Below are 576,716 nucleotides of genomic sequence, written 5' to 3' on the forward strand. Positions count from 1 at the left end.
CTACCCTCATGCCCCCTCCCTTCTCTTCCTCCCCTTTGCCCTCTCTAGAGTTCATCTATTCCTCCATGGTCCCACCCCCATCTCCATTAGGAATCAACATCTTTACATCAGAGAAAACATTTGGCATTTGTTTTGGGGGGATTGGCTAACTTCACTTAGCATTATATTCTCCAACTCTATCCATTTACTTGCAAATGCCATGATTTTATTCTCTTTAAATGCTGAGTAAAATTCCACTGTGTATATATGCCACATTTTCTTTATCCATTCATTTACTGAAGGGCATCTAGTTTGGTTCCACAGTTTAGCTATTGTGAATTGTGTTGCTCTAAACATTGATGTGGCTTTGCAGCCATTTTAAATTTGCAGTCTTTGATTTGGGTAACTCATTGATTTCCTTGAACTTGGGGATCATAGAAATAACAATGTTACTGATCCTTTCATCATTTACCTTAAGAAAAGTTTTATTTCTCAGCAAATGATAAAATTATCCTCTGACCTAGTGCTTTTGTTGATTGAACATATTTAGAAAAATCTAAGAATAAATATAAGTTTGGAAATCAGTTTATTTGAAAGCTCATTGAAATTCATTCTGTACAGAGAAAAAATTACCAATTCTGCTCCCCATTCGATTGATCACCAACTCTGAAAGAGATTGACTCCTTAGAACCCAGAGCAATGTCTAATCTATAAAACTTTCCAAAATGTCATCTTGGGACAATTTTGGATTCTGTGATACAAACTGAAAGACTGGAAAATAACATTTTTTTCCCTATTCAGGTAACTTACCATCTACCTGAAGTGCCAAAATATAACCACTAAAGAACAAAAAATTAATCACATAAATAGATAATAGATAGATAGATAGATAGATAGACAGACAGACAGTATATTTCTATAATTCATGGCCAATATCCAACCCTGCAACTGCAAATAAGATTTCTTACTTTTTTCTGTAATAGTCCAAAACATTTTTACTTCTCTCTGCCTTCATTATTATGAAAATTAGACAATGCAGGATTTTAAAAAGAAGGAAGGCAGAATGAAAACTAGAGAAGAAAAGCATACAGATGATCACAGCCTTTTGAATTTTTCTAGGATATTTGTGCAAGAGACTTGAAACAGTCTGTTTATCAGACTCATGTATTGCCTCCCTAGCAATTTCAAAGTTGACTGCTCCTATGCGATAAGGAAATGAAATGATGAGCAGGAGAGATTAGGCACTGCCCGAATGGGGTGTGATGGGGACTTGGCAGTAAGAACTGATTTGATCTCCTTAAAATCTCAGACTTTACCTCAAGATTATTGTCTTAAATATTCTCTTTTATCATCACTCAAGTTTGGTTTGTAAGATAGAGATATGATTGTTCCAAGAAAGAATACATATGCAATGTTAACCATATGCATATTTCTGTCCTTCAGATATGTCTGGATACTTGTTTATGGAGTGTGAGGATTGGTTTTTAGTAGTATTAGTAATTACTGGCTTTTACTAGAATCATCACTGCTCCTACTTTTTTTTTTCTACTACAGCACATTAGAAAAATAAAATGAATTATTTTACTTTAACGCTCTATGAAAGGCTACATTACCAAGTATCTCTTCCCGAATAAGATTAACAATGCTGCACTGATGAAACTGCATTGGTATTGAGGAGTAGAACAATCACATGAATTTACATTTTTTCTTTATGTCCTCTTGAGAAAAATTTAATCTTTATGAAAAGAAAAGTTTCTATGCAGAATTTTCATTACAAATTATCTTTGAGATGTAAAAATATGCAATATTTTTCACTTTAGAAACAATATAAGGCACTGTCTATTTCTCTAAATCTCCATTTTACTACTTGTAAAATAGCAATACTAAAAGATACCTCTTGGGCTGTTAAGAGTGTTGGATACATATAAAGAGTAATATCAATACATGTGGGTCCAGTGTGGAATTCAAGTTCTAGTGTCCTCTATAAAACCTTTCCTAAGAACCCAACCCTATATATTATTTCCGATTCCAAATCCCTTATTTGTCATTATCTTTTGGCATATGCTACTTTGTACTTATTATATGTATTTGTCTAATACGTGACTGATATATATATGTATAAATTTATCTCATCTCCTCAGAATATAAACCTCACGAGATAATGGATAATAAATGAATGAAAGACACAATTTTGTGCCTAACAGAGTGCCCACTGACTAACAGACTCTCCAAAGTTGATGATAGTCAAATTACATTTTCACTTTCTTTCTTTTTTGTTATTCAAAAAAGGATTTATATTAACATAACAGATGTATTATTTGAAAGTAAGTATTTACAGTAATAAGTAACTTACTTAGATGATCTATGTTAAAATTCTTATCAGAAGCTATTAAAGAAAAAGATGTCCTGAAGAAAGTGAACCAAAAATATCACAACTATGTCAAAACAGTGTAATTGACTTCAAGTCCTGTCCTTATATCTCACTCTTCTAATTTACTCTCCCCAAAATATTCTAATTTGTCAAGGCCTGACAGCAAAAGGCTCTGAGGTATTGTCAGCTTACATCAACACATGTTGGTCACCTCTGCTCAGAAATGTGAATTTATGCAGAAGATTTCCCTGACATTTCAGGTTAGAAAACAACACAAATCCAAAAGGGAATTTGCTTCAGTGCAACATCTGTATTTATGAATAGTAGACCAGGATGTAAAAACAATGGAAAGCATTGCCATCCCATAAGAAATATTCTTCCATCAGCTTAGAAGGTGTCATTCTCTCCATTACCCTCCAAGGAAGGGTCTCTAGATTTAACAAGCTTAAGGATATGTGGTAGGGAGGTATACCAAAGAGGTACTATTAAAGGACAATGAGAAAAAAAGAAGCAGATAGAAAGAAAGGAAGATTTATAGATGTGAGGAAAAGAAATACAGTTTCACATGAAAACAGCACAAGAAATGCCAAATGAATAAACATCATTTGTAAGACATAGTCATGATTAATCTTAATGTGTCAACTTGAACATCATGGAATGTTCATCTATCTGATTAAGCATCATTTCTGGTCATACCACTGAGGATGTTTCCAGAAACATTTTCATTTGAATTGATGGACTAAGTAAACCAGATGTTCCTCCCCAATATGGGTGGCGTTGTCCAATTAATGGAAGACCTGAGCAGAACAAAGAGGCAAAGGAAGGATGGATTTACCTGTCCTCTGCCTAACTACTTTTCTGGGACATCCATCTTCTGCCTGTGGTGCTCTTGGTTCTCAGGCCTTCAGATCACATTGGAATCTACAATTATCATCCCTCTAGCCTTTAGCCCTTCAAACCACACCACTGGGTTGCCTGGTTTTTAGCTTGCAGACAGTAGCTTATAGCAGTTTTTGGCCTACATAATCATGACCCAATACTTTATGATAAGTCTCTTTATAAATATACAAAGATAATAATAAAAATAATAAGGCTAGTGGTGTAGATCAGTGGTAGAGGCCTTTCCTAGTAAATCCCTGGATTCAATCCCCATCACCACAACAATCACACACACACACACACACACACACACACACACACATTACTTCCTAGTAGAAATGTAAGCATTGTGATAATGGATACTGTAGTAGTCAGGGGAGTGAAATTTCAGATAGTTCATGAAGAGGAAACCACAGGTTTCTCATTGAAGGAGTGGTTTGTCATTGACTTTATCTCTAATAGAGCTCCTCATATTTAAAAATATAATTGAAAGAATAGTAGCTTAATTCTTTGCACACAAAAATTATGTGTTGCTGACAGCTAATTTTCTAAGCTGAGATCAGGATGCCATGCAATTAACTTCCTAAAGGAGTTAGATGGACAATTATGCAGTATCTTTGGTAATGATGAAATGTTAGCTCTCTAAATTAAAACCTGAGGAAGTAAACTGCTAGGGCCAAGATGAAACTGATTATTATTTTTAAACGTGTTTCAATTATATTAAAAAAATAATGAATGACCTTTAGCGCATTCAGTATTTTTAACAATTTTATTTAAAAGGCAAAAAGATGGGGTAATTGAAGATGGATTTCTCATTTTAAAATCAATTAATAATTATTTAGATTTTGATCTTACTATTCTCAAATTATTATATTCAGGTGACTATATATGGTTCAGGTTAAATATTTATCTAAGAATCTCTGGATGTTTTCCTCTATTTTCTACACAAAATCTTAGGCTATTATTTTATGTACAAATGAAATAGTTATGTACAGATCTTTTTCCTAATGACCAAAGCAAGTTGGCTTCAGATAAAGTAGTCCTTTTTTTCATCTTTTTAAAGAATCCATGTCTTAAAAATAATTTCCTTGTTCTCCTGGGCATATGCTCTATCCCTAGAAAAGAAACAGAAAAAAGCAAAACATCTATGCAACAGCTGGAAGCAAAGCCATAGGGCACTGGAATCTCAACGTAATCACCAGTAACTTCCTAATGATACAGAAAGTTCTTCCCACCACTGATCTAAACTGTGGCTGTGATGCTTGGCACAATCACCTAAAAGCTTGGTGGACACATTTGATATTTAACATGGAGTGTCAAAAGGCTGTCTCATTGTTACCATCACGTTTAATATAGGCAGAAAAAAAATGCAATCTACTTAGAAAGTAATTTCATGCTATTCCATTTTTTTTAAGAGTATAACCCTTTCATTGTTGATAACTTACCACAAGGGGTTATTTCCCTCTATTTAGCTTACCCCTACCAACATTTGTGGGAAAATAAATTATATTGCCTAAGCAGCATGATTCAAGCAGTCTTATAAAAATCTCAATAAGTATCACTAAATAAGAAAAAAGAGAGCCACCGAGCCCCATTGAGAGAGGAAGGCATGTGGGACAATCTGCCAAGATCATATGTTACCGTGCCATCATTTTTACTCAGCAGGCTCCTTTCCACATCCCTCCTCAGACCAATGTGTCAAGAAATGACTTTGGGGTCATTCACATGTGGTTGAAACTATGAATCATTTATCTGGAAATGCCAAATTTTCTGCAGAGAAAAGTATTTGAAAAAATGCCTAAGAATATTGAAAAGTGTACAATGTTATTTTCTGCCCTAAGGGACACTACATCTTTTGGAAACTGGTATTTAGAAATTAATCATTTCTAATATTTTAGGTTCTTAATCCAAAGTAGAGTGTCAACTATAATATTTCATATGCATCTAAATTCAAATAAGATTATCAAATGAATAGTTCTATATTTGTCTCTTAAAATGCTGTGAAATAAAATATTTTACTATGACAAAGTATCATGAGGCCTTTGATACTAAAGTAATTTTTTTCTGTATGTTAAGACATCTTAAGTTTAAGCACTCCTGATGTTGGAATAAAGAAAACCCTTAATTAACATTCCTGTGACTTCTTTTTTCTCTCTTCTCATCCTATTTATAACTAGCTGACTCATTAAAAGAAAGCAACTTTAATAAACAAACCTCTTAATTGTTTAGATAGTTTAGTATTCTTACATCCCCCTGAAAGATTCACACTTCCAAGTGCTAGCCATTAATTAGTGAAAGCAGTTTGTAATAAGTAAAAACTTTGTAAAACACCTCCAGTTCTTACAAGAAAATACATGACAATTGGTTGTGTTTGTTTTAGTATGGCTACATGCTCTGGTTAAGAATATACTAAAAGATTTTAAAATCACTGCTTTGAGATTAAAAAGATATTTTAAAAGACTATAAATTTCTTTAAGTGGGAAAAATATTTTATTTGAACAAAGACTTCAACAGCTTAAAAAAAAAAAAAAAAGTTCCAGAACTTCTGACTTAGGATTGAACAACATTGAAAATTAACGTTTGTGTCAATGTGCTAAATAAATATTTCCATTTACCAAAAAATGTACAAAACATAAATTACAAAGTTTTTAGAAGGGAAAATATTGATCTTCAGTCCATCTACCTTTGGCATATATTTACCTGGTTCAATGTTTACCAAACTTGTCTAGTCCTAAGAATCTCAAGGATTCCCCATCAAAACAGTGATTCCCAGAAGTAATTTCAACATGTTTAGGAATAATTGATCTCCTGTTTGCATTAGAGGAGTGTTTGTCAAATTTAAATTACATATGAATAATATTCATAGCATTTGGGGATCTTGTTAAAATGCAGATTTAAATTCATTTTCCAAAAGCTCCTGGGTGATGCTAATAACACTGTTCTGCAAGCCATCTTCTGAGTTGCAAAGCTTTTGAAAAGCATGCAAGCTCGCAGCACAGGATCCCTCTTCTAGCAGGTCCTCAATAAATGTTTATTGCTCAATCTGAATCTAGCTAGGTGCATTGGTTTTAAGCATCCCACTTTCTTTCCTTATTTTTATCCTTTGTCCTAACTCTGTTCTGCACATATAAACTATTTTATTTTATCCTAGTAAATTGAGCACTAGTCTTTGTTCTGTGGAGTTTTGTCTTTTCTGTTGAGTATCTTTATAAAAGTCATCATGGTCTTAATCATCTTCTTGGCAGTATTTATTTCATGTTTCAGGTTATTAGTTGCTCCAATCACAATTATAAATACCTTTTTAAGATGATGTCTCTTCCTTATACTTACCTTGGCCATAAACTTAATTCTAAATACTTGTAAGAGAACCAAGAAAGTATTAACTAACATTGTACCTTAAAAAGCATAAAGGAGGAAGAAATGGATGCGTATACTTTTTATTTTCTTGGAAAAGAGAATTTAATTATTTGATATATTTATTGAGAAAAGTTACAATCCCAAATCTAATGCTAAACTGGTCTTAATCCACTCAATTATTTTTTAAACTTCCAACATTACTATGGAATGAGGCCAATACTTTCAATTAATTTTCTTGAGAGTAAGTAAAAAACTAACTTTACCATGATGATGTGGAATGTAGAAAGTGTTGTGCATGAAAGATTGTAGTGAGGAAAAAGATGAAGATCTGGTGGAACTGTGATACAGACACAAAGAATACAGAGACAGAGAACAAGGACAGTCTGCCATGCACACTTCACAAGAGAACACTCAAAGATTTTGGAAAATCTATAAATAGCTAGGTTGCTTTCTTTCCATCTCAGCTGGCCAAAGGCAAAATGGCTTCTTTGCTATGGCCCAATTAATCAGCAGCTCACCCCAAAAAAGTAAAAAGACAGTCACTATTTCAAATTGTCCCCAGCTTTTCTTTCTTTCTTTACTTTACTTTCTATGATGTAAATCAGGGATTTTATTAGCTAAATGAATTTATCACAAACTGTATTAACTATTTAAGTAAAATTATGTGCTAAGAGCTAACCTTATTTTTTTTTATTATTCTTTGAAAATGAGTGTTTCATTTGAAGTTTCCAATCTTTATAGGGAGCCTCAGGTATTAAAAGACTGTCACAAAGAAGAGAGTAGACCTTTCCTTTTTGCTACAGAAAGCCAAAATTATATTGACAGGCAACAATCACAAGATCAATACCTTTGCCTAACAAGATGAAGAACCTTCCTACAATCAGAATTCTTGGTCTTCCATGTAAGTTCAGGGGTTGTGTGATTCAGACATGGGACAAAGAGCACTCACCATATTTTTTTAAAGTTGATTGGTCTGTCTGGACCTCTTGAGGCCAGGAACTATTTCTTATTCATCCTTGTATCTCCTGCAGATAGTAGAGGGCCCTGCTCACATCCCTTGAACAAATTTCATTGAGCGATACCCAAAGGCCCAGAGTTAGGACTCTGGAACCTTTCATGAATCACGAGTTTCAAGCTTACCTAATGCTTCCCACATGCCATGATGAATGGTCAAGCTGAATCTTGGCTCCTCTCTGTTAATCCAATTTCCCAGGATATTTATTGACAGCCATCTTTGAGGAAATGAGCAGTTTCTCTACATCCTGGCCGTGGTTTCACCACTTCCTCTCTGCCTGGCATGCTCCTCTCGTTCATGAAGGGGAATCGTACAGTTTTACTCTAGGTTGTGAAGAATACTTGAGCATCCTGATTTTTTTTTCTCCATTAGTTTTATGAATTTGCCTTTATGTCAGTGGTTGGACAAAGAAAGATAGTAATGGAAAATCAATATACAGTATGAGAAGTGGAAAAGTGACTGGAAAATAAATTTTACAATAAGTTTTATTTCTACACACTTATACAATCTGAAATTAATTGAATTAATTTCTTATTATTATTCACTCAGACCCTATGTATGCCTTCCTGAGAGCCATGAGATTCTAGACCCCTGTGCCTTATGGAACCATTTGAACAATTTTCTGGGAATGGTCAGCTCCTTTATTCCTATATTGTCCAATGATTTGCAGAGGTACCCAGCACATGGGAAAATTAATAATTAATAACATCTGTGCAAATATAAGACATCAAGACAAAAATAAGAGTAAATTCCACACATATTTATTAGGGACTTATAATAAACCTGACAATAAGACTCTTGAATACAACAATTGAATAAAAGATCTTTAATTCATGTCCTTATAAAAATGGCAAAAGAATATATTAAGAATAAGTGGAAAAAAAATGGATCTAATAGCATCTGTCACAAGCTGTCAATGCCAAGAAAACACAGCCTTGCTTCTCAGAGTGACCCACTGACCAGCAGCATTATCATCATCCAGAAGTTTGTTAGAAATGTAGAAACTAGGGCCTGCCCCACATTTAACTAAATCAGAATCTGCGTGTTGACACAATCCCCAGGAAATCTGCATGCACATTATGTTTGGGAACCTACTCTAATGAGTATACAATATGTATTGATCACATTCCAATTTCCTCTCATCAAGGAACAATAGAAGAGCTCAACCAGTATGATTAAAGGAATGATCTCAGTGTGAATCTGTCTTAAATTCTCCTTTGTACTGCCCCTTAAGTCTACTCAGAGATAGTATTCTCCAAGGCCTTTAATGCTAAGGTTTAGTCTTTCCTTGTGCATGCATTTAAATTACAACTTTTATGAACTCAGTTTCCTCTCAATAAGGCTGGGAATGTAGTCTTAAAGCAATGCAATCCAGAGTGAGGTCAGAAGACTGGGGACCCATCTGCACATTGTTACTAGTCTGCAGCAAAATGAGGACTTGGAAAAATGTGCATGCTGAAATAAGGAGCACATACTGAAATGTTCCCTATGTCACTATATCTTTTTTTTTCCTGTGGTGCTGGGGATTGAACCCAGAATCTTGTGCACGTAAGGCAAGCATTCTACCAACTGAGCTATATCTACAGCCCATTACATGTATTCTTAATGTGCCTTATCACTAGGCACATTCTTAATTTCTGTTATTTTTTTCCCCAAGTAAAACTGTTTCAAGGAAGGAAGCCATGTGTTGATTACCACTGAGGCACAAGCTTATTACCTCCTCATGGAGGAGGTAATAAGTAGCACAAAGAGATTAAATTAAGAAATCCTCCCTACTTAATTAACCAATTGATTAAAAGTTAATCTTTTTAGATTATTAAAAGATTAATAATTTTGCATACTCTATAATATCTACTGTGTTCACTGCTCAAATCCTAGTACCTGGCATAGATATGACCTTCAATTTCAGTTGAATAAATGAAATACCTAGTTCAACTCTTGTGTTGAATTCCTTTCTTTTAGCTGAGATTTCTGGGCTTCCTGATATGGTTGGTTCCACTAATGGGTCTTTAACAATAGTGAGGGTAGGGAGCAATCACACAAGAACTGGGAAAGATGAGGAAGATTTTATGAACTGAAGGGGGAAAACTGAATCCAGAATTTGTAGGAAGATTAGAGATTCTAGATAAGAAACAGTATGCACAAAATCTAGAAGATAGGCAAGCACATGTTGTTTCAAGAAACAAGTACCAGGTGTCAGGCCCCAAAGGCTTGTGCAATGGTGCATTTGGAGAAAAGTAGAGAAAATGATGGATGAATCAGATGCTCACTTAAAAACTGTCTTTATTCTAAACCTATTGCTTAGAAACCAAACTTATCCCTTCCATTAAACAATATTCATAATGAAAGCAGCACTAAAGTATCATTTGTCCATTTCCTATGCACACATAAACACAAAATAAATATTTTATTAAAAGTTGAAAAATTGTAATCATTTTAAAAGCTTCAAGAGTAAGATCTTGCAAGGCCTTTAACACATTTCTACATGTAAAATTTAGAGCATTTGCTAATACATATTAAATATTAAACCATCTTTCAAGTTAGAGTACACAAAAGATCAAAATAGATGTAATTTACAAGGAAAAAAAGTGAGTTTGAAAGACAAATAAACACAGATTAGCTTTATTTTTTAGCAGATATTCATGTTCTAATTGAGAAAAGGCTCCTTTTCCTTTGTCAGTGCCAACAATTTCATTTATCCTTTTTAAGATGCTCCAGTAATGATGAAAAGAGAACTTAATTGATGTTACATTACTTTTCAGACTCAGGAGTTTGGAACAATGTAGCAATGAAGCTGTCCATTAAAAATGGCACTTACAAATTGACAAAAAACAAAAAGAAAAAGAGAGAGAGTACATGCCAGCAGATAGAGCAATTCAGATTACTTTCCTGATTTTTTAAAATTTGTGGAAATAATTATTCTTTACATATGAGAAGTGTAGCCAAATATTTGACAGAAGCTCAAACAAAATTATTTTTTCCCAATAGTTCAGTAAACTTCAGACCATTTAAGCCACAGAATAAATAGTGGTGACCTTGAAGTTTGACCTATGGAATTTTTTTCTTCTAATTAGCAAACAGACTCCTGTAAAAAAATTACTTGATGCATCATATTTATTTAATGCACTTTGAGAGAATAACATTTAAGTAGGCACTGTGCTCATGAGAGAGAACAGAAGAAAAATAGAGGTAATTTGTTCTTTTTTGAGAAAAGAAAAGCAATTCAATATTGAGTGGAATTTATTAAGATTAATAGGTGTGCAGCAAAGCAATCATTTATGGAATCAATTGAGTCGGTTACATAGAGCACATTTCCCCCTCTGGCTCACACTGTTCGTCCTGTGTGCCTTTCTAATTTTTAAGTTTGATATAGTCAGTTTCCTGCTTATAAACTGGGAGTGATCTTTTCCTAACTTTTGGGACCATGCCCCAATTCCTTAGCTTGTCGTGAGAAACTGCAGATCCAGTTTCTGCCCAATTATCCAACCTTGTCCAACTCTCACACTTTCCACCTCGCACCTCACTCTTTCCCATTGCAACCATCAGTGACTGGGTGCATCCCACCTCTGCACATGTGGTCAGGATTCTCCTACTGCCTGAATAGGATCACCCAGTCACACCCTGGGAGACAGCCTGGGTGTGGTTACAGAAACCCAGCTCATCTCAGCATCATTTCCTTCCCATCTGGCCATGTTTCCTGACCAATCCACTGTTGAATGGATCCTTAAGATTTAAATTCTCTTCTTTTTGAAGTAATTAAATGAAAGAGTCTATGAAAATTATTTAGCACATGTCTGAAAATAGTAACTGTCATTATATTATGTTATTAAAATAACCCTATACTAAGACATAGTATAATGTGATAATTAGATGAGTCAGACTGCTCAGCTCTGCCACTTATGAGTTCCATGAATCTGGGTGATTTACCCGCCCCTTTGTCAGTTTTCTCACCTGCAAAATGGGTATTAAGGTAGTTCATACTTTACACGTGTTTGTGAGAGTTGAATGAGTTAGTACCTACCACACAGTAACTCAAACAATGTTAACTATGCTGATGATGATGTACTTTTAAAACATCTTATGGAAAATTTCAAAGATACACAAAATTGGCGACAATAATATAATGAAGGGCCATGTACTGAACAACCAGTTTTAGTAGCTATCAAATTGTGCCATTATTGCTCATTTATCTATTCCTCTTTTTGTCTATTTTTTGTCATTAGATTATTTTAAAGCAAATCTAAAACATCATTATCAGTTTATTTTTAAATACTTCTCTAAAAACTGATGGCTTCTAAAATAAAACCACAGTACCTTTACACCTCTACCTTGCATTTACCTCATTCATAGTACCTATGATAGGACATTGAATTTATTTATTTTCCTGTCTTTCCTTTTAGAGCAATTGTTCTGTTTAGTATATATATGCTATTAGCATACTGGCTAAAACATGGCAGGAATGCAAAAACATACTTTTAAGAGAGAAAGAAGTGGGTGGGAGGGAGAGAGCGAGAGCCAGGCGTGCTCATGTAACATAACAAAGTAACAGAGTTAATATTAAAATAAACACAATATAGTACAACTAGTGCCTGAGTGGCAGTAAGGACCAAGCACTGGAAGGTGGCTCAAAAGTTCATGTACAGTGGGGTTTAATTTAATAGCAAGTTGATACTTTGTTAACTGAGCCAAATTGGGAAAAAGAAAGCAAAAATAAGAATGAATTATTCTTTATCTCAACGGTATTTTGGAGCCTGTTTTGTTTCCCACCCCCAATGACTTAAGATATTATCTTTATTAAAGGATTCTGATATTTAAAGCCCAGTTTGAAGCAAGAATGTACAAAGTCCAAGCATCAGCTTGCCTGGAGTCTGTTCTGACTTGGGTTTTACTGGCTCTAGGACCTTCACAAGTGATTTGCTCTCCGTGTTTCAGTTCTTCATTGATAAAGTAGAGTGTTATTAGCACTACTTCATAGGATTGTTGAGAGTATGTTGCATGTTTAGAATACCTAACACACAGAAAATGCTTACATTTTTGTCTATTATTATTGAGGTAGACAAAGAGGACGATGAAATAACACTAGTAGGAAGCTTTACCATTTGAGCGAGAGAGAAAAAAATTCATTTAAGACAATTCCTCCATCACAGAAGTACAAAATAAAGTTTTGCAACAGCTCCAAAATAATTTATCCAGGGAGTAGGATTCGAGCATTGCCAAACTGAGAATTTAAGGCACTTTTGTGTCATCTTCCATTCTCTCCTTTGTCAAATGTGTTTGCAAAGAGAAAAAAAAAAAGACTTTATCACATCACCACAGAAAAGGATGCTTTATTATTTTTTAAGCTAATGGTTTTTCAGGGCAATTGAGGCAATCTTAAAAATTTCCCCAGGGCACAACTACATAAATATAACAAACATGATGACTTCTTATGAAGATGGCTTTAAAAAGCTTGAAAATTATAATATACCCATATCGAATGCTGGCTATATGCCAAATATTTCACATATTAGGTTAAGATAGAGAATACTGACAATGTTTGATATTTTCGATCTGAGAAATAGCCATGGGATAAGATGTTTTTTTATTCCTTCATTCTCACTTTTCAGGGAGGAAATCAGGGCTTAGAGAGATTAGGTGACTCCCATAAACTACAGGGCTAAAAAGGGACAGCATCGGCATGTGGCCCAGGTTTTGAGACACATCTCATTAGAGGCTAATTCCAGTGTCCTTAGAATGCTTCCTGGTCATGTAAACAATACAATATGCAAGAAATATTTTCTTTAATAAATAACGGACTGGGCAACAGAAGATAGCAAATATTTACGAGGGTAAACAGTGATTAATCAGAGGCACACCAAGCATCCGCTGTTGAAGCAGCAGGTATGGATTAAGGATGTGAATCCCATGTGGCACAAAAGCAGAGAACTTTTCTTCTGCTCCATGTAAGAGTGAGATAATCACCATCTACCTGTTCTGTGTGTCCCACTGAACACTCTCTTCCCCTGAATTCTAAAAACTGTGCTCACATTGATAGGAAAAGGAAATTGGTTTACTTTATTTCTTAAGGGGAAGGTATGAAAAAGAAGATCCTACATATTCAGGGACAGATCTTTTCAGAGAAATGGAAGCAAAGACTATACGACAGGGTCATCTGGTAGAAATGCCCTGGGGCAGTGAGGCAGGAGAGCTGAGCTCTTCATCTCCTTCTCAGGAATATCTGTGTACCTGGGGCAAATGTCTTACCCTTCCTGGGCTTCAGATTCCTCCAGTACAAAATCAGCTAGGCTGAAGGCTCTCTGAGGTTTCTTGGAGTTTTTATAATTTATTGGTCTTGTGAAATTTGACCATTAATTATCTTGTAGATATGTTTTGCCAAGTGTTAAGATGGAAGAAATAAAATGAAAAAAAAAAAAAAAGTTGAACTACCTTGTAATAAGAATTTTTTTTCATATTTAATTATAGTTGACTTCTCAGAGAAGTATAAACTGGGGAGGGTATAGGTAAACCAATATTGGACCAAAATTTGAAAAAAAAAATGAAAAGAAAAAGCAGCTGAATATTGCTAAGCATATATTTTCGAATAATCATATATAATTCTCCATGTTGTATATAAACCAAATTTTACTAATTGCTTAAGCCTTAAAATAAATGTACACATCTTGATTCATTCAGATGTAGAACAAAATTGGGGGATCCTGAAGCCTCTTTTTTAAAAAACATTTGTGTAGCAATTTTATAAGAGTATTTGGGTTTACAGCTACTTCTTTGCTTTCAGCATCACCCAAGGCAAGTTAATAGAATAATCATAGGCTTTCTCTTGCCCATTGCCTCTGGGCAATATCCTTCTAACTTCACAAACAAATTTAGATGACCCCAGTCAATGACATGAACCCTGCTTCATGGCTTACAGAAGCCTTTTCCAAATCCTAGTAGCCATCCTTTATCAGTATTTTGGTTATGCTTATGCTACCACAGTACCTTGCTTATTTTGTTATTTTTTCCATAGTTTGACCTCACTCACAAGCTTTATTTTTTAAGTTTAACTCACGGACACTGGCTATGCACTGGATTTTGTGCTAATAGGCTTTATAGAGGTTATAAGTCTGTTCCTCATAACAACCCTCTAGGGAAAGTATTAACATCTCTAAATTACAAGCAAGGAAACTGAGCCACATCTTGAAGGCTACATAACTTGCCCATGGCCACAATGTTCACAGGATGAGTCCAGGAAGGGCTACAGAGCCTTCCTTTGAGTCTGGGTGAGGCTACTTTCTTTCAAAGTTCATCTCTAATCTTTTATGGCATCTATATTTTACATCTCCTTAAACACAGCCTTGCCCAACTCAGACATTATAAAAATAAATCCCTAGACATTGTTACAAAAGTCTTCTTTTCCCTTCAAAACATAACATCATTTACTGCATTGGCCACCATTTCCCTCATTGATTTGAAATGCTAAATATATTGAAAAATTGATTTTATATAAACATGAATTTCTTTATTCCCTTTGGATTCCATTTCTTTGTTCATTCCTGTATTAAATGCCACATTGTTCTAATTACTGTTACTTTATGGCATTGATGTTGATAGATATTATGATGTTCTCTTTTTTCAAAATATTATCACTATTCTCATTCATTTACATACTTTGCTAGAGAAATATACAGAATCAGCCTTTTAAATCCTATGAAAGCTTGGGAGTTTGGCGGGTAGGTGGGAGGTGTGAATTTTGACTTAGAATGTAATCTACTTACAAATTAATATGAATAAAACTAATATCAAAATGATAATCATTTCCATAGTACAAAATGGTGTGTCTAATATCAAAATGATCATCATTTCCATAGTACAAAATGGTGTGTCTAATATCAAAATGATCATCATTTCCATAGTACAAAACGGAGTGAAATACAACAACTTGTATTTCACTCCGTTTTTGCATATTTTTTTCCTTAAAGAATGTACATAATATTCACTAAGCTCATTTCTAAGTATTTTAGCATTGTTTTTCACTTTTAATGAGATCTCAAATTCCATTAAATTTTTAATTAGATCCTGCTGATATATAGAAGAACTATTAATGTTTGTATGTCTTTCTTGCATACAAATGCTACCTTAAATTTTCTTATTAATTCTAATAGTTTCTTAATTAGTTACCTTGGAATTTTTCTTAGACAGTAATTTCCATGAAAATTGCTAGCTTTATCTCTTCCTTTGCAATGTTTACAGTTTAATTATATTGTTTCATTCCATATATATGTACCCATAATGGAAACTATTGATGATAATACTCTTAATTTTCTAGTTATTGGTTTTAATTGAAATTCTTCCTGTATTTCACCATTAAGACTGTTCTTTTACAGTAGTTATATTTTTGTTCCTAAAGTAGTTATTTTAGTCTCCCATTTAAATGACACTCGGCTAGAGTCATTTCACTGTGGTACCTAGTTAAATGTCTCCACTCCATTCCTCATTTGGTTTTAAAATTGTGTTCATCCTGGAATTCAAAGATCTCATCTTAATGTATACAGACTTAGAATTAGGGTTCCCAGATCAAGTATCAGATACCTGGTTAAATCTAATTTTAGCCTAAAAATAAACAAAATCTCCTAAAGATATGTACTTTTGTTTCCTAAATCGGATTATTCCAATGGGGCATTTATTACTGTGGTATTATTACTGTTGTTGTTATTATAACTGTTTGGTACTTAGTGGGCTCTTTTGAACTAGAGTCCTTTTTCAGCTCAAAGAAATATTTTATTTCTTTGATATGTTGGACTAGGTCAGAAAACTGGTTCTTAAAAATCATTGTGCAGGAACTGGGGCTGTAGTGCGCTGGCAGAGCGCCTTCCTAACACATGTGAGGCACTGGGTTTGATCCTCAGCATCACATAAAAATAAACAAATAAAGATATAGTGTCCATCTACAACTAAAAATATTTTTTTTAAAAAAAGAAAATCATTGTGCAATCAGACATGGTGGTGCCCACCTGTAATTCTAATGACCTGGGAGGCTAAGGACAGAGGGTTGCAGGTTTGAGACAAGCCTTTACAAAGTGACTTAGAAAGACCCTATGTCAAAGTTAAAATAAAAAGTGCTGGGGATGTAGCTCAGTGGTAATGTGTTTCTATGTTCAAATCCTAGTACTAAAAAAAAAAAAAGAAAGAAAAAGAAAAAAAAAGGACTGGATTTATCAATACGTGTAACTACAGTGTTTTTTTTACTTGATAAATGGTAATTGTATATATTTATGAGACAAAATGTACAGTATGATGTTTTGATCTGTTTATGCATTATAGAAAGTTTTTGTGTTTTGTTTTGCTTCATTTTGCATTACTGGGGATTGATACACAGGGACACTGTACCACGGAACTACATCCCCAGCCCTCTCTTGGTTTTGTTGTTCTTGTTGTTGTTGTTTGATTTTGTTGTTTTTTAGACAGAGTCTTATTAATTGTCCAGGCTAGCCTGAATCTCAAGTTCCCCTGCCTCAGACAATAATATTGGTTCAAGCCAATAATACTTTCTAGTATTATCTACCATACCTGGGTGCATTATTAAAAATTTCCATCAAGCTAATTAACATATCCATCACCTCACCAATTTGTCATTTTTGTGTTAAGTGCATTAAAAATATATTCTTTTAGCAATTTAAAAATAAATGATACAGTATTATTAACTGTGGTCACCATGCTGTACAATAGATCATTAAACATTATTCCTCAAGTCTAACTTTGAACATTGATCAGTACCTCCTTTTTCTCTATCCCACCACCTACCCTGCATCTATTAACCACCTCTCTACTCTTTCTATGAGATTGGCTTCTTAGATTCCACATATAAGCAAGACCATTCAGTGTTTGTCTTTTTGTGTCTGGCTTATTTCACTTAGTGAAACATTAACAATAATTGTGAAAGTCTGTTTTTGCAATAGCCCTTTCTCCTGAATAGAGAAAGAAATTTGGGGATGCTGGACTTCTTTCTTCACGCAAGCAGGAAGAGGCAGAAAAGTCTGGACAAATCCACGATTATCCAAAGCAAATGTTCCCCTGAGCAGCACTTTTTTTTAATTGATTCTTTTTAGTTATACATGACAGCAGAATCTATTTTGATATATTTATAAAAGCATAGAATATGTCTTATTCTAATTAGGATCCCACTCTTGTAGATGCAGCACTTTTAAGATTGAGTGCTTTAACAAAAGACAATGCAATGGAGGAGCTGTGATTGGTCAAAGGGAAAGGAGAGGAGGGGAGGGGGTATTGGGGAGGAAAAATAGTGAAATGAGATGAACATCATTACCCTGGGTACATGTATGACTGCACATGTGGTGCAAGGCTACATTGTGTACAGCCAGAGAAATCAAAAGCTGTGCTGCAATTGTATACAATGAATTAAAATGCATTCTGCTGTCATATATACCTAATTATAATACATAAATAAATTTTTTTAAAAAAATGCAAAATTTGAAGACAACAACATCACTGTTGTTGGAATTTGACCCAGAACCGATACTAATGATCCAGGTACAAGGATATAGATACTTTAAAAATTTAATAATTCTTAGCACACTTACTCTATGTTCAGCATTGTCTACCCAAAGCAAGGGAAGATGTGGTGTTATTTTCCATGTAAGAGACTGAGATTTTTTTTTACTTATTTTGATATCCAGCTAAGAAGAAATTTGTGGTCAAAATAGAAAATATAATCTTACTATGTTATAATTTAATGTTCTATAAAAGAATGGTATATTAAAATAGATCCAAAGTATTTGCATTATGCTTACAACTTATTTATATAAGTACAAAGCATTTTATAAAAAGAAGTTTTTTATAAAGCAATTTCTCTAAAGATGGAGTATTTTAATTAGATTTTTTTAAATTTAAAGATGAAAAAATCATACACACACACACACACACACACACACACACACACAATTACAATATACTAGTGCTTCGAGTAAGATCCGAGTTTGTTTCTTGTTCATATAATTTAAGAGAGGTCAGCCAGGTCTGGAATTGTGTTCCATTGTGCCAGCGACTCAGGCTCCTGCCTTGCCCCTTCTCTACACACATCTTTCATTTTCATAATCCCCTCATGGTCTAACACAAATGCTGGAAAGGCAGCATTATATACCAGCCAGCAGGAAAGAAAAAATGATTAAGGCAAAGCATTTTCCTTTCCTTCAAGAACACTTTCTTAGAGTTCCACCTTTTTCTTACATACCAGTGATTAAGAACAGGTCATATAACTAAATCTAGCTGAAAAGGAGGTTAGTAAATACAATGTTACTTGTTGTCATTCTTGTTTCTACTGAAAGAAATTATTGTAAAATTTGGATATTGAAGACCTTGAGGAAAGTCTGCCACACCAACTAAACAGAGCAATGTTTTTTAATCTCCTGAAGCTTATATTCATTCATTCAGTCCAAAGATATTCCTGGAGTGCTTACCATTACCAAGTACAATGCAACGTTTGAGATAAAAATGCTTACACACATGGTCCCTGTCCTTTGGAGTTTGAGACTACTGGGTAATACAGGTTTTGATAAAAAGATGAAACGTTAGAGTATAAATATAAGCTGAGAGACTGTTAGGAGAAAAGATACCGAATGCAAAGAAAGTATTGCACTGAACTTCACAAAGTCAGGGCAACACGGTGATGACCAGAGAAGGCTTTTCTGAGGAAATGATACATGTTCAAATCTAAAGGCTGATTGGTAACAAATCAGTCATAGGAGAAGCTGGAACAGGAATATCACTTAGAGAAAAGAACATATTCAAAAATCTCAACATTGAGAGAGAATATCTCATTTGAGAAACTGAAAGATCAACCTGTGGCTGGGGTGTAAATCTCTAGGCCACCAGGAGGAGAGTCAGCAAAAGTGAACATGTTAGGAGATGAGACTGGCCAGCCTCCCAGAGAAGAAATGAAGTGGGCCCTACAGCAAGCCACATGAAGGACTTTGTCTTTATCTTGGTGTAATAGGAGTCTACTCAAGGGCTTCCAGCAGCTGACCAGTAACCCATCCAATTTTACATTGAAAAGAACCTCTGAGATGGACATCATTACCCTAAGTACATGCATGAAGACACAATTGGTGTGAATATACTTTGTATACAACTAGGGCTATGAAAAATTGTGCTCTATATGTATAATATGAACTATAATGCTTTCTGCTGTCATATATAACAAATTAGAATAAAAAATAAAATAAGAAAAAAAGAAAAGAACCTCTGAATACAGTGTAGAGAGCAACAGGAAGGGTATGTGAGGAGTCTACTCCAGGAGATCAGGCACGGCAACAGAGGGAGAAAGTGGACAGACTTAAGAGATACTCAGGATATAAAAATATTAGCACTTGATAATGTAGATATGGTAGGAGATAGTGCAGATGAAAGAGAAGTTAAAGACAATTTTCATGTTTTCAGATTGTACCAACAGATAGATAGTAGTGGTCCATTTTCTAATGCAGGGACATACCAAATATTACATTTAGGGACAAGATGTTGACTTTTAGTTGTATTAAAAGCTTTGAATTTTAAAATCTTTTAGATAAACAGTTAAAGATACAGGTCTGGAGCTCAGAGGAAATATCATATCTAGAGATACAGATTCAAGAGCATTTGATAAATAGTTGGTAGTCACAGTCCCAGAGGAGATCTCCTACACAGGGAGTAGACACAAACAAGAAAAGATGAGAATCTAAGACTTGAATAAAGGAGGCCGGAAGGAAGAGGATGACAGGAGAAAGCAGCAAAGGAGACTAAGAGGACTGGCCAGGAAGGTAGGGGCTACATACTGAGTTTTATTTTGATAGAAGTCAAAGTACAAGCATTCACATGCACTGAACAGAAGCAGATTCTGCCAAGAAGTCAAGGGAGAGGAGAGCCGAGAGAAAAACTTTATACTACAAAAGGTTCAGAAATGCTACTGCAAGAACAAGGTCTAATATCTCTGCAAGGAACTAGTGGTGGTAGTGGTGATGGTGTGTTTGTGTGTAGTGATTAATTAATATTTGCGTCATTTGGGGAGATGTTGGTCACAGGATACAAAATTTCAGTTAGACAAAAGGAGTAAGTTCCAGAGATCTATTTTACATCCTGGTGATGACATCAGTGTATTGTACACTTTATATTTGGGTTCTTCAGAGACAGATCCAATTAATGATGATATATAGATAGATGACAGATAGATAGATAGATAGAATTGATAAGGGATTTATTAGCAGAATTGGCTCAGACAATTATGGAAGGTAAGAAGTTCCACCACAGGGCATTTGTAAGCTGGGGACTCTGAGATATCAGTAGTGTGACTAAGTTCATGTCCAAAAGCCACAGAATCAGGACAACCAATAGTGCAGTTTCAGCCTGAGGCCATATACCTCAAAATCCAAGTGCTGCTGCTGCAGCAAGCCCTGAAATCCAAAGGCTGGAAAGCCCCAGGTTCACGTGTTCCAGGGCAAAAGAATGTCCTGGCTCTAGGAGGAAGAAAGAGAGAGGAAATCACTTTTTCTCTTCCGTTTTTGTTCTATCCAGGCCCCCAGACATTCAGTGGTATCTGCTCACATTGAACATGATTCTTCCCTACCAGTTAACTGCCTCACATACCAGTCTCTTTTGGAAACTTCTTCTCAGACACGTTGAGAAGAAATGCTTTATAAGTTCTTTTGGTATTCATAAATCAGGTCAAAGTGACACTTAAATTAACCACCACACTTGAAAACTGCTGACAGTAGATTTTAAGTATTTTCATCACACATACAAAAATAAGTTTGTGAGTTAATACATATGTTAAATCACGTGATCTAGCCACTCCATAATGTTTATATGTGTCAAAACATTGTGTTATACAATATAAATATAAACAATTTCTATTTGTCAATTAAAATCAATGACAAATCAATTAATTGGTTAATTAATTAAAAGTTTTTGGACCACCCTGAAATGATATTAATAGAATTTTTCCCATTAGGGACAGAATTTCAATAGAATATATGGAAATAATAAAGCTATTAATTCCTTAAAACTGTACTCAACATTTTGATAGTGACCTCAGTTTGAAAAAAAAAAAATGTGCAATCAACTTATGAACTTCCAGAAACAAGGGGTAGAATGCTCACTGTTTTTAGTCCCAAAGCAAGGATGCCTTAGGTACTCAGCCCAGGAATACACAATTGGTCCTTTTTTTTTTTTTTAGGACATCACAGCATTAGACTATCACAGCGTTCGACTATGAAAACTAAAATTGTGGTGCTCTATGACTTGATTTTAGCTTTAGTCTCTGGAAGAATGATAGATAGAATAAGTGTTATCCCTCCCTCTCTGAGAAAGGAATAAACAGCTATTTTGCTCACATTTTTAAAAAAAAATACCTTCAAAATTTGTACTTTAGAAAAAGAATTCCAGGTAATCATTTTTCCCTCCTTGAAATACTGTAAATTATTTTTCTCAGTTCAATTTCTCATAATAACAAACTGCATTAAATTATCTCCTTCTGTAATTAAAATACTGTAGTGGGTAAGCAACCAAATTGTCAAACAAAAACCTTACACTGCTTTCAAAGAAAATTGCAATTTTTAATAATTCTAATTATTGTTATACTTCAATGGAATACATTATATATGGACATGATTACAAAGCAAATGAAAACATAAGAAAATCATGGTTATTCTAAATTGTTGCAAATTCCGGATAATTTCAAAGCAACTGTCTTATATCTGACTTTAATCCTGGAAAACATTAATATTACAAAATTTTGTACAAGGTTTTGGAATCTTAACCAAAATATAACAGATTATGTTAGTAACTTTTTACAATTATTATTTAATTATTTCTTTTAAACCTTTTTTCTCAAGCTAGAGGTAAGTTTAAAAGTTCTTCAAAACTGCCACTCATTTTGCTGAATATGTATTTAGTCTTCAGGCCACAGAATAGCCACTGAATTCCCTCCTATCACCTGTATCTCAGGTCCTTTTTCTCCAGTTAAGCACAAAAGTTACTCATTTGAAAATGAGTAATCTTATAAAATGTCCTTTTCAGAATTATTTCCTGTATTTCTAGTACATAGTACAAATTCTACCAAATATTCATATACTTGCATGAGATTTCAAACAATTTTTAAACAATCACTTTATTAGTTGAAAGCAAATGCAGACCCAGATGCAATATCTTAAGTTCAAATGCTAACTTTTAATTTAGAATCAAATTTTCAAAATACATATAGGTCTATATTCAGCACTTTGAGTATGATCCACAACCAACAAAGTAAATTCATTTTGGTTAAATGTCTCCCATATAGATAAGTATAAAGATACTGAGGAAAGAAGTGCTTTATTTGCTCTTGAGTTGTGAAGCAGTAAATGTAGTATTTCTTGGAAAGGGGGAAAAATTAATGCATTTTCCAAGTATCTGAAGACCTATCTGAGTCATTATCCACAGATGACTTAAAAAGTAATATATATATATGACTTTTTTCCAATTTTTGTAGGTGTAATCATGTTTAATAAATCACAGGCCATCTTAAACATCACTTATTTCATAGTAGCACTTTTGACAGGCTGATCAAATGTGATTGAATTTTTCCAACAGCTAATACAATTTTTGAAGTGAATGTTTGTGAAATGTTTGAAAACTACAAAGAACTAGTACGTAAAAATATTTAGTTATAGGAATGTTCAGTATAGTACCAATTATAAGAGTGAAAATGTGAAACAACTTAAATAAGCAAAAATTGCTTAATGAAATAAATTATAGTGTATCCACCATGATTTTATACATTTGTTTGCAAGAATCATATACAGTTAGACAATTTTAAAATAATGGGTGTTGCTGCAAAGAAGCAGTAACAGCTCTACCATAAGACATAGCTCAGCTCCTCCCCGTCCTCACAAGGTGTTTCTGTTGGTGTATTTCCTGAAGATGTCATTGTGCCTCTTTTCTCTCTGATTGGACTGCTATAATAAGAGGAGGTCTGTCCAGCTTATTTAGTCACTATCATGTATGGAACATCTCTCATAAACATAAAATGTGGACAGGAGGCTGAAATGGGGTAACAGACTTGCCCATTGGTAGAGTAAGAGTAATTTTAATTATAAAATAAGAAAGGTTTTTTAAAAGTATGTGAAATTTATTTGTTTAAGTAATGATTCAAAATTCATGATTTTATGTTACTTGGAAAAGTGTCATAAAACTCAAAAATTTGAAAACTAAAGCAAAGAAAAATAGTAAAAATTTTTGTATAGCTGAGCTGACATTACATATCAGTCATGAGATCTCTGCTTGGTTAGCATTTTATAATTCTTTTGTAAAGCATTTATTAATGTTGACACTGATGTTGCTTTGCATTTCATGGAAAGCCAATTCATTGTTCTTTTGGCATTCTGATTATAGTTGGCTGTAGTTTCTTAGTACATTAATTAGCAATACATCTTTTTTTCTTCTTAGCAATCTCTCCATATAATGCCTCCTTACTTATATAAATTCCTTTCTTTCCTTGTATTCTCCACTTCCATCTCACAACTGTTTCTTCTCTGTTTGGATTCAGAAATTCTGAAAAAAGTTGATTTAGAGCAACCAGGGTTCTAATGTTAGTAGAAGTGATCAGGCCCCAGTGAGAAAGATGGTTAAGTACCATGGATAGCAGAGCACATTTCTCCAAATACTAGCACACCCTCCTCCAAATTTTAGTTGCTACATTATGGAAAACATTCCTATCAACCAATCATTGGCTCAGGCTATGATTTCTAGGCCAAGAGGTTATAGACACACCAGCCATGTTGGTTATACTTTTCAAACTATCTGTGGTAAAGAACCAAGATTTTTCCCTCCCATTCTATTGTAATACAATACTTTCATCAAAAATAAACTTATGAAAAATTACAATAAGGCAGACATAACAAATTTAAGTCCCATTTTGTTTTTTTATTTTTCTGTGAATACAGGTATAACATAATCTGAAAAGTTGATTTTAAATTCTAACCTTCAATTAATATACTTACTTTTCACCTCTGATGTAATAAACAATGTGTCTCCTGCAAATTCATATGTTGAATCCTAACCCTAGTGTGATAGTATTTGGAGGTGGAATGTTCCAGAGGTGAATGGGTCATTAGACTGGAGTAGTCATAAATGGGACTCATGTCTTTATGAAAGAGGCTCTGGAGAGACCCCTTTCCCCTTCCACCCTGAGACAATGGCCATAGCTGAATCAAATGGGCCCTCATTAGTCACTGAATCTGATGAAGTCTTGATCTTTGACTTTCCTGACTCCATAACTGTCCCCAAAATGGACACAGAGCTGCATCTGATATAGCAACTACAGTAGAGGGAGGATCATTCAGTCCTCCCTATCCACCCAGGTACTGAAAGGAAAGTAGGAAGATACACCTTCAAACAGCACCCAGATCCATCTCATTGTGCCAGCTGGGAGTGTTTAAGGAAAGCACTATCTTAGGTAAGGTTGGAAAGAGCAGGCCATTTTGTACTTCTCTTTTTCTTATCATCACAAGCCAGAATAAAGAAAAACAGAAAAAGAAAGTAACACTGCTGAAAGCCCACATGACTTGTGTTTGAGATAATTACTTCACATCATTTCACGCCCTCTTCCCTGCATGTTGGTACACAGTGATCTCACCCACCTTCCAGTGACTCCCTTCTTATTTTGCTTATTGGTGCCTACATCCAGCATATGAATCATCAAGGCCTCATCACAGGGCTGCCAGGAAATAACAGAATTTTAGAGTCAGCCCTATGACTTGATCATTTGTTCTTACCATGTAAGTATTATGATAACTGAAATAGCATAACAATAATGGCCATGATTTTGTCTTTGTTGATAAATTTCACAGGGAAAAGACAGTAGAAAGTGTAAATGTCACAAAAGAATGAATATTCAGCTCCCATATTGTACTTAAGTAAATCTGAGGGGGCAAAAGACCACAGCAGGTTCTTATTGTTCAATTCCAGACCATTTGCAGAGAATAGGAAGATGAAGAAATGTGGGTCAAAAACAAGACATCAAATTCAGCAGAAATTTGTCACCTTGACTTTAAATGCTCTTTCACCTATAAGTTTAACTGTTTTGACACTCACCTTCACTGATCTTATTTAATCAAGATGAAGGCAGTTTTGATAAGCATGACAACACTGACATAAAATCAGAGCTAGGAATAAGAAAACACTCCATGCTGTAAGGAATTACTGAACTTAAAGACAATGAATTTCTGGGCAAGTCTGATGGATGTATCCAAAAGTAGATTTTTAAATTTGTCACAAGCTATACGCCTCATAACTACTACTCTCCACCAATAAGCAAAAAATAAATAAAAATAAAGAACAAAGTTTGCCGTCTGGATAAGTAGGTTTCATCTTATTGCCTTCAAACAAAATGAACAATTACAAGTATATTGAATTGCTGGTTCTTTTGAAACTAATCGTTTTGTTCTCTATAGAATAATGGTTCAATATCTTATATCAGGTTCATTTCAAAAGGATTCCACCTTTAGGAGAGTAACTGTAGATTTCATTTCAGCCTTCTCAAGAAATATTTATTTTACTTTGAAATATAATTCCAGCTGAGTGCCTAGCAGAAACAAATGAAAATTGCCTTAGTTGTCATTGAGATAGAGTGATTTGACTTTTCAAAACTCCCAAACTGTCTTTACCTGTGGTGACTATAACAATAGAGTGACGAATTTATATCAATACTATGGCAATACAGAACTTCTTTGAAATACAGCAATATGTTTTGTTTCCTTAGCCTAAAAGATATTGAAATGCCAAACACTATATACCATACAGTGCCCCTGCTTTGCATGTCCCAATGTAACTTGACTATGGTGGGGTTTTTTTTAATATTTTTTTCTAATGGTAACACTCTGCCTATGGAATCTTTTTTAAAAGAATCTGCTCAGCACTATAACTTTGCCTTGCTCCCTATTCTATCCACTCAACAACCCACATCCCCCACAATCAACCTCTAGCAAAGAGCATTGATTATGAAGGAAACATAATAGGAATAGAATACTGCATTACCTACCTACACTTGTAGAAAGGCCTTGTACAATAGGAACTCATCAAACGTTTATTGGTCTCCGTATCACCTCACATCTGTCAGTATGGCAGATATATATATTCTGCTGCTATTGGGTAAAATGTTTTGTACTTATCTGCTAGGTCCATTTGGTCTAGAGTCTTGTTCCGGTCCACTGTTTTCTTAATGATTTTTTTGTCTGGGTGGCCTGCCATTATTGAAAGGGAGTACTGAAGTCCTCTACTATTCATGTATAGCTACCTATTTTTCATTGCCTCTTGGAAAACAATCACCTACTTGTGATAATAGCCTCACAATTCCAACTGCTCATCCAAGTACCGAGTTTGCCTTGTAATTCTATAGCATGCACAAAAGGCTCAACGGAGTAAGCCTTATTTCTGACAGTGAAAAGGAAAAATAATAAATTGATTTGGTAGGTTTGGGAATTTGAAACATTATAAAGGAAATACCACTGGACTGAATTCAAGACTTAACATTTAAGGAAGTCTCACTCTAAGATATCTTTAAACAGGAAGGATTTTTCCCTCCTCTGCGCCTTGGACTTCCTTTCCTGAAGTAGGAAGTTTCAGTAACATCATTTCCAAGGACTTTTTGCACTCTAAACACCTGATGGGGCTCTATTAACACTTCTTTACTAGATCTCTCACTATCTTTGTCTCCTTTTCCACTGCTGTTTCCTGGTCCTCATCAGTCTTGCTTCAGTGATCTTACAACCTGCGAAATGGTCTCATGCTTTCTGTTTCTTGGTCTTCTACTTTCCCCAATTCAGGATCCACACTACCACGTGGTTCCTTGTTTTCAAAAGAAAGCTGATCATGTCCATCTCATGTGTAGAACATGTTAACAGCCCCAACATAATGCCCAAACATCTAAACATGTCCTTCAAGACCCTTCCTATACCCCAAAGGCACTGTGCTCCTCCCCTGTCCCTGAGCACACTGCTACTCTACACTCCCCTTCGGAGGTCTCCTCACACACCACTTTGTTTTTTTTTAACCTAGCTGAGTCCTGTTCATCTTTCAGGTGTCAGCTTCCCCATCACTGGTAAAAGCACTATTGCTACCACAGTTCTCTGGTGTTGATGCTTATTACCGCAAATACTTATTTAGAATTAGTCTTTGTGAGGGGCTGAGATGAGCCTCTTTTGCTCGTGGTCTTGTTCTTTAAATTACACAAAGTAAGCACTTTAAATTATCGCTTGAATTACTTCTATTTGAATTCCTTTTCTACTTCCCAGTTACTGATGAGATAATAATAATATTGAGCCCCAAATATTGCTTTAAGGAAGAGGCATAATTCATCTAAAATACCTAGAACAATCTTTGGCATATATTAGGCATTTAATATATGCTAGCTATTACAATTATTATCATTCTTTTCTCTCTTTAATTATAGCAGTCAGTATGGGCTTAATTATAATTACCTGATAACTAAAATCCCTTTAACACTTTGAATATTAAATAGAGTACACAAAAAAAGTAGACACATTAATCAACTAAACAAATGCATCAGGTTAATGGTATTTCGTATTAAATGAAACAGTGAATCATACTGTGATATATGACTGTATATAATTAATCATATTTATTATAAATTATCTACCAATATATTTGGAAAATATTATATTGAGTTATCATAAAGTATTGTGAAATTCTGCCAGCAAATAGTCCATGATTTGTTTCCTTAAACCTTAAGTGAATGGAAAAAACTTAGGAGAAATTGCTGTTTTGAAGAAAACGGGTCTTGGATACCTATGGCTTAAAAGGAAATCTGGCATGCATCTTGTAATAGAAATTACTCATAGATTCAGCTTTTATGAATTCATGACTCTTCAAAGTTATAAAATGAAAGAAGTCCTACAGTCCAATCTCCCATCCAATATTTGAATCTCACGGCACCATCATGGCCAACTGAATGGATGGCCACTGTGTGGGCAGTCACACGATTAAATTGCTGTTAGTTCCCTTAGCAACATATGATTTATTAATGGCTTATCTATGAGTTTTAAGAATACATTCTCTGAGAATCAGAGACAAATTATAGCTAGGTCACAGGAGGAGAAAGAAAGGTAGATAGTGGACAAAGAAACAAGTGAGATATCAATCAGCATTATCTTGATTTTTTTTCTCTGTTGGTTAGTAAATAATAACACACATAGGAGTCATAACCAACAAACCTATAAAAAGTCTGATGTTGTCACTGCTTTTTGTTCATCATTACTTTCATTCTTAATTTACAGCTTTTAAAATTGTCTCCCACCTCTCCCCCTATTCTTTCTTTGTATTTTTTAGTGTTTCCTCTTCATCTGATTCCCTCTTCCTCTGCAGTTATTTCCATGCCTGTTTCTTACCATCTCTGTTTGCCCAAGTATTCTTTCCTTTCTATAATAAAATGATATGATTTGGCCTTACTATTCCTGAAACTCAGCTATAATAATAAATACTCACACAGGAGGAATAGGCTGGGTAGTCACAGTAAGAAAATATGATTAAGGACTCAATAAATGTAGGGTAGATGGATTTAATTTTACAGATATTAAGTTCTCAGTAGCAAAGTACTCGAGTACATTCAGTGATAGATAATGAGATCTGATTTTCTACCTTAAGAGGCTAAAATCTTCCAGGACATTTATATACAGCACTTACTGAACATGGTACAAAACACACACAGAGGAAGAGAGAAGATTATACATGAAAAGAAGAAATATAAATAAAGTAGTTAACAAATGGAAAATTAATATGCATTAGAAGTATTATATTTCAGATAGTCAAGAAAGGAAAGGCTTATAAGCAGAAGCTCAAGCACATCGACTTTGGTGTTTTGTTTTGTTTTTATATCTTTATTTTATTTATTTTTTTATGTGGTGCTGAGGATCAAACCCAGTGCCTTATGCATGCCAGACAAGCACTCTACCACTGAGCCACAACTCCAGCAAGATCCAGATCTTGCGGATCTCACACCCAGCCCCTGGGAAGTTTAGAATAACTATATTAAGTCTTTTTATAAATTGAATAAAAGCTTCATAAATAAAGATATCTTGTTTAACCTAAACAGTGTAGATTATTGTAAATCTGCATCATGTACTTATGTCAGCCACCAAGGACATCTGTCTTTAAAACAGAGGCTTTGAAATAATAGAGAAATATGGGGAAACAGATTTATTAATTCATAACTCTTAAAAGTTATAAAATGAAAGAAGTCCTACAGTCTAATCTAGTCCAATCTGAATATTTTGATTAAAAAACTCCTGTGAGAAAGTTCAGCATTGCCATTAGATTCCATAACATCAAATCTTTCTAATGGCAAAATTATTTTTTAATTATTTCATTGATTCAAAATTTCTCTTTCTCACCTTTTAAAATGTGCATTGTAAGATAAGATTTCATTGTGAACTGCCAATTAACAAGTCCAGTATTAAGTAAGAGTAAGGACATTTCTTCAACACTAAATACTAACGCATGATTTATATAAATGCCCAGCCTTCCAAAGAATGGAAATCTTTCACTTGGTGCAGTAAACTGCATACTGTCTTTTTACAGCTGTTGCTAAAGACAAAGATATTTTTGAGCTTCATTTATAAAACATAAATATCAGATTGTTGCTCCCATCTTCTTGTAATTCAAAATAGCATCAATTCTGGCTGAACGTATTACTCATGCATTGATGACACTTTAAAGTTAACAGTGAAATGAAGATGAATGTGAAAAGTGTTCTAGTTTTCTTCTGTTTTATATGAAAAATCTGAACATATTTCCTCCTTATATACTGGTTTTTAAAGAGATGCTATAAATACCTAACTTGAGGATAGAAGGATTTTGGTAGAGACATTTTGAATTATTTTTATCTCTCACTATGAAAACAATCTGCCTATTACTAGTTTTCTAAGATCCTACATACAGAGTGCTGTGTCCTGAAAGAAATTTACATAGAGGACTGTACGATTACAGGAGACTGATTCTTCCTAGGGTGTCATAAAGACTTCTTAAAGAAGATGGTATTTTAATAGAGTGTCAGATGCTTTAAATGAGAGAAAGGATATTTCAGCCCAAAGAAATATACAAGTAGAGCCAGGGAAGCATCCGGGGCATATGGAGACTAGCAAGTTTGGCTGTTCAATGGAGCATATGGAGTTTGTGTTAGAGAAGTAATGGCAGATAAGATAGGATGATAAATTTGGGACAAATTGTAAATAGTTTTGAGTGACAAACTAAAGAATTTAGTTTTTATTTGGTAACAAATCAGAAGCTCAGTAATTTCCCAAGTTTTTAAGTACAGAACATGCCCATGATCTGAACTGGCTATTTTTTTTTTTTTTTTTTTTTTTGGTCACTTAGAATATATCCAACAATGCTAGGTAGTTCACAAACATTATCCAACACAGTTGTAGTAGTCTGTTTTCTGTTACTATGACAAAACACCCAAGGCTTATTAATTTTCAAAGGAAAGAAGTTTACTTTAATTCATAGTTCTGAAGGGTGTAAGATTGGGTGGCAACATCTGGTAAGGGTACCCCTAGCCTCTCTCTTTTTAATTTTTTTATTTTTTGTGGTGCTGGTGATTGAACCCAGGGCTTTGTGCATGTGAGGCAGGCACTCTACCAACTGAGCTATATCCCCAGCCCAGGTAAGGTTCTTTTGTTGTGTGGAAAAGCATGGTGGAAAAGGGGACAGGGGCAAGTGGGCATGTGTGAAAGACAAAACACAAGAGCAGCCTCAGTTTATAACAACCTGCTCTTGTGGTACATACTCCAGACCCAAGAGAGCAAGAACTCACTCTCATGAAAAGACATTAATTCCTCTTAAAAAATCCAATCACCTCTAAAAGACCCCGCCTTACAACATCGCCACAATCACAATCAAATTTCAACATGAGTGTTGGAGAGAACAAACCACACTGACACCTCAGCAATGGTCATGTTAATAGTATAGTTTTAAACAGTATTAACTTTATTGTCCAGATGAGAAAACTGAGTCTCAAAGAGGCTGTAGAATTTGCTAATGCTCTTACATGCAACTGATATTTTATAAAAAAAATTTGTACTCATTACTCTTCATAATTCTTTCCTTTTTATAATTCTATTGTTTTATGAAGATCCTATTGCTTCATAATCCTGTTACACTTCATGATCTAGTATTTTGAAGAAAAGAGAAAAAGAAGAGAATGAGACTTGTTCAGAGGCCATTTTAATAGGGCAATTAGAAGCAATATATCTGACTTGATTTTGTTTGTCACTAGTTTAAGTAACATCTGAACTACCAATGTTCTTGAAAAATGCATATTAAAAAGTTTTATGAGGGGCTGGGGTTGTGGTTCAGCGGTAGAGCGTTCGCCTAGCACATGCGAGGCCCTGGGTTTGATCCTCAGCACCACATAAAAACAAACAAATATATAAATGAATCAATAAAGGTATTAAAAAAGTTTTATGATTGCAATTTTAGGGTTTAGTTATGATGTCAAGTGGTCTTTTGCTAGTGAAAACTTAAATGTGCTTTATTGTCTGTTAGATTTCCTTATGTTATTCAGAAAGTCTCTAACAAGAGCTTTCTTAGCAAGATTCATTATGTGTAATTTACACTTTTTCAAACCATCAAAATTAAGTACTAAGTGTTATGCATAAAATATGGTGAGCATCTTAATTACATTTTTTTATTTTAATTTCACGACATCCTAGTAAGCTAGATATTCTTTTCCATTTTATAGATGAGGAAACTAAAGCTCAGAGAGGTTTGATCTGTGGGTGATGGAAATGACAGTCATAACTAGCTCCTTTTGTCTTTAAGGAGCTATATATGCCCTTTCCTGTAGAGCCAAATGTTCTGGAACTTCTCATGTAAAAAGATGAGTGGGCTTAAAGTGACATGTCTTAGGGCTGAAGAGGAATGAGACAAAACATAGTCTGTGGCACAAAACTGAAGTGCAGGGAGAGCACTGTCAATGGTAATGTGTAGGCTTAGGAATCTCAGGAACATGGGATTAATTCTCATATCTACTGCCTTAAAGTTAGGTGAGCTTACATGTGCTATGCAATCTTTCTGAAGCTCAATTACTGCATCTTGGAAGTGCAAATAATATGTATTTCAGAGAGTTGTTAATAGTATTAAGCAAAGTACTGCCCAAAAAGTACTTAACATAAAGTAGGCTCTTAATAAAATTAAGCTCTACCTGCATACCACACTATGGTACCTTCTTGGTTCTCATGATTTCAGTTACCATCTTGGAATCAATCACTTCCAAATATTAGGTACAGATCTCTCTTCTAATTGAAGATGCACATATCATTTCCTACTTGACATCTGTACTTGGCATACCAAAGGCCTCTCATACTCCTTATATATCAAACTGAATTGAACTGATGATCCTTGTCACACTGTGTAGGCTTTGGAATCTCAGGAACATGGGATTAATTCCCTCCTTCCCTACCAACATCTGCTCATCTGCTCGCCTCTAGTCTTTCCTATATATAATGGTGAAGTATGTTATGTGCATGTGTATAAATCAACTTCACAACCAGCCCACAACCGATCCATTCCCAAGTCACTAAGTTCTAAGTAATATGCCCTCTCTGTTTCTTGCTACCATGATATCTATCCTAAACTGCTTCCATCACACTTCTGCCTATGTTCAACCACCACTTTATACTGTTCTCGGAAGAATTCTCCTGCCCTTGAGACTAAATAAAACTGGCTTTAAGTCCCACTGAACTTTGATGGAGTTCAAATTCCCCTTGGGATTTTTTGCTAATTTGGTAGAAACTTATATTTTCACAAATTCCTCTTCCCTCAGGTGCCAAATTTGACAGATGCTACTCCTGTGCCCTAACATATTGGTATGAAACTCAGCCCCTCCAGCAAGTGTCACAAACATCCACTCACAGAAAGCATTTGTGAGTGTAGCAGACTTTAATAAAGATTGGGATTCAAGGAGATGGAGAAGTGTTTACTATTCAAAATGCTAACTTCAAATGGAGCATTAGGCATTTCCAGTTTGAAAATGCCCTTTGGCATCCTCGCTGTCTGCATATTTCCATTGGCTGACTGCCCTGCTACATCCCAGCATCATACCATCTTGCTGGCTCTTCTTTCTATGATTTTCTATCCCTTTCCCTCTTTGCTTTCCCTATACTTTCTGGAATAAAGCCATTTTTTATGTAACTTGACATTCTTTTTTTTTTTTAATGTAACTTGAATACGATTTTGGTTGTTTGTGTTTTGGTTTTGCTTGTTTGCCTAGGTTCTTCTACTTTAAACCATCAGTGTCCCCTTCTATCTCAAATGGTTAGTTACCAAGTACTTTTCCAAGAAAAGTTTACCTCAATAGAAATTCTGGAGCCAGCAGGTAATATAAACTTTTTGCTTGTATTGCAGAATGCAAATCTGATCATTTCCCTCTCCTACGTCACAACCCCTAAGTGGCTCCTGTTGCCTTTAGCATTAAGCCTTAACTTGCTTTAGAAGGGTTTACTAAGTTTCCCATGAGCTAGTCTTCACTATTGGCCATTTTGGTGTTTTAGGTGTGTGTGTATGTGTTTCTCAAATATCTTGTGCTTTTTCCAGCCCCCAGTTTTCAAATGCTCTTGTCTTCATGGATCCTATCATTTCTTCCAACTTATTATCAGTCCAACTCTACTAGCCCTTAGGTGTCAGCTACAATAGTCCTTGATCTAGGTTAGATCCTTCTCTAGATACCCTTTGGCAATCCTTTTTTCCACTTGTGATTATTTGGTTGTTTAAAATAATTCATTTCCTTTCCTCCGCTGTAGACCCAAACAATACTAAGGTATTGGGAATTAGATTTCTTTTCTTGATCATCATATTCTCAGCACCAATTATACAATAGACACTCATTTTTTTAAGAATGATCTAAAGGGAAAGCAAAGTATTTTATTTCATTTCCCTTAACTTCTGGGTTTGAATTTATCTTTTGTGTAGGGATCAGTTTTTCAGAAGAACCGTGAGACCTTAGTGATGGTAGAAGGCACGTGAAACAACATGCTTGAAAGGCCTGACAAATTTTGTTTTGCTGATCTTAACAACTCAAAAAAGAAGGGTGTTAAAATTATGTTGTATGCCTATATAAATATTTCACAATGAATTCCACTATTTCATATAATTATAATGCACCCATAAAGAAGGGGGGATGCAGAATGTAGCTCGGTGGTGCTTGTCTCGCATTCTCAAGGCTCTGGATTCAATCCCCAGCAGGGAAAAACAATGTTTTTCAAAACTTTCTTTGTTTTTCTGTTGACAATGGTACCTAGGAGTATACTTCTGGATTTCCAATATGTGTGTTTTTGCTGTTGTTTGGTACCAGGGATTGAACTCAGGGGCACTAGACCATTGAGTCACATCCCCATCCCTATTTTATATTTTATTTAAAGACAGTGCCTCACTTTTGCTGAGGCTTGCCTTGAACTAGTGATCTTCCTGCCTCAGCCTCCTTAGCAGCTGGGATTTCAGGTATGGGCCACCACTCCCAGCCCAATATGTGTGTTTCATAAAAGCATTCTGTTGAACCAAAATAATTTGGGCACAGATTATCTCTATATTGGGGTGATAAAGCTTGGTCCACAGTACCCTTCATACATGCAAACAGTACTCTTGCTTGATGTGTAAAAATATAGTACCGTAACCTAAGGGTTTTGGTTTGTTTTTGTTTTTGTTTTTGTTTTCTTTTGTGTAATCAAGTAACTGAGTCTCAGCCAATTACAAAAGTTGAGCTTTATCCAGTCACAGGCTGCCAACTGATCAGACTGTGTCTATTTAAGGCAAATGCCAACTGCAGCCAAACAGGTTGTTTTTGTGTGTCACTTCCTTTTTTCTATCTGTAAATATAACCTGCACACTGGGGTAGGCATTCTGAAAGCTTTGGCCCAGCATGTTGTATGGTTCTAGATCTTCCTTCTTGCTCAAGTTTGCTTTAAAATAAAGGTGGGGGGTTGTTAAAAGTCAGTGCTTACAAAAAGTCACAAGGGTCTGTTCTACCTAAATATAATATGAGTTGGGTAAGTAGGCTACACTCTTTGTTAGCTACCTTCAGAATTTAATTAGCTGGTGTCACAGTTGGAAAGATACTTCGTGTCTATGGGGAAATTTGACTGAACTCAGCCATTCTAAAATGAATGATTAGCACCATCATCTTTCACAGTATCTTTCAGTAAGTGGGACAGAAATATTTTTATAAGCATTTTTGTGAGGTAAAGCCATTTTCAAACTAAAAATACTGGTAAAGAAAGAAAAGAGGGATGGAGAATTTTTTTAAAAGAAACAGGCAAAATTACATTTATCAGCATTCCACTTTATGAAAATAACACTTGCTTTTCAGGTAGAATTAGCCCAGCAGGAGCCTCTGCTTTCCACAATGCAGTAAGCCAGAAGAATGCCACCTGTGTTTAGAATTTGTCTGATTGTTGAACTGGTGGGAACAAATGTATTTTATGGCTTCCGGGGTTGTGGCCCACACCCTCCCCTGTCAGTCATCAGCCATGTACAGCTCCCAGACCTCCAATCTTCTCAGCACAGTAGACCCCAAAACCGTTCCCATGGTTACCTCCAGTCAACGGGTTAGCTCAGGTTGCCATGCACAGCATAAGAGAGAAAGAAATACTGGCTGCTCTTGTTCATGATGTCACAAAGAGGAGTAATACTGATGTTGAATAAATGAATCATAAGTCAGAATGACTGTGGAACCATATATGCATCATGGTTTATGCATCCTATAAAAGAGACACAACTCCTAAAATTTACATGTCCCAAAGAAAAATCTATGAAAAAACAGATCAGAAATTTTGTAGTAAAAATTAGCTATTGGTTTTAGAGAATCTACTAGATATCTAGTGGTAAGCTGAGTAATTTACATATATAATCTCTTCGTTCTTTCCCCTCCCCTCAACAAAACCTGTAGTCATGATAGATCTTACTATTTCTATTACATATCTGAGATAACTAAACCAAGAGACTATAAATTAAGTAGAATTCATTTCTGTCTTCAAATTTTTTTCTTTTTCATACCACATTTTATCATTATTTCTCAAGCATAATCTAGAAGAATAAATCATGGTTTGTGCTGAGGGAGTTCACCACCAATTAAGTACAGATATGAAAGGTAGCATTTGGGGATTCATTTTGGCTCCAGGATCTTATAGTCTGGGGATGGTAGTATAATAGAGTCACCAAATTTTTAGTTAAAAGAACTCCCTTGAGTGCCAGCACCCCACATCATAATAGAGCAGCTTTGAGAAATCCATTTAATATCTTTGGACTTCAGTGTCTTCATCTGTGAATCGATATAACTTAATGAGGTATTTTGAGGATCCACTGAGAAAATGCATCTCAAAGTGCCTTATAATATATCAAATAGGATTTGTGGACATGATTATTGTTATTATCTTGCATATCACAAAATCTTGGCACACCTCTTCAGCATAGCAAGTCTTTTCTGTCAGGTGGAATTAAAATGTCAGGTTGAATTCTTTCCTCAAGCATGTTTTATTTAATCCCCAAAGTTAAGAGTTCTGCAGAACTTCCCCGCTGAGTCCATGTTGGAAGCTGAAAATGACTACTGCATTTTTTTATGTACAATAACTGTTATTTTACACATACCTATGCTAACTTGACAAGGAAATATCATTTGTGGTATTTCTAAATTAATTCTTAATGAGTAACAGAATCAAGTCATCATTCTGCACTGTGGTTGGGAAAAACAAATAAAGAAGGGCCCAAAATGAGCATTTATCAAGGAAGTGGCCGTGCAACAATGGCTGACCCTGGCATGCAAATGCATTCTCTTCAGCAAGAATAGCTTTATGTTGTTGTCCTTGTGATTCTTAATGAAGCCCTTAGACAAAACCTGGACCCTCCAGTTTGCTAACTGTTCCATCAGTTGTTCCTCTTATCTTGGGCTGCTTCACACACTTCCATCACCTGACTGACATTTGAGTTTGGACCCTTTTACCTAATAGAGGCATAAGAGATAAGCTTCTGTGTGCTGAAGTTTTAAAGACAGAAGCAAATGTATCCGAGCATTAAAACATGAAAGGCAGAGCTGGTGTGAATGTGGGCTCAGGTCCAGAATCCCTCATGAATAGAGAACTGACATACTTAGGATACACACAAGGGAAGTCTGATACTCCACAGCAGATTGTACGTAGATATTCAACAAGCTTGTATCAAGACACTGCTGAATGAACTTCAAACCAGATTTTGGTACAAAATAATCGCTATGTAAGAGAATGCTATTTATTATCAGCACCATTTTTTATCAACATCGTTGCTGTTAATCCTAGATGCAATTCTAGGAATGACAAAGGTGCGTAGACTGTCTTTTTATTTGTTACATAATATAGCAGGACCATGGGGTCCTGCTCAGTTTCTACCACGTGTTTGTTGGTCAAAATATATCCAAAAAAATGACTAAATAAATAATGGAACATTGGGTGGGGGAGCTACCCTTCTCCTTGGAGAACTATATTCAAATGAGGCTCTGACAAATTCTGCAAAATCAGTTGTAATTCTGAGAAAGTGTCAGGAAAAGCCCAGGCAGGGCAGCTCTCAGACTTCGATCTTCCTGAAGGAACTGAAAGGAAGGTATATCTGCATGGAGGTTTCCTGGGACCTGGAAAGGCTGTTAAGTGGATGAGTTACATAATGTCTACAGAGAACGGTAGCCATAAGTGCTCTCTAAGCACCAGATATCATTAATACTACTGTTTAAAGGAGTTGAATATCTTATTGCTTTCTATGTGGTGAATTTACACAGCAGAATTTTCCTGAGTGTTCCTCTAAAATTCCCTCTAGGAAGTTTGATCACTGCCTAGGTGGCCAGCTGGAGTGCTGAGAGTGTCCTACATGCATGTCACTTGGACAAACTTGGTGCATTTTGCTTGGACTTTCATCATGTCTCACCTGAACTTGGGCAACAGCCTCTTTACTGTCCCACTGGCCAGATCAGTCCTGGCATTTGATATGGCCCATATTCCTGACTGTGTTGGTCTTTCTAAATCATGATCTAATCATTCCACTTTTCTGCATTAAAGCGGTTTCATAATTTTCTTTGGACTAAAAAATATTCAAACTCTTTATCATAGTGCATCTTGGACTTAGGATTTCAACTCTCATCCCTGAGCATCCTATATCTAATCACTCCAGAGGACTGTGGACCCTCTTCCCAATTCAACAATGAACTTTTATAACCTGTGCTCCTCTAGTAAGCTCCTGAGCATGTTTGGACATCATCTCCTCCTTGAAACCTCCTCTCACACCCATCTATATAAGCAGACTGAAAGTCTTCTTGATCTGTATGTATATTTATGGCACTGAATGATTATCCTGGATTGGTCAGGACTTTTGGCTGCGTATCTTGGAAGTCCAGCCCAAACATCTTAAACTATAAACTGAACTTATTCACTCACGGGATCAAATTGCACAGTGGTTGGATCTCAGGGTGACTGTGATGAGGACCTCAGACTGAATCAGGGGTTTTTCCTTAAACAATATCTTTATCAGACAGAAATTACAGATATTGACTTACCCAGCTTTGAATTCATGCATACTTTAAACCAGAGAGTAAAAAAGAGCTCCTTCGGGGCTGGGGTTGAGGCTCAGAGGTAGAGTGCTTGCCTGGCATGCATGAGGCACTGGGTTCAATCCTCAGCACCACATAAAGTAAAATAAAGACATTATGCTCACCTATAACTAAAAAATAAATACTAAAAAAAAATTTTAAAAAGTGTTCCTTCCAACTCAGGCCAGCTATAAAAATCCTAGAGGAAGCATTATGGCTGGCCTGCTCAGTTTGCCTGTGCATCATGGTGAGGGAACTGGGTGATGCGATTCACTCAGAGTGAGTTAAGGTACCTGCTCAGACCTGGGGGTGGGGTACCATGATTAGTAACAGTCATCAGGATCTTATCTGTTTTAGAGTAAGAAAAAAAGCAGTGTTCCCAGAAAAGAATCCAAGAAGGGATTCCAGAGAGAAAAACAGACGTTAACTGGACTATTTTCTAAAGTCTGTGACTAATAACACTTCCAATTATGTTATAATTATACATTTTTTATGTGCCTCTCTCACTAGAATTTGAGCTCCTGGAGTTCAAGTACCTTGTCTCACTTATTCGCCTATCACTAGCACCTAGCATGATGCCTGATGCCAAATTGGCACTTAGCTAATGTGTTTGTTGTTGAATTAATAAATGGATAGCTCTCCACTGCTCTGTGAATAACACATCCAGTGCACATAATTACAGAATACTCTAGTGTTCTGAAGTTAGTTAAGCAAATATTTATATAGTCTTTATAATGTTTTAAATGTTTTTATAAGTGCACTATATTGTACATAAGAGTGGGGTTCATTTTGACATATTCACAAATGCTTTAACACACTCCATTTTAATCTTCAGTATGTCCCCTTTCCCTCCCCTTCCTCTCGTTATTGATCTTCCTTCTATTTACTTATTGTTTTTAATTGGAATATTAAAGTAATATATAAAAGTGAAATTCATCGAGATATATTCACACATACACATAGCATAATTTCGATAATTTCATTCCACAGTTCTTCCCCTTTCCCCTCCCAACCTCTATAACTTAAAGGTCATTGAATTATTTAAATTCAAAGACCTTTGAAATGCAACTAGCATTTTTTTGTGTGTGTCCATAGTACTAGCATTTTTTTTAAAGACATTAATCTTTATAGCAATTCCATGAGTTGTAGGATTGCCCCTATTTTAGAAATTAAGTACATGAAATTAAGAGATCCTTGGCTTCCACAAGCTCTCACAGGTAACAAGCCACAGGGCAGGAACAGAAACTCAGGCTCTCTGATTCCAAGTCTAGCGCTGTGCTCTTAAGCAAATTATTTAACCTCTCTTGGTACAGTAAGGATAATAACACTTGTCTGAAGATTGCTATAAGGAGTAAAAAAAAAAGCATATATAAAATGCCCAACACAAAGCCAGGTCCAGATTAGGGGGTCAATGTGTAATAGTTGCTACATTTGTCTCAGACAGTGGAAGGCCTCCCAGGATTTCTGACCAGTACCTACCTCTGGTCAGTGCTCTTCCTTGTCCTACACCTTAGGGACACATCTGTATTTTTCTCTTCTTTATTAATGCTCCCCACTGTGGCCCCAAAAGCTTCCTCCCCTAGGACTAGCGATTCAGTTACAGGCTCCTGAGCTGCCACTTGCCTGCTGCAGCCAAACATCCAGGCCTGCTTTGTTGCCTCAGGTAACTGACCTTTAGTTCAGGAAAGATAAATACCAAGAGCCATAAGGAGATTTGTATCCCAGATCTTGTTCTGACATCAATTAGCTGTGTGACATTTGCACCGCTCTTCTCACAAGTAGAAAATGAGAATGTTGGACCAGAGAAACCATTACATTAAATTTGGTTATATAAAGAAAACTTCAGAGAATATATTCTTATTGCAGAGTGAAGCAAGACTATTGCCCAGTTTCAAAAAAAAGTGAATTTTAAATATTTTAACAGTCACCAAATAAATCAGCATTGGCCATGCCTAATTTCATCAGATCCATTTCTTTTGCTTCCAACTATTCTTTCTTACTTTACTTTCTAGCAGGGATTTCAGGCTTGCAACAAACATTCAGAATTTTTTCCTGAACATAGATTCCACGACAAGCTGAGGCAGAGGGGCTTGAGAAGAAAGCAGTCACACAGACGACATTTCTTTCAGGCTCACTGCCTAGATCTCTCTTGGCCCGCTGCCCTCTTCTCATTAGTCCCACTGCCTGAATCTGATTAGCCACTCTGATTTATTTTTGGCAACCTGGGAGTGCATGGGCCAATGCTTATTTTCATGGCTCATACAATCATCCCCAAAGCTGTCATTAGCATTTGGAAGATTAGTCCCTTCTCTGGAAGATTTCACTGTCTATGAAGCACTGTGACACATTAGACATGCACTTCTTAAACACTTACAAAATTGAGTGCATTTATTCCTCTTTTTTATCATCACAACCACCTTCAGTTATTGGCTGCGAAACACAGAGGAAAAACAACTCTTAATAATTAAAAATTTGTGGTTTGTAAATTTAATGTATTCTGAATTAGTGAATCAACTTCTACAATCAATGAGAAATAAAAGCCAGATTTGAGTGCTATTGGATATTCAGTCTTCACCTTATTCATGCATTGGTTAATAGGTTTCTCTATGATGCACTAAACACTACTATTTAAGGGAAAGAAGTGAATAATGAGGAAAAAGAAATAAGTATTTTTCTCACAAAAATGAAACTTTCAGGTATATCCCAAAAATGTATGTGTGTATATGTATTTTGTTGTCCAAAATATATATTCATTAATTAAATATAGATTAATATTTGTGGACAATAAAATATACTAGCAAAAATAATTACTTTTAAGTCACTGAGCTGAGTGAGCACTCTCTTCCACCAGGCCCTTCTGCCCTGATGTTCTGCCTTGCCTCAGGCCCAGAGAAATGGAGTCAGCCAACCATGGACTGAGATTCCAAATAAATTCTAAAGTATATTTAATATTTAAAAATTATCATGAAAAAGTAGCACATTTCCTAAGGTTCAATGTTTGGTCAAATTTTTCAATAGGTTAAAAGCAAAAGTGTTTTCTCATCAACCTCTGGTTAATATGAAAATACACTTATAATCAGAATTTCCATTTCACTAAGCATTTCATGAATAAATAACCACTGACCGCCACCAAACAGAAGCTCCCTCTATGGCTGATCTGTTTTGATCCCTAGCACTTAGCACACTGAGTGGTGCCTAATGGGTTCTTAATGAGTATATCAATTAATAACTTCAACTAACCTGATTGAAATTACACTTTCCTTACCTCATAACTGGGTCTTTACTGTGCAACGAGGATAGTCTAGCTGTTTCCAAACCATTTCTTGTAAAGTTTGTTGTTATGGTTTGGCTACAAGATAGCTCCCAAAAAGCTCATGTGTTAGGCAATGCATGAATGTTCAGTGATGAAATGATTAGTCTAAGAGAGCTGTAACTTAATTGGTGAATTAATCTACTTTTTGGATTAATAATTTGAATGAATTACTGAATAGTAACTATAGGCAGGTGGCCATGACTGTAGGAAGTAGATCTCTTGATCCTGGCTCCTTGTGCTCTCTGATTCCTGGCTATCAAGAGCTGAGTGAGCATCTTTCCTCCAACATGCCTTTCCACCCTGATGTTCTGCCTTGCCTCAGGCCTAGAGCAACGGAGTCCAGCCAATCGTGGACTGAACCTCTAAAACCATCAGCCCAAAATAAATTTTCCCCTCCAAGTTTTTCTTGTCAGGTATTTCAGACACAGTGATGAAAAGCGGACTAACACATTGTCTATAGAGAATCACAAGGAAATCAGAAGGAATAGAAAAGATGACGTGGTGGAATTTGTAGAGAGATTTAAAGTAGAAAAGATGCTATGGTAAGGAAAAAATGAAGAGTTTAAAAAGTATTACTGAAGACCTTGGGTATACATACCAGTGGTGTTGGCTATAGTTTTATTGTTTTTCTAGTGCCAAATTTTTAGTCAGGAATATTCTAACACTGGTGAATTTTCATTAAAAGAAGAGATGGTTAGCCAAGAGTGCTTGTTAAAACCAACCTCCTTCTTAGCTGTTTCCCCCCATCCTAGCAATGCATCCACCCTGAGGCCACAGAAGGAGCTAGAGTGAGGGCTCTTTGTTTTGCTTGGGAAATGCATCTTGTTCCCCACACTAAAGCAAGCTGGCCGTGCTGGAGGAAGTTTCCATGCCCCCAAGGAATAAAGGATCTGGCCCCCTAGAGTTGGCAGCAGTAAGAGGATGTGGGAGCTCTAAGGATAAGCAAGTGTTAGCTCTCAGCATGTGAGGTGGAAGGGGAAGACAAGAACAGATGTGCCTTGAATGAAGGACTCTACCAAGACAGATGTCAAATGACTTCACTAGGACTGTTGGTGCATCAGCTTCCCCTTTGGGCTATGTGGCATGAGCATATACTGCTGGTGGCCTCCATGGCACAATCACAGGATTGGTGGGGCATCACCATACCCTTGAGGCCTGGCACTTGTAGGTGTATGGACTTCTCTTTCACATCTATGATGCAACACCACACAATATTTTAGACAACAAATGGACCTCCTATGTATAGATCCAGCGCTTGGTCTTGAGGGGCCAGTGCCACTTGCCTTTCTCCAAGAAGCATGGGACCCAACAACCCAGCTACCCCATGCTTTTTGAAGGACAAGAAAATAGTTTCCATCACTCTCAATCCATTTTGCACACATGCTATTGGTTAGTATCATCCTAAAGTGCTGTCAATAGGGAAAAGCTAGAGAACACAGGTGCAAGATTAAAGTGCACATAGGGCCATGAAGTAGTGACAGTGCAAAACTTCTAGATGTGACAGGAGGATAGGACATGGATAGGATAGGACATGTCAGTGATTGCCAGCTAGTAGGGAGGGGAAAAGCATCATAAGGAAAAAGAGATTCATCCTCCACAGTAGCAACATGGACCTTTATATTGTGTTAAGGCACAGACCATGGAATTATAAGTAGATTTTAGAATATACTATACATTTCCATTCTTAGTTGATGAGATACTTTGGTGGAAAACATCAAATTTATTTTAAAGTATTACACAAATAGACAAATAATCCTGGTTTAGTCAGGCCTTAATGGACATTGGCTTTAATTTGTATTATATAGAAAATAATCCAATATTAATTGTTTTCTTTTTAAGGACTAGGAACCTGTGCATGTGTATTTGATTAGGGTATCAGGAAGTGATAAATTAGATAATTTATTTTTTCTATTGGCAAAAAGGGCCAACAGGATCAGACCACAACCACAAGCAAAAGGAAATTATAGAAGCCTGTTATTACATTTAATTTTCTTCAAATTTATACTATTCTCTTACCTTCACCCACTCTAGGGAGGAACATCAGACCTCCCTGCACTCCCTTCATTCTGGGGATATCATGTGTAAAGTCTAAGATGGTGAGAATGCCATATAAAACACTATTTACAAAGAGGAAGAAGTGTCTGTTGTCACTATAACCTCCCTGGTCTTCCTTATTTCAAAAAGAACTTCATTCACCTCCCCTGAAGGTACAAGGTTCTATGATATTTCCTTTCTTCCTTATAGCTTTCCTACGGAAAGAATGGGAGGAGTGGAGGTGGGAAAGCTGTAGGTAGGGCAAAGCCAGTTCCATGTTCCTTCTAAGTTAGGGCACAGTCCTCCCCACATGAAACTTGAAGGGAGTGTTCCTTGTTCTCAGCTGATCTCTTTCTTCAGAGCAGGGACAAGGCAGATAGATAATCTAGCACCAGAATAATACCAGTGGTGCTGATGGGTGATGCTATCAGTACTGAGCAGCAGAGAAAAAGCTGGAACCGGCAGAAAGGTGGCACACATCTGCCTCTAGACTCATCATGATGGTGGGAGACCAGCCCTGCACTTCCCTCTCCTTCAGCTGAGCATGACCATCACCAACCAACAGTCTTGTGCTTGGGCTCTGTGTGCGCATAAAGACCAGGCACCCAGGAAACAAGAGAGTCACTGTCCCTTTGTGGACAGAGGGACCAGGCAACCATGAGGGAAGAGTCTTTTGTCCTATGTCTGAGGATGGGAGACAATGTGGATAAATGAAAATTTTAAAAGTCAACCTGTAGCTGGTGCAACCTGTAATCCTAGGTACTCTGGAGATTGCAGAGGACTAAAGATTGAGGTTGGAGAGTAGCCTGGGCAACTTAGCAAGAAGGGAGGGAAGCTAGTGGTGTAGCTCAGTGGTAGAGCATTTACCTAACATATGGGAGGACCTGGTCTCAATCTCTAGCACCACACAGTCATACACACACAAAGTTAATCCATAATGACTATTTTATATTACACACCTCTCCCTAGTACCACCCACTCTAGGAAGCACCTGCCTAGCACTTTCAGGCACTGGTTCTGGAGCTAGAAATGTAGCAAGAATTAAAATAGGCTCTAACCTGAAAGGATTTATGGTCTAGTATGGTTAGAAGACCAAGATCACAACTAAGTCTCTTTAATATTAGCTAATTCAACTTCCATGAATGCCAGACATTGTTTATTAGTACCAAGACCAGCAAACATGAGGTTTCTGGGAAAAAAATGAAACAAGAAAAGTTATATCAGTACATGTTTAGCCCTACAAATCCTCTCTGAGGTATTGATGTGTATTGTGTGCTTGATTCAACAGCTGATAATAAGTACAAAAATCAATAGGTAGATTAATCCTTGAGAGGTGGATGCCCACATGTAATTAATGCAATCAGCAACTCTTTCATTCATTTAACAGATACTTTCCAGTTATGTGTGAAAGACTCGGCGTTGGGAAAATAAGGTAAGCGATGGAGACAGACAAGTGGAACAGTCAGGAGATCATTTTTTTTTTTTTTTTGTATTTGTGATGTTGGGCAAGTGATTTAACCTTTCTGAGACTCAGTTTCCTCAGCTACAAAGTGAGATTGAAAATAATAATAGCCATCTCATAAGATGATTTATGGATGACTTATAGGTGATTTTACTGAGATGATTCATATTTGAAGATACCCAGGGTTACAATATTGTAGATTGTTAACCAGTTTCAGCAATTCATCTTTCACCCTATTGTAGAAGACAAATCTGAGGCTCAAAGCAGTAGGAAATAATTTTTTCAGCCACCACATTCCGAGAAGAACTAAAAACTAAATTAAAAACTAAGCAATAGTTCAAAGCACATGACTCTTATTTGAGACCAAGAGAGGATTATTTCTGTTTATGGAGTCTGAGACAGAACCAGGAAGGAATACTTAAGCCAACTGCACAGATACTATTCATAAACTTTCATCTGGAGACTCAAAAGCAATGTTTGCAATCCAACGCTGACTTTCCACAGGCACCTGCAGATCTTCAGTCTGGTCCTGAAGAAGAAATCCCTTCTTTACCCTCTTTACTTCTTTTATTAAGGGCTGGTTAATTTTTAATGAAGAGGATTATTACTGGTTTCTCAATCCTGACTTCTTTTTTCCTTTTTCACTTTTCTAACTAACTGGTGAGAAGTGAGAGTTGAGGTATGTATCTTGAAATGTTCTAGAATGTTCCTGGGCTGGCTGCAGCCTCACTCCCTCTGAAGTGGAAAGTGCTTCTTCAGTCCACATCACTTCTCCAGCAGAGCTGAACCAGGGGACTTCCCTGGAACTTCAGTGGCACCACAGCTTCATTCACTCTTTATTCATTTGCTTGATGTTTATTTTGTGCTTATTACATGACACAGTCCATGAAGAGGAAGCAGATTTTTCAGGAGAGAAAAAAAAATTCTTCAAAGCAAAACCCTTGAACATTCATCTTAAGAGTGAAAATCTCTTCTTTGTATTTTCTTATGTAACTAAATACCTCTATGATGCTATTTTAAGAAATAATGCTTACCATGAACATTAATTTTTAGAAAAAATATCTCAGCATAATTTTATTTCCCATCATCTGAATTTGACTTGTCTTTCATTTTCTTCTCTTGAACAGAATGCTGCAACTTTCCACGTGACAGTCCACGATGATAACAGCGTCGTTGTCTCTCTAGAAGCCTCAGATGTCATCAGCCCAGCATCGGTGTATGTTGTGAAGATAACGGGTGAATCCAAAAATTATTTCTTCGAATTTGAGGAATTCAACAGCACTTTGCCTCCTCCTGTTATCTTCAAGGCCAATTATCATGGCCTTTATTATATCATCACTCTAGTAGTGGTGAATGGAAATGTGGTCACCAAGCCATCCAGATCAATCACTGTGTTAACAAGTAAGCATCGTGTGTAGTGATGTCCCATTTCTTCTCCTGGGGTTCTCACTGAAACACTAGCCAGAAAAGCAAGATGAGTCACCTTGAAATCAAGTGACATAGATTCAAAGTTCTGCCTTATACTAGAATACAGCTTCTTACAAACCTGGATAATGTTTACTACTTACCCTTTGTTAAACAAAAAAATTGAACATCATTGAGGTAGTGTATTTTGAGGCTGAATGACAGTTTCAGATTCATGACTGAACCATGTAATCTTTTGCTATATGACTAAATAGTGTGGTCATAACTTGACAAGTTGTTTGTCCAGAACATATATTCTTGTATTAAGCAATTTGATATATGAAACAGTTCATTTACACTTCAATTATACATTCTTAGCTGAAAGAGAGAAAAAGATATGTTATTTATAAGCCACTACTCCCCATCTCACCTTCAAGATAGCCTTGGCTTCCACTGCCCAAAACCGGTGCCAAAAAATCACTGGCATTTTAACCTTCAGAAATCCCTGTCTCAAAGAGTTAGTGGCATGGGGTGCATATAAACAAAGTATGTAACTTATACAAAGGAATAAAACTCATTCTGTGTAATTAAAATGCACTAAAAAAAAGAGTTAATGCTGATATTAGGAAGTTTTATAGGAGTGGTTTTAACTGTATGTGATTTTCACTTTACTCTCTGAATTTAACGTCTAATCTTAAAATACAATGCTACTTTATTGTATGTGTTGAAGAATGGAAGAAAAACTGATATCTATAAGACATTAGAGTTTATCACTAGAACAATTAATGGTACAGCAAAGTTGTTTTGCTCATGTTCTTTAATGCAAGCTCTCTGATGGCTGCAATCTTTAAAATGCCAGATATAAGTGATCATTCTGGCCACAATTAAGTAAAAGGGAATAGGGAAGCTATCTATTTGGGTAAAAGGAAAAAGAAGCCATAAGAAGCAAGAACTCAGAACCAAGCTAGAGAACATATTTTTAATAGGAGTGTCAAAAATTAATTTAAGTATCCATTGGCAGAATCCCAAGATCACTATTGAGTCCAAAAAAATTTAAAATGGCACAGACCGAAAACCTTCAATATTTATAGACATAATTTTAAAAACTAGGAGTTAGTTGAGTTAAAAGTTTACCTGATAAAATAATGTCTTCAACAAGTTCCAATAAAGAAAAAAAAAAGGTAAATTGAGAATTAGATTCAGGCAGCATGCATAGGTACCTAATGTCTGTGATCTAAATTCCTTGAAACCAACTCTTCCTTGTTCATAATCCTCATGATATCATAAGCACATAGTCCAAGATATGCATCATAGATGATCTATAAATATTAGTTCAAGGAAGTCAAAAAAAAATAGGAGAAAGCCAGGTTAAAAAAAAACTAAAGCACAAAGCAAAATATAATATAGAACTGCAGTAACTGTTGCTGACCCAATATTTATTAGCATGCACTTATCCATGCCTCATCAGCCAAAGCCGGTGGAGTCAGACCTTTAGCTAATGGTCCATTAAGAAATTCGATAAATCTCTAAAAGAATATCTCATTGATACTTTAGCCCTTACAGCAAAATATCTTTTTTTTTCCCTTGAGCTCTTCTGACCAGTGGTCTTAGATGTGTGTTGAATATTCAAACATTTGGAAACTTAGCAGAGGTCTATTTTATGGATATTCTCAACTTACTTATGTCTTTATGTGTAAATGGGTTTCTTATAGACAGCATAGTGTTGGGTCTTGCTTTTTTTCTGCCTTTTAACGTGTTTACAGCAACATTATCCTATGAAAATAGTGTGTTAACCACATGTTTCAGATTTAGTTTTATGGTAGACACAATAAAAAACTTTGAAATGGTGTAACTAATTTTAATAACATGCTTTATTTAACCCATTGCATTCAAAGTATTATTTCAGTATACAATCAATATAAAATTTACATGTGATTTTTAAACATAAAATTAAATAAAATTTCAAATTCAATTTCTTATCTGCACTAGCCTTGTTAAGTAATCATTAGCCACATATGACTAGTGACAGTTTAGATAGTAAAGGTTTACCCCTTTTGTATATATAGTGAAGGTTGAGTTGATTTATATATAATGTTATTATTTATATGCTTGAATTTATTATGAATTAATCTAGTCAGTGGTTGAGCTGAATTTATGGTATTGGATAGATTTCAGGAGTGCCAGAAGTAGTACAGAGCATTGCCCAGGAAACCAGTCCTATGCTCAGTGTTCAGCAAATCCAGAACACCTGCATCACAGAAGGACCCCCTGGCAATGGACTGCATTGATTTTTATTTGGTGCTAAGTTTTTGGTGGGATCAAGGGAGGTTCTGGTTGTCTTGGCTCAACCGAGGGATCAGGCAGAACTTGTGGTCTTAGGTGAGGCATTAATAACCAAATTCTACCTTAAATATGTGGGTCAGAGTTTCCTGCCTCTTCTCTAGTGTTAGCAGAACTCTATATCAGCTCAGGATCCTGCACCTCTTGCAGAACCATGCATCTTTTGCTTCTCCTCCACTCTTAGAAGGGGATATCTTTTCCTGGGAACTGAGAGGGAAATTTTTTTCTCCCCTTGCTGAATGCCTTAAGTACTCTGCTTTGTGTTTTAAGAAGGGCCCAGAGAAGTAATTTTTATCTCTGGTCTCTGAGTCTCTGCATGCCTGTGCCCCTATGAAGGAGTCCTTCCCCTGTCCTGCCCCTAATATCTCTCCTGAAAGCCTGATGGTGGCCCAGGAAAAAAGCTAGAGAGAGAGAGCACAGACTCCCATTTGTGTCTGGGGCTCCCAATTATTCTAAACCAGCACTGTCATAGAACTTTCAAATGATGGAAATGTTCAATATCTGTGTTGTTCAATATAGTTAATAGTAATTTTTAAGTTGAATTCATTTCAAACTAAATTTAAATAGTCATATGTGGCTAATAACTTCCATAGTGTACAGAGTAGTTCTAAGCTGGCATTTAGACTATACTCGGCCTTTGTGAATTCATCAATATCTTAGCTGTTTTCTTCTTACCTGCTTTAATAGCAGTCTTCTTTTTGCCATGCTTTGCCAAAGGTGAAACAGTATGTATCTTTTTTCCTCATGTCAATGGTTCAGTGGGTCCTTTGCCTCACACAGGATAGAAATCAAGTATGACTAGCAGAGAGCCTTAGGAAAAACTATTAACTGCATTGATTCATATATAGCAAAGTGGCTACCCCATAGGCATTAACCAAGAAGTCAAAGGATTAACAGCATATAGAGGTTTTATTCTGGGCTAGAAATTAACATATTTATAAGTTACTGCACAATGTTTTTACTGCACCTGTGCCATTTTGCACCAGGCCAAAAAAGTTTACAGGTGGTTCAAACTGCGCCTAGCATTGTGTTTTTCTTCCCCATCCTCAGCATATCTTTTAGCACATAAATGCACTTAAATGAGGGTCTTGATTATTATCAGATCTGCCTGCACCCATCATTTGATGCTTTCTTGTTTGTCTTATATGATAGCTGTATTGGGGGAAGATCCTCCTGCCATTTATCTCAAGCATAGAGCATGTAGCCTTTTTCTTTCAACAATCACCAATTTAAACTTCAACCCTATACTCCTGCCTCACTCAGAGGAACTTGTCTGTCCCTGGGATTTACTTCAGTTTATTGCCTTTCAATCTTACCCCTCTGATAAACTCAAGAAAACTTAAGATTTACAGGCAGGAAGATGTGCTGTTGTCTTGAAGCTCTCTGCATCTTAAGGGGAAGAGAAAACTCAGGTTGATTTCCATAGTGTAAAATTAATTAATGATAGTCTATTATTTCTCACCTTCTACCCCATTTTTAAAGACTCAAATGCATTATCCCAGATTTCAGAAGCAATAATAGGTTGGGAATGTAAGAATTGGAGATTAGTGGACAACTCTTTCTGAATTAAACATAAGGTGACATCAGGAAGCATTTGAGATGCAGCTTCCTCCTTTATAAAAGAATCAGAGAACTTGATGACTGATTACTTTAGAGCTCTAAAACTATCATTATTTGCCAGTTTAATAATACATTTTACTACCTTCATTTTTCTAATGAAGAGCTTTTTTAAAAAGTTTGGAAAACATTTGTAATATCTGCTCACAGAGTTGACACATTGCTCTTGAAAATAAAAGCATACATTTGTTGCAGTCATTGGCTTGTGTCAAATGTTTGTCTTGATGAAATGAGCAATGACAAAGCAATTGGCCCTGGGGCAGTCCTTTGATTTTGTTCACTGTAGTTGTTGAGTCTGGCACTCTCAGAAAAAGCTGGCAAAGAATAAATTCAGCACAACCAAGTCATTTGGCCAGTTCAAAAGAGCCTCACAACCCTTAGGCTTTGACATCTAATTAATATTTAATTGATTGGGAGCCTTCAACATGATGCATGTGCTTCAGAAGGAAGGGGTGTTTTTTTCTGTCAAGAAAAAAAATACATGGGAATTATTGCTTAGAAATTTGGGAAGCGTTAATACATGCAGCTGTCTCCCATGTCAGTAAATTTCTAGACAGAATAGCTGTAAACATTGCAGAACACACAAGAAGACATTACACAAGTATATTATTTTGTATAACTCTCTTATGAATAGAAATAGTTCATGAGTTTCAATTTTATTTATTGGGTACATTTCTCTGTGCCAGGCCCTAGGTACCAGAGAAATAAGATACCTAAAAATACTTTCAATCAAAGATTCCATCCTATTCACTACAGTGAAAAAGACAAATAAAAGTCCCTTACAAAAACTATGATAAATACTGTAAAAGAATTATGTGAGAATCTCTTGCCTCCCTACAAAGCAATGGGAAGTCACCTTAGATATACTCATGGAAAAATGAATGAAGGTTTGGCAAAAGAAGGGAAAGAATTACAGTTGGGGTCAAAGGGAACCATATGTATAAAGAATGAAGACATAAACAGCATGGCGCAGATGACAAGAAGGAAAGAGGATGGGCACTGCATTTTCCAGAAAATTTCAGGAAAGGTGACTAGAAATGTTAGGAAAGCTAAGAGTGTTGGCAAGGGAATTTAGACCTTACTCTGCAAGCAAGTTATACGCAATGAAGTCAGATCAAAGAAATGATAGATTTAACTCAGGGAAGTTCCCTTTCACAGCAGAACTGCACATCACAAGATCCTGAATTTTACATTGGAATAGACACATTCCCAAGCAGGTATTTGGGGTTAGTGGTTTAAGATCTTAGCTTTAGAGTCAGAGAAATCTAGAAACCACATGTGTAGCCCTGGGAGAGGATGACTCCCTCTAAATCTCAGTTATCAGAGCTGTAACTTATTGCAGGGGCTATCGAACCTTTTTCTGTAATGACCTATATAATAAATATGTGATTTTTGGTGAGTTACCCAATCTATATTGCAACGACTCAACTCTGTGGTTACAAGATGAAGGCAGTCACAGCTAACACATAAGCAAATGGTCATAGTGGTGCCATCATAAAACTTAATTTGCAGACACCAACAATCTGAATTTTATGTCGTTTTCATGTGTTATGAAATGCTATTCTTCCTTTGTTTCCTGTTAACCACTTTAAAATGTAAAACACACTTTTAGCTTGGAAGTCTTATAAAAACAAGTTGCCGTGCATAGATTTGGCTTTGGGATTTGTAGTTTGCTGAGTTGATCTGTTATATAATTATCAGATATAATATTGTGATAATTATAGTATGTACTTGGAGGGGGTGCTATAAACAATGTAGAATTTTTGTAATGTAGAAATTGTAAAACTCCTTAACAAAATATGTGGCACAGAGCCCGTGATCCATAAATATAGGCAGTATTCATGGCATTAAATAGGAAGTTACTCACAGCTTCAGGAACACAGAAGAGTTGAAACAGATGAGGCAGGGAAACGCTTGTGAGGTGCAGATGACTGGATTAAGACAGAGATACTGACTAAAGGGAGAATGGTAAGTAGCCTACAGGCTTAGAAACTCCCAGCACAAAGAAATAAAATATTAAGGTGAGATGGGAGGCAGGGCGAATAACTAAGAAAGCTGTTGAAACGTTCCAGAAAAGAAAGGATGTGAACGTGTACTAAGACAGTGGGTGTGATAGTCCCCAGCCCTCCTGGACCCTGGATGACTGCCACCAGCCCACTTTAGTGGCCTTCTTGGATGTAGCTGAGATATCAGGTCAGGTCACAAATCATCATCTAAACAGGGCCCAAGCCTGGTACCCAGGATCAGTTCCTTTTCCCTACTCCTACCACCAGAAGTGAGGATCTAATCACAAATACCTCTTTCTTAAGAGAACCATGTCAGCAAAGACACACTCTCAGTGGGTCCCAACAGAAGCAAAGGTTGTTGACCCTGACCCAGTTGCTTCTGGGTCAGCAAAACAGAGCAACCTCAAGAGGAAGCACCTCTCTGAGCCATTAGCTTTTACCAGAGCCCAGGCTACCTTTGTTTTCTTTAAGAGCATTTGTTCTACATTTGCTTATGTTTCTCTCCCTTCTGAGAAAATTACATTCAGAACTTTCAAATATTTTCTTCATGATCTGCTACCTCAAAGGTAACTAAGGAACAAAAGATATCTTCAATTTGAAGATTAGTTTAAACATGGTATTTTTTTTACCTTTTCTTCAAAGGAAAAAATGGGATTTTAATGTTTAGATTCCTAGTCAAAATATTCAATAAATGTCTCCTATGTCATACACTGTTTTGCTACTACCAAAAAAGCAAAAAGAAAACCAGAAGTACATTTCCAAGTTTAAAAATAATATATTTATCTCTTTGAATCACTAAGAAAACAGAAACTCAAAGCAGAGAAGTGGGCTTAAATAATGGGCCTCCATGCTCCTGATATGGAAAAGGCAAGATTGGGTTTGGGCCCCATATAGCAAAAAAACAGAAATACTCTATAATAGACTGTGCACAGACCCAGCTCTGCTGAAAACAAAGTTCCTCCTGTTTAAGAAAAAACTTTATACATAGAGGCCTGGGAATGCAGGTGTGCACATACCCAGCATCTGCTACCAAGGAACAAGCCCAGAGCCCTCTTACGGTCAATGAGTCTGTGACAGACACTGTAACACCCATAGCATGAAGAATTCCTCAATGTACATGCCTTGGTTCAGGCCAGACGCTGTGTGAGCTAAGAAGAAGACAGTTGTCTAACTGCTTCAAGAGCAAGTGGTAAGTAAGAAACGGGGATGAAAAAGCAAAAAATGAAACTAGAACCTGAGTTTCAAAACACATGATGAAACCTATGCTAAGAAAAACGGACATCAGAACAACTGCAATGTTTCAGATTCTATTTTAAATACTATTATAACAAAAAATTATAGTAAGTTTATGATGTTCAAAGACATAAATGTAAGAATGATATCTATCTATTTTCAAAGGTCAAAGGATAGCAAAACAAAAACTAGCAAGAATAAAATAAAAACACATAGAATACACATAAGCATATAAAAACTTTCTGAAATGGATATAGTTATTTAAAATAAAATTTTAATTGGACCAACTAGTTAAAATTAATTTAATTGAATTTAAACTCACTTGCAATATTTAGGACTGTTTGTATACCGATGACCATTAAAGAGAATTGGAAGGTGACACTGAGAACAAAGAGTCTCTTGTGAGCAACTGCCCCATATTTTCCTTCTTTTTCTTTTTTCTAAGTACTGGTGATTGAATTCAGGGGTGCTTAATGACTGAACCATATTCACAACACCTCCTTATTTTTATTTTTGAGACATATTCTCATCAAGTTGCTGAAGGCTTCTCTAAATTGCTGAAGCTAACCTTGAACTTGTGATCTTCTGGCCTCAGTCTCCCAAGTTACTGGGATTTCAGGCATGCACCACCCTGCCCAATCACCCCATAATTCAGAACAGTGAGACAATCCACAGGTTGTGGAGATGGGAGTGGCCAAGCTATGAAGAATTACAAGTTCTAGAAAAGAGAATGGAAAGATGGATACATATTAGAAGAGATGATTATGAGAATTTCCAAGATTTAAAGAATAACATGAATCTACAAGTTGACAGAGCATTCCAAGAACCTAGTAGGTAGTTCAAAACTAAGAACAGCCAAGTTCTGTGGTGCATGCCTATAATCCCAGCAGCTTGGGATGCTGAGGCAAGAGCATCACAAGTTCAAAGCCAGCCTCACCAATTTAGCGAGGCTCTAACCAACTTAGAGAGATCACATCTCTAAATAAAATATAAAAAGTGCTAGGCAAAACTAAACACAAAGTGGATTAAGGGCCTAGGAATTAGACCAGAGACCCTGCGCTTAATAGAGCAAAAAGTAGGCCCAAATCTTCATCATATCAGATTAGGACCTGACTTCCTTATTAAGACTCCTATAGTGCAAGAAATAAAATCAAGAATCAATAAATGGGATGGATTCAAACTGAAAAACTCTTCTAAGCAAAAAAAGCAATCAGTGAGGTGAAGATAGAGCCTACAGAATGGGAGCAAATTTTTACCACATGCACTTCAGATAGAGCACTAATCTCTAGGATTTATAAACAAAAAACAACACCCAAAAAAGAGAAAAAAACAAATAACCCAACCAATAAATGGGCTAAGGAACAGAACAGACACTTCTCAGAAGATAATATACAATCAATCAACAAATATATGAAAAAATGTTCAACATCTTTAGCAATTAGAGAAATGCAAATCAAAACTACGATTTTATTTTACTCAAGTCAGAATGGCAGCTATTAAGAATACAAATAACAATAAAGTTTCACGAGGATGTGGGAGGGAAAGGCTCACTCATATATTGCAGGTGGGACTGCAAATTGGTGCAACCAATCTGGAAAGCAGTATGGAGATTCCTTGGAAAACTTGGGATAAAAGCATCATTTGACCCAGCTATAAACCCACTCCTTGGTTTATCCCCAAAGGACTTACAAACAGCATACTACAGTGATGCAGCCACATCAACATTTATAGCAGCACAATTCACAATAGCTAAATTGTGGAATCAACCTGGATGCCCTTCAATAGATGAATGGAGAAACTGTGATATATATACACAATGGAATATTACTCATCATTAAAAGAGAATAAAATCATGGCATTTGCAGGTAAATGGATGGAGTTGGAGAATAAAATGCTATGTAAGCCAATCCCAGAAAACCAAAGGCTGAATGTTTTCTCTGATATGTGGATGCTGATCCATAATGGGGGTAGGAATGGAGGAACTTTGGATAGGACAAAGGGGAGGGAGGTGGTGGGAGGGGGCATGGGGGTAGGAAAGATGGTGGAATGAGATGGACATCATTACCCTAAGTACATGTATGAAGACATGAATGGTATGACTCTACTTTGTGTACAACCAGAGAAATGAAAATTGTGCTCTATATGTGTACTAAAAGAATTGAAATGCATTTAGCTGTCATGTATAATAAATTAGAATAAATAAATAAATTTTAAAAAAGAAAAGAAAAAGTGCTAGGGATGTTGTTCAGTGATTAAGCACTCCTGGGCTCAATCCCTGGTACCAAATAAATAAATAAAATAACTAAGTATATGATGTCAAAACTGCAGTTTATCAAGGCTAAATTTAGAAGGAAAAAAAAATATAACCTTGGAAGATACCAGAGGAAAAGAGCATAGTATCTACAAGGGATTGGTCATCAAGCTGACAGAGACTTTTCTTCTGCAATAATTGGTGCAAGAAGAATAAGGAAGCAATATTTTCAAAGTACTGGGGATGAATCTGTCTACCTAGACTTTTATATTCAGCTATGTCAAAAATAACATGAAGAATAAAAAAAAGAACAAAGAAATTTTATAATATATAAAACTTAGGAGAATGTAACAACCATAACTCTAAAGAACTCATAATAGACATATTTCAGCAAGAAATAAAGGTGAATCTTTAAGAAATACATACACATAAAGAAATGACATATAGTATCATATAGTATATTATATGACAGAGATTGTATGACAAATTAGTTGGAAAAGATTGAAAAGAACCCATAAAATAGACAAAAGTCAAATAATTCTAAGAAGTGGGAATCTGAGTGGTTAAAAAATAATCAACCTCCTTCATGAGCAGGAAATTAAAACAATGAGACAAAATTTCATACTTTGTGGTGGCAAAAATTAGGAAAACCAACATAAGCAATTGCTAGAGAAAAACATGGATAAACAAGAACTATCATACATTGCTGATAATAATGTCAACTGACATAATCAAATTAGACCACAATTTGGCAATATCTTATATGACTGAAAATGTGTATACCCATATCCTACAATCTAGGATTTCCAGCCTAAGGAGACATGCCCAAGCAATTATTGCAATAGTGTTCATAAGACTGGATAGTTACAGGCAAGTATCTACCAAAGCAATTACAGATTTATTGTATAACTTATACAGTGATAAAATGAACACTTCAGAAACTAAAAGTTTCTAAAGATACTTGTATCAAGATGGATGAATCTCAAAACAATGTTAGATGATAAAAGCAAGCTGCAGAATGATATGTAGGACAAGGTTCTATTGACATGATATATAAAACCATGAAATAATGCTGACTACATACAAATATTAAAAAAAAAAACATCAGAAGATAAACACTAAATTCAGAGTAACAATTTACTCCTGGCCATGTTAGAGGTCCAAGGTAAGTTATATAGGGGAGTTTCAGCTGTTTCATACAGCTTAGTTTATTTGAAATATTAAAAGTCCTGAAGAAAGTAATAATAAGCAAAGTTCATAAGTGATTCACATTTTCTAGCTACCCCATTTCTCTGTCCAGTCCAGTCTGGTTCCTAAATCAAGAACAGGAAGCACAGCAGAGTGGTTGATAGCCACTTGGAGTATGGAATTAGATCAGGCTTTAACCTTTTAATCACTGAAATACATGTAGGTAATTACACCTCCGATTTATGCCCATCACTTAAAAAGAATTTTTTTCTTTTTTCAAAAAGAGAAATAATGAAACAACTAACTAGACAGATAACAGAAGATTTGGAGACTATGCACCTGCGTTCTACTGAAAACAGTAATTCTTAAACAGAATACACCTCATTAATGACTAGGCATGGAGTTGAGGACTTGCAGCTGATCTGGGGATTATTTACATTGAAGCTGAGGGAAATGTATAAAACAAACATGCAATCAGACATTTTAGAAATTCTCTTAAAGTTTTAGTAGCTTTGCAGCAGTCCAAAAAAAAAAAGGAAAGAAAGATCCTGAAAATAAATAAATTCGCATATATGACTTGCATTTCAAAGTTTAACTGTGGCTTTGATGTGCTGACTTCATGCCTCGGGGTATGAAAGATTGACTGGACCTCTCATTTCCCTTATCAGTGGAGGGAACCTTGGTGAGGGTGTGAAACAGGACTGCAGCAGGGGAAGAGGTCCAGCTCCATGGTTGCTTTTTTGCTCTTAGTTTCACCATTTTTTTATTTTTTTTTTTAACATCCAGAGTCCATAGCTAGATAGGATAGACTCTCTGGGTTAGTGATTAGGCTGAGTTGAAAGAAAGACCTTCGGATTATTCTCTAGGAGTTTTGAACTCAGACCTCAGATCTTCAAGGTTGTTTGTTTACACGGCATAGTAAGTACACTATGAAATAAAACTTTTATGTAGAAAGACCAGGGATGGGACAAGGATAAAACAAACTTTTAAACCAGAGAATACAGTACAGTCTGTATCACAAATATGAAAGCCTCCCTTTTTTTTATAGATATTGGCTTGGGTTTCCATAAAATTCAGGAAAACTCAAAGATTTTACATGTAGTTTCAATCTTCTTTCAATCCCTTTAATCAAAAGCAAAAAATAGGTTAAGGCCCTCAGGAACAGAATGAACTATATTCAGCTACAGATTGAAATAAACAAGATTCTCAATAATTATTTGTTGAAAGAACTAAATCAAGTTTTGGCATCTTATGTTATTGAAACTGAAATTTTAAAACTGTAAAATTTAAACTGAGGATATTGCTTTAGTTTGGGCTATAGATGATGTATGAGAACCCTCCCAACTTAAAAACTTTGAATTAAAATTTTTTATTTAAAACACAATGGTTGACTCCAAACCAAATTACTTTAAATACTTTTAATCAAATTAATGTAAGTAAAATTTATCCAGTAGCTCCTTCAGAAGGGTGGGGCAGATCTTTTCTTTTTTAAGAATTTTGCTGTATGAAGGAACATGGAGGAAATGCAGACATATCTCAATCAAAAATTTTTTAATGAGTGTTTGAAAAGTTTTGTGTTGAATTAACAGCTCAAGCAAACTAGAATAAATTTTAAGCTTCTGTAGAAAGAATGGTTTGATAACAATTTAAACTGTCATTTACAAAATTGAATATTTTACAATTTTATGCATAACATAGAAAAATAAATGCTAAGTTCCCATGAAGAAATAAATGATCACATAAATATTTACCATTGGCCAGAGCCAAAACGTATTTTCTGTTACTGGTTTGTTAATAACATCAAATTTTCTTGGCATAAGAAGAAGAAAAATGAGCTAGGAATCTGGAGATACAGAAGCTGTCACAAACTTGTTAAATTGTCTATGACAAGTAATTTAGTCTTTTTGAGCTTTAATTAATATTTGTTCTGTCTTGATCTCAGGGCTATTGCAAATGACAAATGACAAAAATGAATATGAAAGTTTTTTGAAAAGCAGAAACTACCATATAAAATGGAGTTTATTAATTATTACTGAAGAAAATACTCAACTCGTGAGAACTGAGGAGCTCAGTGCTCAGAGAACATAAAAATATGAGTAAAATTCTAGAAGTAATTCTTGGTACTTCAAATACTGATGACTTTTTCTCCTTTTTCCTTTTCTCTTTCTCCATTTACTTTCCTTCCATAGAACCTCTACCTGTAACCAGTGTTTCAATATATGACTATAAACCTTCTCCTGAAACAGGAGTCTTGTTTGAAATCCATTATCCAGAGAAATATAATGTTTTCACAAGAGTAAACATAAGCTACTGGGAAGGCAAGGACTTCCGGACTATGCTATATAAAGGTAAGAGGCAAAAAAAAGACCAAAGAGTAATGATTATTACTTATTACATGACTTTTTCCAAGTGGTCTCCTCTCTTACTCTAAAGACTTTTTATAATTCACTACTTGACCTATAAATGAGCCATTAAAAATAGTTATTGATTCATGAAAATTTTGTTATGAGGAGTCTCAGAACATCTGGTTCATTAGCTGAGAATCACAAGTCATGCATACGATATGAGAAGTACTCAAATTATTTTCAGTTACATGTTATTCTTGCCAAAGGCACCATGCCTGGTGCAGGAAATGAATTCAAAGAAGTTTAGAAGCAACTTTGCCTACCCATTTCTTTCTGAGTATGATACAAGGGCATTTCTAGAATTGGTTGACAAAGGCAACCTTTCACAAAGTTTTGTCTGAAGGGGTACAAGATTATTTTTAAATGCAAAAGGCAATATTTTTTGTTTCTTTGAATATATTTGCCTACATAAAGAAATTAATGATTGTATTAAGACACAAAAATTGTTTTCACTGTTTTTACTGGCCTGATGAGGAAAGTAGAGAAAGAGGATAGCCCATGGGAATTGAATAATTCAAATTATTCAAAGAATCAAGTAAACATTGCTGGGTGCTTATCATTTCTTTCCCTTATTTCTTTTAACTTGGATTGGATATTTAAATTTATTATTTTCTCTAATATGTTCCAAATAGAATCCAAATTTCTATCTACTTCTTTAGAACAGGCCCTGTCTGCCAATTGGCAGATAAACCAGTATACTTTAAAAGTAAGCTAATTTTTATGTTTTTATATGAAAACATTTTTCTGTGAAATTACTATTTCTTCTGTCATGAAGTGGCAAAATATTATGGTTTTTTTCATTCTTAAAATAAATGACTAGCATAAATCTGATCTCAATAATGTTTCACTAAAATTTCATATAATAAAACTATACTCTTGGGTTCAATCCCCAGCACCACATCCAATTATGTCCAATCTCCTTCAAAATTCTGGCAGAAAGGCTTTCAGGATTCAGTGTAAAAAAGATTCAAAATTTGATCTCTAGTTCTAATTATTTTTTACTGACCATGCCAGAAGTTGAAGGGAACATTTATTTTATGGATATTTAATCGTAATTGGAAATTTCTACAAGTATATGACATTTAGAAAATCCTATTTTTAATGTAATTGACTTTTTTCTTCACAGATTTCTTTAAGGGAAAAACAGTATTTAATCACTGGCTGCCAGGAATTTGTTATAGTAACATTACCTTTCAGCTGGTATCTGAGGCGACTTTTAATAAAAGTACCCTTGTGGAGTACAGTGGTGTCAGTCATGAACCCAAACAACATAGAACTGGTAAGTCTTCTGAAGAAGCAAATTTAGTAAAAAAATAATTAAGTTATATGTTGCTGTATATTGAATTTTATTCTTTTAAAAAACATAATGTTGAAGAGCTAAGAAAATAAATATATATTTTAACAAATTAAAATAAATTTTCAATCAATTTGAAAGGAACCAAGTATAATCTTAGATCTATAATCTTTAAATTAAAAAAATATGTGATTTTTACCAAAAGTTACAATTAAGTAACTTAACTGGATCTAATAGACATTGGTTGTCCTATAACCTGACATTGGTTATTCTATAACCTATACTCTGACAAATGCCCACATAGCAGAAAAGCAGATGGGAGACATTGTAGTACAGGCTATCAGATTATTAAGGAAAAATATTGGAACTTTGATATTTAAAACTTACAGTGGTTTACTTTTAGTAGCATCATTAATGTGAAGAAGTATTATATGATGGATGGATGCATGCATGGATGAGAAGAATGGATCCGTTAAAAATGCCATGTGCTGTGGTGCACACCTGCAACCCCAGGCTGAAGCAGGAGAATCACAAGTTTGAGGCCAGCCTCAGCAATTTATAGAGACCCTCAGCAATTTATCAAAGACCCTGCCTCAAAATAAAAAATAAAAAGAACTGGGGATATATCTCAGTGGTATAGGGCACCTGGGTTCAAACCCGAGTATCCCAAATATAATAATACCTACTAAATACCCATCATCAATATAAGCAATGTTGAGTATGCCTAATGAATGCTCAAAAGGCCCTTGTTATAAGAATTGGAAACAGACTCTGATAGATCACCCAACGGCCCCTACAATTTTAAACTCTAAGATATCATGACTCTCATTTCATTAGGCTAATATGAGGAAACTATTTCAGCTAACTAGCTAATTCACGTCATCTCCACATCAAGATTCTATTTGTCTTTTTTATTATTCGGTTTAAATAAAGACACATTGATTAAGCACATTCTACATGGAAGTTGTTCTAAGTCCTAAAACAGATTAACACAAAGTGAGATGAGACAGGTCCTCTGTCCTCAAAAAGTGGTACAGGTATTGTACAAATGACAGTAATACAAGGCAGAATGAAATAATGTCATCAAAAAGGTAAAAAGTTACATAATAGTAAAAAGGAAGGAGAGATAAATTTTTTTATTAGACTTTCATTGAAGAGGTGGTATTTGAGCTGCTATGTGAGGAACAGGTAGAAACTATTGCAGTTAGAAACCATGAAGTGTCTTTATAATTTTCTACCTCATTCATAAATTCATTTTATTCTCACGTTTCATTTTAGAGAAGTGAGGAGCAAAGCCATATTTCCAACACATGTGTCAACAACTCTCAAACCAACTCATTATGTATGCAGATATTCTAGGTGCAGCTATGTCACTGAAGTAGACTTATCTTGATAGCTACAAGTAAATTATATTTAGACTTTTTTAATAAAAATCCAGAGACTGAGACACTTTGTATTAAAAAGTGAAATTGTGATAAACTAAAGAATATTTATATAACTTTTCTTTAGAAATACTTAAATTACCACTTCAACAAGCATAAGTTAATACTTTTGAAGAATAACTGATGATTTGCTAATATGTACACATCATCCACTACACACTTTAGAAGTATGGCTACTTAAAATTACAGATTTTCTTCATGTAAATTTGTCTGTATGTTAGAAGTAAAATTAAACTTTATGTTGTAAATGTGTTTGATTCATTAGTATCCAGTATAACAGAGTTAAAGTAACTTGAAAATTGAAATTCTCTTTTACAGCCCCATATCCACCTCGAAATATTTCTGTTCGCTTTGTAAACTTGAACAAGAACAACTGGGAAGAACAGAGTGGCAACTTCCCAGAAGAATCCTTCTTAAAATCGCAAGATTCGACAGGAAAAGACAAACTCTTCCACTTCACAGATGAAACTCCTGAGATTCCCTCTGGCAATCTCTCTTCTGGTTGGCCTGATTTTAACAGCAGCGACTATGAAACCACATCTCAGCCCTATTGGTGGGACAGTGCATCCGCAACTCCTGAAAATGAAGATGAATTTGTCAGTGTACTTCCCATAGAATACGAAAATAATAATACACTCAGCGAGACTGAGAAGTCAACAGCAAGCTCTTTTTCTTTCTTCCCTGTTCAAATGATATTGAGCTGGTTACCACCAAAACCACCTACTGCCTTTGATGGGTTCAATATTCTCATAGAAAAAGAAGGTAAGGCAGCAGGAGACCAGAGGAAATAAGAAATGATGCAAAGAAAAGGAAATTTAAAATGGTTTTACATTTGAGATTAGAAAGAAAGTACCACTAGGTAGGTACTTAATATCTAAATCTAAATGGAAAGAAAGAGAAGTCTTTGAGTATCCAATGTGGACTGAGAACAGGAAACCAAAATAAATAAGGTAGATCAGAAGATTGGGGTGCTTCACAAGTCCCCTTTACTAAAACCATACAGATTTCACTGCCTAACATTTCACATACCCCAGGTCACCAATAAAAACCTTATGTTTGGAAACATTTTAGATTAAGAATCTAGCCATTACAAAATATTATAGAATATTCTGGAACAAATTTGTGAAATATTCAGCAAAAGAATCTTTACTTTTCATAAAAGTCTGAGACCTGTGACCTGCCTTCCCAGCTATTCATTCCTTATGGGATGTGCCCCTCTGGAACCAGTGCTCAGGTTTTCCCAAAGAGGAGCTGTTAGCAAAAAAGCAAAATAGGTAACAACTGCATCATATTTTGTATTCATTTATCAAGTATTTCAAATCTGTTCTTTATATTGTAGCCCACTAATTCATGAAAACAGAGCCATGGCATATCTGAATGTTTCATAGATTTTTATGGCTATTTTTTGTCTGTCTTGTTTTTACAGTAACATCCTTCATTTGCTATTTTCCAGTGTAGTCGTTTGGGTAGTGCAGGTTGTCATGTTGTCAAAGTTTGAAACTACAATGGCAGCCTGATTTTTATGGTAGGACATTAGAATCATGCAGGTTCATATATGAGATGCTGTTTTTTCGTATTTTATTTAATACAGTGAGATGTATCTTCTATACTAGACTGGGTTCTTTTATACTAAATGATAGTTCAATCAACAACACCCAAATATTATATAAAATTGAAATCCTTGGTTAATTATAATTATTTGAATCAAAAGTTATTTGTCTGGAATTTCTTAATTTAAAAAACAATAGTTTCCTTAACCTATTTTTTATTTGTCTTTTCTTTAATTTGTTCTGAGAAAAATAGTGTCTTGTAACTCAGAATATTTTTAATGCCTATTTCCTTGCAAATTCAATCATGCCTTTGTCTGACTGCAGTATGTTCTTTTGAAGACTATTGTAGTTACCAACAGATGATAATGACTTCAACTGAATTAATAAAGCAGCAGGAGATAGACTCTGAAACAATGTAAAATAATTCCTACTTTTAAAGTTTCCGGAAGAAAACAGGTGAAGAAAAAACATGGTGTGACATATTTCTCTAACTAGAAATATTTCAATATATTTTAAAACATTTATGGATATTTAATGCTGCAATGAGGAACTTAGAAGATATATGGTAGTAATTATTTCTTATCTCTTATATCAGATGAGAAACCCAATGATTGCTATCTTGTCCTACCATTCTGTTTCTATTGTGCACAGAATTTTATTGAGTAAAAATATATAAGATATGTAGTATGTCCATTCCTAGTTCTATTGATTTGGACACCATATTTTAGTTTTGGTATTTTAAAGTATTAAAAAAAATGAACTTTTATCCATGTTTTTTATTTATAATGCCTTTAGTTCAGAGGCCCAAATGATTTTAAATTAATTGGCTTGTCTATACCCAGGGTCCTTTCATATGTCAATTCAGATATATTCTCTTTGTGTGTGTATGTATGGTTTAGATAACTTTACTGAATATTTGACCGTGGATGAAGAAGCACATGAATTCGTCGCAGAATTGAAGGAGCCTGGGAAATATAAGCTATCTGTCACAACATTTAGTTCCTCAGGATCTTGTGAAACCCGAAAGAGTCAGTCAGCAAAGTCACTCAGCTTTTATATCAGTAAGTAGTAAAGAGATTATTTTGTGCTTACAGGGAAGCTAGAACAATGAAGCTGTTGAGATTAATGATGCTCAGGTGTCAATTATTCACAAACCTTAGGGATCCTGAGAATTCTTCAAGGTCGGGGGAGGCTGGGATCCAGGAGCTTCTGACAGCAGAGGAAATATATGTATGTTTAACAGTAGCACACCTACCCAGGGATTTAACTTGAGGATTATTTTTACTATTGTGATAATTGAACATTTATTAAGCTGGCCTTCCACACTAGCCTTAACAAACTCTCCAAGGACAAGGACACACAGTTTGGGAAATATGACTTTTGTTTGAGTTCATAATGAAATTTTCTATTATAGGACTATAAAAAATCTCATTACAGTATCGAACTTGCGGAGTTCAAAAAGAGAAGGTTCAAGCGTAGTTATACCCAGGTGGTCTCCCTGCAGTTGGCAGGAGAATACAAAGCTAGAGCATTCTAAAAGCCAGTCTCACATCTCAGGGTAGCTTCTACTTCCATAAAAGTAACAGCAGAGCAAGAGTGAGGCCCTCAGGCTGTACCAGCAGTGTGTCTCTGTAATGTTTTTAGCTTAACTATGTTTAATGGATGTTTAGGGGCTAAGCCTCAGTCATGCTGCTCACCAGGACTTTAATGTGCTTGTTGATTAGGAGAAAGAAAAGCCAGAAAACATGGATAAATACTGCTCTCAGAAAAGGGTGACCACTCTCTATTCCATGGCCTTCGTTACAGGCAAAACACTACCCTTTCTCAAATGATCCTCCAAAGATGGGTAGGGAGAAGAGAGGCAGAGGGAGAAAATCAGTGTACTTACCAGCTTAAAAATGTTGAAAATGATGCCCCTAATATAGCATTTTTACTTGAGAAACCAAAATATCACCACTCACGAAAAGTCTGAACTATTTATCCATCAGACACACAAAAAGGATATTGGTAATTGCTTTACATGGATTCCAATCATGGAAAATGTTTGATGTGAGATCACTTGAGAATGAAACAAAGCAGAGTATTCAGTACTTCCCAAGAGGCTAAAAATGCTTCGCTGAAGGAGACTTCCTGTCCACCAGGGCAGACCCACTGCCAGTGTCCTCTCTCCCTCAATGGTTTTAGCCACGTTAGCTTTGTGTCCTCTGAATTTCAATTGTGTTTCATAGTGCACAGCATAAAACACACACTTAATGAGAGACATTTTCCCAGATGCATTTTAAGGGTGTTCATCTTGCTTCTCACACCAAATTTTAAATCCTAGGCTGCCATGATGTTATTTGCTTATGTATTCATTCTTTTGTACATTCAATAAACACTTATTGAATCACTTTTATCAATAAGACCTTCTATTCTATTCTCAAGTATATCTAAAGTGAGCATTATTCAGTATTTGTCAGAATTGCTCAGATAAATGATTATTTCAGAGACATTTCTTAGTATTAATCTGTAAAAAGACAGACCAGTAGAAATTCTTTTGCCAATAAAAAAAATGTTTAAATCCTTAGAATATTCTGTAGACATTAAGGAGTTGTACAATGTACTCTCTAGATATAAATATTTATACTCAACAGGGTAAATGAGCAACAAATTAGGGTAGCTTGATTTCATTCAACATAGGGCAGTTACACACCAACTAAATAACATTTGCGGCCCATTTGCCTAACCCAACTGTTTCAGACATTCTGGTATTAAGTTACTGCACTAAGATTTATTACATTAAGATTTACATTTATGTTATTGCATTATGATTTATATTTGCATAGTTTTGAAGGCTTTCTAAGAGATGAGAATTAAAGCAGATACTTACCTTAGTCCCTCAACAGTTTTATGAAGGGAACATTTTTATTATCCCCATTTTTTTAATGTGAAAAAAGCTGAGTAACACAAAATTCAGTGACTACCCCACGTGTCAGAACAGGGATTAGAATTTAGCAATATGTAGCTTGCAGGGACACTCCACCTTGCTGACCATCAGGTAAAACTAAGAAATAAGAGCTTCCTGCCACTTTATCACTCCCTGCCCCCTCTATGACAGTAGCTTTACAGCAATAACACTTCACATTTACATAGTTCTCTAACACAGCAACAGCCTTGCAAAGTAGATTAATCAGATGGCATCAGGATATTTTGTCACAAAGCCACTGACTCAGAAGACAGGAGGTCCCAAGTAGCTCTGTGACACTGGTCAAGTCTGTGGACCTCTCTTTTCTTACCAATAAAATAAGACATCGGATCCTAAAGTTCTTTTCTATTCCAACATTCCATGATTGTCCATTTGACAGTTGCTGTGACCGAGATTTGGAGACATGAGATTGTTTGCCAAGTTTTACCATCAGTAATGAGTACACTGGAGGCCTGGGACAAGTTTACTACTTTCAAACCAAAGCTTCTCACTATTTAATAGGGCTCTAAGATGCCACATGCAGAGTTTAGAACATGGATTTTGGAATCAGACTTCTTGTGTGTGAATCCCAGCATGATTTACTTTATCTCTTCCTCAGTTTCTTTTTCTGAAAAGCAAGATTTAATAATAGTGCTTACCTCATAAACCTTTTAGATGAATTCAAGGATTAAAACACATAATCACATATAAACTTAAGTCAGAGCCTAGTACTCTGATTTAAAAACTATTTCCTTTGCACCATTTGCATTCAGCCTGAATCTGCCCTCCCCCAGCAGAGCACCTCCTAGGAATACAGTTTTCTATTAAAAGACTGTGAAATGCATCCTAAACAAAGAAGAGGAAGTTACTTGCAAATTTGCATTTCAAGGGGAATTTCTGTAGATAATAATCACCTTAACACTTCTTAAGTCCTTACTATGTACCAGGCACTGTGCTAAGAACTACTTCAAAAACCCGAGAGAACAAAGCTACTGACGGACACTTCTGTGAAGATATTTTGTAGCAAGGAACCTCACCCCATCCCTCAAATACCGCCCAGGTTTTAGCCTGCTTCTTTAATTGAGCTAGCCTATTTCCTATTTCTTGTCTAATATAGTCACAGTCTGCTTCTTTGTTCTTGCTGCTGCTAAATTTAAATTTTTTTTCACAGGATTGTAGCAGAGACTAATTTGAATCTCAAAGCAATTATTTCTAGAAACCAAAGATCCTCACAGCAAAGGAATTATGAACACTGATGAAACACTACACTGCCACACCCTCCCTTTGTTAAAAGAAAAGTAAATTCTCTCTGGTAAAAAAGTTACCAGGATACTCTCAAATGCATAGGACAAACTGAAGTGGAGCTTCTCTCCATCAGTAAAACTATATTTGCCTTTGCTGTTGTTGTTATTGTTGTTGTTGCTGCTGCTGCTGCTGCTACTGTTTGGAATGGTGGGGGGGATGGAGTTGAGGACTGTCACTGGGTAGAGGATGGAAAGAGCAACCTCCAGTCTTGCACTGAGTGTCTCTCTAAGGGCACAGGAAAATAACATGATGTTTAGACTAGAATCTTGGATCTCAACCAGCTCAGTGTGCAAGCTCTCTTATGTTCTGATTTGAAATGTTCAGGTTCTACAGGAGAGTGGATTGAAGAATTGACGGAGAAGCCCCAGCATGTGAGCGTCCATGTTTTAAGTTCAACCACTGCATTAATGTCCTGGACATCTTCCCAAGAGAACTACAACAGCACCATTGTGTCTGTGGTGTCCCTGACCTGCCAGAAACAAAAGGAGAGCCAGAGGCTTGAAAAGCAGTACTGCACTCAGGTAAAGGAAAGGCACCAGAAGCAGTGTCATTGGCAAAGCAAGGCGACAATGGCAGGAAGCAGCACTGAGGTCTCCCTGGAAGGGAAGGAGTGTTGGAGGCAGGGTTACCAAGAGCCCGCAGAGGAGCTGGGTATGGCTCTTTAGCTACAGTCATATTCTTTCCTTTCATATGAGCCCATGTTCCTTTCACTTTTATTCCTTGTTCAAGAAAATGTGCTGAGACCCTAAGATGTAACAAATACTAGGACAGATATTGGAGATCAAGATAATCTCCTAAAAAAAAAAAAAAAAGAAAATTAAAAAAATAAAAAAAAAGATAATCTCCTGAGAACAACAGATAAGTGAACAAAGAATTACTGCATCTTATAGAATGAGCTCTATGCACAAAGTAAATGATAGAAAGGTCTCATGAGTTCAAAGAAGGAGCTGGGCATTAGTAACAGATTGGGAGGAGAGATAATTTAAAAACTGGTCATAAAACCTTCCCAGGGGAAGAGAGAAACAACCAAGCAGGGGTTGGGATGTCTTTTGCTTGTTTGTTTTACTTTTTTTTCCATTCTTTTAGGTTTTATTTTAATTATAAAAGTAAATGTGTTCACAGAGAAAATAATTCAAAAGTATATAAAGTAAAAAATTCCCTTCTCACCCATCACAGCTGAGAAGAGTTTTGAAGGAAAAATAGGAGTTAACCAGACACCAAGGAGAGTGAGGGGCAGGTGGAGAGGTGTTCTGTGAGGAGCTGACAGAATGGGTATGCACACCGGATCATGAGTCCTGAAGGAAATTTGACAGCAGGAGTTGAGAGCAACATCCCTCTCGGTCGCCCTGAGAACCTGAGGCCTTGTTCTATTTTCCTAAAATCCCCTTTTTATTTTTCCATATGGTGACATTGGAATGAATTTTGGCATCTCACATATTATTTTCTTCCCTAAAGGCAAAAACAATTAAATTACCTATTCATGTGGAGAAACTTCAGGATGTTCCCATTCCTCCTAGGAAAATTAGGCAGTAGTGGAATTCAAACAGTGAGAAATTTTAAATTAATAAGAGAGACTCCAGAATTATGACCCTCAGAGCACTAAAAGCAGTAGGATGCTGAGATAAAGCCATACTTGAGGATGAACTCACCCCTTGACTTAAATTAAGGGGTAAATGTGCTAATCCACTAACTAGTAATCCAAGCTCATTGTGCAGCCCACCACCTGCCTTGGCTGAGAGCACTCAAGGTAACTGGCCCATTCCACTGGCAGAAGAATGGGCTTCCCTTACAGTGATCTGGAACTCACTTTTTGCTTTTTGCTCCATCTACATACAACTTCTGTATCCATCACATAGAAGCCAAAAGCTAAAGGTGCAGGTAGACATTATAAATTATAAATGAGCCACCAAAGTCTCGTCTAAGTGTACTTTGACAGTGCCTTTTCAAAATGCAAACATGAAACTGTTAAAGGTTATGGACGGCCACTGAGGCCAGTATTAAAGTGCAGTGCAAGAGCTAGAACACTAGGCTAGTTGTCATTTGTAACCATGAGATTTGGGGAGGATTGTGTTATTATACCACCATTGTCCATCCCCCCCACACACACACAGACTTTTCAGATGAGGAAACCAAAGTTCAAAAAGTCTCAAGAACCAGCTGTGATTTATATAGCAAGCAACTAAAGAAATCTAAAAGATGATCTTACCAGGACTGGTTTAACTTTGGCTTTGGCTTATTTCTTAAAGCAACCATTATCCCAAAAGAAAAAAATAATATTTCTTGAGCTTTATATTCAATGGAACTGTATTTATATCAAAAGGAAAATCAAAATATGGTTCTAAAATAAAATTGATTTTAAAACCAATCTAAGCTAAGTATCCCTTATTCAAAATACTCAGGATCAGAAGTATTTCCGATTTCAATTTTTTTTTATTTTGGTATATATGTATGTATTATGTATACACTTGTATGAATGGTACCCACATTCTAAACACAAAATTTATTTATGTCATATATAACTTATACAAATAGGTTGATGGCAATTTTATAAAATATTTTTAATAGTTTTGTATATGAAGCAAGTTTTATGGTGTGAAATTTTCCTCCTGTGGGATAACATTGGTGTTCAAAAGGTTTCAGATTTCAGAGCATTTCAGATTGGGGGTTTTCAGATTAGGGATACTCCAGCCATCACTCATAACAATGGTTTCACTCTTGTAGTCTCACTGTACTTACATTGTTCAATCACTGACTGTACCACAGAATTATGCTGTTTATGCTGAGAGCCACAGCCAAGTCGGAATGTCCCCTGGCATTTTGCCAGAAGTAATGGTTGAGAGGCGAGCCATTAAGATGATGATATTAAGTTAAACTGTCTATAATTGCTGTGACTGGATGATGCTGGATTGAAACAGGCTGTGTATTCAATTGTATATTAGACCTTTACTGTCCGCCTCGGGTGCCCACTACTTTGGAGTTCCGTTCTCGTGGTGAGTGCACGCACAGCCCGGGGGTGTTCCGGGAGAGTTCCCGGGGAGAGTTCCGGTTGGTGTGTGGTGTGTTCCTGGAGGAGCCACGTGGGTGGTGTTCGGGAGAGTTCTGGGGGAGCATGTGTGGAGTGTGCTTGCTGGTGGAGTTCCGAAATAAAGTTTGTTCTTGCTTGAGTGGCTCATGATTTGTGCCCAGCCAGACTGCGGCATTTTATATTACCTAGGTGATCTGTAAGATTCACTGCTAATGTCCCTACTCTACCCTTTAACTCCACTGATTCCTGAGTGACTCTGTGTCAGGTGGGTCATATGAGGTAGCACAAATTTAGACCTGAACCCTAATTTCATGAAACTTAAAATCTGGCCTTCCTTGTCAGTACAGTGTATTAAATGTGTTCTCATGGTGTGTGTGTGTTACAAGCAAATGTTCTCAGGAAGGAGTTTTGTGATACATTTCTCCCAGCACCATTGTAAGACTATTCATTCACAAATATGTTGAACATAAAGTCAGTGCTAAATCAGTGTGATGTAAAACACTTGAACAATTCTTCAGAGTAAATGTGCTATCGGCATCCTCTCCAAAGACTTATGCATAATCATACTTTCAGAATGAGGAAGAGTCATATTCATGTGTATTAGTTCTTATGTGTGGTCTTAGTCCATGAATGTGTTCTGGCAACTTAGAGGAATTTATAACTTAATGACAAAATCAGACAGAAAGACAATCAAATGAAGAAATGGTAGAAGTAAAAGACAGAAAGTCACACACTGGTTAGTATCAGAGCAGTGGCCAACACCCAAATGATCTGAATTCCCAGCCAGTTTCTATGGATTGCATATACTGTCTTATGGGAGGTTCACCCTCACCACCATCCTGACAGACTCCAGAGCTCAAACTCCAGCATCAGACAAGTGTGGGTTTAAGACCTGATTCTAACAGTGAACACGAGGGCAACTTTCTTCATCTCTGCAAGTCTTGGTGTCTTCATCTGTGATATGGGGAGAAGTCAATTCTACCTATGGAGTTGTGATAAAAATAAAAGGACTCTTTGTTTAATTCAGCATTTGGAACATAGTAAGCGCATAAAAAGAAGCATTAGCATTTGTCACTATCCAGATTTAGTTGGATGCTTTTTGAGTCAATGGAGGGAAGTGAAGCAGCTTTGGAGTCCTCTATAGAAAAGTCTGGAATATATGTATAGCTAAGAGGAAGGACCACACAATAGAATAAGACCATTTCAGACTCAGAAGAACTGTCACTATAAAATAGCTCTACCCCACTATTTAAACAGTCTATCTCATATTTCTTCCCACCATGTTCTCTAATACATTTTTTCCTCGTATTTCTTGAGCTGAAGAGGGGTAGTAATGGGGCGTATTTGGAGTGAGACTGAATTCAACTGAGTTCTCAGGATTGAAACTTAAACCAGTCAAGAAAGATACGGAAATGCTAGATAGGTGGAAATTGACGAAAGGAATATAGAATTATCTTGTAGGGAATAAAGCTAATGTTATTTAGTAAGAAGAATGAAGGAGCATTTCCCTTGCCCTCTTCAACACATGTCTAAAGAGGTCCAGGATAAATAAAAAGAAAAGGATATAGAGAAGACATCTGCACCCCCACATTCATTTCAGCATTTTTCAAAGTAGCCAAGAAATGGAATCAACATCAGCAGAATAAATAATGAAATTATTTATTTCATACTTAGGAATACTTAGGAATCAACCTAAGTATTCATCAGCAGAATAAATGATGAAATAAATTCTATGAATAAATAATGAAAAAGTGATATATACCCAGAAGGAACACTATACGTCCTTTAAAAGAAGGAAATTCTATCATTTACAACAATATTGATGAACCTGGAGAACATCATACTAAGTGAAATAAGCAGTCATTGTAAGACAAATGCTGTGTGATCTACATATATATGGAATCTTTAAAAAAAAAACTCAATTTCATAGAAAAAGAAGAAAGGTGGTTATTAGTTATCAGAAACTAGAGGGAGGAGGAGGAAGATGGGAAAAGGGAAGATGTTGAATAAAGGCTACAAAATTTCAGTTATACTGGAGGAATACATTTTAGTGAGCACTTGATGGTAACCACAGGTAATAATTGTGTATAGTATATTTCAAAATTACTAAAATAGATTTTTAACAGTCTTACCTCTAAAAAAATGATACACTGGTGATGTAACAGTTAATTTAAATCAACCTGATGAAATCTTTCTATGATATATATATATATATATATATATATATATATATATATATATATATATATATATATCAAAGTATCACATTTTACCCCACAGGTACCTACAATTGTTCTCCAGGTATAAATAAATTTTAAAAAATAGGCATACAGTAATAGAAGTATAAACATAAGCTGGCAGCTTAGCAAATATTTAGAAATGAGGGATGCATTTGTGTTCATAATTTTTTGTTACTAAGGCAAGTAATTTGCAATACCATTTTCTTTAAAGTAATGTGTGTGTGTATGTATGTGTGTGTATATATATATATATATCATTGCTTATAAAAATGTATCCCAGTATAATTTATCTGGTATAAATTTATTTATTTACTTATTATTTTTAAGAGGTATGGACAGATTTATTTAGGACAGAAGAGACACATTCAAAGGAGAATGGAAGCCATCTTGAGAGCAGGAGACAAACAGGATGAATGTATAGCAGCATATTTAAGTGGTTATGATTCCATGTATTTCTTTGAATAGTTAGAATCAACTACAGCCTAAAATATTATTAAACTAAAGAAACTTTAACATTACCCTGAAATAATCTAAGCTCTTTACATCCTGTGTAATTCTGAATATTCTAAGTAGGCAAAATGAGTGACTGTTGATCTAAGTTAGCATTTACTGGTACAGTAGGAAGTTTATAACATGCTGTAGAATTCAAATGAAGAGTTTGGAGCGGTGTTCATAATATAAGACATATATGGCTCCATGACATATTATTGACATATATGTGCTAGAGGAGAGTCTAGAAGAATTCCTGCCAAAATATCAGGACTTGTGGAATGAGAACAGAAAAGACTTCCAATTTATGCCATTTACTCTTCTGCTGTGGGAACAATATTTATAATGAGCATGTGTTCCTTTTACCACTTAGAATTTGTTTGTTTGTTTTTAGACATCTTACTATGTTGCCCAGGCTGGCCTCAGACTTAACATCCTACTGCCTCAGGCTCCTGAGTAGCTGGGATATAGGCAGGTGCTGCCTCATCCAACTTAGAATATATTTCAAAGATATGAAATAGTCCATATAAAATGTATGTTCTCATTCATATTGTCTCTTTAGAAAATTCACTATCAGCTAAGGATACCTGAGTCACTTTGTGTATAAGTCTTCCAGTAAAATTGAAAATCTAAAATGTGAGCAAAAAACACTGATACAAAAGAGTGTAAATAGAAAAGAAAGGATAGAAGAGCTAATTTATTAATCAGATTTAATCTCACTTTAGTCAAGCCAATGGAATGGGAATTTTAGTGTGGTGCTCCAATTGTACAAAGCAGTTTGTATGTACCAATTAAATTACACAATTTCTACCATTTATAATTTGTTTCTGATATTAGAAGAGATTAAAATTCACTTTATAACATCAGTTATATGTTTATCCTAAAAAATCTTAATGAGACTTTTAAAAACATTAGAGTATAGGGGCTGGGTTGTGGCTCAGTGGTAGAGTGCTCACCTAGCATGTGTGAGGCCCTGGATTCAATCTTCAGCACCACATAAAATAAATAAATAAACAAAATAAAGCTATTGTGTCCATCTACTACTAAAAAAATTTTTAGAAATCAGTATGGTGTATTCTCAAAAGACAAAGAATGGAATCACCATCTGACCCAGTTATACCATTCCTTGGTATTTATCTGTAAGAATTAAAGTGAGCCTACTTTTAGAGATACAAGCATACCCATGTTAATTGCAGCACAATTCACAATGACAATTTATGGAATCAGCCTAGGTGTTCATCAACAGATTAATGAATAATAAAATGTGACATATATAAAAATAAATTCAAAAATTACAGTATAGATAAACTATTAACAATACTGTTCTCATTCATTTGTATTCCTTCCTGCAGTGATTCTGCAATTTTATATCCCAGGTGCCAAAAAAACTTGATTATAAGAGTTAATATTTCTTGATATTCTGGTTTAAGCAATCTCATGACTCTATGAGATATGTGATATTATTATCTATATTTTATTAATGAAGAAACCGAGGTAAAAAGTTTAAATAATATATAAGAAAATCCCCAGGCATATACAGAGTTTGATGTCAGGCAGCCTGAATAGAGAACCTGTGTTCTTCCCATTAAGAAAGATCATCTTAAATATTAGAGGCACTGAAGTCAAAATAGCTCACTTCCTAACAACTAGTTGAACCATAAATCCATGTGCATTTCAACATTCAACTTTAATAAATCCATTTTGTTCATCTTATACATTGTCACTATTGGACTCCATATGGCATTTGTTACATAACAGTAGTTTTCAGTAGTTTTTCAGTAGTTTTCTTTTTTTTTTAAGTAAAAAGGAATTCATCTAAATGAGAAATGTTCTCCATAACATTATTTTATAAGGTTACCAACAGACTTGCAAAGTGCTTACTGCTGTATTTCTACATTCTGCCAGTGACTTGCCCATAGATTAGAGGTCCCAACAATAAGCTTCTATTGCCAACAGTGAGTTTCAGTATGTGACCTTGGCCATTCTCTGGCTTTACTTTCTCAATCTATTAAATGAGAGATTTGAACTAGATAATCTCTGAGGTCATTTCCATCTTTATAATTAGATATTATGTGCTTCTAAGTGACGAGAAACTAAAGACATTTCTGCACCGATCTTCGCATGTAATCAGCTGACACTACAATTTAGCATGTCAGACTGTCCTTATGGTATTGCTGATTTGATTATGGTTAGAGGCTGATGTGTCTCTAGTGTGCAGGGCTACAATTGACATTGATGCCTATAAAGCAGTTCATGGGGCTTATTAAATCCAGCCATAGAATTGGAATGTTCTGGGTTCCCTTCAGGGTTCACATAAACTATAAATCATCCTAATTTTGAAATCTGACCTTTTCCAGCATAAGCAAAGGCTTCTGGATTTCAAAGTCACTGTGGTTCCTCAGAGGCTCTGAATACCACATAAGCTTCTGCAAATCCTACTCTGAAAACCCATCTCTAAATAAATCTCATTGGGTATTTGGTTTATAGGTAAACTCAAGCAAACCTATTATTGAAAATCTGGTTCCTGGTGCCCAGTACCAGGTTGTGATGTACCTGAGGAAAGGCCCTTTGATTGGACCACCTTCAGATCCGGTGACATTTGCCATTGGTAAGTTCCTAGCAACAAGAATAATGACTTATCTTTCTCAGACTACTGGTTGGAGGGGTGCAATGTGCAAGCTTGAAATCACTATCATTGCATAAGGAGTACCTACACCAGTTCACCCAATAGTCTACCTTCCAAGTATAGCGTACAGTAATGAAGGATTGCAGCCAGGACTCCGTGCCCCATCTCACAGGCACACACATTCTTACAAACATAGATGCCAAAATCCTCCGATCCTCACTTCCCTCCTATAAAATGACATAGTATTTTCATATAACCTACACACATTCTCTTTAAACCATTTCTAGATTACTTATAATACCTAGTGCAATAAAAATGCTGTGAAAAGAGTTGTTATACTACATTATTTAGGAAATGAAGACAAGAAAAAAAGTCATTCCACACAGATGAATTTGAGGGAAGAATATTTTCCATCTATGATTGGTTAATCCCACAGATGTGGCACCCACTAGTACACAGGGCTTACTGTAAGGAATGACTAGAACTGAACACTTAGTACATCCTTAGCATTTACTACTTGGGGGAAAAAATCAGGTGCAAATGTATTTACTTTGGCTTTCAATGATTTTGTCAGAAGGGTAAAAGCCTTATTTTTAAGTAGAAGTTTGAAGCCATGGCTGAGATATTCAACACATCTTCTCGGCTTTCTATCCTTACTCCCTACCCCTCTTCTTTTTAGTTCCCACTGGAATAAAGGATTTAATGCTCTATCCCTTGGGCCCGACAGCAGTGGTCCTGAGCTGGACCAGACCTTACTTGGGAGTGTTCAGAAAATACGTGGTTGAGATGTTTTATTTCAACCCTGCAACAATGACCTCGGAGTGGACGACCTACTATGAAATAGCAGCGACGGTCTCCCTGACTGCGTCTGTGGTAATCGCCCCTTAACCAGCTGTCACACTTCCCTAGGTGACAGATGTGTCATAAAGAAGTGATTTGTAAATCAGATCATTTTGTAAACACACAGAGGTAGTTTTGCTATTTTCAAGGCTTTCAGTTATTTTTGCTTTTAGGGTTTGGGGTATTTGGGGTTCTATCTTTGTTTTTAAGAGAGAGAATTCTGTGAAACTACCTTTACCCCCTCAATGGAATTTGTCAATGAACACTTTTTTTTTTATTGCATTTGCCCAAAGCAGAATAGATTTAGAAAGTGTTTATTGTGCTTCTCTGGTCCTAAGGAGGAAAACACAAAATGTTTCCCTCAGGCATTCAATAGTTATTTGACCCTGTTTAACTCTAATGATGACTCTTTCTGGAATCTACAAATTGGTTCAATACCTATATTACTGGGTCATTACAGAATGGTTTTCACAAAACTATAAATGATTTTCTCTGTGAGACTAAATAATTTTTTAAAGTATAGGTTACCTGCAAGTTACGCGTGAAGTATAACAATTATCCTCTACCCTGTGAGGTCTGTAGTAGTTATCACCCAACAAGACTCTGGCTCATGGTCCATGTTGAAAGAGTATAGACTTGTGAGAGGTCACTTGTCTAATAAATAGGGAGAAGTACATATATGGTTACTTACAAACAAGTGCTATTTCATTGTGTATTAAAATTTAGGAAATTACATACGGAAGCCAAAATTGGAAATATTTGTTTGTTTATCATTGAATCATCTTCAAAAAATTTTAGTTTTGTATTTTATTTTATTATGGCTCACTTCATTTCAGAAAGAATTACAAATACAAGACACAAAAAAAGGAAAATAAAAATTAATTTTATTATGACCCAATGAAAATGCACTACTCCAAAAATATTACTTTCCTCTTAGTCCTTTGTCTCTTTGCTTTTTTGCCCCATTCAGAGAATAGCTAATCTGTTGCCAGCGTGGTACTACAACTTTCGGGTAACCATGGTGACATGGGGAGAGCCAGAACTGAGCTGTTGTGACAGTTCCACCATAAGCTTCATAACAGGTGAGCATTGTGTAGGAGATGGTTCGATGACAGAGAACCTTATTTTGAGCAGGTACTAAGGGGCCACATCTCCAGAAAGGGTCAGTCATCCACCCAGCACTGAATGAGCATCAGTTTCCTGGGAGATAATATACTTGATTCTGATCATTTGTTATTTGTTGAATTGATAACCTTTAAAAATGAAGATGTCATTTTTATTCTTAGTTGCTGCCCTTGACTTAGTTTTGCTCTGATCATTGCCCTTGACATGTGCTTCCCAATTGGGATTGATTAGAACAGGGGTATAGCAGCAGAGCCTTCGGCTTTACACAGCACACTCAATTGACCTTACCCATGCAATGAGTATATTTGTTAGGCAGCATCCATTTCCTTACTAATTAAGCCAGTTTTAAAGACACAGCCTGGCTGTGGTAGAGTACATTGCAGGAGTTCAAAGTAGGCTTTGAACAGAGATCTCCTGGAGCAAGTTAACTTTTCTACGCCTCAGGTTTTTTACGTGCAAAATTGAGAAGACAGTGGTATCAATTATCTATTATTATTATGTCTTATTTCCTCTTTATTGAAGATGTTACTTAGCAAAATACGTACCTCAAAGTTGAGGTACTTAAAATACTACTTAGATCACTGAGGAACTTAAATGATATAGCTATACTATCAACAGTTAAAGAAAACAATGAAAAATAGAAATTCATCAAAAAAAACATTAACCTTGTTGTTTGAACTAAGAGATTTCAGGAACTTGTTTTTGGACAATACACTCTACTTGTACAGAGTTGTACTGAGAGATTTATTGTTAATTAGAATTATTAGATGATGAATAATTTTGCCAAAATTCTTTCCTCGTTGGACATCTAGCTTTCTTCTGTTCAAATTATTAATGAAACAAATGGAAAGAAATCAATCAGATGTGAATTCTTACACAATCAATTTACATGATATGTCATTTTCTTTACAAATCAATATCCAAAGTACTCTTTTTTTTCAGATGTTAACAGTAATAATTGCATATGTAAGTGAAAAAAAAAAAGACTAAAAAAAGGAGAAAATACCAATCCTTGGAAAATCACTGTGCTAACCTCTTGAATGCATTAATGATCACCTACTTTATAATTAAACTTCACTGTATCAATAATTCTTAGGGTTCAAGTTTCTTGAAATTAGCTTTCAGAGAACACTGTTTCCTTCTCAGGCAGAACAGCTATCTGAAAAACTCAGAACCAGTTTCTGCTCACTTCCAGCTACAGAGCTTGAACAATTATCTTAATGGTCCTGAGCTCTTGTTTTTATCAGTGTATCTAAAATATTGCCTGATATTTAGTTAATAGGGCAAAACTTTGTATATTCAAATACCCCCTTAACAGATTCTTTGCAGTGTCTCAGAGAGGGCCATCAGAAACAAAATATCTTAAGAGTCACCATTCTGAGTGGTTCAAGGTGTGCCTTTTAAACTAGGGAACTGAGCTGGAGTAAAATGTATAATAGTCAAGGTGCACATAGAAGTCTGGATTAAAAAAAAAAAAAAAGTGGTTAACAAAAGAGTTATTTACCTTGATGAGCAGTTAACAGTCCCCAGCACGCTGGTCTTTAGGAATTTCTTATCTTTTCCTGGAACAAACATCTCAGCCATACTGACACCAATGGTCTAAAGTATTATTATCTAAGCATATTAATATAGATGGTTTCAATTCTCATATCCATAAGTATAATACTTCATAGCATAGTATCAGAATTAAATATAAATCACTATTAAAGTATATTTTATACTTATTTTTTAAAGCAATGGAAATTATATTCTTTTTTGGCCTTTCTTACAGGATTTCAAACAAGGATCTTATTTATAATAAATGAGTCTTTCATGCTTTATTTCCCTATGAAATTTAATTTAATTTCCCTATAATATTTCCCTTTGAAATTTAATCTAATTGCCAAATTGATATAAAAGGAAATAGGAATAAAATATTTGAATTAATTGTGACTAATTAGAACCTCAATTCCATTATCTTTGTTAGGCAACTTTGCAAGACAAGTCCATAGTTAATTGGGCTTGGATAGCAAATAATGATTACTAAACAAACAGTGACATCTGGTGGTCTTTTAGCACTATGATGGATTTTGAAGCAACAATATGGAGTACAAAAATCTGAAGACCGGTGCTTGTTGGGTTTGCTATGCATTGCTGGGTTTGTAATTTTAAAAAGTGTTCTTGTCCTCACTAAAATTAGAACATGAGAAAATATCCTTTGAGGAAATATGTATAGGTATTTGGATGTGATAAAGTACCCTGTAATATCTTAAAAAGCTATAAAGAAGCCACAGCTATTTTTTCCTATATTAGAATATTCTGAAATAAGATGTGGGCATTGTTGATAGTTCGTGATTATGTAAAGCATGCTAGAAATGCTAATTCCTATTACCTATGAAACAGAAATGTGTTTTTATTTATATACAGGTATTAAAAGTTTTCAGTGAATAATTGTTTTTGAAGGCATAGTCAGTTATATATGTTTGTTATGAGTTCTACCAGCATACTAATGAAGAGAAAGCTTCATGATTTACATAAATGTTCCTCCCATTTTTGTTGGCTTTGTGCTGCATTTCAGACCAGAATATTTCATAGTTGTCATGCCAACTTACATGTATAAATTAAATGTTTCTTAAAATCTTTAGAATTACCAGGTTCATTAAAATATGCTTTCAGAGCTCATGTTTTATAAATCTTGTGATGAACTCTGCTCCTAAATTAGCAATTTTTAAAAAATTTAACTGTCTTAGGATGTAAAATAAGCACAGTGTTAGAATTTAGCTTTGTGGCATAATTTTAAAAACATTATTCCTTCTCCTTTACCACTTAATTTGGGCAATACTTCTTGAAACCACAGGGCTGGACGTTGTCAATGATTCTGTTTTGTTATCTTATGGAAATAACATTTGCCTTCTATCCTACTTAGAGAGCTATTATATTCTGTTCTTCACCTTTCTCTCCTTTTGCTCCTTATTCCCATCAACATCTGCACTGTACCACAATGGCAGAGATTTTATACTAAAGGACCCCAAGTTTTCCAATACTGCTTGGTTAATAACTTTACCAATGCCTACTAATTGACTGAAACAAGCGTACCCAAGCAAGAAAACATACTAGGAACCCTGTAACTGGATCACATAACGGGGGCACCATTGGGTCTAGCTGTCTTGTGTTTGAGATACACAAGATGAAGTCCCATGAAATAAATGCCCACCTTGTACCCAGCCTTCTCTCCTTCAGAGAGATCCAGGAGTCCCCAGGCCATTGCCTGATGTTAGCTTTAATTCCCTAAAATGTTTCTATATGGGATTTCATCCTTTCCTGATAAGTACTTTATTAGTCCTTTGTACTAAGTTGTATCTCTTTCCTCCCTCATAGCCCCAGTAGCTCCAGAAATCACTTCTGTGGAATATTTCAATAGTCTGTTATCTATCAGCTGGACATATGGAGATGACACCACTGACCTGTCCCATTCTAGAATGCTTCACTGGATGGTTGTTGCAGAAGGAAAGAAGAAAATCAAAAAGAGCGTATGTTTTTTTTAATTCAAATATTAGGCATCTCAACATTTAATAGCATGGACTATTGAAAACCACAAGCAAACATTTATGTAGATAAACATATTTTGTATACCAACTGGCACTGTTTGAGCTCAGGAAATAGATCAACCCAAAATTACATTCTTTCTTATATAGAACTTATCTTTAATCTCTAACAGTGAGTTGTAATAGCTGAAATAACTATTGGTTTAATTTATATTTAAAGTTATGATTTGAGATCATTCTTCAGGATGCCAAACATTTCTAAGAAAATGATAATTAACAAATTTCAATATTTTCTCCATATATCACCAACATCTAAATATTTGGATACACTGAGGAAATTTATTTCTTCTCTCCAAGTTTATTAGCTTTTAAGCATTGTGTTCATTAGGATACAGACTAAAGTACTATAATAAAACAAACAAACAAAAAACAAGATACAAGTTTTTTGTTGTTTTTAATTATAGCCTAGTATGGGTCACCCAGGTCCTTTCTATTTTCCTGCTCCATTTGCCACTATGTGGAGTTGTCATTTGCACAGGAGAAGTTCATTATCATTTTGTCCATCCTGCAGTCTGCAGGAATAAGGCAAGAGAGGACATGGAGGCCCAGCACTTATAGAATATGAACTTGTTCATTGATCACATGCCCCCGCCCCAGCTGCAGGGGAGGATGGAAAATGTAGTCTTTAGGTAGAAAGCCATGTCTATAGACATAGCTAGGTTTCTTCTGAGCCTTTCAGAATGTTTGTATTGGTAACAACCCAACAATATCTTTTCTAAAATCTGCTGCGACTATGTGGGAAAACATTAGAGCAATATCTATATCAAATAAGGGAATGGATTACTGAATTGTTTTATCTGGAGTGGATATACAAGTTTAAGTCTCCTTGCATTTGGCTCAAATGAGAAATTTGTATAATTTTCAGAGAACATAACTTATATGTAATATAAGTAATATAATTGTAGATCACAGCACAAAACAGAGAAGGAATGGTGCTATAGCCTTGTAATTGTGTAGAATAGTGTGCTGGTTCATTCAATAGAAGTTTAAGCCCTGGATTTTGGTGTTCTTCCAGGTAACACGAAATGTCATGACTGCGATTCTCAGCTTACCTCCGGGAGACATATACAACCTCTCAGTAACAGCTTGCACGGAAAGAGGAAGCAACACCTCCACACTCCGCCTTGTCAAGCTAGGTAGGAGTATATGGGCAAGTGTAGAAACTATCACACTGGGAGAACTCGTGCTTGATCCCTTAATTCAGTGTGGGCTCCTTGGCTCAATGAAATAATAACAGAAAACAGCTAATTCTCTCTTGTAAAGAGGCAGAAGGTAGACATTTATATTACCCAAAAATATAGTCAAGTTAGAAAAAGTTTTTATGAGTAAAATGTATATTATGCTGGGAGACAGGTGTATTTGCCATTCTTAAAACCATAAATGAACACAGTTCGTTTTAAAGATGGATGAATGTTAGAGAATATCTAGTACAGTGTTTTTAACTGTTAGACAACATCCCCTTTTCATATAAATGGCTATTAATTATCTTAAATAGATACTTATAGCTAAAATAACCCCCACACTAGTTTTTTAAAGTTGTTATAATTTCATATGAATATAAAATCAATATGAATGAAAAATATTTATAACAAAATAAGAGTCCCTTATGTATGTGTGTTCAAACACAGCTACTCTGAAAGACTTATGAAGTTGCCTACTGCATACACATAGCTCAAATGAACAAGTTTATGTTTGCAAGAACTGACCAATAGTCCTGATAACTTATAATTTTCAGAAAATATAACCATAAATATATAAAAGAATATTTTTAAATGATGAAAGGAACAACTGAAAATAAATAAATTAATAATAAATAACTGAGAAAGCCCAGATACAAGTGTGCCCTAGAATAAATCTAGAGTTAGAGTAAATCAGAAGAAATTAGAAGTATTTGCATATGATGAGACCAAGAGGTAGATAACCTTAATGTAGAGATAACATACCAAGAAAACAATAGACTATGGATGAGGGAAGGTGAGGAAAGTATTCTTGCAAATGAGCTGAAACTTACTGTACAGTAATGTCAAATAATTCTTTATAATTTGACATACAACTTGGAAGTGACACTATGTAATACAACATACATCTTCTAGAGTAAAATAGTGACTACTAGAAACTAGGAAGGGTAGGACGGATACAGGAATAGTTGGATAATGGTTATTACATAATAAGATATACATTTAGTTTCTGATCCTATAATTGGCAGCAGGCAATGGAGAATGGATTGGCAAAAAAGTTGTGTTGGGACAGTATCAGTATGAAAACAACTCAAAAGTGAATTCATAATTTCAATAGGTAATGTTCACAACATAAATCTCTTACCACTTTTATATCTCAAAAATTTTAAATATATGGAAGACAATAACAAAACTATTTCCCAAATGGTGATACAGTTTACTGATATCAGGCTTTCAGGTGTCTATAATATGTGCCTGAATCATCTTTGTTCTCTCATATGTTCATGTGTGCAGCTATGAGTAAGGAATGCTTTATTAGTGGAATAACACCTTGGGTAGCATTATGTCTGTGAGGCATTTTTAGAAAATCTCCAACAAAACAAAACAAAAGCTTTCTTTAATTTATTCAGTAGGCACATTTCTCTACAACTAAAGGCACTGAGTCTTGAATCCTTTTTAACTCACACTTGACACAATGAAAACTAAATTCTTGTACTAAACCCCTTTAAAATTATGCATCGTGTAGTTGGAAATACATGATGTTTTGAAAAGATACTATGGGAAGAAAAAGTGCATTATTGAACAATTTTTAAATGATATCTTCGTAATCCGTTTAATATGACAACTTTCTTCTTAATTATTTTACTTAATTCTTTGAAAGTTTTTCATGCAGTAAAGTGCATGAAATTTATTTTTATGGTAAATTATTCTTGTGTGACATTCTGAAGTCATGTGGCATATAGGAGATGAGACAGTTTTTTATTTGAAATCCTCTTGCTCATTGTGGACAGCCAATATTTGTCAAGTCCCTGTATTCTGACTACACAAAACATTCCTACATGTTTCCAAACACATTCAAGGTGACAATGCTTCTCACTTTGGGAATCAAGTACACTGCAGGTAATCTATGCAGTGGCCCATGCTTGAATTTTAGAGAATACCAACTTCCAACATGGTATCATCTACTTATTAAGATAAAAACTTACCTTCCTATTTCAGATTGTGTCTCCCATGAATTCAAAGGTCAGTTCAAAAATCATTTCCAGGTAACCAGAACTACTTGAAGATTTCACTCATGTCCTCAGTATCTTTCTTTTCCTAAGCTTTATCATTACATGTAGCTGTGTGTTTGAGGTCCTGGCTTCTTTCTTCAATTAATTTGTATAATCAATCTCCTTTACAATGCAAATTCAGAGTGTGCTTACCAAAATAACATTTTCATTGGGCTTAGTACAGGCTTCTCTGTCATGGAGCCCTGAGAATATGGGGAGAAGCTATAATTAGTACAATTATGTCTTCATTGGGAGTGTAAGTTGAAAATCAAGATGCTCTCTCAAACATCATGAGGTCTTGGGCTTCCATGTTTGCCTGATACATAGGACTGTCTAAGCCAACTGGTAAATTTCCGTTAAACTTTTCAAGAGTAAAAGGCAAGCTCCTAGATAAATTATTTTTATGAAATAAAAAAGTTTTTCTTTATTAATATCTTAATAGCAGATGGAATATTGTCTCTATCTTGTTCTTCCCTGAAAGACAATCTATACATAATATGCCTTTTTTTTTTCATGGCAACTAAATAATCTAACTTTTTATCCTTTTGACAAAACATTCTATTTTTCATCACTAATCATGTTATTGTATTTTAATAGCTTTCCCAATTTTAAAAAAATATTTTTTAGTTGTAGTTGGACACAATACCTTTATTTTATTTATTTTTATGTGGTACAGAGAATCGAACCCAGGGTCTCGCACGTGCTAGGTGAGCACTCTACCGCTGAGCCACATCCCAAGCCCCTAGCTCTCACAATTTTCCATAACACAATGCCTTGCCACCTATAACTGCTCAATATATATTACTGAATTGAATTGAAATAGTAGACTTCAAGGTTGAAAGTGATAGCTAATATTTAACCAAAATAATTTCATCTTTGATAGAAGTGAAATAGCATTGTGCTTTTAAAATAACTGAATTGAAGTTACTTTTTGTTTCACAAAACTTTATACCATTTTGTTTCTTCACAGTGTTCATTTTGGTGTACACAAAAGTCATATTAATTCTACTTTACAGGAAAATACAATTTTGACACACATTTTCATTTGAATCAGAATACTCTTATTAAAGCTTGGACCAAAACTAGCTGGATTAATCAGCATTCCAGCTTCTCTGACAGAGGTCTCTTTATGCTATGTCTATCATAGGAGGCAGGATTTACCTCTGAGGAAAGAAATTAAACTACCGATGACTATAGTATAACATAAATTAATCCAAGATGACATGTGCAAAGGTAAAGAGCCCTTTCTCAAAATAATTGCCAAGAATTTTCAATTATAATGTCAACAGCAAACATCTACATTAAGACACATACCATCAGTGGTGCTATTTACAGAATGTTGAGCCAGTCCTCCCACAGGGAATTTCTGAGTGCCTGCAGTTTCATGGTACTTTGGTGGTATGTGATGACCAGTCCCTTTGGAAGTCAACACAAATGTTAAAAATTAAATCTGTACCTAAGACCCGTCGTGTTGGAAGAAACCACTGGTCTGCACATGACTATGTTTTCAACCAATAACCAGTCATATATCTGAGTCTTGGTGAATCCAACTAGAACTTTGGGCCAACTTTAGGAGGACTTAGGAAGTATATATCAGAGAATCAGTTTTCCAACCTTAAAAAAAGGAGGAAGAAGAAAGGAAAAGAAACAAGAATGGTAAATGTTGGACATTTACAAGACAACTCTGTACTAATAGAACATTCACTTATTAATTCATCTAACAAATATATATTGACAGCCTTGCAAGCACTGGTGAAAAGTCAAACTACTTGTAGCAATGAACCCAAAGCCTTCTTTCACAGTAATGTCACAAATAACTTATGATCTAGTGAAGAGAAAATGATAAGTGTTTCACAGAGCATTAAAGCAGGGCACTGTGGTACAGTCACTGTGTGGTTAAAGGTTTCTTTGAGAGAGCCATCAAAGCTGAGGTCTAAATAACCAAAGAGGATCATCCACAGAAGGTTGGGGAAGTGTGCTATGTGGAGGGGATAGGCAGAGACCAGATTGTACAGGATTTTGAAGGCATTGAGGTAGAATTTTATATTTAGAGCCATGGGACATTTAGAGGATTTAAAAACATCTGACTTACATTTGAAACAATCCCTCTGGTAGCTTAAGGGAGAAAGGATGGTTGAGTCAACAACCAATAAAGGGTTATTTGTCCCAGTTCAAAAAATAACATTCTAATCCAAATAAGTCCCATGAGAAATGATGGAAACCTTGACTAAAGTGGTTATAGTGGAGATGAAGAGAAGTAGACAGAATTGTGGAGCTATTTTGAAGGTTGTGTCCATCTTCTGTTGGGACAGAGATGGGAAGTGAGAGAAAGAAATTGACACTGACTTCTAGGCGTGGCTCTTGAGCAACTAGGATGGATGGTTGTACAATTCATTGAGATGGAAAAGTCTTGAAAAACTAAAGGAGCACTAAATTTGGAGTCAAGTAATAATCAAGGATTTTTCTTTGGATATAAATTTGTGGTAACTGTGGGACAAATCAAAGAGCAGATGTTAAATAAAGAGATTATTGATAGATGTGTCTGGAAATTGAGGAGAATTTCTAGGCTGGAAAGATCATTTGGGGGCATCTAAGATGAGGTCACCAAGTAATAAGATAAAACAGAAGAGCAGAGAAGCCCTGGATCTAGCCTACAAGAAACACTTCAGCACTTTCAGATTGAGCCAGGAGAAGCCACCAAGACACTGGGAAAGACTAGCCAGTGAGGAAAGAAAAAACCCAAAGACAGGATTTGCATACCACCATTGTGAAACTTCTGCTTTTTCCTGCCCACAGACTTGTGCAGGCAGAGTCAGGACAGGAATCCTGTACCACCAGTGCTTGGAGAGGGCTTGGGGATGGCTGGGTGCTGTGCTGCCTTGCAGCACAACAGAGCCTAGGAAGGCTGGACCCACTCTACCCCTGGCAGACCTGGGTCTGGACACAGGATCAATTCTTTTTATCTGTTTTCTGCATATTTGTTCCTGAATTGGGTTTTCTGTAAAACCTTCATTTCCTTCATAATACATGTAACAAACAAGGGAGGATCCCCACACCCGCTCTGTGGTTTTCTGTTCCCTTTTTATAATTTGGACATTAGGACAACATTAGCTTGATTTTCTGAATCTCAGTCATGAAAATTTTTGAATAGATTAGAAATCTTTAAAACATCATTTGGCCACAGACAAGGGGAAAAACAGAAACACTTTGAGATGTTTAGAATTGGGGAAGTATTAGATCCCTTGTCCTCTCTTTCTTCAGTAGATTGCAAATAATTATGGAGTTTAATAAACTGGGTTTTCTGACCAGCCTGTTGTACCTGTGTCTCACTCCCTCTTAAGAACATTTGTTTATCATTTTGTTGAAGCCATGGAGTTTACAATTTTGGAAATAGTTGCTTGAATATGCGCAGTCCTTGGTTTTAGAAAGGAGTGGGTTAAGTGTGTGAGTCATACCTTACTGAAGTCTGAAGTACCACTCCCTAGCCACCCTTTTCTGGAATCCTCTCCTAATATATAACTAATGTTATTTTTCTTATTCTCTCCCCCCATACACACACAAAAAGAGCTAAGTAAGTTGAGAATATGAATAAATGGTGTCAAATAGCACAGAGAGAAAGAAGATAAAAAATGGACGAATGAATGAATGGATGGGAAGAAAAATTGAGGAAAGGAAACAAAGTGTGCATATCTGCAGCATTTATTATATACACATCCCTGTTATACACACATACCAGTCTCCCCCCCCTCTCTTGCACACACACACACACACACACACACACACACACAACAATAAAGTCATATACTTTTTACAAACGCATTCATTCATTTTATCAACCACCAAACATTTAGTCTGCTTTTACTATATGCCACACATTATTCTGGGTTCTGGGTATACACAAATAACAAAAATTTTTGGCCTGTTCTAGTTCAAAAAAAGGGATGATAAATATAGCTTCATGGATGTTGAACAGTGATGTTTTGTGGGGGGAAAAAAAAGAAGCAGCAGCAGCAAAGGCAGTGAGTGCTGAGGGGTAAGTGCGATATTTGTTGTGGGTGGAGTAAGTGTCACTGTGACGTGATGTTTGAGTCCAAACCTGAAGGTGAGGGGATGAAGCAAAGAGTTACGTAGGAGGTTATCAGGTGAGCAGAGGGAGTCACAGGTAGAAAGTCTTGGAAGCATCAGTGAGCCTGGTGATTTCAAAGAATAATCAAGAAGGCTATAGTAGATTCAACAAAGGGGAAAGTAGTAGATGGTGGGCCAGAGAGGTAACAAGGGAGCAGACAGTGTGGGGTCATTGAAGAGCGTTTTCCTGAGAGGATGCTCCATGGGATGGGTTAACAGAGGAGTCACAACACTGACACATTTCACAGTAGGATCCTGGTGGGAACTGTTTAGGGCTGAGAGCAAAAGTACAAGACCAGTTAGGTAAGATGACCACACATCTGTATTGCCTTAGGCAATACAAGTTTGCACCTCTTATGGATCAGTTAAAATCTAACAGAGTCTTCTTAGAAATCCCCTTCTTCCCCAGATGATCCAAGTTGGACACATTGGGTTCATTATAATTAGGCAGAATAGCACGATTTGTTGTTACATATTCAAACATACACATATAACAGTACAATTTGGCCAGTTTTATTCTCCCGTACCTTTCCCTTCTCTCCCCCTAACCCCCTTACTCTCAACTCTACTGGTCTCCTTTCTATTTTCATGAGATTCTCCCCACTTCCCCAACCCCCCATTTTTCTCTCAGCCTCCACATATAAGAGAACACAGTACCCTTGACTTTCTAAGTGCAGTTTATTTTTTTTAACATAATATTTTCAAGTACTATTCACTTACCTTCAAAACACATCATTTAATTTTTCTTTAAGGATGAATAAAACAATGTGTATATATCCCACGTTTTCTTTATCTAGTCATTCATTGCCAGACACCTAAGCTAGTTTGATAATTTGGCTATTGTGAATTGTGCTGCTATAAACCTGGGTATGCATGTAGCACTATAGTATGCTGACTTAAATTCTTCAGGATAAATACCAAGGAGTGATACCACTGGGTTATACAGTGGTTCCATTCAGGTTGGACTTTTATGATCAATTATATAGTTCTTCAAAGTCAAGAGACCATTGATATCTATCCATACAAGAAATTGCTGGCATCATACTGGTAGCAATGAAAAGTGCTCACATAAAAAAATGTATTGTGAAGGCAGAGCTGAGAGAAACTACTGATGAACTTAAATGTTGTCTCCAAATTAGTGGTAAGACACCAAAACCTAGGATCTGAGCAATTGAAAGGACAGAGGTGCAAATTATTGAGTTGAAGATTATAGGACAAAGTGATCTGGAGGAAAGATTGTTAAGTTCAGCCTCTGATTGGTCAGGAGTCCCAAGTGTCTGTTAAACATTACAGAAGAGATACTGCACTGAACAGGCTGTTAGATTAAGGAGCTTGGATTCAGTGCGGACTTCATGTATGGAAATAAATTTAAGAGTAGTCAAGAAACAGACTGAAGAAAGCAAAAAAGAATTCTATCCACGGACTAAGCTCCAAGCCACTTCAACATTAAGAAGTAAAAGTGACAAGAAAAAACCAGCAAAAGAGGATGACTAGTCAGAGAAGCAAGAAGGAGCCAAGGAAAGTGTGATATCATAGGAGCCAGGCAAAGAAGAGACTTGATGGTACAGGGAACACCTTATCATTCTGCAGATAAGTCAGGCAAGATGAAGAATGAGAACTGAACGCTGATCTGAGCAACCAACCTAGAAGTCACTGCAGATTTTGAGAAAAGGCATTTGGGTGGAGACGTGAGCAAAAGTATCCAATGTGAAGGAGCTCAAAGAGAATGCAAAGAGAAAAACTCAAGACAGCTGGAATAGAAAAACTTTTGAGAAATTTTATTATAAAGGAAAAAAGAGGAAGTGAGCAGAAGCTGAATAATAAAGAATTTATGAATTTTTGTTGTTTTTTTTTCTTTTCTTTTTATTCTTCAACAGAATGGGAAAAGCTTGAATGTAAGCTAATCAGAATGATTCAATAGAGCAGGGTGGGGGGGGGGAAACCAGTGATTCAGGATAATTAGAAGTGAGGCTTTAAATGACGTCCCTGATTAGACCAGAGGAGATGGCAGCCAGGAGAGGAGCTGAGGGTTGGGGATGAATCTTCAGTAAGACAATGAAAGAGATGTGGGCACTGATGAGGTAGTCAGAAGGGTGGGTGATGATGGCAACTGTGAAAGTCTCTTCTGATTGACTTCTTAGGAGATAATCATACATGTTCTTTAGGTTTGTAGGATATCATAATGGTTCTACAATTCTTCTTGTATAGACCTTTATGACCAGCAGTCACACATATATTGCTTTCTAGTTTAGATTTCAGTGATAGGTATGTCACTGTCCCATTGCTCTGCACTGGGCTTGAGACTCGCCAATACCTATCCTCAACACATCTCTCCCCATTTCCCACTGAAGTTCTCTGAGTCACTGCCAACTGCCTACAGCCCTGCCACATAGTGTCAGCACTTCTTTAAAAGCATTTCTTCTGAGCACCACGCAGTGACTGCATATCTTGCAAGTATCTTATTCTTTTCAATATATTGGAAGAATCTGGATGGTGGACTTGTACAGCAATGTCTGTGAAATCTCACACTTGAATACTCAGCAAGTATCCATCCTGAAAAAGTTAGTTTTCTGGATATCGTAACATTTCAGGAGACCTTGTTACCCCAATACGGAAATGAATGGAAAATACTCGTATTTTTAGAAGGTTTATTTTTATGGAGGTTTTAGATATCAGTTCTCATTCTCACATTATGTTACATTAGAAAAGTGACTCAGGCCCTCTAGATTTATGTCACCTACCTATAAAATGGAAATCTGGACTAGAATATCTTTATATTCCAAGTCTTAGAATTTCATTCAACCTGATTTCAAATAAAGGCAACCAAGTTAATGATACAGTGAAAGTAGGTAGTGATCTTTGTCTAAAAATTTTGTGGTACATAAATTTAACCAAAAAAATGCTAGGTTAAAAAAAAAGAAAAGAAAAAGATATATTTTCATTCATTCCTGAGATCTAAAAATGGAAGAAGTCAGATATTTTGTTTTGAAACTAATATTAATGAGAACTTTTTCTCCCTAATCTCTAGAAGTTACTTGAGTTGCTAAAACTATAAACCCACCCAATGACTCATAGAAGGAGATGTGATATTTGCTGTCATTAAATTAGACCATAAAAATATATTTAAAAAGTAATGGCAGTGATATATTTCTAATTCCTGAGAAAATCTTATGTTTTGTATATGAAAAGGACCTAAATGTAATTTAATGCATTTTTTAGGTGCTAAATATTTGCCTGAATGTTTTTTTACATTTCCCAATATTATTTAAAAATATTCAAATGACTGATTAAATGAATTTAGGAAAAGAATCTCCCTAAGTTAATGAGAAAAGACCTAATAAACTTCAAGTCTGACAAAGGCTACCATTGTTTGATATAAATATTCCTCTTCTTAATTTTACTGCATGTACATCTTAATTCACCATGAATAATTTCTTGACTTCTTGTTTGTTTTTTCCCTTCTAACAGTGCTTTCTTTTGCAGATGTTTTTTTTTTCAGTGACTTGAACTTAAGTTATGCAGCTTTCACTACCTACATTGCAGATGTTTTCTTTGGCCAAATTGAATATTAGTTACATAACTTATGCTGCTTACCTTAGAACTGCTTGAGTTGAGAAAAATAAAAATTTAAAAGGCTGACTATAATATAGCATTTAAAGACTCCCAATTCATATCTGTATACATGCAGAAGATTCTAGAAATTTTCTCTCAGTGAGGTTAAAGATTGAAAATAGATTTTGGTCATGCTGATCACAGGTTAAGATGATTTTTACAGTGCTTTTCTACTGACTTCCTCTTATTACCAATGTCACACATTTGTACTGTGACTTATCAAGCTTAGAGGTTTAAAATGTAAACAGAGAAACTACTGGTCCTTATGGAAATAATTATGACCTCATAAACATCATTTGCTAGGTGGTTACATCAATGAGTCACATTAAAATAAGAAACACTAATAACTAGCAGATAGATTTTAGACAATAAGTACATTACACTCTGTTCCAAGGTACATTAAGTCCATTACATCTGTTTCCTTTGGAATTCCCAAGAAAAATAAGAGATTTCTTTTTGCTAAAGCACAGAATAAGGATGATACCAGCTCATACTTCACAGAAGGTCACTTTCACTCCCTAGAGACCCAAGGCAACAACTTGAGCCTCTCATAATCCAATCTAAATTAAATGGTAGAGATTGTATTACAACCTTTCATTCTGATCATGTTCTGTGCATGGCACTTGACTCTCTTATAAAATTAGATTAGATTCCCAACCCAAATCCAGAGAGGCATTGAATGGGAGCAAAGAAAAGGAAAGGGAGGACCAAATAGTTGAATATAACACCAGCAATGTTAGAAAGCTTTTAGACTATCTAAAAGCAAGAAAACCTATATCTTTGTTGTATTTTGTAAAAACAGCATATTTATTCCCTTTACCATGTATGCAACACTCATCAATACTGTGGATTATTTTAAGCAAAAGGAAATTTGACACTTTAGAATATGGAATATTAAAGAAGTTAAGATTTAAAATGTCACTGAGCAAGATATAAAGTGATACCCAGGAGATGATCTCTAACTAATATCTACCTGACCCTATATAAAATGTGTGTACATCTCATTTTCTCTTCATAGTATTGTTGGGGTCTTTTTATACTTCTGTTTTATGAGATAGAATGTAATTGATATTTTTTATAATAAGAAACTATATTGGGTGGCTAAGACTGCCATAACAAAATACCACAGACTGAGTTGTTTAAACAACAGACTGTATGACCAATGTGGTTCTGCAACCTGTACAATCAGAAAAATAAGAAATTATACCCCATTTGATTCAAATGTATAAATTTTCAAGATCATTGTACTGTCATGTGTAACTAATAATAATAATAATAAGCAGAAATGAAAAATCTGTGTTTTACAACACAGCCATTTGCCATGCATAGGGACTGAGCACTTGAAATCTGGCCAGTCAAAAATAAAAGATGCTGGGAATGTGAAGTACAAATTGGATTTTGAAGTTTAAGCATGAAAAAAAAAAACATTAACGATTCTTTATATTGATGCTACTTTGTGTGGTTTGGGTTAAATAGAATATATTAAATTCTATTCACTTGTTCATTTGATAACTGTGGATTTACTTACAGTTATGGAGGCTGAAATTCCAAGATCGAGTTGTCAGCAAATTCACTTTCTCTTAAGGTATCTCTCCTTGGCCTGTCCTCACATGGTATTTTCTTTGTATGCATGCATCCTGGCATCTGTTTGACCAAATTTCCTCTTCTCATAAGGACATTGGTCAAATTGGATTAGGCCCAACCTAATGGCTTCATTTTAACTTATTAACCTCTTGAAAGGCCCTGTCTCCGAATACAGTTACATTGTGAGGTTTCAAACTATGAAATTTGGGGATATTCAATCCCTCCCATGATGTAGATAGAGACCAGTCCAAAAGTTTCTGCATGTCAGTATACCCCTTATCATGTACAGTTGCCTGAACAAATTTAAACATTAACTACTTTTAGTCCTGTGCCTGAGAATGGAAAACATGAATCCCATAAACCATCAAGGCTATGGGCCTAAGCTGACATTGTCTTTTCATGGGAGGAAATGAACAACAAGGAGGGGTCCTCTAAGCAGCTTCTGCCAAGGATTTCCAGACTTCTGCTCTAGCAAATAGGAAGGAATACTCTAACCCAGTACTGTCCAATTGGAATATGATGAGAATCTCCTATGTAATTTTTAATTTTCTAGTACACACATTAAAAATAGTAAAAAAAGAAACAAGTGACTTGGATTTAATATATTCTATTTAACCAAGACTACACAAAGTAGCATCAATATAAAGAATCATTTATATTTTCTTTTTTTTCATGCTTAAACTTCAAAATCCAATTTGTACTTCACATTCATAGCATCTTGTATTTTTATTTTTTTTTTGAGAGAGAGAATTTTTTAATATTTATTTTTTAGTTTTTGGTGAACACACATCTTTATTTTATTTTTTATTTTTATGTGGTGCTGAGGATTGAACCCAGCGCCCCGAGCATGCCAGGCAAGCACGCTACCACTTGAGCCACATCCCCAGCCCAGCACCTTTCATTTTTGACTGGCCAGATTTCAAGTGCTCAGTCTCTATGCATGGCTAATGGCTATGTTGTACAACACAGATTTTGCATTTTAATACACTCTCTGGGAAAAATATTGTCTCAAGTAGTCAAATTTAATCATATTATACCCTCACTAATGAAATCTATAATAACTTTATTTCCTTTAGGATACCAGAGTCAAATTTCTGCCTGGTTAATTTAAAGAATACACCTATCACAAAGATAGTAAATAGTGCACAAGCCAATGACTTGGATATGTTACTCATTGACCTACAGAGCTCACATGCCTATGTAGTTGGGGAAAGAATACAGTGATGATGGGTGCCATGACCTTGGAATAATCGCTTGTCTCCATATTTTGCCTGAAAAGAAGAATTTGCCACCTGGCTGTTAAAGTCCCAGATCATTTGGAGATTTTCCTAAGGATTCTGTTGATCACCTGGACTCGCATTCTCAGTCAAATAAAAAGAAATCCCTACTCTAGTAACTATGCCCTCTTCCTTAGACCACAGAGAGTTTTTTTTTTTTTATAATTCACAATAGTCCTTGACTCCACAACTGAAATATGAATATTTTATCAACATGATCAGCATAAGAAAAGGTAGAGAACATAAAAATTCAACCACAGTATATCTGAGTTACTTATGCTGGAATTCTGAATTTTCTAGTAAATAAATCCTGGCTCGTGTTTTAAATTTGGTCAATAAATAAGACACATTGAGTACCTACAGATGGCTAGTTCAAGATGAAGACAGATTAATTTATAAAACATGACATCTATTAGGATCTAGTAGGATTGGGACTTCACTCAGATCAAATAGTTGATAATTAAGCCAACAGAAAATCCCTGAAGGGATAAGTCATCAAGAGACAAAGTCATCAGAAAGCCTTTGGGGAGAAGCTAAGACTTTTTCTTGACCTCAGAATGAGCTGAATACAGAGAATAAAGAGAAATCATGTTGAGAGCAAGAACATTGCTCATGTCAAGTTCAATGAGAAGAGTAACTTTAACAGGGGCCAGCACTTGTGGGGTAGTTTGGTGATAAAACTAATGGCTAGGTGACATGCAGCCAATTTAAGTAAATCTTTAAAATGTGGTGCATTTAGATATGACACTGTAGACATGCACAGACAGGATTAACATGAGCCAGCGGCATCATAAGCTGCTTTTAGTTATCACTGACAAAAGGAAGAAAGAACAGATTAGCAGTAGGGAGGAGGGGGAAAGGACTCTGAAACAATCAATGCCTGTGATGACAAGTGCCTGGACATGCAATATATTTTTAAAAATAGATAACAGAAGATATGACAAGAATCATCAGCAGACATGCTCTCTGGGACTGAGAAGTAAGAGGGAAACCTCAACATTTTTCACTTAGACAACTGAAAGAATGTCTATGTTCATAAGAGAATCAGGAGTCGTGGAAGATAGTATTGATTTATGAGAAGGGGAGGCTGCCAGATTCAGTTTTACCATTAGGAGTTTGAGGTAATAGTGAGATATCAAAGTAGGCATAGATGATTGATTGAGTATGCAGGCATAAAAATTTGGATTCAGAGACTAGGATTTGGGCAGTGTTCATATTGGATAGCTAAACTGATTTTATCTATCTACCAAGAAGTGAAGTATAGACACCCTAGGGATTCTGAGTATAGTCCCAGAGATTCACTCTGAGGAGCAATACTGTAGTGCGCATTTTTTAAAAAGAAAAAAAAAATCCAGCATCAGCTTAACAAATTATCCAACTCTGCCCTAAGAACCTTACACTTGCTGCCAAAGATCACGTTCTTACATGAGTCAGAACTGCTGTAGGACTTGTTCTCTTATTCAGGATCCTACTAGCAATGACAATTTTTGAAGGATGTGGGGTGGAAATTGACCTCTGAGTTTCATCAGAAACTCTCGGTTTCACTAGTTTTTCTTTGCCAGAAGAGAAGTGAGGCAATGCAATGTCTGGAGAGTGGATAATTCATTGCAAATGAAAAGGGATCCTGACATCAATTGCAAATTTTGCTTGCCAGAGACTAACTCATCTCTTTCTTCCTTCAGCTCTCCTGCCTAACCTTGTCAAGTTGCCTCTGGAAAGAAATATGCTTCTGTTTAGTTAGACTCAAGTTGAAGTTACCTGCAATAAATCAAATCAAAACTGACTTTGACACACTTCTTGTTTCTGGTCAGGGCTACATGATAATATTCTAGAAAGAAACTCCAAATCTTCCCACAAAAGATATATACTTGTCAAAGAGGTGAACAGCTTTACAGGACTTTTTCAAACACTGATAAAATCCAGGCACTGGGGACCAATCTTGGGAGAGTGGGGTAGGAAGTGAAATAAAATCGAGTAACAAGCAGTGGACCACTTACAAAAGTGGTTAGTTATCTGAAGAGGACATACAGTTGGGCAGAGTATATGGCTATGTGAACCTGGAAGTAAGATATACCATGTCCAAGCAAGTAATGTCAAGGGGTTCTGACAGCAGGGAACAGGGACCCCCCGCTTCATACCTGTATATTTATTCAGGCTCAGCACTTTACCTACTGGAGGAACTAGAGGAAAAAGCATTATCTAAAGGACAGGTCACAGGCAGAAGACCAGGAGAGATTTAGTAATGAGGGACAAGACAGCAGAGCACTTATTAGAAATGAGGAACAGGCAGGGTCCTCAGGCAACCAAGCCAGTGACTCAGATACTGAGAATGAGTATGAGGGAATCCCAGCTTCCTTGACTGATTAAGACAAAATTTCTAAGATAAAAAATTTATCCCTAACATTGTATGAATCATCCAAGTCACCTTCCATCAATCCTTTTCTCTTAAAAAAAATCATATTTTCTGTTTAGCTTAATCCTTCCTAATTTTGACTAAATTTTCACGAGTCCTTCCTCTAACTGAAGTATTTTAAACTCCCTTTGCTCTAGGGAAAGGAAGGCAGGTTGTTGGCTGAGTACCAAACTGAACCTTTTCTTTAGAAGGGAGCACACCACTTTCATTTTCCCAGCCTTTGTTAAGTACATATTTTTGTATCTCTTCCAGAAAGTTCTGTATTATCAAGACAATGCTAACTCCAGGACAGATGTCAAAAAAAATATTACTAGATGAGGGCTATAATAAAGCTGAAGTAGAAAACAGAAGTGTTCCAAAAAGAGAACTATAAAATGGGAGGGGGGAAGAGGCAAAACCTCTTGCCTTCCGAGTATTTCAAAAGCAATGTAAAATATTTATGGGCTCTTAACTGCCTGTATATGGATTTTTTTAAAAAAAATATATTTACCTTCTTGTTAGTAAAATAAGAAGGAACACATTAAATTACATTAAATAATTTAAAAACTGTCTTTCCTCAGAACCAGCTCCTCCCAAGTCACTCTTTGCAGTAAACAAAACCCAGACGTCAGTGACTTTGCTGTGGGTGGAAGAAGGAGTAGCTGATTTCTTCGAAGTCTTCTGTCAGCAAGTTGGCTCTAGTCAGGAAACCAAACTCCAGGTACTGTACGTTTTGACTTTCTTTTTCTGAGTTAATTCTGATTAAGGTTAATTATCTGAGGGGAAAAAAAATCACCCATTTCTTTGAACTACGCAAAGTAATTTGCTCTTTTGTGTTTCAGTGATAGAAATTAATAGTATGCTTAGAACAAGCTCATGTTACAATAACCTTTTTTGATCTTTGTATTTTTATCTTCTATTCCTGATCCTTAGTTCCTCTAGGACATGCCAAGGAATAAAGGAATTGATTCATTTTTCTTCTTGGTCATTAAATTGATCAAGAGAATGAAGAAGCTTCCATATAAAATACAATTTAACAAATATGAACCAATTGTCAATTTTTTTTAAAAAAAGAAGCTTCCATATAAAATACAATTTAACCAATATGAACCAATTGTCAATTGTATAGAACAAATGGTAGAATCTATACTTGCTTTCAAAAAAAGTTCATATCATTGTAGATATCACATGTGTGTAGAAATAAAAGTGCCACAAGAAAGTCATTCTACTAAGAGACTTTAAAAGAAACACGCACATCTAGTTAGTAAGGAGGATAATTTTGTTGAAAAACAAAGTATATTTTTTGATAGTTATGGAATAATTTTTAGAATCACAAATAGCAGAAACAATAAAACACTGTGTTATTCACCAGGTTGGGATGAATGGAAGCCAAGAGAGCAGCTCTAAGTGTAGCAAAGCCGCAAGAAAAAATATTTTAGAGCCAGAGGTAGAAGGAAAGTGGCAGGTTGGTAAGCGACACAGTCTCCTGTAGTGTACAGGCTGATACTATGACCCTGATTCATTGCTGCTTTTTAAACAGTGAAGCTCATGAGATGGAGGGGGAGAGGGAATGCAGGGAGTATAAATCTTTTCATACTGAATGCCAAGATAATTAACTTTGATTCCTTTACCCTTTTGATATTCTTTTCTACAAAATTTATCTCTTTTTGATCTGTGCTGAGCTCTGGTCTAAGAATCCTTTTTGAAAATAAAGGCTCTGCCAGTAGTGGATTTTCTTCTCTGTAACTCCAGTGATGTCTTCCTTCAAGAACATAATGGTCAGTCAGCTACTTACTACAACTGAGTTCTCTTAGCAAGTTTTTCTTCCCCAGAAATTATACTTTTCTAGAATAGTAGAAGATATGAGAGCGGTAAATTAGTGCTGATGGCTATTTTCTCTTTAGGCAGGATCCTCTTCTGAAAAAGAGTGCTTGTCACTAACCTGGCCATTGTTCTACCAAGTTAGTGCACAAAGTTGCGTTGTTTTTGAGGGGTGCTGTTTAGTCAGCATTTGGACCTCTCTGACAAAAATATCAAGTGAGAACAACTCAAAGAAGGTAAAGTTTATTTGGGGCAGATATGTCTGCCCACAGATGGCTAAATCCATTGCTCTGGGCCCAGGGTGAGGCAGCACATTATGGCAGGAGGATCCAACAGAGAAGAAAGCCTGCTCAATTCATGATGGGGTCAGGAAGCAGAGAGAAAGAGAGAGGAAGAGGACACAGGAAAGATGCACCCTTCTAGGAAAAGCCCCCAGACTCCTTCAACCATAATCCCTCTGCCTACAGTTACCACCCAGTCAGTCCATTAAAACTAGGATAAAATGATTAGGTTACAGCTCTCACAATCCATTTGTTTTACCTCCTGCATTAATATAGGAGCTTTGGAGGATACCTTATATCCAAACTATAACATATTCCATATAAAAGCTAAAAATGCAGACAGAGGAGTAAGGCCCTTAAGATATAAATAACTGCCACAAGTCAAAAACATAAAAGCCAACAACCCCAAACACATGTTTCATATAAAAATGAATACAAAACATTGTTGAACATATAAAAATTTCCTCAGTCTCACTTATGGTAATAAGGAAGTGCAAAATAAAACTAAGATACAATATACTGTGTTGGAAAGAATGTAGAGAATAGGCATTGTCACATGTAGGTGGCAGGTGGGTAACTTGGAAAATGTCTATGGAGGACTATTTTTCAGTAGCTTTCAATGTTAAAAATGTATATTTTTTGACCTAGAAATCCAAGTTCTAGAAATATATGAGTGTATTATATTTATTTATGTCCACATAGTTTTTATGTACACACATATACATACATAATTAAGTATGTCTATACATGCATATGTTCTGACATGTATAAAATGATATTCACTGTAACATTGTGTATAGTAGCACAAAAAGTCAAAGATCACTTAAACTTTCATCAATAATAGGGCATTAGCAAAATAAAATATGACCATGCAATGTGCTTTTATGCATCCCTTAAAAAGAATAAAGCAGTTTAATCTGTATTGATGTGGAAGGAGTGCCAAAATATGCTAACTAGAGAGAAAAAATAGGTGAAACAATGTAGAAACTGTGACATCATTTATGATTAACTATGTCTTATATGTTTACACATCCATAAAATGAATATTAGAAGAAAAAATACCTGGCAACAATGGCTGCTCCCATGGAAGAGAAGTGGGTACAAGGAGAACAGAGAAAGAAGAGTGTCTTTAAACATTTTTATAATGTCCACAGATTACCTTCTCAACTATGAAAAATCATTTTAAAGACAAAATAGATGAAGAGTTGATAGAGCGTTTTTTATTTTCTGCATCTCCAGGAGCCCGTTGCTGTTTCGTCCCATGTCGTGACCATCTCCAGCCTCCTCCCTGCCACCGCCTACAACTGCAGTGTCACCAGCTTCAGCCATGACAGTCCCAGTGTCCCCACCTTTATAGCCGTCTCGACCATGGGTAGTTACATACATTAGTGAATCTGGTCTTTAGAAGTTATTCCTTTCCACATGTTCTTTACTTTTTCTTTTGAAATATGTATCATCTGTCCTTTTAATAGAACCAAGGTTCCCTTGTGGGGGAAAAAATCCAAGTTGTGGGGTCAGGAAGCACTTAATCTCAATCCCAGAGTACTTACTAAAATACCTGATTTAAGAAAATATATTTACTGTCTCTGTGCCTTTGCCATTTATCTGTGAAACTAGAAGAATAATATATGCATTTTTAGATTATTTTGAAGCATAAAAATAAAACACAGAAAGCCCCAGCATATGCTGTCTGAATGCTGGTTGCTGCCACCACCTTCATCCTCTTGTGCAATCGTGGCACAGGACCCCCATCAACTCAGCTTGGTTGCTCTCTGGTTGGTTATTCTTATTCTGCAATTTGAGAACTTCTGTGAAGCCTCCTGAAGTAAAGCCGCTGTTGCTATTATCCCTTCACAGGGTTCACTCTCATTTCTATAATATTAGTCCTCTATTTAACTGCTATATTCAGTGGTGACTGGAATGCAGTTTTTTTCTAAAATATTATTTTATTATAAAAAGGAGTTTATCTTCACGCAATAAGTTTTTTTAAAAAAATTTATATATTTATTCTAATTAGGTATAGTAACGCAACCACATCAATGTTTATAGCAGCTCATTCACACTAGCTATAACTGTGGAACCAACCTAGATGCCCTTCAAAAGATGAAGGATAAAGCTTTTTTATTTTTATTTTTATTTTTAATTTAATTTTTTTTTTTGCTTTCTATTTTTAATTCTTCGTTTTTCATTAGACAGGACAAAATTGACCTGAAAAAAAAATAGTTTAATGTGTCTCCTTTCTACATCCTATTACATCTTTCTAGGTATACTTTAATTTCTCTTATTCTTTGACATCTCCACATAAACCTAGTGCAACAGGTGATTTTATTAAGCTTATCTAAAGGTGAGAAAAATGACACCCAGAGGGTAGAAAGTATGCCTTCCCCAAATAGCAGTTAGCACTCAAGCATACCTGAATAACCTTTTCTACCATGAGACTGTTGTTCTGTCTGCTCAAGCACCCCATCCATGAACCGGAGCCCAACTGGTCCAAAGGGGAAGTTGCAAATATCAGAGCCTTAGGGATTAGCTCCTTAATTTTATTATCCATGCAAAGGATGGTTCAAATCTCTTCTGGCCCATTTTGAAGAGCTTTGTAAATCCACTCAACAAATTTACCTGCCTTTGATATCCTGCTCATTCATACAATATAAAGAACTAGCCAATGTATAAGTGCCACAGTAGATAGACCCATCATTATATAAAACATATGAAAAGGGCACAACCCCTGTTCTTAAGGACCCTCTAACTTATTAATAGGTTTAATCTCTTGGGCTGTGCAGATGGAAAACCTCTGAGCATATGGCTACAGATCATCAGAATGCCTGCTTCCAGTAATGTGTTAAGTGCTGCAGCAGATGGTAGCTCACTTGTGTCTTTTTCATATACGTTATTAATTGTGAGCAAAGTATTCAGTTGCACTTTCTGACTTCAAAGTCATGGGCATAAAATAAGAACCTGCCACCTTCTGAGCTTGTGAAAATGTTAAACAATGATAATACATGATAATGACTTGTAGATTTATAGTTTTCAAATGTATTCGAACCATGGCATTCTTCTCATTTTATAGTTCTCCTTATAAGAAAGAACATCCTGAATGTTGGAGGCTTTTGAAATAGGCTCAATTCTTCCAGCCACCTGAACACCATTTGTCAGTCTGCTAAGTCATAGTTGAGCACAGGTCATTGTTAGCTTAAGTTGTTTCATGTTTTGCTATTATAATCAGCATAAGTTCATTGCTCCTAAGATTAGATGAAAAGCTGTGAATGGTCCCGTCATTTCCATATTATGGAGCCTATAACTGCAATGCCTGGCTTCTCTTTAGTTACAGAGATGAATCCTAATGTGGTAGTGATCTCCGTGCTGGCCATCCTGAGCACACTTCTCATTGGACTGCTTCTTGTTACCCTCATCATTCTTAGGAAAAAGCATCTGCAGATGGCTAGGTAAGTTAAGTTTTGTTAATATTTTATCCAACCTTTGAAGTATATTTTTACTTATGTATGTACAATTTCTGCAGACCTAAACTGTGTAACAATTTTATTTCAGATGTAGTGTCTATATCTCTTTTGTGTGTTTTCTAAGTAAGCTAATATTTTAGAAAATATTGCTATTGGAATGGTAAAGCAGTGGATTGCTGTTTACAAATTACAAGCCTTCTTGCTATCAATCCTGACATTTTAAGAAGCCCATAAATAGGGATCTGTTATATTTGGGTACATTCAGACATATTTGGAATAAAAGAATGATCCATACCTATTTGGTATGATTAATGAAACAACTCAATTAAATGGAATCCACAAGAAGAACAGGAGTCTGGGCATAATGGCACTTGCCTGTAATTCCAGCAGCTCAGACAGCTACAGCAGGAAGATTATAAGTTCAAGGCCAGCCTCAGCAACTTAGTAAGGCCCTAAGCAACTTAGCAAGACCCTGTATCAAAATAAAAAATTTTAAAAAGGGCTGGGGATGCGGCTCAGTGATTAAGTGCCCCTGGGTTCAAACCCTGGGAAAAAGAAGAAAGAGGAAGAGGAGGAAATTTAAAAATGTATTTAAAGGCATGGCTGGCGTAAACAATGAAGCAGATAAACATGGGATGCCATGAAAGTGGAAAACAATGGCCATTTCTGAATATGAAAATCAACTGCATGAAGACTGGAATCTTTTCTTAGTACCATAAGGAAAGAGTTGGTTTTATACTGTGGCTGGAGTGTGGAGCTCTGAACTTACACTTTTTTTTTATTGGTTGCTCAAAATATTACAATGATCTTGACATGTCATATTTCATACATTTGATTCAAGTGGGGTATGAATTCTTATTTTTACCACATGTACAGATTGCAGAATCACATTGGTTATACATCCACGTTTATTCATTCTGCCATACTAGTGTCTGTTGTATTCTGCTGCCTTTCCTATCCCCTTCCTATGCCCCCTCCTCTCCCCTCCCCACTTTTTAAGGTCCAGTCCTGATCTAAGATCCGTGTGAACTTGTGCAGGCCACTGAAACTCTATTCACTTAACAAATATTAATTGATACCTACTGTTTCAGACTCCTATAGGTTCTTGAAATGGAAGTATATAACAATGACAAAAAATCCATACCTTTGTGGAGCTTGTATTCTAATCAGGGGGATGGAGAACAGAATATAGAGCTATAAGGCACAAAATTGCAGAGTGTTTTAGCCAGAGTTAAGAGAAAATAATAGAGCAGAGTAAAGGAGATTAGTAGTACTAGAATCAGGAGAGGATTCTCTTGGTGGGTAGGTTTCATTCAAACAGGGACATTTTTAAGCTAAGACTTGAAAAGCATGGAGTTAACTTGTGTTATCTCTAGGAAGATGTGCCCAGTAGCAAAAGCAGCCCATGCACTGCAAAGATCCTGGGGCCAGAGCATGACTAGCATATTCATATTCTGCCATGACTGGCAGAGAGGTCACTATGACTAAGGAAGAGGAAGGGAAGGGAAGAATAACAGGTGATGTCAGATCTACAGTGTTTCATAATCCACTGAGTAAAAGGGCTTTTACACTGAGTAAAATGGGCAGCCATAGCAAAGTTTGAAAAAGATTAAAAATATCTGATTTGTGTTAATGTTTTAATTTTTAGAAAACAGACTGTACAGAGGCAATCAAAAACACAGGTGTATCATCAGGGGGGGTCCTTACAGTAATCCAGACAAGACATGCTAGTAGTTCAGTCCACAGCAGTAACAACAAAGGGGAGGAAGAAAAGACCAGATTCTGGATATATTTTGAAAAGTGGTGATAGGATTTGATAAGAAATTGAATGTGGAATAAGAGTGTATAAAGGAGTCAGGGATGACATCAGGTTTTGGCCCTGGAAGGATAGAGTTGCAATTGATTGAGAGAGGACTCCAGGTGAGAGGTTTCAGAATTGAGGAAACATAAAGATTCAGCTTTGGCAATATACATTTGAGATGAATGCAAGTACAGGTATGGAGTAGGCAGCTGAACATGAATGTTTGGTGTTCAGGAAAGTAATCTTGATTTTGAAGATATAAATTTGAGAGTTGTTAGCAAATAAATAGTGCTAAAGCTATAGACTAGGCCAAAGTCAGAGAGTAAATGTAAGTAAAGGAAGGCCCAGGGTGGAGCATGGAAGATAACAATATGAAAACTTCCAGGAAGAAAAGAAGATGACAGCAAGAGATGGGCAAGAGGCAGCCAGTGGAGTAGAAGGAAAACTAAGAGTGTGGTGTCCTGGAAGGCAAGAAAGAACCTATACCAAGAAGAGGTGATAACAACCCCTTCATTAGTGGATTATCAAGAGCAATAATGCAGTAATAACATAGCATGGGAAGTATGCAGTAAGTGTTGGTGCATAATCCTGACAGCCGAGTTGTGGTAACAGATGTAGTAATGAAAATAATGGTATATATGAGGGCATACTACAGAATTTTTGTGATGCATAAAGAAGATATTTAGCAAGGACAGATCTAATTCATTCAGCTGGTCATTAAAACCAAGATATTTTGTGCCATGATCTTTGGCAGTCTAGTGAGAATTATGGATCTCTTTAGAGAATAATGCTTTCTAAGAGCATAAAATAAAACACATAGAATTATATAATTATATTAAAACATGATGCTCATATATTTTAAAAACAAGTATATTTTGATTTTTTATTAATACATTAAATAATTACTATCTAATTCATCATTTCATTTGGATGAATAATAAATAGTTCAAGATATATGCAGCAAGTCTATTATATAAAAGTATCTGTAATTTTTATTGTTAGCAAATCACAACTACTGATGTGGTGGTTTGTTGTCTACTTTGATACAAGAAACTTTTAAACTTCAGTTACAGTTTGTTAAAAGGAAGACTTGCCTTTTTTCTACTTAAGTTCATAGAGCTCTAAATTCTATCTTTGGACTCCATATTAAGAACTTCTGAATTGAAAGTAAGAGATCCATATATAGGAAATCAAAATGGGAAAATACATTGGTAATATGTAATTTTATCACATGAGATACAATGATATTAGTATGTTTTTCAAAAGAAAAAATTATTCTTATAATATCCTAATAAGAGCAGATAACTGAAGTAATTAACTTCAATGCTGAATAAATAATACAAAATTGGTCCATCAATTTCACATTTAGAAAAAATGAGAGGCATGAGCCCAGTAGCTATCTTCTCAATGCATATTAGTCAAAAGGTGGAGAAGGAATCAGTACATGTTTATCTTTTTGCCCAGTTTTTGTTGTTGTTGTTGTTATTGTTTAGTTTGTTTGGTACAGTGAATTGAATCCAGGGGCAATTAACCACTGAGCTACATCCCCATCCATTTTTAAATATTTTATTTAGAGACAGGGTCTTGCTAAGTTGCTTAGGCCTTCTCTAAGTTACGGAGGCTGGCTTTCCTCCTCCCAAGCTGCTAGTATTACACGTGTGTGCCACAGCATCCAGATCTTTTCGCTTTCTGAGAAAGCTAAAAAAAAAAAAAAAAAAAAATAGTCTTTTTTACTAACAGATTAATTGAAACCATTCTGGATTAGAGACATGTCAGAAGCCAACCTATTTCAATACATATCACCCTTATCTCAAGGGGTAAATAATAAGGATACCACAATATAAGAGAAAAATATTGAAGTAAGCAATTCAACTTGGTCCACTATCACTATAAGAAGGAAATTAGAGTGCTATAAAACAAAACTTAACCCGAAAAGCACTACAAAGGGACTTTCAGTTTATCTAGGAAAGTTTGTATACTTACTAATGAAGGTTTTTTGAGAAAATATTATTTCCAAATAGTGCAAAGATTTATTTTAGGATCATGAATGCCTTTTGACAAAGATTATGAGCTGAATTCTTTCTGACTCAAAATAAGTTAATTAGGAGTCTTACAAGAGACTGTTTTATTTTGTTTTGTTTTTCTTTTTTATGAAACAGAACTTTCATCAGCTTAAAAAAATTTAATGCTGTCATGATAAACCTGTAAAAGGCTCTCTTTATTTTTATGTCAGGTAAAGAGTGCTCTCTCGAGCAGTTAGTTGATTTGTGGTTCCTTTCAAACAGGGAATGTGGAGCAGGAACATTTGTCAACTTTGCATCCTTGGAGAGGGATGGGAAACTTCCCTACAATTGGTGAGTAGTATTTTGGAACAAGCCTGTAGATATCTTATATAAGTTGTGTGTGCTCTAAACTTGATTTTACCATCTTTAGGGATAAGTAGTTTTGTCTGATTGTTCTTTCATGATTTCAGTAACAGTAGACTTTCAATGGCTAGATTTCCACAGGATATATTGGTTTCTACAAACTTAACACTGAAGTAGAGAAAATGCCCTAATCTATTCTGTATTACTATATTGAACAAAGAACTAATGCATTCATGCAAGGAGCCCATAATCATGCTGAGGAAGGAGGCAAATGTAGGAGCCACACTGAACAAGTGGTAGTTAAAGGCCTGAGGGGAGACTTCATTGAAGCAGGATAAGACAGAGCAGCATCTCCATTTTAAACTCAAATTCCAATGCCTGGGGACATAAGCCACCCCTTTTGTTAAAAAATTAAGTAGAAATGTACAGCCCAGGGCTCTCATCTCTCATACTTGCAGGTAAATAAATATCAAAGCCAGAGATGTCCCACAAGAATACATGGCCTCATTTTTCTTTATGCTTGAGTATTAAGATCCTATGGGGAAGAGGTAGTTGGGGAATTAGAAAAGCATTTTCAAGAGATTAAATAAAATGATATTATACCTAACAATGAGAATTAACTGTCCTATCTAGTTGAACTACACCCATAAAATCACCGATTAAGTAAACATTGAACATGAAGCCACTTTCCTTATATGATCTAGTTTGCATGATTGCTTGCAACAGAAACAAAGTATATTTAAGTTCATACATTTCTTATTAATCCTTGGTAAGTGATTCGCCTCCTGCTGCCCCCCATTTTCTAACCCCAAAATGGTTCAAGAAATAGATTGAAAGACTAGACATTTTACCCTACAGAATCAATAAGGGAGGGAGAACTTTTTTTAGAATATAAATTCTACTTCCTTGAGTATAGATGATTCCCACACTAGTTGTAAATCTGGTTGAAACAGGATTCTTTCTTTTTTTTAATTGTTGATGGACATTTATTTATTTATTTATTTATACATGGTGGTGAGAATCAAACCTAATGCCTCACACATGCTAGGCATGTGTTCCTCCACTGAGCTACAATCCCAGCCCCCCAAAATAGGATCGTTTTTAACAAGACAATACATTGTGCTGGCTTTTTTTTTTTTTTTTTTTTTTTTTTTGGAGGGGGGTGCAGTTACTGGGCACTCAGTCACATCCCCAGAGTCTTGCTAAGTTGCTTAGGGCCTTGCTCAATTGCTGAGGCTGGCTTTGAACTTGGGAACTTTTTATCTCAGTCTCCCTAGCCACTGGGATTACAAGTGTGGACCACCACACCTGGCCTGCCATTTTAAAATTTTAACGTGAAGAGAATTTTGCTATTAAAATACGATTAGTCCAACCATAAAGAAAGAACATTTCATAATCCCTAGATGGTGAAATTTAGGAAACATTAGTAGGTTTGTTCAAATTTATCAGCACTCATCCCAAGATTAAGAGATTGACTTAATGATGCCTGTTTCTTGCCTGGCCAATAAACAGGACTCATCCCAAGATATAGAAAGACTCATCCCACGACTGGTAATATAACCATCTAGGAAATGACCCAATTGCACATGTGACTCAGGAGAACTATGTATTAACTAACTTCTTAGTCACTCACAATTTGTAAAACTTATGAGAGACCAGTTTGGTGAGAACCAAGGGAAAAGAGAATTCACATCAGGACCTTTCTATAAAATCAAGTAAATTCTCCTACTACTCTTGGCAAGGAGAGTTTTGCCGGCAGCAGCATTTTCTGGCTGACTGAGAATGGATATCTCAGTGGGGATTTGTAACCGAAGTGACAGGATGACAGCATCTCCCCACCATTCTGAGAATAACTAGAGCTGCAGCCCCAGGATATTTTTAAATCTACATGAATGGATGTTCCATTTTACAAGTGGCTTGAATATCTGAAATTGGAGTCAAACCAGGCATTTTAAATCAAGAGTCTGAATTAGAATTAAAGTAAATTAAATAATTTTGTTCCCACTCAATTGAGTATCAATGAGATTTTTAGACTCTGCTATTGATGAGCTGTTGATATTGAATGAGTGATAACTGAGTATCATAATATTTCTCTTCTTTAAGAAACATTTTATAGAAATTTTGTAGCAATTTAAACTCAAAATATAGAAATGTAATCATGCAGTTTAGAATGTATCCCCAAAGCTTACTCTACATCAGAATCATTATAAGTAACTTGTCCATTTATACCTCCACACAGAAGTTTCTATTTCGTTATCAAATGAGGTTATAACAGTTTCTTAAAATAGGTTTCAGCCTTGGAAAGTTGATATCTAAGAATAAGACATATGATAACTAATGAGCCATTTAAGAGTCTCATTTAACTGAATGCAAAATGTAATCACCTAATAGCAGACTAATTGACACAAAGTAAGTTCAAGGAAATCTATCTGATTATAATAAGGTTTTGTGTGAATAAAAACTGATTTTGTCAATATTGTAGCACTTAAGCCCTTACTTTTTTGAATTTCACAGAATGAAATAATATTTAATTGTAATTAAGGTGCTTGTCATATTAATTGATCCCAGTAGGTAATTTACTGATATCTGTTCACAGTTTATATTACTAACTCTTGCCACTTTTTCATCTTTACATCTGTTATCTATTAATGCTCACAGGCGTAGGAGTATATTTGCTTTCTTAACCCTGCTACCTTCATGTCTTTGGACTGATTATCTTTTGGCATTTTATATTAATCCTTGGTAAGTGATTTTTTTTACTGTTTACCTAACACAAAGTCTTTAAAAGCTAGCTTTCAAAAAGTAAACAAAAAGAAAATTTTTCTTTTTGATTATTTCATTTATTGGATAGAATCTAAAATAGTTATTCATATATTAAAATGAATTAAAGCAGTTATGATACCAAGATGCCTATAATGCTTTTTCCACTTAAATTTTCTTCTAGTGATGTTCTTGGCAGGATTTTCCTTCTTTTATTACTTGCCATCTATTTCTTCATAGAGCCAACTCATTGTCCTCTCATCTGTGTAAATGATGCTTTCCATTTTCCTTCCAATCCCCATCTATTAGAGAGATAGGAATATGGTATGGTAGATAAACAAGTCTACACTCTGTATTTGGGACCTCTTTTTTAAAAATAATCTGAACTCACTGAATATTAAATAACTGACTATGTATAAGCCTCTTTGTATAATTACTTATTTTTCCCCATAATCCCACGTAGAGTATTATAGTCCCACTTTAGACATGTGAAAATAGGGATTTAAGGAGAGTAATTGCCCTAATATCATACACTATCACATAAGAAATCTGGGTTCTTCCACAAGAATTAAGGTCATCATATTACATATGCACACATTTATAGCAGCACAATTCCCAACCACCAAATCATGGAAGCAGTCTGGGTATCCATCAATAGATAAGTGGATAAAGGAAATGTACTATATATACAAAATGGATTTTACTCAGCTATAAAGAATGAAATTATGTCATTTGCAAGAAAATGAATAGAACAGAGAGTATCACATTAAGTTGAATAAGCCAGACTCAGAAAATCAAGAGTCGTATTTTATCTCATGTGGAAGCTAGGGAGAAAAAATGATTCTTATGAAAGTAGAAGGGAGACCAATAGGATAGCAGGAGGAGGTCCAGGGGAGGTACTGGGGATTGGAATTGATCAAATTAAATTATGTGCATGTACAAATGTGCCACAATAAAACTCACTATTCTATGTAATTATCACATACCAATATAAAATTGTCTTAAAATTTTTAAAGAAATCTAACCCCCCAAATTTGTGCTTTTCTCTGTAAAAAGAGCAACTTCCTTTGTTATTTTCTTGACTTCATTTTTATAATCAAATCTTGTTTTTCTAATAAATAATAATATAATAATACCCTTGAACTCAGAGACTATAAGAACCCAAAAGGGTCACTTCTTTTCCCAAGCTATAAGAGAAATGGTAGCAGTTTCCCAGGGAGCTGACAAAAGTCATCGTCCTAAACATTAACACATGGTATTTAGGTACTAAGATACATAAAGGCAGATCCAGAAATGTGGGCAACTTGAGAAGGACTCAAAAGAAATCAATAAAAAATATCTCATGAATCAGAAAGATGGCTCATAGAGAGTAGGACAGAGATGAAAGCAATCTGGAGAGGTATTCATTCAAAAAGACAACTACTCAAATGTTCTTCTACTTCTCTGAGCACAGAATAAATATAGGGAGCAGAAGTTCAAATATAGGGAGCAGGATTTCAAATCACAATGCTTCGATATATAAAAATATAAAAACAAACTATCAAAACAAAGAATGTTAATACCAGAATTTGCATTTTCTTTAAATAAAATGAATAGAAGAGAGCTTTGGAAGCAAGGTAGACAATGATGCATATATAATAAAGTCAAATGATGTGCTCTATGAGGAGGGCCGGTCACTGTTATCTGTTGTTATGCCAGTTGTCAGTGTAAATCACATTATAATCAACCATTTGAGTGTTTTCAGTATTTAGCATCCTTTAGTTTTCAGTTTTGAGCAGTACAAGTAAATTGCATTGTAACCTCCTGTTACTACCACAGGTACCCCCATGCTGTTCTTATACTTGACTTTCAACTCAACATCTACCAATTGTCCTCAAGGATTTATCATTACAACATTTGTAATGAATACCCTTGAAGTATCCTCCATGGATTTTAAACTAAAACAAAATAAAGTTGGATATAACTTTGTTCATTTTCCTTTATTTCTCAGACTTTCTCATTTTCCACAGTTCTTTAAGCTTCTATCAGGTGGGCCTGTGCTTATATGCATGTCTTTCCTACGGTCCTACCAGTGAACACATCTTCTAATTTCATCCATCCTTTCAAAGTCTGTTCTTTACAGTTGTGATCAAACAGCATGAGAATCAACTTGGGGGGCGGGGGTGGGGTGGAACTCTTCAGTTTTTAGAAGAACCATCCTGAGACTGTAAGTGGTTGTCTCCAGGTGAGAAGAGATGGCAAAACAGAGTATATGCAATAGAAAATTCCATGCATATCAACCAGTGAAAGTATACTGAAGATAATTTATGTTCTCAGCCCTAAACTTGTGCTGTGTCAGATACAAAAGAAAGCTTTCTGATTCTTATCCCTTCAAGTAGAACTCATTATTCACATAACCACTCAAATTCCCTGCCATTGGCTTTCTCCCATGACTTGTGGATATTTTCATTGCTAATGAGTCCTTTTGAATCCTCCTTAAGATACATTTGTCTTCATATTTCATCTACCTTGTTAACACCTGCCACAGATAACAGAGCCACACCCCACATGCTTCCTAACACCCTGTTCAGCTTCCTCTCAAAACTGTTGATTTCTTGGAAAAACACATTTCTGTTGATTTTGTTAAGCCCTTCCCTTATTCTAGTGTTTTGTGTGGAAATTAGGAGACAGTGTTGCTCAAATCTTTACCCTGAGCAGTAGCAGAAGCAGTGTGCAGCACTGTGCCTGGTTAGGTTAGTTTCAGGATTGTATTTTGCAAGGATTTCTGACTTAAAGATCTTGGAGTTTGTTTCCTATTAAAAGAAATCATCTCATTGGAACCAGCTCTGTCTAGTTTCAAAGTTATTCCTTTTTCTTGTTACTACCACAGGCACTCCCCTGCTGTTCTTAAGTATTCATCTGCTTGTTCTGACTCCTGAACAGTTGGCATTTTAAGCATAAAGCAACATTAAGTTTAAAGTGTTTGGCTTCATTCAGGGTTGTTGCTTGTTGAATTTGGATAATGACACATCCCTAAAGGTCTTTTTCAAATTTTAAGATGGTTTCTGTTTAGCTCATGAAAGAGTAAGTGGTGCTTATAAAACTGGAGACTTTTAGAGTTTTGTTTGAATCATAATAAATCCTATGTCTTTGCTATTGCTTCATGTTCTACTTTGGAATGAATGCCAGCATGGCCAAGATTGCCACAGCCATAAAGAATTAAGAAGAGTGTATCTTAGCTTCTTGAAGTCATTGGGATTTTAAACCTTCCCTAATATAAGTGACAGAGAAAATTAAAAGAAGTGCATGATCCTATCTCTCTGATGGGTGTTATTTGTTGGTTATTAGGAAAAGCTTTTGTGGTGAAAAAGTAATACCCATACATTACCTAAAATTTTCACTGCAGCAGTTACGCACACTAGCTCTTTCCATAATGTTGCTGAATTAAAATTGCTAGTGCAGGCTTAACTTGTTTACAAGTGAATTTTTTCCTCGTTTTAGTCTTGCAATTAGTACAGAAATTGAAAATGTAGGAAAATTCTATGGATACCTCTGTGGCGTCTTATAATTCAATCCTGTCACATTGGTCCTGTATTCAGATATGGGAACACTTTGGAATCAGCAAAATCTAAACAGAACAATGAACATTGTGCACAAATCATAAAGACATATACTTAACTGTGGCAATATGTCATGAGAAATAACTGATATAGAATTTTATATTACGTGGAAAGTGCACTCAGTAATGAATAAGATTGAAAGAAAAAAAATGTGTCTTCCCTCCATTAACCAAGTTTCTACACAGCTGTTGAATAGTAGCAGCTTAATATTTCAGCACTGAATTTATTCAGTGTCACCCTCTCACATACATTTGTTTTCCTCCTAGTTTCCCTTCAAGATGTTTGGATAGGAAGTGTTTTTTGTTCACTTCCAATCTCAATATATGTTGGCAGCCTCATGCCTTTACCAGAGCTGTATGCAGCTACCCTGACATTACTCTTTCATAAAGTACTAAAGTAGCTGCCTCTTACTACACAGAGTAAATGTGGGGTTCTTGTAATTACTATCACAAGAGCTAAAATAAAAAGCATCAATAGGTATTTGTTTTAGTCAGTTTATTTGCTGCTATGACTAAAAGATCTGACCAGAACAATCGTAGAGGAAGAAAAGTTTATTTGAGGACTCACAGTTTCAGGGGTCCTAGTCCATAAAAAGCCAGCTCCATTCCTAGGGGCTTGAGGTGAGGCAGAATATCATGGCAGAAGAGTGTGGCAGAGGAAAACAACTCATGTGATGATCAGGAAGCAGAGAGAGTCCACGCTCCAAATACAAAATATATACCCCATAGCCACACCCTCAAAGAACCACTTCCTCCAGCCACACCCCACCTGCCTCCAGTTACCACTCAGATGATCCCATCAGGGATTAATTCACTAATCAGGTTAAGGCTATAACCCAATCATTTCTCCTCCAAACCTTCTTGCATTGTCTCACACATGAGCTTTTGGGGGACACCTCACATCCAAGCCATAACAGTATTTCTTTAAGTTCCCAAATGCCTAAATGATATAGCTGTGCCCAACATTACACTGGCTTTTTGAAAGGATAAGGGAGAAGTAGAGTAAACACTGGAATTTAAATTTCCCTCTAAATTTCAATTATGGAAGGCAAAGAAAATAAGAAAAGCAAAATAGGAAAGGAACTACTGAACGGATTGTCTTCACTTAGAAATGGGAAGAAATAAAAAGTACCCCCAAAACCACTTACCTTTATAGATGTTGCCCTAAATTCCTGACATGCATGAGTTCTCCATCCACAAGCCTTTGTCTCAAACAGGATCTCACAAGACCAAGTCTACTATCCAAATCTTAATTGAATCATTAAATGAAATTGTGAGGATAACATGGCAAAGATGTGTTTCAATTCAGTTCAATTGCATAAGCGTTCATTGACCAACCATTGTGTGCTCCGTGAGGTGTTGGGGGAATTTGGTCTTGCAGGAGGCCTGTAGGCACCTTACAATCTTACAAAATGAGAACTGCTCCATTTACAAAGTGCTATGAAAGCACAGACAAGGTACTACTTCATTCTGCCTGAGGCCTTCAGGAAGAGAGGCATCCAAACAGTCACAAATTTAATATCAATAGTTTGTTTCATGAGGTTCTTCTATCACAGCTGCTTATTTACTGCAGACTTTTGTTTTCTGAAACCTTATGTGCTTCCATTAAAAATATTTAAAGACCTTTGAAAATTCTTATAACAAACATTTACTATGATATTATACACTCAATTATGTTTTAACATTCATTGTTGATATAAGACAATAAAACACAATATCGGTTTTTCAATAGATACTACCTTAGCATTAAGTAACTTAATTATCTTACCTGTTGCATGAAAACAATTACCCTATGTACCCTAAAGCAAAAGTAAATAAACAAAGCATGCATTAGCATTTCCTGTGTTCCAGTTTATATATTATTAACAAAATAAGACGTGTAATTCTTTAAAATGTTTAAAACCTGATTCAAAACAATAAAAGCAATGCTATAGGAAAATTGTAAATTTACATGTCCACTTTGATAGCATGAATTCACATACCCTATGAAAATGTCAGAAAAGGTTATTTTATTCTTTAATTAAGAAATCAACATATCTTCTCATCATTAGTCCCCCCTCTTATTCCCCAATTCTTCCCTCTTGCCTGCAGAACCTGCAAGAGAGGTAGTAGACTTCTATATATTTACAAAATACTTTAGCAACTTACTTACCAGGAGTTAAAAATAGTATTTCCAGAACTCAGTTCTTTGGCAAATATGAACTATGAAGTGCAAATATGTTCCTACAATCTAAAAATCTTTATAATAGGATCTAAAATTATTATCGTTATAGTCTAATGTAAGGAAAAGTAATTTAACAACACCTGAGGTATATTTAATGAAAATTAAATAAAATTGAGATGCCAGTATAATTATTTAAAGCTCTTCAAGTTTAATCATTATATTAATCAATTCTTTTGCCCAGATAAATTTGTCTTTTTTTTTTAATTTCTCAGGAGTAAAAATGGTTTAAAGAAGAGGAAACTGACTAAGTAAGTTTTTTTTTTACTATTTCCTTTTAAAAGATTTTTATAATTATTATCTTAACCTCCCAAATCTTAAAAAAAAAAAATTGCTTGATTTCAAGCAAGGGATGCTTAAAGAAGAGGTAAGTACATATTATGAATATGTGGTTTGATATTCCACTAAGAAAGTTTATCATGGAAACCTTGTCAGGTACAACGACCATTTTTACCACATGAAATCTGAGGAAGAATGGATTGTTAAGAATTATAAGTCTTGCAGAAGGAAGAGTGGAATTCTAAGCATATGAAAATCTAATGTTTAGCAATATCAAAGGTAATAAAAAAAAAACACTTGCCAGTTTGTATTTTGAAATTCTGTGTTTGTTTCAGGGAAAGGCTTTCACTTTATGATGCTATAATAAATAGTTGTTGATTCTGTCTCATAAAAACCTCTATAATAAATAGGAGAGATTATTCCTCTAGCTAGATTATGGTCTTACATATCCACTAAACTGTTAAGGTTATGATTCTGTTGGTTGAAAATTAGCCATCAGTTGATTTCAAAAGCCTATTAGATCATCACTACCAGGATTTTTCTTAAAATTCCACACATAAAGAGTAGAACACTTGCCAGGCACAGTGGTGCATGCCTGTAATCCCAGCAGCTCAAAAGACTGAGGTAGGAGGATCACAAGTTCAAAGCCAGTCTCAGAAAAAGCCAGGAGCTAAGCAACTGAGACCCATTCTATAAGTAAAATACAAAATAGGGCCAGGAGTGTGGCTCAATGGTCCAGTGCCCCTGAATTCAATCCCCAATACCAAAAAAAAAAGAAATGGAACACTTTTATAAACTGAGTTCATTCTTGATAAGACTAGACTGACATCCACGCTGATTTTCATGGCATAATCTGTGATATAATCCAAAAGAAAATTTGATGTAAGCATGTTGTTATTTAACCTTGTTATTTAAAATTGTATGCATTCCATTGACATACACCAACTGACATAGGGGGAACAAGGCCAGCCTCCACATGTAAGAGTCACTGTCACCTGGAAGAAATAGTTGGCACAAGCACAAAGATTTTGTTGTCCACGACTATTAGTTGGGTGGTTATGTAAGCTAGAGAAGCATAGACCTCAGCATTCAAAAGACAGGATCTCAGGACAAAAGGGGGAGACCCTTTCAGAGCTTGCTCCTCCCAAGACCCAGGCACAGACAAGAGGCAAAACCAGACCTGGGCAAAAGACTCAGAAGAGTTTAGGGGTGGTGGGACCTGGTCACAAGTCAGAACCTCACATCAAACCAACTCCCTCCCTCTTCTCATTGTCCGCCTGCCCTCCCTCCTTCTCTATGTTTCTCTACTTTCATTTGCCATCTCTTTTCTTTTTCTGTTTCACTCCAAATGCCACATCACCACCACACACCATATCTCCCTTGGATCCTCTTTTTTTTTTTTTTTAATCTCTGCTTACTTCCATTCCAACTTCTTTTCCTTTACCTCTTCTCCCCTTTCTCTCTAACTCTATCCTGCTGGTCTTGGTTTGCCTCCAAGTTTTCTTTCTCTCCTTTTCTGCCATATGTTTTCACCTGTCCATTCTGCTTCTTGATTTTGCTTTTTCTAACCTAGAAATCTGTTCTCAGAGTCTACCTTTCCTATACATGCTCCCATTTTCTAGATGAAACTGGAAGTGTTAAATCTAAATTTAAGGTCGATGTCCTGCTCAACAACAGCAGCCAGATATTGTAGTCCCAATGGCATCCATTCCAGGACAGGAGTCCCACTGGTAGCCAGCCATTCTTTGGGAAAGATAACAAGTTTGAGGTGGGAAAAGCTTTGAACTAGGACTCATGCTGTGTGGTTCTAAACAGAGTTCCACCACTTAGTGGCCGGCTGATACTGACTTCCTTCCTTCCTTCACCCCTGGCTCTCTCACTGGGAGCACAGGGTGAGTGTTGTCCATTGCTACCTTGGGGATCAAGCAAACAAGATAACATGTGAATATCTATGAACTGTTGAGTGTTTTATGAGTATGAATTATTATTGTTAAGGAAAACCATTAAAGTTTAAAATTGTTACCTGGGAGGTTTAATGCCCTCTAAAATCTAAACATAAAATAGTCTACCTGATTGGCTGATCCACAACTTTAGACACATGTCTATTAAATTCTATGTAATTCCCAATAAGACTTAAGATCACAGATAGATGACATAAGCTGCACAACATGGCACAAGAATAAGGGAAAAGTCAACTATGGACCCTGCCAAGGTAGAAAGTCTTGGGTTTGATGACAGAATATGGCATGCTGCAGAATCAGAGAACGGTAGGTTCCTAAATAGATAAGCAACTACAAAAAATTACAGAAAATAAAACAAATCCTATTCTCACACATACACACAGAGAGAGGTGAGAAGTTCTGCTACAGATGTAGAAACATAAGCTTGCATATATTACTTGATCGAACCTCTGAGCCAGTTCCGTACTCTCATAGGTATGCAAGCTTCTGAGTATGGCTCTCTCAGTTGAGACCCTGATAACTTCATCCTGCTGACCCAGCCTCTGCTCTGGGGATATTGTAGCTAGCCAGACACACAATTCCTTATGTTATTAAAGTTGTTCAAACTCATACGTTTCTTTACATATTGTATGTCAACCTTGTGGGATAGGTATGACAATAGTATTTAATCAATGACAATGATGCTTCTCTGAAAAGTTAGGTAATTCCCGGGAACACATTGGAAATAAACAACTGTAAGCCATAGCTCAAACAGGTCTTTGAAATCTAATCCTTTGTTCTTTCCCATATTCTAGAACTTTCTAAAAACAACACATGTGCATGTAGACAGGTATATATGAGTAGGCATATATAAAAATATTTTATTGCTAGAGTAATAGCAAAGTATAAATCTAGAAACTTCTATTTCAGGGAAGTTTGATACATATGCCCCTCTTTTGAATTATAATGTATTAGAAACTGTTAACTTGCGCCAAAAATTAAAATACAAATGAGTATTAACTTTGGAGAAGTAAAACTTTTATTTTCTTCAAGGAGAGTATGCATGTTTAAGAAGTGTGGTTTTAAAACAGTATTTAATACTTATAAACATTTTTTTGTGTTTCACAAAGCCCGGTTCAGTTGGATGACTTTGATTCCTACATCAAGGATATGGCCAAAGACTCTGACTATAAATTTTCTCTCCAATTCGAGGTGAGTTGGGTAAAGCATCCTGGACCTTCTAGAATGAGTGGGACTGGGAAGTGTGGGATTTGTGTTGGGGCCACTGCCCTGCTCAATGGGCAATGCCTGCCCTGTGGTGATCTTGGCCTCAGCTGCTATCTCAGTCAAAGGTCTTCAACCCTTGACCAATAGGCCAGAGCTTGAACAGCACAATTGAAAAGAAAGAGAGAATAGATGCAGGTTCTAAGATGAGCAAATACGGGTACAGGAGAAATGATCATTGACAACCAGGCAATTTTGAGTGTGCTTCTCATGCAGCTTGGGCCACAGTGAGGGTGTCTGGTGGAAGAAACTAACTTCATTTGCATAACAGACTGGAGTGAGCTCTCATAGCCCTAGGATTACTGGCATGCTACTTAACGCATCTTTGTGCAATTTTAATTTCTTTCCTTGGAAAAATTGGGGACAGAGAGTAACATGATTCATTTAAAAAAGAAAAAATTACCAACACCTCTTCTCTTTTTTTAAGCACACGTATTTCTTTGAGTCTATAAGACTATGTATCAGAATAGATGGAAATGAGTAAGTGGGAAGAATAGTTGGTCCTTGCTTATTCTTTCTACATTATCTCACAGCTCATAACAGCCAATTATTCTTCAGGGTTCCATAGCATGTCTGAAGTGGTCAATGATTCAGGATGAAGGGAAAGATAAAGTGACATTTCTAAATTCAGTAGCTTTTTTTTTTAAAGCCCAAGTACTTTTCCTGCAAAAGCAGTTGCTTTTGCTTTATTCTTTGTATTCATTTATTCTTTCCCTTCATTTGTCAAGGATAGCTTTAGTCTATAAAAAGCAGCAATAGTCCTGATGTAAATATTCTTACAGGGAATTTGGGGATGAGAAGAATTTTACATACTATCAAATATAAGCCCCTAATGGCCACCTGTGTTGTGAGAGATTCCACACAGAGCCTGCTCAGTTATTCATCGCCTGAAGGTGCTGAACAAATTATAGATGCTATACAAATGTTAAATCACAAAGAACTAAAATTCAATTTGAATCAGAGACCTAAATTGAGGACAGCATTTCAGAAAAATCTATCAATAAAAGAAGAATTTTTCTAAGAAAACAAGAAGCTGAAATGCTGCAAAAAGAAATAATTGGATACTTCTGATAATGGTAAGGAAAATGATGATGTAGCTACACTTCCCACCTTCCCATGTTCTCCTAATTCCTTTGAGATTAAATTCGTTGATGGCAAAACTTATATCATTACCTCTGCTGGGAACTCACAGTTAATGACATCAAACCCACATGTAACTATTAATGTGTTTCTGAATTGCATTGTTATTTTTTTAAATGCAGGAAGTCATTGTCTAGTAAGAAGGAAATATTGTTTTAGTTGTGAGTGACAAAAACATAATTTAAACATAATTTAACCAAAGGAAAGGGGGATTTGTTCAAAAGTCATTATGGTATCTCATATAATCAAAAGAAGTGTTGAGTAGCTAAACCATACAGGAGTATATGGGAGCATCCCAGTCCCAGCAATGTCAGAAACTATAGGCTAGCCCCCAGTAAACCCTCTATTTGTGTTTTCATTTCTGATAGCCAACTTCTTTTTCATAGTGGAAAATAAGGCCACCAATGACACCTGAGCATTCACCATCCTCTTGTTTTCATAATTTCCCAAAAGAACCATTGATCCTCTCATTTCTAGTTTGCAAATTAACAGAGAAGAATTTTGATGGACCCACCTGGATCATGGTGCCCACTCAGACCAACTGCAGCCAAGGAGGGTAGAATCCCATAAACTCTTACTGGAAAACCAAGGAATTTTGAATGGAGGAGCTAATGTATCTGAATTAGTTAAGAAAGGAGGGTATTGATCCCAAGTAGAGAGGGCACTGGGAAGGCAAACAATAAGTGATTTGCAAATTAGAGTTAATGCCATAAAAATATGTAAAGCACAGGAATGAAATTGACCACATTATATTATCATACCATGTGCATATATAAATATATCAACAATGAATCCCACTATTCTATATAAATATAATACACCAATGAAAGAAATTTTTAAATAAGTAAAGTGTCATAAATTTTATGTGCTAAATGTACAATTTATCATATGCTAAGGGCTTTTATACATTTGATATGTAAAATAACACATTTAGGGTTTACATGTATGTTAGGAATGTAGTAAAATGGGAATCCAACGCACTACCATTTGCCAGTAATTACTATTGAAAAAAAGTCACACTTTCTCAAAACCTCAGTTTCTTCAGCTATAAAATGGGCAGGTTGAACTAGATCAATGGCTCTCAACTAGTTAAGTACCAGTCAGTCCCCCCAGAGAGAGTTTGGGAATGTATGGGAGTTGGTTTGGGTCTTTATCGAGGCTTGGGAGTGGGTACTAATAGTATTTAAGAGGAGAAGGACAAGGATGTTAAATGTTCTTCAGTGAGTACAACAACAAATAATTGTTCCAGTCCAACAGTATTCCACTGAGAAATGTTGGACTAAATGTGGAACAAGGATTCAACCGAGCTTTACAACCCACGTGTATTACTCAGGGTTCTCCAGGAATCCAACAGGTTGCATAAATAGCCAATGAAATGTATATGAAGAAAGAGATTTGTCTTAAGGAATTGGCTTATACAATTGAGCAAGTCTGAAATCTGGAGAGCCAGCTATCAGGTTAGAGACCCAGAGAAGAGGTGAAGTTGTACTCTTAAGTCTGAAGGCTATAAAGAGTTAGAATTTGCTCCTCTGTAGGGGACCTGTCTTTTCTTTTCATGTATTCAACTGATTGGATAAGACCCAGCCAATTTATTTTTATTTGCTTTACTTAAATGTTCATCACATTTTAAAAATACCTTCATAGCAACTTCTAGACCAGTGTTTGACCAAAGAACTGGGTACTGTAGTCAAGCCAAAATCACACATAGAATTAACCATCATCCATGATTTGAAGAAGTATTTAGGATTTTTATTTATTATGAAGATTTTAAATTTATCTTTATTCTTAGAACATTACCAATCATATATGTAACTTATTTGGTGCCAATTCTGTGCATGCATGCATGTTCCAGTGGGAAAATACAATTCACTCTCTAGGAGCCTTTTAAATCACAGACTTAGACTCTATGTTTTAGACCAACATTTGCTCAAGTAGTGGCCCACTGGTCTTACTTCCTTTTCGAGGTGACAGCCTCCAGGCATTGCCAACTTTCAACTTCACCCCACCCACCACATCTTTAGGTTCAGTGTCAGCTAGTTTCAAAGAAGCCTTGTGCTCCTATGCCTGATTTCTGGGTGTACGCCAGACCTTTTACATGGAAACCCTCAAATTTTCCTGATATACACTAATAGCCATTGAGGTTTAAGGGGAAAAAAAAATGTTTCCAGCCCTTACTGGGGACCCAAGCGGGTATTAAGATGGCTGAATCAGGTCCATTTAGTGGTTGAACAGTTATTTGTTCTGCGTACCTGAATGCTTATACTACTTGTAGTCACTTTGATCCTGACACTGAAGGATCACCCTCACACTGGGAAACTGCATCATTTATAAGCATTATGCAAATTGAAACTAATGTCTGGATTTACATATATTATCAATACAGCTATAAGTCATACATGAAGCTGTATATGTTGCTAATTTGAGTTCACTGAATAAATCCCTTTTTCACTCTGCATCTGATTTTGGAACTACTGAAAAGATTGATTATCTTTCTGACAAAAATATACATCTTTTCTTAAAGAGACTTGGGACCAAGGCATTAAAATCAAGCTCCTCATTTCTATTGTTTCATATGAGAAAGGTTTTGAAGAATCAGACTTCAGAGCCTGACGAGTGAGAGCCCTCAGCGCACACCACATGTTGCTTGTTCTGCTTCTAATTTCTGGGCTTTGTGGTTGGCCAGGATGCTAGTAAAAGTCCTCATCACCTTTGTTCTGAAATATGGCTGCAAAGATAAAAAATAAAGCTTCATATTGCCAGCCAATTCACAAGAGATGCTCTTTGATTTCTGATGGTAGCCTCATTTGCAACTGTTTTTACTTGTGTTTCAGTCTAGCTTCGTGATAAGCACTTGCCCTAGCATATATGAGGACTTAGGTTCCATCCCCAGCACCACAAAGAAAAACATAAAAAGGCACCTCAGCAGGCCCTCTCCAACATTCTTATTCCAACTGATCTTCTAGACCTGTGTTTTTCTCTCTCTTGCTCCTTCCTTCCTAAATTTTGGTCTATTTCCAAGGGCCTCTACTAATAACATGTGCTTTGACTGAAATGTTAGCCCTAAATCATATACAAGAGCCCAGAGACCAGCTTAAGTATTTCTAGAATCTCCTGAGACTGATTCCTTCTTATCTCATCATCCATTACCCATCTCAGATTCCCATCATAACTACACCCTACTCTGTCTTTAGGATACCTGTTAGGAGTTGAACTGTGTCCCTACCAAAGATATGTTGAAGCCCTAACCTCTCATATCTAATAGTGTGACCTTATTGGAAATAGGATTGTTACACATGCACTTTGTTAAGATGTGCTCATACTAGACAGGGTGGGCTCTCAATCTAGTATGACTGGTATCCTTATAAGTACTGTGCTCACCAGCTGTGCCCCTGGAGCTCCTTGACTGGTAGACTTGTAGAAAGATAGCCATGGGAAGACACAGAGACAGAGCAAATCCCTTGACAAAGGCCGGGACTGGAATGTGTAGCTGCAAGTCAAGGAAGACCCGAGATTGCTAGAAACCATCAGGAGCCAGAAAAAGGGCAAGAAGGGATTCCCACTACAGGTGTCAGAGGGCATATATGTTCCCGCAACACCTTGGTTTCAGACTTCTGTGCTCCAGAACTTCAACACAAGAAATTTCCTTTGTTATTAGCCAACCAGTTTTTGGAACTTTGTTACGCAGGCCCAGGAACTAATATAATACTTCATGAGATAGCTTGCTCTAAATGCTTTCTTCTCCTTTGCATTTACCTGAAAATAACCAGATGTTGTCCAATGCCTTGGACCATTTTAACTTCTATAGACAGAACCTCTTCTGTTTCTCCATACTTATTCTGACCCTATGAAAAAGTGGTCCAGTAATCTAGCTCATCTGACTCTCATGTCCAACTTATCCCAAAGTAAGCACCAAGAATTGTCACTTGCTGACATTATTACAAACTCCAAGACTAGAATACAGTTTGTTCTATTCTCAGATGATCATAATGCAGGTTATGGGGCTGAATGCCTGTGCTCTCCCAGAGTTCATATGCTGAATCCCTAACTCCAGTGTGACAGTACTTGAAGACGGGACCTTTGGAGGTCCTTAGGGTTAGTTGAGGTCAGGAAGGTGCAGCCCTCCTGGAGGCTGCCTACAAGCCAAGAGAAGAAGTCTCAGAGTGAATCCTACCTTGCCATCCTTGGTTTGGACTTCTCAGTCTCTGGCACTCCCTAGTTTCTAGGGCTACCATAGCAAATTACCACAACCAAACCAAGGTGTCAATAGGATGACACTCCCTCTGAAGGCTCTAGGCAGAAATATTTCTTTGCCTCTTCCAGCTTCTGGTGGCTCCAGGAATGCCTTGGCTGGAGGCTGCCTCATTCCAATCTGCCTCCATATCTCCATGCCTTCTTCTCACCGAGTGATTCTTAATGGCTTACACCAGCAAAGACCCTTCCTCCAAATAATGTCATATTCCCAGGTTCTGAGGTTTAGAATATGGACATAACATTTTGGGGATCATCATTCAACCCAATTCAGATAACTACATTGCCTAGAAAAAAAAAATGATAGATTATATTAGAAACAAAATTGGCAAAAAGAAATTCAAAAAGATTTATGTTGGGTTCAGGCCATCACCTCCATACTTGGCCTTTATGAAGCTTTAAGTCTCTGGTGTTTCCATATGGTTGGAAAGAAAATAACTGCAAAGCTACTGAACCAGAAACTTAGTATTTGATTTTCCACTTAGTGACAGGCTAAATTACAAAGACTCAAAGCATTTGCGTATACATGCAGCTCCTGCTTTGCTGCAGTCCAACTTTGGCAATTTGCATTTCGAGTGTTCAGCCAATTAAGCCTCTCTTATCAACTGAGGGCATTTACAGGGAGGAGGCAACACACAATTAAAGTTCTATCAGTTAGTCAGCTTCCATATGTGTGCCAACTCTCAGCCTCAATCTGTTTCCACAGTTTCTCTGGTATCTGAGGTCTTTTCCTGTGGCTTATCAGTCTGTCCCCGAAGCAGAGGAACAGAAGGGGGAGAGTTGTTGGTCTGTTAGCACAAATGGCAAAGGAGGGAGAAATTATAGAACCGGACAAAGCAAAACAAACAAAGACTATAGCAGAAGCATTTCACAATCATTATCAAGAGCACTGCATTAATATTGGTTGAGTTTATTCTATTTGACAGTCACTATAAACCAGTGAAGTATGGAGAGATTATTAGTTTATTTACAGATAATTAAACTGATGCTAATCAAAACTACCTCCCCAATAATACACAGTATATACATCAAAATAAGTGAGAATATTTGACAAATTATCTGTAAAGACACTTTCTATAAAAGGTAGATATTTAAACATATTTTAAGCAATGAAAGCATCATTTGAATAAGCTTATAGCAACCAAAAGGAAGTGACTTAAAATAACACTGATCTGGCTCAAGTTTGCTAAAAAAAAAAAAAAAAAAAAAAAAAATGTTTCCTACAGGACAATATAGTCAGCCTTTCTATGTCAGCCAAGGGTTTTCTCTGACATAGAAAAAAATTCTAATTTTGTGAGTTGAAGATCAAACTTGACAATTTGTTTTTAAGAATGATCTCAAGCCAGGTACAGTGGTGCATGCCTGAAATCCCAGTGACTTGGGAGGCTGAGGGAAGAGGATCACAAGTTTGAGGTCAGCCTCAGAAACTTAGTGAGACCCTGTCTCAAAATAAAAAAGTCTGAGGGTTTAGATCAATGATGAAGTATCCCTGGGTTCAATCTCTAGTACCACACAGAAAGAAAGAAAGAGAGTGTGAGGGAGGAAAGAAGGAAGAAAGAAAGGAAATAAAAAGAGAGACAGATGATGTCAACTTACACCAAAATGTCTGAGATTTTGTTATCTTGAAAAGCCAAAGCGATAAGGAATCAGAGGGAAAGAGAAATGTAGGCCATTTAGGTTGATATATCCATGTTGACTGCAAGCTGCAACCCTTCAAAATATGTCATGAAGCACAAGGCAAGTTGTTAATGTCCTTCTTCCATGTGAAAGCAACAGAAGACCAAAAACTTGATTTCTTAAAGCATGTTTTTCAAAGAACACTTGGATCAAGACACAAAGGGCACAAAAGAGATATACATGTACACTCTCTCAGAATATCATCAAATTTCTCCAAAATTTTTCAAAAGCCTTTTGAAGACTCCAAAATTCTTCTCTCCAAGAAGTATGCCTCTAGCTTATGACTCCTTAAAGCAATAATTGGGAGAAATTTAAAGAGTAAAACTTATGAACAATATTAATATCCTATAAATGTAAATAAAATTTATAGAGTGGTTTCTTGTACTACCTCACTCATCATCTTATAGAAAGATGCATACTCTATAAGCAGTCCCATATATAGATGGTTATCTATGCTGTTTGCTAATATTTCTCTAAACTTCATGGAATAATGTAACCAGATTTGCTGCATTGGTTGTGTACTGCACAACTCCAGCAAGCTCAGTTTACGTAGACCACAGCGTGAACATACCCCCAGGAAATCCTGGAACATAATCACCTTATTTCCTATAATACACATGACATAGCAACCTAGAACCCCTTTTTCCAGTAAAATAACCTTTTTGAAATCAGTTATGTGTTTATATAAAAATTGTCATACCAGTGTATCCTCTGAAAATGGGATTTGTAAGAGTTCTGTTACATGCAGTTATTTAGATATTTTTTCTTTCACGAATAGGTTCACCTGTACACCACTGATTTATCTTTACTTTTGAGAGTCTGTAGCCATACATTTAGTAACTACTAATCCTAAGCTTTGTAACATGGAGATTGTTCTCTATGCTTCAGGAACTATTTTTGTAAGTTCATGAATTTTAGTTACCCTGTTCCTCTGAAAACCTGAAAAGCATTTCTGTTTTCAAATTATCCACACCTTATGTGTTATGTACATAGATATTGCTTTTCTAAATTACCAATAAACTGCTCAAGGTATTTGTGTATTAGACAGTTCTTATGCAATCATGCAATAGAAGAAACAACCTCAGAATCTCAGTGGCCTACGACATTTGTTTTTCCCACTCCTATGCATGTGGTTCAGCTGGGGCAGTTCTGCTTCAGTTCTGCTGTGGGTCAGAGTCAGGTCTGTCCCATGTGTCTACTCATCCTGGGACTAGCAGCTTCCCTGGGCATGACTTTTCACAGCAGATGGCAGAAAAGGGCAAACAAAGCTGAGCAAATTCATTGAAAACTTCTGATTGGACATGAATTCTTTCTAAGTCCACTGGCCAAAACTAGTTGACAACAGTGGAGTGGAGAAGAGCTACTGCCTCCAAACAGAGCTGCTGCAGCATCATAAGGTCAAGGGTGGGTGATAATTCTATTACATACTGGGAGTAAATCATTATCCAATGTAAACAGTAAACCAATGTGAACAACAGACCCATCCAATCCACACTATGTACAGGAATCGCAAATCTATTCTCTCTCATTTACAGGAGTTGAAATTGATTGGACTGGATATTCCACACTTTGCTGCAGATCTCCCACTGAACCGATGTAAAAACCGCTACACGAACATCCTACCATGTAAGACCATCAACTGCCAATCATAATTCTATCCTTCAAAGGTCAAAGGATTGTTATTGCAGATTAATTCATTTCACCAATCTCCATATATACCAATTGTGGTCTGAACCTCAAGGTCATCTCTGTGATTACACTGATGTCACAATTGCTTTGATGTCATTAGATCCTATCAGTAAAGATTTCATTACTATGCTTTTAAATGAATTGTACCTGAACAGAAAAAAAAAAAAAAAAAGACCATTTGGCCCTTTGGAGATCAAGGAGACTTAGCTAAATTAGAAATCAAATAATTTTTGGTCTCATGAAGTACTTTATGAGAATTCACTGATAATGGAAGAAAGCAATTGGAAAGGGAGTGCAAGGTGTTATAAAGACTTTCTCTTCCTAACTTCTGGCAAGCTAAGCAGTTGTATAACATTGTGTAATAAAAAGCAACATTCAAATAAAAAAAACTAATGTCAGTACTTACAGGACAATTAAACATATTCAAATATAGATTTAACAATCCTTTCTGCTATGCTATAGGTGAACTGGGAAAGAATGGAAAAATGGAAAGCAGGGAGACTGAAAAAGCTATAGAAAAAAAACTCTTTCCTGGATAAAACTTTATCCTTGATAAAACTAAGTAGTGTTACAGCAATAGCACCCCACATCTCTACACAGTTCAGAATTTACTTTTTCCACTTAAAATCCGTCCACAAAAAAGCCCATGCACTGATAGATCACATTCACCCAAATTTAATTAAATTAGAAATCAATAATAAAAATACTTTAAAACTAATGCAACTAGACACTTCAGAAACTTGCTTATTTTTTTAAAAATCTTTTTATTGTGACAATTTCCAAACATAAATATTATCAGTCCTACCTTTGCACTAACAAATTTTATTATTAGTTTTCAAACATACATGTGTGTAAACACACACACACACATTTAAAATAAACTTGTGGGTCAAAGAAGAAATTGTCATGAAAATGTTTAATCACTTAAAAATGGAACCTTACTTGTTAAAACAATTGGTATGCACCAACGCAGTCCTCATAGGTACATTTATCACCTTAACTCTTCATTTCAGAAAAAAATAAAGACTAAAACTTAATGATCAAATCATCTAATGTAAGAAGTAGAACTCAAGAAAAATAATAAAGATAATAAGCTGAAATTATTGATGTTTTTAAAAAGGCTACAATAGAAAGGATGGTCTTTGGAGAGACACAGAAAGAAAAATGTTGAGTGATTTTACTTATGTCTCGAATCTATTAAAAGAACAGAAGCAACAAATTCAAATACATAAAACAGAGATTAAAATTATTGGTAGGGGATGGCAAGATACAGCTCGAAGGGTACAAAGCCACAGTTGCATAGGATGAACAAATCTAGAATTCTAATGTACATCTCAAGGATTATATTGTATGACACTGAAAATTTGATAAAACAGCAAGTTTAAGGTACTTTTATCTCACACACACACACACACACACACAAACACACACACGGCTCTATAATTAAATATTTAGTGACAGCTAAATTTGGAAATATGTGAGGTGATGGATGTGTTAATTTGTTCAACTATAGCAATCTCAAACATCATGTTGTATACCTTAAATGTATACAGTAAAAAAATATATAATCAGGGCTGGGCTGTAGCTCAGTGGAACAGTGTGTACTTAGCATGTCCAAGGTCTTGACTTTGATCCTCTACACACCCCCAAAATCAATTTAACTTAAATTTAAATTTAAAATATTTTTAAAAGCCCATGGATTCTCTCTTCTCTAGATCTCCCAAAAGTATTGATCTCTGTGGATGTCCCTGGTTGAAATGGAGATCATGTATTTAGGCTATGTACTTGGAGCTTTCCATAAAATTTCCCTCATATTTTGTTTCCTGTAAATATTCTGCATGAGCTCCCCAAAACCTGAAGATATAATTCTTCCAAGGACAGAAGAGCTGGTGTAGAGAAAACAGCAGTTGGGAGATATTTATGTACTCATTTAAACAGGAAATTCAGATTGAAGAAGGCCTAGAATACCAGATTACTGTGAATTACCTTGCACTCCATCACTCACTGATTTGACTTCATATAGGGTAGAGAGGGTCTATTAAAGAACAGAAGCAATAAATTCAAATAAATTTTCCTTCCATCCTGATTTTTACTGTTTCCTTTTCTCCTTCTTTGTAGATGACTTTAGCCGGGTGAGACTAGTCTCCATGAATGAAGAGGAAGGTGCAGACTACATCAATGCCAACTATATTCCTGTAAGTAGAAAAAAATCAGGTGTCTAAGTGCTGGAGGCTCTGATCCAAACAATGGCCCAACTAAGGCTGTATGCATGTGTCACACAGTTGAAAAGAGCCATTCCCCACCCAGCAATGAATCTCTGAGAACAGTTTCCATTATTCCATCTCTGAATCAAGACTAGGGGGTGGGGGGATGTTCAGATTTCTTTGTAAAGGACGGTGAAAAGAAATAGATAATTGTGCTGTAGGTCATCTTTCTTGTGTTTAAGTTTCAGCTTCAGCAACCAAACTCAAAGGTCTCCCAATCTGAGCACCTGTGCTTTAAAATACCTATAAAGATAGTGTTTGTTGTCATAAAAAGGTGTGGCTGGGATTTTACAGATTCCCACAGAACAATGCTTCAAACTACACAGACCTAAGGAGTGTGTTTCTTTGATTGCCTCTTTGATGAGAAAAGGAAGAACATTGCATAGGCCTGTGATCCTTTGCCACTTTTATCATCAGTAAACTTTCCATTTTCCCCATGGTGTGGAATGACATCTGGTGTTGACAGTGCTGGTTGAGTGATAACTTTGTCACTTTCTTTCAGGGATACAACTCGCCCCAAGAGTATATCGCCACCCAGGGGCCGCTGCCTGAAACCAGAAATGACTTCTGGAAGATGGTCTTACAACAAAAGTCTCAGATTATTGTCATGCTCACTCAGTGCAATGAGAAAAGGAGGGTGCGTGTCTAACCCAGCTGTTACCGCTTTGCAGAAAAACAGCCTCTGTCCTTGCTGAAGAGCTTGCTCTGTAGCAGAAACTATCATGCTTGCTTTGGTTTTCATCCTCATGATAATCCTATATGGTTCTTCAGAAACAAGTACCTCTGCTTTCCCTAAATGAGCACAGACTTAATTTCTTACCTAGCCTGTCTTCAGAAACTATGTTCTTCTCGCTCCAGGTGAAATGTGACCATTACTGGCCATTCACGGAAGATCCCATAGCTTATGGGGACATCACTGTGGAGATGATCTCAGAGGAAGAGCAGGACGACTGGGCTTGTAGACACTTCCGGATCAATTATGTAAGTCTCCCACAGGAGTACAGGTGATGTCCCCAGGTTGACCCCTCCCCTATCTTCCCCCACCATAAATGCCAAGAGACCTATCAACCTACCTCTGTCATGTAAAATAAAGAGCACCTCAGGCTTCACAACACTGCTTTCTTCAAAAAAAAAATCCACCTTTAATGTAGTTGTTTTCAACTTTACAAAGGATGTACAGATAAAGTGGAAATAAAAAGTCTTCACTGGTCCATTTCAAGGGAACTCAGGACAATAGAAGACTTAGTTAACCAAGCACCATCGAGAAGGGACATATCCTCATTACTTAATATTAATAATGGATATAGTTACATTGAAACCAGGGTGTACTCTTTTGGATTTTGTTCTATTTTCCCTCATTCTGTTCCCTCATTTTGCTTTTCATCATTCAGATGGCACTTCTAGACCTTATTAATCATGGTTCGTAGCTCTCTTAAGTGCTATCCATTTCTGATTGTTAGTATGTCAGAAAAGTCTATTTGCCTTGCAGGGCCAGCTTTCTCTCTGATGACAAGTCTTTCAGCACGAACTGAATATTTCCGTATCAGACACAGGTGCTATCATCAACCGAAGTCATCCTGTTGCCTTCTATCCATAAACAGTCCTTAGAATATAGATTTTTCACTTGTATTGTTCATTTGAACATGCTGTCTGTTGATGATAAAATTTAAGAGGAAAATCCTCACCGCATGTTCTTCCCTGCATAGAAACAGCCCTTCCTCATGGTTTAGACCAAGAAATGGCAAACTGCAACCTGCAGACCAAATTAATCCATTGCCCGCTTTGTGAAGCTTATAAGAGTAGAATGTTTTTACATTTACAAATGGTTGGGAAACTTTTTTTAAAGAATATTGCATGTGAAATATCATATATGAATGATGTGAAATTCAAATTTCAGTGTCCATTGATAATGTTGTATGGGAACACAGTCCATATTTGTTTGTGCATTTTCTGACTGCTTCTGTGTATATCAAGCTTGCATGGCAACCGAGACTGCATGACCTGAAAAATCTCAAATATTTACTATCTGACTCCGGAAAAAGTTTGCTAACCCTTCATATAAATAATGGAAACAAAGATTGCTGAAGCTGAAACTTAAACACATGAAAGATGACCTATAGCACTATTATCTACATTTCTTTTCACATCCCTTTACAAAGAAATCTAAACATCCCCCACCCCCTAGTCTTGATTCAGAGATGGAATAATGGAAACTGTTCTCAGAGTTTCATCGCTGGGTGGGCATTTATTAACTATATTTTATTGGTATTTACAAGAGATAAATCACTTAACCACTGGTAGTTAACCATTACTTATACTGCAGTGAAAATGTAGGCAAATCCCAGTCTGCCAGGAACAAAGTGGGTTTCATGCTGTTCCCTTCCTTTGAACTGCCTGTCTCTTCCTTGTTCCCCAACACGTCTGTACACAAACACAGTCAGCTCAAATATCCTCCTTATCTAGCCTTCCCTAGTCAGAGACCTTCAGTTCGTTCCTCCTCTGCTATAGCATCTCACGCGTACTGCTCTATCGAAGCACACTGTGGTTATAATTCCCTGTCTTTGCATCTCCCCTCCCTGCTGGGAATGTTGAGTTTCAGAAACAAGAAGTCCGTTTTTGTGTAATGAATCCGTCAGTGAATGAATTATTTCAACAATAATAAAGCACTATGTATGTCAACAGACTTTCTATCAGAAAAGCATTTCACAATCTTAATGCCATTTCAACGAAGCTTTCTTTATTGGCTATTTCAGCCAGAAATCCAGTGCAAACTGTTAGAGAATGTAGAACAGATCTTTCCTTAGGTTTGCATCTGGGAGAATAAACTGCAGAGTACAAAATGGGGTTTGTTCCCATGCCTGTTCTCTTAACAGGGAAGAGTCACATAGATCATTACATGGTCAATAATTTGCTTCTTGTCCTTGGTCTTAAATAGTGACTTATCTTTCGATGGCTACCACGTGAAAGGCTTGAACAGCAGGTATGAAGTTGAATAACAGGGTTTTCTTATAAGACAGTTACAGTGGATGCATGCATGCATCTGGTGCCACAGTGCCCCCTTTTGGCCATAAGCGTGCAGAATTTAAATTTTAAGCTTCACAATGAACGTTAAATTGACCAAAGAACATTGTACTGTGCTAATGAATGTATGTTTCTATTTGTTTCATATATTGTTTATGCTATTTTTTACTCCTCCCCATACTGATATAAGTAAGATTTCTAAATACAACAAGATAAAATTACATAAATGAAGAAATCAAAATGTGAGAAATTTGGGGTAGCTAAGTAAGATAATATCAGAAGGGTTTTCTCATTTAACAAGAAAGTCAGAGAGCAGCCACAACACACTGCTTGTCACTTTCAGTACCAGAATTTGGCATGAGCTAAGAGTTAGACTAAAGATTGGCAAACACATATTGGTGTTCAGAGTATGTGTGCTATGCAGATGATAGAGCTATTGCCAATTCTAGAACACCTGCCCTGCATCTGTGGAGAGACTACTGACAATTTAATGGATTTCTGATTTTATATCACCTTTCACTTTTTAGCTGATCACATATATACATAGAGATATATAATAGTATAAGTCATAAGCTAATTATCATCAGTACTTGAACATGGCTAGCATTTTTGTGAATATTTCTGTGCAAACCAAGTTGTCTGGTGACTGAGTATATTTAATTCTTCATGGTGTTGAATGCTTGCTATTCTGTGTGATTCATTATGCGTGAGTTACTTTCTTTACTCTCTTAAGACAAGAGTGAGGGCACCCAGCATCTTTGTAGCCTTCATGCTGTGTGTATCTAAAACAAAGACCTTGAAAATATCTAGGGAGGCATTGCATGCTACTGTAACATATGGCCTTAGGTACCAAGGGGACAATGTGGTTAAACTGATGACATTGTACATTTTATTTATGCATATTCTTATACAGATGCAAATTTTGTTCTGCTCAAGACCTCTCAATTTTGCTCTTTGCAATTCATTTCTCTTTGATATACTTAAATGTAAACTTTAGCTCCCAAACCCACATAAAAGTTGAACTCTGCCAGGTTATAATGTATTATTCCACCCTCTGACAGCATTCCAGGCTCCTAGCAAGTTTAGGGGTAAGATATGAACCAGATTTTTACAAAGCCTGGATTTGAAATCTTCTGATAGTTGAAAACAAGAGGAGAATAAATCATTCTTTCAATGAGTGTTGACCAAAAAGAGTGGATCTTGAAGGACTCACATCCTAGTTAATATGTATTCAGAGGGAACAACAAGATATTTGATGGGCAGGTTAATATGAATAGGAGTAATAAGCAAAACAGATTGACTCACTAGAGATTCCCAAAACTAACCATATGAATGATTGAGCAGGTGGTAATTATGTAGTGGTAGAAATGGTAATCACATCTAACCATCCTTCACAAACATTATCACACCACCTGTACAATGATTTGTTATTGATATCTTAGGCCCTTTTCAGGTAAGAGAAAAACCAAAACTCAGCAAGTTTGTCTGGGGTCAGGTCTCTGGTATCATAATTCAAGACAGAGATTCTCATGTAAGTGATTTTTTGACAGTGTATTCTTGGGTAAAGCTGTTAGGGGTCCAGGAAAGCAGAATAGGGCAGGGAAGAAATCACGTCCTGTTGTGAGTTCACCTATAGTCTGACTTAGCCCGATTCCATTGATTGTGCTGGGACATGAATGGCACCATATTGATGTTGAATTTTTGAACACTGGCATCAGTCAGTCATTATCTATGGGCTGCTTTCAGCAGGAGAATGCAACCTCTTAGGCATTTTCCCATGAGGCAGCTCCCTGTAGTGAAGGACCACTATCAAGAGAAGGGTAGAGCTCTGCCTTTAGAAGCAACTGGAAAGGGATGCACCAGACTGGGAAGGATCTAAGTAGGGCACCAGCAGTACCTTCCACAGTGTTAATTCTTTGGCAAGGCTGCTGCAGTTTCTAAATGGTAGAGCCCTGATCCGCTTAAGGTCTTGTCTTTAACTACACAAGCATGGATTTGCCTACCTGTCCTACTATTGAAAGCTTTATACAACTAGTATATTGTTTTCAGGACTTACTTTGTGTCAGACACAGTGCTTGGAGCTGGAAAAGGAAATACACTGACCAGGAGTGGAATGTGGTTCGACCTTCTTGCACCATGAATTCTGGATCTTCAGTGGAGACCTGGGCCATCCTGGCAGTGGGCTGGGACATTAATGCTTGTTTTTTGGCTTTTTTCCCTAAAGGCTGATGAGATGCAGGATGTGATGCATTTTAATTACACTGCATGGCCTGATCACGGTGTGCCCACAGCAAACGCTGCGGAAAGTATCCTGCAGTTTGTACACATGGTCCGACAGCAAGCCACCAAGAGCAAAGGCCCCATGATCATTCACTGCAGGTGACCTCATCAGATGCATTTTCTGTTCAATATCAGGGGTTTTTAAATAAATGAAATAGCCCATCATTTCATAACGTGCATCAGATTTACATGAATTGTGATTTTTTAATCTGTGGTTACTTGATGTCTTACTATATATTACTTGTTTATATTGTGGGTATATTTTTATCTGTAGCCTATGATATTATTATTATTACCATTTCAGAAGGAAAAAAACTGAGGAATACAGTGGTTAAGGAATTTATACAAGTTTATTCAGCTAGAATGGGGAGGAGATTAGGATTCAAATCTAGGTGCACAGGTTTCCAAAGACCATGCCTAGATGTGATATTATTCCCAACAAGGATTCTGAGGGGTTGTAACATGGATAAATATAAGGTCAAATAATAAATAGCTTATAGCAGTTCAAAACAATATAAGTAGACACAAAATCAAGAAGAGGGAAAGAAAAGATTAAACTATTTGGCATATTAAGATGAATATATTTGCTATGCTTGCTCTTCAATTTTGTTTCTAAATTTCCAAACAGCTAGCATGAAAGGGGACAAATGATCCATTATGTTGTCAAAAATCAAGGTTCACACTAATTCAGTTACCTTTGAATTTTATCTTCCCTTCCCACCAAGTGAACTAAGCTCCATCAAAAACCATCTCTGTGACACAGAATTGGTATCAAATTTTTATGCAACCTCAAAAGATTCTACCTCTGACTGCATATCAGAGGTAGAAGAGGGATAAAGGTGTTAAAGGAAACATTGGCAGCTGGGCCAATGTGAGCAGATAAATCTATAATCCCAGATCCAGCTTGTTGGTCTTTGTGAATTAGAATGGATAGGTTGCTTGTGTGTGTGTGTGTGTGTGTGTGTGTGTGTGTGTGTGTGTGTGTGTCCTTGGTGGAGAAATGCTTCATAAGCTACTAAGTTCCTCTTTAGGGAAGATATCATTGCTGTCAATCCACCTCTGGCTTTCACAGTTTAAAAGCTGTGTGTTAGCAGATGAGATCATCTCTTCTCAAAATGGTACTTTCCAAGAGCAGAAAATAAAGCTGCATGACCATGGGGTCAAACTCAAATAATTCGTTTCACAGCAGCTAGCAGATTCCGTGCTGGATGTGACTTTACAGGTGTCCATTCAGTGGCAGATTATTTTATCTGAGAAGTCCCAGGAGGGAAGAGTTGTTGTCCAGTAGAGAAAGCAAATTGGGCTCCAAATTCAAGGCTTTTAGTGTTGGATTTTTCTCCTAGCAAATTCCACATACATAAAGTTAAATACTTGGGCCAATTGTGGTTTCAACTTTCTGTTTCACCAAAATTTCATCATAATTCAGAATGTAGAACCTTTTGGCTCTTTTGTCTATGAATGATCAGAAAAAAAGAAAAAAGAAAAAAAAAACTGACTTTAACCTATAGAATTAGGCACTGTTGTGGGCAGTGAGTTGATTGGCACATACCAGTTTAGTTCTATCCATACTCTGAGCCCTGGGATCTGAGGACGGGACAAGACTGGGCCCAAGAATTTAACTTTATGTATTTATTTTAAGGCAATTAGCTAAACGATCCCTGGGAGAGGGAGATTGAAGCAGGCCTAGGACCCACTAGAAGAGCATGTGTGCTGAGAGGAAGGAGTGAGATGGTGAATTGAATTCAGGGTTGAAAGTGCACAAATCGCCATGACCCCAGACCTACAGCCAGGGTGTGGACATCTCAACTGGACTTTTGAGATAGGCATGAGGAATACAACTCTGAGGCTATTCATGAGATAGGACATTGTTAATGTGTTCCATTCCTGAGGGCAGGGACCAGTCAACGTGGAATCATTACTTTTCTCCTGAAACAGCCCAGGGGAGGGGTAGCCAAGGCTGTGCAAACCCATATCTCCTTAAAACGGGGAACAATAATAGTCAGAAATATGACATTACCAGGAAGAGCAACCATAGCTGCATTCTCAAAAGTCAGTTAACTGGAAAAGTTTAGTCTGTTTTTTTCACAGTGATGCAAACTTTTTTTTTCTTTTTAGAAATATCTAATTTATTTTCAACAGTAAGGAGTCACTGTGTGACTAACTTACGGTGTGAACCTTCTTTTACAGTGCCGGTGTGGGGCGGACAGGGACATTCATTGCCCTGGACAGGCTCTTACAGCACATTCGGGATCACGAATTTGTGGACATCTTAGGGTTGGTGTCAGAAATGAGATCATACAGGATGTCTATGGTACAAACAGAGGTAGGAACACAATCAATATATACTTTTTCATGTTCCCTTGTCTGAAAACTTACTATTTTCACCCACATATTTCAAAACAATTGTCTGGATTGTCTTTGCATCTGTCTTTCTCATTTTCTTATTGTGTATGTTTCAAACTTCTTCAAGATATGAAAGAAATAGATATCAGCCCCTAGGAAAGTGTATGGGGTTACACTTTTGCTGGCGTCATATGCCCTTTATGTGGATGTGTTTGCAACAGAGTAAAACCTCTTCCAACAGAATGCAAGTTCGTGAGAGGCAATCTGGGGAAAGCTGTCTGATGGAGAACACAGAACTTATGTGATTTAATTCATATTTGAAATGCTAGAGTGATTCAATAAGCACCCGTGGGCGCAGAAACCCAAGTGTAATTGCTTGTTCATAAGCCTAGTCTCCCAGCTGCACAAGACTCCTTAGCTTCGGGCAGACAATGGTTCCTCTCCTGGAGGAGTGTGTCGGGGAGGAGGACTTGCAGAATGGAAGGCAGCCTGGCCTGACCTCTTACAAAGGGACTAAATCCTGCTTAGGACTTCCTCATGCTTTTCTCACCCAACACCACTAGGTGTCAGAATGATTCAAAAAGCCCCAAGTAATGGCTGTCTCTCCATCTCTGTTTCTCCTTTTCAACACTGTTTACTTTTCTTTCCTCCTACCCTCCCAAGTTCATCTGAGCAAAGCTTGGCATACGTATTTCAATGTCTTTATTTCCCAGTTGCACCAGGATTGCACCACATTCAGAAGTCTCATTATGAGCCCAGTCAGTCTCAGGCCTGCTGTCTTCTAATTTGTTGTGGGGACATACACATCACCTTGTTATCATAGGTTTTAAATGTCTGATTTTCAAGAGAAGCCCCCTACCTAGTGATTAAATAGTGCTTTATTAATCAATCCATATTTTGGGCTTTCACACCCATAAATTTATATCCTAGTATGTGATTAAAAATTCCCATTATATACATATGTAGAATATGATACATTAATATATATTAATCCCCAAGCTTCAAAGGGCTACTTCTTATTCTTGCATTTGGTGGATTGTCTGCCCCAATTTGCTTAATTTATACCTCTTAGGACTTTATAGACTTTGATTATAGCCTGTTTGCTTTTGATTTTTCCCTACTACAGAATCTTAATCTCTTTTTAAAAACTACCTTCACAGAGCAGACTCTTCTTCCCAGTCTCAGCTCCATTATTTTTCTTCAGTGTGATAATCACACAACACTAGAGCAGCCACATGGGGCTTTCTGCAAAGGCAAGGGAATATTTTGTTTTCTCCCTTTCTTGCCCCAAGTTTTAGACGTCTGGCTATGGCAGCATTTCAGGTTGACATCTCCACAGAAGCAGTTTTTTAAAGCATGATATACCTTCCCTGAACTTTCCTTGGGAAATTTAAAGTCAGCAAAGAGGGCAGAGGTTCTCCAAGTTACTCATTTTCCCAGCTGTTCTAACTGTACCCTTGGGTCCCTTGGGATTTTGCAATGGATGCTTTCCAGTTCCTGTTATTTATTTGTGTCTGCTTTGCTAGTTATATCTAGAACATCTTGTTCACATACCTTTTATTTTTCCTCATTCCTCTGCTCTTCAGGGTTCAAACCATATTTTTGAATATAGGTTGATTTATCCAACATTGTCCTTTAGCATATTCACATTCAAATCCTGCTGCCTTTAATTTACTAACAAGAACAAAAAATGATTCTTTTCCCATCAGTCAGTAATGATTTGCAAGAGGACAGAATCACCCTCCAGTCATGACCTGTCTTTATGTGCACAATCAACCCAGGAATCAAATACCATATTTCTTCCCATTTATGGTTTCCAATTTTCCAACCTTTTTTTTCATCTATCACCTTGACTCTGCCACTCCAACCCACCCTAAAATGGTAGAAGCAACTAATTAAATCAGCCACATCCTCAGGCACCTATTTACATGCTATTTTTGTTGAATTTTGACCTGCCTTCTTTGTCACCTCACGAGGTACACTTTGGAGGCTTCTCTAAACAGATAGGGGGACAGTTTAAAAGACCTCAGCTGTTCCACTGCACAAGTCACATCACTCTCAAAGTTCCATTTCTCAGCTCTAAAATGTGAATGACAGTTTTCATGAATTGTTATAAAATACGTGTTAGGTAAAATGACAGAATCTAGATGAGTGCCTTGAAACTGAAAAGTGGATGGGCATTTCCTCTCTTGGGCTCTCTTCTACTTTTATCAAATATTGTGTTTATTTTGTTTCGTTTACCTCTAATAGCCTCTCCCTGGAGGTCAGTTAGAGCGTTGCTTTGAGCAGACTGCTCTCCCTATGGGCAGCTTGAATTTCCCAGAGACTCTCAGGATGTGTCTGAAAATAAATAGTTTTTTATTTGCTTTTCCTGTAGTGTTTTTTCTTTTCTTTCTTTCTTTCTTTTTTTTTTTTTTAACACAAAGTTTGGCCACTGGGTAGTTACAGAGTGAGAGTCCAGGAAGTCTCTGGCCTTCTGTCTTCCCATGTTGACTTAACACCAGAAACAATTGGAGTGATGTGCTGTGCGAGATCCTCTGAGGGGGAGCTCAGTTACTGCTGTGATGCTTTGGAGACCTGAGGTAAAATGTGTCCCGAAGCTTGCTGAGAAATACAGAGCAGGCAAGGTTCCAAACCAGTGAGGTCTGAGGTGTTGCTTTTATCCTTTGTCTAAAGCTATTTACACAGAGGCTTCTTCAGCCCCTGCGAACCTCTTGACTGGATCTTACATAGAGGGTAAGATATCTAATGAGACTACTTAAAAACTCCAGGAAATAAAGAAAGAGAAAACTAAGAAATTTTCCTTATTTCAAGGCACAAAGACAATTAACCTTGATATTTTGGTGGTTTCATCTCAGCTTTCATTCAAGTATAACTTTTTGCCATATACATACATATGTTTGTTTATATATCTATATATATAGATTTATACACATATGAGTGTGTGTGTGTGTGTGTGTATGTATGTATATGTATACTTGGTACTGGGTATTAAACCTAAGTGTGCTTAACTACTGAGCCATATCACCAGCCCTTTTTATTTATTATTGTGGATACAGAGTCTCACTAAGTTGCTTAGGTCCTTGTTAAGTTGCTGAGGGCCTTGCTAGGTTGCTGAGGCTGACTTTGAATTTGAAATCTTCCTGTCTCAGCCTCCTAAATTGCTGGATTACAAGTGTGTGCCACTTCACGCAGCCATATATATATATATATATATATATATAAAATATATATATACATACATATTATTTGCTGATTTTTCACTTAGCATTTGACTATGTAGATTTTTCACTTAGCATTTGACTATGTATTTGCCTAAAATTTTATAAATCTCATTTTAAATACTGTTTCATTATAGGTACACCATTGCTTACTTAGAGCTTTCTCCTTTACATAAAACATTGAATTGGATATTTTCCACTTTTTATTATTATCAACACTATGATCTACATTTATACAATTTATTAGCACTTTATTATTTTTACCTCCACCGACAATAAGTAATAATGACTGCTTCAGCACACTCATCATTGAACTGTTACCCTTTTCCCTCCCTAGCTTTGCTCACTTTAAAAAACAGTTGGGAAAAAAATAGCTATTTTAATTCATATTTTATTTCTTGGCCATTTTTGTCCATGTTTTAATATTTCCTCAGTTTACTTTGAAAATCACTTAATAGACATAAACTAAATGCTAGGAATTCAGAATAAAAAGACATAGTACTTGCCTTCCATAAAAAAGCTGGCCTAGTGGTTGATAAACTATTCTACTTGCATGTATTATTGATCTATGTGACTTTTTAACAAAAATAAAGTTATAAACATTTTGTCATAATTTTGGAAAACATTTTTATCTCCTAGTTTCTAGCTTGACTTTAATTTTATTCTTTTACCATTTTTTTTTTTTTTGCACACAGTTTGGAATTTTTATTTGTAATTTATTCGTGGCTTTTAATTTTAGAAATTCCTTCTGATTAATCCTAGAATAATCATAGAGAAATTAACCTATAATAACCTTTCTTTTGTATTTTTATCATTTTATTTATTAATTTTGTTGGAATTTATTTCAGTATATAATTTAGATAGCAACAAATTTTTTTTTCAAAATAATCTCATGATTAAGTGATTGCATATTAATCACTTTTAGCATTATATAGTGATGAGCTAACATAATTCTTGGTGACTATAATTGATAATACTGTATTATGTACTTGAAATTTGCTTAGAAAGTAGATTTTTAAGTGTTCTCATCACCAAAAAAGAGAAAAAAAAGTACCTGAGAGAAGTGATGCACATGTGTTAATTTGTTTGATAGTAATAATCCTTTCATGATGTCTGTCAAATGACCACATTGTATGTCTTATTATATGTACTTTTTATTTATTATACCTCAACAAATCTAAGAAAATACATTCCAATCAGGACAAAAAAAGTAGTGCTGTCCTAAGCTCTTTCATTAATTAAAAGACTGCTTATAAGTGATTGTCTTAAATTTTATCTCTGTCAATAATGAAAACGGTTTCCTTTTACATCAGATCCTGATCATTACAACTAACATAGTAATAAAATGCATTATCTTTGCATATATCTGCATGAAAATGTTTTGCTTTGAAATGCACTTTTGTCTTTTGCTCCAGGAGCAGTATATTTTTATCCATCAGTGTGTTCAACTGATGTGGATGAAGAAGAAGCAGCAGTTCTGCATCAGTGATGTCATATATGAGAATGTTAGCAAGTCCTAGTTCTGAATCTGGAGCAGTAAGTAGAGAAGAACTCATCACAGGTGCTCTGTCTTAGAACAGTAGGAGGGCAGGGGAGGGCATAAGTCATAAGGTAGCAGTAGTCATTGGTATTGGCATTAGTAATCTTTTATATTCACACTAGTCTTTGTGTCCAACTCTCAGCACACAGGGAGAAACAAATACCATGGCAGATCTTTGAGCTTTAGTTTGGGGGTAGCAACAAGCAGGAACTTCTGCAACCCATGATGATTTGAGCTCCATTCCCTCTGCCCAGAACCTTAAACCATTCTCATATTGGATACATGCTTGCAATAGAGGGTTACTACAATCCAACTATATCTTCCCAGATATTTTGTTCCAATATTTATTGATTACAAGGGTCACATAAGGATTAAACAGTTACCTAAGCTGGAATGGACATTTAAAAAAAGAAAAATAGTATTAAAGTAGAGTCTCAGGATAGAGGAGTCTGAAAAAGCCTTGATCTCACCCATTCTGTGAGTATGTACTTGAGAGCTCAGTGAAAACATTAGTAACACATTCAATTTCCTGAACACAAACTGCCTAGGAGATCATATTTTGGATGTGTAATTTGGGGTGAGGTAACAAGTAAGCTGACTATTTAGAGCAGTAAACAGGGTGTAGGTGATTGTAAATATGCTGGGGCTGGTGGATGACAGAGTGGGAAGAGGAGTCCGTGCACTGTGGGAGAAATATTGCAAGGATAGGAAGAATATGGGTCAGTCGTGGCAGAATAGATTAGCATTGAACCCCCGCATCCATCGAAGAAGATGCAGAGGCAGCGTAAATAAACAGGAAGGATAAAGAATAAGAAAGGACAGACTAAACTGCAAGTAGAAAGAGACATTCAGACACACAGAAAGGAGTCACACAGATAAATTCACATCCACATGGGCTGTGGGGCTAAATATAATGAAAGCTCACGGTAGAATCAGGGGGGAGGTTGCTGGTATCCAGGCTGCTTACTGTTTTTCTCTCATTCACAGGAGAGGACATGATGAGCACCCATCCTCCCTTGCTTCCAAACTTTTGGGGGGCCCTGATAGTCATTTTGCTAAAATGAGCCCCAACTTTGTAGTATGTGGCCAAGGAGATAATTTATCTCACAGAAGCACCGGGAAGACTTAGCCTTAAAGAGCCTACAGTGTCTTTTGGACTCTTTCACTTCTGGACATTTAACGGACCAAATTCAACAGAACACCAGAAAGGTCAAGATGCTCTGCAAAGGGCAGGAAGTACAATACTTCCAAAGAGTTTAGTTGGCCCTTTGCTGGTTGGGCTGAGTTGCTTTTTTTTTTTTTTAAGTGCAATAATTTTTGTATGCGTGTGATTTTTATCAGAAAGTTGAATTGTTTTCTGCCCACACCACTGATCAACTCCATAGCCCAGGAAGGAACAGACATTATTAACATTCAATTTACCTCATTATTTAAAAGACGCATGGCCACACAGGAAAAAAAAAAAGGTTATTCTACTTGAAAGAAATTGAACCATCAATATCTGTATTCCAACCTTGAAACTGCTAGATCAGGAATGAGGAGGGTGGATGGGGAAGAGGCAGGAGTTCTACCCACAGATCACCCATGTATCATTTCCTATTCCAAATACGAAAAACTGTACTTCAACTTCAAAGTAGAGTAGAAAAATATTTGTCTTAATTGTTCTAGTTCTTGATGGTTTTCTTCTTATTAACAGTTGGGTGTTTTCCTTCTTGGCCCTTTGGGACTAGTGTCACAGTCCAGGTTCCTTTTCAAGAAACCAGATCTGGTTCAGAAGAGTTTCAACTCTGATTATAAACTCCATTGCTGTCTGCAATCTTGGTGCCTAGAGTTTGCATTTCTTTTTCTGTTGACCTGCACATATGTGAGAGCTCTTCCTCTGAGAAGTATAGGCAGTGGAAATGCACTTTCTTTCCCCCCAAAGAGCTGGGAACTTAACGAGGTTATGGCAATGAACTGCAGCATGCTAGGACAATTATTTGGCTACATTCTTTTGTAATATTGTCAGACGTCTCTGTGGATTCTGGCAGAGATTTCATTTTGTTTTGTTTTCTTTTGGGTTGTCAGTTTCATTTTTTTAACCTGTGTAATGTGTAACATTCTATTCTTTGGATTTTGTATAATTACAGTACATGATTGTGTATCGTGACATGAATACTGTCAAAATGGACATTGATGGCGTTGTGAAGCCTGTTATTTTGTGCCACTTTCTGAGAAATAAGAGGTAAAGGTGTGGACTAAGGAAAATATTGAGTTGCAATTAAATACAAGCTGGCTGCTTCGCTGTAGCAATGTGGCCCTGCCGAGCCTTCCTGGGTGTTCTTCCGGGAGGTTTCCTGCCTCTTTGTGTATCTGATTATTGCCCCTTCCCCTGGCTTCCCTCCATTCCGGATCATCTTCATGAAGTCATGGATAGAGTCTGAGTTTAATATTTCATCAGTGACCTTAGCGATGGTAAAGGATGCCAAATGAACAGCTCTGCACCCCACCGACTCTTGTCACTGAGAAAGCCTGGCCACAGCAGACCTTGGCAAAGGTCCTCGCGTGATCCAGCCAACAAGTCTCAGTTTCACCTTGCGGGGAGGTTGGCAGAGGAGGTCCACACATGGTGGGTTAACAGCTTGGGCTCTGGGGGGATTGTCAATTGTTACTCACCTACTTCACTCTACTTCTTGTTTCCCTGCTGCCATTTCCTCCTCTCCTCACCCCACGCCTTTATTTCCCCTTTTGGACACTTTAGAACAGACATGATTAATGGAAGGTAGTGAGCCCATGTGTGACATTCTTAGATTCTCACACATGGACAGGGCAGGGGAAGAGTGTGGGAAGGGCGGATGCCTTGGATGGGTAAGATGGCAACACATTCTCCGCACTGCCAAGGAGAAGCTTACAGAAGCCTTGTAGCCAGGAACACAACTTCCCATGAAACAAAGCATTTCATAAATATTTCATGTTTTTCTTGAGCACCCTTTCACAGTAGGGATTAAATAATGCCAGATCAATTTTCCCAGAAGAGAAGAGGAGGAATACAGCGTTTAGATTTAAGACTTAGAATCAAGACTGTAGATAGAAAGGTCCCATGGAAGCACTTGGTTAATTCCTTCAGAGGTTCATGTAGTCATCACTCTGTTCTTTACTGGGGTGCTCAGTTTCAAGAGTTTATGGTAGGAAAAGGATCCATCTAGAAAAGACTTGGGCTTTTATCTTGATAACGACTTTGAAACTTTTCTATGCTTAGTCTCACTTAACAAACTGTGGAATGATCTAATAATAGCTCTGTGTTTTGTAGGTATGAATATTGGATATGATAATTCATCCAAAGGTGCTTTGTATCTTATTCTCTTCTGTACCCTAGCACTAGTCCAACCATCTGTTCCCACCCCAGGACCCAACTTTCACATTCAGATGGGAGGCTTCCAGGGTGTCTCTGTATTATTAATTAGTTATTTTTTAACCATTTAAGTACTACTTGGTATTAAAAAAAAAAGAGGAATTTGCACATGCAAGTCACAATAGCCTGTGTAACACCAAGAAAGAGGTAAAGACTTTAGAATTACAAAATATTTGCTTCTGAGTGCTATGAGATCGAATTCCTTGACTGCAAAAGACAATTTGTGCAGTTGAAAAACTACCATTAAGATCTAATTTACAAATTTAAAAATTAACACCAATATATCCATCACTGTACATTGTATAATATTATTTAACTTGAAAAAAATAATGAAAGGCAATTTTTTTGTACAGATTTCTAATACAGGGTCTACATTTTCCCACTGTAAATTTTAAGTGAAAAGGGTACTAAGATATTTTTAATGTCAGGCTTTTAAATGTTTCTCCTTTCCTAAAGCTGTCCCTGTCCTCAGAGGGTGACATATCTCTCAAAGGAGGCTCTGATGTCAACATGAAAATGAGGCTTTGGGTCTAATTTTTTTGCAGGCCACATGATAGCTGCTTGCAGGAGAATTGGGTGTTAGCCAAGGAGTTAAAGTTACTGAGTCCAATCTCTTAAGAGCCAAAATTCTCCCTGCTTTCTAGCAAGGACGCCTTCCTTTACACCTCGGGAAATGCCTGATGCAATGTACTTCAAATAGCTGGCTGGTTTCCTAGCACACAGATCTCTAGGCTGGCACTTGGCACGGGGATAGAGTCCAGGAGCCATGCCCATGACTGAGTATGACATTTGCTTTGGCCAAAAGGGTTAGAAAGCAGCAAAAACATGATAGGCACAACTGCAAACTTCTACACCTTGTTCTCAATAGCCCCACTTAGGAGCATTTGAAAGAACGCCATCGCATCTCTGACCCTTGGCCTTGCAGAACAGTAGGGTTTTTGTTTTCAGTCTCAGTTGGTGCTTATCGTAAGCCCTTATCCTGATGGTTCACTTGATTAAAGATGGAGTATAGTGTTTAGCTCTGAAAGCCGCATGGTAACAGACATGAACAGACTGAAGGTTGTCCTGGCAGGATCACCAGAACCTTTAGAAATGTGGGGGAACAAGAGGTCACTGTAACAAATCCTGGGAAAACTGGAACTAGTAAAACTGGAGTAAAGAGACATTCGCTCATTCAATTACTCCTTCAGCAAACATTTATCTAATCACATAGAAGGAGTCAATCAACCAGCTAATGAATGATTTCCTGACCACTTGCAATATGTTAGGCACTATGGTGAGCACAAATGGAGCCATATGCTGGCTTCTAAAAATACATTAAGAATCAGAGTCTCCCGGTTGTTGGAAGGACAGAGAAAACATTAGTCAAGTCTTTCCTAACATTTTCTTCCTATATCTCCCAAAGTGTTGTCAATTTATCTTCTGGACATGCCCATATGCTTTCTTTTCAATGGCTTATATGACAGAACAACGGTACCTGTTGCCCTTGTTACTTTTCAGCCACCAGAGACTCAGACATGGTCCATCTTTCTTGATCAGCATCAAAAAGGTAGTCCTACTCTCCCACTCAGAGCTGGACTCTCAGCCTCACATATCCCTGGCAGATGGCTAAATCTCGACTACTGAGCACACCCAGCATGGGGAATCACTACCTCACCAAGCAGCCCATCCCTTCATTTTTTAGAAACCCATTTTCTTTCTTCTATTTACACATCCAAGGACATTACAGCATTAAGAATGTATGAATCGTGGTTCTCATGGGTATTACAGACTGGAAACCCAAGTCTACTTCTTCATCTCAGTAAAAAGGCAGGTGCTATGTGTGACACTGCCCATGGCTGCTTTGAATAGAGGAATGGCTTCTTTCTTGGCAGAAAAGGGATGACATTTACACCAACTTTCAGGGAAGTAATGGCAATTTCTTTTTAATGTGCTTGGCTCTTCATATACATATTCTCCTAACTTTGGAATATAGTTATGAGGTAAGAATACCCACTCAACAGGTAAACAAGAGAGGTTAAGAGGCTGGGGGTATAGCTCAGGGGTAGAGTGCTTGCCAAGCATTTGCAAGGCACTGGGTTTGATTTTCAGCACCACAAGGAAGGAAGGGAGGGAGGGAAGGAGAAAGGAAGGGAGGGAGGGAAAAGGCAAGTCAGCAAATTAAGTTAAATTACAAAAATTATTGGGTCATATAGTGACAGAAGCAGGATTCCTGACCAAGCTTTGTCCAACCCCAGACCCTTCCCCCCACACTACTTCATGTTGCTTCTCATTATACTTATCATTAATAAGGTGTAACAGAATAGAATTAATTGCTTCATCTCCAGGTTATATGTTTAATATGAAAAGTAACCTGTCAAGGAATTTTTTTTTTTTTACCAGGGGCTGAACCCAAGGGTGCTTAACAACTGAGTCATATCCCCTGCCCTTTTTTATATTTTATTTAGAGACAGGGTCTCGCTGAGTTGCTCAAGGCCTTACTAAATTTGAACTTGCAACCCTCCTATCTCAGCCTCCCAAGCCACTGGGATTACAGGTGTTTGCCACTGTGCCTGACTTAACCTGTCAATTTAAGAAATGGTACTCTGTGTGTGTGTGTGTGTGTGTGTGTGTGTGTGTGTTGCTAGGGATTAAACACAAGAGTTTATGCATGCTAGGCAAGCACTTTACTGAGCTACATCCCCAGTCTGAGAAATAGTAACTTTCTAATCCTCTAAGAAAAGCATCTCATCCCAGACACTGAGGAAGAGACTTGTGACTAAGGTGGATTTGACAAGGTCCCACATTCAAGGATTTCATGTTCTAATGTTCTGGTATGGGAAGTCAGAAGTGAAAATAAGGGCAACAAGGTGTTACAGATACTGTGATAGAAACACATCAAACATCCAAGGAAGGTCTGGGAGCCAGGGAGGAGGACATTGGTGGTATAGTAGTGAGCATGCTGCTGCCTTCCAATGCAAGCCCAAGGGAAAGATAGGTGATTTTTTTTTTTTTTTGGTGGAGGGGATGGGGGTCAGAAAAGAATATACTGTCACATTAAACCACACTCATGACATACATTCATTCCTACATTTAGCAGACATTCTTAAAACTCCCACTATATATCACTCACTCGGGTCCAGATAGATGACCAATCATCCAACCATGCCTCTGTACCTTTACTTCTTGGTAAAAGTGATAATTTCTTTCTAGGACTCCGTAGATGGCTCCAGCTCAGAGATCACTCAGGAGAGTCCAGTGGATGCACATGTAAGACAGCTCATTAGAACTACATTTTCCAGAGCTTTGCAGTTCAGTTGGAGCCATGTGACTGAGTTCTAACCAATGGGATGGGAGCTTTCTGGCCCAAGAACCATGAAAATCACCAGAAACATCCCTCTCTTTTTCTCTTTCTCCCTACACCACGCATCCACTTTGACAGACATGGTAGTACCAAAAGATGGAAGGATCCTGGGTCCTTGAATGAGGAATACCTTCCTTTCTTGGCTCATGATGTTATCAGGGAGGAGCTCTCTACCTGTGGTCACTGGTAGTCTGGTATTTTCAGAGTAGTCAACCTGCCCTTCATTTATGTGGCAGCACAAGGATATAGCCTTAACAATTGTGTCTCTTCTCAGCCAAAATGGGAGTTTTTCAGGACAGTGGTGTATGACTTCCAATAAAATTCTCATAAGACAGGTTAAAGATGACATAGTTTAGTACAAGGCTAACCCACAATGCAAAACAAGGGCCCAGGGGAAGGCCACAGAAGCAATGAGGGTGCTGTCAATAACTTTTTAATGGAAATAAATACATTCTTCCCCAGAAGTGGTTTTCCTCCAAATTAGATGTCTCCTAATCTTTTGTTTCTGGTTTGTTTTTTGTTTTTATTTGTTTACTTTTTTAAAAAATTGCTTTCCAAATGCTGTAACAAGGCCATTGCTTAGGAAACCTACTATAAAAATGTTAAGCTTTACATGAGTCTATTGGTTCTGAATCAGAGGACTATTCCTACTAACAATGGGCCTCGGAGTAGTTTCACACCAATAAAAGCCAAACACACAGGGAGCCCTGAGGCTTGGCATATGGGGCAACACCAGGCAATCCAGTGGCTTGCACTGTGTCTGTCCTGGTGAGCTCCAGGGTTGTTGATTGAAGTTCAAAGCCAGCTGACATAAAATGGAAGAACATCAAACAATCCAAAGGGCTCTTTAAACTAGGAAAATTTATGAGCAACTACTAACTTCACTATAAATACAAAACAGATTTGTCTGGGAAGGAATCCTTCATGTCCTAAGCAAAACTATCACATTGTCCCTTAGCCAGCAAACATGGGAAGCAGTAACAGAATAGGGCCAGCAGTACAGCAGAGCAGAGCAGTTTAGAACAGGAAACTGTGAATGGAAAGAGACTGGAGTAAAACCCTGTTCCCAACTGTGACTTCACTGTGTAATCTATGAAATGAAACAGTGATGGTACTTTTCTCAGAGCATCTTAGTTCAAGCTACTGTAACAAAGTACTATAGAGTTGGTGGCTTAAAAAGCAGAAATTCATTTCTCATAGTTCTGGAGGCTGGAAATTCAAGATCAGGGTGCCTACGTGATTGGCATGCCGAGGGCTCTCCTCTGGCTTCCAGTCTGCTAACTTCTCACTTTATCTTCAGCTCTCCTCTGGCTTCCAGTCTGCTAACTTCTCACTTTATCTTCACATGGCAGAAAGAGTGAGAGAGTTGTCTGGAGTCCCTTTGATAAAGACATTAATCCTATTCACAAGGGCAATTACTTCCCGAAGTCCCACCTTCTAATACCATCACAATTGGGGTTAGGATTTTAACATATAAATTTTAGGAGGACACATTCAGTCCATTGAACAGGGCTTCAAAAAGGTAAATAGCATGTTTAAAAAAACAGTACCTGGAATAACTTAGTATATTATATAACCACCCAGTACATGCCAACCTCCCATGGTCTCCAATGCCAATCCTGGAATTCTTTGATAAGTTTAATAAGAGCATCTTAAACTGGTCCCTGAGCCAGGCTAACTCAGTTTCCCCAGGGTAACACCTAAACTCCCTTCCCTTGACGCCTATACTCAGAGTCAGACCTCACAATATAAATATGTTGTAGACATGTGGTACCAAAGTAGGAGCTGCTCCTCCAGATGAGAATCCTGGATTGCCAGGCCTGGCTTTGAATTTCATTCTTTAGCAGCAAATGCATGAGCAATGTGTGTGTTTTATGTCCAGTGTATGCAACCCACATGGGAGGGGTTCCTTACAAAGCAATGCTGGGGCAGGATTCACAGTGAAGATATCACAGTTCTGAAGACAATCTGTACAGGTTCACTGTACCCAAACTGTGTCTAAAAAATCTCACTACTTCTAAGAGGAGGAAGCTGATTTGTATAAACCTTAATGTGCAATCATGCCTATACTCAGAGTCACAGACCTGTGACTGTGTTAAGAACAGAGGCTGGGAGGAAGAGGCACCACACAGTGAACGTCACTTAATCCCTCTGTGAACCAGTTTCCTTGTTTGTTAATGGGAGTAACAAGCACTTCCTCCACAGGGTTCTGTTGAGGATTAAATGTAAAGCCCTTGGCATGGTGCCTGGTGGTTTGGTGATGCTGAGTGGCATAATTAAAAAAGTATGGTTAGAGTCACAGAGCTCTGCACTATGATGCTTAGAAGCCAGGTGACCTTCAGAAGCCAGAGGTCACCTACTATCTCTGAGCCTGTGTTCACACACACACACACACACACACACACACACACACACACACAATGTTTGCTTTTTGGAGTTGTGTTAAATCTAAGAATTGGTTGTGTAAAGCACTAGCCAAGGGTCTGGCAGAATAAGCATTGAATAAATTCTATATGATTCTTTAAATCCATGAGTCTCTCTCTTTCTCTCAGCACATTTAGATCACCAAACCATCCTACTCCTTCCAGCACCAAGACATGCACAGGGTGAGTGTGCCTCTTGTGTTTCTCCATTCCTCGCGGGCACACTTACTATGAGCACTCTGGTCTGGTTGGTTTGCTCCCTCCAACAGCAGTAATAATCCTCCTTGCTAAATGCTGCTACACTTGGAGTTGACAGCCCCATAAGAGGCGGAGGACTTATATGCACATAAAATGTCCCCTAGTGGTACAGGAAACTCCAGTTGGACAAATGCTAAAAGAACTGGGATGCCTTACATCTAAATTCTGCCCTAGAATAAGACTGGTTTTGTAGATGAGGAAATAAACCCCTTTCTTTTGCCATTTTCCTAAGATAAAATATGTCCACATTTATTGACTACAATAAGAGCTTGCTACAAGATATCAATGCTCTAACCTGCTCACCTTGCAAAAAGCAGTACTTTTTGAGACAGAAAACAGCCTATGGCAGTTGGCTGAGCCTGGGGCCCAATAACTCTGCTGCTTCTATTCATTTATGTGAAGTAAATCAGTCCTTTACCACCTGCTCCCTGGAAGCTAGAGGGGACCCTCTCCCCATAGTCACTTGCACTAAATGTGTACATATTGCCAGTTCTGGCCTGGCTATTCCAGGGACGCTAAGATCAGCTAATTTTGGCCCTGATTTATTAGTATCTTAAATAATTTCTACTTCAAAACATTAATGTGGAACTAAAAGAGGATTCCAAAAATAAATATTCCTATCTAAATAATAAGAGGGTGTCCAGCTACCTGAAATTCCCCCAAGATATAAAAGACTGTTGAGACTAAGAGCTATATTTCCAGGTCTGACTGTTGCCAGGGAACAATAAGCACATAGTCAGCCTTCACGATTCCCTGTAAGGGTCTTCAGGGAGGAGGGAACTTACGGGATCAGCAATTTCCAAAATAGAATGTCTCCTTTTCAGCTTCATCCAGAGAAACTGATTCTACCTGTGTTATACAGTGGTATGCTACATAAAATTCCATTAAAAAAAAATACCTTTTCTGCTTAAAAATTTTTTAAACACTGACCTATGCTATCTGGGAGAAAAGAAGATTTTAGATTTATTTAGAAATCCAAGAAAACTGAGTCCAAATTTAGTTGTTCCACTTCCTGAGTTACCTTTTTTTACAAACCACTTATCTGAGTCTTTAATTTCCTCATTTGTAAACTGAGGATATATATTAAATTAGAAGCATACAGGAATTCAACTAATTTCCCTTAAGGATAAATGGGAGGGCAGAAGGCCTTAGCATATGAGTAGCTCAAGGTAAGAAACTATAAAATAGGACACACTGAAATACCCATAGATTTTTATTTCTCATGCATATGCGTGTGTCTGAACATTTGTGTGCACGAACATGTGCAATATGGATTATACCCAGGTTTTCCATAGATCAAAAAATCTATCTGTTCACTTTTTGGAGATAATAGGAATGACCAAAGCTTAGGGAATTGTTTTCCACTCCAAAGCCATCTGAGAGAGAAAAGATTGTTTCAAGCCTTTTCCACCCAAGACAGCCCAGAAAAGGTTCAGATATTGGGCCAAGTGACTGGGGATGCATTCAGGAAGGAAAGAACCCATGGGATCAGCCTGAACAGGACCATCTGGGCCTGGCAGAAGTCCTGGTGCATTGCCCGCCTCCTCCCAGCACCCATCTAAAGGCAATGTGCTTCAGGCTGTTTAGGAGCATCAGCTGTTCAAATGTCTCAATATACACAGAAATACAGCATGAGGACCTCAAATCTCAGAGCTCTTGATAGCCACATCTTCCCCAATTTAGCTCATCATCTGATTGCATAGTTATTTCTGTTTATCTTATCAGAACTTGGCTATGTGAAATAAATCAGTCCTTTATCACCTGCCCCCTAGAAGCTAGAGGGGACCCTCTTCCCATAGTCACTTTTTTTTTTTCCATTTTGAACCTTTCTTTCACAAATGTGATGAGAAAAACCTGGACATTTAGATATTACAAGATAAGCTTTTCCTAAGCATGCCCACTACCCGTGCCCCCCAAACTGAGGACTTCCCATAAAACTAAGCTCAGAGCACTGGTGTTTTTCCTGTCTTCAATTCTGAGGATGGAAAGATCAAAGAAGTAAATAAAGAAGGTTGTGAAGTGATGTGGGAACAGGTCTTGAAAATGTAAGAAAAAAGAAGGGACTGGGGAACCAAGAGATTGAAAAGAGAATGGGTGAGAGAAAAAAGAGACACAGGTTTAAAATGGAATTCCTGTGGGGCACTCAGAACTGAATACTAACCCTTCTCTGGGCATCTCCTCCAAACAGCTTTATGAGCATTTTGTTTGGTTTGTTTTAAATAAGGAAAAGACTATCCAAGAGAAAGACTGTTTTCCCTTTACAATTCATCCCAAGGGGGCATTTATATAACCCTACAAAGATCTTTCATGCTAGATATTAACTTAAAGGTATATCTTTTGGGAAAAACTAACATAAACAAACATAAAATTACAGTCTCTGACAAATCAGTACTGCTAGTTTTAGAATATAATTTTCCCCCAGGAGATCAATGAGATAAGCTACAGGGATAAATTCTAAAGCAGTTCTTTAGATTGTATATTTTTTGAATACCTCATTCTTAAAGTAGACATTAAGTGTTTACTGAATCAACATTGTCTTATGCTGAGAAAAAGCCTTCACATAAACTCCTTCATTGAATTTCTACAGTTCTCTAATATTGTTCCAGTTTCCTTATGCAAGCATTGAGAAACAGGTGAGAAAACCCAACCCAGTGAGATTTCTACCCACCCTCAGTATAGCCCCTATATATTTCATTTTAAAAATGAATCTTAAAATTTCCTATAATTTTTCTTAGAGAAAAATATGAAAAAGGGGGTTTTAAGTAATTAGAGGACCTCTCACATTAGTTTCCCATGACCTAGTGCCTATTAAAAAAGAAGGAAAAAAGATAAAAATCTATTGACTACTTTTTATAAGCAGACCAAGATTATAATCTTTAGAGTAAGAAACTCACTGGCTCTCTTCCCAGGGATAATTCCCCAACTTCAGTGCAGCACGCTAAGACCCAAGCACAGCAAGTTAGTTCCAATGAGCTGAGGAGGCCAAGATCAGAGTTCAGGATTCTAGAAGAGCTGAAATTTCTAAGGAAGGGTATCAGAATGGAGGTATTTGGGCAAAGAATGGTTGCAGAAATTGGTAAGTGAGTCTACCGTGAATTCCTGACACAGGGAAACATAGCCCAGAGTTTACCAGAGTGTCTGCTTCAGGATTAAGAATAGAATAGAGCTGTCAGAAGTCACTGTGTTGGGGGACACTGTGGTCCAATCCAGAAAGAAAGAGGAGACTTACTTGGCACCTTTTAACAACCTGGGAATCTAGCTGAGCTGTCAAGTATCCTGGGCATCATCTAAAACAAAACACCAAGAAAGGTCACACATTAGGAGCCCACTGCGGAGTAAAAATGATTCAAGTACAAACAAAGCCTAAAGCCAAGTCTGACAAGACTTGCAGAAGAAAGAGAGTTTTTAGATCAAGTCCCAATAAGTTAGAGGATCATGAAAAAAAAAAAAAAAAAAGGTTTTCTTGTGCTCTAGTCTAACAAAGCACAAATAGCCTAAACAAGACCAAGGTGATCAACCAGCATGAAACCCACCCACTGAAACAGGACTAAACATACACCAAGGTAGATAAAATATTCCAGAACATCTCAAGCATGTCTTTTACAACGTCAAGAATAAAAATTATGACTAATTCACAGAAACAAAAAATAGGACCCATATGGGATGGTGATAGGAAACAATCAACAAAAACCTGAGCATGGAAGGCCCCAAAATTGGACTTAGCAGAAGTCTGCAAAGTTGCTTTTATGTGTTATAGAAATAAAATAAAGTACATTTAAAGAAGTAAAGGAAATAGTATTTTAATGAATGAGCAGATAGAAAATCTCAGCAAAGTAATGGAAGCTATAGAAGAGAACTAAGTGCAAATTGTTGAAATGATAAAATAATTGAGTCAAAACTTCTATGGATTGTCTTAAAAGAAAATTGAAAAACAGAAGATTACAGAAAAAAAGAAGAATAGGGGGAATGGTTTTTTTAAATTAATGGAAATTCGAGGATTTTGAAGCTGATAAGTTGCTTAATATATAGGTAAGAGGAGAATAAGGTAAGGAAAGGAAAGAGAATGGAGAAGAAAAAATAATAGAAAGAACAAGGTCTTCAATGATGGGAAGATATTGACTTTAGATCCACAAAGTCAATGAACCTGCAAATGGGATAAATACAAGTAAATATTCATCTGTCAACTCTATTCAACATATTCATCTGTCAAATCTACAATAAAATTATTGAAAATGAAAGATACAGAAAAGAATCTTGAAAAATAGGGGAAAACATGAATGGTGGCCGAGTTGTCATAAGGAACAATGGAAGCCAGAAATCGATGGAATGACATTTCTAAAGTGTAGAATGGTAAGTGGTAACCTAGAAATTTATAAACAGTGGAAACATACTTTAAAAGCAAAATAAAACTGTACTCCCAATTGTGACCAAGGAGAAGTCAAAGGGACTAAATTTATTCTCCAACCTGAAATAATAAAATAAAATATATTCAAGAGTTCTCAAGATATTTGGACACTACACAATGAATGACAGTGATTACTGAAAGATGGAAAACACATGTGGTTATCTCTACAATTGCTTCAGCTTTCTTCCTGAAACACATTTCTTATAAGGAATGTAACAGACTTGCAGTGTTGAGATTATAAAGCCTACAGTATGAGAAGGTCAAGAAAACTAAAGTTCACAAACTGCGGTGAAGAGCAAAGATCTGAATAAGGTCCCCATGGAGTTTTCAAATGAGTATTCATCAGTGTATGATATGAGAAAAGTGTGAAATGCCAAGAAAGGATCCACCTGAAAAATACCATATTTTCTTTTTATATAATTATTAATTCTCAGAGACCAAAATGACTAGTAATAGTACTTATTCCTAGCAGCCAGATTGGAAAACATTCTAAATTTTTTATTGGCACACAATGTTGTACATATTGATGGGATTTATTGTTATATATCCATGCATGTATACAATATAACAATATAATTTGGCCAATATCACTCCCCAACACTTCTCCCCTCCCTCCCTGTCTTCCACCCTTGGTCCCTTTCCTCTACTGATCTCTCTTTGATTTTTAGGAGATCCACCACTACCTTTGTCTTCCTGTTTCCTCTCAGCTTCCACATATGAGAGAAAACATACAGTCCTTAACTTTCTTCTGAGTTTGACTTATTTCACTTAATGTGATCCTCTGTAGTTCCATTCATTTTCCTGCAAATGGTATAATTTCATTTTTCTTTATGGTTGAATAAAATGCCATTGTGTATATACACACCATATTTTCTTTTTATATATAGATTTTTAGTTGTATGTGGACACAATACCTTTATTTTATTTATTTTTAAGTGGTGCTGAGGATCAAACCCAGTGCCTCACACATGCTAGGCAAGTGCTCTACCACTGAGCCACAACCCTAGGCCCCATATTTTCTTTATCTATTCATCCATTTATGGACACCTTGGCTGGTTTCATAGTTTGGCCATTGTGAATTGTTCCACTCTAAACATGGGCCTGCATGTATCACTGTAGTATGACGACTTTATTCTTCAGGGTAAATACTGAGAAATGGTATAGATGGGTCATAAAATGGTTTCATGCCTAGTCTTTTGAGGAGACTCCATACTGATTTCCATAGTGATTGTACTAATTTACAGACCCACCAAGAGTGTAAGAGTATTTTTCCCCCATCCTTTTCAGCATTTATTATTACTTACATTCTTGAGAACTGCCATTATGATGGGTATGCGATGAAACCTCAGTGTAGTATTGATTTGGATTTCCCCAATTGCTAGTGAGGATGAATTTTTTTTTTATGTATTTATTGGCCATTTGTTGCTGTAGTCTGGTTGGGCACAATTCAGGAGCCACTTGTCAAAAGAAATGAACTTTATTTTTAGAACCACACACGCCAAACAAAACAGCTCCTCAGGAAAAACCCTCAGAGCCCAACTGCCACCACCGGCTTCCCACAAGCCTCTCTCACAACCACCAGCCTCTCCACCTCCCACAATCCTCCTGCTCTTGAGGCCGATTGGCTGGGTCGCATGGGCGGAGCCAAAAAAGTCCCCCAATGAGCAGCTCCGTGGTCTGAAAGGGCAGGGAAACAGCCCAATGAGCATCACTGCAGAGGAGCCAATCAGCTAGATGTTGCTGGGGCAGCTGTGAGCCAATCATCAGCTGGCAGTCTGAAAGTTTGCTGGGGCCCCTTCGGCTGTGGCTCTCAACAATTTGTATTTCTTCTTTTGATAAGTGTCTACTTAGTTTCCCATTTATTAATTGGGTTTTTTTAGCATAAAGATTTTTGAGCTCTCATATATTCTAGATATTAATCCTCTGTCAGAAGTGGAGAGAGCAAAGATTTTCTCCCATTCTGTGGTTTCTCTTCAAACTCGTAATTCCTTTACTGTACAGAAGCTTTTTAATTTGATGCTGTCCAATTTATTAATTCTTGGCATCATTATTTCCTGAACTTTAAGGGTCCTATAGAGAAAGTCATTGCCTATGTCTAAAAGCTGGAGTGTTGAGTCTAGGTTTTCTTCTAGAGTTTCATGGTTTCTGATATAATTCTGAGGTCTTTAATCCATTTTGAGTTGCTTTTTGTGCAGGACTAGAGATAAGGGTCTAGTTTCAATCTTCTACATATGGATAACCAGTTCTTGTTGCTATAGCTCTGAAGTATAATTTGAAGTAATGTATTGTGATGCCTCCCAATAGTGCTTTTTTGGCTGAAAATTGCTTTGGCTATTCTGGGTCTTTTATTCTTTCAAATAAATTTTAGGACTATGTTTTCTAGTTCTGTATAGAATTGGTGACTAATATTTTAACTATATTTGTATGGCTGATAAAGTTGAAGAAATATTGAGCAAATTAAGTAGAGACCTGGAAGATTTTTTATATATACCTTTTTTAGAGACAGAAACTATAATATCTGAGATGAAAAATTACAATGGAAGTAATAAAATCAGATTAGAAGTTGCACGAAAAAAAAAGATTAGTGAACTTAAAAAGGTTCGTGAATAGAAACTGTTCGGAATGAAACACAGAACGGGGAACAACTGGATAAAAAATTAATAGCATCATTGAGCTTGGGAAAACTTCATATGCCCTACAATATACAAAATTCTAGTCTCCTGAGGAGAAGCAGCAGGAAGAACAGGGAAAAAAAAAGATAATGGCTGATTATTTTCCAAATGTAGTAAACACTATAAGAACAAGCAGAAAATGACATAACAGCATACCATAATCAAATGGTTGAAAATCAGCCTGCTGATATTCACTTTGGCACCAACAGTTATTGCCAGCAATGGGTGATTTGTTTTTACTCCCACATTTCAGGTTCCAACAGCATGATTAGCCCTCAGAGATAGCCATCAACTGGCCAGAATTCCCTCCTCACATGTTTCTCTGAGCTGCACAGGGAGGCTCTCCTCCATGCTCCTGAGATACCAGCACCTACCACACAGCACCTCCTCTTCATGGATCCAAGTAGATCTAAGTGGATCTTCATGGATTTAAGCTTCTTCTCATGCCCTTCTTCTAAATGCTGGTAAAAAAAATAACCCCTTTGCTCCCAATACCTAGGAGTGGGATCTGCTTTCTATTTAAGCCTTCTGTGATCTCTCTCTGTTCTGTTTTTATCTATTTAAACAATTCTTCATATTAAATGCCCTGTTACATATTTTCAAATTACAAAGGATGATTGTATCACATTAGAAAAAGTCATAAACTTCTTAATTGTTGTTGCATGGAACTTCAAACACACATAGAAGAGTAGGTACAGAGGCTAAGCAGCCAGAAGTTGGAATGAGTTGGAACTGAGTTATTCTCTCAGCTTCAAATCCACACCTTTATTATCATCTTCATGATTTGGGGCTTTACCAGGTGAATGCCTCAAAGAATATGCTACAGGGAGAGAGAAGGCAGGAAGGGGAACAAGGGACTTCTCATTTCTGTTTTAATTCCTCTTTTTACCAACATCACCTTCACATTAGGTCTTCACTCAATAAGTGGCAAATGATTTGCAGCAGCAGTAGTTGGTTCAGGCTTCCAGTTTGTCTTCCCCTGCTCCAGAAATAGCTTCAATAGACAGCCAAGTAGAAGCCTGGTGGTATGCTCTCCTCAGAAGTCCACATCCTGAATCATGGATTTCCAAAACTATTTCCTCAATGTGGGAATTCTTTTGAATTCCTGAGGCAAGAGCATTTATGCTGTGCCTCCTTTCAGGTTTTTGATGTTTTGGGTTTTTTTTGTCTTGTTTTGTTTTGGTTTTCTTGCTTTTTGCCAGCTTTGTGGGCTCTTTACCCAAACTTTTCAAGTACTGGTGATCGAATTCCTCAGATGTCTGGATCCAAACTATACAGTGCCTCTCCCCAAAATTTTTAAATTCCATCAATCTCTCTTCTTTGTCCCCACAACTCTAAGTGAGGTAACTGCTTCCTGCAAGTATTACCTCTTTGATGCAATCCTTTGGTATTTTATAACATAAAGGCATACATTGCACCAATTATTTTATTATCAAGTATGCTACTTTTCACCCAAGTTATCCTAATGTTTTAATCTTATTATCTTCTGTCTTATTCCCATGTTTTCAGATAATTTCAATAAGCCTAAGGTATTTCTTAAGCGGTGCTTAAGAAATTTAAAAGACCTGAACTAATTTTACTCTGTCATCCTCATGTTCGCTGTACTTACTATAAGGGTCAGTAGGATAGAGACGCAAAGGTGGGAGATGAAAGACCCCCACATCCTTCATGTCCTGGGGAAGTTCAGCCTCTAAGAAGCTATAGCTTCTCATTTATAAAAATACAACTCACAGGGTTATTGTAGATATTGAGTCAAGAATTTACGAGGAAGCATTTATCAATTGTAAGAACAGTGTAAATAAATTTTCACCACTGTTACCAACTGTGACTAGATGGTAAAAGGTAAAGATGATGGATAAAGAGGTGAAAGAGGAGAAACAATGGAAGAAAATATTCTGGAGCAATTTCTACCCACTCAGAAATAGACTAGAACCTAGTTGTAGGTTTTCAAGTAACCAGTATTTTTTCCCATTCCATTCTATCTAATTCTCAGTCTACAGAGCAAAGATCGTTTTTGCCAGTAAGACAGAAGCCATTTGTTAACATACAGCAAATACTGTTTATTGTAGACTTTCCAGCTGACTCATGTGAAAAAGGCACTATGAAAAATTAATGAATCTAGATAATCTCTCTAAATGAATTTATGTTAAAATATACAACATTCTTACATAACATCTGCTTTATATATGTGAAATAATATAACATTTAATGACAAAAATTTTGTTTCCAAAAATAACATTTGTTGAAGGTTAGGTATCTTTCTTTTCTTTATCTAGAATCTTTCACAAGATTAAAGTATGTGTAAATTATATGTTTCTTATCACCAGAAAGACTTGACACAGACAATCATATGAAATGGCCCCAATATCCTTGAACTACTTATATCAATATTCATAACTGAGGCCTTCATTAGGCAAAATACTGTAATGCACACCAATGCAGGCTACTTCCTGTGATAGATTTTGAATGTATATGACCTCTTTCCACTTGTGCTTTCTTATATATAAGAACACAGTATACATAATAAGCAGAATATAAACTAAATCAAAATACAAGCTATGCAAGGAATTGCAATCAACAGAGCCATGACAAATGTTTTGAGAATGCTCCAGAGGTTGTTATTTGCATGTCTGAGGGCTGACTATACAGTTCATTTGATGCTTTAATTTTTAAACAGTTGGCATTAAGAACTTAAAATAAATCTAAATATTCTATCATTGAGCATGTCAGAGGAGAGACCCAAGAATGCAGAGGCCAGCCTCAGTGAGCTACACCATGCCTGACACCACATGTACAAAAAAATGAATTGTTTAGATTTTGAATCATGGACAATAAATTCCTACTTATACAATAAGATGGGGTGAAATAATTAATTGTTAAAGTAGGAAAAATATTCCCAAAGGTAAAAAAAAAATTCAGTCTAAAATGTGTCAGTTTTAATAAAAATAATGGGCCCAAAAGCAATTCCTCTGCTTACTCAGGTATTGTTTTTTATGGCAATAAATTATGTATACCAAGAAAAACAGATCTGACATTCCCTTCAAGGCTTCTTAAAACAAAGCATGTTGTAGTAATGCCAAGAAAGATGGAGTTTAAAAACAAACAACAAATTAGTGACTGCTTCCTTCATCAAAAGATTCCACTCCCGAATCACTAGCAGCAGCACTGATCTTTTCCTGTCGTCTTCGCATGATTTCTTGTAACTCAGAGCTGCCATTGCTATCCTGAAAAACAAACATGGTTCAGACAAGATGGTTACTGGTTTGTCTCAGCTGTTGGGCGTGTAACAAAGCGCCTCAGGGTGAAAGTCAACTGTGGTTTCTTGTAGTGTTTCTTCAGGAAAACTAATGGCTTCCCTGCACATAGGTGAAGCTTCTGGAGCCCACCAATATCCCATTAACACTGCCTGTCGATGGAATTCTGTCCCCATGTTTCATTTCAACATGATAGAGAAGGACCAATAGTGCACATCAAGTGCTCTGACTCTGGGGGTGGGGAGGGAGGGAGGGGAGGAGATATGTGTATAATAAGTATAATAACAGGGTAAATTATCAAAGAACCCTTTCTGGGTCAAACAAGACATGGTTTCATCTTCCTTTAAGGAGACATTGTTGGTGTTATTGTAGTACTGGAAACTGAACTGAGGGTAGCTTTACCACTGAGCTATATCCCCAGTCCTTTTTATTTTTGGAGACAGGGTCTTGCTAAGTTGCTGGAATTGGCCTCAAATTTGGATCCTCCTGCCTTAGCCTCCCGAGGTGCTGGGATTACAGGTATGTACCACTGTGCCCAGCTCCTCTGGATTTTAAAACAGGCCATAGTGGGCCCAGAACACACCAAGTTTCCCTTTATACCATTCTGACCCTCTAGGAAAATGCTGACTTTTCTCATCCCCAAGCCCTACCTGCTCTCCTTATTTTCTCATCAACAGAAGTCTCTGCCAACACAGGTGAGAAATCTAAAAGGTGAATGAGATTCAGGAGAAGGGTGAGGTGGAATGGTGGTTGAGGAACACGAGAAACCTCAAGTAGTCAGCCTCTGCCTCAATTCACACCCAGGGGAACGGGCAGCAAGAGAACACAATGAAGTGGCGGGAGGACAATCGACAATGACAGGCAGCTCTGGAATGCAGGAGTTCAGAATCTCAGGAATACAGATTTTTCTAATAGGTATATTAGAAAAGGGTACTTGAGAAGTAATTTATACATTCTTTTTAAAAAATTAAAATGTAAACCGGGCACAATAGTGCACACCTATAATCCCAGTGGCTCTGGAGGCTGAGGCAGGAGAATCTCAAGTTCAAAGCCAGCCATAGCAAATCAGTGAAGCACTAAGCAACTTAGCTAGACCTCGTCTCAAAATAAAAAAATAAAAAGGGCTGGAGGTGTGTGACTCAGTGGTTAGGCACCCCTGAGTTCAATCCCTGGTACAAAAAAAAATGTAGAGTAGTGACAACACTGCTTGAGAAAAGACATAATTCTTATTTGTGTTCAACATACAAAAAGCCATCATCATGTCCTGATAAAGATACCCCAAGATCAATGTCTTAGGGAAAACTTCCAAGGGGCATATAATAGCTCTTGATTAAGAATGCTTATAGGATTATATGCATGTAACTATTGTATACTGAGTTACTTAACTATTGAATTTATATAATATATCTGCTAGAAATAATTCTGTATCAATTTTATGCCAAAGCCTATATCTTTGAGTCCAAGCATAATTTTCATGAGATAGTAAGAGCTATGAGATGTAACCACTGGAAACCAGTACCTTTACATAGCCTATTTTAAGTAGAGGAGGAAATGAGAATCTTAAGTAAATCCAGTCTAGAAAACGTGTACTCTCCTTTCATACAGACAACTATGACTAAATAATTACTACTCAGGACTTACTGTTTTCAAGGATCTCTAGTTAATATTCTACCCCAATTATTTAGAAGTAAAACCAGGTTTAAGACACATAGCTAGGGTTTTAAGACTTTATAACCTACTAAGACCTCTAAACTAAATATTAAGAACAGGCAAAAGAGTTCTAGCCTCTTAAGGCATTTATGAACTCAGATGTGATTTTTTTTTATTTTGGCAAAATTAAAATTTCTATAGCAGTAGTTAATGCAATAAAACGAGATTAGCTTTTTGCTCAATAGCCAAAAGTATATGCTCAAGCTTTGTTATGTGAATATTTATAATAACTAATCTGCTTAAAAATGGTCATTGATGATCTCCTGTAAAATTTACAAAAGTTGAATCAAATTTAACTCAGCTTTTTAAGAAAGGAAAATTGGCCAATGTGGACCAGGATAGTTGTTTCCAGAGCTTTCAATTTGCAGTCCATACTCTTGACTAATGCAGGGGAAAAAAAAAAAAACACTTTGGGTTGTCAAATCTTACCTCTAATGCAGCTTTTTGTACAGTGATTTGGCTAAAGACTCTGGCCCCTTCAGGGCACACTGTTCTCAGTTCATCTTTGTTGAGAGAGAAAAGTTGCGCACCATTTAATACTCCAAGACTATTGACAGTCCTGAAATACAAAAATTTTAAAATCAGAGCATTAAAAATATTGCCTAGATAGAAATAAGAGACAAAATCTTCTATTTCTGCTAGTAATGTTTTCGTAAGAGTTTCATACATGGAAACTCTTATGAAATGTCACTTCAGTGCTTGGTTAAAGGCAATGACAAGGAACTTTCATGATCAAGACCCAGAGGCTATACAAGATGACCGATTGTGAAGCATCAAAAAGGAGCCAATTGGGTTTAGTTTTACTATTGTTTAACATAAATTCCTTAAAATTGGGTGTTTCATAGCAGGAATAGACAGCTTTCAAGTTATGAGGCAACTGACTAACCATTATTGTACCTTTCAGTTGTGCTGAATGAGTTTATAAAATGTCAGGCTTCTTAGAATATGTATTATTCAAAGATTTCATTGTATCAAATAGACATAAAGGGTCTTTAGACTTTTAGATTTTTAGATACATAGGACCTTTATTATGGACTTAGCTAAAAGAAAAGCACTATTAAGATTTTAATTGATGACAGGTAGTCAACTGCTTTATTATTTTCCTGAGACACTATACCCTGCAGCAGGAGGAAACCTATGCTACATGTCATGTCTACATGATCTGAGGAGTTTCCTTAAGATCACAGTCCTACCCTAGTGTAACCTGATGAGAGAAAGAGAGCTACTACCAGAGTTCCCAGGGGCTGACAGCTGTGTAAGGGACCAATGACGAACAGATTCTACCAACAAGAAAAAGGTGGCATCAACTCATAGTTATTTCTACTGTGTCTCCCATGTTTTTTCCTTTTTAGCTATGTATAGTCACTTCCTAAGTATGGAACAAAGAATGCAGTCTTGGCTTTTATATTTTTTAGCCATTTGTGAAATGTATATGACTCAATTGAAAATAAGGCATGCTTCACACAAAGAACTACAAAGGATCTAGAGACACACTTACACAGGGTTAAACCCTTTTGACTGTAACCATGTCTTCACCTCCTCGGGTGTGGAATCATAGGTGATGTTGACAACTGGCACATTCTGCCGTGGCACGTGGAACTTCTTCTGAGCAGCACTCCGACCAATGGTCAGCCTATGGATGAGCTCATCCTGTACTTCCTCCATCTGAGACTTCCTTCCTAGACACCAATAGAAAGCAGGATATGTTTGAAAATCCCTAACATTATGTCCCTCTTTCTAGACCCCAATCCCAATGATCCTTTGACCCCAATTGGTTCACAATCTAGGGCTCCGACCATCTTCCCAGTATAAGCTCAATTACCAAAATAACTCCCTGGCTCCTCTCCTCTCTTCATTGTACTCGTCTGGTAAAGCCTCAGCCCCAGTGAATCCACCATCCTGCATACTCTAGGCCTGCACAGCTGTCAAATGGTCCCATGTTAAATTCACCACTATTACAGTGGTGACCCTGAAGGATCTGCTCAAATCCCTAACAGTGACACTACACTTCCTTAGAGCTTCTCAATTAGGGACAGTTTCAATGCCAGGGACATTCGGTAATGCCTAGAAATATTTTTGGTTGTCACAGCCGAGGGTAGTAAAGAGGGAAGGCTGCCACAGCCACAGTGGCTGGAGGCCTGCAATATGCAAAACATCCTCCAGGGCATAAGCCAGCCTCCCACCACAGGGCCCAGGTTGAGAAACCTCACCTAAACCACATATAGCTACACACTGACCCAATTATTAATATCTGACCCAATTATTTAATAACTTCTACTTTCTCTGTAAACATCCAGCTCTATTTCCTAATCCTCACCCTCAAGATCTCACATCCTAATTTCTTTTGCGGGGGGAGGGGGGGTGCTGGGGAGACACCAGGGATTGAACTCAGGGGCACTCAGACACTGAGCCACGTCCTCAGCCCTATTTTGTATTTTATTTAGAGACAGGGTCTCACTGAGTTGCTTAGCGCCTCACTTTTGCTGAGGCTGGCTTTGAACTCAAGATCCTCCTGCCTCAGCCTCCCAAGTGCTGGAATTACAGGCATGTGCCACCATACCTGGCTCACATCCTAATTTCTGAATGAAATAATGGAGTTAGAAGAGAACATCCACACCTCCCCTAGTGGTTCTTCTTCCTCCCCACATACCTTTGCCCATTATATTACAGATGAACTGTGTCCATGCTCCAGGGCCAACCCATCTATGTACACCAGGCACCAAATTCTCTGCCTATTCAAATACTTTGGCATCAATATCCCCCTTTTCTAAATCATCAGCTCATTGAAATATGCTACAATTTACCTATTATTTCTCTTACCTTTAGATAAGTCTTTACTAGGTCACCTCCCAACTGCCATCCGTTTCTCTGCTCCCTTGTAAGCAAAATTCCATGAAGCATCACCTACTTTAGCTTAATCCATTCCTATTTTTCCATTTTCTTAGATTCACTGCAATTCAATTCCTCTCTCTACTACACTTTGTTAAACTTGTAGCCAGTTCCTTCCCAGCCATAATCTCATTTAACCCGTCAGCAAAGTTTGAAGCCAGAGATTCCTCCTTGAAACACTTTCATCTTGGGGTCTCCAGGACTTCACACTCTCTTGATTTTCCTCCCGCCTTCCTGGTAACTCCTTTTCAGTATCTTCCTCTGAATGGTCTCATCTCTGAAACTTAGTAATGTTAAAGTACACCAGGAAAAAAACTGTGCACCTCTTCTCTGCCTATACACACTCCATCAATGATCACTGTGCCTCATCTCATTTAAAAGCTGATGACTACCAAACTATTGCTCCAGTTGTTATGGTTTAAATATGAGCCCCCACCAAAGCTCATTTGTTAGACAATGCAAGGACTTTCGGAGGTGAAATGACAGAGCCTTAATCTAATCAATGAATTAATCCACTGATATGGATTAATTAGGTGCTAACTGTAGACAGGTAGGGTATGGGTGACAGTATGTCACTGGGGGAGTGCCTTTGAGGTTCATATTTTGTCCCTGGTGAGCAGGGCATTCTCTCTTTGCTTTATGTTTTCCATTTCCTGAGCTACCTTCCTCCTCCACACTCTTCTGCCATGATCTTCTGCCTCTCCTTGAGCCCAGAGCAATGGAGTTGGCTATCTATGGACTAAGACCTCTGACATTGAGAACACCAAATAAATTTTTCCTTCTCTAAAATTGTTCTTGTCAGTTCTTTTGGCCATGGTAGTGAAAAAGCTGACTAAAACACCAGTCCTGACTGCTACTCAGAAGTCTAGATTCACATGTTAACTTGCCTACTTAATATATTCATTGGATATCTATTAACTCTCTGAAATATATCTCAAATATAATTTTTCTTACCTGAATTCTTAATTTTCTTCCTGAAGTTTTCTTTTATTAAGATTCTGGACTTATTTTTAGACTTCCTAGCTCAGTAAATTCTATCTTTCCAGTTTCTCTAGTTAAAAATACCATGGAATTACACTACACCTAATCCATCCTAATCTCTGCCTATTAGAATCAAGTCTAATCTACTCCATTCCCTGATCCTCACCCTCATGATCTCATTTAATGGTAGGAATATCCTGTTAGTACCACCATCAAAATATATTCTAAATCCAGAGCTGGGGTTGTGGCTCAGTGGTAGAGCGCTTGCCTCGAATGTGAGGTACTGGGTTCGATCCTCAGCACCGCATATAAATAAATAAAATAAAGGTCCATCAACAACTAAAAAGAATTAAACACACACACTTCAAATCCAGTGATGGAGATGTAGCTTAGTGGTAGAACACTTTTCTAGCATGTGTAAGGCCCTGGGTTCAATTTCTAGTATTGCCAAAATAAAAATAAATGTATCTATCTAGATAGACAAGAAAGATGGATAATCTCCCAAATCCAAATAATTCTCCTGAATTCCCTACTCTAGTTCACAATGGCTTCCCTGGTGCTTTCAAATTTAAAGGCCATTCCAGCCTCCTTAGCCTGAAATGTTGTCCCCTAAATATCCAGAGGGTTCCTCCTTCCTCTCCTTCAGATATCCCCTGAGCTATTTAAACTGTAGCCACTCCCTCCCCCAACAGCATTCTCCATTTATAGAGCTTATATTATTCTCCAAACTAACACTCTAATATTCTCTTGATATGTCACTGTATATCTATCTCCTTTCATTAAAATGTAAGCCTGAGGACAAAAAGAGATTTTCCCTGTTTTGTTTAATTCTATATCCCCAGTACTTGGGAAATGTAGTGATTCCATAAATGCTTACTGAACAAATTAATGAAGGAGGCATTCTCCTGAATTTTTCACTGAGAGAGACCTTGCAAATCATCATATACAAACCCCTTAAATAACCAGATGAAAAAATGGAGGCCAAACAGAGAAATGATCTGTCCAAGTCACATTGTTAATTAGAAATAGAATTTAGCTAGAACTACATGTTCTGACTTTCAGCTCAGACCTGTTTTATGGTCCGAGTCATTGAGACTACCTTTGATTAATTTCACTACTGTCCTTCTCCCCCAGCCATTTATGCTTCTGGGGAAGATGCATGGTTGAACTACCACTTTGAGGAAGCCAGGGAAAAAAGCAAGTATAAGAATGTGAATAATGTGTTTGCGTGTGCATTTTTAAAGTGTGTGTATACATACATCAGTACATTATGTGTATATTGTTTTCAAGAATTAAAAACAATATTTGTATATTGTTTTCAAAATGTTAAAAACAAAATTACTGATACAGTAATCCAATTAACTAATCAACTTGGGAAGTAGCAATGATCTGCTCCCTCAGGGAGGTTTTTGTGACCATTATTACATTGTTGTTCTACACCTTTTTCTTTTCTTTTCAGGTAAAATGTTTTAGAAAGTGTTTGGTATCCCTGTAAAATAAGGGAAAAGTGTGAAATAATCACATAGCATTATTTCAGTCTAATTTTTTAATACCTTGAGTATTTAGGAAACCTTTTTTAGAAGTCAAAAGAAGAAAAGAGGGAGGGAAGAGGCAAAGAGAAAAAAGGAAGAAGTACAAGATAAAGTGAGAAAAAATACTATTGATTACTGTATTTAAGTATCACATCACCTGCATTTCATTAGATGATTCTTAAATTACTACATTATACAGCGTATGAGTCTGTCTCAAAGGAATTTTTAAAAAGTACCACCACACCAAAGGATTTATTTTCTCACACACTGACTTAGCCACCACACTGAGGATCACCAGTCTGTGGTATAGTCTTCTTCCAGGAAATACAAAAAGCCTCTTTCTAACATGCTCCTGGCTTTTGGTTTCCATTTTCAATGTTCAAGCACACAACAAATCAGACTAACTTAACACCTCTTTCTAAAATAACAGTTCTGATTACAACAGATTAAACTCAAATAGAAGGACTAACATTTCAATAGTGATAAGTGTAGAATCTTTGTGGATTCTGCGATAAACCAATTCAAACAGTTTATATGACACATGGCTCCCAGCAGCTACTCTAAATAGGTAACACACAGTCACACAGCAGCAAAGGAGTTCTTAACTGTGGCCATTTGTTGTATTTAAAAAATAGGCATGATGGTTCTTGTCCACCATGGCTATTCGATAACATTTTTATGGGTATTCACTTTCTAGTTACTCCTATTTTATTTTTATGAGAGGTTTAGGCAAAAAGCAGAGAATGTATACAGCATAAATGGGCATTTTTGAGATAAATCTGGCTCTCCAATATACACACAATTAAACATGTCTGTTTGATTCTAAATGATTGTTACCAAGTTCTAATATTCATTGAGAGAAAAAAAGTCCTCGAATGAGTGATATTAAGAAATAAATAAGTTTTATAAAAAATTACTTTTGTTTAATGTCAAACTATACCTTTGAGATACTTTAAAAAAGAACTTCACAAAAGTAATTGCAAATTTTATTATTTTAAGGAAATAAGTGTATGTATTAATTTGGGGAGAGATGTTTATATTTTATAATCCAACGTCATCCTTTTACTTATGAAAAACAGACTTGAAAATGATGAGTTACAATTATCAAGAGAGTTCTCTATCTTTAAAATATTCTAACTATGCCTCTTTCCCATTAGTTTATTCTTAGCTTCTTAGAGTTGGACAAAGAACAAACTGTTCCAATCCACATACTGTTCCAAATAGGGACTGGATGCTTATGAACTCTGACCGTAGGCCTGGAAAAAAGAGGATTATGGTGTCAAAGATTATTGTGCTGACCTAACAAAGGAGGGAAATGTCACAAACTTGTGGGAAGAATGAAGAAAGGAATAGTCATTTCCTTAAGAGGAAAGTTTTCCTTAGGGAAATCAATAAAATATTTATAGAACTTTCTCATCTCGAGGCTGAGGCTGTGGCTCCGTGGTAGTGCACCTGCCTGGCATGTGTGAGGCACTGGGTTCAATTCTCAGCCCTGCATATAAATAAATAAATAAATAAAATAAAGATCTAAAATAATAGAAAATAATAAAGCAACTAAAAAATATTTTAAAAAACAAGAACTTTTCATCTTAAAATTACTATTTTAGTGTCTTTGTAAAAACCATCTTTTTGAAAAATCCACATGTAGCACATTATATTTTATTATGGTTATTCACACTTACACATAGTCATACACACAGTTGTTTTTGCTGAACAGAAAGAGCTAAATGCTTTTGTAAAATTTCATTTTTCCTTTAGTTTTCTGGTAAGGTCAAGATATGAATAAGAAGATATTTAAATCAGCTACACCCTGGGAGAGAAAGTAATATATAAAAGTAGGCTTGTGCTTATTGTACTTAACCAGAATTTCCAGAAGTTAAATAGTAATAGTTTTAGTTCTTTTTTAAATTGTTTCTATCAAGAATGATCACAACGGAGCCAGGCACAGTGGTGCACACCTGTAATCCTAGGAACTCGGGAGGCTGAAGCTGATGGATTACATATTTGAAGCCAGCCTCACTCAGCAACTTAATGAGACCCTGCCTCAAAAAAAAAAAATAAAAATAAAAAGATGGAGGTATGAAGCTGGGGATGTGGCTCAGAGATTAAGCACCCCTGAATTCAATCCCCAGTATAAAAAAATAATCATAACAAAATAGATATGGCTAAAACTTACTAAAATGAAAAAAACAGTAGGGTGAAAAGGATTTGAGATTTTAGTTTTTAATATGAATCAGGTGTCTGATCTCAGCAATAAAGTTAATATTTGAATATGTGTGTCTGGAAGTCAGAAATGAGATCTGGTTTGAAGAATAAGCTGGGAATTGTTCTTTCTCCACAACATAAAGTATTCAAAAAATGGAAACAGATTGAGCATTTATAGTAAAAGTATATTTATACATTCATATGGAGAAAAGAATACAAAAACTTCAAAGTCCCAAATTGACAGAACTAGATATATCCATTTTACACACACACACTCACATGCACATACTCATCTTTCTATATGAAATGTCTTCCTGGCCTCTAGTTTTCCAAGAGTTGTATATGACAAGTATAGGCAAAGCAAAGTAATATTACAATTCTTTAAGAACAATTTGGATAAAAAATATTTTAAAAAAGAAAAAATGGTATACTACAAAGTAAAATAAAAACTACCTAGGATTTACCTCAGTTTTCAAAACTTCCTGTTCTTTCCAATACTAACAAACATAATTCAAAGTTGGCTAGATTGTCTTTTGTGTCTTTTCTGTCAGTGTATTTAAATTGGTTTTCATAGAAACCATTCTATAAAAAATAAAATTTACATTTATGAAAATATGAACCAAACCTACAGTCTAAATTACATGAAATCTGAATTTGAAGGGTATGTTTGAGATCATTTTTGGCAGACAATTATAGTAAGCTAGTGAGATTGTGCATTTGAGAATAACAGATATGAGAAACAGAAAAGAGGAAAACAATGATGACAGCAGAATATATCTACTGACTGCTTATAATATATCACACGGTAGTCAAATCAACCAGACTTTCAACCTCAGCACGGGTGATATTTTGGACCAAGTAATCCTGTTGAATGCAGCTGTCCTGTGCATTACAGAATGCTGCTAAACATCTCTGGCCTATGCCCACTAATGTCAGTAAACATGCCCCAGATGATATCAAATGTCCCCAGGGGAAGGGAGAGAAAGGTAAAGTCACCTCTGGCTGAGAAGCACTGGACTAAACACTGAACATGGATTATCACTGAATTTGCACACTCATTCTATGAAAGCAGACACCATTATTTTTGTCCCCACTGTTCAGACACTAAAATACAAAGAGGATTATTCAATTGTTGAAGGTCACAGGGCCAGTTAGTGATGCTTTGGTATACAAATTCTAGTATATGGAACTCCTGAGCAAGCATTCAACTGCCACAAGATTGGAATATGTGTAGAAATACTTATAGGAGAGAATGGAGGGAACTTCCTGCTAATCAGAGTTTTTAAACAATGAGAAACGAGGTGAAAAATCTCCTTAATCTATGAAGCCCATGCAAGTATAAAGGGGTACAGTTCATATTTAATAATATCTAGTAACAACTGAATCAAGAATAAACAATATTTTACTTCACAGTGCTTTTAATTCACAGAAAAAACTTTTTTGCCTCCCTGGAAACTTACGGTCCACGGGCAGTTGTTTGTGTCTCTGGCTGTCTCGCACAATGCTACCACCACTGTCACTGGAGCTGCTGTTCTGACGTGCTACATTTGCTGGGACCTTTGACACAGGAACAGGTGCTGGTACAGAAGGTGGAAGGGGGACAGGAACAGGAGCTGGCGTTGGAGGAGGTGATGGGGCAGAAGGAGTATCAGCTGGTCTTGGACCATACTCCATCCTTTGTTTCTATAAAATGACAAATAATTAACTTGAAATTTTTGAAAAGTACCTATATTTAGAAAATAAATTATACATTGACAGGACATCATCTGCTATTTATTTTAAGCTTATTTGCAAGTCTATAATAATTTTGCTTATGTGTATGCATACATACACACACTTCTGATCCTATATAGTGAATAATAATTAAAAATAAGCTTTTAAACATTCTACATATTTGTTCAAGGTCAACATGTAAGTATAACAAGTAACAATGATACACCAAGAGCAAACAGTATTATAATAATAAATGTCAAGAAAACTAAATTTGGTCTTGGACTTATACAAGATCAGGATAGATCAAATGACTTCTGGTTTTACAGAAAATAATTACTAGTAATTTCAATGGCACTGGAAATCAATGTCAATAGCATTAAGCATCACTTGCTCCTTATTTTAAATATATACATAAGTAATTTATTAAGGAGAGGAGCAATGTTCTCATAAGGACTATGCTCTAAAATAAATAATTTTTAAAACATTGATCTCAATTATTTCAAGATATAACACTTTCTGCCACAATCTCCATTCTAATTTATTAAAATCAAAATTTTTCTTGTTAAAATGAATATGTTGTAGGGTGGATGTTGTGAGGATACAGACATGGTCTTCAGGGCTGGGGTGCAGCTCAGTGGTAAGCTCTTGCCTGGGATACTCAAGGTCAAGGGTTTGATCCACAGCACCACACACACAAAATATATATTTCCAAACTACATTGTTATATTGTGTGCATGTATGACTATTTGACAATAAATTCACCATTATGTACAACTACAATGTACCAACAAGAAATACTGAGGAAAAAAAAAGTTATGGTCTTTGGTTAATGTGGATGACTGCAACTCACAAACTATAAAAAAAGGGTATGTGGGGATTTGTATTTAAAAAGGCAGATGTGATTAAAAATGAACAATGCTTCTCAATAATTTTTAAACCATAAATATTGGCTATTATAAAACAGTATATATATATTCCTTACTAAAAAACACAACAGTTAAAACTTTAAATCTAAACAAAATAATTTTAACTAATAAATAACTGCACTTGTAAGAGGCTCCAAATTCTCAAAAGGCACATCTTCTTTTTAGAATAAAAGAGAGTGATGCCTTATAATTGAGGTATGATTTAAATACTGCGGTGATACAATTTAATTATTCTAAAGTTTAGGATTAATATATAAAATGCAATAAGACCTTTTGGCAATCTGGTCCTTTGATTAGAACAGTATTTATTTCTACATTTTAAATTGGCCCAAATATAAGGTAACATTGATTTCAAGTGATTCCTCCTCCCCAACTTCCACAGAAATAAAAAACAAACACACACACCACATTTCAAAATTAAAATTACTCAGAAAACAACATGCTGGCCTTCATCATGACTGTCTTCACAGCAAATGAACAGCACCTGTGGAACTGCACGGGGAGGAGCCTGCGTTCTCCTGAGGCATCTCTTAAAAGCCAACACTTGCCAACCAGCAGGGTGGGGAAGGTGGGAAGGGAGTAACGCAAGGATGGAAGCAGAACTGAAAGAGGCCATTATAATGCTGCCAAGTACTGGGGGAGACAGAGGGCAGAGAGGACACAGGCAGCAAGGGAAGAAGAAAAAGCGAAGAGGGGCAAGATTCTGTCATGAAGTTAGATGGGACAGAAACAGATTGCTAATTCCCCCAGCATTCAAGACCTGAAGCATTTCTAATATAGAAATAATATATTAGAATGCATTATTATTATTATTATTACTATACTCCACAAAATATTCTTCCTATATTTGGGCCAATAAGATATTTAAAGCAACCAAAATACCGCAAACATCACCAAAACTCAATACTTAGCACACACCAAAGTCACCTCAAAATATATTCAATGTTCCCTTGACCAGAATATTCTTTGCAAGTAATTTCATAAAGGGTTAATGAGTTCTCACATTAATGTTTCAAAAGTGTCAGAGTTTATTGTTTATAAAGCTTAAATAAACCAAAAAGCGATAGTTCTGCATTGCACGATATGATTCATATTTTCTGCTTTCATAAAAAACAAGAACAGCCAGTGTTTTGCTATCCATCAAATAATGTATGAGAAACTGAATACACTGTATGTTATTGTCACAATCGAGCCTAAAGACAGGCTCATCAAATGTTCTGTGCCTCACGTCGTTATCTGTCACTGCTATATAACACAACTTTATTGGTATGATCTAACAGAACAAGAGATTTTTTAAAAAATAAAACCAATATAAAAATATCCAAGCCCATGTGAAAATTTTTCATGATTTATATCATATTTACTTGCATATTTTCCTTTTTCTCCTCCTGCCTTATGCTTCCAACTTCTGACATGAAAAACAAGAAAAAGTGTCTTCCTTGTGCTAAGAAGGCAACCAAGACAGCCATTCTGTGGACTGGTTGGTAAGCCATGACATAGAGGAAGCAGAATCAGTATTGATTGCTGACATCACTTTTGTTTCCCTCCCTATCTTTTTCACTTTACCTACTGTTCAACTTCTGCCTCTTGGCTGTTTCTGCTTGAAGGTTACAGAACTGATGACTTCAATGCGCCATCAACTTATGGAAAGTCTTAGAGGGAAAAAGCACTCTGAGCTATTTCCTCCTGTGCCAAAGGTTCTGGAGCTCCAAATACAGATGAAACCTTGACCAACTCCTTCTAGTTGCCTGTGACTTTCTTAGTAATTAGCACTGAAAGTCTCACATTCCACAAACCCCTCAGCTTCAGACAAAGCTCTCAGCTTGGCAGCCTGGGGTGGACCCATGTTTGCACCATGAACAGTCATTTCCTAACTCTTACCCATTTTTTCTCACAAATATAGAGTTCTGTTCAAGACAAAATCTCTTCTTTTGTCTTTCTCTGGAAGAAGTTAGAATTACTAGACCTCATAGGAAATTTACTTTCTTATTCATAATTAAGTTGGAATGAGTCACTTTGATTTAGCAATGAAAGCTGAGTGAGAATTCTCAAGGGTTAAAGTTACTGAGAGATGAACTCCTGATTCATGCAAGACACTACTTCAGGAGGGAAATTATGCAAGTAACAAGTCCAAAAAAGCCATTAAAATTGAATTGTTTTTGAAATTTTAACCTTCTCTGAATTACACATTTTTCTCTAAACTTGGTCTCTCTGGAACTCTGCAATGAAAACTAAGCACAGCTGGAACATTTGGAGGGTGTTAAGTCCAGAGATTGAATCCAAAAAATTATATTAAAAGAATTGCCAGGAGGGAACGAGTGTGGGTTACCTCTGAGAGCTCGCCAAGTAATTGCTATTAGGAAAACGGAGCAAATCACATTAAATGAGAAAATTAACACAGTAGATGGAACTAAAATAATATCAATTATAATTTACATAAAATATCAGAAAACAGGAACAAATTGGTTTTTGACAGTAAAATTACTTGCCCACGAATCAACCAATGAAGGAGGTTTTACATTTATATTACTCTTATCTAGCCATGTAAAACTAATCACATAAATTATACCAAAAGATAAACAGTTTAGAGTAGTATTTCAGTAGTAACTATTTGTGCATTAATCTGTTAAATATTAAAATATATATTAATTTTATTCTAATAGCTTATAAAGTATACAATTAGAATACATTAAATGTAAGATAAATTCTTATCTAATAGTTGACTTTATAAAAGGAAATATACATCATGGCATAATTTTAGTTTTGAACTTGAAAGCATATAATTGTGTGCATGTGTATGTTGGACAGTAATTATATATTTTAGAGTGGGTATTATTCAAACTGTCACAAAAAATATATGGGGAAATGTCAATACATGAGGCAGAATAAAAAGTAACCATCCTTAAGGTAAAATATATATAAATAGAGAATAAACAGTGGTTACCAGGGTGGCGGGGGAGGGAGGAACTAGGGAGATTCAGGACATGTGATGCATAGTGGTGAATATGAAGGATGAACATATAGGAAGATCTAATGTGCGATTCGAGGGCCCTAGTTAATTAATCATAGCATATTCAGCATTTTTCCTGACTGGGTAGACTATTGCTGTTCTTGGAGGAAATGGGAAACTATATGATATCAGGGATGTATTAATTTGTTTTACTACTATAACTATTTTGCTATTAACTATATGACTGCATATATATTTTTCCTCTTATAACATTATGTTGCATACTTTAAATATACACAATAAAGTTTGCTTAACCAACAAAAAAGTAAACCCTGTGTCTAATTACTGAGCTTAGTCTTCTGAGATGAATTTTTTTAAAAAAAGAAACTTTAAAGAACTGCGTATTATCAGGAAATAGGTCTGGCTGGAAGAACATGAAGGCATCATTAAAAAAAATGATCACTCTCTGTCCAATATTTTCTGGCTATCAGGATTGACTTTAAAACACAAAGCATGTACAATGTGCTGATTAGTAGTGTTGGTTGCTCATTAATTCCCTTTAGAAAATATTTCCACCCTTAATTTAGGGATATTTACACACGCACATAAGAAAAACAAATTCTGTATCCGTACTGGATTGTGGAGGCCATATAACATGACTCCTACTTTACAACCAAACAAGCTGAAACACAGAAAAATACAATTCTCTCTTTAAGTTTCCACAACTGCATCGTAGCAGAACCCTCAACTACCAACACACAGATTTGGACTTTTCCCAGTATCATAATAGCAAGGAAAGAGAGAATAAGAGAAACTGTGTTGAATTCACAAGACCACAAAGACTGGACATTCACAATTAGCTGAATGTTAGTAGAGTAAGAATATCTGTAATAGTAATAACAAGGCTAAATACTTAATAAAAGACTTTTTTTTATCATTGGGTGTATTAGAAATAAGAGCAGGGGAGGAGGTGATTTCTGCTCCTGACACACAGCACAAGAATCTCTATGACAAAGGGTAGTTTTAGTAGATGCACAGTCACTAGAATTCTGGGAATCAAGTCAGAAGAAATATTAGGAAACTGTATGGTAGGTAGATTCCAAGTGGAGAGAAAGAACCCAGGATGTCCATCTGCTACCCAGCCAAACTACCACAAAACCGTAGAATGTACTGTAACAAACTTTTAAAACATCAAAAGCCATGTCATTTCTCCATAATTTCTCATAAGCATTTACTTCTCTTCCCTGTGGTTTTGTTCAATTTTTAAATTTTCCTGTATCTTTTGTAAATTCTTTATTATCTTCCTCTTTATTTTTAACACCATTGAAGCCACAGGGAAAACACATTAGGTGGGAATGGCTGTCTTCAGAGAGCTGTGAAAGATCACTCCAAATGTGAGGATGTTAAATAGCCTGGACTCTCAGGGAACGCAGGTGACAATTCAACACCTACTCACTGCCAGTGCCAGGTAGGAACATCCTGCCATCGGAACAGAATTTCTGACAGAAACTGCATGAACAATTAGCCTTTTACCCCAAAAGTTCTGCAATCCATATACACTTCTTCTTTAGCACAAATGTAAAATTTTGGATGAAAATAAGAGACATAACTGTGTATATTTTAAAAATACAGACATTACATGGAAATAGTTTTCCACCACTCACAAGATATCCACTTTCTAAGTGAATCATACTATTTGGGTTATTTTCTAAATTTTTTTGGAAGGGGGGTACCAGGGATTGAATTCAGGGGCACTTGACCACTGAGCCATATCCCCAGCCCTTTTTTGTATTTTATTTAGAGACAGGGTCTCACTGAGTTGCTTAGTGCCTCACTTTTGCTGAGACTGGCTTTGAACTCCCCATTCTCCTGTCTCAGCCTTCCAAGCTGCTAGGATTACAGGTGTGCGCCACTACAGCCAGCTCCTAATTTTTAAGTGAAAGAATGGGCAAAATCCAAGAAATGGATACATAAGTAACAATCTAATTCTAAGAATTATGACTTATCAAATCAACTATTAATCACAGTATAATGCATGGTAAAGCTCTTCTGAGAAAATGTCACTTTACACACTCATGCAGTGAAAAATTATAACAACCTTATGGCAGCTCTATTCCCTGGTACAGCAGAGTGCATCAGAGCATAGGGTCTGAATCCTGGGGGTTGGGTCCTCATCCTTGCTCCATGCAGCTGTGTAATCATGGGCAAATTGTTCCTCCTGTAACTGAGTTCCCCATGTCAAATGTGCCGACTTCACAAGACTATTTTGGGAATTACATGAATTAATATTTTTGAAATGATAAAAGAATGCCTGGTGCAGCATGAGCACAGACCACTGGCATTATCTCCTTGGGGTGTAACATCATTGCTGCTTGTGGGTGTGAAAGCCTGCTTCAGGAATGAGTCACAGAGGTCCTGCTGCAGTACAGGACGGGATCTAAATGTTTCTGTTAGAGGAAACATCTTTACATTCCTTCAAAGTTTTTCTACCATTGGATGCAAGAGACAGATGGAAGGGGAAAGTGTATAAGCTATATGTGAGGAGGGAGGAATGGTTGCTGCTCCTAATATGGCAGCACCAAGGAAAGGGAAGAGCCCTGACATGTGATCCAGGACCTGAAGACGTACAAAACAGGTTTGCAGGGAGGATCTACTCAGTGCTCGACTTCCTATTATTCCTTCTACCTAGTGCAAGATGATGGCACTCAATAAATATTTATGGAATTAATGAATGAAAAAGTTAGCATGATATAAACTGTAATCTAGTTTATAAAGTGAAGGCATTAACTCTACTGGAATCTACATAAATATGATATCTTCACTGTCATTCTGAAATAAGCAGCAGTATTTTTCTTCAGATATTTTAGTAAAGGTATATCTGTAACATTGTTGTAAAGATATAAAAATGACTAGTATATATTTCTAAGAATGCTTTCTTTTCCATCTTACTCTATTCACTTTTTAAGATATGTTATAAAATGCTTCTAGAATAGGAATCATTTCAGAGCAGGATTTGTGCCAGATAGCAGACTGTCAAGCTTACTTATTAAAAATTTACACAAGATCTTTGTGCTTTTGTTGAGCCCAAAATTTCCAGAAAATGTTAAAAAGCAGATTGTTTTTAATAGTTTCTAAAAGTAGGGCCCCAACATAAACAATTCTTTTACACACACACACACACACACACACACACACACACAGCTTCTACACACATCACTGTATTCATGGCATTCAGAAATATTCAGAAGACAGCAAGACAGTGTTGAGAAGTTTTACAGGAAATAGTCAAAGCAGTCAATCCCTAGAAGGATCACAAGTTTCTATTTACACAAAGTAGCAAAAAACACTCCTGAAACTTGTAAGCACTTAAAAAAAAATTCTTGGTTGTGCCAAAGTTGACAAAAATGTAAGATGAGGTTCTGTTAAAGAAAAGAGGAATCAATTTTATGTTTTCCAAAAGTACTCTCTCTCTCTGCCCATAATATGTACTAACCATTTTGGTTTGGTTTTAGACAGAAGCAAGCTTTAAACAGAAAAGTCAACTTATGGCTCAAGCCAGGAATCAGAACTAAAGAACAAAACAAGAATGGATAGCAAACAGGAAAAGGCAATAGACATTAGACTCTTTCTTAGGAAATCTCAATTGGGGAAAATACTTTGAATTTATATTATTTGCAAAATTAAATACCTTCTTTTCTTTTTTGAAGTCTGCCTATTCCTAACTACCCTGCACAAAAGTAAAAATGAACTTGAATAATTATTTTTAACATCTAATATAAAGTCTTGGCTTCTCACACATGGAATTAGGGATATCCTTTGTCACTAGTCCTTCTTATGGCTTCTCATGAGTTAAATATTTGAAAAATCCCATACATTTCAAGGATAAATAGCAGTGTTCTATTCTAGTCTTAATTTCAAGCATACTTTCTATCACTATTTAATACATTTTGTCCCATTGATCCAGATGTGGAACACCTATAAGAACCTAAATATAATAATGTATTTAATAATACATAATCATGTAATATATAGTATAATTATGTAAGAATAATTACATTATAATATAATCAAAATATAACAATATTAATATCATATATAAGCTCTAGATTATGATTTCTAATCAATTTTACAGCACCTGGGTCAATTTCATTGAAATATTCACAGAATGGAAATATTGAGACTTAATTGGGTTACAGAAAAGGCAAAAACCTTTATAGGAAAGAAAATGAAAAGCTGACATTCATAAACCAGACAGAAGCCTATATTATACCAGGTAACCACATCTTAAAATAAGAAAAGTACAAACTTAGAAAAGAAACATAAAAACTAAGTAGAAGAGTCACTTCAAAAATCCACAGGAATGGAACAGATCATACCTTGAATAACTCAAACTCCTTCTTTGGCATCAACAGCTAATGACAAACGATGAACATAAATTAAGTACATAATATATATGAATGTTAGGCCAGACAAAACTTAAGTATAGGAAATAGAATTTCCAACTGCCATCACTTTAGGTTATAGAGCTATAGAAACAATGCAATAATTCTTTATTTAAATTTTTCTTGATGCAGAGATTCTAATAAAGTCAGTCCCTCTGGACAAGTTCAGGATCTGCACTAGGCCTGAGCATCATGAGGAGCCACATGTGCAAGTAACTCATCATGGCAGCAGGACAATGACCACAATTCTAGGCCTGGATAATCCATAGTTTATCAAGCCTGCTCCTGGGATAAAAATAAACCTATGAAATATCCATGAAGCTTCAACATGAATCCATGATATGATTATGGGGTTAGACTTGATCCTTTTCTCAAGACTCTGAATGTTAAACGTAATTATTCCAGGAGGGAAGGGGTGAGAAGCTACCCTAGGTTCAGAGATTATGTGCATGTGAGAGTTCATCTACTCTGGCTCTGTTAGCAGACTTCACTCTAGAGAGTCCAACAGAGGACTAAGATCTCAGGAGTTTAACAGGGTGTGAATTCAGTTGTTACGATGAATGAAATGATCAAGGTTATTGAAACCTTGAAAACTTACCGTGGGCCTCAAGAAAAATTCAATGATTGAGATGAGAAATTCTAACCTATCTAACCTATATATCATAAACATGTTTTAACTTTAAAATCAATAGGAAAAAATATTATAATCCAATTGAATAAAATATTCATTTATTAGTCTAAAGTGAGATGAGTGCAAATTCAAGGTTGGACAAGAGCAGAATATTTAAGAGACTCCAAAGGCAAAGGCTGTTAAAAATGAACTGCTGGACACTCTAGCCACTGTCTTTGTGCAACTCTCAATCAAAGGGAAGCCATTGGTGGATGTGAGTACTCTGGGTAAAGAGATAAGTACTATTTTGTTCCAATATCAGAAAAACTGTAGGTTGGCTGGGGGAAAGCATATTGAAGAGAAAGTCATTTACTGTTAAACATTTTAAGCAATTTCCTTAGGGAAAAAATAAAAAAATATGTACCTCTTCACTATGTCCTTACCATTAGCCCACTAATTGCTGTTGAAAAAACTGTGAAGCCAATTAAATCTCAAAATGAGTATTACACAAAAGGTATTTAAATATTTTCCAAATGATGAATTTTAAATTTTGTTAGTTTTGTTAAAAAATCATAATTACCTGTATGGTATGTGTGTACGGTGGATCAGCACGTCCTAATCCAGATTCTGGAGGTCTCACAATATCCAGAATATTATTTGGCACAAAACCAGCATCTCCACTTGCATTTCGAACCTTCCACCATTGTTTCCTATCATCAAGTATCTGTCATCATGAAAGAAAGGCATAATTACCATTAAAAAAATTAATGAAGTTCAAATTTCATTCCTAGACTTAAACCAAATTTTTCTCACTTCTGATAAACAAACTCAGATTAATCTATTGTTGATTTAATGATTCTCAGGGATTACTCCAAGAATTACATGTAATAGTATAGAATAGGTATGGATTTTCTATGGTGAATCCATCCAAAATCTATATTACCACCCCAGAATGCATCTACATTATTTGAGGTACTTACAGAGCACTAAAATGATCACCTTAGAAAGTCCTATTGTCTTCATTTGTAGAATAGAAAGGTAAAGTATGAAAAACATTTTTTGACAAAATTTATTGTGATCATTCATTTTACATATTCAAGAAGATGAACTCTGTTATAACCTAGGAAAAATTTAGGTGTTGGCAGTACTACTGCTCAGTACTACTGCCAAGTACACTTGCACAAGGATACTGGGAGAGAAAGAAGGGAATGTTTTCTCTTATTAAAATGCAGCACTATTAAAATGTTCACATCTAAATATGAAGGTTAACTTGCCTTGATTCCAAAATGAATAATGTCCAGAAGAAGGAAGACAATAATGTAAGTCAAGACATTCATCCTCTTTCACCCCACCCTTATTCCAAATAGCTTCTACTTGAACCTCTGACATTACTATGGGGTCAGATAATAGATAAAGTAGCTATCCCGTCTAAATAGATATAAATATCTATCATATGCTGTATCCTTAGTCATATAACATGAAGAATAATTTCTTGACCTTGGCATTTCTTTCAGGAAGGCTTAAAAACACACCAAAAGAGGAATGTAATAAATCCACTTTATTCAGAGCATAAAAAGGTAAAATGCTGTTACCTCTAATATATCATCCTTCAGAACTGAGAGCTCACTGTTGTTCCTTGCTACGAAGTCATACTTGGATTTGGCATATTTCTTCGGTTGTGTTTTGAGAGGGTCATAATTTCTATAAAGAGGAAGATAAAAGACTATCATTCTACTAGTTTTTCTTAAAGGCCGAAAGCGAAAGCAAAACATTAAGACAAGCTAAATCTTACCAGAAAGCTTCCTCACAAATTATTTGGATGGCAGTTTAGTTTTATTATATTTTCCAGAATACAGGGAATAAAAGCAAACTATGGGTAAGGCAAAAATAAGTGATGTAAAATCATTAGGCTAGTTGGTACACAGCCAACTGTAGAATCCAGACCTATGAATTCTTAGAGTCTAATAAATACACATATTGCACATTGTTTTATTAGTCATTATCTCTACCATGAAAGAGCTAAATAAGAGTAAATGCTATTACTTATTTTTCATAAAGTTAAAAGAGACCAAAGATAACAGTGGTAATATAAGTTATATGTTGATTATGCTAATTCAAACAAGATCTCTTAGTCAACTAAAAAAATATTAAAAATTTTGACTGGGTGTTAATTTTTAGGAAAGTTTTGTTAGGTTATCTAAATTGCAAGGGAAGGTATGCATTAGGCACAGGATCACTAACATTTTGAAAGAAATAAATATTTTAATTCATTATAAATTTTATAAACATTAAGAATATAGAAAACAAAGATTTTACAAAAACTTTCTTCAAAAACTAAATATCTCTTCTAATTAGCATTAACAGATTAAAAATATAATGTAAAATTATTTTATACATAAAAACCTAGTGTATTAAGATATATCTATATTTTCTTCATAAATTTCAATAAAATTTAACTCTTTACTAATTTTACTCTCTAATCTCCTCCATTTATATTCCCACATTTCCTCACACATCTCCTCAAGAGAGAAAACAGAAAATGATAAGATGTTTAGTCATTCTTGCCCTGCCAACTGGTCATTCTTCTTACTACCTACCCACGTTCTCTGGAAGGCTAAATACCAAGGTCTCAGGAGGACAGCTATAATATAAGGTATCCTGTCATCACATATATTTGCTACCTCTTTGATGGGAACTCCATTTGAGAAAGGCAACTGGGACAAGAAGAAATGATGACCTATAAGCTACACTACCTATTATTTTTGTTTTGTTAAAAATATAGATTGGAGGAAAAAGTGAAATTATAGCCACTATTATATAATGTTAATAAGTAAAAAACCTGTGTTCCATAGATTCCCTATCCCTATCTCTTTGGGAATATCTCTGTTTTCACCTACTTTATATATTCACATTATATTATATTAAGATCTCATTTGAGGAATAAAGGAGATTCCAAAATTTAGTCAAACAGAAATGTCAGTTCTCTTTCTCTGCTCCCCATGTTCTTTCTCATATGTTCTAGAAAATAATCACTATAGACAATAGAGAATTGATTGTATTATAACAAAGAGTAGAGTAACTCTGCCACTGGGTATCTGACTTGGTACATTACAAAGAAAAATCTGTGGCAGTTGTATTTGAAGTCTCTGCTATCTTGTATGCCTCAGAAGTGTTTACCTAGAATGCACCTATTAACTGCTACGGAATTTACAGATCTTCATGGTTTACAGTTTTTTGTCCTCTATAGATTAAACCTAGACATGATAGTGATTATAGTTACTGATTGGAAAATCAGTTTGTGATTTTTAAATGTACTAGAGAGTTTCTTAAGAAATTTAGAATGTATCAAAATGTTTTGCCTCCATTTCTGATTTGGAATAATAGCTATTCCACTTGGTATAGAGTAGATGTAGAGAAGGCAATAATTTGGGAACATATCCAAAACACGAATTGCATCTGAATATCAATAAAATGCAATCTCTCAAAGGTAAGGGTTCTACATACTATGAAACCAGCCTAAGTATTCATTAATAGATAAAAGATGGGATAAAGAAAATGCTGTATATTTACACAATGGAATTTTATTCAACCACAAAGAAAAATGAAATTGGGGCTGGGGATGTGGCTCAAGTGGTAGCACGCTCGCCTGGCATGCGTGCGGCCTGGGTTCGATCCTCAGCACCACATACAAACAAAGATGTTATGTCCGCCGAAAACTAAAAAATAAATATTAAAATTCGCGCGCTCTCTCTCTCTTTAAAAAAAAAAGAAAATAAAAATGAAAATATGGCATTTGCAGAAAAATGGATGGAACTAGAAACCATCATGTTAAGCTAAATAAATCAAATTCAGAAGGTTAAGGGTCATGTTTTTTCTCATATGCAGAAGCTAGAGAGGAAAAAAGAAAAAAAATGGATGGATGTCCTAAAAATCAAAGAGCGATCAGTAGAGGAAAGGGACTAAGGGGTGGGAGGGAGCCGAGAAGTGTGGGAGTGATAATGATCAAATTATATTTTACATTGTATGCATGTATGGATATGTACCAATAAATTCCATCAAAATGTACAACTGTAATGCACCAATAAAAATGTGGAAAAAAATAAAATCAAATCTATAACCTAGGTAAAAAATTATGTAGTAAATTGTGGAAAAAAACTAAATATGATGAATAATACTATATCAATGATCACTTTAAATATGAATAGCCTAAATATATCAATTAAAGCACAGAAATTGCCCAAATAAAAAAAAGGTAAGGTTTCTAAATTCATCAAATTATCTATCTAATGATATGATAATTTCACTAAATAAGGTAAAAACTTCGGGCTGGAGTTGTAGCTCAGTGGTAAAGCGCTTGCCTAGCATGCGTGAGACACGGGGTTTAATCCCTGGCACCTTCTGCACTTCTGGCATGTAATAGAAACTAAAATTAACAATAACAATTATAAATACAAATTCCAAACCTTTTGTACTTCATGTCATACTATAACTTTCACTTACCTTTTTCAGCAATGCCAACTTTTCTTAGCAACAAAGAATATCAATTATCCATCAACTGTCCCAGCTCCTACACTACTCCACTGGGTATGTGATCTGTAAGGACACCTGACATCTACAATTTTCCCACCACTGACTAGATTAATTAAGATTTTTTCCTCTAGCTTCCCATTTTCGATCAGTTAAAGCTATTATCCCTTTATGGAATTTCCTATTTAAATTTCCTATTGACCAAAGGTTACATAAAGACGCCTTATGAAATCCAAAATAATCTTCTTTGAATGAGAGAAAAAAAATATTTAAAATAGTGGCCTTTACATCAGCTATCCTGTCCCATATAAAATTCTATGAGACAAATAACTTTGAAAATTTAGTAATAGGAAGAGCATTGATTATCCTACTGAGCCAATATATACTTTTTCCCCCTAAGGGTAATGAATGATTACATTTTTCTGTTTTCTCTGATAAACATGAATCTCAATGACAAATTTGAAATTCAATCATAATGTCAACCCTTAGACTACATAGATTATCATTCTCTCTAAATTTCTTAATTTTTTAAAAATTGTTTAATACTTCACACTTAAAACTGTTGATCTGGCTAAGATTTAACTCAATGGTAGAGTACTTTCCAAGCATGTACAAGGCTCCTGGATTTGAACTCAAGCACTGCAAAAACAAGAACAACTCTTGATCCATGTGGAATTAATTTTGGTATAAGGTGTAAAACAAAGGTCTGACTTAATGCTTTTCTACTTGGTAACACTGATGTCTGTCTACCCCTTCCTGATTTATGATGCCTTTTTAATCACCTACAAAGTTCCTGATGTGCTCGTGACATTTCCAAAATTCCTAGACTTTTTCTATAATCTTTCCTCTCTTTACCCACCAGAAGCCATTTCAAATACTTCATAATATGTCCAGGTTAGGGCTGGTCTCCTTTCACTACCTTTGCTTTCAACAATTTCTTAACTGCTGCTTGCTTTTTTTCACTTGACCTTTATAATTAGCTTGTGCACCCCCTCCCAATAAACCCTCTTGGGAAGAAACACATTAAATATCTAGGTTAACAAAGAGAGAGCTAGCATCTTTGCAATGAACACAGTGGACCTTCTTATGTGTCCAGTCACCCTTGTGGTCTCTTTTAAAGTCTTGCAAGTCATCTTCCTACAGACCTGGCACATGCCTGGTAAGTTGATTCCAAACATTTTACTCCACGTGTGGCCAGCCTCTTGAAGCACTTCCCCATGCACTTTGTAGTGGTCCACACTTTTCAGAACTGTGCCATTGCATGCACTTCCCTTGTCTGATTCCTCTGCCCAGCACCTCCAAGATCATGATGTCAACACTGATCACTACCCCCTGAGGAGGTACACTGGCACTTAGACTGACAGATTTCATCATCTTAAGAAAGGATCCACTGCATGAACCTTGACTGGACCCTGAAGTAATCACAGGATGCAGCCAGCAGGATGCGATGGGCTTCAATGTGTCTCCCCTCCATCACCAGGAGGGCATCAAAGAGGATCCCACTGTCCGGGAGAGCCAGCAGGCCCTGGAGTAGGGCCTGAGAATGCTGTGTGCTGCGGTAGGTGTTGCTGATGCAGTGTGAGTGGGAGGGCTGTGTGGGCAACATGCACAGCTGGGTGAATTCCTGCTCCTCAGCCATTCTGACAGCCACACCAACCCTCACCACTGTGGCCTGTCTCACAGCCTGCGCTCCCCGCAACCTGCCCACTGGGCCCTTAGGGCCCACGCCTCGCAGCTGACCTGGTGCCGCAGCAAGCTGAGGCCGCACTCGCAGAGCGCGGGGCGGGATCTTTAAAATTTCTTAATTTTATATTTTATGTCATTATTTAAGTTTTACTAAAAACATTAATTGCATTGAATTTATGTGAATTGCCTAAATCCACTTTAGAATTTGATAATGTACCAAGATTAATAAATCGATAAATTAAAAGTCAATATACAAAGGTATATACTTCCCTGATATTCTGTAATAATCATAAAGATCATAAAGTTTTAAAAGACATTGTATTCAGCTTCCCATAATGAATGGTAGAGGTTATTCTATCAGGGATATCAAACCTTGTAGATCTGCAGGGGGAGGTCGAGGAGGTAGTGACTAAAATGTTGGATATAATATCATGTACTTATCCAGTCATTCAATCAATCAAATAAATACATACTTACTGAGTGGCAACAATGTGCTAGAGGTGGTCATAAAATGGAACATGATAACAGTTTTCTACTATCTATATTCATTATAAGGCTGAACTCACATGAGAAATATACTTAAGTGGTTTTCTGGATACTTGGCTGTGGAAAACTATCCTGATTTATTAAAGTGACAGAACAAAAAGAAAAGGTAAGAATCACTAATCTGAAATAATTCCTAGATAGTCTATGACAAAAGGAAAGAAAAAAAGGAATACAGGATTGAATAGTGACTCAGTCAAGAACCTCAATGAAATTCTTCAAAACTTTCACGTCTATCTACTAAAAAAATAATTAAATATTTAAAACTTAGATTCATATGCTGGCATTTTTAAAATACATTATTCATCAATGGCCTTTTTTTAAAATTTAATGTTACTGGCACCCTTAGAACAATATCTCTATAATTTCAATGCCAAATAATTAATACCTCTGTCACCATCCCTGACAAAGAACAAAAATTGTGACTCTTACCTTCTTCAGATTCTATAAGAAAAGGATATATTAAAAATAAAGGCATGCAACACTCATGACCAGAGAGGCTTCAACATAGGACAGTACTGGGACCAGCTCTCTACCCCTTCATCTGAATGACCATCTTCCTATACCCTCTATTACCAGAGTTCTACCTCCTATCTTTCCCTTTTATGCATGATCTCTATGTAAATCTCACTTGCTAGAAAACAAGATTGAAAAAAAAAGTAAACCTATTCCTTTATTTTTTCATCTTAATTCTTCATCTCTAATTATATTTTTAATGGTAAAAACATAGGAAAATAAGTGAAATGTAAAAAACTGGAAAGTAAAGATAAAATATGATTACACAAAATGGCAAAAATGGCAAGGCACTGACTTAAATATTTAGTTATATCCTAGTTTAAATATTTCCATCTAAAGGAAGATTTGTTACGTGAAGGAAAAGGTAGAAATTTCCCTTTAAAAGTTACGGAGTCGGAAAATCTTTTAGACAACATCTGGTACAAACTAATTGAAAACCTTCAAGATAATTCTTTCTTCTTAATGTATGCATTTTTGACAGAAGTATCTTTTCAAAAAGAGAAGATCAACCAACCAAAGGTATTTGAAGTAGGTGAGAATTACAGATTGGAGGTCTAGATATCTTCTGCACCTCAAAGCCAGTCCTATAAAGAAACACCTGAAACTTTTCAAATCATTAGCAGATGAAAAGTAGACAACAGAGACACTGCACTGGTTACCACTAAATCAGAGACAGTATTTCATGGCTCCCCAGATGGTGCCCATTAAATGTTACCTATCTGCATGGCGATTAGGAGTTGGCTTAAAAGCACCAACAGCTTCCCCATGGTCCAGATGGGGCCCTCTTGTATACATGTTGTTGTGGAATGCATATCCATCAGCTGGAGGATACTCAGAGACAGTGGAGTGCTGAAAGACAGAGCAGGATAAGTTAAAGAATCATCAAATACCATTCAAATGACCACTAACATCTACCATATTATGATCAGTTTCTATTTTCAAGTGATTATCCATTATGTTATTAAGTTATGAAACTAGGATGATATATTTTTGTCAAAGATCTGCTTAGAATAAGAAAAGTTATTAGTTCAAAGGCTAATTTTTATTTTATTTTATTTATTTATTGGTGGTGCTGGGGATTGAACTCAGGGCCTGGTACATGCAAGGCAGGCACTCTACCAACTGAGCTATCTCCCCAGCCCACAAAGTCTCAATCTTACTTCTGAAAATAATCAGGTATAAAAGCTCCCCAGATGGTACCCATTAAATGTTACCTATCTGCATGGCAATTAGGAGTTGGCTTAAATTTTAGTAAAAGATGATATTAGATTTTAGTAATAGATAACATTAGATTTTAACTCCTGTATAAAACAAAATTGGTAGGAGGAAAAAATCTCTTTAACCTTTGCTCTCTGAGTTTAAGAAATAATACCTCCTCCACTTTAGCAAAGCCAATATTGTAGCATTAAAACACTCTGAACTCTTAGATTAATAGCAACTTGTTTTTAAAATTGTACACAGATCACCATTTTATTTTATTTTTGTTTTTTTAATTTTTTTTTTCAAATGGCAGTACTATTATCAGGTGTACTGATAAGGAAGCACAGAAAGGCACAAATATATTGATCTTGATAGTCAAGAGTCTGGGAAAAGACAATGTTGGAGTTATTTCTTTTCTGCAGTTAACGTAATTCAGACATGAAACTACTGGGTGCTACAAAGAGGGAAAGCTGAGGTCCATGGGTCCCTGTGATTACTGTGGTTTTAAAGCTGCAGAGGATACATCTGAGACTGGGAGAAAAACAAACAACATTACCATCTAAAGATTTCATATGGTTTCCTTATGTACAAAGAAGTATGAGGAAAGAATGACAGACACTGAAGCATTTTAATTCCTCAGTATTTAATTGTTTATGGATTCACGGGGGCAAATTTTTTAGATATTTAAAACTGGGGATGTTTCAGGAAAGTCTTCAATAGATGGTTACTATAGCTAATCCTAAAGAAAAGGCTGGCAGAAATGGGGCTGAGTTAAGCCATGGTGGGTTGATGTCAAAATACCCATGTTATATTATATTAGGTAATATATTGCACTTTGTGTACAAAGAGCAGACGATTTTCAGCCATTTAAACATATAAGCTCAATCAATTCAGTTTATCATTTCCCTAGGAAAGACAGAGACTCTAAATTTGATTAGTAATTTGTTTTTATTAAGACTGTGCTATAGAGAGGCAAGAAACAGAGTCATCCCCACCTTTTGCCTGGTTCTGACCTAGAGAGTATGGAATTGGCTAGTGTGAAATCACTGGTCCTGAGAGAGCTTGGGAGTGCTGGAAAGGAGGTGAGAAATGACAGTAAATGACGAACTATGATGGCTACACAGTGTGGTTGAGGGCTGCAGTTGGGTCAGTGGAAATCAGGAAGCAAGAACTGCACATCTGTCCCTCCACATCACCTATGCCTTTCAATTCCAGACAACATCACCAGATCCTGTATTACCCAAGTCTTGTTGTAAATGTATTTATTATAGTGGCAATAAAATATAATAAAGTCTCCCTTCTATGTATGATTACATTTTTCATGCATTTTAAATCATCATTACTTGGCCTCTTTTTCAACAAAATCTCAAGAAAAAAATCCCCTGGAATGGCCAGCAGGCACTTTTCATTTCATTTTTTCAAACCTCTGGATGTCCACTTAAGTGATAAAATGGGAAAAAGTTTACAACAGGAAAATAACTCATACAAGGAGGGATTCTCAATAATTTCTCTTTTAAAATTACTCACAGAGTGTAGAGAAACTTATATCCTGGAACCCAAGAACACAGTACTCTCTCTTTAAATACACAAATTGAAAAGAATTCCCAAAAGTGAATTTCTGAGGCATACATTTACAGTGAGCATATTCTTATTTAAGATATGAATACTATAAACTAGAAATTTTTTTATTTGAAAACAACTATAACTATAGCAACAGCAAGTGTATCATATTTTCATGTTGGGTTATTTTTTTTTCTCTACAAAGACTCCTTTCTAAATAGAAAATTCACAGTGATGAGCTCTGAATTAAAAAGTAGAGGCAGGGACATATGCTTGCCAACCAATGCTCAGAAACGAGGTCATCTCCTCAATTAAGCATTTAGAGGGAAGAGCAGGTATGGAGCCTGCACTCTCCTCATATGCAGCCGGAGGAAAAAAACAATTGGGAAAAAAATATACTGAGTATTGTGTTTTCTTTATTTTAAAAAATTCAAGAGTTTAAACAACTTTCTATAATATTATTATTGCCTAAGAATAGTCCCCTGGGGGAATGATTTTAAGAAATCTAATTTATACATGTTTCTCCTTAAGTGGCCACAGGCTTTAATTTACTATGATTTGCTAATTCATTTCCTCATATCAGGTTTTCCATATTATAAATACTTGTGTAGTATGAGAAAATAAACCTAAGGAATTAAATAAAGGAAGAAAATAGAACTTCAGGAGCATCTAGTTATCATTTGCTATTTCATTCCCTTAATTTGCTCCCCAAATAGGTTATAATATAAAGCTTACTAAACACATTAAAGACACAATACATTTTATGATATCCTGAGGATATGACTGTGTTTTAAGTGATCATTTGAACCTGAAAACTGAAGTCCAGAAAGGATTTGGTCCTCCAGCCATCCCCATAGGACTCCAGAAGTTTTGAACTAGATAAAAAGAAAGGGCTGGGGATGTGACTCAGAGGTACAGTGCTTGCTTAATATGTGCAAGGCCCTGGGTTCCTTCATAGCGGAAGGAAGGGAGTGAGGGAGGGAGGAAGGAAGGAAGGAGGGAAGGGAGGGAAGGAGGGAGGGAGGAAGGGAGGGAAGGAGGGAAGGAAGGGAGGGAGGAAGGGAGGGAGGGAGGGAGGGAGGGAGGGAAAGAGGGAAGGAAGGGGGGAGGGAGGGAAGGAGGGAAGGAGGGAAGGAAGGGAGGAAGGGAGGAAGGAAGGAAGGAAGGAAGGAGGGAAGGAAGGAATGGATGGAGGGAAGGAAGGAAGGAGGGAAGGAAGGAAGGAGGGAAGGAAGGAAGGAGGGAAGGAGGGAAGGAAGGAAGGAAGGAAGGAGGGAAGGAGGGAAGGAAGGAATGGATGGAGGGAAGGAGGGAGGGAAGGAGGGAGGGAAGGAGGAAGGGATGGAAGGAGAAAAGAAGGGCGGGAGGGAAGGAGGAAGGGAAGGAGGGAGGGAAGGAGGAAGGGAAGGAGGAAGGGATGGAAGGAGAAAAGAAGGGCGGGAGGGAAAGAGGGAGAGAACAAGGAAAGAAGGAAGGAAGGGAGGGAGGGAGGGAGGAGGGAAGGAGAGAAGGAGGAGAGAGCAGGAGGGGAGGGATAAGAAAGACTCAGGGTTACCAGGGCTTGGGAAGCAGTGGCAGCAGGGACAGAATTTTGCACTTTGTGTACAAATAGCAGACAGACTGGGGCAGAGAAACTAACAGTAACTGATTCTAGAACAATCTTCAGATGAATGAGAACTTACGATCACAATGCATAGATCATTGCTACTCCATCTACAAAAAGATATGGTTAAAAATGTTTACCTCATTGGACAATCTTTTCATGTCTTGCTTGCGCTGATGTTCTGCTACATTTGCCACAGATTCAGCCAAGTGGTACATATCTTGTTCCATTGGTGCCCCCATGAAGTTCAGCATGGGGGGCTCCCAGCCATTGCGGAACCGTGGAACATATGGTGGAATAAATTGTTCTTTCGGCCACTCTGCTCTGAAGGAGGGCATTAAGTCATATAAACAATAAAATTAAGAAATGTATCCATGTTGATAATGATCTTCAGTATAATTATCCACAAAACAAAACAAATAACACATACTCAAAAAAACAACACATTCCTCATTGGCCTCCATTCACCCAACAAGGAAAGTAAATATGTTTCTCATATTCACACCAATTAAACGAAAGAAAGATTCAGTTCTGTGGCATGATGTGTTTTTTTTTTTTAATATTTATTTATTTATTTATTTATTTTAGTTTTCAGCGGACACAACATCTTTGTTTTTATATGTGGTGCTGAGGATCGAACCCGGGCCGCACCCATGCCAGGTGAGTGCCCTACCGCTTGAGCCACATCCCCAGCCCGCATGATGTGTTTTTATTACTTTGCCTAAAGTCCTCATTAAACTCAACTTTTCAAAATGGATATAGGTTTTAAAAAATCTGTGTGGGAAGGAGTGTGAAGTCAGAAGTGTGATAAGTATTTACAGAATAAACTTCTCCTAATCTAAAGTAGTTTCTGACTCTCACCTTTCCCTTTGCTCCCCCTTACATCACCATGAAACACATAAGAGAGATCTTTCAAAAGAGAAAAAACAGTCAAGCCTGTTATTAAGGTTCATGATTTTTTAAATTATAAAGTTCACTAAAATGAAACAGATGACCAATTTTACAAATTAAATGTATCAGCTCAATTTTAATCGGCAAAGTCCACTAATCTATAATTATAATCACTACCCATTCATTGTCTGATGACTATGAGAGAGATTTATTCCTACGAGCTCCTGATCACTCATGAACCACAAAAGAACCAGGACAGGATTACGGCTTCACTTTTGCTACAATATGTTGCTTCATCTTTAATAAATGATTTAATTCTTCACATTGTATTTCTACTATGATGAAATGAGTCATTTTATTCAGATTACTATGTACCTTCATGATTCTTTTCTTTTTATGAGTTTTTAAATCAGCATATTCATTTTGTAATACTCTTAATCAGGATCTGAAATGACCCTTTTCTCATGTTAAGAACTAACAATATATTTCCTTTAGATGTAGATTTTCAAAGGTTCATTAATTTTCTCATTTTAAGGTAGAACTCAAAACAAAATAACTAAAAAGCCTGGGCTATTTTTATTGTATGAGAACTGATAAATTTAATAAGCTTTATGGGAAAAAATTAAATCCCACCAAGGCTTCATATAAAATTATAGCCTGCATAGAGTTAACAGATTTAAGAAATCTATTGAAGCAGTTTTATATAGTATGACATAAAAACTGTATTATAGAGTATACAGTATGACATGTTGATACATGAATAATAGATAAGCAAATATATAACATATAGATATATAAATAAATCTAATAATAATTTCACCATAAAAGCAGCAATTTTAGTGCTTTTAATAAATTTCCATAAATCATTCAAAGTATAAGTTATACTCCAATACAAGCAGTAGCCAAAATTCAGAAAATAAGTGGGAAAGGTTTGTATGTGTTTCAATATAAGAAAAACGAAAACAAGTTTATGAAAATAAAATGCTTTAAAAGTAACTTGTACCTACCTGATTTATTAAATTAATTCAATCAACTTAAAAAAAAAAAAAAGAAAATAAGGTGTGCATTGGTCCATACCTTTAAGCCCACCCAAAAACATTAAGAAGACAAAGTTCAAAGCAACCAAGTGATTATACTGAATGACTGACTCTAACAGAATAAAGAGATTTAGATAAATGAGCAAGCAAAAACTATTCACATGTGAAATTAGAAATGTTTTTATAACTTGGTTTACTTGGCAAGCATTAGTCTTGCACTTGTTAATGATTTGTCTTTCTCAATCACTTTACTGAAAAACACACAATTTCGAAAACTATCCAGTCTTCCCTTACAGTTCCACTGCAACTGTTCTGGCCCTGGAGGAAGCTGATGCTAAGGAACCTCTACTACAGTGTGCATTTCCCAGGATGCCGCTCTGCCTCCAGTCACTGGACACAACTACCACACTGATCTTTTAGAAACAGGGATGCAGTCACATCATACTCCTGTTCAGTTAATAGTTTCTCCACAGCCTTCAGAACCAGGCCCAGGTTCCCTTATGACCTTGGAAACCTTGTAATCGAGCCCCACTTACCTCTGAATGCCTAACTTAACGCCCTCCTCCTCTATCCCTTCTTCACAGTCATCCACCACCTACCATCCCTCTCCAGATAAACCCGTCACACTCTGTGCTCTGGACTTCCCTGCTTCCTGCTTTCCCTTGTATCTTTCTTTCTAATGGGAAGGCCCTTCCCTGATACATGGCAGGGAGATCCTACTTATCCTACTGAAAGGCAGTTTAGCAAAGCAAACATAAACATTGACTACAGGTTCACATCCTTGCTCTGTCACAAGTAGTGTGACTCTGGGCAAATCACTTAACATCTTTGGTTCTCACTTTCTTCATCTGTAAAATAGAGATAATAACAGCATCCATGTAAAGTGTGTGGAAGAACATAGCAAACACACTGGGTGTGAACACCACATATGTGTCTGTATATATTGTGTGTACATACCTGTACCTACTAGAATTATTATCTGTTGTTTTAAATGGCAGCTTTTTCACAAAAGCTAATTATCAGTCCTTGTCCTGATCCACCTTGCCAACCAACAACATTCTGCTTCCACCTTGCTCCTGGCACTCACCAAGCCTTACACTGCTTATACTTCAACCTCCTTCACTAGACTTAAAGCTTTTTAAGGTTCTAGGCTTTTCCATCCTATAACACCTAGTCCTTTATACATAGAAAGTTAGATAAATGTCTCATTAGATAAATGCAATAAATGAAAAACAATACTTACAGCAGTACAGGTATTAATGCTAAATTCATATATCTCACCTGGCTTTCATCCAAGTTTCGCCCAGTGACATCCACAGCTGCCGTTCATCAGTATTGACAGTATAATTTAAGAAATCAATTGTGTCCTTAGTCAAGAGGGGGCTGAGTACTGAACTGGCTAGTTCAGGACCCCCTGTTGCCTGCACCACCTAGAATGATAAAGTATATTTTAGCAAAAAGATGACTATTATTTCTGTATTTTCCAATGGTATAGACAAAAACCCATGTCAAAAACAAGCACTTGTTTTTATGTATTCACATTAAATTTTTAATTTGTTCAACACACTACTGAATAAAAAACAGCTTAATAAATCAACTTGTCGTTGGCCAGTGTGGCACTAGAATCCCAGTGACTTGGGAGTCTGAAACAGGAGGTTCGCAAGTTCAAAGCCAGCCTCAGTATCTTAGCGAGGCCCTGAGCAATGAAGTGAGACCTTGTCTCTAAATAAATAAATAAACAGGGCTGGGATGTGGTTCAGTGATTGAGAGTGCCTGGGTTCAACCCCTGGTACCAAAAGTAAATAAATAAATAATCAACTTGTCCAGTCCAATGGTGCCTTAAAATCTAAAATAAAAGTTAACAGTTTAAACATGAACAGTATCCACATATTGACTATGTGACTGTATTTTTCCTGGTAAATATTAATGGCTATGCAGAAAATTCTTCATCCTTTGATTTCACTATATTTGTTTTTTGTTGTTTTAAATATATTTATTTCTACTGGAAAATCTATTACCCTAAACTTGAAAATATGGTTCTAGAAATGAAAACTGTTGAGAGAAATGAATCTTGAATTATTAGTCCATGGCTGTGCCTATTCAGATGTATAAAAATAAAAGGATCTGGGAGAAAGGTGACAGAAAATTGAGAACAGGTACTCTAATCTACAGAATTTCCCCCAGAATTTAATTCCAGAAAATTTCCCTGATTTAATATGGATAATTTAATGACCAGCAGAAACAAACAGGTGCAACGCTCTGATAAGCAGAATGAAGAGAAGTGGAAGTCCAAACACTGCTCCGCACTTGCTCCTCAAGAGCGACTTCCTGGCTAAAGAGCAGTTATCTCCTAAAGCAGAAATCAGAACCCTTTTATAAAGAAAAATCTCACCTCTCAAAGATGTGGCATAAGAAGAAAGGAGATTGTTTCAAATGGCTTCAGACCAAGAGTCAATTTCTCTTCCAGCATCCAGTTATGAGTGTACTCTGCTATTCTATGCCTCTTTGTATTTGCACATGCTATTCTCTGTACCGCAGAAGGCCCTTCACTCAGATGCTCCCAGGCACTGCCTTTCCTAGGAAGACTTTCTTAACACCACAGCCTAACCCTCAACACAGCTTCCCACCACGTCCATATCCTCAAAACAATTTATTAGTAACACATTACACTGTAATTTATGGCTTATTTTTCAGTTTCCCTTCATTGGAGGGTGAAGACTGAGACTTATTTGACTTTGAATTGAAAAAGACACAGTGTTAGGGGAAGAAATGAAAATATAGAAAAGGGTGGATAAAGGAGGTACTTTGACTCTTGTTTGAGAACAAAACTTACACTGACAACCTAGAAGAGTAAATTTTAACTTCTGAGCCCTATAAGGATTTCCAGAAAACACGTAGAGATGATTAAGAGGGGAAATTCAGGGAGTAAAAAAAGGAGTAGAGGGATATTACAGAGGGAAGAGGAAATGCAATGCAAGGAAAGTAAATAAAAAGCTATGGCCACAGGCCCTCCCAAGGACAAGCAGGCATGAGCAGGAGGCTGTGGCTCTGCCTGTGTTGCATGCTGAGAGTGAGGGAGCAATTCACCAGGCTGAAAACCACTAAGTTCTGCCTGGCCCACAGAAGAGCCTGAAAAATGGCCTTTTCCCAACTGTCCAGGTAATAAGCCTGGTCCCACAGGAAGAACATTTAATGTAGCTATGAAGTATCCACTGTTAATAAGGAGTCATTTTTGAGAAAGGCAGAGATTAAATGAACCAGTGTTCTTAGAAATTAAGCCTGATCACAAAGATGAGTTGTAGATTAGGAAAACCAGTCTCACTGTTGTATAGTTCTACTCTGCAATGACTAGATTTCTATTTACAAGTTGTGAATATTAAAAAGGGTGAACAGAAACTGCATTATAAATAATACTTCCTAATAACTCAAAATAAGATAGGATCAAAGGTATGCCAAAGAATATAAATTTTGCTAATAAGCTAGTATTTGTTACACAACAAGAATTACTGAACTATAACTAGATAAGTAGAAATCTGAAACTCTGTATGGAGCAGCAACAGGTTCAACCAGTCCTTGTTGATCTTCTTTATTAACAAACACAATCTTTATTAACAAACACAATCTTATTGACATCATCCAATGCTCTTGACATAAAGATGATCCTCAATTATACATCTCTAGGCCTGATTTCTCCATTGAACTTCAAATCCATATATTCAACTATTGATTCAAATTTCCCTATCTGGATACAACTCAATTTTGACATGTGTAAACCTGAAGCCCTAATCTTTCTCCAAAAATCTGTTCTGCCCATAGCCTCCCCTTCTGAGTCAATAACCACTCCATCCTGCCAGTCTTAGTCCAAAGGAAGAATTAGTAGATCTTGCATAGCACATGCAATCCACCAGAAAATTAGTAACTGGATTTCCCCTTGCCACCTCCAATGCCACCTGGTACAAGCACCATTAATCTCCCATCTGGATTATGTTAACAGCCACCCTGTTCCATTCTTCACTCAAATTTCTAAAAATGCAGCCAGAGCAGTCCTATTCTGCTGAAAACTGCCCATGAATCAAAGGTCTCACCATTCATGTATGGACCAATGAGATATATTCTCAGGTTATCTTATTGCCTTCTATCTCCTTATAATCTTTTTCCCCCTCATTTTGTTAAAATTACAATACCTATGTATTCTAAGAACATGCTTTGTATATTACCACCTCAGAGCATTCACACTAGGCCTTTCTTTGGTTGAAATTGTCTTCCTTCAGAAATCAACATGACTCATTCCTTACTTCCGTTACTCCAGTGGCATCTTCTTAGTGAGGTTTCCCTAACCAACCCAATAGGGTGACATTCCATGACACACTCACAAACACATATGTAGCCACCCATGGCACTCCCTGCTGATATTCCAGGCCCTATTTTCTCACAAACATCTAATTTCTAGAAAACTGTACTATTTGTGCATTTATTTACCATATTGGTTGCCCCTCCAACAATACAATATAAGTTTCAAGAGAGTAAGAATTTTTGTACGAGAGTAAGAAATTTTGTTCCTGATGAGCTACTGTCCTGTCAATTACCTAGGAGGCTCTCAACTGATTTTGTTGGATGAACATTTTAATGTGAAGAATTTGGGTCCTATATAACTTCATAGAGGAAAGCCACCATCCAACACTTGACTTCTCATGATTAGCCTAGTTTGAGAGAGATAAAAATGCCTATATCACTGGGAACAGAGGCACATGTCTATAAGCCCAGCAGCTTGGGACACTGGGGCAGGAAGATTAGGAGTTAAAAGTCAGCTTCAGCAACTTATTAAGGATTCATGCAACTTGGTGAGACCCTGTCTCTAAATAAAATACAAAAAAGGCATGGGGATGTGGTTCAGTGGTTAAATGCTCCTCGGTTTAATTCCTGGTACAAAAGAAAAAAAAAAAACATGTCTATCTCACTTAAGCTACTTTATAATATATACCAGTGGGTTCTGAAACAATAGTATCCAATAGACTTTTATTTATTTTTCACTTACCTAAAAATGCCAGTTTCTTAATTTCTAAAATAAGGTGGAGGTTTTTTTGTTTTGTTTTGTTTTTGTAGTTCTGGAGATTTGAATCCAGAACTTTGTATCTTCTAGGCAACCACTCTACCACTGACCTACATTCACAGCTCTAATAAAGTGCATGAATTGCTGATTTCTAAGGTTCTTTTAAACTCTCAAATTTCACATTCTCAATTTTTAATGAAATGGTAAGAGAAACAGCAAGATAATGAAGAAAAACTGACTAGATAAATAGTGTTGACTCTTGGGGCTGAAAAACATACTAAGAATGATTAATTTATTAAATTAATAAAATCTCACCATATTTAATGGAGTAAACAAAAAATGAACCAAATCAGCAGCACTAGGGTTCTGGATATGAGACTTCAGTTTGGCCTGCAACAGAAGAAAATAAACATATATATTACTAAGATGTAATCAAGCAAAAAATAGACACTTAAGGAGGTCTGATGTAGATTCATTGGTCTTACTTTTAGTATATTTACCAGCCTGGAGAGAATGAGAATAAATAAATTTGATTTAAAAAAATAAGGGGTCATTTTTTTTACTAAGTTTCTTAGATATACAAGTTTTATAACTTGTTGTTTTACAGTCAATCAAAACACGAATATAAAAAACAGATTAGAATAATATTCTCTCTTAATTTTTAGGAACCTCCTAGCTAGATTTGATCTTTTTCATTTATTCCTTCAAATTATATATAAATAATTTGCACTTACCAGAAGGTTAAATCCATGTTTAAACTTCTGGAAACAGTCCACAAATTCATCAGGAGGTGGAGGTTTTGCCCTCAGTGTTAAAACACCCTCTACGAAACATAAGGGGAAAATGAGAACAAAGTTCCAAGAAAAAGTTCTAAAAAATGTTTCTGGAGGATAGTAACTTTTAAAATGAGATTTGAAAGGGTTTTTTTTTTGTTTTTAATTTTTTAGGGCAATTTGTAGAAATCATCATGGTTGGATGAAAATAGCTTATGGAGAAATAATTTGCAAGTACACACAATAACAAACATTAAACCAGAGAAACATGAGAATAGACAAATACATTAGGTTAGGCTGTGGATGATCTTGACTGCCAGGGTGAGGAATCTGATTAAATCAATAAAACATGGAACTAACATGCTTTATAGCAGAAGGATAAAGTGATTGACCAGAGATTTAGGAAAAGTGTTCTCACAGCATAAAAGGGCTAAAGACTGCTTAGAAAGCTGGGTTAAGAAACCATAATCATTTGAACTGGATGCTACTTATGAAAAGGAAAAGGGGGAAAATGGATACAAGAGACACTGAAAAAATAAACCAATGTTGGCTACAAGCTAGAGAATAAAGTCATGAAAGAATCTGTGGTTCTGAATCAGGTAGAGCAAGAGGATAGCTTGTCCTTTATAAAGAATACAGAAGGAAGTGGTTGGTTGAGCACCATGAAACAATACTTAGTTTCCAAATATGTGGAGGTGAGGTATATGGCAGATATATACATCTGAAAGGCAATACTAAGTGCCAAGTGCCTATTATATTGGTAGACAAAGATCTGGAAGTCATCCGTAATGGAAGGGACATTTATTTACTATTCTTTTATACATTTCAAGTTATACCACTTGCCAAAGGAAGTATAAATAATACTTTCATATTTATAATTTACATATTTTGAGGCATTTGAAATAGCCGAAATGGAGCATACTTGAAAACTGTATGTGACTTTGAATGTCCACGTTTGGAACTTTGTGATGATAAATTCAAATCCATTAACATTTTTAAGCATTTTAATGAGAAGTCAACTTTTATTTAAAAAATAATGAGGTTCTATATTTACAATAAAATTAATCCACATAAAAGAACAGAGCTACAGATTTCCTTACTAGACGCCAATTTTAAAATCACTATAATGAAAACTATAGATACATGGTCACTAACTGAATCACAGAGTCTCTGTGATTCATACAGTGCATCCTAAGATTTTTCTTCACTATAGCCATCCTGAACCAAAATAAGCTCTTTTCTGGGCTCAACATCACTGCCTAAATCTCTGGTGCTATCCCCAAACTAGATAAGGCATCTTGGTTCACAGTCAATGAGTTTTGCTAAGCAGTTCCAAGGGCAGAAATTCTACTTAGAACTAGAGTTTTAAATATTCTTTGGAAGATTAAGAAAACCCAACTTACCTCCTGGTCCTTTTTTTTTACTTTTCTTAGTTTTTTTCCTTTTAGAAAGTTCAGAGTATGCTTCAGCTGCTTTTTGGAGTTTTGTAATAAAAAATTCAATGTCATCCAAAATATGATTTAAGATTTGCTGGAATTAGAAATTGCCAAATAAAATATAAAACAATGCAAAACAATTCTTGCTTTAGCTGTACAATGCTAGTCAGTAAAGAATAGAAAGTTTAAAAAAAAGAAAAAAAAGTAACAAACAATGCCTAAAGGCAGGTTTTAAGTTAATCACTAATTCTAAGAAAAAGAATTGAATATACCTGTGGCTAAAGTCTGACCTCTGCATTTTTCTTTAATTTAATTTTGTTGTATTTTCAATACCATCAGGAAAGCATTCACAATATCTACTCAGATTATTAATTATTTTCAATTACTCTAATTTTCTCATAGTGTTCTCCCACACAAAGTGAGGGGGGAAATTCTAAGAAATGTTTTTTAGAACAGCACTGAGCATTTTGTTTTGCTAATAAATGTCCTAATAAAGAACTGACAATAGTATTTCATGGAATTAAAGGCTTTTGGAATACTGTGATAATCTAACAAACAAATAGCTGATAGGAAAAATAACAGGCATTGTGGGCTGCTGGTATAGATCAGTGGTAGAGAACTTGCCTAGCATGCGCCACATGAGGCCCAGCAAAGAAAAAAAATAAAGAGAAACAAAGAAAAAAAAGAAAGGCATTAACCAAAGTTTCTACATGATAAAATAGAGATAATAATACATGTACTTTCAGGGATCACTGGATAATTAATTACTTATATATTGTATATCTATATATCTTATATATTATAGTCATTGACTTTCTCCAGTTTATATGTTTCTTATAGACTAGAATTTGGGGTTGAATAAATGCTTAACATGTAATTGTGTGATGTAAAACTTAAGTTCCAAACTTCAAATTCCTTTAAGTATTTATTTCTAAATAAACAGAAACATGTATATAGTATAAAAAGTAATTATGGTGATATTATATTCTATATCACAGGACACTGTCACCCTGCAAGTAAATTATTACAGGGAAATAAAAAGCACTACCCTTTACAATGTATTTACATTTATATATTTATAGAGGTCCCATTAAAATTTACCTATTTGTCCTTTAAAATGCCACTAAACTGTTTTTGTGGTATTCTAAAATAAAGTCTTAATAAACTCCAAGAGATATTGAAAAGATACCTCAGGTATGTTTTATAAACTATGAGAAAAGAAAAACTGAAATATCCTTCATAGCTGATAATTCAATCTCAATTCCTTTGTAAACTAGTTAATACCCTAGTTCTATCACAACTACTAAGTACTAGAAGAAAAGTAAAATAGCTAAAAGGAAAAAGAAAGTATTTCAAACACCAAAACCACCACTGGAAAAATAAATCATAATTTCCATAAAATACCTTTATTTAAAATCACCTCATCGAAGTGTATTATTATTTTTTTTAGAGAGGGGGGGGAGAATTTTAATATTTATTTTTTAGTTTTCGGCGGACATAACATCTTTGTTTGTATGTGGTGCTGAGGATCGAACCCGGGCCACAAGCATGCCAGGCGAGCGCACTACCACTTGAGCCACATCCCCAGCCCCGAAGTGTATTATTTTTTCTCTATAAAAAAAAAAAAAAAGTAATGATCTAAGGTGAATGGTGTACTTACCACATCCCTGTCAATTCGGGCCGCTGTCATCTCTGGTGTTTCTTCCTGCTCGTGATACTGCCGTGGTCTCTCAACTGAAGAAAGGAGAATCATAAGTCTGTAAACTTTTACTAAGGTAATACCAATACAGCTGATAAAAACAGAATAGAAAATAAGGCCAGGTGCAAAGGGACCATATCCACAGAATGCACAAATCAAATGTGCTCATGATCCAAAATGCCTCCTTGCCACAGTTATCAGAAGCACTTGAGCAGAGGTGGAGTCCTGGCCTTCTCATCTGGATGATGTTTATTTGCCTGTAATGTCCCTCTGTTCTCCCTCCTCCCTGTCAGTAACCTATGGAATCAATCCTAACTTGGCATGCTTTAATTCCTACATGAGGAAGAAATATAAGCTAGCAATTAAGCATCTATTTCTCAAAAAGCAGCCAACTAAATTCTAACATAGCAAAGCCACTAATTTCTATGCATAACACTGCGGCTACAATAAAACTTTGGGAGTTATTATTGTAATTAAGCTTAAAACCTACAATGTTGGGCTCATTAATTTTGAGCCATATTCTCCAAGTCAGAAATACCTTCAGGAATTTGCAAATTCAAGAATAAATGTCTCAAGAGCATTTGAAATGCTAAGGCAGCTCAGTTGACGGGAGCATGATGTTAGTCATGAGGTGGCTATCATGAGCTCCTTCCTGGTGTGAGTCAGTTAGCACTCCCACCAGACACAGTCTTTGGTACAAATATTTCATAGTAGATTGAATTTAAAAATATATGGATAGAACAAGAGCAGCAAATCACAATGAAAGGAAATATAACTCATGATACAGCATGATGACTCCTGATGTTCAATACAGAGAGCTGCTAACAAATATTGAAAACTCTGTATTTCTATGCCTCCTCTATGTTAACATTACCCATAAGTGGAATACTGCTCCCCCCAAAAAAGGAAAAACTTGCTGAGCCTTATGAAACTTAATTAGTAGCTATAACTACTTTAAGATCATTAGCATTTATCTGTATGAAATCCTGCCAGTTAGCTGCAGCTTTACATACAGCTGCTATCTTGGCTACAGCTGCTACAGAAAGCAGGAACCCCAGGGAGGTCCCAAAATATCATCTAGAGGGCAGAAGAAGTGGGAGGTGAGCGATCTCTAGGACTCTGGCAGGTCTGAGGCACCACTGCTGCTATTCTTCACAGGTCACTTTAGGAAGTCAGGGTAGTTCTACCTCAGGGGTTCCAAGAAGCTGCATGCACTGTGTTGGCCAGTCTCAGAGAGACCAGAAAGATTCTCCTCTGCTGGGGGTTGGGGGGTTCTAACTAAAACTGGCCTGGATCCAGACAGAACCACGTGCACTAAGAGTCATGTTCTGCTTGGCCTGGAAGTTCTGAAAACCTTGCCTCACTGAAATTTTAACAGATGACACTGTAGAGAATACTTCAGAAAAAAATATAATGAGAAGTTGGGGGTGGGGTGGAAATAGGAAAGACTGTAGAATGAATCAGACATAACTTTCCTATGTTCATAATGAATATACAACTAGTATAACTCCACATTATGTGCGACCACAAAAAGGGGAAGTTATGCTCCATGTATGTATTATATGTCAAAATGCATTTTACTGTCACGTAAAACTAAAAAGAGCCAATAAATAATTAAAAATAAATGTAATAAGAGCTTAGAAACACCTAGGAGTAAGTTCTCTAAATTACATTAGATGGGACATATGTTCTTACGAGTTTGCTCAGAATGTCTGTAAACTTAGGTTTACATGTAAACTTCTAAAAATATTTTGGAGAACACAAGAAGCTTAATAAAATAGCAAATAATTCAGAAAAAAATAATCTATACAATTTGGCAAAATTAGAAAGGAAAATTACATTTACAATTCTGTTACGTAATGGTTAGGTATTATTTTCTTTCCTACTCACAGCAACCCATGAATTATCATCCCCATTTTAAGAATAAGGCGTTAGTACAGAGAAATAACATTCCACGATCTCAGGCAGGCAGATCCGCTTCAGAACCCAACTTCTGACCCAGCAGATTCCAAGTAGAATTCAATGTCACTCACATTGGCAACTGAGTTACATTATTTAACTACACTACTAGTTATCCTGTCTGAATAAGAATTTACCCAATAAAGGATGAGTGATTGAAGGAGACCCACTGATAGGAGGCAAAAGAGTAAGGTCCTTTGCATCAAATTCGAAATTGCTACATTACAATTTATTCCTCTTTAATAAGGTGTTTTGCAATCATAAAAATTCAGATTCTTATAAAATATTATGACATAAAAAGTATCAGTAAGTTCCACGCTCTAGTTTTTTTTTAAAAAAAAATGCCAAATGGATATATACATAGACCTCCATTTGACAAGATAAGCCCAAGGATGAAGCCTTTGCCCCTTCTCCATGTTCCTCCCAACAGTCACACCAAATCTGTCCAAAAGGGATGGAGCTAAGATCATAGCAAACAGAAAGAATCTATACAACAGTCATAAGAAGAAGAAATTGGATGGTCTTTTGTTTGACATATATTTTATTTCCATTATTTTAATGGTTAATCAAGTAAAACTTTCTCTCTTTGTATGAAAAAAAAGACTTGATCCTAACATCATATTTATTAAATGACTGGTGTGAATGCTCATAGATAATAATTTTAACAATAGTCAGGATTTTCCTTTTCTAAGACTTAACTTGTTTAAAATACAAACTTGAACTTCAGTTCAGAAATCAAAATTTGAAAGCAAGTACTACATCGAAATCCAAAATAAGTGCTCAATGAGACTTAATTCTAGAGATACTCACAGTCCCCTTGGTCAGCTGCCCATGCCGACCAGGCCGCTACTCGACTTCTAACATCCACCTGGGTGACAGTTCCTGGCGGCACAGGTGCAGGAGCTCTAGGTGGAGGTGGTATGCCAGGATCTGCTTTGGAAATCATCCTAAAAAAGAAGAAATTGCCTTCTCACCCTATTTCTATAATGGGTCAATTCTCTCCATTAGTATTAGTTTTTCACCTTCAAAAAGAACTGTGCCAAGGGGCAATGAGGACTTCCTAACCACTTCACACTGGATCTATTTATAAATATGAATGAGACAGAAAAAATACAGAAAAATTAAAATTCAGCTGAAAACAAGGCTGAATTTCCTTTTCCCCTGGTCTCATGGGATTTGGAAGGCTAGGACCAATGACAGGTCCAGTTTGTATGGCCTTGGGCTATCTTTTCTGGAAACACCACTCATCTGTCCTGACTCTCATGACTCCCACACAGTAGGAGAAGCATGTCAGAGGAAGGCCAGACACAGGGAGAGAAAGGCAGGAGCAGACACATGCTGACAGCCTGGGAGGAGAGCAAAGGAGTCGGACCGCAGGCCGTCAACCCGTAAGGGAGAACAGGGAACCTCCACGGAAAATGAGTCCTAGAAACCTTTAGGAGAGGGGAAAAAAATGATAAAAAGCCAATTCTGCTCCTTAATACATTTCAATGCTTTTACCTCAGGGCCTCGGGGCGCCTCTTCTGTTTCCCTCCTTTGCTGTCACTGATTGCACTTTCAATATCTTCACTTATCAGATTCGCCTGCAAAGAGAGACCAGTCAGCTGGAAGGCTGTAGATTTTTCTTAGATTTCATATGTAGATTAAAACAGAATACACGATTACATCCATTGTCTGAATTGGTATGTGTCTTGATGCTTCAGTTTGGATCTTGACTGTCCCCCCAAAACCCGGTATTACACGCTTGGTCCCCGACAGTGGTGCTGTAGGAGGTGGTGGGACCTTGAGGAGGTGGGGCCTACTGAAAAAGCAGCAGGTCTCTGGAGATATTGGAACCCCAAGCCTTTTCTTTCTCACTGTTTTTGCTTCCTGGTTGCCATAAGAAGAGCAGCTCCTCTACCACAAACACCCTGCCATGAGATACTGCGCTACCATAGACCGAAAGGCAAGCGGTTAGGCAACTATGGACTGAAACCTCTAAAACTGTGACCTACAATAAACCTTTCCTCTTTATAAGTTGATTATCTCAGGCATTTTGTCATAGTGGCTAGCTGACTCACATATCACTGTACTCATGGAATGAACCTCCACACTAGGTTGTATCTTTTCTGACAACCATTCTTATTTTGTCATTTTAGGTAAAAGTTAACTTTCTGCAATCTTTCTAATATCTTTCCAGAAAGATTAATCAGTAAGTACATTTTCTTAGAAACTAATGTGAGATAAGCAGCTAAAAAATTTATTTAATCTGGTTATGAAGTTTATTTATAGCCAGTGATTATTACTGTATAAAAGATTACTGCTGATGTATTCATCTCCTATTTTTATGCCTGTTTGTTCTTCATAATTATGTATGTTTTTCTTAAATATGTATATTGCATATTATTTAAGAGTAAGTACTGATAATCATAAAATTTTAGCACTAAACAGACACTTAAGATCATCTAATCTGTTCTACTTCTTTTCTAGTTAATGATACAGGAACACTTACATGGTATGCCTGTCCAAGGTCATACCATTAGTGGAATGAGAATACAGATGCTTCCCAGGGCAGTGTCACATCTGCAACAATGTCCAATTCCAATAAATTATTATAAACATGTCAAAGGCTGGCTACTGTGCCAGACAGAAAAACCGATAATGTCCAGAAATGCTGACCTTCTATAGGAAGACTACTATATTGCTAAGAAAAAATTTACCACTATGGTGGACAGGACCACTATATGAAGTCCCATAATAAACATTAAAATTCAAGATAAAAATCATACTGCAATATGATCCACATAAAGGAAACTGCATCTTGTTTCCATTTATAAATATTGTGAGTGTGTGTATACACACATATATTTATTATTTATTTATTTTTAAATTAGTCAAAGGAAAAACATGTCTCACACAGAAAGAATAGCACCAATGAATGTTTAGTCACTTAGTGGTATGTGAACTTTATTTAGGATAAAATAGCATTTGGTAAATCCTGTTTGAACCCATCACTATTCATCCCATATCAAAGAAGGAAAGCCCTTTATTCTCAAACTGAAATCCAGAAATTTCCTCATTAGATTATATCTCAGCCCCCAAGGAGAGCACAGATGCAAACAATAAATCTGAAGTGCTTTTTCACTTAAAACCACTGAATTAATAAAATAGACACTAGTATCGCTGTATGTATATATGTGTCTGTATAACCAATGTGATTCTGCAATCTGTACACTCAGAAAAATGAGAAATTATACCCCATTTGATTCAAATGTATGATATTTCAAGATCATTGTATTGTCATGTTCAACTAATAAAAAAATTTCACTACATTTTCAGAGCAAAATATTCATTCTAACATGTATTGACTTTAAAACATCTAACTTCACAAAGTTCTTTTTTTTTGTTTATTCAACAAGTATTTATTTAGCACCTGCTATTATATATGTGTTTGTCAAATAAAAATAATAAATAAAATGACATTTCTATATCCTAGGATATGAACAAAACAGACAAATGTCCTGTCTACATTGGGCTCTTACTGTAGCACAGGAGAAAAATAAATGAATAACTAAAAAGTAATTGTAGACTATAAAAAGCAGATGATGATAATGCTGTAGAGGAAAATAAAGCAAGGTAGGGGACAGAGAATGGCATGATTCTCCTGCTGCACAGAGCAGTCAACATTCCTGGAAGAAGAATCAAGAGAAAGGCCCCTGAGATGGGTCAGTGTGTGGTCAAACCTAGCAAGACTGGCTGGAGCTACAGAGGTCAGAAGAGCAGGCTGCTTGGGAGCTAGGGACCCAAATGGTCCACAGGAAGGTAACATTAAAAGACTATAACCTTACAAAATATATTCTTAATTCTTAATATAAACATATTCTTAATATAATTTGTGAATTTTGAAATGCACCACAGTATATACAAATCTAATGAACATAAAATATTCAAATTAACTAAATGACACAGTTCCTTTCAAATAAGATTTTCAGTCAGTCATCTATGACATAAACTGAAATTAGAAAAAAATTGTAAAGTTTACTGTTTGTACTTAGTCTTAATTTAGCCATAGCATTTTAATGTCAAAGAAACATAGAAAAGATCAAGTGTTTATGCTAGTCTTCCAGATTTTTTATAAAAGTTACAAGTATATTTTATAATCAAAATAAATCCCTGCCTTAACAAAGTACCAATCAACACAAAATTATCTCCCTTTTAGAGAAATCAACTAAATAAAGACAGTCAAGGCTGAAGATAACTTCTAAGGTCTAATAAAGAATCACAAATAATATTCATTCAAAAATTACAGTATAAAAAAATTACAGTATAAAATTTCAGGAGATAGCCTATTATTACTGGCAACTACGCTCACATATCACTTAGGGATTACAGATCCTGAGCAATTATTCAAGTTACATAATTAAATGGTGAACTTTAAATCAATATCATGAAAAATGTCTCAGTGCTTCCCTACAATAATCCAGGCTATGTGATTAGTGCAGAATAAAATGGGATAGACACATGATTATTTATTGTCTATGAAACATGGTTCTTGCAGATCTAATTTTTAATTTTAAGTGCAAGGTTTTTGATGAGAATTTAATATATTGTCTATGCTTTTTAATCAAAATAAAAAGAATCATCTGATTTTTGACATTACTTTAACTTCTTTATTTACTTGGCATGGAAACCTTAAGAAAGATACTAATGTATTTGTTTTCCTTACAAAATTCTCAGACACTAAAATTCTAGTACCTACTATCTGTATGATTGAAACAGGTAGTTCAAAAGCTGCCAGAACCCACTACTTGAAAGGGAAAAAAATTCATCATTCTTTTACCTTAATCTCATCACATTGAAAAAGATGAAGATCTGGCTTGTTCTGGGTTGGTTCCTTGCATACAAGGGCAAGAATCGAATCATAGTTGCATGAATGCATGACAGCTTGGCAGTGTTGGATGGTGTTCAAAGGAAAATTCTCCAATTCATTCTAAAATACAGTAAACATTTTAGTTTTTCAAACTTCCACCCATTTTCAAATAATCTGATATGACAGCATACATTAATATTTGTGGCACTTTCTTGAAAACAAAATTATATAAATTTCACAAACTTGCCTTTGATTCTAAATCAATCAGGCTCACAGCTCGGTCATCCACCTGAAGGATCATATCTTGAGTCCATACTTTGCCCTTAGCATCAAGCAATTTCAGCTTCCTTATTCCATCATCCACGGTTATCATAGCATCTTTCCGATCCAGAATAAAGGTAGTCAGGTGCTTATGATTGACAAAAAAAAAGGTTAAATATTTATAATACATACACACAAACTCTTAATGTTACATTTTTAAAGAAAAGTCGATTTAAGGTAATTGAGGTTAGTTAGCAGAGAAGAGAAGGATAAACACAAAGCACTTAATAACTTCAAGGTTATCTCAGAGAATGAAGTCAAGTGGGTTTTCACTGAATACAGAAAATGATGTCTTGATTTATAAGATAGCTAAAACTGTTTCATACTGAGCCATGCTTAACTACAATAACATGATATAGAAACCAATTCTTGCCAGGTACAGTGACACATGCCTATAATCCCCAGTGGCTCTGGAGGCTGAGGCAGGAGTATCTCAAGTTCAAAGCCAGCCTCAGCAAAGGCAAGGCACTAAGGAACTCAGATCCTGTCTCTAAATAAAATACAAAATAGGGTTGGGGGTGTGGCTCAGTGGTTCAGTTCAGAATTCAATTCCTAGTACTCAAAAAAAAAAAAAAAACCTTCGCAGTTTAAATAACATTCTCTCAAATAAATGTTCCCAGTTTTGCTCTATTATAGTTATTTAAATGCCACACAATAGCAGATAATTTATTTTGGCAAGTACAATACTCTGGACACTGATACCTCAGAGAAGCAAAGCAATTCTACTCTAACAACTGTCAAGCTTTTCATTCCACTGAAACCACTTTCTGAAACAAAACAGTTTAAATTTAATTAAGCATGCTTCAGAAAAGTAGAAAATGAAAATAATATAAAAATCGATCCTTGCTTAAATATTTCCCATGGTAAGTAGGGGTCACCTGGATTCCAATTAAAAGCAAATATCTTAAAAGATAACAAGGGGGAAAAAAACTAAAAAGAAACCATTGTTTAAATAGAACCAATAAAGATCTTAGTTAAAACTAAAAATAAAACCAAAATGCTAACTGTATCAAATTTCAAGAAGATTCTAGGGTACAAAATAGAAGAAGCCTTTGTCTTATTATAGGGCCTGGAAACCATAAGAATGTATTTGTTTTGATCAATAACTATTTGCTAAGATTTTAATTGTTATGAAAAGGGAACACAGACCAGCAAAAAGACATTTATATGTAACATGTATTTGATGAAAAGATACAGGAAAAATCTACACGACTTAAAATACATTGTGTGAATGAAATAAAACAGAATCCTGATTTTACTTCCAATTTTACTTCTAGTGTCTTCAAGAGTCACTGTAAATATTAGCAAACACCAAAGCATCTTACTTCAACTCGGTACTGGGATATATCTGACACACTGCTGACACTGTCTCTTGCATAATTCTTCCTTTGTTCTGAAAAATAAATTTTAAAAAAGCCATTATTTACCCACTAATAGGCTGAAGTTCATGTATTGGTATCATATGACATCTCTAAAACTAGTCTATCTCTCATATAAATACAGTAGTTGACAAGTCACCATTGTGTGGTAATATGAAAACACTCACTGTTCAGAGTAAATCCAAAAGCCACAAAAAAGCATAAATGATAGCAAGAATTCTTTAACCCGATAAAAATTTTCATAATTCCAAACATTAACAATATTATAATTTTCTAAGGAAAAAAATGTTATTCCATCCAAAGGTTTTATTAATCAGGAACCTACTTTTAGCAAAAAAGATAAAAACTATTTTGTAAATTTCATCTGTTGATGTAGGAAGATAAAAACACAATTACAAAAGTTGTCATAGATACTGTATTATATGAGTTAGACTAAATTATTAAGATAATAGGCACTATATGGAACATCTCCTTTTACAACATCCAGACTGGACAATGTTAAAGAAGATTCAAAACATGAGTCAATCACACCCACTGCCATTAAACATTAATAATTTCCACATCAATAAAACACAAAAATGTGATACTCAGGATTGTGGAAATAGCTGTTAGGGAAAAAGGAGATTTAGGTAGAGAATTACTGCATCAAACTACTTAAAAAGCAAAATAAATCTTTAATTTTATTTTCTAAAATGCTGCAAAACCAAAAAATAAAATTAAAATATAAAGTACTCATTGGCTGTGTTTGTCATTTGTCACTATCTTACCATGCAAGTTCAGAGCTGTACTATTCCTTGTAAAGGAGAATGCTAAGATGAAAAGGGACTGTAAAAGAAAATCAGAAGATTTTTAAATTAGGAAATTAAATTTGGGCAAGATGCTTAATGGTCTGGGCCTCAGCAGCCTTAGTGGAAATTAAAAAGATTAAACAAGGTAAAAAAGACCCTTAAAGCCTTCAAATTCCAACATATATATACTGCAGATTCAAAATGTTAACACAGAATTCTTTAAAAACTTGATCAATATTTGTCTCTTAACACATGAAAGTAATCATATTACTTTTAGTTTTTAAATGTAAGCAAAAATCTCCATATTCCTTATATTGATTTTACTCCAATATTATTTCAATATACTTCATTTTTGATTTTGCAGCATAAAATTCCTCAATAAAAACAGACACACTTAAAAATTCAGCCTCTGCTACCTTTTTTTTTCTGTTTGGATGACGACCTGAAGAAGTATGATCCATCTGGTCCTACCAAAACAATGTGGTCAAAAAGAAAGACCTGGTTTCACCTTGAATTTGCTATTCTAATATAACAAAACATAAATATTCACTTACATTACTGTCTTTACAACCAGAGATATAAAAAATTTGTGCTCTATATGTGTTATATGAATTGTAATGCTGTCATACATAAAGAAAAATTAATAAAAAAGAAAGAAAAAAAAGTAAACAACCACAACTTTTCTGATTATTAGTGGAGGATTAGTCAACATGAGATTTTAACACATGGAGAGTTATTCTTGGGAAGACCATTATGATTTCTGAAAGACAATATATAATTCAGGGATATATCTGACAAAAAGCACTTCTAGGAATAATCAGTATTCAAAAGCACCGGTTCATCATATTCTTATTCAATTCTCCATGACAGACTCAGACCATAAATGTGGTTCTGCTTCCTTCAGTTTGACTGAGGACTGCAGAAAAATGGCAGTGGTTGCCATGGCATCCAGTTATGATGTGGTGGCTCCAGAAGTTCGAATGTTGACGGGGTCTTTTAGATAGTGAATGGCAAACATAGCTGAAGACCCAAATAGCTGAAGATCCAAAATACTGAATATTCACACTTGGATTTTCTCATTACAAAGTAGTAAGAATTCATCCCCTCAGATTTCCTAATACATTTTCTCATCCCACAGAAACATGATTTACAGAAACCAAAAGACGATTTGATAGAATTTGTAAACAGTATGATATGGACTGATCACTCTGATTGCCCAGAGGGTAAGTATAATTTCTAATATTCCAAAGACCCATTTTAGGGCTTCCCACTTTGCTTGCTCTCCCATATTATATAATAAATAAGTAACATGTTATAGGAAATTAGCTTTTAAAGACCCTAAAAATGTATAAATGTCATAAAATGAATTTACAAATAAACTAGTAGTTCTGATAAGCCAATGAATAAATAAAGGCTAATGTTAACATTTTAATAGGCAATTTTGAAAAAAGTTCCCTAAAAGGCAATTGCAGTACATTTCCTTTTTATGAGAATCATATGTACTTACTAGTTGCAGAGAGTAATTATGCTCCTAAGCTGAAAAATCTCACCCAAGCCTTAAAACGGTGTAAAAAGCCTAAATGAAGTCTTTCAGTGCCACTCAAGATAAAGCCTCTAATGAAGCTCACCATTCTCTAACAATGGTTCTCATTCTTGGCTGCCCATGAAAATGAACTTTGAAAAGCAATTTGTGGGTCCCACCCTGGGCACTCATTTGTAGAGGCTCCCCCATGTGAATCTAAGGTGCATCCATGGTTGAAAACCACTACTCCAACAATTTGTATAGATGCCAATTCATGTACTATATGCTAACTCTTTTAAGCAGAAAAATTTCCTATCCAAATCAAAACTGTAAGTTACGATCAAATGGGCTTGTCAAATAACAAATGAATAAATCTCGTAGTAGAGTTTTGAGTTTGTTGCATTATAAGCTTCTCGGCTCTCAATGTAGGAGCAACAAGTCAGTGTCTCCCCACCTTTCCCTCTTCTGTCTCTCTTTCTTTAATAGTTAGAGCTTGGAACAAACTGTATTTGCTTGTAGTAACCCTGGTTTTATTTCATTGCTTTTCTATCAACTTTATATCACAGGCCAGAATACGCAAACCCATCTCAACAAATTAAGATGTATTTGGTAACCAAGCATAACAATTCTTCACATGTCATCTTAGCATTACTGAGTTGTTATGCTATTACACAAGCTGTTGGCCAATACTCAGATCAGAATTATTATATTTACCTTCATTTAACTCTCCAATTAGTACAACTGCAACTCTAACAAGTATGCAGAACTCAGTATTTATACTCAACTTTGTTTTACTGCATTATTGTTTGTGCATAACAACATTTGAAACAGTGGATGGTCAAAAATACAGTTAATATTTGGAAAATATTTATTTTTTAAAAAACCATGATATTGCTTAGAAACAAAGGTTTTGACCATTAAAAAGAAAAATGTAACTTGAAAGCAGCTGCTGAGTATTTCTTGCTCTAAATAAAAGCAATGGACTATAGCTCATATCACTTTTTACACAGAAAAAGTTTCAGCCATAGTGAAGGAGAATTCCTTTCCCAATAGTTCAGTGTATAGTGTGTAATTTCCATGGAGGTGAGGCTCTTGGTGGGAACAGTAAGAAGCAATGAGCGATAATTAGGAACTTTCACCATCAGGCAACTACAATCACAGTTTGACAAATCAGTATCTGAAGCAAGAGACCACTTTAGGAAACAAACAAGCTCATTTTCACAAACCTACATTATTTAAGAATTAACTTTACTGGCCTGTTGAACAAATCATTAGAATGGCTTGCATCACGAGGAGAAAATCAGCTTTACATTTTTCAGATCATTTGGGAAAATTGCCAAACTGTCTTTTTGAGTCACCTGCTCTGGCATACTCTACTAAGCTGTGTTTTGACTCTAATAATGCCTGATTTCATCATGCTGTGTAATTGTGAGTCATTTACTTCTTAAGAATTAAAAAATAAATAAAAAACCTTCTTTTGCTGTTTCGAAAAAGTCTTAAATGTTTTGTTAGTAAAATACACACTAAAGACGATGGGGAAAGAAGAAATGGGTTTTAACTGTTAAGCGGCCACTAGAACATTTAAGAGATCGTTTTGGTTTCCATTATTATAATTAGAGAGACAAGTTTCAAAACAAGATCAGGAGAGACTGGAACAGAAAAAGAAAGAAAGATAGGTACAAAAAGAAAAATATATGAGACAGATATTTGCCAAGAAAAGTGGCACATTCAGGAACACTGCCATGAGAAAGTGATCAAGCACTGTGGAGAAATTCAGGAAAGTCTACAACAAATTCATTTACACAGAAATTATGTGATTCATGGTTACAGGTTTCCTGCACTCAATTCTTACCAGCCAGGAAAAACACAAATGTATTTTTTCATTTGTTATATCACAAAATTTTTAACTCACAGCTAAAATGAGACTTGAGAGAATGTGCGTCTATCATATTTATCCAATATTATTAGGACTTCTGATAACAGGAATCTCAGAGTGACTGTAAATGTTGGCAATGAAATGACAATAAAGTATTACTGACTGGTAATTCCTTGAAACTTGAGTTCTTCTGGAGATGAGATGGCTTTAAACAGCTGAATATTTATAGTAAATAGCTGTGGTACGCCACCCATGATACTACTTGAGTAGTCTTTTACTTGGTACTGAGCCATGGGGACTTAGGTCTCCCCTTGAGAATGATCCCTGGCATTCCTATGTGTAGACTGCCCAAGGCATGAGATCTTTGCACTCACTCTACCAATGAGATAGCTCTCAAAGCTCCGGATTTGGGCATTACCCATTTGGCTTAGACAGCCCACTACCTACCTTATTTGGCAAAAGAACATTCCACCAAAATCCTTTTGAAGCCCCCTGTATAAATAAAGAAAATGTGGGTTCTTGCTCTCTCTCCTTTCAGTGTGGAAGCAGGGCCCCTAAAATTACAGAGCCATCCCACCCCCATATTTCAAAATTATTTCTGTGTCATATGATTTTTCACCGTATTTCTCAGCCAGCATATTTCACATAAGGGAAACCCAAAATTCATAACCTGCAGGGGACTCAGGAGGAAAGCATAAGAATCAAGAAATGGCTACATTTCAAATTTTGCAATATCTAATTTAAAGGGAAGTTATTTTTCTAGGAAGTTTAGCTCTTAGGAACAGCAGAAAACCCATACTTAAATAAGCCCTCTTTGCCTGGGGATATAACTCAGCTGGTACAGTGTTTGCCTCACTTACACAAGGCCCTGAATTCAATCCCCAGCATCGCCCCCCTCAAAAAAAAAGTCCTCTGAGTTGTCACTGGAGATGCTGCAACATATAAACATAATGAAAAAGCATCTCAATTCCCACTCAGAACCTATTTACTAACCATAATTTCTACCTAGTATCCCAGGCCACAGACATCAGAAGCAATGCCATAAGAAGGCATGTTGATAACAGGAACAAGTCACAGGCTTGGGATTCCGCAACATGGGAAAAGCAGACCCAAATATTCAAAAAGAGAAAATAAATGAATGATTTGGAGCAAAGGTAAGAAATGGAGACTCTGGTAACATCACAGAGACAAGCAATGGCCATTCAAGTGAACTTCCAAATCACCAAGGAGCAAAGATGCCACATACCTGGAGGGAAGGGAGTATTTAATACACTTTACAAACATTTTCCTTAAGGAAAAAAAAACTGACAAATAGGTTAACTGGAAAAAAAATATGTGAAATCTCTAATTCCCTAATACCAGTGGCTAAATGAAATGTTACTGTCATGAAATAAGTGGAGGAGAAAAACATGGATATTACTTTTGGTAAGCAAGAGTTACACTTTGTCAGGGATGTAAATGATGCACAGCCTTTTACATGTTGGCTTGGAATTTTCTAGTATCATAATGAAGAAATGGAAAAGAGAGTTATTAAAACTGCAGCACATGTTAACTGTTTTCCTAGAACAATCAACACATACCAATAAAGAGATGTATAGTTACATAAAACACAATACATTTTAGGGGATTTATGTAAAAATTTCTGTAGAGTGCTATCAAGAGTAGTATCTGAAACACAAGCTTGAAAATACTTGCTACAATGCTATTATCATTACTATTTCATAGATGAGGAAACTGGAAGTAATAGGTTAAATAATTTGCTCAAAACAGTAGTCAACTGGTAGAAGTGAGATCCCCTGGCTTTCTAACCCAGTCTGCCTTTCTGAGCACATTTATCAGGAGCCATCTGAGTGACATTGTGTGTCAGTTCTGAATTGTGTTCTCATGAGAAAGACAAGATGAAAAAGAAAGCAAGGAAGAAAAGAAACCTCTGATACGGTATCTAGCCTGTGGTCAGTGTGTGAGAAACAGTGTCTATCACTGCGAAAACTCATATTCCAGTGCACTAAACAGTACTCTCATGCTCCACAAAAGTTCATGCAATGTAAGGATACTGTATTAATTACAAGAGTTAATCCTGGGAAGATTATTCAATTAGTTTTATAATTGTATAAGGAGAAAGCTTTTTAAATACATACATTTCAAGGAAATAAACTATGTTATAAATCACCAAATTTTCAGTTTACAAAGGTTAAAAGCATGTAGATTGGGAGGCTAAACACTCCCAAAGATAACTAAAAAGATTTTAATAAGAATTTGTTTATTGCAAAGATTTGTTCAAAACAAGAATATCTTTCTCCATGTCATTCTCTAGCTATTCTTTCCATTGACATTTACTGAGAATTTATAATCTCTAAGAGGGAAAGCACTGTGTGCATGCATGTATGCATACGTGTGTGTGTGTGTGTGTGTGTGTGTGTGTGTGTGTATACTATGTGTTCAGGGGAAGTAGTGATTATTAGATACAAATAAGAATGAAAAAAATATGTGCAACTTCAAGGAATTTAAGCCTGTCTTATTCAGGCCCCCTACATGGCTAAGTCATCTTTCTTCCTCATAATGCCTCCTGCATTTGCCCTTTTTTATCCCAGGCCATATTCTCTGAATTACCTTCATCCTGTTCATTTTCATCACACTGCACAGAATTGTCATGCTTTCTCATAGTGAAGTTTTTTAAAGTTATGTGATCTGACAAATCATCTTCAGTTTGCTTTATATGTAAAAGGAGGGGAAATAAAATTTACTGTTTAACAGTTAAAGACTTTCAATCCTTGGATCTAAGATTTTATAAAGCTGTCCTAACACAAAATAAACATTAAAATTTACAGGTGAGTCCTACTTTTTATCATTATTCCTTTCTTAGTACTCTGAAAACAGACTTTTGGATCTGTGGTAACATGTGAGAGGATTGAATACTTTTCCTATTTTAAAAAAAAGTCTTAGGGTTGTTATTAGATGACTAATTTATCTATATTACTTAAATCTGATTCACCTGTTCTGATTCATACTTATCAAATCCATTCTCAATTTTGTCAACAGAATGACCCAAGACAAATTTCTCTTATTATTCTCTGATAAAAACACATCAAAGTCCGCTCAATATTTACAAATAGTGTGCAAATTCTTTGGTAGAATTCTTCCTAATATGATCTGTTTGCATTTTTCCAGTTTTATTATTACCCCATGCACTCACTACCTGGTGCTCTCCAAGTAGCACCAAACTGCTGTGGTTCATTAATTCTTCATACTCATTCTACAAGTAGTTCCTGAGCATAAATTATACATTAGACTCTGTGCTAACAAGCATGGGGTATCCTCAAGTGAATAAGACAAGTATGGGCCACCTTGCCCACTAAATGCTGACCATTCAGAGATCAGCTCAAGGCTCCTGAGAGATCCCTGCTCACCATTCCCCACTTAGAAGAACATGGGACACACAGCTATGAAAACACATTTAGCCCTTTATTATAAAAATGAATTTATTAGTCTATCTCACCAAAATGGCAAATAAGCAATGACAATATCCTATCATCTTTGAAATAAAGGTAATGAAAATAGACTATGACGATCGTAGCCTAGCACACTGACACACTTAATAAATATGTCTAGAAAGAAACGAGGAAAGGAATTATTTTATTCTCTCGAAACTTTTTTTTCATTTTTAGTTTTCCTCAAGTCCCTCTCTAGACTACACCCCCCTTAAAGCCGAGGATCAGATATTATTGGTCCAGTTCTGAAAACATATTGACTATGACATTTGCTGAATAAATTCTCTAGATCTACAAAGCACAACCATTTATGTCATGTTAAGACAGTCTCAGTGTGACACTTAAGAAAATGGAAATCAATACCAATCAGACTGACAGGGTCATTTTTTTTTAAAGTATACTTATATAGAATTAAATCCATTCCATGAATATATGGTTTGAGTTGTAAAGCCAATTTACTAAAAATATAGGCAGAAATGAATCATGAGACTTCAGAATTGTTCATTCAAACCATAGACACAAAATTGTAAATCTGGGTGATATAAAAAGAATTACAAAACGGAAAATGCTGTTGGTTCCCATCGTACATAATAACAATGACAATACTGACAATAGCAGATATATAACGCATTCTCTGCTTGCCAGGCACTGTTCTAAGCATTTTACATTTACTAACTTGCTTAATCCTCTTATCAATGCTACCACATATCACCACTACACAAATAAAGTTAGGTACAGACAGGTAAAGTAATTTGCCTAAGGTCACTGGTGAATGGTAGAACTGGATTTGAACCTAGGAAGTATGATTCCAGAGTCTCTGCTCTTAACCATAATACTATCCTGATTCTTTACTGTTATACATTAATAAAAGGTCATACAGACCCTACACAATTAAATGCACTTCAAGATGTGCATTTTTTTCTTCTTTCTTCTTTTTACCTTTTTTTTATATTTAAAGTTTAGGAAAAAAAAATATATATATATGTAAGACAAATTAGGGCAAAGATTTGGAAAGAAAGTTCGACTATTTTGCAGTGCAGAAAGAAATAAAAGGATTGCTAATCATACTAACCTACTCCTCAAAAAGTTCAAGAGCTATATGAAAAAGCTGTCACCTGTCAGCTCACAATCACAACTGGCTCCATCATAAAGATCAACAAACATTTTACAAGTAACAAGTGGGAAAGCCCACTTCAGGCACTGATGCCATGGTGAAAGACTCTGAAAGTGCTGCAATACATTCAATTTATAGTTCTAAATCTTATGACAGCAAGCACAGTTTATAACTTCAGCAGCTTTTGTAAAAACTCTTCTTTAAAATAATTCTTATGTAGCCATCAATATTTCATTTCAAATAACAGAAACAGGATATGGATTCAATCTATGACTTAGAAATTTTAAATTTATAAAGAGTGGTTAGAAGCAAAATTATATCCCTATTGAATAAACAAACATACCATATAGAGCCTTTGCACTTGTTTTTGAACTGTGATCTCTGTCCATTTGGGAAAAGGGGGGTGATGATCCATAGCCACTGTAATAAAAAAAATGGTCACTGTGTTGGGTTAAAGTCCAAAGTAGGTCATAAAAATACAGAAATAGAAAATAAAAATTCCAATGTGCCATTATCACCATGTGTTTAAAAAAGGCATACTGAACCTATACTGTTTGCCAACACAGGCAAGATCCTGCCCTGGTAAGTGTTGATAAGTACAATACAAACCACATGACCCCAATGAGGACTCTCCTTGAGCCTCCTCTCAAGTGCCAAGTCAAACTGTAGCCTGGAGATTCTCCAAGGTTGGGACTATCTTGGAAGAGCATAAATTTGCCATATTTAATCAAGTTCTGAGTGGTAGTACAGTTATAACAAGTTCCCAGAGACTTAAACTATAATGAAATAGATGCTATTCTCACAAATACTCAAAACACAATTAACCTACAAATAACCCTTTATCACTAAATTTCACCTGCTCAACCCTATATCTGGCCTCATTACCAATATGTTATATGAAGTAAATACTGATTTATTAGTATTTTATTCATTTACTCAGTAAAAAAATTTATTAAGCTCTACAATCTAGAAGAGTAGGGAGAATGGGAGGGTACTGCCAATAATACAAGTACAAATAGTTGCATAGAACAATACATCAGGGTGAAACTATAACGCGTAAGATCAAGGAAAAGATTAACTTTATCAGGATATCCAAAAAGTTGACATTTAAGCAGAATCTAAAAGAATGAAAAGAAGCTCCAAGGGTAGGGAGAGAGTAACATTGCGAAGAGAGGCTCATGGAGCTGAATCAAGAAACAACATGGCATATATGGGGAGTGGGGTTTAATGTGATGTGACTGGAAGGATGAGTGGTTGGAAAAGTGAGCCAGATTGAGGGCTTTTTACATCATGCTAAAGAATTAAATTGTTATTCCCTAGATATGGTAAATATTATCTATCCTGAAGAATGACATGTGAAATATGTCTCACAATGGCCAGTATCAAATAACAAAACTATGCACAATGTAGCCACTCAAGCCAGGGTTGTGATTTCAAGTTATACCTGGAGCCACTGGGATTATTTCGTCTGTTTTATTTTGTTTTGTTTTACACAATGGTAAATATCTTGCCAGCATGGACTAAACAAGACTTAATCCTCCTCAAATGCCAATATTTTACAAATAATGTTAAAAAATGCTCCAAAGATTTTTGAAGCTCTGAACTAGAGTCTATAAATGCAATAATATATAAAATACTAGACTGAAACACCTTCCGACCATCATTGGGGCTGATATTAACTGTTTTATTCACAATAGACAAAATAAAATTTTAATGATAACATTGGTTAGTAATAAAAGGATAGGATATGTCAATGAGGAATGAGCTGCATTAAAAATGCAACTAATCCTTTCATTAAAAATACAAAAAAATTTGAAACCATAAAATCAAAATCCCCCCAAAACAAATTAAAAATAGACTTTTCAACTTACTTCATTTGAGATGGGTACATTCCAAAACCACTGGGATGATTAGAAATATGACCATTCATGGTGGCTCTCACTTCCGTGTGCGTTAAAAAAAAAAAAGGGCACATAAATTAGAAGCAATAAAAGTGGTCAGTACATCTCAGTTTTCAAAAGTTACTCATTCAACAAATATGTGTTACTGCCAGGAACGATGCTAGAAACACAGACATAAAGATCTCCACCCTCAAGGCACTCAGGTTCCAGAGGAATAAATGGACATAAACTAAGATACAACTGTCATTTAATACTGACATACTAACACTATCAACAAATTTAAGCAGGGAAAAGAAAAATCTAAAATATAGTCCTGAGCCTTCTAAGTACATAGGCATAACGCTATATTCTGCCCAAACAATAAATTCTCAACTTTGTAAGATGTTATTTTATTACTTCATTGTAAAAATGATATAGACTCATTAAACTAAAAAACTTGCAAAATATAGAAAAAAACAAATGGAAAAATATCATGCAGAAAGATAACCATGAAAACACTAGGCTGTGTGAGGCCCTGGGTTTGATCACTGCTGCTAAAAAATAAAATACAAATAAAGATAGTCATTTAACATCCTTGTGAATTGCCTTCCTTTTTCCCCTGTATTTCTCTTTTCTCTTTTCCTTACTTCAAAGCACATTTGACAACATATCCTATACATACATAATTTGAAACATCTTTTTTCAAGAAAGTGTTCCTTTATACATTCCTGTCACTTTTCACAAGAAAATATTTTTTAAATTAACATTAAATATTTATCTTGAAAAACTATTTTACAAATGGAACAAATTTCCTTCAAACAAGACAAATGAGTAAGAATAAGTAAAACATTCTTATCACCAAATAGAATAGCCTTCCTTTCTTTCATCTAGACAGCACTGCTATATCTGACTTATATGTATGCACTTAGGTATTTGGTTGTCTCTCAATTCTGTCACTAAACTATCTGGATCTTGTCTTACTTCTCTGACTTTTGTCTTTTCATATATATTATATGTCCTCAATAACTGAGAGGCAAAACACCTGCCTTCAGACAAGGGCAAAGATGGTGGAAACAACAATTACTGAGTGACTGCCATGTGGCAGGTTCTTAGATAACTAGGACTACTATGGTAAGCAAAATAGGTACCTCCCAGCTACATGGCCAACAGGCTAGAGGGAAAAACAGACATCTAAGGAACAAATGGGAAGTTATAAATTGTAGTTACTATTTGATGGAAAATTTCAGGGTAATATGAAGGCATATAATAAGGAAGCTTGATCCAGATTGAAAGGGAATTAAAGAAATGATATCCAAGACCTGGGAACTCCAAGTTAATTCTCATTCTTCAGATCTCAGTTCAATCACAATATCCTCAGAGAAGCTTTTACTGACCCTCCTGAATAAATGAAATTTCACTGTCGATCACTTTATTGTTAATAGTGTCAGTCACTATAAATAATTTTTCAAAGCATTTACCACAGGTATAATTTTTCATTTGCTTAAATTAATTCCTGACTTCACTAGACCATTAGCTCTGAAAGGGCAGGCACTTTTGTTTACATAGAATAGGTGTTCATTAAATATTTATGCAAAGAAAGAAGAAAGAGAAGTTAATGTCCCTCTCTTCAAAGAGGATATTGTAGTCTAGGGAGTCAAAATAAATTCATAAGAAACAAATAGTAAATAATTAAGTCCCAATGTATAGGCCTCTATATTAAACCCATCAGAGGTTCAAAGAAGAAAAAAAGCCATGCAGATTGCCCTCACTTTTAAAAGCAGCTCATAAAGAACGGTTAAGATTTGTAAAGAGCCTCAAAACACTCAAGTTTAATTCAAGCTTTCCTGGAAGTGTTTCCATATATATCCAGTGTTTAAAAGTAAATTTCTGGTTAACTGGCCCAAGATATTAAAAGCTATGCTATCTCAAAATATGCTGGACTAGAATATTGAGCATTCCAAGATACATCAAGGGTCATTTGACCTTTATTCTCCTACATGCAGCAAGCCACAAAGAGTCTTTTGGGAGAGATGCTCTTCATATATCAAGACTAGAAAATAAGACTTGATCATGACAGACTGGTAACTGGGGTTATAGTTAATCTGAAGAAACTCTGATGTAACCCTTATCTTCTTCCCCCAGGTTTTATACACTCCCCCATATCTCTTAGTAACATCCCTAGAATTAGATGTTCATTTGTCCTGTCATTCCTCCACAGATTATTGTTCTCGTGTCTAAAAGGTATAGCTTTTTTAATTTCTTCAGATTCACTCTTGTGAAGATCCTTATGTAGATTAAATTAATAAAACTGTTGTGCTCTTCTCTTGTTCATCCACTCTTACATTAGTTGGGTTCCTAGACAGTCACACAGCCCAAATAAGAACTGAAGTGGGTAGATGGGATCTGTCCTTCCTACAGAGCAAAGAAATAGTGACTTCTGCTCTATATATGCAGTACGCATAAAATTACGTGTGGCTTACAATACTGTTTTCTTTTTTGTTGTTGTTTGTTTCCTTCCTCGATTTATACTTAGAAACAATCAGTGGTAAACCAATTCTTAAAGGAGGAAACATTTACTTATTTCCATGGCATAAATATTCCCACCATGGCCAATTTCAAGCTATCAATGGTTTATTAGCATCTTACAAAATTCCAACATATTTCATAGTGGACTGTTAGAAACTATAGGATCCTACTTCAACACCTCATTACTACATTCTGGAATTGGTACCAGGACAGAGGCCTGTAATAACATTATGGATCTAGAGCTAATATGTTAAGACACAGGCATTCAGTTAGAAGCCTGGAATTCTAACACTACCTTTGGTACTTACTGGCCTTTGCAAGTCAGCTAAACCTTCTGCCTCAATTTTTTAATCACTAAAATAGAGATGATCCTTGATCTTCCTAGCTCACAGGGCCAGTGTAAAGATTAAAAATGAAAAAAAAAAAAAGGAACAAGAAAAGTTCTTTCAAAACAAGTTGGTTCATTCAGTATACAAATTAAGCCCTCGGGGTTTGTGCTGATTTTGATCTAGTTTGCATTTTAAAAGAATGGCAGCTGGTTTTAATGAAAAGTGATAGCCACAGCATCCCTTCTTTTTGGTGTTTAATTCTTCATGACAGTCAAATAAATGCCTGGTTTGTGTTTTGTTTTAAGATAGTGATTTGTCTGAATAGAGAACATTGGAAAAGGGAATAGAAAATGTCAATTTGCTAAATTGAATTTTAAATATAGAAACATCTCGTTGGGCCATTCATTATAGTTTCATTTGGCACAGCTGCTTATGTGGCAATATGGTGGCTTGCAAATATTTAAACAGAGAAGTTACAATGCACACCTTGCAAAGGAAATGATTACAAATGTTTCTTTTTTTCCCTGTAGGCTTTTAATATATACATCCAACTTATAGGTAGATCGACCATATACACAATTTTAAAAGCAAACTGTTAGTAAGATATTAGTTGCAAAAAAACTTTATCAATCTAAAGTCACACAAATGCAGTTAATTTTACCAAATGTACTACCTGACTGTACTCAAATGATATATTAAAACCATCATAAAAACTTCCAACTATTTGATTTAGAGTCTCAACTTCCTTATGAAAATACTTTTTTATAAGTCACAGTTACTATGATTTTTATTATTCTGCACATAAAATAACATTCTTTGGCAATTACCAAAATAAAAAAAATGATAAAATTTAAGATCTAAATTAATCACACCAAAAATATTAAACCTGCAATAAAAAAAGAAGTAAATAGAATATATAAAGATCACTGGAAGAATAAATGAAGCTAAATAGCAAGTTATTTTTGTATCAGAAAGTTCCAAGATTACCAAATATAAATAAACAAAGTTTTAGATTCCCTTTTCTTTATTCTTACTTGCATCTGGTATTAGTTTTTAAACTGATGAATGAGAATACTACCTACTAGTCTTGTTACCACACAGCTCATAGCTCTCAGCATACTAAGCTGCCTTCAAATGCCTCTTCTCTCATTACATGCCATCGACTTGTTTTGTTCACTGATGGACTTGTTGGGTTTGGCAGAGTATCTTTAAGTATCTATATCTAGACTTCAGTTTATGTCTCAATCTAAGTTATAATTAAGAAGGGAGGTTATTATTAGCATTTAGATTTTGGCTAAAAGACCACTGAAACTTAATTTCTAAGAAAACTTTGTAAAATAATCTCCCAGTAATTTTGCCTAATACATTAAAAAAAAATCCACTTTAAACTTCCAAAATCATTATACATTCTACCTCTTACAAATGTTTTAATGTTTTAGATTAAGTGCTTTTCAATACCTTTTGTAAGCAATTTCAATAAAGACGCCACTGTTTTTGTTATCCTATCAAATGCATTTGAGATCCAATTAAATGTTTAGCTAAATTGTTTTTTTTTTTATTTTCAAAACTTTTAAATTTTTTAATGATTTTAGATTTACAGAATTTATGATGCTAGCACAGAGAGGTCCTGTATCCCCCATTATTATTATTCACTGCAGTTGATACTCTCTATATTTTTTTTAACCTGATGCCCTTTTCTGTTCCAGGGTCCACAAGGCTCTGTTATATTTAGTCCTTACATCTCACTATGCTCCTCCAGGCTGTGGGCATTTCTCAGACTCACCTTGCTTTGGTGACTGTATTAGTTTCCTAGGCTGCCATAACAACTTATGACAAACTGGCTTAAAACAACAGAAATTTATTCTTTCGCCGCTCTGGAAGATAGATGTCTGAAAGCCCTTGGCTTGTAGAGGTCTCTGCCTCCATCTTCATTTGGCCTACCGCCATGGGTGTGTCTATGTACAAATTGCTGTCCTCTTTTAGGGGCAACAGCCACTGAATTAGGGGTCCAACCCAGTCCAAGGAGAACCACAGAGGCATGTGTCCCTCTCATCACACAGTCACCAAGATTCCATGCCTTGCGCATAGCTTGTCACTGCTCTTGCTCACCTCAGTGCTGCCTGCGGTGTGTCTGGTGTTCCCACTGTCAGGGGCCCCTCTCCCCCCCCACACAGCACTCTTCAGGAGTCACTCCCCACAGCCACACTTCAGGGCCCAAGAACTCTAGCTGCTTGAGGAGGGAGTGCTACAGAGTTATTTGGAATTCTTCAGTATAGGAAATCTGACTGTTTCCCCCATTTACTTATTTATTCTGCATTTTTAAAAACTAAGCTGAAATGATGGGAAAGCATTAAAAGGGTTTAGATGTATCCAATAGCAACTCTCAAGTGTTTTCTACAAATTTCCTATTTCAGGTAATTCAGAAAAGAACTGAGCTACAATTCAGTTCTGGGGCGGGGGGAGACCAGCAGTAAGGCAAATGGAGACAGGAGGGAGACCCAACCCTTAATGAAAACCTTTGGCTAACACCACCCAAAGAGTGTCAAAATTTAGAACATGGTCTAACAAGTTCAAATCTTCCTAGAAGTCCAAAGTGTTTGAGTATGGATTCTCAGAAGAGGCAGAATCATCACTGTGGGCATTTTCTCCCAGGAAAAGAGTAAAACTAGAACATTTCCTCCAATTCCATTTATAGTTGACCACATTTCAGGGAGTAACACTTTGGAGTGAGAAGTAGGGAAATCCATCCCACTGGGCTAGCCCCGCTCACATTTTTCAAGTCTCTGCTTTTCAAAAATCGGCCTCAAGTGCTAGTAATCTCTAATATTCTATGATCCTTAGTGGAAAGTCTCCTAAATTAAACTCTGTGCCATTGAGCAGTGTACAACAAAAGCCACTGGGGGGAAAAATGAGGATCGATCACATGAGATACATTTTATTGCTGGATATGCTTTTCACATGGTGGTGCCATATGCTAAATTAGGAGAGTTCAACATATTTGCTCAACCAAGGCAAACAAATAAAGAGCTACCAGGGCCTGATGTTACCCAGCTGGGTGGGAAGACAGAAAAACATGCTATAACTATCTTTAATGAGATTAAAACTTCTGAATTCAGCTTTCATTGTGATTATTAAATGGCCTCTAAAAATTGTATATCAAAAAACATTACAGGTACAGTGGGAAGAGTTCTCACCCACAGATGACATATTTTAATATTTAACTACCTGTTACCACATGATCATGTCCCTTGTGTTACTTAGAGCAAAGGACATTAACAATAAACAAAATACTACAGGTGATTTACTTTGCGTTTTCAGCACGGGTCCTTAGGAAGATCAATGTTTTATAAAATGAACATGTTTGGAAATGTTTACAATCTAGAAAGTGGGAAGAGTCACTCTTAAGTAACTGGATTCTTTTTCACTTTTCTAAATCATACAAACGTCCCTCTAAGGTTAATTTAACTATTTAACTGCAGATGATTTTTTTTAAAGTAATGGATTGTTAGTTTTTAAAAGGTTAAATAGAGCTTCCTAGTATACTATAATATAGATGCTTATATGTCCCCCAAATAACCTCTCATATACTGTATAAAAAGATGCTATTTAGTATTTCAATGTCATCTTTTCTGCCTGCCCTACTACTCAAATATTGATTATTTTGGTAGAAGAACAAGGAAGCCTCACAGCTCATCAAAGGATTTTTTACTGTTGCAATCTGTCGGTTCTATTTTTGCAAGTCTTCACTGATCCGATTACCAGCATAATTGTTATATGGGGACAGGTATTTGCTTTATGTACTTCTTTAAGTATCAAGAGTGTATCAAGTTCAACAAGTATGCCTTTATAAATCTATAGGACAGGGACTAGGACTATAGCTCAGTAGCAGAATGCTTGCCTAGCACGTGTAAGGCACGAGGTTCAATCCTCAGCACCATATAAAATAAGTAAATAAAACAAAAGTACTGTGTCCATCTACGACTAAGAAAATATTTTTAAAAATAAATAAATAAATCTATGAGACATTCATGATTGGGTAGATAAGTTAAATACCTGAATCAATCTTAACTACTTATTCATATTGCTCTGTACCTTTTAATATTTTAATCACATATAAATACAGAACATGTTCCACAGAAACATAGAAATACTCTCCTTTCAAAATACAATTTTTTGTTTCTCTTCAAGAAACAAGGCAATTCTAATATGCTATTAGAAAGTGATGTGTTAAAGATAAGACAAAACAAGAAATCAATTCCTTTAATTGCCTGAATATAAAAATAATCCAGATTATTAATAGGTAACACAATTAAGAAGACAAATCTCTGGTACCTTATCCACACACAGAAGAACCTAGGACAAAGAAAAACCTTCCTTGAAAATTTTCCTACTCTTATGAAGAAACTTTTTTTGGGAGGGGGGAGAGGAAGCTCATTTAAGAAAAGACCACATTGTAAGCAATGTAGGGACAGCAGAACACAAAGCTCCAGGGAAGCAGTAAGGTGGAACTAGAGAAAACAAAATCCCCCTCAAAACATGACTGAACCGAAGAAGGCAAGAAGAAGCTTTTTAGAAAATGAGATACAGTGGGGAGAGATACAGTGTGAAACGGATCGCTTACAGCGCAGGCCAGGAGAAGGCACCTGGGGATGGGTGGGGAGGGCATCCTGGCCACCAAAGCCTCCCTTTACAGGCTGAGGCCGTAGAGAAAGGAGACGGGCAAAGGCAAGCCAGGGCCTGGCGGTTAAGGAGCCCACCTCCAGCGTGGAGTTACTGAGGAACCACGTGAAGCTCTGGGAAGTAAGGAGGGGTGATGAAGACAGAGACCAAGTGAGAATCCTTACCAGAGGGCAAATTCTAATGCCAAAATTTTTTTTAATTTCTTTTTTTATTTTTTAGTTCTAGGTGGACACAAGATCTTTATTTTACATTTATGTGGTACTGAGGATTGAACCCAGTGCCTCATGCATGCAAGGTGAGCACTCTACCACTGAGCCACAATCCCAGCCCCCTAATGTCAAACTTTTGTTACACCAAAATTCAGTGTTTACTTATGATGTGGAAATGTCATTCACAACACACTAGGAATACCTTTCCGTCTATGTACAGCCTTCTGTCTGTAACAATTATGTCCTCCCCAGCTCTAGTTCTATGTCCCCTTACTTTTGTACTTTTACTCTCCACCAGACCTGGACATTTCCTTTCACACTCTCACACCCTACCTGTTCTACCACTGGTCTATCATTTTTTCGCTGCTGCAGACCTCTTCCAGACCCCCACACATTCCTGCTGCAGCTTAACTGACTGCTCTGAGGCCTCCTGCAAGCTCTCGCTGAGGGATCCAGACCCACCATCATCCCCTTGTCTTTCCACTGCCTTGAACCCTTGCTTCCAGGATCCCAAGTCTCCCTCGTTCATGCCTGTACTTGTTCTTATTTTGATATATCAAGTACTTCTAGAACTTCCTGAGAAAGAATGTAAGAATGGCAGACTTCTGAAGTTTTACATGACTAAAAATGTGTTTGTTCTGTCTTTATACATGATCAATATTTTGCGTGGTTTCAAACCGTAGACTGGAAATTATTTTTGCCACACAATTTTGAAGCCGGTGTTCTTCTGTGGCCAGTGTTGCTGCTAAATGTCAGGTGCTGCTGTGATTCTCAATTTTGTACAGGGTAGCTTCTTCTTTCTGAAGTTTTGTGAACTTTATTATTTTTCTCCTGAAATCCTTAACATTTCATGGTGATATAGATCAGTACAGGTGCTCTTTTAATATATATACATTTCAATATATTGGTAATTCATGAGGTCTTTTCAAACTTAAAAATCATTGTCCTTAAAATCTGGAAATTTTTCTTGCCTTATTTCTTTAATACCTTCCTCATTAAATTTTTTCCCTTTATCTAAAAATTTCAGTTGTTCAGAATAGAAACTCCCACACTTATACATTGCTAGTGGAATTACAAATTGCTACAACCGCTCTAGAAAGCAGTGTGGAGATTCCTCAGAAAACTTGGAATGGAATTACCATCTGACCCAGTTTTCCCACTCCTCAGCATATACCCAAAGGACTTAAAATCAGCATACTATAATGACACATCAATGTTTACAGCAGCTCAATTCACAGTAGCTAAGCACCAACCAACCTAGGTACCCTTCAACAGATAAATGGGTAAAAAATTGTATGTATGGAACATTACTCAGCCATAAAGAATGGCTTTATGGCATTTGCTGGTAAATGGATGGAACTGTAATGATCAGGATAAGTGAAATAAGCCATTCCCAAAAAACAAATGTTCTCTCTGATATACAGATGCTAACTCACAATAAGCATGGGTATGGGGGGTGGGGGAAAAACAGAAATTCACTGGATTAGATAAAGGGGAATGAAGGGAATGGTGGAGAATGGGAATATGAAAGAGAGTAGAATGAATCAGACATAACTTTTCTATGTTCATATATGAATACATGACCAGTGGAACTCCCCAACATGTACAACTACAAAAATGGAAAGTTATACTCCATGTATGTATGATATGTCAAAATACATTCTACTGGCATGTATAACTTTTAATTACTAAAAATAAATTAAAATTTGAAAAAAAGAATAGGAACTTCCAGACTATCTCTATTTCTCTTGTCTTTTCTCTTTGGTTTTTCATTTCCTAGTATTTTTGTTCTACTTTCTAGGTGGCTTCCTTTACTTTATCCTCAAAAACATTTTGAGTTTTTCATTTCTCCTGTCAGTCTTCAATTTCTGGGAATATACTTTTAGTCTCTAAATGTTCCTTCTATTATTAATACCTGTTCCTATTTCATGATTGTAGCATATTGCCCATCAATAATGATATTTTGAAGTTTTCTTCTCCCTTCACTGTCTCAGTTTTTGCCAATTTCCTTCTTTTTCCAGGTTTCTTTTAGTTTAACATTTTTAATTATATATAGACATGATACCTTTATTTATTAATTTTTTAATGTGGTACTGAGACTCAAACCCAGTACCTCACATGTGTTAGGCAAGCATTCTACCAACTGAGCCACAACCCCAGCCCTTCTTTTAGTTTCTGAATTATTTCAAGTATCTGGTTTTGAACAGTCACTATTCTTATCGAAATTAAAGCCCTAAAAAGCTGAAAAAAAAAGTCAGTGTCCACGGGTAAGGCTTGTGATCAGGTAGTCTTTGCTGCAGGGCCTCCTGCAGGGAGATCCCAACTGTAAGTATCCATGAGTCTTCCCCACAGATGGATCAGATTCTTCAAAGAAATGCCTCCCAATTTCTCTCCTGGAGATTATAAAGCTGACTGAAAATCTTTCAACAGTAAGTGAAAGAAGTGGGCAGGGGAAAGGGATTTCACACTGTTCAGTATGTCACTTCATCTTCCATCTGTGCCTTGATATCCCCACCTGAGTTCTCCAGTTCACATTCTTCTGGAAGTAAAGGGCCATTCTTACTGGGTATGGGGAGGCAGATGGGCTCTCAGTTCTTCAAACTTAACTCTTCCTACTTAACCCTTCTAATTTCAGTCTCACCCTCACTGTTGAGCCTCTGGGAGGTTCTAAAGTGAGAATCGGGTTGCTTCTTGGTATCTCTCACTAGCAGCTTGGGTTTCAGCCTCCTGGGATTTCTAGGTTAGTAACAGTTACCCATAGGCTTTCCAGAGTCCCTTTTTCTCACTGGGTTTTTAAGATTCTTTACTGTTATTTTAGGAATAAATACATATATGCTTAGTCTGTCATTTTTCTGTAGCATATTTTGATTGTCTAAACATTAATAACTATCTGTTAATGAACAACTCAGAAGGAATATCCAAGTCACCTCTAATATGAACTTGAGAGCTTCAGGTGAGCTATGAAATATGAGCCCAAGTTTATACTAAAAATAAAGGTACCCTACTAGCCAGAGTGAATATAACACACAAAAAGGAGGAAAATTTACTTTAGATAAAGTCAGCTGATATTTTGGTAGTATATGCTTAACTACCTTTTGTTAGTATAACAACAAATACTGATTCTGAATCCCAGAAAAGAAATGACATGATAATGCGTGAAAACGAGGCAATATCCACAACTCAACCAGGCATTGCTGTTTATGAGAAACTCAGGCCTTAAGTGCTTTTCTAGGAATTAGATCATAGCTTTGAATGCACAATAGTTTGGAGTTGAAGGGGGTGTTTTTTTAGGTTTGTTGTTGTTATTGTTTAGAAAGTTTTGAAATGGCTTTATTGAGTTATAATCAGATTTTTTTTAAAAAAAGAGAGGCCCATTAAATGAGTAGAGGTGGGAACAAATTCTTTCTGATCTACCCCCAAGGAAAGGCAAAAATAGTTGTATATTACTCTGAAGATCCACACTGCCTAAAAGGTAGCATGAAAATTTCTTTTCTTGAGTTCTATATAGTCAAAAAATTAAAGAAAAAAAGTTAAATTCAATGGGAAAAATTAACTAAGGTCTCTAAATTCAGATTTAAAAGGCAGTGAATACACCCTTTGATTGTGGATAGTACTACCTCTGAAGAATCTCTGCTCAATTATAAAAATGGAAGTTCTTTTTTTTTTTTAAAAAAGGGGGGGGGCATTAAAGTTCCCCACACATGAACTGGGGGAAATGTGCACATATCTCACCATTTCACTATTACAAAAACAATAATGCTCATTTTACTTAATTCTTAACACTTTTAAGAGGTAACCAGAACCTCTTATTTCTGTTTTCATAAGGAACCTGAGGCTTACAAAAGTTATAAGTGAAGGTAAAGGTGGCCATGACATTAATGGCTAAGATATACCATGACTAAGCCATGACCCCAAGTCATACTTTTAAATACTCATATATAAATATTTTCTTTTTGCTAATGATAAATCCAGTATTTTGATGTTGACTGAAGAAATGTCAACAGTGAAAAATTCAAAGTCAAAATGACCTTTATAAATCATTATTCAAACAAAATTGATTCAACATCAATTGGCACCAGCCAATCTGAGTACTAACTCAGTCATCCACTCATTCACTTAAGCACTATATGCCCACCAGCACTCTACAGGAGCACTGTCTAGTACAACTTCAATGTGTTGTATCAGCACTGCTCAACACAGCTCAGCACAAGTGCCAGGCACTTGAGATGTGGCTATTGTCAAGGAAAAAATGAATTTTAAATTTTGCTAAATTTAAATTAGTTTACATTTAAATCTAAGTAGTCACATATGGCAAACAGCTACCTTCCTGGACGGCACAGTTCAAGATATTGAATACACAGTTCAAAAAACAGGCAGAGTTCCTGTCATGATTTGGATAAGTGGTCCCCAAAGGTCCACATTACAGGCTTGGTTGCCAGCCTATGGTACTAGTGGGAGGTGGAAAAACCTCTAGGTGGGGTAGAGCCTAGTTAAAGAAAGGTCACTGGGGTTAATCAGGACCCCAACCTCTTCCTCTCTCTTTGCCCCCTAGCTGCCAGGAAGTGAGCTGTTTCCCCTGCCACATGCTCCCACAGGACCAAAAGCAATGGAGCCAACCAATCATGAACTGAACTCTCTGAAGCTATAAACCTGATAATTTGTTTATCTCATGTATTTTGTTATAGTGATGGAAAACTCACTAACACAGTTCCTATCTTAACAGAGCTTAAGCTCTAGTGGGAGAACAGCATAAGTAAACTCACAAAGAAAATTACAAATTGTGTTCATTGCTTAGAAGAAAAACATAGAAAAAACTGTATTCATAAGGCTATAAATTCAGACCGTGCCAAACCTAGCTATGAGTTCTAAAATGTATGGGACTGACTGACTGATTCTGAAAATGCTATCTCAGGATTCCCCATATAAAATCCAGGACAATTAGCGAACCATTGAAATAAAAAATGTATGTATTTGCTAAAAGTGCTGGTGCACAGAAACAGCACTTTCTTGATAAGGAAATGTATGCAAAACTAATTGTGAACAAAAATGCTGTTGGTCATTGTACATCAGGTTAAAATTCTAAATAAATACCACAGTAAAGTTGAGTAGAAATGAAGCAGCACAAAAAAAAAAAAAAAAAAAAGCAGAAAACATTCACAGTACTTTGGGTACTTTTGAGTTTTAAGAGCCTGAATCTGCTGAGCTGGGAAGTTAGGGAAAAACAACTAAACTACTGTTCCTCTTGGGCAGAAATGGGACTTTTTTTTATAGTACATGTCCATTTAAGAGCCAGTGTCAATTTATAAACCCCCACAAAATGTTTGCTAGGAATTACACATTGAGCACCTGGAATTGAAACAGAACAAAAACACAACCGTTTAGAGTGGATTAATAAGTGTTGGAAAAAAAGCATTTGGATCTGCAGGTGAAGGAAAATCAGCAAAAATTTCATGCTCCTGGATTATATTGTGGATTTTTGTTTTGGAATTTAAGATGAATTTGTTTGGGAAAATGGGCTATTTGAGGTCAGAAGGAAAAGGAAATTTGAAAAGGGAATTATCACTAGGGCTGGTAATGCCACATTTGCATTTCTTTCTTTTCATTCCCAAAGTTCCCATCTCTAAGCAACTGGTAAAATAAATGGCTTTAGACTGAAAAAGGGAAAACTTGGGGAGAAGCAAAATTTGATTTAATGAAAAAGTGATGCTCATAAAAAGAGGTTTATTTTAACTTTACAAATAACACCCCAAATTAACTCTAGCTCTTTATTAAATAATCTGGTTATCATTTAACTAGCATAACTGTGGTCTCTATTTTAAGCCAAATGAGTATATAAAATCGATGCATTAAGAGAACTAGACTACTACTGCTGGAGGAAGTGGTGGGAGTTGAGAAGGGGAGCGGTGGCTGCTGAGTCAGGCACAATGTAACCTGCTTTGACAGACTATCTGTCACAATGACCTCATGAAGTAGGAGCATCATTATCTCCCCTTTCAGAGATAAGACAGGTACAAAATTTAACAACACATCCCATGTCAGAGAGCTAATAAGAAGAATTAAATATAGAATAAAATTCAACCACTTTGCCACATAATTTTACCTTGTTTTGGATTAACAAAAGCACATTGTCACATAACATCTAGAATCAACTAAAAGGATGTTTCTCTTTTCCTACACTTTAATTACAAATGATAGCCCACACATTTGCATAGAAAAGAACTGATGATCTAGCTTCACTGATAAACAAACAAATAAACAACAACAACAACAAAAAAAAAAACTAGACTCTGGAAGTTTATGAAGTAAAGGCAAGAGATATCCAGGATGACTAGAAACAATCAAGATAAAGGCTAAAGTGGCACCAGGGCAAAGACAACAGACCCAGAGTTTCAAAAGGACATGGTGTCATATTGACTTGTTGAGCAAAGTTCATGCCTATTACAGACACTTCTCTACAGGAACATATTTCCAATTGTATTACAGCTATCAATAAAACTAGAATTGACTCATACCCACCTTTAAGGCAACACATTATACAAAGCACGGGGACACATGAATGATCATGAATAATATGTGCTTTAAGGACTTTATGAAACTGTATAAATGAGACAACATGGTGTAGCTTTGCAGTTTCAAAAAGGCTTTTTTAAAAAATTATTCCTATGAATATCTCACTACTTAACTGAATGAAGATGTTTATTTCAAATCTTCTTGTAAGAAAAGATGGAATGAAATAACGTTCTAAAAACAAACAAAAAAAAAAGCATAGTGGAAAATATTTTAATTAGCTGAGCTAAAAACAGAAAATAGTTGGCCTCTCTGTCACCTCACAAAAACCGCACAAGCAATGAGTGGTATCAACTGTGCTCCCCATCCCATTCTCTAGCTCATCTTCATCCACACAGTAAATGACATCTCTGCCCTCCTGCCTCTCCTACCCTATCATTTTTATTGCCGATTTCCTTCTTTTCTCCAAATGGAGTGGAAAAGCAAATCTGAGTCTTCTTGGCTCCTCAGTTGTGCCCACTCTCTGATGATGTGCATCGGTCCTCCCAGAATCCAAACATTTTTCTGTGAGTAGAAGTAAATACCATTTTTGAACTTGTCATGGTGAACATCTCAGATGTCAATTTTATGTAGGTTCGTAATGAGATTAGAAAAAAAACATTGAATTCCAAAGCCAATACCAATCTGGTTTTCCAATACTGTTCCTAGCACTGTGCTCTTGGATGTGTCACTTAAACTCATAGATTCCCAATTGGTACGAATTAAACTGGAAAACTTGTGATTTTTGCAGCTGCAAAATCCAGTGCATTAGTCCAGTGATGTCGGGGACAAAAGCCAGCACCTTAGCTTAGCAACCTGATTTTTGCATATGAAATTGCCTATAAAGACCACCTGAGAGAGCAAAGCAGAGGGGAAAAAATGAATATACTGTTATCTTACTTGTGTATGGATGGGGGTATTACATAAATGACTGTTCTCTACCCCCAACAAACTCCAAGCTTGCCTACAAAGAAAAGTGTGTAACATGAGGATTGATTTTTGCTCTCTCATGCCCCCACCACCACCTGCCAGCCCCGGCCCCTGCTAAGCAGCTTTGGGAATGGCACATAGCAGCACACAGTAGCACCCTCAAACTAGCTAGGTGGGAAGACTTTCCTGCTCTCCTAAGAACTGAGATGCTCCATTCCACAATGATGAAACAGAAATTTTTCTAGGAAACAAGTGTTTGAATTTCATGAGATACAAGAATCAGTGTTTACAAGAACAGTGTTCAATCTCAGCTGTGACTGCTGAACGTCAGGGAAGGCCAGTTTTGCCAAAAGCCACACAGCTGCTTCCCTGCCATGAAGGAAATCAGATAAGACAAAACAGCATATTCTTGTAAGAACGTGGTGAGCCACACAGAAAGCAATGATCCCAACCTATCAAAGCCCAAATGACTTAGATTTAAAAAGAAGAATTTAAAAAACACAAGAAAAATTGACAAACTATCAATCCACTAATCATCTAACAATATAAATGAAATGAGCTAAGAACAGGACACACCTGCCTTGACAGACTAACTGTCACAATGACAATATCTATAAATGACCCCCAAACCTATCTAACTGCAAAGGCTCAAATGACAGTAATTCACTCTCAGAAGACAAATATGGCCCTGCTGTTGCTTCTTGAGAGGAGGAAGGAGCAAGCTCCTCCCATGGAGGAGGGAAAGCAAGCTCACCCACACAGCGGTCCCCTGCATTCAAAACCCACTTTCTTATTCCTAAAAGAAAATAAGGACAATACTTACGGCTTGCTTTTTCAGAACTACTGGAAGAAAAAAAAAAATCCACTTACAGAATATATTCCAATGTTTTCATTGTGGCATTGTGCTAGAGTGAGAAGAACATACTATGAAGATCCTCATCCCTGAATGTAAACCCTGACTCAAATCTTGCTACAACTTCAGACAAGTCATTATCCTCTCTGGGCCTCAATTTACTCATCTTTAAAATGAGGATACTTTGTTGTGAGGACTACATGTAAAAGGATACATAGAAAACTTCAGATATATTTCAATAACTACCTACATACTTACCAATGCCTTTATTTTCCTGAAGAGTTAAACATTAGAGAGAAATAGAAATAAAGCCATTTCCTTTAAATACTACTTCTAAAATCAAATTCATCGAAGTAAAAAGCAGTTGATTCAAGCAAATACTACTTGGAAAAAGTATATGATAGAGTAAACAATGTTACCAGTTGCAGTTATACCTAAAAAAGAAAAAAAAATCTTTCACTAATCATTTACAGTCTATCAAAATTTGCCTTTCTTCTCCTGTCATCCTTATTCTTTCCCATGTATAAACCCTCACTACCACCAGGCTCTATCCTCAATATATGTTTGCACTAAATTACTTTCAGGTACCTGCTCTTACCCCAAATATAGTTTCCACTGCCTTATACCACCCATCTAGCAATTTCTCAATCCCTCAATTCCCATCCCTGTTTTCAAGTCTTTCCTGACTCAACAATAATGATACACAGTCTTTGGTAATTATTTATCATGTTAACATTTTCAAATGAGGCTATGAAGATGCACTCTATTCTTTTCTATCTCCTTATACAATTCTTGGTGTGGCAAACTTGTATAGACTTTTGCAAAATAATCCCTGTACTAGAGTTGTGTTAAGGAGTATAATATGGATATAAAATAAGAGTCAGAGAATCTTAGTGTCCAAGGTGAGCATTACTGCCAATATAAATTGCTTGCCAAGTGCAGTGGTGTATACCTGTAATACCAGCAATTCGGAAGGCTGAAGCAGGAGCATAACAAGTTTGAGGCCAGCCTCAGCAATTTAGGGGGACCCTAAGCTTAAAAAAGAAAAGAAAGAAAAAAATCCTTTAATATTTACACCAATGACCACCTAACACCACTCCTGTCAGAAGCAAAACTGGTATGAAACAAACTAATTTAGAAGTAGAGAATTAAATTTTTATAAAGAAAATTAAAGATCAGACTTTCTGTAGTCACAATAGTATAAAACCCTCCACATTAACTGAGTGGAAATACTAATGAGGCGCTATTGTTAGCGTAGTCATCTGTCAACCATGATTGTAACATCTGAGCTGGAAAGCAGAACTTTCAGTAAAGTTTGCCTATTTACATCAAGGAGGTTCAAACTGACTCAGAGGAAAAAGTATTATCCTCTGACTCACCAAGACCACTTCCTGAAACACCCAGTATTTTTCTTGGAAGGAAGTCCATACAAATGCCACTTCTCTAGAACACTGATTAGACAAAATTGAACTTTAACACAAAATGGACAAAAAGAAACATTTTCCAAACTTACCCAGGTTTCAAAGTAGAGAGCTTTCCATAAATACATGGGATCATAAGAGGAAGACTTTAAAAATAGTCAAATTTGATAATCCAAAGTATATTATATATTATCAGCCACTAACTTTGCATATTCCTCTTTATACTATAATATCTTAATGATAAACAACTTCCTAATTTGAATCTATGAAATTTAACTGTTTTTAGCTTCAGTCACTTTTATTTTCAAGGTAACTTTTTCCCCTCTTTGAATTAACTGTGTAGTCAATGTTGAATAATTTATACAAACAATTATTATGTCCATATATGTGCCAAACATTTTTACAAACTCTTTGCCTGCATTAATTTGATGGACAAACAAAACTCCTCTAAGAAGCAGGTATATCTCACAGATGAGGAAACTGAGGCACAGGACAAGAAAGCATCTCTCCCACAGTGAGTGCATGGTAAAGCCTCCAACACTGGAGGCCAGTGCAGAAGCCCAATCTCTCAGTTTCTACACTCTGTCATGGGTGTGAGCCCTCCCTGCTTCAGAAGATTTGTTAATATATATACACACGTACAATCCACATACACAGATATGTATTAACGTGTCACATTTATATAATCTGTGCCTAAATTCAGGATTGTCCTTGTCCCTCATTAATCTACAAATTCTGATGTAAATATGATACTTCTAGGATTTGGGTACAATTAATAGCAAGTCTTCTTCTAGAACAACAACCACTTAGATAAGCTTGAATCATTCCACTGTCCCACTACATTTATGTTAAGTCTCACTTGTTTTCTAAAACGCTGGAAGTATCTCATAGACCTCTAAAAAACACCAAAATGATACTGCCCTCAACACAGCCCTCAGGGGAGAAAAATACATATAACATTTCCTTCTTCAAAATAACAAGCAATTAAACGGAATCTAGCTGTTTGTTTCCTCTTGAGTAATCTAGCCTGGAAAGAGTTCAAACATCTGACTCCTGCAGTATTTTGCTTTCAGTAGGAAAACCATCTTTTTATATGTCAAGTCAGCTAATAAGAATTCACTCGTATCTATTACTGGTTCATGGGAACTGACTTGAATATTAAATGATTACACATTTCTAGTTTTAAACATGTGAAAAAGAAATTCCTTGGTAGCTAGTGAGGCAGACTAAGCACTCTGAAATAAACCAGACCACTCTGACCTGCAGATTACAAGGGAGCAGTGGAATAGCACAGATTTATCCCAGGGAGGGATAGCCCTCAAAGCTACAGCCTAAGGAAACAGAATATTCCCTTTGGAGGTGCTCTTGGAGGCCTGTATGCCTAAGGTTCTAAGACCACAGAACCTTGCTGTTTCCTTAAAATATACCATTTATCCATGTCACACAGTGAATGAAAATCTACCACTGGAAATTAACTTATTCCTTTGAGTTAACCATTTTCACCCCTAGGAACCACTCAAAGTCTAAACACATCTGAGAGTAGAAACTCATTATGCCATGAACATTGATGAATGAATTTCCAGGTACTTTTCTCCTACAACAGGAGGACTTTCAGTGATGTGAAAATGCCTATGGAGTCATAAAATTCTGTACCCAGAAATGTAAGAAATCTGCATAGAACTGGAGCAATAGCAAGTTACTGGAGAAATTTGCCTGCTTGACACACTCACCTATATCCAATGCCTACATCCAATATATTAATAATTACTGAAATTGTGAAGGGAATTCCAGCCTATGCATGGAATAATTATTTATTAGGGGCAAACATCCTACATGCAAAAGCATGTAACAAATTCATTATTTGGGGGAAATTTATTACCTATAAGATGTGCTTTGCATAAATGTGGTTGATATCTGGGGCCTCTTCATTAGCAAGGCAGACAAGCAAATGTATCATTAGAATACATTTTACTAAATGCTATTATCATAGTATGAACAATGTACTATGAAAGCATCTACCTAGGACAACTGTTGGTAGGTTTTATGTAGGAGGAGACCATAGAACCAGGTGTTGAAAGATAAGAGAATATATCAATTGTATACTAATAGGGAGTTAGAGGGCATCCCAGATACATGCAAAACAAGGTGCAGATGGGTATAGTGGCACACACCTATAATCCCAGTATCTCTGGAGGCTGAGGCAGGAGGATCACGAGTTCAAAGCCAGCCTCAGCAATGGCAAGCCTCTAAGCAATTCAATGAGACCCTATCTCTAAATAAAATACAAAATAGGACTGGGAATGTGGCTAGGTGATTGAGTGCCCCTGAGTTCAATCCCCAGTACCCACCCACCCCCCAAAAAAACATTGTATACAGAAGGACAGGAGCTGGGTATGGTAGCACATGCCTTTAATCCTAGTGCACAGGAGGCTGAGGCAGGAGGATCGCAAGTTCAAAGCCAATTCAGCAATTTAGCAAGGCCCTAAGATACTTAGCAAGACACTGTCTCAAAATCAAAAATTAAAAAGATGGGGAGGGTGAAATATAACTCAGTGGTTAAGCACCCCGGGTTCAATCCCCATTACCAAAAAAAAAAAAAAAGAACGTGAGTTTCAGAGGATAGTTAGATATGCTATTCATGTTAATCATACTACCAGTGTTTAGGAATATAACTATGCAGCATTTTTCTAGTTTTGTTTTAGTTTTGGTGCTGGGGATTGAACCCAGCCTCATGTATATTAAGCACATGCTATATCACTACTAGCTATATCCCCATCCCTTACAGGGGAACTTTAGAAGGCAGACTAGAATAGGAAGCAAAGTTTACTGATTTTGATATAATTTTGTCCGTTTCTTTCATTCCTATGAAAACACCCTTAATTGCATTCTATGTACTTTAAAAAAACTAAGACTTGCTTATATCATTCCCACGATTTCTTCAAATTCCATAGTTCTTCAAAGAGAAACAAATATTTTAACTCATGTAAAATGTACTTAAATAAGCTAAAAGAACACAGCCCATATTTTTTAAGAGTTTTTAGTTACATATGAAACTATTATATTCATCCTATTTTAGAATGCACAGGAATGTATAGATTTTAATTTAAACAAACTATATTATCATTATACATCACCTTAATTAAAATCAAGAAACACAATCTCTAAATTATGAGATCTACAAACTGAACTGTCTTAGTGGGGGGCAGAGGGCGCACTGGACCAGTTGATCAACTCCTGGTTCTGCTCTAAGATTATCTGACTGTGCCTTTTACAAATGAACAAATAGAATACATTAGTACTCAAAACGGGGTACTTTAAAAATTCTATTCAGAAGCTGAGTGTGGTGGTACATGTCTGTAATTATAGCAACTCAGAGGCTAAGGTGGGAGGATCAAGTTCAAGGCCAGCCCCAGCAATTTTTTTTCAAATGAAATAATTTATTCTTTTGTTGTTGGTGGTGGTGGTTATTTTTAGTTACACATGTCAACAGAGTTCATTTTGACATAATTAAAAAAGCATAGAATATAATTTGTTCTAATTCAGTCCCCAGTACTTCCCCTTCCTCTCCCTTCCTTCCAGTCCCTGTTCTCTTTCCTCTACTGTACTACACAGGAAAGTTAATCAGATTCATTCTGCTGTCTTTTTCCTATCCCATTCCTCCTCCCTTCCCTTCATTCTCCTTTGTCTATTCCACTGATCTTCTATTTTTTAATCACCCCTCCCCCTTATTTTGGATTAGCTTCCACATATCATAGAAAGCATTCAGCCTTTTCCTAGAACTGGCTTATTTTACTTAGCATAATAGTCTCTAGTTTCATCCATCTACCAGCAAATCTATAAAGCCATTCTTCTTTATGGTTGAGTAATATTCCATGGTGTATATATACCACATTCTTTTATCCATTCATCTGTTTAAGGATATCTAGATTGGCTCCATAGCTTAGCTATTTTGAACTGTGCTGTTATAAACATTGATGTGGCTGCATCACTATAGTAAGTTGATTTTAAATTCTTTGGATATATGCTAAGGAGTGAGATAACTGGGTCAAATGGTAGTTCCATTTCTATTTTTTTCAGAAATCTCCATACTGCTTTCCAGAGTGGTTGCACTAATTTGCAGCTCACCAACAATGTATAAGTGTACTCCCTTCCCCACTCCTCACCAACATTTATCGTTACTTGTATTTTTGATAATTGCCATTCTGAGTGGAGTGAAATGAACTCTCAATGTAGTTTTAATTTGCATTTCTCTAATTGCTAGAGATGATGAATTTTTTTCATATATTTGTTGACCATTTGTATTTCTTCTTTGGAGAAGTTGATATTTAGTTCTTTTGCCCATTTATGGATTGAGTAGCAATAGTAGTAGTAGTAGTAGTAGTAGTAGTTGTTGTTGTTGTTGTTGTTGTTATTTGGTGTTAAGTTTTTTATTTCTTTGCATATCCTAAATATTAATGCCCTGAGGAGCAGAGGGCAAAGATTTTCTCCCATTCTGTAGGCTCTCTCTTCACACTTCTGATTGTTTCCTTTGCTGTGAAAAAGCTTTAAATTTGAGGCCATCTCATTTATTGATTTTTCATTTTACTTCTTGTACTTTAGGCGTCTTATTAAGGATGTCAGTTCCTGGGCCAACACATTGGAGGGTTGGGCCTACATTTTCTTCTAGTTGATGCAGTGTTTCTATCTAACTTAACTCCTAGGTCTTTGATCCACTGTAAATATTGTTCAGGGTGAGAGATAAGGGTTAAATTTCATTCTACTACATATGGATTTCCAGTTTTCTCAACACCATTTGTTATGAAGTCTAGCTCTTCTCCAGTGTATGTTTTTGGCACCTTTGTCTGAGATAACCGTATCTATGTGGTTTGATCTCTGTGTCTTCTATTCTATTCCATTGGACTTCATGCCTATTTTGGTGCCGATACCAGGCTGTTTTTATTAATATGGCTCTGTAATATAATTTAAGGTCTGGTTTTATGATGCCTCCTGCTTTGCTTTCCTCACTAAGGATTGATTTGGCTATTCTGGGCCTCTTGTTTTTCTAAATGAATTTCGTAACTGCATTCTCTAGTTCTGTGAAGAACATCATTGGAATTTTGATGGGAATTGCATTGAATCTGTATAGCACTTTTGGTAGTATGGCTATTTTCACAATACTGATTCTTCCAATCCAAAAACATGGGTGGTCTTCTAAGGTCTTCTTCAATTTCTCTCTTTAGTGTTCTATAGTTTTTATTTTAGAGGTCTATTATCTCTTTTGTTAGATTGATTCTCAAGTATTTTATGTTTCTGAAGCCTCAACAATTTAGAGACTCTCAGCAACTTAGCTAGACCCTGTCTCAGTATAAAAAATAAAAAGGCCTGGGAACATAGCTCAGTGGTAAAGTGCTCCTGGGTTCAATCCCCAGTATCAAAACAAAACAAAACCGGAAAATAGCCCCATAGTTATTCTCTTAAACATCAGAAATATGAATCTGGGCATGGTGGCACACGACTATAATCCCAGCAACTCTGGAGGCAGAGGCAAGAGGATCATATGACAAGTTTGACACTAGCCTCAGCAATTTAGCAAGGCCCTAAGCAACTTAGTAAGACCCTGCCTCAAAATAAAAAAAAATAAAAAGGGCTGGGTATGTGATTCATTGGTTAAGCACCTCTGGGTTCAATTCCAGTACCAAAGGGAAAGAAAAATTAGAAATATGATTAATATGAGTAACTTATCTCACTATCTGGGTAAATGGGTATCTTCTTTCTCGCTGATCAAAACAAAATTTCAACTCTTAGCACTTACTACATGTGCTAGCCAATATTATTTTTTTGTAAAACAGACTTATGATATCTAATAAAACATCTTCAAACTTCACATTAAACCCCAACAGTCTGCTATCATTACACTGAAGTTTAAACTTAAATAAAATATACACAAGTATCATTAAAATCTTGTATAATGAAACATAAATATGCTGTTACTACCATAGCTATTTTTTAACCTAAAAGTCTAGCATCCACAAATAACCATGAATATATTTTCTTTCTGTCTCCAGTTTCCATTCATCTTCTTACCTAAGATTATCTCTCTCTTTTTTTAATTCTGTAAATCCATAGTTCATCTCCATTTTATGGCAAATATCTTACAAAATAAGTCCCCCCTCATGGTTACTGCAATTTTATCTCATATATTCAGGAAATGGGCAACCCTCTCCTTTTTCTTTTTCTACTTGATGAATTCCTCAACAAATTCAAACCTATAAATGAGAGTATCTCAATTAAGAATTCCAATTTGCTTATGAAGAAACAAGTTCTATTTATAGGAAGTAGTTGAGTATATAACTTCCTTATTAAATCCCTAAGTATGATTATCATGTGTTATTTGGTTGCTAGGGATCACTTCGACCCCTCCCTCCCCAGATTCTAGTATAGAACATCCTTCCTCAATTGGTTGTTTTAGAAAAGAGGCTACATGCATCCTATCTCAAATTCATTCTTGACATTTTAATAATGCAAACTTACTTTTCATGCTCATTTGCAGACCCAATTGGAGCAATCTACATTCATTTTTTTTCCTCTTTTCTGTGCAGCATGACTTCAGGTTAAGCTCCATTCAGACTCTCAAACAGCCCTTAAGATTTGAGAAAGCTGGGCAGGCAGTAGCCTAAGCAACCTTTGGGATTACTAAAAACCTCAGTATCTTCAAGTAATCAGATTGACTTCAGAGAGGAGGGTAGTGGTCTTCACCAAGCAATCCCTGGGCTCACAATTACACTAGTAATTTCCCAGCAAAATATCCATTTATTATTTATCCATTCAATAAATCTTGCTGAAGGTGTACTACCTGCCAGCAGGTACTATATATGCAAAACAGGTATAATTTCTGTCCTCAGAAATTGTTAGGAGATACAATGGACTTCTTTGATTCTTCCTTGGATATGTATGCCAAGCCCTTTCCTGCCTAACACACTCTGTCTGGAATAATCATCCTCTTTGTTTTTGCCTAACTCCTGCAACTCTGCCTAAAAATGGGCCCTGTCAGGAAGTCATTCCCTGACTGACCAATTTGTCTCAGATGCCTCATACATGAACAGATTTTTCTAAAAGGGTGCACCTGGAAAGGACACTTACCATGAATGGAGTGTCTGATATATGTTTTATATCTGCTTTGCAAAAATAAACTACTACCCTCTACACTTTTTTGAAGCAGAACACATTTTCCTATTTTGTACTTTATATTAAAAATATTTAAGTTTCATCTTTCTTCTGGGTGAATACTATATTATTATTTTTAAGTATGAAACTTGAATTTTCTGTCCTTTAGACTTTCTTTAAAACTCTTTATAAATGCATCCAAAGATATTCCCTAATGTACAAATTTTATAATAAATTTGACAATTCTCAAACCTATCTTGTTTTATGATTATACACCTTGGGTTTTTTGAGTCACTAGCTAAACTTAACTACAATGTCCATATTTGATATCTACTTATTTTCTTTCTTTCTTTTTTTTTGTTTTTTGGTAGTAAGGATTGAACTCAGAAGGGTTCAACCACTGAATCACATCCCCAGCCTAATATCTACTTATTTTCAAGTCAGAATTATGAAGTCTATGCTCACTGTTACAAGTTTTCTTTACCACTCTGTTATCTGGAACAAGCCAGATACACATGAAATCCTACTACTTGTTAAAAGTCAAAGTTGAGGCTTTCTTAAACTCCATGAATCTAGTTTCTTCATTTGTAAAATGGTTATAAAATCTCTCAAGGATATGAAAAGTAAAAAAGATAAAAAGCCCCCAGCAAAATATCATGCTAAATAAATATCAATTCTTTCCTACATTTGGAAAAAGGGTCACATGTTTAAAAATGTAGCCCCTTATAAAATATAACAACACTTTACACACCTAATCTGATTTCCTAACAAGAACAAGCCTAAAGTCTTTTTGCTTCACAAGTTACACAACAGGTCAGACAACAAACTTTCTGAAAAAGCCCAAGTTCAAAATATTTTAGGCTTTGTAGGTCACATTGTATCTTTATCAATATTCTTCATTTTTGTTTTTATACTTAATAACCTACTAAAAAACGTAAACATTATCCTTGGCTCATAGAAAGAAAACAGGCCTCTGGCTGTAGTTTGCTGACCCTCAGCTTTAAGTTCACACATACTCATTATTTCTACCCTGGCTTACCCTATGACTTCATCTTGATCAATGCCCAGCTGAACACTATTGAACTTCTAGTTTGACAAACAGTAATTAAATGCTTGGTCTTATGTAAAGGCCTTGTGAGGTAACTCACTACCTAAGGGGAAAAAGACACTTCACACACTACAAAAGAAGTCCAGCCATGCATTGCCTAAGCAGAGGGGTATGCTCTGACAAATGTGGTACCTCACACTTACCACTCCTGAGCTGAATGGTATGGTTGACAACCTGTTGCTTCCAGGGTTCAAACCTAGATAGCATGTTACTGTACTGACCACTATGGGCAACTGTAACAAAATAGTATTTGTGTATTTAAACATAGAAATCATACAATGAAATCTTACATAAAAGATTATTCAAAGGGTACACCTGGAAAGGACACTTAGCACGAAGGCAGCATGCAGGGTGGGAGTGGCTCTGGGTGAGTCAGTGAGTGAGTATGGAATGGACATTACTGCACCTGACTAACTTAGAAACTTAGAAACGCTGTATACTCAGGCTACGCAATATTTGTTAAAAAAAAAAAATTATACACACACACACACACACACACATTTCTTCAATAAATTAATCTTAGCCTACTCTTAAAGCTTTTTATAGAGCTTTCCGACTTGTTAATAATATTTAGCTTTAGCTTAAAACACTAACACATCATGGAGTTGCATAAAAACATTCTTTCATTATAAGTCTTTTTCCACTTTATAATTTTATTGTTTTCACTTTTTAAACTTTTTGTTAAAAACTGAAGCACAAGTACACACATTAGCCTAGGCCCACACAGGTCAGAAAGGTCACCATCACTATCTTCCATCTCCACATCCTGTCCTACTGGCAGATCTCCAAGGCAGTAACATGCATGGAGCCACCATCTCCTATGACACAGTGCCTTCTGGAACCACTCCTGAGGGACTTACGAGGCTGTTTTATAGCTGGCTTTCACACACACGTAAACTCTAAAATGATGATAAAAGGTATAGTGTATTAGATACATAAACCAGTTAACATATTTATTATCAAGTACTATGCATTATAAACAATCATAGGCGCTATACTTCCACTCGGCTGGCAGCACAGCAGGTTTGTCTAGACCAGCATCATCATGTGAGAGAGCACCACACCATGGTGTTCAAGACAGGAGGCATTTTGCAGCTCCATTACATTTCATGGGACCACTGTCCTGTTTGCAAAGCCTGACTACACAAATAAAGCCCTTTGAGGGCTTCCTCTAGCGCCACCTCTGATTTTTCTGATTCTACTAATAATCAGCATTTAAGTTTATGCTTGTGACCCTTATATTTCTCTTGCCATAGTCTTGTATTGAAATTGGTGCTGTCAGTCCCTCTGTGAGAACTAGTTAGGCTTTGGACGCACTGGAGGTCCTACGGCTCCACCTCCACCTGGCTCCATCCTTTCCATGTGAAGGTACTGTTGCAAACTCACCTACCTTCTCCCTCCACCTAATTTCCAACACAATCATTTCTTACATCCTTTACAGTTCAGCTCACCATCTTCTCCCTATTCTCTATTTTTTTTCCCACTACTCTTTATGTATGAGTGCCAGGAAAGACAGAATCAGTTTCAGCTGTTGTCTGCCTCTGATGGTCTGCGTTCTTAGCCTAAGTACCTTTGTTTCTTCATCTATCACAGGAATCAAAACAGCCTGTGATGCCAATGACAGTTATTAAGTGCAAAGGAAATAACACATGTGGTAGTTATTAGTTTATAATCTACAATGTATTCTAAGGGACCACTGAGATCTAAAGCACAGAAATCAAATTCAATTCATTTCTACCATTTATGAGTTATTGACCTTAAGCAAGTTAATTAACCCTTGGAAGCCTTCATTTTCTTCATCTATAAAATGAAGACAGTATAATAGCTATTGCTAGGTTTTTGTGAAGATTACACGACATAATCCATGTCAAGCACTGATCACAGTAAGGCTAGCACATAATAGAGGCTTAAAAATGTTGAACATAATTCTTATTACTTAAGGATAAAATATATTTTTACTACAGGGGGCCACAGCATTGCATGTTTACTTTTGAGTTCCTATTCACTTTTAAGACAATTCATTTAGTCCCACCAGTAAGTTTATGCCTCCCTCCAGCCTTTTCAAACAGTATATTGGTGAAACAAGTTCTCAGGCTTTCTCTGTTGCATGGTCTTCTTTCTTACAGGGACCAGTTAGTGTCTTTCACCACTGTGGGGGGTCGGGGGTGTGGAAAGAAGAATCAGTTCACACTCTATAGGTTGCCAATTAGCACAGTTAAGTGCTGTTTTAATGTAAAATCTATATATATAAAAGCATGTATGCAAAGATACTTAATTAAAACCACAGAGCTTATGGGAAAAATAAAGTTAGAGGTAAATGATCAAAAACATTTTTAATAACATATTTAAAAAAAAGAAAACATAAGAATCTAATGAAGACCATAAGACCATACCACAGTCTTACATTTGTTAAATGGTTATTTTAAAAACAACAACACTGCAATAATATGGCACTTCACCTTGTAAAAGATCTGAAGCTAGTGTGTGGAATTGGCTGTCAAAGGCTGCAGCCTGTGATTGGAAAGTGGTAAAAGAAGGATTACCTGAAATCAGACGGAAAGTTATAACATAAAATGTGTGTGGGTGTGGTTCATGATACATGTGAAGTAAGGTATCAGGGTATCTAAGGTGTGTACATTTGCATTCTGAGTGTCTCCATGCAGCTCATTGTTTTAAAGAGACAATGAAGGAAGGTAAAGAAAATATTTCTTAGATGCAATCAAGCATAAGGGATGTGAAATTTTAATTGTGCTCAAATTGTTCCCTAATGTCAACCACTTAATAACAAATTCCCATTTTCAAAACCAGCATTAGAGCAAAACTATTTATTCTCTTAAGACAGAACTGTAGTCAGTATCTACAAAGCCAGTTTGTCTTCCATTTCCTATCAGCCTCAATCTTTACCTACGAAGAGTTGTTCTAACTCTACCAGTATCGAGCCACCACACAACACGATCTAAAGTGTTTATAAACTTCAACTTTGATTATTTCTTCAGCTTTCCCTTCTAGAAACAGCTCTAATTCAGAAATAAGGCCTTATTAGACTTGTCCCTCAATGTGCATTTTAATAGAGGAGTAAAATGCCTTCTGGTGAATTCACTGCCATGTCATTCCATTTATTAAGTCCTCAAATATTTGTATTGAGCATCTACTGAATGTAATATAACACAGGAGAAACTAGACCAAACTACTGTAAACTCAGAGTGACTTAGTCAATCATTTAAACTCAGTCAACATCACAGGAAGAGTTAAAATATCACAGCACATAAAAAGAAATAAAAGATAGAATATGAAGCACGGTAAGAAAATGCAGAAAACAAAACATTATTTTTACAGTTGGGAGAGAGGACCAGGAGAAATTTAATGGCACTGGTCAGTGAACCTTAGGAGAGAGGTAAATTTTAGTTATGAAGAGAGGCTTTCCAGTAGAATTATGATTAAAGAAAAATAGGGAGGAAATGGGAACTACAATATATATAGAACATTCAGAAACTTAGGCTGTAAACTAATATACAGGATTACAGGTGATAAATTACACACTAGACAATGGTTTTTATATGATGGGAAATGAGAAGTCCACTGACAACTTTTAGCCAGAAGAATGTGGCATGGGTTAAGAATGGGCAAAAGGGAGCTGGCTTTCAGGAGGCTAGGCTTTGAATAATAAAGAGAATTCATTCACAGTCTTTGGAATGCCAGCCCAGAGCAGCAGGACAGCTTTCCCCAACCACAATTCCGGGCTTTGTGTCCAAGATTGATATTCATGACTCTATTTAATGGATACTAAACTGTGTCATTTGGTCTGGCAAATTGTATGAAATGGTAAACTAAAGAAAAGTTTACCTGCATAATGAGGAAAAGCTTTTTTTTTTTTTTTTTTTTTAAGAAAAATTGAAGAAAAGAGTAGTAAATTGTTACCAGAGCTTTAAATCTGGTGGTTTGGATTATGTACTTAACAAAGTTAAACAGTACTATTCTGAATTATATCTAAATATCTGACACAATGTATTTTTAATTAAGAAAACATCAACATTCTTAAAACCAAAGGCTTCCTGCAGAAGGGTGATATGTGATCCAAGGCAAGCTTAAGAAACACATACCACTCTGCTGGGATCTTACATTACCAAGTACACTACTTCACAAATTGTTTTAACATTTGAGAAAATAATTTAATAATTAAGAATAAAAGTTTCTTCTAATAAAATTCTTAAATCTAGTTAATACAATTCTGTACACAAGTTTCTATATCCAACTGCTACAAATTTTAGCCAAAATAAAAATTATAATTTCTTCAAATAACTGACAAGTCAATTTTTAAGTATTTATGTGTCAAATTAAATAACTGAAAACCTATACATGAACTAAACTCTAAAGGAAGTTTAAAATACTTGTTTAATTAAATTTGAAAATCCTATAGGGTAAATAATCAAAAGACTATATGATAATTTACTTCATTACATCCTCTGCACAAAAAAATTTTTTTTAAGAGAGAATTTTTTTTTAATATTTATTTTTTAGTTTTTGGCGGACACAACATCTTTGTATGTATGTGGTGCTGAGGATCGAACCCGGGCCGCACGCATGCCAGGCGAGTGCGCTACCGCTTGAGCCACATCCCCAGCCCCTCTGCACAAAAATTTTATGATTTCAACTAACAATTATTTAAGCCTAAAATTCAATGAGCTGACTATGTACCTTAAAAGTCCAGACAGTTCCTTCCATTAAACTTCATACCAACTTTTGTGAATTAATGGCAAATGATGTCCCTGAAAAACAAACTAAAAAGCAGACTTCTCTATACAATTTATTTCAGAATTATTTATATAGAAAGAAGACTAAACACGTATCCTCTCTCTAGTCGTCTCTTCTTATATACAATTTACTTAAATTAAATTGAAAAAAGTTTTCAAGTCTAGCTTTTGAGAAGCCAAAACCTCTTTTAAACCATTCCAGGTACAGTATATACAAAGGTACCCTTAAAGTGGGAACAGCTGGGTCAAAGAACAAACTATTTTACATACAATTCCCAAAGAACACATGAAGTTTATATTCCACATGATACTGACATTTGCCTTGGAATTTGACCAGTAAAGCTCACTGAAACTTTATTGGCAAGGTAAGAATAAATTGAACTATAAACATCTCAAGGACGCTCAACTATCTATTCTACTAAAAGCTGCATAACTCATATAGGTAAATTTTGTGTGCATTGATAATGTCCCTTATGGTATAGAAAAATCTTTAAAAAATAACAGACACATTACAGGAAAATCAACACATATGAGAATATATTTCAAAAAGGTTCAATAAACCATAAATCATGGCACTCAAACTGAAAAATACACATCTCTCAGCACCAAAACAGTGACTTAACCAGTTATTTACTTTTGTTATCTAGTATGTTCAGACACAATGTTATCAGTTCCTGGTTGGTTTTAAATAGTATCAGTCTTAGCCTTGAATGTAGTTACTAGTAACAGAACAATAACAAAAAGGTTGTTTCTGAATATGATTAAATGTAAGAAACCAATAAGAACCTGGAAAATAAGACATCTAGAGACCTCTATATATTAAGAATCATGTTTGTAACTAAACTCAAATTTGATGTTTAAAACACATGATTATAAACTTGGATTTTTGAAACAGATGTTCTTTAAAAGATTCCATTAATTAAACATTTACAAGTTCCACTAATACACATAGATTTTTTAAAAGAAAATTTTAAGTACACATATTCAACTACATTTTAGGTCCCAAGTGAAAATGTTTACCCAGAAATCTGGCAAGGTCAAGTCTGTGGGACTCAAAGCCAATAACAACTTAAGAAGGCTAAACCTGGTTAATAAGCAAATTCTCATAATACAACTAACACTGTATAAACAATTCAAAGCAGTTAATATTTATAGGATAATCACAGTGTTTTGTATATAAGTTCAAAGTAATTTTAAGAAAAATTGATGTCTTGTGTCTGTGTATTTCCAACTGTTAACTGTCAACAGATCTCTTTTAGCTCTAAAATGAGGGGGAAATTATTCTCTTAACTACCATGACCCAAAGGAAGAAAGTCCTTTAAATCCCCATTACTGTAAGCAAGAAGACAGGAGGCAGGATTCTGTAAAGCCTGGGGTAACACCAATTTCACCAAGTTCAAAATCCACTTAGAATATCAAAAGGGAATTTAAAAAATTGTCAAAGGGCTTATTGGACTAAAAATATTACTGCAAGTTTCAAGGTCCACAAACACCTTCTCTAATAATTACGCCTTTGAGAGCCCTCCTTAGCAAAGAAAATATTCACAAGCTCAAACTTACCTACCCACACAATTCAGGCAAAACTCCTCCAAGCAATCCTCAAGGTAATACTGAGAGGGCATTCCTCTCAGCTCACTTATGTGCCAAGTGACCTTTGGCACATCCACAGAAAGGGTGGAACTTCAAGCTTAAGTTTCGGTATTGTACCAGACTGAACAAAGTTTCTCCTTTGGCTTCTCTAGGGCGTTAACTAAGACTTCCTCTTCTTGTTAAGTGAGTAAACACAGTTACTATTAAGAGCTTCCAATTCTTGCTAAGGTGGTAAAAAAAAAGTTGGGGAGGGGGCTTTAAATGGTCAAAAACAATGGCTAACATTGATTGAGAACTTACTATGTGCTCTAAATTAACACTATAAGGATAGTTACTATAACTCATTACTTACATGCTGAAGAGGCAGAATCTGAGGAATAGAGTGTTAATAAATAACTTCAGGGAATTGTGGGCACAGCAATATGTTTCAAAGAACTAATGGAAAAGACATCACTACAAATGCCTTGAAAAGACAAAAAATGAGTGGAATGAAATCAAATATATAGCTTTACTCGCAATAAAGAAAATCCCCTGATGCCAAACCAAAGATAGATCCAGAGGTCAAAGTGACAAGCGCAAATACAAATACAGCCAGCGGAGGCCCTGAAGAATGCTCACTGGAGTCTCCTGAGTGCTTCAGTCTAGATTCAATTTGAGAGCATGTCCCCCTAAGCAGACAAGACCAGAGGAAAAGCATTTGCTCAAGAGAGCAGAACTGTGGTAGATTTCAGCCCCACTATTCCTCAAAACAGAATAAAATCTGCACAGTTGTATATAGCAGTCCTGATGTCCACACTTGGACAGAAGAAGTCTTGGGTACATAAGGTATAAAGTTGTAGGAAGGCCCTTCCATAAAACCAGAGCCATTTTCAAAGTGCTGCCATTGCAGTTAAAAAGTGGTGGGGGCAAAGATGAAATTCATTCATTACCTTAGTAATATTTTAAGGGAGCTTGTCTCTGAGAATATGAGGGAGAAGGTAGGGAAAATATTGCAATAAAAACTTAGATTCCTACCAGGCATGATACCTCACACCTGTAATCCCAGCAATTTAGGAGGCTGAGGCAGGAAGATCACAAGTTCAAGTTGTGCCTGAGCAACTTAGTGAGACTCTATCAAAAAAGGAAAGGAAGGAAGAAAGGAAGAAGAAAAGGGAAGGAGAGAGGAAGGGAAGGAAGGAAGGAAGGAAGGAAGGAAGGAAGGAAGGAAGGAAGGAAGGAAGGAAGGAAGGAAGGAGAGAAGGAAGGAAGGAAGGAAGGAGAGAAGGAAGGAAGGAATGAACTTAAAGTTTGAATCTTATTTGTGTGAGACTATCCAAGCTAAGAAATTTGATCATGGGCCAGTGATACCCCTAGAGTATCTAGAAGAAGCAAACATAAAACCACTTTAAAGTAATACTCCATAAACAAGGTAACATCAGCAGACAGAAAAAACAAACCAAACAAAATATAGCCACTAAAGGTGAATTTATAATTAAATTGCAAAATATGTGAGAAAATTATTCACTGATTGTTAACATAAATACTAAACAGAAAATTTAGAACTGCTTTGAGTTTTTAATATGAAGACTCTAAAAAGAGTATATTTAAGTTAATAAAGTGTAAATAAAGAAAAAATAGAATAGAAAACCAAAAGATTGGGTAGGTTTTAGCAAACCCAATTCAAATATATGCATATATATAAATATATGCAAATATATTGTACACAGAGCACCCAGGTTTTCCACCAGATTTCTTATAACTTGAAAAAGGAATAGCAGCACTGTGGATAGAATGTTTAAGATTTACTTTAAAAAGTCAACACCGATATTCAACAGTCTAGCAGGCCCAATTTCTCTCCAACTTTCGTTTTCTGCCATCTCTTAAGCTCCTGACCACTCTGCTCTGCGCTTCCTTATTCCTAGAATTTCTGACCCATCCCCATGCTATTCTTTATCATCTCCAGCAGCCAGGTGAAGTGAAAACTAATGTGCACCCAGATCTCCCTTCAGAACTGATGGGTTATTCCCCAATTGCTCTTGTGCTCCTCACCCAACATCATACCTTCCTCCCAGGATGGTTTTTCAGACATCCAAAGACTGATTGGCATGTAGAATATAAAGAGTTGGTTCCCTCTCCCCAACTGAGGAGGACAGTGAGAAGCCATTCCAGCTTTGGATTTCCCCATGGGTCAGATCTTCCGTGAGACTGCATTAGCAGCCCAAATTATCACTCTGCCCAATACCAGTTCTTTCCTCCCATTCCACAGGGATTGATGCCAAGAGTACTTTTTAGTGTACTTGCCACTTGCCACTATTAGTATATCCACAATGGATATATTAATAATATCCATTTCAAAGTCTGCTTCCTAGGGAACCCAAACTGGGCAGAACGGCATCAGGAAAAAATGGCAGAGTTCAGATACTCAAGAGAATGAGAATAAAGGAATACTGATTTCTTGAAAGCAACAGGGAGAACAGTAGAAAGCACAAACAATCTCTTCAGTGTGAAGATCAATATTAAATGTAGCATAAAGGAGAGACTTTAAAATGAATAATATAATCAAAAGTAACAATACAATCATAAAATTCCAAACTAACATTTCAAGGTATTCCTGTAGTTGAGATCTAAAAGAGATCTGAGAGGGTGTCCCAATTCTAATCCCTGTCATTCTTAAGATAATTTCTCATAAACCCACAAGTTCCCCGCCGCCCTCCCCCCTTCCCAGGCTCCTCCCCAAGAAAAACAACATTATCACTGGGAAAGTTTTTCCAGTAATAAGTTAATAGTGCTAATAAAATAACAATATTTTGATATACTTTTTGCTTCTGAATCATTGGTAAAGATGCTAATAAAGTTTTAAGAAAGGCTAATCCAATATAGGATGGTGTATGACAAATCATTTTCCAGAATAAAACCAAAAAAAAATGAAATCATCTGTATCCATGCATATGTGCACTTAGGATGCTATGACCTAAGGGAATAAGTCATTACCCATGGACCTAAACAAGGATGCAGATCCTTAGGTATTGGCTTATTCCCTTAGCATAAGGCAGTTTACCAGAAGGGATCAGATAAAATATCATATATTAAAATATGACAAAATTGGTTACTATGCATTTTTCCATAGCTTTTTCAGGATGCTGGAAATTGCATATATACCTCTTTACTGGTAACCTTGTCCAACATCCCATACCTTGTAACCACACATAGAGGCAGACAAGATAGGCAATAGCAATAACCTGTGAACTAAGATCATCACATCTTGAAATGATAAAAGGTCACTTACATACAGTGTTAGAAGAGTCAAGCAGAATGGATCAACAATGTCACAACCCCTTTCATCTTGGAAGTATAAGCAGAATCCCAGTTCCTGTACAGGTTAGCCCCAGCTCATCATGTGTCCTTCATTCCTTCCTCTCCTAAGACAATATGCTTTGTCTTCCCAAAACCAACAAATCTTCTAACTTTCTTGAAGAGAGTAAGAAACTAATGTATTAATAATGAGATAATCTAAAAGAGATTTTTGCTAGGTAAAAGTCTAAAATACATCCTCTAATTTCAATTATAAACAAGCTATCTAAATTCTTATGGGTAGAATGACCATTTAAATGCTTTAACAATATATCTGAAGAAGGTATAGGAAATGTAATTTACATTTGGAGAGAATCATATCTAACTACTAACATACCACAGGTAAAAGGACAAACATGCATAGTATGTAAGTGAGAAGAAAAACCAATTTATTCATACAAAGAAAAAAGACTAAATGGCTCACTATGGGTTTGGAGTTATTGTTTGGTCATAAAACCTAGATTAAAGGTAGAAAAGTATATATAAATAAACACTTGGTTAGGTAACTAAATACAAACAGCAGCACCAAAAAAAAAAAAAAAAAAAAAAAAAACAGCAGCACCAATATAATTCCTTTTTCCCATCAGTTATTTAGAAGAATGAAATCATGATTAAATCTTCAAGTATACAGATGGCATGAGTCTTTTTTAAGTTAGTGAAATACTGATTTGAAAAGGACGAACTACAAAATCATGTAACAGAGTATGTAAGTGAACAAAATGACAGTTTTACCTTAAACTTGCTAAATTTAGAAATAAACTAAAGGCAACACCATATAAAAATTATCTGATTAAGGATTTAAATATCTTTAATCTGAAAATCACTGTACAGTTCCAATAAATCAAGATCTTATTTGGCAATGTCAATTAAAAATTTCAACAAATTTTTTTGGGGGGGAAAAAAGTGAAAACCAAAGGGGGAAAAGTGATTTCTCATGCCCATTCATCCCTATAACCAAAGATAAAGTATAAGACATAAAGCCCTCAGCACTAGAAAAACCACAGGTTTAGGTTTATGTACCATATATGCCACTTAGGAGCTCTATAACATTCATAAGTAAGGTAACCTCTTACCTTTCACTTGCTCACCTATAAAATGAGACCAGTTTGTAAAGCCTCATTCAGATCTAATTTGCTAGAGCATTTTCCTAATACAAATTTAAAAGGAGAAATATTTGCTAAATTAGATTTTGGCTAAAACACAGTAAGTAGCAGTTTAGTCATTTCAACCTACAATGATAAATTTCAGAAAACTGAAATAACCCAATATTCAGAAAACCTAGAGATGAATGAGATGCTATGAGGATATCTGTAAATTCTCTTGACAAATGATCAAATAACACTTTTTGCAGAATCTCCCATTTCTGCTTTTTAAAAATCCCATTTAAATAGCCTGTACTGAAACACAATATATACAAAGAATTTATGAGAGGAAGGTAGTGCCAATATTTCCCATCATTAAGATGTCACTTAAAATTTCCTCATTTCACCTGGTCCACATGGTAGAGATTGCATATCAAAAGAACTTACAGAATGTTCTTTATCAGGTAGCATTTTGAAACTTTTAATGTCATCCTCTAAATCTGTCCTTTCCACAAAAAGTCAAGCTCTAAATATAAATACAAATAATAAGAACAACAATAATGATGATGATAGAACTATTTCAGCTTATTAAAATCATGAGTGCACTGGAGTTCTCAAGTGCCATTTGGCAAGCAAATGGCATTTCATACAGAAGTACCAATTCTTCCTAGAGTATTTTTACCTCAACTCTGTAATACAGTCAGGAAGTTATCACATTGGCTAGATAATGAGGCTTACCCTCTTCTATCCATAATCATGAGCTATAGTACTGTACAGGAAGTGAGAGAAGAATAAAGGGAGAGGCCAACCAGCAAATAGAAAAAAAGAACTGTACCTGCTGATAAGATATCATCTAAGCAAAAAATCAGGTGAAGTGCCCAACTTAGATTCTGAATCTCAAAACACTGTAAGGTATCACCAGCTAATAACAAGCAAGCAGCCTTGGAAAAATTAAATCAGGAAGCATTACAATAAACAGAATGAAATGCCAGCTTTCTGAATAGCCGTTTAGAAAAAGCTGTATAAATCTTTGCTAGCATGATATAGCTTATGTCATCCTTTGAAAATAAAACCTGCAATTAAATTTGCACATCAAATGATCCTTGAAGCTTGTATGTTACCAATAAATAGGGACAACAGAGGGGGCTTAAATCAGACAAGCCCTGTCAGTGGCACACAGAACAGGAGTTACATAAAAGAAAACACCACAGCATCACTTCAAACACGTCCTGAGGCTGATGCCATTGAGGTGCTGATACTAAGCTGCCAGGAGACACACCATTTTAAAAGTGCTTTAACTTCTGTTAATATCACTGGACCATAATCTACTAAGGCAGAAAAATTCAATTATTGCCTTTGGCTGAAAATTTTTACCATAGTGAAGGTTTATCCTGGTTGGGTAAAATACTAAAGGTTACTTTCAAGTTTATCTTCAGTTGATAAAATGTTGATTCTCCAACCCAATTCCCAATCTGTATTTAGTTTGCAGATTTGAGATTTGTAATGCTAATTCAGACTGCAGTACCTAATTCCCTCCTATTCCTGACATGGAGCTACAGAAAGCAAACATCAAAAGGCCGCATGTTATTGTCAAAGAAGCCATGGATTTGAAATCTAAACCTTACTATTTCCCATGGCTAATAATTTTAGTGTTACATGACTTTAAATAGATGATAAAAATAGGCAAAAAGCAGGTGTAAGAACTTGGACTCAGACACAAAACAGATCAAATCCCAACTCTGTCATTTATAGCTATATGACTTTGGCCACATTATCTCACTAACTCTGGGTCTGTGAAATGGAAATAGTGTCTTTTTCACAGAGACTGATTGGAATAATGCACCTAAAGGGCACAGCCGTGGCTGAGTAACTGTACAAAACAAGCAGCAGATTTCAAAACATAACAACTCCTCGGAGTTTCCTCCTCTGAATAATTCAAATATTTTCTCCTTGCTAGGAGATGCGTAGGTTCAAATGAGGTAACATAAATTATAATGCTTCATTACTCCAGGGTGACAGAGAACATATTGGTCATACTATGACATAACCAGATCATATTGTAAAAGTTGTACACTGGCAGTCACATTCTGGAAATTGTGACCAACAGTCATACTCATAATGCTCCTAAAATTGGCCACTCCTTAAAGCAAATCTGATCATATCATTTACCTAGTTAGAACCTTTCCATCCTGTCTGAATGCAGAAAGAGAAAGAAAGAAAATAGATAGATAGATTGGAATCAGATGCCTGTCACACTTTCCAAATTTGTCTTTCCATTGCCCCCCTCACCTACTTTGCCCAGCCTAGGCCTCCTTGGGCAAGATGCTCTCTTTGCCTAGAAGTAAATCTATCCATCTCTTAGTACTTCTCATCCTCTAAGCTTCAGCTTACACTTGCTCAGAGAAGGATGCACACTTATCCATCCCCCTACCTAACCCACCCCACTGCATTATTCTCTATAGGAAGATACTCTCATTTTCTTCCTATTACTTAATGCAATTGGTGATTCTGGACATTACTTGGTTTTGGCCTGTGTTTTCCAGTAGGACATGTGCTTTTTGAGGGCAAGGACTAGCCTTTGTTATTTACCACAATATCCCCAGCACTAGGCACAATGGCTGGCTCCAGCAGGTAAAGGGAACCAATATTCACTCAGAGTGAGAAGAATGCAAGAAAATTATACAACTCATATGCCAGAGCAGAACTCATATTCTTCCCTTGCAAAACTCACCCAACTACATATCTGCAATCAGACAGCAGTCTGTTATTTCCACACTCACAATTTAAACCCACCACAAACCAAACAGGTATTATTTTTAACTAACAAAACCAAATGAATTTTTAACTCCAGTAGTTTTTCTAGACAAAAAAAAAAAAAAAAAACAGTTTTCTCCAAACTGTTTTTCTAGATAGAAACAAACCAATATTTTTAAAAACTACATAAAACTCAACAAAAAAACAAAGTTTGCGGTGCTCAACAAAAAAGTAATTACTTGGAAGCAGCCAGTTCTGTGAACCAATGAACATAAAATTTCATCTACAAACCCAAAACAGTCTCTCTAGTCTGAGGCATGATGCTTCAAACACTAGCCTACTGGTTTTCCACTTTTGGAATTTTCCTTTTATGAATAATTAATGGGAGAGGGTTGTATTTGTATATGCATCAATATAAAAGGATTTTCCCAAAAATTTAAAAAAGCGAATTTTTACTGCTATGATGAATTCAAATTCATGAATTGAATAATTTCTCATTAAAGTCTTCTTAGTATTAATTTAAAAGGTTACTTTTAAAAAGTGTATATTTCTTTGTGACGAAAATCTGTAACTATCATCCTTGCACCAAAATCTTTATACATAATCTTGTTTTCTTAGAATAGAATTCTAGAGAAGGAAATGCTATGTGAAGGAATATGTCCATCTCTGAAATTATTTCTACACAGTCAAAATTGCCCTCCAAAGATGTTATACCAACTTGCACTGTCTTAGTCCATTTGGGCTGCTATAACCAAAATAATTTATAAACAACAGAAACTTTTAACCCACAGTATGGAAGCACTGGCAGATTTGGTGCCTGATAAGGGCTCTCTGCTTCAATGATGGATGGAGTCCTCTAGCTGTATCACTCACGGCCAAGGAGATGAATAGTTCTCTTTAACTTCTTTTTAAGAGCACAAATCCTATTTAATCCCCTCTTAAAGTCCCCACCTCTTTATACTATCACATTGGTGACTAGATTCCAACTTATACATTTTGAGTAGTCATATTCAGACCATAGCATATTTTCACTCATAGTTTATGAGATTTATTTCTGTTATCTTATGCTCTGACCCAAACATTAGATATCACTTCTTTTAAAAATCTTTTCCAGGGACTGGGATTGTAGCTCAGTGGTAGATCACTTACCTTGCATGTGTGAGGCACTGGGTTCAAATCTTAGCACCAAAGAAATATAAATAAATAAAGATATTGCATCCATCTACAACTAAAAAGAATATTTAAAATATTTTTTCCAATCTGGGTGGGGAAAGTATACATTTCTTGGTTTATTCGTGATTGCTAATCTCTCTTTAAAACCATTTTCCCTAATTGTTTCAATGCTTTCTTTCCAACTTTTTTTCACCTTTGCTTTTTCTGTTGGATCTATAGGAAACATTCTATCAGTTAACTGCATGGACTTTTCATTATATATGTCCAAGGCATAAATTTTTTTTCCCTCTAGACCAAAATAAACACACATCTTGGATTTATGTATTTAGTGTTAAGTTTCCCCTTAAAAAATATAATATAAACTTATTCTACATCTACATTTTTTAAAAACATAGATAGATCCTTCTGTAAACTCAGTAACAAGATCAGACACCCAAATTTAAAACTATATCTATTTACCTTTTAAAAAATTCAGTTTAAGTGGTCCATCTTTTCTATATATCTTCTCAGATTATTCTAACTATGTTAAATACAAAACAAAATTTCCTTTTTGATCAGCTCCCAATTAAGGTCATTTTATGTATAAGGAAATGAAGTTTTGCACATTAAGTTAATGCTATCACTCCAATCCCAAAGAGGTTACACCTTAATTTTTACTGCAAACACAGAATAAAGTTTTTGGGGCTTTTTAATATATTTTTTTATTGTAGTTGGACACAATACCTTTATTTTTTTATTTATTTTTATGTGATGCTGAGGATCAAACCCAGTGCCTCGCACATGCTAGGCAAGCACTCTACCACTGAGCCACAATCCCAGCCCCAGAATTAAGTTTTAAAATAACCTATACTAAAGCAATACTTTATTTCTATAAGGACGCCTATTAATGTCTTTATTTCTCATTAACTTGGAGTATTCTGGTCTTCTGGCTTAAGTAAAAAGTTCTATGGCTTCTTAAGACAATATAAAAATATCACTAATGAGACAGTAAGTCAATCCTAAGGTCTATGAAATTACATGGTTTGATGTCAATATTCACTCTTCATCTCAGACTACCAAGATAAACAGTATACGTTATGTAAATGGTATGTTTCGAATTCTATCCACCCAAAAAATCTCCTTAGTTAGGTAAATATAAGACTTAGATCAGGGGCTGGGGCTTAGAGGCAGAACACTTGTCTCACATGTGTGAGGCAGTGGGTTTGATTCTCAGCACTGCATATAAATAAATGAATAAAATAAAGGTCCATCAACAACTAAAAAATAATTTTTTAAAGACTTAGATAAAAAAATAAAAACAAAAACCCCTCAATTCATAAAGAATAAGTGTTTCAGAATATGAATAAACTGATATTAAATTTTCTGTATCTTAAATAATATTATACAAATTAATTTAAATCGGTTACATTTCTATTTTAAAATTTGGTTGCTGACTACTGTAGTATAAGTATTTATTAAATAGATACTGTGTGTGCATTTTTGGCAGATTTTTTTACACGAGTCTTTTAAAAAGACATACATATTCATAACTCCCCCACAAATTCTCCTGACAATAATCCATTTTGTAAGAGGTATGTTTACAGACATCTCAATATCTGCAAGTATAGATATGTTTTATTTTTAAAAACCTATCAATTTTCAAACTTTTCCTCAAAAAGTTTAAAATAGCACACAATGCATTAAAATGAGTCTTCAGTTCACTTTCTGTCGTCTTGATTAATTTGACAATGAAATAAAATTCAACATCCTTAGAGGATCATTCACTCCCAGGTATTCTGTTCAGAAACATGGTTTTTTTTAATTCACTTTAAGAAAATATTATCATGTATTCCATTAGGATACCCTTAGTCCACGGATCCGTGCCAATAAGTTACAAAAAGTCAACAGATATCTAAACCAACTTCTACTCACTTATGGAGACTGTCAGGAATTTTAGCAGTGAAATACTTTATCTCATACCATGAACTCTGCATTATCTGAAACCACTCTCACATTTATCAAGAAAAACTGTATGTGCACACATTTTGTAATGTATACAGCATACTGACTTACATTATTCTTAATTCTCATACTTTTGTTACCTTATCAAAGATTACAAAAGAAGGTCAGGCAATGACTCTTAGTCATACAGTGGGTGATTCATTCACTTACAGTACCACTCTGGACATCAGACCTGTAAAGATTTTATTACAACAGCCCTGATTCACCACCAAACAAAAGAGAGATGCATGAGGAAAAATAAATGATTAAGGGGAAAAGGGGAATTTTTCAAATTCACAAGCTCTGTCAATAAATAAGTACTTATTATCTATATGCTGTATGTGTGTCTTAATCATTTGTTAAAATTTGTCTCATATTAGCAGGTTGATTGCTTTACAAATAAGATATAGAATCTTCACTAAAAGGTTAATCTGTATTATAAATACAGATTGAAATGCACATATTAAAATCATGAAAGTAGCACAGATATTCTGAACATCATAAACAGTGAACAAAGCATAAATCTAATTAAATCATATTTAAGAGTAAATGAAAATTCAAAAGATGTTAATATGAAGGCCAGTGAGCAGCCAGTCATAAAAACTGAATACACAGGAGGTTTCAGGAAGCAAAATGTCACTTCTGTGGCAGTAGGTCAAAAAGGCTTTGTGGAGGGCTGATAACGGAGGATTATTTCACAATAGAAACTAAAAGGCTGATAAAGCAAGAAGGATTGGGAGCTTATTTCATATGAAGGGTGGGTTGAGGAATAAAGCAGGAAGACAGCAATAAACCAGTGGGGCAACTGTCCAGAATGACTAGGTGATGGGACCTGGGGAGGGTACGGAGGATCCTCTGTGAATACAAAATGCAGTCCCCATAGTTGTCAAGGAAGAAAATCTAAAAACCAAATCCCTGGACAAGGTAGCAATGACTCAGTGGAGTTCAAATATGTGCCAAAGTTCAAGTACAAGAACTCGGACAAAAGTTCTACAGTGATACATGCCGGATGAGTTAATAAAATTGGTCAAGAGGGAGGGGCGAGGAGTCTACATGGTAACAGCACCAAACGAAAATATAACATGCACACAAACAGAATAATTTCTTCCCAGAGATACAAGCAAAATTTAGTAGGCATTCCTCAAAATACGATAGCGTGAAGAGGCAAATTTTGAAGTGATGATCTTTTTATCTTTTTTTAATTTAATGTGAATTGGTAATTAGTTATTAGACCCACCTTCTTCACCTCCTGAAGAAAAAAAATTAAGAAATATTTAATAACAGCCCACTCTGTGCTGTGTACTATTACATATAACTGAAATCATACAGTCATCCTAGAAGCAGAAATGATGGCTCCAGTTTTACCAAAGATGCAAAGAAGGGGGGGGGGAGGCAGGGAAATCTCCTTAATTCATCCTAAAACTGGAAAACCACTTTCAAAGATCTGGACCAAACCTGGTCCTGGTAACCAGACCTGGACCAAATTCTGTTGTGTGTGGCTAATTAAGATTTGATTGCTACAGTTAAACAAGAATGATTGAAATTCAATCAGCAGTACTTTTTTCAGGGTGTACAATTTGTTCTCTTAAATCATCATTCCACTAAGAAATCTTATTAATTTTATAAAAAAAATATAAGTTACACACAAAGTACTGTAGTTTTACTATTTAAGTTTCTCACAATGCCTGTGGCACCTAGGGTTCTAATTCACTGTCAATCAGACTTGTATCTACCCGAAGATCTAGGAATTTTACTCAGCTAGATTTGCTTTAGGACAATGACTGCATGGTAGGTCACTCACCACATCCAGTTTCAACATCTGGCATCAAGAATCTACATACCCCTGTCAGTAACTTAACTTTATTCCTGCAAACTCTTAGTTTTACTTTTGTTCATCTTTGTTCTTTCTTGTGTTAAATTTTAAACCCAAATGAAACACTTTAACATTTCTTTTAATGTTTGTAGATATTAGCAGATTTAACTTTAAGGAAACTCACCCATTCTTACAGCTTATGTAAATACAATTAAGCAAAATATTTCAAGTACTGACTCATTAAAATAAAGAATGGATAAGTCTAATTTCCTTTATAAAGATGCTTTTGTCAGTTTGCTTCTGCCTCCCCCATAATTCTTTAACAAATAATGACAAATTTATAACTGTAGCATAGGATAGTAATTCCCTACCAGCTCTGATTGCAATGGAAAGGTTTAAAGCCATGTGAAATGACTAAGCTCCTGCTAGTTAACACTGAAAGGAAAAAAATCAACAAATTAAAAGCATTGATGTAGCTAATTCTAGTAAATCCCCTAGGTTTGTATACTACCTATTTGCTTTTCAGGGATGGAAATTTACCTGTTGCCCAAAGTATGGTCAACTGTAATAAAAAAACACAGGTGACTAGAGGCAGAAGAATCACTCCAATCCTAAACTAAGCAGACTATTATTCATCACCATGGTATTAACTCTCAAAACAGATACAGGCAAATTCACAGATAACACTTTGAAACCAGGGGGTGAGTGGGAGGTGGGGGATGCATGTGTATAATTTACATAGTGTCCTGTGCCAAACTCATAACAATTCAAGAGAGGAAGCTTAAAGAAACTACAGCAATACCCTTTATCCATACTGGGTCCTGATGCATTGAAGTGCAATCTGCTTCTCACTACAAAAGAGTCTTAGAGGGTGTTATTCACAAAGCAACAGCAAATTGTGGAACACACTCCCCAGCTGGCACTGTTATTTTTATTTTGCTGTTTACATTCCATCCAGTGTTTATGCTTTGTGGCTTTACTCTGAATACAAAAGAATGTATAAGCTAACATATGTTAGATTTTTAAAGTAAAAGCCCGTCTTTAATATTGTGGTGTATTCATGAGATAATTAAAGATTTTCTGGTCATCTAGGCTGTTGTTGTCTATTGTTTTGTTTGTTTTTTTTTTTTTAAATATTTAATTATTTATTTATTTTTAGTTTTCGGCAGACACAACATCTTTGTTTGTATGTGGTGCTGAGGATCGAACCCAGGCCGCATGTTTGCCAGACCGCTTGAGCCATATCCGCAGCCCCTCTATTGTTAATCATACTAACAATAGTTATCATTTAATACTTTCATAATGCATAAACATTGTCATTTATCCATTTCACAACCTTATGAGATAAATAAACTGAGGAAATAAAAGCTCAGAAAGCTGAGCACTTGCCTGAGGTCACCTAACTTAACTTTCAAATTCAGATCTTGGTAACTCTAAAATTTCTGCTCTTCACCCTATGAGGAAAATAAAAGCAACACTTTTTCTTTTGGCACTTGATTCCATTCTACCAGTTTAATTTAACCTGTATTTCAGAATATATTACAAGCACGATGCTAGGTACTTTAAGACAATTTGAAAAATAAAAATTCAACAAGTTACACTGAAATTAGATGACTCCTAGCTTGGAGCAGCTTAGAAACTGAAGGGCTTTAAATTCGATAATGCTATTCTAATTTGTAAACAAAACTATGAATACTTCGAAGGCAAGAACCTTACCTATGATCTAGCATATTACAACTCCTTCTTCTCTGTATTTGCTTCCTGTGTCACTAAAGAGAATTACAGACTTGGCAATCAGACACACTATATATAACTTTACATCAGCACCCTCTGGTTCCTGGCTGCTACTCATTAATACTTCATTTCTTGTTAGTTCCATAATATATTCCCCATAATAACCATGTATTCAAGTTATAATACAGTTTCCCTTATCCTTTATACCCCGCTTTATCCCCTCCCCTATACCTAAAACAATGGAGACAAACTGCATGACCTCCTTTATCTATATATAATAAAAAAATCTCCAACAGACCAAAAGATCTATTAGGTATTGAATGTTGCTTTAAAAAATGAACTGAGTAATAATATCCTTCCTTATGACACTTAAAATATTCCATTTAGTCATTTCAGAAATAAATCTCAAAAAGTAAAATCAAACAAAATATATTACAAGAACGTGAAGGCTTGTCCTTATGTGACATGGAAACTAACCTATCTTGGCTAGAATAATCAAAATGTTCCAGAAAAGTATTTCACAGATTTTTTAGCTGTGTTTATAAACCAAACCCCCAAAACAGAACCCTTGTATATTGAAGTAACTATTTTCTTTTCAAAGAATTTGGAAGAGTTAAATTCAGGATGTGAAACTTTCAGTTTTCCACCATTAAAAACATTTCACTAATATGGGGATTTTTCTTTTCTTTTTTTTAAAATTTTTATTTATATATGACAGCGGAATGCTTTACAATTCTTATTACACATCTAGAGTGCAATTTTTCATATCTCTGGTTGTATACAAAGTATATTCACACCAATTCATGTCTTCATACATGCACTTTGGATAATAATGATCATCACATTCCACCATCATTTCTAACCCCACACCCACTCCATTCCCCTTCCACCCCTCTGCCCTATTTAGAGTTCATCTACTCCTGCCATGCTCTCCCTCCCAACCCCACTATGAAACAGCCTCCTTATATCAAAGGAAACATTCAGCATTTGGTTTTTTGGGATTGGCTAATTTCACTTAGCATTATCTTCTCTAACTCCATCCATTTACCTGCAAATGCCATGATTTTATTCTCTTTTATAGCTGAGTAATATTCCATTGTGTATATATGCCACATTTTTTAATCCCTTCATCTATTGAAGGGCATCTAGGTTGGCTCCACAGTTTAGCTATTGTGCTGCTATAAACATTGATGTGGCTGGGTCCCTGAAGTACGCTGTTTTTAAGTGATATGGGGATTTTTCACTTCCCATGAACTCCATACTAAAGATTCAAAGAGTAACATATTTTCTGAATGGATAAAGTATATTTTTCAGTATTCTTTCATTAAAAGATTTCTTTTAATTTTCATGTAAGCATTAGGAATTTCAATTATCCCTCAAACTGGCTGCAAAAGCTATTCTGTGTACTGTTATCTAACCCTAGGGCTTGTACACTCATACTCTGAAATGAAAGAAGATTAATATGTGTGTGTGTGTGTGTTTAAGCAAAAGAAAGGTAGATAATTAATTACTATATATATATGAATTTTTTGTTTTAGTTTTGCTTCTTAGAGTTGCTGGAGTTTGAACTCAAGGCATCACACATGCTAAGAAAAATGTTCCACCATAAAACATCCTCAGCCCAATATGTCTGGTTTTTAAAATCTGATTTTATGGTGGAAATTTTTATCTTGCCAATAAAGAGGAAACACAAACTGAAAGAACAGATTTTTGTCTTTTAACTTGATAATTACTCTTTTTTTTTCCCAAAGGTAAATGATTTAAATATAACTGTCAGCTCCTGACAGGAGGTAAATCTAAAATTAAATTGTATATATTTCATAATATTTTAACACTATTCCCCAAAATGCAGCTCATTAGTAACCAATTAACCCATTTCCTAAGTCCATAGTAATCTCAGTCAGATGAACTGACACATCTCTAGGCCTGGACTTTCTCATCTTAATGAATATGAATGAAGTATCATAGAGCCTATAAATTCCTACAACTTCTCAAGCTGATCTACTGTAACAAGAGATCTTTATCAATACCAGAATCCATTCTGATCCAGGCCATCTGTACAGAGCGCCCTTCAGAGTCTTCCCACATAATCATGGGGATGATGATAATGAGAAGGGAGGGAGCTCAGCAATGACATAATCCCCTGGGCACTTGAACTGGGTTCTGTAGGATGCACTTCTCTTGCTTTCTCATTTAAGCCTAATAATTTTATATATAAGTAACACTATGTCATCTTACAGCTATGAAGATGGAGGCTCAAAAAGGTGCATGACTAAAATTTCACAAGTATTAGATGATGAATACTATAAAATCAAACATTTCTCCTACTTCCTATACTACCTAAATTTAACTAAATAAATAAATAAAAATAAATAATGGTGAATGTCCCATAGAACTGTCTTTCTGGGCTGATGAGTTGCTTTTCGAGGAAGTCAAAAAAAAATTACTTCCAAAAAACATTTCTTAAAGGTACAAAGGTATCTAATTTGCAACAATATAAAAACACAAAAGTTATCAGATGAGCAGCCAAGCAACAATTTAGAAGTCCAAGTGGCCACAAAATGAAAACAGTTGATCTGGTTCTAAAAATTAAAGTACACATTGTCAGTCACTGTTACAGGTCTGAACACAACCTCTCCCCACCCCCAACTAAGAATAACACTAAGTAAACTATATAAGAAAAATGTAACATTCTCTTCCAGATTAAAAAACAGAAATAGCAGCTGCAATATTAGAAAAAAAATAACCAAACCATCTAGCTATAAAGTAATAACTTCCATATAGAATTGAAGATAACCAAATAGCATAGTACATAATGATAATTTCACTAGCAGCTAACCAGTATTTACTCCCAAAACACAGATACTGAAGAAAAATACACTAACCCATTATATTCCATCCTCCTACAGTTTTTATATATTGGATAATAGGGTCCAATGGGTGAATCCCTTTCACTAAACAGTATCCTGGCACCTTAGAAGAGAATACATGAAAAAAACCTCAGCCTAAACAGATTGGCTTAGTGGGTGGGTAGAAGACGAATACGATAACAAAAACAAAGGGAGTTCAAAAGAAAACCAAATAAACAAAAATATTAATGAAGATAGAAGAAATACCCAACACCCATTTCATGGTTTTTGTTTTTGTTTTGTTTGTTGCTTTTGTTTTTGTTTTTGATGTTGTTTGTTTCTTAGGTTGATTGGTTTGTACTAGGAATTGAACCCAGGAGTACTCTACCACTAAGCTACATCCTCAGACCTTTTTATTTCTTACTTGGTGACAAGGTCTTACTAAATTGCCAAGGTTCTGACTTGAAATCCTCCCAACTCAGCCTTCTAAATCACTGGGATTATAGGCATGCACTGCCATGCCCAGCATCCTTTCCGTTTTACTAAGCTTCATTCCACATACATTAAGGTGTCCAGATGAATGGCTCAAACACTAGAGAAGGGAAAAATCAGAAACAGTCTTTTTTTTCCACAGTTAGGAATGAAAAAGCACTGAAAATTATGCAAGCAGGTTTTTAACAGTTCATTTTTTAAAAATCCATAGATTAAATTCTCTTCAAATATTTTCTAGTAAATAATGTGTAATTCTAAAAGTAACAATGCTTTCAAAATTACACAATTGATTTGGATTTTTTCTTCTGCTACTGCTTCTCCCTCTTCCTCATCTTCTTCTTCTTCTTTGTATTTACCACTTTATTAAGAAACAACACCTAAGACAGCCCTGTCCCAACGGAACTAGACTATAATAACCTGCAAAATTCTCATGTTTATAAAGATTTTTTTGCATATAAGTGCTAATTTCTATTTAATTTACTATGAAAGTTCATAATACTAATATAGCTAACTTATGTTTTCTTTATAAAATACTTTCATATTGGTGATTTCAATTTATTCTCATAATACATAACCTGGAAGGCAAGCAGAACAAACAGCCTTTTCATTCTCATTTTAAAAACAGACTCACTAACAAAGATTTCAAGGAATCAGGGCCAAGACAACCAAAGCATATCTGCAGTAAGGCCAGTATGGAAAAGGCAGTTCCCAACTCACCCCAGGCTCTCACCTGCACTCCTGTGAACAGTATTTTGTGAATAACTGTAGTATTTCCCTGAGCACATGCAAATAAAAAGGTTCCCAAGAAACAACAGACTACTTTAAATATATACTAATTTTTCTACAAATGGACTCACCTCAAAATGAAAATGTTTCCCTTCTTATGTTTCTACTTCAATCCAATGAAGGTCGTATTGTAGGTGGCCTGCACATCAAAATAAACAATAAAAGTAAAATACTCATTTTGAGAAAAATATGAAAGTAACAATTACTTTTGCATAATATATATTTCATTCTCCTTTATTTATACTTTTTTCCCTAGATTCAAAATGATATTGATGGAAAAGGGCAAGAAGAAAAAAAAATCATGAAAATGAAATAATAACATGGTAATGGCATCTAACTTAATTCTTGCAGTAACCCTGAGAAGTACTGAACAAATAGATTCTAGGAGCTTAAGTAGCATTTGAAGCCATGCGCTTTATTTTGCATCTTAACAACTGTAAGAAAAACAGATGTATTCACTCTTCTTATCCATAGCTTTAAGTATTCTCAAATCCAAGACTTCAAATAAACACAGTAACCAGGTTATTTAAGTTGTACAGCCTTTTAAATGTGTATGTTATTAAATACTGCATACACCTATGTTATTTATAATGTTATCAGGTACATGTTGACCATGGGGTATTTAAAGAATCCATAATTAGGATAATTTTTTAAAGCTAGGATAGAAGAAAATGTCAATAATAGCACAAGGACAAAGAACCTGAGTTTTAAACCAAAACTGATACCATAACATTTTAAAGAAATGTATAATTAACAGTGCTAGCTTCTTTTTCAAGTCTAGCAGCAATGAAAATGGACTTTGGAGTGGGGAGATCTGGAACTGAATAACATTTCTTTACAGTTGACAGTATGAAAATAATAAGGATGAGTATTTCATTCTTCTGTAGATGCTAATAAAATCTCACCTGCCTAAAGGTCACACATATATAAAAACTTTAGCAATGTCATAAAATAAATTTAAAAGTGATATAGCCAGGTAAGTGTCACATAGTCTATGTGTTAAACATCTTCACTGTGCTCACAGAAAATACCCTCAATTTTAGTTTATAGTTTATATATTCTTTAATGTATAAAAGTTCTGATGTGTTAATAATCAAATCAATCCATAGAAAGTTAAGTACACCAAACTCGAAGTTCAGGCTGGTGTGGTAGCACACACCTATAGTCCCAGCCACTCAGAAGGCTGAGGTAAGAGGACTGCAAGTTCAAAGTCAACCTCAGCAACTTAGTGAGGCTAAGCAACTCTGCAAAACCTTGTCTCTAAATATAATATAAAAAATGCTGGGGATGGGCTCAATGGTTAAGCACCCCAAAGAGAGGGGGGAGGGAGAGAGGGAGGGAGAGAGAGTAGGGGAGAAGAAGGAGGAGGGAGGGGGGAGGGAGGAGAGAAATTTAGAAACTAGTGTTATCAGAGAGAAAAAAGAAAGTAGTAGGTCATAACCACATGAAAAAAATAAAGCCTAAGATGAAAATAAAAACTTCAGAAGGCATCCTGAGAACATATGATAGGAAACCATGCAACCAAGCATAGGTCAACAGTCTCCGTGAGTACACAACTCAGAAACATCACAACCCAGAAAACCGCATACGTAATGAGAAAGCTATATTTTGTTTTAAGATGCTGGGAAAGGCTTGATGCCTGGAAGAAGAAAAGAATTATCATCCAGGATGGGGTGGTAGCTGAATGATAGAGTATTTGGTTAATATGCAAGAGGCCCTGGGTTTGATGTCCAGTACTATCAACACCACCAGCATCCCCCCAAAAAAGAAAAAATTATCACTCTAAATAGTTAAAAAATAAATTAAATCCTCATGTGTAAAGGAATGTACTTTACTGATAGCTCTAGGAAATTCACTTACTTGTAATTTGAATAGTATATTACTAGGTAATCTGAAAAATGACATATTAAGTGTAGTTAATGGAACTAAAATTTTAAGGGCTTAGGTCCCTCAACTAATATCAAGAAAGTACTAAACATGATAGTATAAAGTAAGTCTCTTCCCTCCAAAAGTTTGCAGCTTAACAGAAAACACTACTATATACAAAAATAAATGTTAATGTCATTTTGTTCTATAACAGAGGAATCAGTGAGAGACATTAGATGTTTGGGTGTCTCTCTCTCATTACATTACAAGCTACTGATACACAATGCCTAGACACTTTAATTCAGTGGAGTTACAAAATGTGACATTAAGAAGGCTGGAAAAATGGCTCAGGAGGCTGAGGCAGGAGGATCTTGAGTTCAAAGCCAACTTCAGCAATGGTGAGGTGCTAAGCAACTCAGTGAGACCCTGTCTCTAAATAAAATACAAAATAGTACTGGAGTTGTGGCTCAGTGGTACAGTGTTTGCCTGGCATGTCTGAGGCACTGGGTTTGATTCTCAGCACCACATATAAATAATTGAATAAAATAAAGGTCCATCTAAAAATAAAACAAAGGTCCACTAAAAATATATATTTTAAAAAAAATTTAAAGGAGGCAGAAACATATGAAACAGAGGCAATAATATGTATAACAAAGGCAAAGCTCTGTAACATGGATGAAAATAAACATCAGAGGTACCCGCTTCCCTGTCAACAAACACAGAGAGCTTACTATGCAGGATTCTGCCCCAGGTACCTGATGTGTGAATTCACTCCATCCCAACAACCTTGGAAATCAGGCTCCATTAATACCCTGATTAATACCCTCCATTAATACCTGTCATATATAAAGAAATAAATAATAATAACAGATAAGAAAATTAAGGCACACAGATATTAAATAACTTGTCCAAAGTGGCAATGGTAAGTGAAAAACCAAAACAAAAAAACAGGAAGTTTGGCTCCAGAGTTCACGTTCTTAACTTACTTGTAAGTTAATCCTTGTTCCTAAGGATTAACCAAATAACTAATGATGTCATTGTCTTTACAGTATTTCTCAAAGCACATCACATAATTTTTAAGCTATTGTTTAAAATGTTTCTTATTCCTTCAAAACCAATTATTTCCAAATTTCACTCATGTTTAGGATTTGGCCCCATAAAAATTCCTCTACATTCTACAAATATTTTTCATAAAATATCAAAAATTTTCCAATGTCTCCTGCCATTGAAAACTCAGAATTTAACTCTAGATAGGGCAGAGGGGTTGGAGGGAAAGGGAGGGGGCAAGGGGTTAGAAATGATGATGGAATGTGATGGTCATTTTTATCCAAAGAACATATATGAAGACACAAATTGTTGTGAATATACTTTGTATACAACCAGAGATATAAAAAATTGTGCTCTAGATGTGTAATAAGAATTGTAATGCATTCCACCCATACATAATAATAATAATAAGAGGAAGAAGAAGAAACTCAGAATTTGCAAAACAATCAAGGACACCCAATTTTCTTTTTTGCAAATCACACAATTTTGTAAACAAACATTAAAAGAAAGTAGGTTTTCATGATAATATTTCAGAAAATAACCAGAGATAAAATTAACAACATATCAAAGTTTGCAGTCCTAATGAATGAAGGCTTAACAACTAAAATCAAACAAAGAAAAACAACTACATATTGTATGTCTCCTCTGTGAAGAAGAAATACCATCCTGTGACAGGAAGTAAGGAGAAGGGAAGCGAAGAATGAAACAAAAGAAAGAAGAGGAAGAAAGGGGCAGGGAGAGGGAAGAAAGAAAAAGGAAGAAGATGTACCCGAATTTGGTTACACCTCTACATCTTTCTAACACACACACACACACACACAAAACACAAGACGGAAGGACATGTTAAATTACTACAGAGGTGATCAGCATGACCTTGCTGTAGGAAATTCCACAGGCCAAACCAGTTTCTTCAATAAATAAACCTCAAGAATATAAAGGTTTTACAGTTTGGATGTGGAATGCCCCCAAAGCTCAGATGTTGAAAACACAGCCATCAAGTGCCACAAGGGTCAGAGGTGGGGCTTTCAGGAAATGACTTGATCTTGAGAATTGTAGTATTATCAGTGAATTAATTCATTTGATAGATTAATACTTTGGATGGCCTACAGGGTGGTCCCTGTGGGCATATAGAGCATGCCTGAAGGATGCAGCCTCCTGGGGGTCTGGCCTTGGGGACTGTATCTGTCCAGCTGCCATGAGCTGAGAAGCTTTCCTCTTCAATACTCTTCCACCATGATGTATGTGTCTTCCACGAGGCCAACCTACCAGGAATGAAATCCCCTGAAACCAGGGGCCAAAATGAATCTTTCCTCCTCTAAGTTGTAACTGTAAATATGTGAAAAGATGACTAAAGAGGAATACTTATATGTTAAGAGTCATTAAAAAACATATTAGTGAAAAAAAAAACATATTAGTGAATTATAAAGAGTATTTTCTGGACCTTGATTCAAACAAAATGTGAAAAGAGGACTTTTATGAAACTACTGGCAAACTGAACATTTACTAAATGTTCAATAATATTAAGGAATTATTAACTTTTAGTTTGGGGTATAACAATGAAATCAAGTCTTACAAAAGTATTTTTATCTTTTAGAATAACATACTGATATATTATAAGGAAATAGTATGTCTGAGATTTGCTTGGCTTCACAAGAAAGGAAAGAAAATGGGGAAATATGATGAACAAATTTAGTCAAGAATTAACATCTGGGGCTGGGGATGTGGCTCAAGCGGTAGCGCGCTCGCCTTGCATGCGTGTGGCCCGGGTTCAATCCTCAGCACCACATACAAACAAAGATGTTGTGTCCGCCAAAAGCTTAAAAAAATAAATAAATAAAAATTCTCTCTCTCTGTCTCCCTCTCTCTCTCTCTCTCTCTCAAAAAAAAAAAAGAATTAATATCTGTTGAAGCTAGATATGGCTACATAAAGATTTGTTATATTGTTTCTTTCTGATTTATTTATTTACTTACTTACTTATTCATTCATACATACATACTAAGAATTGAACCCAAGCTGCTCAACCACTGAGCCACATCTCCAGCCCGTTTTATTTTTTATTTAGAGATAGGGTCTCACTAAGTTGCTTAGGGCCTCACTAAATTGATGAGGATGGTTTTGAATTTATGATCTTCCTGCCTCAGCCTTCTGAGCTCCTGGGATTACATGAGTACACCACCACACCTGGTTCTGTTTATTTTATAGATGTAAAATTTTCCACATAATAAATTTTTTAAAAAACTAAGAAATATGATACAACAAAAAAATGGTACCTCAAGTATTATAATAGAAATGTTTTTAAAGAACAATTTAAAATATAACAGCATGTTCCCATAAGGAAAAAATATTTTAACTAAATAATAATACTAACCAAAGTTTCAACTCGATTATTTTTCTCAGTAGCTTACCTAAAATGTTATATTTTTTAAGTAATAGCAGATCTCTTTATTAAATAATGCTAGTACAGTGAAAACAGCAATTTGTTTGAAAAGTACTGACTGTTTAAAACTATTAGCAAATTGCTAGACTTTAGGGTTGTTTTTAACTTACAAAGTATTTTATTCATTGCTACTAACATCAAAAACACATTATGATGAGTTAAATGGTAAATTATATTCCTCAAGTTTGGAAAACGCCATTTATAATTTATTATATTATGAAGCCTGCTAAGTGAGAAAATTTAATACAGCATAAAAGGGCAAAAAGAACAAAGGTTTGAAGTTCAATTTTGACTCTACCACTTATTACTTAATATTACTTCAAGAAAATTTTTTCTTCCTCATCTGCAAAATAATGAAAATAACTGCTTCCATCCAATGTTGTAAATATTAAATGTGGATAATTATGTACACAGTAAATTTCATGTTTTAATCCTTTATATAAATTATATATATTACATATATAAATGTTTATATATATGTATATAAATACATATTTCCCAACATTGCTCCTGGTAATGTTTAGTACATAATATTAAATGTTCTCATTGTCAACATCCAATCATTGCTCTGGTAGTTAGCATTATTTTTATGCTTGCCAATATTAGACTTGATTCTCAAATGCCAATACTTCCTGAGGATGTAAATTGTCATTCAGAAACACATCCACTCTCATGTTTAATAAGGCCTTCTGAGCATTTCAGCAAGTAGTGTTTATATAATCACCAAGGTTTCTGCTTGTAACTCCTATTCACCTAAGTTGTAAATCTTGCAGATAAATACCATAAGAAAAGTTTAAAACTCAGCTTTGTTCAGTTAAATACCCAAAGTAATATCATCATTGTGATATCATCTACCATGAGGCGCTCTCCAGAGGCTTCCTTTCAACTCACCTGATGCTCAAGGGCATTTTGTATGTATCTTAAAGCATTTATCATGTTGTATCAGTCATTTGTTTACATATTTGTCTCACAGTTGGAATACAAACTCCAAAAAGAGAGAGACTTTCTTTCTTTCCTTCCTTCCTTTCTTTCTTTCTAATAATAATAATAATCATAATCATAATAATAATAACAATAATATCATCAACACCTGCAAAGTGGCAGACGGTGGGACTTTGCTGAACCCAGGTAGAGCACACACCTTTATTCCAAGGACTTCTGAATCAAGTCAGCTATTTGGTCATGGTTTGAGTGTGTCCCACAGAAGTTCATGTATTGGAAATTTGATCCCTAGTGTGATGGTTCTGAGAAGTGGTGTACCTTTAAAAGGTGGAATTCATTGAAAAGTAATTAGGTCACTGGGTATACCGCCCTTAGAGGATTAATGCTCTAATGAAATGAGTTGGTTGTTCAAGGAATGAGTTGGTTGTTCTCAAGAAATTGAGGTGTTCTAAAAGAATAAGTCTGTCCCCTGAATCTCAGGTTTCCCCTCTCATCAAATGATCACTTATGCAGGTACTATCATCATTGTGATATCATCTACCTTGAGGCCCTCTCCAGAGGCTGACTTTAAGTGCTGCCTAGTATTGAAATTTCAGCTTCCAAAATTATGAGATAAATAAACCTGTTTATTTTATAAAGTATCCAGCCTCAGGTTCTTGGTTACAGTACTAGAAAATGGAGTCATACAAAATTAAGTATTCCATAGTTAAACACTCAGTAATGGATCTAGTTCTAACAAATCTGGGACTAAAATCTGAAGAGACTTATACTTTGGTCTTATCATTTTCCCTTACTCCATATAAGACACATCTTCTGCAGATCACTCTTACTTATAGCACAGACTATATCCCTGGATTACTCTTCAAAGCCTAGAACCTTCCATCGACAATAGCTAACACTACAGATAGCACTTTACATGACAGGTACTATACTAAACACATTATATATCTTAGTTCATGTGATCTTTACAATAACCTGTGAGTATACATTATTCCCTTTTTACAAGTGAAGATTCTGAGGTTTAAGGAGGTAATGAAACATGTTCAAAGTCTCAATTCATAGAGAAAAAGCAGCAGTTGAGGCAGGTCTGACTGACTGTAGAGACCACTCCATCACCAAGTCTCTTGAACAGAAGGTATCATTATTAATTCTAGGTGTCAAATTGTACTGTACTAGGGACTATCTAGAGAGTTAGTAAAGCACTATTTCTGGGTGTGTCTGTGAGGGTATTTCCAGAAGAGAAAGGTATGTGAGTTAGTGGACTGGATGAGGAAATCCTACCCTGCCTGTGAGTGGGCACCATCCAATCATCTGGGAACCCACATGGAACAAAAAGATGGAGGAAAAGCAAATTCTTGCTATCTCTTGCAGAGCCACAACACCCATTTTCTCCTGCCATGGATGTCGGAACTCCAGGTTCTCTTGCTCTTGGCCAGTGGGCCTTGCACCAGCAGCTCTCAGGGTTCTTGGGCCTTTATCCTTAGACTGACTGTTGGCTTCGCTGGTCCTGAGGTTTCTAGATTGGACTGAACTTTGGATCTCCATTTGTAAATAGAGACTGGTCAGCCTTCATAATCTCTTGAACTAATTCCCCACATAAATTCCCTTTCATCTATCTCTTTCTCTGTACATCTTGTTGGTTTTCTCCCCCTCCACCTCTCCCTCTCTTTCCCTAATATAGAAGGCTACTAGTAAACAAAGCTTTTCAAAGAAGGCTTTAAAGGTCCCTTGAGGTCACTTTAGATGTTTTAATGAGCTTTTAAAAAGTAATGTTGGTATCCTTATGGGAGTTCATCAGTTTTTCCTCTTCTGTTCTCTGATACACAGAAAACAGTAACCAAGAGAAGTTACTCTGATATGGCAGCAGACAAAGTTGAGGATGAAAATCATGCTCAAAGAAAGAAACCTGAGCAGTTTAAAAAACTTATGAACAAAGACTCTGAAAAACTTCCAACTGGTAGATACACAATGTTATTGCATAAAGGATAAGACTACAGCCTATGGCTAAAATTTATAGAAAGCTTAAAAACTACAGAACACACAGAAGTACACGTGCTAAATACACTGAATGGAAAGTTCCTGAAGTACAAAACTGCTACCAGAACACAGATGTCATGACAGTGAAATTTTCATTAATGCCAGTGGAACAGGATGAGCTAAGGAATAAGATTGGTTTTCCCCATTAAATCTCAGCTCTGTAGATTACTTCGTGACTTTAAGAAAGGTACTTATTAACTATTCTGAACTTCAATTTCCATGTTTGTAAAATAAAAATAATAATACCTCCCCTGAAGGAAAATTAAAAGATTCACAGTTCATGCATCATTTTGTCCACAAGCATTAGGTAAAACACATTAATGTGGACCGGTAACAAAAAAGGAAAAGTTAACATTAAAAAAAAAAAAAAGATGCAATTTGTATTTGGGGTAAAAATGGAAAAGCATAACTCACATGAATCAAATGTATGAAAGATGAAAAAATAATTAAAAAAATGGTGTGGGGGGCTGGAGTTATGACTCAGTGGTACAGTGCTCGCCTAGCATGCACGAGGTACCGAGTTCGATCCTCAGCACCACATAAAAAATAAATAAATAAATTGTTTTAAAAAAAAAAAAGACAATGGAGCTGGGGATGTGGTAGAGTGCTTGCCTAGCATGTGTGAGGCACCGGATTTGATCCTTAACACCACATAAAAATAAATAAATAAATAAAATTTTCTGCTTCCTCCTCATTTAACTAGTCCTGAAAGTAATCAATTGAGTGCAGACACTGTTCTAGGTGCATGCATAATATGACAAACCAGAAATAGACTAGTGAGTAAAACTGACCAGAACAACAACAGCTAATATTTGACAAGTTGGTAGCAGATATTTGCTGCTTAGAATGCTGTTCAAAAGGGTTCCCATATTCAAAAGGGTTCATTTGTCTCTTTTTAAGTGGTAGACTCTTAAATGAGAGGCTCTTTTTTTTTAAGTGTTTTACATGCTTAATAATTTAGTTCTTACAACAAATTCTTGGAGGTTAATAATAATACCATCTTACTTTAGAGGTGAGAAAATTGAAACATGGAGATTTTAACCACTTGCTAATTCGAATATGGCTACTCAGTGATAAAGGCTGTTTTCAAATTGGGGCAGATAATTACAACAGTATGACAAATGCTGTTGTCATACTCCATTTGTAAGTAGAAATATTTAGGATAGGGGAAGGTCAACAACCACACATATAAGTACACTGGGCAGTAATGAAGAGTATAAGTAAATATTTTAAAAATTCTTTTGTGGACTCAACTGAACACTCAACTATCCACTGTTTCAAACATTATTTATAGAGGTCTCTTCCTGTTTCAGAGAACTGGTTTTAAATGAGCAGCTTTAAACCTACCTCACTGCTCATTACAAGCTAAGTTAATCATTCAACAAACTTCAGTTTCTCATCTGAGAAACAAAAGGACAGAATAGATCAGGTCAGGTCATCAAATACCTGGCATTTGCACGGCCACTCCCCATTCCCAGAGCCATAAAGAACATCAATACTGATTGTTACACTCTTTAATGCTGAACCTCAAGTGTGGAAATCCTCAACAGTGCTCCAAACAGCAACTACTAATTTATAAAGTGGGCTTTGATGGGAAACCATGTATTACCTCTGCATTAGAAAAGCTCTATGTACCCCACCCCCAAAAAAGATCCCATAACCCAAAGAAAAAGAGATCACTTCTATCAGGTGAGCTAGCAAAATACAAAGCTATCATTATCCTCCTTCAAATTTTTACAAATACACAAAGAGAGGGTAAGTAACATCACTGTCCCCAATTTTTGAATTGTCATAGACCATAAAGAGAATAGCTTAGGTTCTCCACCTCTGATAGAAACATCCACAGCTTTTATATTTGGTTTCCCCCATACATAGAAGTTTAAAACAACAAATGATGAATGACCAGGGCAAATACATTGCCCAATGAAACTGGTTTCATTATTAAGTTAAATTATCATCATGCAATAAATGCTGTCATGCCATAAAGCCTCACCAAGCCACTGTGGCAATGACTCAAGGGTGACACCATTTGCTGTAACACATATGTTTTACCTGATGTTTCACCTTCAACTAATACTTTTTATTGGAGAAAAAGAAGCATCACAGAGCTATACAATAGGGTCAGTAAAGGTCTTTTTGAGGTGAACCTGTCTACACCAGTCTCTTAACCAGATGTCTCATTTAGTGACACATATAATACATAATTAATTCTTTCTTGAAGCGGCAGCTGTGCAGAGACTCTCTGGAGTTCAGCTGCCCTCAATAGTAGCAGGTGGAGGGATTGGTCCTTTACTGCTTGCTTTCCTTCTAGTCTATCCCAACCACATGTATAAGTGAAAAGTAGAATGTCAGACCCAGGCTGCTATCTGCCTAAAAAAAACATTTCTTTTTGATGTTCTAGTTTATTCCAAATAGAATCTGATCTTCCCCATAAGTTGACCCTTCAAAGTTTCTCATGAGGCTTCCTTTCTCCTTGTCATCCTAGCATTGCCTCCCCCTCCTCCTTATCTCACTCCCCATCACCTCATGCCTGGATTATTAAAATAAGTACATCAGATCTTCCTACTTCAAATAACTTCCACTTTTAACCAATCCTCTTTTTCTAAGGTCCAACTTTTCCCTTGCTGCCTCTCTGGGAATCGATAATGGCAACGTAGGAGGTCACATAATCGGAAGCAACATTAGCTTACTGAGTTCCAGGCCCAATTACTCCACTAACAAATCTAAGCAACTCAATTTAGCTTCCTGGAAAACAAGAGTCCTGCATTACCAGAGTTCTGGGAATCTCCTACTTAATGAACAATACATCTCCTATCTGGAAGTCATGGTCCTTCAAGATCTGTCTAGTGAAAGTCACCTAAAATCATCCCCCAAAACATATTTTCCTACTCTCAGCTACTGTTTGTCTCACTAATTCCTCCTTCTAAAATGATTTAACCGACCCCTCTTAACCGAAAAGTCCTCCAACAGAAGAGTAAACAGGGGACAGTCTTCTTCATCCTTTTCTGGCATTTTCAAACTCTCCATAATCGAATGCAATTCAGGGGGAAAAAATGAAATTTCTCAAATGAGAACTACAAAGCAAACTTATCTCAATAAACAATGCCTAACCTAGTAAACTTCAATAACATACCCTCTTTCTTCCTAGAGATTTTATTTGCTATGCATATTTGGCCCCATTAACTTTAAAACTTAACCTGTGTAAGCAGTGGCTCCAAAGTAAGAACTCAGTAGCTAATGGACTGATTTTATTTTGGTTCTCTGAAGTGTGCAGTCTAATTTGTTAATGCCTGATTGAAGTGGATATTGTATATAGTTAATGTGGTTATGCAAAAGTACTTAATCTTAGTATGTTAACAACCTCATTCCCCATTTCCTAAAGGCTCAGCTTATTTTTAAATGTCAAAACACATTATTTTATGAGGAGCAGATTAGTTCCAATAGCACCAATGCAGTAATTTTATAAGTTAAATTATTTTTGTGAACTGCTCTAAGAACCCCCCAGTCAACATTTCCAAAGCTGTATTACTAAGAAAGTGGCAAGAAATAAGAACTCAGGAGGAGCCCCCAAGACATTTTCCTCCTCTCCAGAGGTCAATCAGCTTACAAGAAGAAAAATCAGTAGTATACAGATAACATCCATTTCTCCAGAATCTGCAGTAACTTTGATATTAAGAAGGACAAATAGCTATATTTAAGAACAAAAATAGTGCTTGCCTGTAATCCCAGCCCCTTGGGAGGCTGATGCAGAAGGACTGTGAGTTCAAAGCCAGCGTCAGCAAAAGCAAGGTGCTAAGCACCTTGTATTTTATTTAGAGATAGAGACCCTATCTCTAAATAAAATACAAAATAAGGCTGGGGATGTGGCTCAGTGGAAAAGTGCCCCAGAGTTCAATCCCCAGTACCCTCCCACAAAAAAAAAAAAAAAAAAAGTGTGTCATACAAACTAAACAAAGCACAAAATTTTTATCAAAGGGACTGTTCCAAATCCCACCACCTAATAACTTATTGTTACAGTCAAGTCTCATTTCTTCTAATCATCAAATTCCTTATCAGGAAAATGGAGGCTATCATAATACCAGCAAGGATCAAATGATATAACAACATGTAAGTGTTTGAAAACTGCAAAATGTTTCAAAAATATAAATTAAGACAGTCTGTAGGAAATATTCCTAAGTCACGAAATGTTAAGTAATTGTCTCTTATCAAATAAATCCACCTAGTGGGAAGATTAAAGTGAATAGGATTAAACAAGGAAGAATTATCCTCAATAACATCCATTTTCTAAATCTGGGTTTCCATACACCTTGCTTTTTTTTTTTTTTAAGTAGGACATGCAAAGCTCTATACAAACAATTTCAGTTAGTTAAGTGTCTGAACACCTTTTCTTAAAGATCTCCAGGGAGAGAAATTCCACCCATCCCTTAGTATTTTTCACTCTGGAACTGAACAACTCCAATAAGGAATAAACAAGTAAGTTCTCACTTCTTTCATCTGATAAAAGTAAAAAAAATATATACCCATTTGGGTTAAAACACTAGATATACAATTCTATAACAAGTTTTATGGCAGGGAAAAAAAATATCCAAGGAATAAATGACCTATGCTTTTTCTCTTTCATTTACATTTCCTCCTTGTAGAAGTGAGAACATCCATTGCCTTACCCACTCCCCACCAAAAAAAAACCTAATCTAGTTTTCCCAGTTTTCATAATGGAATGCTAACTTTGACACTTGCTAATCCAGAAAAGATATGTTCTTCTCTTCCTTCCATACCACAAAAGATCAGCACCTCATGCGCTTACAAATACAAAATAAGCATCTTAGTATGTTAACAACCTCATTCCCCATTTCCTAAAGGCTCAGCTTATTTTTAAATGTCAAAACACATTATTTTATGAGGAGCAGATTAGTTCCAATAGCACTGTTATGTTTCAACTCTTGACAAAAGCAAATATACTAAGACAGTTGATAGATATTTTGGATGAGAGCAGCTTCAGATTTGAGTACATTTTAGAATTCAGATTTTCAGACTGGGATGCTTTACCTGTAAAGTTTATACAAATATTTCAAAGTCTAAAAATTCTGAAATCTGAAACACTTCCAGGCATTTCAGATAAAGTACACAAGAAAGAAAACCTAAGAACATTACCATTAAACAGGGACGAGAGGTGGGAGGGAATGGGAGAGAGAGAAGGGGAATTGCACGGAAGATGGAAGGAGACCCTCATTGTTATACAAAATTACATATAAGATGGTGTGAGGAGGAAGAAAAAAAAAGAGAGAGAGAAATGTGTTACAGTAGATGGGGTAGAGAGAGGTGATGGGAGGGGAGGGGGGATAGGAAGGGCAGCAGAATACAACAGACACTAGTATGGCTGTATGTATAAATGTGGCTGTATAACCAATGTGATCCTGCAATCTGTACACATGGAAAAATAAGAATTCATGCCCCATTTGAATCAAATGTATGATATGTCAAGATCATTGTAACATTTTTAGCAACTAATAAAAAAAAAAGAAAGAAAACCTAAGGCCCATGTAAATTTTTCAAGATCTATAACAGTGTTCTCTCTTAGAAGAACTGAATTTAATATAACTGAACAATATTACTTTCATTGCTCACAGAATGTATTGATTACTTGACTATTAATTATACCTTAGGGGCTGGAGATATAGCTCAGTTGGTAGACTGCTTGTATTGCCTGCACAAGGCTGTGGGTTCAATTCCCAGCAAGACCACCACCACCACCACCACCACAACAACAACAAAAAAGATTATGCCTTAGGCTCTCATTGAAGATCAACTTAAGAAATGAGTACTTAAAAAGAGTATTTTTGTTCTGGGTTCCAACAACATCCAACATGTTTTTCAATATATTTTTAATGTAATATCTTCCTACTGCACTTACTGTTTGTAGCATTTCAATGACAATTCACACATTATAATTTAATGAAATTTTTATTTGCTCGTCTATCACTTCCCCTGGGCAGGAACTTCAAGAGCAAAAACTACATCTTGTTCAATGTTATTTCTGAAATGTTGAGCATAGTTTCTGGCACATAACAGAGCTCAATAATCATTTGTTGAATGAATAAATCATTTACTATAATTTCTTCCAGGACATATGTTCAGTCCTAAATAGAAAATAATCTTCTTAAAAGAAGAAACCACATCTTCCACTTATTTATCTTCTTTACACTTCCTGGAATTGTGCCTTGCTAATAGCAAGGACTCAATAAACATTTGATGATGTCAATAATGATGAGGATGGTAGTGGTAGTAGTAAAGAAGATAAATTAATCTCATCAAAACAATATACAGCATATTGTTTGTCTTCAAAATCAAACAAAATTATTAAGTGATTATATATCTTGAGATTATGACTATTTTCTTCTTTTCTGTTTTTCAATATGGGTTAGTTTCTTAGTTTTGAGCTAAAAAAAAAAAAAAAAACACTTAGTTTCTTTTGTAAACAAAATCTAGTAGACTATAGTAATTCATCTAAGAAAAGTGTAATCTTCCTTAAGATATTTACCTTTTGGAAACCTCAAACCTCCTGTCTTTTGTCCCCTAGGTCTAAGATTTCAGATAACTTTCCTCTATTTCTTCCTGCTGCAGGACAACTGCTTTGAGAAGTAGGCTCTTTCTGAACCTGCAGGGTATTTGGATGAAGATAAAGAGAAAGCAGGGAGCTGAGAGTAACAATGATCTCCCACCCTGTAGAGGATACACCTGCCACTCCAGTGCTCTGTGTGCATTTGTCATGGTCCTGCCCTAATTCTAACTCCAGTTACAGTTCAAAGCTAGCAGAAACAAAGTCCCTAATTGGCAAAACTGGCTATACACTCTGTCCTATGACAGACATATATGCACATGCACAAAAAATGTTATATTTTCATATGAAACAATGTTTACTGCAGTTTGAGATGATTTGATACCATAATGTACTCGATGAAGATAAAAACTAATGAAAAAATTTCTTTACTTGTATCTATCAAGATAACTCCCTACCATCACCAAATTTGATTATATGGATCATACTCTAGACAAGTTCCACTTCCCTAAAGTATTCGTGTTTGAAAAGTGTATATCATTATGGTCTAAAATGGACCACCTGAAGTCCAGAAGTATGAGTACATAAAAAAATGAATCTGATACCTAGAAACTCTGACTCCAGTGACTAATTGCATTAACTGTGGTTGACTTTTATCACTTTCTTCATAGCTTTTATTTATGGGATTTTTGAATTTAAAAAATTCTTCTGATATTGCTGATATAAACATGTTGACTAACATAAGCAAGTTTTAAAGAATGTTTCAGAAACATATCCACCAATTTAGATGCTGAATTTAACTCAAAAAGGAGACTCTTAGAAACAAGAGAATATCATGCTAAAAGAAACAAGCCAAACGCAAAAAAAAAAAAAAAAAACGAGGCCAAATGTTTTCTCTGATAAGCAGATCCATAATGGGAGGCGGAATGAGATACTTTGGATTAGGCAGAGGGGAGTGAGGGGAGGGGAGAGAGTGATGGGGTGGGAAGGATGGTGGAATGAGATGGACATTATGACCCTATATACATTATGATTATACGACCAGTCTGTGATTCTGCACCAGGTACAGCCAGAAAAATGAGAGGCTGTGCTCCATTTGTGTACAATGTGTCAAAATGCATTCTACCATCATGTATAACTAATTAGAACAATTTTTTTAAAAGAGCATCTTATATGCAAAAAATTTCCCTTCTTTTTTAGTATCAAATAACAATCTGAATCCTTCAGTTTAAATGGGAGTACACTGAGTACAAAACTCTCATTTGACAATAAATGAGAAGGTACAGACCTTTGCTTCTCTCCTTGTCACATGAAAGACAATGCTCACCTCAGCACTCAAAATTTCACTTTATCAATTTCAGCACTCTAGCATCAACTCCACTAATCGCAAAACTTATTCATTTATTCAGAAAAAAATATATATATATACAAAGCTACAGCAAAAAATGAGTTTGCAATGACCCCAGTCTTTAAAAGCTCAAGTTAAAGTGATCTCTAGTAAAATTAGTCAATTCACTGTGTCCCCAAACACACATTCGACAGGTATTTACCAGACAAGCTAAATGCAGGAACCATTTCCCACACTAGTTATGTAGCAGTGAGAATAGGACAAGATTCCTTGTGAATAAAGATATCTACCAGTCCCTTTATACTTTTATGCTTCACATGTCATTTCCTCTCTCCTCCACAATTCCTCCATACTTTTCTTTCTCCTTAGTGCCAGTCCCTACCAAATTCTTCATATACCATAGTTCCTATAACTCTGACTGCAGATGAAAAACCCAAGACTCAAGCACGGGTGAAATCTGGGAAAAGGGAGAAGCAAGAGGCCAATAAAGTTTAGGAAATCAAAGAGATTTAAGGAATTCTGGGCAGGTTTCTAAGGCTAAGACAGAGTCAACATAAGAAATCAATATCTGGATCTACAGTACAGTTGAGGATTTCATTGTACAAGCAAGACAGACACCCAGTGACCAGACGGGGACACAAAATTAATACAGAATCAGCAGTAATGGTCCTTGGCATCAAGACAGAAGCTCCTAATCAAGGTTCTTATTTTCCCCACAGGCAGAGCTGGCCCCTCCAGCAGGTCTGAACTTCTAGTATGAGTCAAGTATTCCTAACAATGAGTTGAAAGGAAGTCAGAAGCCCACAGTCAGAGATGCTATCATGCTGAGGCCACAGATTCTCTGAGGGGGGGAAAAAAAAAGTCTCTAATTAAAAACAACCATTGGGGGCCAGGCACTGTGGTGCATGCCTGTAATCCCAGCATGACAGGAGGCTGACAAGGAGGATCCTGAAGTCAAAACCAGCCTCAGCAAAAGTGAGGTGCTAAGCAACTCAGTGAGACCCTTCTCTAAATAAAATACAAAATAGAGCTGGGGATGTGGCTCAGTGGTCGAGTGCCCCCTGAGTTCGATCCCTGGTATCCACCCACCCCCCAAAAAAAGCCATTGAGTATGATTTCCTTTGGATTTTCTTTCTCTTTTGTGGTCAGAAAGTAGAAGAGATGGGTCTGAGAAGTTAAACTCCAACAGTGAGGATGTTAACAATGGTGATGCTGATAGTGATTAATAAGAAAGTCAATTGTTAAAATTTATAATTGTATTGCCCCTTTCTACTTATTGATTACTTAACACCTTTAAAATACTTTTGAATCCACCATCTCATTTCACTGCCATAAACAACAATCATTATTTTTCTAATGACATTCATAATACTAGTTGCATCATTTTAGTTACATTATGGAAAAAGAGGCATTTGTAGGCCAAACCTCATTTATTTATAGCACTACATCTTGCAGATATATGACTCAGGCAGAAACTAGACCCTTAAGAAATCAGCTACAAATCCAGTGGTATACAAGGACCCTGTCTAGGCCATACCAGAAATATGATTTCCCCTCAAAATGCCAAAGTAATTTAGCTTTGTTTAGAAACATTTATGTGTTTCAGAAACATTCTCAATAAAGTTATTGGTCTTTTCCAGTTACTTTACCCAAAAAAAATGTTTAAGCAAAATTAAATAAAATGCAACTGTATGAATAATTAATTAATAAATTAATAATTATGTATCATAATCATAGACGGCAAAGTCAGTGTTGAAATAGATCTGCCCACAGGAAGCCCTGGGAAATGAAGAGGTCTTTTTTTCCTTTTCCAAATTCCTCCTTGATATCTTCATGTATTTCCAGCTATATTTGAGATTGTGAAACAAATCACATCAACTATAAATACTATGACATTATTTAGATGAGGCATACCTAACATCACAATATAATCCAGGTGCAAAAGCACAACAATCATCAAATGGATATACTTCCACCTAAAGGAGACCTTGGATGTTCATTTCTATCTTTATAGATGTCAAGAAGTAGCCAAAAGGTAAAAGGTACTAATCTATTTAATTCATGCAAATCTCAATGAAAGTCCTTTAGCAACCAAAATATATATACACTACATGGACTACACTAGTTCAGTCTAATTCAAATCTTCCCACTTCTTCTCTGTGTTCAGTCCAGAAGCTCTTACTCTTGACGAGTTGGTGTTAAATAGATTTCATTCCTGAATTTCACCAAGTAACTTACAGCTTTCATAATACCAGTAAAATCATACTGATAGTACTACAGCTACAAACTTAAACAAAACTATGTAAATATTAAGTAACAGTGAGGGCAATTACTGTTTCCACAGGCTCACTCCTGCAAGGTAAGGGACAGCTGGGCATTTTATCCTAGACCTGAGGAGGCTGAAGAAAGGCTAGAGCCAAGGGTTACCTGCTAGGTTGCCTCCTGGCGTGGAACCAAACCGAAGAACAGAGCTTGGCAAATGAGTCACTGTTTTGTGCATCCAACTGGACATTAGCTTTATCCCAGTGGACACTGTTTGGGTACACAGTTTCACACCATTCTTCTACTGTGTGAATGCTCTCTCTGTGCCAGGGAGGATGAGGGGGAAGATTCTGTCATACTAGGTGTTTGCCTGACCTCAATTAAGACACTTGTTCCATTTGGGAAAAAAAAAAAAAAAAGAGTTTAAATGACTCCTATTCTATAAACTCCCCGAGAGCCCAAGGAGCTAAACCCAAACTGTAGACAGATGAAGGGAAAGATTAAGTTGGCAGAAGTCAGAAGCTTGGCAGGGAAGGGAAGAGCTGGGATGGAAATCCTGAATTTCTTCATACCACATCATTATAAATCTGAAATACAGGGGGAAACTCAAGAAGGTGAGTCACATAATAACATACTCTGGTTTTATTCAGCTCTGATCTAAGGACACACTAGTTGACATGGCTTGGTAGTAAATGAGAAGTAAGTGAACAGACATTCATTTATCCTTAGAGCCTAGGAAAATACTAATAGTCACGTATACTGCCAGCATAAAGACATCCAAATAGCTCAAACCCTTTTTCTGTAATGGGAAGTTTTTTCTCCTTTCCAACACCCAACTCTGTGTTTTCTAAGCAAACTGCCTACACAATCTAGCTAAAAATGTTAAGTGAAATAAATGAAAGAAACCAAAAACTGCAACAATATTAGCTTTCTTTTTTTTTTCTGAAGTGTTGGAAACAGGGTTGTAAGCTGGCTGAGTCACATGTGATGTGATGTGATATGACAAGGCCAAAGCGATCATAAAGCTCCCTGGGCGGTTCTGCCACTTGGGTATGTTCTCGTCCACCTCTTCAAGGCACAAAGGTGACCCTCTTCAATGCTGCTCCTTCTCTGAAGACTAAGCCCTTGGAACTACAGTTCCTCTCTAACACTGCTCTCCACCACAATATCACCCTGGCCTGATGAACCCACACTCAGAAAGCCATGGAGAGGTCAGATCAATTTGATCTTCTGTGAAGAATGTCAGGAGAGAAGCTGTATCAAAATTACATCCATCACTGGGAACTTTGGCATGAGCCTGGAATCCCAGTTACTTGAAAGTCTGAGAGAGAAGAATTGCAAGTTCAAGGCCAGCCTGGGCAATTTGGTGAGATCCTGTCTCAAAAGAAAAAAAAATTACATTTATCAAAGGTATATATAGTTGATAACATTCACATGGATGCACACTTTCAGAGAATTTTCAGACTAACAGCCCATTTCTTTTGTTTTCAGGTTTCTGAGAAATCAGGCCTTCCTCCTTGACACTTGGCGTAGTCATCTAGAAACCACCTGCAATGACATTGATTGTGCTGGGTTCCCTGCTCAGCAAATCCATACACTGGTCTCTCTTTCCTAAGCATCCAAATCCACAACTCCACTCCAAAATTTAACAAGCTATTTTAATTAGCTCTATATTCCTGAGACCTGACAAGAACAACTTAAGAGAAGAAAAGCTTATTTTGGTTCATGATTTCAGAGGATCTGCCTGTGGTCCACTGACTCCATAGCTCTGGGCCTGAGGTGAGGCGGAACATCATGGCAGAAGGGCGTGGAGAAGGAAAGAAGCTCAGGACATGGCAACCAGGAAACAGAGAGAGCTCTATTCACCATGGAAAAAATATAAACCTCAAAGGCACACCCCTGGTAACCTACTTCCTTCAGTCACACCCTACCTACCAATCCATATCAGTGAATTAACCCACTGATTATGTCACACCTCCCATAATCCAATCACTTCAATGTTGAAGATTCTTGTGTTGTCTCATGCATGAGCTTTTGGGAGACACCTCGATTTTAAACCATAACACAAACCTACTCTCCTCCCCTTCTTTCCTGTCTGCCAGCACTGATGTCTTCCCCATTGATCCTTTCCTGTCTCTCTCGACTCTTTACTCTGCAATGTTATTCCATTTTTTAGGCAGTCAGCCCTATTTATCCACAGGTTCCACATGTACAGATTCAACCAAACTTAGATCAAAAATACTTGGGGAAGCCAGGAACAGCAGCACAAGCATGTAAACCCAGTAATCTAGATTGATTTAAAGATACAAAGGTTGTGTGTATATCATTTTATATAAGAGACCTGACCTTTGTGGACTGTGGTATCTGCAGGGGCTCCTACAACAATCCACATTCCTTCACATTTACCTCACCCTCCCAGAGTGAAACAAGTCTTCGTATTCCTGCATGCCTCTTAGAATCTGACACTTTCCAGAACTCACTTATAGTTGGGCTGTGCTTTCCCCAGCTACAGGGCTCTTCTCCTCTATCATCCCAAAATTATGAAGCAGTACTGAACATACTTCCCAGGTATAAAAATGTAACATTGTTGTACTTAGCAAGAGTTGTGTTCTGATTTGTTTTACTAAATTGTTAATTGATTCATTCATTCTTTCCTGAGATTCTTCCTATAAGCAACTTACTTGGAAGAAAGTGTTCCTAAATATTCAATCAGAGAGAAAGAACAAGGGAAACTGTATACCCCACAAAGGAATTAAATATCAGGAGCCTGGTAACATTAGCAAATTGGTCTAACCAACAGGGTTTCACCACAAAGAGACAACAAATAAATACGCAGGGGACTAATTCCTTCTTGTTTGTTTTAAATTATACGTTTTACCGAGAACTTAGAATATACATCTGCCATTTGGTACAGAAAAGGCTAAGTAAATTTTCCACTATGAAAATAAAAACAAACAAACAAATGCTTCCTTACTTTTTTATCCCAGACCAAATAAACAAACAAGAAGAAAACTATGGGGTTTTATTGGAAGAACAAACTTTAAAAGCACTATTAATACATTTTATTAATAAAGTAACAGGAATTATAAAGCACACTGTTATAGAACTTACCCAATCAACAACTATTTAGGGTGCTAACTATATAAGGTGCTACATAGTTCCTAAATCAAATGTACCCTGTATTCTTTTTTTAAAAAATCAACAAATGGTATCCATAAAATCTTTAATTCATAAACATTCATTTAGCTCAAAGTATATCTTGTTTATATAAAAAGAAACTTTGGACTTGGCAGATGTATATTTTAAAATATATAAATTTATATACTTAAAAAAAAGATACATTTTAATCCCTGAAACACAGGACCAATAGAACTTCTAACACAGAAGTAGGCTTTTAAAAAATATCTTTATCTTTTAATTCTGTATAAAAACATAATTCAGAAAGTAGTGCTAATCAATCTTAGAAAGACAAGAGTCTACATTTACCATGGAAAAAATATAAACCTCAAAGGCAAATTTAGAAAATACAGATCTCAGCAAAATCATATTGAAACACAAATTATATATGACCCAATCAACCCTTTGAATTCTAGACATGTTAACAGTCTTCATCCATAAACTACAACTAGACTGTCCCCAGTACTGCAAAAAAATAATTAAATAAATATATATATACACACATATACATACATATATACATACACATACACACATGTATATGTATATATATTTTTATTTATTAGTCAAGAATCAATAAGTGGGATAGATTCAAACTAAAAAGCTTCTTCTCAGCAAAGGAAACAATCAATAACTTGAAGACAGTGCCCTTATGTATTTCTATGTTCCCAGTTTCAAAGCAGTAAACATAATGGAAAACTATCAATGTTTATTAAATCAGGCTACAATATGAAGAGATTAATAAAATTATTTCTATGATTGTTTCAATTTTAAAATTCACTCAAAACAATGATATAGAAGCCTGGGAAGGATATGGGGAGGAGGGATGGAAAGAGAATGGTTAATAGGTACAGGGGCACAGATGGGTAGACTAAATAACCTCTAATGCAGCACAGTATAATAACTATGGCTGACAACAATTAACTGTATATATCAAAATAGCTAGGAAAGAATATTTTGAATGTTCCCAATGCAAAGAAATGTTAGGAGATAGATATGCCAATTATATGATCTAATCATTACACTTAGTACAGATGTACTGAGATATCAAACCATACACCATAAACAAGCACAGTTACTATATATCAATGAAAAACAACAAAACATTTTTTTAATTGTGTGGAGTGAAATGTTGACAAGTAACTTGGCAGAATATTGTCCTATACAAAATCAAACATTCTTTCTGGTGCCACCACCTTAACCAAGTATACAAATTTCACCAATAACAGTTATAGTGACATTGCATACCTCCTACCATGATACAATGGAAAATGCACACCATCACTTACAAAGCACTCTTGCCACAAACATTTAACCTAATAATTATATACTGCTGCATAACAAATTCCCCCAAAATTTACAAGTTTAGAAGAACAATAATTTCTTAGCTGTAATAGTTTCCATGTGTCAGGAATTCAGACAGCCCTCGCCAGGTACCATTAATCTGTTATATTGTATCTTAGGCCTAAACTGGAAGCACTTACATGTCTGCCTGGCAGCAGAGACCCTCACTGGTGCGGGGTAGTGTCTTTATATCACTGAACTTGCCTCACTACATAATGGCTAGGTTCCATTACATGACATTACATCACATGACCTCCTTACTTCATTGGTCATCTTTCACAAGTCCTTGCCTACATGCAGAAGGAGGGAACAATGACCTCTCCTTTTAGGTGAGGAAGTGCCAGTCACATTTTTAAAAGAAAGTGAGATAAACTAAATACATTAATGCAGCTATCTTTTGGAAGAACAATCTTCCACAACCTGAATCTAATCATGAAAAAACAAGACAAATCTATATGAGAAACATTCAACAAGACAACTGGCCTGAACTCTTCAAAACATCAATTTCAAAAAAGACAAAAAGAAGTAGAAAATATTCTAGATCTGTCCAATGGAATTTTCTGTGATAGCCAGGCACAGTGGCACACGCTTGTAATCCCAGTGGCTCAGGAGGCTGAGGCAGGAGGATTGCAAGTTCAAAGCCAGCCTCTGCAACTTAGCAAGGCACTTAATAACTCAGCAAAACCCTGTCTCTAAATAAAATATTTAAAAGGACTGGGGATGTGGCTCAGTGGTTGAGCACCCCTGGGCTCAATCCTCAGTACCAAAAAGGAAAATAATAACTTTCTGTGATAATGGAAATTATGTTTGTGCTATCCAACAGAGTAGCCATTAGTCATAAAGGGCCAGTGAGCACTTGAAATGTGGCTAATGTGACTGCTGAAAATAATGTTTTATCATATTTCCATTAAAGAGTCAGATTTGGCTGGTGGCTACCACATTTCCTGGTATAGATTAAAGGATGCCTGTCCTAAAGAGATATGATAATCAAATGCAAATGCATTCGCCTTGATTAGATTCTGGCTCAAACAAAAAAAGGTATAAGTTTTCATATGATTAAATGGCCTACATGATGGATGATAGTATTGAACAGTGTTAAAATTTTCAAGTGTGAAAGTTGAACAGTGCTTATGACCTTGTTCTTACAAGATAGATAGATAGATAGATACATAGATACATAGATACATAGATATATCAGTGAAGTACCTTATTGTCTGCAATTTACTATCAAATGATGAGAGGGGAAAAGAAACATGTACATGCTTATTGGGGGGACAAACACAAATGTGAGGAAATGCTAATAATTAATTTGGATAAAACATGTAAGTCTCATAAACACATATTAACTGGTTAATTTTAAAAGGAACACCTGTTAATTCTACTGGGAAGCAGAACTACTTCTGGTCAAATAAAGTTTATATAAATTTTTATCTAATTCAACACAACTTAATTTGTAAAATAAAGATATTCTACAATGTCCATCTATTGTGTTTAATACTTTCCCTTAATAAAGATATTAGCATCTACAAATTAAATTTTTATATACTAAAAACTATAATTAAAGTCATCTTTAAATTTTAGGTGAGAAATCAGATTTCCAAATATGTCTTTTTATAAAATTTTGGTTAAGGATGGGGGAATATTTCAGTGGTCAGGACCCAGATTTGATCCCCAGCACCACAAAAAAAAAAAAAAAGAAAAGAAAAGAAACCATATACATACATACATGCACAGACATCTCTCTCATATATAGACCTACAGATACAGAAAAGGGTTTTTTTTTTCCTAAGTCAGTTCATAATCAAACCTGGATAGAAGAAAAAGCATATATGTAATGCTAACGATTATTAGTGATATCTAACTAGGTTCAAACACTTAACTTTCCAAGTTGGCATCAAAAAAAAAAAAAAGCGAAGAAATATAATAGTTAAGAATGATACATCTAGGTCAATTCCAAACTAAATGGAGAGACTACTGTAAGTACAGAATGCAGAAATAGTCTCACCATTACTCAGTCTTCCAACATAGATCTTTGGGGCAGGAGAAGAGCGGAGTCCTGCACCACAGTGACTATGCTGGCTTCACAACAGGGGTTTCTATTCCTAGAAATAAAGGACTCAGAGATTCTCAACTTTAAATGGCATTTATAAAGGGAATGAGGTTGCTTCAACTAGATGATAAATTGGGGTGGGGGGGAACCTCACAGGTCTGTATGCACATGCTACATGGCTACTCTCCTTTCTCTGTCCCATTTCAACCTGGTATGAAAATTTCATGAAACTCTTCTATACTATAAGCCAGTGTTCTAGTTTAGAGATCAAGGTAAAAAATTCTGGAATCACTTTGTACACAGGAAATTCCATCCCATCCCTCTTCCATCATTTTTGCTCTCATAACTTTTTATAAATGTCTACAAAAAATAATTATCTCCCAAGGAGATTTCTTGCTACTGTGAAAACCATAATGTACTTTTTATTCATAGCCTGCTCAGCACAATACCTGTACAAACCTGGAATACAAAAATATTATATCAGAAGAGACAATCTGTTACAGTTCAAAAGCATCAGGCAAAAGCAAATTTAAAAATAGCCCAGGATCAACAGGAGAGGGCAAAATATCAGATTCAAGCTATCAGAACCAAAGACTGATTTTATGTAAACTGTTAAACAGTCCTCTTAAGACCTTTTTCCCTCTGGATTTATAACTATAAATCCTGGAGTTGGTAGAACTTCGGTGAAATAAAGCAATACTCAAACCTCAGAAGTGAGAAACTGTACTTTGTCGATTTATCTCCCAAGTCAAGTCTGTGTTTGATGACAGCGCTTATGTGGAGCTAAATTCTGGAAGAAGGGGTTCTGTTTAGATAATCTGACTAAAAACCTGACCTTTTCTTCCTTTAAGCTCTCATCTTGAAGTAAGAACATAAGATCTCACATTTACTGGAGAAACCAGGTACTAACATAATCAAATCAATAAAAATCAAGTAATAGCTACAATCATTACAATTAAGCACCACAGATATCAAGTATGATGTCAGTCTCTAAAAACAGTAGACCATTAATCATTTTTCATTAAATCAAATTTTATTTAATTCAATCCCCAGTGCCTCACATATGCTAGGCACATACTCTACCACTGATCTACATCTCCAGCCCTAAATTATATCATAAGTCAGGAAACATCCTTTTCTACAAACTGAAGTTAAGCTACATTTAATGATACCCACCAGGTTATAATTAAACTTACAAGCACTTCAAGTTACGGGGTCACAATCAACTTAGAAATCCCAAAGAAATCAGAAAGAAAGAAACAGACAATATTTAGCATTCTGAAGCATTTTTAACTCTCAAATTAAAACTTTGTGTGCTAGACTTTCTTTATCAGAAGAATCTGGAAAGAGCATCTTGATGAATAAAACAAGCATTTCTCCCAAAGATTAATGCCTCGTGAGGTGTTGCTTCATTCTAAGTGACTGGAACACAATAAACAGGACTACAAGTGAAAGCCTCATTCATACACACTTCAAGGGACATGGGTGGGTGACTCCACACTTGTGCTCAACCCCATATTAGCTGGTGATCTTCACATGCTGCTCAAACAGATCTCAGTGCAGTCAGGCATTAAAAGGAATTTGAAAAGAAGTCCCTTGCTAGGGGGACAAAAACAAAATGGAAACTTATCTCTCTCTTTTTTTTTTTCCCTTCCCTTCCCCTATTGGAATCAAATGTATAATATGTCGAGTTCATTGTATTGTCTTGAGCAACTAATAAAAAAATTTAAAAAAATTTAAAAAAAGATCCTTATCTGGCAACCTAGTGCAGGCTGGTAACTGCATGGTGGAGGAGAAGAAAATTTTATTTTTTCAGATTCCTGAAAATGGGTCTTCCACCCTCTGCCTTCAAGGATGTTGCTGTTTGATTTTCTTCTTCAACTTATATTTGACGTCATCATTTTGTCAAAAGGTGATAAAAGTTGAGTACATGCATACCTTGGAGATATAGAGGGTTTTTGGTTCCAGACGGTTACAATAAAGCAAGTATCACAATAAAATGAGTCACAGGAATTTCTCTGTTTCTGTGGACACAAAATTTATATTTACACTATACTGTACTCTATTAAGCATGTAATAAAATTGTGTTTAAAAAAGCACATACTTTAATTTAAAAATTATTGTGAAGAAATGCTAAGGATCATCTGAGTTGTTGGAAAAATGATGCCTATAGGCTAGGCTTGCATGACACATGGTTGCCACAGACCTTCAATTTGGAAAAAAATGCCATATCTATGAAGTGTTATAGAGTGAAGTGCAATAAGAAAAAAAATGAAACAAAAGTCCCCAAAAAAGAAAGAAGAAAGGATTAATAAACTGCTCTCTTCTGGAACTTTCAGTAAGGAAAAAAAGATGTTCGTTTTTAATTTTTAGAACAAAAGTATGAGACAATGAAATTACTGGGAGGAGAAGGATAGCAAAAATCCAATGAAAACTGTAAAAAAAAACCCTTCTTCAGAAAAGTAAATTGGGTAGTAAATTGATATTACTAAAGAATGATTTTCAAATCATCTGTAGAAAGTTGAAGTATTTTGGCAATAGTATTTTGATTTTAGATACAGTTCTAATAGAGAAATGAACACTTTTCACTGATTTATTTCAGTGTTAAAAAACAGCTTAAGAAAAAAATTATATATAGTCAGCTGGTGACTGATCTAAATTATATATATATATATATACACATACACATACACACACATACACATACCCCTTACCCCTTATAAAGCTAAATAAATGAAACTGCTTTTCATTCAGGCTTCAGCATGTAAGATGGGATCATTTGAACATCTGATTTGATTCTCTGAAATGAACCAAAATCATTCAGTCATTACTACCAAAAGGAATCGGTCTTAAATTCCATAACTATGTATAACATTTGTTCACCTTAAACACCAGGTCTAACATTTTAAGAATCTCAGTTGTATATTTCTCACAAATTCTACAAACCAGTATAGCATCTCTGGAGCTTAAACACATATTTATGATAATGGCAATGGTGGTGATAACAACGATGATAATGGAGAAAAATGATGACCGTAGCTAACGGCCCTTACAAACACGGTGAAGAGAATCAGATATTGGAGAACCTTAAAGTTCAGCCTCTACCTTTTTCAGAAATTAAATTTTAGAGCAATAGGCTAGTTCTACTGAAGTCTGATGAATACTGCTCATCAATTTCATTTTATGCCAAAAAATATTGTTTCTGCTACAAAATTTACTTTGAAGCTTTCTGTTCTAAAAACACAATAACTTGCACCAGAACAAAGACATTAAATGACAGAATGGTATAAAATGAAATCCTCTAGGAATATTCTTACTGGATGAAAGACACAAAAGTTCCAAGTATCAGGTCACTCTCAAGCCATAAAAAAGTACTTTATTACCAACACTGTTATTCTGTTCTCCATAATAGTGAACTACATGCTCTATTTTCCAATACATTTAAAAAGGTTCATAGTCATCCACCTCCTCCAACACCAAGCACTTGCTTCAAACTGTGATATCTCCTCCTCTGTACATGTGGGTGTTATAACAAGGAGACTGAAATAGTTGTAGGCACAGCTCTCCTTCCATGAATAACTGTCAAAATACTCATTTCTCAGTTTTAAGCTATCCGGAAATCTGTTTTTACACTAGGATTTCCCAAAGTGGAAACAATTCATGTGGGAAAAAAATTATAATAATTTTTATTATAAAAAAAGAGAACAAAAGCAAGGTATTTTTTTGGTTGCTACTTTACTAATAAATTTTCTACTCAATTTAGGGCAATGTAAAGAAATAGTAATTTTTACCTTAGAAATTGGAATCATGCTACCCTTCCATTGTAGCTGATGACTGACCTTAATGAAAATCAAGGTCTTATAGACTACTGGAGTTATAAAGAGTTTTGAAGATATTCAATTAAAAAAGAAACTGTCTTGAATTATATAATTAACTACTGAATAAAAATACTAGGAAAAGACAAGGATAATTGAGATTTAAGAACATTAAAAGCAGAAATAATGAGACTTGCCTAACAAGTTACACAAATTTTGATATGTATTAGTTACAAATTATTAATTAATGAGAATACCACCTTAAATTTGAGTTCAAAATACTTTGTCATATATTTCCAGAAACCATTTTTTTAAAGGGAGGAAAAAATGAGTTTTTCAATATTAACATCTAGCAAATAAAATCTCTTTTCATCATAGTAATGATTTGGCTATCTACAAACTTATGCATAGAAAAACCTTTTATTCCTAGCTGATACAGGCAGATAGCTAATGGTAGGCCCTACTGATATTTGTCTCAGCAGTCATCTTAACAATGTTATCAGAGAAAATGTGACACGGGAGTGAAAAGACAATGGAGAGGTTCTGGCACTCTCAAGATTTTCCAGGTTTACATATCTTTCGATTCAGTCAGAAAAGGAAAAGAAAAAAACTAAAAGATCCAAAACCATTTCCTAAACATAGACTATTTTAATCAGACTCTATTTTCAACAATTTATAAATGAAATTGGAATCACATGGGCATGTAAAATATAAAATAAAAATTATGCATAGCCACAGTTGTTTATAACTGCATAGGCAAACAGTTCTCTTAAAAAATATTTAAATTCTCTGTAGAAATATTCCCCTTCCCTTTTCATGTGTCTTCAAGTCAAACCTAATCTCTCTCCCAGCCACCTATACAATCTCACTTTATTGTTCTATTACTCAAGATTGCATGAAATCAACCCCAAAGGAAAGGACAGGAGTTTTCTTTCCATAGAATAATCTTGGCAAAATAAATTGATGTGTGTTTAACCAAAAGCACACACAAAAAGCGACAAAATCAGGCAAATGTAAGTCTTTTCTCCATTCTTACTACAAAGTAGTACTTCTGTCAATTTTATCAACAGATTCTCATTAAAACAAATGCCACATTTGATAAATAATATAACAAGAAAAAGAAAGAAAGAAATTTAAAAATGCATTTAAGGAGACTTTTTAGAAGAATCTTTTTTGAGTTTTAAGTAAAATAAGCAAACTAGTATTAGGATAATTAATTAACTTTCAAAAGGTTACACAAATATGGAATAAGACAATGATACTGGCATATGTTAGGATAAAACATTTCATAGAAATATTTCAAGTATCATATCTAAAAACCAAAACATATTTTAAGACAGTAAAGTGTAAGATATATTTATGATTTATAATCATTGCTATAAAATTGTTCCATATGTCATGAGAATACTCAAGATTCCACTGAATTTCTCCCCAAACAATAACATCTCTAAATAGTAACCACATTTTCAGTCCATTGTCTAACACTAGCATCCCCAAGAATATGATTACAGAGCAAAATAAATTGAACACAGTATAAAAATGTCCTGGACGTTCTGACCAAAGACATGTTTCCCTATTTTCAGTTCTTTGCCTTATGCTTATTTTATTTTTAGCAACTGAATAATACCCAAAATAGTTCCAATGCCATAGTTACTTATAATTTTCATATTTAATTGATTTTTATTCAATATAAAAACCAGGATTAAGAATTACCTAATAAATAATTCCCAAGGAAATAAGGGTGAACTCAAGTCACTTTATCAAAGAAAATAGTGCAAAATAGGTTTCATAAAGCTGGGAACAGAATAGATAACATTATTCATACTATTAAAACTATTCATAATCACAGTGAAACTTGGTAAGAAATAAAGTACCAAAGCATGGCTTTTAAGGCCCTTGTCACAAGAGTTGGTTAAAGAGAGAATCAGAATGGCTCATTGTCCATTTTAGTTTTTTTTTTTTTTTTTTTTTTTTTTTAATACACACCTGAAAATTGTCCTCTAATGACAGGAATGAACAGAAAAGGCAAGTGTGAGACTGAAATACTTCATCTTTGTTGGCTTTTTATCAAGAGTTCACTTTCTTCAAGGAATAAGTTATAACACACTTTAAAACAATGCTTTACTTATAAACTCTGTGAAATGCACAAGAGAATAATCGTAGCCCACATTTAAAAGAATGAGAACTTGAAAAACAGGCATGCTTGCCAGAAGGTTGTGTTCTAAATAACACAGTGCATTCTGACTGTCACCAGGATGAAGATTTTGCAAGGTATATCAATTTAGTCTCAGTAAAAATTGTGCTCAGAATTATGTTTTCCTTTTCAGATTGGGAGTTGGGGAGTTACTGGCACAAATCTCATGATGGAATACATGAGACAAAATATCATTTACTTCATCATTTAACAGAAGTATTGAGCTTCTACCATCAACCAAAGCAGCCCTCTATGCTTTGTGGTTTCTCTAAAAGTACAAATCATATGTGGAAACTACCATGGAGAAGCTTGATGCTGAACAGCAGGTAAGACATATAAATTATAATACATGTAAAGAAATAGGTGCCTACAATATCCTGAGGATTCATATTGGGTATGAAAGAAGATGAAGATTATTCTGCAATGCCATTTAATCCAGATCTCAAATGACAGATTAGATTTATATATGCTAATAAAGTAAAAAAGATATCCCAAAGACAAAAGAGACTCTAAGGGCAAAAAAAAAAAAAAAAAATGGAAAAACTGAAGTATACAGGGAGAAGTGTACAGTGATTCAGGACTGACACCATCTGAACTAAACTTTAGCAGAACTGACCTGAAAGTAGTAATTAAAATTAATTGAAACAGACTGAAGCTGATCTAGAGACAAGTGTGAGAAAGTGATCTTTAAGGGGACAATAGTTTAAGAAAATGGTCACAGGGTCTTAGATAGTGAAAAATTGAGAAGGGGCAAAGGTGAAAGGAGCAGATTTGGCAGACAACTGAATGCAGCAGGTAAAGAAAAGGGGTCAAAGATATGTTATCCTGATGGGCTAGAAAGTTTCCTTAAAACTGAATTATTTCTAATGCTAACTCATAATTAAATGGGATTATTTGAGGCCAAACTGAGAGCTAATTTCAAAATAAAAAAAGGGGGAAATATTCTGTATAATCTAACCCTGAATTCAAATGAGACACCTAGAAAGATTACCCCACATTTCCTTCACTCTTTTATCTTTTTTTTTCCCATTTTGTTTTTACCTTTCAAAATGAGTTGGCAAAAACATGGCTGGAAATCAGCCAAGTGAGAAAGGAAACATGAAACTCAAGTGTCATCTGATCATAACTTGCCTTTTGAACTCCAGGCATTAAGCACTGAATGTAAGAGTAAGCTTTGCCCAAAAGTAAAGTTCAATCCATGGATGACAAGAGATAGGGGAATGAAGGACACTGTATACAAACTCTATCTCCTCACAATATCGCCTCCAGATATTCTAGGAAAGAAAGCAGGTGAAATAGTCAAATGGGAAACAAGTGATGTCTGCTCAGCTTATCTTCCATATTTTTGTTTACATGAAAAGCAGGGAATAGAATCACTAGCTTCAAAAAAAATTCTTAGCATTCATTCATTGAACACATATTCGAACAAAAACAGATTGCATATGGTACATCAGAAACATTGTGCTAAGGCACAGCAGAGACAAAAGATTATTCAGACACTGGCACTTATTCATAGACTGATTAGAGAGAAAAATAAGCAAATAATCCATAAATTGGAGTATAGTTACTAATGAAAAGTAAGTAATGAGATACCATTTGGGCACAAAAAAAGAAATGGCATTTTCCCCCTTTGGAAAGTGATCTCTAAGCAGATTCCAACAATTATGAGTAGTTTTCCATGCACATCAGATGATGGAATTGACCAAGAAAAAAATTCAAGGTAGAGGGAACGTCACGTGAAGTAATAAGAAGTGAAGCTAAGCATGTTCAAGAAATTGCAATTATGCCAGAAGTCGTGGCCCATGCCCACAATGCCAGCAGCTTGGGAGGCAGAGGCAAAAGGATCACAAGTTTAAGGCCAGCCTCAGTAACTTGGCTAGGCCCGAAGCAATTTAGCAAGACCCTGTCTCTAAATAAAATATAAAAAGGGGAGTGTGGCTTGGTGGTTATGTGCCCCTGGGTTCAATTCCCAGTAGGAAAAAAATATATTGCAATTATGATGGCATTTGTGGAATAAATAGCGAAAAATAAGGCTCAAAAGTAAACAGGAACTGTGTGTTGGGGGAACTGTTATAAAGAGGAGCTGGACTTTATAATGAGCACATCATAAATGGAGAACCACTAAAGAATGTCAAGCAAGTTGGTAAAGATTAGTAGTGAGACTAGGAGAACATGATACTCCGGGCCATTTTGAATAAAAATCAATAGGATGTAGTGACTGCTCACTTAAAGGTGGGGCAGAAGGATGAGTATGGCACAGGAGAAGAGTCTAGAAAAACGGAGACTTCTGTCACTGTGCTGACAGCGGCTCCACTTAGTGGGACAAGAAAAGAGGGACAAAGAATGGGGTTGAGTAAAAGGCAACAAATTTAATTTGGGAAATGAGAAGTCTAAGAGGCCTGTATGACATTCTAGTACAGTCAGGAAAGAAAGGTCAGAGCTCAGGGGAAAGGCATGGGCTGAAGAAAAAGAACTGAGAATCATGTTCTAAATGAAATAATGTAAGCAACTGAGGTCACCTTAAAGGGTACTGAGACAAAGATTGTAACACAAAATGAGATGAGGGCCGAGAAAACAATTCCAAAAAAACTCAGAAACTTTCCAACTTTTGAGTGTTCAGATAATGAACAAAACCATGAACTGAGTCCAAAAAAAAGGCTGGGGGTGGGGGTGTCTCACTATCACCATCTGTTGGTGCTGGATCTTACTTGAGCAGCCTTATACCTCAAACAGCTTTTAGATTACTATTCCATCCAAGGAGTAAAGCTTCTGAAATAACATCTAAGTGCAGACGGATAACAGAGGAGAGGAAGGTGCACACCACCAACCAACAGCACCATGGCAGCCAAAGGAAGAGGCCTTCTTGAATCAAGGAAAAGACCATTACAAACACACATTCACTCAGCAAACAGACAAATCAGTGAAGCACAAGAAACTCCAGGTGATAAACATTCACAGTGATCAAAACACAATGCGTGTCCTTGAAGAGGTGATGGGTAAAATTAGAGCAAAATCAAGTAAGAAAAAACTAAACATGTTCCTCTTGGTTTGGCTCTTTGAAGATTGCAGATGACCCAGAGACTGAGCTCAGGCACCAGACCTCCCTGTGCTGACTAATCGTAGAAGTGAGACGAGGGAACAACAGGTACAAGCTTCTCTGTAAGAATCTCAGCTGGGAAGAGACAGAAATAAGGCAGCAACAAGAGGCAGTTAAGAGAATATTTTACAGATGTGCATGATATCAAAGCAAGAGACATCTAAGCTCCAGGAACCTACGACATAAGCAGTTAAATACACATATATGACAGAGAAGAACAACATTTTAAACCCACTGTCATTTTACAATAGACAGAGGCCTGAATTATTAAAATTACAATCCAACGTTATTAATTTTAATTATTAATGATGCTCTTACTACACTTGGGTCTAAGTCAAGTTGAAAATTAGAAGGCAATCCTGAGGTCACAAAATTCAGTTACCCTTAGAGGAAGAGGAAAATGAATGGAGATACCTGAACATAGTTGGTATTAAAGACAGGCATGGGACCAGCTCCCTGTTAAAGAGAAATACATGAAACATTTTAGAACCGGGTTTACTAGCTCCTTCAAAAGATGCTGGAGAGGGATAAGAAAGACATGATGGGAAGAGACACACAAAGTGACAGAAGCAAACAAGTACTCTAAGTACTTAAGGACAATGTGATTTAAATTAGTCTGACAGAGTCTGCATCCATTTCATCACTCCAGCAAATAATCTCAGTATGATATTATTCTGATGTAACATAGGACATAACCATATACATGGGAAGAAGAAAAAAATTCCTATCTATCTCTAACCAGGCTATTGAGAGCCAAGGAGGCAATTAGGAGAAGTCAATATCTAAACGAACAAAGATAGTAATTCATATTGATGTCAATAATTCAACTTTATTTTTGCAGTTATCATTTATAAAAGTTATAACAAAGCCTGGAAACCTTACATGACTTTAATAAAATAATCAATTGCATGTACTCATGAATGTTTATTAAATGAAAGATGTTATTTGGATAGTTGAACAATTGTCAAAATAATTTACTATAGAAGAAAAGCACAGAAATGATTCCACCATCTCCTCCCAATACATTCAAACACTGCCTTTCTTTTTAAAAAAGTCTTCAAAAATAACAATATTTTAGTATAATATCAATTTTTGGAAAAAAATGGAAAAAGATCTTCTAGTAATGATTTGTTTGAGACACAAACAAAAGACTAACTAGAATGAGAAAATAATTAACTAAGTTTTCTTTCAGAACAAAAGTGCAGAGATAGATTTATATATGTACCCCTTCCTTCTTCTCCCCACTCCACCCCCAACTCCGTACAAATCTCATGTTACTGAACCTAACAGCGTACGATTATAACTCTCCAGTTAGGTAGACAAAGCTTGGAAAATTAGGTCATGAGGTTGCTACAGGGACTCCAACCATCTGTCTGGCAAGTGTGTATGACTTCCTCCTCCCTGTGATCCTGTGGTACAATGCCCAGTAGGCAAGATAAGGAAAAGGTTAGCAGCACTTTCTATAACAGAGACAAAAACATTTTCATCCAATCTCCTAGAATGTGGTCAAATTCAGGTACCTCAATCCTTCCACAGCCAACAAAATAATCAATGATTTTATGACTATTTATCTAGAATTTTCTTCATAAACAAAAATCATTTATTTTAAATTCAGTACCAATTATGGTCCAACCTATATAAATTGACAGAATTTAAAAGAAATTTTTGATTCTGCTACCAATTAAGCTCTCTGCAATGCAAATAAAGTTGTTTTTGAAACAGATAGTTATGAATCTTTCATTCATAGTAGCTAACTAGAAACACATGAGCCAAACACATTGTGAGGATCAGTTCAATGATGTGTAATTTGAGAGGTATGTTAGAAAGACTTGGCTTCACTAAAGGAGGCGGAGTCCACATCTTTCTTTCTTGCATGTGAAATGCAAAAGCAATTTAACAACTTTGCAATTCATATGGTGATCTTAAAGCTGCCAACAATTAAGTTCAAGATAATAGATTTTTTTCCTATCTCTAGTGTTTAACACTTAAGGCTGAAATCTTTAGTATGACTTCATTTTATAAATAATGGTTTCTTCATTCCCAGAATTTCCAAGGAAAAAATATTGAATACTACATATAAAATAACACAAACCATACTTGTCTAATCTGATCTGAAATTGACCTTAATAGTTAAAAATCCTTCAAAGGGAGTACTGGTATAATGTCATTTTCCCCAAAGCTCATAAATAACAAATGTTCCACTATGGAATTATTGTAAAATAATATGTAATTTAGACACAGACTTATTTTATAACCCACAATATCATTACATATAAAAACATAATCTGAAATGTGATCTCCTACATTTGAATAGGAAAGTGTAAAGTTTAAATATTTGAACAGAAACATGGGAGCAATTCAAGAGAAAGAGAAAAGCCACAAAGGTTATCCTTTATTTTCCATATTTTTTACCATTTACCTAGAATTTTATTGCTTCTTTTAATTTAAACATCTAACAATGGACACTCAGAAAGGACAAGAATCAAGTCTGTCTTGTCAATTACAGTATCTTCATTATTTAGTAACATAACAAGCACTTAATAAGAATTTAATATTTATTTACTAACAGATAAATTTCACTATCTGAAAAAAAAATTTATTTCCTATTCAATAAAGCTGCACATGTCCAGGACTGTAAGATCAAGAAAGTAAACTGGGTTATATTAGCCAATGGGCCTACTAATAACTTACCCAAACCTTAATCTTGCATGACTATCTCATATCTAAGCACATCACAAGAAAGACCACTGAAGAAAGCTGAAACAGATCAAACAAGATCTAACACCACAAAAAAACAAAACAGCTTCATAAGGGAAAACTCACTGTGTATCTCCTTTCGTTATGCATTTGTGTACATAATTACCTTCTACACTTTTTCCTCTAAAATAAAGTTTTGTCCTTTTTGTGTCCCAAAAGTTTTGTCCCTCTCCAACGACTGTTATAGTTGACAGAAGTAATAAAAACAGGAAGAGTAAGGGCCAGGTGGCTCAGTGGTAGAGTGCTTGCCTAGCATGCGTGAGGTTCAATACCCAGCACAACATAAAAATAAAAACAAATAAAATAAAGGTATTGTGTCCATCTACAACTATATATATATATTTTTTTTTTTTTTTTTAAACTCAAAAACAGCGAGAGTAAAGAAGAAGGAAGAAGAAGCTGAAATGATCACAGCTAGAAGCTTTAAAAAAATCTTTTTTGGGGAAAAACACACTTCTGGCTGAATTAGTTGCTCTGTCAAAGTTAAGCCATGTTCTCAGATCAATCCCTGAAAAACTCTACAGATTCTTAAACTTCTTTGGAAGAAAGAAAAAGCTGGCAGGCTTGGATTAGCTGCCTAATCTGAAAAACAATCCAGATTCACATCTACTCTCTCTCTCAGGAACTAACAGAGAAGTAGTTCCCTTTACAGATCAGCAAGGATCCTGTCACACCTAATGCCCAAAATACAGTTAATGTTCACATTAGCCTAATAAAGTCAAGGTCATCAAGAAACACTTAGCTGTTAAATCTTGCAAAAATAGGAATTCCCACATTAGGAACTCATAGCCTAGTGAATACATATTTATTATATTCTTACATCAAATAATATATTGTTTCTTAACAACATATAATCATAGTGCCTTAGACAATGCACATGAACAACATAGTGGCAGTAATGGTTCATTGGTTCTTGAGAAATTTTAGTTTCTATTTTTACTACCACGGAACTATTTCTACATCTACCAAATTCTATCACGACTTGCTTTCCCAATAATTTTAAGCACTTACTGATTAGTTTAGAATCTCATTTAAATTTTTCATATTTCTAGATAACAATAGCTTAATGATACCAGCACCTCTGAAAACCACAAATATTACCCAAAATGTAATTTGCCTCCATTGGTCTTCTATACTATATAATTAATACATACAGGTGGAGGAGGAAAGCTCTGGAAGACTTTTATTACTGTTTGAAGACCTATTAAATGCTATGGCATGGCTGGGCATGGTGGTGCACACCTGTAATCCCAGAGGCTTACAGGGTGAAACAGGAGGATCACGAGTTCAAAGCCAGTGAAGTCTGAAACAACTTAAGGAGATTTTGTCTCAAAATAAAAAATAAAAAGGGTTGGGGATGAGGCTCAGTGGTTAAGTGCCTCTGGATTCAATCCCTGGTACCCCCCACCAATTTTTTTTTTTTTTTTAAATAAAGACAAGAAAAAGAAAATGCAATGGCATGTCCTATACAAAAATTAAAATTTTTATGTAACTTCACTTGAGATATAATTTAAATCAAATTCTGAAATTCGTTATAGTGATAAGGGACTTCTACAAAATATAAAAGAAAATCAGTAGCATATATGTATTTTAATATATAAATAAAACTACTGAAACTATCTTTCTTTTTTAATATTCATTATTTTTTAGTTGTAGGTGGGCACAGTATCCTTATTTTATTTTTATGTGGATCAAACCTACGGCTTCACACATCCTAGGCGAGAGCTCTACCGCTGAGCCACAATCCCAGCCCATGGACACTATCTTTCTAACTAGTATAAAAACTCAATATTATTAAGATGCATTCTGGCTAAAGTAAAGCACTGTTAACATATTTAATCTTATCTGGACAGTATTTCAGTCTCTTCATAATGAAATTTTACTATTTTCAAAACAATTTACTTATTACCCAAATAAGTGGGAAGGTGATGAGGGCTTCAAACATTCCTTTGTTTCAAACCCTCTAGCTGCCTAAACTTGACCTTTACTGTCCTAACCACTGTGAATGTCTCTCTTATTCTGACTTCGCTCTCCATGACTGAGCTCTCACCAGACAGTGAGTTAGAATACTAAATGGAAAGATATCAAAGTTATAAAAAGTATACTTTTTAACTAATGTCATATGAGGGTTGAAAAAAGGCTGCCAGATATTGGGTCTAAAGGATGGGGAAAAGCAGGGAGGAGGGAAGCAGGTTGGAGAAGGGGCGGTGAGGGAAAAACCCACAGGGTCATTTATCTGCTTCAAGATCTTTATAGGACTATTTTCTTCATGAAACCATGGAAAGTAGCAAGGCTTAAGATAAAGTTGAAAAATGTGAAATGTAGCCAAGCACATGCATGCTGTAGTAACTGGTGCTAAGACTTTTTGTTGCAACAGTCTGAGAAAGAAAAATATGAAAATTAAAATAGTAAAACAAAAAGCTGATGCTTTAAACAATTGATTCTGCAATTCTATAAAAATAACAAATACACTAATATATAAAATTATTCCTAAATTTAAGTAAAATGATTTTTTATAACTCTTTACAAATTAATGTTTAGGTTTGGCCATCACAGACTATTCATTTTAAAACTCAAGTGATAATACTTTAATTAAATCTATGAATTAATGCACATTAACGTCATTAGGGAATTATTTTTTTCTAAATTATTAAAAAAATCTAACACATATTCTTTCGGTCATGCACATTAATCCCACACCTTTATATAGGTGAGTATCATGTAAATAATGTTACAAGAATTGGCCCAATGACCAGATTTTTATCACAGAAAGAATTCCATTGCTTTTAAATTATTCAAAATCCAACAAGGCTCCACAAAAGAGCTGAATGAAAGAACTACCAATAAAATAAATGTTCTCTCTTGACTAAAAGGATCTTGATATATAAAAAAATATATATATATAACGCTGTAATTTTTTGTACCAAAAAGAGGCTATACAAGAGAAGTTCTAATAACAGAGAAACACAGTAAAATAACAAAACTCAAACTAAGATCTGGTTTCAAAATAAATGTCCTTAGATTAACAAAATATATTTTAAACTCCCAAATACATATATGTTGTCAAAAAAAGTTAAAATTTTTAAAATACACTGGAAAGAGAAATTAGAGGTTACTTATACATACATACAAATAAGCTGAGAATATTTTGTTAGAGGAAAAAAATTCACATAGACATATTAATATTCTATTTTCTTCTGTATATCAAAGAAATGATCAAGTGCAATTTGCCTGTTCTGACAGAAAACAAGTCATTAATATTCTAAGTTACTTACAGACTGAATTTCAAGAAATCTAGACCCCCTCAAAAACAAAGCAAAGCAAGATTTTTAAATGTGACTGACTTCCACTAGCTGTTTAGTGAATCTTCTCTACCCTCACAAGTATATCTTTCTTTATATTTTGAAAGTCAGCATGCCAAAAACTGTCTCATTGTTCATTCATGTCTAAAATCACCATTAATCTCAATTGTCAAAATTGTAGAAAATTAGATAAATCATATTTGACATATTCAAAAAGGATGAATTTCATACTTATTTTTCTTTATGCTTTATTTTGCCACTTGTACTTTATTCAACTTTTAAATTTCTAATGAAAATTATTATTAAAAATTATATTACGAACATTATAATTAGTAGGAAAAAAGCATGTGACCAGTAAATATCCCAATAACATACATGAACTTGGAGAATAAGATTAACTTAGAGAGGTAATAATCTTATGATATTAATATAAGATTTTCCAAATAAAATGAAATCAAAAGCCTTCAATAATGGACTTTTAAAAATATTTTTAAGTACAAACTTCCCTTCTTCTATTGATTTTTTTTACTATTTTCCCCTTTTCTTTTTAATCTCCCCTATATTATGAACACGAGTTTTCAACTTTCCTCTTATCAAACACAAAATTTATTTAACAAACAATTTTAGCACATTCTTAAGTTCTATGATTGAGGTTCTGTTTAGAAACTGTTTATGGCTCAGAACTGTAGATAGCTCAAACAGGACCAGACTGTGTCTGCAAAGAATATTACATTCGTAAATTGCTATGCTACAAAATAGAAGAATGGTTTAACACAGGACCTCTGATTTCACCCAAAGGCATGCAAGTCGCCTTTCTTAAGTCGTATATAATCACTTGAGTATCACAGGACTGAAAAAGAACACATAAAAGGCTATATTCAGAAAGCCATATATTTACAAGCAGAAATTCACACAATTCTCAGGTTTGGTATCTTTATTCTCTCTATCACTATGCAACAAATAGTATACTGTACTGTTACTTATAAAAATGAAAAATTACTGGTTATTCAATTCTCCATGAGCTCTGAATGTGGGAATGTGCAGATTTCCCACCACTCCCATCCTGAGGATCCATTTCACACTTGTCATACACACCCATCTCCTTGCCTGGAATGCCTTCATGTCTCACCTCATTCTCTCCTTCTCAGCTTCAAAAATTCATCCTGAGATTCCCCCAATACTTTTCTGGCTTCCTCAGTAACAATGAGCCTCTCCTTTACTATGTTCTAGAATACAAACAAGTATTTATTTGTGTGTTTTTACACACACACACACACACACACACACACATATTCACATACACTTCTTTTTTCTTCATTTAACCTCCCTTTCACCTACAACTGTGACCAGTGAGTACTACTATTCTTTCAATTTCTTAAATAGGAAAACTAAGGTAGATAAGGTTTCTCTGATTTCAGAGTCCATTGTCTGTCTTTTAATACACACTTCCTTCAGCCCTGCAGCACTGAAATGGTCCTCTACCTGCCTCTGTTCTCTGGGTCTCCTGAAGACAGAAGGCAGAGACCCTGTCTCCACCTTTTATTCCTCGTGCCTGGCACAGAGCAGACACTCAACAAATGCTCAACAAGTGAGGAATGAATAAACAAATGAAATTCAGTAATGTTCAACTTCCTCTGTGAGGAAAAACTCATTCCCTTCTAAACTTTCTTTTAAATTTGTTTAAGCTGTAGATGGACACAATACCTTTATTTTATTAATTTATATGTCATGCTGAGAATCAGACCCGTTCCTCACACATGCTAGGTACCACTGAGCTACAGCCCCAGCCCCCCTTTTAAACTCTTATTCTGCAAAAAAGTATGATCACACGTGCAAATTTCACTCAACAAGTATTCTGTGAGTGTGTACCCTCTGTGATGTGTTGTGTTTAAATACCACAGGGAATTTAAAGATAACTGTCCTCAAGAAACTTAAAATTCGGTGGGGAAAAGGGGTAAATGACTAGATAATGCTACCTGTACTTGTTTTATTTTTCTTAATCCTCACAACTGCCTCTTTCAAAGATAAAAGAATCTCATTCTTCATAAATATGTTCCAACACTACACACTTCTGGGTTGTTGAGATATAGATCGATCAATAGGAAAAAAACAGTTTAAACAATTTCTATGGATCTTAAATATACAATCTCTTGAACCATTCTCACTTAGCTCAATAGTCATTTAAGTAGAATATATTATTAATGAAGATAATAAAATCAAGGATACTCTGCAACTACCCTTGCTTTTTCTTTTGTGAGAGGCAGCATAGCCAAGTGGAAAGAGCATGGGTTTTGAAGATCAGGATTCCCTTTCCAACTCTGTCCTATTCTCCCCATGTGAACCATACATAAGTCCCTGTTTTTCTGAATCTATTCTTAATTTATATAATATGGAGATTGAGGGGATGGGGATATAGCTCAGTTGGTAGAGTGCTTGCCTTGCATGTACAAGACCCCTGGGTTCAATCCCCAGCACCACGAAAAATAATAATAATAATATGGAGATAAAGACCTTCTAGAAAGACCTCTTATAAAGAGCCACACGTGTCAGTCTCTCTTGATGCATCTTGAAAGGTACTGGTTCTAACTTTCACGTAACAATATAAGTACTTCTGCTCCAATGTCAATAACACATAATGTTTATCAAAAGAGAGGTACTTGAAAAAAAGCTACTTGTGATAGGAAAAGGTGTCTTGGTTAATATTCAAGACCCATAAAATGTAGTTAAGCCTCAGGTTTCTAGATCATTTGCCTCTTCCCATCACATACTCTGCAAACCCCTTATTCCAGATTCTCTGCATGGAAAAATCAAACTTAGTAATTATTTTCTATGTTAAGATCTAAAAGAGCAGAAAGATGTTACTCTGTACTAAGAAAACCATTTTCACAACAAATCTTGGAGTAAAGAAGAGAGAAATAAATCATGTAAGTGCCCAGGAACCAATCTCAGCACAGAGCATACGTGGTATTACTTTCCAAGTCATTTCTCAACTATTTCTATTAAAGCAATTTTGCAGAACACATAAAAAGTTTCCTGTATATTCTAAATCTAATTTATAATCTATTGACTTAAACAACACATTTACTGGCGTTAGTACAATTGAACATTCATATGCAAAAAGAAGTTAATCACATATCTTAAGCCTCAAGATGGATCATAGACTTAAATGTAAAATGCAAAACTATTAAACTTTAAGGGGGAAAAAATGGCTCTGGACATTAGCACCATTCTCTTAGAAACCTTTGCACCATGACAAAGAAAGGGAAGAAAGAAGTGAAAGCACAAAAGATAAAGGAGAAATTCTAGTTAACTTCTAGCTTCTGCACCATGGAGGTCAGAAGAACAGAAATAAAGAATGCTGGAGGCCAGGGACACTGGCACAAGTGTTGGACTGTATGTTACAGACTAGAGTTTGTCTCTCAATGCATCTAGACTATCCAATCATCAAGACCACCTCTGAGACATTCACCTTGCTCGTGTCAAAATAGTCCCTATTAACACTTTGCCTTGGACCTGTGACATTCTGGACTAGTTGTTCTCAGAGTGGCAGAGTATGCTATGTGTATAATGAATCATATCTTCTATTGTCTTAACTGAAAAATCAAAAAATCAAAAATAAAAACCAGTATAAAATACAGGTGGCCTTGGGCTTAGCAGTGAGTTCTTAAAATGACACCAAACCATGAAGAAATTGGTAAATTGGCTTTATTAAAATTAAAAGTATCTGCTCTGACAATGACACTGTTAAGAGAATAAAAAGACAAGCCAGTCTTTTTTAACACATATCTTAAAAATATGCTTATATACTATATATATGTATATATACACATATATATGTATAAAGATATAAATATGATATATATACACATGTTTTTTAACTCTGAGAGGTGGGGGTAAACTTCAGTGGTAGAGCACATTTTATTTGTATGCACGAGGCCCTAAGTTCAAGCTCCAGAATTACAAAAGAAAAAAACATGTAATTTTTAAAACTCTTGAAACTCAACAGTAAGAAAACAAACAACCCCATTAAAAAGTAAACAAAAAGCCTGAACACATACCTCACCACAAAACATATGTGGATAGAAAATAGCAAGCATAAAGATGTAACATCCTATGTCATTAGGGAATGGCAAGTTAAAGCAACAATGAGACATTACTATGCACCCATAAGAATAAATAAAACCCCCAAAATTTACAGAATTAAATGCTACCAAGGATGTACAGCAATAGGGACTCTCATGCATTGCTAGTGTGAATGTAAAATGGTAGTCATTTTGGAAAGCAGTCTGGCAATGTCTTACAAAGCTAACTATAATCTTACCATATGATCTGGTGATCATACTCCTAGGTATGTATCCAAGTTATTTCAAAACTTGTGTCCACACAAAATCCTGCATATAAAGGCTCATAATAGCTTTATTCATAGTTGCCAAAACCTGGAAGCAACCAAGATTCTATGTGATACTGTTAAGCAATAAAAAGAAATGAGCTATTAAACTTCAGAAGGCATGGATTAACCTTAAATATATATTGTTAAATAGAAGAAGCCAATGTGGTAAGGCTGCATGAATTCTGGAAAAGACAAACCTACAGATATAGCAAAAAGATCAGTGACCGTTGGGGTAGAAGGTGATAGGTGAAGCACAGAGAATATTAATGTGTTGGAATTATTCCTGATACTGTGACATTATGATGATAGAGATATCAAAACATAGAACTAATAGGACAAAGAGTGAACCTTAGCATATGCAAATGTAAGCAAATCATTGTGAGGTCAAAGGATTCCAAGATAGAATGCAGATTGTGACAAAAAGACTTTTAACTGTATTATAAATGTGTGCAACAATCTCACTAAAGTGCACACAAGAAAAAAAGTGTTTAGACAACTCTGGAAATGAGAGAAGACAAAAAGACTAAAAAGCAAAACGAAGCCAGGTGCTACCACACACACCCGAAATCCCAAACACTCAGGAGACTGAGGCAAGAGGATCACAAGTTTGAGGCCAGCCTCAGCAACGTAGTGAAACCCAACTTTGAGTCCTCAATGTCTCAAAAATAATTTTTAAAAAGAATGGGAATGTAGCTCAGTGATAAAGTGCTCCAAGGTTCAATCCCCAGAATAAATAAATAGATAAGTAAATGCAAAAGGAACTACACATAAGCACTGTACTGTAGTTGATAAAGTTGTTTCCCATGAGAGCACAGGTTAGCAATTCCAATATTGCTATCTTTGTATAATGGAAATGAACAATTACGCAGATGGTAGGAGCCAGGTTTCTTCCAACTGTTGGGAGTACATTTATAGATAAATGGGTAAAGACCAGAATGATACATAGTGAATAGATTACAGTTAAAGATATAAATATGAATTCATATTTAGCTTAATACAGCTAGAGAGTCACACAGAAATATATATGCATACATATACACATATGTACAAATATGTATAGTCACGTTCCTATACACAGGTTTGCATACATACATACACTCCCTGCCTTTTTCACATGAAAAAGCCTGATAGCAATGACATCCCAGTAGCAACAAGTACACCTGGCACCCAACCTTGATTTCTAATACAATTTCCAAACAAAAGGAACCAGATTCCTTGGATAAATGGCTAATTCTCAAACTGGTACAGGATATATATACAAGAAGAGCCTATAATATCTTATAGTACCAGAAAGTAAAGAAAAATGCTTCCAAAAAGAAAAAAAACTCACATTGATGGTGGTATGTCAAAGGGACACCAGGGCCAAACTGTAAGAATTGGGGTAACAAAATAGACTGGATTATAACCCAAAGTATAAAACATACATCCATGACAGCATAAGTAAATGATGACCAATAAGAGTAAACAATGAGTAAATAAAGTGGAGAAAAAAAGAAAACTCCCCATGAAGGAGAATTCCAAATAATGAACACAGATACTCTAACCATGAGGCTGGGGGTAAGGCATGAGCATAACTCTCTAGTTCTTAAGTATGAGCTGTACACAGCGACTTCCTTCCAAGAGTATAGGATAAAAAGTGGGAAAATGAGGAATTTCACAGTGGATAACCTTATACTGCCTCAGTCAGGCAATCAAGATAAGTATCAACCATGATAAATCACACTGACAATATGTACCCTTGAATACGATGTGATAAAAATGGCAATTTACCTCTGTCATATTCCTTCCCAAAACCCATGCTCACGGTCTAATTGTGAGAAAAACACTAGACAAATTCCAAAGGAGGGGAATTCTACAAAATACCTGACCAGTACTCCTCAAAACTGTCAACATCATCAAAAACAAGAGAAGTACACGTATAAAGACATGAATTGTCATGGACATATTTTATATACAAAGATATGAAAAACTGTGCTCTATATGTGTAATAAGAATTGTAATGCATTCCACTGTCATGTATTTAAAAAAATAAAATCAATTTAAAAAAAATAGAGAGAGAGAGAGAGAGAGAAGGCTGAGAAACCACCCCAACCAAGAAGCACCTAAAACATTTGATTACTAAATGTAATGTAACATCCTGGACAACAAGATCCTGTAATGGAAGACATTAGATAAAAACTAAGGAGGGTTGAGAGTATACTCAGCAGTAGAGCACCTGCCTAGCATGCAGGAGGCCCTGGGTCTAACTTCTAACAACACACAACACACACACACACACACACACACACACACACAGAAAATATAAAGTATGAACTGCAATTAGTAATAACAAACTGATAACTAGTTTGTTAATTGTAACAAATATCAATATAAGTTGTTAATGAGAGGGAAAACTGGTATGGGCTTATATAGGAAGTAACTGTACTATTTCTGTACTTTTTCCAGAAAACTGTTCTTTAAAAAATGCATTTTTTAGATCCCATTTAGGAATGTGTCTGGAAAACACTGAAGAAGTTTTTATTGCAGCACTGAAGAACCTTCCACTTTCTTATATATATTTAACTTAAAATGTTTAATACTGCTCCACTACAGAATTTTTCTCAAGAAAGTATTTTCAATCACTAACAGCTGCAAACAATGTCATGCAGTAATTCCCAGCAGGGATGTACTACAGCCAGAGTACTTTAAAGTTCCACTTTTCCCCTTACACACCTCTGCAGATATCTGAAAGTTTGTAACCTATTACTAATTTATGTTGTTTTGTTCTGATCCAAATACCTACCAAATATGTTTAATATGACTCAGAAAAGCTAACCTAAATTTTAAATAAATCAGATTAATGCTAAAATACTCATTCCACTAAAACTTTAAGAAAGCAAAAACAACTTTTTAAAAAGTATCATTTTCTCTTCTGGATACTATTTATTATTATTATTATTATTATTATTATTATTTAAACCTGATTAAAGTGTGCTGCTGCAGAAAACAGATAAATGAACAAAAGAGGAAATAAAAAGCAGTGGGGGAGATGTTGTGTAGTATAACATAAGAAAAAGACTAGGTTTGAAATGGATCAAATAAGAACAGTAGAAGCAGAGAGAGTAGCAAGCCTATGTCATGACAAAAAAGGTACCTCCAAAGAATTAGCATAGGTCAAAAACTTGAAAGGAGGAAGAAGCTAGAGACGTCTTTAGTCACAAATTGTTCAAAATTAACAAAAGAAACATCTTAAATACAATTTGACTTAAAGTACTCTCCACTATTAATTCCCCATTAAAACTGCTATATAATGACGCTCAGTGATATTAGCAAGTGAAAATAAATTATAGAGTGAATGCACCAAGTATTGTGAACTATGGTTTTCTCAGAGTAAGAATTAAACACAAATTTTCTTTCTTTTCCCTCCTGTGAAGTGAATGATTTGTGGAATTTTTCTAAGTCTTAATCTATGTATTCTGCACTATAAGCATCCTATGAACACATTACATTTCTGATATATTGGCAAGTCTATAAAGTGTTTTAACTTACAATTTTTAAATGTGAATCCATGACCAAAAAAAAAAATTCCACACCAGCAACTTAAGAACTACAGCAACATGTTCAGAAAGCTCCACTTCCAAAAAGAAAATATACACTAGGCGAGAGAGAATGAAAATGATTTTAACTTCAATAGACTCACTGCCACGTTATCTACATTTGTACACACTTTCCAAAACTCACAGAGCTATAGAATGGCATCTTTCCAATGGCAATAAAGTAGGAGCAATACACAACACAGATATTTCAAGCTTTCCGGGTTTGTTTTGTTTTTAACATAAGGAAGCCTTCCAGGAATCCCAATTCTGCCCTCCAGAGATGACAAAGCCAAATATCAAACTGTTCATACACATGTGAAACCAAGTTTTATCTGAATTCATCCTAAGATATTAGCTATTTTACCTACTCCCATTAGAGGTAAAAACTGAAACCTTTTAAAGAAAAACAATTACATATTTCACTGAAACATATTTAGTAAAGAAAGATTCCAATTAATGCTTTACTGTTCTAGATGTCTACCTACCGATTCAAATCCTACTACCAAAGAGACCTGTCCCCAGGAAGAATCCGGCAATCCTGTGTGAGTACTACAGGAAAAGAAGGATTTAAGAAACAGCATGAAAACAATCGGTGCAAAGATTGTTCATACAGGTATTACTGAAATTAAAAAGGAGAGAGTAGGGTCTTTTGGGGTGGGAAATCTATCCCAAACGCTTTAACTGGCAACAACAGAAGAAAGGCCATCATCCCCAAAGTAAAATGGTGCAAGTAAAGTGGAACAAGCTGAGAAAGGAAAGTCAACAACAATCAGAGACTGACAACCATCCCAAAACAATGAGCTATCTTAATTTGAAAGGGTGAGACCCTATCCCTATGGATCACTTTGAAAAGACCCTCCCAACTTGGGGTGGGGGAGAGTAGTTTTGAAAGCCCTAATGGGAATACTGACCCACCTAGCAGATAAGCGCAGGTGTATCTGCAGAAGCCCACGTTACAAGGAGTATTACACAGAATCTTCCCTTCTCTGCCTTCCCAAAACCTGGAGCCGCGAGTGGGGGGACGCGGGTGGGCACCCACTCCGCGGCGCGCCACGATGAGGCGCGCGGACGCGCTCCAGCGGCAGCGTCCGCGCACACCTGGCTGCCAACACCAGTTGAAAGCAGTCAAAGTGAATGAGGGCGGACACGATGCCGGGCACCGCTCAGATCCAAGCACACAAAGGCGGGTTTTTAAAGTCAAGGGGTAGTCAAAGCCGCCGAGCCCCCGGGCGGGCGCCTTTTGCCGAGGGGCTCTTACCTCGGAACCGCCCTCGAAGCCACGGCTCTTCCCGAGGCTCCACGAACCCAGACGAGGTGGGAGGCGAACGGGAGAAAGACCCTAACCTGGAGAGCGCCCTCCAGATCTCTCTTGAGCCGCAGAGTCGCCTTCCGCGCCCGGCAGAAAAGAAGGGCTCTCAGGGCGAGCACCGCGCCCGCCTCGCGCCAGGCGAGACCGCCTTGCTTGCCGCTGCCTGTGAAGTCTGGAGCTGCCCGCCCGCTCGCGGCCAGAGCCTGCCGCGCCGCGCATGCCCAGTGCCCGCGCGAGGAACGAGCGGGCGAGCGCGCGCGTGGCCGGGAGCTGGCTCCGCTCTCCGGGTCTTGACTGCAGCCGAGGTGCGGAGTCTCCGGTCCACCCCAGTGCCCGAGACTAAGGGGCCGGGGCGGCCGGAGGGAAGGAGGCGGGGCGCCGCGCCAAGTTATCAAGGCCGCGATCAAAGTCAGACCGGGGTTCCGAGCCGCAGGCGGGTTTCCAGAAGTGCCCCAGCGAGACCGACTAGCAGTAGGAAGACACGGCATGGGCAATAGAGCTTGTGGAGAGGTTCGACCTGGCAAAAGTGGATGGCCCAGGCAGAGGGAGCTCTTCAGTCGCAGCGCCTCGAGTCCTGCTGCACAGATCCGGGCCATTCTCCTGTGGCAGTAAACCTGCCGCACCCAGTGACCAAAACAGCCTTTTGTCTTCCTTCTCTGGACCCCTGGCCTATTTCCCCCTTTTTGTCGCTTTCCTGTTTTTCGTCTCCCTATGCGGTAAACCGGTGGTACCCAGGGTCCTCCAGTGGTTCCTGAGATCTCCAAACTGCCTGTCCTGTGCTTCATCCAACAAGCCCAGACCCGCCTCCCGCAGCGCTGCCTCGGATCCCATTTTTCATTGTAGCTCTTGCCAAGAGCCTGATGTAGTTTGAAGTAGTGAAGACTTTTTTTTTTTTTTTAACTTTTTACTTTTTGTCTCTTGTACCTTAACCAACCTTCATAAACTTCACCTCCTCGCTGAGGTGGATCCACAAAATGAGAAGTCTTGTGAACATCGTGCTTTCTTACTGTTATAGCATCTTAGTTGACATAGCTACGCCCCCACACACCCTGGTGTTCTAACTTCCTACTCAATTGACTTCCAATAGTCAACGAAAGACTCTAAATTAAACTTGGTTAAAATAGCCTGAACCTGCCTGCTTTGTGAAGCATATGAAAGCACAGTCAGGGGGAACTGAGATATCAGGCCAAGGAAGTAAAGAAAGTTGCAGAAGAACTGCACTGTCAGGTCCCCTGTTCCTACCTTAGTCGTGAATCCTCTCTCCAATAATTCCACTAGGTCACCATCCACTTGAACATTTCCAATGTTAAAACCCTCTATTTTTACCAATATTATGTATAACCATGATTATCTGTTTAATATTTACCTATGCCAGGAGCTAAGCAATCTACATGCATTAACTCTAACCCTTAAAATAAGCCTTATTATACCTATTTAGCACATTAGGCAAATGAAGAGCAGAAATTTCTTTCTTTTGGCCAAAGCCAATTCTGACATCAGAATTAAAATTTAGGTCTGCATATTCCAAATCCTGTGTCATTTGATTTATGAACCCTAATCGACTTTCCTTAAATAATACCACTAGTCCTGGTTCTACCCTTAAAATTCATACAAAATTATTTTTATTCCATTAGGCATTACAAGCCATGAAATAGTAGAACAAAACTATTAATTAACAGCCAGAACATCTAACACTTGTCTTCAAAATTTTCCTTTCCCTTTCCTTAGAAGACATAGTGAACCCTAACTACAATCCTTACCCTGCTTTGGATGTGCTTTGTTCTTTCATTCTCCCCATCACCAAATTCTACGCTCAGAACAGAACACTACTTTCAAATACAGTGGGCAGATAACTGAGTCAGGAAGAGATCACTGGCCCCTTTCATCCAAGCTGCCCTTCCAGTAAAGCATCCTAAACTGTTTTGGGTGTTTCTGTTAGCAAACATACTACTTAGAGTCAAATAGAACACCCAATTAAAATTAAGCTGTATCTTTCACTTTCCATCATCTATATTTCTAAATTCTACATGTTCAAAGCTTTCCCCTTTTATCCTTATTAAACATATTTGTTTTCAGACACCATTTCAGATAAAGAAATATTAGTGATCACTTCAGGTTTAATGAATATGCCATCTTTGTCTCCATTTAAGTACTATAAAAAGTTCTTAATAACATTGCAATCTTGCTTATGCTTTTGCTAGAAATACATGTTAAGCTTACCTATCTACAATATCATCATTATACAAGTTTTTCATCACCATTATACAAGTATGCAAGTTTTTCCCTTTCAAAAATCTCATTTGTTAATTTTGACATGTGGGACAAAAATGATGTAGGACAGAATGAATGGAATAGATGGGGGACATGGAAAGAATAAGGCATCCAAAATGTGGATTCAAGTAGCAAAACTCAGGAATGGACAGAGTCTACAGCTGAAGATAAAGGCCACACACAGAAAATAGTATTGAATATTTCAAAATAACTAGAAGAAAGGATTTTGAATCTTCTCACAAAGAAATGATAGATGTGTGAGATTACAAATATGTTAAATACCCTGATTTGATTATTTCATTTTGTATACATGTATCAAACATCACAGGACACCCTGAAAATTTTTAAAAGACATTAAAAATGAAATAATATAAAAAGCAGAGAATTTTTAAATGTGTAGAAATTATAATGGCAGAATTATATTTGTGGTGTTTAGAAACTCCCCAAATACTACCCAAAGGGATGTATTTCTCAAACATCCCTCTTTACTCTCACCTACAGTCAGATATATGAATGTCATTTAAGGACTTGCAGTCTTAATGCCATTTAATGCAAATCAGACCTATAAGTAAGTGTAGAAAAGGTATAGTGTAGTATAGTATATTATAATTGTTGTAAACCAATCTCAGTATTCTACATATAACTTGGTAGACTAGTAATTTCTCTTTGACTGTCACCATCATTGTTATTTCTCATTTGAAAGAACAAACCAAACTGCTTGGGTTATTTCATATGCTCTCACTTCATAAGGTGCTTGGACTTGCTTCCTACTTAGTAATTGATGTTTATATTTCTGCTTTGTTATGGTTCTTTACATTCATTTGGGTTAATGAACTCAGTTTGGTTTAGCCTTCAAATGCTTTAAAGCTAGAACTTTAAAATGCTTTATTATATACCATATGAATACAAATGTGTGGAAATTGCAAAGCATGATAGGAAGTGAAATATCACTAACAAAAAGGTTTTTTCCATAGGTAACCTCTATTTCACTTACAAGAAACTTTACTAGTTAAAAATAAATAAATGAATATACACAACTGCTTACAATGGATGAAACCATTTGCATTTATCTTTTTTTTTTAATAATCAAGAGTTATTTTGCAGGGCTGGGATTGTGGCTCAGCAGTAGAGCACTTGCCTAGGCACATGCAGGCCCTGGGTTCAATCCTCAGCCCACATAAAAATAAATAAACAAAACAAAGGTATTGTGTCCAACTACAACTAAAACATAATTTTTTTAAAAAAAGAGTTAATTTGCCACAAAAAAGATGAAAATCCAACAATGCTAACACAAATCCTCTCTAGAGAAAAATGATAAGATCAAGTTAGCATCCCAGAATTTCCCATGAATTAACATCAACCAAGTGTAATTCATAATCAAAGATCACAAGATATATGAGAAAATTAGTCACCATGAGTGTCAGCAGAATAAACAAAGATAATTAGATATATGAGACAAAAAAACCTAATTAGCATTTATCTAGCTGCCAGAAGAAATAAAAAATAAAAGCATAAATAAAAGACTGATAAAAATGGACTAGGCATACATGAAAAAGAATGCAGCAGAACTTTTGGAAGGAAAAAGTAATAATTGTTGAAATCTGACACTCCATGGATGAGTTAGGATGCATGAGTTAAAGTACATTAAAAATAGTCAAAAAGAACAATGTAAGCTAGATATGAAAATTTTTTCCAGCATGCAGCATGAAGTGGGTAAAAAGAGATGAAAAATAAAGATTAAGAGATATGGTAGATATGTTACATAGCTACTCAGAATCCTGAAATGAGACAGCAGAAAGAATGCAATAGAGGCCAGAGGTGAAGAGACAATAGGTATAGTAATGTTTCAAGGTTAATGTAAAATATGACTCTACAAAGAGGAAGGACTAGTATATACTTGTATCACATAGGATACCTGGAAAAACTAGATAGAGGAAGCACAACATAGATATCACATAAGACATGTGAGAACAAAAGCAAACAAATATACAATAAGTGGAACTAGCAAACACCAGAGGAAATGCAATCTTAAAAGCATTGAGAAAGGAAAATAAAACTATCTACAAAGGAAAAACCATGTGAGGAATTCTCAACAATACTAATGGCATCCAGAAGACAAAGGAATATATCCACCAATGTTGAATGAAAGTAACTGTTAGCCTATAAGTGTCCTAGGGAAAAAAAAAATATGTTCAGGAAAGTTGTATTTCTAAAACAAAAATGGAATTAAGACATTTTTAGATAAGCAAATCTGTCCTTTTTACCACTTTCACTAGATGAACTTCAAAAGCACATTTGCAAAGGCAGAAAAGTGACCCAGTAGGAAATACTGGAAGGCAAGAAACAAATTGTGCAAACAAATTGTGCAATTTGTGCAAAAAAATTGATAAACATTTGGGTTAATCTAAAGAAACTTAGTCTGTATAAAATAATAATAAATAATATGAACTTTGTGGAGTTAAAAAAGGACACAACTAAAATACATATTTTAGTTTTTTAATTTACATATAAATAATAATGTAAATAATTTACATATAGAAAATAATACACATAATTTAATTTACATATAAATCAGGAGGAAGATGGTCAGAGTTAAACTTCTGAGACTCTTCTATTGTTCTAAGGAGGCTAAGATACTAATTTCAAATGTCCTCAAGCAAAACAGTCACAATAAAACTAACCATAAGGTACTTACGGTATCTAAATGCTTAATATGAATTAACTCATTTAAATTCTCAAAATAATTTTAATAAACTCCACTTCTTAGGTTAAAAAACACTCATAGGTACACACATATGCACACCATAACTCATGGAGCTAAAATATGATGAAATTGAGATGTGACTTGAAGAAGCTTGGTTTCAAAGGCCATGATTTTGACCAATATGCTCTACAGTATCCTAAAGACTCTAAAAGAATAGAAACAGTACATAGAAATTCCAAAACTAAAGAGGGAGGGAAAGAGAGGAAGAAATGAATGAACAAACACTGACAAGTATAGCTCAGTGGTAGAGTGTGTGCTGTCCTAGGTTCAAAACCCAGCACCAAAAAATAAAAAAGCAAAACAGGGCCAGGGTTGTGGCTCAATGGTAAAGTACTTGTCTAGTGTGTGTTAGGCACTGGGTTCCATTCTCAGCATCACAAATAAATAAATAAACAATAAAGTTCCTTCAACAACTAAAAAAAAAATTTTTTAAACTATTAAAAAAAAAAGCAAAACAGTCAATCCTTCTTTCCACCCTGTGCAAAAATAAAAACAACCAGAAAAAAGAAAGTAAATAAGTATAGAAAAGCGAGGGGGGCATATAAAAAGATTAAAAATAATAACTGAAGGGAAAAGCATTCAAATACATACATAATACAATATACAACATTTATTAACAAAAGAATGTAGAGCCAGCATGGTGGGGAACGCCTATAATCCCAGTGACTCAGGAGGCTGAGACAGGAGTTCAAAGCCAATGTCAGCAACTCAGTGAGGCTCTAAGCAACTCAGCAAGACCCTGTTTCTAAATAAGATATATATAGATATAGATATAGATATAGATATAGATATCCCTGTCTCCACATGTATATGTATGTATGTATGTATATTTAAGTATGTGTGAAGATAAGGTATATAGCAATTACAGAATATACATTTTTCATCAAACTCATGAGAAATATTTATATAATAAGCATATTTTAACACATTTCAAAGAATTTATGTCATCTGGACCAGGGGTTAAGAAACTTCTTTGTAAAGGGCCAAATAGTAAATAGCTTTGCAGGTCAATGGTCTCCATTGCAACCCTCAATGCTGTCACTCTGTAGCTCAAAAGCACATACAGACAATGCATAAGCAAATACCATGGCTGTGGTCCAATAAAACTTTGTTTGGATGTGCAAATTTGAATTTTACATAATTCCCACACACCAAAAAGTATTATACTTCTTTTGTGCTTTTCATCCATTTAAAATGTGCCAACTATTCTTAGCTTGCCAGCTATGAAAAACCAGGTAGTAGGCTGAGTTCAGCTCATAGGCAGTAAGTAGTTCACTGACCTCTAATTTAGACTCATCTTTGTTTACAAGGCAATAGAGTTAGAAATCAATAGCAGAATAATTTTTAAAGGTTTAAGTTTAAAATTAGCTTAAATTTTAAATGACAGTACGTTTCTAAAGATTAACTTAAATAGGGATCTACAAAGACCTTCAAATAAATCATGAATCAAAAAATAAAACATAATTAAAATTTAAATAATACTTAGAATTTTCAAGAAAGAGAAATATATTTTGGCATATTCAGATAATGAAATATTCTATTGCAGTGAACACAAGGTAGCAATCACTCTGTCTGCATAAATTACTCTTATATGAGAAAAGTCGCAGAAGATTATGTACAATCAGATATGCCTTTTACAAAGCTCAAAACTAAATGGCATGTTATTTAGGAGCATGAACATTTGTTAATAATTTGCTTGTAAATAAAAGAATGTTTATCATAAAATTGAGAGTAATGGTTACTTCTGTGTTTCAAAGAGGGGTGAAATAAGGAGACAAACGTGGATAATTTGTAGTTGAAGTGTAAGGTGAGTCGAAGTTATTTGTGGGGTGTTCATCTTAATTATTATCCTTGTTCCTGCAGAGGAAAAGGTTGTGAAATTGCATACAGTAGGGTGGAACATAATGCAGGGAGACAGCTACTTGCTAGGGAAGGGATGGAAAAAATGAGACAAATTACAGAACAGAGACAGGTAATTGCTGCTCTGATTTGTGTGAAAGTGATCCATTATATCCTCTTATTTATCTGGACTGGGGTCATCAGAATGCCTCTTTGCCTTATCTGTGACCTTTGAATAACTGATAAGATAAAATATATCCTCCAGGCTTTCTCAACTGGACCACAGGTAATCTGTTTCTAACCTTAAATGTGGAAGTTTACTTTTATGATCAGGTTTATTTCCACTGGAAATTTGAATGCTTCTGTATAATTGAAGGAAATTTAATTTTTTAATCCAAGAGTCATTGAGTCACAAAATAGCAATATCAGAATGTTCTTTAAAATGCAAAAGAGACAGCATCTGTTTTATCTTTTTGAGATAAAGGTGCTGCTTAATCCACATAACTGCAAAGTTACCACTTGAAAACAGCACTTATCTCATTATTTACATCTTTTTCTAATCAAATCTAGATCCACCTTGTCTCTGAGCAAGAAAGCAGGTGAGCATCAAGATGAAATAATAATAGTAACAGTGAAGAAAGGAACTTAAAACATTTTTGTATTTTAAGTGATAGTATGACCATAAAATGGAATTCTACCTCACAATTAAAAAGAATGACATGGAACCATTAACTGCCTACTTGGATGAAGAGCAAGATATATAGTTGTGAAGTGAGGAAAATATAGGCATGTTGCAATAACATGTGTGGCATAAATTACGTATGTAAAAAAGAGTAACAGCTAGAAAAACATAAGCCAACATTTTAGAAGTATTTTTTGGTGGGGAAAGGATGCAAGTGTAAATTGGGAGCTACTTTCATTATTTCAGTTAATATATTTCTATAATATTTGAGTTTGCAACTATAACCGACAATTTTTTGTAGCAGAGAAAATTTAGCATAGTAATATTTTATTAACCATTGTGCATCCTGCGTATTTCATTCTTTATTCCTGCTGGTTTCTAGATTCTTAAAATTTATATTCCTAATACCTAATTTTTTTTTTTTTGTATCTTTAATTTGCTAAGCTAGAGTAACTTTTAAGCTATTTAACAATTCCCCTTGGGTAACATTCATTGGTATTGCAAACACAAACTCTGCTTCCTTTAGTTGGCACCCAAACTTTCTTCTTCTTGACAGCAGGATCCTCAAGGGGAGGAAATAAAACAAAACAAAATGAAACTTCTATTACAAATTTGGAACATTTTAAAATGTAAATTCAATCTTTGAGTAGCTACCTCACTCAGGTAGCTTCAACAACCTTAAAAGTAATTTTCCTGATCAAAGTGTAGAAGCCTAAATTTTGGCAGGGCAAAAGCAAATATATCATACACACAGACATCCAAAATCTCCAAAGGATACTGAAAACACTTGTTGACTTTCCAAATATACTAAACATTTCTCATCCCTTTAATGAGCACTTTTTCTTTTTAGTTGTAAATGGATCTTTTATTTAATTTATGTATTTATGTGCGGTACTGAGGATCAAACCCAGGGCCTCACACATGCCAGGCAAGTGTTCTACCACTGAGCCACAACTCCAGCCCCTTTAATGAGCACTTTTAAAATGCAACACTTTTAAAGCATTTTCCATACTTACTTATCTTCTTAACCACATTCATGTTTGGGGCATTCATGACTATACTGCATAGGTACACAGACTTCCCATCCAAACTGCTCCCGATCAATTTTTTTTTTTTAATTTTGTAAAGGCAATGTGTTGCTTAGACCATATATTCATCACATCTCTAGCAAGGTCTGTAATGAACACATTATTTCTACAGCAAAACACATCCCCATAAATTAGAATGAAGCTCACAGGCAGCCTCACATCAGTTCAGATCAGATTTGCTAACAAACTAGTGCAAGTGAAATTAGTCTTTGCCATCAGATGGAATTTGAAAGTAAACAAACAAAACAACAAGAACATTTTAAAAACTTATGAGTCTTTTGATTTGACATTGCAGAAAAGTCTGTGCCGCTGCGTAGTAGAACCTACGTGGACAATTTAATTGTTTGCCTGGATCTAGAGGCCCTCAACTCTGTCACTTTTAAAATGTTCAACACCTGCGTCTTGAAATCTTTCTGCTCCTTTGGTGCCATGAGGCACCCTTCCATCCATTTTGTTGCCATGAATTCCTTTACCAACTTTTCTGCACTGATAACTTATTACTTCTAATCTTCTGTGGCTTAAAAAACTGAGATGACAAAATCATCATAATCATGTATGAAGTTAGAATATGTAGGGTTTACATAAAGAGCCCAAAAGTTTTATATGTTAAGCTATGTAAATTCTGCTCACATTCATGATACTATATTATTCAACAACTTTAGAGTCTTTCTGTTTGTTTGCTAATGACTCTAGCTTGTATTCACAGTTTTGAGATTCTTCAAAAAAAAAAAATAGCTCCAACTTTCTGCTCTAAAAGAGAGAAAAATACATTGTTTTACTAATGCCTGCTAATTTCAAGGAATTGAAGCCATGTTGTTTTAATATATGCACATATGACATTTGGTCATATGAAAATAAACTAAGATCTAAAGTTTATTCATCCTTACACAAAAAGGGGTTACGTCAATAAGGAAGTATTTATAAAACTTTAAAAGTTCAATCTCAGGGTGGCATTTGTAAACACCATGGTCAATTGACAATATTTTTCTTCTCTGCTCAACCTGCAAGTTCTGACCCCACACTTGCATTTGTCCCCACTTACTTGCACTCTCAGCATGAACCTTCCCAGAGCTCCAATATGTAGCACCCTTGGGTGGCACTGCTCATACAGGTCACATTGACCAGTGCCACACAGAAGAAATCTGAAAGGAATAGAGAGTCAGGATGGGAAGTCAGCACAGGTATATCCATTGATCCAAGTTTCTGGGAAGGCAGTAGCCAAAGCTGATAAAACATGAATACACAGTGCTGAGCGCAACACAAGAAAGGCCTAACCCGGAATTATGAGAGCAGTGAGAACTCAGTGACCCAATCAGTTGACACAAGTATTTTCTTATGCATCTAAGGCCTCTGACTCACCCATTCAGCAAAGGTCCAGGCACCTGCCAAGCGCAGGGATAGACCTTAAGGATACAAAAAAGAGAACAAGATGATCCTCACCCTTCAGGGCTTGAGTTTCGCAATTAGACATAAACAATGGCAACCATATACCATGTTGCAACAGTACTGTGTAATATCAGACACCATTTGAGCTCTAAGAAATAGGTACCCGTCTCTGCTGTGCAAAACCAGGAGTGACCTCACAGGGACTTGCTCTGCTACCTTCCAACTGAGTGCCTTCCAACTTCCATGCTGTTTCTAGAGTTCTCTGGTACCTTAAACAGCACAGCCTTAGCACTTGAAGCTCCCTTGTCTTGGTTTGCCCTTCCTCTTCCAGAGAGCTAGAGCTCATTCCCTCATTTCATTCAGATTTCAGATGTAACACTACATCATCAGAAAAGATTTCTCTGACCAACTGCCCTATTTAAACTGTATTTCCATCCACCTACATATTCTCTCTCTCTCTTTCTCTCTCTCTCTCTCTCTCTCTCTCTCTCTCTCTCTCTCTCTCTTCCCCCACTCTGTGCCTTTCTATCTCCCTATTATATCACATTGTCTTTTTTTCCCACAACACTTATCACAATCTGAACATCTGGTTTAATAATTTATTATCTGTTTTCTGTGAGAATAAGGATTTTTCAGTTTTATTTATTGCTATATCTACATTGTTGAGCAGAATTGAATGAAAGAAGGAATGAATGAGTAGAAATTTGAGCTGAGTTATAAAAAACACGTAGAAGTTTGTCAAGGGAGTGGGGAGTGGGTAGGGACGGACACAGAAGATAACTAGGCACCAGGATAATCAAAGGGAGTCAAGGTACCTTGGAGGGAATTTAGAGAGAAATAAAATGATCTGTGCCTGGCCCACAGCTGATTTACATTAAATGTTATTAAGCAGATAAGCAAGTGAAAGAAATGATTGAATTAATGATCAGGGTTGTTCTTGAGAAAGTGTATGAAGATAGACTGAAGGAATGGAAGATAGAGTGGAGACAACTTTGAAGGCTGGTTTTCTATAAAGAGAAAAACTACCAAGGCATGAACTGGGAAGGTGGGAATAGAGAAAGCACCTGTAAAGAAGAAGCAGAATTGCCAACTGTGGGATGTGCCGCAGTTGATGAAGGAAGAGATCCTGATCAGGGATCCTGGGTGGGTGGCAGTGCCATGGACTGCAGAGTCAGATCAGGTTTGGTGACTGGAGGCTGCAGTGGGGAGATAATCCACCCATGTGGGACATTTGGGGATGGAAGTTTGTAATAACTGGAGACAATTTATAGATAGTCAGAAGTATAGACCTAGAAGTACAATCAAGACAAAACTCAGATCTGCCAGAATCACACAGATGCCTTCATCTTCAAGATTAGACAGTAAAATAAGAAGACAAAATATAAGAACTATTTAAGAGACCAAGAGGCAGAGAGAGGAAGAGGAGTCTACATGGAAAACTGAGAATTAACTGAGAGGTTGATAAGAGGAAAACAAAGTGTAAGAACCCATGAGAACATGTCTGTGCTATCTCGCTTGCTATGGTAACACCAGTGTCCTGATAGCTCATAGTAGAGACTCAAATTTTGCGGGGATTGGGGACAAAACCTAAGGGAAGAAGGAAAGAGAGGGATCAAAGAAAGGTTGGAACTGGTCAACAGTAATACTACAACAGGATCAAGAAAGATAATAATAGCTAAGAATTCAACATGTATTTTATTGGGGAATTATAACACATCAGACACTGTTAGAAGCTGTTTACATGGCTTAACTTACTAAATTCAAAAAATAGCCCTGTAAAGTAGGGATGCTTATTACCATCCTCACTTTATAAATGACAAAATGAGGCACAGAAAGGGATTTTGCCCACATTTACCCAGGAAGTTAATGAGAGAAGCAAGATTCAAAGTCCAGGCATGATGCTCCAAAACCATGTGTGCACAGAAGGAAGAGTCACTTTGCCAGGGACTACAGGGAGGGTAATGGGCAGGAGTGGCAGCTCTGTGGCCTGGGAAGATGCAAGGAAGGTGAGGAAGGTGAGGAAGTACAGAGGCGCAAGGCAGACTGCAGCCACAGAAAGTGTGACTGGAAGAGAAGAAAGGAGTAGTAGCTGGAAGGGAGCAGAGGAGTGACGGAAGCCGTTTTGTGTTTCTAATGAGCAAGTCTGGAGCATGTGGACTCATAGGTTCTGTTTACATCACACTCTAGAATTGCTAAGGAAAAAACGAGGGGGTTGGATAAAAAGACATGTGGGTTCCTTCCAGCTCTGATTCTAGTATTCCACAACTTTGAATTTTTTTCTCAGTGAAGCCAGATGGAAGATTTTGCCTGATAAAATGAGTTGAAAAAAATTATTTAATACACTTTCAAAGAGGCATTTAAATAGAAACCTAAGAGCATATCGATTCTAATTTCCTATAGCTCATGAACTTTTAATGATTTACCATTTTTGTTTGTGGCATTTGGGGGGCAAGTTACTGGGAATTGAACTCAGGGGCACTCAACTACTGAGCCACATCCCCAGCCCTATTTTCTTTGTATTTTATTTAGAGACAGGGTCTCACTGAGTTGCTTAGCACCTCACCATTGCTGAGGCTGCCTTTGAACTCACAATCTTCCTGCCTCAGCCTCAGTTGCTGGGATTACAGGCATGCACTACTGCGCCTTGGCAGCATTTTTTAATCCTTAAAAAAAAATCTAGTCTGGTCATTCTGACAATATTAATTCTGCCTATCCAAGAACAAGGGAGATCTTCCCATCTTCTAAGGTCTTTTTTTGCTGGTGGGACTGCAAACTGGTGCAACCAATCTGGAAAGCAGTATAGAGATTCCTTGGAAAACTTGGAATGGAACCATTATTTGACCCAGCTATTCCACTCCCTGGTTTATACCCAAAGGACTTAAAACAGCAAATAGCAAACTATAGTGACGCAGTCAACATCAATGTTTATAGTAGCACAATTCACAATAGTTAATTGTGAAACCAACCTAAATGCCCTTCAGTAGATGAATGGATAAAGAAACTGTGCTATATATACACAATGGAATGTTACTCCGCATTAAAAGAGAATGAAATCATGGCATTTGCAGATAAATGGATAGAGTTGGAATGCTAAGTGAAGTAAGCCAATCCCAAAAAACCAAAGGCCGAATGTTTTCTCTGAGAAGTGGATGATGATCCATAATGGAGGTTGGGGGGAGCATGGGAGGAATGGAGGAACTTTAGATAGGACAAAGGGGAGGGAGGGGAAAAGGAGGTGACTCCTCCCACCTCCACAGTTACCCAGGAAGTCAATGAGAGAAGCAAGACTCCAAGTTCAGCCATGATCTCCAAGATGGGGGATAGGAAAGATGGTGGAATGAGATGGACATCATTACCCTAAGTACATGTATGAAGACACGAATGTTGTGACTCTACTTTGTGTACAACCAGAGAAGTGAAAAATTGTGCTGTATATGTGTACTATGAATTGAAATTCATTCTTCTGTCCTGTATAACAAATTAGAATAAATAAATAAATTTAATTTTTTTTTTTTTTTTTTAAATCTAGGGCTGGGGATATAGCTCAGTTGGTAGAGTGCTTGCCTCACTCGCACAAGGCCCTGGTTTCAATCCTCAGCATCACCAAAAGAACAAAAAAATCAAAAGTTTAATGTCTTTAGATTTGGCCTAATTACTTTCCAAAGTCAGTAAAGAAGGAAGGCCTCTGGATTTATATTCTTTTTCTCCATTGTCTTTTCCCATTTGTACTCTGCCTCACCTTCCTCAAGGAGGGGTCAGGGAGGCAGTACAGACATTAAAAGAAAAGTCATAAGGTTTCAACTCTCACAAAGTGTTCTACACTAATATAATCACTAGTGTTTCTTGCAATTCTCTCTCTACTGTCTCTTGAAATACATTAGCTTTTCTTCCAACCTGGATCTTTTCTTTATGCCAAACTTCTTTCCTCTTCCTTCTGGAAGCATGTGAAATGGATGTATATCAGTCCCAGAAATTATACCACGACTTTGTTTTACCTCTACACCACAACATAAAATTTTCTCCCAGCACACTTTCTTCAGTTACATCTATTCCTATTTTTTGGGTATTCTTTTGCCCTTTTATATTTCCAGCTGTTCCTTTTTCTATCTGCATAATGTCAGTTTGCCACTATTCTTTAGTAGGGCTGAAAAATGGGGCAAGATGGGCTGCAAAATGTAGAATTCATTTTTTTTCCCGAGTTGAGGATTTATTTTCATACTTACCAAAACTGGTATATACCCAATTTTGGAAATTCACAACACTTCAAAATAAAGTTATAGTCATGTCTCAAAAGGAATTAGAAAGCTATCCACTTAGCAAATCTTTGCTCCTTGCTCATTTCTATTCTGGGCAGTTCTCCATGCAATGGATGAATAGCATTATCTCTTAGACAAATGCAAATAATCTTCATAGAGAGATCTTTATTTTCCTCTCTAAAGTATGCTATCTTTCTTTCTCACAATTCCCTGGAGCAGGGTGATAATTAAAGTGTTTCGGGTTCAAAGGCATTCTCTCTAAAATTCCTGATGAGCTAGTTTTAGACAAGAATGAAAGTAAACAGAAGTGGCAATGATATCATAATTGGATCAGGTTATAAAGCTAATAAGAAGTTGAAAATAAGATGTATCATCTGTTTAGTATCAATAATTGACTCTATTCACATTTTCCCTGACACATGTGAATCCAAACCCCAGATTCATATTGGTAGTTATTTTGGCAGGCATATGTACCAAGCTGAGATGAACAGAGCACAAATAGAGAATCTGTCAATGCTGTAGTCCATACCAGGATAGCACCTCATTATTAAGAGAACTAAAACATCATGTGCCAGCAGGCAACACTTATCTAGAAATAGAAGAAGTCTCAATATCTTTAAATCAAATAAGGATTGCACTCTTTATCTTTACAGGTTGTGCTTCTGAAACTGTAAACTATTTCTCAGCAGTAATTTGGAACAACCTAACTACTTTTCTATTTAGTTGAGCAACATTCTCAAATACTGACAATGTTGATGATTCTAAATCAAATTAATCAACATAATCAAGTAAGTGTCCCTCCATTTCACTCTTGGGAAAAAATTATTTTTTATGTTAATTGTTTAAAAAAAGTCAGTCTCATGTTTTTTTTCCCCCTTATTTCTATTTTTTTTTTCTTGGTTTAAAAATGCTGAAATTCTAATTTTTAAACCAGGAAAATGTTCCATTGGAAAAGTTTCCAATTTCCAGGAAATTTGTTCTGTCAAATATGGGATAATTTAGATTATAGATTAAAACAATTAAGCTAGGCATGGTGGCACTAATCTGTAACCTGAGGGTCTTGGGAGGCTGAGGTAGGAAGATGGAAAGTTCAAAGTCAGCCTCAGCAACTTAGCAGGCGCTAAGCAACTTTAGTGAGACCCTGTCTCAAAAAAAAAAAAAGAAAGGGGTTGGGGATATGGCAGTGGTTAAGTACCCTGGGTTCGATCACTAGTACCAAAAAAAAATTAATTAATTAACAAATGTCCAATGTAAACACTTTTCATTTCTTAAAATTTTGTATTTAAGCCAGGCACTGGAGTGTGTGCCTATTGTACCAGCTACTGCAGGAAGATCACTGAGCCCAGGAGTTCCAGACCAGCCTGGGATATACAGCAAGACCCTGTCTTAATAGCAGCAACAAAATTTCTCTGTTTTTACAGAGACAAAAAAGACCCTGAAATATGTGATTTTTCCTATTTAAAAGTTAAATTTGTCTGCATTCGAGAATAATCCATCTGTAAAAGGAAATTTTTCATTAAATGAATTTTGAATGGATCTATTTTCTATAATCCTGGGGCACAATAGTTTTTTGACAAGTCTTGTTTCCTAGAGCTTCTGAGCCCCTTTCCAAATCATCAGGAGCAAGAATATTCCGTTTACTTATTCTGAACAAAAAAGCTAGGAAGACTCTCAGTCTGCTCTACCCTCTCCTGACCTCCTGTCCTTCCCCACTCTTAGCTCTCAGGAATCTTGCCAAAGATTACTGATTGGTTTTAATCCAACTCCAACTTTTTAAGTGAGGGCTTGTAAGGGCAACCTAGACTTTTAAAATTTTTCTTTCTTGCTTTATAAAACAGAAGATAAAAAGATTATTATAAAATATTGACTTTCAAACACCTTCATGGCCTCTGCCATGCTTTAATTGGCAGAGTCCCCAAGAGCACTGTGGTCCCAAGGCCGGTGAAGAGGTGGAGTGTTATTTCTGAAAAGGATTTGGACCATATGCAATACATGTTTTCCCGCCACAGTGGAAAACATCTGTTTTGCTAATGGATTTGGTTCTACTTGCCAGAATAACTTTCCAGATGTTTTGAAAGCTCTAAACAACTGAATCCTTTCTGATCTGCTCTGGCTCAAAAGTTGATTTGCTAAGAAAACACGTAAGTCTGTGACATAAATAAAAACAATACTATTTATCTTAACATGTCCATAATATCTAAATATTTTAGACATGGCCTTGAATTAATGCCATTCCGAAGGTTGTTTTCCTTTCTAAAATATGCATACAGACATGTATACACATAGTTTCTTGGGAGGGATAATAGTGTGAGTAGAAAATTATTCCCAATCTTCTCAATGTAAATAACTGCTACTGGTAGACACTTCATGCTCCTTGTCATTTCCCCAGCTTTTTCTTTTTCTTTTCTATTTATTTATTTATTTGTTTGTTTGTTTGTTTATTTATTTATTTATTTTTATGGTGCTGGGGATTGAACCCAGAGCCTTGTGCATGCGAGGTAAGCACTCTACAACTGAGCTATATCCCCAGCCCCTGCCCAGCTTTTTCAGTGGTTTAAATTAAATGATTCCCCCAAGCTTGGCATGGTGGCACACACCTGTAATCCCAGTGGCTCAGGAGGCTATGGCAAGAAGATCATGAGTTCAAAGCCAGCCTCAGCAATTTAGCAAGACCCTAAGCAACTTAGGGAGATCCTGTCTCTAAATAAAATATTAAAAGGGCTGGATTCAATCCCCAGTAAAAAAAAAAAAAAAAAAAAAAAAAAAAAACACCTATATAAGAACATCCAGTCCATATTAGATCCTCTTTAAGGATTCTAAAACAGCACAAAAAGTATATTACACATTTTTTTCCATTCATGTTGGCATTTTTAGCTTTGATTAGAGCTATTCCCAGCTAGCTTTTGTCGATGTTTTGTTTTTGCTATTGTTTATTTATAATTTAGAAATTCTTTTTTTTTATTTTGTTCAACTGCCAAACAACATAGTATTTCTTTTTTCTGCCTCACTATAGCTACTGATTGCACTGTCTTATTCTAATCGCATTCAGATCAAAACCTATGTTTTTTGTTTCATTTATATTTTATTTTTCAGTTTTCCTTTTTGCCAAAGACAGAACCTAGGGCCTTGCACATGCTAGACAAGTATTCTGCCACTAGGCTACATACCTGACCCCAGGTTATCTACTCAACTTTTTACTCTTTATTTATTTATTTTTTTACAGACTCTTTTAGCAGATCATGTTCCCAGGTCCACTCTGGTCCAGAAAGGCAAATGTTTGAAAAGGAAATTCTGAACTGAACAAAGCAAACCTATTGTGTATTGAAGTTCAGATGTATTTTTCCCTTGTAAATATTAGCCAACCTTTTGTTTATCTTTTTTCATTTCACATAAGTTTCCAAACTTTAAGAATCTGTTAATCTGTTGTTTTAGATGCTAAAGTTGGTTTGTCCTTTCTAATAAACACACTTTTTTCATTTTCCCCCTAGAATGTAGGCTACATCATGTTTACCTTTGTGTTATCAGTGTCTAAAGCAGAGAAACTGGTATGCATTCAAATACCCATTTTTGAATAAATCTAATATTTGTTTGCAGGGTGGTGTTACACCCCAGAGACTGTGCTAAGCTAATGTATCTGTATACATAAAATAGGTAGATATTTATGTTTATTTTATGTAATCTCAAGAAATTGTACAGTATTATTATTTCCATTTTACAATTGATAAAACAGAAACTCAGAGAGGTAGAGAAGTAATTTAGACAAATGTACACAAGTAGAAGTGTGTAAATTATTTATCTACAAAGATAAATAAATGGGTAACATGAAAGATAAACAGGAGCCACCCAAACTCTTTTCTCTCTCATTTTTCTCTATTGTGGCTAGGACTAAGGGAAACTTTGAAATAGAATTGATATTTGCTAAATTTCTCCTTCTCCCTCAAAAACCTAACTTTGGGTGCCCCACCCTTTGACTTATCCATCCCAACCAACCCCAGAAGCTTCTACTATGGCCACCTCCCTCATCCAGGATTCATTTGCAGCTATCCTCAGTTATACCATATTCTTATTCTTGGAGCTGGGGCTATAACTCAGTGGCAGAATGCTTGCCCAGCCTGTGTGAGACACTGGGTTCCATCCTCAGTACCACATTAAAAAAAGTGAAAAATAAAATAAAGTTATGCTGTCCATCTACAACTATAAAAAATATCTAAAAGTTCTTATTCTCCCTCCATCAAATATTATGTCCTGTTGCTTCAAAATATTTGAATTTTTGACTTTGGAAACTTGCTTTATAGCTGATTTTCTTCCCTAACATTGAATAGCTAGAAGAGTTTAAAGAGTTATCGGGTCATAATTTTATGGGCAAAACATCGGTGTTCGATCCTCAGCACCACATAAAAATAAATAAATGAAATAAAGGTATTGTGTCCAATTACAATTAAAAAAAATTAAAGGCTCAAACTTAAATTGGGCTGAATAGACACTTAGGGCAGCATATTGTCAGGAGCCTGATCATTTGTCTCTAGTCAGACTTCCCTGTACTACACCAGCCTCTATCCTATTTCCTAAGAGGTATCTTAGTTGAGATACACAAATGGCCTTTTTCAGTTTCTTATATAAATTTCTGTGTTAACATCAGAATCAAAACTGTATTTGATGGTAGGATCCAAAGGTGAAAAGAGCAATAAAACTACCAGCAAATTAGTTAATGTATTTTCACACACACCACAAAGGTACAGTCTTCCTTGGAAATTTTCCTCAAGAAATCTGTGCGAAATTATTTTCTCCATTTTACAATTGACAAAACAGAAACTCAGAGAAGTAGAGAAGTAATTTAGAAAATTTTACAGAGGTAGAAGTCTGTAAAGTATTTATTTACAAAGCTAAGTGATTTGAAATGATTTTGGCTGCATTTCGTATAGTTGTGTAATTTAAATACATGGACTTAATCATTAGTTCATTCAATGAATTGTTATTATCTACAGAATAGAAGGCTATTTGCAGTACAAAAAAGAGATTACAATCCAGTAGACAATATGAATCATGTACACAAATGATTAAAAGTTAAAGCATATGAGATTATTGTCAAAAAAAAAGGATTAAAATATCTGAAGATACCCAAGTGAGAAGAAGTGTGAATAAGTAGGGGGATCCGTGGTGATTTTGACATATTAATTTTTATATTTTACCTTATATTTTGCCAAGAATAATAGTCAAACACATGCTATTTTTCAGGCACAGAGTAGGCAGTTTATAGCATAATTAAATCAGGTAAGATTGCTTTCAAACTTTTCAAAATACTCTATTGCTACTTATTTAAACATGGTTATTTAAACATGGTTATTATTAAACGTGGTTATTGAGACATGGTTATTTCACTCAAAAAAGAAGTTTGGAGGCAGACGTTTCAAGAATAAGAGAAGGTGATCAACAATGTCATCAGGGAAATCGTTTCCCTACAACAGTTTTGTGATTACAAGATGGCTAGAGAACTTTTTCTAGAATCCATTATTTACACAAAAACTTCAAAAGAGCTATTCTCTTCAATGGTCTCTCTTATCTAGAAATGAAATAGTTTCCAAATGCCTCCATAAATCTGGACAGGGGTTGGTAGGGATGAAAAGCCGCAAATCTCCCATGGCATCAGTTGAGACAGCCTGACTGGGGCAGAATCCACTTCTAAGATGGTTCACATGCATAGCTAATGCCTTACTCACTTGGGACTACTATGATGAAAACATCACAGACTGGGTGAGATCTGTGTGCCAGAATGATTGGGTTCTTGATGAAGGCCCTCTTCCTAATTAACAGATGACTGTTTTCTTATATCTTCACATGCTGGAGGGAGAAGGACAGGAAAGGGAGTAGGAGAGAGAGAGAGACAAAAAAATTCTTTTCTCTTATAAGGGCACTGACCCCATCATTAGGGCTCCATGCTCATGACCTAATCTTTCAAAGACTCTGTCCCCAAAAGCCATCATATTGGTGATTAGAATTTCACAAAGGAATTGAGGGAGGGGACAAAAAGTTTCAATCCATAGCAGCTAGCAAGTTGTAGTACCTATGCTGCAAACTCTACCAGGGTATGGGCTGGGAAGTTGGTTCCTTTGCACATGAGCTTCTCCCTGTGGACTCTCCATAGATCCTCAGGCTTCCTCACAGCATGGCAGTTGGGTTCCATAAGTGAATATTCTAACAGGAGATTGAAATTGTAAGTGTCTTAAGGCTTGGCCCAGAAACTGTCACAGAATCAATCCTGTTTTATTTCATTAGCTAAACACTCATGCAGACCCTGCCTAGACTTAAAAAAAAAGGTAGAAATACATTCCTAGTTTGTATGAGAGTAGTGTAAAAAAAAAGTTGTGGCCATCTTTTTTTAATATTTATTTTTTAGGTGTAGATAGACACAACACAATACCTTTATTTTTATGTGGTGCTGAGGATTGAACCCGGGTCCCACCCATGCGAGACGAGCGCTCTACCTCCAAGCCACAATCCCAGCCCCAGTTGTGGCCATCTTTAATCTCCAGAGATGGAAAAAATACTTGAGTCTATTTTCAAGGTCATCCCCAAGAAAATTCTATATTCTTTATAATATGGTACAGTTGAACCCAAAGATTACAGATTTTATTATTATTATTATTATTATTATTATTATTATTATTTACAGTAGAATGCATTTTGACATATTGTACATAAATGGAGCACAACTTCTCATTACTTAGGCTGTACATGGTGCAGAGTCACTCCAGTAATATAATCATACCTGTATATAGCGTAATAATGTCTGTCTCTTTCTACCGTCCTTCCCGTCCTCAGAGTCACATACCTCCCCTCACTCCCCTCTACACAAGCCAAAATTCCTTCATTCTTCTCTACCCCTCCTACCCGACTACGGATCAGCATCTGCTTATCAGAGAAAACAATCAGCTTTTGGTTTTTTGGATTCACTTAGAATGATATTCTCTAGTTCCATACATTTACCTTCAAATGCCATAATTTAATTCTTCTTTAAGGCTGAGTAATATTACATTGTGTATGTGTAGTATTCTCTGTATCCATTCATCTATTGAAGGGCCTCTAGGCTGGTATAGTTTAGATATTGTGAATTGAGCTGCTATAAACATTAATGTGGCCGCATACCTGTAGTATGCTGATTTTAAGTCCTTTGGGTACAGATCAAGGAGTGGGATAGCTGGGTCAAATGGTGGTTCCTTTCCAAGTTTCCTGAGGTATCTCCATTCTTCTCTCCATAATAGTCGCACCAATTTGCAGTGCCAGCTGCAATGTGTGAATGTACCTTCTTCCCCGCATCCTCACCAACACTTATTATTGTTTGTATTCTTGATAATTGCCATTCTGACTGAAGTGAGATGAAATCTTAGAGTAGTTTTGTATGATCAATTGTATTTCTCCTTCTGTGAAGTGTCTGTTCAGTTCCTTAGTCCACTTATTGGGTTGTTTGTTTGTTTGTTTGGTGTTAAGTTTTTTGAGTTCTTTGTATATCCTGGAGATTAGTGGTCTGTCTGAGATGCGTGTGGTAAAGATTTTTTCACATTCTGTAGACTCTCTCATCACATTATTGATTGTTTTCTTTGCTGAGAAGAAGCTTTTTACTTTGAATCCATCTCATTTATTGATTCTTAATTTTACTTCTTGCACTTTAGGAGTCCTGCTAAGGAAGTCAGGGCCTAAGCCTACTTGATGGAGATTTCGGCCTACTTTTTCTTCTATTAAGCTCAGGGTCTCTATTCTAATGTCTAAGTTTTGATCCACTTTGAGTTGATTTTTGTGCAGGGTGAGAGATAGAGGTTTAATTTCATTTTGCTATGTATAGCTTTTCAGTTTTCCCAGCACCATTTATTGAACAGGCTATCTTTTCTCCAATGTTTGTTTTTGGCACTTTTGTCTAGTATGAAATAACCATATTTATGTGGGTTTGTCTCTGTGTCTTCCATTCTGTACCATTGGTCTACAAGTCTATTTTTGGTGCCAATACAATGCCATTTTTGTTACTATAGCTCTGTAGTATAGTTTAAGGTCTGGGGTTGTGATGCCTCCTGCTTCATTCTTCTAGCTGAGGATTGCTTTGGCTATTTTTTTTTTTTTTTTTTTTTGTGTGTGTGTGTGTGGTGTTGGGGATTGAACCCAAGGCCTTCTGCATGTGAGGTAAACATTCTACCAATTCAATTATATCTCCCCAGCCCTGCTTTGGCTATTCTGGGTCTCTTATTTTTCTTTTTTTTTTTATTTTTTAAATTAATTTTTATTGTAGGTTGTTCAAAACATTACATAGTTCTTGATATATCATATTTCACACTTTGATTCAAGTGGGATATGAACTCCCATTTTTACCCCATATACAGATTGCAGAATCACATCAGTTGCACAACCATTGATTTACATATTGCCATTCTGGTGTCTGTTGTATTCTGCTGCCTTTTCTATCCTCTACTATCCCCCCTCCCCTATCCCCTCCCCTCTTCTCTCTGTACCCCCTCTACTGTAATTCATTTCTCCCCCTTATATTTTTCCTCCTTTCCCCTCACTTCCTTTTGTATGTAATTTTGTATACCCCTGAGGGTCTCCTTCCATTTACATGCAATTTCCCTTCTCTCTCCCTTTCCCTCCCACCTCTCATCCCTGTTTAATGTTAATCTTCTTCTCATGCTCTTTGTCCCTACTCTGTTCTTAGTTACTCTCCTGGGGCAGCTGTGCACCTCCGCAGGTTGCTGGGCCTGACCTGCCGTTGGGTCGCAGGTCTGCCTACCTTGCAGGCTCGGGGGGTGGCTCTGCCGCTCTGCGGATTGCTGTGCCTGTTCTGCTGGTGGGTCGCGGGTCCGCCTACCTTGCAGGCGCCCGGCGGCTCTGCCCCTCCCCCAACCGGGGCGATGTGTCTGGCGGGCCACTGGGCCTGTTTTGTCGGTGGTCACGGTTCCGCCTACCTTGCACGTGCGTGGAGCAGCTGTGTCCCTCCGAGAGTTGCTGGGCCTGACCTGCCGGTGGGTGGCAGATGCACCTACCTTGTAGGCACGGGGGTGGCTCTGCCGCTCCGTGGGTCGCTGGGCCTGATCTCTGGGTCTCTTATTTTTCCAAATGAATTTCATGATTGCTTTTTCTAGTTCTATGATGAATGTCATTGGGATTGTAATAGGAATTGCATTAAATCTGTATAACAGTTTTGGTAGTATGGCCATTTTGACTATATTAATTCTTTCTATCCAAGAACATGGGAGATATTTCCATCTTCTAAGATCTTCTTCAATTTCTTTCTTTAGTGTTCTATAGTTTTCATTGTAGAGGTCTTTCACCTCTTTTGTTAGTATTTCTTTTTAGGTGATTGTGAATGGGGTGGTTTTCCTAATTTCTCTTGCAGTGGATTCATCATTTATGTACAGAAATGCATTTGATGTATGGGTATAGATTTTATATCCTACTACTTTGCTGAATTAATTCATTAGTTCTAGTAGTTTTCTGGTGTAATTTTTTCAATCTTCTTGATATAGAATCATTTCATAGGCAAATAGTGATAGTTTGAGTTCTTATTTCCTATGGGTATCTCTTTATTTTCTTTCATCTGTCTAATTGCTCTGGGTAGAGTTTCAAGAATTATGTTGAATAGAAGTGGTGAAAGGGGGCATTCCTGTCTTGTTCCAGTTTTTAGATGGGATGCTTTCAATTTTCTCCATTTAGAATGATATTGGCCTTGAAAGATTACCAATTTTGTAAGTAAAAATCATAATGAAAATATATCAGAGTTTAATGATAGATTTTACTCTAGTTTGGGGACCTTATAAACCCTAACTGGAGACATCAGTATTCTCTAAAATTAAATTGCATACTTTTTATTTTGTATGCTAATGTAGCATTATGCTAATGTTGCATATTATTTTACATATTTGTTTAGTTTGGGTTTGAAGTATTAGGAAGTCAAAACTTGACTGATTTCAAAGTTATGTGGAAAATGTTGGTACTTTGGAACCAAGATTAATAGTAACCTCTAATTATAAAACCCCAATTTTTTTTCTGAATCTTTTTATATGATGTTATTTTACCCTTATAACATATACCATGAGAGATATTTTTATGATTTTTATAGACAAAAATTAAAGCCTAGGTATGTTGAAAAATTTTTTTCAAAACTATTAAAATATTAGTAACAAAATCAGGACTAAAGTTTAGTATCCAACTAATACTATTCTACCAAGATGCTGGTCAAAACAAATTTTCACCAAGAAGCAACAGTGATGTGCTATTTGATACAGTATCAAAGACTAATTAAGAGGTATTTCTTGTTGTATTTCTTTGTATTCTAAATTCACATGACTTATGGTACTTTTTCCCTTTTAAACAGCAGAAATTATTACATATTCTTAAATTGTACTTCGATAATTCAATTTAAAAGTAAGTTAGAACTTTTTTTATAGAGTTAAATGGAACATAGCAAGGTAACTTCTGACAACAACAAATGAAAAATTTTATTACAGAGTGAGACACTGGTACTAACTCAATGTGAGGTACACTGAAGTAGTTTTCAATTAACTTTTATTTTTATGAGGATGATGTGCTTGGACTTTATAGAAATTGAAAGATTTCATGATACAGTAAATGACAAATCTTATAGTGTTTTCTCCCTCTACTATTAAGCTGCTGAAAATGAGGATACCAGTTTATTTCTTTGATTTGTGAGAAAACTCTTCGTTCTCTAGTTTTATAGGCATCGTTAATATTGTTTGTCAGTTATTGTTCAGCAACAATGTGCAAAGCTAGGCATGAGCAGTCAAGGCAATGGAGTGAGAGAATTAAAAATGATCAGCTGGTGGTCTCTTTCCTTCCAAGGATAAGCCATTCAGAGTTGCCAGAGCTATCAGTCAGAGGACCACTTCCTCCTTGAATATTTTGATGACACTGCAAAATTTTTTTCACCTAGGCTTCTATTTTTTCTACCCAGTCTCTCAAACTCTTATATCTTCTTTCTAACCAGGGAGTATTAGTGTTTTGTAGTGTTGCTCTTGTCCCTCTTCTGTTATAATTCTATATTTTTTAATCATTGTCCTCAATATCTGTATCTCTAGTCAAAACTTATCTACTGCTGGGCTCAGTGGTACACACTTAGGGGTTAAGGCAGGAGAATCATGAGTTCAAAGCCAGTCTCAGCAACTTATCGAGGACCTAAGCAACTCAGCAAGAACCTGTCTCTAATAAAATATTAAAAAAAAAACGGCTGAGGTTGTGGCTTGGTGGTTAGGGTTCCCTGGGTTCAATCCCTGGTACCAAAAAACACTTCTCTATGAGTTCCATACCTATGAGCCAACGAACTACCTACATGTCCCACAGGATCTGTTTGCATCCCCTACAGGAACCACAAAGTCAATCCCAAATTAGAATTGTTGTTCTTCCTAAATGGTTGATGAATGCTCCCAGTCATTGGGTCCTAAATTCCATCTTGACCCATACTTGTTTCATCCGGGTCTCCTCTGAATTTCCTCCCAAGGTTGTTACAAAGGTCTCCTGATGGGTCAAATCACCTCCAAGTCAAACTGCTGCCTGCCTCAATGAACCAAAATACAAACACCACCCTTCATTGCTTACCACGTAGAACCCAGTCTTTATCGTCAGCTGTAATAAACTGTCTGTCCATGACATGACTCGTGCTTTCCTCTCTGTTGTCATCTTCTTCCACTGATTCCTTACAGCTCTGAAGAGCTCCTAAAAGAGTCCACACTTCGTTTCATGACCCTATACCTTTATGCATGCACACTAACAGGAGTGTACACACACACCCCATCCCCCACCCTGAGAGAGAGAGAGAAAGAGAGAGAGAGAAAGAGAGAGAAACCTAAGTCAAATGCCTCCCCCTCTTTCATCTGGTAGTTTGCCAAGACCTAGTGTAAACATAAACTACTCTTTGACGCTTTCTCTCACCCTTACTCCTTTGCTGCCAGATGGTTTATTACCTCCTATATTATGCTACAAATTCTGCTTAAATAAAACAAAATCTTTTGTTATTGTACTTATGAGACTGTATTTCTATTATCTTTTGCATGTGTATCTTCTATAGAAACGCATGAGTCCTTTAAAAGTAAAAGCAATGACCTATCTACTACACCCTATAGTTGTGTTACCCTCCATAAAAACCTGCTGCCTAAGCTGTGTAAAACTAATGGAAGAAAATCTAAAACTCTATCACATTATATACAAAATGCTTATTAATTTCTGGAGTTATGTTGAGAGGGTAAGAATTGCATTTTTTAGATAAAGAAAAGGCTTAAAATTCAAACATCTAGAAGTAACAACTTGAAATCCATTCACAGTTATATATATATATATTATATATATATATATATATATATATATAGAGAGAGAGAGAGAGAGAGAGAGAGAGAGAGAGAGAGAGAGAGTGAGTGAGTCAGGTTTTAATGATTAGTATCAGTTGCTTTCCTATGTAATGATGAAAGCTAGAAATTTACAGAAAACATGCATCAGAAAAAGGCAAACTAAAATAATTGGTATTCCAATCAACTGTAGAGGCAAAAGAGACTAAAAAAATTTTGCAATTATATAAAAGTTTTGATATTTGTAGAGTAATAATGCAGATCTAAGTGAAGCAAATAAAATAATGCAGTGGAAAAGGAAGAACCAAAATTATAAATTATAATAATAGTGATAATAACAATAATAACAGTCACTACTATTTATTGCTCATTACATGTCAAGCACTGTACTGGACTTCTGCATATCTTACTTCGTTCAATCTTCACAATAACCTTGAATAGTTATTTATTCCATTTTACAGATGATGAATCTATGACTTAAAAAGAGCTCTTTAAGTTAAATTGGCAAGGTCACAAGGTCATTTACAAGATCTTTTTAAGTGATAGAACCACGCCTTAAAATATGACTTGGGAGGCCAACCTTTTATTTGTTAGACAAAAATAGACAATTCTTACTCACGTATGATCTTGTTTCTCCAGTTCCTTAGTGACAACAAATTAGAAATCACATAGAAGATAAACTCCATAAAAATTGTAGCAGTTGGATGAAATAAATATTGTATTTACACTCTTGGGATCATGAAACCAACAGCTGGGAGTAGTATTTCCCCTGGAGGGAATATATGCTTCTGCGGTCAATCATTAAAGCATTACATAAACCTCAGGTCCACAACTAAAAATTGGTTAGCAGGTAATAGATAGAGAAGAGAGGAGAGAGGATTTCCTCTGTTTTGGACTACGAAAATGTTATTGTTGTTGTAGTCGCCCAACAAAGGACACACACAACATAGTTTTGGTGGGAATTGATGAGCTTGTCCCTGGCACATAGATTTAGTCCAGGTGTCTGCATGATCAAAGAAGGGGGATGAGAATAGGGATTTGTAGAGAAGTTGTCATTAATTCTCAGAGTTGTAAATCCTTTCTGTAGTTATGCAAATTTCAGTGAGATCCCCGGAAAAGTTCTAGACTGATCTAATCTAAATTGTAAAGAGTTAAATTGGAACTAAACCTGTGGCCTAACTTAAAGCAAAGCAAAAGAAGAGGAAGCAGAGTAGAGGTGGTAAACAGAGTGATCAGGGAAGGCAACTGTGCCCAGCAAGGCAGGTGTCACCAGAGTCAGTGACAACACAGCATCCCTGAAGAGAGAGTAGAGAATTTCAGATTCAGCAAATTAAAAAATGATATGTATGAGAACGCAGCTGTCACATAAATAATGGCTTATAAATGCATCATTATGATCAATATAAGTTGATCATTGTGAGTAAATATGATCTTATTTTTCATCCCAGGTGGTTGCACTTAGACCACTAAATCACATTAATCATATTAATGTGCTCTTAAGATCTTTAGTACCTCCCTGATGTCTTCAAAAGGAAGTTCAAATTTTTTAGCCTGTCACCAACAAGGCTGAAAAAGCCCCATGGCTAATGTCCTCTGTTACCTCTGTTGTTACATACGGGTCATCAAGTTCAAAAATTCATGAGAATTTTTCTAAATTTGTTTTTGTCCTTGTTTGCTTTTGTATACATGATGCTTTGTCTGTGTGTAATTAATAATCTCTTCATGTGACTCTGGCTTTGAAACTCATTCTTTGAGATGTGGCTCAAAAATTGCCTCTTCGAGAGGGGCTGAGTCTGTGGCTCAGTGGTAGTGCACTCACCTGGCACATGTGAGGCACTGGGTTCATTTCTCAGCACCATGTGTTTAAAAAAAAAAAAAAAAAAAAGTCTATTAATAACTAAAAAAAAAAAATTGTTTAAATTGCCTCTTCGAAAAAGGCTTTCGTGACTAAATGGGTTTTTGTTGTTTTTATTGTTGTTGTTTTGTTTTGTTTTGTGAGAAGGCCCATAGGCCAGAAGTTTGTTCTTCTATTAATTTGCAAATTAATCTGACTAACTAGTGAAAGTGGCAAAAAGGACTTAAGAAGAAAAAATTGACAATATTTTATTTTCCTTCTTTAGTTTCTTTCATCAAAGTTATTACTGAGCTCATGCTCAAAAAAAAAATGTATACTTTCCCTTTAAACAAAGTATAGTATTTGAAAGAAATGAAAGTACTTTAAAAACAGCTTTTATTAATTTTTCCAACTCATACCAACGGTGACCTCCTTACACAATCATGTAATTTTCTAGCACTGTTATTCCATTCATGGAGTAAAAGAATATATTGATCTGATCCTTGACCTAATAATAAAATTCATCAAACTTTTTAAACAGATTTGAATTATAGCAGTCTATAATAGAGATCAGATTTGCATTGTAAACTTAACATTTTTACAAGTTCTGTCCCAGATTTTACAATCTCTCCATTTTTAAATTGTCAAAGGAGAAGTCACTCGCCTCTTTGTCTCACTGTTTCCATTTCTACTGTTCTGCTAGTACTTCAGTGCATAATAATGGTTGTGGGTGACTCATCAATGACATTACAACCTTGTAATGCCTGTTCCTTCTAATTGCAAAATGGATGTTTTATATTTTTATGCTGTTTTTCTCTTTTCCAATAATTGAATAAATATTCTTTCTATATGTTCTATGCAGCTTTGTTCCAAATATGTATCTAAAAAAAGGAATTTCAAACGTTATTCTTTTTTTCAGCATTCACCCACATCAGTGTTAACAGACTCTTTATGCCGTCAGACTCCATACCAATATTGAATTTGCAAGGGTTGTTTCGAGTCTTTTTTCTTTTAATTATAAAATATTTCATACATTCTAATAGGCACAGAGGCAATTAGCACATGAAAAGATGCACATCATTAGTCATCAGAGAAATGAAACTCAAAACCACAATGAATTATCACTTCCTACTCAATAGGATGGCTGTAATCAAAAAGACAGAAAATAATGTGTGTGGATGAGGATGTGAAGAATGTAGACTCCTCCCATATTACTTGTGGGAATTTAAAATGATGTTTCTGCCCTGGAAAACAGTGTGGCAGGGCCTCTAAATGACACACGCAGTTAACACATGATCTAGCTATAACTCTACCACATGATCTAGCTATTCCACTCCTAGGCAATGTAAACATATGTTCACCTACAAACTTGTACACAATTGTTCATAGTGAGATAGGGATTTAGGAAAAAGAGAACTCTGAATCCTAAAGGAAATGCCCACAAGTCATCGAGATTCAGAAAGCACAGTTGTGAATCTTGAGCAACATGCCCTTGGCCTATGCCCTTGTAAAATCGGGGTGAGGGGTGGGGGGGTGCGAGGGGGTGGGGGTGGGGACATGCCAGTGCAGGGAAAACTGACACAAAATTGTGCAGCTCCACCTTGGCTCCAGTCCAACCCCCTATAGCCCTTCTATAAATATTGGACCTCAAGCCCAAGTCGGGGCTTCTTTCTCTTGAGGTAGCCTGCATTCTCCCTTAAATGTTTATTTACCTTCCTAAATAAACCTCTGTCTATGCCTTTGGCTTGTTCTTGCTGAAATTCTTTTTCATCCTGTATGTCAAGAAGCCCGCTGCTCCTAAGTTGAGTTCCTCTTCTCCTCTGGGAACTCCTCTGATCCTTCTCCAGAGGCTTCTCCTCTCCCCTGACAATAGCAGCATGTTACAAAATCAGAACCACCCAAATATGCATCAACTCATGAATGAATAAAGAAAATGTGATATACTCAAATGAGTATGATATTCTTTGGCCATAACAAAGGTAAGCAGTACAGATGCATGCTATAACATGGCTGAACCTGGGAGACATGTCATTAAATGAAAGAAGCCATCACACAAGACCACAAATGGTACAATCGCATTAATATGAAATAGACAGCATAAGGCAAATTTATAGACATAGAAAGTAAATTAGTAGTTTCCTAGGGCTGTGGAATGTTGGGAGAAATTGGGGTGTGACTGTTATGGGTATGTGGTTTTTTTGGGGGGAAATTAAAATGTTCTAAATTGATTGTGGTAGTAGATGCACAATTCTTTTGGGGTAGGGGCATGTAACAGGGTTTGAACTCAGGCGCACTCAACCACTGAGCCACATCCCCAGCCCTATTTTGTATTTTATTTAGAGACAGGGTCTCATTGAGTTGCTTAGAGCCTCACATTTGCTGAGGCTGGCTTTGAGCCCAAGATCCTCCTGCCTCAGCTTCCCGAGTCACTGGGATAACAGGCATGTGCCACCATACCCAGCTAGATGCACAATTCTAAATATATTAAAACCTATTGAATTTTATAATTTTAAATTGGAAAATTTATATGGTATATGAACTGTATTTCCATAAACTCTCAAAAAAATAATTAAAATGAGAAAAAAATTTAAAACCTGACATATTGTACAAAGAATATGTAGGAGACACCCATTAAAATATCTCTAAGTTTTAAAAATATGTTATTTTGCCAATTTTTCATGAGTTTTTTTTTTAAGAAACGATAAATTACAAAATAAAATGAAACCTCTGATCTTGACATTGCCCACTTTTCCTAAAAATAACCACTGTATGAAATTGGTACACATCATTCTCATGCATAATTTTCTTTTTTACTATTTATGTGTATATTTTTAAGCAAAACATGAGTCTATTTTGAATGTTTTTTTACATAAATGGTAAATGAAAAATAGCTTTCATAGCTTACATTTTACACTTTGCCTGGTGTTTAAAAAATTTTAAATGTGTCCATGTAAACATGCAGATCTAGTTCATCTATTTACATTATGTGTTGTATTCCACTGTGTTAAAATAACAGAATATCTTATTGGTTTAGTGGTGAAAATTGATACTGTTTCCAAGCTTTGAATGTTACCAAAAATACTGGGGGAAAAAAATTCCTTGCACATGTTTTGGTGGGCACATCTACAAGTATCTATCTGGAACTACACAGATGAAATTGAAAGTCTTTTGGTTGGAGGTTATGATCAATTTAAGTAAGTGTAAAATTTTCCAAAATATTAGTGCCAAGTTATTTTCTTGATGGCAGTGTTTGAAAACACTACTCCTCTGACCATCACCATCATTTCAAATTGTCAGTCTGAGGGTGGTAGAATAATATCTCATAACATTTTAACTTTGTTTTCTTGAATTCAAGTGAGATTGAGCATTTCATCATGTTTATTGCCTTTGGGTATTCTTTCTATAGATTTTCTCACATATCCTTTGTAAGAACTCTTCATATATTCCAGTGATAATCTAGTTATACTTATTTGAAAGGTCTTTTCTAATTTTGGTTTGCATTTTAAGTTTTAAAATAACATCTTTGTCAGATGAAGACTTTAAATTTTTATAACATTAAATTCAATGGTCAGTGGTTTCTTTGTGACATGAACATACTCAGTAATATTTTTATAAACATTTAAGGTTTAATTATCATATAAGGCTCTTAATTCTCCTAAAATTTATTTCTGTTTTGTGTGAAATAGAGAAATTCTTTTCTCCTTTTCTTCAGATAGTCACTTGCCCCAGAAAACTTTCCCTAGTGATTGATAACAACTATATATAAATTTTCTTGTATAGATTTTTGTCTGTTTCTGGAATCATTATCCTTTACCCTTAGTCTATTTGCCTTTTCTTGCACTAATATACTGTTTTAATTGCTTGGTCGTATGAGTCTTGGTATCTTGTGATTTTTTTGTACCTTACAACCAATCATTGAATAAACCTGTGAAATAGAGTGCTTGAGAAAATAATTTCTCAAAATTATAAGATGTTGGCATTGGCTCTGGAACATTATTTGGGATCATTCACAGTGGTATCTGTTAGTGAAATGTGCAACTATCTTAAAATGTTTTGAATCGTGGTCAACTGCAAAGATTTTAGTTTACAAAAAAAAATGATTTTGAACTTAACTGTATCTACTAGGTAGAAGAATTTTTATCAGAAGTTGCCTAGAACTCCTTCAAAATACTGATACTATGAGAAACACGTATAGTTTCATCCCTCTATACTCCCCTCCCTCCCATTTTTTATATTATAATATGAACTGGTGTGTCAATGGGAAAATAAATTTCTATTTTTATTGAACAGATTAATGTGATTTACTGTGATACTTCTATATGTGCCAACAGAACGAATTGAGCAGGTCCATTCACTTTCTGTCTTCATCTACTCACCCCTGTATCCTTCCTAGTTCCTACTCATCCCTCTTCTACTTTCATGTCTACTTTTTTATTTATTTATTTTTCTGTTTTTACTTTCCACAAATGACAAAGAACATTCCATACATGTCTTCTGTGTCTGGCTTATTTGATATCCTCCAGTTTCATCCAATTTGGGGCAAATGACAGGATTTCATTCTTCTTTATGTTTGAATAATACTCCATTGCATATAGTATATTTTCTTTATCCATTCACCTATTGATGGCCACATAGGCTGATTTCATATCTTAGCTATCATGAAAAGTGCTTCAAAAAAGATGGGCATGAAGTATCTTTTTAAAATACTTTTTTTTTAAGTTAAAGATGGACACAATATCTTTATTTGTTTATTTTGCTGAGGATTGAATCCAGGGTCTCATGCGTGCAAGGCAAGTGCTCTACCACTGAGCTTCAATCCCAGCCCTGTAGATATCTTTTTTGTGTGTTGACCTAATTTCCTTTGGATATATACCCAGGAGCGGTCCTGCTAGACCATATGGTAGTTCTAATTTTATGTTTTTTCCCCCACCAATATTGTATTTGGGTACCTTTCCCACCCCCACATACTTTTCAGCATTTTTTAAAAATAATAGCCATTCTAATGGGGGTGAGATATAATCTTGTAATTTTGATTTGCATTTCCCGAATGCCTAAAGATGGTGAACTTTGAAAATATTTATCAGTCATTTGTATTTCTTCTTTTTTTATCAGAGTTTAATGGTTGTACATAGCAGTTGGGTGCATTTCTTCTTTTGAGAATAGTTTATTCATATCATTTGCCTATTTTTTAACTGGATTACTCATTTTTGTTGTTGTTTTTCTAAAATACATTCTGGATATCACCCCTCTGCCTGATGAACAGCTGGCAAATACTTTTCCCCATTCTGTAGGTTGCTTCTTGTCTCTTAAATGTTTCCTTTGCTGTGAGATTTTTCATTTTGATGTAGCCTCATTTGTTAATTTTTGCTTTTGTTTCCTCTGTTTTTAGAAAATCCTTGCCTATACCAATAATTCCCTCCAAGCATTTCCCTATGTTTTCTTCTAGTAGTTTCATAGTTTCTGGTCTTATGTTAAGGTTCTTGACCCATTCTGAGTTGAATTTTGCACATGGTAAGAGATAAGAGTCAAGTTTCAATCTTCTGCATCTGGTGACCCAGTTTTCCTAGTACCATATTTGTTGAAGAGGCTATCCTTTCTGTAATGTATGTGTTGGGTACCTTTGACACATGGATTTATCTCTGGGTTCTCTTTTCTGTTCTATTGATCTGTGTCTATTTTGGTGTCAATACCATGATGTGTTTCTCTGTCATATGTCTGAAAACAGGTAATGATGCTTTCATCTTTGTTCTCTCTCACTCAAGATTATTTCGGCTATTTGTGGTCTTTTCTGCTTCCATGTGAATTTTAAGATTGTTTGTTGTAAGTTTGTGAATAATGTAATTGATCTATTAATTGGGTTTGCATGAATCTTAGATCATTATGTGTAGTATGGACATTTTAACAATATTTATTCTTCTAATCCATGATCGTGGGAAGTCTTTCCATCTTTTAGTGTCTCTTTTCTTCAGTATATTGTGATTATCATTATGCAGGTCTTTCACTTCCCTACTTTATTGCTAGGTATTTTATTTACTTATTTATTTTGTGGCTATTTGTGAGGGGGATTGCTTTTATGATTTCTTTCTCAGCAAATTTATTATTGATGCATGGGAGAACTGCTGATCATTGTATGTCAGTTTTGTATTCTGCTGCTGCAGCTTGCTTCTCACTCCCTTAGGATGTCTGCCAGGTCAGGATGTGGGGGGTAACCGAACCACAGAGTTCTGCATAAGGGGAGAGACAGCAGAAACTGTGTGGACCACTGCCCTCTATACCAGTGCCCTCATGCCCTCCTCTCAGAGGGTAGCTTCACAGAGTCCCAGTTCTAGAAAGTGGAACCTTCCACTCCCCTCTGCATCACAGCTCTTGGTCCCCAATATGCAGAACTCTCAGAGGATCTGCATCCAAGGCACACACCAAGCCAAATCTGTCTCATGAAGCTATTACCCCCTGAGTTAGTGCAGTGGAATGAGTATGAGGGTCCCAAAGATGGGGACATACAGAGAGTTTTGCTCCCCAGGCAGTCTTAACTCAGATAGTAGGCCCCTTCTCAAGATGAATCCCAGCTACAGTATCCTGGAAGTTCCCTGGGAAATATAGTAAATTCCTTCTCCAAAGGCCACCCACTGTACAGCCCCAAGCTTCTTATATTAAGCCTAAACATTGCCAGCTTCATGCTGATACAGCTTGCTGGGATTCTCTTTCATCTTATCCCCTTCCCCACCAAGAAGGGAGACTCCCCATGCCTCAGTGGAGGCTGGTAGCTGGTGCTAGGATATTTTCTTTCTCTTGTTATGTTGCTCTCCCAGGTGTCTAGACGTCACCAGGTTTCTGTATTTCTGTTGAGTTCCAGAGTTCTCCCATCATCACTCACCTCAATATGCAGCCACACACCTATTGCTTTGGTTCCATCACATGGCGGAGCTGATGAGTGCTGGATTCTTCTATTCCACTGTCTTTCATGATTGTGACCATGGGGGAAAAATTTTTAAAGGCAAAATTAAAGTTCTGTAATAGAAAGACATATTAATCATAAGATGAATATCTATGATGCATAGCAATCATCTAAAGCCACTCTTAAGGGTTACTCCAAAAACTTACTGAATATATTTAAATATATAAATAGAAAAGTTAAGAACATTGAAAAGATCTTATCATAGTAGTAATTAGCATCAGCTAAATCACAATGATTTTACCCCTCAGTACTTTGAATTGTCTATGGGGAAATGTCATTTGAATAGCACATGAGTAAGTAAGCTCAGCATTTGTCAAATGATTTCTGCCACAGTCTGGCTGGGCACAAAATCACGAGACACTCAAGCAGGAACAAACTTTATTTCTGAACTCCACCAGCACATTCCACCCACACTCCCCTGGAATTCTTTCGCAAACCACGCATGCAGCATTCTCCCAGGACACACTACACCAACAGGAAATCCCTCCTCCGAAATTCCCTCCTACCGCACTTCCCCAACCAATGGGAAATCTCTGGGAGTCCGCAGAGCTCCAAAGTAGCAGGTCTAGGCAGAGAGCAGGGGTCTAATCTCCAATTGAATGCACATCTTAACATAATCATTATCATCTCAATGGCTTGCTGGGGTCACCTTTCAACCAAAAATGCCATGCGTCATTCCTACTTGGCTATGGCTCTCAGCAGATTTGCCCCTCTCAGCATTCTTATTTCTGTTATTTGTACTATTGTCTTTATAGTTGCTCAGTTTCAAAAGGTTGGCACAATCCTTGATTTGTTTTACCTCTGTACACTCTATCCATAATGTAACAACCCCCTACCCCAAAAACATCCATGTCTTAATCCCTGGAACCTATAAATATGCTGTGTTACATGGCAAGGGAAATTATGGTTGCTAATCAACTGATTTTTTTTTGTGTGTGTGGGGGTGGTGGTGCTGGGGATTGAACCCAGGGCCTTGTGCATGTGAGGCAAGCACTCTACCAACTGAGTTATATCCCTAGCCCATCAACTGATCTTAAAATAAGAAAAAATTTTTAGATTTATGGGTGAGTTAATCATAATCACAAGGATCCTTCATGTACAGAAGACAGATACAAAAGAGTGAGTCATCACTGTATTACACACCTGTAATGCCAAGTGCCCCTGGCACCCTACTGCCAAGAAAAATTAAAAAAAAAAAAAAAAATGAGCCTGTGTGAAAGTGATTCAGCTTCAGAAAGACTCAACCAGATAGTTCTGGCTATGAAGATGGAAGACATTCATGAACCAAGGAATGGTGCAGCCTGAAGAAGCTGGAAAAATGATCCTTCCCCAGAACTTCCCAAAAGAAGGCACCTATGGGCTATACCTTGATTTTCACCTGTTGGAGGGAGCTCATTTTAGACTTCTGACCTTCCACAACAGAAGATAATAAATACATTTGCACTGTTCTAAGCCATCAGGTTTGTGGTAATTTGTGAGAGTAGCAATAGGAAGCTAAGATCCATTCTAATCACTAATCATATCTTCATTGATTCATGTTTTATACTACCTTTCAAGTGCTTTTTTCATCTCAATTTCAAATGATGGTAATCTAATTCAGGTCTGTATGTGTTAGCTCTGAGAAACTGTAATGGATTCCTAACAGTGATACAATGAATACAGTCTGGAGACCTGGGTTCTAGTATGCCCTGCCATTAAATAACCTATGACCTCAGGAAATCTGTATGTCAAGCTTTGTCATTCTTCACCCGGAATGCATGCGCACATGAACACACTTGCACACGCGCGCGCACACACACACACACACACACACACACACTCAGAAGTGGAGTAAATTGAACAAGATGATTATTAAATTTCTCTCTTGCTAGGGTCATTGTGTAGTCTGTCTGCTTCTTTCTTATGACATCAATTAATCCTATACATCAAATCAGAATTATTCTTAAATTTAACTTAGTAGAAATTTGACTTTTAATTAGAAACTTGCATTGACTTTAATTGCTTAGAAAAAGACTTTTTTAACCTGCCATGCCTTGCATCTCTGCAAAGCTTTTTTCTTTTCCAGTATTTCCTCCTCATTTCAGGCCTAAAAAATTCATCCTTCCAACTTGGACTGTTCTGACTCTTCCTCCTTCCTGTAACATCCATCCCACTTCTATAGAGTTATCAGATCCCTGCATTTTCTGCAAGCGGCTCAGCAACCTACTGCTCCCTGTGTTTGCTTCTCCCCTGCAACCTGTCTTCACTTTGTTTCTCAAACTAAATTATAATGAGAACTTACACATTATCTAAGTTTTCCAACACGTAGGATTAAGGATAGTAAAGGGATGATAGGAGAGGAATAAAGTCAAAGAAAAACTAGTCCAAAGGAGTAAAGCTTTGCCTTTCAAGACTCTGGAGGAAGTAGGGACACAATTGTGCTCAGAACCCATCTGGCACAACTTGCATTATTATTTCTCCTTTATGGTTATATTTTGTCCCCCAAGGCATGAGCCCTTAACAACCTTATTTCTGATGTTTCTTTTTATCCCCCGTCATTTGGAAAAACTTTCGTCTTACCAACATAAGTTACTTGTCTGATCAGTGTTGTAATACATAAATAATAAGGACATTAGCATACCAAATCCAGTTTTCACCTTCACCATTCATGAGGATATGAAATACTTAATGAAGATTTCATCTATGAGATCATTAATCACATATTTATCAAAAGCCTCCTTGAGCTCAGTGTGTGTATTCCCCAAAGTATTCCCCAGTATTGGACCATGTAGACTTTTACTTAATCTCCCTAATTTCCTGGCCTCCTAAGCCACCTCCCTACCAGCACTTTGCCAAACATGACTCATAGTTCTCCAATCCCTCTTGAATTTCTCTGTTTTCTGGGAGGGAGTTCCTCCTGCCAGTGGTCCAAAGTCTACTTTGTTGCAAGCTATACAATCACAGACCATTGGTCAGGGAGGGCAGTCAGCTTCAGCCCATCGGGCAAGGCAGAGACCTTGAATAAATTCAAGACCCCATTTTCCAAAAAGAGGGGCAACTTCTTAAGAAACTGGGCATCCAAAGGAGGTAGTATAAAAGCTAATTCTATCCTCAAACCTCTCAAGAAATTTTTAATTCCCTTAGTTAATTCACAATAGTACCTAGTTGAGTTCTTTGCTTCAAACTCTCTGTCCAAACCATCTATCCAGCCAATATTTGCAATTCTCACTAGAACATTATCTCTACATGGGCTTCAGAATTTGCATGTATTCTGAAAACAGAAGGATTTCTCTATGGTCAATTTATGCTCTATGCTTTATGATGCTAACAGCTGAGTTGTCATGATGGATGTGAGCTCTTAGCTCAAGTCTAGGTAACAATTTTAATCCAAAGTGAACCTATGTACTTGGTCTGAAGTCCTAGGCACTATGTTAGCACATACCCATCCTTGAGAATGTAACACAATAATTTTTAAGAATTGTTATATGTAGCTAAACATTTAATTTTTTCTATTTGTTATTCTCTCTATATAGTTTTCTCTCTTCCAGTTTTTTCTTTTTTTCCCCACACTTAGATTTTATTTCCACACACATATTGTACCAACTGTCACACATATGAATGCCTCCTTTTTTGGGCTTGTCAGTGATATAAACGTTCTCTAATGTAACTTGACAAGAGCATTGTATTAGCAATGCCATTCATTTCTCTCATTGAGTCATACATTTTAAGTCTTTTTCAAACATTTTGTATCTTTCTCAGACAAATTCCTTTGTCTATTCAACATTTTTCTTTCCCACACAGATCATATATTTCTATGTGACATTATTAAATGAGTAAGGAAAGGACTTTCAGTTTTTGAAAACCATACTAGTATCTTAGACCTAAAGTACTGTGAGCTAGTTATTCCCATCAAATATTTGTAATTATCCATAACTTTCCATACAATAACATAACCACTTCTAAACTATATGTTACATACAGACTCTTTCACATACATGGTCATATCTATGAGCTAATGGAGGCCATATAATAACAATCTCTTACAGTTCTATTTTCTCCCAAACTTTCTTTCTAATTTCTACTTCTTAATTATGTTCATCACCATCAGGATGGTGGCATGCTGGTTAACTGGTTAGTATGCCCAAGACTGTCTGGAACAGCATGCAGATACACTTGTTTACCATAATGAACACAACCAGAATCCAGAGAACAGTTCAACGTATTTATTTATTTTTATATTATGTTCTTTTACTTGAGGATATAGTATAAGCCTTATATGGCCGCTGTCACATCCTCATTCTTCTAAGCCCTCACTTTTCTCTCAACACTGTTGTCTCCACCCTGTAACACACTAGCTCTATCTTGAGAAAGCAAAGGTGAATTGATGATCCTTCCTTCGTATAAGTAAATGTGGATGTCTCAGTTTGCAAAGCAAAACAATTATAGGACAAGTCAACCTTTTTTTCCTAATTCTGGTCATCATTCAAAGCAAAATTTCAATGTATAATTATTCTGCAAAGAACTAGAACTGAGTCTAGGAATAAAGTTGAGGAAGACGATTTCTTACCACAGATATGTAACAGCTAGCTGGATATAGTAGATGCAGATGTCCAGAGTCTTAAAGGCCAGCCCAAGGTGACTCAGGCTGAGCAGTGGCCTGGGTAAAACTGCCTGGCCTAAGTGTTCAGGCCTCAGTGAGCCTAGAGAGACCCCTGAAGGGTATTCATGATTTGAGGAAACTTCCTGGGAGTGTTCTGAGGATCTCAGTCTATCCTTTATGCCTGCAGTTTGCTGGGATGCTTGGCAAGTCTGACTAGTGCCTGAGACTTCTCAAAGAAGGTCTAAACAGCAATGGAAGCTGTAAGCAGCAGAGAGTATAAAAACTGGAAATGAGAAACAGGTCAATGTAGACTTCAAGGTAGTGTCCATAGCAGTTCAGAAGAAGTAGAACAACCTAAAATGAAATTCCTCAACCAGGAAGAACTCTCCTAATTTCAGAATGTAAGCCCTGTAAGGGTAAGCACCTAGGGATCTTACTGGGAGAGGCAATCTGCTAATAGGCCCTAAGAATCCTATATTAAGAAAGTAAGGCTGTTTCTGGTCTTTACCTGGGCCATTGTTCAGGGTTATATTTGTAAGCAATCAATCTTAGAGCGATGAGGTAACATCCTCCCCTGAACAAGGAACAGTCTTGTCACTGTTCACTCTGAAAGGGACAAAAAAAAGCACAGCATTCCTCTCTCCAGTGTGTGTAGACATTCATATAGGCTGCCTGTATCATCCCCATAGAATTTGGTGATGGTAGGAAATGAACACAAGCAAACAAGCTCATGCTGCCTGCTGCGTCATAAGCGATAAAGCCCTTTGTCTCTGACTCTGCTTTTGCCAGCATCCATGACACAGTAACAGGGTAATCACCAGCTTAAAAATCGAGTAAAATCCCAGGCCCCTCACAGTTCCTGATAGCTCTATCACCATAATACAGATGGTGCTTAGCAGAGAGGTGTCAATTTGTTAAATGAGTCCCTTATTTTAACAAAAAAAAAAAATTGAATTTGGTTGACCTTACCATTACCTTCATTTCTGAGCACCAAATTAGTCAACATATGCTTGTGTAAAAACATGGTTTATGGGTTACTACTATAAAGCTTGTGCTAGGTGTTCACTGTTCCAATTCAAATAAAATAGAGTTAATGGGACTTCTACCAAGAAATGCTTCTAATAATTTCTGAATATTCATCAAATTATGTTAATCAGCTGCCATAGAGTATTTAAGACAAAGCATCAAAATCTTGTTGCATTACATAGAATGTTTTAATTCATGTATATGATATCAAAACTAGCCATTTTATGAAGATAGTGAATAGTGACTAATAAAGGTTTGAAAAAAGAACTACCACCATTAATTTTTCAGCATATCCAGACCAGGATCTAGGACAGGAAGGCTTCGAAAAATAAGCAACTCAGTTTTCCCCTTCATCCAAAGGCATTGATCCTGGGTCCTCTGAGTTTCAGTGAAACCTGAGATTTTTCTGTCTGTAATTGATTTACCAATAAAACAAATAACCTCAGATTTGTGATACCTTTCAAAAGAATCTTTTTCCATTTATGGACTACAGAATAAAGCATCTTAGACATGAAGCTCACATTTGCAAGTCATGCTGTGTGTGCCAGGCTCTGTGCTATATTTTTTCACACAGACAGTTAGCATAATCTCTTAGTAACAAGGGCCAGTGTTATGTCCTGGTAACTGGTTAGTTGTATTTTTCTCAATATGTTGCAATCCTTTTTGCATGTGGGTTCCACACCTTTCTAACTCCTGAGTACTTTATGGAAAAGCCAGCCCCTTTTTCCTGGTGAGAGTTTGTAGAATTTGTTTTAACTGAATTAGAGAACTTCCTCTTCATTTCCCACAATGTGAGACTGTAAACTTTGAGCAGTGGTGTAAGTAACGCTGGAACAAAACTTCAGCAAGCACAATGGATCCTCGGTGTTTCATCCAAATGTTTGAAAATGGTGATTGCCTAGAGATGATCCTTGTGAATAATCTTCTACAGATGTCAAACTACATTAAAGATGAGAAGTACTTTATTATAAAGAGAGTAAAATGGGACCCTGTAGATAACCTCATTATACTTTTTACCACCACTTCCTCCAAACAATTCACTCATACAAGATTCTAGAGCCTTGGGATTTTTGACTGGTATGGCCATTCAAATCTCATCTTTAAAATGAATGTCAAAGAAACCATTTAAATTATTCGGGTCATTGCATTAGACTGAAAAAATAATTCCCTTGAAATAAAAAGAAACTTAGAGATATTTGAGTTTTCCTAGCTCCTCATAACAAGGCAAGACTTACTAAAATGTACCTCTGTAGCCTAAGCCGTTACACAGTCAAGATGACAAACATTATGCAAATTTGCCTCACTTAAGCTCCGGCACCGAGTTTTTAAAGATGATCAATAATTTTATGACAGGAAATAAAATTTCCTTTCTTTTGTCTTCATTTTTTAAAGCAATTTCTACCATTGCTAGTCACACCCACTACCTTGAATATTCTGTCTGAATGTACTATATGTTATGATCATGTCTTTTCGAGCCTGTCTCTAGTGCCATTGGTGACCAGCAGATCCTTGATGAGAGAGACTATTTCTTATTCTTTAATTATACAGACCATCCCTGACCTCTAATAATTTGACTCAATTTTTTTAAAATTTTGTGATGGTGCAAAAAGCAATATGTGTTCAGTAGAAACTGTATTTTGATTTTTTATTTTCTTTTTTTAAATCAAAGATTGAACTCAAGGTGCTTAACCACTGAACCACGTCCCCATCCCTTTATTTATTTATTTATGAGACAGGATCTCACTAAGTTGCTTAGGGCCTCACTAAGTTGCTGAGGCTGGCTTTGAACTTGCCATTGCCTCAGCCAACTGAACCACTGGGATTACAGACACATGATACTAAGCTAGGCTGAATTTTGAATATTGATCTTTTTCCAGATTAGCAATATGTGTCACAGTGCTCTTCTGGGATGCCAGGCTGAAGCAGTAAGCTGCATCTCCCAGTCAGCCATGAGACTACAAGGGTAAACCACCCATGCTCTACAGGGAACTGTTGCTAAGTAATAATGTTGACTAGTGCTATGGTTCGAGTATATGCCCAAAAGTTCATGGGTTGGGACCTTAATTCCTCAAGTGGCAGTGTTGGGAGATGGAGCCTAATGGAAAGTGATCCGGCCGGGTCGTGAGGGCGGAGCCCTTATAAATGAATTAAAGTCTTTCTCACCAGAGTAATTCCAGCTCTCATTGGTCTAGATTAGTTATGAGGGTAGGTTGTAATAAAGTGAGACTACCTCTCATGTTTTTTTCTTCTGCACATACCCACTTGTTCTTCCATTTTCCAATTGAAGCAACATGAAGTCCTCACCAGATTCACATATTGGACTTCCCAACCTCCAGAATCTTGAGCCAAAATAACCTCTTTACCTTGTAAGTAACCCAATCTTGAGTATTCATTATAGCAACAAGAATTGAACTAAGACAGTAGATTAGATGTATTCGATACATTTTCAGTTTATGATATTTTTAACTCACAATGGCTTTACAGGATATAACTCCATCATAAGTCAAGAAACATCAGTATTGTGCCTAAGTTCTTGGAACATTGTAAATTAAATTAATCGAATAAGTAAATTTATATCCCCATCCTCAGTTTAGTGCTCTTTTGTCTATATAAATACTTCCTTGGCTTCACATGCATATGGAAGTCACCCAAATACATTTATCATCCATGCACTCCCTCCAGATCTTGAGTCTTTCAACTCCAACTGATTGTAGGATGCTCTGCAACATTGTAATCTCAACATGTGTAAAATTATATCCTCAAATTCAACATGTCTTTGAAACTACCATTCCAAAGTCATTTGTTAAGGCCATGCATGGTGGAACTTGCCTATAATCCCAAGAGGCTGAGGCAGGAGGATATCAAGTTTGGGGTCTGTGTCAGTCTCTCAACTTAATAAGAGTCTTTCCCAAAATACATATATAAACAAACAAACAAACAAAAAATAACTCTGGGGATATAGTTCAATGGTAAAACATCCTAGGGTTGAACCCCAGTACCACACACACAAACACATTTGTTGATCATCTGTAAGTACAATGGACCATGCCAGGTGATACAGGTAATACAAACAAGAGTGAATTATGAAAAAAGTGGATGTGGAACCGATGTGAATCTGCAATATGTATATGGGGTAAAAATGGGAGTTCATAATCTGCTTGAATCAAATGTATGAAATATGATATGTCAAGAGCTTTGTAATGTTTGAAAAACTAATAATAAAAAAATAAACTGTGAAAAAAAAGAGTGAATTATGATCTCTGTCCTCAAGAAGTTTACCAATGGTAAGGAAAATGTACATGTACAAAGTACAGCAGGAAGAGTATTGTAAAGGAAGTACAAACTAAGGACTGAAAATTGTGGAACTATCTCACAAGCACTAACTCTTTGGAAAATATGAATGTTTTATCTTGAACTGGACATAAACTTCAGAAAAATCTCCAAAATGTTTTGCTTCACATTTACCCCAGAATCATGCTTTGATTTTTCACCATTGATCTCAATGCCCTAGTTACATTTTAAATTGTGGCCATGATGATTAACATGAAGCATCTGTCATTTGTATGATTGGCAGGCCACCCTGACCTGCTTTCCCTCCTGCTCCATATTCCTGGCTTTAGCATGTGGAGGTAGTGTAGGCATCTCTCCAGCCTCTAAGCCCTTATTTGCTACTCCAAGTCTATAGCATCCTGGCTGCCTTCTATGTTTCCATCCTACCTCGGGTTGCTTCTAAATTTGTAAGATACATGTTAAGAAGAAGAAAAAAAATCATATTTCAGTAAATACTTTAAGAAATGGTTAGCATTTAAGTATTAAAAGGTGGGTTTGATTTTAATAGATCAAAAGTGGGAAAATTCAGGTAAAGGGACAAATAAGAGCAAAGACAGTAGAGGTTTTAGGCAAATTGGATAGAATATGATTCAGCTGCCTGATATTGGACTGATTTGCTGTGCTTGAGCCTGGTGGGTTCCCACTTTCTTATTCTATTCACAAGAAGAATCATTTTACCCACATTATCTTTACACTTAAGAACCAATTAAGACATTAGGAAAAAGGAAGAAGATTGTACCAGAAAAAAGGAGTTTGGAGGTAAGGAAGAAAATGAATGTATATTAAAATAAAGCAAAAACTACTTTGAGGACTGGGATTGTGGCTCAGTGGTAGAGTGCTTGCCTGGCATGTCTCAGGCACTGGGTTCGATTCTCTGCACCACAAATAAATAAATTAAATAAAGGTCCATTGACAACTAAAAAAAAATTAAAGATAGGAAGAAAAAATGAAAAAATGAAAGAAAGAAAGAAAAGACCGTGAGGAAATAGCAGAGTTGCACAAAGGCAATCAGAGCCTATTGCTGGAGCTGGTATGTAACATAATTCACGTTAATCATCCTCAGGCAGGACAATCAACGGGTCATGCAGAGCAGAATATCATGACAGTATATTCTCTAAAGTGTCTCTGACTACTTACCAGGTGAAATCTGCTCTCCTAGCTCCCGGTGATTTTCTCTCCTTTTCCAGGCAGTATTAGAGGGATTCAGGAACTTGCTACATTGGTCCATGGACACTACTGATGGTGGTAATCTCTTTCAGGTGTCCAAAGACTGAACCAATGCTGTTCCTTATGGCAAATGCTTGACATTGCTCTGATGTACGGCCTTTTTTTTTTTTTTTTTAAACCAGGGATTGAATCCAGGTATACTTAACCACTGAGTCACATCCCCAGTTCACTCTTTTTAAAAAAAAAAAAAAAAAACAGGTTCTTGCTAAGTTGCTTAGGGCCTTACTAAATTTCGAGGCTGCCCTTGAACTTGTGATCCTCCTGCCTCAGCCTCCCAAGTTGCTAGGATTACAGGAATGCACCACTGTGCCTTGCATGGTTTTAAACTACCCCCTGGACCTTGAGCTGTGTTGTCTCAACTGTGTCTTATAAGGATGAATGTACAGGATGGAGTAATATTGCAGCATTAAAAAGCAAAAATGAAATGGTAGAATTTTCCTTGAGCTGTGAAAAATGATGGTGCTGGGTGGGGTGGAGGGTAGGTTTTGAAAGCCAGAGGAATTTTATAAAGGAGAAATCTATGAGTTTGAATAAAAATATTAACTATGGAATTACAAAATGTGTTAGTAGAAGTCATGCAATAAAACTCCTTAGCAGGCGATCAAGATTCACTTAAAGGAATAGTGACATTATGTTTCGTTTTGGAGCTAAACATTTTTTCAGATTTAATGACAGGGAGAATTAGCATCAAGAAGAGTCTCTTGTGAAGCTAGAATACTCTCTCTTCCCTGTTGAAGGGAGTTAACTGAAAGTGATCTTTAACATGAATTGAGACTTTCTTCATCACATGGTGATCATTCAAAGAAAGGAAGGCACACTTCTTTAATAAGAGGAAGCAAAGACGTTCATGCAGCAGTTTAAACTTTTCCGGGCACAGCTAATGCATTGGCTCTGGGAGCCAGCAGGGTGGTCCTTAGTGGAGACAGGATCAGTTCATACACAGCCTTTGTGTGAAGGAAAAAGATACTTGCTATGGTTTGATCTGAATTGTTCCCCCAAAGCTCATGTGTTAGAAAGCTTAGTTCCCATTTTGGTGCTATTGGAAGGTGGTAGAAATTTTAAGAACTGGGAGCTATGGAAGGTCTTCTAGTTACTTGTGGCTTGTTCTTAAAGGGCACTGTGAGACCCCAGCCCCTTCCTCTTCCTCTTTTTCATTACTTGGCCATGAGGAGAGTGGTTTTCCTCGGCCATGTACTCCCACCAGGATGTGCCCCCACAGGCTCGAAACAACAGGGCCAACTGATCATGGACTGAAATCTCTAAGACTGTGAGTCAAAACAAAATCAAATTTTTCTCTGTCGTTGATTATCTTGCATATTTTTTTACAGTAACAGAAAGCTGATTAACACCATACTCCTTCATTCATACATAGGCTCAGGCAGGCACATGGATGGCTCACAGTGAACTGAATTTACTCCACCTGCCCCTTAGTCAGAAACTTTGGAGTCTGTACAGTCTTTACCAAAAAGCCAGGAAGCCCTCAGGTTGAGGATGTCTAGCTAGATTTAAAGTGAATATGAGAATACCTCCATTCCTTCTCCTGTCTGACATGAAAAGAGATAGAGGTTTCAAATGACAATGAGTCTGTTTTCTGGTGCAATGAGATATAAGCCTGGATTCACTATCCCCATGCCTATTTTTCCTGTTTCCTTAAGATTGCATTACTTGTAGCCTTGAGTGTTTAAAAAAGAAGATCAAACCCATTTATTTAATGTCACAATCAATATTGATCCCAGGTCTATCTACAGAATAGATTCTCTGTAGGCTGTGCTCACTAGGGCTTTCAGGAGTTCAGAAAGAATTTATGAGCACAATTCTTTTTTCTGTTACAAAGGAAACACATTCAAGATGTTCTAAAATAGCTGAAAAGAAGTTCCCTACTTTATGTACACAAGATGAGCTTGTATTTACTAAACAAAGGATTCGTAGCTGGGAGAAGTAGATTTTAGCTTATAAGAATTTCTAACTATTTTCCAACTCACTCCAAGAGTTGGCTTTAGAAAATTGGCTTTGAGAGAGACTCTGAAAAGTAATGAGGTCATAAATGTTTGAATTGTAACATTCAATTACTAGTTTTCTCAACTAATAATTTTGCCTTCTATGATTTAATGCAATTTATAGTAGCCACTTAAAATACAGTCTCTCATTACATATAGTAAAATATGACTCTCTAGATAGATTATTAAATAGAAGTATCAATGGATAAACCATGCTTTCTACTCACAGATCTGATATAGAAAGAAAGAAAGAAAGAAAGAAAGAAAGAAAATGTTGATCCAAAGGTAGTTTTCTCTCTCTTTTTTTTTTTTTTTTGGAGGTGGGGGGTACCGGGGATTGAACTCAGGGGCACTCAACCACTGAGACACATCCCCAGTCCTATTTTGTATTTTATTTATATACAGGGTCTCACTAAGTTGTTTAGTGCCTCACCATTGCTAAGGCTGGCTTTGAATTTGCAATCCTCCTGCCTCAGCCTCCCAAGCTGCTGGGACCACAGGCATGTGCCATCATGCCCAGGTTAAAAGTAGTTTTCAGCACACATAAGACAAGGTTAAGTACTTTATATTTTGTGACATTGTTTACTTAGATAGGAAATTAATATTCTGTATTGCTGTCTCTGAAACTCATTTGCAGTTTTATGAAGGTTAACCATAATATTTTTAAGACTGTAAAATACTGAGGAAAAAAAAAGATCATGGTAGATTTTCCTATTAAAACAAATGAACAGCCAGGCACAGTGGGGCATGCCTGTAATCCCAGCAACTCAGGAGGCTGAGGCAGGAGGATTGCAAGTTCAAGGCTAGCTTCAGCAACTTAGTGAGGACCTAAGCAACTGAGCAAGACCCTGTCTCAAAGTAAAATACATAAAAAGGGCTGGGAATGTAGCTCAGTGGTAAAGGGTCCCTGGGTTCAATCCCCAGGACCAAAAACAAACCCTAGAAATTGGATCCAACATTAACACTATGTTATTGATCATACCTCACGTGTTCGCATTTTGTTTGCAATGTGTTTCAGATGGACAGTTTAAACTCTAATACCCCAAGATCAAAATGAGAGCAATAATAATGTCATAATGATTAGATGGAATAAGTACTGTACTACTCTTTTCATAAGACAAATCCTTTGTTTTGTCCTACTGGCTATCTTGTGAACAGGTTAAGTTAGGTCCTGAATGCATGTTCAAAATATTTCCTCTCCTGGAATGTCTCCTTCAGTACTCTCTAACTCTTCAAATCCTACCTCAAATCCAAACTATCTCAAGCTTCTCCATCAAGCTCTTCCAATCGGTCCTCCCTCCTTTGAATTCTCATATACTTCTACTTATTTAAATAATTTAATGCAATACTACACCATCTTATAGTATGTCTCTCTTATGAGCCTTGTTTCCCTAGCAACTCTGTAAGCCCCAGAATAGGAATGAGGATTATCTCATTTTTGTTCCTGTTTAGAGTTTAGGGTAGAGCTGCACACAGAATTAGTGCTACTCAGTTTCATTTAGTAAATTTGAGTGACCTTCCCTCCAACATAGAGCTGGGGAAATCCTCAGAATATTTCCCTTCTTCCCCCTCCACAGACCATATATATACCATTTTGCCCCTCATCATATCTTATAACCTGTAGCTGTAGTCTACCACTTAACCTTAGCTAGGGAATGAGACACATGATTAAATTATGTCAAAGGAAATTTAATTAAGACTCATTTCCTCAAGAGACTTATTAGTAGCCTGGAAATTTTATACTGAGGAAGTATAAAATCAACATCATGATATGTGAACATGGAATAATTGGGTACTACCTCACCAAGTCCATGAAAAGGAAGAGTTATTAAGGTTGAAAAGACTGAAGTCCTTACATGAAGAAAACATCTAAAATGAAGACATTGGGCTGGGACATTGTGAAGTAAGCCAGTCACAGAAGGACAAGTACTGTATGATTCCACTTTATAAAAGCTGTAGAAGATAGTCAAACTCAGAGGAGCAAAAAATGGAAAGTCAGCTGCATGAGGCTGGGGGAAGGAGGAGTGGAGAGCTGTTGCTTAATGGGTGTGAAGTTTTTGTTATGCAGCATAAATATGTTCTAGAAACACAAGATGGTATTCTGAACTTAAATATTTGTTAAGAAGGTAGATCTTCTGTTTACTTTTGACACACACACACACACACACACACACACAAATCTTTTGGAGGTGATGGCTATATTTTTTACTTTGTGGTGTTAGTATTTCAGGTATAGGCATACATCCAAATTGTATACACTTAACATGTACAGATTTTTTAAAATATCAATTATACCTCAATACAATCACTGAAGGTAATAGAATCATCTTCATTTTACAGAGGAGGAAAGTGAGGCGCAGGGAAATAAAGTTGCATGTTCATCCATGACAGAGCTGGAACTCAACCATTTGTTGAACATCTCATTGGCAGATCCTGCACACTCAGCATCCCTAACACTGACCCTGACAAGGGTCCTATCCTTTGAACTCCAACGAGCCCAAAACCACTTTGATCTAAATTCTTCTGCAGTTGTTCTGAGCACAGACTTTTTGTGGCAGACACATCATAAGGTGACCCTCAGTGAGTGGCACCTTTTTTAATCTCTTCCCCTTTAGTGTGGGATGGAAACTATAACTTCCCCTTAACCAATAGGGTATAACAAAGGCAAGAGGTTGTCACTCTTGTGATTAGGTTGCATCTCATCTCATAACAATCAGTCAGCAGACTGGGGAAGAAGTCATATTGGCTTTCAGAGCAAGCAACCATGTTGTGAACTTTCATGTGGCAGGGCGCTGTGGGTGACCTCTAGGACAGGTGAGTGGCTTTCAGCCAACAGCCAACCAAAAGCCAAGACCTTCAGTTCCACATCTACAGAGATGAATTCTAGTAATGACCTGAATGAGCTTGGAGGAAAATTCCTCCCCAGTAAGCCACCATATAAGAGAACACAACTCCCTGACACTTTGAAGACTTGTGAGACTATAGGGAGAATTCTCATTTTCCCACCCACGAATATACTTACATCTTCTCTCAGTTATTCTATCAAATACTAATCTAGGTGCTACTGTGGAGGGATTTTACAGATGCAATTAAGTTCTCAAATGAGTGCCCTTAAAATGGAGAGATAATCCTAGGTTAGCCTAACCTAACCAGGTGAGATTGTTAAAGAGACTAGAACCTTCCCTGAGAGAGTGAAGTATTTGACACAAGGGAGATTGCATTGCTGGCTTGAAGATGAAGGAGGTTGTGTGGCACAGAATACAGGAAGTCTCTGGGTGCTGAGGGTAGCTCTTTGCTCACAGCCAGCAAGGAAAGGCAGATCTTATTATTATAACCACAGAAAATAAATTCTGCATGGAAAAGGAGCTCGAGATCCAGATGAAACACAATCTGGTTTGCACCTTCGTTTTAGCTACCTGAGACCCTGCCCAGAGATTTGACACATTGTGCTCAGATTTTTTTTTTTTCAAGGTTAGCAATCACACATGCTAAGCAAGTGGTATACAACTAAGCAACACCCTAGCCCTTGCCCAGAATTTTGATCTACAGAAAAATGAGCTAATAAGTAGATGGTGTTTTAAGTTAATAATTTTGTGGTAATTTGTTTCACAGCAACAGAAAATTAATATACATCTCATATTTGTAATTGCCATGAGTCATTTCAATTAAATAAAAGTGAAACTGCCCACTTTAGAGCCTAGAATATGGAAGATGCTAAATATTTGTGGGAATTTTCCCCTACTGAGCCTCTGAAATACAGCATTTCTTTCATCACTGTTAAACTCATCAGGTAACATTTGCACGAAAACATGCTAACCATCCAGAACAAGTGAAAAATATTATATAATAATCTATTAAATATAGTACAAACTGGTCTCTTTGATATCTATAATAATCCAGGAATCAAATAAAATAAAAGCAGACTTTATTGGCATGTTTTAAAATAGAAATAAAAGTAATTGAAGTTACTAAATTGGTTCTTAAATGAAAAAATGTAATATTTCATATTTTATTATACTATATTATTATTTCTCCAACTTCCCAAACAGACATCCACTTACCAAAATTCAAGGATACTGAGATCATGGGAAAGGTTTCAACAAATTGTCTCATAACTGACTCATAAAACTTGGCAGCTATGAATCTGTTAGTCGTGTATATAAGATGATCTCTGGGTGGAGAATTCAAATGCTTAAATTCTGGCCTCTGCATCATAGATAATTTGAACAGCAGCTACAAGGTTTTGGGATACATTCCAATATAAGTGTTGACTGAAATTCAGAAATTCTGTAGTTTAAAGTGTCTCACTCTCTGCTCTAAGAGAATTCATGCATCAAATTGATTCTATTTGAGATTTCTTTGTAGGAGATGGTTTCACATCATTAGTGAAAACAGATGATTTTAACATGCCTGTTTGATATCCATTTTGGTCCATTGGTTCTTAACATTTATAAGTCATCTTGACCATTTCAGGAACCTAAGTATTATGATTAAAATGAGTGAATTTAAACTCACTCTTTGAGAGCAAAGAAAGATCTAACATGCTACTGGTTAGTTTCAACAGAGTTACAATAGATACATGGACATTAAAGAGAAGTATCTCATATAGGAAAGAGTTCTTCTTCATTAAGAACAAGTTTAAACAATGAACAAAGGGATATTTTCAAGTTTTGCCCTGATGAGAAGCAGGATAAAGTGGGATGTCTCAGAATTTTTACTCATGCAAAAATTTTGTTCATACCCTTTATGGAGATAAACTTATCCTTCATAAGATAAAACACATTTTTGAGGCAGTGAGCTGTTTTATGTTAGTTGTGAATTTACAGTAATTCAGATTTATTTATTTATTCATTCATTCATTCATTTTGATGAGGGGTGGATACTAGGGATTTAACCCAGGGGTGCTCAATTTCTGAACCAGATCCTCAGTTCTTTTTACTTTTAATTTTGAGATAGGGTCTTGCTCAGTAGCTTAGGGTCTTGCTAAATTGCTGAGGATGGTCTTGAATCAGCAATCCTCCTATCTTAGCCTCCAGAGTCATTGGGATTACAGGCCTGCCATTGCTCCAGGCTTAATTTCTTTTTTTTTAAATTGTATTTTGTTGGTTTATTTATTTTTTTATGTGGTGCTGAGGATTGAACCCAGTGCCTCATACATGTGAGGCTAGCACTCTACCACTGCCCAGCCTCTCGACTTCTTTTTTTAAGCAGACACATTTGCCTTTGAATAGAGCAACAGTTAATATTTGGCTAAAGCCAAATGTTCTTTACTTTTTTATTACTTTAGACATCAACTACATTTGCCATTTGAACTTCTAGTTCTTCCCTTAGAAGTCACTCTTTGTTCTGAAAGATAAGCTACAACTTTAGCAAAGAGAAGATTCATCATTTTTTAAAAGGCAGAGCACCCTTGGCTTATAAAATATTATTTTCAGGTTCTGACTGATACTTTAGAATTTGTAAATTGAATTTTGTAAAGTCATATACTAATACCTGCCTGCATAGTTCATAATATAATACAGAGAATATAGAAAAATGTTGTCTTTTGAGGTTTCTGGTATGTCCAATATGATATTATTGAATGTTGAAAAATCATTTCCTGTATAGATGACCCACTAACTCACAAGATTACTCTCTAATACCTAGGGTAGAGGACAGGGATGGGCTCTGTAGAATCAGTAAAACACATGGAACATACTTGAGATCAAGGGGCTATTTTCAGTGGAAAACAGTGAATTTTGGAAAATCTCCCCCACATTTAGTATGACTATTAAGATATTCTAAAAGCTTGAAAAAAATTATTGGAAGACAAAATGATAGCTCAAGCCAGGGAAAGATAAAGGACAAAGTATAGTATCATAAACAACTCTCTCTTGGTTCTCCAGTTATCTCTTAAATCAAATTTCTTCTATTTGTTTTGTGAGCCTCATTATTTTCCTACTACTCAGGTCCCCAAAAAGAATTTATTATCACCCTTAAAGCACCTCTGTCAGATACTTTTGAGCCTAAGCTCCCTCTCTTTCCCTGCCTGAGTGGAGTCAATCACCAAGCCCCGTTCCTGAAAACTTCCAGATATTTATCAGATCATCTCCATTTTTCATTACATTGTTTTGGCTTTAGGACAAACCCTAATCATGTCTTGTCTGATACACTAAACAGCCTCCTTCTAATCGGTCTCCCTGCATCCACCATCAAAATGTCATTCCCTCCCCATACTCCTAGCTAATCTCTGTTCTGCCAGATGACCTAAACTACAAGTCTTATCCTTTCATTTTCATAAGTGCTTTCCTATTACCTAAAAATAAAATATGAATTTGTTAGCATGACATGTAAAAGTCTTGCCCCGCTGCCCCCCAGCTCTGGGGATTGAACCCAGGGGCTCTTTACCACTGAGTTACAGCCCAGTTCTTTGTTTAGTTTTCAAGTAGGCTATTCATAAGTTACCCAGGCTGGCCTTGAATGTGGGACCCGACTACCTCAGGCTCCCAAGTCCCTGATGTTAGAGGCATGTGCCACTGTGCCAGGCTAAAGTTTCTCTGATTTGGCTTCTGTAAGCTTTATTAGCTTCTTGTCCCATAGTTCCTCCACACACAGAACATACTTCTCACATTTCGATGGCTTACGTAAATGCTCTTCTCCCAGCCTACCTTTCCTTTAGAGCCTTCTCAACGAACCTCTATTTTTTGTCTTTTTTTTTCCTGATTGCTGATTATGTTGATTCCATTTCTTTTATTCATCAATCTGCAAATAACTGTGTAGATATAAAACTGCATAAATGTACAGCCTACCCTCAAGAATTCTGTAGCCCAATGGAGTTCAGTGGTGATACAATAGCAGGTTAAAATAGCAGGCTGAAATAGCAGGCAAGTTATAGGGCTGGGGATGTGGCTCAAGCGGTAACGCGCATGCGCGGGGCGCTGGATTCGATCCTCAGCACCATATTAAAATAAATAAATAAATAAATAAATAAAGATGTTGTGTCCACTGAAAATTGAAAAATAAATGTTAAAAAATTCTCTCTCTCTCCTCTCTCTCTTTAAAAAAGAAAAAGAAAAAGCAGGTTATACATCCAGCAAGCAAGAGATATGTGGGACTATACTGTGGGGATACAAAGGAGGGAAACAAAATTATAGCTTTCGTATTTGCATCCTATCACAGACCACTAAAGCTAATCCAATAGTGTGTTTAAGTTATTCCTGCAACATTTCATATTTCAGTACTAACACAAACATTGCTAAGGGTAACAACTGCATTGCTATAATAGCACTTATCAACTAAATGTATTAGCACGTCCAAGCTAATGTGTTTATTTACTTCTTTACTGTTTTTTGCTAGACACTAATATTCAGCAAATACTTGCTTAATGTATAAACATGATGTTAAAATTTATTCACCTTTATTATTGTGCTATATATTTTGTTCTGAATGAAATGTTTTCTCCTCCATGTACTTCAGCTATCTGTTCAATACTTCAGCCACACTTATTTTATTGTGACTTGGTATTTAGTTAAAGTACTCACTTAAGTACTATAGTGGCATTTGCTTTAATGTCATATATGATCTCTAATTGCTAGTGAATTTTCTGGATAGCTGTCTGCTATCTATCAGGACTCACCAATAACAATAGAACATTTATTTTGAAATTTATGATTTTCATACTCACGATTAAAGGTTAAAACTTTTGCATATTCAAAACATATGTCCTCCTATTGCATTATAAGCATTCAGTATTTACATAAATGAACACATTTTTTCCTCATAAACCAATTTAAAACATGTTTGGTAATGTACACTCACCTGTACCCTCCATAACACAAATTTTATTAAAAATAGGAGGCATAATTTATATGCGAGCAAATGTCAACTAATAGAGTACTTCCAGTAAGGGGCTTAGGGAAAGATTCCAAAGCAACGTTTGAGCTGGGATGTTGAAGCCAGATTTAAAGTTAGGTAGTCAGTGTAGTTAGGTAAATCGGGTCTAATACCGAGTGATATCTAAAATGGAGGCCGAGCTGAGAATGATTCCAGGAAACGCAGGACAACTCATGGAATGTTAATGAAGTCCTGAGAAAAGCCCTAGGCCCAAAGCCCATCCCAAAGAAGTGTTAATAAAGAGCCCCCAGCAAACTTGAAGGTGCTAACTCAGAAGTCCTTCCTGCTCAGACTACTTCTTTGGCCCACCTGTGTCCCACCCCTCGGGCCTTCCCACCTACATTCCATCACTGAAAGAACTATAAAAAGGGGAGACAACAGCCCTTCCACGGATTCCACCTTTTGGTTCCCCTTCTTCCTCCGGGAGAAGTCTTTTCTGCTGTCCTTTAATAAACTTCTAATTTCTACTCTGACCTTGCCTCGGCGTGCTTCTTTGGTGTTATTCTTCAACATCGGGGAAGCAAGGACTCATCACCGGTCAACAGCGGTAACATATTGGAGGTCCCACCCAGATTCTACACCGAGGTAAGTGCACGCACCCCATGTCTGTTTGAGGTGCATCTTTCTCTCTCTTTCTTTCTGGAGGGTAAGGTGGGCACCCGACGGCTACTTAAACGCAATTAGTGCAGCGACCACTCTTCAAGACTCGGGTGAGAGGTTTCCCGGCCTAGGCAGCTCTCAATCACCTGTTCAATACAGAGCAGGCATGTTGGGTTCTGTCAAAGCCGCTTCCAACTTTTCTGTCTGGGCCTGGAGAGCAATTGGCGTGAGTACACAGTGTCCTGAATCCCGATCTGCCTCGGATGCGTGGAGGTGGAGGAAGGAGTTTGGAACAACTGCGGAATTCCGGTCTGGGCTACTCTCAGAGGATTCCTAAGGTTCCTTTCTCTTGAGCCCCCTCCCGACAGCCCTCAGGGGTATCTAGGGTGATCAGTAGATGAATGGCACTGAGGGAAAGCCCCAATCACATTTGCCTCCGTATGGGCTACGCAACACTCCCAACCTTGCATCCATTCCTCCTGGATGCTCCCCTTCCTTCACAGGTCAGAAATGTTAGCAATTCAGGTTGTAGGATAATTAGCAAAATCTGCCCAGATTCCCTAAGGTGCATAGGTAACTTTCAATAGGCTGTTTTACCGCCCAGTGTTTAAAATGAGCTATGTTCTTCAACCTGCTAGAGAGGCATTTTTAGAATCAACTCCTCCGGTAATCTGCTACCTTACAACCAGTAGATATCCCTTAACATTTAGATGGCTCCTTGAGTCTACAGAGCAAAGGCAACAAAAGAGCGCATGATTCTCTTTTGCAATGGGTTTTTAGTGGCCGGGAGGATGCAGTAATGCCCTTAAGTCTGAATCCTCCCAGGGTCTCTGGCACAGGGCAAACTGAGACCCTAGCACTTTGCTAAAGGGAACCAGAAACCCCTTGGCAAAGCAAGGTGAGAAATGGGTTTTCTGGACCTTTTAGGAAGCTCAAGCTTAGGGAGATGTCCCTAATGAGAACAGTTTTCTCCGGCGCGGCGTGGGCACCTGAATCCTGTTTTCTTCTCACTCAGACGGGAGCTTCTCTCTCTCCAATACACCAGGTGCACCACTAGCCTGCGTATTGAAAAATTGGGATAGATTTGAACCTCAGACGCTCAAAAAAAAGCGCCTCATTTTCTTGGCCTGGCCTCAATACAAACTCTCTGATGGAGAAACCTGGCCACCAGAGGAAAATATCAATTTTAATACAATTTTACAGTTTGATAAAATTTACAAAAAGGAAATGGTGTGAGGTGCTGTATGTTCAGATTTTCTTTGCTCTAAGGGAAAATCCTAAATTATGCCAACAGTGTAAAGTAGACTTAGCTATGATATCTGCCATGAAGAGAAAAAAAAAATTGGGGCTGATCAAAGTATATACGTCCTTCCCCCTTCAAGACCTAAGGCAGATAAAAACTGACTCTACTGCAAAGTTAGGAGATATGCCAGATTGCCTGGGATCGGATTTATCCAAAGAAGCTAATCCTGTAAGTAAAGGGGAGACTAAGGGACTCCCAGCAGCTGCCAGAGCCATTTTCGCTTTGGGGAAATTCCTCATTCCTTCCCTGCACTGTAAGGATTACTCCACCTGAATGCAGTAAAGTCAGTCACACTGAGACCCTTGATTTTACACCTATAGTTGCTCCTTTGTGAAAACATCTGGTCCACTCATGGGGAAATCTATGGTGCCACTGATAGGAGTCATAATTAAATGGAAGTTCAAAACCTGGAGAGAATTTTTCTTATCTGATCTGTTTTTAAAATTATTATAGATTGTTTCTTGGGGATGATCTTGGCTAAATGTGTATCTAAAAGATAATTTTTTATTGTAACAATCTGGTACCTAAATGAGTTTGAAGCATTGCATAATCTTGCAGTTAAAAGTTGGGGTTAGGTAATTGTTTAGTTTGTGATTTCAGATAATTCATGCCAGAGAACTTAAATACTTAGGATAAAAAATTAAAAGAACTCTACTTCCAAGTTGGCAAGTAACTCCCAATCATTTAGTTTTATTTTTTCATCAATTTTAAACTGGGTAGCCTGAGAAAATTTCACTAGGTGTACCAGTGCATTAATTTGGGCAAGGATAGTAAATTATATGGTATCTGTTCCCCTCAATGTGTAAGATTAAAAAATGTTGAATTGGAACGTTGGTCTGGCTTATTGAAATGACATTAAATAGCAACAGTCTTAAAAATTTTTAAAGCTTAATTTTGGATATACATGGTAGTGTGGTTCTTTTAAAAATTTTTTCAGGTGATTTACAAAGAAAGTGGCTTAATGATCCTGAAGGGATCTCTTCTGATGGTAGCTTTATACTATTAAATAAGATCCTATTTTCAGTTTTGTGTGAGCAAGTTTTTCTAGTGTAGAAAGATATAAAGGTATGAAATTTTGTAAATTGTATCTTAAACTGTATCATAAGTTTCAACATCCAAACCTAAAAATTGTGACTTATGGTTAAAATGCCTTAGGCATGAGGTTTCTGCTCAGAATTCCAGTTTTCCCAGTTCCTTCCAGACCTCAGCCAGAACTTAAGTTGATATGCAAATAGAAGAAGCCTGGAGCACTCAGTAGGAGACAGATCTGAGGCCCAAGGTAAAAAAAAAAAGAGTAAAAGTGTCTTTTTATGGGAACTCAAACTAGATTAAACCAAAGAGTAAATTGTATGGCATTTACTAATTACTGGCCGGTCAATTTTTTCTAGGACTTTTGCTTTTTTCTTAGATTCTGTATTTTTTTTTGAGCTCATGATTTTGATCCTACAGACAAGTTAATGTTTTTTTGATAAGTTCTATTTTTGATCAACTGGAGTCTTTTTTTAAACATTGCAATGAGATTTCACCTGAGAAAGCTACAAGGCCTTTACTATTGTGTTGTGTTACACTTGTGTTATGTGTTGTATGTCGGTATGTCTGTATGTGTGTATGTCCATATATCATGCAGTGATATGACAATTGACAGATGAGGAGCGCTAATGAAAAATTTAAAAAATGGATTCGAATATCTTTGATTCACGTGATTCAAATGGCTCAATTTAAATATGGTAAACAGATGAAAGTAAAGATGTCTTTAAAATTAAGCTTATAAGTTTTTCTAGGTGTTCAAAAATAAAACCTAATAAAATGTTGATGTCTATAAAATAATCTGCTTAAATTCAAAATTTCCAAGTATTGTTTCAAAATGTGAACAGAAGGAGGTTAACAGATAAAAAAGAGAAACTAGAAGGTTCTAGGTATGTATTTAATAGAGGGAAAATGTGTTTCTGGATAAGAGTCTATATGATTAAGTAATTAAGAGGGTTTAAGTAAGTGAAGGTCTGTGTAAGTTGGTTATAAGTGTAAGTTTTTGAGCAAGTAATCTTAAAGAAATTAAACAGCTGGTTAAACAAGTACTGTTATTTTAGAGAATTGTGCTATGTTATTTCTTTAAAATCTAAACTTGGTAAATATAAAAATATAAATGTAATTGGTGCTATTAATGTGTTCATATCTTCCAGGTATACAAGTCTGTAAGGTAGAAGCTTTAGAAAGAGCATTATATCAAGCTGTGTTCTAAAGTTGTATGGTAATTTTAGGCTTAAAAAAGAAAAACATGTTGGAGATTTATTTATATCATTTGTGTTCTATAACTGGACTTGTTATCAATAAGTTATGTAAAGTTCCATGTTACTTTTTACACTGAGATACAATTTAAATGTATTTTTAAGTTAATGAGAGCCTAATCTATGTAAAGGTTTTATTGCAAAACACAAAAGTACTTTGCTACTTTTCTACAAAAGGTTAAAAGCTTTCCGCTTTTCTTTAATTCTTGTTTTAGGTGTGATATTATATTGTGTTAGCTAATATTCATGTAAACTTGAACAACAATTTATGTAGGCTTTTTAAAATGATGTCTAAAAATCAAAGATCAGCTTCAGAGCTATAGTAAGATTCATGAAGAGCCCTGCCTTACCTGAGATAAGGCTCTATGTCCCATCTCACTACATGTGAAAGTGACTATGAAAGAAGTAGACTAGATTACAGTACTTTAAAAGTTGTGTCCAAAAGTTGGTTTTTGTCAAGATTACTAGGATCTCAAACAGGGGATTATAATGTATAACTCCACCAAAATTCAAGGTAGCTATTATATGAACTAAATATGTTTTTACTCTTGATAATTTTATCTTGTAGTTTTCTTATAAATGGCTTAAAGATTGCCTGTTAATGTTTTGCAGAGGTACTGATTTAAGAACACACAACCTGGGTTAATTTAAGATAAGGAGTTATCACCTACAGGATAGAGAGATAGACATTAAAGCCCAGTATTCTTAATGTAAGGCTGTTGAAATTTATTTGCTAGATGTTTAAGATTAAGTTTTAAAATTAGTTAAATTAAAAGGGCCAAGAAAACCAATATTTGGCTCTTGCCCTCTGAGTCAGTCTGAATCAGGGAATAGGGGACTTCTCCAAAGAGCTTTGCAACTCTGGGCCACATAAGCTCCCGATCAGGGAGATTAATGAGACCAGTGGAGGACAGAAAGCCAATCAGTGCATTTGCTGTGAAGAGGAGGGTCATCAAAAAAGGGAGACATCCCTGATGCTTCTGAGGGAAGCCACATGGTCAAGCAAGGCCTGGACCCATCCTAGCGCAAATGGCACTAGCAGCGCAAATGGCACTAGCAGCGCAAATGGCACTAGCAGATCTGAGAAGCTGCTGTAAGTTCCCCGAGGACTTCCAGGGAAACTCAGCTGACTCTTAACAATAGATAGAAACAAAAGTCAGTTTGACTTGCTTCATCTTAAACACTTAGCAAAGACAGTCAAAGCCAAAATACAGCTATTCCTGGGCATTTTAAATAATAATAATAGTTAAATGTAACTTCCAAAAATAAGTTAACTGGAGGCTACAAAAGAGATTCTCAGACAGGAATGCCTGATAACTATCAAAAGGAACTACCAGAGTAGTTTTTAGTTTAAAGCCTACAGCTATTTCTAACCTACACAGGTAGGCTTAATGTTTGCTAGTATGGTTATCCAGCCCTAAATAACAGAATTAAGGTCTCTCTATTAGACACAGAGGTCATACTAATAAAAGGATTTTGCAAGATCAGATGACATTATATTATTAAACTATATCTTAAGGGAAAGGACATCTGTAACCCTAAAAGTTAAATGTTGTGTTTACATCCCTGACAATTCTGGCAATGTGACAAATATCCTTAAAGATTTACATGCTCAGATAGAAGCCATGTCCTCAGCAACTTTGTCATGAAAACAATATCTTAGCTCCTGGTTCTTGGTACTTCCTGGTGGAAAACATTGTTAGTCTTTGTCTTTGCCATCATACTCATTGGCATATTCCTGTGCTATGGCATTTATTGCTGCATCAATATGGTTCCAGTACTAATGAATTCTTGTTTCTCTTATAGACCACCCATCACTCAAATGGCCTTCCAGCCTATTACTTCTCAATCAGACTTCTATCATGGACCACTCGATAGACCCGATTTTTAAAGGGGGACTCCAAACTGCTTGCCCCACACCGTCCCTTTTCAGCCTGAGGAAGCCAGAAAGATCTTCTTTGCCCCCCTTCCTTACAGCAGTAAGGAGTTCCCAAATTAGAGGGGGGAATGAAGCCTGATTTAAAGTTAGGTAGTCAGTGTAGTTAGGTAAATCGGGTCTAATACCAAGTGAAATCTAAAATGGAGGCCGAGCTGAGAATGATTCCAGGAAACGCAGGACAACTCATGGAATGTTAATGAAGTCCTGAGAAAAGCCCTAGGCCCAAAGCCCATCCCAAAGAAGTATTAATAAACAGCCCCCAGCAAACTTGAAGGTGCTAACTCAGAAGTCCTTCCTGCTCAGACTACTTCTTTGGCCCACCTGTGTCCCACCCCTTGGGCCTTCCCACCTGCATTCCATCACTGAAAGAACTATAAAAAGGGGAGACAACAGCCCTTCCACGGATTCTACCGGATTCCACCTTTTGGTTCCCCTTCTTCCTCCGGGAGAAGTCTTTTCTGCTGTCCTTTAATAAACTTGTAATTTCTACTCTGACCTTGCCTCGGCGTGCTTCTTTGGTGTTATTCTTCAACATCGGGGAAGCAAGGACTCGTCACCGGTCAGCAGCGGTAACAATGTGATGATAATTTGGACGCAACACAAAGGACTGACTGACAAAATAAAAGCAAGTCTATGAGGAAATTTCCTGAAGGTAGAAAAGTTCAGAGCATCATTGTGTACCTGCTGTAACTCAGAAAGACTTCAATCAGCATATAAAAAGGAATTTTAGGACGTACAATTGAAAAGCTAGATTGGAGTCAGGTCACAGAGGTCCTTCAATGCCAGGCTGTGGATATAGAAGTCTATTTTGTAAAGTATTGGGAGCCACTGGAGGTTTTATTTTTTTTTTTTAAGAACAGAAATAATATAATCAGAGCTGCCCTTCAAAAAAGATTAACCTGGCAACAGCATTTTAAGTGAATTAAAGAGAAGAACTGGAGGTGGAAGACTCCTGTAGAGAGGCCAACAGTGCAGATAATGTACAATAAAGGTAATGAGAATCTAAACTAGGGCAGTAACATTGAAAGCCCACAGGAGGAGTAGAAGGAAAAGATGGGGTAGGGACTGAACCAACAGAATTCATTATTATTTGGATCTGGAAGACAAAGGAGGACAGAGGTAACCTTGCTCTTGTGTTTGAGAGAATGGTTATATGCATTCGCACAGAACTAATGCATTCATTTTGTTGCACCTAATCACTGCACGTGAGGAGTCAGCAGATGTTCAGATTGAGAACTCCAAGAGGGAGTTCTCAGGTTAGGGGCAGAAATCATGAAGGAGATCCAGTTTGGAGATGCTGATTTAGTAGCTGTTGCAGCCATAAGAATGTGTTTAACAAGCTTCCTACTCCCCAGAAAGTAATTGGCTAAGGGCCCCAGGCATTGGACTTTAAACTCACCTTAGCATTGGACCTGAGGATGTGCATCTCACAGGAAATTTCTTACCAAAGATTAGTTGCAGTGAAAATGCTAAGGCTGATGAATTCCCGTGAAAAGAAGTCCTTTGCCAGTCAACTTTGACTCCAGGACTCACCAATATTTTTGCTGAATTTCCTATTGACTGTTTTGCTAGAAGACTCCACCCAACCTCCTTCTATCCAGTCTTCTCTTTCTCTCTCCTCTGTTTGGGATCAAACTTACATAATCTGACCTGTCTCTAGCTCCCCTCATTTTTTTTTTTAATTTGGTAAAGCCATTCTATACTTACCATGAAATCCTTTCCCATTTAATTCTGACTTTCAGACCTGAATTAACACAATAGTTATTGGGGTTTTTTTAGTGTGTTCATGTGGTGCTAAGATAAAAACCCATGGCCTAGAACAAGCTAGGTAAGTGATCCACAGCTGAGCTATACCCACAGCCCACAATAGTTATTTGAAAATAGGTAACTGCATTTAGTAGGATATATCTTTAAGTGAAAATATTATGCATTTATAATTTAAAAGATTATTTATCATGGAAAAGTTGGAAAGTTATAAATAAATTCCAGTGGGTAGATATATTTAACATCCAATAAATATCCCAGAGTTAAGAAAAATTAAGCTGGAGTCACACATAAAAGTGACCCATAAGGCAATGCAAAACCCTAGGTTTCAAAAGAAATGTCATGCTTTCTAAAAAGGAACCGCTTAGAATCAATCAGAACAAAAGGTCTTAATCCATAAGACTATTGTCTGAATCATTCAACCAATTATGGCTTTCAATTTTATTGATGTATGTTTTCTAAAAACCAATGTAACATGAGAATTATTGCTTTGTTTGCTAGAGTATGTAAGTGTATCTCTTTAGAGGGTAGAACTTTAAAGAAAAATATTGCATGGAAAAGACTATTCAAAAGATTTGTGTTTCTTTATATTCTTAGCAATAGTTTACTTTCTCTTTTGCATTAGGCTGTAGTTTAGAAATTTAATATGTTGCTAACTCTGGCTTCATTGGATGTCTTTTGACTCAGGAGACTAATAAACAATGTAGCAAGAACATCTGCTGATCTTTTGAAAAGAAGCCAATGATGTGGAGTTTCCTTGGCCAGACAAGACACAGGATCGGAGCCAGTCTAGAGCTAAAGTTAAGAACAATGAGATTAGTTCTGATATCTAAAAAAAAGAATTGAACACATGAAGAAATGCTAGACTTAGAAAAAATATTATTCTCCAATTTTTTTCACAGATAAAGTGAATGAAAGTGAGTATTAGGGATAGCTTAGAAAAGTCCTGAAAACTTATGTATGTATAATTTAAATTTTAAAAAGCTGAATTATTTTGTGGAATGTTTGAATCATATGGAATTTGGCTATGAAAGAAAAACAAATATTTGATCTGGTACTACCCAAACTTTATGTTTAACCAGATACAGAATTACTAATAAACATATTTGATATTGAAATGCTAAACATATTTGATATTGAAATGCTAAAACTATTTGTAGAAATAATGCAACTCTCACTGATTTAGTGTACTTGGATATTGTGAATTACCTCTTTGTAACATTTCTTTTTTTTAATATTTATTTTTTAGTTGTAGATGGACACAATACACTTATTTTATTTTTCTATATTCATGTGGTGCTGAGGATTGAACCCAGGGCCTCACATGTGCTAGGCAAGCACTCTACCGCTGAGCCACAACTCCAGCCCCTCTTTGTAACATTTCAAGTTTCAATTCTTTCCAGGTATTTCTTTATCCTGTAGCTATTTAACCAGAAGTCCACCATGGCTTCAAAAATCTCCCAGTAAGTTATCTCCCAGAGGATCTATTCCCTGCAAAGCTTTATTCCTTTATTATATTTACCTTGGTGATAATAGCCTCTGTGGCTTCTATTGCTATTAGTACGAATTGCATTTATATAACAACCATTCTTCTGCCCTATCCTGCTCTCTGCCCTCTAACTCCTTCATCATAAGTCCCACCTCGAACCACCTTATTTAAATAATTCTTTTTTTTTAATTGTTTACACATTTTTTTCATGTAATCCTTACAGCAACCCTGAGATGGGTATTATTATCCCCACTTTACACTTGAGTAAACTGATGTCCCTAGGTTAGATTATGTGTCAAAGATTTATGCTTATTAGTGGCAATGCCACTGATAACTCCAAGCCAAAGGGTACTTGAGTAATCCACAGACTGCTGCCAAGGAGAGCTTACTTTTAAAAGTCTTAATTGTCTTTAAGCTATCTAATATTCCCAAATCTAATTATAGTCTCCTCTGTATTACTGCTCTGCTATTTTGCATAAAACTTGTTTCTCAAGTATGTTTGTAAACTTTTAAAAGGCAAGTATGTGTGCTAATTTTTATATCCTTCATATATAAAGTCAATTGGATTTTATTTTTATCCTAGTAATACATGATATAATTTATACAACTCTATTTTAAATTCTAACTTCACAAAAATGAAATTTTATCAACTCAGACAAATGCTCATCTTTAACATACCCCTTGCATTCTTAGAACAACAAACTGCTCATTTTGGTATTTCACAGTTTCTTTAGTGCTATATTTACTGTTGTGGCCCTCAGACACCAGGTTCCTCAGGTGAGGAGACAATAAACCCCCTCATGGTAGGTTATTCCTCTTCTTCTGTAGCTTTCATTACCTTTTATATAATTACGGAAATTTTAAAATATTGCTGAAAATTCTTTTTTTTAAATTTTTTATTTGTTCTACTCAGTTGTACATGACAGCAGAATGCATTTCAATTTATCGTACACAAATGGAGTGCAATGTTTCAGTGGTCTGGTTGTACATGGAGTAGAGATGCATCATTCATGCAATCACACATGTACCTACGGTAATGATGTCCATCTCATTCCACCATCTTTCCTATCCTCATAACTCCTCTCCACCCATCCCTTTGTGAAAATTCTTAAACATTGTCAAATTCTGATAAGGTTATATGCATAGGAAAAACTTGATTTCTTTACATTCTCTGGCTACCATTTTCAGGGACTAAAAGGAGAACTATTCTTATGATTTGGATGTGAGGTGTCCCTCAAAAGCTTCTATTAATGCAGGAATATTAGAGGTAAATGATTAGATTATGAGTATCATAACCTAATCAGATCATCCTAGTAAGAATGGAATGACTGGGTGGTAACTGTAGGCAGGTGGGGCAAAGCTCTAGAAGAGGTGAGTCACTGGGAATGTGCCGTGGACACCGTTCTTCCAGTAGCCTCTTCACCACCCTAATCCCGCCTCTCCTTCTCTCTCTACTTCCTGACCCTGCCAAGAGCTGAGCAGTTTTCCTCTTTTTTCTCTGCTGAGCTCCTCCCCTATGATGTGCTGCCTCATCTTAGGCCCAGGGCAATGGAGTTGGCCATCTATGGACTGAGACCTCTGAAACCATGAGCCCCCAATAAATTATCTGTCCTCTAGGTTGTTCTTACCATGTATTTTGATCACAGCAATGCAAAAGCTGACTAAAACACTCTTTTTCAAAGTCATATTCTGATGTAACCTTTGCAGGACACTGTGTCACATATTTTATGGCCTTATAAAAACCATGCTATGACATAAATGCTTCAAAAATAGCAGTCATTTATTTTGTCCATGAATTAGCAATCTAGGCAGGGCTTGGCTAGATGGCTCATCTTTGATCCATGCAGTCTCAGCTGGGGTGGTTTGTCTGGAGCCTGGAGGGTTCACCTTCAGTATGGTTCATTTATATGCCTGTCAACTGGGAACTCAGCCATGACTGGGGCCAAGGGACTCAGTTCCTCTTTACATAGGTTCCTCCATGGTTTTTTTGGGTTTCTTCACATAGAAGTCACTGCTCCAATAGTGATTACTCCAAGAAAACAGACAAGCATGCTGCTTTTATTTTTTTCTTTTTTTTAATTATTAGTTGTTCAAAACATTACAAAGCTCTTGATATATCATATTTCATACATTTGATTCAAGCAGATTATGAATTTTCTCCCATTTTTACCCCGTCTACAGATTGTAGAATCACATCCGTTAAACATCCACTTTTTTACATACTGCCATACTAGTGTCTGTTGTGTTCTGTTGCCCTTCCTATCCTCTACTATCCCCCCTCCCCTCCCCTCCCCTCCCCTCTCATCTTCTCTCTTTACCCCATCTACTGTAATTCATTTCTCTCTCTTGTTTTTTTTTCCCTTTCCCCTCATTTCCTCTTATATGTAATTTTGTATAACAATGAGGGTCTCCTTCCTTTACCATGCAATTTCCCTTCTCTCTCTCTTTCCCTCCCCCCTCTCATCCCTGTTTAATGGTGATCTTCTTCTCATGCTCTTCCTCCCTATTCTGTTCTTAGTTGCTCTCCTTATATCAAAGATGACATTTGGCCTTTGTTTTTTAGGGATTGGCTAGCTTCACTTAGCATAATCTGCTCTAGTGCCATCCATTTCCCTGCAAATTCCATTATTTTGTCATTTTTTAGTGCAGAGTAATACTCCATTGTGTATAAATGCCACATTTTTTTTATCCATTCAACTATTGAAGGGCATCTAGGTTGGTTCCACAGTCTAGCTATTGTGAATTGTGCTACTATGAACATCGTTGTAGCAGTATCCCTATAGTATGCTCTTTTAAGGTCTTTAGGGAATAGTCCAAGAAGGGGAATAGCTGGGTCAAATGGTGGTTCCATTCCCAGCTTTCCAAGGAATTTCCATACTGCTTTCCAAATTGGCCGCACCAATTTGCAGTCCCATCAGCAATGTACAAGTGTACCCTTTTCCCCACATCCTCGCCAGCACTTGTTGTTATTTGACTTCATAATGTCTGCCAATCTTACTGGAGTGAGATGGTATCTTAGGGTGGTTTTGATTTGCATTTCTCTGACTGCTAGAGATGGTGAGAATTTTCCCATGTACTTGTTGATTGATTGTATGTCCTCCTCTGAGAAGTGTCTGTTCAGGTCCTTGGCCCATTTGTTGATTGGGTTATTTGTTATCTTATTGTTTAATTTTTTGAGTTCTTTGTATACTCTGGATATTAGGGCTCTATCTGAAGTGTGAGGAGTAAAAATTTGTTCCCAGGATGTAGGCTCCCCATTTACTTCTCTTATTGTTTCTCTTGCTGAGAAAAAACTTTTTAGTTTAAGTAAGTCCCATTTGTTGATTCTAGTTATTAACTGTTGTGCTATGGGTGTTCTATTGAGGAATTTGGAGCCCGACCCCACAATATGTAGATCGGAGCCAACTTTTTCTTCTATCAGATGCAGAGTCTCTGATTTGATATCAAGCTCCTTGATCCATTTTGAGTTAACTTTTGTGCATGGCGAGACAAAGGGATTCAGTTTCATTTTGTTGCATATGAATTTCCAGTTTTCCCAGCACCATTTGTTGAAGATGCTATCCTTCCTCCATTGCATGCTTTTAGCCCCTTTATCAAATATAAGATAGTTGTAACTTTGTGGATTAGTCTCTGTGTCCTCTATTCTGTACCATTGGTCCACCCATCTGTTTTGGTACCAGTAACATGCTGTTTTTGTTACTATTGCTCTGCAGTATAGTTTGAAATCTGGTATCGCTATGCTGCCTAATTCACACTTCCTGCTTAGAGTTGCTTTTGCTATTCTGGGTCTTTTATTTTTCCATATGAATTTCATGATTGTTTTATCTATTTCTACAAGAAATGCCATTGGGATTTTGATTGGCATTGCATTAAACCTATAGAGAACTTTGGATAATATCACCATTTTGATGATGTTAGTTCTGCCTATCCATGAACAGGGTATATTTTTCCATCTTCTAAGATCTTCTTCTGTTTCTCTCTTTAGGGTTCTGTAGTTTTCATTGTATAAGTCTTTCACCTCTTTTTTTAGGTTGATTCCCAAGTATTTTAATTTTTTTGAGGATATTGTGAATGAGGTGTTTTTCCTCATTTCCATTTCAGAAGTTTTGTTGCTGATATACACAAATGCCTTTGATTTATGTGTGTTGACTTTATATCCTGCCACTTTGCTGAATTCATTTATTAGTTCTAGTAGTTTCTTTGTAGACCCTTTTGGGTCTTCTAGGTATAAAATCTTGTCATACACAAATAGTGATAATTTAAGTTCTTCTTTTCCTATTTTTATGCCTTTAATTTCTTTCATCTGTCTAATTGCTCTAGCCAGTGTTTCGAGAACTATACATGCTGCTTTTATGAACATAATCTTATTTGAAGCAGTTATAATGGCTTACCTAGGTTCAAGGGAAAGAGACATAAAGTTCACCTCTTGAGTAGGGGCAAGGTTACAGAAAGCATGGGGATAAAGCAATTGTCTTTTAAAAATCACAATCTGCTACTGTGACTAAAATACCAAGTCACAGTCTGTAGGTTAATTCTGGATCATCCACATAATCCAAAGACAACCAATATGCCTTTCTTATTCTAATTGGTGCAACTTTTTGTCCATCTCTCCTCAGATGTGTAAGGATAGTATAAAAAATGCTTTATTTTTGTACTGTATCGATGTGTACGCATGCACACACACACACAAAAAAAAACCACACACCCTTAAATATATATGAATTCCCATAGCAGCATCTATGACAAATCCTCAATGACAGTCAAATTTATACCCCTGTTAGTCAGTTAAGCATCTTCCCCCAAATTTTGATGAAAGTAAAGCAAGAAAACAAAAATTCCCCAACATGACTTCAAAGAATAAATATTACATAAATGCGACTGTCAAATAGATAATCTTATTAATTTTGTGTTGTTTTTTCCTGAGATGACCAATTTTTAAAAGTGGACATCAATTTCCTAGAGTATGAACTGTGTTCTCCAATTGATATCTGTTAAAACTTACATTTTTAAACATTGGAAAGAATTACAACCAGTGCCTTAGGAAACTTAAACCAGTGACCCTTAAAATTAATACTCAATGTCTGATTTTCAAAACTTGATGTAGTTTTATTTTGAACTCAGCATGACTACCTAAAATAAAAACAGAATGTAGCATTTAGGATCATCTATCACAGGCAGAAAATAACAAACAAATCAGCATGTGAGATTCTTACATTTCTAGGGTCAAAACTTTTGCTGTTTCACAAAAGACAAGAGAAAGAAATGTTATTTTGTTATTTCTCCCCAAAAACAAGTTATCAAAAACTATCAAATATACAAAAACTGTTATCTTGTTTTCCTAAGAAAGCATTTTTTCATAATTAAATCTCATACATTAGACTGCCCCTAAGAGTCCCAACTGCCTAGATTGTGGATCTTTTGTTGGCTCTATGGGTTTAGAGACTTGCTGTTCTCAGCCTCATGGTCTAGGATCAGACTCAGGTTATATGCAGGCTAGGCAAGTGCTCTACCACTGAGCTACATCCCCAGCTCTAGAGAAATATATATATTTTTAATGTACCAGGGATTGAACTCAAGGGTGCTTAACTACTGAACCACATCCCCAGTCCTTTATTTCATATTTTACTTTGAGACAGGGTCTTGCTAAGTTGCTTAGAGCCTCGCTAAAGTGCTGAGGCTGGCTTTGAATTTGCAATCTTCCTGCCTCAGCCTCCAGAGCCACTGGGATTACAGGCATGTGACAGTGTGCCTGGCCTAGAGAAATAATTTAAAAAGTGATCTGCTTTCCCTTTTACACATACTTATTTCATGATATCAATTTAAGATAAAATAAAATCCTCTAAACAATAAACCAAGATAAATGTGGTAAATCCTTAAAACTTGCACATTCTTAAGTTTGGTGAGCTAGGATTTCCCTCATAGTTTTATTAAATATTTTATTATATGCATATATTTGGGGATTAATACTATGAACAAGAATTATGTAATAAGAGTACTTTAGTTCATATGCAACCCGAAAGAGTGAGTTGAACAGAGAAAAAACACAGCCAACAACCTGATTATCTCATTTAGGTGCATGTATCTTCCTAAGAATGAGTTCCATACTTAGATAAATGGGTTCAAGTTTTAACTCAATCTTTAACAGAACAAGAATGATTAATAGTATTTACTTTTAGTATTGGCATAATTAAATGAAAGAATTCTGTTAAGTCCTGTTTGAGTAGTGGCTGGCATTAAACAAGACTAGATGACTATGACCCATTGTTATTGCCAAGCCCAGCTGTTACCTCCTCTATGAAGCCCATCTTCCAAATCTTTCTAAGCACCTTGATGAAAATGAGTTGTCCTACTCTTTCAGTACAACTTCAACACTTCGTTTTCTTTCTTTTATAATACTTCTACTGTGAATTTCAGTATATACAGAACAAAAGTTTCTTACTTATATATTCACTGAGTGTGTGTGTGTGTGTGTGTGTGTGTATGCATTCCTCATTAGAGATTAGATTCCAGTGGGCTTGTACCATGTTTTTTTGCATTTTGTGTTTTTCTCTCAGCACACTCTTTCTAATATTTAACTCCAGGTTTATTCATGCTGACCCTGAAATGAATGCTCATTAAGATGACAGGCTTCTTCTCATCCTTCTAGTTTGATGTCAAATGTCACTCCTCTGCTAATTCAGTCTCAAAAGCTTTTCTATCCCTCCCACAAAGTAACTCTATCACATCATCTTGTTATTTCGTTTACAATTCTTACCACTTTTGGAAATGATTTAATTAATACGTGTACTTGTTTGTTCTTTGTCTCTCCTGACAGAACAGGAGCGCTGTAGCAGCAGAGCTCTCGTTCATCACCAAATCCTTAGTCCCAAGAAGGTAAGTATCAATTTAATTACTCAATAAGTATTTTTTGCTCTTTTCTTTTTTGGTATTGGGATTTAAACCCAGAGGCACTTAACCACTTAGCTACACCCCCAGTCCTTTTTATTTTGAGATGGGATTTCACTAAGTTGCACAGGACCTCACTAAGTTGCTGAGGGTGGCTTTGAATCCATCTAGCTTCCCCAGCTACTAAGATTACAGGTGTGCACATTGCACTTGGCCAAGAAGTAGTTCTTAAATGAAACGTACCTCCTAGTGCCCAGGTATGAGAAATAAAATGTCCTAGAGCACCTTGTTTAAACAACAAGTAAAGTAGGTGATGGTTTCTGAGCATTTAAAAACATGACATTCAGGAAGTACTATAAAAAAGTGTCTGTCCTGCCTGGCTTCCTTTGCCATCCCAGCCATACTTGCCCATGAAGGCCTGGGCCTGCAGACTTAAGTCCAAATGAATTACCAAACTAATCATGGCATGAGGAAGGAAAGCTTCAAGCAACTGCTAGAGGCATGATTCAAAGAGAGCTAGTGAGGCCTCAGTCTACCTGGATGGTTTAGACTAGGTCTAGCTCACAGGGAAGTGTCTGTTAAGTCATGTGCCTCAGGAAAGCATTGCCTCTTACTATACACAATGAAAGATTCTTTCTGGCTCACTAGAAAACAGCAAGTTTGTTTTACCATTTGAATGACACAAACAAACATTTGACTTACATTTATGGAGATGGCCTTCCACTTGGCTCATTCTCCAATACAACCTGGTGTCCAGAACAAATCCAACAGATCTGGCAGGGTCTATTGTAGAGAGACCCTGATAATCATTACAGAACAAAAGTTTCTTACTCTTTTTCAGTTTGAAGATTATAGGAGTCCCCACCCATGATATGGACTATGGTATATATCAGGGCTTCGACAGAGAGTAAATCTGTAAACTCAGTGTTAAAAGAAATTACATGGGTTATATCATATTATAAACACACCGACTCAGTATCTTGTTAAAAATATTATTACTTAGACCAAAATATCTAGACATTTTCTCTCACAGCCTATATTCAGTTAATTAGCATATTCTGTCAGCTTTTCCTTCAAAACCTGACCATTTCTTACCACCTCCCCTGCTACCACTGTGATCCAAATTTCCATCCTCCTCCTGCAGGTAATTAATATCCTCCAGTGTCCTTGTGTTAACCCCAGATCATCTCACTCTGTTGTTCAAAACTCTCCAGTTGGCTTCTCATCTCACTCTAAGTAAAAGTCAAAATATTCACAAAGACCTGCTGAGCTGGCTCCCATTACTACTCTCATTTCATCTCCTACCAGTCTCAACCTTGATCTTACAATTAACTAAGCCTTGGGGGCCTTCTTACACTTGTCTTTCCCTGAAATGTTCTTTACACAAATATCCACATGGCTTGCTCCTTTACTTCCTTCAAGACCTTTCTAAAATGTTATTTTATCAATGCTGCTCACTGTACCTTTTCTCCACAGCTCTCATCACCATATATCACAATGTATTTATTATTATTTGATTGTTTATTGCTGTCTGCCCCCACTAGGATATATAAGTCTCCTGAAAGGAGAAATTTTTGTATGTTTTGTTCACAGCTGTGTCCCCAGTTTCCAAAACACTGCCTGGAACACAGTAGCACTCAAATAATTTTTCAAAGAGCATAATTATATATTTCTTTGACTCCTTCACCAGACTCTAAGGAAAGGTTTTATCTTACCATCTATCTCAGTACTCTAGTAATATTCTCTGAATGAATTAATTGAAATGTTTGGAAAAGAAATCTATAGTTCTATTTGTTATTTTTAAATTCATGCTGTACTCATGTCAAGTTGCAATTATTGGCACAGATGGTGTTATTTTTAAGTTTGTTTGAATAGATGAAGAAAATAATTATAATTATAAAGCAAACAGAATTCACATTGAATATTGACTTCTAATCTTATTTTAAAATTAAAATTATGCTCTGAAATATATTAATGGATGAAGCAGACATTTAATTCTCTAGATATTGAACCCATATTTCTTAGCCTGATGCAAAACTTAGTCTTCTCATTTTCTTACTTTAATTTTATGTTTTCGATTTCTACATTCAGAGGATAAAGAGAAACATTCATCCTCACAGAATGGCGTAGCATGCAGAAGTGATGAGGGCTGCACTCTAAGAGGATTAAGCACACAAAGAAGATAATTAACTTGCTAAGGCCCCATAGAAAATTGTGGAAGAGGAAGAATAGCATTCAGTTTCTGTTATCCTGAGAAAGATGGATTTAGCCAAATAGCTACATATTCGTGCTTCAGAGTTCATTTATAGTTCTGCATGTTCACATAAATTTAAGAAATAGTAAACCCTAAACATCAACACACAAAAAGTTAACTGTTAATAAATTACAAACCTGGTCTGTTCTTAAATATAGGTTGACATCTAGTTTAAGATCAAAACGCACTGGAATTTTTGTACTATCTTTAAAATTATTCCCAATAGCAACAAGACTCTAACAAAAATTCACTAGGGATAAAGATGAGACTGCAGAGACACTAGACTTACTTATTTAACATTAACTTTTAAAATTGGGAGTGGGGGTATAGCTCAGACATAGAGTACCTGCCTGCTTAGGCATGAGGCCCTGGGTTCAATCCCCAGTACATAAAACAAACCAACAAGGACACATCTTCAAACTGGTTTTATAACCATCTATAAGAACACTTTCCTTGGGTGGGAAAATTATGAATGATGTTAGCTTTTCTTCTTTGAGTTTTTAGAGCATTCAAAAAATTTTATAAAGAATGTGCATTTTGTAATCAGAATAATGAAAAATTAGTATTGCTTATATATTCTTCATCTGCAGTAATTACCCTTGAATATAATATTCAGCTGTAAAATTTAGACATTAGAAATGCAACTCACGTGTTCAAATTTCTAAAAGGCCCAGTTGATCTGGCAGAAAAACAACTCTGAGTCTACCAGATTTGACTCATTCCGAGTACTGTTTATTGTAAACCAGAAATGTAATGCCAGGTGGATATGTCATCATCCAACTAAAGTGAAACATGAAAAAGAAACAGTTTTGACAAGCTATTACACTTTGGAAAGAAAGGAACAGAGAGAGAAAACCACTCTGCAAGGGATTTGAGATTTCTTTTTATGTCTATATACCCTAAATGCAAATACTGGTGAAAATGGCAATAGTAATTTTTTAAAATCATGCCAAATGAGCTGTTATCCTCTAATATTTTAGGAATATTCACTAATACCACTGAATATATTGATTTGGACAAGATTTGGAATCATTCCTATCTGTGCCATCAGGACATTTAATACAGGACTGTCTCTCTTTTTTTTTTTTAATTTATTTATTTTTTTAGTTTTTGGCGGACACAACATCTCTGTTTGTATGCGGTGCTGAGGATCGAACCTCGATCCTCATGCCAGGCAAGCGAGCTACCACTTGAGCCACATCCCCAGCCCACAGGACTGTCTCTTCTCCTATCACTCTCTGACCTCAGAAAGTTCAGTTTAACTTGACCTCCATGAGTGCCAATTATGAGGTCTCTCCTAACATGGAGTTGGTATACATAGGGGCCTGGCAGTCTCCTAAGCCTTGAATAACACCAGTTAGACTATGTAATGATTCCTGTGGATTTAATCAGCAAGTCTCAAGGTCTACAACAAGAATAAAGTCAAAGGAAAATTCAAAGACCTTTTAAGAGGCGTTTAGGGCGAACTGGAATAGAACTGGTTAAGATAACAATAAATAAGAAATATTTATAAGAAATTTGATTTGAATTCTAGACAAATCTACAATTTTTAAAAATGTGTGTCGAGATAGCTTATAAATATACAATTATATTTTAATTTGTTATTTGAAAAATAAAATCATATGTAAATGATGCACAATCCCTATGAAGGTGTTTCAGCAAATTGCAAATTGTATAATACATGTGAAGGGATTGCCATCTAGTGGCTCAAGGCAAAATACATTTTCGTGTAAGCCTGGGGCTAAAAATATGTCTAGACAAATATTAGTATCCCTCACTAAGCTACTAATTATACAAACATTTTTATCATAATTTAGCAACCAAGTAAATTCAGATAGAAATATACATATTGGTTTTAAATGTGTAAATAATATTTCAAATAAGTTATGAATTTTTTTTCTATTTAGAAGTGTAATATATGCCATTGTAGAAAATTTCTAAACTCTAGAACAATATAGAGAAGAAAAATATATATATAATGCCACCTAGAGACAACCACAGAAACATTTTAATGAATTTTCTTCAGTCCATATGGAAATACATTCATGTTCATGTTTTTTCATAAAATTGATATCATAAAAAGGATTCGATTTTGTTCTGCTTTTTTTTATTTGTTCTTCTTAGATATACATGACAGTAAAGTATATTTTGGCATATTATACATACATGGAAGGATTCAATTTTAAGTAGTGTTTTGAAAACATTAAAGTTACATTGTGTGTTTTTAATAGGTGGTTAAAGTTCTCTGTAGCTTGAGTGAGGCTTTTTAAAAAAACTAGGAGGGAATAAATATGCATATGAATGAATAGGTGAAAATATACTTTTTTCAGCAGACTGATAGTAGCTTAATTAATCTGGGAAATGAAGTTAAAAATGTATGGCTCAGTGATAGTGGTTGAGACAAGAGTTAACCAGACCAGGAAAAGTCTGTGGGAACCAGATCAAGAACCATGGGCATGCCAGCTAGTTAGTTGTCTGCTGATATGGATAACCCTAGAGGAACTGGGATAATGGACTGACATTATCACATTTATATACCAGAAAATAATAACAAAATAATTTGATATGAATGTAGAAGACAGAGTGAAATAATAGGTGTCAAAGCTGGTTGCGCTTTAGAACTACCTAGGAAGTTTAAAAATGCTGATTCCTAGACCACAGTTTGAACAAATTCAATCGGAATTCTTGGGAATGAAATGTTTTAAAGAACTACTCAGTTTATGTTATTATGTTGTTTGGTGTGAGAATCACCAGACTAAAGGGAGATAAAGCTAAAGGTGTAAATACCACTTAGATGGGTGTTGCTTTAGATCATGTGAAAATATAATGTGTGCCTAAACTGGTTTAGTCAGTATATTTGGAGAAGTTATTTGGTGGTATAATTGGCATGAGTTGATAATTAATTGAACACAGATATAGAGAAGCACAGAATAGTAAATGGTGTCCACAGGAAAGACTTCTCATTAGGAGGAAGACAGGGATATATGTTAATTAAGAAACTACAGTTTTCTTTTTGATCTGTCACCATTGGCACAAACACATTTACATATGTGCTATTCTACTGTAGGTCCTTGTACCACATAATATATCTCAGTTCCACCCCACCCTTCTGTTCTCTACTCTATGATGGTGTGGCCAGGACTCTGTAACAACATTTTTGCCTCCCCAGGTGGTTCCACGATAGGGTCTTCTAGCAGCGGATGGAGAGAAGGATGCTGGTGAGGAAGAAGGGATTCGCTCCTCTGGTTTGCTTCTTGATGGCTTCCTGTTTGCTTTTGGTTCTACTTTAAAAACCATTCTGGCCATAGTTTTTTACCCCTGTACCAGTCTTGTTTTTCTATAGCAGCAGCTGAATCCAATTTCCAGTTTTTTTTTTTTTTTTAAACACTTGCAGAAACAGCCTCATCACCATTTGGGGCAGACAACATTAGCTGTCTGCTGTCTGCTCCTCAGAGGTCTGGGTTTCAGCATCACAGATCTCTTCCCCACATTTCTAAGACTTTCTTCTTTGTTCTGTCAGTTGTCTCTTGACTGAGGTGGTATCTGCTTCCTGAAGTTGTTATTTCCATGTTTCCTTTGAGTTCCTTTTCCACATGTAGTAGTATTAATATGTAAAATACTATTATATGTCTGAAATTCTCTCTACTCAAATTTCACTAGTGTGATTTCCATCTCTTGATGAGAACCCAGAGGGCCACAGGGGTGGAAAAGTGCCCTTTCAGCACTAATTTGGCCTGACCACTTCTGAAAGACCTCTACTGTATGTCTCCAAACAAAATAATCATTGAGCTACAAAGGCAATCAGAGGGGCTATTTTATAGAAGAGTTAAATAAATATTCCTAATCAGTGCAAAATTCAAGAATCTATGAGTTGTGACTTTATCTGGTCCTTTCTCTTAGAATGCATAAGGGAGAGAGAAGCAGGGAAAACCCTCAGCACCTAGGTCTTTAGATGGTCATCCCTTCTGAACTCTATCTTCTTAAACCCCAACATCTTTTGAAGAACCTGCTCAAACCTCCACTGCTGAGGGTCCCTACCTATCTTCTTAGTCCAATTCAGTTTCTTTCCATATGAGAAAAAAGCTACATCATTGTGTGTGGTTAAATTACATAGACTTTGCATAGACGGTGATGGGGTTTTCCTTGGCCTGGGATTTCCAGAGGAACCCAGAAGTTTGCCAAGGAGCCCTGTGGGTTCTGGTTTCATAGTGCCCTACTTCCAGACTGGTCTCTTCATTCAGTGAGGGTTGCTGCTATTTTGCATCTGATTTTTCTAAGGACAACAGCAGCTTACCACTATGAGTATTACTTTTCTTTCCAAAACAACATGATTTGGCATCTTATGTGGGTGGTGCAATTTTCATATTAATGTGAATTCCTACTCCTTAGAAAATAATAACTCTAAAATTCTTGGATAAGGATCTTCTAGCTTTTTCCTGAACATGTCTACATTACTAGAACCATTATTTTAATTTAAAATTCCTCTTTATGAAGTATTCAGGGACTTTGGTACAGGTTTCAAATAGATTCTTTCTCATAATGTAGTCTTTCCTTTTAGAAAAACATGGGTAAGGGAGGTAGCCGAGAATCTCATTCTATCTCATCAAACCATCTCAAGCTTTATCTCTATCTTTATCTCCATCGACAAAACCATGAAAGAAAGCTGATCATTTCATCCAAAACACTCAGATAGAAGCAATAAAAAAAAAAAAAAAAAAAGAACTGAAAAGGACTAGGATGTTTATATTAGGTCTCTCCCTCCTCTTTACTTGACATATAATGGGATTTCCCATGATGAAGGCAGTCATTTAATCCCAATATAATAACTAATATTTATTTTTTGAGCTAAAATTATAAGGCTATAACCAAAACAATTCCCAATAAAAGCCAGAAGAGAAATACAAAGAATATATTTATACTATTCTTGTGAAAATATCATAATGAATAGAACAGCCACCATTTAAAGGTGAGTAAAATGTGATCTTTGTATTGAAAAATGTTGATTTAAAATAAACATAAACATAAATGCAAAAGACAGATATGAACTACTGAAAAAAAAATAGATGAAATGTTTAGGCAAAAATGTCCCTAACCTCTCTCTCTCTAAAAAAAAAAAAAAAAAAAAAAAAGAACATGGTCTCTCTATAACAAAAAAGACATTATTAAAAATAATTTAATTTAAAAACAAATATGTCTTAGCTATTCTTGGCCTTTTGCTTTCCTATATCACTATTAATATCTGTGTGAAAAGTTTTATTCAAAAATAACTGGAGGCTGGACATGGTGGCACATGCCTATAATCCCATCGGGTTGGGAGGCTGAGGCAAAGAGGATCCTAAGTTCAAAGCCAGTTTCAGCAATTTAGCCAGGCCCTAAGCAACTCAGGGAGACCCTATCTCTCAATAAAATATAAAAAAGGGCTGGGGATGAGGCTCAATGGTTAAGCACCCCATGGTTCAATCCCCGGTGCCAAAAAAAAAAAAAAAAAAAAAAAGAACTGAAAAGGACTAGGATGTAGCTCAGTTGTCAAGCACCCATGGGTTAAATCCACAGTGCCAAAATAAATAAATAAAAATTAAAAATTAAAATAATTGTATCTTTTGTTTGGAATTGTATTGAATCTATAAAACAATTTGGGGATGTATTGGTTTTCTATAGCTGCCAAAACAAAATACTACAGACTGGGTAGGTTAAACAAAAGAAATTTATTTTTTTACAGTTCTAGAAATCCAAGATCAAGATGTCAGCAGACTGGTTTCTTCTGAGGCCTCTCTCCTTTGCTCGCAGATGTTAGCCTTCTCATGTGTCCTCACCTGGCTATTCCTTAGTCTGTTTCTCCTAACCTCCTCTTTTCATCAGAACCACTGTCGTGTTAAATCAGGGCCTACCCATTCAACCTCATTTTACCTTTATAATCTCCTTAAAGGTGCTATCTCCAAATATAGTCACATCACAATTTAGTGGAATTTAGGGTGAGAAACTGATGTGACTCCATTTTTAAAAATAAATAAATAACAGCAGCTTCTACCTCAAGGCCTGTCCTAAAGGAAGGGGGCGTGACCACCCTTGTCCTTGGAAAAACCCACAGAGCACTCCTATGAACATACCACTCTGCTGAGTTGTTTGTCTACAAGTAACAGGAGAGATCTCTGGCGCCAGGTGTCCCTGACTCAGGCTAGGTGAGGACCCATAGCAACCCCCTAGCAACCACCAATCAGCATGAGACAGGGAAATACCTGGAATACCAGATGACCCCCAAGTAGTTTATAGTGGTTGATAAAATGTTGGGAAACCATGTAGTTTAGCACGTATACCCCTTGTGGCCTAAACTAATCAGTTCAAAGGAATCCCCCTCTTATACTAACCAATTACCCCTACCCAACTTGTTCCCGCCATTGAATGTGCTAATCAATGATAAGAGTTGTTGTTTGACTTTCCCGCTGTATGAAATGATTTGCTGTGTGATGTTGTGACGCATAGAGTATCCCCCCAAACCTATAAAATCTCACTGAACAAAGGACCAGAACTCACTCCCTGGGACCGCTGTGTCAGGAACAGTTGTGAGTCCAGGCTTAAGCTTGCAATAAAGACTCTTGTGTGGGCTGGGGATGTGGCTCAAGCGGTAGCGCGCTCGCCTGGCATGCGTGCAGCCCGGGTTCGATCCTCAGAACCATGTACAAACAAAGATGTTGTGTCCACCAATAACTAAAGAATAAATATTAAAAAATTCTCTCTCTCTCTCTCACTCTCTCTTTAAAAAAAAAAAAAAAAAAAGACTCTTGTGTGATTGCATTGGATTCGGCTCCTGGAGGTCTATTGGGGTTCCACGAATCTGGCATAACAAGGGATTCCTCATTTAAATTTGGGGGTGAGGGAGACACACAATTCAGCCCATAACAGGGGAGCATTCACATTTTTCAGTACTGAATCTTCCAATTTTTATTTCTATTTATTTATATATTTTCAATGCCTTTCAGCTAAGTTTATCATTCTACATAAAGATCTTAAAAATATTATGTTGAATATTCTCCATATACTTTACCAAGTCTTCTTGAAGAAGGGCCCAGTCACTGACATAACCAACTCTATTTTGTCCCTCTCTGAATCCCTGTCTCTTTTAACTTTTTTATTTTTTTCTTTTCATTCTTCTGAACCACTTTCTTCTGCAGTTACTTTGGTACTCAGAAATTACAGGTCTAGTTGATTAGCATCTTTATCACAAAGTACCAAAACTATTTCCAGACAACAAAGAGCCTCAAAGAATGGATTACCTTGATGAGAATGTCCCCCTAAGTGGGAGCAATTACCTCATGATAGAACTAAGCTACTGTCTAATCAGGAGTCAATCATCTCATGATGGAAACAAATCATCCCCTTAAGCAATAATGATCTTCTCACCTCAAGCAATGATGACCTTCTCAGAGCTTCACAGCACCAGTCCTGAGATAATGATCAACCAAACCATGGCCTGACCAAGATGACTTACTCTGCCAGCAATGCAAATCCCCCATATTGGGAGAGATGGCCTAGCCTAATCTCTTGGCACCACTGGAGTGGGGCCTTAGCCAAAGGGCTCTGAACACCCTGTCCTCCCTTCTGCACTGTGGTACGTGTCCTGTAAGGTTGATATATATGGACTCCATCAAAAGGCTCCCTTGCCATTCAGTCTGTGAATAGGTTTAACAACAGGAAGCATGGGCAGATTTACAGATATTCATTCCCCTGATTCTACCCCTCTGCTGGGATGATGATGGTTAACAGATATTGTCTTCATAACTCATTATCTCAGCTTTTGTCAAGGAGCAGCCTACTTCTGCAACTATGGCTCTTTTCTGTGAATTCAAGTTCAGATAGCCTTGTCCCTTTCAGCTAGCCATTCATATCTATGGTTAGTAGTTCATTTTCTCCCTGGAGTTCTTCACTATTTCTTTGTGGTTGGTTTTCATTTCTGCATTTCACTGTGTCATTTTTCTTTCTTTCTTTTATGTGGTACATGAGATTGAATTCAGGAACTTATGCATGGTAGGCAAATGCTCTACCTCTATGCCAAAAACCCAGCTCTTTTTTTTTTTTTTTTTTTGAGACAAGGTCTTACTCAGTTTCCCAGGCTAGCCTCAAATTTGTGATCCTCCTGACTCAGCCTCCTGAGTAGCTAGAGTTACAGGCATGCACCATCATACCTGACTTACATTGCACATTTTAAAATTCCACTTTTTTTATAGCTCAAGAGGTAGAACATGCCTGAGGTCCTGAGTTCAAGCCCCAGAACTGTCCCCCAAATTCATTTTGTGTTTGTTATTAAGGTACAGAGATATTTTCATTATTTTTTTTAAATCCAGTAACCTTGCTAACTTTAATGAATTCTAGTACTTTCTACTAAACTTTCCCCCATTTTCTTTGTTTCTGTATTCCATCTTTTAACCCATTTTATAATCTCTATAATCCCAGATTTATAAATTTCTTTCAACATTTATGCCTTTCTGGGTTATCTAGATGTCTAATACTGTTTTGTATTGAAGTAGTAGCAGTAATCATTCATTTTGTACTAACCCTAGGAGAGAATACTTTCAGTGTTTCACTATAGGGTGTGGTGTTTCTTTCAAATATTCTTTTAGGATAAGGAAACTCTCTGCTATTTCTAGTTCCTAAGAGTTCTTATCATGAATTAATGCTAATTTTTACCAAAATTTTTTTTACACATCTATCGATGTGATTATTTTTTGCTTCCATTTTTAACATGGTTTATTATATTAATTGCATTTAACATTTCCTAATATTAAACTGACCTCGAAGGACACACAATTGGTCATGATACCTATCACTCTTAGCACTCAAATCTAAATAGGGGAGAAATAATACAGTCTTTAGAGCCAAAGTAGGAAACATAAATATAGGTTATATTTTTATCTATAGACAATGAGCACTAAATGAATATACTCTGATGTCTAACTGTTCAGTTTTTGTTTTAACTTGAATGTACCTGATAGGAGTATTAGTAAAAATATATAAATATATTGATTAAAAGATGAGTAGTGTGCAGTAGCTAGCTAGGAGAGACATATGCTGTTAGGTAGAGATAAGAAAGTGTGCTTGCAAAGAACTGATATGTTCACCCATTGGAATGATGTAATGTACTTGCAAAGAGCTGATAATGTGCCTATGGATTAGTATAAATATCGGCACGGAGGGCTGGCATTTTCACCTTCAGACCTGCCTCGAGAGAGGATACCACCGGACGGTCTGTTGGTCCAACCAGTCTCTGCTCCGGAGCCGCTGTGTGAGGCGTAACCTGAATAAACCGAGCATTCGAGAAAGGCATCTGGTGTTCGCGTCTTGCAGTACGTCGTGGGGTTGCTGGACCGGGACGGATACCCGTGAGGGTGAGCGGACTCCTTGCCCATTGCGGGACCCCCTGGAGGTGATCCGGAGCTGAGTTCCAGACATCGGAACCGTCTGCTCGCGACAGTACCTTTTATTAATTTACCTCCCTCAGTAATATAGCAATTTTATTTAATCAGTAAACAATCATTTGTTGAATACTTACTAAATGTCATTCATTCTTCCTCACACCAGGGTATAAATGAAGTAAATCATTGACATTGTGGAGTTCATTACTTAAATGTGTAAGTGGTGTGTGTGTATGGAGGGGGGGGGGGGTGAAGAATGGAGTGAGATTGGCTCAAAAAAGAACAAATGATAATGAAAAACATAATTCTGTACTGTACGTGAATGAAGAAAGTGTTAAGGAAATAGAATGGAGATATATTCCAAATTCCCATTCAAGTTATTTGACTTGAATCTTGAAGGACAGATGTTAATCAGAAACAATACATGTTCATCTCAAAAAGATAAAAGAAATATTCAGTTAAATATTGGTGCATACACACGAAATGTTATGGTCTTGGGAATAAAATAGTGAACAAACACAATAACCTCTGTTTTGTGCTTACTTTTAAACATTAAGGCAAGAAAAAAACAACTTGCCCAGAGTGAGTGTCTTCCCTGCTAAGAAAAACTTTGAGCTATCAATGCACAGTTCTGGTTATACAGAAGAGTGATCCCCTCAGTGGGCTGCCTGCAGGCAAACACCACCAGAATTTCTGTTTACTTTTTTAGAGTCCTTTAGTTTCTATTTTTGGTTTATGTATTATAGTGTACATATAATTTGCAAATTATCATCCAAATATTGGAGTGAGGGTTCAAAATTTATTGATGCGAGAATTTCATCAAAAAAACTGAGGGTCCACTACTATAGTTCTCTGGGAGGGGAACAAAAGTATTTAACTGTATTTAAAACCACTAGCATTCATGTTTGAAACACTAACAAAAAAGGAAAGTTTCAGAAGGGATGGCTAGGAAAATTATTTTCCTTAAGGGTCGTTAAGTTGTAGACAATCCCAGAGGAGCTGGCCCTATTTCTTTTAATAAGAAAAATCAAACAAGTTAAGACAATGTGCGCTGGTCTGGGCCGTTTCTAGGTACTGCTCCGATTTCTGTAGAGCAATTAGGAAGCTGGTCACAGTGGGACCGCTCTGCGCAGAGTCCACAGCGGCAGCCAAGCCCAGGAGACGTGCGTGGGAACAGTTCTGGACACCGCGAACTCCGCTCCAGGACAGCACCAACGTTCTCACTCACTGGAGCTTCGCAGCACAGACTGGGGTCCACAGCTCAGAACCCCTCCAGGCGTCTCCGCGGTTGGCACACGGCCAGCGTCAAGTGCCGCCCAGCGCAGAACTCGCGCCTGCGTATTCCCTCTTTGCTTCTTTAAGCCTTTTACTCGGCGAACCCGCCGTCTCGCCAGATCGTCACTTCCGGTGGACGCTGTGCGTCATTGATATCGTCACTTCCTGCCGATACCGGTGTGGACGGTGAAGATCGTGGCTGGGCCGGTGTTCCGGTTCTCTCCCTCCCCTACTTTCCTCCCTCCCTCCCTTTCCCTTCCTCGGCCACTGTTGTAGCCGGTGTTTGACTCCCTCACCCCTCCCTAACCCCTTCCTGACCTCGTTGCCACCGGATTGACCTCCCTTTCTTGTTCCCTGGCCCAACCCCAGTGTCAGGGCGGGGGGCCTTTTGGAGCCGGAGGCGCTGCAGCTGAGGAGAAGAGGACTACGACCCTCCACTCACCAGCCGGATCGCCGGGTGCGCCGCCGCCATGGCGATGAGACAGACGCCGCTCACCTGCTCTGGCCACACGCGGCCGGTGGTTGATTTGGCTTTCAGTGGCATCACGCCTTATGGGTATTTTTTAATCAGTGCTTGCAAAGGTAAGCAAGGCCACTAGCAGACGCCTAGGGCTGGGCAGTAAGGGAGTGGGACTGGCATTCCCCAGGGCCTAATGATTGGGGGGATTTTAACGTTTAAAGTGGGAGCCAACGCTGGTCTGATAGGGAAAAGAGTTGTGTTATGGAATCCGCAGTTGTAGCCCAGGGGCCTTCTTTTTGACGCCTCTGACAAGTATTACCCGCCAACTAAGCCCCTCCTCGTTTTTAGTGCTGTTTCTGGGGAAGCTGGGCTGCACCTTTCTAGGCTCTCTGGACAAGAACCACTGTAAATACATTTCAAGGATTTAGGGAAAGGGAGAAATTAGGCCAGAACGAGCGATTCCTTACAAAGATGTTAGCTCTTTCTCTGAATATTTTTTCGTGGTATTAGCCTCATTTTTTCAAATGGGAGATGAGAGGTTAAGTTCGTTTGTCCAAAATAAAAGATTCAGGTCTCGATTGTTTTTACTCAGATCCGTATTCTCACTCAATCACGTTTCCCAAAGAGAATGACTGGTTCAACTCTTTACGTTTATTTATTTTTAGATATTTTTTAGTGACCCCAATGAGTTGAAATGAACAACAACAACAAAACAAACAGGTTTTTCACTTGCTAGTCAATATAATAATTTGATGTTCGAATCTTAGATTTTAAGTAGTCTGAATTTCTAAAATCACATTTCTTTTTAAACATTTTCTAGATGGTAAACCTATGTTACGCCAGGGAGACACAGGAGACTGGATTGGAACATTTTTGGGTCATAAAGGTGCTGTTTGGGGTGCAACGTTGAATAAGGATGCCACCAAAGCTGCTACAGCAGCTGCAGATTTCACAGCGTAAGTGTAACCAAAATGGCTAACTTTGTTCCCTGTGGATTGTGTCCTGAAAAAAAAATCAAAATCTTCAGCCTCAGTTATTCATGTAATTCTGACTCATTACCTACCACATAGAGTACATGATGTTAAATTTTACCAAGATTCCATCCTGTTTCTATGTATTTCTTTGTCTTCATTGGTTCTCAAAAGCTTCATAGGCTTAGATGACTTGCTCTTTATGTCTTTGAACCAGGATTCTGCATAATTACTAAGCACCCCAGATGAGAAATGTTGATCTTCTTTACAAATATATCTTTACATGTCCTCCTTAGTAATATATATTAATGGTCCCAGATTTTTATTTCACTTGCTTCGTTAACTAGATTTAGATACTATGTCCCAAATTTAACTACTTTTTTATTTTCTAGGTTTTTTAAAGATAGAATTCCTAATTTTCCTTTCTTTCAGATTATCATCTATTTTTTTATTTTACCAGTTGAATATCTGCTGACTATAGTGTTTCTCCTTGTCTCTCATTACTTTTGTTCTAGTTTTATTTTTTACTTGCCAGTATTTTTTACTTTTACTTCTATTCATCTTCCATATTCCTTGCAGTTGACTTCCTAAGAACAAACTTCATCACATCACTTGTCTACCAGATGATCTTGTTTTCCCTTTGCCATTATAGCAGTTTGTGACTTTGGGTGTATATTAGCATAACTTGGAGAGTTTTTAAAATATCAAATGCATGTGTCCCTGAAATTTTGATTCAGTTGATCTGAGGATGGAGTCACCATTTGGTTCTTTTTCCTTTCATAACTTCCTCTAGGTTATATGTATGCAGCCTTAGAACCATCAGCATAAGGGACAAATTTTAGTTGTTAGCACTTTATGTTTTGGTCTTATCCTAATACATTAGCATCATTTCCAGGCACTGCAACTGTAAACTCTGCAGTCTAGCTATACTAAATGTACTATTACTGTAATGCACTTTGTTATTACTTTTTGTTTTGCACATATTATTAAACTGACTTGCATGACCTTCCTTTCTTTTGGACGCGTCATATTTTTATAATTTGGTACTTTTAGTTGCTGCCTGTGTGCGTGGATGCTTTAGTGTTTGCTAATGAAGGCAATATCAAAAGCAGTTGACATACATAAACTTCATTAGGCATGAAAACCTGGAGAGTAAAAGTGATCTTGTGATCTTTCTTTTTTTTTTTTCCCTCTCTTTAAACAGAATTTCACACTAAGGAGTAATTGTGAATGAGTTTACTCCTTTGTTTTAAGCAAATTAAACATAATAAGTTTAGTATGAAAAACAAAGATTTTGGTAGATACGTGACTGGGTACTTGGTTAAAACTCAGGACATACAATTTTATCATATGTAAATTTTAAAATAAAGTTTTAAAGTGGAGAGTGGGTGAGAAAGGTAGTAGCACTACACAGCAGTAAATAAAGGTGATGAAGAAAGATCAGTAAGAAAAGTTTTTTTTTTTAAATGCAATTCTGAACTTTTTTTCCACTCTCCAATGAATAAATTGCTATTATATCACTACATATAACAATTGTAATGCTTTATGCTCTGCCCTCTAGAATATATAATCCTGGTAAAAGAAACTGCCTGGTTTTATATAAGTACTTCCATGTCAATATTTTCATGTCAAAAGTTGCGTTTAATGTCAGTATGCATACTAACTTATCATATGTCAAAACACTTTGTTGATTATAGGAGGTGAAAATAGGAAGTAAAAGTGATTCTCACATAAGAAAGATGACTTATAGAGGATTGGAAGGTTCAAATGAAGGTGTCCCTTTCAGCTTTTGTACTCATACTATATCTAGAATATAGCATATAGTTTATACTATATAGTCGGTTATAATAAACTTCAGGTACTGTTATAGACTTTTTTTTTTTTTTTAAGTGTCATTTTAAGGTCAGGGACCATATTCAGTATCCCCAGTTTGTTCACTACTTTTTAATTGCCAAATAAGTAACTTGAAAAAGTTTTCTAAAGCAATCAAATGGTTTAGTGAATTATAGATCTTGATTTTACTTATAGAATATTTGTGTCTTTGATTGCTGTAGGTTTAGTTTTCTTCTTCAAAGTTTGTTTTTAACTGAGTTAAATAAGAACATCATTGGAATGAATTTTCTTGATTTTATAATGAATGTAGAAAGTTGGATTAATATACACAACAATTTAAGATCTGGTAAGCAGATTTAAAATTTTTCATAATGGTGATTAGGTCCCAGACTGATGGTGATAAACTAATAGAGAATAGAGTGATATCTTATATAAAATATAATTAGGTTATAGGAGTAGGCGCTGCATGCAGAAATTAACATTAAAAGAGGTGAGCTTTTGGATTCTAGTTCTGCCAAGATATATTTTTGTTGACCTCAATTCTACTATTTGGCCCTAATTACATTACATTAGCAGAATGTTTTGTTACCTGCTTCATGGTCTTCTGATTTTTTTATGCAAAGCTTGTTAGGAAAGATGCCTGTCTCTTGATAAGATCCATGAAGACTTTTTATGCATTTGACCAAATTGTATTTGTCACCCCCTAGGAAAAGAAATAAAGGACAATAGATAAGAATTACCGCTCATGGAATAACTTGAAATGAAGAGAGAAAGGGAGTGCAGAAAAATGTGGCACTTTAAATACTTGACAGAATCTTGAAAAGCATCCAGATTTTATCTTGCAGCCAGAAGAACAGTTATATTTGTTTAGGTCATTTACAGGGCATTGTTAACTAAAAAGAATTACACATTTGAAAGCATGCCTGTGAATAGTGTTATTTTTGTAACACTAAATGTACTTAACATTTCAGGTCTCAGTGTTTGTGTTTATAAGCAATATTAAGAGCACGAACACTGGTGGTAGGAAGTTGGGCTGAGTTGAATCCTGGCTCTATCATTTAATGTCTCTGACCTTAGGCCATTTGGCCTGTTTTTCTGAGTTTTATCATCTGTAAAAATTAAAATAATATGCTACTTACTTCTTAGATTGGTTGTGAATACTAAATAAGTTAATATGTTTCAAATATTTAGAACATTGCTTGATTTTCTATGTAAGTGTTACATATGTAAGGTAACAATGATAGTTACATATTATAAGGTAACAATGATATTATCACCCCCATAGACCAAAATCATACATGTTATTTTGAAACTTCATGGCTAAAGCCATAAAACCATTTGGCTTCATGAAAGTAACTTCAAGTAGATTTAAATATCAAATAGGAAGGGTTTTTTTTTGTTGTTGTTGTTCTTTTTGTTGTTGTTGATTGTTTTTTAAGCCTTTTTCTTCATTAAGACTTTGGGAGTTCATAACCCACTTGAATCTAATGTATGAAATATGATATGTCAAGAGCTTTGTAATGTTTTGAACACAATTTAAAAAAAAAAGTCTTTGGGTACTATGATAGAGTGGGGGAAAAAATCTAACAAGCATTGACTTAAGTAGATATATGCTCATGTGCTAGCTATGCTGTGTATTTCCAATTTGATCATAGAATTCTTTTTTTAAACTTTAGTTTTTATTTTGGTAAAATGTGACTAAGACTGATGAGGTTAGTGGAGAGACAGGGACATCTTTCTCCACTATATCCCCAAAGTCTAGCATCATACCTATGACAAAGTAGGTGCTTGGAAAATGGTAATTCAGACTTACTCCTTCATTTTTTTTTGGTCTGTTCCGTGTGGGAGTATGTGTGTTCATTTGTGTTTAGTCTTCCCATTTAATGACTTGTGTGAGGCTTGTGTTGATAGAACTTGAACTTTATCTAGCTAAAGAGTAGCTCCCCAATCAGCTTACCCAATTTGTCCTAATTGATCTAAAACATTTTAAGAAAAACCTTTTGCCCTATTCTTATATTTTAAAAAATACATTTTTAGTTATACATGGCCACAATACCATTATTTAATTTATTTTATTATTATTTTTTTGCATGTGTGGTGCTGAGGATTGAACCAGTGCCTCATACATGCGATACAAGCGCTCTACCACTGAGCTCCAATCCCAGCCCCTGTTCTTATATTTCTTAGAAAATTCATAAATTTTGTTCTATTTCTTATTGATAAATTATATTCAGGGTAGGTCTGTGGGTCAGTTTCTGAAACACCATCCTCTTTTTTCACCTTTTCATTCATAAAAGCTAATTTCAGCCTTCCTTCATATGCTTACTCTTCTGTGTACTTCTACTTTTCGTCTTATCAAAATTGTCTTTGTAGAGTGCCAAAATAGAGAAGGTTTTTATGTTCTATCCCAAGGAGTGCTTAAAATAGATCTGGAGTTCTGTAATAGATCCAGGAATCTATACATAATTACTATAGTTTGTCTCCACCAAAATTCAGGTTGAAGCTATGGTGTTGAGATTGTTGGGACATATAAGGGGTAATTAGAAATGAGGGCACTACCTTCACAAATGAGTTGATGTCTTCTTTCTCAAGAGACTTGATTAGTTTTCTGCAAGAATGGGGTGTTATAAAGCAAGCCTGGCACCTTCCTGCCTTCTCTTTTGTACATATGCTCCTTAAGTATGCATCCATTTTCCATTTCTGCTCTCTGCCATGGTATGAAACAGCATGAGGCTCTCACCAGATGCCAAATACATGCTGGCATCCTGCTATTCAGAACTATGAGCCTTTTTCTTTATAAATTACCCAGTGAATAAATTAGCTTTCTAACACTGTAACAAATACCTGAAATAACTTATACAATACTATATTATATATACTTAATCAACTTATACACAGAAAAGGTTTATTTTGGCTCACAGTTTTAAAGGTTTTCAATTATGATCAATTGGCCCTATTGCTTTGGGCCTGTGATAACACAGCGTGATTGGGAAGTGAAAGAGAGGAAGAGTCTAGGATCTCGGGGTCTTCTTCCAGGGCATGCACCTAATGATACTGTGTTCTACCTCTTCAACATTTCTACCACTTCCCTGTAGCACCAAGCTGGGGACCAAATCTTTAACACATGGGCCTTTGGGACTATTCCAGATCCAAAGTATAGTACCCAGTCTATATTTGTTGTATGTTATACCACAGAAAATGAACTATGACAATAAGGCTCTGATCTTTTTTCTTTTCCCTTGTGCTGGGGATTGAACTCAGAACCTTGTAAATATATGCTCCCTCATTGAGCTATATCCCCACATTCACTTTTTCCTATAAAACTAGTAAAAAGATCTGACTTTTCTCTGAATGAGGACCTTGATAAATAAAGAATAGTGTTCTCTCTTTAATGACTTGGTTAACATATTATGGTAGTTAGGCACTATTTTCCCTCTAAAATATTCTAATTGTTTCAGTAGAGCTTTAAATAAGTGAGTTAAGCACCCCCTCTTTTGAGACATGTATGGTAGGTATGTTCATATCTGTTGAAAAGATACTGTTTAATGATGGTTTGCTGTCTTGATTTGAGTTGAACAGCTTACTTCATTGATGTCAGTTTCTTTCCTGATGATTAAATAATACATTGAAAAGTATTTATATTAGTAATTTGCATGTGTGGTGCTGAGGATTGAACCAGTGCCTCATGCATGGGATGCAAGTGTTCTACCACTGAGCTGCAATCCCAGCCCCATTCTTACATTTCTTAGAACATTCATAAATTTGTTTAGGTCATTTACAGGGCACACTGAACAGACAAAAGAAATAAAGAAATGAAGGAGTAAGTCTGAATTACCATTTACCAAACATTCCTTTTAGAACTTTTATTGTAATGGAAATATGTCAAGAGTTAGTATACAAGTGATTAGAATGTGATCTGTCAGAATGGCATGCCTCTGTCAGGATTTCTAAATAGGAGGAAAAAGACTATTGGTACATTAGCTTTCTTGTTTGGTCACTCCAGTTCTCTTTCCTCACTAGTAAATCCATGTGATCTGTGGAATATCTTAAGATTAAGAATTAATTAAGAATTTAAGAAGTTTTTAGAAGATGATTTAATGTATTTGAAATTAACATTTCAAAGGATATTGCTGAAAGTTCTATTGAGAACTCTATTTCTATCCTGAATAACTAGGATAGGAATATCAGATGCATTGACATTTTCTTCACTTTTGATGCTTCTGTATGCATTGTTACCATAAATGTTTAATCAGTTCTGCTGTGATTAAGAATAAACATGTAAATAAATTTTTTAAAAGCCAAATTAAGCACAGTGATCAGTGGAAGCTGAGTTCTATGGAAGAAGGAAATGGTTAATTCTTGGAGGTGAGGAAATAACAGACTTAAGAGAATAATGTAAACAAGAACATAGAAGCCTGAAAGAAAATGCTTGGCCTGTGTGAGGGATGGTTTATAATCCAGTGTGGCTAGATTCACAGAGATAATGCAAAATGAGGTTGGGAAAGTATGTTGGGGTCAGGGAGTTGAATTGGAATGGGATACTTGAGCAGGTTTCCTATATAGAGAAATGAATACCTGGGCATTTCGTACTAGTCCTACTCAGAGTTGACATTATTTCTCTCAGAATATATTTTTCAGCCATTCATATGATTCATGTGTACAGTACACAGTGTTTGATGTTGTATCATCAGTTTTCATATATCAGCTATTCCGTATTTCTTAGCTAATGTACATACTGTGAATATTTGTCTAGAATAGTTTTTTTCCTTCTTTTTCCTCTGGTGCATTTCTGCATGCTCTTTAAGACCACTAGCTCTGTTGCTTTGATTTTTCTGGGCTTTTCTGGCATAATGAGAAGTGGATTTTTTTTTCAGTGTTTTTATAGGTATATATACTTGTTTTTTAATTGTGTTTAATGTGTTATTTAAAATACATATTTTTCTCCTTAGTTAACACTGTACTAAAGCAGGAACTTTGTGGGATATTTTTCCCTCCCATTTATGCTGTAACACTGAGCTTAGAAAGGCATAATTTGTTTGGTATATTTATAGTGTGTTTGTTAAGTAAACAAAAGTAAAGATATCCTTGCTTTTCATTGCCCACTTCCTAAAAATTAATGTCAATTGTATTAAAATGAAAATCTCTGAAGCATTTTTAGCAGTTCTTTTCCCTGTATACATAGATTCCTGGTTTATTTTTCACTGACTTCTAATCTAAAATTAACTCCTTTTTTAAAAAAAATCCCTCTTCCTAGCTAGGCGCGGTAGCGCACAGCTGTAATCCCAGTAAAGCAATAGGATTGAGAGTTCAAAACTAGTCTCAGCAACTTAGTGAGGCACAAAGCAACTCAGCAAGACCCTGCCTCAGTATAAAAATGGGCTGGGGTTGTAGCTCAGTGATTAAGCCCTTTGGATTCAATCCCAGGTACCCCAAAACATAAATAAATAAAATTTTTCCTCTTCCTTTTTTCCCTTTAGTCTTTTTTGAGGAAACTCCTTAGAATAGTTTTATCAAGTATTGTTCAACCATGACCCTCCCTTGATATATACACACATTTGTAGCATATATCCTATATTTGGGTTGAGTAAGTTAGGGAAAACAAATATAATTTAGAGATTTAAATCCTCAGTTTAGCATTGTACGATAAAAGGGTATTACTTTGGGAGCAGTTAATTGGATTGACATTTGAAGATTTAGGTCAACTTTGAGGAAGTTATGGGGAGAATATTTTCTCCACTATCTTGATTTTACATTTTATGTAAACTATCAAGGTCTTTCATTCTTGTAAAACTTTAAAGAATCTCTTGGGGTTTTTTTGGTTGGTTGGTTGGTTGGTTTTGTGTACACGTGAGTAAAAAACTGTGAAGAACAAATTGGCATGGTGAAACTAAAAATTGTTTGAAATGTTTTGCAGACTTACTAAAAGTCTAGTATAGGTTAAAATAAAAGTAAGTAGAATGGGTTGATTAATAAATCTTATTTACTTTTCAAATCTTTTTTATTGTCAAAGAAAATTTAGGATTATAAGGCTTTTATGGAGAAATTTCCTTGAGACTTAAGTAGATATTTTCTCAAATGAAGTCTAACAATGAGGGATATTACATAGGAGACTTGTAAGGCATTTATATAGTTTTTGATATATTTAACTTATTTGGTAATAATCAATATACTTATCCTTCCAATATATTAATGTTTCATAATGTCTTTTTCCCCCCAACTTTTTTTTAGCAAAGTGTGGGATGCTGTCTCAGGAGATGAATTGATGACCCTGGCTCATAAACACATTGTCAAAACTGTGGATTTCACACAGGTATTGGGAAATGGAAATTTGGGTTGGGGATATATGTCAGTGGTACAGTGCTTACTTAGTATGTACAAGGCTCTGGGTTCAAAACCCAGCAATGCAAAAAAGGAAGGAAGATAACATTTATTTTAGATAGTTAAATTGTTGTTATAGCACAGTGTGATAATGATTTTAAGTTTAATTGGTTTATATATTTGGCTTATGTTTTTGTGGAATATTTGGTATGTATTAATTTGTATTTGATTTGGTTATTCATTAAGCTGTAGAAACTAGTTTTTTCTTAAGTTAATCCTGTGAGGTTTTTAGATACCACTGTTCTCTTTAGTCTTCCAACAAAAGCAATAAATATCTAAAAAACTCAAGTAATGTTTCTTAGTATTCAGTAGGGAGAGGATAAATTCTAATCATCAAAGAAATGCTATGGGAGGGAGGGAAACAGGATAAGAATTTATGTGGTATAGTGTAACACATTTGAACTGGGAAGCTTAAAGGGCTTGACATTTATGAGATGGGCATTGTTCCACAGCATCTTCTCAAGTAATTGGTTGTATATTGAATTTTTTTATGATGTCTGTAGCTATATTTGGATATTATTTGGTATTGAAGTTTCCAAGAGAAGTAACTATTGAAGTGGTTTATTATTAACATTTTACTTTTTTGTTTGTCTTTAGGATAGTAATTACTTGTTAACTGGGGGACAGGATAAACTGTTACGCATATATGACTTGAACAAACCTGAAGCAGGTAAGCTTAATTTATGTCCAGTTTGTGGATTTTTTTTTCTTTTTTTTTTTAAATAACATTACTGATTTCTAGGTGAGTACTCCAATTTGGAAAATATAGTCACAATTAAAACACAGTTATCCAGTATTAATTATCCAGTATTAATCACTGTTAATATCTCTTAATTTTTTTTATATAACATCCCAACCCCTTCTAGATTACTGTTGGATAGCCTTGCAATTTAAAAATTTTATTACTGGCAGTTTTTTCATGATGTTAAGTATTTATCAAGGTGCAGAATATTACTACCTTTTGGTAATCTGTAGAAAGTAAAGATGGTGTAAATTCTCAGTTGTTCCATGTTAGTCTTTAGGTTTATGAACCATGTGAATATGTTAACTGTTCAAAAGAATCTTTTAAAATCCATAGTAACAGTTTTATGTTACTAGGTGTTCTCTGAGATGTTTTTAATGACTATGTTTTCTTTCCTGTGGATATATCCATAAGTGAATTAGCCAATTTCTTATTATGGCCTATTTGGGCTATTAATATGTTTTAAATTTTGAAAACAATATTACGTTAAATATTCTTATATTTGCCAGTATTTTCCATAAGTAACTGAGCAAAAATATAATTGTTGGAACAAAGAAGAGCAGATTTTTTGGAAACCATTGGTAGATTTCAGCAAAATATATATAGTTAATCTGTTTTAGTGTGCACTGACACCTAAATTTATCTTTGGCAATTTAATAGAAGGAAATGTTTCTGTTGCAGTAGTATGGACTTGTTTTTATTTTTGTTTTGGTACTGGGTATTGAACTTGGGTATTCTACCCACAGTTCTTTTTATTTTTATTCTGCAATAGTACCTTGCTAAGTTGCTGAGGGTCTCTTTAAATTGCCAAGGCTGGCCTTAATTTTTGCAGTCCTCCTGCCTCAGCCTCTTGAATGGCTACAATTATAGGCATATGCCACCATGCCCAGTTTGATACAGACTTTAAAACATTATTCTGTCATTACCTTGGTGAATTCTCTCACTGTACACAAATGTGTACATCTTTTCTAGTCCACATATTTACCTCTATTTTGTAGTACTTTAATGATTTCCTATGCACACAAAGCTATCAAAACATGATAATTTTATTTTATTTATTTATTTATTTTAATTTATTTATTTTTATTGGTTGTTCAAAACATTACAAAGCTCTTGACGTATCATATTTCATACATTAGATTCAAGTGGGTTATGAACTCCCATTTTTACCCCAAATACAGATTGCAGAATCACATCAGTTACATATCCACATTTTTACATTATGCCATATTAGTAACTGTTGTATTCTGCTACCTTTCCTATCCTCTACTATCCCCCCTCCCGTCCCCTCCCATCTTCTCTCTCTACCCCATCTACTGTAATTCATTTCTCTCCTTGTTTTTTTTTTCCCATTCCCCTCACAGCCTCTTATATGTAATTTTGTATAACAATAAGGGTCTCCTTCCATTTCCATGCAATTTCCCTTTTCTCTCCCTTTCCCTCCCACCTCATGTCTCTGTTAAATGTTAATCTTTTCCTCCTGCTCTTCCTCCCTGCTCTGTTCTTAGTTGCTCTCGTTATATCAAAGAAGACATTTGGCATTTGTATTTTAGGGATTGGCTAGCTTCACTTAGCATAATCTGCTCTAATGCCATCCATTTCCCTGCAAATTCCATGATTTTGTTATTTTTTAGTGCTGCGTAATACCCCATGGTGTATAAATGCCACATTTTTTTTTATCCATTCATCTATTGAAGGGCATCTGGGTTGGTTCCACAGTCTAGCTATTGTGAATTGTGCTGCTATGAACATCGATGTGGCAGTATCCCTGTAGTACGCTCTTTTAAGGTCTTCAGGGAATAGTCCAAGAAGGGCAATAGCTGGGTCAAATGGTGGTTCCATTCCCAGCTTTCTCAGGAATCTCCATACAGCTTTCCAAATTGGCCGCACCAATTTGCAGTCCCACCAGCAATGTACAAGAGTACCCTTTTCCCCACATCCTCGCCAGCACTTGTTGTTGTTTGACTTCAGAATGGCTGCCAATCTTACTGGAGTGAGATGGTATCTTAGGGTGGTTTTGATTTGCATTTCTCGAAACATGATAATTTTAGAAATTGATTGCTTATTAGTTGGCTGTGTGTGTGTGTGTGTGTTGCTGGTATTGAACCCATAGTTTATATCATTCAAACGCAATCAGGGGCTTTTTATTTATTTATTCATTTTTTTATGTGGTGCTGAGGATCGAACCCAGTGCCCCGCGCATGCCAGGTGAGCGCGTTACCACTTGAGCCACATCCCCAGCCCCTTTATTTATTTTTTTTAATGAGATGAGCATCTGGCTTATGTTGCCCAGCCTAGGATCTAATTTGGCATTCCTTCCTCCCCAATCTCCCAGGTAGCTGGAATTACAGGCATGCACCAACCACAATGCTCAGCTTTAGCATGGTTATTATCCACAAGTCTATAAAATTTTTAAAAAGTAGAAAAGTTTAAAAGAGTAGTAAAAAAGTAATTTGAAAATTAAGCACTTATTTTCTTATGATACCTTCTCTTTGAAGAACCTTTTCTAAAGTGAGGAAACAAACTGCTTTTAAAGATTTCTTATTCTCCATTTGCACCTAGGAGTTTTATTTATTTTATTATTGCATTGGAATTATACATTATTTATACATTGTTAAATATTCATACATTCTACATTCTTTTTGGTAGACTTACACTAAAACACAACAAAGTACATTGACCTCAGTCAATGAGTTTTGTTCAGTGAAACAAATTCAGGGCTTGAATGGACATTTTTCATCCTCTCTTACTGCTTTTTGGAAGTTGCTGTACTATACCAGAAATAGAAATGATAACAATTGGTAGAGTTTTTATCATATGCCAGATGCCATATCAAGCCCTTTAGATTATATTCTTATCTGATTCTCAAAAACTGAGATATTCTATCTATTGTTATCTTCTTTTACAGGTAAAGAAATGTACTTTTCAGAAAAGTTAAGTAATGTACTCAAAGTCTAAGTACTGTTGAATGGCATTGTTGTTTCCATTTGTTTTTGCCCAGAGATGATAATGAAGGTTTTTTTTTTTTTTTATTTGTTTGCTTGCTTGCTTGCTTGTTTTAATCTGTGGAAGGGAAAGTCTCCTATTGAGCCAGGTTCCCCCTTTTTTTTTGGATGCTTTCCTGAATTACTTGTCTTATTTTTTTTTCAGTTTGCTTCTAATTTCTGCTTCCTAACAACAGTGGTTTGAATAAGAGTCCCAAAGTTAATGATAGCACTAGTCTTAGATCAGACTACCTGTTTCCTGGATCCATGTTATTAAATTATGCCTCATTAGTAATTCTTACTACCTATTTTAGCATTGTGGTATAATAATCCTTTTGAATATTATTAGTTGTATAGAAAATGAGCTTGAGGAAATGAGTAGTACATACACTCAGTTATGTATAGCAAAGATTATCATTTTGGGGTTCCTTGTCTTACAGTTAAATAGGTTTTTTTTCCAGTACAGAAAAGCCAATGTGTTCTGGTAAACATCAAGTTTTAATTTTGCTGGGCTTTGAAAAGTTGCAGTTCAATTTCAAATGTTCTAGTTTTCTCATTACATTTTTTTAATTGTTCCTATAGTGTTCAGTTTAAAAAGTCAAATATTAAATAATTTTAAATTGTTTCATCTTAAGAACCTAAGGAAATCAGTGGTCACACTTCTGGTATTAAAAAGGCTCTTTGGTGCAGTGAGGATAAACAGATTCTTTCAGCTGATGATAAAACCGTTCGGTAAGTAATTTTCTTTAATAATTTAAAGTTTGAAAAATTATTCTACCTTAAAGCTTGTATTTTAAATATTTTTTTTGTGACTAGCATGTAGGAAAAATTGTCTGAACATTAAGTTTAAATTGCACATAGGTCACATTTATTTGGAGCTATTCATTTACTATTAGATACATAGCGTTCAGAAGAAATAATTTAAATTATTAAATAATATTTAATTAAAATTACTGACACCTATATAAGGAGATGTTCTTAACATAGGTCTATGGATAGGCTGCTTAAAGGGAATTCATGAAACCCCTAAAATTCTGTTCAAAGTTTTATGTTAAAGCTTGATATATTCTTCTGTGAAAAGATATATAGCTGTCATCAGATTGACAAAAAAACAGTACTAATAAGCAATTTAAAACAGTACTGAAATTGATTAGATTAGGACATAGGTGTCTTAGTGGCATAGTGTTCCTGAGTTATTTGGAAGGTGTATTTAGGTATTTGAATTATTTCATCAACAAGCTACTGAAGACTTTGACATTTTATAGGAACTCAAAATTTCTCTAATCTGAAATTTATTGTTTGGAATGAAAGTTGTTTTTATTATAATTATGATTATCATTAGTTTATCTGCAGATGTAATTAGAATTTAAGCTTTTTTCCCCCCTTGTGAATAAATATTGCCATATTTTCCCTTTTTTTGCAGCCTTTGGGATCATGCTACAATGACAGAAGTGAAATCTCTAAATTTTAATATGTCTGTTAGCAGTATGGAATATATTCCTGAGGGAGAGATCCTGGTTATTACTTATGGACGTTCTATTGCTTTTCATAGTGCAGTAAGGTATGTCCAAGGAATCTCTTAATTTTGTTTTTTGAGTGACAGAGGACAATTAGCTTACTTAAAAATTGGAAAGCACCTGTGGAAGATACTTAATTCTTTTAAAGTGAATATGAGCCAGGCACAGTGGTGCACACGTTTATGCCCAAGCCTGAGGCAGGAGTATGACAAATTGGAGGCCTTTCTAGGCAGCAAGTCCCTGTCTCAAGATTAAATTGGATGCCTGGGGATATAGCTTAGAGATAGAAAGCTCCTGGGTTAGATTCCCAGTATCACACAGACATTAAAAAAAAAAAAAAGGGTAAATTATGACTTATATGATATGAAAAGAAATGTTTCTTCCATTAATAATGCATTTTATAAAAATTTGACATACCTTAATCAAAGAAATAAAGCAAATTCATGGTATTTAGGACATTTATTGGTAAATTCAGCACTTTTTTATATTACACTTAATGTTCTAAGACCATTGGGATCTCAAGCATCTTTTTTATTTGTCATTTGAAAGAGAGCCAGGTGTGGTGATGCACACATGTAATCCCTGCAATGAGATTACATGTGTAATCTAAGCAATTTAGCTGGGCTAGGGATATAGCTCAGTTGGTAGATTGCTTGCCTAGTATGCACAAGTCCCTGGGTTCAAACCCCAGCACCACCAAAACAACAAGGCAACTTACCAAGACCCTAAGCAACTTTAGTGAGACCCTGTCTCAAAATAAAAAGGTGCTGGGGATGCAGCTCAGTGGTTAAGTATCCCTGGGTTCAATCCCAAGTACTGAAATTTTTTTCTTTTGTTTTAGAGAAATCGTAATGTTTTTTCCCTATTTCTAAATATGTGCACACCTAATGATTCTTTTAAACAGAATCATTTGTGACTAGAATATATTAGAGTAAATGCTATTGTAGGAAATTTGGAAAATATAACAATTGAAAAACATGTATCCACAGTCTTATAACCATAAATTCCAGAATGGTTATTGTTTTTTCTGCCAGTCTTTGTCTTCTTTTTCTTTTCTTTTTTTTTTTTTTTTTTTAATTTCCTTTAAACACATGCATACATTTGTGTGCTTTTTGTTTAATTACTAGGACCATAGTGAATATTATTATGATGTTTTATTTTTGAAAAATATTCTTAGTCATCAGAATATCCTTGAAAACATTTTCATTAGCCATATTGCATTACAAGTTGTACTAAATTATGAATCAGTTCTGTTTTAGCACTTCAGTGTGTGTTATGGTACATATCTATTTCCTTATGATAGAATCCTGTGAGTAGAATGATTTATTCAAAGGATAGAATGAGTTTAAAGTTCTTATTTATCGGGCTGGAGATGTGTTCAAGCGGTAGCGTGCTTGCCTGGCATGCGTGCAGCCCGGGTTCGATCCTCAGCACCACTTATAAAGAAAGATGTTGTGTCTGCCGAAGACTAATTAAATAAATAAATATTTTAATTCTCTCTCTCTTTAAAAAAAAAGCATATAATCATTTAAGAAAAAAATGTTCTTATTTATTCATGGTGCTTAATTGATTTCCATTCCACATTGCACTCTGACTTCTTGCTACCCTTTTGTCTAAAAAGCTACTTTCAGGGCTGGGGTTGTGGCCCAGCAGTAGACCGAGTAGACCGCTCGCCTAGCGCTTGCCTAGCACATGCAAAATGCTGGGTTCGAGCCTCAGCACCACATAAAAATAAATAAATAAATAAAGGTACTGTGTCCAACTACAACTAAAAAAAGAAAACTAAAAAATAACTAAATAAAAAATAAAAAGCTACTTTCATAGCTAATTACTTAATGAGAAAAAGAAAAGCCAGTAAAATTGGAAATTTTAATAATGTAAAGGAGTTCATATATATATATACACACACAGTAAAATTATAATCACAGGATACTTTTGTCTACAATCATCAAATTGTAAGCTACATTACTGCTCCTTTGGCAATATACAACACTGTTGTAGACTGTTAACATCAAATCCCATTTTGGTGGCAGTGATGCATTTCAGCCAACAGGTTGCTATTCAGTGATACTGCATAAATCATGACTAACTTTAATTTTCATGCTTTCTACTATGTGTTCTTGGGAATAGGAGAGTGACCTTTAGGAGATCGAAGGTTATGTTCTGTATTTAAGGCATTTCATGATTTCGGGGTTAAACTGAAAAGGAGCCAATGTCTAAACTAATTAATTTTCAGTGATACTATCATACATTGATTTTTTAAACTATATAATTATAATCTCAAATCTAGTTATTCTTTTATTGTCTGGTAATAGAACAGCTGTTTATAGCTGGTTTATATTTTATGATCTTTCTTGTTATAGAAGCTTAAACCCTCAACAATTGAGAATAACCTACAGTCCTTTATATTAAAGTAATTAAATGCCTACTGTCAAGCCTTTTTCTGTCTACTGAGATAATACCTGCTTTTTGTAGATCTAAAAGTACTGAAAGAGAAACATTTTAAGGAGAAATTCTGGGAACTAAAAGTATAGCTCAGGGATAGAGTGCTTGCCTACTTTATTTGAGACCATGGGTTCAATCCCTAGAACAACCACAAGAAAAAAAATTTTTTAAATTTAAAATTCTCAGAATATTATCCATACTATTTTAATTAGTCAACACAGTGATTCCAGAAACTTTATTGCTAAAAATGTAGATATCTCTTCATTGAAGGGTCTTCATATTCCTGAGATGAACTCCACTTGGACATAGCATCCATCTAAACTTTTCTTTGTTTATGTAATGTGGAGATATGAAGATTTGTTTTGGGGTTTTTTTATGTCACAATTCATGTTTGACCAAATGAATATTTGTCCTGTGGGTTTCAGAATTTGAGAGCAGTTTAAATGTAACTTATTTCCTTGATTATTTATACAATATTAAAACTTTGTAAACTACCTTTTTTTTTTTTTTTCTTCCAGTTTGGATCCGATTAAATCCTTTGAAGCTCCTGCAACTATCAATTCTGCATCTCTTCATCCTGAGAAAGAATTCCTTGTTGCAGGAGGTGAAGATTTTAAACTTTATAAGTATGATTATAATAGTGGAGAAGAATTAGGTAAGTTGTCCTTTTTCTCCTCCCTTAATATAATGTTGTTACCTTTACTAGATATTGAGTTCCACTAATTAACTCTCATTTATGTATATAACATGTTGAAAGTAAATTTTTCAGCTAACTAAAGCTTTGTGCTTATAAGTGCAAATTTTAAGTTGTTTTATCCATTTTTGGATAGAAATTGTTATAGGCCTGTGAACAAAATATGCTGAACTCAATTTTTTCTTTTCCCTTTTAACTTATATTCATCCTATGCTAATGTTTGGTACTATTGTGTAGTAGTTTTCAGACTTTATTGGGGGTGATGACTTAATGTCAAAGTCATATTAAGCAGACATAAGGAGATTTATTTTTTCTGAGATGTAGTGCATGTGTGTAGCTCCATTTATCTGACCTCCTTTTCTTTCTGCCAACTTAATTAATTGTAGAGATTCTGTAGAGGGTAATGTGGGCAGAGTCACTATGGCTTATTATAAAGGTACCTCAGGAATCTGACTTGGAGAGTTATTCTGTTAATTTTTATTCTTTTTTGGGGTCTTGAGTTTTGCTGCTTTTCATGCCAATAGTTTTTAATAAGGGAAACAAGTAGGGTTAATTTGAAGATATGTACAGTCTAACTTTATACTTAACTGATGAACCAGAGAGTTCAAAAAAGGTACACATGATATATTGAGTCTTCCCAAATAGTTTTTGCTTTTAGTTCAAAAACTCTCTCTACACACACACACACACACACGTATATATGTTTATATGTATGTATGTACGTACGTAGTCTGTAAGTTGTCTTTTTTATTGTTGCTGTTCCTGTTTTTGTCTGTTCTGCTTTACTACCTAAAGACCTAAGAAGGAACAAAAGATAACTTCACGTTTTGTTTCTTGGGAAAACTGATGGATTTACGTTGTATATATTTTTAAATGTTTGGATCACATGTTACATTCTTTGTAGATGAGAGAACTCAGGCTGGAGTTGAAGCCCAGTGGTTGAATATGTGCTTAGTATTAGTGAGGAGCCTATGGGTTCAATCCCTACTGCGTGCATGTGCATGTGCGTGCATGTGCATGTGCGTGCACACACACATATATGTATAGAGTGAGAGAGAAAAGGCTGAACTGAAATATCTTCTGAGATCTGAGGCCACTATTAATGAATTTTAGACCTTGGACCCAGCCATTCTCATTCCACAATTTCATGTTCTTTCTACTCCCATAATTATTATTTTTTTTTCCAGTACTAGGGATTGAACATGCCTTGCACATGCCAGGTAACTGCTATATCACTAAGCTATACCCCCAGCTCCTCTACTCCTAAAATTTTTTTATTCTCTTGTTGGACAAAGAGATAGAAGGAAAAAACAGGAATATTGGTTATTATATTTTATAGATTAAAATATTTAAGGATCAGTATTGATCGTGTATCTGAATGTTTCGTGTGGTGATATCATTAGTGGATTCTGCATAGAGCCTGGTAGGACATTAAGAGTCAAAATGTGTAAAAGAGCTCCATCTGGTGGCTTTTCACAATCATATGAATTAGTTCCTTAGTAATAGGCAGAGTTTAGGTTGTGGAAATTAGGATTACACTGATAGACTTTAGATCTACTTTCTGTAGAATTTATGGGTTTTTTTTTAATCAATCCTTCTGCCATCCTTAATACGACAAAAAATATTCATTTTCTTTTTTGAAAGACAACATAAAACTGATATATGTTAGATGTCTCTTAAGAAGAGATGGCATGATATAGCACTTTATGACGAGAATTACTTTAGTTTCAATTATGTACAGTTCTTTGTATTTGCTCTTATGAATTTTTGCATATCTCCAGTAATAGAGAATCATCTTTAGTATATCAGTACTTAACCTAATAATTATTAAATTGTCTAATAATCCTTATCTTCTTTTTCAGAATCCTACAAAGGACACTTTGGTCCCATTCACTGTGTGAGATTTAGTCCTGATGGAGAACTCTATGCCAGTGGTTCTGAAGATGGAACATTGAGACTATGGCAAACTGTGGTAGGAAAAACCTATGGCCTTTGGAAATGTGTGCTTCCTGGTAAGAATTTTTATTCAGAGCTTTCAAATTAAAATGCATGATTTTGTGTCATTTATTAATTCTGTTTCAGTGTTTCTGTCTCAGTAGATTTTAAATTATCCAGTACAGTTTTAAGCCAAAAGAAGGCATGATTATAATTGGCCACTGTGTTCTTCTGTTAAAGAGTTTTTTGTTGTAAAATATATTTTACTCTAAATTTTTAGCTCATTTAGTAAGTGGAATGAACTTAATTCAAAATTTGTTAGAAGGCAATACAAAGAATTTATAAATAAATGTATGTAATCACTAGATAATATTACTTAATCTTTACCCAAAAGGTAGACATGTTTTTAATTAAAAACAAAAAACAAAAAAACTAGTTATTGATCCCATTACAATGATAGTATGTACCTAAATGTAATTTTTAAAGAAAGACATTATTTTAGAATCAGTTACTAAAATAAGAATTCTTTCTATTAAACATTGCTTAAAATAGGTTTATCTTGCTGTTCTTGAATATTAAATTGTAGAAATTATTTGTGTTATCCTAATTTTCAAAAACATTTGCTCTTTTGTAGAAGAAGATAGTGGTGAGCTGGCAAAGCCAAAAATCAGTTTTCCAGAGACAACTGAAGAGGAATTAGGTAAGAGCAAATTAATTGACTTATTTTTATAAGAGTCCTGGCGGATTTGAAACTGAAGTACTATAGGTGAGTTTTGCTCACTGACAAAAGAAATTTTTAAATGAACATATTTAATATGAACATATTTAATAATTGGAAGCTTAAATTTTTATAAACTAAATATTTAAATACCTACTGCATAATGGTGGGCACTGAGATACAGTGTGGACAGTATGTGTCCCAGTTAAAACCCAAGGCAAAAGAGACTGGACAGGTTAGGACCTCGTTTGCTTTTTTTGAACTTGGAGAGTTTTAGATGAAGGTAATGAGAAACCTTTGAATTTCAAGAAGAGGAATACTAAATTTAGATTTTAAGTTTCTAAAGATTGCCTTGACTATAGTATGGAAAGAAAATTAGGGAAAAGAGTGAACCAATTAAGTGGATGAGCGATTATGTGGTTTTGAATGAGAGAATGTCAATAAGAACAGAAAAGATTACATGGAATAGTCTTTTGTGGTAGAATTGATAAGTGATAATTTTATTAAGTTGGAAGGTGGAGGTGTATTAAGTCAAATTTCAGATTGTTGGCATGTGAAGCTGGGTATTATGATTTGGGGGCAGTTGGGAAGGGATTTGCCATTTACTGAGTTTTCTTTAAATTTAATTTTTTCCTGTTAAGCATCTTTTTGCTGAAAACTTAATGTTTCGTAGTTAGTGTTCTTATATTAATAATATTAAGTATTAGGATTTGAATCACTAAAGGAGAGAACCAGTTCTTTGAAATATATGACTTTAGTGTTTATTGGATAGCTGGAGTTTTAATGGAAATTCAGCTTGGAAGGAGAAAAGTTTTTGTTAAAGCATGGTGTAAAAGAGTTAATGGATAATACATAAACTCTTTCTTGGTTGCTGTTTCAGTGGCCAGAGTCCAGTTATTAATGGCATGTGCAGTTGCTCTTTCCCCCAACACACATACATGCACACACTATTGCATGTTTAAATTTTTTTTCTTCATTCATTACACAGAAATGTAGATTTGCTTTTTTTTTTTTTATTAAATTAACTAATGTGACATTGTTTTTATTTGTAGAGGAAATTGCTTCAGAGAATTCAGATTCCATCTATTCTTCAACTCCTGAAGTTAAGGCCTGAGCATCAAGCATATGCTACAGATAGTATATAATTTATGGACTAAGTGACCAAGCAGAGAAAAGCATCAGCCTTCCAGAGTTACTCTCTGCTTACAGCAAACACAGCAGTAAATAATGGGGAATACGAATTAGCTCCAGTGCTGGAACAACTTACTTGGTGTTACCTGTGAGTGAAAACTCGGAGTATCAGATGAAGGCAAGTGGTGTTATGCTCTTGTAGCATGACAGCCTGTTGTCTTTTTAATGAATATGTGCAAGCCAACATCCAATTTCTCTTATTATAATTAAATTTCTTGTAGCTGTTTATGTTATTATGGAAAAGAAAAATATATTGGCCTATTTTTCTGACTTTTTCCCTTAAAGCAGGATGCCTTTTTTTTTTTTTTTTTGCTTTAGTTGTAAAGAAGAGGGAAAACATGATAAAGTAACTGGTTTGATTTCTCTTTCATTGTACACTGCTTCTGAACATCTAATTATTTTTAGTTGTCTAAATAAAATGCCTCTAAAACAAAACAGTGTTTTCTTTCTTTGGGAAAAAAAAACTAATAAAATTGAATTTTGTAAATGAAAATGAGAAGTTTTTTTACATCATGCCCATAGTAAAAGACAATTATAGAATCTATAGTATTAGTTTCTGAAATACGTTTGCTTATACAAAATTTTAGAAATTTTCATGTCCTTTGTTTGAGTTGAATTTACTCTCCCCACCTTCTGAGTGGATAGAAATGTTTGACCTGCCATTATAAATGATAACTTACTTAAATGATGCATGCTAATGATAAGAAAAATAGAAAAGCAATTACAGATAGAAAAATCACTTAAAATCCTACCTCTTCCCCCCCAAAAATTAAAGAGTAACCATCATTGCACAGCACTGCATTGCTATGTGTATGTATAAATAGATATAAATGACTTCATGAAAGCAGAGTAAGTATAATGTTTAAGATGTTCCATTTTATTTTTACCGTATGAAATTTGGGTAGTATTCAAGAAATATTTTTATTAAATTTCTAATAAATTGGATCAACTGAGTTTAGATTTTATTTTATAAAATGTGGAGGAGGATATTAAACTAGTAATTTAGAAATGTTTCAGACTAATAACATGTGCCAGTTTGCATTTTCTTTCCTAATTCAAAGGTCTTTTGAATGACCTTTGAAGACTTTTCTTAGAAGAAATAAAAGCCAACCAAAGAATAGGTTAATTTTTGAGGACTTGTGATAACCAGAAGAAAGAAAGCACTGTAGTCCATGATAGTCTTTGAGAGCCAAGAGAATTGTTATGAGCCGAACTGTTGATCCACATAAGGTCTCACAGGGTGGTAGTGTTTTTGTGTCAGCTCATTACATGCCTGATTCTGCTTTGTAGCAGTATTGTCAATGTATCAAAGAGTCAGACTAATCAAAGTCCTTACCCTAAATAAAGTTGAGATTTATGTGTATCAAATTGAAATCAGAGTTGCTTGGTATTTATGAAATGAATGAACCAGTGAAATTTCTTCTTAGTTTTCATAAAAGGCCCTATATAGATGTAATCCTTTGTGTATTGGTTTCCTATTGCTAAGTTACAAAAGATTTATGACTTAAAACAATTTTTTTCTAGTTCAATTAATAATCCTGAAATAAATCTTTACTATGCTAAAATCAAGGAACTGGACTTTGATACCGTGGCCCATACCTGTAATCCCAGTGACTTGGAAGGCTTTGGCAGAAGTATCTTGAGTTTGAGACCTGAGTTCATTCCCTAGTAACAAAAATAAGATGATAAAGTCAAGATGTTGATGGTATTTTGGAAGCTCCAAGAGAGAACCTGTTTCCCTGTCTTTTGTAGCTTGTAGAAACCAGCTATATTCCTTGACTCATGGTCTTTTCCTGTATCTTTAAAGCCAGCACATAGCATCTGGTATCTCTGAACTCTTCTTAATAATTTACTATATTTAGACATGTTTTATTACATGGAATCCACCTGGATGATCTTTAGTTCAGGATCCTTAGTCATATTTGCAAAATTCCTATTGCTATATAAGGTAACACATTTACAGAATTTACCATAACAAAAAGTTTGAGCATCAAACTTGTATTTCATGGTTTTTTTTTTTTTTTTTTGTCCTCACTAAACCTTCAGCAGCATTTAACAATTGTCCTCTTGTTTCTTTGCTTCTATGAAACAACATTCCTGGTTTTTCTTACACTTTACTGACTACTGTTGCATTTGCCAATTTCTTCTTTTCTTCCCTACCTCAGGGCTGAGCTGTAATTTCTACTTCTGCCTCCAAAGGGGCCACAGGGGACAGGGGGTTGGGTCATCATCTAGCATTACATTATCTTTTGATACCTTCCAAGTTGTATATCTAGCCTGCCCCTCTTTATGACCAGAGTTTGTGCAATAGTTAATTGATCTAACAATAAAAAGTAACCAATATAACATGAATCTTGATATTTCAACCCAACATGTTTTTCCCCTAGTTTGTTCTCTAGTAACTAGTATATTACTTAAAACTCATTTGTTTGAACTAAATGATGTAGAAGTCTTTGACTCTATTCGCTATCATTCCTATATTTAATCAATATGTAAATCCTATGGGTTTTTGTGAATATATGCTTTGTCTCATCTCCATTGCTGCCACTAGAGGTCAAGCTACCTTTCTCACTTGAACCCTTTGCATTGTCTTCCATGCTGCTCCCTCTTGCTCCTTATCTGGCTCTTATCCTATCTATCTACACAATAGGGTCATTCATTTAGGACTTGAAGAGACTGCCTAGTTTAAATCCACAGCAGCTTCCCATTACAACAAATTTATATTATTATCTGGCTCCTGCCTTCTGTGACCTTTTCATTTTTTTTCTTGCTTGAACTGCTGTAGCCATATTGGACTCATTTCTGTTTTAATTCATTTTCACTATTTCTGCCATTTGGTCTACTTTTGCCTAAATTCATCTCTAAAACCCTTATATATATATATATATATCTCTTCTCATCACTTTCTATTTTAGTCATAGTTTTAAACTTTATTAAAGAATCTTGTATATTTTTCATCTTCAGTACTATTCCCTTTGCCTAGAAAGGTGGCTGATAATGTAGGTTAAACCAAGTTACTACATTAACACTAAATTGTATTAGACCAGGAAGACTGTTTTCCAGTTATCCCATCTGCAGCAGACAAGCATTTCTGCTGGAGTCAACTGCCTCTCCAGTGAACCAATACATAGCTTTGACTGTATGAGGCTGCCACACCACAGAAGGAAGCCTTGGATGATGCAATCTCTTCATCCCTACCCACTCTGCCTCTAATTCCATTCTTTCTCTGTAGCCCACTCTAGATCCTAATGTACAGGAAGTCATGTGTATCCCAACTTTCTGCCTAATTTAGTAATGTACATTCTCAGTTTTAATGATATCTACAGGTTTCTTTTAGGGATTTCTACAAGAATTGAATGTGGTTAGTTCTCTTGAGCATATTTTGCATGTCAGTAAACAAAGTTCAACACTTTTTGGTGGTGCTGGGATTTACTGCTGGTCCTTGCACATGGCAGGCAATCACTCTCATCACTTAGCAACACCTTCATCCCTATTTTTTGTTTATTTTGCTTGTGATTGAACCCAGGTCCTTGTACTTGCTAGGCAAGTGCTCTACCACTGAGCTATGCCCCCCAGCCCCTTATACTTTGTAATAGCTTAGTAAAGATGTACCAAAATGGTGGGCATGGTGGCTCACACCTATAATCCCAGTGGTGCGGGAAGCTGAGGCAGGAGAATCATGAGTTCAAAGCCAGCTGCAGCAGTTTAGCAAAGTCTCAGCAACTCAGCAAGACCCTGTTTCTAAATAAAAAATACAAAAAAAGGGCTGAGGATGTGGCTCAGTAGTTAAGTACCCCTGAGTTCAATCTCTGATACACAAAAAAAACAAAACCCCGATGTACCATAATGTATAATAATTTACAGGTTTATATTTTTGGTAGCATTTCAAACTCAATGAAGTAATAATATAGCTGTATTTCTTCTTTGAGACCAAGTTTGGAGAGGTATTGAAAATGCAGTCTCTGTCCTGCTGTAACAAAATACCTGTGACTGGAGGCTGAAAAGTCCAAGAACAAGGTGCCTACAGGATTGGTTTTCCCATGAGGGAAACCTTAAAAGGATCAACCTTTTAATGCTATCACACTGGCAATGTGAATTTCAGAGTGGACACCTGCAAACCATTGCATAGACCAAGGGAAAGTATTTCTCAAGCAGGCACCTTATTTTATACATGAGTGATTAATATTTTAAAACAAGAATTGATTTCTACTTGGTTACTATATAAATTACTGTGCATGTTGGTCTTTTACACAGGGGGATATCTGAACAAGAATTGTTAGAACAAGAACATTCTCAGAAGGAGATTTAGCTTTCTTTACTGTCTATAGAAATCTTCAATTACCCATGTGACTTTAAGACCAGTCAAGTTCCCAGAGAAACAAATGAGGCATCTGACAAATTTACTTATAGAAATAAGGCCTAAGATTGCATCTAAATTATAGCTAATTGTTAATAATATTTAATATGTGTAATCAATTTAATGAGGTAAAAGGAAGTTGGTCAAGTGGAAAATAACTGATTTTAGCTTAATGATGAGTATGGAAATAATATTAAGTATATTTATATGTTAAGATATTTCTTACTCTTCAATATCTCCCAATAAGCCAATGAGGTAGGTTTGTAGATTTCCCATTTTATGGGAAACCCAAATTTCAGTGATGATAAACAGCTTGTTTAAGAAGTTTGGATTCAGGGGCTGGGGATGTGGCTCAAGCGGTAGCCCGCTAGCCTGGTGTGCGTGCGGCCCGGGTTCCATCCTCAGCACCTCTTACAAACAAAGATGTTGTGTCCGCCAAAACCTAAAAAATAAATACTAAAAATTCTCCCTTTCTCTCTCTCTTAAAAAAAAAAAAAAAAAAAGAAGTTTGTATTCAAAGAGATAATAGGGAACAGTAAGCATATTATCTATAGGGTTATATTGCCTGGGTTTTAAACTATCTCTAGACTTACAAACTATTCCCTATGTCTCAATTTCTTTATCTGTACAGGAACATGATTATTCTCACACAGATTTTTTTTGAGGGAAATATAAATTTTTTGAAGTATCAAATTACATAAAGTTAACTCACAGGAAGCACCTAATATTAGCTAGTGTTATATATTCTATTAGTGATTCCCAAACTTTAGGATTTCATGGCTAATAAATTAATAAGAGGAGGGACAAGATCGAATGGTCTGCTTCATATCTTCCCAAGTGAAGCTATTAAAAAAGAAAAAAAAAGTTATTATCTCAGTCTTCATAAAGAAAGGACATTTTAAAATCCAAGTTGGTGGTTAACAAAAATCTTGGAATGAAGAACTGTTCTTTAAATTGAACCAATTTAGCTTTGTAAAAGGCCAATATAACTCTTATTTTTCTAATTTTACCATGAAATTAGATGTTCTATAGTCTCCCTCCAGTTTTGAAATATTTTGACTCTAATATTCATGCCCTTCCTACTCCTCCCTGCTTTTACACTTTTCTCCATCAGCCCTAGAAATTCTGGCTGACAATCCACTGCCTTATGTGGTTAGTTATCCAAGGAATCTACCAACTACTGCTCTTATAAACCGTAGGATAGGGACTCTATCAAATGAAAGTGAACTGGATAAAACAATTGTTACTATAAGTAGCACATACAGCAACACAGCAACGTACATGCATTCATTCATCTAGCAAATATTCAAAGCTTAGTACATTACCAAGTTCTCTTCTAGACTCTAAGCATATAACAAATAAAGCACAAATAAGTTCACTTCCTTCTGAGCTTAAAATGTGAATTACTTCTAACTCCCAAGCCAAGTAGATTCTTAGAAGCTTCAAGATAAAATATATTACACATTCCTAAAGCTTTAAGTTTCTTTTGTTTTGCTTTTGGTATGGGGCTGGGGTAAACCCAGGGGTGTTTAATCATATCCCTGGCCCTTTTTAATTATTTTTTTTCATTTTGAGACAGGGTCTCCCTAAGTTGCTGGGGCTGTGCAATCTTCCTGCCTCAGCTGCTCAAGCTGCTGGAATTACAGACATGCACTGAGAGCTTCAATTTTTATTGAAAAGAAGAGTGGAGTAGGAAGACAATTTGGCAACTTAACATTTATAATAAAACATAAACAGGAACAGCATGCAAAATTTATGTGGTTAAAAAGTATTTAATACTTTAAAGATAATTTTACTTTTTAAGAACCAGTTAGGACTGTGGATACAAATTGACATACACAATTCATCTCTTATTCCCTAGGTTGGTGCCTCTTTAGAATTTGTTCACATAATCATCATTGAATGAACTTGTTAAAAATACTGATTGCAGTATCTAAAGATTCTGATTCAGTAGGGCTACAGTGAAGCCTAGAATCTGCTTCAGAAAAAATAGTTTAACAAAACCCATCATTACATACAGCTACAATGTGCCAATAGAAAAAAAAAGAAAAAAAAATAGAATAAAGTTTTTAGTAATTCCAGTGTAGCAGTCTGTAGACTTTCTTTCTTTGTTTTTAAGCATTAAGCAATTGCATTGCTTCTTTTTTTTAATTTTTTTTAGTTGTCGATGGACCTTTATTTATTTATTAATTAATATGTGGTGTTGAGAATCGAACCCAGTACCTCACCCATGCCAGGCAAGCGCTCTACCACCAAGCCACAACCTCAGCCCCTGTAGACTTTGAGAGGCTTTGCCTTAGGGATACTTGGGAAGTTTCAGAAAGTATTTATTTATTTGTTTAAGTACTGGAGATTGAACCCAGGGGCACTTTACCACTGAGCTACTCCCCAGCCCTTTTTATTTATTTTGAGTTGCTTTTAAGACTTTATTAGAGTTGCTGAAGCTGCTTCTCGAATTTGCAATTCTCTTGCCTCAACCTGAGTCACAGATTATAGCCGTGTACTACCACACCTTTTTGCAGAAGGCAATATTTAAATGGGATCTTTACAAAATGAAATTTGAGAATGATTCTCCAATAATATATTTTTAAAAAGCCTTTTTACAGTCTACCCATTCTTAATTTTGTCGAATTAACATACTCTTAAAACTATAGAGATTAATCCCAGATTGGCAGTGTCTACAGATCAGTTTCAAAAATGTCCTTCAGAAATTCTCATCAGAACCGGTGCAGTGGTATATGCTCGTAATCCAAGCAACTCTGGAAGCTGAGGCAGAGAAATTGAAAGTTTGAGGCCAACCTGGGCAATTTAGCAAGACCATGTCTCAAACAAAGAATAAAAAGGGCCAGGAGTATAGCTCAGTGGTAAAGCTCTCCTGGGTGCTTCAATCTCTAGTATCAAAAAAGAAAAGAAATTCTTATTAGATTTATTGACAAAATGCTAGTTTTTTATGTTTCTTTTAGATATAGACAATAGAGTATATTTTTAACACATTATTCCTGTATGGAGTATAACTTCCCATTCTTGTGGTTATATATGATATGGAGTTACACTGGTCATGTATTCCTATATGAACATAGGAAAGTTGTTTGATACATTCTACTGTCTTTCCTATTCCCATCCCCCCTCGCTTCTCTTCATTCCTCTTTGTCTAACCCAATGAACTTCTATTCTTACCCCCAAGCCTTACTGTGTGTTAGCATCCACATATTAGAGAGAACATTTAGCCTTTGGTGTTTGGGGATTGCTTATTTTACTTAACATGATAGTCTCCAGTTATATCCATTTACCAGCAGCAAATGCCATAATTTCATTATTCTTTATGGTTGAGTAATATTCCATGTTGGATATATACCACATTTTCTTTTTCAATTCATCTGTTGAAAGGCACCTAGGTTGGTTCCATAGCTTAGCTATTGTGAATTGAGCTGCTATAAATTTGGTGTGACTGAGACACTGTATCTTTGAGTATACACCAAGGAGTGAGTTAACTGGGTAAAATTGTGGTAACTTTTCAACTTTTCTGAGGAATCTCCATACTGATTTCTATAATGATTGCACCAATTTGCAGTCCCACTATTTGAATTCCTTTAATTTCTTTCTTCTAATTGCTCTGGATAGAGCAATGTATGAGTGTGCCTTTTTCCTCATGTCCTTGCTAACATTTATTATTACTTGTATTCTTGCTAATTACCATTCTGACTGGAGTGAGATGAAATTTCAGTGTAGTTTTAATTTGCATTTTTCTAATTGCTAGTGATACTGAACATTTTTCCATATATCTGTTGACTGATCATGTTTCTTCTTTTGTGAAGTATCTAGGTCCTTTGCCCATTTATTAATTGGGTTATTTGTTTTTTGGTGTTGAGATTTTTGAGTTCTTTATATATCTTAGAGATTAACACTCTTATCTGAGGAGCAGGTGGCAAAGATTTTCTCCCATTCTGTAAGCTCTCTTTTCACTTTCTTGATTGTTTCCTTTGCTGTGAAGAAGCTTTTGAGTTTGATACCATCCAATTTACTGATTCATGATTTTATTTCTTGCACTTTTAGAATCTTGTTGAAGAATTTTGTTCCTAAGCCAATGTGATGAAGAGTTAGGCCTGCTTACTTCTAGTAGGTGAAGGGTCGTTCAATTTTAGTATATGTACTGCTGAAACGAGCACTCCAAAAAAAAAATTTTTTTTTTGAGGCTACTGTGAATGAGTTAGTTTTCCTAATTTCTCTTTCACTTGATTCATCACTGATGTACAGGACCACAGTTGATTTATGGGGTATTAATTTTATATTCTGCTATTTTGATAAATTCATTTATGAGTTCTAGAAGTTTTTTTATGAAGGTTTTTGGGTCTTCTAAATATAGAATCATGTTGTTGGTAAATATGGATAGTTTGAGTTCTTCTTTTCCTATTTGTATTACTTTAATTTCTTTCTTCTAATTGCTCTGGTTAGAGTTTCAAAGACTGTTGAACAGAAGTACTGAAAGAGGACATCCTTGTATTCTTCCAGTTTTTAGAGGGAATGCTTTCAATTTTTCTCCAGTTTGAATTGTGTCAGCCTTGGGTTTAATATGTATAGCTTTTACAATTTTGAGGTATGTTCCTACTACCCCTAGTTTTTCTAGGGTTTTGAACATGAATGGATGCTGTATTTTGTCAAATGCTTTTTCTGCATCTATTGATATAATTATGTAATTCTTGTCTTAATTTAAGTCTATTGATGTGAGGAATTACATTTGTTGGTTTCCATATGTTGAACCAAACTTGCATCCCTGGTATGAACCCCACTTGATTGTGGTGCGCTATCTTTTTAATGTCTTTTTGTATGCTATTTGCCAGCATTTTGTTAAGCATTTTTGTGTCTATGTTCATCAGAGATATTGGTCTGAAGTTTTCTTTCCTTGATGTGTCTTTGGTTATGGTATCAGGGTGATACTAGCTTCGTGGAATGAGTTTGGAAGGATTCCCCCTTTTCTATTTCATGGCATAATTTGAGGAGGATTGGTATTAATTTTTCTTTGAAGGTCTTGTAGAACTCAGCTGAAAATCCCTCTGGGTCCTGGACTTTTCTTTGTTGGGAGGCTTTTCATGACATCTTCAATTTCATTGCTTGAAATTAATCTGTTTAAATTTTCTGCCAGGCACAGTGGTGCACGCCTGTAATCCCAGCAGCTCAGGAGGCAGAGACAGGAGGATGGCGAGTTTAAAGCCAGCCTCAGCAAAAGCAAGGTGCTACGTAACTCAGTGAGACCCGGTCTCTAAAGAAAATACAAAATAGGGCTGGGGATGTGGCTCAGTGGTCTATGGCCCCTGAGTTTGTCCCTAGTACTCCCCCAAAAAACATTTCTTTCTATGTCCTTCTGATTCAATTTGGGTATTTCATAAGTCTATAGAAATTTGTCAATGGCATCAAGATTTTCTATTTTATAAGAGTATAAATTTTCAAAATAGTTTTCTGATTATTATCTAGTTCAGTAGTGTCCATTTCATCACAATTTTAGTAATTTGAGTTTTCACTTTTTCTTTGTTAGCTTGGCAAAGGGTTTATCAATTTTATTTTTTTTCAAAGAACAAACTTATGTTTCATTGATTTCATTAATTTATTTTTGTTTGTTTCAATTTCATTGTTTTCAGTGTTGATTTTAATTATTTCCTATCTTCTACTGCTTTTGGTGTTGATTTCTTCTTCTTTTTCTAGGGCTTTGAGATGTAATGTTAAGTTATTTACTTGGTAACTTTCTAATTTTTAATGAATGAACTCAATGCAATGAGCTTCCCTCTTAGAACAAACTGCCCTCTTAGTGCCCCAGAGGTTTTGTTATGTTGTATTTCTATTCTCATTTGCCTCTGAGTATTTTTTAAAATTTCATCTCTGATCTCTTTTGCTATCCATTGGTCATGCAATAGTGTATAATTTAATCTCCAGGTGTTAGAGTAGCTTCTATTTTTCATTTTATTGTTGATTTATAATTTCATTCCATTATGATCTGATGGAATGCAAGATATTTTCTCTATTTTTTTTTTATATTTGCTAAGAGTTGCTTTGTGGTCTAAGATATGCTGAGAAGAAAGTGTGTTCAGTTATTGGTGGATGAAATATTTTATATATGATTGTTAAACTATTAATTTTATTTTTTAGTTCCATACCTTCTTTATTTAGTTTTTTGGAGGATCTATCCAGTGGTGAGAGAGGTGTTTTAAAGTCACCCAGTAATATTGTGGTCTATTTGATTCTTGAAATTGAGAAGGGCTTATCCAATGTACACAGAAGCTCCATTGCTTGGGAGCATAAGTATTTTCAATTGTTATGTCTTGCTGATGTATAATTTCATAAGCAGTATGAAACATCCTTCTTTGTTCATTCTGATCAACTTTGACTTGAAGTCCACTTTATCTGATATGAAGATAGAAACCTCTACTTGTTTATGAGATCCATGTGAATCATATGTTTTTCCCCATTCTTTTACCTTCATTCTGTGGATGTCTTTGCCTATGAGGTGAGACTCTTGGAGACTGCATGTTGTTGGGTCTTGTTTTTAAATTCAGTCTGCCAGTTTATGTCTTTTGATTGATCAGATTAGGCCATTTACATTCAGTGTTATTATTGAGATATGATTTTTATTCCCTGTCATTTTGATTTATTTCTGGTTTTAAATTTGTATTAGTTTCTCCTTGGATTGGCTGTTCTTCTAGTGTAGTATTTCCCTTTGCTGTTTTCACTTTTATTTTTTATTTACCTATTAGGGGATTAAACACTGATTGTGTTAAGACTCTCACAACCCAATCATTTTTCCTCTGAACCTCTTGCATTGTCTCACAAGTGAGCTTTTGGGGGCACCTCACATCCAAACCATAATAGACGTCTACAATGTTAATTGTCATAATTAACAGAAATGATATGATCAGTTATTGCCTACAATAAAACACAATATGTTTGCAAAAGGGTTTACAATTTTGAATGGTGAGCAAGGAGAGAACAGAAGTTGTTGAGAGCCACAGCCGAAGGGGTCCCAGCAAACTTCCAGCTGCCAGCTGATTGGCTCCTCTGCGGTGATGCTCATTGGGTTGTTTCCCCGCCCTTTCAGACCACGGAGCTGCTCATTGGGGGACTTTTTTGGCTCCGCCCACATGACCCAGCCAATCGGCCTCAAGAGCAGGAGGAGTCGGGGAGGTTGAGAGTCTTGTGGGAAGCCAGTGGGCTCTGAAGTTTTTCCTGAAGAGCTGTGTGGTGCTGCCTGTGTGTTCTAAAAATAAAGTTTGTTTCTTTTGACAAGTGGCTCCTGAATTGTGCCCAGCCAGACTGCGGCAAGAAGTGATGTAGGATGTGATGAATATGAAGGAAGAGTAGAGAAGATATAAGTAAAAAACTAAAGGAAGGGTGAAAAAGAGAACAATCAAGATTGGCTATTAGCAGAAGAAAACAGAGAAAGAGAATAAAGGGAAACATAAGTGAAAGAAAAAATTTATAAAGTAAAACTTAAAAAAAAGTAATTAAAGAAATTGAAATACACTAAGCAAACATCTTAGTCCTCAAAAAACTGATCCTTGAAAAATAACTGGCTTAAAAAATTCTAGAAATGAGAAAATAAAGTGATTATGTATAAATGTCCATGAACCATTAAGGTCACAATTAAACAGAGAAAAGAAAATAGGAGAAAAGAAAGAAATCTCAATGAAAATTTAAAGAATTATTTCTATTGGAGTTCAAAAGATTCTCAGCTTCCCTTCTCAGCAGTGTTAGTTAGGGTCATCTGGAGCATGATACTTGCTCCATGCTCAGGATGGAATTGCTAGTGTGAGAAATATAATCCCAGGCTTTTTGCTGAATGCCAGTTGTTCAGGAGATTTAAATCAACACCTCCAGGGCCTAGAGATTGTGGGTCCACATTGCAAGACTGCACCCCAGGGATCTTCCCTAGGTTCCACTTATGTGGTAGAGGAGCCACTTCTTAGTCCACTATGTCTCCTGTGACCCTATGTTTCCTGGTCTTGGGTTCAGCCTCCAAACTCAATCTATCCCACCTTCACCCTTTTGAATTCCCAGCCAGGAATTTGAGAGACCTGCAATTCAAGAGACTAGTGCCTCTCCCAGCTGGGCCTGTAAACAGCCAGATTGGAGGGGGAGGGGTGGAGCTGTGTGGGTTTCCACGACTAGGTAGTCCCCTATGTAAACCTCTCTCCGTGTTCGATTTTCTCCTGGTCACTTAAACACACTCTATGTCACACAGCTCTGTATTTCTGGTCAGACTCGGTTTTGCTTGTACTTAGCTCCCTCAGTGAACTATCCCTGCACCTCCACATGCAACCAGGAGAGATTTGCCTTCTTTCCAACACAAAGATATTGTGCAGCACACGTTTCAGTTTAGTCAGGCCGTGTCTTTGATCTCTAAACTCTCTGTACGGAGACATGCCTAAGGCCTCCTAAAAATATGTGTTCCTTTAGTTCCCTTATCCCTTCACTTTGCTCACTAAGGGACTGCTCTGGCTTGTGTCGCTGGCTGTGGCAGTGGCTATGCCACTGAGGATTTCTTCTTCTTATATCCAACCTCCCGAGTCCCCAATCTGCTTTGAATGTCCAGTATTAAATTCCAAAAAAGTCCCTCATTTTTTTTTCACCCACCTTGCTGAGAATCTGCCTGTCTGCTTTCTTGGTTTCAGGCCACATAGTAGCCAGGAAAGCAACCATCTCTAATCCGTCATCTTGAAACCCTCCCAAAATACTAATTTCAGGTGGCTTTACTGATTTTAGTTTAGGGTTTTTTTTTTTCCCCTCTGTTAAGCTAGGATATTACAGTTTAAATAATAAATTTATGTTATACACGGATTCATAACAAATGGCTTGGAATCTGGCTTGGAGTTGTATCTACCCCTGATAATGGAATTCCATTTGTTGTTTTTGATTCTTTTAGGAGTGTCAGTGGTCTCCACCAGGAATATACCCCTGTGGATTGACAAAGTGTGACTTGTTCACCATAGAGAACCATTAGGGGTCTCTGTAAGATGGTGTTACAAACAGGATTTGGGTTTGTGTGGGAGGTTTGGGGAAGGTTAAGGGAGGCAGGCTTTCTCATGGATTGGATTTGGCAGAAAATGGTGATAATTATATGATAGGGTTTCATATTTATCCATAACATAGGAAGAATGGAGTGAGGCTAAACTCATGGGAAAATAAGTGGCAATCATCTGTATTAGCTGGGATAAGAGCTATTTGGTCATTTTTTTGTGGATTGTACAATATTCACAGTTTTTCCGTGTTCACATAGGATCAAAAGTTGCCTTGTTTTTGATTCATGTTGGTCACAGTGGCCTTGGCTGATGTTGGTATTTTGTAAAAGTGCTTATTATGTTCATCTAGGGAACAATGGTCTGGTTGTAATTTCTAGCCTAGCTCCAGGCTTTTCAGGGTCTGCTTTTCTCCCAGGATTAAATAAAAATAAAGGGAAAAGCTATTACATATATGAATCCAAAATATTCAGCAGTTGCTGTATGTGAATAAGTCTGAAAGGCAGCTCAATGTAAGGGAGTAAAAGCAGGATTATTTTCCTTTTAGCTCGATTATAGCTAACATTAATGGCTTCCATTTATTGAACACTATGTGCCATGCTATGTACTTGTTGCTTTATAGGTGTATAGTTTTGCAAATCAAATACTTTTGATCATCTCCATTTTGCAGATAAGTATTCCTAGAATCTTCTAATCATTAAGTAGAATACCTGGCATTTTAATAAGTTTGGGCCTTTTTGGAGTCCACCATTTTTCCACTGTACTAGCATGCCTTTCTCTACAGAACTTGCTGTCTGTAAGTGTGGCAATGTAATATAGAACTGGCAGGATTTTCTTGAAACTCAAATGCTTTCATACATCTAAAAGGATCTAGAAATATAATTGTCTCATGGTAAACAGGCCACAGATGAGATTTTTTTTTTCTCCTCTTTCCATAGAACTCGATGCCTCTGATTATGAGGGCAGATAAATTGGCTAGTAACTTAAGATGAAGTTGTTGAGAGCCACCAGACAACCTTAGTATCACAGAATCATAGAATTTTAGAGACTGAAGAAGCTTAGAGATCAAAAAAATTGTCAAGGTTATCTCTTACAGATGAGGAAAAGGAAGGTCAGCAGTGTGCTTGATCTGTGCCATATCACATATTTAATTATCGTTGGAGCTAGGCTGAGAACCTGGTCTCAGTCTTAGGCCCTTGGTTTTTCAGGCCACATAGCTGTTCTTTCACAGATTTCAGAAGTCACAGTGTGCTTTGGTGCTCCGGATTGCTCCTTGGTTGCTCTCACATATCTAAAGGATCACTGATGACATTTCAGATTAGGGCTCAGGGGCTTGGACAGAATTTGAGGGCTATGTGTGTGGGTGGGGTAGGGATTTCCTCTTCCCTATTGTCATGTAATCTTACAGTTAAAAGTTCCTTTATATACATATATTTCAGCGCAGTTGGGCAACTTCAGTTAATTTATTTTTCTTCAGTTGAAAGACCCACCGATTCCCTGTCCAGGAAAGACGCACGAGGCACTGGCTGCAAACGCATGAGGTTTATTCAGACACAGACGCCTGCGGGTGCTCAGCGAAACCTCAGCCGGAGCTTTGGTGAGCTGGCACACCGGGCTTTGGGGTACAGGTTTTTTATAGGGTCAAGGGGCAGGTTTCGCGCGCACAGTAAGCAACAGGTTTCTTATTGGCTATTTTGAACCCAGCATATAGGTTACCTAAAGGGTAAAGTTATTTTTCATTTTATGTTCCTGGAACAATACCACATGACAGTTACATATGAGCATTCTGATTTTTCTGTTCCTGCTTATTAGCCCCTGTTTATTCAGGCATGCCCTGGAATCTATTTTTCTGCTCTTTCCCAACCATTCTGTTTTTCCCTTTTAATCGGTTACACTTAACTGATTTTAAAAACACTTCTGGTGCCTGCGCAGGTTTGTGACATGCCCTGGTTATTCTATAACCAGGGGTTAGGCCTCGGGGTTACTGGGCTAGGGTCTTTCACAGTTACTCTAGGTTCCCCAGGGGTGCTCTACCACGGGGCCACATCTCCAGCCCTTTTAAATTTGATAAATTGCAGAGGCTGACCTCGAACTTGAGATTCTCCTTCCCCAGCCTCCCGATTTCCTGGAATTTACAGGTCTACCCCATGGAGTCCAGCTTAGCATTTTAAACCGGTTTTGGGAGCCTTGCTTCCGGAAGCTAGGCAGTGCCGGGGGCGCGCACCCGGGGCGGGGTAGCAGGGCACCAGGGAAGGCAGGAACTGGGGCAGGGGAGGGCACAGGCCAGACAGTGCTGCCGAGGCTGGAGTCGCGGGAGCGGCAGGAGCGGCGGGGGCGGGGCTAGGCGGCGCGAGAGGGGCCGAAGGCGGAAGGGCTGAACGCGAAGTGCGGCGGGAGCGCAGTGGCTGGCAGCGCCTTGGCGGCCAGCGTCATGGCTGCTCATACTCGGGGCACCGAGCTCGGTAAGGGCCCCCGGGTCGCCTCCTTCCTTTTCTCCGCTTCCCGTTCCGCGGTGTTTCGCGCGGGGCTCGCGCCGGCCGAGCGTCCGTAGAGGTACCCGGTGGCCGGGAAGCGGTGGCGCCGGCGGCGGCGACCCTAGGCAGAGGCGGAGCCCCGCTGAGCTCTGTGGCCTGGGCGCCCTCGCCTGGTTCCTGTGAGCGGGAGGAGTGGGGAAGGATTGGTTTGCATCTTTCGCCCTAGCCGTTCACCTCTTAACTCTCTGGTTGCAAACAACAGCAAAACCCCAAATAAAACCAGACAAAACCCCTGCTTTCCCCCTTTTAATCCAATACATATGCGATTTAATGCTGGATTTCTGAAAATTATTTTTAACATAACTATCTCTAAAATGGCCTTCCCCCCCAGGTGCCATGCTGGTTGGAAAAGTAGTCATGGCTCTGTGCAAAAAATATAGCATCGTTAATTGTGTATGATCTTAGCTGTTTATCAAAATTGTAAAAGTGCCTGTATTCTTTTACCATTTTTCACTTATTGTTTTTCTGGTCCAAACCCAAGGCCCTGCCTAACATGTGCTAGGCAAGTATTCTACCACTGAGGTACACCTCCAGTTTCCATCTTTCCTTTTATTGGTATTAGTTCAGATATTACTGGTTAGAAAGCTTATTTCATATTTCCTAAACGAAAAATTTGTAATTCACATAAGGTTAGTGGTTTAAATATATAACTTGGCTAGCTTTAATATTCTGAATCTTTAACTTATTAGCTATATGATTTTTTTTAAAGCATTCCAAGTTTCTTTATCTGTAAAATAGTAATTACAAAGGTATTTACCTCATGATTTGGAGATGAACTAAGAAGATACATGTAAAGTAGTACATTGTGGGTGCATAGTAAGAGCTAAATAAATAATAGTGTGTAAGAAAGTTCTGTTTTCAGGACTTATTTTTCGAAAATTCAAACAGGTACTTTAAAAATGATTATTATTAAACAATTGTAACTTTAAGAGTGGAATTTTTGTTGAGTGTTAGAGTCTAAATCTGCTTTTATAGACAGTTAATTTCTTCACGAAATGCATTCTGTTTTAGTCACTCCTCTCCAGAAGATTATGTTTTAAACTTGAAGTTCTATCTCTGGAATGTAAACTTTAACAACAAATGAGTATTTGATAGATTGGAAGATCTTGAAAGATGGATGGGGGCTAGAGTTGTAGTGTTTTGTGTCTTACTTTGGTATTTCCAAGGATACTGGCTATGTGACTAGGTCACAATGAGGATATGCCATAATTTCCCTGAAACTTAAGTTTTAAGATTTTTCTTTCAAGTAATACAATTAAACTATTGTTACTTTTTTAGTTTGCAAAAATTAGAATCACTTTCATTTATTTGTTGAAGAATGATAGTATAGACAAAACAATTGCTGTTTAGAATAAATGTGATTTTCATGCCCCTTTTTAAATGATCATAGCTTTGTTTTTATTAGTTTCTTCATTAAAATCAGATATATTGCAAAGGTGTTTTTCCTTAACTGGTATTTACCTTTAATTTAGAGAGATTTGGCCTCAAATACTAAAGTAAGCTATTTGAATTATTTATTTACTAGGGGAAAATCATTCAGTATTAATTTATGCATTATATTGATTGATGAGTTTTATAGTGTTTTGAAATTGAAAGTCCTTTTAATTAACACTGCAACTAATTTTTTAGATGAATTAACTTTCTTATAAAAAGAAATTGATGTTTATTGTAAAAATTTTAGAAAATACAGTTAGCACAAGATTAGAATTATTCCTGATCTAATTATTATTTTTTTTTTTTTTTAAGAGAGAGAGAGGTAGAGAGAGGTAGAGAGAGAGAATTTTTTTTTTAATATTTATTTTTTAGTTATCGGCGGGCACAGCATCTTTGTTTGTATGTGGTGCTGAGGATTGAACCCGGGCCGCACGCATGCCAGGCGAGCGCGCTACCGCTTGAGCCACATCCCCAGCCCCCTGATCTAATTATTGTAATGTTTATTTCAGTGTACTATATATACTTCTAGTTCATGGACTTAAAAAAAAGAAAGATTTGACATGAAATCTGACCCTCATGATAAAAACCCTGCAATGAAAACATTTTTAGCATGGCATTTGGACATACAAAGAGGTTTTCCAAATGGGGAATAGACCCTCTAATCTTGATGTTAGAAGGTAGAGCCCAGAATTCTGAGATTTACCAAGTCATCTGAGTGATTCTAAGTTCAATTTTGAGAACCACTCTATCATATCTCTGTGGCCCTCCTATTCCTATTACACCCTCTGTGGTCTATTAAAATTAATGGATATCTTCTCTCTTTTTCTAGACTTCTCTTAATTTTGCCTAAAATGTAGGTATCACAGGGGCGGCGATCTTCCTTTTGTTTGCTTATGTATCCCAGGCACTTGGTTAAAATAGTTTCTGTAACACAGATGACCCTCAGAAATATCCTTGAATGAAGGAATAAATTTAGAACTACTTCCTGCTTGGGGACCCTGGGTATCCACCTGTTTGCCCCAACATGGGGACAGGTTCAGTAAAGTACTGCACCTTCTTCCTCTTTCTGAATGTTGTTAAAATTCAGTTTTGTGACGACTTTTGTCTTAAAGGTGTGTCAAGAGGCTTTTAAAAGATGAACCTAGTGTTGCTTCTTTTCAAATGTTTTCTTAATAGTTTTCTGAGGAAAGTGGAATATCTCTTCAGTTGTACACAAAATGTAAACAGTTTAAGGAATCTGTGAATTTCAAGTGAGAAATGACTAATATCATCTTTACAGAATATTCATTATCATAATTATTGAGATAGAGGACATTAAAGTTTAGCTGGGTGTGGTGGTGCATGCCTATAATCCCAGCAGCTTGGGAGGTTGAGGCAGGAGGATCACAAGTTCTGAGCCAGTCTCAGCAACTCCAGGAGACTCTAAACAACTCAGTGAGACCTTGTCTCTAAATAAAATCACAAAAGAGCTGGGGATGTGGCTCAGTGGTTAAAGACTCCTGGCTTCAATCCCTTGATACCAAAACAAAACAAAACAAAACAAAAAAAACTTGAGTTAAAAAAACCAATCTCTACTTAAAATTAAAAGAATAAGGTAGCATATTCTTTATTAAATGTGTGGAAACTTTAACTCTTCATTCATGTGGTCAAGTAGAATTGAAAATTTTTAGATTTCTACAAGGAATTTCTCAAGTGCAGTTAACTTGAGTTTTTTTTTTTTAAATAATGCAATCGATTAATATTTGTGTTTATGTCAATGTTTTTTCTTCTTAATACTTATTCGTGGATGTGGTGGTGCACACCTGTAATCCAAGTGATTCGAGAGGCTAAGGCAGGAGGATTGTAAGTTCAAAGCTAGCCTTGGCAATTTAGTGAGTCTCTAATCAATTTAGCAAGACCCTGTCATAAAATAAAAAATAAAAAGAGTTGGGGGGCTGGGGTTGTGGCTCAGTGGTAGAACGCTTGCCTAGCATGTGTGAGGCACTGGGTTCAATTCTCAGCACTGCATATAAGTGAACAAAATAAGGAATAAAGGTCCAAGTAAAATAACATCAACTTTGTAAAGAGACAGGCCAACTAAAGGCAGTGTGCAATTCTGAACTAGATCTTTCTGAAAGATCCAAAACTGGACAACTGGCTACACTTGTAGTAAGCAGATTAGACAGTAGTAAGATACCAATGCCAATATTATCACTTTGACAGAGTCAAAGTACATGATTCCTAATGAGGAAAATGTCCTTATTTTTATGTGATTGTGATATTTATCTTGATGGATTTATTTTTCTCTTATGGAGTAGTGATTATAAGCCATAATAATAATTTTTTTTTAACTTTGAAACAACCTCAAACCTTTAGCAGAGTTTCATATACCATACAAAGAATTTTTCCCTCTGAACCATTTGAGGAAAATGCGTGATTGACATTGGGTTCCACTAACCCTGGATACTTTAGTATTTCCTGCTTATAAGCTAATATTTTTTTTGTGGTTAGATGTAAGTTATGCATCTTTCCCAGGAATACCACAGAAATTATGCTGTTTTCTCATTGCATCTTGGAGGTAGCACATGATTTTGATTGGTCTCATAATTGGTGATATTTTGATCACTTGAGTAAGATGGTATCTGCCATGCTACTCCACTGTAGAGTTAAGTTTTAGCCTTTGTAATTAATATGTATTTTATGGTAGGTACTTTGAAACTATTTAGGTATCTTTTTCCTCTGCCAACTTTAATTAATAGTTATTTATTCAATTACAAATTTTTAAAAAGTATTTTTTATAGTAGATCGACACAATACTTTCATTTTATTTTATTTTTTTAATGTGGTGCTGAGGACTGAACCCAGTGCCTCACATACGCTAGGCAAGCTCTCTACCAACTGAGCTACAAATCCAGCCCAGTTACTTATTTATGTTGTTATGTATTTGAGGTTTCTTATCTTCCCAATTAATTATAATTGTTAACTATTATTATTTACTTTAATACTCAAGTCTTTTCAGATTTTGATAGTAGTAGCTCCTTCTAGCTGACTTCTCTTCCTTTTTTTTTTTTGGTACCAGGAATTGAACCTAGGAGTACTTAATCACTGACTCACATCCCCAGCTCATTTTTTTAAATTTTGAGACAAAATCTCATTAAGTTGCTTAGCACTTTGCTGAATTTTCTAGGGTTGGCTTTAAGCTCATGATCCTCCTGTCTCAGCCTCCCAAGTTGCTGGGATTACAGACATATACCACTATGTCCCACTTTCTCTTTCTTTAATAATTTAATTAAAACAAATTTTTTTTTTTTTTGTTAGTACTGGGGATTTGAAACCACTGAGCTACATCACTGGCCCTTTTAATTTTATTTTTGTTTTGAGACAGGATCTCACTAAGTTGCTCAAACTGGCCTTGAACTTGTGATCCTTCTACCTTAGCCTCCAGAGTAGTTGGAATTATAGTTGTGTGCTATCATGTCCAATTGCTACATTTCTTCTTCTTTTTTTGTTTTTAGTGGTGCTGGGGCTTGAACCTTGTGCATGTGAGGCAAGCACTCTACAAACTGAGCTATATCCCCAGCCCCCTCTTTTTTTTAAAAAAAAATTATTATATATGACAGTAGAATGCATTTTGATATATTATACATTAATGGAGTGTAATTTCTCTTTTTTCTAGTTGTACATGATGTACAATCACACTGGTTGTGTAATCATATGTGCACATAGGATAATAATGTTTGATTCATTCTACTATCATTCCTTTTCCCATACACCCACCTCTCCTTTCACTGCCCTCTGTCTAATTATAAAGTACCTCTGTTCTTCCGTAGCTGCCCCTCCCCCCAACTGCTACATTTCTTCATTTCTGTCTCAAGGGTGTTTTGAGCATATCTTAAATTTTCTGTTCCCATACTGGAGCCTGTTCGCCAAGGAACATTTTTTCAGTAGATAATGATATTAAGAAGCTAAGTTCTGAATACTAGGTATGCTGCAGTAACTGGGATGTCCCTGTTCCTAAGCCCCTCAGTTAGCAGAATTGAAAAATGTATGTGTATGTACATGTGTGATGTGTGTGCATGTGTTCAGCAACACAAATTTACTTCTGTATCTACCTATTATTATTCTATCAGTATCTCTCTATATCAGGAAAGCCAAGAGTTCACTAAGAGATGTGTCTAGTTCTGGTCCAACACTATAGGATTTATTCCATCTTTCTCCCTTTTCATATTTGAATCTCTCCTCATGCAGGGCCACACTTCTTCTACCCCCAGTCAAGTTTCTTCTTAACTGTCTCAGACTCTGACACCTGAGTTGGCCAGTTCTCCCCATCTTGCTTACCCTCCACCCGCTTGCAGCAGGCTGCTGTCCTTGTGGATATCCATCCCACTTACCCTAGTCATTGTCTGTGGCCCTCTGTGCCAGGCTGCCTTTCCATGTGGATAACCTCAAGGGCCTGCCTAGGCTTTGCTTTCCTTATCTGGCAGCCCCTTCATGCAGAATCTCTCCTTATGAGTAGACTCTGAGCTGCCCCATGTGCCGGTGTCCTCTTCACCTGTTTGGGTTCCTATAAACCCACTCTGGATGTGGGGTGCCCCCATTGCAACCTGGCTCAAATGCCTGTCTTTTCACCTCCCTCATTTTTATCCCACTGGTTTAGAGTATTTGCTTAGGAAAGGAGGGAGAAAGGGGCCAGAATAAAATTAAAAATTTTACTTTTATACACATAGGAACATTCTATGTGGAGTGCCTAGTGTTCTGGCACTTGGTAATGGATACCAAGGAGAGACTAACCTGGTTTCTGCTCTCCCTGAGCTCATTCTTGTAAATCATTATATATACTATGATAAAGCTGACAATAGAAACATGGTAGGAAAGATAAAGATGAAGTCACTGACAGTCCGGGGGGGGTGTTTTTTTTTTTGGAAGGAATATTTCTGACAAGGAATAGCTTGTACAAGGACACTAAGCAAAAGCAGCATGGCATGTTTCATTAAATATAGGAAACCCAATTTTCAGATTTTTGATGTAATCTTCTCATTATATTATAGTGGCTAAGAATATTTTAGTGAAGAAAAATCCTTCTATATATGAAATACAGAGTCAACATAGTGACTATGTACATTTTTAGATTTAAATGGTACATCCTTTTATGAAAGCTTACTTTCATTCTACTTTGAAGTCTTTTACCTTTTGATTGTAAGCTATCTTTTGTTATTCTGATATTGCTTTGATAAATAGAAAAACTATAAAGAAATAATTTGAATTTGTTGTATAATTAAATAATTAAAAGTCCTTCATGGTGCCTGCTAAGTTAAAAAACATTTTTTAAAAGCAGCTGAGCTCTGTGGATTTTAATTATTAGGAAGGAAGACAAACTTCAAGCACTCATTTAAAATGGGATGCCTCTGCCAGGAAAGAAAGACTAGTAAATGAGACAGCAGACAGAGCCCTTGAGGATGTGATTTAAACATGTCACTAGAAATTGTTTAAGTGGAGAGTTCTGGCCCTTTTAAAACACTCTCTGTCACTTGAGGATTGGGTCACCTTGAAATGTGTTCATCTTTGAGTTAAAGGCATAAAAAGACACTTTGAAAATTTTCAGTCAACTTTGCTGTGTGTTGTGTGTCTACGGATGTACCGCTCCTCAGCCTGCCTGAGCTGTAACAGTCAGTTCCCTGGAAACCAAAGTGGTTGCAAGAGAAGGATAAATGTTTAATCTCAGCTCCGGCAAACTGTACAGATTTTTTAAAATGTTGAGACATTCGGGTTGCAACTTCTAGCTCTCTGTATAGTTAGGCCTTTCTCCCCCAAAGCAATGCCTGAGATAAAAGTAGCTGCTGGTAATTACTTCCTAAAAAGGTGCCACTTAGCTGGTGCCAGGTTCTTTTAGAATGTGGTTAATGATGTCAAATTGTTGTCTTTAAAATCTGGAAAAATATCCTAATTAACTGCTCTTATCCCTGATTCTGATAAGTTTTTCAGCTGAACACTTTGTGGACACCTGCCCTAACATTCAAGATAGATAGGGGTGTGTGTATGTGCCCGCACACGCAAGTATGTGCAATTTGACTTTGAACTAGGTATCAGGCATGCTTAAGGTACAGAGACTCCTAAATTACTATTATTTTTTTCTTGGTACCAGGGACTGAACCTAGGGGTGCTTAACCACTGACTGACATCCCCGTCTCTTATTCTTTATTTTGAGAAACATGATCTCCCTGGGTTGCTTAGGACCTTGATAAATTGCTGAAGCTGCCCTTGAACTTGAGATCCTCCTGCCTTAGCTTCCCAAGTTGTTGGGATTACAGGCAGAGGCCGCCATGCACTGCAAGACCCCTAAATTGTAATGTAGAAATCCTTTAGTAAATATTGTTTCTTATAAACATTTCAAATGCTATTTTGTAAGAAAATTTAAGAGTGTCACATTTATAATGCTACTTTAAAAAAAAACATATTACAAAATTTTGTAGCAGGAAGGCATCTTATTTATCAGTCCTATATCCTTCTGTTAACAGAGGAGTAAACTGAAACCTAGGGAAGTTAAATCTATGATCACATGACTGGAGACAATACTGAATTTGAAACTCAGGCTCTCTCTGATTGACTGTAATCTGTTGCATTACCTCCTTCTCTACCATCCTTCTGTGTTTCTATATCAGAATCATCTGAGAGTCCTGTTAAACATGAAGATTCCTGAGCCCCCAAATAGCTTTAATTGTTTGCATTGTGGGGAGAAGGCCAGGAACCTGCATTCTACAACTCTGTCATGAATACTGCAGATTCAGAATTCTGATGTAAGCTGTAGTCATAGATTAATTAGAGATTCAGAGATTCTTTACTTTATATCATTTTGACAAATTCTGTCATTCTTATCTTTATATCTATGTATATCATTTTTCTATTTAGTAAGCAAAATTTCTGTAAGCAAATATGGGGAGAAGTTAATCTTTTATTTTCTGATTGAAGTAAGTGAGAAAATTTTGATAAAATGGACATGAAAGCATATCAGAAGGATCAGGAGGTGAGGCAGTTATGTAAGTACCTATTGAGAGGTGCACAGTATCCAACAAGAATGCTTTATTCAAAGATGCCAATGACTGATGGAAATACGGTGTTCCTTATGATCATTTTGGAAATTGACATGGGAGTATTTAAGGATCTCCAATTAGCTGTAGATATGAGATTGTTTACCAGCAAAAAGTAATTAGTTTTCTGGGAGGGAAAATATTTTTATTTTCTCTGAATATTGTGAATTAAGTTTGTGTTGTGGACTCTGGGGAGGGAAAGAAGTTGTAATGATCTTCACTGCAATGGATGAAGGAGCTCAGTTGTGCTGTATGTATTGCAGTTTTGAGAGAGATTATTTCTTTATGTATGGAGAAACTTCAGTGCTTCTGTTAATTTTCCACGGAAGAAACCCATTTATTTTAGTTTTGTATCTCTACAAAGTTTAGTTTCCCTGACCCTCTCCTTACCTTCAAAAAAATTTTGGACTTGTCTTTAAGCAGTCATTACCAGTTTAGCATTCCTAATCCAAAAATCCAAAATTCAAAATAATCCGAAATTCAGAACTTTCTGAGTACTGACATGATGCCAGAAGTGGAAAATTCCATAACCGACTTCATGTGATTACTTGTAGTCTACACTGTGGTGCACTAAAAAATATTGTATAAAATTACCCTCACGCTCTGCATATATGAAACACGAATAAGGACTGGGATGTAGCTGAGTGGTAGAACATTTGCCTAGCATGTGTAAAGCCCTAGGTTCACTCCCTAGTACTACAAACAAACAAACCCCAAAACAATAGAATCATGAATGAATTTTATACATAGACATGGATCCCATCCCCCAAATATGTCATTATGTATATGTGTATATGCACATATTTGAAAACCCCCAAAATTCAAAATCTGAAACACTTTTTGTATCAAACATTTTGGATACAGTTACCTTACCTGTATTATATAACCTCAAACTCACTCATTGAACACATATATAGAGAACAACTACTACCCTCTGTGTCTTCATCAAGCATATAAGAACTACTGGAGTTGGGGAAACCTTGAGATGCTTTACTTCTTTCATCAAATTTTAAAATATTTTTGGAGAGATAGCTCTTTTTAAGGAAAGCAAACTTTCCCACCAACAGGATATGCAGTTGCCCTATTTGAAATGATTGACTAGTCAACTTTGCAACTCTTGGATACTCATTTAAAAGTACAGTAGTCCTCCCTTATCTATGGGATGCCTGACCCCAAGTGTCATGTCTGAAACCTTTTTTCCAGTACCTAAATACATACCTATAATAAAGTTTAATTTAAAAATTAGGCTCAGAAGGAGATTAAGAATAACAAATAGAGCAATTATAACAATATGCCATAATGTTATATGAAAGCAGTCTTTCTCTCTAAATATTGTATTATACTTACTCTTATGATGATGTGAGATGATAGTTAAAGGAAGCACTTTATTGCTTGTCTTGAGCATTTCTGAATTGCCAACATCACTATTCCTGTGTTTTGAGGCTACTTTAAAGTAAAGTATGGGTTACTTGAACACAAGCATTCAGTACAGCAACAGTTGATCTGATCACTAAGACTGCTACTAAATGACTAAAGGGTAAGTAGCATATACAATGTGGATACACTAAACAAAAAGGCATGATTCATGTCTTAGGCATATAATAGGAGTTTTATCAGGGAAACTACCTCCATATTTCTGCCTCCAGGAAGAAAAAAATAATAATTTTAGTCTGCAGATGAATACTGTGGTTGACTGTGTGTAGTGTTATGCTAGTAATTACATAATATAGTGAACTTGTGGGTCATGTGAGTAGCATGTGAAGTCCAGAAAATAGGCATTGTTGCTGATAATGCTCAAGAACATCTCAAAGTAAAGTTCTTTCTATATCCTAAAGTTAAATCATTTTATTGCTTGACAATAGTTACTTTCACAAATCAAGTTGAAATTAGACATCTTGTGGAAGGAATGCCAGAGAGTCTGAATGCATTGTGGTTTAACTGGGAGAGATACAGGATTAGGACCAATGCAGGACTGGTACCCAGGTACAGGAGTCCTAGTTTTTGGTGGTACCTGGCCATTGACATTACACAGAAGACCTCAGTCCGCTGGCTTGTATTTTCCAAATTTGTCAAACAGACACATTACAAGTTCATCAGTTCCACTTTGATGGCAGATGTTGATAATGGCAGTTCGTGTGTGGAGACAAGGCATATGTAGAAATTCTGTACCTCTGCTTAGTTTTGCTATAAATCTAAAACTGCTGTAAATCAGTGTCCTCAAAACAAAAACCAGACAGATGATCTTGAGAATCCCTCTAGTTTCTGAATTTCTTTGAGTCTTCATATTACTTAGAATGGTCATCCAGTAGAATTGTAAATCAGGGGTGTTACCTGGTCTTGGAGTTCAGATCTTTTTCTTCCTTCTCTGGCCAGCGCAGTTCTCTGGATTTCAAGACTCAAAGTTCCAGTGGTCAATTTATATCCTACCCCCACTTTTCATTGATTGAATGTGATTGAACGCTTTGCTATGTTTTCCTTCTCTTGTTTCATGAATGTATCATAAATCTTTATGTGAGTAGAGCCTTTATTTTGTATTTGTTCATCTGCCTGGCAGAGTATTGATTAAATCTTAATGTTTCTTCCATAAAAATATGTCGTTGATGTACCTCTTCCTCCTATTCCTAGGAAGGCTCATTCTGTCACACACATAAATCACAATGGTAGCATCATAGCTAGTTTTTTTACATCTGGGTTTTGTTATATTTTAATTTATTGTTGTTTCAAATAGAACAAATTTTTATTTATCTTCTTATTTATTAAAAATATGTATTTTAACTTATTATTATAGTCTGTTTTTAGCTAAAGGAAATGAATTAGTTGGTGGGAGTAGCCAAATAATGTCAGCAAGTATATAAATTAAGTTAACCAGGTGGGAATTCTCAAGATTGGAAATAGAAATGTTTGATAAGTTCTGGTAAAATTGTGAGTCAAGTAATCAGATTGTATAGTATATTTTTTACTCTCAAGAACATTTATACAGCATTCTAGAAATAACTTGGGTCTTGGAATCATAGATACTTGTGTTTCTGTTATAACTCTGACAGGTACTGTGTGATCTTGAAAACTTAATTTAGTCTCTGAGCTATATTTTCCTCAATCTATAGAATGGACCTAGTCTCAACCAGGAAGAATATAGTGTGAATATTATATGAGAAACAGAGTTAAATAATTCTTGAGCAATAAATAGATGGTAGCCTTATTCATAATTCCAATTGCTTTTATATTGTCTTCTTGAAATAGTTACTTTCATTATTTCACCTTTTCCTTGTAGGTCTGCTTGTTCTCTGCTGGATTTTCTACCATTGGTCTCCTAAGATACCTTGACTTCTTCTATGGTACCTACTTATTTTGGTCTTATTGTGGTTCCCTGCCTTCTAGGTACCATGCCACTTGTTCCATACCTCATTTAATATTCACAATTGCTGGGCTGGAATTGTAGCTCAGTGGTAGAACGCTTGCCTAGCATGGGTAAAGCACTGGGTTGATCCTCAGCACTAATAAAAAACAAAATAAATAAAGGTTAAATTCTTTAGCTTTATTTATCACTTGTTTTTTGGTACCAGGAATTGAACCTAGGGGTGCTTAACCACTGAGCCACATCCCCAGCTCATTTTTATTTTGTATTTTAAGAAGGTCTTGCTCAGTTGCTGAGGTGACTTTGAACTTGCAATCCTCCTGCCCCAGCCTCTAAGCTGCTGGGATTACAGGCCTGTGCCAGCTTGCCTGGCTATTTGTCACATTTTAAAGTATAAAAAGTCACAAATCATAGGTAGAAGCATGAGGATTTGACTTTAAAGTTCAATTTCAAGAAAGGAAAAAAGATGTATTGAATAGCTACTGTTACATATTATATATGACTTTCATCATTGTCTTGGTACCTTGTGATTTGCAGAAAAAAAATCCTCTTCAGATCCCTGTTTACCAGTCTCATACTGCCTTTTCTAGGAACTTAAAATGGCCTTGTAACTACCTGATGAATCAAGTCCCCATACTTTGCTCACTCTCTGAAGATCCTGGCATTTTGACCCCATTCCTGTTACCACCTCTGTCTCTCCTCCACATATGTACTCTCAGGTACTCAGCTTTTATTAGGCTGGCTTGGTCTTTGGTTTTATTCTTTGGGGCTGTTGCTCTGTTTGGAATGCCGATGGACATTATCTTCTCTGCTGTTGGAGATTATCTCTGACCTTGGAAGTCAAGCTTACATCCTTCCACTTTTTTGAAACTTTCTCCAATTTCTCGTGTCTTTTTTTAAAATTGCAGTTGTGGGGATTGAACCTAGGGCCTCACACATGCTAGGCAAGTCCTGTATTACTGAGCTACACCCCTAGCATCCTTACATTTAAAAACAAGAAACAAAAATACAAAGTGTTTATATACAAAGTGTTTAAAATTCAAGTGTTTATATATTTACCTTTTGGTTTGTGTGGTATACATGATATGGGTGTAGAGTGAGAAGAACAGGAAATGGCTAGGGATGTGGATCCTTAACACCTGAATAGTTGAGTGTCAGCTGATGTTAGGGAGAGCCCTTAGGAAGTAGGGGGAATTCTGTCTCTGTGTCACCAGCTTCTTGCTGTATGCTTTCCCCACCTCTAGGAGTCAACTTCCAGGGTGCTTGTCTCTATTAAATACTGTCTATTTAAATGCTGGAGAATAGAAAATTTACTTCCTCCTAAGATAAGAAAAACTGATGGTATAAAGAGCTACTTTTCTTGGAAAAGAAAACTTTAAGAGGGGAATGGTACTTTAACTATTTAAACTATTTAACCAAAGGGAATATTTGGTTGTGGGGAGCCTACTTGCTATCCCTGCAATCTTGCCATTTTGATTTGTGTCCACTGTTTCTTTGTACAGCTGACCTTAAGTACCTTTCTCAGCTTTCTGGTTCTGTAGCTGTTAAATTCTGCCCTGAAGACAGGAACAGGCTTCTCTGTGAAAATTGGACAAGATCCAGCTTCTTTAGAGAGCTACCCTGGTCATATGACTTCCGCCTCTGCTTGGGTTCACTTGGGTCATTGGAGCAACAGTGGCATGCTTGTGTCCCTGTGGTGCTACACAAGGGAGAATGCCACAGAGTTATTATAGAACTAACTCAGACTAACTTCTGAGTGGGCACATCTAATGACTTCTCTTTGGAAGAGGATGGTGCTTAAATGTTTTTGATAACTTGTCACAGAACATCTGAAAACAATGGGAAAACCAGCCACCTTGTCAAAACCTGTGCCACAAAAGAACTTCCTGAGGAGAAATTGCAGGAGATCAGGTGCTGTGGGAAAGCAATGTTTTGAATCAGTACCCAGCAGGTGGCGATTTCCACTCTCATTCAGTTCAGAACAGATATTCCCAGACAGTGTTGGCAGTCACTGTGCTCCATAATGTAGCGGGGGTCTGTTTGTTTTTGGAGACAATATCAACTCAAACCCTGTCTGCTTACAGTTAGAGAATTTTAGCACATGTTAGATGCCTGCTGTTTAAGGGGTACACCTACATCTCAGGCTCCTTCTGCCTATGTGTATGCTTAAATATATATTTAAGCATAGTAAAGGTGTTGCTAGAGAGCATGAGACTGGTAAGGAGGGATCTAGAGAGCATTTAATTTTTTTCTGCAAATCAAAGGTTAGTGAGACGATGATATAGGCAAGTATAATATGTACAATAGCTACACAATACGTTTTTTCTCTTTTTCTTTCAAAATTAGCTCACTTTAGTTTCAAAGGATGTTCTCTTATCCCAGTTTGAGAATTGTTACATAGTTGTAGGATACCTCGATTAAAATTTTCTGCAAATAAAATTTGCATGGTTATTCATTTGTTTAAATGTAGCTCTTTTTTTTTTTGAAAGGAAATTGGACTTTCAAGTTAATACCTGGGATTCAAATCCTATTTCTTCTAAGTACGAGTTTTGAGTCTTCATATTTTAAAAATATGATTAATGAAAGCTAGGTCATGGAGTAATTGCAAATATTAAATGAAGTGTTAGGTGTGGAACAACTGGCATGGTACCTAGAAGGCAGTAAGCCATGATGAGAATTTCTTATCCTACTCTTTACCCACAATCTTGGAGAATTCTGACCTGTAAGCTAAAGAGAAACCGCTTGTGAACAAAGGTATTTGCAGATTGGAATGTAACATGGGTCTTGAGGGAGAAATTCAAAGGGTCTGGGACAGTTAAAGCCCCATTGTATGCTGGGATACTGTAGGAATTGAAATTAGACCTGTATTCAATACCTTTACATTGAGTTGCTGTCCATCATTTTCTACTGTAGGAATTTTTCAATCCCAAATTCTTTTTTTTTTCCTGATATTTTTTATGATCAACATCTTTGAAAATTAGTCCATAGCCAGACCATAGTATAGGTGTTCATTTAGTAAGTCTTGTTAGTGCCATATTATGACTTTTAAATTATCAGAGGCAGGGGCTCCTACAGGACTCTTTTTTTCTTTCTCCTTTCTTTCGTTCCTTCCATTCTCCCTTTGAGGTACTAGGGTTGAACTCAGAAGTGCTCTACCATGGAGCCGGATCTCTAGCCCTTTTTATTTTTATTTTTGAGACAGGGTCTTGCTATGTGGCCTAGGCTGGCCTTGAACTTGTAATCAAGTGAACCTTCTGCCTCAACCTTCTTCTGGATTGCTGGGATTGTGGGTATGTGCTGTCCAGCTGGGCCTCATATGTGATTTCTTGAGAATAGTAGAATTTTTTTTTTTACTAAAATAAACTCATTTTTTAAACCAAAAATTGGCTTCAAAATTCAAATATATAAATTTTAATAGAAAAAAATTGCAATTCTCAGGTCATTTAAAAGATGAAAAGGTTAGATATTAGGATAATATGAACTTAACAAATTTTAGGAAAGGAAAGTTAACAACCTTATAAAATGTTATTCATAATTTACTATATCTTACCTTATAGGTAACATTTAAAAGGAATTGTTCCTGGGAGAGAGCAGGTATTATATTAAATTCATAGTAAATATAATAACTTTTCCCTGAAATGATATTTAAATGAGATAATATATGGTGATAGTAGGACATACCACTAGATAGTGGAAATGGGGGAATAAGTTTCAAGACAAATAGGCATAGATATTATATAATCTTAAATTTCTGGGCTGGGGATGTGGCTCAAGCGGTAGCGCGCTCGCCTGGCATACGTGCAGCCCGGGTTGGATCCTCAGCACCACATACAAACAAAGATGTTGTGTCCGCCGAAAACTAAAAAATAAATAAATATTTAAAAAAAAATTTCTAATATTGTACTTAACCATTTTTTGGAGCTTATCATTTTTACTTAAGTTTAAATAAAATAATTATATTGTTAACATTTAGTTTGTTCCATTCTTGAGCATTTCAATAATATTTATGATGTTTTCACAGGATTAATTTTGGGCAATTTCTCTTTTAGCATATAAGAATCCTTGCAGACTCTGATTTACGTGGCTAGTACAACATTCAGCAGAGGTAGCAGCTTTATGAATAATATCTATTGACTGATATTATGAATTCAGCAAGACAGCATTTTTGGACATTCTAAAATTTTAATTTAGGAAAGTCCTTCAACCTAGATTTTCATTGAGAGAGAAGTTTTTCATTAAGAGGGAGGAGTTACATAGGATTTCTCTGAAGCTCTGGGCTCCTAGGGTAATTGATCAAAGTTTTCAAAGGGTTGAAAATTGAATCTTTACCCGACAGGGGGCCAGAGTCTTCCAGCACTGATGAATTTATCTGTGGTCTCGTGACTCTTTCTGAATACTAGGCACATTTAGGGGCTTGTAGAAATGCTCATCAGAAGTTTCCTAGAGTCCATTAAGTTGAAAGACTACATGTTTGGAAATCTGAATGTGGTTTGGGAATTCTCTGGTGTGTCTTCCAGAGAGCATAGAGTAACAAAGCAAGATCTTGACAGTGAAATAAATGTCTTGTGATGGAAACTTTTTTTGTTACTAATTTTATTAAACATATTAATTTTGCTGAAAAGCATGAAATAGACTGATTTTTAGATGACAGTTTTTAGAAGTATGATCAGATCAGGGATTGACTCACAACATTGTTGGTTATTTAAGTACGTTTGTGTATATGTCTTTTCTAGATTTCACAAACATGTATGAACCCATATGGATCCTAATGATGTGTCTGGCACAGTACAGACATAGAGGCTGAAGAAATTTTATTTGACTTGGGCTGATAAAATGAGTCATTTCATAAAGGCAAAGGAAACCTAGGTAGAGTGTGAAAGAAATTGCAAAGGACTTTTTGTGTTCTGGTGTCTAAGATGCTCTCTTCAATCCTCACAGAGCAAAGCATCTGGGGCACAGTGAGATCACAGCCATGATCTAAACCCATGGATGTAAGTCCTATTGTCTACAAGAGGAGGAGTTCCATTCTTTAGGACTATTCTAGTATATTCTCATATACTATATACTCTTAATAGTATATATTCTAAGGGAACTTTTGAAATGGAGGGAAAATATGAAATAGCAGGATGGAGTTTGAAGAATTTTTAGGAGATATCATGGATCCTTAATTTTAAATGTATGCCCGGCATCAAATCTTTTGGGGGAAGTAGTAGAGTGAGGAAGTATTGTGCAAATAAGCACACAAGGTGAAGTTGGGTTTTTAGTTACAGTCTATGAGTTTAAACTCTTCATTCCTAATTGGTTTTGGTCAGCTGATCTGAGAATATCCTTTTGAGAAAAAAAAAGAGTGAACAGGTGGCCTCCCCCTTTTATGGAAGAACACGAGGCTTGCTTCCTCTTCTCTTTGAAATTATTTTAATTTTTATTGACAATATACATTTATATCTTTTAAAAAGACATAAGTCTGTAAGACTTATGTACAGCAAGTACAGCAAGCCTTAGCTCCACCTTTCTATATACACAACTCCTTTTCTCCAGCTATTTTTTAGCAGCTATTAGCAGCTATTTTTTCTAGTTTATATCCTTTACTGGTATTCTTAACTTTTCAGTGTTACCTATTGACTTTCTGTTGTGGAAGATATTTAGCTCTGTGATAGTTCTTCTCTGTCCCCCTTGCTCTCCTTCCTATTCTGTCATCATAGTAATTAATTGTTATATAATTTCCAGTTAGATAAATTTTCATTGTTTTATAATTAGAACTATATCAGTATCAATTCATATTTAAGCCATATCATATGTGATTGCATTGCATATACAAATTTTTACTTTCCTGAGAATGGTCTCATTCACTTGGTTTTCTGTGTAGTTGTGTCTAATTCAGTGAAACTCTTTTTGGTGCATTGAGAAAGACCAGATAACTGATCAGTTTTCTGTTTTTCTTGGAGACATCCCTCCTCAGGTCCTCTATTCTCTTCAACTAAGAACTAAGAATCCTTTGCCAAGTTTTTTTTTTTTTTTTTTTTTTTTTTTTTTATGGTGCTGGGGACTGAACCCAGGGCCTTGTGCATGCAAGGCAAGCATTCTACTAACCGAGCTATATTCCCAGCCCCCCTCCACTCTCTTCAGATCTAGCTGTTCCCTGTGCCTGCTGCTCTCTGGTGTTACTGGACATTCCCTTTGCCAGCATGTTGGGCATCTTTCAGACTACTGTTCTCTTATTACCACATCTTCCTCTTGTTTCTCTTTCTGATTTTGGTGGGGCACAGTCATCAGTAAATCCTTGGAAGTGACAGCTTCAAATATTAAAAAATACTTTAATTCTTCTGTCACATTAATTTATAGTTTGGCTAAGTATAGAATTCTGTGCTGAAACATGTTTTCTTAGGATTTAGAAGATGTTCTTACATTGTTTAGTTATTGTTCCTATGGACAGATTTGATGCTCTTCTTTCTTTCTTTCCTTCTTTTTTTTTTTTTTTTTTTTTGACTGCTAGGGATTGAACCTAGGGGCTTGCTCATGCTAGGCAAGCACTTGACCACTGAGCTAAATACCCAGCTCTTTTTATTTTTGAGACAGGGTCTCACTAAATTGCTTAAGGTCTCCCTAAATTGCTGAGGCTGGCCTAGAACTTGTAATCCTCCTGCTACAGCCTTCCAAGTTGCTGGGATTATAGGTATACACTGCTGCACCTGACTTGATATTATTTTTATCTGCTTTTTGTAATGTGATCTCTTGACCACATTTGAAAATTTCCTTATCTTTAGAGTTCTGAAATTTCATAGTGTTATTCTTTGGTATATTTCTCCTTTCCTTCCTTTCTTCCTTCTTTCTTTTCTTTTCAAAGAAGAGTGAATTTTGTAGAAGACAATAAAATGTTTGCTTTACCTACTCAATTAAATCGGCACAAGCCCATCAGTAGCTACTGTATTTTTGGATGTGGTTTTGTAAACAAAATTGGTTTGTTTTGAACATAATGAGGTTGACCAGAACACCAAAATTTTATAAAATGTGTTATGTAGTGATGAATACTTTTGCTATTTTTTTTTCATTTTTTTACCTTCTAAACATATGAAAGGATTGGGCTTCTGGTTCCCCTGTGGCTGGGTAGGAACATATAACTAAATCTGACCAGAGCTGTCTTGGTTTCCCTTTTCTAATTGCCTATACTTTTTCAGTTTGTAAACCTAATACTCCTTTAGTTCTGGGAACATAAGTTTCTTTTCTTAAATGATTTATCTAATTTCTTACCTTTTCTTTTCTTTTTATTTATTTATTTATTTATTTTTAAATATTTATTTTTTTAGTTGGACACAATATCATCTTTATTTTATTTAATTATTTTTATGTGGTGCTGAGGATTGAATCCAGGGCCTCGCACATGCTAGGCAAGCACTCTACCGCTGAGCCACAACCCAGCCCTGCTTTTCTTTTTAAATAATTTATTTTAAATTGGCTAAGATTACATATATAGTGTATATTATGATGTTTGAAGTGTATGTACATTGTAGAATGGTTGAATTGAGCTAATTCACACATACTACCTAACATGTATATTTTTCTTGGTGAGAACACTTTAAAGTCTACTTTTTTAGTGGTTTCCAAGACTAAGTACATTATTATTATCTGTAGTTACCATGTAGTACACTAGAGCTCTTGAACATATTCTTCCTCTCTAACTGAAATTTTGTATCCTTAAACCAACATCTCTCCAATCCCTCCAGCTCCTAGTAACTAGCCTTCTATTCTTTGCTTTTGAGTGTTTTAGATTCTACATATTAGTTAGTATTGTGAGGTTCTTCCTGTTCTGTGTCTGTTTATTTCTCTTAGCATAATGTCATCCAGATGCATCCCTGTTGTCACAAATGACAAGATTTTCTTTTCTGAGGCTGAATTATATTCCATTATATGTACCACATTTTCTTTGTTTCTTTATTCCCCTTTTTTTTGTGTGTGTGTGATGCTGGGGATTGAACCCAGGAGTGCCTTCCTATTGAGCTACATCCCAAGTCCTTTTCATTTTTTATTTTGAGACAGGGTCTTATTAAATTGCAGAGGCTGGCTTTGAGCTTATACTCTTTCTGCCTCAACCTCCTAAGTAGCTCTTTTTATAGGTGTATGCCACTTTTCTTTATCCATTGGATGATAATTAGGTTGATTCTGTATCTTGACTTTTTATAAATAATGCTGCATTGAACATAGGAGGGCAGATATCTTTTCAATATACTGATTGCATTTCTTTGGATATATACCCAGTAGTGGAATTATTGAATTAGTTCTATTTTTAGGTTGTTTTTTTTTTTGAACCTCCATACTGTTCTTTTTTTTTTCCTTTCAACCTAAATCCTGAGGTCTTCTTTCTCAGCAACTCTTTTTTTTTTAAAATATTTATTTATTTTTTTAGTTATCGGCAGACACAACATCTTTGTTTGTATGTGGTGCTGAGGATCGAACCCGGGCTGCACGCATGCCAGGCGAGCACACTACCGCTTGAGCCACATCCCCAGCCCAAGCAGCTCTTGATTTTATTTATTTTTTAACTATACGACAGCAGAATGCATTACAATTCTTATTACACTTGTAGAGCACAAGTTTTCAAATCTTTGTATATAAAGTATGTTCACACTAATTCATGTCTTCATACATGTACTTTTTTGCATTACAATTTTTATTACACATATATACCACAATTTTTCATATCTCTGGTTGTATATAAAGTATGTTGACACCCAGTTCATGTCTTCATACATGTACTTTTGATAATGATGTCTGTCACATTCCACCATCCTTGCTAATCCCCTGCACCCTCCCTTTCCCTCCCACCCCTCCCCACCATCTAGAATTCATCTATTCCTCCCATACTACTCCCCTCCCTACTCCATTATGAGTCAGCCTCCTTATATCGGAGCAAATATTTCGGCATTTGTTTTTTTGAGATTGGCTAACTTCACTTAGCATTATTTTCTCCAATGTTATCCATATACCTGCAAATGTCATGATTTTATTCTCTTTTATTGCTGAGTAAAATTCCATTGTGTATATATGCCACATTTTTTTTATCCATTCATCCACTGAGGGGCATCTAGGTTGGCTCCACAGTTTAGCTATTATAAATTGTGCTGCTATAAACATTGATGTGGCTGTGTCCCTGTAGTCTGCTGTTTTTAAGTCCTTTGGGTATAGTCCAGGGAGAAGGATAACTGGGTCAAATGGTTGTTCCATTCCCAGATTTCCAAGGAATCTCCATACTGCTTTCCATATTGGCTGCACCAATTTGCAGTCCCACCAACAATGTATGAGTATGCCTTTCCCCCACATCCTCATCAACACTTACTGTTGTTTTTCTTCTTAATAGCTGCCATTCTGACTGGAGTGAGATGAAAACTTAAAGAGTGGTTTTGATTTGTATTTCCATAATTGCTAGTGATGATGAACATATTTTCATGTGTTTATTGATTGATTGTACATCATCTTCTGTGTCTCTTCAGGTCCTTGCCCCATTTGTTGATTGGATTTTTTTTGTGTGTGTGTGCTTAGGTTTTTGAGTTCTTTATATACTCTAGAGATTAGTGCTCTATCTGATATGTGAGGGGTAAAAATTTGCTCCCAGGATGTGGGCTCTCTATTCACCTCACAGATTGTTTCTTTTGCTGAGAAGAAACTTTTTAGTTTGATTCCATCCCATTTATTGATTCTTGGTTTTAATCTTTGCGCTATAGGAGTCTTATTAAGGAAGTTGGGGCCTAATCCCACATGATGAAGATTAGGGCCTACTTTTTCTTCTATTAGACACAGTCTCTCTGGTTTAATTCCTAGGTCCTTGATCCATTTTGAGTTAAGTTTTGTGCATGGTGAAAGAGAGGGGTTTAATTTCATTTTGTTGCATATGGATTTCCAGTTTTCCCAGCACCATTTGTTGAAGATGTTATCTTCTCTCCAGTGCATGTTTTTGGCACCTTTGTCCAATATAAGATAATTGTAATTTTGTGGGTTAGTCTCTGTGTCCCACCCTCAAGAATATATATATATAATTATTTTAAGTTAGCCTGGTTCTAAATATCCTTTCAGAATATTCCTATTTTATTTATACCTTCATTTAACATTATAATTTAATACCACAGACAAAAGACTCCTATTTGGGCTTATTTTTTCCACCTGTTTACCTTATTCTTTTAACCATTTTCAGTTAATCTTTACAATTTTTCTTCCCAGATTTTCAGGTAAGTGTATGTTCATGACACAAAATTGGCAGAAATGTTACAATAGTTTCTCCCTCTTTTCATCCTGCCTTATACATTAACCTGGTCAAATTGATTGCTTAGTGGCTACTTCCTCCCCCTTCCCCTAATAGTTCAAGTATAGAGTCCTTTGTCTGAACTTCAGGATTCTGACTTGATACTACTTACCTGTGAAACCCCATCTTTACTCCCAAACACAACTTTCTGCCATGGTTATTGTTCTGGAAACAGGCCATAATTGTTTCTGAATTGGTCTTCACACACAGATTATACTCAGTGTTTGAAGTATCTTTCATCTTCTTGACTGCTAGTTAATTTCTCTTTGTCTCTTAGAGCAGGTCAGCTTGTTGAACCTTCTCTGGCCAGCCTAGGCTTGTCATAGTGGTAAGAATTAGAGATAGAACCCAAACTCCTGCCTTGCTCTGCACTATCACTTTAGCAGTATTGCCCAGATCAATTAAAGGATGACCCTCAAACCTGTTGGCTGGTTCTTTTCTCCTAGTCAGTGATGGCCTTCTAACTCTGTGTTTAAGTTATCAAAGAGGACCAACAGTGCCAAATCACCTATTTCAGGATACAGTGTGGTTGGATAGCCAATATAGTACCTGGTCAGAATCAGTGTTCCACGAATGATTGCTATGTCTTCCAGCTCCACGGATGACCCACATCATAGTACTCCAACCTAGAACATCTTTGTTGCATGTCAGCACTGTGTACCTGGTGCTGGGGCCTCACATGATCCTGTGAATCTCCACCTGTTGCAGTTCAGTACTAGGTCTTGATAGATGGCCTGTGGGTAGGGATGTGTCACAATGAGTACTGTTTTAGGTAAGTTTACTCAGAACTCTTAACAAAGTAACAATGAAGAGGTGGAAAACTATTGGATATTTAAGTGCCTCTTTTTTAGACTTTTTTTTTTTTGGTGGTCTTGCCCTCATTCTCTTATTTTTTTCTTTGTTATAATATAAAAGCTGCATATTATACCTATATGGTGTGCTACATGATGTTTTGCCTATTGATTTTTCAACTTCCTTTCTTTGACTCCTTGATTCAAGACAAGATATACATTTCTTGAGCAGCTTTGATTTGTGGATGCTGAGTAGTCCCAACCTGGCAGGTTAGTTCCTTGAAATACTTAAGAAAGTGCTTCGTACTAGGAACCTGGTAGAAGTAATTTACTTAGTTTCTAAAAAATCTTTGATAATGCTTCCCCTAAAAGTTTAAAGGAAAAGGCCAACAGAATAAAAAAAAAAATAACTGCTATTTTCAGAGATTCAAACATATTTAAACAATAGCAAAAAGAAAAAAACAAATGAGTACAAATAAAAAGCTGCCGTTTACACTGTAGAACAGTCTGTCCTTGGTTGACTGCAGTTTTATTATGACAAGAAAATATTTTCAATGCTAGCAAAATCTTTGGAGGAAAGTTTAGAAAAACAGTTGATGAACATCAAATTAAAGATATTTAGAAAAGCTTAAACTATTAGCTTTGTCAAAAAATTGAGTTGAATTTACAAACATGGGCATTTATTACTATGATATGTTCCAGTTTTACTGTAATTTTAAAAATAAATGTAATTAAGTTATACATACAGTATTTTAATATTCATTATATAGTTTTTTTTATCTGTGAATTTCAGTGTAATTTGATTAACACATTTGTACTGGTGGAGTGCTAAATAATTACATTTTGATGTATGGGAAGAAAAATGGAATAAAATAACCCCTTGTCTGCCTTAAAAAAATGTTTTTTTCTGATTTTGAAAAAATACAAAGCCAACATTCAAAGGTCTTTAAAAACTAGATTAGGACCTATGTAGATCAGCTTAGATTCACTGACTAAATATTTCTTCCTCTTCAAAGATCAAACGTTTCTGACAGTCAGTGGTGATGACCAGCAAATGGAGTTCTTGTCATGAAGAAGTAATTACAGTGATCTCTTTAATTCATTGTTTCCTTTCTTTAATTTCGATTAACTGCAGTCAACAGTAGTCCCAAAGTATTACTATTTGTCTTGACTCAAAAGAATGCAACATATTCATATAACTTTTATTACAGTGTATTGTTATAATTGTTCCATTTTATTGTTATTTTTGACAATCTCTTTGAATAATTTATATATTAAACTCTATCATAGAAAAGAACATGTATATACAGGAATTCTTATTGTTCATGGTTTCAGGCATCCACTGTGGGGGTCGTAGAATATCCCCTAGGGATATTCTGTATTTTAATTCAATATCAGCTTTCTCAAGAAAATTAGGTGTTTTACTTATTCTATGTATATAAAGTATTTAAAGTTTGACCACTATAGCTTGTACTTTGTTAGACTGTGGAAGTTTATTAACTACCCTCAGGTAAGTCTCTGTGGAAGAGTTCACAGGTTGGACTGTCACGGCTAATCTCTCTGCCTGCCTGCTTACTTCCATGTTCCAGGAGAAAACTGGAGTGAAATTCAACAACTCTTCCCAGTACAGTCCATCTGCTGAGCTTTTGGTCCTCACAAGGGAAATGACACCCTCCTGGTTCACCCAAAATTTGCCCAGTTCATGTCCCTATCCCATCTTTCTTATTTGTTTGGGTACAGATTTTAAAGATGAGAAATGCTGTAGGCAGCAGGCAGGTAGGATTTTGTCCTGTCTCCACTGCTACAGGGAGTGCTGCAGGTCAATCTGTTCCCTATCCTGTCTGAGCCTCTTGGTTAAATTACAAATTGTCTATCACAATGGTATTCAAGTCCATTTCTTCTTCATAAATTTCTTAATAAGAATATTGTTTTTATCATGGTACTACCCTAACAAAATTTGTATCCATGTTATCATTGCAAAATCAAATAATTATATATTCAGTGCTAATCATTGACAAAATGATTTTTACTCTTCAAAGAGTCAAATATTTCTAATTTCAGTGGGAATATTAGACCCTACCTGACATATGGCATTGTATACCTGTGTCTCTTGCATGCTTGGGCTCAGGACAAGGCACAACTGTATGGTGTATCAAATGGCTGCAGAGACCTAGCAGTGTTGAATACTCCTAGCATCCTTCAAGACTGGAGAGTCTTCGCTGTCTCTAGCTGCAAATATTTTGAGTATCCCTAGTTATCAGTGAATGCTCTTTAAACTGAGAATGTTGGTTTTGTTTTCAGGGAGGTGGGGAAGAGAATCACGGTTTGGTCTCCTTTCAGAATGGACCATTTGGTGAAGTGAGAACTCTGTACTGGCCTCTCATATGCTGTTATTACTGAAGAGTGTGGAGTCTACCAAATCCGTCCTGGTTGACTTTATGTGAAAAAATGGAATACACAAGACAAATGCTAAGCCAGATGGGATAGGGACATGAACTGGGCAAATTTTGGGTGAACCAGGAGGGTGTCATTTCCTTAGTGAGGACCAAAAGCTCAGCAGATGGAGTGTACTGGTAAGAGTTGTTGAATTTCACTCCAGTTTTCTCCTGGAGCATGGAAGAAAGCAGGCAGACAGAGAGATTAGCCGTGACAGTCTAACCTGTGAACTCTTCCATATAGAGACTTACCTGAGGGTAATTAGGGGTAGGAAGTAGAGGAAGCTCTTCCTTGAATTTTGTTCTTTGTGTACATCATAGCCACTTTGGGAATATATATTTTTCTTTGATTATTTATACTCCAGATGGGAATAATAGCACCAGATTGAGTATTTCTTATTTGGGTACAGATTTTAAAGATGAGAAATGCTGTAGGCAGCGGGCAGGTAGGATTTTGTCCTGTCTCCACTGCTACAGGGAGTGCTGGAGGTCAATCTGTTCCCTGTCCTGTCTGAGCCCTCTTGTTAGCCTTTCCACAGCAGCCAGAGGGATATTTTGGAAGTATAAATTAGATCATTTCAGTGCTCTACTCACAGTTCTTCCTGTCTACATCCAATGATCTTTTCATGCTGAAAAAGTCCTTCCCAAGGGCCTTTCAAACTCTGTTGGCCATGCCTCACAGTATGTGGTACGTTTTATGTTGCCCCAGAGTACCTGCTTCCTCACATATAATGGTAGATGATTTACCTGTATCACATGCAGCACATCCTGATATTTTCTATTTTCCTTTGTTTCTTCTTGTAATATACTGGTTGCAACTAGCAGAGTTGATTTCATGACATGTTCCTGGGTTATGACCCTCATTTTGTAGAAAACACCACATATGATTTGATCCATGCCTACCTCTTAGACTGTATCTGAACCACTCCCCTCACCTGGCCTTGCTCAGGCCCTCCATCTACACCTGTGTCCCTATTTTGCTTCAGATATGACCTTAGGGACTTTGTACTTCTCTCTGTCTAGAAGACTGGTTTCCTAGACAATATTATTCTTCACTTTCCATTTCAGTTGGACCTTTGCTCAAAAGTTTTATCAGATTTTTCCTGTCCTCACCATCCCTGCATTCTCCATTCTCTTATCTTATGTAACTTTTCACTGTAGCCCATATATAGTATTGAATACATATATATATATATATGTATTCAGTAGATGTTAATAATCTTTTATTAGAAGAAACTCTGTGAGAGTAAGGATTTTGTTTTTTCATTCATCACTCAATCCCTAGAGCCTGCAGCCATGCCCAGCACCAATGTGGGTACTTTTTTATATTAGTTAAATGAATAAATGAAATTCATAGTTAGGATTGCATTTATCTAACTTCTCGGGAGGCTTTCTCTCCCTTTTCTTTCTTGTGTCTTAAATTTAAGCTGTTGACTTTGGGCAAAGATCCCTGTAGTCTCTGTAAGCAAGCTTGGAGTCATTAGGTCTAAGAATGCTGGAGTCCTGTGGACCTTTAATATGAACTGGAAGGAAAATGTGGTCCAGCCCTGCAGGCTCTCTATCTATGGGGGAAAGCAGGGCTGTGGGTGGGCTATAGCAGACTCTCACTCAGGTGTAGTGTTGGTGTCATATAGGAGCAAAATAAAAATTGGGTTCTGTCTGCAGGTCCTCAGTGCTGACATTTTGGTCATCCTTTGGGAGTAGTAATAGGGACATTCTGATGTTGTCATTTTGGCTGGGCTGGCTTCGTGGCAGAGCTTAGTGGCTGAGTATGGGTCATGAAATGTGAAAATGCGTGGGTGAGAGGCATTATTGTTGCCTGGGCTATAGTGAAGCCGTCTGACTGGTATCTCCTGTAGTCTGCCTCTTACCGGTTGTGTACACTGCTGACTAGCCAGAGTTAAGTGTGTTTGTTTTTTCTGCTCAATAAGAAATATTATGCTCTTATATTTTACATTCTTTGGGGGTACTAAATTTTAGAAATCTATGTGTTTTACACTTTAAACACATCTTAGTTTGAATTATTTATACTTTAGAAGCTCATACAGGCACGTGTGGCCAGTGGCCAGTGATGCAATAGCACAGGTTGAGATTTCTTAAGCTGCTGTACAAATAAGCCAGCCAATCTGCTCTTGCTCCTGAAACCCCCATATTCCACAAATCTGGAGCACTTCCTCTTTGTTTCTCCTGAATCCTACCATACTTCAGTTGGGATTTTTCAACCTTGGCACTATTGACTTTTGGAAGAGGTGATTCTTTGTTGAGGAAGAGTGAATTATGCATTGTAATGTTTAGCAGCATCCTTGGTCTCTACCCATTAACCAGGACCCTCCAGACTGCCAGCTGTGACAATCGGAAATGTCTCCAGAGATGGAGGGCTTTAAGATCAGTCTCAAACTCTTATTTATCCATGAAGGGTTTTCATATCCAATTGGACAAGTCTACATCTGTGACCTGTCTTTCTTCTGAACCTGACTTATTATCTAGCCAGTATGGATAAAAGTTTATTTTCAGTCAGAAAAGTTTGAGAAATGTGGATTAAAGAAATTTCAAGTCTTTTTTTTTTTTTTTTTAAGGTGGAAGTTTTATTGATCTTTGTAACAGAAACTTACGTTTTTTTGGTTCTTCAGTAACCAAATCCCAATCCATCATTGCTGGGAAAACCTCTTGTCTGCAGAGTTAGTTGGAGACATGACAGAGGAAGGAGAAGTTCTTCTTCCTTCCTGACCCCACAGTCATGCATAGCACACTCCCTGGGTTCAGGCATCAGATTTGTTCCTACAGAACTTGAGGCCCTGAGTGAGTGAAGGAAGATGGCAGTGATGGTGTCAGGTGGCAGCTGCTGTGGCATCTTGGCCAGACCATTCCTGTTAAATGCTGGCATTGTGCTTCTAGTTTTTGGCTCTCCATTGTTGTCTTTGGTTCCCATCTGTTTTCTGAGCTTGGTCTTCCAATCTTGTCTCAATTTATGAGCCCTTAATATCCTTCCATTTTTGTTCCAATCACCCAAGTCAGTTTTCATTATTTTCAACTGAAAGATTCCTAACTAATAAAGCCTGTGGAACCATTTGGGAATTGCTGGTTCCAAGCATTGATTTTTGCCCTTATATGTTGTTTTTTATTTTGATTTTTCCAACTCCCAGGTCTGTGGCTTTTCTCCCCAGTTTTCTCCTTAAGGTTTTTCATGGGAGAGCTGTAACTTTTCTCACATCATTTAGCACGTTGCTTGCATCCTAGAATGCTGAATGGAGAGGTTGTTGTACTTGCACATGGGCATTTGGATTTAATCTGCTTCATTTTGCTAAGGAGCTCTGGCTGTCTAGCTCCATGACTATCCACCAACTGCTGCTGGAAACTCAGGGGGCTATCCTGAGCATCCTGGGAATAATTGAGACCTTGGGTTCAGCCCAAAGATTGTGCTAAATAGAAAAAATTTAGATGCCAGAATAAGTGACTAGGTTCTTTTAGGGACAAGATTAACCTACTGGCAGTACTCGATGAGTTGAGAAGTATAATTTGCAGAAATGGGAAATTGATTACTAAAGAGCATCAATAGTTGGAATTGACTAATATCTCAAGGATAATTGGCTAATATCTCAAGGATACTTGAAGGATAAAGGAAGGTGGTAAAACCGTGTAATCATGATGTGATTCTACTGTAATTCAGGGTACAAAAATGGGGATATCTGGTAATGTGAACCTGAACTATCTTCCAATGTGATGAAGGAGTGTTACATGATGAAGTGTTATAACCCATTTGCTTGTAGATGCAAGACACACTGGGAATGAAAGCTAGATGGAAGAAAATTAGAAGCAGAAAACAGATAATATTGGTACTGAGGTGAAATATTGGGAGATCAAGTTGGTCTTTGGCTTGTTGCTGAATTCATTATTAACCTGGACTTGGATTGATGCCCTAAAGAATGGGCAGGTGAAAGTCTGTGAGATGGGAATTAGAGTTTAGGGGTAAGTGGCATTATAGCAATGCCGTCTGGGCTATGGCAGTATGTACTGTCAGGTTGCCAGTGTCTTTGTTTCTAGAAGAGGCAGATAGATACCTGTTTGGATTCCACAGACTGGCTTAATCAGTAGAATGTGAGGAGAGCTGGCGAATGCCCTGCAGGTATATATATGTCCTAGAACACTCATCCAGGGTTTATTGGATGCTGGATTTTGAGAAGAAGATTGTTTGTAGACCCCACCTGTTGGTAGGAATGGGGCTCTCAGGACAGTTTTAGTTCTCTGCCTTTATGGGTTAGAAACTGGGCAAGTCTGTCTGTTCATTTACTGTATAAATTGAACATCTAATGAGCCTGATTGGATCAAACATGCAGTGACATTTAGGTATTTTTTTTTTTTGGTCAGCCTACGGGTGAAAGATTAGACATAATCGAGTGATTTTTTTCTTTAGTTTCAATATTTGATATAAAAAATAAGTTTACCATGATGGAAGGGGCACAGAATTTATTGATCAACTAGTTTTGCGCTAGGCATTTGTATATATGGGAGGGTATAACGGTTTCTTGGGAGGATGCAAATTTGAATTGAAAACAAATACAATTTAGAAATAATAGACAAATGAATACAATTAAGAAGGGTACTGAGTATTATTTTCTGGTAATAAAATGTATACCTGTGTATACCTGGAAATGACTGCTTAGAGACAACACTGGGAAAAAGATTTGGGTAGTACAGTTGGATATAAAAATATAGAAGAGAAAGTAGAAAAATTAATCTCCCTTATTTGCTCAATGCATTTTGGGAGAAAAATCTAATAAATTATCATAATTTATTTTTGTATATAAGGAACAGAGTTAAAATCAAAATACAAAATGCATATCCTTTTGATGTTGTGTGTTTTAGGAGTATTTTGAAGAACACATTCACATCTGAAGAAACACAAATGGAAAAGGTGGCAAGGCTAGAAAGTAGATTTGCTGGGAAAATTATCTTTGTTTCTACTGAGTCTTGAACAGGAAAAAAAAAAAGATGAAATCGTGAAACAAGTATTTGAGAACAAGTTTACAGCTGACGAAGGGCCTGAAAGTCAACAAAATGACACATTAAGGGAAACAGTGGGAGTTTTTTTTATCAGAAAGTTTTAAGAGTATTTATTGACTTCCAATTATGGTTTCATGTCTGTTCTTCCCAAAGGCAGGTGTACTTGAAACCCCTCTTGGCTCTGAAAGAAGATTCTGTGGTTCTGATGAAATTGTGTGCATTAGAATCACTTCTCTTGGAAAGGAGATGCTAAAGGGTACTCGAATGAAATATTAAAAATTATGAAGGACATAACAAAGGCCAATCAGTCCTTTCTTTTCCCTAGACCCCCTAAGATGAGAACAAGGGTTATTTGATGAAATTAAAGAGTAGCAAATTAAGTGCTAATAAAATGAGATAGTCACTTATATAATTCATTGCCATGGGAGGTCACAGAGGCAAATTCTGTGGTCAGATTTAATATGAAGTTGAATAATTTTATAACCACTAATGATATTTTTAGCAGTCAAGGCTGATACTGTGAAGGAAGTGATCTTATTACATTCCCCAATAGATGGTTTGCAGAGACCTCTGGCAGGTGGTGTCTGAGAAATGTGGGCTGAGGCCTTGTGGGCTATAACTTTAGGTGGGAATTGTAACAAAAAAATCCGTCTTAAAGCAAATGATCCCAAGCAACCCCTTCATACTTTTGTCCCATCTTACAGAGGTCCAAAACTCTTTTCCAATCAGGATCAATGGAGAAAGACATTGCCAAGAATTAAGAAAATTTCTGGAATCTCAGGTCAAGGGTGCCGCAGTTTGGCTGGGCACAAAATCATGAGCCACTCACAGCTTTGTAGATTCAAACAGCAATTCTTTATTCCCGATCTCACACCGGCCCTCTACAAACATGTTCTGGCGAAAAAAAACACGTTCTTGGGGAAAATCCACAAATACTCTCTGAATCCCATGAGAACTCAGTGGGAACTCAAGGCGCCTGAGGCAGTGATACGCCCTATTCCCAGCAGGAATAACCTTAAACCTGGAACCTCCCTAAACTCAAGGAGCAGGATACTCCCTAATCCCAGCAGGATACACCCTAAACCTGGATCCGCCCTGGTCCTTGAGCAAGGTCACCTTATATGCAATGTCACTGCAAATGACCTGGGTCCAACATGGAGAGTCCTTCCTCTAAGCAACATTGGGAAGGCTGACAAAGAAATTGCCATGTGTCATTCCTACTTGGCAATGGTTCTCAGCAAGTTTAAGGCCAGCTGCGACAATTTAATGAGACCCTGTCTCAAAAAAATAAAAATAAAAAAAAACAAAAAATAAAGAAAAATGGCTGGGGTATAGCTCTGTGGTAGAGTACTGGGTTCAATCCCCAGTACCACAGGTGCTTCCTCCCCCCCAAAAAAAAATGATTTTTGGGAACTACTCAACTTACTTATTTATTGAATGCCATGCTATTCACAAGTCATGTATTCTCTTGGAGTTTTAAAAATCTTTTGGGGATGTAAACAATTTTTTTACATCAGTACCATTTCAAGTGATGGCATTGGGCTAAAAGCAGACTGTAAATTTGCATGGAAGTACAAAGCAGCAAAGGAATATTGAACCTGTGCCGTTTAGGGAAGACTCAGAGCAGGTGACTTTTGAACTGAACCTCAGTGTATGAGTAGGAGTTAATCTGCCTGCAAGGTAAGGAAGGGCAATCTGGTTAAAAGGAACAAACTGAACACAGGGTTCAGAGATGGAACATGACTTGCTGTGTCAGGAAACTGCCAGCCATTAGGCAATACTGGCAGATGCAGAAGAGACCACGAGGAGCAAGCCAGATGAGCTGTGTCCTGGATTTGCCTGAGACTTCTTGCCTACAGAAGAGCTTCCAGTGGGGGCTTTAGTAGGGTGTGGGGAGTAGGGAAGAGGAGGGGAAGAACTTTGAGGAAGTGTCTCAGGACTCATTAAGAACAGCCAGTCCAGCTGCCTAGGAGTGATCCGCTTCCCTCTTTTGACCACTGTCAGTAGTTACTTGGCAGTGAGTCTTGTAGGTCACATAACTTTGCTTCACTGTTACTCTCTGCCTGGAATGATCTTTATCCAGAACCTAATCACCATTGTTAGTGTTAAAAAATAAATAAAAGAAATCCTCCCCTGTGTTTGAGAAGAGGGAGGTTCTTCTAGGCCTTAGATAAATTGGGATGAGCCCAGTGTGACTGTCTGGTCTTATTCCCTTGGACTCTGCCTAGAGCCAGCTCAGTCTTTGGTGGGAAAGAAGAGGCAGAAGTTGGCCTGACCCTAGCTTTTGCTTTCTCTCTGAAGTTGGCTCAAGAAACAAGCAGGAAGACGTACAGTATCTTTGAGGAGCAGAAGCAGATGGATTGAAATGTTAAAAATCTGTTTTATTAAATTATTTCAGCTAACAAAATAATTTAACTAGGAAAAAAGGGAAAGCACACAAACTATTCCTTCTGTAGTAATATTTAAGTGGAATATCATTAATCTTTGAGAATTTTTGCATGATTAATATTGATACTTAAGAAGAGGCAAATGGAAATGGGAGAAGTCTTTTATAAATATTGGTTTTCTGGTGATCTAATCTTTATGGTAAAGGTTTTTTGTTGTTGTTGTTGTTTTTTTTAAAAAATAAACTCAGGGGTGATTTACCACTGAGTTATATCCCTGGCCCTTTTTGTTTTTCATTTTAAAACAGAATATCACTAAGTTGCTTAGGGCCTTGCTAAATTGCTGAGGCTGGCCTTGAAATTGTAATCTTCCTGTCTCAGCCTCCCGAATTGCTGGGATAACAGGCATGCACCACTGTACCCAGCTTTTGTGGTAGATGCAAATACTTTATTATTATTTGTGTTGTTGCATAGTACAGTATGCAATTGGCAGTTTTCTTTGTCATGTTATAGAGCTGTGTAATTGAGATGTGTTTCCTAATGAATAACCTTTTCCATAGTAGAAGAATTTTCTTCTGGGATCATTCTTCAAAAACATGGAGTTCCTACAGGGATATAGAAATGATGTTATTTACGAAGGTAAACAGACACATGCCCAATTTACTGTGGGGCTACCTGTTATGAATATCAGTGGAAGACATTGAAATACAATGCATGACACTGTTGTTAGACTCTCAAAGGCAAATAAGGTAATGACTCACAATACAGTAAGTACAAGAAACAGTTTCACCATGGGTCCTTGGTGAATGAAATACAAGTTCTGTGGTAGAGGCACAATTAAATGTTAGCTTTGTCTGAGAGAGCCTTGTCTTCCCCAGGGCTAAGACATGAGTCATTTGGAAGCAAAGAGAACAAATCAAAGTAGGAGAAATCACTTGAGAACAGAAGCAACACAGATATCTTCTGGAACTTTTAGTAATTTTTTTATTTCCCCTTTTAAACTTCTGTTATATCATTGTTGTTATCTCTGATACATTTTGAAAAATACTCCTTTGATGGGATGTATCATATCGGTATCTAGTAGATATTAATCTTGTCAGGAAGGGGGTATAACCAAGCATTGCTTTAAGCCCCAGCATTAATTCACTTAAGTATTTATTAATCTTGTTTGCTCCCTTGGACTAGACACTTACAAATAAATTTTTGCTGTCAGAAGTGAGGCATGTACGACGGGGAACCCAATCCCACCCCCTCCACCATGGTCATTATAATCTATGCAGTAAATCAATACTAGTTCCTCTAATTCCATATGTACTTGATTTTACGTGAAGTATGCCTTGTGATGGCTGAGCTTCCTTCAACAAGGTTATATATTTGTTGTTGTAAGGAAAAAAGCAGAAGTTTTTAAAGAGTGTTTACATCAAATGGTGAATGTATCCTTTCCAGAGCCCTGTGTCTATAGGTGACTATATTAATAAAACTTTTCAGTTTCAAAACTGTTGTTCTCTCCCCTTTAGACCTCAGCTGGATTTCCAAAGTACAGGTGAATCAGCCAGCAGTTCTGAGGCGGGCACAACAAATTCAGGCTCGAAGAACCGTGAAAAAGGAGTGGCAAGTAAGGTTCTTCTTGAGCATTCTGTCCCTGTGTTTCACAATGCATGGTCTCTTCCCTCAAGGCTACAATATTGAATTTCGCTCAAGATGCATCTAAACTTAAAAGATTGCAGCTGTCCAAGACTTATTTTAATAATTCATATATGATGATGATGGGTTGGAGAAAGATAACACATTTATCCAAACAAGTTAAAAATCTTATCACTCTTGAGTGGCAAAACCGCAAATGAATTTGAGGCATCTTTATTCATGAGTGAATTAAATGGCATATTTTCTCAACGAATTTATTCAGTTTCTTAGATGTGCCTTCTTTGGTTGTCTTCTGGTTTAATTTTAAAACCATAATGTCTAAACCCGGTGTGTCCACTGTTGAGGCCCTGAGGGGTAAGAGTTGACCTTCTTTGACCATCATGCTTATCTTACTATTACTTTTCATAAATCACTTTTCAAAATTCCAAAGGTGATGTTTTGCAGAGTACTTAATGGTCAGCATATTCTTCAGTGTTTACCAACCAAAGACGTGCTATGCAGTTCTAAAAGGAATTCAGAGTTCATTTCACAAGGGACTTGAAATATTGTGATTGAATCCTTTAGAGTAATATTCCACATTTTGCTCATCTTTGGAAATATTCTGATTGAAAAGATAAAAGGAAGTTCATCAGAATGAATTGTGAAACAGGAATATTGTTTTTAAAAAGGAAATGGCTTAAATTGGAAAAAAACAACATGGAACTGACAGATTTTAAAAAACAGTGTCTCATTTCTAATCCTAGAGTGGAAAGGAAAATTGAAATAGAAACTTTCTTCCTGAGATCTCCTACATCAGGGTAGCCATCACAGATTCCTTGTGGATGAGATGGAAAAGTCAGAAGTGTGGAGACTTCGTCTACTGGGGGTTTCTGTTTGGGATATCAATAGGAGAAAAAATATTAAGGTTCTTCTTCCTTTTCACTTTATTCTGAGTAATGTTCATCTTGTCAGTGAATCTCGTTTACACATTTATCATCATATGCTTTAGAATAGTGTAGACATCAGGTATTAGTATCTGTGTTTGTCAAATGAGTACAAATTGGAGATTAATTTTAATTTGCTTTGCCTTTTCTTTCTACTAGGCTGCTTGGCTCCTGAAAGCTGTTACCTTTATAGATCTTACTACACTTTCAGGTGATGATACATTTTCCAACATTCAAAGGCTCTGTTATAAAGCCAAATATCCAATCCGGGAAGATCTCTTAAAAGCTTTGAATATGCATGATAAAGGTAATGTTGTAGATAATATATCTGGTGTTTACCTGCTTGTGATACCAATTATGAGATCTAAGAGGACTTAAGATTCACCTGCTAACAAGATGGTAGTTGTGAAATCCATGATGGGAGCTCTGATCATATGTATGGACAAATAATTGAAATGTTCTTTTAAAAATGGCAAGAAGACAATCTGAATCCTGTTTTTAGGTCACTTCTTTCTGTCCACAGATTGAAATTTCTGGTTGAAAGTTTTCTTATATTTTTTCTCAATTCTTAAGTTCAGAAATGTTCTATCTAGTGACTCTAAAATACTAATTCTGATTCCCTAGCCACATATGAAAAAGTCAGTCTCATTATTTAATAATGACATCTCATACATAAAAGTATTTTCTGTGAGTCAGTGAAATACTTTTGAGAATAAAATGCAAATGGGAAATATTGCATGCTTGTATTTTAGGTTAGATCTTTCAGAAAAAGTCATTCTCACTTCTTTAGTGTACATGAGAGAAAGACCTTTCCGCAGTTGCCGTTAGTTTAGAATTTTAACATTTTAGTAATGGAAGAGACTTGAAAGTTGGTCCCCTTATTTTCTAAGTGAAGAAACTAAGACCTGGAAGGATCCAAGGCATTTCCAAGACACTATGTCTTATTACGTGCTGGGCTGGTTTTAGGAGCCAGCTCTCCTCTTCGTGGGTTATCCTTTATGGCTTTGGCATGCCTCAGTGCTAGAGAGATAGCCCAATGCAGATATCACAGATAATGTGCAGATAATTTATAGACCTAAATATCTCTGTAGTTTTTAAAAAGTATTTATTATATTTCTTTTGAGTTGATAATAGAAATTCTACCTCATTGGGGCTGGGAGAGCTCTTGGTAGAGCTCATGGTTAGCATGCAGAAGGTTCAGTTCTCAGTACCAAAACAAAACAAAGCAAACAACCCCACCAGACTCCATCTTATTAATAGCACTTAAAAGGAACATCTTTGAGGTATAGACACTGCTTGTTTTAATAGTGGCTATTTGATCATTTTAATTATTTATTTTTAAAATTTCAGAGCTTATACCTTAAGATGAAGGCTCCAGGTTTAGATTTTATTATTTCTTGCAAAAGAAGGAGTGATTTTAGTTAAATGTCATTTTGCTGTTCCACTCCATATATTTATTTCACTTATTCTTTTCTTCATTAACTCTCCTGTTTCAATGCTGTGCAAACCTGCATTTTTTTTATCTACACAAAATAAAATATTTTAATTGAGTCATGATGAACAAGTCTACTGTTTAAGAATTTAAAAAATGATGTTATGTTAACCTTAAAGAACAGTGTATCAAAATTATTTCTATGACTATAATCAGAACATGATCCATGTTTTCAAGAACTAGAAGGGACTGCAGAAAGTAAAAATCTTTTAAGTTTGTTGCAGCATCATTGGAGTATAGTTTTTTTTTTCTCATTTTGTTTTCTGCCAATGTTGTAGTATAAATATATTAGCATATTGTGTGAGTTGAACTTCATATAAAGAAGGCTGCTATGATTTCTTTCTTCAAAGGCATTACTACAGCTGCCATTTGTGTTTATCCTGCTCGGGTATGTGATGCTGTAAAAGCACTGAAGGCTGCAGGCTGTGATATCCCTGTGGCATCAGGTAAGATTTGTTGCGGCTTTTGTTGTTATTTTTCAACATGTTTCCACTTCTATAATGTTGATGCCGCGGAGTATTATATATGATCTTAATTTATATTAATTTAAATTAATTTCATATATATAATTAGTTTTATTGATTCATGATTTTAGTATTTTTAGTTATTTATTAAAGAGCAGACATTAAGGTCTACAAATAAGGACCTACATCACCATGCTTAAGAAAACTAAGTTGTGGTCAGGTCAAAAAAATCATAATGTGCAATACAATTTTATAAATACAAATGTATGTATATGTATTCTGTTATATATATATGGAAAATATAGAAGTAAACATGTAGAAGGTACTGTTGTAACTCCGAGAAGTGAATTATTTATTTTGTGAAAGTCAGTGACACTTAGCTGTATGCATCATCACAGTGATGTAATTTCATTGGGTCTCAAAGGGTGTGGAGGAGACAACAGTGTTGATAAGGTAGAGAATGACACTTAGAGAACTCATATGTATAAAGTCACAAAAGCGTCATCAGAGGACTGAAAGGGGTTTGCAATGTTGGGTCCAAAAGTAGGACAAAGAAGGTGCTGTGGGAGTGGAAGCGGTAGGGGCAATTCAGGGTCAGGCAGCACTGGGCTTATAAACTGGGCCTTGTTGCGGCTACACTCTAATGATGGGATGGCAGCTACACTCTGATGATGGGATGGCCATGAAAAGTTTTAAGCAGAGGAGTGGCATGCTTAGCTTCATGGTGTAGTGAGTTAGCTGTGGTAGGGGTAAGCTAGAAAGGGCCAAAATGAAGTTAGAGAGACTCACCGCAGTCAATGTGGGAGAGGATGAGAACCTTCCGAAACCCAGAGGATACAGAAAAGAGGGCACATGCAGGAATTAACTGATTTAAGGCAGACTTAGCAGGATTAAGCAGGTACCTGGAAGAGGAAATTCTTTAAAGCTTCAGTTTAGTGTGTGTGTATGTGTGTCTGTGTCTGTGTGTCTGTACAATTGACTGCATGGGATGGATGGATGAATAGGCAGATATAAAATTAGATTCTAGTTTTAAAAGACATCAGAAAAATATCCTGGTACTTTAAAAAAGCAGTCTATAAACTGCAAGTTAGAGGCTAGTCTCAGCAATTTAGCAAGACCCTTAGCAACTTAGGGAGTCCTCCTCTCAGAATAAAAAATAAAAAGGGCTGGGGATGTAGCTCAATGGTAAAGCACCCCTGGGTTCAGTTTCTGGTACCAAAAAACAAAAACCTAGCAGTCTATAAAGATCATTAATTTATTTTAGGAGAAAAGCATCAAACGAAACACAGTGTACTGTATTTATGTACAACGTGTTTATGAGGATTCCCAAAGTATTTGGAAGCTATACCTTTATAGGCCTTATTTTTTCATCAACCTCAGTCCAATTTTTTCCTTTATTCGACAGGGAGATGTGCTTCCCTGTAAGGTAGCTGACCCAAGGAATTTAATAACACCAAGGGATGACAATAGGTCATCTTTATAAACAGGGACGGAGTAAATGATGAGCATATAAAAAAGGTTAAAAACTTTTCAAAAGTATAGATGTATTTTTATTTTCCTCTTACTCGTTCTTGACCCTCCTCTTGCCAGCTCTGTCCTGCCCCAGTTCTGTGGACTGGTTAGGTATTTTTCTCTCCTGTATCCCTTTTTCCTTTTTTCTCGTTTGGCTATTTCCTCCCTCCCTCCCTGCCTCTTTTTCCTTTCAGTGGGAGGAACCTGTGTTACAATCTGGTTATTACAGCTAAAGATGCTCATTTGTAAGTGAGTAAATCAAGAGTAAATAGAGATAGACAATTTGATCCAGAGTAGGATCCAGAATTAACTAGTGTTGGTTAAAATAAGGCTACACCTACTATGTTATGATGATCAGTGTGATAACATGTTTTCCTTCTCTCTTCTTTCTTTCCTTTTGTACTAATGTTAAACTCGGGGGTTTTCCCACTGGGTCATAGCCACAGTCCCAGCTCTTTTACTTTTTTTTTGGTGGGGGTACTAGGATTGAACTCAAGGGCACTCAGCCACTGAGCCACATCCCCATTTTTTAAGATAAAGTCTCACTGAGTTGCTTAGTGCTAAGGCTGGCTTTGAACTCTCAATCCTCCTGTCTCAGCCTCCTGAGCCACTGGGGTTACAGGTATCCACCATGACCTCTGGAGCAGCCCTTTACTTTGAGAGGGTCTTCTTGCAAAGTTGCTAGGCTGACCTTGAACTTTTGTTCCTTCTGCCTCAGCCTGGGTTGCTGGGATTTATCTTTAAGGTTTCACTCTCAGTTGTGCACCATGCCTGGTGCACAATGATAACATATTTTCTCAATTGCTTGTTACTTAGTGTGCCCCGTCATATGCATCTCTGCAACAGCCTAATTTTAGGTCTGTTAGAGAATATGATGTTAATATTTGTCCTGACACCAATACAACATGAAATAATGTTATTTCTTCGTCCTTATGTATAATACAGGATGTTCTTAAGTGTCATTTATACTTTGTTTTCTTAATGCTGATTATTATTTGGGGGGACATGAAACTTTTTGTTGAGCCTCTTACCAACTGAAATTTGTTTTTCTTCCCTCTCTTTTTCCTTCCTTTCTTCTTAATTACTATTAGTGGCCACTGGCTTTCCAGCTGGGCAGACTCATTTAAAGACACGATTAGAAGAGATCCGATTAGCTGTGGAAGATGGAGCTTCAGAAATCGATGTGGTAATTGACAGGAGTTTGGTGCTAACAGGCCAGTGGGAAGGTAGGTATATGTTCTTGCCTAAAAGAAGTCCTAAACCAGTGTTGTGGTGCATGCCTGTAACCCCAGTAATTTGGGAGGCTGAGACAGGAGGATTGCAAGTTTGAGGTCCACCACAGCAACTTAGTGAGGCCCTAAGTAACACTGTCTCAGAATTAAAAAAAAAAAAAAAGGGCTAGGATTGTGGCTCCGTGGTAAACCACTCCTGGGTTCAATCCATAGTACCAAAAAAAAAAAAAAAAGAAAGAAAAAGTGCAGGGGGTGTCCTAGTTCTTCCCTTTGGAAAAAAACAAGGTGGGGATCTGGTAAGACAGCATGTTTTGTAGATCATTGTTCTTAGTTACAAGTCACTAGATTAGAGGGTGAATTTAGGAGAAAACATGGCTAAGATTGCTTGTCCTTATATCATTTATAAATCTAGGTAGATGCCAATCTGCATGAACTTTTTATATTCGTTTGGAATATTATAATTAGATTAATAGTTATTTTCACATAGTAGATTAATGCACTTTAAAAATTTTTATTTTACTAATATGTTTTTCTTATAGAAAGAGTAGTACTACTATTCTGTACTGTTTTGCTGCTCAATACATGAATCACTTCAGGCAGGTTTTTTATGAAAATTTATTTTAATATGTTGGTGGAAATCTCATTTTTTATCCTAATCTTTGTGGACTTTGAGGATGTAGGATTATGAATAAGTGTACTAAATCTGTTTTTACTCCTAATATTCTGTTTTTGAAAAACTTTTTATTTGTTCTTTTTAGTTAAACATGACAGTAGAGTGTATTTTGATATATTATACATACATAGAGCATAGCTTCTCATTCTTGTGGTTTTATACATGATGTGGAGTTACACTGGTGGTATATTCATATATGAACATAGGAAAGTTATGTCCAATTCATTGTACTGTCTTTCCTATTCCCATCCCCCCACTTCCCTTCATTCGCTTGTATCTAATCCAAAGTACTTCTGTTCTTCCCTCCCCTACCCTTTATTGTGTGTTAGCATCTGCAAATGAGAGAGAACATTAGGCCTTTGGTTTTTTGGGATTAGCATATTTCACTTAGCATGATAGTCTCCAGTTCTATCCATTTCCTGGCAAATGCCATAATTTCATTCTTCTTACACATGGAATGAATATAGTTTCATATTTATCTTTAAGGATTCACTCTCAGATTGCAATAAGACATTGTCCATTTTAGTAACAAGATACTATTTTTATAATTAGATATTAAAGAATCAAATAGATTTTAACTATCTTAAATATATTTGTATACTAAAAGGAGACATCATAACAAGTAATTTAACCAAAATCTTTTAATGAAACCACAAATTAAAGCCAGAATGAGGCCAGGTATGGTGGCACATTCCTGTTATCCCAGGGACTTAAGGAGAGGCTGAGACAGGTGTTGCAAGTTCAAGACCAGCCTTGGCAACTTAGCAAGACCTGTCTCTCCTTTTAAAAAATTAAAAGGACTAGTAATGTAACTCAGAGCACCACTGGTTTTAATCCCCAGTACTGCACACATACACAAAAGCCAGGAAGAGATTTTTTGTTTAGATGTGTATATGTAAGGTAAAAGCTAAGTTTTGTTCTAATTATAGAAGTTCTACCCACTCACTGTAATGAACAGAAATTCCACATTATAGTAAAGGACATGGAAGTTGTCCATACTCTCACTCCCTGGAAATCATCCTGACAGTACTGCAGTGTGACTTTCAAGACCTTTTTCTCTTTATATGAACACACATGCTACCCCGACCCTTTAAAAAAGTTTAAATGATACCTATAATGTTTATCTTCTTAACCTACTTATTGAACTTGCCAGCATTTCTTGGATATCTTCTTGTGACTTTTTCTCTCCAGCTCTGTAGTAGGCCTCCTTTATTCATGGGGGATATCTTCCAAGACCTGCAGTGGATTCCCGAAGTCATAGATGGTACTGAGCCCTATACATATGATGTTTTTTCCTCTACATACACAACTATGATTGCCTTTAATTTATAAATTAGGCCCAGTAAGAGATTAATAGCAGTAATAATGAAATAGCACAATTATAACAATATACTGCAATAAAAATTGTGTGAATGTTGTCTTTCTCTTAAAATATCTCATTGTGCTGTATTCACCCTTCTTTTTGTGGTGATTTGAGATGAAAAGACACCTATGAGATGAGATGAGATGTAGGCATTGCAGTATAGTATTAGGGCTAAAGGCTCCCTGAACACAAGTACTTCAGTATAGCAAGAGTTGACTGAAATGATGACTGAAATGGCTGCTAAGTGACTAGGAGAAGGTGGCATATATGGTATGAATATGCTGGAAAAAAGGATGATCCACATTCCAGGCAGTACAGCGTGGGACAGCATAAGATTTTATTACCCTACTCAGAATGGGGTGCAATTTATAACTTAAGAATTGTTTTTTCTGGACTTCTCCTTTTAGTATTTTTGTACCACAGTTGACTCCAGGTAATAGAAACTGAAGAAAATAAGACAACTGATTAGAGAATTATTACAGTTTGGATGTGAGGTATTCCCCCAAAAGCTCACATGTGAGACAGTGCAACAAGGTTCAGAGGAGAAATGATTGGATGGTGAGAGTCTTTTTTTTTTTAGTTTTTTTTTTTTTTTTTTTTCCGGCGGACACAGTATCTTCCTTTGTATGTGGTGCTGAGGATCGAACCCGGGCTGCACGCATGCCAGGCGAGCGCGCTACCGCTTGAGCCACATCCCCAGCCCGGATGGTGAGAGTCTTAACCCAATCAGTGAATTAATCCCTGATGGGATTGTTAACTAGAGGCAGGTGGGGTGTGGCTGGAGGAAGTGATTAATTGGGGGTGTGGCTATATTTTGTATATGGAGCTGGATCTCTGTTTCATGATCACGATGTTTCCCTTTGCCACACTATTCTACCACAATCTTCTTCCCCACCTCGAGCCCTGAGGAATGGAGCTAGTCTTCTTCTGGACTAAGACCTCTGAAACCGTGAGTCCTCAAATAAACTTTTCCTCCCCTACAGTTGTGCTGGTCAGATCCTTTAGTCACAGCAGTGAAAAAGCTGACTAACCCAAGGGGGACTACAGTATTTATCTTCAAACACTTTATCTATCTGTTAGGCCTAATTTCATCTTTTATCAATTATGAATTGCTTTTGATTAGGATGCAGCAAAGATTTAGGTAGAAGTTTAATTGCTCAAGTATTTATTCTCTTATATGAAGTTCAGAGGGGAGGTAGTTCCAGGGTGTTGTGGCAGCCACACAAATTTCTTGGAGACCCAGGCTACTTTCATCTTTTGGTTCCCAAACACCTGATGTCTGCTGTCTTACCAAGGACACTTCATTGTCTTAGATAGTCTCTGAAGTTATTTACACTCTCTTCTTAGATGGCAGGAAAAAAGTCTTGTTCCTTCCAAAAGTCTTATACAACTCTTGCTTATTGTATCCTCTTGGCTTGAAACTGAGTTAAGTGTCCACAATGATTGGCTGCAGTTGAAGCTGGGAGATGGGGTTTTAGTTTGGACTATTAGCAGCAATCCCATATATTTCCATTTCCTACCTCTCCCCCATCTATACTTGTCAACAATTTTAATCCTTGCCAGCTTTAAATTTTCCAAAGTTCACAAATAACTTTTCGCTTTTTTAATTCATGTTCCTTTGCTTATTATTGTTCATGTGTGTTTTGGGCAATTGTAATTATCCTGAAAAGATTAATTTTAAGTAGATATTTCTGTCCTTATGTATTAATTCTGCTTATCTGCTTTTAGTCACAGATTTCAGTTAAGATTTAAGGCTTAAGTAAGAGGAAAAAGTGAGTACATGTAATATTTAAAACAAATCTGGAAATAAACTATATGAATTAGTTGGATAAAAACCTCTATATCCTTTATGTCTTTTTCTTCAGCAGGTGTACATATAGATGTACAGCTTATATTATAACTAGTGCTGTTCTCTCTCAAATACTACTTATTAGAATATAAAAATACAATAGGAGATAGATTTTGATGTAATTGGCTATTCCTTAACGAACTAGGGTGGTTGTTTTTAAAGAACTGATAATTTCCCAATAATAGAAATTCACACAAAATATAATAACACATCTGTGTCCTAGACCATACTCTTCTATTAACTTTTTCTTATAGTGCTAATAACCTCTTGACCCAAAACAAATTGAAAAGAAACATTTAATACTAGAAATTTATTTCTAAATAGAAACCTGCAGTGACTTAGGACTTTTTCTACTTCTGTTTTTTGTTTTAATTTTGATTCTCAACTTGATTACATAGTATATTTTTTACTGCCATGTTTTAATATCACATGTTTACTAGAGTTAATGTTTTGGAATGTGCTGATGGAAATGCTTATCTATTACATTTTCAAATCTGGGTGCACTGAGATTTGTAGGATACTTTGTAAAGTGCAATAAAAAGAATCCACTTTTTAGATCTAGCCATTCAGAGTGCATCCTGACCATTTCTCATGGTTAGGCCCATTCCAGTGGAGGATGTGAGCTGAGAGAGGAGACTGGAGAGGGGCTTGTATTCCTCTTTTTGCATTCTGCTTGGCAACCATTCAACATCTCTACTTTGCTCTTCTATGACCTTGCAGCTTCTTCATTGTTAGCATATGACCTCCCCGCTGCTTCTCCGAGGCCACAGACATCTTCAAACAGCATCTTCTTAGGGCTCTTGCTTCTGGTTTGCTTTCCTTTGCTTCCTTTTTTCCTCTTTCCTCCTAAGCCACTACTTTCACAGTGCTGTGGCTCTTGTGTCCTTCTGCAGAGGCCTTACTCCATGTATTGTACATCATTTCTTTTCTTTATCTTTAACCTTTCTATTCTAGCTCATTCTCTCAAACATTTAAGCACACTTAAGGTTTTCTTACACATGTAAAAAAACAAAACAAACAAACAAAAACCCTCACATGCCAACCTCCCCTTTGTCCTCAGGTAAACTTGACTTTCTTTTTCTCGTCTTTATAACTGAAAATCTTTTTTCTTTTCTCTTTTTGTGGTGCTGGGCTCAAACCCAGGGCCTGTGCCTGTTACACAAGCACTCTACCACTGAGCTACAGCCTAATCTTTAGGACTGAAATTGTTCAAAGAGTCCTATTTCTTTGTTTTGACAACTTCTAATCAGGATAATAATGACCTTTCATTTAACTGTGCCCAGTGAATTCTCCTTGGTTGTTGACTTAGCTTTATTCAGCAGTTTGCAACAGTGGACTCTCTCTTCCTCTGGAAACACTATCATGGCTTTGTGACTTTACATTCCTGAGATTCTCCTTTATGTCTCTCACTACTCGTGTGTCTGGGTTGAAAGCTCCTCCACCTCCTCTATCATCCCTGCAGTGTTCTGTCCCAGCACAACCTCTTCTTAGACTCTGCACACTCTCTTAGAAAGCTGATTTGAGTTATGTTCCCTACAACAAAGGCTGACAGACCTCTGAGCACTAGAATCTGGGTCCGTCTGACTTCGAACTCATATTCCATTTTTTCACTAAACCATGTTGCTTTTCATCCATTGTTGCTATAAATGTACACATTCAAAATTAGTGAATCCTGTTAAGAATCTCTTTTAGAGAGAAATCTATTAAAGTATTTATATTACCCTACTTTGTTTTTTTTTTGAGAGAGAGAGAGAAAGAGAGAGAATTTTTTAATATTTAGTTTTTAGTTTTTGGCAGACACAACATCTTTATTTGTATGTGGTGCTGAGGATCGAACCCAGCACCGTGCGCATGCCAGGCAAGCGCACTACTGCTTGAGCCACATCCCCAGCCCCTCCCTACTTTGTTAATGATTTCTATTCAATAAAGTTTAAAGTTTTCTGATTATTTAGAATTAGTTTGTCAGTAATTTTCATATTATCTGGGATTATAATGATGCTTTCAGGAGCTACTGAAATCCCTGAGATGATTCACCACAAAGCTGACAGTCCAGAATGCTGTGTTTTTCGATATGTAGACCTTTTTAGTTGATATTGTTCTGGTCCTTTTAGTCTGGTCATTTGCTATTTAGCTTTTTCCTGGTGGGTCATATTAAGTTTGCTATCGCATGCTTTCTTTTCTGACAGTACTTCCCTCACTTCTCTCCATCTGAAGGTAGACATGTACACATATAATTTGGACGGTGATTTTAACTGGATACACTGTGGGGTGTATTGATGGTTCTCAGAATCAATAGACAAACATTTTCTGAGTACTTACCGAGCTCTTCCTCTCACAGAATCTCTCCCACTGCTGGGTGCATCTGCAAAATCAGAATTAAGAGTTGGATGTGAGCGAGGAACAGGCTAGACTGTGCAGACTGATTTGTGGCATTTTCATTGAGTGTTACTCAGTTTCATTGAATGTTAATTTCAGTGAGTGTTATTCCTATGACTGGTATGTGTAATACCATGTGTCTTTATGGTAATGTTGAAGTTGACATCTATGTTACATTTCTCAAATGTTCTTTGAAGAGAGCATTTGCCAGAAAGATTTGTCATCTCATAAACCTTATTGAGTAGGTTTTGAAAATTACCTACATTCTATAGTGTGTAAATACATAGAGGTGGTTTTCCACTTTTTAAAATGACCTTTCTGTGCTGCATATATGTACCTAATATATTTACCAATAACATGGAAATGCTATTAATTCAGACTTTACTCAGGAATCTTGTTCTTTGAGCTCAGGACCTAACCTCGATTTGGCATACCCATTCCACACTGGAGTACCAGCAGACCTGTTTAAGACCATCTGTGATATAGATGTATACATCCAAAATTAGTGAATTCTGTTAAAAGTCTCTTTTAGAGAGAAATCTATTTAAGTATTTATATTTCCCAACTTTGTTAATAATTTCTATGAGACCATCTGTGATATTTTCCCCCAAAGTACAATTAGCGTAGCAATTGAAAGTATTGTCTGTCTCCTGTACCCACAGCCTCCTGTGCTTTTCATCTCTTTCAGTTGCTCTTCCCTGAGTTGTTCTCTTAAACTTGATTTGTGGAGTATAAACCTCATAGCTCTCAAGAGTTTCAGGGTGAGAGAATGAAATTTCATGGCCAAGGCTATGATGTCTTTCATTTTCTTACTTGAAGTGGATCCTAAAAATGTTGAATCTGATCAATAATCTATTTTTCTTATTTGCTTATTTTTACACAAGTAGAATGATAGAACATCTCTGAAAAGAAATTATTTTCTTTCTTTTATAGAGCTGTTAATTATATTATTTCATCAGAAAAGCATTTCTAAATCTAATACACTTTTTAGGGAGGAATCACATAATCTATAATCTGTGGTTTCTTGGTATTGAGGGTTGTTTATAACAGAGAAATTCTGTATATACTTATGGCAGCTCTGTGCTTTTATGGTTTTTGTTTTTATGCTATGATTCTTCAAAACTTCAAATACTATTGATAAAAATGAGTGTGTTTTATTTCTTGTAGGTTTTTTTTTTTTACTACCTGGTATTTTAGCCCATCTCTATTTTATCTTACAAGTTTAATTAGTTGCTTTGATGGATGAAGCTGTGATCTTGAATATTTTGTGACTTTTTTATAGTACTAAAGGTGGCTGTACAATTTTATATTAAATGTTTTACTGTACATATAATTATCTTAAGAGTTATTTTAAGGCCATTTTTGTGCAGTGTTGAACATCTTTCTGGTACTCAAAAATAATTGCTTAAATATATTCATTAGCAATTATTTTTTTAACTGCTTTTGAATAGCATGAACTATAAAAAGAATTCCGCTTTCTGGCTTTTAGATGGATACATGGTTTCTAAGTATACAGATTCTTGCATAATAAGCCATTCTACACATGCAGACTTTATTTACTACAATTACTAGGTTGTCTACATCTGGAGTAGTGCTTTTCCAAAAAACTTAACGTATTGTCAGCTACTTCAAGATTAAGAATAAACTTTCCTTTTAGATGGAACCTGGAGAGAAATAGGGTAATTTTAGAGGGAAGTAAAATGCTATAGGTCCTGTTGGCAGCTGGGGGCAGTGTTGCAGAAGCTAGAGCCAGTTGCTAAACTATTGTGGAAGCTGAGGGAAAGGTTATCAGTGAGTGCTAAGTTAGATAGCAGCAAAAAGTTCTGGTGTTCACTGCATAGTAGGACGATTATAACTCTGTGAGTGTGTGTGTGTGTGTGTACATCTTTTTAAATGTTTCACTATAAAGAAATGACAAATGTTTGAGTAAATACATTTACCCTGATTTAAAAGCTTCTCAATGTATAATGTATTAAAAATGTATCAAAACAACACATGGTACAGCATTAATATGTATAATTGTTATGTTTTTATTTATCAATTAAAAGTTAAATTGAAGAAACAAAACAGATGCAATATGACCTCCTTTGCTCCTATCCACTGCTTGGATCTATACTCTGATGCACACAGGCCTTTCCCAGTGAGGCCGAGTTCCCTTGACTCCTGTCAGCAAACGCTCCACCAAGGCAGCCTTACTTGTTTTTCAACTGGGAATGCTGAACAGAGGTCATGTTGTGACATCCACTTCTCATCAGTGTGACAGTAGTAGGAGGGATGTGGGGGGACAGGCAGGAGACGAGGCCTCTGCAAGTTTTGCCATGATATTGATTAAGCATCTGCAATGTAATATATCCTGGATTTCTAGGACACCCACTTTTCACTACTCCTGAAAACCTCATTATAAGTCAAAACATTTATTATCAGGTTTTTAATATAACATCACTATGCCAGCCACTTCTCTGGTGTACATGTTTTGTTAAGTTTTGCATTATTCTGACTAATTTACAGTTGAGGTATTTGAATTCCATTTTCATTTGTCAGCCATCTTTTATATTCCAAATTAGTATTTTTCTGGTATGTGGCAAGAATTGTTCTTTCTTTTCTTTCCTTTTTTTTTTTTAATGGAGAATTTTCAGTTTTATAATGTTTGAATTTTTAACAATGAACATATATTACATGAGTATGTGAGCAGAAAATAGTAATAAAGACTCTATGGAATAGGGCCATGATATATGCAAAGGCTTAACTAAAAGGACTTTCTTGAAGTATTATTTATAATAGCAAAAATCTGGAATCTGAAGTATTTAATAATAGGAAAATGCTTGAATTAATTTTTATGTCAATGTGATAGCAGATTGTATAACTGATAAAAATTGTGCTATAGACCTATATTTATAAATATGGAAAGTACCTATGATATATTGAATGAAAAAAAAACAGGTTACAAAATAATATCTCCCATATATAATCACATTCTTTGAAACTTTAAAAACTGTAGAGTGGTTGATAGTCTCAATAGCCTTTCCATTTAAAAAAAAATGCTTAGATGCTAAACAAATTATAATAAACATACCAAACATGTATATTTTGGTGTGGGGTAGGGTACTGGGACACTCACCACTGAGCCACATCTCCAGCCCTATTTTTTTTTTTTTTTTTAAATTTAGAGACAGGTTATCGCTGAGTTGCTTAGCACCTCGCTGTAGCTGAGGCTGGTTTTGAGCCTGCAATCCTCCTAATCTCAGCCTCCTGGGATTACATGTGTTTGCCACTGCCCCCGGCTTCTAACATGTATTTTTAATTTTTATTTTTGAGTAATTTTAAACTTACGGGAAAGATGCAAAAATTGTATATGAGACTCCAGTTTGCTCTTTATGCAGTCCTTTATTGTAGAAATCAACCTCATTTACCATTTCTGTCCTTTGCTTATTCTCTTTATGTGCATACACATATACACACAGTTTTTTTCCGAACTGTTTAAAATTAAGTTTCAGACCTGTTGACCCTTACCCTTAAAATACTTGTATTTCCTAAAAAGAACTTGTACCAAGCCACAGCACACCATTAAGTACAAAGTCTTTGCTCAGATTTTGCAGATTGTTCCTGTGGTGTTCTTTATTAGGTCTAGGATCAGTTGTTAAATGTCTCTTTATTCTTCAGTCTGAAACAGTTCTCTGTCTTTCCTTGTCATTGAAGATTAAAGGCCTGTTATTTTGTAAAAATAAGTTTGGATTTGTTTGGGGTTTTTCTCATTATTAGATTCAAATTATTCATTTTTGACAGGAATCACACAGAAGTTTTGCTCTGTTCTTCTCAGTGCATTATTTCAGGAGTCACAAAATGTTAATTTTTCCAGTTCTTAACAATATTACTTTTTTATTTGGCTAGGATGATTTTTACCAAGTTTTTAAATGTAAAATTAATAAGTATTTTGCATTTTAATAAGTAGTTAATACACATTATAAATGGAGATATTTTGAGACTATGTTAATATCTTGTTACTCACCTAGCTTTTATTCACTATTTTATCATCCATTGATAATTCTTCAGTTATTACTTTGATAGTTGCCATATGGTGATTTTCTAATTTCATTATTTCATCTATACTTAGTTGGCATTTCCTTGTCTTTCTTCATTTTTTCCTTCTTCCTTCCTGCCTCCTGTCCTCCCTGTCTTCCTGACTCCCTCTTTTCTTCCCTCTCTCCCTTCCATTTGTAAGGATTCATATATTTCTATTTTACTTAATTGGTTATAATTCTTATGATTGTTACTTATTTTGATACTCAGATTGTCCCAGATATAGCCAGTAGGAGCTGTTTCAAACTGGTTCCTGTGTGCTTTTGATGTTTCCATCATTCTTTGAGAACCTTCTTGCTTTATTGTAAAAGATGTTTCAGGCTTATCTTTGACTTTTTGTACCTCTGTTATGGTTTAGATGTCGTGTCCCCCAAAAGCCCATGTGTGAGACAATGCAAGAAAGTTTGGAGGAGAAATGATTGGGTTATATCCTTAACCTAATCAGTGAATTAATCCCTGCTGGGATTAACTGAGTGGTAACTAGAGGCAGGTGGAGTGTGGCTGGAGGAAGTGGTTCATTGGGGTCGTAGCTATGGGGTATATATTTTGGTATCTGGAGAGCAGAGTCTCCCTCTGCTTTCTGATCATCATCTAAGCTGTTTCCCTCTGCCATACTCTTCCACCATGATGCTCAGCCTCACCTCGAGTCCTGAGGAATAGAGACAGCCTTCTATGAACTAAGACCTCTGAATTCATGAGCTCTCAAATAATTCTTTCTCTACAGTTGTGCTGGTTGGGTCCTTTAGTCAGAGCTGTGAAAAAGCTGACTAAAACAACAGTCTTGGAGTTGGCCATTTCTCCAAGGAACTCTTTTTCCTTTTATTGAAGAGTGTATTTAAAAACCAGGATCTGGATGCTAAGTTATTGAAATGTTCTTATTTCTAGACTTTCTTAGAGGGTAGATCTAGGAAATCCACATGCAAAACACACACACACACATACATACACACACGTAAACATATATACATCTATGACTGTTTATCTATTTATTCATTCATCCATCCATCCTTCTATCCTTCTTTCATCTATCAGTCTCTCTCCCTATGGATTTATATTAGTACCTATGACTTCATTACTGACAACCTCTATTACAATCCAATATCACAAGGATTAGTCTTCTCTTTTCCTTTTCTGTATTTATGCCCTTCTTTATTGCCAGTGAGAAATTTTACTTTTCTTACTTCAATGTGTTCATATATTTGGTCAATATTTGTCTATTTGATCAGTTGTCTTATATATGACAGTGTCTAGACCCTGCAGGCTCTTTCCCTGGCCCAGCACGGGTGGTGGTGTTCAGCAAGTCCTCCCTAATCCCAGAATTCCCAATCCTCACTGGTTAGGATGTCCTTCACTTTCTCTGACACAGTGGACTGCACCTTCTTCCTCGCCCTACCCCAACCCCTGATTGGGCAGCATAAGAGCAAAGAGTTTCCCTAGGCCCCAGTGATATGTCATTCCCTCAGCCTTTATAACAGTGAGTAGCTGAGAGTACTCTATCCCTCTGCCTCCCTCCAGCTGAGAGCTGCCACAATTGTCAGAATTGTCTTTAAGTCAGTAACTAGAGGCTGTTTGATATTAGGTATGCAGCCTAAGTATTTAGAGTAAATCAATGTTTCTCTTTATTTTACATGTACTTATTATAAAGGTGGACCTGTGGGAAACATAATTTATTGATCACCTTCATAATCATTTGAATAATTACATTTATTCCTAGAATTTTAGAAGTTTTTGAGCTATAAAGATAGGGCTGTTTTGTGTAATCTTTTTTTTTTTAAAGGTTTAACTTTACTTTTTAAAAATTTTTAAACCTTTTTATTTTATTTATTTTTTTTATGTGGTGGTGCTGAAGATTGAACCCAGGGCCTTCCATGTGCTAGGCGAGCACTCTACCGTTGAGCCACATCCCCAGCCCCTTGTGTAATCTTGAGGAGAAAAATGAAGCTTGGAGAAGTTTAGTAACTTTCCCAAGGAACACATCTAATTAGCAGCCAAGTAAAGTACTGGAAATTCTGATTCAAACCTGTGAACTCTATTGCAACATGATGTGATGGTCCTGTTTTTATCCAGAAGGCTCACAGAACAATTTATAAATTGTTGTTAGTAATTAAATTATGCAAAATTATTTTATGTTTCTGAATGACTTTGGAACTTTTCAATCTATGCAACCTTTTTTCTTTAGAAGAATGAAAACCATGGTTTAGGATTATAACACCTAATGGTAAAGTGAATAGTTTGAACTAGATGAGAATTGACATCCCTTTAGATTCTAGGCTTTTATTACTCTATTACTCCAAGTACTTCAACATATTTCTTGAGAATGTGTGCCCACTCGTGTGTGTGTGTGCGCACACATGCATACACTGGGACTGAGGCAAAAAAGTTTGAGGAAATAAAATTTTATTCCTCACCTGAAGACATGAATTCTGATCTCTCTCTTACCACAGACTAGTGGTAAGATTTGGGGCAGGTCATCCATCTTTCCACATTTCACTTTTCATATTTGAAGTGTGGTGGTAACAACTCAAAAGAGATGTTTAAATGTGTTTAAAAAAAAAAACCACTTTGAGCAGTTTTAAAGGAAGATGCTTTGAAAACTTAGGGGCTTTTTTATTCTTTGGAGTAATCATTTGTCACGAAGAATGTTTGGAAAGGGGATCTCTTGAACTTATTACTTCAAATATAATTTCCTTTATATGTATATTCCAGTAGTAGTTATAGTAAATTCACACTCTATTGCTGTCCTCTCCTGCTAATCTATCCATTAGTTTATCCATTGTTTCACTCTTTAAGGTTGAAAAGAAGGTACCAGTACCAGTTGAGTGTTGTAAAGAACATCATTTGAGCTGGGCTGTGTTATATTTCGGGTTTCAAGTCACTTTGGTTTGCATATATCACGTTTGTATTTTTCAGAGTGTCTGTCCATAAAGTCAAGGTACTCAAAATGACCTAAACACTAATAATTCTTCTTAGTGGCTTCCTTGGCTTGTTTTGAAGCTAAGGGTCCTTTTTTTCTTATATGTAAGATCTGCAGATTCAATTGAGCTTTCTCAAGTTTTAGTATTACTGTATTATTTCATAAATATTTGCTTTGTGTCATTCTTGAAATTTTTGCATTTCTGGAGGTGTATAAGTATGGACAACTAGTATGAAGTAAATGAAGCCTACTAAATGCATAGTTCTGTCTAGTCACATGTATTATTTTATTTAATCTTCTCTTAAATATGTGTGTAAACTAAGCCCCTTAAATAAAGAGGCATAGAGAAATGGAGTAATTCTTGCTGCTTGCTTGCATATCTAGAAAGTAGCAATAACTATTATTCTGAGAGTCTGTGCCAATCAGAGGACTATGGGCTCTGAGTTTAATTAACTAATTAATATTTATCATAAATAGTAACCTTCCAGATTGCTTTTCTAGTATTGCAAAGAGGTTGCATTTTATATTCTTAAAGAAGCCTAGGTGGTGGTCTCTGCTTTTCTAAGTTCCTTGCTATTCAAACTTAATAAGGTCAGTAGTTCTGGTAACAGTAACACTCACTACCAGCAGTAGGAACACAAGTAACTGACTTTCCTAGATTACTATTAACTCTAGGTGACACTAGAGATTTTCCTTCCCTCTTTATCTGTTTTAACTTCTTTGGTGCTCATAATACTTCCATGAGGGTACAGATTTTGATTATTCCTATTTTATAGATGAAGAACCTAGAACAAAGCCTAAGAGTTAAGTAACTTGCTCAAATCAAACAACAAATTGGTGTTAGAGCTGGGTTATAAAATGTACACTATTGTCCATTATACCATCTTTCCTCAGTAAATATTTGTCATACTAGAATTACGGGTTGAAAATGACTGGATCCAGACCGACGAAGATGGCTGCGAAAGGAGTGCAGCACTCCCGTGTACTGCGTCTCTGAGCAGGAAAAAGACAAGGTAGAATGGATAAAAGCTAGCTTGTTAGGAATTTCCAGCAAAATTGGGGTGCTCCGAAACCTAGAGGAAGGATCTCCATTGCGTAAGGACCTGCTACTGGAGCTCAAACGCGAGAGATTTGTCCGCACGGAGGGTCACGCTGCGTATGCAGCAAATCGCCCTGCGGCCAGAGTCTGCGGCGCTCGCTGGGAAACGACGGTAAGATAACAATGCAAAGATACAGTGCTACGGATTCTGCAGGCTCCCGCCAGCTGTGCAAATACTGTACTCAGAGCTGAATTCTGGGCTTGAGACGGGGAAGGAAGCCATCCAATTCGGTTCTCCACATCGGTCAGACCACAGAGGAAGCCAGCGGCCACCATCTTGGAGAGCTGACGTCATCATCTCTGTTTTTTTTTTTTTTTTTTTTTTGACTGATCACAGCTCTTTCAGCTATAGATCAGCGGGGAAAACTTAAGGGCCCCTCCCAGCTCTCCTGTGAGCGCAATAGCCAGACCGAGGGCGGCACGGAGCCGGCGGGAGCCGCGGCTTCGGCGAGGGAGACGGCGGCAGCGGCGGCTGCGGCGAGGGAGACGGCGGCAGCGGCGGCTGCGGCGAGGGAGACGGCCGGAGCCGGGGCTGCGGCGAGGGAGCCGGCGGCAGCCGGGGCAGCGGCACGGGAGCCGGCCGGAACCGGCGGGAGCCGCAGCAGCGGCGCGGGAGCCGGTGGGAGCCGCGGCGGTGCTGGCACAGGAGCCGGCGGGAACCGCGCGGCGCGGGACTCCCAGCTACCGCTCCCACCAGTGCTGACAACTGAGGTCTCTTGCACCGACTCGCCTTGGCATGGGACTCACCGTTACAGCTCCCACCGGTGCTGACAACTGAGGTCTCTTGCATCAGATACGGGGGCGTGGCTACCAGAAGGTAAGCAAGTTTGCTGGGGGTGCTCAGCCCCAAGCTCTACAAACTAAGGGCCTGAGGGAGGCAAACAAGGAGAGTGTGCCCAGGCACTAATGAAACAGCTGCTCCACGCGTGTGCAAGGTAGGCAGAACTGTGACCACCGACAAAACAGGTCCAGTGGACTGCCAGACACATCGCTCAGGTTGGGGGAGGGGCAGAGCCGCCGGGCGCCTGCAAGTTACGCAGACCTGTGAATCACCAGCTGATCAGACCCAGCAACCGCGGAGCGGCAGAACCACCCCCGGGCCTGCAAGGTAGGGGCACTTGCCACCCACCGGCAGGTCAGGCCCAACAAATTGCGGAGGGGCACAGCTGCCCCACGAGCCTGCTAGGTAGGCAGAACCCTGACTACCAACAGAACAGGCCCAGAGGCCGGCCAGACACATCGCCCCGCCCCAGTTGGGGGAGGGGCAGAGCCGCCGGGCGCCTGCAAGTTACACAGACCTGCGACTCACCAACAGATCAGGCCCAGCAACCGCGGAGCGGCAGAGCCACCCCCGGGCCTGCAAGGAAGGCGCACTTGCCACACACCAGCAGGTCAGGCCCAACAAACTGCGGAGGGGCACAGCTGCCCCACGAGCCTGCTAGGTAGGCAGTACCCTGACCACCAACAGAACAGGCTCAGAGGACGGCCAGACACATCGCCCCGCCCCGGTTGGGGGAGGGGCAGAGCCGCCAGGCGCCTGCAAGGTAGGCAAACCTGCGTCTCACCAGCATATCAGGCCCAGCAACCCGCGGAGCGGCAGAGCTACCCCCGGGCCTGCAAGGTAGGCGCACTTGACACCCATTGGCAGGTTAGGCCCAGCAACTCTCAGAGGGACACAGCTGCTCCACGCACATGCAAGGTAGGCGGAACCGTGACCACTGACAAAACAGGCCCAGTGGCCCGCCAGATACATCGCCCCAGTTGGGGGAGGGGCAGAGCCGCCACCAGCGCCTTTTAGGTAGACAGACCTGCAACCAACAGACAGAACAGGCCTAGTGGCCAGCGGAGGGGCAAAGCCACTGCTCACGCCTGCAAGGTAGGCGGACCTGTGACCACCGAAAGAACAGGCCCATCGAAAGTACAGGCACAGCGGCCTCCCGGCGTGGTAGGCACATTGCCTCAGTTGGAGGAGGGGAAGAACCACCGCCAAAGCCTGCGAGGGAGACTTTGCAGCTATACAAGAGCAATATAAATATATAGGGGGAAAAATCAATAACACAACAGTTTCACCAAGCAGAAAGAAACACGATCAATATGAAAAGACAAGGAAAGAAAGGACCACAAGCAATGCAGGTCAACTCAACTTTAGAAGAGGTAATTTCTGCAGCAGATGGAATATCAGATAAAGAATTCAGGATATACATGCTTCAGATGATCTGGAGTCTCAAGGAAGACATTAGACAGCAAAATCAGTCAATGAAAGACCACTTCGACCACTTTGACAATCAATTACATAAACAAATCCAAGAAGTAAAAGATCAATTATACAGGGAGATAGAGGTTATAAAAAACAAACAAACAGAAATCCTGGAAATGCAGGAAACAATAAACCAACTTAAAAACTCAATTGAGAATACTACCAGCAGAGTAGAACACTTAGAAGATAGAACATCAGACAATGAAGACAAAGTATTTCAACTGGAGAAGAACATAGACAGCTCAGCAAAGCTGTTAAGAAACCATGAGCAGAACATTCAAGAAATATGGGATAACATAAAGAGACCAAACTTAAAGTCATTGGGATACAGGAAGGTACTGAGGTCCATACCAAAGGAATGAGCAATCTATTCAACGAAATAATACGAGAAAACTTCCCAGACTTGAAGAATGAGACAGAATCCCAAATCCTAGAAGCCTACAGGACGCCGAATGTGCAAAATCATAAGAGATCCACACCTAGACACATTATAATGAAGATGCCCAACATACAGAATAAGGAGAGAATTTTAAAAGCTACAAGAGAAAGGAAGCAGATTACATTTAGGGGTAAACCAATCAGGATAACAGCTGATCTTTCAACACAGACTCTCAAAGCTAGAAGATCCTGGAATAACATATTTCAAACACTGAAAGAAAAGGGGTTCCAACCAAGAATTGTGTATCCCGCGAAATTAAGCTTCAGGATGGAAGATGAAATTAAAACCTTCCATGATAAACAAAAGTTAAAAGAATTTGCAGCTAGAAAACCATCTCTTCAAAACATCCTTGGCAAAATATTACAGGAAGAGGAAATGGAAAATATCAATGAAAACCAACAGCAGGAGGTAGTACAGTAAAGGGGGGGGGATAATCAAAGAGGAAAACAAACCATGTTTAGTAACATAAATAAACAAATATGGCTGGAAGAACAACCCATATCTCAATAATAACCCTAAATGTTAATGGCTTAAACTCACCAATTAAGAGACACAGGCTAGTAGAATGGATCACAAAACAAGACCCAACAATATGCTGCCTTCAGGAGACACATTTGATAGGAAAAGACATACATAGACTGAAGGTGAAAGGTTGGGAAAAATCATATCACTCATATGGACTTCGGAAACAAGCAGGAGTGTCCATACTCATATCAAATAAAATAGATTTCAAGCCAAAGTTAATCAAAAGGGATGAAGAGGGACACTACATACTTCTTAAGGGAACCATACACCAACAAGACATAACAATCATAAATATATATGCCCCAAACAATGGTGCAGCTATGTTCATCAAACAAACTCTTCTCAAGTTCAAGAGTCTAATAGACCACCATACAATAATCATGGGAGACTTCAACACACCTCTCTCACCACTGGACAGATCTTCCAAACAAAAGTTGAATAAGGAAACTGTAGAGCTCAATAACACAATTAATAACCTAGACTTAATTGACATATATAGAATATACCACCCAACATCAAGCAGTTACACTTTTTTCTCAGCAGCACATGGATCCTTCTCAAAAATAGATCATATATTATGTCACAGGGCAACTCTTAGACAATATAAAGGAGTAGAGATAATACCATGCATCTTATCTGACCATAATGGAATGAAATTGAAAATTAACGATAAAAGAAGTAAGGAAAAATCATGCATCACTTGGAGAATGAACAATGGGTTATAGAAGACATCAAGGAGGAAATTAAAAAATTCTTAGAGATAAATGAAAACACAGACCCAACATATCGGAATCTATGGGACACATTGAAAGCAGTTCTAAGGGGAAAATTTATTGCTTGGAGTTCATTCCTTAGAAAAAGAAAAAAACAACAAATAAATGATCTAATACTTCAACTCAAAATCCTAGAAAAAGAAGAGCAAAACAACAGCAAAAGAAGTAGAAGACAAGAAATAATTAAAATCAGAGCTGAAATTAATGAAATCGAAACGAAAGAAACAATTGAAAAAATTGACAAAACTAAAAGTTGGTTCTTTGAAAAAATAAATAAAATCGACAGACCCTTAGCCACGCTAACGAAGAGAAGAAGAGAGAGAACTCAAATTACCAGCATACGGGATGAAAAAGGCAATATCACAACAGACACTTCAGAAATACAGAAGATTATCAGAAACTATTTTGAATCCTTATACTCCAATAAAATAGAAGATAGTGAAGGCATCGATAAATTTCTTAAGTCATATGATTTGCCCAGATTGAGTCAGGAGGATATTGACAACCTAAACAGACCAATATCAATTGAGGAAATAGAAGATACCATCAAAAGACTACCAACTAAGAAAAGCCCAGGACCGGATGGGTATACAGCAGAGTTTTACAAAACCTTTAAAGAGGAACTAATACCAATACTTTTCAAGCTATTTCAGGAAATAGAAAAAGAGGGAGAACTACCAAATTCATTCTATGAGGCCAACATCACCCTGATTCCTAAACCAGACAAAGACACTTCAAAGAAAGAAAACTACAGACCAATATCTCTAATGAACCTAGATGCAAAAATCCTCAATAAACTTCTGGCGAACCGGATACAAAAACATATCAAAAAAATTGTGCACCATGATCAGGTAGGATTTATCCCTGGGATGCAAGGCTGGTTCAATATACGGAAATCAATAAATGTTATTCACCACATCAAAAGGCTTAAAAATAAGAACCATATGATCATCTCGATAGATGCGGAAAAAGCATTCGACAAAGTACAGCATCCCTTTATGTTCAAAACTCTAGAAAAAATAGGGATAACAGGAACATACCTCAATATTGTAAAAGCAATCTATGCCAAGCCTCAGGCTAGCATCATTCTGAATGGAGAAAAACTGAAGGCATTCCCTCTAAAATCTGGAACAAGACAGGGATGCCCTCTCTCACCACTTCTGTTCAACATAGTTCTCGAATCACTGGCCAGAGCAATTAGACAGACGAAAGAAATTAAAGGCATAAAAATAGGAAAAGAAGAACTCAAATTATCACTATTTGCAGATGACATGATTCTATACCTAGCAGACCCAAAAGGGTCTACAAAGAAACTATTAGAGCTAATAAATGAATTCAGCAAAGTGGCAGGCTATAAAATCAACACGCATAAATCAAAGGCATTCCTGTATATCAGCGACAAATCCTCTGAAATGGAAATGAGGACAACCACCCCATTCACAATATCCTCAAAAAAAATAAAATACTTGGGAATCAACCTAACAAAAGAGGTGAAAGACTTATACAATGAAAACTACAGAACCCTAAAGAGAGAAATAGAAGAAGATCTTAGAAGATGGAAAAATATACCCTGTTCGTGGATAGGTAGAAGTAACATCATCAAAATGGCGATATTACCAAAAGTTCTCTATAGGTTTAATGCAATGCCAATCAAAATCCCAACGGCATTTCTTGTAGAAATAGAGAAAGCAATCATGAAATTCATATGGAAAAATAAAAGACCCAGAATAGCAAAAACAATGCTAAGCAGGAAGTGTGAATCAGGCGGTATAGCTATACCAGACTTCAAACTATACTACAGAGCAATAGTAACAAAAACAGCATGGTACTGGTACCAAAACAGGCGGGTGGACCAATGGTACAGAATAGAGGACACAGAAACCAATCCACAAAACTACAACTATCTTATATTCGATAAAGGGGCTAAAAGCATGCAATGGAAGAAGGATAGCGTCTTCAACAAATGGTGTTGGGAAAACTGGAAATCCATTTGCAACAAAATGAAACTGAATCCCTTTCTCTCGCCATGCACAAAAGTTAACTCAAAGTGGATCAAGGAACTTGATATCAAATCAGAGACATGGCGTCTGATAGAAGAAAAAGTTGGCTATGATCTACATACTGTGGGGTCGGGCTCCAAATTCCTCAATAGGACACCCATAGCACAACAGTTAATAACTAGAATCAACAAATGGGACTTACTCAAACTAAAAAGTTTTTTCTCAGCAAAAGAAACAATAAGAGAGGTAAATAGGGAGCCTACGTCCTGGGAACAAATCTTTACTCCTCACACTTCAGACAGAGCCCTAATATCCAGAATATACAAAGAACTAAAAAAATTAGACAATGAGATAACGAATAACCCAATCAACAAATGGGCCAAGGACCTGAACAGAAATTTCTCAGAGGAGGACATACAATCAATCAACAAGTATATGAAAAAATGCTCACCATCTCTAGCAGTCAGAGAAATGCAAATCAAAACCACCCTAAGATACCATCTCACTCCAGTAAGATTGGCAGCCATTAGGAAGTCAAACAGCAACAAGTGCTGGCGAGGATGTGGGGAAAAGGGTACTCTTGTACATTGCTGGTGGGACTGCAAATTGGTGCGGCCAATTTGGAAAGCAGTATGGAGATTTCTTGGAAAGCTCGGAATGGAACCACCATTTGATCCAGCTATTCCCCTACTCGGTCTATTCCCTAAAGACCTAAAAAGAGCACACTATAGGGACACTGCTACATCCATGTTCATAGCAGCACAATTCACAATAGCAAGACTGTGGAACCAACCTAGATGCCCTTCAATAGACGAATGGATAAAAAAAATGTGGCATTTATACACAATGGAGTATTACTCTGCATTAAGAAATGACAAAATCATAGAATTTGGAGGGAAATGGATGGCATTAGAGCAGATTATGCTAAGTGAAGCCAGCCAATCCCTTAAAAACAAATGCCAAATGTCTTCTTTGATATAAGGAGAGTAGCTAAGAACAGAGTAGGGACAATGAGCATGAGAAGAAGATTAACATTAAACAGGGATGAGAGGTGGGAGGGAAAGGGAGAGAGAAGGGAAATTGCATGTAAATGGAAGGAGACCCTCAGGGGTATACAAAATTACATACAAGAGGAAGTGAGGGGAAAGGAGGAAAAATATAAGGGGGAGAAATGAATTACAGTAGAGGGGGTAGAGAGAGAAGAGGGGAGGGGAGGGGGGAGGGGGGATAGCAGAGGATAGGAAAGGCAGCAGAATACAACAGACACCAGAATGGCAATATGTAAATCAATTGTTGTGCAAATGATGTGATTCTGCAATCTGTATATGGGGTAAAAATGGGAGCGCATATCCCACTTGAATCAAAGTGTGAAATATGATATATCAAGAACTATGTAATGTTTTGAACAACCTACAATAAAAATTAATTAAAAAAAAAAAAGATCAGGATCAAAAAAAAAAAAAAAGAAAATGACTGGATCCAGTTCTGATTAAGTTAAGATGAAGAGAGATTTATTAGGAAGTCCTGGAGTGGCTCACTGAATAAGCAAGAAGCCTGGAGAACTAGGCATTGAAAAAAGGACCATGGAAGACCAGTTGGCAGAGAATGCAGCTCAACTGTACCATAGGAAGTTTGTCCGTAGTACCACTGATGGTGCTGTTGCTATGGCCAGCACTGTTCCAGAGAGCTGGCTAGTGGCCAGCCACTGGGCCACAGGACCCATGGGTCTGCTGCTAGGCTGATGCTGTAGTAAAAAAGGAAATCTAACTCTTCTTTCATCTTTGCATCTTTTAGTAAGATTCAAAGGCCCTGATAGAAGCAGTCACTCAAGGGAGACAATATCACATTTAAGAAAGGCCAGATTTGTAGATGTTTTGATTTAATTGTTCCCATATAGTCTGGGCAGGATGGTAACAGAAGGAAATGATAACTTTCCAAATGTTGAATCTTAAAAAAAAAAGATATTTTCTGAGGGAAACTTGATCTTGTTATGTGGGTGAAATAGGTCACTAAAACGATTTGAGAAAAATCACCGGGAAATTGGCTGCTAAAGAATGAGAGAGCACTGGTTGTCTATTTGTTAAATCCAGTTAAGCTCTAAGTGACCACTTTTTGGTTCACTCTGGGTCAGAGATAAAATAGCCTAACTTCCAAATGACTAATAACTGGACAAATCATAAATACATCTAGATTTTCTGTCTAATATTAATAGTAGGTAAAGAAATTCATTGATAGTACTCTTTAGAAAAAGGATGATAGTTTTGTTCATAAATATGATTATTATCAGTGTTTTAAGAATTTGTTATTCAGGCTAGAGTTCACTTTAGCCAATGCTGTAATAAAATATTTTCAAGCCTTATCTGATGACTCACTGATTTGTAAGTACTAATCCATACAACAGAATTTCTGTTTGGTACAATGAGTTGGATCAGGCCACGAAATAAGATATGACTTTTATCACACACCACTTAATGGGAACTAATTTTATTAGAATTCTGAACTTTTAGTGATTAAAGTTTTGATTGCTTATAGTATGTCAGACAATAAAGTACTTTACATATATCTTCTTTTTTTTTCATTTTCATAGTAACCCTTTAAACTACATATTATTATTGATACTGTAAGGATGAAACTGAGGCTGAGAAGTAACTTGCTTGAGGTCCTGCAAGAAATGGTGGAGCTGGGTTTTAAGTGCACATTTATTTGACTCTAAAGCCTCCTTTTAATGTTAATACTTTATTTTGAAAGAAAACCATTAAATCACAAGTCTACTATGGATTAACACTCTTGAATTTTTAGATCAGGAGATTGCCTTGTCACTTGTTCTTAGAGAACAATTTTCTCTTTTTAGAGTCAGTGGCTCAAGAAATGCCATTCCATCCAAGATTCATTTTCTGAGCTAAAAGAATGTAAATTGTTATTGCTGCATAGGCTGTTACTGTTTATAACATTCCTGCACAAGTTGTCATACTGGATGTGTGGATCACACAACTTTCTCACGGGTTAGGATGAAAACTTACAGGGTCAGGCAGGCTATGTGGCATCTCAGATCATCTCTAGGACTTGAAACTACTCATTATTAAGGACTGAATATTTTCAGAAAAGGACTGAATGGTTACCATCTCTTGGTGGTTACAAATCTCTAAATTTATCAAGCATCTTGTATAAGATATCTCCTTGTATAAAATATCTTTTTTTTTTTTTTTTTTTTTTAAATTGAGTTTTCACTTTCAAGTTTCAAATTAAGTTCAGGCTTTCTAGGATTGGGAAGGCAAGTTTTGTTTATTTTAACTTTTATGGTTTTGACTGAATTTGATGATTTGAAGCTAAAATGTAATCTTTTATGTGTATTAGGGTAAATCTCTAAATTATAGAATTCTCATCATGGCATTAAAAATGCTAATCCTAACCCTTATTGTGAAATGTTTCTCTCTTGCTCAGTTTAGTCCATGTGCTTACAAAACTGCTTTCTATGTATGACATACACATACACATGGGAAAGAAAAAGCCCATCTTAGTCTTGACAGTGTGACATTAGTCTAAGTTCTATAAAGAAGGTGGCTCACTGATGTAGGGTAAAAGCCCAGATCCACTGATGTCATTGACAAAAGCCTGTAAAATAATTCTTCAAAAATTTAATACTCATTACATCTTATTTGTTTACTAAAATTCTGTTACTTTGAATATGAATTGTTTTAATTCAGTTTTATCTTATTATATACATAGTTTTTTGGTGTGTGTGTGTGTGTATATAATTTTTAAAAATCAAGATGCTTTCTGGGTACTGTATGGAGCTCTAGAAAGCCAGATGTGGTATGGCTATAGACAAATAGATTCAAGGCTGCAACATCAAATGCCTCTGTGGATAGATAGCCTTATGCATATACATCTAGTAATACGTGATCAGGCTCAACACTTTTTAGTCAGATATATAGATATAAACCCTTGTAGATCATGGATCAAAAGGTTCTATCTTTGTTATTATTAGCAGAACTCTTAGGAAAGGTCTGCTTTGTACTCCAACAAAAGAACCTATTATATGTGAATGAAAGAATTAATAGAGACCTACGGATTCTTGTGTTTTGTTTTATTTTTAGTTTGCAGTTTGGTGTACAACTTTATATTTGTTAAATTTTTTTTCTGATAAGTCAATTATCATATGGAAGAGGTGGAAATTATTTATAATCTGCATGGCATTATAACAATATTTAAAAAGCTCCATGACTCTGGACCTGGGGCCAGGGCTGAGAAATGGTTTCCTAGTGGCAAACTAAGCATTCCTTGTAACACGATGTGAACTGCAACAGAATGCTCTAGGCAATATTAAATTGGGGTGATTTTTAGAAAGTGACAAATGTTTTATGTTTCCTAAATCTGAAATGGGTTCTACCAGCTCTAAACGGCTGCCAAGTTATGTTATCACTTGCCTGCTTTGTAACTGCCTCAATTATTTTCTTCCCCAGCCCTGTATGATGAGATCCGTCAGTTTCGCAAGGCCTGTGGGGAGGCTCATCTCAAAACTATCTTAGCAACAGGAGAACTCGGCTCTCTCACTAATGTCTATAAAGCCAGTATGATAGCAATGATGGCAGGTAAGTGTTTTATATTTAAATGATGTTTTGTATTAGATTGATGCTATTTAGGAATAATAAATAAATGAAAGCATTTTTCTATTATTAAAAGTTCTAACCACTTAATTTTTTTTTTTGTGGGGGGTGTGAGATATTTTGTGAAAACATGTACAGTGAAAACTAGTCAAAAACTCTTGGCTTTCTTCCACATTTCCTGTGGCGTTTCATTGTTGCACTATTCTTATAAGGCAGTAGATGGCTCTCTTGTTAGTGAATTGCCTTTTGTGTTATTTGATTATTCATTCATCAACATATGTTAGACAGGACTTATTTCTCTGACTTATTTAAGCTTTGGATTTTTCTCAGAGATGTGTACCCATACTATTTAAGGCAGCTTCTGCTTTTGTGTCAATTAAAAAAAAATTAGTGTGGTATTGTTTTTCATACTTTCAAATGTAGATTGACTTATTCTTTATTTTTACAAATAGCAGATCTATCCATTTAGACATGCAAGCTTGAAACCTCAGAGTTGTGCTTGAGAGTTTTCTTACCTTCAGTCTTGAGAGTTCTTTTCTTTACTGTATCTGTCCTCCACATTGTTGCAAAACAAACTTTTAAAAATGTTAATTTGATTATGGTGCTGCTTGCTTAAAAATCTTTTAGTTGCTTCTCTTTTTCTTCCAGATAAAGTATAAATTCCTCAATTCCTCAATCATCCTTCCTAAGACTTCCAAAAAGTCCTTCCTAAGACCCTTCCCATGTCTCTACCATCATCATCATCTTTTTTTTTTTTTTTTTTTTTTTGTGGTGCTGGAGATTGAACCCAAGGTCTTGTGCATGCAAGGCAAGCACTCTACTAATGGAGCTATATCCCCAGCCCTCTACCATCTTCTTTTTCTTTCACCCCACAGGCTCCAGTAATATGGAATGATATATAGTCCTGTGGCTGATATCATCCAAGCTTTTGTATCTTTGTATGTGCTGTGCACCTGCCTAAAATGACTTGAATAACTCCTTGGTGTCTTTGTATTCACAGGCATCACCCTTTTCGGGAATATTTTCCTGAAACCACTTCTTCCTCTACCACTTGGCCCATTTTCTCCTGTGTGCCCCCATATCATTCTCTTTAAACTTCTTAATGTTAGTTTATCATACTGCACTGTGATTAAGGGCTAAATTCTAGGGACCAACCCTACTAGGGGCCTCACATTTAGATGAAGATACCTGGCTTCCTTGGTCTTAAATGTGGGCCAGGGCTGGGGATGTGGCTCAAGCAGTAGTGCACTCGCCTGGCATGCATGCGGCCTGGGTTCGATCCTCAGCACCACATACAAACAAAGATGTTGTGTCTGCCGAAAACTAAAAAATAAGTATTAAAAATTCTCTCTCAAATACAGATGGAGTTCATAACCCACTTGAATCTAATGTATGAAATATGATATGTCAAGAGCTTTGTAATGTTTTGAACAACCAATAAAAAAAAATTCTCTCTCTCTCTCTCTCTCTCTCTCTCTCTCTCTTTAAAAAAAAAATGTGGGCCATACACTGTAGTTACCCTTTTGAATTTTATACTCTATATTTCTTGAAAGTTTTGTTAGACCTGGTAGATCATCTCTGGAACACTAATGAAAACCAGCCTGCTAGGCATTAACGGTGCTATTGCCCTCATCACTGCTACTGGACCAGAAAATATCTGCTCTTACTGTTCCATTTAGAGCAAATTTCTGAAAATCTAAGAATAAGAAAGAACAGAACACTGAACAGTGGGTTGTTTAGTGGCGTTCACATTTCAGCGGTCCATAGTGAAAGGCTGCTGCAATTCTTTGGAACCTGGGAAAAATCCCTTAGAATCTTAGGTAGACTTATAGTTTCCGTTTCATGCTCTGTGCCAGCACAAGGGATTGTTAGCTCAGGCAACAAAGCAAAAGTTTAGAAATGAACAACAGTAGCCATCCATTTGCACTACCCATTTTGTGGTGCCTTCACTATTGGTGTATACATGAGACTGATATACTCAACAGGTCACATCTGAGCCACTCTTGAAGCATCTGTTACCCTCGAATAGTTTATTCATTTTGAGAGGTGAGCCTAAGTCTATTCTACTCACTGAACATACTACTTACAGTAGGAACATGGTATTAGGTCATCATGCTTCGGAAGCCTTTGTTTCACTCTGTATCCTTCTAACCATAGGGAAAATTTGATTAGAAACTCTCCCTTCCCACCCTCTCTCTCCCTCTCCCCCTCTCTCCCACTTCCTCCCTCTTCCTCCCACTCCCTCCCTTTCTGCTTATTTTGCTGTCCATGTTGTTTATCCGCTTCAATTTTTTTCATTCAACCAGTGTCTGTTGTTAATGTACTATGAGTAATGATCAGTATTCATATTCAAGTCTTTCTCCTTCCTCTTCTTGTTTCTGTGGTACTGGGTGAACCCAGGGCTTTGTGCACGTCAAGCAAGCAATCTAGCACTGAGCTACACTCTAGTCCTACCAGATACTTTTAAATAATATATATATATTTTTTAGTTTTCAATGGACCTTTATTTATTTATATGTGGTGCTGAGAGTTGAACCCAGTGCCTCACACATGCTAGGCAAGTGCTCTACCACTGAGCCATGACCCCAGCCCTAAATAATATTTCTTAATCTTCACATCAGCCTTGGAGTTGATGAAGAAACTTGATAAAAATAACTTAAGGTCACAAAGCTAATACATCTTCTATAGTTCTTATTTGACCCAGGTCCTCCTGCTCCAGATTTATTGTTTTTTTCATTTCATAACTGTTTCCCAAACCCATCATGCTAGTGCTTAGCATGAATGAAAGATACAGTCTTTGTGAGGTATAAAGTATGAAAGCATCTAGCCCATTTCCTGGTCCATGTTTTATCCTGTTGAGATATAGAATAGAGTTTTAAATATTTTTTGAAGACCTTTCTAAATTTAAAAATTTTTATATTATTTTAACTTTATTTGTAACTCACCAAATAATCCTCTCTATTTAAGACTGACTAAATTTACATTGTTTTCTACTATTTTTTTTTCTTTCACTGATTTATTTTTAAAAATCAAATTTATTTCAGTAAATTTGCATTCTCTTTAATTCAGATGATAAATATATAGTGTGAGGATTTTTGACAATTTGTATACATGTGTAGCCATTAGTCCAGTCAAGAAGTAGAATATTTATATCATCCCACAAATACTTACACATCCATCCCTCCATCTATCTGTCTATCTATTTATTTAATTATAGTTGTTGATGGACAGAATGTCTTTATTTTATTTCTTTATTTTTATGGGTGCTGAGAATAGAACTCAGTGCCTCACACATGCTAGGCAATCACTCTGCCACTGAGCTACAGCCCCAGCCCACTTACACATCTCTTTATAGTCATTTCCATACTTCTCTCCTGCTGTTCCGGGTGTACTCCCTGATCTGATTTTATCACCATGTGTAAGCTTTTGCAATTTTAGGATATTATATAATCATATAATATGTATGTACTCTTTTAGTGCGTCTGTCTGCTCCTCTTGCTCAAGATAATAGCTGAGATACTAAGGAGTTTACTTAGAAGTATTAAACTGAACAAATACACTGAATTTCTAAAATTATTGGTAAAAAGTTGAATATTTTCCCCCTCAGTCTGGTGTCTGTAGGATCTATAGTTATATCTCATTCTTCATTCATGTTATGGATTATTTTTGTTTTCTTTCCTGTTGCTTTTGTTCTCCTCCTCCCCTTCTTCTTCTTTACTTTCTTCCTCTTCTGTCTTTTAAGTCTTATAAGGAGTTTTCCAATTTTATTAATCCTTCTTAAGAAATAGCCTTGTTTTTTTTGATGTTAAGGTATTTTCTAATTCCCTTTGTGACTACTCTTGTCATATAGAGTGGAATGTTATTTTGATTGAGATGTATAATTTCCAAACATTTAGTACTTTTCTGGGTGTTTTATTGTTATTTTATAATTTGAAAATTTTTTAGAGTATCTATTGTAAGTCCTTTTTTTTTAAATTAATGAGGTTTTGATTTTATAGTTTATTTTATGGTATCTTTAGGTAAATGGTTTAATTCACTTAAAAGAATTGGTATTCATAGATGTTGGTGCAAACATCAGATCAAGTTGGTTGATAGCTTTTTCAGATCTTTTTTGTTTTGTTTTTGGTCTATGGATTCTATTTATTACCAAGAGGTTATTTAAAATCTCATATATGATTGTGGATATGTCTCCATATTCATGTTCCTTTAGAATATCATTTTTTCCTTTGTGTATTTTGGAGCTCTGTTATTAGGTATATATACTTTTAGGGTTGTTATGTTTACCTTTTGAATTATCAAATTCATTATGAGATGTCTGTCTTTATCTCTGTTACTAGTCCTTGTTTAAATGTCCATGTTGTCTAATATTAATCCTGCCACACCAGTTTTCTTGTATTTACCATTTACATACCTCTTTTCCCCCATCCTTTTATTTTCAACCCCCATCTATAGTTATATATTTTAAGTATATCTCTCTTAAAAGAAGGAAATCCTATCATTTTTGACAACATGGATGGATCTGGAGATCATTATGTTAAGTGAAATTGGCCAGGCACAGAAAGACAAGAAGAACCACATGATCTCACTCATGTTGGATTTAAAAGTGTTGATCTTGTAGACACTGAGAGAGGAATGATGGTTCTAGAGTCCAGGGACAGGTAGGAAAGGGTTGCTCAATAGCTGCTAAGTTATAGTTAACTAGGAACAAGAAGTTCTGTTGTTCTGTTACATAGTAGAGTAACTATGAACAGCAATGTACTATACATTTCCAAGAGCTACAAGAAGTTTGAAAATTTTTATGTTAGATATGTTTAACCAGATTTAAATATTATACAGTGTATACACGTATTGTACTTTTATGCTTTTATGTATCAGTTAAAATTAATTTTAAAAAAATGAAAGTACATTTCTTATGGATAGCTTTTTAAAAATTTATTGTGATAATCTGTACTTTTTAATCAAAGAGTTTTGTCCATTTACATTCTATATAATTATTGATGTGGTAGGATTGCCTGTCATCTTGCAATTTATTTTCTATCTCCTTTTTGTTCATCTTGTCCAGTTTTATTTCTTCTGTTTTATTCTTATTTACAGTCTCTTTATATCTTTAAAATGGTTGCTCTAGCAATTAGAATTTACATTCTTAATTTAGCCTAGTCTGCTTAGAATTAACATTGTTTTACTGTACACTTACATCATAAATATAAGAACTTTATTGTAGTTTCATTTGTATCCATCTTCATTGGTCCTTTGAATTATTTTTATTTTCTTACACATGTATTATAAACCCCACATTATAATGAGGCAATTTTAAGTTTCATTTTTTTAAGGAAATTAAAGGAAGAGAAAACTGAACTAAGTTATTGTTTCATATTTTCTATGCATATATTACTTCCATCATTGTTTTCTCTTGTAAATGTCAGTTTCCATCTTGTAGAACTCGGGATGTGAGTCGGGGATAGAGTGATAGCTGAGCATGCATTAAGCCCAGGGTTCAATCCCCAGCAAATTCCCCTGTCCCCACCCTAAAGTTTCCATCTCATATAATTCAGCCTGGGAAATTTGCAGTGCAAGTTTTTGGTAATGAAATCTTTCAGTTTTTGTTCATCTTCATGGAGATGTCTTTATTTCACTGCTATATTTCAAGGATAGTTTGCTGGATATAGAAATCTGGGTTAAGGTTTATTCTTATTTTGACCTTTAAATATGTTACTACATTCTCTATATAAATGTCACATCTTACACTGATTATCTCCTTGTCTTTATTTTTTAACTAATGTCAGCATGATGTGCCTAAATATGGTTTTCTTAGTATTTAGGCTGCTTGGAGTTTGCTGAGTTTATTGGATTTGTTCGTTAATGTTTTCCAACAATTTAAGACATTACCAAAACTATTTTTTTCAAATATTTTCTAGCTTATTCTGTCTTCCTTCTAGGACCCCAAATATATTGTGCTAGACTGCTTGATATTGTCTCATAGGTTACTAAAATCTTGTTTGTTTTAATCCCTCTCCTTTTTCCAAATCTTTCTTCATCTTATTTTGTATCTGAAGTGTGCTTTAAGGCCACACAATGAAATTTATACTGTATGTTTTTAGCTTTTTGTTTGTTTGTTTGATTTTTAAAATTTTTCATTTTCTACTGAGTGCCCCCATTTTTTCACTCATTGAGATCATGTTTTCCTATAAATCTGAGCAGATTTATAATAGATGATTTGAATTTCTTTTCTGCTTCTTTGTACATCTAAATTTTCTCATGGTCCATATCTTGATCTACTGATTTTCTAGTACCTGCAAATATTTCATTCAGTTTTATAAATATACCTCTAGGTATATCTAGGTATACCTAGAGGGCAAGACTGGAAACTTTCTTAATGTCTGGAATTCTACATCACTTTTTGTTTTTCCGTTAACTTAAAATCAGAGTCTCAAAAGGAGAGAAAGATGTGGTTTTCATTCATGATAATATATTTTGTAATTTTGGTAGCCATTTTGATTATTGCAAAAAAAAATTCTGGAGAGAGTGGGTAGAGATATATAATTATATTAGTCTGGTGTTACACATCATTTTAAGTAAAAACTTATTTAGTTGAGGCATTTTCATTTTTGGTCAATCCTATGGTTTGAATATCCCCTCTAAAACTCAAATTGTAACAACCACCAGTAAAATAGTATCAAGAGATGGTATTTTTAAGAGGTGCTTACTTAGATCTACCTTCATGAATGGATTAATGATATTATAGCAGGAGTGGGTTGGTTATTCATTTGGCTTCCTCTTTCCCTCTTTCTTTGTTTCTTGTATTCTTGCTTACCCTTCTGCCATATCATAATGCAGTATGGAGACTCTTACCACACGGCAACAACTAGTTCTTGGATTTCCCAGTCTCTAGAATTATGAGGCAAATTAACTTTTCTTGTCTATGATTTATCCAATCTGTGGTGTTCAGTTACATCAGCAGAGACTGAGTCTCACTGAATTGCTTAGGGCCTCACTAAGTTGCTGAGGTTGACTTTGAACTCCTGATCCTCCTGCCTTAGCCTTCTGAGCCACTGGTATTATAAGTGTGCACCACTGTGCCCAGCATCACTCCTAATTTTTGCACTCTGGAAGCTATAAATCCACATCAGCTCTTTAGACACTTAGCGAAATAAAATAGCTTTAGCTGATTGATATACAGTTAAATGATAAGTAGAACCAAGTCAAGAACCCGAAAAGAAATGAAAATATTTTCAATGGATGAAAAATATGTGATATAATCTATAATACAAGAGTAATAGCAAAAATTTCTTTTTTTTTAATATTTATTTTTTTTCGTATTTGGCGGACACAACATCTTTGTCTGTATGTGGTGCTGAGGATCGAACCCGGGCTGCAAGCATGCCAGGCGAGCGCGCTACTGCTACCGCTTGAGCCACATCCTCAGCCCCGCAAAAATTTCTTGAATGTTAATTATGTAACAGGGACCCTTTTAAGGGCTTTGTGCGTATTTATAGTTAATCTTCATAATTACCTTATGAGGTAGGAATTCTTATATGACAAAATAAAATCAGCTAAAAGAATCTTCTTGCTCCTGTAGGACATGGTCATTGTTGATAATTGGAAATTTCCAGGTATTTCTGTCTTTGTTATATCATTTCTTTTGTCTATAATTTATTCCCTTTCCTTACCATTTTTAAATATTTAATAAAACTAACATATTCGCTCAAATCTCCCTTGATTATCTAGAGGCAGAATTAATTAACTGACAGTGCTGTTATACTTCTAGGACCATTGTAAATACCATCAGCATTTCCCAGGTAATATGGCCATCAGTTGTTTTACCTGGTTAGATTGTTTGCAAAACTATGAACTTCCGTGAGGCCGAGGACTTACCTTTGTTCCTCTTTGGTTACTATCATGTCTGGCATCTAGTAGAACCTAGGAAAATATTTTCAAATATACAAATGAATGAATGAGAGAGGAAAAAGAGATAAGGGAAAGTGAAATTTGAAAATCTAAATGCATCTTTCCAAATATGCCACAGTCTTGTAAGGTTTGAACATGTTATTTTAGAGAATAAACTTTTTTTTAATTGGACCAAAAAAAAAATGAATAATTTATACCTCTGACAATGAGATTATATTTCCAAGGCATTTTTGTCAGTGCAAGGCAGTGGCATGACAATATTAAGTGTGTGTAAGAATTCTGAGGAAATAGCTTTAGAGGCAAGGAAGATCTGGGAAGAACTTTTTGCTTTGACTTTTGGGTTAAAGGAAAATGGAGCTTCTATTTACTTTAGTGGAAATAACAGTGAGAGAAATTCAAGTAAAGGAGGAGGAGGTAAGGTAGGAGTAAACAGTTTGAAGGGAATATAATCAGGTGAGCAAAACCAAAGCCTATTTTTTTTTCCCCATGAAGCAATCCAAAAACAAGATGATAGGAAGTAAGATAGGGAAACATGCTTACAGAAAAGAGAAGTCTAAAGCAGGCCAATCTACTGCTAAGGAATTTCCGCCTAGCAAATGCACACATTAAGAATAATGCCAGAAAGAAGAAAAGTGGGTTTATCTTTCAGTAGCGGTGGACTGTTCACACATACGCAACAGCTAACAAGCCCTGCTCTGAAGTTATTCTAGACCTTATCTTTGGAAATAATACAGGAATGATAAATATGGTTGGAGTAGAAAAGCACTAAAGATGCAATCATAATGTCATCAGGTTTGAATTGCTGATGAAGATCTGTGGAAAGAGTACTACTAACACAAAAATATGGGGCTTGAAAAAAGCAGACCTTGAAGGAATGCAAAATGAGTTTTGAACTTGGCTAGAATTTTGCAATGTATGGGAAATTAAAATGACAAAAATAGGAACCAGGGGAGGGACTATTCGAAATTCAATCCAATAAGATCAAAGTAATGCAAAAACAATGAGATGAAACAGAGAAATAGGAGAAAATGTAAGGAAACTCATTAAATGATAAAATAAGGGGGGAAATAGTGAGAAACTTGCTACCACTGTGGGAAACAGAAACACAAAAAATGTATAGTGATTAGTAGCAAATTAATAACTGAGGTTTTAAAATGTAAATGTGAACCAAATAGTAAATGACACTGTAGATTTATTTTTCTAAAGTTTGACACAAGTCACACTGAGTTCTTTGTCTTAGGCTGTAAAGCTTTGTGTACTCAAGGAATATTGATCCAGATGGCATATCTAGACCCCTGTGGTGTTCCAGCCTGGTTTTTTTTTTTTTTTTAATAAGATCTTGCCTTTGATTTAAAAAGGTATTTAATTTGTGAAAAGATGTGCCATAATTGAAAGTTCATCTTTGGAGAAATTTTAAGAATAGAGATGTATATTAGATAAGGTGTTAAAGGATTTAAAGTATGTCTATATTTACAGTTCCTTAAACTAGTCCTGGAAATTAAACCATTTATAGGGTGAAAACTAATTAACTTGCCATCTCATCCATGGAGGAAATTTAAATCAGGCCCCCAAGCAAAAATTTTACCCCCACTTGTCCCTTTGCTTTCCTTTGTTGAATGCAAAATAAAGAGCTGTGGAAAGGAAAGAAGTTATCAATTTTCTGGCCTCCCAGCAGTGCAGCATCTACTGACGGTGCATTTTGGTGTGTGCATTATCACTTTAATGGAAAGGTTAAGTATATGACATACATTTAAACATAAAGTGTTTTCTTTGCTTCTTGGTAGCTGGAGTGGGGGGGGAGAAGAGCAAAATCTCATAAGCTTAGTTTTTTTGTGTGGTGCATACTTGTTTGTGTAAAATTTTACTGTATGAAACTTTAAAAATATAACCCAACTAGTTCCAGAATCACATCACCACCCCTTCTGGGCCTAACTTTCCTAGAGGAATTCACAGGCACCAAGGCTAGCACATGTAAGACCCAGGAAGTGCTTATTGATAGAGTTAGGTGCCAGCTATATGTACAGGGGCAGTGACAGATGTTATTTGTAAACAACATATAAAAATCAATTTTTAATAAGGCTGTATTTTCCTATTAAAAGAAATATGAAGGAATTTTCTTCTTTAAGTGAAATTCTGGTTATGATACAATGATTGGACCCTGCTTATGTGTCTGAGGTTCTATTATTTATATGTCTGTAATTCCTAACACTTAAGTTCTAGTTATTCATTCTTTCCTAACTGTGCCATGTAGTTGCAGATCTATTCACAAATTTAAAATGGTGGGAAATTAGAATCCTTGAGTAGATCTCAGTATATTACATCAAGCAGATAATTAGTACACACAATTTGTTGAATGAATGAATGAATGAATAAATTAAACGAAGTGAAGTTGATACTTTACACATTCTTTTCATAATAATCCTAAGAAGGAGGTTGAAGAGGTATCTTATCATCTTTGAGTAGATGAAGCACAGAAGTTAGGCGACTAGACCAAGGCCACAAATGGAGTGTAGGTAAGTAGGAGAGTCCTGAAGAACTCATGGTTTACTATCTCACAGTCCTGCTTGCTGCACAAGGATATTACCTGTAAACTCTGTTGATTTGGAATGCAGACTTGTTTCTAGAGTCCCTGAATGAGATTCTGTGTTGCCCTGTGCTCTTCTACTTGAGACAAAAGACGTGAGACAAGAGAGGCACAGTATTTGGAGAAAAAGCTTAGTGGGTGGTGGATATGAAGTCAACATGAAAAGAAAAAATGAAAGTAAGCCCAGCCCAGGCCCTACAGCTGATAAGTCTACAGTAAATACTATTGAAATAATAAGAAAGGGGGCTCAGAGGGCAAGGATCACTCAATTTTCTTTTTTTTTTTTTTATTTACCTTACTCCATTGATGGCCCTGTAATGACACACCTAGAAAATTAGCAGAGTCCTGCCTAAATTGCCACTTGAATTCTGTACTGAAGTTCATCTTTATTTTCAGATTCCCTTAACAGGGTCCTGAGAGTACAGCTAGGGAGGGACAGTGCAAGTGGTCCTTTCTCATTTCCACCTAATGAGGTGCAGGAAAGATGGTTAGAGCTCCGGCAGTGTGAAACTAAAGGAAGAGTGGGTCTGATGAAGAGTCTGGGATAGTGGAAATGACACAGGAGTACATTTAGAGGGAAATCATAGTATAGGATGAGGGAAATAGAAACCTTCCAATGAAGAGCCATTGACAAGGAAGTAGATGTCTAGTGTAGGAAAAAAAAACCTCACGGTTATGGTATTATGTTCAAATACTTACAAATCTTCCTCTTTCAGGGAAGTCTTTTCTCTATTACCCCAAGGAGATAGCACTGGGACCAGCTTTTAGAAGTTAAGGAAAGATAGACTTAAACCTAGTTGTTATGAGAAAGAATTGTGAAAGTCCAATTCATCCAGAAATTGAATGGGCCCCATCAAGAGATAAGATATGTTATAAGCACTGGCTAGATGACAACAGGATGGAACTACTGTGAGACACATGATACACAGCAACCACTACAAACACCTTTGGTTTCAGAGTCAGTGTGAGCCTCTGTTGTAGAAGAGAAAAGCATTTGTGTACACACACACACACACACACACACACACACACACACACGTGAGCTCTGTGTGTAAAATTTTAGCATAGATCACAGTTCAGTAATCTGGACCCCAAAGTATGTGTGTAATGGGAAGGGAAGTATATTAGATATCTGGGGATGCTCTATCAAGATACCACAAACTGGGTGTCTTAGAACAAGGGAAGTTCATTTTCATGTTTCTGGAGGGGAGCCACCCAAAGTCAAGTATGGTCAGGGCCCTACCCACACAGAGTGTTGTAAGGGAGGATCCTTCCTTATCTCTTTATCTTCTGGTGTTTTCTGGCAATACTTGACATCCCTTGGCCTGTAGATGCATTTCTCCAGTTTCTCCCTCATTGCATGGCCTCCTTCTCTTTTTTTCTTCTAAGGATACTAATAATATAATGGCCAATCTTACTCAGTGTGACCTCATCTTAACTGATTGTATCTGCAGTGACCCTATTTTAAAATAAGTCACTTTCTGAAGTATTGGAGGTTGGGATTTTGACATACTTTGTGGGTCACTGTTCAACCCATAGCTGGAAGAAATAGGTTTCTTGCTCTCTGGTTCTATTATTTTCTATAAAGACCTAAAGAAGTTAGAGAAAAAAAATATTTTGAGTCAAACCAGCAAACTTGAATTCAGGTACAAAAGATTGATTTTTCCCTCTAAGCAATGTTGTATGGGTTTGTGGATTGGGGAAATCTAGTAGATATTAAATATTTTTATCTGCAAAAAGCATTTGGTAAGGTTCTCAATGGGAGATTAATGGCTAAAATAAAGAATGAGGCATTAGGAGATAAATTTGCTTATGAGCAAGAGACAGAGACTAACGGTGGAAGGAAATACTTTTTAGATTGGAAAGGAGTGACATACAGCACAAGCCAGGAATCAGTTTTGGGACCTATGGGTTTTTCACTTTATTTTTATTGAACTTTGTAATAAAAATACAGATCTTCAAACAGCCCAAGACAGAGTGAGTAATACTACAAGCATCAGTAATCAAAAGTTATTCTCTATCATAAAGTAAATGACTGATAATAAATACTGACACAAGACTACACAATGTACCATAATATTATAAAATGGAGCAAGCTATTCTCTTGTGTTCTCTTTTCTTCTGCATGGGTGAATATTTCTTTATTTTCTTTTTAAAAAATATTTGCAGTTTTCTAGGTTTACTTTGTAAACCAAATAAATGAAAAAATATATTTTTTTAAATTTGGAAAGATATATTAACTGAAGGAAAAATTGGTTGAAATAAGACAAAGGTTATATTGCCATTGCTAGAATAAAGAAATGAAGGGTCCTGTGTGTTAAATTGCTCAGCAAGCTATTCAGTGAAAAGACTTAGGAAGTGAGGGGGCGTTATTGAAATCATCAGCTTCTTCTGTAGTCATGACTTTAATGGAAGCATATACAAAAAAGCCATTGTTGGAATGATGAAACCGCATATCCGAGGGAGTGAAATATAGCTTGGAACTTTTTTCTTTCCTTTTTAAATTTTAACCTTGCTCTAAAAAATCCATAAAATTCAGTGATTGTATATGTAATTTTTTTCTTCCTAGGAACTGGTTAAGTATGTGGGAAATATACTTTTCAAATTGGAATTTAGCCTGCAACTTTGTTAAGTCACTAAAAGGTCTTTACAAATTCATCTGTGTTTCCCATTATTTGCCAAAAGAAGTGGACCAAATATGGGATAGTAAATTAGCACAACCACTATGGAAAAGAGTAAGGACATCCCTCAAAAGACTAGGCATGGAACCACCATATGATTCAGCTATATTAGTCCTTGATATTTATTTTAAATAGTAAAAGCCATCATATTATAGCAGGTACCCGATGTTTAGAGCAGCACAATTCACAATAGCCAAACTATGGAATCAGCCTACGTGTCCACCACCAGATGAATGGATAAGAAAATATGGTATATATACACAATGGAGTTTTATTTGGGTGTAAAGAAAATGAAATTATATTATTTGCAGGAAAATGGATGGACTTAGAGACCATTATGTTAAGAGAAATAAGTCAACTCATGAGGTCAAGGGCTGTATATTTTCTCTCATATGTGGAAGCTAGAGAGGAAAAAGGAAAAGAAAGGTGGGGGCAGGTCTGATAAAAATCAAAGGGAGATCAGTAGAGGAAAGGGATCACAGTGTGGGAGGCAGAGAGGGAAGGGGGAAGTGCTGGGAGTGATGCTGGCCAAGTTATATTGTTATATTGTGTGCACATATGAATATGTAACAACAAATCCTATCATTATGTACAGTTATAGTGTACTGATAAAAATGGGGAGAAAAAATAGACCAAATAGACACTCAAAAGTTAACTTGTAAAAGGTAAAATGCTTGGAAAATTATAAGGGTTATGAGTATTTAAAAAGTTCATTAACTTCAAATCATTCATTTTATAGATGAGAAAACCAAAATCCAGAAAGATTAAATTTATAAGGAACTAAAATAAACACATAAACTAAAACAAATAACTGAAGTCAAAAGCACAATCTAGAATAAGGTTCTCTATCTGGACTACACATTAGAGTTTTCTCAAGGATTTCTTAAATGAGCTGTTGGAAAGATCCAAGATTCAGCCACCAGAAATTCTGGTTTTAAATGGTCTTACATGGATCCCAGGGAATTAGTATTTCCTAAACAATACTTTGTAAAATTCTCCAGGTACTTCTGTTGTGTGGGCAGGAATGAGAACCTCTGCTGTAGAATCCAGCTTAAAGCTGGAAATAGAAGTCTTAGAAAATAGAAGTCTTTCTATTTATACTATTTATAATTTAGAAATTATTTAGAAAAATTGCTTCAAATTCTGAGGGAATCCTTAAGCATAAGCAGTCCACAATTAGCAAACCAATTGTTCTAGTAGTTATTTAAAAGTTTCTTGTTCAGTGTGCTGCACCTGTATTCCTGGAAAAACAAGAACACACATGAAAATTTGGTCTCTAGGCCAGGTGGGCATCAATTTTTGTATAGGTCTTAGCCAACACAATTAACAGTACTTTTGTAAGCACATGAATTTTTTTACACACACACACACACACACACACACACACATTTTTTGGGGGGTGGGGGGAGTACCAGGGGTTGAACTCAGGGGCACTTGGCAACTGAGCCACATCCCCAGTCCTATTTTGTGTTTTATTTAGAGAGAGGGTGTCACTGAGTTGCTTGGTGCCTTACTTTTTGCTGAGGCTGGCTTTAAACTCACGATCCTTTTGCCTCAGTTTCCTGAGCCACTGGGATAACAGATGTATGCCACTCCACACAGCCCATGAATTTATATTTTTAATTTAGGTCTCTAAGAACATTATCCTTCTGTGCCATTAAAAGAGCACCAAGGTTTCTCCTTCTCTCTTCAGACTGCCCAATTCTAAGTTTTATTGGTGAGTGGAAGGAAATGAGGGATGAAGGGCTGACGTGAAGATTGAAGAGTGGGAGAGAGGAAAGAAGGCTAGTTAACAAGAAAAGGATGGGGTTTCTGCCATTCAAATTCTAGGAATATTTCTTTCCCTTCAATAGGCTCATCCATCAAGTATTTAATGAATATAGTGTCTTTATCAGACGTTATTCTAGGCATTGGAGAAGGATTATGAGAGAGAAAAATAAGTACAACATAGCCCCTGAAATTTAAAAAGTAACATTATCACTTAGTCTTGTGAGGATATAAAGAACAGATTATATGATTGCCCTGTTGTGAATAGAGGAACTGTAGGAACACCTTTTCCAAGCACTACAGAAACACAGGTAACTGTCTCTGGAGGAACATTAGAAGAATTCATGAAGCAAATGATTTATGAGAGAGATGCTAGGTGTAGATGTAAAGAAAACTTTTGGGAGAAATCACTGGTTCTTTTTCACAGCATTGTGTAAGAAGAACATGTCATGATGAGAAAACTGCTCTGGTTGGGAGAATAAATGCAGAAGTGGCCTAAGAGGATGGGGGATGAAGCGGGTAAGTAATTTGGAGCATAGTGCCCTCTTAAGGAATGCGTTTTCTTGTTTGGGAGTATGAAAACTTTTCAGCCTGAGGAAGGAGCAATAAATAGACTGAATGATTATTTGCTCCATCCATTTACTCATTCATTCATTACTGTTTATGGGATATCTGCTGCATGTCAGACACCAGTGATTTAGTCAGCTTTTTCACTTCTGTGACCAAAGAACCTGACAAGAAAAATCGGAGGAGGAAAAGTTTGTTTGGGGGCTTACAGTTTCAGAGTTCTCAATCCATAGATGGCTGACTCCATTGCATTGGGCCTAAGATGAGGCAAACGTCATGGTGGAAGGGTGTGGTGGAGAAAAGCAGCTCAAGACATCACACCAGGAAGCAGGGTCACTTGTCACTCACAAGGACAAAATATAAACCCCAAAGACCTGTCTCCAATGACCCACCTCCTTCAGTCATACTTATCAGCCTATAGTTAGCACCTCGTTAATCCCTATCAGTAAAGTGAAGCACTGATTAGGTTAAGGCTCATAGCCCTATCATTTCACCTCTGAAATTTCTTGCATTATCTAACACATGAGCTTTTGGGGGACACCTCCTATCTTCATCATAACAAGGAAGAAAGATTGCTATGTCACCCTTTCTCCAGACACTTTGCAGTAGTGAAACAAAGATTATATTTTCATCTTTGGGCAGAGTGTCAGCTAGAAATGGGAAACCCATGAGGAATCTGTGGGATAACCATCTGGCTGGCCAGGAAGAGAGCTGAATGAGGCAGTACAGTGGGAGGGAGATGTGTGGGTGGCTGTGGGACATGCTAGGGAGCACAGCTACAGAGCTAATACTACCTGGGCCAGGCAAGATGACGGTAATGCCTGTAATCCTGGCTACTCAGGAGGCTGAGGCAGGAGAATTACAAGTTTGAGGCCAACCTGTGCAATTTAGCAAGACCTGTCTCCAAAAGGACTGGGCGTGTAGCTGAATAGTGGATCACCCCTAGGTTCAATCTGGGGGACACCCCCCCAAAAAAAAAAGTACTTGAGAATGACCTCATGCTGAGCAGGGGAACTAGTAGGCCGAAAGCTCAGAATGGTACCATTTCTCAGGATAGGGAATTTAAGAGAAGCAAAGTCCCCACACCCCGCCCACCAGCCCAAGAATCAGAGCCTCTGCTTCCCTTTATAAGACGTTCACCTGTTCATTCTGTTCCTGGTTTATTGCAGAGTGCAGCATAGTCTCTCCATTTCTCTGTTCTTTTATTTCTTGTAACAAGGAAAAAATTAACATTTTTAAGGAAATCTGATTAAGGCTATGAAGGTGAAAAAGAGGCAATTTTTCTGTTTAGAAAGCATTAGCAAGACAAAGCATGTAAATAAAAATGAAGAACTAGTAGAGTCATTTCAGTGATTTAGGAGGAAAAAGGAATTCATGCTTTTACTTGAATTATCAGGATGATGTTTTACTTGCTGGTGACCCAAGAATAAGTGTACGAGTATGCTTTTTGTAAAAAATTTATCACCAACTGGGGCATCCAAAGTAAGTTTCCTATGTTAAGAAGCTGCTAAATTGGGCAGGGACAACAGAGGAGGCACTGAATAGTCAATGAAATTGGAAAGAATTTTGATCACCCATGTCACACAAAGCCAGCAAAAGGCTGTTTGTAGAGTGTTAGCTGCTATCACACTGGTTTAATATTAACATTCTAGTGAATAATTAAAATAAGCCTGTTTATTTTTTAATAAAAAGAAAAAGCATATAAGTTATCTCAGAGTTTGCAATGGTACCTATAGTTGCATCCATCAGCTGTTGAGGTTTTTACCAGGATTGTGTATTAGGTAATTTAGAAAATTCCAAAGAAGATGTTCTTTTGCCTCTCTCTTCATTCTTACTTTTCAGTACTTGCTATTATAATGCTTTCAAAAATATAAAATAAAAATCCTCAAACTGCTTTGAGGTATTTTCCTTACAGTTGACATTTCCCAAATTGTGTGCTTATTAAATATATTTTCCTTCTGGAATTATTTTTGAATTGTATTTCTCATTTCATTTTTTTCTCTATGAGCACATACCCAGGCATGGCTGATTCTGCTTCATCCTTCCTTGCTTTTTAAAATCCAGACTCCCATGAAGTGGAGTGCTTCCTTATAATTGAATTTACTTTTTCTTTAACCCTACCCCTTTCCACTAACTGTTTTTTTTTAGGCTCCTTCAAGACGGGAGTGGGGAAAGTTCAGTTTTTTAATTCAAGACAGGTAATTAAAAAAGTGTAACTCTGACCAACATCAGAAAGGGATTCCATTCCTGTTCTGTAACAGGGAGAGACATAGTCTTATGTGAATGCTTTTGAAGCCCTCATCTGATGGGCTTATGTGACATGTTTTATGATTTTTAAGAGTGATCAGTGTTTTAGTAACTCTAGACATGTGGGATTCTGGACTCCACCAACTTTTTTTAAAAAAAAATTTTTAAATTTTATTTTTTTATTTATTTTGGTACTGGGGATTTTACCCAGGTACAATTTAATATTGAGCCATATCCCCCAGCCCCTTTTTTTTCTTTTTTGAGATCGGGTCTTGATAAGTTTCTTAAGGCCTCAGTAAGTTGCTGAGTCTGGCTTTGAACTTGTGATCCTCCTGCCTCAGCCTCCCAAACATGTGCCACTACACCTAAAAGTGACTCTATTTTCAAATAAGGTCACCTTCATATATGGCTGATGTTTAGGACTTTGCCCTAATTTGGGTTGGATACCCTTCATACAGAGCAAACAAGTTCAAAATGAGGAGAGTAAATCAGGAATTTAGGCAGAACCTTTTGCTCCTGTACTTAAGGGAAGAGGCTTGTCTTAGGAATGAAATTGTAAGTCTCTATTATTGTGGGCTTCACACCAATCAAAAACAACCTTAAAGCGGCTGTGGAACCGGAAGTAGACTATGGGGCTGATGAACGAAAAGCAGGTGAGTGTGGTTGTTGGGGAAATACCAGAAAGCAAGAGTAACAAGACCTGACTCACAGAAGGGTTTCTAGTTATTTGTACCCAAGAAGTCCTAGCTTCTGTACAATTTTACAAAAGTGGACAATTTTAGAAAACTTCCTTAACAATCTTTTAAAATACTACTACCTCCTCATTCCTGGAGCTTAATGTTCCTTATCCAAATTTTAAATCCTTGGTACCAATATTTAATGATTGGAGCAACCCATTCTCAACCTGGTAGATGATAGTGGTGTGATGGATTGTAGAGATGGACAGTCAGATGTGCACTGGCCTTCCTGTGTCCTAAGAAAAAATTGTTATGCAGAGTGCTTAGGAAGGCTAGTAGGATTATACATTAGGTTCACTAAGGGTAAAATATGCTCCTCTGGCCCAGCCTGGGATTTCCTACTTTGAGAAATCTGGAGAAATACATTTTGATTTCCAGCCAACCATGAATTTACAAACTTTTGGAATACAATTCGTTTCTTGGTTGGAGAAATGCATTATTAAACTGTTTCAATTTAATAATTAAAGGTAGGGAAATGTAATTGGTTTATCTGAGTAGTCAACTAGCAGTTTAATATATGCAGATCATTTGAATCTGAGTCTAAAACCAAATATTCAAAATACAAATAGATAAAAAAATAAACAGCACATATAATTCCCCCAGAGTCTCTGCATAAGGCAAAGGAAACCCCTGTAGAAAACAAAACAGAATAATGGAAGCTTTTATCACTGTCTAAACTTGGCCCCCTACCCAATCTAGTATTTATTTTAATTTATAAATCTAGAATTGTGTTTCTTGAAATCTTTAATAAAAGGTTACTTGTAAATGCTGCAACTCTCAATTTTTGTGAATGCCATAAAAAAAAAAGAAAGAAAGTTGATGAGGAGAAGGGGAACTCCCTCTAGTATTTCTGATATAAAAAGAGACTTGCGGGCTGGGGTTGTGGCTCAGTGGCAGAGCGCTTTCCTTATGCATGTGAGGCACTGGGTTTGATCCTCAGCACCACATAAAAAGATAAATAAAACAAAATAAAGATATTGTATTCATGTATAATTAAAAAATATTTTAAAAAGGAGACTTGCCACCTTTCTAAATTTTTATCAATACTCATTTTATGAAGTGATATACTCTCTTCTTAAAAATAAGGTGTTTGCACATGCATCTTTCGTACAAAGACAAGTGACTCAGTGGGCCTTTCCTTCTTTGTTCATGTTCTTATTTCAAAAATTAAGGTGGATTATGTTTATTCATTTTTTTAAGAACTAAAGAAAATTCTGTAAATTAAGATAGTTAAGAGATATCTTGGGAGTACCTAAAATCAAGGTTAGGAACCACTGATTTATAAAAATCATCTGTGTATGTGTGTTTCTTAGTGCAGGGGGTTAAAGAATTTTTGGTAATTTAGTGGGATTCATGAACCTACTTTAAAAATTAGAGTCTGTGAATAACTAGATAAAGAAGAAACAGCAGCTGAGGATTTGGTTTCTTGCCCTATAGAGTTCAAATTGAATTTTGCTAAAAGAGAGTTTAGAAGTTTAAAAGATTAAGGTTTCCTTCTTTTCATGCAGTGTACTTCAAACACATTTTCATTAGCTAGTCATCCCAGTGAGCTCAACAGCACATGCCCTGGGATGATCTGTAGCACAGGACAAATAGTGTCAGAATTGAAAAGGTTACTCTGAAGACCAACTTGCCTCCAACCAAGTGAAGAAAGATTTTGTATTTTGGTACTATTTTCAGTTAAAACTGTGATTTCTAACTATTTTTTTTAAACAATATTTCAGTGAAAACCTGACAAAGGGGTCTCATAGTCATTAACTTAAACTTAGGGGAACACTGTTCCCCTAAATTATACCCCTATAAGCCATTGTGCACATACATGTTAAAAAAAAAAAAAGAACTTGCAAGCTTACAAAAAGGATATCTGTATGCTTTAGTTCAAGCCTATCACATCAAACTTATTTTAAGTTTGACAGAGTTTTCTCATGTATTAGTATTGAACCAAACAACAGAGCAAGTGAATTTTTACTAGGTTCTGGCAGGTCCTGTAGACACAGAAGATTATGCTCTGTGGAAGTTTAAATTTTTAAGCAAAAAAGATTATAATGAACATATAACTAAAGGAGCATAAGCATGCAAGCATAAGTGGACAATTTTAGAAAATCTCCTTTACAATCTTTTAAAATATTACTCCCTCCTCATTCCTGTGGCTAATGTCTGAAATTCCACTATTAGATCCTCATGCTTTAGTTTAAGCCTGTTAAAATTTAAATCTATTTGGAGGAGGTACTATGTTCAGCAAATTTGCCACATTACTTGTGGAAAATTAGTTGATAGATGAAGAGAACTAGATGTGGACTTTGTGAAAATAGTCAATTAAAAAAAAAATCCAGTAAGAGTTGAGGCTAGGTTACAGTTGCTTCCTTTCAACAAAAAGAAGTCAGGAAGTTTGCAGCCAGAACCACAAACATCGTGTGTGCACACACACCAAAAAAGAAAAAAAAAAAAGAAAAAATGAAAAAAAAAAAAAATAAAAAGAGAGAGAGGGAGAAAATTTTTCTTCAGGCTGAAAACTGTTGCAAATGAAGATATTTTGTATTCATGCTTTAAATAAGTAGCTGAGATAAAAGACAGCAGAAGAAATTTAAAACAAATTTGTTCAATTAAACTGACTGAAAGTAGGACTAAAATTGAGAAAACAAAATCAGAACTTTACCCATTAGCAGGCCTAATTTAGAGTGTGCTGGAACCACACTGGCCTTTGTCCATCCACACTCTGCTCCTCCAGCTTCACCATCTGAAGTCAGAAATCTGTCCTTCCTTCGTCATCCGTGTGCTGTGGATTCCATGCCTGTCTTGGCATTCTGATGGGGCCTCCTGACTGTCCCCATCCTGTCCAACACTTTGTCCACATCTCTTAGCCCATCTTTCTGCCCCATTCAACATAGAGCATGTCTTGTCAGGGAGAGAGGCTTATTTATCATTACTAAGCACACACAGTAGTTTTTACAAATGTCTCGGATAGGACCAAGAGGTCAAGGAAAAGTTGTGGGAGCCAGAAAGTATATAAGCCTGTATGCCATCAAGGAGTTCTAGAGATTGCTTCTTGGGTACTTTAGCTTTAAAATATGTCATATTCCAGTGGTACTTCACGCTTTCTCAGCAAGATGATTTCAGCCAGATCCTGAAGTGTATGAAACTACTTTATTTTTCAAGATATATCAGATTACTTATAAAACTCTTAAACAGTGCCTGGCACTTGCTAAGTGCTGTATAAGTATTAAAAAGAATAATTAAATAAAAATAATTTTTATAATGTGTAAAATTAAAAACAGTAATATCCGTTATAGATACTATTCTTTATTACAGCTTGCCTAGTACTGAATTCATTTATATTTTGTATGTGTTTGTTAGGTTTATACTATCAACAGGACACTGTGTTGGCTACTAATATCTTGACCCAGGCAGCCACAGCCTTCAGAGACTCTAGTTACTGGGGTTGGGGGGTTCAGGGGCAGCCATAAAGAGAAATTGCTCAGATCACTCAGGCCCGTATCCTTTCTAATTAGCTTTTCTAATTAGACTAGTACGAAGTTTCTTCCTTCATTTGCTGCTACTGCTACAGCTCCTTATGTTCTTCTTTCTTTGATAACATAGTTCCTTTGTCCCTGTTTCCTCAATAACTTGTTCACACGGATCTCTGGTCTCTTCAGATGGTGGTTCTCCAGTAAGAAATCTGCTGCTCCATGGCTTCTAACTTGCAGCTATTCCTAATAAGTCTTAACAGTTTTCTCAAGTCCGCTTTCTCTTGCTTTTTCCTTCTACATTTCATGCAGCTGGATCCAACTCCTGTCTGATTTACCCATGTAGATGGAATGGGGAGTTAGGGCATGGCTAACTGTGGGGGCAATATCACTGGAAATGAACAGATGTAGTGTAGCACTGAATTTCTAGGTCAGCAAAGCTAAAGTAAACAGTTCAGGGACTGTGTGTTAGTTAGGTTTGAGTGTAGCTGCAAATAGTACCGAACCTGACAATGTTTTGAATACTCCCTGTATAATTGCTCTGAGTAGGCATTTATTCCTTGCCTTGAAGTACATGAGAGTCCTTTGTGTCATAGATGTAATTTCTCCATGCACTTCAGGAGTTATTAAATATCAAAATTAACTAAATAAGAAATTTTTTTCTCCCCACGTATAACAAGAAGTCTGGAAATGTAGGCAGCTACTACCTTTGGTTCCTCATGGCGTTTGGATTGGTCCCTTTTTGATCTTTTGGTGTTTTTTTTTTTTTTATCATATTTTGAGGGAAGAAAGCAATGGCAATGCCATTTTATACATATAAAAAACAAAAACAAAACAAAACAAAAAACAGAACAGTAGAATTGGGCCAGATAAGATTTTGACAGGGAGAGAGAGGATGCAGGGTACAAGGTATTTCTGCAAAAACAATAAATAGGCTGGTTTAGGAGATGGAATACATAGCAACTAAAAGCCTTGGCTTTGTGAGTTAAATAAACCTGGATTCAAATTCTGTTGATAAAACCAATGTGTTGTTGTCTCACAGGAGCTACCTAATGTCTAAGAGCCTTGGTGTCTTCATTTCTTCCGCCTCTTGTTTGTTGCCTTCAGTGGGGACAGTGAGAGTACCTGCCTTTTGAGGTTCTGTGAAGATGAAGATGAAGTGAGAACAGATATGTGAAGTGTGTAGGTGGAGCCAAGCATGGAGTGATCTCAGAAAGAGAAGAGATTTACTCTATGGCTGCCACTACTCCTCATGCTGCTGCTAACCTATTGTGTCATGTCATGGCCATCATCAGAACAGCTAGAGTCTAAGGTGCTTTCATGAGCAGCTGAACAGAATAGTAGAACTTACGTTAAGTTCAAATCCTGGGTAGGGGGAAATCCTAGATCCTATTCTTTAAGTAGCTAGAGCTCTGTGAAGAAAAAGCCACATCTCATCTTCCATCTTACTCTTAATTTTTCAGATCCTCATATTTAAACATTTTTGTAGTTTTTAGTTTCCATGTATTTAGGATAAAAAGCTGGGCCAGAAAGCCTTCTTCTCAAGAGTAAACTTAAGATGTTTGTGATAGAAGCACAGATCAGTGGGCCTCTGGTATATGCTGGTACTGTCAGCTGTCTCTCCTGGTTTTCCAAATGCCTCTTCACTTTATAGGTTATCTCTATGAATCTCATTTCCCATTTTGGTGATAAACTTAACAGCTGAATTTTTTTCTTCACCAAGTTTTATATTTTTAGTTATCCATGCGTTCACTTCGGATTTTGACATTTAATAACTCCTGAAGTGCATGGAGAAATTACATCTATGACACAGAGGACTCTAACATGTGCTTCACGGCAAGGAATAAATGCCTACTCAGAGCAGTTACACAGGGAGTATTCAAAACATTAAAAATGCATCAGAAGGTTAAAATGCAGATTCCAAAGGAAGGTCGATTAAAAACCTTGACAGTGTACATGTTAAGAAACTATACTCTGTTTTCTGCTGGGAGCAAGTTGCCTAAAAATACATGGCCTTTTAATCAAACCTATTAGTTTTGTAATAGAAAGTTCTGTGAGAGAACTTAACATATGTTAAGTATGTGGTTTAAGTTTTTTGCCTGAAATGTATGTGATTACTGTATGGTCGTGTATCATTTCTATTTTAAGTTTTAGAAAAGAAACTGATGGCCCTTCTGCTATGAGGGAAATATAAGAATGAGCCTATATATTCATGGGCAAGACAGTGCCTTGCGGGGGTGGGGAAAGCAGGTGCCATGCAGGGAGATCCTTGATTAGTTCTAGTTAACCTGTAAAGTAGCTCCAGCTTGTGGCCTTTCAGTATTAACCCATGACTGCCGAAGCATCAGGTCAGGGCCTCTCTTCCTGTCTGGTCCTTACCCCTTTTTCTCCTTAACTTCTTTCTCCCTCTTTCAACTTGTCTCATGTGTCTTCAGGGGTTTGTGACTGATTTCATTCCAGTGATACATTACATGACCTGGCAAGAGTTGGTGGCTTTTTTCCTTCCTCTGGGGATTAGATAGAGGAAGAAGCTCTCTCCTTAGCCAGCACATACCTCTTTTGTTGAGGAATCAAGGTCCCTTGGTGGTAACTGAGTGAAAATGAAGAAGGATAAAAATGAAGATGTGACTAGTTGAAAAATAGGGAGAGAATTTTAACATAAATTGTTTGTGAACAGAAGGTATGAGGCAATATTGTCTCTGTAAGTGGTTGGTAAGTGGGAGCTGCAGGAGCCCAGTTGGCCAACCGGAGAGCCCCTCGTGATGAATGCTTTCCACTCAGAGCCTTTCAAGGTCCACCCATCTGTAGGTCTGCTAATGGGAAACAGGAGTTCTCCAGGTACAGCAGAACAATCGCCTCGAGATAAAACTCCCTGCAGAAAAATTAACACAGCTCCTTTTATGAAAGGACAGGTCACAGTAAAAAGTAACTCTACATGGTTATCATTGGTTGTTGAGGAAAAAAGATTTATGATGACATTGAGGTATGATAATCTCAAATATGTTCTGCATTGTTTTTAAAAGCTTTGTGTTTAAAATTCAGAGCACTTTCTAATCCTGATAAAGTAGCCTAATTTTCTAGCTTGCTTTGTTCAGTAAAATGTATTTTTAAATCCATTTTAAGCAGCTATTTCTTCAATTTGAGTAATTTTCTCTCAAGTTAATAGATTGCACACAAGCATACCTGACTTTTAATGTTAATATATGCTATATATTCCAAACTTGCTACTGACAATAGAAAGCACAATCAAAATGAAATTCAGTTGTTTAAAGCATATCTTGCTTGTTATTTTGTTAAAATATTTCTTCATTTTACTCTTCTTTGCCAAAGTATAGTGATACCAAATCATATTTTACCTTGTATTGAGGTTCTATTTCCTTCTTCCCTCATCACAAAAATGAAGGAAAAAAGAATGTGTTATATAGGGTTGTGTCATTTTTAAGATGAGGTGACTTTAAGACTAGCATATCAATAGAGGATATTTGCCTAACAATGTAATAAATCCCTCTGTAAATTAGTTCAGCTGTAGGATCTGGCCAAAAGGAAAAGCTTTTGATTTTGAGGCATTTGGTATCAATAATTTGATTTATAGATAGATTTTGCTTTATAGTGAGTCTGAAACACTTTAATGTTTTATCCAGAATATTATACCTATAGAATAACAGTGCCTCTGGGTATTTCTGGCTTTTTGGCATTTTCTTTTGATCCTAGGGGACTAATCTAATTGCCATGAATCCTATTTTATTATTATTTTTTTCCTTTTCAGCCAATGCCACCAGCTCTCTGAAAAACAGAGAGCAATGTGGTAGAGATGGATAAAGATTTTTTCCTAATTTAAGTGGTCAGTCCAAGAGAAAACACATAATTTATATAACTGAGTTAATGTCTCCTCATGGGGCACAATTCCATAAAGAACAGCCTCATGTGTTCCTATTTCTGTGTCTCCAGTTTCTAGAAGAATACAAGCACATACTAGGTTCTCAGTAAATATTAAAATGTACTTTGAAGGATTGGGAAAGAGTGGGCACAGAGATGTGAGCACATGTCATACCTGCTCCCGAGTCTTTAAGTCTAATTTTAGAGTTACCCCTGTGGGTCTGAAAACCAAAGGAGACCTTTTTCAAAACAGGATTAAGGGGACAGCCAACTAGCATTTTTCTAGGGTGCTAATCTATAATAGGCACTGAAATTTTTCAAAGCAGAGAAAATGTATTTACTAGAATTCCTCTACTATTTGTGAATTGGGATTAGAGAGTGGCATTCTAGGGACATGCTCACCTGTTCCCTGAACAGATAATTTTGCTTTCTTTGCAGGGTGGATTGAGTTGTTCAGAGCTTTGATTTGCTAAAGTGAAGTATTCAAATTTGGGGGCAGAGCCGAATTGTTTGGACAAAAGAGAATAGCCAGGGACTGTCAACTGGGATCTTCTTATTCTATTTTATGTCTGTTTTTTTTCCCTCAATATGTTTTAAATCAACTTTTAAAGAATATTGGCCTAAGACGGTGTCAGATCATTAGCCTATGCAGATTGATTACATGTTTAGCTGTCTCACTGAAGCCCTAGACCAGTGATGTCTAATAAAGATATGCAATTTCATTTTTTTAGTAGTTACATTAATCACTTAAAAAGAAACAGATGAAATAGTAATTATAGTAATATATTTTATTTAACCTAATAAATCCACAATCTATCATTTCAGAGTGTAATTGATTTAAAAATTACTGTGATATTTTACAATGTATTTTTTTGTACTAAATATTCAAAGTCCTGTGCATATTTCACACTTAGAGCACACCTCAGCTTGGACTCAACCACATTTCACGTGCTTAGTAGCCCTAAATGGTGTGTGGCCACTGTATGAGACAGTGTAGCCCTTCAATGACAGAGATGAGCCAGGGACTCCCAGCTGACATCACTGTACCACTCCTGAAAAGCCCTTTACCCAAAGTGGCCAGCAGGAAGTTTCTAATGTTGACACTACTCTGTTAAAGTTTTTGTCAGGAATAGTAAATATAAGTTTGTTGAAGTATTTTTCTTTAAAAATAATTCTTTAGTAGTTTAGTGCTTGAATATGAATGCTATTCATTCGGCTAAACTTTCCTACTGAGTAAAACTTCATTTGTGGATAGCCACATCTGTTTAAATAAATGATGGGCTACATTTGGATGATCAGAAGAGGCCTGGATTATGGATGTCAAGTATGGGAGCTAAGAGGAAACTACTTACCAAGGAGACTAGAAAGAACCTTGAAGTTCAGGAAAAGGGTAAAGGTACAGGTGATTATGTGTGCTTGCCGTTGTCAGATAATGGATAATTTTACTTAAAGTTTATTTTACTAGATAATTTTTCTTTGTCTTCTTTCTTCCTTGTGAACTCACTCCCTCTTTTTTTGTTTCTGTTTTTTTTTTTCATTGAGACATAATTCACGTACAATAAAATTCACCCTTTAAAGTGTTCACTTCAAGGGGTTTTAGCATATTCACAAAGTCCTGCAGCCATCTATCTAGTTCCAGGGCCCTTTGTTTTTATTATAAATCTTCTAGGGCACTCTTACCCCTAATTCTCCTTTGACAATGTACTCAGAAGAGGACAGTGGGGAAGATAGCGAGAATTAAGAAGGGCAGCAACTTGTTTTAGAGTCCATATTTGAACAATTGACCGTTTACAGATTTTTACGAATATTTTCTGAAGAACTAATACGTATTAAAAATTACAGAAGGTACAAAGCTGAAGTTTGGAAATATCTTCATATTTCCCAGTTTGATTGTTGATCCAAAATGCTGACCAAGTAACCTTATAAACACATGAATTAATATATTTTTTTCCAAATTTAAAGAAAAAAAAACCCGTAGAGTTTACAAATTATGTTTAGATGCATTATAAAATTGAAGGTATTTGTATTTGATCAGTAGCTCATTTCCGGAATTACTACAGTTCTGAAATTCATGTTCAAGTCACCTAAATTTTATTTTCTTTTTTGCTTTTTAAATTTTATTATTCATTTTATTTCACTTTGTTTTGAGATGCAAAATCAAAGGAAGAGGGATGAGGGTCTAAACATCTTTATCCTCTGTACTCTAAGGACTGTCTGTCATTCCCACACCAAGGTAATGCAATGAATTATTCAGGATCCCATTGGTTCAGAGGGAAATTTAGACCAATCAAACCATTCTCTGGCAGCTTCTAAGTACCAGACACAATAACCTAAAATTTAAAAGTGAAAGAAAACTTCTGGCATATATGACACAACTCAACGACTCTTATTTGTATATCAAGAGTTCACCACATGTCTTTGAATGGTTAGCATTATTGTTTAGAATATTCTTCCAGCAACGTTACTATCAGTTACCAAGGATTATAAATCTTGTAGTCCAGTTGAATCATACTAGTTTGCATTCTTTGAAATGGTCACCTCTTTACTTTTACTGAGGGGAAGGGAACTGCAAGGAATGTGGTTATCATGAGCTAATCTTACCCTTAGGGTATTGGAGATATTTTCTCACCCTGAAATTGCAATTGCTTTTTGATTGCCATCTCCTTGAATATGCCTTACTGCTTAATTATGATGCTGTGTTTTCCTGCTCACATGATGAACTGGACCCACAGAGAAGTATTTCCTTAGCTCAATATTCAGATTGAAGGAAAGAACTGGAGAGAGCAGTTGGTTTTTATTTTTCTTTCCTTCTTATACCTTTCTTCTTTCTCTTAGAAAATATCTCCCCCTTTCTCACATGGGTAGCTGTTATCTCTGGACCAGGTAAGCGGACCTTTGTGGAGTAATTGTCTACAGATTCAGTATGGTACCCTATTGGTACCCCATAGGAACTTTTGGCTTCCTGCTTTACTCTGGTCAATTCTTCAGTCATGAAACTGGATTTTATATCCTACCCCAAATTATGTTCAAACCTATGTTGAGCAAAAGAATACATACTTGAAGGCTATGTTTTAATTTGGGGCTTCATATTCTTGTATACGTTGTTTATTTCTCTAAAAAGTATCTCATTGCAAATTGCAAGTATAAATTAGTGTCAGAATTACCATACAAAACTCTCTTGCTAACTTTGATCGGTAATTTCTTAGGGAGTGCTAGAAAACATGGGGCTAATGAATAATGTGCCCAGAAGCTCTTATTATAGGGTTGGCATGAATTCCACTAATGACAAGCTTTCTCAAGCAGCAGTTGATTTTAAATCCTATTTTTCATTAGTAAAGTATAAAATGTTAATAATACCTTCCATTGTGCTATTCTTTTGTAGCATAGTAGCACATATCTTCCATGTTCACCAAGACTCTTTTTAAGATCTTACTAGTAGCTTCCTATGTCATAAATAAGATTTGTTCAGGAAATAAAAATGTATGTTTTCCCATTGTTAGCTATATGTTTTTCTAATAATCACATCTGAAGCTTATTATGCAGTAATAGCCTTAAGATATTATTTTTTTAAATGTACTACTTTGGTCTTAATACTAGTTTTTAATCTCTTCTTGTTTCTATGAAGTCTGAATGAGATTTTCAAAATTGAATAATAATTTGATCCGTTAATCTTTTGAAGCTAGTAATTTTATTTTCCTCTCTTTGCAGTCTCTGAGGTTCGCAAATGAATAGAGCTTCATTACTGCAGTCTGCATTTAATAACCATTATCCATTATCTTGTAATTAAGACTCCCTGTAACGAATCATGAGGACAATGCAAAAATACATAGTACATTTCTTTAATGAACTGGAAAATGTTCATCTTGTTCTATTTAGTAATGAGTTGCTGAATAGTCATTAAATCCACTGGAGAATAGAGCTAGATGGATTTTGAAGACTGTCTTGAGTTTGTGGTTAATCTATTAGAATTAAAATTTCATCTTCTATTTTTATCAACAGCTGATTAGAAGTCATTCTGTTTGACCAAATTGATTAGAAGACCATATACAAGGGCAGCTGTTGTTTAATGAAAGTTTTTAATGAAACTGTACCATGGAGACTTGTAATTATAGGCCTTAGAAAAGCTTTGAGTAGCTTTAGACCACAAAAAAACAGTATTAAGCTAAAGATTTCAAATAAGGAAAATAAAAAGTACAATTTAATATAATACTATAACTTTATTATTAATTTTATTTCAACTAATCACAGTTGAATTCTAGTCTATTTAGTGTTTTTTTTTTTTAAGGATTCTCATCTCCTAGTTTAGTCATTTTGTTGATTGTGAGCATGATGAAAAAACGTTTGAATGGATAGCATATTTTAATTGCGAGATATTTTCTAATAAAGTTTTCCCCCAAGCTGAGCACAGGTAGGCTTGGCTAATGTTGGATTTGCATGAGCTCTGAGGAGGGTCTTCAGTGCTCTGTGGTAGTGGTACTTCAGAAGATAGCATTTATTTCTCTAAGGTAATTTTATTTTAGCAGAGGGGCAAGGGCAGCAATATTAAAATGAGAAGTGAAACAAGAACATGCCTACTTGGTCTCATTGAAAAATCCATTGTTCTTTTGACAGTGGTGAAGTACCAGTGTACTTTCTAAACTTAGATTTTTTTTCCCCTGGATTTAAAGAAATAGCCAGTGAGTGTATACTTGAATTATGTGTGACTTTATTGTCTTTCCTCAATGTATCCAATATAGTCAGTAAAGTTAACATTCCAAAATATGGGTTTTATGTTATAAGACCTCATGTTGCCTAAAGAACAGAGCGCAATTTATGTTTGCAGATTCGGAGCCTTCTATATGATGTTTTACATAAGGGACATTTGTAGTAATATATTCTGAAACATGCATTCATATACTGCCCCCCCCCCAACAGATTCCTTAGGGGTATACATTCTTTACTGTTTGGATATTCCTTATTCTTTTGTGCTTTGGAATTTTTCTAAGGGAGAGATTCTTCCATGTGCTCCTCTGATTTTTAACATTTATCTTTTCTTCAAGTTCTATGGCAAATCTTACCTGTTCCAGAAGTCTTCTTGTATTATTCTGGCTTACGTGGATCTCTTTGAACCTTTCTAGTCTTACTGATCATACTTGGCCTATGTCCAAAATACCATATACACCATGTGTATTCTTATTTCAACCCATATCTGATCTCTGGATGATTAAGGCTTGGCTTGGTATTTAATGACTTCTAATTCCAACTTTGATGTGTGAAGAACTTGGAAGTTCTACTCCTGTTCTCAGAGGGAGAAACAGCTAAATAAACTGAAAATCAATCACTTTTCTCGGAAGCCACAAAGAATTAAGTTTGCAAGATAAACTACCACTTTTCCATCAGTGGAGGCACATGAATCCTGAGAGTCACAATGTAAATCTGCTTAACTGGAATGGAAGCTGCTAGAGCCAAAAACTAGTAGGAAAGCTGAAATGGCAATTTTGACAGTTTTTGGAGGCTAAGTGTGGCCCTTACACTGTTGTGGGTTTTACCTCTGGGTATTCTATCAAGTTTTCAGAGTGAAGAGTTAAGTAAGGTCCTTTCTTGGCTATGGAAGGAGAAAGGGTTAGGGTTAGGAGAAAGGGGAAGATAATTATTATGAGATATGTCCAGAGTGTTCCACATAACAAAGCCCACTCTCAGGGCAAAGACTTTACCAGATTCACTCTTCTTGCCAAGGATTGCTTTGGCTATTCTGGGTCTCTTATTTTTCCAGATGAATTTCATGATTGCCTTTCTACTTCTATGAGGAATGTCATTGGTGGAATTACTATTCAGACCTTAAACTATACTACAGAGCAACAGTAACAAAAACAGCATGGTATTGGCATCAAAATAGACTTATACACAAATGGTACAGGATAGAGGTCACAGAGACTAATCCATATAACTACACAGTTATCTTATATTAGACAAAGGCACCAAAAATGTACATTAGAGAAAAGATAGCCTCTCCAACAAATGGTGCTGGGAAAAATGGAAGTCCACGTGCAACAAAATGAAATTAAACCTCTGACTCTTATCATGCATAAAATTTAACTCAAAATGGATCAAGGATCTAGGAATTAAACCAGAGACCTTGCACCTAATGGAAGAAAAAGTAGGCCCAAATCTCCATCATGTCAGAGTAGGCCCCAACTTTCTTAATAAGATTACTATAGTGCAAGAATATATAAACCAAAAATCAATAAATGGGATGGATTTAAACTAAAAAGTTTCTTCTCAGCAAAAGAAACAACCAGTGAGGTAAATAGAGAGCCTACAAAATGGGAGCAAATTTTTACCACAAGCACATCAGATAGAGCACTAATTAAAGCACTCAGAAACCTTAACACCAAAAAACCAAATGACCCAATCAATAAATGGGCCAAGGAACTGAACAGACAGTACTGAGAAGAGGATATACAACCAATAAACAAACGTATGAAAAAATGGTCAACACCTCTAGCAATTAGAGAAATGCAAATCAAAAGTACTCTAAGATTTCATCTCACTCCAGTCAGAATAGCACCTATCAAGAATACAAACAACAATAAGTGTTGATGAGGATGTGGGGAAAAAGGCACACTCATAAGTTGCTGGTGGGACTGCAAATTGGTGCAGCTAATCTGGAAGCAGTATAGAGATTTCTTGGAAAACTGGGAATGGAACCACCATTTGACCCAGCTATCCCACTCCTTGGCTTATACCCAAAGGATTTAAAAACAACATACTACAGGGACACAGCCATATCAATGTTTATAGCAGCACAATTTACAATAGCTAAATTGTGAACCAGCCCAGATGCCCTTCAGTAGATGAATGGATAGGGAAACTTTGGTATATATATACAATGGAGCATTACTCAGCATTAAAAGAGAATAAAATCATGGCATTTGCAGGTAAATGGATGGAGTTGGAGAATATAATGTTAAGTGAAGCAAGCCAATCCCAAAAAACCAAAGGTGGAATGTTTTCTTTGATAAGAGGATGCTGACTCATAATAGTGATGGAAGGGAGCATGGGAGGAATGGAGGAACTTTAGATAGGGCAAAGGAGAGGGAGGAGGCAAGGGGATAGGAATGATGGTGGAATGAGTTAGACATCATTACCCTAAGTACACATATGAAGACACAAATGGTATGAAAATTCTTTGTGTACAGTGACTTGAAAAATTGTGCTTGGTATGTGTAATATGAAATGAATTGTATTCTGCCATTGTGTATAGCAAATTAGAATTAAAAAAAAAAAAGCCAGTCTAAAAAAATTAAAAAAAAAGACTTTACCAGAGTCTTTTCCCACTTGGGATCCTTATCCCTTGTAGTCCTCTTGTCCCACCAATGCAGGGGGAGAAGTTTTAAAAAGTGTGTGAAATCACAGTACAGGGATGTAGGCCCATCTCTTATGTGATTTAGTAATATTTCCTCTTCCTCTTTATTATCACCACACCAACATGGCCCCACTGTAATAATGGCAAATTACACCTGTTAGAGCTGATACACTATCACTGAGGAAGAGATTTAGGGAATCCCAAAGCAAACAGGGGAGGCAAAAACAAGGCTAGTATGGGAATTTGAGTACTGTGGCATCTATAGTTAGAGCAAAATTAAACATAGCCCAACTCCTAGCTAGATTAACATAAAATCTCACAGAGAGGCCTGTTTTGTTCCTCTTACCCAATACATCATATGTGGCTTTCAACAAGACAAAATAAGCATCAGAACAGATTCAGATATAACATAGATGTTGAAATTATATGATAAAGAATCTAAAATAACTATGACTATTAGTAATGAGTTTACTGGAAAAATAGACAACATGAAAAAATACAGGTAATATAATCAGAGATGGAAATGCTAAGAAAGAATCAAAAGGAAATTCTAGAAGTTAAAAATATTGGAACAAAAATGAAGAATTTCTTTAATGGGCCCATTAGTAAACAGAACACAGCTGAGAGAAAGAATCAATGCTCATGAAGATAAGTCAATAGAAACTTCCTAAACTAAAATGTAAGCAAAAAAAAAAAAAAAAAAAAAAACCGATGGGGGTGGGGTGAGCAAAAAACAAAACATCCAAAATCTTTGGGATAAATTAAAAAGTTATATATAATTGGAATACGAAGAAAGAATAAATAGAGCAACAATATACTGGAAGTCATAATAGTTAAGAACTTTCCCAAAATACTGGACACTGAACCAGCTTCCAGTGGTCCTGGAAGCTCAGAGAATGTCAAGTAGGATATATATGCCCATATATTCTATCTTTCTCTCTCTCTCTCCACACACACACACACACACACACCCACACCCACACCCACACCCACACCCACACCCCTACACCTACCTGCATCTAGAAATATCATACTTATATTGAAAAAAAAAATCAAAGACAAATAGAAAATCTTGGGGGAAAAAAAAGCTACAGAAAGAAAACACTTTACTTATAGAAGAAAAAGAAAATAAGTCTAACAATCTTTTCATTAGAAACCATGTCAGCAAGGAGTGGAATGCAATTTTTTTTAATATTTATTTTTTAGTTGTAGTTGGACACAATACCTTTATTTTTTTATGTGGTGCTGGGGAACGAACCGAGAGCCCCACACATGCTAAGTAAGCACTCTACCACTGAGCCACAACCCCAGCCCACTACCAGTGTTTAATGCAAAAATATAACAACCTATAGTTCTATATCCAGTGAAATTATCATTCAAAATTGAGCTCAAACAAAAGCAAAGGGACTTCACTCCTAGACCTTTCTGTAAGAAATGTTAAAAGAAGTTCTTCAGGGAGGAAGAAAACAATATAAATCAGAAAGTCTGGTCCATTAAAAAAGGGAAGAAGAACATCAGGGAAGAAAAAAATGAAGATTAAAATTAATTTTTCTTAATTGACTTTAAAGATAACTATTTAAAGTAGTAATATAACTATTAAGTGATTTATCATATAAGTAACTGAAATGAATGACATCAGTATTATGAGATATAAGAGAATGAAATTAGGAATATTTTGTTAAAAGATGTCTGCAGTACCCATGTGATAGTATGGTATTATTTGAAGGTGAACCTACATTAGTTAGAAATATAAGTTGAAAACTCTAGGGCAATCACTAAAAAATTTACCAAAGAAGTATAATAATTGATATGATAAGGGTAGATGAAATGGAATCATATAAAATGCTCAAAGCCAGAGAAGGCAGAAAAAATAAGTATAAAAGTTCAAGAAAAATGCCAAAGGCGGGCTGGGGATGTGGCTCAAGCGGTAGCGCGCTCGCCTGGCTTTCGTGCGGCCTGGGTTTGTTCCTCAGCACCACATACAAACAAAGATGTTGTGTCCCCCGAAAACTTAAAAAAAAAAATGCAAAAGTTATAGGCACTGTAGATACTAATGGCTAAATATGCCAATTAAGAGATTATAAAAAAAGCAAGCTGCTAATTTAAGAAATTCACCTTAAATGTAGAAGATTAAAACTAAAGGGTTGGAGAAAGATATACCAAGCCAACTTGTATTAGTTTCAGACAAAGAAGACTTTAGAAAAGGTACATTATCAAGTATAAAAAATGATATTGCATGCTGAGAAAGAAGTCATTTCTTCAAGAAAACAGAACAATCATAAGTCTTCCGGTGCCTAGCAAGAGCCTCAAAATATATGAGGCAAAATTCAATGCAACTGAAAAAAAAGTATCTATCTATCTATCTATAGATATCAGTCTATCGTAGCTGGAGACTTCAAAACCCCTGTTTCAGTAAATGGTAATCAAGCAGGCAGAATAACAGCAAGGATATGTTTGACCTGAAGAGCAAAAAGTAGAATATAGAATACAGAATATATATAGGCATATATATCCTACTTGACATTCTCTGAGCTTCCAGGACCACTGGTTTAGTGTCTAGTATTTTGGGAAAGTCCTTCAACATGATCAAATTGACACTCAGAGAAAGCTCCATCCAACATCAGCAGAATACGTATTCAAGTTGACATTGGACATTAATTATGTCAGGCCATATTCACGCCCATAGACCATACCCTGACAAACTTAAAGAATATAAATCATATAAGTGTTTTCTGAGAGCACAAGGAATGGACTTAGAAACCAATAGCCAAAAGATAGATGAAAAATACCTAAGTATTTGGAAATTAAACAACATAATTCTAAATAACAAATGGGTCAAAGAAGAAGCTTGAAATTTTTTAAAAATTTGAACTAAATAACAATGAGAATTATCATTATTTATGGGATGACTCAAAAGCAATTGCTCGGAGGAAAACTTATTGGATGCATATATTAGAAAAGGAAAATTGTTTTAAATGAATAATGTAAGTTTTTACATTATTTTACATTAAGTAGAGAAAGAAGAGCAATTAAGCCTAAAGCAAATGGAAGAAAAAAAATAGAAATTAAAACATGAATTAATGAAATGAAAAGCAAAAGCAATAGAAGGAAAAAGTAAAAAAAAAAAAAAAAAAAAACCAAAACCTTAAATGCTGCTGCTTTGAAAAGTTAATAAGTTTGGTGACTCTCTAGCTAGGCTGATCAAGAATAAAAGAGATAAAATACAAATTACTCATACCAGAAAAGAAAGAGGGGTCATCACTACTGTTCCCATGAACATTTAAAGGATAAAAAGGATTATATGAAAAACATTATACCCACAAATTTGATAATATAGATGAAATGCATTAATTCCTTGAAAAACACAAGCAACCAAAACTCACAAGGACAAATAGTCTTGTTGGCCTATATCTATTAAAGAAATTATTTAAATTTATTAATTTTATATTTACATAAAGTATTTTATGTGAATGTTTATATGAATTATATAAGTTGTTTATATAAGTCATGTAAACATCATGTGTTTATGTAAATGTTTTGCAAAATGTTTAGTTAATAAATATAAAGTGGTTTCATATTATTAATAATTTAACCTTATTAAAGAGCAGTAATTATAAGCTTCCCAAAGAAAGCACCTATATAGTTTAACTGATGAATTCAGCTAAAATTTAAGAAATAGTACCTCTTTGCAATCTCTTTCAGAAAATAAAAGAGAGAACACCTATTTTATGAGACCATTATTACTCTAATACCAAAACCTGAAAAAAGACACTACAAGAACAAAAAGTTATTGAATAATATCTTTTATAAATATACGTATAATCTACAAAATGTTAGCAAAATGAGACTGACACTGTATGAAAAAGAATTATACAATATGACCAAATGTGATCTACTCCAGGTATGCAATTCTGGTTCAACATAGTTTAATCCACTATATCAATAAGCTTAAGAGAAAAAAAAGATAAGCTTAAGAAGAAAAATCAACCCCACTCCAGTCATGAGAAAAACACCAAACATCAGTCAAGAGACATTATACAGAATACCTGACCAGTACTTTCAAAACTGACCAAATCTTCAGAATCAGGAAAATCTAAGGAACTATTGTAGTCAAGAGGAATCTATAGAGAAATAAAAAATGTAGTATTCTGGATGGGATGGAATAGTGAGTAAAACAAAAGAAATCTAAATAAAGTATGGGTTTCAAGTAATAATAATTCCTTAATTGTAATAAATCTACCACACTAATGTAAGAAGGTAGTAAGAGGGGAAACTGCATATGGGGTAAACTCTGTATTACCTCTCTAATTTTTCTGTAATCCTAAGTGGGTTCTAAACTTAAAAATAAATAAATAATATTTTATTCTGAGCCCCCTGCCCAGTTTTATTACTGGGACTGGAATGAAACACAAAATTTTTTTTCCTTTCTCATTAATCATTTAAAGGTAGAAAATATTGTAGTTTCCTTTTTATTGGTCCCTGTGGCTGGCCATCCGTCCATCCATCTAGAGTTCCTCCTGTGTGCCACCCTCTGGGACATAGAAGTGTATAGGAAGGTTGTAGCATATAAACCAGACCTGCATACAGTACAGTCAAGAAAATGGAGCAGACAAACACTTGAAGCCACTGTTGCCATTCTGGGCAACTGTTGCTACCTTGGTAGGTGCTCTGGCCCTCCCAATATATTAGGAAGAGTTTTTCCAAACTTACCCTGCCAAAGGAAGTTGGCTCTTTTGAAAAACTGCCAGGTAGTGTGATTTTTTTTTTTTTTTTTTTTTAAAGAAAGAGTGAGAGAGAGGGAAAGAGAGAGAGAATTTTTTAATATTTATTTTTTAGTACTTGGCGGACACATCTTTGTTTGTATGTGGTGCTGAGGATCGAACCCGGGCCGCATGCATGCCAGGCGAGCGCGCTACCACTTGAGCCACATCCCCAGCCCCGGTAGTGTGATTTTTTAATGACCATGTCCCACCCCTCTTTTTTAATAGCCTTCAAATATGGCCTTGGTCTTTTGTCTTAAAAACTTCTCTTCTAGGATGCTTACTATTTTGATGCTATTCAGTGTTGTTACTTCAATGGCTTCTAGTAAATCAAAAGATGATGTCAATATTAGGAAAATATATTTGGGTCTCATTGTGAATTCTTTTGGGATGTTTCCCTTAACTGCTTATATGGAGGCTTTAGTTTTTTCCTTTTTTTTTTTTTTTTTTGGTACTAGGGATTGAACCCAGGAGTGCTTAACCACTGAGCTACACCCCCAGCCCAGCCCATTTTATTTTTTTTATTTAGACATAAATTGTTGAGGCTAGCTTTGAACTTCTGATTCTCCTGTCTCAGCCTTCTGAGCTGCTGAGGTTACAGGTATGCACCACCGAGCCTGGCTTCAGTCTCTTCCCTTTGATCATCTTATTTTTATGTTTTAAGGGCCAGGCTTTAGGCACTCACCCATTCATGTATCAATGGACAGATATGATGAACTCAAGAGGTAACTATCATAGTAACATGTGACTATTGCAAAGCCTTTGCACTTTCTTTTTCCCTGGTTGTAATGCTCTTTCCCTAGATTTTCTTCATTCAGTATCTATTTGAGTTTCGTTGATCAGAGATGTTATCATGATGACTCTTTAAACAAAACTGCCTCTGCTCAACTTCATCACTCTGACTCATTACATTGTGTTACGTTTTTACAGAGCAACTATTTCCATTTGACATTTATTATATATTTGTTTATTGCCTTTCTCTTCTAGAACATCTCTTCACAAGGACAGGTTTTTTTGGTTTTTGTTTTTTTGGTCTATTCCAAGCATTTAGAATGAGTTCAACACTTAATAAGCACTCAGCAAGTATTTGTTGAATGACTGTCTGTATGATAGGCATGTCTCCATTCTTCCTAGTAACCTATAGACCCAAAGAAAAGAAGGCTTCCTGTGACCTCTTCTGATATGTCAAGAGTTTCCCTGGTATCTACATAGATTGCACACCTACCTCAGGTCTTTGCTTCATTTATATTTGTATAATACTTGACAGTTTTTTTCATAAGATTGTATCTTCTGATAGTCTTGTATAATACTCTGAAGCAAGTAGGAATGTTTTAGACCTATTTTATAAACGAGGAAGGTAAGGAAATTGAATTTGCAAGGTGACTTCTAGCTCACTGAGTGATCTGTGTTTTTCCTCTACCTGTATCTTGAAAATATAATTTTAAGAAAAGAGACTGAATTATTTGTTTTGTATTTTCCATGTGCCTGTTCACAATATGTTTTATAAAGGGGTATCTGCCTGAGCCTTTTAGTGCACGGAACTGTTGTGGAAGTAATTTTGTTCAAATGAAACTAGAGGGGAAAGTTTTGGCTACTTTTTCCTATAGATTCTGTCTTTTATGGACCTTCAAAAAGACTCTCATATTAGTTTTAGTGTGGTTTCACAGATTTGGTGGACCAGGACTGTGAATTTGTACATGAATCTCCTGGGAACCTTCTTTATGTTAGAGTCTGAATCAGTTGGTCTGGTTGATTTAAATTTACATATAAAATTATACATATTTATGGAGTACTGTGTGATTTTTTTTTCAGTACATGTATACATTGGTTAATGTTCAAGTCTAGATAAACATGTCTATCTCCTGAAACACTTATCTTTTTTTTGTGGTGAAAACATTAAAAAACCTAACCATTAGCTTTGTTTGTTTGTTTAATATACAGTATACTTCCATGATCTACAGTCACCCTGTTGAACACCAGGTCATATTTCTCTAGACTATAACTTAATGTCTGTTGACCTTTCCCTGTCCCCTTCTTCCCTACTTTCTCTAGTGGTCCCATGGTGCCTGCGCATCACTCACATTTTGAGTATTTCAGGGATAGGTATCCATATGAAAGATGGATTCTTTATTTGGGTGACCTTCATAAATGAGGAAGTTTCTTAGACACATTGTATGTATCTAAAATTCTACATGTGCACATATTCTTACTATGTGACCTCATGTGAGTTACTTAACTTTCCTGAGCCTTCATTTTCTCTTTAAAGATGGAGCTCCTAGGTGAGACAGAAGGGAGGTACTGGGCAATGAAATTGACCAAATTATATTGCGTGCATGTATGAATATATAACACTGAATCCCACCATTATTTATAGTTGTCATGCACCAATTTAAACATTTAAAAAAATAGAAAAAAAAGATGGAGATGATATTAGTAGTTAGTGAGCAACAGTGGTTGTAAGGATTGACTGAGCTAATAATTGTAAAGTACCAGATTTTTAATGCATAGCATGCAGCACTCAGTGCATCTTAGCTATTGTTATCATTTCCTTCTGTCCTTGTGCTATTCTGTTAAACTACATAAATAGGTTTAAGATATATTTGAAAGAAGGAAGTTGTTAAAATATTTGCAAAGTATGCAATAGCATGGTGTCATTCATGAAAATCCTAATCTGGTTGGAAGACACCATGCTTTCATTAATGAACAATGCAGTAGAAATCAGCTCATGGTGATTATTATCATAACTGTGCTGTGTACCTTCTATCAAGCATGGGAAAGTGAGTACCCCAGCTTTATGGTAAAGTGTCATGATATGTGATCTTAAACACAAGGCATAAATTGTTTTTATTCATCTCTTAAATTAAACAGACCATACTAATTTTAATTGTGGTGTGGAAATATGAAGGCAAGAGTTCCAGAGGTCCCTGTGAATTTATTTGGTACCTAGATTAATTCATTTGACGGTAAGAAGGGAAAAAAAATACAGACAAAAGTATTTTAAAGGTAGATTTTAGTTATAGTTTTTCAGATAATTAATGAAAAGTAAAGTTGTGTTCCTCAGGGGAAAAAATTTACACAATTCATTTCTTTCACTGACTTAAAATAAAAAATAAGTTTTTAATTAACATGGGAGTTTTTCTTTTGTTTTAGGATCAGATTTTATTAAGACCTCTACTGGAAAAGAAACAGTAAATGCCACCTTCCCGGTAGCTATAGTAATGCTACGGGCCATTAGAGATTTCTTCTGGAAAACTGGAAACAAGGTATATTATTGCCAGCAAATCTTTCTTCAGAGTAAAGATAATGTTATTTATAATACTTGTTACAGCTACCACGATAACTGTCTTTTTATGCAGAAGGTGTGAATGAGTTACCTTTATTAAGATAAATGTTTAATTTACCTTTCATTATGAAAGAACACATTTATGGGGAAAATGTGCGATTAACGAAAGTGAGTGTGAGTGTGGGAGTAAGTATGTGTGATCAAGATGTAAACTTGCTGCGTGTCCTTTTATTAACCGAAGACAATTTTATCACTGACAAGAGATTCCTAAATGGGTTCTTTAACGAACTAATTCTGCTGCAACACAGAGCTTTCTGGCAAGGCGTTGGCCAGTGAAAACAGGTTAATGCAGAAATTAAACTTCCTTGAGGAATGGAAAGAATTGCAGAGTAACATTTATTGAATGATAAGCTGTGGTGGTGATATGAAAAGTATGCAGTATAATGGGAAATAATCTTTTCCTGTCATTATTGAAGGACACACATAAATTGGTTTTTCTGTTGGGAAACCCCCGGTCCAGAAAAACTTATTACTTTTAATAATATGAGGTGAAGAGAAAATTCTCGAGGAGATGAACTTATTAAACAAAATAATGAAATGCTGTGAAACAGCAGGGAAAAGGTAGCTAGACGTTATATAGCTCTTGAATTAAATATCCATTTTTGCGTTTTATGGCAGTTGGATGTGCTCTTTGGAAGACTGTTAAGCTGAGGAGGGTATATGCTAGCTTTTGTCAGCTTTTCGAAAAATAATACATATTTTTTGAAACATATGAAGTTAAAAGGGAAAATGTGTATGAGGTGTTTTATAAAAATGAATTTGGATTTTCCTTTTCACTTCAAATTACTTGTCTAGCTGCATATTATCTCAAAGGATTTTTTACATCATTGGAGAAAAAGATGGAGAGAGAATGTGTGTGTGTGTGTGTGTGTGTGTGTGTGTGTGTGTGTGTTTGTTTGTTTAATGTGACTTTCCCCTCCTGAGGGGCATCTTTTAAAAACAGTCTCTTGATTTCTGCCAAGTAGGACCCCCCAAAGGACCTTTAATCCTTCACCAACTGGATACTATGACTATATATGTGACTGTAGTTTATTTTGGAATTGGATTTTTTTTTTTTTTTTTTGGAATATACTGGTTGTAAGGGGAAATAAACCCCCTCTTCTTCCTCAGAATAACCTCACATCTGAAGTACAAATAGAAGAAATATTTATTGTGACCTACATATAACAGCACTACCAATTTGAGTAACCTCTACTTGAAAGTCTTTCTGCAATGATAAGTTAAAGGAAATAAGTTAAAGTTATCTGCAAATAAGTTAAAGAAAAACATGTGTAAAGAAAGAAAGAAAGAAAGCTATAAAAATGAAAAATCTGTCTTTGGTCCCTCAGTAGAAACTACCACTACTCATTAGACCAGTAGTTCTCAGTTTCAGCCAAAGAACATCAAAATCAAATGTGAGGAGCTGGGGATATAGCTCAGTTAGTAGAGTGCTTGCCTCGCATGCACAAGGCCCTGGGTTCAATCCCCAGCGCATTCCCCCCCCCCCACCTCCACCATACACAAAATCAAATGTGAGATTTTTTTATGCATATTGATGCCTGGACTGCCATCCCTGTATATTCTGGGGTATTCTTCAGGCATATGCATTTCATAAACTCCATTGTCAGGGTTTAAACATGCCATTTAGAACCCAATTCTGTTTTGCTCTCAGTGAGCAGCTATTGAGTAGTTAACCATGTGCCATGTTAACCTATCTTGGAATGCAAAAATGAACACGTTTCTTCCCAGAAAAGCTCTTAACCAACATGCAGAATATTTCAAAGAAAAAGTTTTTAAGTCCTCAGTGTTTTAGACCAGGTTTCAGAGCGGGGGACATTTTGCTATTTCAATCCTCTCTTAATTGTATTGCATTTCCCCCTCAGTTTAATAAACTAAGTCCAGCTGGTTTTAAGAAAAGGACACAGGTACAAGTCAAATCATTCTCATTAATCATGTTTGACTTCAAACAAGGAGGATCTGTGTATGTGTTTGCAAATCATGGTACAGCTTTTGGGTTGCTGACAAGTTGCACTAGCAGCCCTTAGATGGTAAAGTTTCTACTTCATTGATTTAAGCGGTGTTTTACAGTGTCATCAGCCGCCTTCCAGACCATGATTAGTGTCACTCCTGAGAAGCAGAGGTTTAATATTTCATAACTGATTTCATTACAGATTTATGTTTTCCATATTCTCTCTCTCAAAAAAAAAAGATTAACTTATATAAGAACCTTCCTTTGGAAACATTGCCAAACAGACTTGCTGACACAAATTGAACTATATAGAAAATCTATATGAAATACTGCCTAATTGACAGAAAGACCCCTGTGATTAACATGTATGCTAATATCAGCTAATTGATTTTTTTTCTCCTTTCCTCAACAAATAACCTCATCCTGCAGCCCCCACCCCTCTGCCTTACCAAGTCCTGGCTTGGGCAGGGGAGTAACAGCAAATTTGGTTAGAAATGCTGCTGTTTGAGGTTGTATGGCAGAGGTAGGGAAACCAGGGAAGAGACTCACTAATATTCCATATGAGGACTGATGAGGGTCTAATCTGAAATGTAGACATGTGGACAGAGGAAGGTGTGCATGACCAGAAGTTAAGTAGGTAGGATTGGCAGGACTTGACTGTTGAGTGGATATTTCCTAGTCAGGATGGAGTTCAGGTTCACCATGTTTCCTGCTTGAGTTGATGATAGGACCATTTGTTTGTTGTCTCTCTTCTTCAACATTCTGTTAGCAATTGTTTCCTGCTGGTGCTGCCTTTTAAAGAATACCTCTGAGTGTTAAAATGCAAGAATTTTATATCTAGGCTATCAGGGGTATTGTTTGATTGTTTGACTCCATCTGTAGATTCTCTACTCTGCTGGATGTTCAAGCTCCTGGACAAAGTAAACCAAGATGATGAGGCTCTTAGTGTATGTGGAGCATATTTTTCCTTTCCTAATGGATATGGAACATTATTTATAAACAACAGTTTGGGTTGAATTGGGCTGTTTTATAGTCAGTCCTTAAAAATTTATGAAATATGAAGATCCCCTACACTGCCTTTCTTTTGTCCTTATGTAATTGATCTTTCTGCATGATAGAACTTTGAGTACCTACACTTCTGAGAAAAAGTCCCTGCAATTAAGTTGATTAAAACAACTGTCAGTTCTTCTCCTTGGAATCTGCTTATTTGGTTAGGGTGACCATGTGGCCTCACTGATTCTGTCCTTTTTTTTTTTTTTTTTAAGTACACATCTGCTTTTGAACCTTGTGAAGTCTTGTTTAAATTAACACCCATAAATCAATTGCATTCCTATATACCAATGACAAATCAGCTGAAAGAGAAATCAGGAAAACTATCCCATTCACAACAGCCTAAAAAAAATAAATAAGTACTTGGGAATCAATCTAACAAAAGGGGTAAAAGACCTCTACAATGAAGACTACAGAACGCACTGAAGAAAGAAATTGAAGAAGACCTTAGACGGTAGAAAGATCTCCCGTGTTATTGAATAGACAGAATTAACATTGTCAAAATGGCCATACTACCAAATGCATTATACAGATTTAATGCAATTCCCATTAAAATTCCTTCATAGAAATAGAAAAAGCAGTCATGAAATTCATTTGGGAAAATAAGAGGCCCATAATAGCCAAATCAATCATTAGCAAGAAAAGTAATACAGGAGGCATCACTATACCATGTCTTAAATTATACTACAGAGCTGTAGTGACAAAAATGGCATGATATTGGCACAAAAATAGAATTGAAGACCAATGGAACATAATAGAAGACACAGAGACATACCCACATAAACACAGTTATACTAGACAAAGGTGCCATAAACATACATTGGAGAAAAGATAGCCTCTTCAACAAATGGTTTTGGGAAAATTACAAATCCGCATAAAATTGAACCCCTATATCTCACCCTGTACAAAAACTCAAAGTGGACAAGGACCTTGGTATTAGACCGGAGACCCTGTGCCTCCTAGAAGAAAAAGGAGGCCCAACTCTCCATCATATCAGCTCAGGAACAGACTTCCTTAGTAAGAACAGACTTCTTAGTAAGACTCCTTTAGGAGTCTTCTTGTGCTTTGGCACAATCAAGAATCAATAAATGGGATGGCATCAAATTAAAAAGCATCTTCACAGCAAAGGAAACAAGGACATGAACAGAGAGAATACAGAATGGGAGAAAATCTTTGCTACCTGCACCTTAGAGCATTAATCTCCAGAATATACAATGAACTAAAAAAACTTAACATCACCACCACCAACAAAACAAAATAAAACAAACCCCCAAATAACCCAATTAATAAATGGGCAAAGGAACTGAACAGGCACTTCACAGAACAAGAAATATGATCTGTCAACAAATATATAAAAAAAATGTTCAACATCTCTAGCAATTAGTGAAATGCAAATCAAAACTACTCTAAGATTTCATCTCACTCCAGTCAGAGTGGCAGTTATCAAGAATACAGGTAAATAACAATAAATGTTGGCGAGGATGTAGGGGAAAAGCTTCACTCATACATTGCTGGTGAGACTGCATATTGGTGCAACCACTCTTGAAAGCAGTATGGAGAGTCCTTAGAAGCTGGGGCATTCCTCCTGATATAATTTTGGAACGGAACCACCATTTGACCCATCTATCCCACTCGTGATCTATATACCCAGAGGACCTAAAATCAGCATACTGCAGTGCTGCAGCCACATCAATGTTTATAGCAGCTCAATTCACAATAGCTAAGCTATGGAACCAATCTAGAGCCCTTCAACAGATGAATGGATAAAGAACATGTGGTATATATACACACTGGAATATTATTCAGCCACAGTAAGAATGACTAAGTGAAATAAGCCAGTCCTCCAAAAACAAAAGCCAAATGTTCTCTCTGATATGTGGATGCTAACCCATAACAAGGGAGGGTTGGGAGGAGAAGAATAGAAATTCATTGGGTTAGACAAAAGGGAATGAAGGGAAGGGAGGGAGGATGGGAATAGAAAGGCAGTAGAATGAATCAGATGTAACTTTCCTATGCTCATATATGAATACATGACCAGTGTAACTCCACATCATGTCAACCACAGGAATGGGATCAAAATTGTAAGGGGTTTTACCCCATGTATGTAAAATATGTAAAAATACACTCTACTGTCATGTATGTTTAAAAAGAAAAAATTAAAAAAAAAAAGAAATATGGAATGAATGGGCTTTTGTGGTAGGTTATCCTGTTTATTGACACCTTTCTTTCTTTTCTCTTCCAAGCTCAGCTATAATCTAGGTGGTTAAGGTTTATGACTTTGCAAGAAGTGAAATGCTAAGGAGGGTTATTAGCCCTTATTTGTGTCTCCTTAGAAGCTGGGGCATTCCTCCTGATATAATTTTGGAAATTTCTTTGTAGGTGAGTGGGTGTGAGTAAGTGATGCATGGTTTTTTTTTTTTTTTTTTTTTTCCTGGATGAAGTGAAAAGAACTAAAGTGAGAGAGAATGTCAAGATTTTTTGTAAACCCAATACCATCTTTTAAATCCACCCAGTAACAACAGTCATCTTCCCTTTTAGGTGGGCTTTAAGCCAGCAGGAGGTATTCGCACTGCCAAAGACTCCCTTGCTTGGCTCTCTCTTATAAAGGAAGAGCTTGGGGATGAGTGGCTGAAGCCCGAACTCTTCCGCATAGGTGCCAGTTCCCTGCTTACAGACATTGAGAGACAGGTGAGCAGTAATGCATTGTCCTTGGAATGAATTGACAAGAGCTTTTGAGAAACTGAGGACTAGAGATGAATACTTATCTGATTTACCTCATCATACCCAAACCTCTACCTTCCTCTAAGCAGACCTCCATCTGAAGTAGGTTGGGCAGAGTCTGCTGAAATGTATTCATTATGTGATAGTATAATTATTATGTAGTTATAATTATATAATGATTACTAATGAACTGAACTCTGATTTTCCTCACAGATTTACCATCATGTGACTGGCAGATATGCGGCATATCATGATCTCCCAATGTCTTAAATTGGCAACCTGACCCAGAAAAGTTATTTGCAACAATGTTTAAATTTTTATTCTGCCTAATTGCTAAAATTATGTTATTGAAAAACAGGGAAATAGGTAACTAACTTTTTTCCCTTAAAATATGTCCACTGATCTTGGAAGGACAAATGAAAAAGCAAACTAATCCACATGTGGTACTCGTTTCAGGCATGTCTGAAATGGTCTTAATTACCAGATGATCTACACTATTAATTTTGTGAAGGTTTTACCCTAAAAACTCTGAGTGAAATGTTAATGATAGCTTGGACAACATCAAATTCTAAGGGGGGAAAAGTTAAACTGTCCACATGTGCTCCAGAAAAAAGAAAAGAAAAAAAAAAGCAACATCCCTGAGCTGCTGCTGTAAAGAGTCCAGGAGTGACTACTGATTCAGCACTAACTTCCTGCCACGAAAACCCGTCTTCAGTTTTTGCAATGGATGTGCTCTTTTATTAACTGTTTTACTAATGAAATTTCTGATACTGTTTTATGGAATTATGAATATCATTGAATTTTTAAAAATAAAAAGTCCCTGTAGTTGTTTCTTTTTTTTAAACTAGTTTAAATTACAGCACTATGTATTGAAAAATTAATCCATTCAACACATAAAGAGGTTTCATCAATGACTTTCTGAATCTCTGTAATAGATTCCTTGAGTATATATATATATCAGATAAAGCACCTTAGTATATTGTGAATGAATGTAACTCTTAAGGTTTTCTGTTATAGTGAATGAGGTTCAGAAAGCGGCAAACACTAACATAGCACCTACTGTGTACTAAGCTCTTTACCTATATCAATTTATTTAATCCTCATTTAATCATAATGTTAAGGTAAGTACAGTAAAAAATTTTAATCCTTTCAGTAGTAAGTACTGATGTTATCATCCTTTTAGGCAGATAAGGAACTGAGATCAGAACTTAAGCAACCTGCTAAAGTTGCTAAGAGTTATCAGAGTCAAGATATTGAGCCCAGGTACGCATGTGGGCTGCTAGTCTGTGCAGTCACCTCCATGTGTGACCATTGTACAGCTGGATGCACAGGAACCGAGCCCACCATCAGCTCCAGGGAGTGGTGATCTGCCTCACGCTTCACTGGCTGCATTACCCTCTGTCTCTCCCTTCCTCCCATTTCCAGCTTTGTTGCTTGCTAGCATCTCTACCACATTATAGAACCCAAGTTCCTTAAATGGTGATTTTTCATCAAGTCTTTTTCCTTCTCTGAATAATGTTCCAGTTACTCTTAAGCAAAAATCCCAGACTGGGAGTCAGCTTTGGTCTCCTCTCATCTGCCAGGTTCCAGCACAACCCCTGCCTGTCTTGCTTTGGGACCTTGGTCCAGTCTGTTCACATCTCTTCACCTCTGCTTCTTCATCTGTAAAATCAAGGGTTTAGGGCCGTGATATCAGACATAAAATTATACCACCCCAAGGATAATTAGAACAAATCCAAGAAAACATTTTATGGCTAGAAAGAGAAAACACTTTGTACCAATCTAAATTAGAATTTGCCTCTTGGGAGTCAATTAAGCAAGTCCCTCAAAGCACCTCTCTAACTGGAAAGGAAATGACTAAAATAAGAATGGAAAAGAAATCCTGCTTTCCTCCAGTGCCTTAGCAGAATGCTGACTCTTGACTTGTGCCTTTGGACATGGTCCGTGGCTGTGAATGCCATCTCCAGCTTCATAATATGCTGGCCCAGGTGCCCACCAGTGCAATGGCCAGTCACCTTTGGAGAAGAAACATTACAGAAAAATAATTACATTCTATCACCTTTGAAGCTGTTCTAATTTCACTGGGGTTTCTCTTTTCCTCCCATTAAACCCAGCTGGTCATTTTAGTTGATCAAGTGAACAGGCATCATTATCTTCAATTTTAATTTATATGAGGCATCCACTGAAATTGACCTCTGCGGACAATTATAGATGCACGTAGGAAATTAAGACTGGTGAATCCCTCAAACCTATTAGAGGCTGATGAGCGTGGCCTGTAATGGTAAGTAATGTTACATTTTGAGGGACAATTTATTCCAAGGACTGTGGGGCTCTTCATCAGGAATGTCTGCCCCTTCTTACCTGCCTCTTGAAATCAGATGTAGCACAGATGACTTTAATGGGAGCACCATATTTAATGTTGATTGCTATGAAAACATAAGAGGAAGAGGTCATTTTTGAGGTGACTGTGATTTACTACAAGCAGATTTGTGTACTTCAGAACATTGGTAGCAGATGCTTTATGCAATCAGAAAATGAATTGCTGTGTTCTGTATTTACAGATTCTAAGTTAATGCAAGCAACCTTCCCATTGTTGGAATTGTTCAATAAAACATATTAGGTCCTAAAGTTATTTTTTAAATCAATCACATAATTTGGGGCCTTAAATGGACTGTAGAGACTATCTAGTTCAACCCTGCCATTTTTTTACATGGGTAGAGAAACTCAGTCGAGAAGTCATTTAGATCAGGTCCTATAGAAGTTCAGAGCTGAGGCTAGAACCCATATCCCCACCACAGGCTGAAATATTTTACAAGACATAGCCAGATCTTTGCAATTGAAAATTTCTTGCTTGTTTTTTTTTTTTTTATAACATGCCATATATTCTTTTGTTTGTCAGCATGTGAAATTCAGTCTGAGACCTACTTTTGCCTCTAGGAATGAGAAGATCAGTTGTGTCACCCTCACCCAAGTTATAATGTGGTTGATTTCATCCATTAGAATTTTTTAATTTAGGGTGGTCTCTCATTCTGTATTTTTTTTTTTTTTTGAGTTTTTAGTTTAGGGAAAAAAAGGGAGACTCGTTTGGATTCTCATTTGTATATACATAGGGAAAAAATGACTTGTATAATCACAGGACAATTTTTAAATGACATATTCCTTTTCTCATTCTGAAGTATTTCAACATGAATGAGAATATCAGATGAGTTAGTGCACATGTGAAACAGCTTCGAAGGAGACCTATGCAAAAGTGAGAACTGTCACATATATCAGTGTGTCCACACGGTAGCATGGCACGGTCCCTGTCCTTATCAAGCAGAACACTTTGCTGTGTTATACAGAGATTCCTTAGAGAAACCAAATCAGGTTCTTTAGAAAAATCAGCTTACTTTTACAGTGCAGAGGGAGGCCAACACTGATTTTTCTTGCATCAACCTGACAATTTTTTTTTTGATAAAACAATAGGGTCAGAGTGCAGAGATGTAAAGAAGAAGGAAGAATTTGAATAGATCTTACCTTAAAGAGTATGAAATATTTTGCCTATTTTTGGCACTAGGAAAAATGTATGAGGTGAAATCAATTTCTACGTTTATTTTCCTGATGGTGCTCAGGAGTCTTGTCTCCCAAAGGAAAATATGTGTTTTATAACCACCACCAAGTGATCCTTTCCAGAAATGACCACAGGTAACATCTGGCTGATATATAAAATATGTAGTAAAAATAATCATTTTTAATTAACTAAAACCTGCTCAGGAGAGAGAGTAGAGGAATATCCATCTGGTCAATTCTTATTTAATAGGGCAAAGGAGGATCAGAATGTTCAATCCAATATATGGTGAAATACTCAGTGACCTTATAATGAACTAAAACTTTTTAAGTGGGGGGAAAAAAAAGAAAAACCAGCAATGAGAAGAAGGAATCAGAAGATCTAGAAAGGACAGACGGAACATTTGTTTTTTATTTAAGAAGTACAACTTGTATTATAAAATATGGAGAGAATATTGGAAACCTAGGTTTTGTGGCATTAATCACAGGGAATGTTTTCGGTTTATTTAAAAATATATTTTATTCTGGAAGTACATAAGGATGTTGAGTTTTAAAAGGTGATTAAAGATAAAAGAAACCAGGATTATTTAGCCTCAGGAGGTTGGAAATTACTTAATATCTGACCCACCATCCCAGGAAGTTATGCCTGGGATTTTAGTTAGCAAGAGACCCATATATCCTTAGTAGAAGAAATAAGGTCAGGCCACACACAAAGTTTAGTTTTAGGGAAAAACTCCTTTAGTGCTCTGAAATATGTTATTAAGAGCGTATATCATGCTATTAGCTTCTCCAAAGTTGATTCTTTGTTTGCAGTAGTTTTGATTTTCTGTCAAAGAAAGTGGTCCTCAAACTTCAATATATGACATTAGAATTAAGGGAGAACTTTATAAAACAACATTCTGGGTCCCACCTGAAGAATTTCTAATCAGTAGTTTGGCTGGGGCCTGAGAATCTATTTCCAAGTGCCCCAATAGTGTCAATGCTGTCTAAGAGCCACACTTTTTGGACCACTGGACACAAAAGCCTTTTACTCAGTTCTACTTTCTAGAATAATGCATTCATTAAGCAGTAAAACCCACCATCTTTGTAGTACTTCTTTACCATGAAACTCCAGGATAAATATGCATATTTTGCTGCTTTTCCTAACCAAGAATAGGAAAAGGAGTAATGGAAATGACATTACCCCTTAATAATCCTTTCACAGTAGGCAATGAATTTGATTTCACTTTGAGCTTAAAAGCAAGCATTGGAGCCTAGAATAAATGCCTTAGACAAATTTAGATCATCCATAAAATCTCCAAAGGATTTCAGCTAACCAACATAGTAAGATTCAAGTGTATTTGATTTTACCACTTTGGAACACTTTAACTTTTGGTGATTCAAGTATAATAATATACTTGAAATCAAGACCTATTTTAACAGAGCCCATAGTTTAACTTTGATCTGGAATGGGTCAGATGTTCTAGGAAAAGACCTGTCACAGATACTTGGCTTCTTAGTCTGAGGGTTCTGAGTAGATAATCTCTAGAGCTAATGAAAATATTAGTTCCTTGGCATTTTCAACACTGTAAATGTTTGAAATTGTCTTTTGTCTTTTCAGTATGTACTCTGCCAGTATTATACATAGTTAAGCTCAGTTCTTAGTTGTAGACAGCTAACTCTTTTTAGGATAAGCAGAAAAGATACTTACTTTTCAAAGCTTGTTGAGTATTTTATAGGATATCCAGGGCAGACCAGATAGTTGGACGTAGGTGCAGCCAGCTCTGAACATGCGTAAACCACTCTTAAAACTTAGCAGTGAAGACTCATTTGTTACTGGAGCCTTTGTCACCCTTGAAAGCTGGATTTATCACAGCAGTGATAGGAGAATTCTTCACATTGTTCTCTTGGGTATCAAATTCCTGGGCAGTATGTCTGAGTGTAGGGCCTTGGTCATGTCCTTCTGTCCTAGCAGTCACCTAAGAAAACAAACCAAGTCTGCCTCGGGTAGAGCATATATTATTCAAAAGATGCTGGATGGTCAAGGAATCATGACAGTTGTCAACTACAATATAACAAAGTGGAGCTGGAGAGAAGGCTTACACTTTTTGGTAGGAAAGGACTCTGCCCTTTAGCTGTATTTTCATTTTCAGTTAGTTTCCAAAGATGACCTCTGCAAAGTCTCCCCTCACCTCTTGGTCTCATACAAATAGGTGCAGAGAAGTATTATGGAGCTTTATGCTCTACCAGCAATATTTAGTGGCCTTTCCACTAAATACTTAAAAGTTCTGTTTAGATAGCTGTTTGTTGACTTTCTACCAAGAGTAATGACTGTTTTTTTTTTTCTAATTCTTTCCCTCCTCTTCCACCTAAACTCATCTGACTCAATGATTATATAATTTTTTATGACATATCTTTTAGACTTTGAAGTACACTTACAGCTCTACCATATGGTTTATTAGCTTTAATAATCTTTCTGTTCTCTGTTCTACTAGATGAGAAATTCAGCCTACCCAGCCACACCTTGTCCTTTTTGTCTCCAAACCTTTTCTGTGTTATATCTATAATTTGGAGATTATAACATTTAAATTCTGTTCTGTGACCATAATCTCCACACTTGTTTATTCTTTTTAAAAATGTTTTTATTCGTTGTTGATGAATTTTATTTATTTATTTATTTGTACATGGTGCTGAGAATCAAACCCAGGGCATCACACATGCTAGGCAAGCACTCTACCACTGAGCCGCAACCCCAACACCACACTTGTTTATTTTTAGTCTTAATGTTAGGTGGAGTCAATACTCAGGATCTGTTCTCCCCATTTATCTCTTTGATTTTCAGAGTTTGGCCTCTAGTGGTTTCTTCAAGAAGGGTTTCGGGACTATATTCCCTCAGTTTTTGCAAGTTCAAAATGTTTCTTGTCCCTACACTTTAATGACTATTTAGCTTTGTACAGTTCTTAGATCACACCCTTTATTTCCCTAAGGATTTCATCCCATTGTCTTTGAGTTTTGAACTTTGCTGTGAAGAGTAGCATTCAACTTTGTGCCTCATTTCATAACTGATTTTTCTCTTAATTCCAGTACCTTTACTAAAAACATGAATCAAAGTTGAATGTTTTGTGTCAATTTTTCCTGGGTTTCAGCATGCCCTCTCAAGTCTATAGATTCATGACTTATATTTCTGAAAAGTTACTTTGAAGTATACCTTTGATCTTTTTCCTGTTTTCTTAGGATTTTTTAACCTCTTCTTCAGGATGCTGGTTGTTAAATACAAAGTCTTTTTTATCTGTCCTTTCTAGCTATTATTTTCTCCAGTTCTTTTGAATTATTTTTTTCTACTTCATTTTGCACTGTTTTCCATTCCTGTCATCCTTGTTATTTCCATATTTTCCCCCTACAGTCTGGTTGCTGCCAATATAATGTTTATGTCCTGGGCTCTATCAAATCATGTTTCATTTCCTATTGTCTTGCAGTATCTTCCCTGAGCCCTTGTATATTTGATATAAACTCTTGCTTTATAGATAAGGTAGCTTTGTTTATGTTTTTGTTTGTTTTTAAATTGATGGCAATAACTTTGGTTCAAACTTTTATCTATTCCATGGAAATGTCTTTCCTGGTGAATAATCTTTTTTTCCCCATTTTTTTTCTCATCTATTTCTTATTTTTTCACAGTAGTTTTGTATAGGTGCTCATTTCTTAATGAAGTCAGTTTTTTTCTGGGCCTGCTACAGACAAAAAGTTGTATGGAGATATGTCATACCCATGCTTAGTGGAAATTTATGTTATTTGCAGACACTTAAGTTCCTTATGACACAGAAATGAGTATTTGTTTTTTATTTGGGCTTTCATTCTCCCTAGCCACTAGTGATCAACAGGTTTTAGGGCTACTCACTATGCCATTCTTTTCTTTGGCCCTTCCTCAACAACAGGATGCTTCTGGCAAATATAGTTTGCTATATGATTTTTCTTTTAACTTTACCTCTCCTCCTCCTTTTTGATGCCAGACTGGGTCGTGAGCAATGTCTGGTGCCAGCCCATGAACTATTCGTAGAAGATCTAGGTTCATCTTCCTGGTTTGTGCCACCTACTTTGATCTGTTGCCTTGGTCTGAAGCTAAGGAGTTAGGATTTGTATTAAGTGTTACATTTGAATAGGAAGAATTGTTATGTTTGGAATGAATATAAATTCTAATTCACTTTGAAATAGTAGAAGCAACAGCAACTCTAAGACCGAAAGTGCTAAGAAATTAGGGCTGAAGCTGCAATGCCTGAGGCATCTGTTACTATTCAGTATCTCACCCTCAGATAAAATTCATCTTCCCCACTGGAATGTGGAGGGGAATAATAAATAAAACTGATTCTGAGAAGCGCCTGGCCTGTAGAAACTGTGCTAAAATTCCAGTTATTCTCTACAAAAAAGGTGGAAAATCAGACGTTTAAAAATAGACTTATTTGAGCAATACAAGTCTAATCTTTTTATATGCATGAACATGTGCTTTCTGTTCCAGTTCTACCTACTGGGCACCCTTTAAGCTCATTCGTCACTAAGCAACATCAGAAAAGAAGGTTCAAATCAGAAGCCATTTCTTACTTTTTTGACTTACTGTAACAAATGGTTTCTATCCTTCTGTGCATCATTCTTACAATAAAATTATTGCATTTTGTCTTTTTCTGAGTCTCTTTCTATGGTAGGCAGGTTGCAGAAACAGGAGGAAGCAAAGTGTGGGGAGGGGTTTATGCTATGTAGTGTCAGCATTACAAAGCAGTGCTAGTAGAGGGATCTCTAACCTGTAGCTTTGCAAGTCGGGGACTCAAAGAATCAAGTGGAGAGAAATCTGTCAGTAAAAGGCTCTCAGTGCATCAGCAAAGACATAATTCTGGGATGGATATAGGGATCCAGACTTTAAACTAGGAGATTGCAGACTAAGGACATGGGGACCGGTGGCAAACAAGTGAAACAGGGATGGTCTAGGTCAGAGATCTGATTGGCCAGAGTTTTCTTCCTTCATCACGATAGCACACTATACCTGGAACTTGCACAGGGGCAGTCTTATGTTTGGTTTGTCCCTTGAGTGGGAATTCTGAAGGGTAACCTTGTAACCAGCTCTGAGCCCATTATAATATCCTGTGCAGCACCTTACAGTGAACGAATGCTCCAGTTTTACTTGTTAATTTACAAGATAAGTATTGATTTGGATAAATACAGATGTTTATAAAATGAGACCAGTCCATAAGTTAAGCATACAGACCAAAATACAGATAGAGCATATACAGCATTGCTAGGGACCTAAGTTCCAATAGTAATTTTTTATAAAATAACCGGCTCAACTTTGATATATTTTAACTTTAGAGCTGTGATACAGAAATGGTATATTTTCCACTGACTTTTCTAATTTCGGATGCTGAAACTTGCTGGATAAGTTGCAAATGTATGAAAAAGGGTTTGAGAAAACAATTTTTATTCATTAAGCTGTTTGTTTTGATAGACAAAAAAAGCACATATCTTTTTTTAAATGATGTTTATTTCGTGTTTTGAGTGGCAGCAAAAAATAATTGAATGTTTGAAATCTTTGAAATCTGTTTTAATGCTTTTAAAATGACTTGAGAGCTAATGTGCCAAATTTACTTACTGTATAAGCCATTCCATGGTTGAAAGTCAGTTTCACTTTCCAAATATGGAACTACTTAATATGTTATTATGTCCTTTAAACTGCAGTCACTGTATCTGGTAGACTGATTCAAACATTTGGCACACCTGGAGCAAGGTTTTACAAAGGAAGAGAGATTATAGTTGTATGAATGCTTGATTTGAGCTTTAAAAGTACATATGAATATTTTTCGATATAATATAATAGAATTATGTAAACATGGCCTTATAATAGGATTTCAGTTGGTAGGCTCAATATTTATGCTGGGAATTAGTTTTCAAAAAAGACTAACTGCCTTTATAATTTGAAAAACCTTTTGTTTTGATGAGTCTGTGTTAAAAAGGTTTGGATAAGGTCCGTTAAACTCAAACCTAAGAACAGTCTCCAGTGTTTCTTGTATGCCTACTAAATGTGTATCTCAAGTTATGGTGCATTCAGAATTCCTTGTGCCCATATTAGGTAAGTAGTAATAGATAATTTATTGTACATTTAGTATGTGGTGGGCACTGTGCTATATGCCTAATCTATATTAAATGTTTAATCTTACAACAAGTCTATGAAATAGGTATGATTGTTATCATCATTTTACAGATGCGTTGATAGATGAAGTCACGGAGAAATTAGTGATTTGTCTTAAGGCTACACAGAGCCAGGATTTGAGGCCAATTAACTGCTCCGGCTCCAGTGCCTATGCTTTTAATAAATATCACAGATTGTGAGCTAGAAACTCTGGGAAAATGATGCCTTCATGCTATCCTTTCAAGAATTTCAGGTGGGTAAGAATACACCCCAAAGTCAATTAATCTAGCCATCTAGCCAGTGACCATGTTCTCATGCAGTTTGTGGGCTGCTGTAGAGATAGGGGGAAATAGCAGTGCAATGGAACCTCTGTAATGAGCCGCTTAGGGACAAAACAGTGCCCTCCATTAGGTTAAACATGCTATATGAAGCTCTATTATATTTACCAGTGGTCTTAAGTTCTGGGATTCAGCCCACGTTATTTCCAAATCCTTAAACGATGAACTGTGACACTACAGTTTTCTGTTATTATAGCTATAAATATAAAACACACAAAGGCATCTACCCCAAGAATAAGCTAAGAGGAAAATAAGAAGAATAAAACACACGTTTTTTAGGTTTAGAGGATAATTAGATAGCATTGGTCTGGCTAGATCTAGATAGGAAATGAGGGTAATTTGTAAAGATTTCAGGGCAAGGGTAAAAGTTGGATAGATTTGTGAGGGTCAAATGATGCAGACAGATTTCAAATGATGCAATGACACGTGTAAGTTATTATGTAGTGAAATAAGGATGTTTGTGTGCATGGTGCTTCTAAATTTGTTGAAAGAAAAAAAATGTCAGGAATAAAAACTCTGAACTGTATCAGAGATGCTGTCAGATATCTTTTCCCCTATTTTTTGAAGGTGGATATAGCATCTTATTTGTATTTTTATCCTTGGAACCCTGTATAAAATATCTTAATATCACTGAAATTTGTTTTATGTAAAACAATGCCATGTGGCAGAGGGGAGACTACATTAGGAAGTTAAGTTTCATGCAGGAGGTGATGCTTGAGAATGAGTAGAGATTTTGCAGGTGGAGAATGTGGGCTGGGCTGTGGGAGATTGTTGAATGGAAGATAGACTTTATCCCCTTCCCTGTTTTCTATGAAGAGAAGTCATTAGTGTACCATTCCTGGTTTCTTTTTTTTCTCTCAGTCCTCCCTGTCCAGAAAGATGGAATGTTTTTACCTTGTTTGGGATATGGGATTAGAAGGATGAGGAACTGGGTATTTGTATGTGGCTCCAGTCTTTCCTTGTTCCTCCCCTTAGGAATGAGCCCTTTCTCCATTATCAAAATGTAACTGTGGGGTGGGCGACTGTATCTGGGAAGTCTAGTGCTGCCTGCAGATCTAGGGGTAGAATATTAAGAAGCCCATTGTTGCCATACAGTAAGCTCCATTCTTCCGAATCAACTCTTAGGCAATTAGAGTGATACAGGGTTCTCTCCCTGTGTGTTTCTTTTGTTCTGCCTCCGTTTATTAAGAAGTTGGAGGTTGTTTTTATTTTTATTTTTTTAATTGGGTAACTCCTAAAGCCCCAATCTCTATAGGACAGCATTTTTGGAAAACAGAATAATATGTATAAAAGCATGTAGAACTGAAAATTCATAGTATTTCAGAAGGAATCAGAATTCAGAATGGCTTTAAGAAGAAATATGCCACAGAGGATAACCGAAGAAGATTTAGGGTTGAATCATGAAGGAATTTATATATGACATGTCTAAGAATTAGATGTCACTCTTGGATTTTATTGTTCCTAAAGTCCAGACACCTCTAGGGGATACAGTAACTTTCCAAGAGATTCATAAAGCCAAAACTATATCCAAATAATACCAAGATATTATTATTATTAATTTATTCTTGCTCTGATGAGTATATGAGGGGGGCCCAGAAGCTACACAATTACAGGAGATTGAATGCAGAAGTAGATAAGACCTTTCAGCTTCTTTCATAACAGAATGTCTTCTTTTAAGCCTGTTACTAAAGGTATAATGCAATGCCACATGCCTCACTAGTAGTTCTTTTTTCTTTGAATAGGTATCTTTCATTAAAAAACTTATTTGTTGGGCTTGGGATGTGGCTCAAGCGGTAGCGTGCTTGCCTGGCATGCGTGGGGTGCTGGGTTCGATCCTCAGCACCACATTAAAATAAATAAATAAATAAATAAAGATGTTGTGTCCACCAAAAACTAAAAAATAAAATATTAAAAATATTATCTTTCTCTCTCTAAAAAAAGTTATTTGTCTTAACACAGAATAGATAAATGATTTCTTTGAATTGTATACGTTAACATACATTAAAATATTAATATATCATATATTAAATATTAGCAAATATAACCCGCATGAACAAAAGCTCTTATTATGAGGTCCTGATACTAAAAAGTGTGAGGATGGCTAGCATAGACAGTGGGGAGACATTTGGGGCTTCATAGGATCAACAAAATTCATACTGATACTTAATTCTTCAAAAGTCAGAGAGACTGGCTGTGTCTGGTGTTGGCAGTGGTGTGGAAAGTGAGTGTTACTCTGTTCCACTGCAGGAGTAGGAATTGAAACAGCCTTTAAGAAGGGTCTTTTGGCAATGTGGACCAAGGCACTGGAAGTGCATACTCTGACTTAAAGATTTGCACATTTAGGAATTATCCTAAGGAAATTGCTGGACAGATGTTAAAGATACAAATATCATATATAAATATTATGATAATAGTGTTTATAATAATTAAAAACTAGAAAACAACTTTAATGCCCATGTTTTAAGTTTTGTTCATTGTGGAATTCATTCCGCTGCCTGGGACAGGCTGTGACTTGATATTTTTAATTATAATAAGATGGAGAATTCAGCATTTCAAGAAACAGGCTGGTCAAAGGATCCATGTGCCCTTTATTCTTTATCAAATTCAGCACCCAAATAATATTTCAAACTTACCCACTCTATCCCTGGCTATTTGCATCAAGGTGAAAGTATTTAAAGTCCAAAAGGTTCAGATTTCTAGAGTTGGTATTGTTTTCTCAAGGACCAGGAGGCTGCAGGGATGGAGAAGTCTGCAGATTTGACTGGACTACCCTTCCTAGACAAAATTGTCTACAATAAAACTCTATTATATCTTCCTATTACCATATTTGGGATATAAAAAGTGAGGTTTTCAAAAAACTTACGAAGACATATTGAAAATTACAAAGTAACATGGTTTATAAACTAATAAGGTCTAATCAAAAGATTCACAGGTGTGACTCATTTCCAATAGTGCAAATGTTTAGATTCCTCAAGGTGTTAACAGTATGGTGACTCTTAACAATATTAGATTTTTTTTCCCAAAAGAAGAAAAAAAATTGCTTAGTTGACCAGAATTTTTAAGCCCTTTTGGAATTTCCCCAAGAATCCCTAACAATAATACAATAATAGGGCATTGGTAAAATAGTGGTGTGTGAGTAAAATGAACTTCTACTGACCTCAAGAATGAAGATATAGAGGTGATTTTTAAGATGTGGGAAGAAGTTTATAATATGTTCAATATAGGAAAATTGCTTATAATAATAAGAACATGCTGTATGATTATAAAATGATTATATCAATCTATCACAGTGTATTCTTCTGGTTATAGAGAGCAGAAATCAGGCTAATGTGGGACTTTATTATTACTAACTGGTAAGACTAGAAGAGCAACCAAAGCCATGCAATCAGGCTTCACAGGAAAGCAAGGAACTATGGTTCTGCTGGGATTCGCGGAGCCTCTCCAAGCCATCACGGCAGCAGTGTTGGTCATTCCTCTTGTGCTCTTAGCAGAATTCAGTTTCTGCCCTTCCTGGTATTTGCCATCTGCCTTAGCTCTGTATCTTCCAATACTTGTTCTTTTCCCAACTGCATTGCTCTCTTTTTATCTTTCTAATTTAAATTCTTTAGAGAAAATCTGATCATACAAGTTAATATTTGTTTTCTTCATTTGAACCATGCCTTTGACTGGGTTGTCTGGTCGCCTCTTTACCCAACACTATCAGTCACATTTAAGGAAGCAGAGTTACATGGTGTAGAGAATGGGGACCTACTTACAAGGAAGGACTTGGAGCTACTTTCCTCAACAAGAGGATGAAGATACAGTGCCTTAGAAGAAAGGCATGGGCATGGTATAACATGATGAGCCTTGCCCTGTTCAGTAAAAAATGTACTTACCTGTGTATTTCAGTGTAGAAAAAACTCTGGGAGATTACTTTCTGAAGTTTCACCAGCAACAGTTATCTTTAGGTTGAACAATTACAGATATATTTAAAAATTTTCTTTTGACCTATTTATTATCTTGAGTTTCTTTCATTTAAGACAATGTCTATGAGATGTATCCATATGGTTGCTGTATCAAGAGTTTGCTCCTTTTTATTGTTGAATAGTATTGCATTGTATATCAAGAGGTTTATCCATTCACTTGGGGATGGGTATTTGGATTACTTCCAGTCCAGGATTTTTATGACTAAAGTGGCTAGCTAATTTCCTGTATAAGCCTTTTCAAAAACACATTTTTAATTTTTCTTGGGTATGCACCTGAAAATGGAATTGTGGAGTCATTGGGTGGGCTCTGTTAAGCTTCAAAAGAAGCTCCCAAAGTAGATATGCTTCTTCACGTTCCCACCAGCAGTTTTTCTGTGTTCTGATTACTTCATCTCTTCCCCAAGAGACTGGGAATATCAGTCTTTTAGTTTTGTCCATTTGATTCGGTATGTCGTTGTCTCATTTTGATTTTATTTGCATTTCTTTGATGACTCAGGATGTTGAGCAGTTTGCCCTCATTTCTAGTCCTTTGTGCTGAACTTGATGTCCATGATCACATGGGGATGTTACAATTTAAAATCCACATCAACTGTGGAAACTAGTTGGTACAGTTTGCTTATTGATTTACTTTATTCCCACCTGCTTGAAGTATAATTGTACCTACACCTTTAGGACATTGTGTTAGTTTCTATCTCTTCCATGCATTTTTTTCTTCCATTATTTAGTTGGATTTAACGTGAAGTAACTACTTTCTAAGTAAAATCCTCTTGATAATTTATATGATAATCATGAAGTAGAGCCTTTCAGATTACTTAATGCCTTGTATTTGGAGCATGTCTTTCTTCAGGAGTGCTCTAAGCCCTTTGAAGTTAATATTCACAACATCTTTGTGAAGTGGGTAGGAAGCACTGGGAGAAGAAACTGAAATTCCAGAAGGTGAAGCAACTTAGCCCACATCTCAGAGTAAACCAGCGAGATTCAGACTGTCACTCGTATCACAGTCACTGGATGTGTCGCCAGACTCCAACCTAGCAAACCAAGTTACCTCTCCTTATAGGGCAATAAAAGTTTCAAATAAAGTCAAGCAGCTTCATCTGCTGATGTGAAGTTAATATAGCTCCCCCCAAATCTTTCAGAACAAGAAAGTGTTCATGATCTGTGCCATGCAGAGTCCCTGTGGATTTGTTCACGATGGTTATAAAGAAAACCAGAGTCATTCTGCCCACAGAAAAAGATGTGTGAGAATGCAGTAATGCAAAAAGCAAGATTGAGAGAACAATGCACAAAATCTATCCTCTCATGCACACATAAATATTTTCAAATAAGAAGAGTCTGGGTTTTGAGAGAAAAAAACAACAAAGGCAGGCATAAGACCTCTAGCAACAAAGAAATAAAACACACCAGTGTTCCAGGTTTGCTTTTCCTGTATCTGAACATATTGCATATTTAAAGAGTCATTCAAAAGTAATATGTCTGATGTTTAACAAACATGTCAGAATCCACACACCCAAATAGGTACTTTTTTTCCTCAAAGGAGGCATCTGGGGATGTTATACACCTACTTCAATGTCACTTTGTCACTGATAAAAACATTTTTGGAATTGCTGCTTTGGAATTGCCTTCAGAGCCTTAGGAACACGTGAATATCTTCAGGATTCTGTAGTTCCATAAAAAAGATGCTTCAAATGTTCTCTCACAGTTTTATTCCCTTAAGTCTTAGGCTCCTTATTCTTGGTTTCTTCTTACTCTAGAGCTCCACCCAATTTATTCTGATCCCCAGTTTAAAAATTTTTATTGACACATAATAATCATACATTTATGGGGTACAGTGTGACCATTTGCTACATGTATATAACATGTAAATGATAGAATCAGGATAATTTGCATTTCATCTGCTTAAACAGTTTTCATTGTTTTGGAAAACCTCAAACTCTTCTAGTTTTTATAAAACATGTGATACCTTGTTGTAAACTATGTCACCCTTCTTGGCTGTAGAACACTAATACTTACTCTATCTCCCTGTGTTTTGGTATCCATTCCTGATCCCCTGTCCCACCTTCTTTTTTGGCACTGGGAATTGTTCCTAGGGTCTCACGCATGCTGAGGTACATCCCCAGCCCATATTTTCCTGTTTTTTGAATCTATTACTTAATGTCCTGCTAACATCTCATAATTCAGATAATAATTAATCCCATAATTTTTACTTCTTTTATTGGCCATAATCCTGATTTTTCTTCTGCCCAATGTACTATAGGCTACTTTAGGTAAAAATCTTGGTGCAGCCTGAGCCTGACACCTAGAGTTCTTAACTGGTCCCACCCTAGACATATTAGGACACACCTACTGCACACATCATCTCCGTGAGCTGTGACTAGTGACTTGATGTCTGATGATCATCTTTAAGAGCAATAATAATTTTTCAAAATAGCACAAACATTTAGTACCAAACCTGGCGAATGGCATGTAGATTTGAACTCTATAAGGAAAATAAAGTATAAAATAGTGGCTACACAACTAAGAATAAAGCAGGGAGGAAGAGCAGGAAGAAAAGATTAACATTAAACAGAGACATGAGGTGGGAGGGAAAGGGAGAGAAAAGGGGAATTGCATGGAAACGGAGGGAGACCCTCATTGTTATACTAAATTACATATAAGAGGTTGTAAGTGGAATGGGAAAATAAACAAGGTGAGAAATGAATTACAGTAGAAGGGGTAGAGAGAGAAGATGGGAGGGGAGGGGAGGGGGGATAGTAGAGGATAGGAAAGGTAGCAGAATACAACAGTTACTATTATGGTATTATGTAAAAATGTGGATGTGTAACCCATGTGATTCTGCAATCTGTACTTGGGGTAAAAAAGGGAGTTCATAACTCACTTGAAGCTAATGTATGCTAATGTATGAAATATGATATGTCAAGAGCTTTGTAGGGTTTTGAACAACCAATAAAAAAAAAAATAAAATGTGAGTGAATTTTAA

General features: G+C 36.2%; 4 protein-coding genes across 12 annotated transcripts; 3 read left to right on the forward strand and 1 right to left on the reverse strand.

Moving 5' to 3' along the window:
* The first annotated feature begins 37,682 nt into the window (after positions 1 to 37,682).
* On the forward strand, positions 37,683 to 146,654 carry Ptpro (protein tyrosine phosphatase receptor type O). Its single transcript, XM_076855342.1, has 27 exons — positions 37,683 to 37,793; positions 47,150 to 47,423; positions 60,251 to 60,409; positions 61,593 to 61,745; positions 63,521 to 63,964; positions 65,652 to 65,813; positions 69,326 to 69,522; positions 77,243 to 77,363; positions 78,061 to 78,254; positions 79,192 to 79,303; positions 82,704 to 82,855; positions 83,946 to 84,066; positions 99,731 to 99,870; positions 102,491 to 102,623; positions 104,577 to 104,697; positions 108,799 to 108,867; positions 111,538 to 111,621; positions 117,674 to 117,709; positions 120,808 to 120,889; positions 129,562 to 129,652; positions 131,834 to 131,910; positions 132,482 to 132,616; positions 132,838 to 132,960; positions 137,225 to 137,379; positions 139,468 to 139,603; positions 144,260 to 144,380; positions 145,372 to 146,654. The coding sequence occupies exons 1-26, from the start codon at positions 37,683 to 37,685 to the stop codon at positions 144,362 to 144,364; spliced, it is 3,687 nt and encodes a 1,228-aa protein (XP_076711457.1). The 3' UTR covers positions 144,365 to 144,380; positions 145,372 to 146,654.
* Positions 146,655 to 163,967: 17,313 nt separating this feature from the next.
* On the reverse strand, positions 163,968 to 325,554 carry Eps8 (EGFR pathway substrate 8, signaling adaptor). Of its 7 annotated transcripts, none has more exons than XM_076854152.1 (22): positions 325,406 to 325,554; positions 275,936 to 276,003; positions 225,777 to 225,856; positions 224,249 to 224,325; positions 215,064 to 215,131; positions 213,665 to 213,826; positions 213,388 to 213,537; positions 210,069 to 210,151; positions 209,379 to 209,515; positions 206,571 to 206,644; positions 204,878 to 205,004; positions 203,436 to 203,524; positions 203,017 to 203,091; positions 198,933 to 199,081; positions 195,864 to 196,047; positions 192,076 to 192,209; positions 185,681 to 185,789; positions 184,669 to 184,812; positions 174,908 to 175,130; positions 167,339 to 167,519; positions 166,270 to 166,399; positions 163,968 to 164,100 (listed from the first exon to the last, which is right to left on the reverse strand). In XM_076854152.1, the coding sequence occupies exons 3-22, from the start codon at positions 225,833 to 225,835 to the stop codon at positions 163,987 to 163,989; spliced, it is 2,469 nt and encodes an 822-aa protein (XP_076710267.1). In that variant the 5' UTR covers positions 225,836 to 225,856; positions 275,936 to 276,003; positions 325,406 to 325,554; the 3' UTR covers positions 163,968 to 163,986. The 7 variants fall into 7 exon arrangements, with proteins under 7 accessions (XP_076710267.1, XP_076710269.1, XP_076710266.1 ...); XM_076854154.1 differs by having other exon boundaries at positions 225,777 to 225,846; positions 325,320 to 325,554; XM_076854151.1 differs by having other exon boundaries at positions 325,320 to 325,554.
* An 84,602-nt stretch (positions 325,555 to 410,156) lies between these two features.
* On the forward strand, positions 410,157 to 432,315 carry Strap (serine/threonine kinase receptor associated protein). The gene is made up of 10 exons (XM_076854158.1): positions 410,157 to 410,594; positions 411,293 to 411,428; positions 419,505 to 419,586; positions 420,252 to 420,324; positions 424,016 to 424,112; positions 424,804 to 424,941; positions 427,861 to 427,997; positions 429,899 to 430,048; positions 430,606 to 430,671; positions 431,742 to 432,315. Exons 1-10 carry the CDS (start codon positions 410,483 to 410,485, stop codon positions 431,801 to 431,803), a joined length of 1,053 nt encoding a protein of 350 aa, XP_076710273.1. The 5' UTR covers positions 410,157 to 410,482; the 3' UTR covers positions 431,804 to 432,315.
* Positions 432,316 to 447,574: 15,259 nt separating this feature from the next.
* On the forward strand, positions 447,575 to 560,573 carry Dera (deoxyribose-phosphate aldolase). Of its 3 annotated transcripts, none has more exons than XM_076852703.1 (10): positions 447,618 to 447,701; positions 481,089 to 481,167; positions 482,046 to 482,143; positions 483,255 to 483,402; positions 484,938 to 485,033; positions 487,655 to 487,789; positions 512,604 to 512,732; positions 553,831 to 553,943; positions 559,560 to 559,709; positions 559,956 to 560,573. In XM_076852703.1, the coding sequence occupies exons 2-10, from the start codon at positions 481,125 to 481,127 to the stop codon at positions 560,010 to 560,012; spliced, it is 969 nt and encodes a 322-aa protein (XP_076708818.1). In that variant the 5' UTR covers positions 447,618 to 447,701; positions 481,089 to 481,124; the 3' UTR covers positions 560,013 to 560,573. The 3 variants fall into 3 exon arrangements, with proteins under 3 accessions (XP_076708820.1, XP_076708818.1, XP_076708819.1); XM_076852704.1 differs by having other exon boundaries at positions 447,621 to 447,701; positions 481,092 to 481,167; XM_076852705.1 differs by lacking the exon at positions 481,089 to 481,167 and having other exon boundaries at positions 447,575 to 447,701.
* Positions 560,574 to 576,716: the final 16,143 nt, after the last annotated feature.

The sequence above is a fragment of the Callospermophilus lateralis genome, chromosome 4 (assembly GCF_048772815.1).
Source record: "Callospermophilus lateralis isolate mCalLat2 chromosome 4, mCalLat2.hap1, whole genome shotgun sequence".
Lineage (NCBI taxonomy): Eukaryota > Metazoa > Chordata > Mammalia > Rodentia > Sciuridae > Callospermophilus > Callospermophilus lateralis.

Coding starts and splice junctions, on each gene's coding strand:
- Ptpro (XM_076855342.1), top strand. CDS start 37,683: ATGAAAGGCAGAGCTGGTGTGAATGTGGGCTCAGGTCCAGAATCCCTC. Junction 69,523..77,242: donor AAAAGCAGTACTGCACTCAG/GTAAAGGAAAGG, acceptor TTTGGTTTATAG/GTAAACTCAAGCAAACCTAT. Junction 139,604..144,259: donor TGTCTATGGTACAAACAGAG/GTAGGAACACAA, acceptor CTTTTGCTCCAG/GAGCAGTATATTTTTATCCA.
- Eps8 (XM_076854150.1), bottom strand. CDS start 257,903: ATGCCCTCTCAGTATTACCTTGAGGATTGCTTGGAGGAGTTTTGCCTG. Junction 213,827..215,063: donor TATCCCAGTACCGAGTTGAA/GTAAGATGCTTT, acceptor GTCAATCATAAG/CACCTGACTACCTTTATTCT. Junction 199,082..203,016: donor TGTTTACTCCATTAAATATG/GTGAGATTTTAT, acceptor TTATCATTCTAG/GTGGTGCAGGCAACAGGGGG.
- Strap (XM_076854158.1), top strand. CDS start 410,483: ATGGCGATGAGACAGACGCCGCTCACCTGCTCTGGCCACACGCGGCCG. Junction 430,049..430,605: donor TTGGAAATGTGTGCTTCCTG/GTAAGAATTTTT, acceptor GCTCTTTTGTAG/AAGAAGATAGTGGTGAGCTG. Junction 430,672..431,741: donor GACAACTGAAGAGGAATTAG/GTAAGAGCAAAT, acceptor TTTTATTTGTAG/AGGAAATTGCTTCAGAGAAT.
- Dera (XM_076852703.1), top strand. CDS start 481,125: ATGGAGTTCCTACAGGGATATAGAAATGATGTTATTTACGAAG. Junction 483,403..484,937: donor TTTGAATATGCATGATAAAG/GTAATGTTGTAG, acceptor CTTTCTTCAAAG/GCATTACTACAGCTGCCATT. Junction 485,034..487,654: donor TGATATCCCTGTGGCATCAG/GTAAGATTTGTT, acceptor AATTACTATTAG/TGGCCACTGGCTTTCCAGCT.